The sequence below is a fragment of the Trachypithecus francoisi genome, unplaced genomic scaffold (assembly GCF_009764315.1).
Source record: "Trachypithecus francoisi isolate TF-2019V2 unplaced genomic scaffold, Tfra_2.0 Lachesis_group17, whole genome shotgun sequence".
In the NCBI taxonomy this organism is placed as follows: domain Eukaryota; kingdom Metazoa; phylum Chordata; class Mammalia; order Primates; family Cercopithecidae; genus Trachypithecus; species Trachypithecus francoisi.
Genome location: NW_022681462.1, coordinates 76,929,588 through 77,506,303, shown reverse-complemented (window position 1 = coordinate 77,506,303; position 576,716 = coordinate 76,929,588). Strand labels below are relative to the sequence as shown.

Below are 576,716 nucleotides of genomic sequence, written 5' to 3'. Positions count from 1 at the left end.
CTCAATTTCATGTATTTCTATTTTTTATTTTTATTTTATTTTTTGAGACAGGGTTTTGCTCTTGTTCCCCAGTGTGGAGTGGGGTGGCACAATCTCGTCTCACTGCAACCTCTGCCTCCTGAGTTCAAGTGTTTCTCCTGCCTCAGCCTCCCAAGTAGCTGGGATCACAGGCATGTACCACCATGCCCAGTAATTTTTGTATTTTTGGTAGAGACGGGGTTTCACTATGTTGGTTAGGCTGGTCTCAAACTCCTGACTTCAGGTCATCCTCCAGCCTCGGCCTCCCAAAGTGCTGGGATTACAGGCATGAGCCACCGCGCCTGGCCCAATTTCATTTATTTCTAATCTTTCTTATATTGATATTGTTTTCTTTCTTCTGCCTGACTTGAGTTTAATTTGCTTTTCTATTCTAGCTTTATAAGGTGGAAGACTAGTCATTTATTTTATACCTTTATTCTTTCCTAATGTAAGTATTTAGTGCTATACATTTTCCCTTAAGGTACTGACTGAAACGCATCACACAATGCTTGATTGCTTGATATTTTGTTTATATTTTCATTCAGTTCAAATTATTTTCTAATTTTCTGTTACTTCCTTTTGACTTATAGATTATGTAGAAGGGTGTTTTAAAATTTCCAACTATTTGAGGACTTTCCAGATATCTTCTTGGTTTTGATTTCTAGTTTAATTCTGCTGTGGTCAATTAACTTATTTTCTATTATTTAAATTCCTTTGAATGTGTAACTTTTAAAACTGACCCTGAATATGATCTGTTTTGTGACAATTCCATGTGTTCTTGAATGAGTATTTTGCTCTTGTTGTGTGAGCTATTCTACAAATACCACTCAGATGAAGTTAATTGACAGTACTGTTTGGGACTTCTATATCTTTAGAGATTTTCTGACTACTCCTTTTATTGGTTATTTACAGAGGAGCATTGTCGTTTCCAAGTACAATGTGGATTTGTCTATTTCTCCTTTCAGTTATATCATTTTTTGCTTCATGTATTTTTAAGCTCTTATTTTAGGTGTACACATATTTAGGATTATTATGTCTTTCAGTGGAATTACCCTATAATCATTGTATACTGGCCACCTCTCTGACTAGTAATATTTCTTGTTCTGAAGTCTATTTTGTCTAATATTAATGTGGCCACTCCAGCTTACTTTTAAATAAGGCTTGCATAATATATCTTTCCCCATTATTTTAGTTTTATCCTAACTATATAATAAGAGGCAGAATATAGTTTTGTCTTTAAAAAAACCCAATCTGACAATTGCCCTTTTTAATTTGTGTACACATTAGTCTGCTAGGGCTGCCATAACAAAATATCATGGACTGGGTGGTCTAACCAACAGAAATGTATTTGCTCATGGTTCTAGAGGCTGGGAGTCCAAGATGAAGGTGAGAGTAGGGCTGGGGGTTCAAGATGAAGGCGAGAGTAGGGCTGGGAGTCCAAGATGAAGGTGAGAGTTGGGCTGGGAGTCCATGATGAAGGCGAGAGTAGGGCTGGGAGTCCAAGATGAAGGCGAGAGTAGGGCTGGGAGTCCAAGATGAAGGCGAGAGTAGGGCTGGGAGTCCAAGATGAAGGCGAGAGTAGGGCTGGGAGTCCAAGATGAAGGTGAGAGTAGGGCTGGGGGTTCAAGATGAAGGTGAGAGTAGAGCTGGGAGTCCAAGATGAAGGTGAGAGTAGGGTTGGTTCCTGCTGAAGCCTCTCTTTTTGGCTTGCAGATGGCTGCCTCCTCCCTGTGTCTTCATGTGGTCTTTTCTCTGTGTGTGCATATCTCTGGTATCTCTCTTCTTATAAGAACACTAGTCCTAATGGATTGGGCTCTATTCTTATCATCTCATTCAACTTTAACTACCTCTTTAAAGGTTCTGTCTCCAAATATAGTCACCTTCTAGGATCCTAGTGGTTAGGGCTTCAACGAATAGGTTTTAGGGAGACACAATTAAGTCTATAACAGTATATTTAGGCAATTCACATTGAATATAATTACTGATATGTTTGGATTAAAATCTACAATCTTGCTAGCTTTTTTTCTATTTCATTTTTCCTTATTTTTCTATTTTTTTCAGATTGAATATTACTTACTCCATTTTATATCTATTATTGGGTTATTTTTATTTCATTTTAAATTTATTTTAGTGGTTTCCCTAATACTTATAATATAAATATTCATCACAGTCTAACTTCAAATACTATCATATTGCTTCGTTTGTACAGTAAGGGTCTTACAGCAATATATTCCTGATTTCTCTCTCCCATCCTTTGTGCCAGTGTTGTCTTACATTTTCCTTTTATATGTGCTATAAATACCCATGATATTATAAGCATTTCGCCTCAGGCAGACAATTATCTTGTGGAGCAACTGAAAATTTATTTTCATTTATGCCATTTCCAATGCTTGTTACTTCTTTTTGTAGGTATTGGTTTCTGTTTACTATCATACACTTTCTTCTAAAGAAATTCCTTTGCTATTTCTTGTAGCACTGGCCTGCTGGCAATGGACTTGGTGTTTTTATTTTCCTGAAAATTTTTTATTGCTCCTTTATATTGGAAAGATATCTTCAGTGAGAATAGATTCTGAGTTAAAGTCTTTTTTTCCTTTTTTCCTTTCAGCACTTTAAGACATTGTTCCATTGTCCTCTGGCTTACGTAGTTTCTGAAAAGAAGCCTGCTATACTCTCTCCTTTGTTTCTCTATGTTATGTGTCATACTTCCCTGGGTACCTTCAAAATTTTCTCTTTGTTCTTGGATTTCAGCTGTTTGAATATAACATGTTTAAGCTTACTCCTCTTCTTCCTCCTGCCTCTCTTTCTCTTCCTTCTTTCTCTTATTTTTCTTCTATCCTGTTTGCTGTTCTTAGGTTAAGGAATCTGGTTTGGTGTCTATTCTTATTTTTAAAAACTCTGAGCAACCATTCCTACAAATACTGCTTCTGCCCTGTTCTCTCTCTCTTCACCTTCTGGGATTTCACTTCCATCCATGTTACACTGTTTCATATTGTCCCATAGGTCTTCAATTCTGTTCCATTTTTCACTTGTTTTTCTCTTTGTGTTTCTGTTTGAATAATTTCTATTGACTTGACTTCTAATCCACTGTTTCTTTTCTTAGCTGTGTCAACTCTACGGATGAATCTTTCAATAGCATTCTCCAGCTCATAGTTTTCCAGTTCTAGCATTTCCATTTGTTTTTTATTTCTAGTTTTGCTCTCTTTGCTGGAATTACTGACTTGACTATACATGTTGCCCACCTTTTCACTAAAACTTTTAACATATTAGCTGGAGTGCTTTTATGTTTCTTGTAGGATAATTTCAACATCTTTGGCATGTTTGAGTCTAGTTCTGCTGATTGTCTTATCTCTTTATAGGGTGTTCTTTTTTTCTTGCTTCTTGGCGTTCTTTGTAACTTCTTTGTTGAAAGTCAGACATACTGTGCAGAACAGTACAGACTGAGGTAAATAGTACTTTATGGCTGGAAATGGGCATGCCTTGTCGTTTTCTGGGCCTTTGTTATGGAGGTTTGAGCAAACTAGTCAGGAATTGAGCTGTGTTTGGGTTTTACTGTCACTATGGCTACTGTGAGTGCATTACAGGCTTTAAATTTCTCTTGAAGTGTCTTGTGTTTAGGGTGGTAGCTGGTTTGCCAGAGGGTGTTGCTTAATGTCTGTTTCACCATCAGCTTCAGAACTTCCCTTTGTGGCTACACCTTCAAGAAAATTTCTCCTCATACTCTTGATCCTCCTCCAGCAATAAATTGCTGTCACTTGTTACTTCACCCTTTTAGCCTGAACTTGGAGAACAGGGCATGGTTGAGGGCATTGTCTGCTCTTCTGCTTCAGCTTCAGTCTTAGGCAGAAGCTATGACCCTGTGTCTTGGGGTGGAGATATTTCAGTGATCCTGTCCCTTTCCTCTCTGTAGCAGACTCTACTGGTCTGCTCATATTTTTTCCCCTCACCCAGGGCAGAGGGTTTTTACTCTTCTCTTCTCCCAGCTGTGATAGATTTTCACTTGTTCCCTAAGGACAACAAAGTTTGCTGTCTTTTCTCCAATAGTTTTTTTTTTTTTTTTTTTTCCCATAGGGGATATAGGGAGAAGGGTCTGTGTGGAACTTTGAGCTTCCCTGCAACACTGTTCTCTTGAGCCCAGAGAGAGGTCTGATCATGTCTCTCACCCTCCTCCTTTCTTGTGAGCATCCAGTGTGGTCCATGGAGAAGAGATTGCAATGGAGTGTGGATTCCCCTTATGTCTACAGCTCCCAAGGGGTCTAGACGATTATACAGCCCCCACATATTTGTTAGGAAGTTTGGCTGAATTCTTTCCAATTTGTATGGAGTCCGACATGTAAGCAAGTACCTGTGTTCTGTCTCCCTTTGGAGGTGCCTGTTTTTTCTTACATTCTGGGTTAGTTTGTTACTTGCAATCCCAGTTCTCTGATGAGATCAAGAAAAGTCATTTTGCAGATTGCTCGCCTTTTCTTTTGGTAAAAGGATGAGAGCAATGCCCTTTGCAGCTTTCTACACCCTAAGCAGGAGCCAGAAATCCACAGCTTTGGAGTTTAAGAGTCTTGGGCTTACTTGTTAGGTAATCTTTAAAAATGTTATTTGTATTTTTACTTTTTGGATTGAGAGTACAGATTATTCTATGTATAAAGCGGAAGAATAACGTACACTTTTGTTTTCTCTCATGCAATGATTTTCTTTTTGTTGTCTTAAACATTTTTAAGTTTTGAATAGGAATGCACAATTACATTATTCAAAATTCAAAAGAGCATGCAATAAATGTCTCCATCCCATCCCTATTCTCCGGCTGCCTGGTTCTAGGAAGCCAGCGTTACTTGTTTCTTACTATCCTCTCAGAAATATCTTGCGCAATTACAAGAAAATACCTCCGTATCCTCTCCTCACTTATTTTTACACTAAATGGTAGCATACTTTGCATGCTGTTCTGTTTTCTTGTTTTTTTTTTTTTAAATTGACTTAGCAATATGTTTCGAAGACCTTTCCTGATCAACACAAAGAATTTTCTAATTTTAATGACTGTCATATTCCATGGTATGGGTACATTAGTTTAATCACATACTATTTATTTACCCATGGATGGACATTTAGGTTGTTTACTGCCTTTGACATTGTTAACAAACAGTACTATAAGTTTACTTCCCTTATGTGCAGAGATAATCTGTAGCATAAATTCTTGCTCATGAAATTTCTAGGCCTAAGGGTATGTGCATTTATATTATGTATATTGCCATATTGCCCTTTCCAGGCACTACACTAATTTAGAGTCTCCCCTAAAATGCATAGGAGTGCCTGTTTCCTATACCTTTGCCAAAATAAAGCATTCCCAAACTTTTGGATCTTTGCCAATCTGATAGGGCGAAAATAGTATCTCAGTGCAGTTTTAATTTACATTTATCTTACTAAGAGTTAAGCTGGATGACTTTACATTGGCTAAAGACACAGTTTTTATTTCTCTTTCTGTTCTCCAGAGCCCAGAGTGCCTCAGAGATTCCCTGGGGTTTGGGAGAGACAAGCCCAGGAGCAGGCATTATCATTCCCTCTGCCTCTCCCAGATTCAGCCAAGCAGTTCTGTTTTCACGTTTTAAATATGTATTGGAGTTCCTGCATAAAATTTTATTGTGAGCAAAATGTTTCTGTTATAGTTAAATAGAAAATTATTGATGGAAGGCAATGCATGTTTTAATCACTTTTGATGGCTGATGAGGGAGCAAGACCCCTATTCCTTGCCTCCTTGCATGTCAGTTTCCTTAGGGGAAATCCAGGGAATAGAGTGTGTTGATGATTTCTAGGCTGAGAGAGGAGAAAGATTTCAGTCACGTTCATTATGCCACGTTTCTGAGGAAATTGAAGCCATGGTCTTGTGTATCTGACACACGAGCTGCCAAGACACACGGGCAGAAGAATGTGGAGAAGGATGTGCCTGTGTGTCCCTGGGAGGGGCAGCTCCTCGATGACCGGGATGAGGTCCTAAGCTTTGTTCTAAGCAAGGCATGATCCCAGAAAAGGCCTGGAACCTTCTCTCCTGGAGAGGGTGAGTTTTGTTTTCAGGTTTTCCCAGTGTTGCATGGCCATAAGGAAAGGAAAAAGGATTCCATGATCAGGTCAACACCTAGGAAGAGATAAGAGAGCAGCTGCAGAGTTCAGAGGGGAGGGGGAGAGAGCTCAGGGGCAGGAGGCCAGGGCGCCAGCATAAATCCCTGGGAGGGACCTGAACTTGAACTCTCACAGGGAGCTAGAGCCAATCTTATCTCATTCTTGGGGACAGTGGGAACCCTGCTGATTTCTGGGTCACAAAATATATACTGTAACTGTGCTCAAAGATTAAATAAATTATCCCAGGTCACAGAGTTGCCTTGCCCAGCTCCTCTGCGTCTCCCCTGCCGCCCGCCTGAGCCTGTGGCTTCCCCCACTGCCTGGGCACTGCTGGGACCACCCTCTCTGTTCTGGCTGGGAGGCAGATGCCACCCCTCCCCAGCTCCTCCCTCCCTGGCCCTGTGTAGCCGCATCTCGAATCTCTCCTCTGTTCAGCGCACCTTCTTACAGCTGCAGGTTCTTGGACCCCTTCCCAGCCAGAATTGTTGAGGGACAGGGACTCCCCAGAACCTGCAAAGCCCACAGTGGGCTCAGCTTGCTGAATAACTGCCCCACATCGCATCTCTCAGCCTTCGTGTGCATCTGCGTCCCCCAGGACCCACCCCTTTAGAGGTAGGAGAGATCGGAGTCCTTGAGGCGTGGGGGTGGCAGGCAGATACTCTAGGTAACCATAGCTAACTGATTCTGATTTCTTTAACCTCACTGGATACATTACCTTGGTAACTCCTCATTGCATGCCTTCGAAGTACAACTAATATTATCCCTGTTTAAGAGAGGAGGAAACTGAGGCCCTAACTTCAAACATGAGGATCCCTCTGAGAGTCAATCAGCGTGGAGAGGCCAGGAGACTGGGGCTTCTCAGCTGATGGCCAGCAAGTCCTATCCAGAGACCACTGGGCACAGACCTAAGGCCTCTCCCTGGCCAACTTTAAAGCGAGACCCCTAGGAGGGAGGAACGCAGATCGAAGTTGAGTGGGACAAGCTGGTGGTCACAGACATGCTGCTCTGGCCCAGACCAGCTTAAGAGGCCCCAGCAGGGACACACATCTGTACATGTGCCTCCCCAGGACATTTGGGAATAAGGGGATTAGAGGCCACCAAGCAGCAAATGTGATTGCTAAAGGACTTCGCTGAAAGAAGAGGATTAGCTGGGGATTTGGAGGAAGTTTCCACAAATCACTTTGGCTCCTGGTAGCAAAGATTACTTGGAGATCAGAAGAGGTCCCATTGGGCAAGGCAGAAAGAGAGGAGTCATGGGATGCTTCCCTGAGGTTGCCAAGACCCTCCAGGGAGCCCAGGCAGAGCCTCAAGCCAGGGCTGGGGCGGTGGCTGACGGGCCACTCCCGGAGACTGGGCTCTGTGGGAAGGAGCCCTTCCTAGGGGCCCGATCCTGGGGCTAGTCCCCTCGCTCCTTGGCCTCACTTCACTACCTGCCAGGTGAGATGCTGGAACCCACTCGGAGGCTCCAGCATAGTGGGCAAGTGCCCCAGCCGGCAGGCAGCGGAGACTGGCTTTGATTCCTGGCTCCACGCCCCCTAGTGGCTCCTCCCACCCAAGCCCACCTTTCATCCACATACGATGTGGATAACTACTTCCTGCAGAAGGTCCTAAGGATGAAAATAAGGGGTTTAAGTGCTCCCCACTTGGCTAGCATGGTGACAGCTCAGGTTAGTGTCACCCAAGGAGTGTCACCCAAGGGTCCTGCCCGCTCACAGTTTTGAAGTGACAGCCTGAGGAGGAGCGCTGTGATTCCACGGCCCCATGCTGCCACCTGGAGGTCACAGGGAAGGCAATAAAATGATTGAGATGGTGATGAAAATGAGCAACATGATTGATGATGATAGTAGCCATTAGAGGCGAGTTCTTACCTAGGCACTAACCTAGCACTTTATATGGTTTATCTCATCTAAGGATGAGATTCTTACTATCTCATTAAATAAAGTGATTCAGCTATTTACGTGGCTAGAGACATGACCTGTGTCATTTTATACAAAGACCCTGTCAGGTAGAGATTTACTCTCTCTGCTAAATAGATACAGGACAACAAGGTTCAGAAATGGTAACTTACTTCCAAGGTCACACAGCAAATCACTGGCAGAGCTAAGATTGAAATTATATCTGTTTGAAGCCAAAGCTCATACATGTTCAAAGCTCATACACATCCTGTGCCTCCCCCAGAGATCTGGTTCCTCTACAGGCTCTGGGCCAGAGAACAGGTCTGGCAGTGAGAACAGGTGTGGCTGTGGAGGGAACTTCAAGGGAACTCAAGAGCTGTGGTCCAGGAAGTATCCATGTTTGTTCTGACTTCACATTACCCTCCTTTTGCAAGGAGACAGGCGATTGACCAACACCAGCCAGATCCTGAGGGCAAGATCATAGCCTTGCAGACTTCAAAGCTATCCAGGAACTTTCCAAGCAAGCATTCATGTTCACAAAGTCTACAGAAATGTAGATTCGAATGCAGAACTCAGGAGGAAAAGTGCCATCTCCCGTGATTAAGAAAACATTTCCATTTTTATCTGTATATTTTGTGTCTGCATGTTTTATATTTCTCCAATGCATTTAAAATACATTATTTTAGCCGGGTGCAGTGGCTCATGCCTGTAATCCAGGCACTTTGGGAGGCTGAGGCGGGCGGATCACAAGGTCAGGAGATCGAGACCATCCTGGCTAACACGGTGAAACCCTGTCTCTACTAAAAATACAAAAAATTAGCCGGGTATGGTGGCGGGCACCTATAGTCCCAGCTACTCGGGAGGCTGAGGCAGGAGAATGGCGTGAACCGGGAGGCGGAGCTTGCAGTGAGCTGAGATGGAGACACTGTACTCCAGCCTAGGTGACAGAGCAAGACTACGTCTCAAAAACAAAACAAGACAAAAAACATTATTTTAAAAATCATATCACATTGAAAGAACGCTCAGGGATTATCTGGCTCAAGGATAGCACTCAGCAATGTATTCAGTGAAAGAAGGGAGAAAAACTTGCCTGGGGAAACGGAGGCACAGAGAGGAGAGAGATGTTCTCAAAGTCACACAGCCACAGAATTGGGCCTGAAATGCAGGTCTGCAGACACCAGCCTGTTCTCTTCCTGCTCGGCTGAATGGTACCCATAATGGCTGCAGGGTCCACCCAGTGGGAGGAGAGGCCAGTGTGCCTGGCGAGGTCATTGTGGAGCAAGTGAGGACTTGAGAACCGGGGCGTAGCGCAGCCAGATTTGTGCCCTCTTTTGCCAAATAGCCAAGTCCTCTCCCATTCCTTGTGTTGACTCTGAGGAGATCTGCCTGCTAGAGAGGGAGGGAGGGGCTGATCCTAGGCATGGCCGTGTTATTCTCTCTTGAGTCATCTTTGCTGCCCTATCTCCTGAGTACTAGCAAGATCATCTGGTCCTCAATTCTTTCACCTGTCTCCACCCCGGAGGGCTCCCGGTAGGAGATGAGATGTGCTAGAGGTGAGCATCTGTCACTGTCCTCAGCCTCCTCCTGGGTCTCAGGATGGTAATAGCCCCTCATTCGGCTACCATGGACCCCACCGTGCACCAAACACCGCGCAGGGTGCATCAACAACGTTATCTTATTCAATTCTCACAGCAACCTCAAGAGGCAGTATTCCCAACTCCCTGCCTTTTAAATACACTTGATTTTTTTCAAAGCGGGTTTAGGTTCACAGCAAGGCTGAGCAGAAAGTACAGCGATTTCCTGTAGACTCTCTGCCCCCACATACGCACAGCCTCCCTGCGGTCAGCATCCCACACCAGAGCGGCACGTGTGACACAATCAATGAGTCTCTGCACAGCGTGATCGCTTGCAGCCCGGAGGTTTTCCTTCACTCTTGGTGACGTATATTCTGTGGGTTTGGGCAAGTGGTAGTATTTTTAAATGCCCACTTGACACAGGACAGCAGCTAGGCCCAGAGGTTAGGGCCACGGTTGAACCGCCAGGAGGTAGGTGGCAGCGATGGAGCCTTTGATGCAGGAGGGACTTCATGCTAACAAGCTCTCTTGGCCCCAGCACCCCATGGAGATGTCAACATTGTACCCGGTTTCCCCAATGAAAATGGGTCTGCTTTATGAGTGATGAAGTTGCAATGGCTCCAACAGAGGTAAAATTGATTCATATTTGTCAGGTTGGGAAACAGGAGAACTAGGCTTCAGGACCTCCTGGCCTCTTGCCTGGCCACTCCTTTAGGCATATTTTTGGACAGGCCACACAGCTTCCTATTGAGGGCTCGCCAGGCAACAGGCGCAAGCTGGCCCCTGGAGATCACCCCGGGCAAGGCGGAGCTGCTGCTCTTGAGGTGCTTGTAGCCTCGTAGAGTCACAGACGCATCTGAGCACGTTTTGGCCTGGAGTCAGCTCACGCTCACCGAGTTTTCTGCTTATTGCACTGATGGGGCAGCATGGCATGGAAGAGTTTATAGGACTGAACAGGCTGGCACTTGAGACATTTCTGAATTTTCCCCTTTTCTAGATGTGAGTTTACAGCTGGCCATTCCTACAGTGACTCGTGAAGGCTGATCAGATATTTTAATATTGATGGGGTGATAGTTATTATTGAGATGGATCACTGTACCTTACAAAGGCACCATCCAGGTTTCCTGTCAATCTCTCTCACTTTCATCTCTAGACTTCTAGGCCCTCCTGGCAGGTGGTGCTAAAGTAGCCCTCCCCAGCCCAGGGCAGCAGATTCTTAGCCCCTCTTTTTTTTTTTTTTTTAATTAATTATTAATTAATTAATTATTTATTTTTTATTATACTTTAAGTTCTAGGGTACATGTGCATGACGTTTATATCATGTATAACTCCCCAATGCAATCCCTCCCTCCTCCCCCTCCCCATGATAGGCCCCAGTGTGTGATGTTCCCCTTCCCGAGTCCAAGTGATCTCATTGTTCAGTTCCCACCTATGAGTGAGAACATGCGGTGTTTGGTTTTCTCTTCTTGTGATAGTTTGCTAAGAATGATGGTTTCCAGCTGCATCCATGTCCCTACAAAGGACGCAAACTCATCCTTTTTTATGGCTGCATAGTATTCCATGGTGTATATGTGCCACATTTTCTTAATCCAGTCTGTCACAGATGGACATCTGGGTTGATTCCAAGTCTTTGCTATTGTGAATAGTGCCGCAATAAACATACGTGTGCATGTGTCTTTGTAGTAGAGTAATTTATAATCCTTTGGGTATATACCCAGTAGTGGGATGGCTGGGTCATATGGTACATCTAGTTCTAGATCCTTGAGGAATCGCCATACTGTTTTCCATAATGGTTGAACTAGTTTACAATCCCACCAACAGTGTAAAAGTGTTCCTATTTCTCCACATCCTCTCCAACACCTGTTGTTTCCTGACTTCTTAATGATTGCCATTCTAACTGGTGTGAGATGGTATCTCCTTGTGGTTTTGATTTGCATTTCTCTGATGGCCAGTGATGATGAGCATTTTTTCATGTGTCTGTTGGCGGTATGGATGTCTTCTTTTGAGAAATGTCTGTTCATATCCTTTGCCCACTTTTTGATGGGGTTGTTTTTTTCTTGTATATTTGTTTGAGTTCTTTGTAGATTCTGGATATTAGCCCTTTGTCAGATGAGTAGGTTGCAAAAATTTTCTCCCATTCTGTAGGTTGCCTGTTCACTCTGATGGTAGTTTCTTTAGCTGTGCAAAAGCTCTTTAGTTTAATTAGATCCCATGTGTCAATTTTTGCTTTTGCTGCCGTTGCTTTTGGTGTTTTAGACATGAAGTCCTTGCCCATGCCTATGTCTTGAATGGTACTACCTAGATTTTCTTCTAGGGTTTTTATGGTATTAGGTCTAACATTTAAGTCTCTAATCCATCTTGAATTAATTTTCGCATAAGGGGTAAGGAAAGGATCCAGTTTCAGCTTTCTACTTATGGCTAGCCAATTTTCCCAGCACCATTTATTAAATAGGGAATCCTTTCCCCATTTCTTGTTTCTCTCAGGTTTGTCAAAGATCAGATGGCTGTAGATGTGTGGTATTATTTCTGAGGACTCTGTTCTGTTCCATTGGTCTATATCTCTGTTGTGGTACCAGTACCATGCTGTTTTGGTTACTGTAGCCTTGTAGTATAGTTTGAAGTCAGGTAGCGTGACGCCTCCAGCTTTGTCCTTTTGACTTAGGATTGTCTTGGCAATGCGGGCTCTTTTTTGGTTCCATATGAACTTAAAGCCGTTTTTTCCAATTCTGTGAAGAAAGTCATTGGTAGCTTGATGGGGATGGCATTGAATCTATAAATCACCTTGGGCAGTATGGCCATTTTCACGATATTGATTCTTCCTATCCATGAGCATGGTATGTTCTTCCATTTGTTTGTGTCCTCTTTGATTTCACTGAGCAGTGGTTTGTAGTTCTCCTTGAAGAGGTCCTTTACATCCCTTGTAAGCTGGATTCCTAGGTATTTTATTCTCTTTGAAGCAATTGTGAATGGAAGTTCATTCCTGATTTGGCTCTCTGCTTGTCTGTTACTGGTGTATAAGAATGCTTGTGATTTTTGCACATTAATTTTGTATCCTGAGACTTTGCTGAAGTTGCTTATCAGCTTAAGGAGATTTTGGGCTGAGACAATGGGGTTTTCTAAATATACAATCATGTCATCTGCAAACAGGGACAATTTGACTTCTTCTTTTCCTAACTGGATACCCTTGATTTCTTTCTCTTGCCTGATTGCCCTAGCCAGAACTTCCAACACTATGTTGAATAGGAGTGGTGAGAGAGGGCATCCCTGTCTTGTGCCAGTTTTCAAAGGGAATTTTTCCAGTTTTTGCCCATTCAGTATGATATTAGCTGTGGGTTTGTCATAAATAGCTCTTATTATTTTGAGGTACATTCCATCAATACCGAATATATTGAGCGTTTTTAGCATAAAGGGCTGTTGAATTTTGTCAAAAGCCTTTTCTGCATCTATTGAGATAATCATGTGGTTCTTGTCCTTGGTTCTGTTTATATGCTGGATTACGTTTATTGATTTCCGAATGTTGAACCACCTTGCATCCCAGGGATGAAGCCCACTTGATCATGGTGGATAAGCTTTTTGATGTGCTGCTGAATCCGGTTTGCCAGTATTTTATTGAGGATTTTTGCATCGATGTTCATCAGGGATATTGGTCTAAAATTCTCTTTTTTGTTGTGTCTCTGCCAGGCTTTGGTATCAGGATGATGTTGGCCTCATAAAAAGAGTTAGCGAGGATTCCCTCTTTTTCTATTGATTGAAATAGTTTCAGAAGGAATGGTACCAGCTCCTCCTTGTACCTCTGGTAGAATTCAGCTCTGAATCCATCTGGTCCTGGACTTTTTTGGTGGGTAGGCTATTAATTGTTGCCTCAATTTCAGAGCCTGCTATTGGTCTATTCAGGGATTCAACTTCTTCCTGGTTTAGTCTTGGGAGAGTGTAAGTGTCCAGGAATTATCCATTTCTTCTAGATTTTCTAGTTGATTTGCGTAGAGGCATTTATAGTATTCTCTGATGGTTGTTTGTATTTCTGTGGGGTCGGTGGTGATATCCCCTTTATCATTTTTTATTGCGTCTATTTGATTCCTCTCTCTTTTCTTCTTTATTAGTCTAGCTAGCGGTCTGTCAATTTTGTTGATCTTTTCAAAAAACCAACTCCTGGATTCATTGATTTTTTGGAGGGTTTTTTGTGTCTCTATCTCCTTCAGTTCTGCTCTGATCTTAGTTATTTCTTGCCTTCTGCTAGCTTTTGAATGTGTTTGCTCTTGCCTCTCTAGTTCTTTTAATTGTGATGTTAGAGTGTAAATTTTAGATCTCTCCTGCTTTCTCTTGTGGGCATTTAGTGCTATAAATTTCCCTCTACACACTGCTTTAAATGTGTCCCAGAGATTCTGGTATGTTGTATCTTTGTTCTCATTGGTTTCAAAGAACATCTTTATTTCTGCTTTCATTTCGTTATGTACCCAGTAGTCATTCAGGAGCAGGTTGTTCAGTTTCCATGTAGTTGAGCGGTTTTGATTGAGTTTCTTAGTCTTGAGTTCTAGTTTGATTGCACTGTGGTCTGAGAGACAGTTTGTTATAATTTCTGTTCTTGTACATTTGCTGAGGAGTGCTTTACTTCCAATTATGTGGTCAATTTTGGAATCAGTGCGATGTGGTGCTGAGAAGAATGTATATTCTGTTGATTTGGGGTGGAGAGTTCTATAGATGTCTATTAGGTCCGCTTGGTGCAGAGATGAGTTCAATTCCTGGATATCCTTGTTAACTTTCTGTCTCGTTGATCTGTCTAATGTTGACAGTGGAGTGTTGAAGTCTCCCATTATTATTGTATGGGAGTCTAAGTCTCTTTGTAGGTCTCTAAGGACTTGCTTTATGAATCTGGGTGCTCCTGTATTGGGTGCATAGATATTTAGGAGAGTTAGCTCTTCCTGTTGAATTGATCCCTTTACCATTATGTAATGGCCTTCTTTGTCTCTTTTGATCTTTGATGGTTTAAAGTCTGTTTTATCAGAGACTAGGATTGCAACCCCTGCTTTTTTTTGTTCTCCATTTGCTTGGTAGATCTTCCTCCATCCCTTTATTTTGAGCCTATGTATGTCTCTGCATGTGAGATGGGTCTCCTGAATACAGCAGACTGATGGGTCTTGACTCTTTATCCAGTTTGCCAGTCTGTGTCTTTTAATTGGAGCATTTAGTCCATTTACATTTAAGGTTAATATTGTTATGTGTGAACTTGATCCTGTCATTATGATATTAACTGGTTATTTTGCTCGTTAGTTGATGCAGTTTCTTCCTAGCCTCGATGGTCTTTACATTTTGGCATGTTTTTGCAATGGCTGGTACCGATTGCTCCTTTCCATGTTTAGGGCTTCCTTCAGGTCTCTTGTAAGGCAGGCCTGGTGGTGACAAAATCTCTAAGCATTTGCTTATCTGTAAAGGATTTTATTTCTCCTTCACTGATGAAGCTTAGTTTGGCTGGATATGAAATTCTGGGTTGAAAATTCTTTTCTTTAAGAACGTTGAATATTGGCCCCCACTCTCTTCTGGCTTGTAGAGTTTCTGCCGAGAGATCTGCTGTTATTCTGATGGGCTTCCCTTTGTGGGTAACCCGACCTTTCTCTCTGGCTGCCCTTAAGATTTTTTCCTTCATTTCAACTTTGGTGAATCTGGCAATTATGTGTCTTGGAGTTGCTCTTCTGGAGGAGTATCTTTGTGGCATTCTCTGTATTTCCTGAACTTGAATGTTGGCCTGCCCTACTAGGTTGGGGAAGTTCTCCTGGATGATATCCTGAAGAGTGTTTTCCAACTTGGTTCCATTTTCCCCCTCACTTTCAGGCACCCCAATCAGACGTAGATTTGGTCTTTTTACATAATCCCACACTTCTTGCAGGCTTTGTTCATTTCTTTTTCTTCTTTTTTCTTTTGGTTTTCTCTTCTCGCTTCATTTCATTCATTTGATCCTCAATCGCTGATACTCTTTCTTCCAGTTGATCGAGTCGGTTACTGAAGCTTGTGCATTTGTCACGTATTTCTCGTGTCATGGTTTTCATCTCTGTCATTTCGTTTATGATCTTCTCTGCATTAATTAGTCTAGCTGTCAATTCTTCCACTTTTTTTTCAAGATTTTTAGTTTCTTTGCGCTGGGTACGTAATTCCTCCTTTAGCTCTGAGAGGTTTGATGGACTGAAGCCTTCTTCTCTCATCTCGTCAAAGTCATTCTCTGACCAGCTTTGATCTGTTGCTGGCGATGGGCTGCGCTCCTTTGCAGGGGGAGATGCGCTCTTATTTTTTGAATTTCCAGCTTTTCTGCCCTGCTTCTTCCCCATCTTTGTGGTTTTATCTGTCTCTGGTCTTTGATGATGGTGACGTACTGATGGGGTTTTGGTATAGGTGTCCTTCCTGTTTGATAGTTTTCCGTCTGACAGTCAGAAGGACTGTCTGTTGGTCTGTTGGAGATTGCTTGAGGTCCACTCCAGACCCTGTTTGCCTGGGTATCAGCAGCAGAGGTTGCCGAAGATAGAATATTGCTGAACAGCGAGTGTACCTGTCTGATTCTTTCTTTGGAAGTTTCCTCTCAGGGGTGACTCCACCCTGTGAGGTGTGGGGTGTCAGACTGCCCCTAGTGGGGGATGACTCCCATCTAGGCTACTCAGGGGTCAGGGACCCACCTGAGCAGGCAGTCTGTCCGTTCTCAGATCTCAACCTCCGCGTTAGGAGATCCACGGCTCTCCCCAAAGCTGTCAGACAGAGTCGTTCGCGTCTGCACCGGCCCCCGCTCTTTCCCCTGTTGGACTGCAGCTGTGCGCTGTCCGCAGAGGTAGAGTCTACAGAGACAGGCAGGCTTCCTTGAGCTGCTGTGAGCTCCACCCAGTTCGAGCTTCCCAGCAGCTTTGTTTACCTACTTAAGCCTCAGCAATGGTGGGCGCCCCTCCCCCAGCCTCACTGCTGCCTTGCGGATAGATCGCCGCAGACGGCTGTGTTAGCAGTGAGGGAGGCTCCGTGGGCGTGGGACCCTCCCGGCCAGGTGTGGGATATATTGTCCTGGTGTGCCTGTTTCCTTAAAGCGCAGTATTGGGGTGGGAGTTACCCGATTTTCCAGGTGTTGTGTGTCTCAGTTCCCCTGGCTAGGAAAAGGGATTCCCTTCCCCCTTGCGCTTCCAGGTGAGGCGATGCCTCGCCCTGCTTCAGCTCACGCTGGTCAGGCTGCAGCAGCTGACCAGCACCGATTGTCCGGCACTCCCTAGAGAGATGACCCCAGTACCTCAGTTGAAAACGCAGAAATCACCGGTCTTCTGTGTCGCTCGCGCTGGGAGTTGGAGACTGGAGCTGTTCCTATTCGGCCATCTTGCTCCGCCCTCCACCTCTTAGCCCCTCTTGCGACTGGCTCTCCTTTGAGCAGGCAAGCCTGGGCCAGGAGCTGTCTTCCTCTCCTAGGGCTGTGTGGGCCAATGGAAAGAACATGGCTTTGGAGTACAACTAATCTGCGCTCTGCCCCTTGTGTCTTCATGGCCTGGGGCAAGACCCTCCATTTCCTCATCTGACCATTCTGGTATTAATCCTTGTTAGGGGGTTTAAGGGCTGGAGATAATGGAGTCTAATTCCTGTCACATGACAGGTACTCAAAAGCTGGTGGCTCCCATTCTGAGCTAAGTGAAGTTACCTCTGGCATGCTCTTACTCTGAAATACCTCCTGTCCCAAAATAGGCCTACAGGGGCTGCCAGGCAAGAGGCCAAGGGGTCCTGAAGCCTAGTTCTCCCATTTCCCAGTCTGACAAATATGAATCAGTTTCGCCTCTGTTACAGCCATTGCAACTTATCACCCATAAAGCAGATCCATGTGCTTTATTTGATTTTCATTTGGAAAACCAGGTACAATATTGACCTTCCCATGGGGCACTGGGGCCAAGAGAGCTTGTTAGCATGAAGCCCCTCCTCCACCCATCAAAGGCTCGGCAGCTCCTCACTTTCCACTCCTAGCCCAGTGGAGATTGGTGCTCTTCTCTTGCAGTATACTAGAGTCCTCTTGGGAGTTTATTAAATGCAGAGTCTAAGTCCCCCTAAATCTACTAAATTGGACTCTGCAGAGGTAGGCCCAGGAAAGTATTTTCACCAACTTTCCCAGTGATTTGGCTTGAGAATCATGACCTCAGGACACCTACAGGACATCTGCCTCACTGCCTGTCCAAGGCAGAGTCCAAGAACCAATGCTGGAAAGGCTTATGTGATTTAATAGAGAAGAAGTTGAGAGAGGGAGAACAAAATTTTACTGTCCTTAACCCTTTACAGTGACAGGTACTGCTAGCTTGATGTAGAAACACATACTCTTTACTCTTTTTTTTTTTTTTTGACAGTCTCACTGTATTGCCCAGGCTGGAGTACAGTGGCATGATATCTGCTCACTGCAACCTCCACCTCCTGGATTCAAGTGATTCTCCTGCCTTAGCCTCCCAAGTAGCTGGGATTACAGGTGCCCGCCACCATGCCCAGCTAACTTTTGTATTTTTAGTGGAGATGGGGTTTCATCATGTTGGCCAGGCTGGTCTCGAACTCCTGACCTCAGGTGATCTGCCTGCCTTGGCCTCCCCAAGTGCTGGGATTTCAGGCGTGAGCCACCGGGCCCGGCCAGAAACACATACTCTAGAGTCACACACCCATCAGTGAAACCATCAGCTCAGCCCCATTGCATATTTTAAAGTATACTAGCTGCATATTTTTCTCAGATTACTTCTCCTAGTTTTTAGTGTTTTCTCAACATTAAAATGGGAATCATATTTATTTCAAAGAATTATCAATGGGGATTAAAGGAGATTCGTGCTGGAAATGCATAACATGGGGCTTGGCGCAAAGTAGGTGTGCCTGTTGTCAATTTATTGCCTCTCAACTGCAAATCCACTCCTCTTTGCCCTGCTTTGTAATACTGGAGCTGGACCCTGTTAATATTTCTCTTTCGTCAGCTGTTGCAATGTTACATTGTGTCAGTAGAGGGTGCTAGAGGGAAACTGCAAGGCACAGCAGAGGACCAACTCCTCCTCTTGGCTCTAGCGTGCCTTTTTTCTCCCACAGTGTGATTGTCCCAGCAGGGGGAAATCTAATGGTGCTTTCTCCAGTGATTTTCTCCAGCATCCAGCAGAGGAAGCTCTTGTACTCCAGCTCCAGTTCACTGGCACCCCGGACCTTCTCCACTGCCCAGTGGTCTGCAGCCACACTGTCTCCCTCAAGGTGGGACTCTTATCCACGCTCTCACCTCTTTCTCTGGGTTACCTTCCCAGCCCTAGAGGTAGCCGCTGCTGCCTGCACTTACTATTCCTGTATTCCTTAGAGTCTTCTTTTGCCCCTTTTAGAAGTTAACACCTTTTGCTACTTCATATATATATATATATATATATATATATATTTTTTTTTTGAGTCTTGCTCTGTTGCCCAGGCTGGAGTACAGTGGTGCGATCTTGAAACCTCCTGGTTTCAAGCAATTGTCTTGGCTCAGCTTCCCAAGTAACTGGGATTACAAGCTATGTTACCACACCTAGATAATTTTTGTATTTTAGTAGAGACAGGGTTTCACCATGTTGATCAGGCTGGTCTTAAACTCCTGACCTCAAGTGATCTGCCTGCCTCAGCCTCCCAAAGTGCTGGGATTACAGGTGTGAGCCACTGCGCCTGGCCCAGAAAAGCATTTTTACATGTCATTTAATGACAAGGGAAAATTACCACACACCGCCAGAAACTATGGCAGCTCTGGAGTCTGCAACCCCAACCTGAACAAATCACTTCCTCTTTTGAGGGCTCACAGAGTGTGGCCACTGCATGCTTCCTGGTCATGGTCTGGGGAAAACCATGAGGAATAAGGGTAAGGAAATCAGCACAGCCACACCCAGCATTTTGGTGGTGGGCATATTGGAAGGCACCGAGGTCTTCTGTAGAAGCCATGCAGTACTGACAGATGACATTTGGAGAAAGACTCATAAACACAGATCAAACACTGGTGATAAGAAACAGGATTGAAATGGCAGAAAGCCCAGCTCTTCTAGGTTAAGAATAATATGGAACTCAGGAAAGACCCAACAAGCTTAGCCACTGTGTCCCTAGCTATGCTAAATTATGAGCACTTGTGACCTGTGGGGGAGGTGCTAAAGCCTCAACCCACAGCTCCCCTTTCCACCCTTTGTAGTTTGTGGGGTGTACATATAGGCAGTAAAATGTGCTAAGAAGAACCCATCTGCACTGTTCTTTAGGGATATCTGAACCCTACAGACCCCAGCAACAGGGCAAGATTCTGTTGTACAAAGTGGGCAAAACCAGGTGAACTGTCCCCTGCCACCAACAGAAAGTCAGCTCCCCCAGGCTTCTTTCTGGCTGGTTTTGTTACTTTCTCCTATCTTGGCAGCTGGAACGGAGGCAGTCCTTGGCTGTAACATCCATGGTTGATGGCCTGGCTGTGTGGTCCTGCCTTGCGGCTGCTGGAACTAAATGTGTGGACAGGCACGTGCATGACTGTGTGGGTGGAACCCCAGGGTCCCAGTGCTGAACCCCAGGGTCCCAGAGCTGCTCCTACTTGGTAGGGATATCCTGCTCTCCACGCGGGCCTAGGACTCCCAACTGTTAAGTTATAAGCCATGGCAGGGTCTCAGAGAACAAAGGAATTAGAAGGAAGGACTTTAGGGGTCAGGCCAAACCCACAATTGGAGAAATTGACTAAGGTCAGATAGAGAGGCAGTTGCAAGACTAAGGTTACAACCAAGGCCCTGCCCTACTCACACTATGGGTTAATGTTGCCAATTTAGCCATATGGAGGGCCTGACTTCTGGCAAACTTCTGGCTTGCAGTGCTGAGCGGCAGGCCTGAGCAGTGATTAGTGGAGAAGACCACTAGGTGTCACTGTCTCACCATTATCTGCGACTGCACGGTGGCCTGATTTTTTTTTTTTTTTTTTTTTTTACCTCCCCAAAGCAATGTGAATGCTGGCTTAACAGCCAACCTCAGGTGGGTGAAAAGGTTTTTAATTTTCATTGTCACGAGCATCATAAGAGAAGCAGCAACTCCCAGGCTGAGGAAGGAGAGGACTGTTTTTGACTTACTGCCCTGGAGAGCATGGGTCTCAGCAGAGCTGCTGTTGCTGAATTGGAGGGGCTCTTTTTTTTTTCTGGCTGTTAATTGCTGCCCCTTGCTGATGACTGCGGAGTAGAATCTGTTAGGAGCTGGATCCCCACGTTTGTGACGTGGAAGGAACCTTAGAAATCTGCAAGTCCAGCCCCTTCATTTTTGGAGAAGGAAGCCCAGAAGAGAAGGCCATTTCCCTGGGGCACACAGCTGGATGGAAGCAGAACCGGGACTTGAACCTTAGACTCCAGAGTCCTCACCCAGTGCTCTGTCCACTCCCCGGGGTGCCTATCTTTACACCACATGTGCTCATTCATTCTCTCCCTTAACATCTATTGAGCACTTACTACAGGCTCAATACATGGGTGGTGAAGTTGCAATGGCTCTAACAGAGGCGAAATTGATTTTATGTGTCAGGCTGGGAAATGGGAGAACTGGGCTCTAGGAAAGCCCTTTAGGCATAAACCATGGCAGAGTCTCAGAGAACAAGGGAGTTAGAAGGAAAGAATTTAGGGAACAGGCAAAACCAATTGGAGAATCTGACTAAGGTCAGAGAGGCAGTTGCAAGACTGAGATTATAACCCAGGCCCTGCCCTACTCACACTGTGGGTTAATGTTGCCAACTTAACCATAGGGAGGGCCTGACTTTGTGGTTGAAAGGAATTGGAAACTCTTAAAGAGGCATGACATGGCAGGTCAGTGACCAGAGATCACAGGTGGGGCCAGTTTCCTTCCTTTTGGTCCAGAGTACTTGTCAAGCTCATCCAATCTTTATGCAAACAACAGCAAAAGTGAGAAAAGATTCAGACCAAGATGAAGTCAGGTGAAGATGATGGAGCAATTCCACAGCTGTGGCAGCTTGGATGGTGTGTGCTCCAGCTGGGCTGCCTGGAGGATCCACCTTCTGTGGCCCACACTGGATATTGATTGAATGGGCAGGAATCTTCGGACCATGGAGGATTTGAAGGTGCAACAATTCTGACCATAAGGGGACAGTGTTTTATCACATTCCACTTGGTCAAAGAGCCTATCCTCCAAGGCGGAAGAAAGAAAATGTTTTTTAAGGGAAGAGAGAGGTGTTTAAAATAAGAGTGTTTAAGTGTAGAAAAGAGAAAGATACATTAGCCTGGACTTAACACTGTTCTCTCAAAGGCAGTCATTTTATCGTTTTGCCTGTCTCTTCTATAACTTGAGTAGGTATATCGCTGACACAACTGCAAAATTTTCCGTGTTGGCCTGGCGCAGTGGCTCATGCCTGTAATCCCAGCACTTTGGGAGGCCGAGGCGGGCGGATCACCTGAGGTCGGGAGTTCGAGACTAGCCTGGCCAACATGGTGAAACCCCCGTCTCCACTAAAAATACAAAACTTAGCCGGGCGTGGTGGCAGGCACCTGTAATCCCAGTTACTCGGGAGGCTGAGGCAGGAGAATCACTTGAACCTGGGAGGTGGAGGTTGCAGTGAGCTGAGATCACGCCACTGTACGCCAGCCTGGGCAATGAGAGCAAAACTCGGTCTTGGAAGACAAAAACAAAACAAAAACAAAATTGTCCATGTGTCTAACCACCTTTCACATGACCCTTCTCCTATGATCCAGAGTTTCTCCGAGATTTAGAAGCCCTCTGAGGGCATTTGGTGGCCTCAGAAAGGATAGTCTAGAGTCTGGTTAGAGATGTCCCATCTGTGCAGTCCTGAGCCCGTCCACCCTCCCCTCCTCTGTCCTCCACTAGGCGGCAAGGTCGCACCCATTACCCATTCTGCACCCGTCTTCTCAGATACAGCTATCACCTGCTTTGCCGCAGCCAGGTGCCACTGCTGTACTCATTATTGACCATTCTGCTGAGATATTAAGCACTTTGGCTTGGCTGGGGAATTGTTAATCAACAACCTTGTCAGAGTGATGGATTCTTTTAAGATTATTGCTTAATTAGCTTGTTTAGAGGTAAAAATCAACAAGGACATCAGTTCTCTGGGAACTGGGAGGTAGTAGAAAGGGATCTTGGTGGCATCCCAGGGAGCAGAGTGTGGTTGGGGTGGGACGGGTAAGAAGCCTCTGAACACAGTAGGCCTTAAGCTTGCCTTCATTAGGGATCTCACAGTCACCCTGGTTGCTGCACTCTAGAGAATTGCCACCATTCAGCCAAGTTGCAAAAGCAGTGGTTCCTGAAATGTCACCCAAGGACCATGTGCGTCAGCTGGGGGCTTTAAAAATCACAGATCCCCAGGGCCAGTCCCAGACCTGGATTAGGATCTCAGAAAAAATTGTAAACAAGCTACTCAAGGCGATTCCTACATACATAAATGTTGAAACTCATAGCCCCAGAAGTCTGAGATGAACAGAGTTAAACAACTCTGATGAGCTTTGGGCAACTCAACATTTCCACTGGGAATGGATTTCACGTGGCTGGGCTCTATCTCCAATACTCCCAGCAGCACCTGTGGCCCCAGTCCTCTTCCTTCTGTTTTAATCTTCCTATTTCTGTCAATTCGTCTGTCTCTCCCATCTAAGTTGTCTGTATCGCTCCGGGCCATGCCTCATCTATCTGTTCCTTATCTGTCTAAAGTTTCCTCCCTCCCTCAGGTCCCCATCTCCATCTTTTCATCTTTCTCTCTCTCCTTCCATTTCCCTCTTCTCTCTGTGCTGGCTGTTGTCTCTTGGCACCTGGCAGCTTTTACACCCTTTTCTATATTCTCTCCTATTTGGCAGGGACTGGAAGCCTGAGAAATACCCTTGCCAGGACAGATCCAGGTACATTTTAAGTCCCACCGGCGAGATGCATGTGGGTGACGTTTGGAAGGCAAAAGAGAGGCAGAAGGCATATGATTCTGCCTCCAGCAGGGTGTGCAGTCGGGTGTGTTTCAGCAGATGTGAGGTTTTGTCTTGCAAGTCACTGGCGTTAGGCTGCAGGAGGTCAGGAGCATTACTGGCAGCTCCCTGTAGTGTCTGGCTTGGGTAGCAGTAGCAGCTTCTTGGTTCTCTTAAGGCTAGTGGTGAGCCTGGGAGTTAGCGGTGACCTTCCTGGCCTTTGCTCCTTTATCCAATCCAACAGCTTTGTAAGTGCCTCATTCCTTAGACTAGATCCCTTCCTTCTTGAAATACCTTGAGTGTTTTTTTTTTTTTTCCTGGCTAGACCTGGCTGATACACTCTTTTCCTTCCTCACCATTTAAACTCTTTCTCTAGTCCGTATTCTCTCCCCTTTCTTATTCCCATCCCTTCCTCCTAACTGGTTGTTAAATAGAATTACAAGTTCTAAATGTTGAATTTTAGGTGTTATATTGTCTTAGTTCTTGATTGAAAACATAGGTGAACTGAATGCTTTTTAAAGTTGGAAAATCTCTCCATAAATTTAGTTGCCTATAGTGAGGCCCCTTATGGATTCTATCCTAGGGGGTTGGGAGCAGGGAGAAAGCCCAGGTATGATAAGTCCCCTGTGACTTCCTACTGTAAATCCTGCCTTCATCTTCTTTGGGTCTGGAGATGCTGAGAATCAAGGGGGGGCAAAAGATCCACTTCTGTCCCAGGGAAAAGCCAAGCTAAAGTCACACCTCTGCCCCCTAGCCCCCAAACCGCTGGCTATGCACACGTAGCTGCTGTCTGGAACCCAGCTGCCCTGGAGTGAGCATGTGTGTGCACACGTGCTATCAGATGGCTACCTCACTGGGGTAACTGCTAGCTCCAGGGAAGCCTGCCAGTCCTTTCCTCTGCTCCACTGGGGACCAGCCTAAAGCCTAGTTGCTGCAGAGGCCACAATCACTGAATCAGGGGACTTATGCTTCAATCTTGTATCTGTCACTTTTTTTTTTTTTATACTTTAAGTTCTAGGGTACATGTGCACAATGTGCAGGTTTGTTACATATGTATACATGTGCCATGTTGGTGTGCTGCACCTGTTAACTCGTCATGTACATTAGGTATTTCTCCTAATGCTATTCCTCCCCCCTTCCCCCACCCTACGACAGGCCCCAATGTGTGATGTTCCCCACCCTGTGTCCAAATGTTCTCATTGTTCAGTTCCCACCTATGAGTGAGAACATGTGGTGTTTGGTTTTCTGTCCTTGTGATAGTTTGCTGAGAATGATGGTTTCCAGCTGCATCCATGTCCCTACAAAGGACATGAACTCATCCTTTTCTATGGCTGCATAGTATTCCATGGTGTATATGTGCCACATTTTCTTAATCCAGTCTATCACTGGTGGACATTTGGGTTGGTTCCAAGTCTTTGCTATTGTGAGTAGTGCTGCAATAAACATATGTGTACATGTGTCTTTATAGCAGCATGATTTATAATCCTTTGGGTATATGCCCAGTAATGGGATGGCTGGGTCAAATGGTGTTTCTAGTTCTAGATCCTTGAGGAATTGCCACACTGTCTTCCACAATGGTTGAACTAGTTTACAGTCCCACCAACAGTGCAAAAGTGTTCCTATTTCTCCACATCCTCTCCGGCACCTGTTGTTTCCTGACTTTTTAATGATTGCCATTCTAACTGGTGTGAGATGGTATCTCATTGTGGTTTTGATTCGCATTTCTCTGATGACCAGTGATGACGAGCATTTTTCATGTGTCTGTTGGCTACATAAATGTCTTCTTTTGAGAATTGTCTGTTCATATCCTTTGCCCACTTTTTGATGGGGTTGTCTTTTTCTTATAAATTTGTTTAAGTTCTTTGTAGATTCCGTATATTAGCCCTTTGTCAGATGAGTAGATTGTAAAAATTATCTCCCATTCTGTAGGTTGCCTGTTCACTCTGTGGTAGTTTCTTTTGCTGTGCAGAAGCTCTTTAGTTTAACTAGATCTCATTTGTCGATTTTGGCTTTTGTTGCCATTGTTTTTGGTGTTTTAGTCATGAAGTCCTTGCCCATGCCTATGTCCTGAATGGTATTCCCTAGGTTTTCTTCTAGGGTTTTTATGGTATTAGGTCTAACATTTAAGTCTCTAATCCATCTTGAATTAATTTTTGTATAAGGTGTAAGGAAGGGATCCAGTTTTAGCTTTCTACACATGGCTAGCCAGTTTTCCCAGCACTGTTTATTAAATAGGGAATCCTTTCCCTATTTCTTGTTTTTGTCAGGTTTGTCAAAGATCAGATGGTTGTAGATGTGTGGTATTATTTCTGAGGACTCTGTCCTGTTCCATTGGTCTATATCTCTGTTTTGGTACCAATACTATGCTGTTTTGGTTACTGTAGCCTTGTAGTATAGTTTGAAGTCAGGTACCATGATGCCTCCAGCTTTGTTCTTTTGGCTTAGGATTGTCTTGGCAATGCGGGCTCTTTTCTGGTTCTATATGAACTTTAAGGTAGTTTTTCCTAATTCTGTGAAGAAAGTCATTGGTAGCTTGTTGGAGATGACATTGAATCTATAAATGACCTTGGGCAGTATGGCCATTTTCATGATATTGATTATTCCTGTCCATGAGCATGGAATGTTCTTCCATTTGTTTGTGTCCTCTTTTATTTCACTCAGCAGTGGTTTGTAGTTCTCCTTGAAGAGGTCCTTTACATCCCTTTTAAGTTGGATTCCTAAGCATTTTATTCTCTTTGAAGCAATTGTGAATGGGAGTTCACTCATGATTTGGCTCTCTCTCTGTTATTGGTGTATAAGAATGCTTGTGATTTTTGCATATTGATTTTGTATCCTGAGACATTGCTGAAGTTGCTTATCAGCTTAAGGAGATTTTGGGCTGAGACGATGGGGTTTTCTAAATATACAATCATGTCATCTGCAAACAGGGACAATTTGACTTCCTCTTTTCCTAATTGAATACCTGTTATTTGTTTCTCCTGCCTGATTGCCCTAGCCAGAACTTCCAACACTATGTTGAACAGGAGTGGTGAGAGAGGGCATCCCTGTCTTGTGCCAGTTTTCAAAGGGAATGCTTCCAGTTTTTGCCCATTCAGTATGATACTGGCTGTGGGCTTGTCATAAATAGCTTTTATTATTCTGAGATACATCCCATCAATACCTAGTTTATTGAGAGTTTTTAGCCTGAAGGGCTGCTGAATTTTGTTGAAGGCCTTTTCTGCATCTATTGAGATAATCATGTGGTTTTTGTCTTTGGTTCTGTTTATATGATGGATTACATTTATTGATTTGCGTATGTTGAACCAGGCTTGCATCCCAGGGATGAAGCCAACTTGATTATGGTGGATAAGCTTTTTAATGTGTTGCTGGATTCAGTTTGCCAGTATTTTACTGAGAATTTTTGCGTCGATGTTAATCAGGGATATCTTTTTTTTTTGTTGTGTCTCCGCCAGGCTTTGGTATCAGGATGATGCTGGCCTCATAAAACGAGTTAGGGAGGATTCCCTCTTTTTCTATTGATTAGAATAGTTTCAGAAGGAATGGTACCAGCTCCTTTTTGTACCTCTGGTAGAATTCAACTGTGAATCCATCTGGTCCTGTACCTTTTTTGGTTGGTAGGCTATTAATTGTTGCCTCAATTTCAGAGCCTGTTATTTGTCTATTTAGGGATTCAACTTCTTCCTGGTTTAGTCTTGGGAGGGTGTATGTGTCCAGGAATTTATCAATTTCTTCTAGATTTTCTAGTTTATTTGCATAGAGATGTTTATAGTATTCTTTGATGGTAGTTTGTATTTCTGTGGGGTCGGTGGTGACATCCCCTTTATCATTTTTTATTACGTCTATTTGATTCTTCTCTCTCTTCTTCATTAGTCTTGCTAGCAGTCTATCAGTTTTGTTGATCTTTTCAAAAAACCAGCTCCTGGATTCATGGATTTTTTGAAGGGTTTTTTGTGTCTCTATCTCCTTCAGTTCTGCTCTGATCTTAGTTATGTCTTGCCTTCTGCTACCTTTTGAATGTGTTTGCTCTTGCTTCTCTAGTTCTTTTAATGGTGATGTTAGGGTGTCAATTTTAGATCTTTCCTGCTTTCTCTTGTGGGCATTTAGTGCTATAAATTTCCCTCTATACACTGCTTTAAATGTATCCCAGAGGCACATTGTATCTGCCACTTCTAATGGCATGGCCACCTCTTCTCGAGGCCTCGGGGATCTCATCTGTAAAATGGACAAGAGCCTGGACACCTTGCTTCCATCATAGGGTGGCTGTAGCGGCAGAAGCTCTAGGGAGCCTGGGGGGCAGGTGGGATTTGTGCCTGAGCCTTTGTCATTTGCTCCGTGAGGTATCCCGCCCCTCCATCTGGGCACCAGCCATGGTCCTTGCCCACCTCCTCATCTTGCAGAGACAAAGCAACCCATCCCAGGACCCATGGGTAAGAGGCTGGCAGGGCCAGGGTTTGTCTGAGATCATCAGCCTGTCAAGCCCACCCTGTTCTGGAGTCCTTTCTCAACCCTGGCTGAAGGACATGGGGAGTCCCGAGGAGGTCAGCCTCGGGGTGAACTGGCTGGTCTGCCCTGTGCTGGGGCTAAGGATCAAGGCCCTGCCCTTTCCTGGGGAGACTGGAAGCCAGGGCCCCTCTACCATGGCCACCTGGAGCCTTTCTGAGCCTTCTGGAGCCCCAGCATGACAGGGAGAGTCAGTTTTTCAATAAAGCAATTGAGGACCCTGCCCCTTTAAATTCTGTTAGTTTAAAGAGAAAATTAATGACTGGTCCCTGACCAAAGCCCTATGAGGGAGGAAATTTCCCTGCATCCTGAGGACACCAGTCCAGCCTGTACAGATCCCCGGGGCTGCTCGCCACCGACCCTAGGCCTGCAGAATCGTCCATTTCTGCTTGTCCTTCAGGATGCAAGGAGGCCCAAAAGGAGCTTGGGATGACATGTGGTTGTGGCAACCAACTGTGCAGGTGGGTTAGACTTTCTACCTGGATGCCTGGGTGAAGGTCATCTTTGAATCCTGCAGGAAATGGCTTATTCATTCTTCTGGATTTTCCCACTTATCAGAGTCTCTGTTGACCTGCCAGTCCCAGTTTTTTTGCGTGCAGAAAATCTTATGTAGCACGGCAGTCTGACAGCCCAGGATTCAGGATCTTTAGACATTAGCTTTAACTCCAAAGTCCATGCTCACAACATGGGCATCTATCCTGGCTAACCAAGCAGGGGACTGGGAGGCAAAGTGACCTGTCCCAAACTTTGCTGTGTGTCTGACCCTCTCGCTATTCAAAAGCATTAGCAAGAGGAGCTCAACTCCTTAAGCAGGCAGCCATTCTACTTGAAATGACTGTGAAGGCTTTACAACAGTCCCTGTGGATGAGGTCACTTGGCTGCGTGTTTGGTACTTATATACAGCATGCAATCACTGCCGAGCACTGCCCTTGCTCCTGGCATGGGTTTGTGTGTGATGATGCAGCCCTGCCCACACCATCCTGTCCTCTGACCGTGCCACTCAGAAAGGCACACTCAGCAAGCTTCCCACCTTCCTGTCCTTTTGACACACCCATTTGCAACAATTCCCCTACTGGGTTGATGCATCCAGAAATGAGCTTTCCAACTGCAAATTCTTTCTAGTGGGGTCTGACCCAGTCATGCTGTGGAATACCTTCCATCCTCTGCGGGCCTTGCCTTTTTGAGACACCCGGTGACCACACCATGGATGAGGAGGGAGCGAGGGAAGCATCTGCCTTGCTGGGTACCTTTCCTCTTTTCCAAATGTATTTTTGAGACAGAACTTGAATGAGACCTTTATGGGAAACATGTTTTATTTTTGCCATTTAGCTGTGAAATCATCAGGATTCAGACATAACATAGTGTAATTATTCTGCAAACACCCAGTGGACAGCTCCCGTGTCACCCATAGCACCCGAGGGTGGGCAAACTGGCTCATTTTGGCTCTTCCAAGAAGTGAATCCAACTGGTGACAGGGGACTCAGAGGCAACTTCTCTTCTCCTTTCCCACAGGGAGACATCTCCTGCTTCATTTTCCAGGGCAATGTAGGCTGAGCACATCCCAAAGTGCTCAGATAAGCTGCTCGGTGGCCACAGGCTTACCAGGGCCTGGGCCAGCCAAGGACCGAACCCAGGCTGTTGGAAGACAGCTTGGACTCCATTTCACACAGGGCCAGTTTAGATGTATCACAACCACAGTGGGCAGAACAGCCTCTTAGAATGAGAGATTCGTGAGTGATCACTGGGAGCTTGTCCTAGAGAAAGACATGGGGGCGCAAATGCAGGCCAAGGGTGAGTAAAGAAACTTCTTCCTTTGAGTGACCACAGAAGAGGGGCCCCATTCCAAAGATGCTATTCTGGATCATTCCACAGTAGAGGAAGCACTGGCGCTTCCTGCTGGCAAGGCTGACAGACCCCAACATGCCCATGGCCCCTTAATGGATGTTCCTACTCCATTCTTCAAAATTCCTTAAAGGGCATCCCGGCACCTGTCCTGCCCCAAGCTTGAGTTCATATCATAGCCCATTTTAGCACCTTGAGGGCTGGCGCTGGAGTGGAGGGAAACTTGGGGAAGAGATGTTCCTCCCATCTCCAGGCAGGTTGGAAGGGCTGAGGCCGGGGGCTGCTATGCTGCTATGGTAACAACAGCCCTGAACTCTGTCCCATGCAAGCTCCAGATGGTTGGCTTTGGACTTCTTCAGGAGAGTGGTTTTTCTCAAGTGCAGGGGGTTTGAATTAAAGTGACATTCGTGCATAGACACGTTTTCTACAATGATCAGTCAGCTGCCCTACCCATGGGGTAAAGAGGCCTCAACTCTTCTTCCCTGCCTCCCTCCTTCTCTCTTGTCTCACAGACTACTTGCTAGTTTGCCTATTTTTTTTTCATAAAAATTCAGTCCAAGATACATAATTTAAAAATTCAAAGAGTGCTACAAGGCACGAAGGAAAATAGCAGCTTCTTGTCCCATTTCTATCCAAATTCCCCTCCCTAAACTCTTTCTTCTGATGTTTACCTCCATATTTCTAGGTAATATGCTTATGCAGTTAATTCTTGGTTTGTCCATTTTAAATGCCTATTGACTTCTTATGATGGAAGATGGGGCGAGGTTGCTTCTCGCCCCCTTTCATGTCTACAACTTCCCTCCTTCCATCCTTCTAATATATTTATGTCACATTTTTGTTAAATCAATATTCCATTTTTATTTTATTACAATTATATATGTACTGTTCACTGCTGAATGAAAAAATACTCTAGGATCACATTTTCTTTCTTCTGTAACTCTTTATTCTCCTAGGAGTTAATAACTACCTCACTTTTTTGTCTGCTTAGTTTAAGTTGTTATCCTAATTCTTCCAAAGCTCTCCAGCAGAATTTCAAAATCCCTCTGAACATTATTTTTTCTGTAATTAAGCAATCTGATCAACGATTGCTCCCATTTTCCCCAAAGGCTGCCCTCCAGCTTCCCTTGGGATGGCTCACTCTCTTGTTCTGCTGCGCAGCACTGGTCCTTGGACTTCCCTGCCTCTGTCTAGTGTTGGATCTTCTGTTACCTGGATTCCAACTCTTCCTCCTGCTTGGTTTATTCCCTTGGAGTGTACATGTTGGTTTCCCATTGGATACATTTTTCTTCCAAAGCCAGCTCCAGAAGGCTGGACACCCTGGCATCTCAAGGTGCCTGGTAACCACCACGTGTATGCTTGCCAATGGTGTTGAGCGTTTTCACATCACCAGAGGCACATCCAGACTCACAACTCGCAACTCACAAGTATAGGAGAGTTTAACTTAAACTCAGACAGTTCCATCTGCCCTGGGGTGTCAGTCTTCAACCCAGCATCTAGCCAGATCTCTCAAAAAGAATTTCTTTTGATGAACAGAATGAGATGGGAGAGATGGATTTACTAGGCTAGAAGCAGACTCATCCTGCAGAAAATGGTTGTTGGTCATCAGTAAGACCAGGGCCACTACTGTCATATGTCACCTAAATCCTGCAGACTAGGAGAAGGTGTCCCTTTCCTCAAGACACTGTATTTTTATACAGTGAGAAATTGTTATAAATACCAATTTTGTTAGAATAAGGCATTTTACTGGCATATTGACAGTAGATCAACACGGATGTAGACGACATTAGCTAGACAAACTCTCAGCAGGGTGTGATTTGCTGTGTATTAAACCTCTAGACTGTGAAATCAATTAAAATCAATACAGCCTCAAGTGTCCAAGAAGCACAGAGCAATGAACTAAGTATTAGCATTCTTTCAAGTATGAACTTCATATTTTAACATATTTTAATATAGGTATTGCCTGCAATGTGACAACAAGGCATAAACTTCGTTTAAAAGAAATATTTTTGATGGGAAGAGAGGAGGAGGGGTTCAGCCCAGTTGCATATACCTATAACCCAATCTGCTAGGTCAGAGGAGAGCAGATGGGTTGAAGATGAGAACAGAAATATTCTCACAACGAAAGTATACCTCGACTTGCCCAGTGAGTCCAAGGGCAGATAAAAGACGTCTTGGACATAGTTTGTAGGGAGTGACCTGGAAAAAAAGTAGACTGGTGATGGAGCTCCAAAAACCCTCATCTCTGGGACAAAGCCTTTGCTTGCTCCAGTGACACTTTGTAACAGAGAGGATCAAGTGAGCAAGGAGAGGGACTCTCTGGATTGAATCCTGGCTAACAATAAAAGTCTCTTTGCTGACCTCCGAATGTTGGAACTCCTAGAAGAAAGAAACTTTGTAATAGCAAAATAAGGGAATATTGGATAGAGTTGAAGTGAACAGGACACTTTCAACTTTTTCAAAAAAGTGAGGGAAATTTTCAAATTTTTCAAAAAAGTGAGGGAAAAATAGGCCTTCATAAGATAATATGGGTCAGGATGTGTTAGAGATAATAACAAGATAATATTAACTATCTGCCTCTCAGTACACCAAAGGGGAATAAAATAGACAATAGCTAAAAAAGCAGGAAAACTAGGGTGTAAACTAATAGTAACAAATGTTGGGATGAGAACAAAACAAAGGAAGGTATAAATCTGAAAGAACAATTTCTTTCAGTTATTTGGGAGAAAGTTACCAACCAGTTTCTCTTTGATAGGTGTTTCGCTTTGTGCTAAGGAAATAGCAACAAACAAGACATCCCCAGGCTGATCGTCTAGCAGGGAATACTGACATCAAGCAAGTAATGAAAAATATGTAAACTCAGCTAGCTACCAATAGAAGTGAACTTCCTCAACCTGGCAAATGGTATCTATGAAAAACACACAGTGATCATCATATTTAATAGCAAAGAACTGGGTGTTTTCTCCCAAGATTAGGAACACAAGGTTGTCTGCTTTGTTCACTTCTATTTGGCATTGTATTAGAGGTTCTAGCCAGGACAATTAGGCAAGAAAAAGAAATAAAAAGCTCTATATTGGAGTGGAAAAATAAAACTATCTTTACTTGCAGATTACATGATTTTTGAATATATAAAGTTCTAAGGAAGTTCTTTAAAAATATTGGAACTAATAAACAAGTTTAGCAAGGTTGCAGGATGTAAGATCAATATAAAATCATTTTTATTGCTGTACACTTGCAATGAAAATCTGAAAATAATATTAACAATTTTATTTAAAATTGCATCCCAAACTACAATAGTTAGGAATAAATTTAACAAGGAAAGTGTAAGACTTCTACACTGAAAACTGTAAATCATTGCCCAAAAAAATTAAAGAAGATCTATAAAAATGAAGAGACACATGGAACAAAAGATTTTATATTGTGAAGATGGCAATATTCCCCAGATTGACCTTTAGATTTAGTGTACTCTCTATCAAAATCCCAGAAACTGATACGTTGATTCTAAAATTTATATGTAAATGCAAGGAACCCAGAATAGCCAAAATAGTCTTGAAAAGTAAAATAAAGTTGGAAAACTCACACTTCCTGATTTCAGAACTTACGATAAAATTGTAGCAATCAACACAGTGTGATACTGGCATAAGATACACATATAAATCAATGGAACAGAAAAGAAAGTTCATAAACAAATTCTTATATTCAACTGATTTTTGAAAAGGGTTCCAAGACAAAGAAACAGGAGAATGAATAGTTTTTTTCAGCAACTGGTGCTGGGACAAATGAATGAATGCAAAAGAATGAAATTAGAACCCTATTTCACACCATATAAAAAATGACCTCAAAATGGATTAAAGACCTAAATGTAAGAGCTAAACTATAAAACTTTTTGAAGAAAAACCAGAATAAATAGTTTGACCTTGGGTTGGGCAATGATTTCTCAGCTATATCACCACAAATATGTGACAAAAGAAAACAATAAATTAGACTCCATCAAAATTAAAGACTCATATGCTACAGACGATAGTATCAAAAAACTGCAAAGACAACCTGCAGAAGGGGAGAAAACCTTTGCAAATCACGTATATAAGGAATTCGTGTCTACAATATACAAAGAACATCTACAACTCCTCAGTAGTAAAAATATAAATAACGCAGCTTAAAAATAGACAAAGAACTAAATGAACATTTCTCCAAAGATCTATAAATAATCCATAAGCACTGAAAAGATGCTCAAAATCATTAGTCATCATGAAAATGCAAATCAAAACCACAGTGAGATATCACTTCACACTGTCTAGGATTGCTATAAAAGACAATGACAAGGGTTGCTGAGGATGTGGAGAAACTGGAATTCTCATTTGCAGCTAGATGGTGGGAATGTAAAATGGTGTAGCTGCTTTGGAGAACAGTTTGGTGGTTCCTCAAAAAGTTACAAATAGAATTTCCATATGATCCAGCAGTTCCACTCATAACTATACACCCAATTGAAATAAAAACATATGTCCCCCCAAAAACCTGTGCACAAACATTCGTAGCAGGATTATTAATAATAGGCAAAACTAGAAACAACCCACATGTCTATCAACTGAGGCATAGATGAAAAAATGGGGTATAGCCACAATGAAATATTATTTAGCACTTAAAAGGAATGAAGTACTGATACATGCTACAACATGGATGAATCCTGACAACATTACGCTAAGTGAAAGAAGCCAGTCATAGAGGACCACATGTTGTGTGAATCACTCATATGAAATGTCCAGAAAATAGGTAAACTTACAGATTCAGAAGATAGATCAGTGGTTGCCTCCGGCTAGAGGGTGGGACACAATTGGGAAGCAACTGCTGTGGGCATGCTAGATGGGCATGGGGTTTCTTTTTTGTGGTGATAAAAATGTTCTAACAATCATATTGTGGTGATTGTCGCACAACTCTGACTATGCTAAAAACCATTGAACTCTATACTTTAAATGAGCAAACTGTACAATGTGTGAATTATATCTCAATACATTTCTTTAAAAGAAGGAATGGGCTACAACCAAGTGTGTTGAATGTTATGACTGGGGAGGGGTGATATGTGAGTGAATCATATTGGAACCCATAACATGGGAAACAACTGGGCTAAGGCATAAAGGATCAGGAGTTTGGTGACTGATAGCCAAGACAGAGCAGACAGTAAGGCCAAAGGCCTGAGGCTGGGAAAAGCATGGAAAATAGAAGGAAGTAAAGGTGTGATGGTGTAGTGGGAGTAGAGAGCAGGAAAAAGAGGCATGAGTTGTGGTTAGATGGTGGGCAGGGGCCAGAGGAGGCAGGCTCTTGTGGTCCATGTTAATGGTGGCAGATTTTTCCTTTGAGCAATGGGAAGACATTGAAGGGTTTTTAAGCCTGGAGAATGTAATGATTTGATTTGAATTTTTAAAAGTGTAGTCCGGCTGCAGGAAATTGATTTGAGGGATACGAGTGGATATAGGAAAACCAGATAGGGAGGCCATGCCAAAGTCAGGGAGAAAGATGATGTCTAAGAAATCTCAACTGAAGCAGTTAGCAGGGAGAGTAGGAAGTGAGAATATGTAGACGATGAGCTCTTCTGTGAAATTTGGTTGTAATGAGAGGAAAGAGGTGGAGTTCAGCTGGAAGAGGTAGGAGATAAAGAAATTTAAAAGATACACATTTTTAAATGGGAGTTAAATGACTCCAGAAGATAAAGACAGGTTTAGTATTCAGAAGACAGAAGAGAGAGAGAGAATTCATTCAATCAGGCCCTTGAGAAGGTGAAGGGTAATGAGAAACAGAATGTCCTTAAAGGGATGTGCCCTTTAACTTAACAGGAAGAAGGAGGGAAATAGTTACAGAGGAAGGTGGATTTGTAGATTTGGAGGCAGAACTTCTTCACCCTCCTGCCTCCAATTCTGTAAAGCAAACCACAAGCCAAGAGTGAGGGGATGTGCTTTAATGATGTGATGCCAGAGGGTGGTGATCAATGAGGAAGCTAGGGAAGCACTCCTGGGGGTGATGATAGGCATTAATGAAAGAAACTGAAGTAAACACAACAATGCCTCTAATATTATACTTCCTTCTGACACACTTTTTAAAAATAGGAAGGGTGGAAAGATTAGTTAAGAGAGAATTGGGACCCTGTACAGGAGAAAAGATAATAAGAGAGAATCCAGTTGTTTTGAAAGTTTAAGCCTTTAGGCCCTGTATATCAAATTAGCTTAAATATACAATTGACAAATCATTTTTGATATTAGAAATCATGCAGATTGGAACAGGCACAATAAAACTGAAAATAATCAAATGTTCTGTTTTTAAAAAGGAGTGAAAGGATAACTCAAGGAAATATGGTTGGGTCAAATTAACTATGATCTCTGCAGCATTAATTTGTGACCATTAGAAAGCATCAAATGTTCATCAGGAAATATTTATGCTAAAACATTATTTATGGAGACAGTGTCTGTCTCTTGACTTCAAGGTACATGAATGGGAGATTAAATACTGTTTACAAAAACAATCGAGTTTTAGGTGATATTATCACAGGTCGGCTGCGTGGAGAACTGTATACTTCAAAGGTACATTGGCACATAGAGAATGGTCACCAGGAGGTCTGGATGAAAACCAACAGGAATAATTAAAGAAGATGGGCTTTGGGGCAAAACAGCAAAGGTATCCTCCTTTGTAGGTTGTGCATGTCCAGTATTTTTTTCTACAGTGGTCCAGAGAGTAGAGCCAGCAGCATGAGTAGAAAGTTTCAGGGAAGTAGATGATTGCCTCTAGCTAAGGAATACTTAAAACTTGGAGATGTCCAACAACGGGAATTATAACATCTTGAGCTCCCCAGTCCTAAAGGATTCTAGAGGACTGATGGGGCTTCTGCTACAGCAGGGTTGGGGTGTGGACTATATAACTCTAGGGTCTGTTCCATGAAAAAGAATGTAGAGGAAATGACATGAGTGTTAATTCTTCAGCACACTCATGCTAGAGGGATAAACACTGATGCCTACAGATATTCATCATCTGTCTAAAGCTGCACAGTGAGACAATGGTACAGCTGGGGCTAGAGCCCGCTCTTCTCTCCCCAAGGCCTGACCGTTTCTACCATTTCTGTTACTCTACACCGTTCAATTTCCACCATTTCTCTTGCCTTTCCTGTGATGAGAGATCACTTTTTTCCTTTGGAACTTCAGTAAAGAATTCTAAACCCTCATTCATGCCTTTCAAGCCACGCCTTTCCATAAAGGTCCTTTGGTCTACATTGTCTGCATGAAATCTGCAGCATTGGCCTTGAAACTCAAGGGCCTTGAGCAGCTAAGCCTTGGTTCACTTCGGTAAGGGTCTGTCATCCCTGGGGAGGCTGTCCCAAGGAAAGAGTCTTATATGCAGTTCCTGGAGGAGAAGGGGGACTCATGCTCCCAGGAGGGAAAGACTGCAAAGCTACCATGTCTTACCTGAGCCGTGGGGTCTGCTTTCCTCTTTGCTTCAGTTGTACATGACCAGGTTCATCCACTGAAAAATAAGCATCATCATTACAACAATTCTTTACACTTGTTAGCTTAATACAGACCAGGGCAAATGCCATCCGCCTCCCTTGAAAGACCTCAGTCCAGTCTCATCACCCCTTGCAGCTAATTCCAACCCAAGCTGGGTACAAGGTGGGGTTGTCTCACAGCACATCTTCTGCTACTCCCTGAATAACCAGGCAGTGAGACGTATATCTTAGGTCTACCAGTTGGCTGGTCAGGAGCCTCTAAAACTCAATGGGAGTAAGTTTAATGTACAGTGAGCTCAGCGGGCTGTCCTTCTGTTCCCTCCTGGATTTATGACTCCCACATAATCCTCTGCTTTATTAAGCTATTGGAAAAAAAATAAAATCTGTCTGCCAAGATCCTAAAGCAGCCTGGCGGCCAGCGATATATAAGGCAGTAATTGGAGGTTGAGGGGACAGCTTGGCTGGCCTTTGACAGACCGTTCAATATCCTCAGGGAAAAAAAATGCCCCCTGGAATCAAGTCAGGGGAGGCAGCCTAGGACTGTGCCTGCCCCAGGGAGGGGAAGGTACCTCACCTCCGCTTCTGTCAGGTAGAGTCCTTTTCCATCCTTAGAGAGGTTGCGGAAAGTCTCTAGGAAAAGAAGAGAAGGTTTTGACTGACTGAGGAGGGAGGAATCCAGGCAGTTCAGGGGAGGCAGGCCTGGGCCCATAAGAAGCACAGGAGGTGATTCTGTAAAGCAACCCCTCCTGCTGCATGGGGTGTGCCTGTCACCTGTCCTCTTCTCTGTCCAGCCAAGCTCTGCACAGGGTGAGTGGCTCAGGGCTCGCCACCTCAGAGGGACTCTGTGCCTGCTCTTCCCACTCGCCTCTCCCTCTCCCAGCTTCCTTGCACTCCCTGCCCCTGCATCCATCCACACTAGGCTGTGGGGATGTGAGGGCTTGTTATTCTTTCAGTGATACAATTTGGGGACCTCCCTTGTGCAACCAACTGAGAACTGTGTGTGGGTTGAACCTCGGGCTTCTTTTTTACCCTCGCAGAGCCTTAGTCCCTCAATCTTTTCTGCCCAGCTCACAGCTGCAGGCTTTGTAGCGGTGCCTTACAGCAGGGTGGTGAGAGGATTATGAGTCGGGAGGGGTCTGGCCTCTCTCCCGCAATCACAGCCGCCCCACTCTGGCCCGGGTTTTCACACTAGATTTCATTAAAACGAAAGGGTCACGCTGCTAAAAGGTGTGGAAACTTCGGCCTGCACAGTTGGATTTCTGAAGCCTGGGGAGGGAACCTCCTACACCCACTTATTCACTTGTGTGTGAAATTCCTTCAGCAAGGACCAAAATCCTTCATTACATAACTGAAGAGCAGGTTTCAATGATAAACACAACCTGGAGAGGGGGACAGCATGATTTCAATTAACCTTGTTCCTGAGAGGGGCTGGGCAGGGTGATGAGGAAAAGAGACCCGGGATGGGGAACTACAGGGGAGAGGGGGTGCAGAGGGAGCTGGTCATGCCATCTGCAGCCTTGGTTGGTGCCTCATGCAGGCTGCCAGCCCACCCTGCTGCTGAGGCCTCAGGCAGGCCTGGGGTGGGGTAAGGGGTGGCCAGTCCTCTCCTGTGTTCTCCGGTCACTGCCAAGGTCTCTGGGATGCCCCTCGATGACACTTACTTGCCATGGCTTCAAGCCGCATCAGGAAGCAGACCAGGCTGGGGAAGCTGACCCTGCCGACGCTGTCGCTGTACCTGAGGGTCACCAGATGCAGCAGCTCACGACTGACAAAGATCCCTCTGAGGAAGTCTGGGGCCACAGGTGAGCGAGTGAGTGAGAGGAGGCTAGGGCTGGGGGGTTTCCTCTGCTTCTTAGGGTCTGAGAGACCTGTTCAGAGGTCCCGGCAACCTCCCACCAACTCCTCCTCCCACTCAGCCCCCTCCCTTCAGTGTCTTCTCTTTCTCGTTGGTTATTGGGCCCCAGGAACCTAGTTCTGGAGTCTGGTCAGAGACCAGGTGAAGATACTGAAGACACTGCTCTGGGGACACATCAGTCTTCGCAATCATCTGATCATTCCCACGTAATGGGAGAGCTGCTGGGACACCTGGGGGTTGCTTCTAGCCCTGCCTGTCAAACTTCTCTCTGCTGATGACCTTGACAACCTTCCCCCGACCCATGACTGTAGGTAGGTTGTTTATGGATGCCGCTAGTGTAGGTGGGAGTGGCCCCTGGCATAAGGAGATGCAGTCCTAATTCCATCCAGGGAAAAGACTGACTCTTGGCGGGACAGCAGAACGCAGAAGGTGGCCTCAGGCAGGCAGGAGCTCAGTGCCTTGTCATCCTGTGCTTCTAGTTATAAGCTCCAGGGAGGCACCAACTTCAGAGGGCCAAGTACATACTGGCGCACAGTCAGGCTTTGCAAGATTTAGAGAGCCAGTAGAACCCTGCAAACCAAACCATCCATCATGCGGACAAGCCTGGTGGCCCGTGAGCCTCTGGCAGCCAGAGACACACGTGCTTTCTCTGGCAGAGTTAATAAAACATGAACTTGAATGCCTTTAGATAAGCCAGGTCCTCTCCTGCTTGCCACGTTCTCAGTCACCTGTTTTCTGACTGTGCGCTCCATCGCCCCTTTCACTTACCTGCCTGGCTGCTGAAGGCTTATTGAGTTGAATTCGAACAATTTTCTACTTTTTTCTCTTTTATTATTCTGGAGTCATGAGTGAGGTCTTTTTAAAAGATTTCATCTTTAATGGATTCTTAAAGTGTGGTCCCCAGACCAGGGGCATGAGCATCCCCTGGGAGTTTGTTAGAAATGCAAATTTCTGAGCCCCACCCAGACCTCCTGATCAGAGGTGCAGCAATCTGGGCTTTAACAAGCCCTGAAGGGGATTCAGAGGCAGCTCGGGTTTGAGAGTCCCAGCTCTACGTTATGAAGCATTAAGGGGAGGATCCGGGCTACAGCTGGGGGCAGCAGCCTGATCTTTCTGCCCTGTCTCCAGGCCAGGAGCCATGGGAGGGAGGGAGGATGATGGAGACCCTCCTTCCGGTGTTAACCTGGGAAAATGTGCTTTTACATTTTATTAAAGGAAGGTGACCATTTCCTTGTGCAACTTTTTTTGTAATCCATTTTCCCCATCGGGACAGTGGAGGTAATGATTCCTGCCCTTCCCAGTTCACAGGGTAGTCCAGACAGTCAAATGAGATGACGCTAACAGAAGTGCTTGGTGAACCATGGAGCACTTACGCACCCTAAGGTATTATTATCATTATCCCAGGGCTGAAAGCCTTTGCCTACTTGAAGCAGACAGATGCCATTTGATTTAATTTAGCCCCAAACTCTCTGTGAAGAGAGAGCGTTCATCAGCCAGCCTGTGGGTATTTAACCCTGATGGCCCAGATACTGAGCTGGAAGCGCATCTCTGAGGCGAGCTCGATTCCTGGTAGGGTATCAATCGCGCGGCAGCTATTTTCTCACAATTAGAGCTGTGTGGGGGAGGAAAGGCATCTGGGAAAATGGACTGGCACGTAAGAACTCGGACAGGGGCAACTATGTCTGAGTCTGCAGCCCTGGAGGCCCCCCAGGGTCAGCGTGAACTGGGGAGGACACCAGATCTGCACTGCTCCTCTCTGATTGCCTGGCATTGCTGTGCCAGCTTTGCCACTAGGGGTGTGGGCATCACACCCACCCCCGGACCCCGGACACCACAGCTCCAAAGTCCCCATTGTACCTGTATTCTCTATGGCCTTCCACAAGTCTGAGCTCAGGAGGACTCCAGGGCTTGTCTGAACCTTCTGGAAAACATGCTAATAGGGGAAGAGAAGCAAGAAGTCTGTGAAGATGGGGAAGGTCCTGGATGCTCCTTTTCCGTCCTGGGAAGTTGCTTCCCTAAACCTCCAAGGAAGGCACGGTCACAGCACTGAGGACTGGGAGGACAGAGTGGCCACACCTGGTGAACTGACCATCCTGGCTGCCTGCTGAGGGGCTGTGGCCGCTTCTCCTCACCCATGCTCCTTCCTCTTCTGTGCCTCCAGGCTGAGCCCTGACACATAAGGCAGTTTTCTGCTTTTGAAGGGAACACAGGGCTCTCTAGAGAGTTTGCGTAGGGTGGTGGTTAAGAGGAGCTCAGGCTTTACAACCAAACTGCTAGGGTTTAAATCGTGGATTATTTACCAGCTGTTTTACCTTTAGCCATAACTTAATCTTCCTAGGCCTCCGTTTCCTCATCTGTAGCATAAGGTTAATTACAGTGCCTACCTCATAGGTTCGTGGCAGGGAGTAAATGACTAAATATTTATAAAGTGCTTGGGGGAGTGCTTTGCACATGAGTGAATGCTCTATAGAAAATATTGAAAGCAGGTTGGAATTGCATCCTGGAGCCCAGCATGGGGGCAGAAGGTGGCACCCGGAATATATCACTTTTGTATGAGGCGGCTCTTGCACCTACCCAGGCCTTTTCTACTTCTACTCAATTCTCCCTATAATCCTGGTCAACATCGTACTTCACAGATGAGGACACTGATGCTGAGGCAGGGAACGTTTTGCCTTGGATTAGGTGTGTAAGTGCTGCAGGACTGAACTCAGGACCCTAATTTGGGTCTATGCCTAGCTGTCCCCAGGAGCTACTCCAAAGTACCCACACACAGGCATGTGACTGAGGCAATCGTGGGAGACAACTGCCTTTGCAAAATAGCAGCTGGACAGCTTTTGGGGGGCGTTATTCAGCTTTTGGTGAGCGCAAGGACAGACCTAGAATTATCTCAGGCATTCACTCGTTCATTTGGAATTCCTTCGGTCATTTATTCAGCATTTTGAACCCCTGCTGTGTTTTAGACACTATGGAGGTGCTGGGGAAAGATGGATATGAGGGAACCCTTGCCCTGGGGGACCCAGGGGAGTGCACATGCAGGCCGTCACAGTGCCCTGCAATGAAATGAGAAATCAAGTGGCCCCTAGTTGGGGATCTGGGGATATATAATGAAGTAGCCACACAGGAATGCTTTTTTTCCAGCCTTTAAACATGTTAGGAAAATATTTAGTGACATGGTTAGACATTTGATGTGTTTATTGGCATTTATTAGTTTTTAAAAACAGATTATATTTCTATTTGGCATGTGTGGGTATACATATTACAAAAAAAATTCTGAAGTATGTTCACTAGGTGTTAATAGTTTCCCTTTGGTTGGCAAGATCATGTTTTCTAAGTTTATTTTTGCCCATCTATATTTTCTGTTTTTCTACTCTGATAGGTATTGCTTTCCTAATAAGGAGATGTTATTTGTAAGTACAAGATGATAAGACAACACAGTGTGACTGGCCCTGACAGATGTGGGTTCAAGTGTTAGGGGCCAGAGGGGTCATGGGGGCCAGCAGAGTCCCCAGGGAAGGTTCTGCAGGGAAGGAGTGGTAGAGGTTGGACTCTCAGGGTAGGTGAGCACTGACCAGTCTGAGTGTGCAGGGAGGGGAGAGACGGGAGGGGCAGGGTGAAGGGGCACAGGTGTGACGTTTACAGGAAATAGTGAGTCTCCTTTAGACTTGTATTGGAGTCTAAAGGAGAGAGTGGGATGAGTGGAAAGGGCTTCTCCTGGGCCCCAAATGTGGACCCACTTAGAGGGTCTTGTGTGCTACTCTGAGGGTTTAGACTTTGTCCTGGGAAAAATGGGGAGGCCACATCACTGTTTTCAACAGATCCTCTGGCAGATGGATTGGATGGGGATGAGATAAGCTAGCAGGTGTTGCAGTGGATAGAGGGGCGGGGGTTGGGGGAGATGCTAGCGGGCAGTTTTAGCTTACAGGGACAGCCTTCTCCTCCCACCTCCAACGCATCCCTCATTCCTCCAACGCATCCCTCATTCCGCCACCTAACTGGGCATTGCGTTTGCCTTCTAGAGTTGCACTACATCTCCCCAAACAACATGCGAGCTCTCCTTGAGGGCAGGAGTGAGATTTCCTCCTCTTTCATACCCCTGAACCCTGGTGCAGGGTGAGACACCCAGTAAATCCTTGCTAACTAGATGGAATGAGCGTGCTAGTCACAGAGAATGTGCCCGTACCTGGCAGTGAACAAGGCGCTTCCACAGTCGCGCAAACTCCTCTTGATCTAGCCACCCATCCACTTTTAGCTAGGTACGGAGTTAAGCGTGAACCAGTCAGTGTGCAAGGTGCAGAGGGGCTGCTGTCCTGCCAGTGAAGCCAGAGCAGGTCCATCCATCACTAGCAACACAGTTGGTTCACCGTCACCTAGATGTGGCCTCATGCCAGCTGGTCCATTGTCACCTAGATGTGGCTGCATGCCAGCTGGCTCCTGCTGCGTCTAAAAGGGACCTGGCTTAGATTTGCTTCACAAAGAAAAATGGGCAATTGGAAGAAGGAACCCCTGAGGAGAAGAGGCCAGTATCACTTGCATCTGAGGGAAGAGAGGGGTCTAGAACACAGCCTCCACCAGTTGGAGTGGGCGCTCTGGCTCTGGAAGTTGGGGAGGAGCACGAAGAGGTCATGGCAACCCCAGAAGCAGCAGCCACAGGCAAGCATGTAGAGCCCTGTGCGCATAAGTATAGAGGGAACGCATCCCGTGGGCATGTTAAAGCCAGCCCTGGCCGCGCTGTATGATGGGTTCAGTGATGACTAATGAAGGGAAAAGCATTAACTTCTGAGAACTGGAAGGGGAGCCAGCGAGTGAGTAGGAAGAAGGCTGAAAGAGACCTGTCTGCTTTGCAGGGGTCCAGCAAAGGTGACCTCCCCTAGGGTTACTCACCCTGGGCCGTGGGGCTATGAGGACCATTTGGATTCCTCTGTGGGAGATGGGTAGTGTCTCTGACAGATTCCAAAGTACAGCCAGCAGAGACAGGACCTGATTTATGATTTCATCAAAAAACCCCTCTTGTTTTACAATGGCCGGCTTCACAGTCCCAACTGAGCCTTGTCAATGGTGCGGGAGAGGGACAAAGCATCTCAGGAGACAGCTCACTGCCGAGTGAGGGGCTGGCAGGGCAGCATCTGGGGGTCTACACTCATGGAGTCAGCCTCTCCTGCCTGCCAAATGAGGGGTACACAGGAGAAGATGGCTCACTGGGGAATGGAAATCAGGAGGAAGGGCAGGAACCTGGGGTTCAATTCTTGGTCCTACACTTGTAGCCATGGGCCTGGAGTGAATCCCTGAACTGCATCTGCCCAGCCTCTCCCGCTGCAAATGCAGCATGGTAACAATGCTGGGGTGCAACTACTGTGTAGACCAGGAAGTTTTCCATGTTTTGGTGGTAGTTATCTTGATTGAACTGGGGACTTGTTGAGTAAGAAATTTAAATAATGGAGACTCCTCCAGTGGGAAGGGAACAGGTGAAAGGGAAAATAGTTCCCAACGGTGCTATAAAGGGCAGTTTAGGATAAGGTAAGAGCATAGACTTTGGAGGCTGAAAGCTCCCACTTCAAATGTGGGCACGAGTCCTGACTAGCTGTGTGATCTGGGCAAATTACTTAACCTCTTTGAACTCCTGTTTCTCCCACTGTATGATGAGATGATACGTTTTGTATCAGAGGGGTTGCTTCAAGAATTATAAGGACACACACACACACACACACACCCAGTACACTGATCAGCACATAGTAGGTGCTTAATAGATGGTAACTATTATCATTGTTGCTGTGGCACGTTAGTGAGTTAGTAGAGAATCCCCAGAAACTCAGGGACAGGAAAGAAGAGAAAATACTAAGAGTGAGAAAAGGGTTCCCTACTGTCCTAATTAGGACTCTGGGGAAGCCCACAGAGCAGAGGGGCGCTCAAAGCATGGGAGGGATGACCGCAAAGGATACTTCCATCAGAGCCACCAAGCTGCGGCACTCATCTAAGGAGAACATGTCCCCTGGAGGTCCTGAGGAGAGAAGGACAGGAAGGACTGAAGTGTTGGCAGTGGGGTGTGGGGCAGGGGTTGCCAGCAGGGAGGAGGGTGGGGCCAGCTTGCCCTTGGGCTGCTCCTACCTGTCAGAAGCTCCTGGTTGAGAAGGCTGTGAAGCTGGGTGGCATCAATGTCCAGCCTCTGAACCAAATAAGGAAGAAATGCAGGCATTATATGAGTTCCAGGATCTCAGAGGCACATCTGCCTGCCCTGTAAAAACACTCAGATTTCCAAGCACTCAGTCCCCACAAGGTACCCATCTTGCCCTCGTCATGAAGCCTTACCTGACGGCTCCCAGCCATAGTAGTGACTCCCTCCCCTGCACATCTGTCGTGTTGGTCACTCCTGATGCTTGGCCCCTGGTGTAGGTGACCTTGCATTTCTCTCGTTATCCATTACTGGACTAAAAGCAGTTTAGTCCTTCCCACCATCCCTGGCATTTGGGAACCCCTCAGGGTAAGTATTGTTGAATGAATCAACTCAGACCTTCAGATGTGTTCTCCATCTGCTTCCAGGAAGAGACTTAGGAAAAAATAATGACTACCGTGTACATGTGTGTGTATGCACGTGTGTGATAATAGGAGTTAAAAATACCAGAAATGTGGGCTAAGAGAAACTGCTATCATTGAGCACATTACTTAGCATTAATTTTCCCAGCCACTGAAGCAAAAAGGGAGACATCATGGTTTTCTTTGGATTAAGAGCGGGAAGCAATTGAGGTTGGGGAGGGAGGAATTCTTCCTGGCCTCAACTTCTGGTACAGTTAACTGCATTTGATTTTATACTGGGGGCATCCAGCAGGTTGACAGGCAATGTCTTTGATGACAATTTCACAGAGACATGGAGCTGTTCTGTATGTGGCTGTTCCTCACGTCCAGCCTGGGAAGGGTAGAGGGGATGCTATGCTGGTATTGCCCTGGGAAAGCATTTTCATGGGGAGCTGGTGCTGGAAAGATTTATCAGCAGGTGGCCCTGTGGAGTGGCACTGGTCAGGTAGAAGAGGGTGCCTCCTGGGGGTCTTCTGAGAATCATCACCTTCCATCTCCCAGGATTGGCCTTACCACCTTGAACTGGAAGCACAAACAACCCCAGAGCCCATCCTGACGGGGTCCTCACCCAGAAGGATGACCCCTCAGGATGCTCCAGAGGAAAACATCCTGCCAGTGCCTGAAAATGGTCTTCAGGTAATTTCTCCCACATCTCACTTTGGGTTTTATCAGGAAAGTTGGTGTTGGGTGCCCACTATCAACTAAGTTTCTCTTCCAGAGACTCAGGACACCTCGCTTTGAGCAGCAGTCAGCATGCTAATGAGGAGTTCCGATTTCCATGGAATCATCCACTATAAAGCAGCTTTGGGGCATGGACCATGTCTTTTTCCTCCGTATTCCCACGTGAGGACAGAGCCTACCCCGGGTCCTGCACTCCATAACCAACCAAAAGAGTCTGAGGAGATGAGGGTAGGAATGGAGGTGAGGGATGCTTAAACAATCTCCTAAAAAATTGCATGTTTGCCTCGACCACCACAATGCAAGATGACCAAAAGCTATTCCTTGGGATTCCCAAAGCTTAGTGTGGGACTTGTAATGACTGGGTGCTCAGTAAATGCTGGCTACTTGGTGGATAGACCTAGCTCATCCCAGAGTCTAAGTGGCTCCTTCCTTTCCCACAGGCAGACCCTACTACAGTGAATGAAGAACCAGTGGTAGCATCAAGTCATTGTATTAGTTTTTTTTTTTTGTTTGTTTGTTTGTTTTGAGATGGAGTCTTGCTTTGTCGTCCAGGTTGCAGCACAATGGCACGATCTTGGCTCACTACAACCTCTGCCTCCTGGGTTGAGGCAATTCTCCTGTCTCAGCCTCCCGAGTAGCTGGGACTCCAGGCATGTGCTACCATGCCCAGCTAATGTTTGTGTTTTTAGTAGAGAGTTTCACCATGCTGGCCAGGCTGGTCTCGAATTCCTGACCTCCTGATCTGCCTGCTGTGGCCTCCCAAAGTGCTGGGATTACAGGTATGAGCCACCGCGCCTGACAACCATTGTATTAGTTTAAATCTAGTTAAAGTGATAGAAAAGTGAAAGTGATAGAAAAGGTCAGAAGAGAGGACACAGTGAGTGCATGGAGGAATATTTTGCTTTAAACTTTCTTTGGAGGACACAGACCCTGAGGACAGCTTGCAGGATTACAGAATACTGCCAGGTGGGTCCTGCTCAAGAGTGCCTGGCCGAGAAGTGAAAGGGGGCTCGAATCCAGTCTCTTTTCTACTTCCCAGCCATGTATCTGGCAGAGTGCCACACTGGGGTCTTATTCTAATTCCCACAAAAGCCCCCTATGGGCCACTAATCAGCCTCTATGAGGAGGGATTTGGCTGTTGTTTGGAAAAGTCCTGATTAGAAAATCTGTCCCATCTTCACATATGGCAGACATTTTTACTTTAGAGGTGCAGGTGTATGGGCCATGTATGAGAATTTGCCACCTGCCACTGAAGGAAGCTTGGTCTCAGGCATCCTAATTACGCCTGCTAACCACTTCAGGGGCTAACCTTCACTCAGGCATCTGCTCTGGGGGAGGTGATCTGCCTTCACTCAATAGAAATGATTGAGCACCTCCTTAGCCAAGGACAGTGATCAGTGTTGGGGACAAAGAATGCATATAATATCATCCCTGCCTTTGGGAGCTTGCAGACTGAGGACATCCATCTTGGCCGGCCTTGTCATGCAGTGAGTGAAGTGCCTCCTGAATCAGCCCAGATAGTGGACCTGGATCCTGGGCTGGTACTGACTTCATGGAGGTCCGTGTTCCTGTGTTCAGCTGCTCTTTGCAACACATGCCTCTCATTCCAGCCACATTCTCTTTTTTTCCCTAAGTTTTCCTACTTTGGCCCAGCTGCTTCTGGGTGACCACTGCCCCAGTGACCCTCTGAATGCAGAGGCAGGGCCTGCCCTGCTTCCTGTCCTTGGCCTCTTCCTGGTTCAAGGCGGCAAGGTAGAGACGCACATCGGTATCACTGTCCACTTTCCACACCAACACAATTATTAACGATAAGAGGCCCATTGTGCAGAGCCCCTGGCAGCTATTTTATTCTGACAAGTCAAGGAGTTCTTTATAACAGTTTATTAAGCCATTAAGGAAATCCTGTGTGCACATAGGTGGCTTGGCAGCAAGGATGCTGTATGTGCTTTCTGAAGCTGGCTAGCTCCCGGGAGGAACGATGCCAGGTTGGTGGGAGGTGGCCGAGTAGAAGAAGGAAAGGTTTCAAGGGGTACTGCCAATTGCTTGTTTAAAGATTTAGAAGGCAATACACCTCACAACCCATAATTATCCCCTCCCTTTCTAAGCTCTACATTCCATGTTGATGTCACCCAGATGACACTGGGTGGGGTGCCGTGTCTTTACCGAGCTTGGCAGCCAGAGCAGTTCTGGAGATGATCCAGAAAGAAAGGCAGGTAAAATAATCCATCAAGTCACTTCTCCTGTCTGCATCCCAATAAGGGCCTGTAAGAGCTGTCCCTCCCTCAGGTCCCCTTTCTCTACTCCCACGTAAGGCCCCTGGGGTACCATACCTGTTGAGCATATCTGTTGAAAATGCTTTGTTGGGAGCCATGTTCTGAAGGGCTTCCCTGGATCAAAGGGAAAATAGCCAATGTTAGACTTCTGGGGAAGGAGGCCACACATCTGGTACAGCAAAGGCACAACAACCCCTGCCAAGATCTGAGAAAGAGGCTTTATTGGGCAGTTGGAAAAAGCCTTCTGGGGAATGAGAAAACTGAAGTTTGTGGAAGGAAGAGGACTGCGTGGAGCCTGGCCTTGGATGTCTGGTCTTCTCCCCCTACCCCGCCCGCCCCTTTGAGCCGTCATCAGCCTATCATGGTGTCTCTCTTTTCATTGGTTGGGGGCAGGGGAAGGCACAAAGAAGGAGACAGAAGCTCTTGGGGATGGGATGGGGCCAATGAGGCTTGTCAGGCAAACCTTGCTGCATACCTACCTCTATTCTGAGGTTGAAATGGCGGCTCAGGTGCCTAGAAAATCAGAGGACAGTGTGACAAGGATGACCAGCTCACCACTCAAAGGGGGCCTGCATATACAGGGCACCCAGCTGGCACTGGATATTGATGCCAAGTTCCTGAATAGGGCACCCTCAGCACCGTAGGACATGAAGTGAGCAGCTACAGCACTGTGGCCACAAGCCCAGCATTTTGGCTGGACATGGTCTGGTCTTCAACTGTTTTAGTAAATGGCTCCTTCTACAACCAGATACTTCCAGCAACCCCCATTGTCAGGATGGCAGATAGGCTCTGCCTTAGGTTGCATCTCTGATTGGTGGTGTGATGACGGCCTGCCATGCTGGACTTAGAAGGTCTCACCCACGCTCAGCTGCAAAGACTGCCATAATGATGGCAATGTCTGCCTTGGGCCCAAGAGGAGACAAGGGGCCCAGCGGGGTGAGCACTTGCTGGTCGCAGTCTTGAATGATCAAGTTGGCATGGAAGACCCTCCGTGATGGACTCTTTCTTTCAGGCCCATCTTTCACTGTCTCCTTGCTCTACCCCACATTTCAGGACATGTGACATGCTGGCGATATGCCACCTTCCTGTATAGATGCTGATGCTACTTACTCTCCAAGCAGCCCTGTGCACAGTCACTTCCCTGCCACCATTCATGCTTTTTTCTTCTACCCACCTTCCCATGGCCACCATAGCCTTCCCTTTTAAGCTATTAAATTATGTTTTTCTTCAAAGGCCAGCTCAAGTGCCATTTCTCTCAGTCCCTCTTGCCACTCAGTCCTCCAGTGCCACTTTGCATTTCCATCTGGCAATGGCCCCATCCTGTTTGTGGTCTGGTTCTTGGTTCACCGACTTTCTTGCTTGCCCTTTATGGTGAGCTGCTCTAGAGTGGGGCCAATGGCGTGTCCCCAGTAACATGCTGCACGAATACACAGAGCACAGCCCATAACGACACAATGCGTTTTTATAAAGTTAAATAGAATAAAACATTTAGAATCCCAGAGGGTTCTGTACCTGTCATTGTCTGGCGTTTTCAGGAAGATTCGGAGCAAAAACTCCACTGATTTTCTCTGCGTCTGTGCAACCAAAACATAGTTCCCAGGGCTCAGATGTCTGGTCACAGTGAAGTTGCGTTGGAATTTATTATCTGAGCTTTGGACAACGTTGCCCAGCGAGAAAGAAATCACGGGTGGAAATTTCTCCCGGTATCTCTGGAATTAGAAGAAATACAATTATTGTGAAAAAGCCCCCTCTGTGCATGGACCCCAGGCACCAAGAAAGACCCACCACCTTCTAGACCCTCTCCATTTACCAAGATAACATTACAGGTTCTATAAATGGAGACGGTGCTCAGCTGAACTCTCAAAAAGCAGTAGCATTTAGACTGTCGTTTCATCTAGACCCTGGACACTACAATGGATGCAAAGAAATACTACACACAGTTTTATCTCATTGAGTCTAACGGCATCCTGAGTTTCTGAGTTTTCTCTCCCTGCTTATATAGAAAGAAAACCTCCATGGAAACTAGTGACATCATTTCAACACTGATTTTCTTCCGGGGCCCCTGAAGCCCCTTCTCTCCTGAATGTTTAGCAGAATGCTTTGGACTGCTATACTATTACAGAATTGAATTATTTTCACTTCCTCTGTTTCATCTCTCCAGTGAAGCCCCGAGATTCCTTCTCATTGGAGAATAATGGGCCCTGATCATTTTCCTTTTATTTTAATATTTTCTTAGAGATAAAACAATAAATATAATGCAGTTCCTATTACCAGATGTCACATACATATTATGTAATAAAAACCCCTTGCTAAACAAATTTTCCCCACTACAGTCAAGCACAGGGATTCCATTTCGAATGGTTATGCAGTAGGAAATGATTATTTATGAGCTAAGCCTTGCGGGGAAAACGGGAAAGGGGAAAGTTTCTTTTCAGGAGTAGGGACAGGGTTGGGCTCCAAGGTGAAACAGGAGATAGGCCACTGCCCTAGGGGTACGGCTGGGTGGCATCTCCAATGCAATTCTGCTGACATTAACAATAGCCTCACCAGGTTTGGGAGCCTGACTTGCTTGGGCCCTTATGGCAAAAGCAATGATGGAATCAGTTCTTCTCCAGAGGGTCAGCAGTGTCCCGTGGCTCTGGGTATGGGCGAGGGTGCATGCATGTGTGGGTGCAAGGGGAGGCAGTGGGCATGCAGAGGTGTGTGGGCAGTGTGCCTCCTGCAATTAGAAGGCAAGAGTCTCCCTACTTACCCATTATCTTGTCCTGCTCCCTCTGTTGGCCCCTCATAGCCCTGTCCAAGCTCCTGATCCTTCAGAACAGACTTGCTCAGTGGCAGTGAGAAGTGTGAGTGTGGGGGAACAATGTGGGGGTTCTTGGTCCATTGCTCAGAGTACCCAGCATCAACAAACCACAAACCCAAGACTGGTCATGCACAGACCTGACTCTGAGGTTGTAGGGATGGGTCCTGTGCTTTTTCCTGGATTAAGTGCCACTTTGTTCTCCAGCTCTCGGGCCTGAGATGCTGATGGCTCCTTGCACCTGAGTGCTTCTCTCAATGCCCATCCCAACCCTCCACTTCATAGCTGTGGTGTCAGGGACCAGAGTCAGATCCTGACCCCAGTTCTGTGGCTGGGCCACCACTGTCACAGGCAGGCTCCCCTGGAAGGCCTGGGGGTGCTGTAATCCCTCTTTGTTGTCTGTGGCCACATCCTGCTCCCCCCTTTTCATCTGTGGTCCCCAGGCAGATGCACCTCCCTCTTGGGGGCTCAGAGCTCTCAGCCATGGGCAGAGGGGTGGGTCTGAGTGCCTGTGAGGATAGGTATTCCAAACTCCACCTGTCCTTCTCCATCCTTCCTCATATGGGCAAGTTACCTTTCACCAATCCTGAGCCAGATGATCTGTTTAGGAGGGTGGCAGTTTCTTGCAAGACGGGCTCAAGGATGTACCTTGAAGCCGCATTTGGAGAGCATGCATCCTGCTTATGGAGGATTTGGGGACTGACTACTTTAGGAGGCTGAAGATCTTTTCCAAGGTACCCCTTAGGGCTGCTCTCATCTTAAATAAAAAGGAACCAGCTTCATCAATCTTCTCTAATAGAGGCCATGGTCCTGAGGATGGTTTCACTTGAATGTTAACAAGAGAACAGCTCAAAGGGTCAAAGCTTCAAACCAGGACAGCTAAATATTCTCCTGCTTTGTGAACCTGTTTGGGGATTCTAGGCCTGTGTCTGATGTAAGACTTCGACTGAATTTGCAGCCACGGAACACGTGGAGGCCACGGGCATTGGAAGTGGCCTAACACTTCACTGGTGGACAGCAGCAGAGGCACAGGGCAAGGACGATGCTGAGCCATACCTGTGAGCCAGCCTGTTGGAAACAGGGAGAAAGGCAGATTTAGGAACTCAGACCCAAATAAAAAGGCAAGCAGAACTGAACAGCCTGGCTCATTGGTTTCATCCCTGCATTCCTCCACCTTTTCTTCCTCTCTTTTAAAGAATTTATTTTATACCTATTTTATACCTATTATGCCTGCCGTAAAGCATTTTTTTTTTTTTTTTTTGAGACAGAGTCTTGCTCTGTCACCCAGGCTGGAGTGTAGTGGCTCAATCTCTGCTCACTGCAAGCTCTGCCTCCTGGGTTCAAGCGATTCTCCTGCCTCAGCCTCCTGAGTAGAGGGATTACAGGCACGTGCCACCATGCCTGGCTAATTTTTGTATTTTTAGTAGAGATGAGGTTTCACCATGTTGGCCAGGCTGGTCTCGAACTCCCAACCTTGTGATCCACCTGCCTTGGTCTCCCAAAATGCTGGGATTACAGGCATGAACCACCACGCCCAGCTACCACAAAGCCTGTTTTAAACACTGACATATCGCTTTCTAATAAGATGCAGTAAAGACAAAACATGCACAAAGCCTGTTTTAAACACTGACATATCATTTTCTAATAAGATGAAGTAAAGACAAAAGAAGTTTTTCTTATTAGAAACAAGATACACCATCACTTAGAGTCTTCAAACACTGTTGCACTCTAACTTTCATGATCCGACAAAGCATCCATGGACCAATCTGCAAACTAGTTTTAACAGAAACATAATAGCTGTAAGCAGACATGACTTCCTAAATTTATTAGGTATAAATTTTACAAACGTTACTTATATCTGTGATAACATTGGAGTTGGAGAATATTGCACCTTCTCCAAGTTGCATGGTGAGAACCACCAATAGTGTGGTAGAACTTATGGCCCTTTCCAAGGCCGTGGCTTTTGCAGCCTGAAGATGTCAGCCCACATATCTCCCTGCGCTTGTGGACTGATTTGGTGATCCACTAGGTGTCAAGATTTCCTCTGATAGCTTTATGGAATGGATCAATGGGGATAACCTCAAAAAGTGTATAAGTGGAACATGTTCCTCTTCCTTGTATGGCCTGCCTGTTCCTTGGCACACCTAGAGGTGAACTGGGATGACTGGTTACCCATTCTCTGTATGAGGCTATAAGAAATGAAACCCACTCAGTTGCAGAGACAGCAAGAGGAAGGAAACTGAGGCAGAAAAGGAGGTGTCTGAGAGGAGGAGGTATTCTTTGGTCAGCCCGGCAAGGTGTGGTTACTCTTCACAGCAATGATGATTGCATTGGAAGGAAGGGGGAGAGTTTGACAGGGCCTGCAGATGGCACAGAACCTGGTGCAAATGTAAACTCCCTAACATCGGGAGCTTCCTTGAGAAGTCAGCTTCTTTTAGTCTATCAGACCACTGTAAATAGATAGGAATTTGTTCTTGCACTCCCACCTCCAATGCTTGTAGGAATGTCTGTGTGCCTATGAATGGGGAGATGCCCATGTTCCAGTCTTCATGTAGTAGAAGGAATACCTGAGGATGCAGTTCCATTGTAAGCCTCTCTACAGTTTGCAAAGCACTTGTATGTAATGTGTTGGATACTCACAATAATCCTGCAAGCTGATGCTGGGCTCCCTATTTTATGGGTGTAGAAATTGAGGCTGAGCAGTTTAAGTAGCAGAGTTGGGAACAGGGCAAGCTGTGCTGCTTGCTTTGTAATCAAGCCCTGTCACCACCAGGTGATGTCTTCCTTAGTTGGCTTGATTCTTTTCCACTGTTGACCCTGGGCCCCACCCATGTTTACAGACCTCTCAGTTTTCCCAGGCTGACTTATCTGGAGGCCAAGGGTGAGCTGAGAGGAAGGTGGAAAGTCCAGGCCTTGGGGAGGAACTCTGAGGGAGGTGAGGATGAATTGGCTCATCCACCCTCATCCTTTTCACTGTCCTGTCTTCTCCCTGCCTATTCATACCCCATCAGGGTCTGGTTGTACATAAAGCAGAGCAGGGCTCCCACAGCAACTGGGGAGTCACAGGCCCATGCCAGGGCTAGAGCATCATCATATCAGCAGGGCAGCACTGGAGCCACAGATACCATGTGAGTCCTGGAGCCTTCTGAGAGTCTGGCTGCTAGCAGGTACATTGCTGTTTCTCAGCTGAACTGTGAAAGCAACCCAAGTATCATTTGAGTTGTCCAGGTCTGAACTGTTCTTTGGCATTTGACTCAATCAGAATCTTGCAAGATCTGCTGGGATCTCCAGGAAGCCTGAGGAGCTCTTGGCTCTGAGTGTTCCTTCAGCAAATTGGGGAATGGTGAGAAGTAACACATCTCTGGCAGAAAAGTAGGGAAGTGGGTTTGATATCATTTAAAAAATCGTATGGTTACAGTCTCGGTAGGGTTCCTGAACTGTGAAGACTTTGGGTGAATCAACACAAGGCCCATGGTCACCTGTGTGAACAGAGCCTCGGAAGTTGTGTGTGTGCTGGGACAGCTGTGATCTTTTTCTGGGCTTCTGTCTTGGCTCAGAAGAAGGAAGAGTTGGCTGAGATGTTTCTAGTAGGCCTCTTTGGTGCTTGACCTGGTCAATCCTGGCTGGGCAGACCAGGGGCCTCAGTTCCTTCTCAGCCTTTCCCAAATCTTTCCCTCCGTCTCCAGCCTTTTCTTCCCAGAGGTGAGAGCTGGAGAACCTGAGGATGAGGGTCCTCTTAGAAGGCACCTGAGTCAGCAGGAATTCTTGTCTGAAAGCCCTGGAAACTAACGCAGGCTGGGGTGGGCTGAAAGGTGCTTCTTGGAAGAAAAGCTCACAGAGTCGATGGGATGCTAGAAAATGCAGCCCAGAGGTGGGCAGGGGCCAGACAAGAAGGATACACAGCAAATAATCCTCAGCTGTTCCCACCTGTTTTAGTTATTTCCTCGAGTGCCAAGGCTCTGAGTGACTCTGTGTGTGTGTATGTGTCTGTGTGTGTGTGTATATGAGGGGTGAGGGGGAGATGAAGGGAGCATCTAATTGGGCAAGCCTGGGTCACAAGTCTACAACTTTTGCATCCAAGGGCTTGGTTGAGGGAATATTTGGCCTCTAGCTGCTTGCAGTAGGAGGCTGGGCCCTGCCTCCCACCAGGATTCCCCTAAGGTGGAAAAAGTGTTCAGTACCAGGTGGTGATGAAAATGACAACCATGTACTACTGCATCCTTAAGAGATATTCTTCGATAGCGTCAGAGGGTTTGAGGCACCTCAAAACTACTCTGCTAAACCCCAGCAATCTCTCTCCACCAAATTCCTGAAATTGGGAAATGGAAATATGGTCAAGGAGAGCAGAACACAAAAGCTTTCCTGCTAGAGCCAGAATCTTTGGGGTTTTTGGAGCCATGAGTATCATCAGAAAGGCATGCTCCTAAGCTCTACTGAGAGCCCTGGGCCTGAGACCCTAAGTCCTGGGATCAAATGCCCCTGTCACCTCCAAGGTGCACCTTGGATAGGTCATTCCTCTCTGAGCTTTAGCTTCCACACCTACAAATGTGGGGCTAATTGGGCTTTTGAGACAATGAATGTGAACGTGCTTGTACTTCTGAAGTACAGGTTGAGCATCCTTAATCTGAACATCTGAAATCCAAAATGCTCCAAAATCCAAAACGCTCCAAAATCCAAAACTTTTGAACACCGACATAATACTCAAAGGAAGTGCTCATTGGAGCGTTTTGGATTTTGAGTTTTTGGACTAGAGATGCTGAATCAGTAAGTATATAATGCAAATAATCCAAAATCCTCCAAATCTCAAATGTGAAATACTTCTGGTCCAAAGCATTTCTGATAAGAGAGACACGATCTGTATTCTCTCACCGTGAGGCCCTCTTATTAGTGTGAATCACAGCCAATGCACAGGACTGTTCAGCCATGTCTGGGTACCCAGGAGCCCTGTCTGTCCATAAATGCACTGACACTCAAGGCTGTGAATTTTGCCTTCAGCTCAGTGAACAGAAACTGAAATCATTCCTAGAGACACTGTAATTCAAGCTCCAGCCCAGTCTGTTAAAGGACCTCTGATATCCCTGGTGCTCAGAAAGGTGACTTGTGTGTTTGACTGAAGGCTTAGGGGAAGACTGGAAGCCAGTCTCAGCTCTGCCATTAACTCTGACCATGTCACTTCACCTTTTGGGGCCTCATGTTCTTCAACTCTATTATGAGGAGAGAGGATCCCAGCATGTAATGAGTGCATGATCTTAATTATCCACATTAGTGCAAAGAAGCCGTGGGGTGTATGATTTGAGAACCCTTACTTGACTTGGGGGATGCACCGAATTGTTTGGGGGAATAGCAGGGAGTAGAGATACCAGATGTTCTTTTGTAGCTTTTTTCTTTTAAATGGTATTTTTAAAAAATGAATTCCCCCAGCTATCGCATTACTGAGTATATACCTAGAGGAATATAAAGCATTCTACGATAAAGGCATATGCATGTGAATGTGCACTGCAGCACTATTCACAATAGCAAAGACATGGAATCAACCTAAATACCCATCAGTGACAGATTGGATAAAGAAAATGTGGTACATATACACCATGGAATACTATGCAGCCACAAAAAGAGCGAGATCATGTTTTTTTTCTGGGAAAATGGATGGAGCGGGAAGCTATTATCCTTAGCAAACTAACACAGGAACAGAAAACCAAATACTGCAAGTTCTCATTTATAAGTGGGAGCTACATAATAAGAACTTATGAACACAAAGAAGGACACAACAGACACTGGGATTTACTTGAGAAGGGAGGGTGGGAGGAGGGAGTGGAGCAGAAAAGATGATTACTGGGTACTGAGCTTAATACCTGGGTAATGAAATAATCTATAAAACAAACCCCCATGACACGTGTTTACCTATGTAAGAAACTTTCACATGTACCCCTAAACCTAAAATAAAAGTTTCATAAAACCATGAAAGGAGAGAGAGCCTAGGTGGAGGGGAAACCTGGCCTCAGAATAGCCAAGCAGAAGTTTGCATGCCAACCACCAAACTATGACTCGACTTTGGTCTAAACATAAGAGAAAAACACACCTCTTAGATTTATACTCAGAACAGTTTAGACAGCTTTTTTTCCCCCCGCTAAACAACTCCCAAAGTTTAGCCAATGATTCTCAAACTGCAATATGCATAAGCCTCTGGAGAGCTTATAAAAATGCAGATTTTCAGGCTCTGTCCTTAAACATTCTGATGTAGAAGGTCTGGAATAAGCCCAGAATCTGCTTTGTTAGAACAGCTAGTCTTGGCCCAGACCACTTTTTGAGTAGCAAGCATTAGATTCTACAGTGTCCCAGAAAACGCTGACAAGCGACATGGGCAGGAGGTGAGTCCCACTGTAATTATGGTCAATTGTCATCTCTCTGGCCTCAGATTTCTTGCACATTTAGCCTTGGACTGGATGAATGCTACAGCCTCTTTGGGCTTTGTCTCCAAGGCTGTGGTATAGTCAAATCTCCCAGCCTGGCCAAAGCTGTTCTCCCCAACTCAAGGTTTACACTGAATTTCTAAAAGGGAAAGCCCTGAAGCAGGCTGCCTTACCGGAATCACTTGGAAATTGAGCAGAAGTTTCTCATCTTCTGCCTTCAAATTTGGTGGCGTGACAGCAAATGTGATGCAGATGACAACATTGGTGCCTTCCATTGGCTCTTGCACAGAAAAGTTGAATTGAGCATCATTCCGAGGTCCTCCTGCATCAGACAGAGCTGTTACTAGAGCTCAGCTTCACTACTGGGAATCCCGGGCGGGACCACGTTCAGTGCAGAGAGCTCTGTGGGGTTGTGTTGTGAACTCTGGATTGGAGACCTAAGGCCTGGGTCCTAATCCTCACAGTTACTACTTGAGATCCAAGTTTATTTTCTAAACCTTGGCTTCCTCCTCTTAAACACAGGAAAGGTTGTATAGTCCCTACTATGTGAAAAATGTTTCTTCAACTGTAAAGTCAAAGTCTATTTTATAATGATAAGTGAAATTCTAGAGTTCCCAGCTACAGGTGAGCTAACGCATTAGTGGTAACCATCAGAGCCTTGAAATGGCGTGAACCACCCAAGCACAACTAGAGACAGGAAAATAGGCAGAGAGATGGCAATTGCTGTACTCTTCTAACCAAGCATGCTTATCAAAGCCAGAACAAGAGAGAGCGAGCTAATGTGAAAACCATTAGATTCAAATACATGGAAGAATGAAGATAAGTCAAGATAGAGATGAATTGATACACATCAGAAGATTGGACTGACAATGGGGGAGCTCTGCAAGGGAGTGGGGAGGCGTAGAGGACCATCACAGCATGGACGTGCCGTGAGGACTGGATAAGACGGTGCATTAAAATGCAGGTGCTCGATCACTGGCTCCCTTTTCTTTTTCCATTGTAAGGTATTACTAAAAATGGCCCTGATGTACAGGTTTTGTTAGTTCATTGATAAACACTGTATCCAGGGGAGAGGGCCTTGGCCCTATAATCAGAGAGATATAGCTCAGAAAGAGGAATCAGTAAATTTGCTGCCCAAGAGTGACTCAGCAGCTCTTGAGGTTCTGCCCAAGACCTTCTGGTGACAAGGTTCTCTGAGCAGCAGTTCTGTAGATCACTAGAGCCTGGAGGTCAAAAAGAGGGACACCCTGGGGTATGGGCTCATTCAAACAAACCATCTCGACAGGCAGGTGCCCAGAGGAAGGGATGTATACACATCCCTGGGTGTAAACACACAACAAACACACTCACACACACAAATGCATTGTTTACGCAGCCTCTTTTATCAAGGATGTATAAGCACACTCTGGTTCCTCTTCACAGGGAGCTGTTTCACTCATCAATGCCACAAACAGGGAATGGGAGGTACAGGGAGGGAATGTGACTTTCCCAAGACCATGATCAACAAGATTCATCTCAGGGGAGCTCAAAGATGGGCTCAGAGGCACCTATCTGTGGGACTTCAGCAGGGACACACCTGCCAAGACAGGGCAGGGATAGTCTCTCTTGTGTCTGGGTGGTGCTCTCTAGGCTCAAGGACAGACAGGTATGACTAATTCCACAGCTGAGTGTTGGGGAGGCTGAGGACAGGGTGACCAATTATGTTTCCAACATCACAAGGCCAGTATGTGGCAAAGACAAGGGTCCAACCTAGGCCCCAACTATTTTCCTGTGTTCTTTCTGCAGCCCTCCCCCTTGTCCTGGATGTTTACTGGAGGGTGGTGAGCCTGCTCTCCTCCCAGGAAGCGGGAGGGGGTTAGTGGAAGGATAGTGGCACAGCATGGAGGGCTGTGGGAGAATCACATCAGCGATTCTCCTGCTTGGCCCCTACAAGCAATCATTTTACTTGGAGGAACAGTCACAGTCTCTTCATGCTGATAAAGTCCCCTCCTTTCAGCTTCAGGCTCATGGCCCAGAATCAAGGGCCAGAGAGAGCTGAAGCTATGGAAGGGCTGGGCTGGGGCAGCCAGCTTCCACCTGGGCAGTGTGACCACCTGTGTCATCATTACCTGCAGTGTTTCCTAGAATCACTTGCTTCCTAAACATTATTTGGGACCATCCTTCGTGGAGTGTGTTTCCATGGTCCAGGGTGATTGGAGTTTGGCTACATATAAGCATGGAGACGAATTTCTGTTGGAAATCTTGACATGACATCCTGTTAAAAACAGATATACATCACTCAGTGACTAGTGGTTGTGTCCCCAGGGTGGGGGTTCCTATGACTTTACAGCATAGCCACTGTCCTGCCCAGAGACCAATGTCTGAACCTGGCTCATTCACCATCAAGCACCCTTCTGTGTTTTTAGTCCTTCTGCTCCAGTGGCTGGGAGAGCAAGGACACAGTCAAGTTCTGGGGTCTGCCTGTCACCAGGCAGAAGCTTTATCATTAACTGCCATCTCCTTAACGCATTGATCCAATGGTGAGCCCTTTCGTGGTCAGCGGGATGACTGCCAGTCTCTCTCTGCTCTGGGTTCTCTAAGCTGCTAGGAAAATCGTTTTTACCCTAGGCCGTTTTGCCAAATTTATTGTTGAGGTCTTTATCAGCCTACAGTTGGATTCCACACCTAAAATCCCATCTCCTACTGTGATTAAACCAGAGACACTGGGAAAGATTTCCTTCTAATCTATATTTGTCCCTCTGGTTCTTAATTATTTAGACCCATGCTCCTTTCCACACATGCTAATTTTCATTGAAATACATCACTCAGTAAAACAGACAACCCTCTGAGGAATATATATGTCATGCTCTGAGATGTGAGCATATGGCCAAGAATGTGTTCTCAAAACATCTAGTCCTGCTTGACTTCTGGGTGATGAAGCCAATGTCTCACCCAGAGCTACAGAGTCTGCATCCTGCTGCTGTTTTTGAGGTCACACTAGAGGAAACTGGGGAGCTCGAGGGTCCCAGCAAGATGGTACAGAAGATACGGGCATGACAACCATGCGTCCTAGCTTCCAGGAAATCACAGATTTCAAGCCTTTGGTGCCAATATTCTCTTTTACTATTAAAATGTCCTGGAAAGTTCAGCATTTCATAACTGAAATAACTTTCCCACCAAGAGGGAGCCTACAATAATTTTTCATCCAAAGCTTTTGTGTCTTGGTAGAGAAAATAGGCTCCCTCTAAACAGGTCTCTGCAAAGCTATTTTCCATCTTCATAATGTTTAGGGAAAAGGGTAGGGATTGAAGACTTGGGCAATAGTTAAAGATTTAAAACACCGTTATATAAGAAGGGTAAATACCAAAACTCTCCATCTTCCTGTTTCTTATGTAGCTGGCTTTTCCGTGGGTCACGGGTTTCCTCCCACTCCTGAGACCTGAACATGGACAAACAAACCACAGGGTGAGATTTTCCAGTGCATTTTTTCTCAACCATGTATGGGTCAACAGGGACCCTCTGTACATGCCACCATTAGTTCCTGGGGAGCACATGGCAAGTGTCATTCCACTTAGGACAGGACCTAGTTATTCTCTACCTGTTGATGACTTCCAAACATCTGTCCCCAGCCTGGTCTTCTTTCCTGAGGTCTAGATGGATTTATGTTGCAGTTCACCCCACATCTCCAATAGAGTCCCATAGTGACCTCAAATCAACCTGTCCCTGACCGTACCCATCCTCTGCCACCTCCTATTGCCTGAGTGAGAACATGAGGAGTCCCTCTCTCACACCCACACATCCAAACAATCATCAAATAGCATTCATTAATTGATCCTACCTCTTAAACCCCTCTCACAGCTAGGCACTTATTTCCATCCCTCCTGCTGTTACCCCAGTTCAGGCTCCCTGCCCTTCCCTCTGGATGTCCACCCGGTCTCCCTGAACTCAGTTCTGCCCACTTTCCCATCCGTTCCCCACACTGCCATTGAAATGATCTTTCTAAAATGTAAACTTGATTATATTATTTCCCTGCTTAAAACGTACCAGTGGTTCCATATTATTCTCGAGGTAAAGTTCACACTCCTTAAAGAGAACCTTGGCCTCTGCCACCCTCTCTGATGTTACCAGTTTCTTGCTTCCTCACCTTACCTCCACTATTGAATTCTATTCTCCAGCAATAGTGTCTTCATTTCCTTAAAACACCCCCTGCACCCCCAACTTTCACCCTGATGCTCACTGCCCCTGGCGCCCTCTTCCTCCTCTCAGTTCTGTAACCTGCCCTTACTCATCTTTCCTCTTAAAGGGTATTGCCTCTGGGAAGCCCTGCTTGGCCCCCAACTGCCCTCTGTTCCAGGTCTTTTGAGCTTCCATAGTCCGCTGTGTTACTGTTACTTTGTGTATTGGTTGCTATGTCTCACTAGACTCCCAGAGCCATGAGATTGCTGAGCCTGGCTGGCCATCCTATCATCGCAGGTGTTTCACCCATGCCTTGGCATGTATTAGGTGGGTGCAAAAGTAATTGCATGCCTAATAGCACACAGTGATTTTTTGTTTGTTTAATTAATTAATGCTGCCCACTTCGTTGGAACGATATGTTCCAGAAGCCAGTCCTTGGGTCTCTGGCGAGGAAGAGACCCTCACAAGCAGAAGGCAGCAGCTGCCCCTTCTTCAGCCCACTCCTTAGAGGAGAGGCATGCTTGTAGGCAATGGGTTTCAGGGGCACAAAAGCTCAATGAGACCTTTCTCATGGATGAGGTTGCATGGGGAGCCTGGGTCCCCTCTGTGCTAGGACAGCAAGGCAGGGGCCACCACTCAGGCTTCCGGTTGCAGGCTAAGGCAGTCAGATGTGGTATTGTAAAATGGCAATTTTATAATTAAGCGATAATTACATTTTCTGCAGTGTGTAAGGGAGAATAATTGTAGTGTAAATCAATACGCTATCGATTCACGCAAGTTTGCCTTTAAGTGTGTGCGACTGAAATTTCAATTATGGCTGAGATTAGACCATCTGTTTCTCTCCATCCATCTCCATTCCTAAAAAGTAGGGAAGAAATCAACCACCTGCTTGGAGACAGTGATTATGCAGTCCCCGTCACTTCCTTCCAGCCTGGTTTCTGGTGCAAAGTGGTGACCCTCAGCAGTCAGCTGAGGATACAATATGTGATCCGACAGAGCAGGTGCTGCTAGATCCATCTCCCCCAGTCCCTGCTCTGCACACATCACGGCCATGTTCAAAAGCCTTCATTTATGCCCATGCCTGTAGGGGATAAATCCAGACTTCTGGCATCAGGCTGTCTGGTGTTGGCTCCCAGCACTCTCTCTCTCAGTTTTCTCTGCTTCAGGCCGGTTTGTTGGCCCTGAACAGACTATCGATGTTCCCAGAGGGGTGCCATAGCCTATGCGTCCCCCTCCTATCTAGTGATCTCTTCTGAAGTGAGTCATACTTCCTCCGCCACAAGGCCAACTCAAGTTCGGTCCCATCCATGAAGCTTTCCCTGAACATGCCAGCTCATGGGACGCTGCTCTCCCCCAAACCCTGGTGTCCCCTGTTGCCTTGACTGGTCATTTGATATTTAGCATGGGAAACATGGGCAAAATATCAATTGCAAATATAGTGCCTCTTCTTCTACCCTAGGGAATCTGTCATTGTCATTTGCTTTACTTCTATCCCAACAGGCAGCCTCAAATCAGGGACGCTGGCTGATCCTGTCACACTCTGGGCCATATTTGGCAACTTGGAGTAATGACTGGGAAGGAGAACTGGAAAAGGACAGAGGTTATTAGGATTTATGTTGGAAAGGGCAAAGGATATACCTGGGAAGGAAGAAAGAATAGAGGCGAGAGAGGAGAAACTGGGGGGGTTTGACTGCCCGATTCTCCCAGGGGCGTTTGAGGTCACAGTTAGGTTTATTCTAGGAATTCATTGTGCTGTTTCCTCCCATCTTCCATCTCTGTTTACCTCGCCCTCCATCCCAATCATACTTTCATCCCACACTGGCTGAGTGCCCAAGGGTGCCAAGGTCATGGGAGATTGGAGCGGTCCTGCCACAGCTTAGCCTGGGGCATCAGGTCTAGAACTGGCTGGCTCTGCATTCGCCTCCAGAACGCACCGTCCTCACTGTATTGATTTCACTGTGTGCTGGGCCTGTTCTTGTTTGTCTGAACGGACTGCACTTCCTTTCAGATCAAGTTCCCCACCCCCAGCCCCACTGGTGAGGATGCAGCAGCTGCTGTGTCACCACACTTTTCATGGATGGACATAGACCCCTGGAGGAGTGCGACCGGGCTGAGCCTCGCTGGCTGCCCAGAGGAGCAAGTAACCTGTTACGGCCCCTCTGTCCTCTCAGGACCACTGTCTCCTTCACAGTCAGCAAGGGGCTGAGGGCCTAGGGGTCCACTCCTCTGGCAGCTGGGAAATGCCAGCCCAGTTCCCTGGGGAAAGCACTGACCACACAGCTGGGCCCCCATGGGATGTCTTAGCTCCTGTCCCTCCTGATTTAAGTGTGGAGAGGCGCAGCTTTATCATTTATATCCCAGGCACCGAGTACTCATAGGCATCCGGAGCAGCAGGGCAAGACTGGAGAGCTGAGTAGATTGGACAAAAACATCATCCAGATCTTTGCATCACTTTCCCCAGCTGCCCCCAGTTAGGACGCCTTTTCCACCCTGATGATGTGACATGCTCAGGATCAGAATCCCATGGGTCCCTCCAAGAGAGGCAGTTCCTTCTCTCCATCTCTGTCTTGCCAAGTCGGGGCTTGGCTCCTGCCTGCCCTGCCTCCCGCCTCTTTTATTAATTCTAGGCATGTGCATTCCCTGCTGTGGACTGTAACCTTCTGGAGGGTGGGCACTGGGTCTTGTCATCCATATACACCTCACAGCACCCGCTTAACACAGTGCACTTAGTACAGGGTGTACACAGTAGGCGCCTCATAGTTGCTTGGCAGATGGCATCACAGGAGCGTGCGATGGACCGATAACCACGTGTAGGTGTGAGCTGGACAGGCCTGCAGTGAGATGCACAGTGGCGAGACAACCCCTGCTCTCATGGGCAGGAGGCTCTACCAACACCAAACGCTCTGTGAAGGATAGAGAGAGGTTTCCTGAAGCCATACCCATCACTCCAGCGCCCTCTCCATTCAGTCTTGCCCCAGCCCCAGGGGTTCCACAGGGAGATAATTTCTTCCCAGCCCCTTCTGTATTGAATCTGTAAAGAAAACAGAAAAGGAAACTGTCAGAGCTCTACAGCAAAAGTCAGCAGAAAGGGGGATGAATGCAGCTGCTTTTTACCTCCAAGGACCAATTTAACTTCTGACCTCATTTGGCTGCAACCAGAAAAAATTGAAAGGGGAAAAAAAATCAATATCTCTCTACTGCCTGCACGGCGTTGGAAGGAGATAGACGAGGAAAGGCCCCTCATTCCGCTCAGCCCCTCGCAAGGGCAGATGCAACTTTATCATTCCCTAAGACTGCATCCCAGAACCTGAGTGAGTTGAGATTTAATAGCAGATAAACAGCAGGGGATGTTGCTTTGGGCTGCAGAGGACAACTTTATGGGTCCGCAGCCTCCTCCAAGCCCTGTCATGGATGGCATCTCTGTTCCACAGACACAGCCTCATTCTCTGCCAGCAGCCCAGTGGGAGCTATGGAGCAGTCTCAACAGCACTGTCGTGAGTGAGGAGGGTAGAGGAGGCAGATTTGAGCAAGACTGAGATGGCCTGTGAACCAAGTTAGCCGGGGCTAGCCTTCCTCATCCTCCATCCCGGAGCTGATGAGATACCTCGGTCTGAGAGAAGATGGCCAACAATGGCCTGAACTTTCCCTGCTTCCCTCCCTCCCTTCCTTCCTTCCTTTCTTCCTTCCGTCTTTCCCTGCTTCCTTCCTTCCTCCCTTCCTTCCTCCCTCCCTCCTTTACTCCTTCCCTTTCCTTTCCTCCCTCCCTCCCTTCCTCCCCTTTCCTTCTTCCCTCCCTTCCTTCCTTCTTTCCCTTTCTCCCTCCCTTCTTCCTTCACTTCCTTACTACCCTCCTTCTTTCCCTTACTCCCTCTAGTCTTCCCTTCTTTCTTTCCTTCCTTTCCTCCCTCCCTCCCTTTCTTTCTTCCCTCCTTCTGTTTCTTTCCTTTCTCCCTTCCTTGCTCCTATCCTTTTTCCCTTCCCTGCTCCTATTTTTCCCTCCTTCCCTCCCTCCCTCTCTCCTTCCCTCCCTCCCTCCTTCCCTCCCTCCCTCTCTTCCTCCCTCCTTCCTTCCTTCCTTCCTTCCTCCTTCCTTCCTTCCTTCCTTCCTTCCTTCTCTCCCTCCCTTCTTCTCTTCCTCCATCTGTCTCTTCCTTCCTCTCTCTTCCCCTTCCTTGTTTCCTCCCTCTCTCATTTTTCTCCTCCCTCCATCCCTCCCTTTCTTCTTTACCCTCTGCCTTCCCTCATCTCTCCCTCCCTCCTTTCCTCTTTCCTTTCTTCTCTCCTTGCCCCCTGTCTGGGGTAACTCATCCTCACCACACTTCAGATAAGGAGGTCTACCCCTTTGCTCCCTCACACCACTTAAGCCAGAGGGCAGGACTGTGAGAAAATGACAACAACACAGCAGCCAACCCTTGAACCTGCATCCCCGAGAGCAGGCAGCCGAATTAAAATATGATTGAGCTGTAGCTGTGATAATGATCTGTGCTAATGTTGTCTGAGGAGACAGAGGCCCAGAGGGGTGAGGAAAGGGGTGAACTTGCTCCCTGATTCTTGGTCAGAGAAGAAAGACAACACTCTGAATAGAACAGACTATCGCTGTGTGGAAGAGAAGCTGCAGGTGGAGGCAGGGCTCAGAGCTAGGTGCCGGCTAACGTGCGCTGAGGAAACAGCACCGGAGAAGCTAAGTACCTTTCTCAAGGTCGCTAAGACAGTGGCGGACGCAGAATTCCAATCTAGCCACAGTCAGTTTCCAAAGTCCTAGCTCCTAGTTTTGGAATTGGGCATGAGTAAAGGTCTGTTCTTGGATGTGGCTGTGACCTTGGCCTTGACTGTGACCCTTGAGCCACCTAGTCAATGCCCATGCTCACCAGTGGGGCATTGCTGTGCAGGAGCCGTACAGTCACACACGAGCCCAGGAGCCTGGCTTGGAAAAGGCTGTTTTCTGTTGCTTCCCTTGTCTGCCCCGCTCCCTGGCCAGTACCTCCGCAGAAGGGGCTCTCACTTTCAATGCCTCCAAGAAGCACAAACCCAGCTTTCCTACCCTTGTCTGCCCTACCCTGAGGCACCCCATGCCCTGCACACAGTTTACTGTTAACTGCCAGCACCTGACAGAGCCCATGGAGCAAGGACACAAGAAATGGTCACCTGGTGCCCCAAACAGCTTAATGAGTCATGCCCAATGCCTCACGGATACTCAGGGGCTCCGGTGGGCATGGGGGAGAAAAGCAACCTGCGATGCCAAGGGGCTGGAAGCAGGGCTAAGTGAGGCATGCAGATAAACACGCACCCCTTTGGCCAGGGGAATCCCCGACTGAGCTAGGTGCATCATAAAAAATGCCAATTTCATTTATCTTCCTGTCTGTGTCCTGCCTAGAGGGAGGATGAGCAGATTAAAAAGCATGCCACATTTATGGGCTGCTTTAATCTTAGCGCTTGTGGTTCAGAGTTATAACCTCCTCTCTCTGGAGGAGGAGTCTTTAACTAACTCAAGTGCTTGGTTGTGTCCCTCCTTTATGGCAGTTACCTATTCGTGCTGGCATGGGCCTTGGTCTGGGGGTGCAGGGGTCACACTCGAGGCCAAGGCCATGGCTACACCTAAGAATGGGCCGGCCATGTGCTTCTTCACTCCCTGGCCGCTGACTCTGCCTCTGACCCTGCTCAGCACTCAGGAAAGGTGCTACTGGGCAGGAGGTGACCCAAGTTATCTACTCTGCAGTAGTACTTCCTCAAATGAATTATCCTGAATGCCAGTTCCATTGGCCATTAATAGTTATTCCTAGCAAAAATGGTTTTGTGGCTAATGGTACAATAAAAACCAGCAGGGCTTGCACTGCTCATACAGGCCTCTTGGAGTCTTTAAAATGCAAATGTACACTCTGAATAGCCAAGGAGAGGGGATATAGTGAGTGGCATTTTCCAAATGTATTTGGAAACCCATTTTCACAGAGGCTAGTGCTTCTTAGAACAGGTTCTGCAAAGTGTCAGCAGCATGGAATGGTGGAGCAGGGATGGATTACACAGGACATGCAGTCTTGATCACCTGTCTTCCCAGGGGAGGTGTTCTGTTTAGACCACTCAGTATATTATTAAAACAATTCCAAGTGTACACTATGGGGGCACAAATGTTCGAGCTGTGGGTGTCATGATCAGGAGCCCAAACTGCATCTGAGCCAGCACTTGGACTCCCAAGTTCCCCTCTGTCACCCTAGATGTTCACATAGCTGCTCTGCAACCCAGCAGTCACTGCCATCTCCACAGCCAGCCTCTGCAGGGACTCATGTTCCAAGGTCATCTGGACTTCTGGGTACATGAGTCCCTTCTCCCCTGTGTTCAGAGCAGAAACAAAGGCTATCTCAATGTATAAAAAGGATCTTGTCCAAGAATGGCAAATACATTGCAAAGGTACCTGACTTCCTCATCTCATGCCCCAAATAGATATTACTAATTGATAATAGCTCTCTTTCCATGAATCTGGAAGTGCTGAGGTCAATTTTGGACAATTACCTATTGTACAAAAAGCATTCATTAGAGACAGGAGATATTGTCTTGGTTTTGTGATTGGGACAATGATCAAAATGTGAAACAATGAAACAACTGGCCTCAGGTCCATGGACAAGAGAGACAAGACAGATAGAGAGAGGAAGAACATGTGGGAAAGGAGCAGAGGCCAGGCAAGTATGAGAAAGCCACACATAGAGCCTGATGCTCTGCAGTCCTCAGTCCATAAAGCCCTGAGAGAAATGATGTGCCCTAGAGTTTGGAACTCCGTCTCTTAGGGCTTAGAAGACATTATTAGACCTCAAATGTTGTGAGAAATACAGAGACCGAGGAACACTTGCAGGAAACCATCCCATGGCCAGGAAGTGCTGTCACCGCAAGTGTGGTGACAAGTGTAGACAGACACTAAAGAGACAGTGTCCAGGCCAGCTATCTCCCAGGTGCCATCTGTCTAACCTTGTGAAAGACATCTCTCCTATCAGGCCCCAGCTTCTTCCTTTATGAATGAAGAAGGTTGGACTTCAGTAGTGTTTTCCAGGCCAAATTATACTGCACACAGTGATTACATACATTTTTGTCCAGCCAAAGTCAATTTTTCCATTGAGGAGCACGATTGTCCTCCAGCGCCAACCTCCCCCTCTTCCATGAGAATAAAGTTTTATCTGGGCCTATGGGGCCCAGCTAGACAGTGTATGTCCCAGCCTCCCTTGGCCTTGGTGTGGTCACATAATTAAGCTTAGACTAATGGGATGTGAGAAAAATGATGCATGCCTCTTCCAATTCATGCCTTCTATATGGATATATGAATGTCCCTTGGCCTCTTTCTCTCCTCTGGCTGGGAGATGAGGGATTAGAGCAGCTGTCTTGGGATCATGGGTAGAAGCCCCATGTGGAGGATGCCAGAGCCACCTACTAGTCCTGGCATCACCTGCTTACCTGAGACAGAAATGTACTTTGTCTTAAGACCCTATATTTTGGAGTATCTTTGTTATAGCAATTTAGCTTGCATGTAACAAATAAAACCCCTTTCAGGGCAAAACTTCCCCCCGGAGTCAACTGGGTAGTTCATTCTACCTCCTTTGGGGCTAATCTCCCAGTTTGGATAGACACTCAGAGCTGTCTGAGATCAGCAACAGGACAGCAAGGTCTCTGGTGGATTCCCGGAAAGGAAGACAGTGGGAGTCAGAACTTCTGGATGAACAGAAGGAGCTGAGGCTGTCCATGGTGCATGTCACCATGGGGGCAAGGGTGATAAATCCTCATTTCATCTTTGTTGGCCTTTCATGTGATTCTGGCCCCTATTGAAAGGAACGGGAATGCTGGGGCAGAGGCCAGGGGAGAGCTGGACAGGCCAGCAGCCAGCCTTACCTGCTCGGCCCCAGTCACGGTGTAGGCATGCAGACTCACCAGCCCATTCTCCATCGCCTGTGCTGTATCTGTTGACTTCTAAGCAGAAAAGCAGACCAAGCATTAGACATCTACAGGTTCTTCAAAGAAATAGAAAAACACAGTCCAAACAGCAGCTGAGCCATCTGGGTCCCACTGACTCACTTGGGACTGATAGATGGCCTGGAACTCTTTTCTAGAGTGGCAGAGTTGGAAGGCCATTGGGTATCTGAGGCCCCAGGGATTTCATGCTTCAGGGAACCACCCCCATGAGTGATGGAAGGAACCCCATGGAGTCCTGAGGGCCTGGGTTACTCTCTCCACCAACCACATGTCATCAATGAGACACAGCACAAATATGTCTGCTGGGACATTTGCAGGACGCAGGAATCACTTGACCCCCACATTGGGAGTAACTGGGGTTTAAAGTGCATCTTGGGCTTCTGATGGCATTTTGGATTAGCAATGTGTGACTCAAAGCCCATATGTTTCAAGATGAAGGAAGCATCCCCGCGGATAGAAACCAGATGTCTCAGAACAGACTCAAATAATTTGGAGGGTCACCCAAGCTTTTCAAAATGAGGCATGCTGCCTTTGGGTGCTGCCATTAGAGCCAGTGAGCATCAGAGGGCCCCGGGGGACTCTGCGTAAACTTAAGGCAAAATACAAAGGAGTGGTCCACAGTAGCAGGAGCTGCAGCTGCCTTCTCCAGTGCATGGTAAAACCCACTGGTTGCCTGGGAGCTGTAGCAGTAGGTCTAGGCTCTGGGGCAGTAGCATTGGAAATCTTTTCCAGCCACTTACGAGCTGTGTGATGGTGAGCACCTCTGAGCCTGCCTTCTCTTTTGTGAAGTGAATTCTGCAATTTCTGTCTTAGAGGCAGGCTACCACAGGGTTCAATGAGGTGACCCGGGTAAAGCACACTATCAGTGTTAGTTAATGGTGGCAGCTTGCCATACCCTTCTTAGCTGAATGGGCCCCTGGCTGAGCATTCCTGGCTGAGGAAAGGCTTGAACTGATGCAAAAGGGCTCCCCGTACACTTACTCCACTTGGAGTGGCACAGGTAATCAGGGAGCCTGCCTTGATCGCTGTCTTCACTGCGTTCACCAGGTCCGTAGGGGAGGAGTGCAGATGGATGTTGGTGATCACGCCTCCCGTGAGGTCCACCAGGGCATCTTCGAGGAAGCCATAGTGCAGATTGGAATAGGATCCGAGCAGCCTGGGAGGGGAACGGGGGATGAACCATCGTGGTGCCTTTGGTGAGATGCTCCGGGAGGGAAACTTGTGCACTGACCTTCTGCCTATTTCCCAGGTGAGGGGCTGCCTGGTCCACTCCTGACCATGGCCACCTACCTTCCATTTGCCTGGATGGAGATTCTAGCACTGTCTGCTGCTCCAGGGGCTCCTACCATCCTCTGTACCTTCCTGCCCTGGTCCCCTAGGCCTGCACAGTCCCATAAGTGGCAGCACTGACGACAGGCTGGGTGTGCCTGTGCTAGAGCCACAGGCCAGGGGTTGAACCCTACCTTTGCTACAAATTTGGCTGCTTGACCTTGGGCACATTAAGGAGCCTCATGGGGCTATGTTCCACATAGTGCCTGGCACATGGTCATCCCTTAACGAGTACTGGATATTACTACGTTGAGTATCTCCTGCTTCCCATTCAGTTTAGCAGCAGTGTGAAGTACTGACTGTGGGCCAGGGACTATGAGAGGCATGTGTTTAAAATCCCCGTTCTTGCCCTCTAAGAGCTCACAGCTATACCCTGATGCTGGCAGTGGTCATTGGGAGCCACTGTTCTCACTCTGCAAACCCTGATCCAGAATTCCCATCCCCAGAATTACCCACTCACCCCTAGATTATGAGGGAGATCACTGGCTTAACTAAAGATAACATAGGTAAGGATGAGTCTTATGTAACATACCCCAAAAGTTTAAAACCCTCACCCCCTTCTCCAAAGCATCTCTTCCTGCCACGCCACCTCCACCCCCACCCATGGCGTTTCTGTTTCTGGGAGATGGGCAGAGCCAGACCCAAGAGGCCTAATATTTCCCAGGAGAGAGGGTGGCCTGATCAGTCACAATGGAACCTCTCACGCAGCGGCCGGACAGTCAGATGTGTTTTGAGAACTTCAGCTCCCATCCATGGGGTGAATTGGAAGAGTTCCATGGAATTTTGAAATTTAGGCAGGGCAAGCTCACAAAGGATGTGGAACTGAGGCCAGGTCAGGCAGGAGACCCTGGCATCAAAGACGCCCAGCAGGAGCCACACTCACTGCTGCCTCTGTCACTCTCACAAGGGACCTATGCGTTCCTGTCCCCGGTGGGCAGGCAGAGGCAGAGCCCTTCGCAGGGCGGTAGGCAGTGGAGGAAGTCCTTGCTGCAGCTTTTGTTCTGGTAATGCAAAATCGGACATGGATCAGGGCCTGGGTCCATCCTGCTGCCCCCTCCAATTGGGTCTTCCACCCTGGACAAGACCCTTTCCCTCCCTGTCCTTGGCCTTTCATCTGGAAGCCGCAGGGTGACTGGATCAGCCCTCAACACTCCTTTCTCACTGTTTCCACCTCTGACATTCTCTCCTCCTGGGGATCACACAGAATTCCAGTAGATTCACTTCAGCAAATACATATGTATCAAGTAGTCACTATCAGCAGGACACTGCCCCAGGCACGAATGCTTAGAAGGAATGGCTGAGAAGGCCTTTTATTAAAGAAAGTTGAGGATTCTCAGAATGAAGGGGCGTCTCTACAGGATCCCCCATGTGACAGATTAATCTTGTTTTAAAACTGGTTCTAAACCTTATCCTCCTGCTCTCCCTCTCTCTGACCCAGGGTCTAGCTTCTTCTCTCTGGAGCATTTGCTCAGTCAACTGTAGAGTTTTCTTTGGTGGTGAGCGTGCCTGGTTGGGGCTGAGCTCTGGAATCCCTCGCTGTCCCATCGTGGGCTCTGGCTCCTGTTCCAATGACCAGGGCATGGCTGAGGGTGCTGGAAATTCACAAGGACTGGGGTTTGGGAATCCATTCCCCACCAGTGCGACCTTCTGCTCTTTGCAACAATCCTTTCCTGGTGATATGCTCACGGCACCTTACCTGGCTTCAAACAGGGCTGCGCTAAAGAACAGCACTCCAGAAAAGCCGTAGTGGGGCCTGGCCCCTCCCTCACTTCACTGTCTCACTGCCTCTGGGCCCCATCTGACGTCCTGCACCCACAGCATCCGGCAGTCACCTCGGAGTCACCCAAGACAACCAAAGGCACCCCCTGCCACTCACAGCCAGAGCCCGTGGTGTCTTCTGAAGCTTTCTCTTACTACACATCCACAATGCCCATGAAACCTGTCCCAGCAGCAGCTGGGTGTTTTGACAAGGAACTATCTTTCTGCTTTCTAAACATGAGCTCACGGATCCTGCTGATGTTCAGGAACATGGCAACTATTCTTAGCCCCCTTTGCTGACAGGAAGTAGAAAGGAGAGAGAGAGAACTGTGTTCACCGCAGCTGCCACTATTCCTCATCACCTGAACCAGGAATTCTGAGACAGCCTTGTCCTCATCCCTCTACTTCAGCCTCATTTGGGGGAAATGTCTTTCTGTCCAGCAATCATATGAAAGAGGAAAGAATTCAGACAGAGCCGGAGCAAATGCTGAAATGCTGTAGAGATTCTATAAAGGATGGTAAGTAGCCTACCAGCTCTCGTCCCTCAGTCTCCTCTCTTATTTCACGACCTCTGGGGAAAACAAAATTAGAACTATGGTTTTCATTTGACTTGACCAATTAATTTCCAGACTCCCCAGCTGCAAGGAGAATAGAAAGTTTGGAGTCCATGTGTTCACTGGGCTGTTGCCTGCTCCCTTGGAGGGAAGAGGTCCATCTCCATCTGGACAGATGGGCTCTCTACGTTTGGGCTGTGGTCCTCATGTGCCAGACACTGAGCTCCACAAGCAGCAAAAAGACAAATCATTTTCCTGTAGGACTGACAATGTCAGGGATGGTGGGAAGGCATGGGAAGTAGTGACTAGGGAAAATCGTGCTCACTCCATCCTCATCTGAGTGTGATCTTGGGCCAGTCATTTCACCTCACTGAGCCTGTTTCCTCATCTTTCAAAGAAGGTGGGGTTTGATGCTGACAGACGTCCTTTCTGGCTCTGAAACACTATAAGTCTATGTGATTCACCCCTGCATTTTAGAGCTTCCTTTTTGGATAGTGAGGGGTGGGGGAGATTTTAAACAGCTTTAATAGTCTGAGACATTTTATCCTCGGCTAGATTTCTTTAAGCAGTGGAATGCGGATGCCACGTCCACGTTCCTATTTGTTTTCAAGCTGAATGATTGCTTTAAGTCATCTGTTAACAAAATGGGGTCAAAGTCATCATTTCCTTCTGCAAGCTTTCTAATTCTCACAGGGAACCACTGGTCTCCCTGTTTTTACATAAGGATAAAATGAGGCCCTGAAGAGATGAGGGCTGAATCCGTATTGAAAAGATAATGGCAGTGTTTTCGTAAGTAGCTTAGAAGTGAATTAGCCTCCCAAACATGTGGGTTGGTTCAACAACCTTGGCTATTATCTGGGCTTCATTCTCAAATGCTAATGAGCAGCTCTTTCTGACACTGGAAATGAACAAAAACTATAATTTTTCACAAGTTTGCCTCAAAAAGAAAGAATGAACGAAAAGAGGTCTTGAGGCACCTCGCTGTTTGGACTGTGACTTCCAGAAGAACAGGGACTGGGGTAGACTGTGGTGCTATCACCACCTCTAGGGCCCAGGACTGCACTCAGCAAGGGTGCAGAACGGATGGGGAAGATAATGATGTCCCCTGGCCAGGTGAGTAAAGAACCGGCAGGCCCAGCTTAACTACGTGCACCTGCCATCCCATCACAATTCGGAGACTCAGCTTCTCCATGTGTGGGCCAAGAGGCTGGTTAGGATGATCTCCAGAATTTTCTGGATCTATGATGCTGTCCACTCATTTTCTCCTCAAGGGTGTGGTCCTCTCTACTTTCATCTGCTAGCAGTGATACCCAGCTCTGACACTTCCCTCGCCTCTTCATGGTGCCTGCCTCACACACAGCCTCTTCTGAGGGCAAATGTCCCCTCCCCAGCTCGTGTCCCTTTGTAGCCACTTGACCCAGGTTATGGCCAATTGGACCGATGGGGTCCTGACCCAGGCTTGACCAATAAGACTCCAACTCTCTGGATTGGAATCAGGTACTGGGCGGGGAATCGGGTGGAAAGCGGCAGAAGGTAAAGACAGAGGCACGAGGCTAGGTGGCCTGATAAGGAGTTCAGAGGAAGCTGGGGTCCTCAGAAAGTTGGAGCAAGGAGGCAGCAGAGGAAGATGCACAGCAAAGACAGGCACCTGGGTGGGAGGAGGAGGAGCAGGCCAGCTGCAGAGAGGAGCAGAGCAGAGCAGAAGCCACAGCAGCTGCAGCCAAACCAATGCCAGAGCCTTTCTCCAGCCCCTGGGGACCGGCCCCATGAGAGTTCCGGCCCTTGGGACTCTGCGTACCTTCCTATCCTATTTCCAGGTGTGCCGCCTTCCCCCTTCATAATATCATCACTGCGAGGTCTTGCTCTTTTTTTTTTTTAATTTATTTGTTTCATTTCATTTCATGAATTTTCTCTCTTTTTTCTTTTCTTCCTTCTTCCTTCCTTCTATCCACATTCTTTTCCTCCTCCACCCCAAGACAAGCATTTCAGGATGTGGAATGTGCACCTTTTGTTCGTATGTGTTCTTGTGAAATGAGAATTGCAGGGCACAGAGTTTCCATTTCCATAAATAACAGTGCATAGGATTGCTCAGTGCCTCTTACCTCATTTGCAAAAGCCAGAAAGCTGGAGAGTGCCAAGTGTTTGCAAGGATGTGGGGATCCAGGAACCCCCAAATAGCACAGGAGCGAGTATGCATACAGGCAGCCTCTGAAGGACAACCTGACAATACTTATCTTGGCTCCATGCACGTCTCACACCCACTAAGGACACCTCTAGGGGGCCTCAAGGACCCTGCCTCTAAGAACCGTCCCAGTCACTGTGCACAGATGGGATCTGTGGCTTCTGACTGCTGCATGGCTCTCCATGAAGTGTGTCCACCCATTGTACCCACTGGCCTCAGTGATGGACACTCCATACCACCCTTGTGGCAGTCAAGAACATCCTCAGATGTGTCCCCTTAAGGGCCCCCAGGAGCATTCCTATTGGGTGTGAGAAGTGCGTGTAGAGAAGCGAAGTATTGTCGGGTTGTCCTTCAGAGGCTGCCTGGGTGCACACTCCCTCCCGTGCTGCCGGAGGGTCCTGGATCCCCACATGCTGGCGAGCACTTGGCATTCTCCAGCTGTTGCAGTCTCATAGGAGGAGATGGATGTGTCATTACTCTTCGTGTTTACATTGTGTTGATGACGGAAAGTTTGAGTGTATCTTCATCACCTGTGTGGGTGTTTAGGACAGTGCCCTCTTCCTCACACACACACGTGCACCTCCCCCATCCACAGTCCTGCACACATCCACGTGAGTCAGTCTGAGAGCGTCTGTCCTAGTGCCAAGCACAGTGCCTGGCATATGGTTAAACGTTCAATAAACATCTGTTGAATAAAAGCAACCCAAAGAATCTAAGCACAACATGTGAATTGGGATGTTTATAAGTTCTTAAGCTTGTCAGCACTGAAAGGCAGTCCCTAAGTCATGGTATTTTGACCATATGAGAATGAGCATGTCCTGCCCCACACCCACACATAAATGCCACCTCATAGCAGCCACACCGGGTGCCCAACTGCCTGGACCACCCCGAGGATGCCTTTATTTGAATCACTCCCATTGTTAGAGAAACCTCCTCCCACCTATCCCCTCTCCCCTTGCTGAAATCCTGCCCATCCTTTGAGGTCTCACTCAAATGCCACCACTTCCACACAGCCTCAGCCTGACTTTCTGTGAGTCAGAGAGTAAGAATTGTTTACTCTCTCCTCTGCCCTCTCGTCAGACTTTGACCGTGATATTATTAAATATATTTCTTTGGGCCTTGATATCAGCCTTGCAATAATATCATTGTCAATACATATCTCTGTCCAGCCCCTGCCCTGCCCACTCTTCACTATGTGCCTGTGGGATCCTCCTGATGGCCCCAACACGGACCTTTGCACGTGGTGACTGTTTATGGAGATGCCCAGCCAGGTGGCAAAGGCTGCAATGCTCCAACGGGGACTGTTTGCATTCCAGGTAGGCAGGACCAGCACTGAAACTCTGGGCTGATGGGCGGCGGGGTTGTACTTACTTGGCATAGGCTTTCTCCAGCAGGCAGGGCCAGAACTCTCGGTTTTTGTAGCGAGGATGCACAAAGAGGCACTTATCTCCCTGGACAGGTAGGCGGTCATCAATCACCACTTCCACCCACTGGCCACATTGCCAGAACTGGAAGAGAGCCAAGCATATGCTTTCTGACAGAGTTGAGGCAGGAGGGAGCTCCTGGGTCCCCTAACTTAAGCCAAAAGTTGCAACATGACCTCTACAATGTAATAACGAACTCTATCCAGAACAAAATCCCAGCCCAGGTTGCCGGGCAGGAGACAGGCATGTCTTCTCCACCAGCAGATGGAGAAAATGAGTCACAGACCAACTTAGTCCAGGAAGACATAGGCAGGGAAGAAGCAGACTTGGGTTCTAGCTTCACTTTGCTCCTAAGCGTTGCCTCTCTTTGGCAAGTCCTTTGTAAGCTTTAGTGACACAAATGAGACTCTCCAGGTACTTCTTGTGCACAAAATGCCAATAGGGAAGCAATGCTACCAACAGAGGAGAGTGGTGGGGGCAGGGCTAGCATGACAGAGGTAGAGCCTGCAGGAGCGGAGGGCTTGAAGGAGGAGGCAGGATTTAAGCACGTGGCAGGGATACAGGGAAGGTATCCCAGACAGGAGGCACACTGTGGGCAAAGGCCTGGAGACAGATGACATGGATGGCTCAGGAGGACTGAGCAGTGACAGCCTCCCTCTGGCCCCTCTCTTCTCCTGTCAAGCTGCCCTGCCATTATAGCAGCAGAAAGGATACTGGCTGGTGTTGCTACTGCTAAGAGTGCAAATGAACCAGATGTTCCTCTCCAAAACAGATTGTTTGAATCTTTAGCATTCAACTCTAAATGGTTCACCCGGGGACATGGCCAAATGAGGAAAATTCATAACAAAACCAGCTTTTTGGATTCTCTTTGCTGGCCTCCCCTGTGTAGGAGAAGCAGCAGGGCTTCCGGCTTCAGCCCTGAGTTTTGGCGAAGGCCAATTTCCACTGGGTGGACTCCATGGAAAGCTGGGTGGATGGGATCGCTCATCCACATGGCCTTTTCCACATCTGGATGTCCCAGATGTCAGGCTGTTGCATCCAGCGGCGGATGCAATTTCAGAGCAGAGATAGAGATTGAGACAGATATGTCAGTGGAGACATGTTTTAATAGTTGCTAATGAGCCAGTGCACTGTGGCGGGTTCTGCACAGCTGTGGACTTGCGTTCCTATTGCAGTGAGCAGCAAGATGTGTCAGCAGTGAGGATGAGAGGCAACAGGGATGGTTTTAGGAGGGTGATTACAAAATGCATCCAAAGCACCGAGGGAAGCTAATCCCAGTCCCTAGAAGGGAGTACCAAAAGGACAATCCGGATTTTGTGTTTCATTGGGTGGCAACATATAGTAGATAGCAGTTAATTGGTGGAAATGCACTTGAATGCTGGTCTTGCCTCTTATTACTTTAGCAACAGATGTTGGACAAGATAATTCTCTGGGACTCAGTTTTCTCATCTGTCAAATGGCAGTAAGAGTAAGAACTGCCTCATAGTTTGTGATTAGGATCAGATGAGATCATAAAAGGTGAGATTATGAAAACAAGATTGTAGTTATGAGAGTAGAGACTCCTTTTCAGTGGCCATTTGGTTCAGCACCTAGGACAATGCCTGGCACACAGTAAGACATTAAGAATGAGTAAGTCCTGGCTAAAATGAGCTTCTCTGGTTAGTTCATCTTTTTTTTTTTTTTTTTTTTTTTGAGACAGAGTCTCGCTGTCATCCAGCCTGGAGCTGTGTCATCCAGCTGGCACAATCTCAGCTCACTGCAAACTCCACCTCCCAGGTTCACGCCATTATCCTGCCTCAGCCTCCTGAGTAGCTGGGACTACAGGCACCTGCCACCACGCCCGGCTAAATTTTTGTATTTTTAGTAGAGACAGGATTTCACTGTGTTGGCCGGGATGGTGTCGATCTCCTGACCTTGTGATCTGCCCACCTCGGCCTCCCAAAGTGCTGGGATTACAGGCACTAGTGCCCAGCCTAGTTCATCTTAAAAACAACTATTAGCCCTATCTTCCCACACCAGTAATGCTGCCCAAACTTGCTCTCCCTATACAAAGGGGACATCAGATAAGTTTGCCACTCTCAGAGAGGATGCAAAGGGCCTGACTGGTGGTAAAGAATGAGGCCACCACCTGCATTTCCTGGTTCATGCCTCTGGGTGGGGAGGGCTGGCATTTGGATCATGTCTGTACCTTCCAAGAACCATGCTGGAGGTCATTTTGCCAACACCCAGTGGTCTGACAGGGAAACCAGAGTGTTTTAGGCAAAGCATCTGAGGTGACCTGGGCACTGGATAACTTTTGGAGAGCAGTACCCAAGCTCGCAGCAATGAGAAGAGATCTACAGAGGTCAGGGGACTGCAGCCGCTTCTGGGGAACTGTGTGACTTTCTTCACCACCCAAAAGGGCAGAGTGTGTCTTGGGCCTTGAGTTGTCCTAACCACCTAAGTAGCTCCAGCAATGCTGGCACCTGGGGACAAGTCCAGACACAGCTCAATCCTGGATCCTCTAGCTCACTCACTGGTGTGGTCCTTGGACCAGCAGCACTATCATCACCTGCCTGACAGAAGACCTAATATGCAAATAGCTGAATGTAAGAAGTCAAGAGCAGGATAAAGGAGGGGCCCAGAAATAATAAAGGGAAACTTAGTTGACTGGAAGGATACAGGTCTTCAGATTGAAAAATATCACTGAATTCCCAGACAAGATGAATTTTTAGCAGGTGTATATATAGATATATTCCAGAGAAATTTCTGAACTCCAAGGAGAGAGAGCACTTTTTTTTTTTTTTTTGAGATGGAGTCTTGGTCTGTTGCCAGGCTGGAGTGCATTCGTGCAGTGGCATGATCTCAGCTCACTGCAACCTCTGACTTCCTGGTTCAAGGATTCTCCTGCCTCGGCCTCCCGAGTAGCTGGGATTACAGGCATGTACCACCATGCCCAGTTAATTTTTGTATTTTTAGGAGAGATAGGGTTTCACCATGTTGGCCAGGAATGGCCTCAATCTCCTGACCTCATGATCTACCCACCTCAACCTCCCAAAGTGCTGGGATTACAGGTGTGAGCCACCACGCCTGGTCAGCACTTCTTATAGACTCTCAGTTGGAAAGAACACATTGAATACAAAGTCAAAGTCCAGAGAATAGATTAACATGAGATTTTTCTTCTGCAGCATTGGAAGCTGCAAGACAACGAAACAATGTTTACAGACTTTTCAGGAAAAGAAACGTGAACCAAGAATCATAAACCTAACTGAAATATCATTTTTAAATGAGAGAAAAGGAAAAACTCTCACATATTCTGAGGAAATTATTCAACGAAATTCTATCTAATAAAGGTTTAATTAGAACAAAAATCTTAAGGAGAAATGAAGGGTGGGAGAAACAGTGGCAGGCAATGAGTTTCAAATATGCTTTTTATAAGAAACACACCTATAACCAAGTGAGCATGAAATTAACAATAAAGAGATGAACAAAAATATAACAGGGAAATGTACATAACAGGACGCTAAAGTGGCAACAGGAATATCAGGTAAAGAGGAATCCAAGGCCAGACCATTAAATGCAACAAATACGGATATTGTACAAATTTTGTTGTAAGAAGAAGATAGCAAGGTCATAAACCTTTGGGCACTAAAGAACATAGCAGGAAAAGTGTAAAGCCAGAGCACCTGAAAACATAAGAAGAATTCTCCTAACAATAACTATGGGAGTAACTTCTCCTCTTTGTTATGATCTAACAAATCAAGCAGACAAAAAATAAGTAAAGATAAAAGACATAATGACAGATAACACAATTGGAAATCATAGAGCTTGATTCAGTATGTAAAACTCACAACCATTGGATAATGTAGATTGTTCTTGTGTGTCCATGAGCCATTTATAAAAACTGCTGTGGGTTGGCTAGAAATAAAACTACTTTATTAATCTCCCCAAATGCAGACAGTTACGAATTATATTCTCCAATTATAATAAAACAGAAAGTAACTAAAAGATTACCCCTTGCAAAACTTAATCACTTGAAAATCAAATAAACTTTAAAGAAACAGCCCCTATATGAAACAAGATACAAAAACTAAAATTGTATTATCTTAAAAATTAATAAAAGTAAGACTTTTTATATCAAAACCTATGGATACACATCTCAGAGGAAAGTAAAAAGACTAAGGATATTAAGTGTACAGTTTCAGAAAATCACAAAAAACAATACAATCAGGAGAAGGTATAAAGGAATTAATAAAGATAGGATTGAAATAATTAGTTATATAGAAAACAAAACCTCAAAAGAAAAATAATAGAAAGATTAATTAAAATTAAAAGTTGATTTGTTTAAAAAAAAAAAACCAACACCACCACCCACACAGCAGATTGATTGGATAAACAGAATTAAGAAAAAAAGGAAAAGTAAAAATACAGCACAGATTGAGAAAGTAGATTTAGTCACAGATTGCAAGAGGTTAAATGAATTGTCAGAGATTCATATAAGCAACTCAGTGGTAATATATTTGAAAATACCAAAGAAACAGTTGATTTTTCTGGTCGTGTATAAATTTCAAGAATTACCTTCAGTAGAAATAAGAGACTTGAACAGATCAATAGCTATTGAATACATTGGAAAAATTAAAGAAATCACATTTAAAAGGGAGGCAGGCCCAGGTAATTTCACTATTGTCTATTTTACTTTCAAAGAACAGTTAATCAATGATTAACTTTCATTATTCTGCTTATTTCAAATCAAGGTACGTAAAGCTCAATCAGCTTGTTTTAAAAAGCTAGCAGAACTTAAACATGACAAAAATAACATCAACTACAAACCAATTTTATGCATGATATAGGTACAAAAATTACTATATAATTTTTAGCAACTTGAATGTACTGAAAGAAGAGTGAATCAAGAGAGCACATTACTGAAATCAAGAGAAGGCAGGATTTGGCTCTTGTCACTCATTCAAAAGTGTGAGGTTGAGCTAATGTGATGAGGCAAGAAAGCAAAATAAGTTCTACAAATATTAAAAGGAGAGACAAAATTCTCTATTTGCAGATAATATTATTAGATAACTAAGCCATTCCAGATTCTGTTAAAGAAAGAATTAAGAACTAATAAAAGAATTTGGTAAGGTGGCTAGATGCAGTTTAATATACGATAAGTAGTAGCTTTTCTCTTTTTTTGCAGCACCAAGTTCAAAATGAGGGAAAAAGACCTCAATTACATGAGCCACAAAATTATAAAATGTTTGAGAATGAATTTATCAAGAAAGATACAGCACCAATATAAATATTACACTTTATTGAAGGGCATAAAACTAGTTCTGAATAAATAGAAAGGTATCCCGTGTTTCTGGAAAGGAAAACTTAAAATTAAAAAAATGTAATTTTTCTAAATTAATACATAAATGCTGCAGCATTCTGTATCACAGTGGCTTTAAAAAAATAGACAAAATAATTTTAAAATTCTCATGGAAGAATAAATGTGAAAGAATTACCAAGCTATTTTTGAGAAAATGGTAATGAATAATGAAGGAGAACTTATCCTACCAGATGTTACCACTTCCTATAAAGCTACTGTAATCAAAATAGCACGATATGGCACAGGAATAAACAGAGACAAAAATTCGATGTTAGTTACAGGGTTCTTGATCAGTGGCTCTTTTGCTAATCATTTCTGTCATTTCTTTTTATTTACACAAAAACATTTCAACTCTCATCTTCCCTGTGTGTTGTCAGACTATAAGCTTGAATCCTTTTTTTGGAGATAGGGAGGGTAACTAACACAACTGTCACTTTCATCTCAGGCTTCCAGGCCATGAGAAAACTTAAGACTTTCACCTTCCCTGTACTCACAGAGAACCCCGTAGTATAAATTGCATAGCAAGGGCACACGTACCCGGAAACGGAAAATCCCGGCATACTGCTGTGAAAAGCTTTGGACCATCAGGATCTTCTCCCTGTACTGTGGGTTCTGAGTCAAGGAGCCCAGTGCTGCCAGGAACCAGCAGTCACCTGTGAGGGGAGATAAGCCAGGAAAAACTGACTGGACACACTTGGAAACCCCGTTCCATAATTTAAAAGGTCCTTACCACCAGAGGCCACACACTTCCTTCTAAATGATGCATTTTTTTTTTTTTCCTCTGAGGAGAACCAGGGGAGGGAGTCACAGGGACTGGCTCCAAGCCAGATAAAGAAGGGGCAGTGGTGGTGGTGGTGTTCATGGAGTCTCGCTCTGTTGCCCAGGCTGGAGTGCAGAGGTGTGCTCTCAGCTCACTGCAACCTCCGCCTCCTGGGTTCAAGTGATTCTCCTGCCACAGCCTCCACAACTGGGACTACAGGCATGCACCACCAAGCCTGGCTAATTTTTTGTATTTTTTTTAGTAGAGACAGGGTTTCACCATGTTGGCCAGGCTGGTCTCAAACTCCTGACCTTCAGTGATCCGGCCACCTCAGCCTCTCAAAGTGCAGAGATTACAGGTGTGAGCCAGCACGTTCAGCCTCTGATTCTCTTTTTGCCAGAGGTGCTCAGTTACAGCAAATGTTGGCAACGATGCTCTGTACAATTGAGGAAAACTGATTCATGTTTTTCTTCGCTATTAGGTCAGCCGCTCCCTGTGCAGAAGTAGGGGGGTGTTCTCTCCTTTTCCTCCTTGAGGGATGCATGGCCTTGAGTTTCTCCTTGGATGTCCTTGTAAGCCCTTTTGAGTCCTCTCCTCCCCTCCCTGAGTCCTTTCTCCTTCACCCCTAACATGATCAATTTGTCTTTGAATGCCATTTCATGCCAGGCACTGGGTTCAGTACAGAAGCCACAAAGACGGCCTCAGAGAGGTCCTTTCTCCAGTTAGGTGAAACCCTAATAGGGGAAGCATTGGCTGGTGGCCAGGCAGGTTCTATTGCTGGTCCAAGGCATGGTGATTTCACCAGGCGAAGTTCAATTACAGGACCTATCATCTGCAAGCTGACATTTTGAAAGCTTAGAATGTGTTCTCAGAAAGGTCGTTGTCTTTGCTGTCTCCAACTCCTATCCACTTTCCAGCCAGCTCTGTCCTTTCACTCCAAGGCTTCTCTTTCTGAGGGTTCTCTTGGCCACACCTGTAACAGCCCAGGCACCTCCTCTTAGGCAGCCCCTCCTGTTTGCCTGTCCATGCCCTCCAGCTCTCAGTAGCTCCTTTGCTCTGGGGCTGTCTGGTGGGGTGGGAAGCAGTCAGAGAGTGCTGAATTCTTAACTCTGTTACTAACTGAGTGTGTGACATTAGGCAAATTATTTTACCTCTTGGACTCTCCACTGTCACATATATAAAATGAGGTTGTTGCACACACAAGGTGTCTTGCACGGTCATTGCAGAAACTCAGTGTATGTTTGCTTTCATTTTTCCTGTCTCCTTTTCCCCTGCTCATTGCAGGCTGCAGGACTGGGTGTGAGCAGTTTGTCCACATCTGCACCAAGGGAACTGGCCTTTCTCCCTCAGAAGTGGGGCAGGACTCTGTGGGTAGGCACTACCCTCCACCACTTCCTATCCAAAGCAGGGAGAGAAGATGTTGCCCTCTTACCTGCGCCTCCTTGTTGGATGTCAAATCTGCTTATATCATCCAGGATGAAGTGAGGACGATCCCCTGGTAAATCCTTTAGGAAAGAGGGAGAAAAGCTATGAGCATCATTTATTGCTTGTATCACAAAGTGACATCATTCACTTTGTCTTTCAAGGGTTGAGGTTAATTCTTAAAAAGGTGCTTAAAATCTGAGTTAGGAAAGTTTGCTGGGTTCTTCAGCCTTTATTGCTACCAGGAAGGCAGTAGGTATCATAGGGTGTAAATGTAACTGAAAAGACAGGCCATAAATGCATAAGCATACTACACGAAGAGAGAACATAAATAAGGACTTGGAATCCTTGGATCAAATAGCCATTCCATCTCAACAAGCCAGTGTTTTAATAAGAGGTTGTAAATAAACCATAAAAAATGAATAGAATACATTTATGAGAGGAGACGTTTATAAATGTAATAAAGTACTATAGCTTTCATAATAAAGTTTTTGTTGTGAAATGGTATCTTTCAGAAATGAGCATGGGTATTCTGGACTCCAGGTTGAAGTCTAGCCATGTGCTGTAAGGGATACACGGTGCACACAACTCAGCTCTTTGCCCACTCCCTGGGTAATTCACAGACTGGGTCTGGAAGGCCCCAGTCCCCTCGTGTGAGGAGCTGGTACTCAGTGCCCGGTCCTTCCCTAACTTCTAACACACATAGTGCCTGCCAGCCAAAGAAAGTGGTTACGGATGATTGCCCCAGTGCTACCACATCTGGGAAGAATATGAGGAACTGTCAGCAGGCACCGAAATTGTGAGAGTTCCCAAAGGGGATCCCCAGGCACTTTGGGAGAACACTGGGCCACAGGTCTGGCTCCTGCCCCAGCACCAGCCAGCCCTCTAGACTTGGCCAGGATGACCTCAGCCTCCTCTCTGTGCAGCTCTTTCTGGATTTGCATAATTTAGTAATTGGTCCTTGTATCATTTCTTTTCACATTGACCAATAAGTCTGCAGAGAGCAGGCCTGCAAGCTGGAATTGGATTCATTTGCTCAGTAGACATTCATGTACAGAGTCACATGCCTTGTATAACCTGCCAATTCTTCATAAACTGCCCAGGTTTCTGGAAGAGACGCACACTAAGGGGAAAATGAAGGTGTGCCTGCCTGCAAACACAGGGTCCTGACTGAGGGCATCATTTTACAAAACTCCTCCCGCTGCTTTCTCTACATGTGACTCTGTCACATGCTGGGAGGGGAACTCTCAGGCCCAGGCCCTCCCGGGTGAGGGGTACCCTGGGGTGGCACAAGGTCTGACCCTCTGCCAGAGCCATGGTGGATAGAACTTTGGCATCTCCCTCAACGCAAGAAAGAGGGAAGGACATCCGGAGGGCCTTCAGGTGCATGCAGGGTTCCAAGTGGAGCCAGTTTTAAAATGGTGTAGGGCATTTCAGTAACCTTTACTTGTCTCCTCTCTCTACTGGAAAAGGGGACTTAAGGTCTCAAAGGAGGCCTGCTGTCAAAGATCCTCTACTCATGGGAAGTAAAGAAGGGATGGAGGCTGTGGCATTTTCAGACCCAGAACAAAGATGGCTTTGCTCGATTTTCTTGACTTTGGCCACAGCTCTTTTTCACTGTGGTCCTGCTAGTTCCCCTCCAGGGATCCCTAGAGCAAGGGTAGGGGTGATTGGAGAACCCGTTCAGACAGACCTGGTGTGGAATCCTACTCTAACATTTCTTCCTGGGTGACCTTGAGACCTTGAACAATTCCCTTTACTTTGCTGTGCCTGTTTCCTCATGTATAAAATGGGAACAATAATACAAAATGTAAGGACAGTTGAGAGAATCTAATGACAATGCAATCAAGGCAATGGCTGTCATTTATCAAACCCTTGCTGAGGGAGCGTTGCTCCAGGATTCCCTCTGGTAGGCTCCCAACAGCCTTGCAAAGCTGGACCAGTCCTTACATTTACAAATGAGGAAGGATGTGAAATACTTAGCACAGTGTCTGACATAGTATATGTTATTGATCCCCCTCTTTTGAAATATTTGCAAAATTAAAAAGACTATACTCAGACAAACACATAGCCTCAGATGCATTCATTATTAAACAAGATAGAATAAAAACATGAATTTAGCAGTAGATCTTAGGAAGAGAAAGACAAAAAGAGCCTCACAAAAATAGGAGGAAGAACTGAAAAGAATGATTAGTGAATTATAAACCAGAAAAACAGCAAGATTAATAAATAAATTGTTCTATTATTTGCCATTGAAAGTAATGGCTAATAATGGTTTCTGCCATTACTTTCAATGGCAAAAACCACAATTACTTTTGCACCAACCTAATATCTGAGGGAGGGTTACATAGACTCAACCTTTGGCAAATATGGTAGAGAAACCCATATAAAAGTAGAATTAAAAATTGGGCTTTAGAAATATAAAATAATGATGTAGAATTCTATGCCAATCAATTAAAAAAATCCGATGATTTTCTGACAAAAATTAACTTGGCTAAAATTGACTCATGTTAGTAAACAAGCTGAAAAGACTAACAGCCTTTGGATAGTATTTTAAAGTTACCGAAGAGTATCGCCTGAATGCCCTGTAAAGGCTTACAGGTACATGCAATTTTCCTCTGAGTTCCCTCAAACTTTCAGAGAATAGAAAATTCCAGTGTCATTTACAGTTTCAGTGTAAAAATAAAAACTAAAAAAGAATCCTGCCACCATTTAAGAAGCCAGCATAGCCTTGATGCCCAACCTGAGAGAAAACACACATACATACTAGACTGATTTTGGATAATTTGTTATCATCGTGTAGGATTTGCTGTAGAAATGCAGAATGCAAGGATGGTTTCACATCAGGACATCTACTAATATGAAGTAGCACTTACATGGGCCAAAGGGAGAAAAATTTGTATCCTTTCAATAAATGCTATGAAGGCATTTGATAAACACACAACTTTTTATGATTTACTAGAATAATAAAAGTTAAAAACAAAAAAATTTAGCTAATTAGGAACAAAAAGATATTTTAATGTGTTGAAAATTAAATGGTGATGATTTCAAGCCACGAATCAATAGTCAACTTCAAGTTTATGGGAAAACATACGAATCATTTGCATCAAAGGTGGGCATAAAAGCAGCTTCTCTGTCCCCTGTCCTCTAAGCTGCTTGTTCCTCCTGGACCCTGGACTTTAGAGCTATGACCAATAATCCAAAAAGAGAGACGGTAGGAAGGGATAGAAATGATACCCAGGAGCATTTTAGTCTACCAGGCTGACTTCCTGAGACAAGGCCCATTAAGAAAACAGGTAAAGATGGCTAGGAAACTGGGACTCTGCTGACTCTGGGAAGGCCACCTGTTACCAGATGGGCCAAGCACATCAGGGCAGTGAAGCTAGTGTGATGAGAACCTAGATTAGATTCCCCCTGAACTGGCAGCAATGGGCAGTCTCCAGCCGACTGTGAATCACCTAGCAGCTTCACAGACAGGGAGACTGCTGTGCCCCACCTCCCACTACTGTGATTTCATAGGTCATGCAGAGATAGTGTTCAGGATTTGCATAGCTTCTCAGGGGATTCTGAGACCCAGCCAGGGACAGGGAGCAGGTTCAGAGAAGTTGAGCGATTTGTCCCAGTTCACACAAGAAACAGGCTCTGAATCAGGTGTCTGCCTCCATAGTGTCTTGTTCTTCATTCTGACCACACCAGCAGTCAGCATCTTCTCAACCTTTATGTTTTTGGATCCTGTGAGGTGGACTTGGCCTTGAGGACTCTGAAACATTATTAGTACAGAAAGAAGCTGGGATGGTTAATTTTATATACCATCCTAACTGGATCACAGAGCGCCCAGATACTTGGCTAAACATTACTTCTGGTCATGTCCATGAGGGTGCTTTCACATGACATTAACATTTGAATTGGTGGATTTAGTAAAGCAGATTCCCTTCCTAGGGTGGGTGGGCACCATCCAGTCTATTCAGGGCCTAAATAGAACAAAAGATAAAGAAAGGGACAATTTGCCCTTTCTTTGCCTGACTCCTTGAGCTGAGACATTGGTCTTTTCCTGTCCTTGGACAGGGAATTACATCATCCATTCTCTAGTTCTCTGGCCTCCCACTCAGATTTAACTACATCACTGCTTTTCCTGGGTCTCCAGATTGCAGGTGGCATATCGTGGGACTTCTCAGCCTCTATAAGCATGTGAGCCAATCCCTCCTAGTAAATCTCTCATTATAAATATATTAACAGGATATCTATTAGGATATATGTCAATATGTTAATGGGATATATATATATATAAATATATATTGATATATTTACTAGCAATAAATATGTCAACGGGATATATATTGATTCTTTTTCTCTGGAGACCCCTGAGTAATGCAGAAGCCAGCAGCAATAGTCAAACTAAGTAATCTTAGGAACTTAATTCTGGATTGTGGAGACCTTTCTCCAGGCAATGCTTAGGGGTAATCTCTGTTATATTAGGTATGTCAGAGCTCTTGTAATGCAAAGGCTCCTGGCATCTTAGAAAATACCCTCTCTGATGTGGTCCCAAGCCAGCTGCTCTCGCCTAATCATCTCCAGAGGTAGACGGAGAAATATGCCAAGAAATAATGTGACAGCACCCGGCATATTTCTGCATTCTCTCTAAAGACTTCCACATCCTCACATGGCATGCTGCTCTTGGATAAGAGAGCCCTGTGTTTAGCCTTTTGGTATTTGGCTCTTTCACATGGTGGCCAGAGTTCAGTCTGGGACAAGTGGCAGCGTCACTCCCTTTCCTATTTTTGCTAGAGGACTTTGATTTATTGGCATCCAAGTTCTCTGGCTGAATGACACTTGGCTGTTGGCAGGGTCACTTTCTGCCATTTTTTGTTACCTATTGCCTTATGGAATGTTTTCATAACTTAACTGACACTTACAACTCTGCTTTTTAACCTCTTCCTTTCCTGAAGAACACATTTTGGTCCCAAGGTGAATCGTTTCTAGTGAATGATCCTTTCAGAAACTGCTCTGGCTGCATGGAAGGAGAGGTGTCACCTGGGTAGGCAGTGCCTCACTCTAGGATGACCACAGGCAGGAAGCCACAATGGGGCTGTGCTGAGCTTCGAACACCTGTTAAGCAATGTGCTTGGGGCACATAGCCCATTTTTCAGTTGAGAAGTAAAGTGTGTTTTACTATAAAATGGGTACAAAGATGAAATTTCAGTTTATCTGACAACATTGGTGATTGTTGTGAAGATCTACTGTTTACCATTGTGTACTGTCCAATATGGTAGCCACAAGCCATATGTGGATACTTACGTTTAAATTAATTTAAATTCAATAAAATTTAAACCTTTAATCCCTCAGTTGCATCAGTCACATTTCAAGTGCTCAATAGCCACATGTGGCTAGTGGCTACTGTATTGAACAGTGCAGGAAGAACATTCCCATTATCACAGAATGTTCTATTGGATGGTGCTGATCTATTTTATGAGGATGATAATATTATCTACCTCACAGGACTGTGAGGCCAATTAAATGAAATACTGCATGTAAAGTGCTTAGCATAATACTTTACACATGTACATGCTTGATAAATTATCCATGAAATAAAAATTCTGCTAAAAGGGGTCCACTTTAAGTACCAAATTTAGCTCAGGGAAATATCACATAGATACCTCATGTGTAAGTGTAATTTCTTAGCACTGTCCCTTGCTGAGACTCGGGCTGTAGGAAGCATTGAGACTGATGAGGAGTCGGGTCCTCTCAGTGCCATTTGCACAGGGCACTGTCATGGGCTATTGTGGAGCCTGACTGGGGAATGGGGAGGGTGTGGGAACAGAATGAAGCAGGATGTGAACAGGGCTTCCTTCTACTTCAGAAAAAGTTTCAGCAGCAAAATGGATGAGATTATTGGGTTAATTGTTAGAGGAAGGAAGGACAAGAGCCAGAGGAAGAAAAGGGTAGGTAAGATGGTGGGGAGGAGAGAGAAAGAAAGGTGTATGACACAAAACAACTTTTCTGCACCAGGCATAGAAAGCTATGCCTGGTTCTCATGCCCCTGACTCTTGGGCTAGTGTTGAACCTGCCCAGCTGGGATAAATACTCAAAACAGAAGGATGTCCCTTGTGGTTTACCAGTTGCCTATAGGAGGAGATTTCTCATTGTCTGGAAAAACTTAGAATGTGGAGAGGGCCTAAAATACCTTGGTGCTACCTCAGCCATTATATAGTTGAAGTTTAAGGGCCACTGGTCAGACCTCTGGTCAGGCACTCAGCAAGTTCTATAGCTTGGGAGTCAACCTTCTAAGCACAGTGATAGAAAGCAGAACATGAGGCCGGGTATGTGGCTCATGCCTGTAATCCCAGCACTTTGGGAGGCTGAGGTGGGTGGATCACTTGAGGTCAGGAGTTTGAGACCAACCTGACCAACATGGTGAAACCCCGTCTCTTCTAAAATACAAAAATTAGCCAGGCATGGTGACTCATGCCTGTAATCCTGGCTACTCAGGAGGCTGAGGCAGGAGAATCACTTGAACCCAGGCAGTGGAGGTTGCAGTGAGCCGAGATTGTGCCACTGCACTCTAGCCTGGGCGACAGAATAAGACTCCATCTCAAAGAAAGAAAAAGAAACAAAAAGCAGAACATGAGAAGAAAGGCATTTTCTACACTCCCTGCCAACCTTCCTTCAGCCCCTACATAGTTTCCTCTGACCCACATTTTTCCCTGAAAGAGTTTCTTAAACTGGCCAAGGGCTGAAGCTGAGATGGCTGGACCATGAAAGCCCAAGAATCCCAGGGAATAGGCCCTGAGGCTGCTACCTTATGACATTCTCACAAATTAATCACAGTAACAATAACTAGTGCGTACTTAGTGTTTACACTGTGCTAGACACTGTTCTAAGTATTGTATTCATTTAGTCCTTAAAGTAATCATATGTGGTACAGGCGCCGTTTTTATCCCTAAAAAGGGAAAGAAGGGCAGAACATAGACAGATGAACTTTAGAGAGGGATTGATTTCTGTTTTACTCACATGAGGTAGAAGATTCTACTAGTGCAAAAAACATTACTAGTGACAGGCAGGAACCCAGAACAGGACATGAGCTTATGATGAGGACTTACAGGGGCCATTTAGCATGGTGTTAGAAGCTCAGGTCTTGAAACCAGACTCCTGGGTTCAAATTCCAGCTCTACTATCATCTAATTATATGACTTTGGGCAGAGGTACCCCTACTCTCTGATTCTGCTTCTCCGCTGCAAAATGAGGCTAATAATAGTATCTTATCATAGAGTTACTGTGAGGATTGACAAGTCAAAGCCCCTAAAGCCAGGCCCCATATGGTCAGCATTCTGTGGGTGTGGCCTTTACTATTAGGAATGGGCCAGGCTGGCGTGGCTTCTCTTCCAGTGCTCTCTGCAGTCACAGCTGTCCTTGACTGTGGGTCAAGGACATCACAGTGTCAAAGGGGTGAGTACATTGGCTTATTCCTTTACTGTCCTACCTGGAAAATAGGTCAACTCAAAGTTTCTTTCTTGCACATGTGAACTTGAAACATGCATCAGGCACCTGTAGATAGGGTTCTTCATTCATCCATTCACTCATGTACTTGTTCAACCAAATTCTAACAGAGACCCTATTAGGCACTTAAGTCAGTGGGGGGAAAGTGCAGCAGGTGGAAGGAATCTTCATTTAAATTCTGGATCCTTCCCTCACTAATCATGTCACCTTGGCATGTCACATCACCTGTCTGAATGTCAGTTTTCTGTAAAGTTAGGCGAAAACGAAGAAGATAAAGTATGAGAAGACACATGGAAAGCTCTGGAAAGTACTATACAAAGGTAAGTCTTGCCAACTGTGATAAAAAAGACAAAGAAATATGACATTTAAAAAGAAGTGCCAGAATGAAAAATGCCCCTGCCCCCAATCCCCCCAGTAGAGCTCAGGTAAGCTTTTGGATGAGGAAAGTAGTAATGGGAAAAGCAGATTCGGCCCCTGGCTGCCTCTATTTTGGGTTCCTGGCATTATTCTTTATAAGTGATTTCACTTCCGTTTGCCTCAGTTTCTCCTTGCCCCCAAAAGACATCACAAGTTGAATTGTTGTGAGAATCAGATAATTAGAATCTCTCAGTCCTTTCTAAAGAGAAGTGTTATAAATTCTTCAACACTATAAATATGGTCTCACATCTATTGCTCAGCACCTTGTGAGAAAAAAATCCCATCACTTTCTAAAATAATCTCAGCTTCTGAAAATAGCAAAGGGAAAAAAATGACCTCTTGGAACTTCTTTAAATAGAATTCTCTGCTTCATCTCCCCTTAGGAGGTAAAGACTAGAAGAAGAGAGTCATTGTTGAGGACTTACTGCCAATGGCTGATAAGAGGACCCTAGAACGCTGAAACACCCCACTTTTCTCTAAGCAGCATCGCAAACCCTACCTGATCCCTAACCCTTCCCTTCACCAAAGCCTCAAATCTGTCCCAATGTAGGGTAAGAGGTGTCGCCTCCCAGAGCCTGATGTCTTCAGTTCTCCTTCCCATGTGCAGAACTGAATTAGAGATCCACAGGCCAGACAAATACTTTTGTCTCATAGCCTCATAGCCTCTTAGTAGCCACCATTAGAAAATAACTTTCCTCTGTAACCTACCTTGGCTTTATGGGAAGTGTTTGGACAGTGCTTGGCATTTAATCAGTGCCCAATAATGGTTGCAGATATTATAATGATTAGCTTACTAGACATTATAGTATTTTATCTCATTCTAGGTTATGCTGGCAGCCTACAGAAGCATGAATAGAGGTTTGGGCAGGAGGGTCCTTAGAGTGGTCCTTATCCAGGTGCTTTGCATCAACAGTAGTCCTGATGAGATGATCAGAATATTGAGTCAGCTGAGACATTTTCCGTGGAGGTGTCATGCCGTAAAATTGAGATAGTTCTAGAAAAACCAGGAGGGCGCACCTGGCTGCAAGGTAGAGGTAGTGGCCATCTGCTGGGGTTGTGGAGTCAGGGACATCTGAATGTTGTCCTGCAATATCTCCCTAATTTTAAAGCTGATGTCTAAAATTCTCTTGCAGGTGGTCAAGCCTCTCTAAGGTCGAGAATGTGAATATAAAAGAGAGAGGGGAGGTGATTATTTAAATTCATCCTATAGTATAATTGACTGACCTGATATCTTCCCTTTGAGCAAATTCTAACAGGGAAGGAAAAAAGAATATAAAGATACTGACACCTGAAGAGAAGAAAGGGTGACAGAGTGATAGATGGGGTCAATTATGGGGTGGAGGAGGCTCCAACAACTACAATTTTCATACGCATGGTTTCCCATCTTTAGATGAAAAATGGAGGCATTTTAATTTAGTGATATACTTAGTGTTAGAACTGGGTTAGAACTCAGGAGTCTAGGCTCCTGGTTCCTGCTATAGCATCTTCCCATCCCGCTGAATAGCTACAATACTGGAGCAGAGATACTCAGTGAATTTCATTCTCCTTCCAGTTTGGTTTGGCCCAACCTCCTTTCGGCTGGAGGTGCCATGGCAGGCGACTCCGAGGACCCTGGGGCTGGGTATGCTCCTGTGGGGCTCAACTTACCTGTGGCCGCTTCCACATCACATTGGAGAGGCGATTTTCCTGGAGCAGCTTCTGGCCTATGGAAGAATCTGCTGCAGGGAATGTATCATCCTCAAACATCTGACCGATGCTCAGGCAGTGATCCCGCAAGGTGATAAAGTCCTGGTCTTTGAACTTGATGATGGAGGTCTCCACTGAAGACTCCTGGTTATATGCCATGACTCTCCTTAGAAGGCTTCCGAGGTCCTTTCCTGTTGGTGAGAAAAAGGGATACCTTTGCGGTCAGCTATCATCCTTTGCACCATCAGATGTGAGCCCCAGACGGGCACTCTGATATACCACCCTTTACAGGTAGGGGACTGAGACTAAGTCTTCACTGTCCCTGGTGGCACAGTCAGTGAGACTGAACTAGGATTCAAGCATCCTTACTCCCAGCTAACCTTTCAATCTGCTGTACAAAACAACTTTCCAGTATGCTCTCACGTGCACAAGAGGCTATGGGGTACTAGTACATCTCATGAACATTTATTGAGCACTGCCAGGTGAAAAACTGGTAGATAGGTTTAAAAAAATTGCCCACAGCTTCCCTGAGTAGCAAGTGCACAGAGGCCCACGAGTTGCATTGGAAAGGTCACAGGGTGTTGGAGGATTTGGTGGGGTGGGGGCAGAAGGGGTGGGTAGGAAGTGTTGGAAGAGATTGCCAGAAAGGTAGGGTTGGAAAGCTGGGTGAGGAAATGTTTTATACCCCATAAGCTCTGCAGAGCTGTTGAAGAGGTGGGGCATGATCAGATCTGTTCAAGAATGGGGCTGCTAGGAGCAATCTGGGGACCAGAGAGAGGGTGTGGGCAGGGACTGGATGCAGGAAGGAAGCCAGGAGCTGCTGCACTTGTCCACAGGAGAGATGGTGGTAGAGCATCAGAAGGGAAGATGGTGGAGTGTGGACAGATTTGGTGTAATTTTATAGGTGAAGAATTCAATATGGGGGATAGGGAAGGAAAAAAGAAAACAAAGAAAAGATAGTACAATGAATATCACATGAGTTTTGAAGTTTGCTTTCTGTTTTCATCAGCTCCATACCGCTTCTGCAACTTGGAGTGAATATTCAAGCCTGTGAACCTATTTTTCCACCTGTATGGATTGAAGCTATCAATCTCATAGGCTTTTATGATATTAATTAAGTTTTGACCTAACCAACTGAGCAGAGTGTCAGGCATGCAGTAGTCCCTTAATAAATGTTAGCATCCTAGCTTTCCTCGAGTTGACAAGGAAGGCTGAGGTTTCTTGTTCAGGCAGCCACAGGAATTTAACTGGTGCCATTTACCAAAAATGTACCACACCCTCCATCTGTGAGGCTGGCCTGGATGGGAATCCTGAATCCATACTTCCTAGTTATGGGAACTGAAAAACCTTTCTGGTCCTTAAAGTAGGACTTTTCAAGCTTCTTTGACCAGGGTCAGTGCAGATGGCACAAAAAAATCCCAAGGTCCGTGTGTTCTACTCATTTTCACTTCACAGTGGAAAAGGAAGCAGGTGATAATGAAGGAGCTAGGACTGGAAGGGAATAAATTCTAAGGAAAGAATATGAACTCATAATCAAAATTTTGAATCCTAGAAAAATGTATGTAAACTTAACATAACTTAGCAATTTTCTTACAATTACCTTGTAATACCATGTGGCAAGTTATTTAGATAGCACAAATTCATAGACAGAATATCACCAGTGAAGTGTCATTGTGCAAGCATATTTGAGGAGAATTGTGCATACAACTGTCTCAAAAACAAGATATGAATAATTTACATTTACATTTGAACAATTAGTTTGGACCATACAGAACTGTCATTTTTGTAGGTCAAAAATAGTTGAATATAGTCAGTTTCATAGGGTTTAACCTAGGGTAAGAAATGGTTAAATACAAACAGTTCCGTTTAGTTTAACCTAATACACATGTCCATTTCTTCAATCGAGTTCTCAGAGAATAATGGCACAAAATATTCAGTATGTCTCACCACTCACAATAGGGTTAAAAAGAGGGCCCACAACAAATTAAATAGTGATAAAGCTACAATGTCAAAATATCATTCAGAGTAAGAAAACAGTGATAGAAATCGATTGTCAATTCAAGACAAAAGGCAATGGCACTTGATAATGAAGAGTTGTGAAAATCATGGGTCTACCAGTTCTCTGTGTGTGCTCGGGGACAGTGGAACCAGTATAGCATTGCCAAGCCTCCTACCTCTCAGGAAAATGTTGAACTACAATGTGTGATAAACTCTAGCAATGAGCTATTTTGGTCTATGAAAACCAAATTGTAGTTACCTTTAATAATATAATTATGGGATTGCCTGTAAGTAGCCCTTAATTGCATATAAAATGAAATTCTAAATAATTTTGTTTTATTTCTCCTTTGGAATCATACAAAGGTCTTATATGTGAGGATCGGTTCCTAGTCTACCTGGGGGGCCGCCACTGTCCATTATTGGGTAGGGGACTGGCCACACTTTAGGAATTCACATTCTAAAATTCACTTGCCTCATTTGTGAAATGGAGATGATACTATTACACATGTTACAGGGTTGTTGTGAGACTCAGATGAAACCATGCTTCTAGAACACTCAGCACAGTGACTAGTAAGTAGAAAGCAGCCAATGCATGGTGGTTATTAGGATGATGATCATTGCTATTTTGAGCAGGAAAGGACTGTGCAGAGGCCCAACACTGTCTAAGACGAGGACTTGCTCATACTCAGGACAGGCAAGGCTCAGAGGGGCCTGCAGGGCGAGGGCCAGGATGTGCAGTCAGACCTGGGACCTAGGCTCTGTTACTGCTCTGTATTCACTACATGGGCTGCCCAGGCCTGGGGGAAGGGAAGGCTTGGGGATAGGCAGCAGGCTGGGTGTCTGCTGCTGAGGAGGTGGGCTGCTCTGGGAGGAGACTCTTGATGGGGAAGGGAGAAGCAGGCAGGGGAAGATTGTTCCACCTTCACACACATAGTTTTCTTTCTCTCTGAGTTGCTCATGGCTTCACCAGGAAACAGCCTGTAGGCTCATGTTCTCAGGAAGGGCCCACAGTACCTGACAACATTTCACTTTTGTGCACAGCAGAAGAGGATCACCTGCTTTTCCTGCGGTCACTTTTGGGGAGGGCTTTCTGGTTCTTTCCTCTCTTCTCTACCCTATTTGTCTCACTTTGCAGGGTAGCCAAAGGCAGAAGAAGACTCAGCTTTGTTAATTTCAGGGGGAAAAAAAGATTGCTGAAAGGCCTACATGATGTTCAAGACAAAGTTTATCTTGCTGCTGGGGCAGCTCTTGGGTGTTGCAAGAAAAGTCACACAAGAGGAGCTAGAAACATCACAAAAATAATTGATATAAAGTTCTTCACGTGAGAAGCTTGTGTAAGCTCATGAATCAAGCTTCATGAATCTGAAGCTTGCTTCAGAGAAGCAAGCAGGAGCTGCAGCTGGGAGTTACAAAGCCTCTTTACGTCCCCTTGGTGTCTATGAAAGGAGCTTCCCAGCGTCCTCTGCTGAGTTGGGTGACTTAGTGAGCTCAGGTTGCCGTAGTAAAATACCACTGACTGCGAGGCTTAACCGCATTTATGCCTGAGGTTGCAATTTTTTGAATTTTTGCAATTAGACCTTGGCGATGACCTTGAGCAGTATGATATAAATAACTCCCACATGCTTAGTGTTCCACTAATGGAACACTAGGCATAAATGGGTTAACAACAGGATTTTTTCTCACAGTTATGGAGGCTGGAAGTCAGAGATCAGAGTGCCAGTATGTGGTGGAGGGTGGGGAAGAGATCTTTTCCTCATCCTCTTCTTATAAGATCACAGTTCTATCAGATTAGTCCCCACTCTTAAGATCTCTTTTAGGCCGGGCACAGTGGCTCAAGCCTGTAATCCCAGCACTTTGGGAGGCCGAGACGGGTGGATCACGCGGTCAGGAGTTCGAGACCATCCTGGCTAACACGGTGAAACCCCGTCTCTACTAAAAAAATACAAAAAGCTAGCCGGGCGAGGTGGCTGGCACCTGTAGTCCCAGCTACTCGGGAGGCTGAGGCAGGAGAATGGCGTAAACCCAGGAGGCAGAGCTTGCAGTGAGCTGAGATCTGGCCACTGCACTCCAGCCTGGGCGACAGAGCGAGACTCCGTCTCAAAAAAAAAAAAAAAAGATCTCTTTTAAGCTTAATTGCCTCTTAAAGACCTTATCTCTAGTTACAATCATGTTGGGGGTTAGGGTTTCATATGAATTTGTTGGGGGAGGGGAGCAGTACAATTCAGGCCAAGACGGTGACTAACCCCAGCCTGATCCAACAACTCTCCTATCCCTGGCTGCTTACTTCAGGGAGCGTGCAGATCAAAGGGGAACTGGGTCATGTCGGTAAGGTTCTCAGACAATAGACGGAGGATGCCAGTGGACACAAGAACAAATGACAGAGCAGCAACAGTGATAAGTATGTACACATGATTGAATTAATGGAAACATGATGAGGGATTCTTAATGGGAGATATGTCTTACATACTGCTGAGCCATACAACTGTGTCTTAGCAGTATCTTGATCTGCCAGCATATAGTGCCAGGCCTTGCACATAGTAGGTATTCAAAAAAATCTCCTGAGTGTCAGCAGATTAAATATTACATATCAGCTATTCTTGGATGTGTTCTATGATGCAGTTGCTTCATGAAACCTTCCACAAATAACAAATTATGAGGTGAAATTATTTTGGAAAATATCTGATACTGAACAGTCTTTATAGAAATTCGCAAAAAGCTCCAAGAAGCCCTCTGATAAAGAAACTTAAGTTTGCTCCCAGTGTTCCACACATATAACCAATAAGTCCTTTTATTGGAGAACTTTTATAAATATTTCATGGAAAAGATGCACAAGAATTAAGTGACTTCAGAATATCCTGACTCAAGTCTTCCTTCTACCCTGTACACACTAAGCACCTCAGTTTCTTCATCTGTCAAATGGACACATGATACTTTGTTGAAGAATCAAATAAGAAAATATATGGAAGGAGATTTAAAACATGAAATATTTTATGAAAAGATATTCATTACTATTTATTTATCTGACTAATCTTGTCCTAACCTGCTTGTATTTCTCTCTCTCAGAAATAAATAGTTGTAAAAATACACAGATAAATTACCTAAATTACATCTGCCCAGAAACATGAAAAGGGCATTTATTGTCCCAGTTTCTCTCTTTTCCCTGAACTATGTGTTGTTCTTCTACATGAAAATTCACAGGAGGAATTCAATAACAATAGAATATTTAGGTAAACCTCAAATATCTGGAATTAAACACACTTTTAAATAATTTATGAGTCAAACATAATATCATAAGAGAGTTAGGAAGACCTGACATAAGCAGAAGGACATAAATAAGAAAGACAAGAGCAGAAATTAGTAAAACAGAAGACAGATAAGAGCAGAAATTAATCAAACAGAAGACAGACAACAGATAAAATGAGCAAAGCAAAATTCTGCTTCTTTGAAAAGATCAACAACGTTAATAAACCCCTAGTCAACTTGATCAAGAGTGAAAGAGAGAAAATGTAAATTGCCCATATTATCATATGATAAAGGGGTTATCATCACACGTCCTACAGACATTAAAGGGCTAATAAGAGAATACTACGAACAACCCAGTGCCAACAAATCTGCTAAGTTGCATACAATGGATTAATTTATTGAAAAATACAATTTATCAAAGTTGACACAGAAGAAACAGAAAAATCTGAATAATGCCATATATAGTAAAGAAATTGAATTTACTATCAAAAGCTTTCTCCAGAAGAAGCCCCCAGGCTCAGATAGTTTCACTAATGAATTCTATTACACCTTCAAGGACAGAGTAACACTAATCTTACATGAACTTCCTCAGAAAATAGACAAGAAGGGAAATATGGCTGAACTTATTTTTATCAGCTCAGCAAAATACTAAAAACAAAACCTCATAAAGAAATCTTCTTCCTCAAAAAAATATTACAGACCAATATTCTCATGAATAGAGAAGCAAAGAGCCTTAAAATTTTAGCAAATCAAATCCAATAATGTTAAAAAAAAAAAAAAGAAAATACCACATCATAAGTTGGATTTATTCCAGGAATGTTAGGTTGATTTATATTTTTAAAACTCCACCTGCAATCTACCACAGTAAAATGCTACAAAGACATAATTTATGATAAAAACTCTCAGAAAACTAGAAATAGTAGGTAACATCCTCAGGAGGGTATCTGTGAAAAATTTACAGCTAACATAATATTTAATGATGGAAAATGCATTTTCTTCCCTTTACAATCAGAATCAAGGGAAGAATGCCTACTGTTATAGTTCTATGTACCACTGTTGTGAAGGTCCTAGCCAATGCAACAAGAAAATTAAGGCAAAAAGACCAGAAACAAGAAGAGAACTGGTCCTATTTTGGTGTTTTGATTGTAGGAAATCTACAAAACAACTACTAGAACTAATACTTAAATTTGGTAAGATCACAAGATACAAGGTTAATATTTAAAAATTGTATTATTATATAATAGCAACAAAAAATAGCAGAATAGTAACAACTAAAATACAAAATACTTGGGAAAAAATCTAACATTAAAGATATTAAAGATATCTACAAAAAACTATAAAACATTGTTGAGAAAAATTAAAGAAGAACGAAATAAATGGAGAGATATATCCAGTTCATTTATTGGAAGGCTCAATACTGCCAAGATGGCAGTTTTTTCCATATTTATCTATAGGTTCAACACAATCCCAACCAGAATTCTAGCATGCTTTTTTTTTTTTGTTGGAAATTGATAAGCAGATTCTAAGATTTACATCTAAATGTGAGGAACCTAGAATAACCAAAGCAATTTTTAAGAAGAAGAAAAAACTGAAGGACTTACCCAATCTGACTTCAACACATGTTAAAAAGCTACTGTACTGGCAAAAATATAGACAAATAGATCAATGGAGAAGGGTAGAGGATCTAGAATAAATCAACACATATATATGGCCAATTAATTTGAGAAAGGTTTCAAGGCAATTCAATGGGGGAAAGAAAAGTCTTTCCAAAAAAATGGTGCTGGATCAACAGGATTTCTAAATGGGAAAAGTACAAACAAACATGGATCTTACTTCACCCCATACACAAAAACCAAGTCAAAATGATCATAGACCTAAAGGTAAAACTTAAATTATAATACTTTCAGAAGAAAACATTTGCAAACTTGGGGTAGGTAAATGTGTTTTTGATAGAATACAAAAAAATATGAGCCATACAAGAAAAAAAGTTGATAAATTAGACTTCATTAAAAGTTTAAAAGACACCGTTAAAAAAACACAAATACATATTTCAGACTAGGTGAAAATATTTGCAGTACATATATCAGACAAAGGACTTGAATCCACAACATATAAAGAACTCTTACAAATCAATAATAAGAAAAAAAACCCATTAAAATGGCCAAAAGATTTGAATAGACACATCACCAAATAATATATAAAAACAGGCTATAACCCAACATGAAAAGATGTTCCATGTCATAAGTTATCAGTGAAATGCAGATTCATACCACAGCGAAAGCTCACTATAGACCGTTTTCTAATGGCCTAAAATTTAAAAAGACTGATCACACTGTTTATGAGGAGATGGAAAACTGGAACTTTCATACACTCTCGGTAGATATGTAAACTGGTATGACTACATTAGAAAACAGTGTGGCAGTTTCCTAAAATGTTAAAACATACACCTATAAAATGATTCAGTCATTCCGGTCCTAGGAATTTGCCCAAGAAAAATGAAAGCATATGTTTGTACCAAGGCTTGTGCATAATCAAAACAGACTTATATTTAATAGCCAAAAGTTGGAAACAACCCAATGTCCATCAAAAGTGAATGAATAAATTGTGATGTACCCATAAAATAAGGTACTACTCAGCAATAAAAAGAAATGAATTATTGATACATGCAACAACATGAATAAATCTCTAAAACCACTATGCTATGTGAAAGCCAGTCAAAGTAGAATACATATTATATGACTCCATTTATATAAAATCCTAGAAATGCAAACTAATGTACCGTGACAGAAAGAAGTTCAGTGGTTGCTCAGAAATGCGGGTAGAGGGAGGAATGGGTTATGAGAAAACTTTTGGGGGTGATAGAAATATCTTTTATTTTGAATGTCATGATGATTTCACATGTGTATACACGTGTCAAAACTCATCAAAGTTTACACCTTAAATATATGCAGTTTTTATATATTCTAAGTAGAGTTGTTTCAAAAATTAAATGCTGTATATAGTTTATACAGTCTCCAGTAATTTGCTTCCCCCTGCACCCCATGGTTAAAAAGCAGCAGGATTTCATTTATTTCACTGCTGTATGTTATCCTATGATTTATTTGTACTTCTTCTCTCAATGGATGTTTAATGCTCTTCTCTTTGTTTTAATGAAAAATTATGCTATAAATGTTATTGTACGTATCTCCTGATAAACATGCAAGAGTTTCTCTAGTTTACATTACAAGTAGAACTTTTGGGTTTAGGGGACACACATACTCAACCTCATTAAGTATGCCAAATTATTTTCCAAGGTTGTACCAATTTATAATTTCACCAACAGTGTAAAAGAGTTGCCATTGCTATATATCCTCACTAACTCTTGGTATTGGCAGGCTTTTTATCTGTACCCATCTCGTGGGAGTAAGTGGCAACTCCTATGGTTTTAATTTGTTTCCCTGATTACTGGTAAGATTGAGCATCTCTCACTATGTTTATTCTCCATTCATGTTCCCTCTCTTGAGGAATGAATATTCATATTTTGTGCCCATTTGTCTATTGAGTTGTCTTTTTCTTATTGATTTGTAGGAATTCACTACTCACTCTGCATATTCGTCTTTCGTTGGTCATATGTCTTATGAATATCTTCTCCCAGTTTGTGTCTTATCTTCTTAACTCCTTTACAGTGTCTTTTGATGAACATCAATATTCTTTACACGAATACAAATGTACTACAAATATTTGCTTATAAGTTTAATTTTTATAAATTGAGCCAATATTAATTCTTATGGGAATTTAATATAAGAAACTTTGTAAGAGATTCTCTTTTTAAAATAGAAAATTTGTAATCAACACATTCTTCTGAAACACTGATTTAAAAATTTCTTATAGATCTATAATAATATTTTTAAGAAGTCCAACATATATATCAAAATTCTGAAATAGACTTGCAGAGAAATACTTTGAGTACTTAGAAAATAATGCTGGTATCTGTATTGGCAAATATAGCTTTGCCAAAGCCAATTACTTAATTTTCCCCCCCTTTTCCTTTCTTCCCCAAAATAGAGTCCTTACTTTGAAGGAAGATACATATATAAATATCTTGATTTTTAAAATGTATTTGATAAAATCTCCACCTATTCCCTGTGTGTCGACTAGATTAACATAGTAAAGTAGAATACAGCGTAGTAAATAGAATTCGCAGTTTGACCCAGAGATTATGGATGAATGGTCTGGAATAGCTAAGAATCATTGCATTGTAATAGTCACAGAGTTCTGTCCCGTGTCCTGTCCTATTCTACATTTTTATCTTAGTCCTTAAAGAAGATGTTGAAATAAAAATGAAGATCCTTTTCAACTCTTTCATCATTTTTAATAGTGGAAATCAAGAACAATTAACCAAGCAGATAGCAGAATCAAAATTCTAAATGACTTCAAAACCAAGAAGATGAAATTAACTAAGGAAACTGCAAATCTGTCTTTACGTTTAAAAAGTTAACTATGCAAGTAAATAGTGAGCAGGATCTGTCTTGGGTAAATTTCATTTTGAAAATATTTTGTATGCCTCACTTGACTTCCTATTTAAAATGAGACAAAACTATGAAAGATGTGGTAGGCTCTGACCAGCTTCAACAGCAGTAAGGCACTGCTCTAGACAGGCTAGCCCCAGGACCCCGTACAAAGCCGCTCTTGACCCCACATGGACATCTGTGTTCAGCTCTAGGGGCCACATTCCAAGAGGCTCATCGGCGCTCTCAATGGTATCTGAAAATGAGTGTCTGAGTAACAAAAGGGTGCCTGGCAGGGAGGCAAGCCCATTGCTTGCAAGCATGGGCTCCTGGCATGCAGTTATATCCACCTGAAAGAGGTGGCAAATTTTCATATTGGCAAAAATGTGCTATACCGGCAGGAGGCAGTCCAGCTAAATAGACAGGAAGCCTGGAAATCCCTTCCTGGGAGGAAGAGTTGGAGATCTAGAGAGGTTTACTGGGAAGAAGACCAACTGAGGGGCCTTCAGTGACCCTCGGACTCAGGCCCTGCAGCCCAGGTCCCCCTCCCTCCAGAATAATGCTGCTCTAAGAGAGCAGATATTTAACCACCTCTGTCCCCACAACCGTACTCCCAGCCCCTGAGTTTCCATACCGCCAAGGTTATGCTCCAGTTCAGGAAACTGAACTCTGCCTTGTGTCTTAAGGAAAAAGGAAAAAGAGACAGCAAGGAACGGTGCTCACAGGCACATAGAATCAAGTTGAAACTTGGGTTTGAATCCAGCTGTCACTTACCGACTGAATGATCTTGGCCAATACTCTTAATATCTCTGAGCCTCCTTTCCTTACGTATAAAGTGGACAGGAGGTGGAGGTAATAAAACCAGCCTTGTAGCAGCAGACAGATATTAAATGAGAAGATTCTTGTTAAGGGCTTAGTGTGGCACATAGTAAAAGCTTGTGTCCATTACGCTATCAGAAACTCCTCGAGAGTCCTGCCTGGCCCTGAACTTGAGCCCAGTGACTACAACCCTGTACCAGCTGATGGGCATGCCAGGCACCTGCCAGTCACCTCTGAACTCCCAACCTCAGGCCTCTCCAGGTTCCAGAGTTGTGTTCTTTCCATGTGTTGAGACTCTCACCTCCTCCACCTGCCTGGCAGAAACACTGGGTGCACATTTACCTCTGGCCCTGAGCCATGCTGTAGACCACGCTATCTGTCTACATCTCCAGCTGGGCCAGTGTCCCACAGCCTCTACCCTGTCCCAGGGGGCTTTCTCCTCCTCTGCTTACCCTGTCCTACGTGACAGCCAGGTGTCCCTGGGGCCAAACACATGTCCAGTGGAAAGGATATGAATGCAAAGGAAGAACACGTGATCTGTACAGTTCAGAGGGTGGAAGGAGTCAGAAATTTGGGGAAGTGTGATTTTGATTAGACTTTCTGCAATGATGGAAGTGTTCTATATCTGTGCTGTCTAAGACAGTGGCCACTGGCTATATGTAGCTACTGGGCACTTGAAAGATGGCTAGTGCAATTCAGGGGCTGGATTTTAATTTTTATTCAATTTTAAATCATTTACTTTTAAGTGTAAATATTCGCATGCAGCCTTATTGGATGGTATTGAAGAAGAGAACTGCTAATGACATGAACTACCACAGAACAAGGAAGGCCATGAACACTTTCGGGTGGAAATGGTTGAGCAGAGCCTGGATGACTCTACATGAGGGCCCAGAAGAGCCCTTGGATTGGGCAGATCCCTTCCAACTTCAACCTACTGGGCTCTCTCTTCTTTTCTTCAGCGTCATATTTTGGGCGCTAAACCACTTAGCAACTTTCTGCCAGTGATGGGACCACCTCCCTGCCTCAGTGACAGGTTGCCCTGGTGTCCCTGTCCGCAGGATGCTCCTAGCATATCCCAGCAACAAAGGGTAATTTTGCTTGCATTTTGTTTCCAATTAGCTATGAAACAGGAAGCTGCATTCAATGGTTCCCTGCCCAGGAGTGCTGCATGCGGCCCTCTCCTGGCTGGTGTTTTTCAGAACAATGGAAATAAATCTGATGTAATGTAGCAGAACACGACAGGGGACGGTTTTCCCCTTAACAAATACTCGTTTGAAATGGTGCCCAAACCCTGTACGAGGAGCAATCTATTTCCCACAACAGTGTTCCAGCAAAACCCATTACTAATTCCACAACTCAAATTAAAACTAACAGAGCTTGAAGGCTGGGGCTGACGCTCTCTCTGCTGACAAGGAACAAGGGTGGGGGAAGGGGTCTGCGCACTTGTGTGTGTATGTGTGTGTTTAATTACACTGTTTAACACATCGAGAATAATTTAGCTACCCGAGTGGAGAAAATAGGCACTTAACTGCTCTCTGGTGGGAAAAGGATGTGCAAACCACTTTCAGCTATATACCTTCTTGGCATACCTCAGGGCTTTGAGGAGAGAGAGGGAGGCAGAGAGAGAGAAGAGAGCAAGGGAAGGGGTTAGAAGGAAGGAGGAAGGAAGACAGAGAAGGGGAAAAGGAAGGAGGAAGAAGAGAGAGGGGGTGGGAGAGAGAGGGAAGAAGAGAATTTTGTGTGGATACAAATCTACAGCAAGTTGGGAGAACATGTGACTACTTCTCAGAGAGCTTATATGAGATGGTGTAAGTGTAAAAATGAGCTTAAACATTGGGTTTGAAAATGGAACTTAACCGCCAGACCAGTGCTGTCCTTGAGCCACTCTGTACTTCAGAATCATCTCAGCAAGTTTCCATGCATGTGTGGCCTGAAGACCACAGTGGGATTAGTGGCCCCCAGAAAGGCACACCTCAGAGGAAGACTATGCAGGGCTCACTTTGCAGAAGGGACAAGTGGGGCTCAAGGTGAAACAGGAGAAGTTTGGGCAGCGCTTGGGTTTAACTCCTGTCCCGCCCCCAGCTTCAAAGCTGGGGTGATCTGGCCTGTGAGCAAAGCATACCTCTGTCCCTGCCAAAGACATCCTACTTTGTGCCTACTCAGGGCTGAGAGGGGCACAGGCAAGCTAGTGTTTCTCATCCTCTGAGATAACCTCTAGTCCACCAAGGGCCAGGGAAGAGGCTGTGAAATGAAATGAAAGAAGCCTCTCTCGTGTCTTCAGATGTAGACAGGTACATAGACCTGGAACAGGTGCCAGAAAGTAAGTGCTCAGAATAGACCTCTCTATTGCCTGCCAGTGACTCTGGGTTCAGCACTGGAGCTCACTGCCAAAGAGATCATCAGCTTGGCACAAGAGAGGCAGAAAGCAGAAGCGACTTTCTGAGGTTCCATAGGCAAGGCAACCCCAGCCTCTTCTCTCCCTACTGCCCTTGCTGTGTGGACCCAGCCTCTTCCTGAATCATAGCACAAGGGAGCTTGGAGAGCTCTGCTGATCGGTCCTTCTCAGGAGACCCTGGGGGTAACCAAGAGAAGGTTTGCCTGACAGAAAGGATCTGTGTAGCTCCACTAAACTCTATGGGCCTTGGGCATGTTGCCCCCTCCCCTAGCCTCGGTCTCCCCACTTGGAACACTAAGAAGGTTGGTCCCACTCTTCTAAGTGCTTTTCCGCTATAACATTCTGTATTTCTGGAACTGAGATGACAGGTTTTATGTAGCCTCAATGATATTGTTAGACAATAAAATGGGAACCCACAGAATGTATTATTCCTTTCAATTAAGTTTAGGTTTGTGCCAACACACACAAAAAATAAACTTGTCTTGGCATGGAAATCTCCTCCTTTCCTCTCCCTAGAGGTATTTGATAGGTGTCATTCAATTATGATAGGGTTGAGTAGACTCAACTACATTCTAAGGATGAGGTAGAGCATTCTTTTTTCTGGGAACTAAAACTATATGAACCTCGGAAACACTGTGTAATACTTCATCTGTGCTTAGATTTCTCGGCACGGTTTTTTTCTTTTTTCATCCTTGAAGAAGAGATGCACTTCTCATTTAGCTAATTCAAATTTTTTCTGAAACAAATACAAATTTGGTGGACATAGGAAGTTGGGGCCTGCCATGTACCAAGTTAAAATGCAGGGTCTTGAGAACCACTGTTTCAGACCAGTACTCCCCAGGCAGATCCTTGGCTCCGGCCCTGCTCACTTCCCAAAGGCTTGAACTGCAGAAGGCTAGGTTTGGGGTCTTTTTCCTTCCTTTTTTTTTAAGGTTCTTTAGAAGCTGAGGCCACACTAATATAATCCATTTATTCTTAAAGGATTTCCCTGGGCCTATCTCCTTAGGCTTTTTCATTTAAATGGACAAAAAGAAACAGAAAATGGATGAGTGCCAGGCACAGGGGCTCACGACTGTAATCCCAGCACTTTGGGAGGGTGAGGCAGGTGGATCACGAAGTCAGGAGTTTGAGGCCAACCTGGCCAACATGGTAAAACCCTAAAATACAAAAACTAGCTGGGCATGATGGTGTACACCTGTAATCCCAGCTACTCGGGAGGCTGAGGCTGAAGAATCGCTTGACCCAGGAGGCAGAGGTTGAAGTAAACCAAGATCATGATATTGCACTCCAGCCTGGGTGACAGAGGGAGACTCCATCTCAAAAAATAAATAAATAAATAAAAAATAAAAGAAAAGAAAAAGAAAATGAATGAGGCAGAGGCCAAGACAGAGCAACCACACAAAGAGAAAGCCAAAGACTGGCTGGGCGACAGAAAGGAAGCCAGGGACAGCCAATCAGCAGGCATGGAGACTGAGGAAGAGAGTGGGAGGAATGAGATGACCCAGATGCAGAGAGGACAAAGTCCACCAGGGGAAGGGATTCTCACGCCAGCCCAGCATTGACGGTGCCAGAATTGTGTCCATATATTGCCCTGTTTTCTTATCCCTCAAGATGTGAATTCTCAAGGCATGGCTGGAAAACAAGGAATGCAGATGCTGTGACTCTCGGATGGAGCTTTTTAAAGACCACCGCCCCCCTGCGCTGCCTCTAGCCACAACACAGTGGAGAGAGAAAGGACAGTGGAGCCAGCTGTTGGACCCCTGGCCTGGATACCTAGGCATCCCAGTCTGTGCCTGGTTATTCTGGGTCTCTCAGGCCTGACTTGTGGAGGCTGCAGAGGTGAGTGGGCTGAGCCCTGGACTGGGAGCTCTGGTGGAGGGGTGGCGGGGGGTTGGAGATAGATCCAGTAGTACCAGTGACCAAGCACGTTGGCTAAAGGAGCCATTCCCTTTTCAGACCAGGTGCTCAGAGACACACGATAAAGGTCCCCATGGAGGCCCAGGCCAACCTTCTTGTTCTGGAGCAAGCTTCCATCCAAGCAGGTGGTGTCCCATCTCTGGGGTAAGGGTGTGGACCAGTGGGAGGAGAAATGTTTTTCAAAAATAAGAGCTTTCTATATTAAATATGTTAAAAGGCAACAAGAAAAAGAAGGAGCTTATAATGTGTATGTGCGTGCGTGTGTGTGTGTGTGTGTAAATGCGAATGTAAATGTGTCTAAGTGAGTGAGTGAAGCAGAGAAAGGCAGGCTGGGGAGGGTGGTGGTTAGCCCTCTGAGGTTTCCCTTGCTCCTTCTGTCATTCTTTCCCTCTCCAGCCCTAAGAAATGGGGAGAGCCAGAGCTTCTGAAGGAAAGGGCTGAGGGCAAGAAGGAAAGACAGAGGAAAGAGAGAGGAGCAGAAACGATCTAAAAACCAGCTTGTGCAGGGCCCACTGGGGAGATGGTGGGAAGGACAGGACCTAGGGCAGGGGGTACAGGCCTGGGAGCCTCTGCCTGAGAATAGAGGGACACACAGTCCTGGGAGACCTCCGCCCCTCTTGCTGTCTGGCCTATGTTCCAGAACAGGCAGGGAGCTGTGGGGAATCCTTGTGCCCACCTAGGGAAGATGTCCTGGCTGAGGAAGAAGACAGCTTGAGGACAGGTCTGAGGGGATGGTAGCACTGGCTCAGGACAGCCCCTGGGTTGACGGAACATGCTTGGGGTGGTCTTCTGGCTGGAGTCCCAGGAGCCAGCCCCTGCAGAAAGCCTCTGCCCTCATCTCCCCCCAGGGACATGCCATCTGACAGTATCTTAAGTTCCTGCAAGAAAGCTAGAGCTTTCTGAGATGGGGCTTAATGGTATATGTAGTTCAGCTAGTTGACAGCCACATCTGGTTAAGGATTAGACTGGGGAGAAGAGAGAATGTTTGGCGAGGAGAATGGGGGCAAAGTTTCCTGTCATCTCTCCATCACCTCTCCGGCTTCAGGCCCTTGAGAACCAGTGGTCTCTAGTGGGCCACCGGGTGCATCTCCCAAAGGCAGGTGTGTGGCTCTGATGGAGACAGCGCCCCTCATGTCTCTGGTCTGCAGGCTGGGACGGGGTCTGGCTCAGCTCTCTGAGCTGTGTGGGAGGTGCTGGTCAGACCCTGGTCCACAGGCATGGGAGGTGGACATGGCAGGGCTGTCCAGTGGAGATCAGAGGGCAGAGTGCTGCCTGAGGGACCATTATTTCAGAGGGAAAGGAAATAAATCTCCTGGCTACTCCCAGTTTTAAACGTCCCTCGGGACTTACTTGGCTGAAGTGAGGATATTAACCCCGGAGTCCTGGCTGTCCTCCAGCCCAAGTCCTTAGAGGCAGCTCATCACTCTGGCCACTACTGTGGGACATGGTACACATCCCATCTCATGTTCAACTCACCAGAGAGGGCGGCAGTGGGCAAACCTCCACTTCATACCCCTACAACTTGTCTTAACAATTTGGATCTCTTTATTCGTTAGTTTGTCTTTGAGGCAATGCAAGAGGTAGACGAGGTGACCTTTAGCTGCCTTTCAACATGAGTATCATGGATTACAAGAGGCTGGGAGACCCCTTGCGGATCGCCTGGTTCACCTCTCTTTATTATTGAGACGAGGAAACAAGGCTTGGCTGAGCTTTCCTAGTTGTTTCCTGGGAGAACCAGCTCTGCAAATTGGTAAAAGCTTCTCACGCACCACACAGCCTTCCCTTATACTGCAGAGTGTTTTATTCGACAGGGTTTGTGCAAAGCAAAAAGTAGTGCATAGTGGAGAAGAGTCCCCTGATAATTCAGGAATCAAGACAAAAGAGACTGAGCCCATGAACACATGGTCCAAAGCTGTATTTTCAACTGGAGTTCAGTATGGGAAGCTCTAGTGCACTCAGTTCAACTGGTTCCTTTGTTTTGGCCTTCTCAGAGCCTTTTTCTTTGAGACAGAGTCTCACTCTGTCACCCAGGCTGGAGTGCAGTGGCACAACCTAGGCTCACTGCAACCTCCACCTCCCTGCTTCAAGCAATTCCCGTGCCTCAGCCTCCCACGTAGCTGGGATTACAGGCGCATGCCACCATGCCCGGCTAATTTTTTTGTATTTTTAGTAGAGATGGTGTTTCACCGTGTTGGCCAGACTGGCCTCGAACTCCCGACCTCAGGCAATCTGCCTGCCTCGGCCTCCCATGTCTGGGATTACAGGTGTGAACAGAGCCTTTTTAAGTAAATTGGAATCATAACTCTCTGAGGAGGGAAGAGTAGGAGGCAACATTCCTCCAAATATTTGATCATAAATGCTTTATATCAAGGAGTCCCCAGCAACAGCCCCCAAAATTAGTGTTGTATGTAAACCATGCTTTAGGACACACTTGTCCAAAAGCTAGAGTCCCAAGGGTGGAAATCAACACCTCCTCTTGATTCTACTCTGACGTTTTGCATGGCTGTGGACTTTCTTGCTGTCTATCAGTGGCATGCTACACCATGGACAATTCTGAGAGAGTTAGGATGCCCTCAACCTGACTTCTTCCAAACACTGAGGAGAGATGGAATGGACCAGCCTATCCAAGGTCCCCTTTATGGTTTTTCTCATGGGAGAAAGAGGTGACATCTAGGCAGGAACATTGGTGCCGTACACAGTGCTCGGCAGATATTAATGATAATTCAGTCTTTATTAAACCTTTCTTAGGCACCATCTCAGGTTCTCTTAGCCTCAACCTGTCTCTAGGACTCTTGGTCCCTTTTTTACTCCATCCAAGAAAGTGGCTCTTCTGACCACTTCTGGACTCAGATGAGGTGCCAAGCCTCTAGCAATTAGATCTAGCTTTCCCACTGGCTGCCATGGGGGGTCAGAAGACACAAGCTGGAAGTGCAGGACAGTTAACTCCCCATAGGGCAAGCTTTGAACAATAATAGAAGAGAGAGAGTGAGCCAACAGATAAATGTCCTCTTTACTCTTGCTTGGATGGACTCTTCCAAGGCACAATGCATCTACAGTGCCAGTCCAGAGGGGTCCTGCTTTGGCCAAGTGGCTGGCCATGTCTCTTTGTGAAGAGAGGCCAGGTGGTGGCACATCACCCCTCACTGCTTCCCCTTTTCTCTTCTTATTTCCCACTTCCCTGATTCTCACTCCCATGGTGTCTTACCTTAAGCGCTAAGTAGCACTTAAGCTTTGCCTCAGGCTTTGTTTTATAGAGAGCCCAGGCTAAAATAATGTCAACAATAATGACTAAAATGTCTTCAGCACTTGCCATGTGCTCAAGTACTGCTAAGTGCTTTCCCTATACAATCTCATTTGATCCTTTCACTGATCTTTTGGGGTAGATTACTGTTGCTACCATGTTTTAGCGATGAGGAAACTGAGACCCCCAGGAGGTTAAGGAGCATGCCCCAAATCACACAGCTCACCGTATAGAAGTATCAAGCGCAATGCTTGATACGGAGTGAGCCTCAGGGCCAGCAGGTTAGTGTTTTTTGTTTGTTTGGTTTTTTTTTTTTTTTTTTGAGACAAGGTCTTGCTCTATCACTCAGGCTGGAGTGCAGTGGCATGATCGTAGCTCACTGAAGTCTCAACCTCCTGGGCTCAAGCTATCCTTTCACCTCAACCATGGCACCCCTCCCCCTGCCCCCAGTAGCTGAGACTACAGATGTGCACCACCACATGTAGCTAATATTTTTTCCCAGACCCCCAATTTTTAATTATTTTTGTAGAGACAGGGTTTCACCATGTTGCCCAGGCTGGTCTTGAACTCCTGGGATCAAGCAATCTGTCCCCCTCGGCCTCCCAAAGTGTTGAGATTACAGGTGTGCGCCACAGTGCTTGGCCTTATGTGTGCATTTCTTCATAGCACCTTTTCTTCTAAGGTGTTCTTTCAAGAGGGTAACTAAATACAACCAAATAACTAGGGGACAAGACAGGGTACCTAGCAGGCACAAGAGAACTCCAGCTCTGTCATGTGTGTCTGGAATAAACTTTAGCAGCAAGTCACTCACCAGGTCCCTCACTTTTTCCATCTACAAATTGGGATAATGAACTTATGCTACATAAACCTTTTGCCTATTACACAGTTGGTAGGTTATTACATATCCATCAACCAATCTACTAATAAGTAAGCCTTCCTGCAGCTGTCACTCCTCCAAACTTCAAAACAACAATAACAACAAAAAATCCACAACACTTGTGTCAAGGTGGGTACAAAGGTGAGACAATTCAAGAGGATAATCTGACTGAAAGTCTAGTTAATGCCACTTGGGGGTAAACAAAGTTGTGCTTGTGACCCAGGACAAATGGGACAGTCAGTATAGTTCATGCCCCAACTGTAACTATAGAGGAAAATATCTGCACATATGCTAATCTCATTAACTTGGGTCCAAGCGGAGCAGCTGGAACTGTCTCCCGGAGAACAGCATCACATCTCAAAGATTACACAACTTTAGCAGTTACAGAGACACACATATGTGACCATGACACCACTAGGGGCATATAGGAACCTCCTGAATCTCTGAAGTTGTAATGATCTGTCTTTTGTGATTAACTCAGAGTTGTCAACTTCATTCCTATAACTAATAAACTAAATGATTAGAAAGCAAAGGGCCCAGGTCCCCTTCTTCCCTTTAGCAAATATTTATTAAGTACCTACTATCTATCAGAAACTACACATCAGTGCGCAAAGAAGGCATGATTTCTGCCATCAATGTGTCCTTATGACAAACACAGCCCTCAAGGTCACAACTTAGAATGAGCAGAAATCAAAGGTGACAGAATGATTAAGAAATACTGTCTTTGCATGAACTATGCAAAGTTTGGATTAGCTTCTCTTAGAAATCCCCCTTTGCCCTAGTTTTTCTCAAAGCATATCCTTGGACCACTTGCATCAAAAACACCCAGTTTCCAGAGCTACTGAATGTGTACCTTGGGAGGTGGGAACTCAGAATTGACATCATGAAGCTCTCTAGAAAACTGTACATGCTCACTAATGTTTAGAGGGCTGCATTGGTCCACAGCTCTGGGAGATGACCACTCACGTCTTACCTGTTTCCTAGACAGGAGCGTCTGATGGAGGAGGGGAGACGGGCAGGTTCCACAGGCTCTCGGGATAGAGAGTGGAGGAGGAGACTGGCAGAGGAGAGCAGGGCCGGCCGGCTGTCTTGAAGAAAGAGCAGTGCTGGTGTCTGCTTGCTCCTGCCCTCGGGCTTTTCCTTATATGGGTGTACCAGGTAAAGGCATGCTCCACCTTCGTTAAACAGTGACTTCAGCACTGGGCAGTGGCCTGCCACTTGTTGGAGAGAGAGAAGACATTGGCTGTAAACAGCAGTAGCTTCCAGATCCTCCGCCCCAAGCCTATTTCTGCCTGATCCCACCTCACTTCCTGGGGCCCCTGAGCTGCCCATTTCTTGGCTCTTGTGGTTTTCATTGTTTCCAGATATTTCAGTTTCTTTATCTTTATTCTGCTTCAGGGAATTAGTGTTTTGTTTTGTTTCGTTTTATAAAACACCTCTGCTGAGAAAAGACTGAGGGAAGCAACCTTCCTTCCAGCCTCATTCTCATATAGGGAAGTACAATTGCCATGTCTCCTGTGTCAAGAGTGGCCACTCCATGTCAATCACATCACATCTCTTTCTAATAGACCATCTTCTTTCTACAAATACATCATAGAACACGTTAACTCCTGGGCAGGGCGAGACCCAGGGAAGGTCTCTGCATCATCCCTGCTTACTGGATGGGGCAGAAAGAGATGAGGCATGTAAAGTGCATGTTTCCTGTTCTCAAATCCAAGGGGCTGTTTGCTTTTCTGGCATCTTTAATTCCTTGATGTTCTTCCTCCCCATTCGTAGGTGCTCTTTAGAAGCCAACTCCAGAACCCTGATGGCATAGCATACCTTATGCTATAGGCAATAACGATAAAATAGGTAAAGCAGGGAAACAATGTGGAAATCACCAAAAACTGATATGACTGGTCCATTCCCAAACTCTGATGAGTAGAAAGGGATATTTGGCATGTTGTACCTGAATGAGTTAGAGAAACGCTACACTTTGAGATGAATTTAAGAGTCCTTTATTAGCCGGCGATCGAGAGACGGCTAACACTCAAAATTCTCTCCGCCTGGAGGAAGGGGCTTGATTTTCTTTTATACTTCGGGTTAGGAAGGGGAGGGGAGCTTGGTTGCAACAATTCTACAGAAGTAAAAACATGTAAAAAGTTGAAAAGACAAATGATTACAGAGAGACAATTTCCACGTGCAGGGGCTCTAAATCTTTCATAAGATGTTACCTATGTGGGCTCTGCCGGACACAAACTCAAGGCTTTATGGTGTTATCTCTTGAGCAAAATCTTGGGAACTTTGTACATCGCTTGCTTCAGTATCTTACCAGCTAATTGGACTCTGATATGTTGAGAGTCTGCTTAGACAAGTTAACTCCTTGAGGAAGGGGGCGGGTAAGGAGTCCTTGAAGCCTTGCAAATGATGGAGCTTAATGGAGTTCGTCTGGCTTTCTCAGCTAAGGGAGAGCTTATTCATGTGGAAATAAGGCTAGGTGATTAAGCGAGAAAAGGAGAGTCTAAAAACAAAGTAACAAAAACAAGGGTAGCCGGTCGCGGTGGCTCAAGCTTGTAATCCCAGCACTTTGGGAGGCCGAGACGGGCGGATCACGAGGTCAGGAGATCGAGACCATCCTGGCTAACATGGTGAAACCCCGTCTCTACTAAAAAATACAAAAAAAAAACTAGCGGGCGAGGTGGCGGGCGCCTGTAGTCCCAGCTACTCGGGAGGCTGAGGCAGGAGAATGGCATAAACCCGGGAGGCAGAGCTTGCAGTGAGCTGAGATCCGCCACTGCACTCCAGCCTGGGCGACAGAGCGAGACTCCGTCTCAAAAAAAAAAAAAAAAAAACAAGGGTAGGTATTACAGGCATAAGAATGAAAAATCTGAGAAGCTGGAAAGTACGGAAGTCAGTTTTAACCCCAGTGTTGCAACTTTTGGCTACGTGACCTGGGCGAATCCCTTTCCCTCCAAGGCTTAGTCTAGTAATCCATGAGCTGAGGATTACGATGCTTGCCCTGTCTGCCTTGTGTTTGTTTAGTGGGATGCCTGCACCCCAGCGGACACCTTCTATTAGAACTTTCACTATAAATACAGTAAACAACACACACACACACACACTATTGCATAAATATAATCAGAGAATAAATACGCAGATATTTGTGGTGCATGTTCAAAATGATTTTACTAATAGGGTATGCAATGAAGAATGTTGGAAAGTCATAGTTTCAGAAAAAATGGTGAGAAAATGCTTCAGGAAGCCCTACCCACAAGGATGTAACACAAGACAGTGTCTCAAGAAAAATAATTGGGAGTTTTCTTGCTTATTGATGATGGTTTTGTCATCTCCCATTTCTAAAAAGATATTTTTCCCCCTGAGAGTGGGAGCTGTTATCCCCAGAGCAGTCTTTGGGAGTATTGAGTTAAAAAAGGAAACAGATCCCGATGGAGTGTTCTAGGTGCCAAGAAACAAGCAGCTCTGGGTGATAATTGTGCCGGAAGAATGGCTTAGGTGAGGGACCCTGTCAAGAACACCTGTTCACAAATCCCAGGGGCTGTTTTCTTTTCTGGCATCTTTGATTCTTTGGTGTTCTTCCTCCCATTTATAGGTGCTCTTTAGAAGCCAACTCTCAGTGATTTGTGTTTTCCAGAGAATTACAACCAAGGGCTATAAACTGGGCAACACCTAACAGTAAGTTCTTAGCTGGACTTGCTCCAACTCTGCAGACCATGTGGCATGCCCCTTAAATCCTTCCAATGCCTTTCTGGCATTCCCTACTGAGCACTGCATAGCTGTCCTGAGATGCAGCCCTTTGGGGCATGCATCCTTCACTGTATATGATGGCCTCTGAGTCACGGAGCCCCACTGGGGCCTCCCCTGCCACTACCTGTGTCTACCAAATACACTGATCCTGCTGTGGCTGCCCAAGCCTGGCCTGTGAGGGCTGCTCTTCCAGTGCAACTGTGGGTGTAGCAAATGTGTCATTGCCATCGTGCAGTGGCTATACCTGCACTTCCTCTGCCATGCCACGGCTGCCCCTCATGTGACTGGCCCCCACACTCATGCTGCTGACATTTAGTGTTCAGTGTCCTAACGAAATGCAAAGAAATAGCTCTTTTTTCTGCAATTGCTTTGAGCCAGAAGAGAATTGGAGCCAGACTAGGCTCAGAGTCCCCATCCTCCCTCCTCAAGGACCTAGGCTACAGTGCTTGAACCAGTCGTGCCCACAGGGAGACCACCTCCTCTCAGAGAGACTTTTTCCTCCAGAGACTCCTTACTCGATCATGTCAGCACACTCCTGAGTGCTCCCACTCACCCACCTCTAGCCATGCCTCAGAATACCCAGATCTTGAGAGACATAACTCTTCCTCTCTCCTTCCTTCCCCTTCTCCTTTCTGTCTTCTTCCCCAAACCCCACTGTTCTGTCTCCCTCTTTGCCTCTCCGTCATTCCCTTACAAACCATTTCTCGTGCCATCTTGCCAGGCACTGCACCAGACTCAGGGTCCAGAGCAGCAGGTCCAGGGGACACACAAGCCCAGTGGACTTAGAATCTAGTGAGAGACATACATGCAACCAATAACCACAAAGCAGCCAGATTATTTCTCTTGCAATCAGTGCTGTGAAGGGGATTTGCAGGTTCTAGGAGACCCCCAAACAGGAAAAAGTAGGCAGTGCCTCCACTGAGGAGTCATGAGACACCCTCCTGGGGAGTGAAGGATGTGGGGAGCCAGCCAGGAGGAGAGGGTCGAGGGGGAGGCTGCAGTGAGAGTGCTGAGAATGTGCAAATCCTGTGTACAGCTTGATAAATGTTCACAAAGGGAAACCCAAGTTACCAGCATCCAGATTAAGAAACACCATTACTGGAACTCAGAAGCTCCTTTGCACCCTTTCTCATACTGTCCTTTGGTTTACCCTCAAGGAAAACTGTCCTGAGTCAATTAATTTTGATAAGCCTTATCCTCTTTTCCTTTATAAGAAAACAAACCCTGTGTTGACTTAGGGAATTAAATCAAATGACCCTGTAAAATATGACAAAGGGGACTGTTTTGGCAGGGTAAACAGGTTTACGAGTGTTTACCACATAGTTAAATGGATCATTTAGCAGATTTCATGTATTTCTACATTCCTTTGTGGGTAGAAATAGCAAAGTCAACAAAGTGCGGTGATTTTTATTAATGACAAGAAGTATGAAGTGGCGGTCACCCAGCTCAAGTTTGCTGTGCCATGGCTGCCAGCTAGGCAGATTACGAACTACCAAGTCAAGCCCAGGCCTATTCCACCCCAGTTCCTTCTTGTGCCCTGGGGGACAGAACCCCAACAAAAGCCAGAGTTTCCATTGTTATGCGTAGGTGGGAACAGAGAGTGTGTGTGCGTGCATGGTGGGGCCAGCAGGAGGCATGGAGGCAAGAGGAACATAAGGAAGCCAGAGATGGTTTAAAAATGGGTGATGTTCCTTATTATAAAATACTCATCACAGGCTGGGTGCAGTAGCTCATGCCTGTAATCCCAGCAGTTTGAGAGGCTAAGGCTAGTAGATCACTTGAAGTCAGGTGTTCAAGACCAGCCTGGGCAACATGGTGAAACCCCATCTCTACTAAAATCACAAAAAATTAGCCGGGCGTGGTGGTACACACCTGTAATCCCAGCTACTCAGGAGGCTGAGGCAGGAGAATTGCTTGAATCTGAGAGGCAGAGGTTGCAGTGAGCTAAGATCGCACCACTGTACTCCAGCCTGGGTGACAGATCAAGACTGTCTTAAAAAAAAAATAAAATGAAACAAAACACTCATCACAGAAACATTTGAAAAATTATTTAAAAGTTAAAAAATAACAACCATAATCTTATACCCAGAGATACTGACTATTTTTCTTTTGTCTTCCTTTTTCTAGACATAGCCACACATAATGCAGACATTTCAGTCACTGGTGCCTACAAATGCTTGCGGGAGATGTCAACTCAGTGCTCACATTCTGAATACACTGGCTTGGAGCTTTTTGCCTGCAAATGCAATGTCTACCCCTGGGAATTTCTGGGAAGCCCTGGGAGTGTCTGCTGGTTGTCCACAGAACATCTTCTGCGTTCCATTGGGCATTGTGGTCTCTGGGGGACACTACACCTTCTCTAAGGAAGTTCTGCCCTCCCTAGGGTTATAAACTTTTTTTTTTTTTTTTTGAGGCGGAGTCTCGCTCTGTTGCCCGGGCTTGAGTGCAGTGGCCGGATCTCAGTTCACTGCAAGCTCCGCCTCCCGGGTTTACGCCATTCTCCTGCCTCAGCCTCCCGAGTAGCTGGGACTACAGGCGCCCGCCACCTCGCCCGGCTAGTTTTTGTATTTTTAGTAGAGACGGGGTTTCACCGTGTTAGCCAGGATGGTCTCGATCTCCTGACCTTGTGATCCGCCCGTCTCGGCCTCCCAAAGTGCTGGGATTACAGGCTTGAGCCACCGCGCCCGGCCTAGGGTTATAAACTCTTGATTGACCTGTCTCTATTGTCTCTAGCCCTAGTTCTTCCACCCCCAAATAGCTTCTTAGGGTCCTTCTCCCATGCAAATCACTTGAGCAAGTGTGTGCCCCCAAAGCCAGTGTTTAGAATACCAAGTCTCAGCTGGGAGTGGTGGGAGATGCCTGTTGTCCCAGCTCCTTGGGTGTCTAAGGCAGAAGGATCACTTAAGCCCACAAATTTGAGACCAGCCTGGGCAACATAGCAAGACCTTGTCTCAATAAAAATAAAATTAAAAATTAAAGAAAATAAATAAATTCAACCATAACTTAAAACAAAGAATATCAAGTCCTTAATCTAAACTTATTCTCAATAGGATCACCCTATTTCTCTCTTGTTCTTTCTCTCTCTCCCACATACATCCTTTCCTTTTTTCCCCCACAAGATTGAGGTTAAACTATATACTGTTTTGAAGCCTGCTTTTTTCATTTTAAATTAGATCATGAACATTATGTCATTAAATCCTCTTTAAAACTATGATTCTTAATAACTGTATACTATTCCAATGCTTGAATGTAATATTAACCAATACATAATAGAATAGAATAAATAGAATATTAGCCAATCCTGTGGTTTTGGACATTTAGATTATTTCTCACCTTTGGCCATTACAAATCCTGGCATACAAATTGTTCCAAATGCTTCCAGTGAATTTCTTACGATAAATTCCTAAAAGCGAAATGAAAACGTCAAGAGCTATGAGCACTATAAAGGATTTTGATTCCTATTATTAAACATTCTTCCAAAAGACTGCTTCAGCGTATAGCTGGCCAGCAGCATATGTGACCTTCCCCCCCATCTTTAGAGTATTTTTACGTTATAAAATGGTGTTATTTCCCTAGGGTGGGAAGATGGGGCACTGGTGGATAGAAAATGAACTCCAAACCCTCAGTGAAGGCTATGAGTTCTCATGTCATGTAGCTATCATTTCTCCTTCTCCCCTATGCCATGAGCCCATGCCCCAGCCAGCAGAGTACTTGAAAATCCTGAGACATACTCTACACTTCCATGTTTCTATGACTTCAAATGTGATACTTTTATATCTATAATTTCTTATCATCTCTCCTCTGCCCTATCAAACCCTAACTCATATTTCAAATCCCAGTTCAAATATTATTGCTAATCTTTCTACTTACCAGGAGCAAATATGTTTGGTAAATATTAGCAATTGCCACTATAACTATAGCTTCTTTCTGGAGTACTACTCCTCATAACCCTACAAGAGAGGCATCATTGTTCCCATTTTATACACAAGGACTATGACATTGAAAGGTTAAATAACTTGTCCATAATCACTCAGATTTGAACCCAGTCCAACCTGGCTCCAAAGCTTGGGTTCCTATCCACTACGGAGATTTCCCTAATCTTACAGCTACCCTCACCTCTCCATACTGTACTATGCTATACTATTCTCTCACTTAAACTATGATATACTTGATCATTTCCCAACTGGTTCATGAGCCCCTTACAGGAAATCGATCATGTATCCTTTCTATTTCCAACTCCTATCAGATACGCGGCACATAGTAGGTGCTCAATAAATTTGCGTGGAATTCAGTCAGTTGGTAAACCAAGTGGATTACTCAAGTGTGGAAGCAGGAGACCATTAATTTCTCTTGGGCTATAATAATTATTTTACCTAGATGAATGAACTACAGTTAGAGGGAGTCCTCAGACTAGAATCTGGAACTGGCAGAGAAGGCCCAAAGAGGGAAGCACTGGAGGGAGGGGGCATCAGTCATTTGACCTCTAGAAGGATGATTCTTGTGGACACACAGGGGTTCTGGGAAAGATAGGTCTTGTCATGCTCCTAGATTCAGAGCAATAGGTGATAAATCTAATATTATCTTTAAGAGAAGCATTATAAATACTCAATCTTTCAATACAACTGTTCTGGCCCCACCACTTACTTATTGTGGAATTTTGGACACATTACTTAACTTTAAGCCTATTTCCTCGACCCCCAAAATGTTGATTGTAATAGAATCTAACTCACTGGGCATTGTGAGAATGAAAGAAGCAAAGGCAGATAAAATGTTGAATACTGAGCCTGGTATGTAGTAAGTGTGCAGTAGATGATGGCTATTCTTTAGTAAAATTTGACTGAGTATCTGGCTGGTGGAAGTTTATGAGAACCAGGTTAGGGGAAGGCTGCGACTTCTAAGGTAGAAACCAAGGACATTTCTGGGAAGGATGAAGGAGAGAACTGAGGCCAGGGAGGTAAGAACTGACACTGACCAGGAGAAAATCCAGAATGGGAGAAAGAACTCATTTTTATTTGCTCCTTAAAGGTTCTGTTTCAAAAACAAGTAAGTCTGTATGCTGTAAGCATTGTCTGAAGACACAGAAAGAGGCTGGCAAAATAGGATCATCTCTGGTGTTGCCACAGGTTGTTGCACAGAAGAAATTAGCTCTGCTACTGGTGTGGAAACTTTAGCAATGGGCAGACTGAAAGGAAATGAACCTCTCTTCCTTCCTTCTCATGTGGTGGCCATGGTGGAGGAGGCCTTGAGGAACCCAAGTTCCTGCCCATGCTGGAGAAGCAGGAAGCCTTGCATTGGGCAGGGTGAGCAGGCGCTGGCTCTGCCCCTTTCTGCATCTTGGCACCTCTCAGGGTGAGCTCCTTTGGTGGTCACCAGATCCATGGAAGCACAACCTAAGGGTGGTCACTGTCACTGCAGCCTGAGAAGACTCATGGACCAGAACAAGAACTAGATTCTGTCTTGGGACTAGAAACCCGAAGGTAGGAAGAAAAGGTCAGGATATGAATTGTTCTGGCTACACCCTTCTTTGATTGTATCTCCTGATAAATTCTCAGGAATTTGAGGTAAGAGGGCTTAGGTCAACCAATGCATGTGGGTGGTGTAAGGGAGTTGGAATAAGCTACTGTTATCGTTATCTAGCTAACTCAAGGACCTCATAAAAAACCCTTTCTTCTTCCTAAAAGGAATGGGGTGGCATGGGGACAGGTACAGATCAGAAATGTTCAGAGTTGGTGCAGAACAGCTTGCAGACAGAGGAGGGACGTTTGATAAACAGGTGGGGACACGTTTCATTTACTTAGAAAAGCCAAAGTGCCCTATGTAGGGGTGAGTGGATCTTGGGGAAGAAAAGGCAGGCACAAAGGATTGGTACAAAGGATTAGCAAGCAGGTTCTAGCAGAGGCAGGTGGCTGTGCCAACCCCAATCCATGGGGACTACGGTATGACAGTCTCATTTTGGAGTCAGTCACCTGAAAAAAGGCTTTCCATCCCTATGGGAGAGACCTCCAGGTACCATCTAACAAAATGACCTTGGAGAACCAGCTTGGACAAGTGCAGCTTTTTCTGTGGACTCCTTGGCTCCTCCATCTGTTCCCTATGGTGATGGGCAAGAAAACTAATTTAAAGGATGCCTGTGCTCATATTGGGGGACAGAAAGAAAGAGATGTCCTGAGGAGACTGTCTCCATTGATAGCCAGTTTTGGGAGTGACAAAAGGAACTCTAACAAAGTAGATAGATGAATCCCCTGAAGAAAAGAGGAAGGTAGGTTGGGACTCCAGAGAGGGAAGAAGGAAGAAGCCATGGGTCTGAGCCAGCGAGAAACCACGTGGGGCTCCGTACGGGGTTACTAACTGCCCACTGACACATTATCTATGAAATATAATGAAAATAATTTCATTAACATGGATGCCGGCACCATCACAAAGTAATTAAATGAGGAAGTTAAAACTGCCAAGTACCACTGTGTATGAGAAATATACAGAGATGCCTCGTAAAGATCAGGCTTCAATCAAGCTCAGTTATGATTACAAAGAGCCAAGATGAGTGGTCAAAGAAACATTTGTGCTTCCTCGATAAGACGATGCTACTGCAGAGGTCCGTACAAGTCTATTAATATCAATTTTTATCCTTTTTAGAGTCATACTTACATTTTGAGAGGACGATCATTAGACAATGGGCCACGCATAAGGATAAGGACCGAGGGCTCAGTGCAAGCATTGCCTCTGAACTGAATAATCAAGCTTTATTCATTTCTTGTTTGGCTCATTATGTTAACTTTTTATTATGCAAAACTGTGAATTCAATTGCACAATGAGAAAAAATATGTTTGGAACAATTCACAACCAATGTTTACCATACCTGCTAAAAGGAAAAAACTCACCAGAAAGAATTTACTGAAGAGAATTCTTGTAATCTTCCCAGATCCTCATCAACAGCTGATTTACCCATCCGGGAATTTTCAATGACCTCTACTTGAGTGCCTCGGAAAACGTAGGAGCAGCGAGGGCTCCTTGGCTACATGCGAAGCAAAGTTTTCATATAAGTGACGTGGTGTATCTGAGAAAGGCCCTGGCAGGGAGCACTCAGCGGTTTCAAACTTCCATGCATAAGGTTCACTTGGGGAGTTTGTTAAACAGTGCACATTCCCGGGTCTCTCCCTAGAAATTCTGATTTAGTAAATTGAGGTTGGGCCCAGAGAATCCACAGGTTTAAGCTTCCCAGGGATCCTGTCTTGAGGCTCCACAGGCTTGTCCTGGTTGTGGCTGGCTCACTATTTAGAAAGGGCAACCCTCTCTACATACACTGTCAAGGGGTCATCTGGCTTTCAAACGCTCAGGAGCCAGGCCCCCCCTCTGTGAGCATGGGCTCTGGGGCCCAGGCTGTGGGCCTCAGTGTTAAGTCAGGACCTGAGCACCAGAGGGGATAGATTCTAGGGAGGATATTAGCTTTCTCTGCCTGCCCGTCTCTGTTAGCCACGTGATCCTCAGGCCTGGCTCCATAGTGGAATCACCTGGAAAGAGTTTTTTAAAATGCTTATGCCTGGGACCTACCCCAGATCAGTCAAATCAGAATCTTAGGGGTGAAGCCAGTGTGCTTCTGGCAATATGTTTCAAAGATGCTCAGGTGAATCTAATGTGCAGTCAGGATTGAGAACCCCTGGTTTAGTCTATTTCTTACCTCCTGGGTCCCTTCTTTCCTGTCCCTCTTTGGTGGGAACACCTCCAGGAGCTCCATGCTCACACTGCACCCTCTGGCTGCCTAGAGGCCCCTACTCTGCCACCCCATTGAGGCCTGTTCTGGGAGTGCTCCCTGGTCCCTCCTCTTCTTCAAATACAACCCTCTTCCCTCAGTGCTGTTAGTGTGAGGGGAGTGCACTGATGCGCAGGAGTCTTTGAGGGAAGATGTGAATTGCCATACCCTCCTTTCACCCCATGTAAATGACTAATGGTCTTAAGTCAAGTTCCCTGAGAAACAAACTCTGAGAAGGAGGTTTATGTGCAGCAGGCTTATTGGGGAGTGCCAGTGGGATCAGCATGTAGGAGGGAAGGAAGACAGAAGCGCTGGATAGAGGGAGGAACTGGGTAGACCTTGCAATACAGGCTGTTGCAACAGAGCCCTTGGCTGATCCGATGGTTAGCTCCAGATGACCCCTCAGAATCTCTGTGCTTTCAGGCTAGGGGGCAGGTCATTTATATCCCCAACATGGATGGGTAATTGTATGCCTGCTGCCTCTGGGGAGGAAGCCGACCCTGGACGAGGCAGTTCTTTACAGTACAGGGAAATTAAGGACTACAGTAGGGCAGAGACTCAGCTGAGAGTGTCAGTTGTCAGCATGTGGAACCTGTGGGGCATCAGCTACCTCAGTCCTACATGCAGTTCTTCCTGTCACTCTCCATCACTCCCCATCATCCACACCAGCACACCCTGGTTTCCTTATTTTTTGAGACGAGCTTGCCAAAATGAACAAACATCAACTTAGTTACCTTGAGAAAGGGAGGCTTCTTAGGACCTTGAGAGGCAGCTTGGGTGCGATCTAAAAACTTTTGGGGTTGGATTAGAATCTCACCTTGGCCTTTACTGAAATTATTATCTTAGGCAAGTTGCTAAAATCTTTAAGCCTCAGTTAATTTGTCTTTAAAATGGGACTGATGAATTGGTACATAGCAGAGTTGCTGAGGATTAAATGCAGTAGTGTGGACAGTATCTGAGATATGGGAGTGTGTGTGAATGCAGGCTCCTCCTAGGCTGGGCACTGCCCACCTGGGGTCTGTCCCCATTAGACCCCACAGGACACTCAGGACAAGACTGAGCCACTTCTCTCCAATTCATGCTCCTCTCCTGGTAGCCAAGGTGCTGAGAGAATGCTGGAAATGTCCCTTGGAGGATGTTGGTCCTGGACCGGATTCTCAGATTTCCACTTCTCTCACTGTAGTGCCAAGAAGTGCCTTGGCCAATTTTCCTTTAAGCAGTGGCCAGGCAGGGAGTTTTGCAACTTGAGACAAATGTTGTAAGGGTAAAGAAGACCCCTCTTGGGCCTGAAGAAATTCCAGAGTCAATGTGGAGAACAACCCTGAGTGGGGCTTCTGCATCATCAGTAGTGTTGCCAGTCTCCCAAATAAATTATGTTAGAAGGTTGATTAACAACCAGCCTTGGCAAAATGCTGTGAGAATATCAAATGCAAAAAAAAGAAAAAAAAGTGGGACTCAAAATAATGTATTCAATATGATCTCAGCTGTGTTACACAGTGGTTTAGAAAAATTCTGGAAGCAAAAATGCCAAGATGTCACAATAATTACCTCTGTATAGTAAGAGTGGCTGATTTTTTTTCATGCCTTCTTTACACATTTCTATCGTTTTAAATCTTCCTACAATGAGCAGGAGCTGGGGAAAGAAAAGGAAAAAGAAAATGGAAAATGCACTCCCAGCAGTGGGAGAGGGCATGGCAGTGTTTCCCATTGGTCTCTCGCACAGCAGATGATGCCTGCGGAGGGGCATGAGGCTAGGTGTCCATCTCACTTACCCAGCCTGAAAATGTCTATCTGAAGAAGCGTAAGCAAAACAGACACTTGCGCTAATCGCTATTCAGAGCTTGGCTGCTGAGTGTTTTTTGGGAGCTGCATTGTCAGTTGAGGGTTGCCCGCTGCGTGGGGTGGATTCCCCAGCCCTCACAGGATAATTTTATCATGGAGGACAACATTTGTAGTTCTGCATGAGTGGCTCTCCTGACGAGATAAAGAGGAGACAGTGAGCTGAGGCTGAGGCTGAGAAGGCTGGCATATATGATGTCTTTGGGGATCGGAAGCTGTAAATAGCACAGAGGGACACACAGAGGCCTGTGGTGGTGGAGGAGGGGCTTGACGGGTCCTGGTAAGTCCTGTCTGTCTTCAAAACATACTCCTCCTCTGAGGGCCCCCTGCCCCTTCAGTGCCTATGAGCCTTGCCTTGGGACCTGTAGGGCACATGTCATGCCACTGGTTGCCATGGTTTTCAAACATTTAACCCATTATTGAGAGAATCCTTAGTAGAGAGCTGAGCCTATGGGTAATGGACATCAAATTGATGAGTTTTCATGACAGGGAAAAGAAATGTTAAGACTAGGAGATTTTAGAGCTGGAAGACAGTCTTTTTTTTGGACAGAGTCTCACTCTGTCACCCAGGCTGGAGTGCAGTGGCGTGATCTTGGCTCACTGCAACCTCCACCTCCTGGGTACAAGCAATTCTCCTGCCTCAGCCTCCTGAGTAGCTGTGACTACAGGTGTGTACCACCACGCCTGGCTAATTTTTTGTGTTTTTAGTAGAGATAGGGTTTCACAATGTTGGTCAGGCAGGTGTTGAACTCCTGACTTTGTGATCCACCCACCTCGGCCTCCCAAATAGCTGGGATTACAGGTGTGAGCCACTGCGCCTGGCCTGGAAGACAGTCTTAAGATCACCTTGTCCTAGCCCTTTGTTTTGTAGGGAGGAGTTGAGTTCTAGACAGGTTCATACTAAGCCTTGATTTGACCCCTTTGAGTCCAAACCAAGATTCTGCTTGTTTTATGGGTTGAATTGCATTCCTTCCCCACCCCAAGGATTATGTTGGAGTCCTAACACCCAGTACCTCAGAATGTGACCTAATTTGGAGAGAGGGTCTTTACAGAGGTAATCAAAAATATAAGATGATCCAGATAAGCCCTAAATCAACATGATTGGTGTCTTAGGGGATTTCTAATTTAGACGCAAAGACAGGCATGTACACAGGGAGAATGTCATGTGAAGACTGAAGTTAATGCTTCCAGAGGCCTCCTATTGAATGGAGGAAAGAGGCCTGAAACTGATCCTTCCTTGGCACCTTTGGAGGGAGCATGGCCCTGCCTGGCAACATCTTGATCTCAGACTTTCAGCCTCCAGAATTGACACATGGCACTAAAGCACCTCAGAATAAGCTGAAGGAAGTCAGGCTCTATAGCTTTCAAGCCCCTGGACTCCTGGATCCAGAAGTTAATTCACACTCTGATCTCAGAGAAGTTCAAGACCTTCAGCAGAGATTTTCCCGGCCGGGGCATTTTTGCCCCTGACATATGTCATTAAACACTGTAACTAGGAACTTCTCTTCTTACCCCTGTCCTTCCCTTCACCTCTTATAGTTACTAAATGCAATGTTTTATTTTTCCAAGTACAAAACCATAAAACAATAAAGAAAGAATTATTAAGAAAATCACCATATAAAATGAATTTAAAATTTAAGGTGAGTCTACCATAAGACTCACCTTAGAATGAAAATAGCTTAAATCTTTTCAGTAGGAAAATAGCTTAAATCTTTACACCCTATTCCTGAGAAATACTTATCTGATTAGTAGAGTTACATTTCTTTTGGAGTCTGCTCACCTCATATAGACAAATGCTCCCGTGTCAGATTACCGGGTTAATTGCAGCAGGACCTGCAAATAGTTTAATCTTGACCCTTTTGGGACGGGCATGATTTAAAGCTATGACATTTTCTGGTTGTTCCTGAGATAAAATTGGCTAAGGACTATGGGAAATAGGGGATTTCTCTTGATTTCAAGATTGTATGTGAGAAATAAACCTCTCCAAGTTTTCATATTCTAGATTTTTTTTAAACAAAAGGTGAATCTAAACTTGATAATACAAAGACCTGTGATCTATTCATGTAAATCCTTTGGAGGGGAATTTTTTTTTTATTTTGTCTGAAGAGATTTTGTAAGATTTTTCTAGACTGAATTTGGAAGCAGCTGAGAATCTGGCCCATTATGTTTTGATAGAGATATGATATTCAGATTTCCCAATGGGCAATGTTCCATTTCTGAAACTTCTTTAAAAATATGTTTTTGAATCTAGTTGGGTCTTAGGAAGAATCACATGCAGATAACATGCTACAGCACTTGTTAACATTCGGAGCTGTCCTCTTCTCAATGTTAGATGCTCTTCTTTAGTGATGATGCCAGGTTTTTAGGGAGTTGTCCACATACGTAATTCCTTAAATGGAAATTCTATCAATGATAACTTGTTTTGGAGAACATTAATTTGAAGGGAGCTTGCATTCCAGGGATGCAGACTCAGCACTATTCATGAAATTCTTCCCCAAATTAGTTTCTCTCTGGTTATAATATGTCTTTCTCTGTACATATATTTAAATGCCAACTGGATTGAAGGGTATTTAGGTAAGCGGGGTAAAATGAAATCAAGGAAAGCTTCCAAGAGGAGGGAAGACACATAGGCAGTGGTTTCAGGAGCAGAGAGACACAGCTCAGCAGTGAAGAACCGGGAAGAAAGGGCTTTTTAGAAAGTATGAAGCCTGGCTGAGCGCAGTGGCTCACTCTCGTAATCCCAGCATTTTTGGGAGGTCAAGGTGGGTGGATCACGAGGTCAGGAGTCCAAGACCAGCCTGGCCAAGATGGTGAATTCCCATCTCTACTAAAAATACAAAAAAATTAGCCGGGCATGGTGGCGGGTGCCTATAATCCCAGCTATTTGGGAGACTGAGGCAGGGAATTACTTGAACCCGGGAGGCAGAGGTTGCAGTGAACTGAGATCGCGCCACTGTACTCCAGCCTGAATGACAGAGTGAGAACTCCACCTCAAAAAAAAAAAGAAAAAGAGAATAAAAGAAAGTATGAAGCCCATGGATGCCCTTGCCATCCATACTGCAACAAAACTTCAGAACCTTGAACCTTGGGATCATAATCTCACAACAAAGAAGGGTCCCTCCACATTCTTGGAGCTGTACACCCATTGGAACTCTTAAGGTAAAGCTAACCAGGAAAGTTTCTCCCCAGAAGATGGGATCCTTAATGTGAGCAGCTTTTCCCAATATCACAGATCAAGATTTCTCTACTGTCATGAGACTCTTATCTTTGAATATTTTTCCCTTCCTTATGCCTCTATAAACACTAGGAGTGAAAAGGGTGGTCTGTTGTGTACACTTATGGGGTATACTTTTATTTGTGAAGGATTTTGCAGCCAGCCTTATACATGGATAACTCCACACCTTGATGGATGAAAGATGAGGGAGCAATGTAGGTGATAAACTTTAATGGTACATACGTTGCCTCCTAATCAGTCAGAAATAAAACATTAGTTCACTCCTCTTAATTCACATCATAAGTTAAAGAGAATATTGCCAGGAGGCCTTCATTCTTCTAGAAGGGCATCATTTGTTAGGTCCTTTCTCCATGGTTTGGGGTAAAAGAAGCAATGATTAAAAATGTATCCCTCATGATAAACTGTATAGCAGATTCTACTGTAAAGGCTATGGCTATATAGCAGAATTTAAATTCTCTTGTGAAAGTTATGCTAACTAATCAAATTGCTCTAGATTATTTACTGGCCAAACAGAAGTATGTGTGCAGCTGCTGGCACTTGTGGCCTGTGGAGAAATACATCACATCAGGTATTATAGAGATTCAGTTGTAGCCAAGAGACTGCTTAGTTAAGTAGGTAGACTCTTTATCTAGCTGGGTCTTTGATCTATTTGTTTTTATGTGGTTTGGTTTATGGGGACCCTGGGTAAGTCGAATACTCTAAACTCTTGGTATTATCCTCCCGATAGTCATAATAGTAGTCTCCCTGGTGTGCTGTATTCCCTCAAAGGTTTTAAATGTTTGCGTGCGGCCATCTCTAAAAGGTCAAATGGTCTGTCTTCAACTGGCATGACAAGAGCTGAAAGAAAAGTGTGATCACGAGGACACCATAACCTATGAATGACATGCTGAGACTGGAAACTCAAAATCATGGCAACTGAGAGTGGTGCTAAGGTCCTAAATTGTGGTTACACTCTCACCTAAGAGAACCTGAAAAAAAGGGAATTTTTTTAAACAAAGTTATGAGAGGCCATTGTATTGGACTGAGCCTATGCACTAGGCCCCAACAGACCAAAACAAACCAAAACATAGTCACTTGTGCTAAACGTGACATAATCAAACTAAGACTTTAAGGAAACACATAGGTCCTAGAACAGACCAGGTTTTGTTTTTCTCCTGTAAACAGGATGTTCCCGTATAAGGAGATGCCGTCTCTTCAGCCAGTCCTTGTCCTCGCTTTGCAAAACCCACTGTTCTACTGTTTCCCAATGAGTTTCAAGACCAAAGAAGTATGTTTAAGATGGTGATAGTGACATTAATGACTAAAGTTTAGGCCAATCTCTCAAAATTGAAATGACGATCAAACGAGGGGAATTATTAAATCAAGCTCAGCCTAAAGCTGCCTTCTTACCTATTTTAAGTTTAGCCTAAAGATCTTTCTGTACGTCCTTAATTATAACAAGTGGAGGTATAAACAGACCATCGCTTACACCTCAGCCAATCACTGAGTTTTGACCGATCAAATGTAGCCAACTGTTTGAACCATGTTCAAATAAGGCAAATGCTGAGGTGTCACCAATCTAGCTGTTTTTGTTTTCTATGCCTCACTTCTGTTTTCTGTATGTCACTTTCCTTTGAATCTTCTTCCACCACATGGCTGTGCTGGAGTCTGAGCCTATCCTGGCTCAGAAGGCTGCCTGATTCTCGAATGGTTCATGGCTTAATAAACTCCTTTTAATGTAATTTGGCTGAAGTTTTTCTTTTTATCACTTCATAAGCCACTAGAGAAATGCAAATCAAAACAGCTAGATCCCACTTTACACCCATTAATATGACTATTCCCCAAAACAAAACAAAAATAGAAACAAACAAAACCCAGAAAACCACAACTGTTAGTGAGGATTTGGAGAAATGAAAACATTTGTGTACTGTTGGTGGGCCTATAAGATGGTGAAGACACAGTGGATAGCACTAGGCAGTTCCCCCACCGCAAAATGGAAATATAAATACCATATGATCTAGCAATTTTACTTCTGGGTACACCCAAAAGAATTGAAAGGAAAGACTCAGTCAAATCTTTGTACAACCCATGTTCATAGCAGCATTATTAACCATACCCAAAGGATGAAAGCAACGCTAGTGTCCATGGGTGGGTAAATGGATAAATACAATGAGGCAGACATATACAATGGAATATTCTTCAGCCTTAAAAAGGAAGGAAATTCTGACCTATGCTCCAACATGGATAAACCTTGAAGACACAGTGCTAAATAAAGTCAACCTTTCACAAAACGACAAATACTGTATGATTCCATTTACAGGAGGTACCTAAAGTAGTCAATTTTATGTTACATACATGTTACCACAATTTTTTTAAAAAAGAGCTGTTCTCTTTGAATTTTTAAATCTGTATTTTTATGTATTTGATCTTTTAAATAAGATTTCCCCCCATTGCTCACCTACCCTAGACACATGGCACTAAAGCACCTCAGAATAAGCTGAAGGAAGTTAGGCTCTATAGCTTTCAAGCCCCTGGACTCCTGGGTCCAGAAGTTAATTCACACTCTGATCTCAGAGAAGTTCAAGACCTTCAGCAGAGATTTTCCCGGCCGAGGCATTTTTGCCCCTGACATATGTCATTAAACACTGTAACTAGGAACTTCTCTTCTTACCCCTGTCCTTCCCTTCACCTCTTATAGTTACTAAATGCAATGTTTTATTTTTCCAAGTACAAAACAATAAAACAATAAAACAATAAAGAAAGAATTATTAAGAAAATCACCATATAAAATGAATTTAAAATTTAAGGTGAGTCTACCATAAGACTCACCTTAGAATGAAAATAGCTTAAATCTTTACACCCTATTCCTGAGAAATACTTATCTGATTAGTAGAGTTACATTTCTTTTGGAGTCTGCTCACCTCATATAGACAAATGCTCCCGTGTCAGATTACCGGGTTAATTGCAGCAGGACCTGCAAATAGTTTAATCTTGACCCTTTTGGGACGGGCATGATTTAAAGCTATGACATTTTCTGGTTGTTCCTGAGATAAAATTGGCTAAGGACTATGGGAAATAGGGGATTTCTCTTGATTTCAAGATTGTATGTGAGAAATAAACCTCTCCAAGTTTTCATATTCTAGATTTTTTTTTAACAAAAGGTGTGAATCTAAACTTGATAATACAGAGACCTGTGATCTATTCATGTAAATCCTTTGGAGGGGAATTTTTTTTTTATTTTGTCTGAAGAGATTTTGTAAGATTTTTCTAGACTGAATTTGGAAGCAGCTGAGAATCTGGCCCATTATGTTTTGATAGAGATATGATATTCAGATTTCCCAATGGGCAATGTTCCATTTCTGAAACTTCTTTAAAAATATGTTTTTGAATCTAGTTGGGTCTTAGGAAGAATCACATGCAGATAACATGCTACAGCACTTGTTAACATTTGGGGCTGTCCTCTTCTCAATGTTAGACGCTCTTCTTTAGTGATGATGCCCGGTGTTTAGGGAATTGTCCACATATGTAATTCCTTAAATGGAAATTCTATCAATGATAACTTGTTTTGGAGAACATTAATTTGAAGGGAGCTTGCATTCCAGGGATGCAGACTCAGCACTATTCATAAAATTCTTCCCCAAATTAGTTTCTCTCTGGTTATAATATGTCTTTCTCTGTACATATATTTAAATGCCAACTGGATTGAAGGGTATTTAGGTAAGCGGGGTAAAATGAAATCAAGGAAAGCTTCCAAGAGGAGGGAAGACACATAGGCAGTGGTTTCAGGAGCAGAGAGACACAGCTCAGCAGTGAAGAACCGGGAAGAAAGGGCTTTTTAGAAAGTATGAAGCCTGGCTGAGCGCAGTGGCTCACTCTCGTAATCCCAGCATTTTTGGGAGGTCAAGGTGGGTGGATCACGAGGTCAGGAGTCCAAGACCAGCCTGGCCAAGATGGTGAATTCCCATCTCTACTAAAAATACAAAAAAATTAGCCGGGCATGGTGGCGGGTGCCTATAATCCCAGCTATTTGGGAGACTGAGGCAGGGAATTACTTGAACCCGGGAGGCAGAGGTTGCAGTGAACTGAGATCGCGCCACTGTACTCCAGCCTGAATGACAGAGTGAGTTCCACCTCAAAAAAAAGAAAAAGAAAATAAAAGAAAGTATGAAGCCCATGGATGGTGGGTAGTAAATCCATTCACCTGTGTCAAACAGACCCTGAATCAAACAAGATCTGAAGGTAGGTAAAATATCATACATGACCTTGGGATAATAGTGTGAAGCCATTACAATTAATTTCATTAAGACTGGAGTATAGCAGTTGTTCATGCAGTTTAATAACTAGGCAAATGCAGTTTTATAACAAGTATGCAAAATCAAAAAAGAACCTAGGACTTGCAAAGCAAAACCTATACATTTTTCCTTAATCATAGGATAATAGGTTTTTTAAAAATCCCTATTGCATTTTACATTTTTGTTACCTATTTCTTCAAGACAAAAATAACCATTTTACTTGTTTTTGAATCAAAGAAGTAGGGGATAGAAGTGCAGGGCAGGTGCTTTGATTTTGAGAGAACTCACCGTTTTAAAAAACTAAGATATTTGATTAATTTTCTATTCTTAAAGTTGTCACACAACTTTTATAAAAAGGAAAGATAATTTTGTAGAAGAATAAATTTTAATAAACACTTGCTCTAAATTAGCCATATCCTAAAAATAATAGTAAATGTATATGGGAATACATAGGCAGTACTATTAAATAATTTTTTGAAAAATGAAAATAAATTCAGGTAAATTCATTAATGTAAAGATGTGGAGAAAAAAGATTAGATGGAAATATTTCAAAATTCAGGTTACCTCTGAATGGCAGTGTTATCAGCAACTTATTTTCATCTATGGACATTTCTATATTTTCCAAGTTGTTCATAAAGCATGTATATTACTCTTAAAATTAGTGAAAATACCTTTCAGCAAATTTTTTTGTCACTGTGAAAAGCAGTATATTGATTCCTCAAAAAATTAAATATAGAATTACCATATGACCCAACAATTTCACTTCTGCAGATATAAACCCAAAATATTTAAAAGCAGGGACTCAAAGAAATAGCTGTGCACTCATGTTCATAGCCGCATTGCTCTCAATAGCCAATGGTAAAAGCACACAAGTGTTTGTCTATGAAGGCACAAACAAATGATATGTAGCATGTATACACAGTGGAATATTATTCAGCCCTAAAAAGAAAGGGAAGTCTGACACCTGCTCCAATAGCAATGAACGTTGGAGACATACTGCTAAGTGAAATAAGCCAGTCACAAAAGGCAAATACTCTATGATTTCACTTATATGAGATATTTAGAGTAGCCAAAATCATAGAGACAAAAAGTAGAATGGTAGTTGCCCAGGAGCCAGAGAGGAGATACTGGGGAGTTAACATTTAGTGGGTATAGAGTTTCACTTTTGCAAAATGAAAAGAGCTCTGGAGATGAACAGTGATGCTGGTTGCACAATACTGTGAATGTATTTAATATCACTGAACTGTACACTTAATAACGGTTAACACGGTAAACTTCGTGTTATGTATATCTTACCACAATTAAAATATTTTAATTCAATTTGAATTCAAATTCAGATAACATTACGAACCCAGATAAAATGATAAAGTTGGTGATGAAGTTGGAAAATGGTGTGCCAAATCACGAAGAGCCTTGAGCTCCCAGCTGATTTGTGATGTCAGAGCCGTGGAAGGAGATACAGAGAGGTGGGCTGGGGAGGACCAGTCTGGCCACCATGCTCAGGATGAGTCGGGTAGGATTAGCAGGCGAGAGGGAGGGAGCCAAACGTTATTCCAAGCATTATGTCCTGGATGCTCTGCCTATGTCTCCATGTTTATGAGACACAGACTAAGAGAAGTGGTTTGCCCCATGTCCTAGCACTAGCAGGTGCCAGAGGCCTGTCCTGAGCTCAGATGGATATGACCCCATATTCCTGCTCTTTCCTTCATACTATCCTACCTCGATGTATTATAAAGGAAAACAAAGTAGGGAAAGTGGTGGGAGAGGAGAAGATGATGGAGAGAATGGAAAGAAAGAAAGAAAACAAGAATAAAGAGAGAGAGAGTCAGCAGACAGGATAAGATTCAAAGCTGCAAATAAGAACAAGCTTTTAAATAAGGCCCTAAGTCTGCATTGAACTTTTGACAATTATAGTTTGTCAGCATGGTAACTGATTCATAATTAAGTTATGGGAATTTAGCAACTCTATATGCAACTGGTGCAGAGCAGTTGCAGAGTTGTTAATCCTGAATGTTTATTACCCACCATTTCATAAATAGCTTAATAAATCTAAACAAGTCCAATTTATGGGGATGGTTATGGCATTCTATTCAAATTTCAAGCAATTACAATAAAAACACATCTATTGAGGGAAGAGCAGTTTTGTTATTTTTTAAATTTGATACTGGAGGATGGCTGAGACTTGACATCCCCTTGAGCTGGTCTTTGCTAATTGTCTGGGCCCAGGGGGTAGGGGCAGGACAGCAATCAGAGGCTGTCTTTGAGTTGTTGTCTGCCAAGGAGATGGAGTGAGATACAGGTTAGTGTCCCCTTTCAGTGCTGACATTCTGTGGTTCTGTGATTCAATGAAAGGGAACAGCAGTTGAATTAGAGACAGCCAAAAGCGGTGGTTCGCAGAGGAGGAGCCCTGTCCAAATTGGAGACAAGACTTTACATGACCAAAGATAGAAATCTGACTCTACCTTCTTCCTGCTCAAATGTTGATTGAGAAACAACTTCTCCACTGTGAAGTGCAATGTTTGAAACTGCACATGAGTAAGGCTCATTCTCTCCCTTCCTAAGAGTTTAAATCTAGCAAAGTAGGAGATGCATACACAGGTAATTATAGCACAAGGAGGTAAATGCAAATTGACATTCTGACGGAAATGTTTTAGGTGTACAGAGAAGGAAAGTTACTTGTTTGGATTGGAGAAGGATGTGTTTAGGTCATCCTTCATGGAGAAAAAATATTTAGCCTAGGCCTTCAAGGATAATGAATAGACATCCCCCAACTGAGAAAATAGGAGAAGAGCACCACATGTAAATGGAACAGCAAAGGCAAGGAAGAATGGAAGAACATTTATTTACTTGGTATATGCCAGGTATGTTTGTGATCACTATGGATGCAATAGTAAATAAGACAGTCTCTGATCTCATGGAGTTTACAGTCAAGTGGGTGGCAACAGGTATTAAACAAGTATTCATATACATGAACACAGTGGTCTTAGGAAGTGGACATGTGTGTGTGCCTGAAGTGTAAGGTATGTGGTGGGGAGAAACTGGGCATAAACTTAAAAATATACAAAAGGTTGTGGAGTATCTTGACTGCAGTGTATTTTATCCCTTGGGTAGTAGGGCACTAACAAAGATTTTGTTAGTGGTGAAACATTAGCTGACTTGTGTTTTAGAAATAAAACAAAAACAAAAACTGAGGAAGGAATACATTAGATGGAAAGAGACTAGATGCTGAGAAAGCAATTAGAATGTCACTACTACAGTCGAAGAAAAAGATGATGAGATTGGATATAGGACCCTATCCATGGGAATGAAGACAAAGGAGGGATTTGAAAAGCATTTTCAGAGGCATTAACAAAATTTGATGACATGAGCAGTGAGCAAGAGAGAGGCAAAACGATACCATTTACAGATCAAGTGACTTGGGAAATATTTCCACCATTTCTGAAGATAAGAAATACAAAAGGAAGAGGTGCTTAAAGGAAAAGCATGCAATTGAATTTGAGGAGGTTATGGGACATCAAGTAAGTTGATAAAAACGTTATCTTGGAATTTCAGGCTGGAGTTAGTGATTTATTTGAGAATCTTCAGTTTAGAAGTAGACACAGAAGCCATGGGGATGCATGAGAACACTTAGAGAAAGAATGGAGAAGACGACTATGCCTCCCCAGTGTAAGTCATGCAGAAGAGGATAAGTGAAGAAATTTAGAATGAGTACTCAGGGAGAATGATGTCCTAGAATCAATGAAGGAAGTAAAAAGATAAAGGGGTTTAATATGGGAAATGATACCTGAAGGCCAACTAAAACCAGGGGGAAAACAAAGAACCATTTAATGATTCATCACTCAGAAGGGTGTTAGAGACTTTGGGTCAAGTAATTTTATTGATTTGCTAGGAGCAGAAGGCATTAAATAAAAGGTTATGAGGTGCCAAAAGTCCAGAAAGTAGAGAAAGCAAGCATAGAAAGGACTCCGAGAGAGTATTCCAGCAAAAAAGGTCTAGGGATAATCGAATATTACAGTCATGACATTCATTCACTCGTTGAATAAATATTGCTTTACTAATACATTCTAAACACTGAGCTAGGGGTCATTATAGAGACCAGTAAGGTATAATTCCTGCCTCCAAGGTGCTCAGAGTCTTGTAAGAGAGGCAGATGCAAGCTGCAATGAAAGCAATAGTGAAGATATATAGAGATACAGGTGTATGTAGCTCAGAGAAAGAACAATTTGTTCTATCTGGTGAAGAAGTTGAGAAATTTCTTACATAGGTGCCATAAAGCTGTGTCTTAAAAGATTAAAAAGAGTTTACCAGCTGCAAGAAGATGAAATTTATTCCAAGGAGTGGGAATAGTAGTACATGCAATTAAATGAAGGCAAGAAAAGAAAGTATTTTGGCAACCTCAAACAATGTGGCATTGTTGGGTCATGAAGTGAGATGGGGAGTGTCAACTAATGTAGCTAAAAGGTAGACAGGCACTAGAACATAAATTGCTTCAGGTGCCATGCTTTAGGCTAAGAATTTGGTTTCCACCTTGTAGGTAGAGAAAAAAGGTATAAGCAAGAAAAACTTGGGGTTTTGAAAGAGCTTTGATTTTAGCTTTACTCTTTATTGATTCATTTTTCCTAATTGGTTTATGTCACTGTTATTTTCCTAGTTTAAAATTAGCACTTGGTCCCTTAAATTTTCATTATCTTTCTTTAATAATTAAGTACTGCTTTTATAGTATCTTATATTATTTTTGTATGAAGTGTTATATTTTTCACTGGTATCTAGGTAACAAATAGCTTCTTTTAAAATTTCCTGTTTGAAATCAGTTTTTAAAAAGAAAGCAAAAAATAGAAAGAATAAATAAATAAATAAATTGATTCTTTGAGAAAACCAATAAAACAGACATGCCTCTTACAAGCCTAATTAAGTGGGGAAAAAAGAGCATAAAAGTAGACAAGATTAAAAACAAAAAAGGAGACACAAGTTCCAGAGTTACATGCTTGAATTGTATAGTAACAAAATTTAAAACCTACACAAAATAAACTAATTCCAAATATAACACACTCTACTAAAACTGATTAAGAAGAAATGGAAATCTTGACTCAATCAATTATTAGAGAAGAAATAGAAAAACTGATTAGTGATCTACTGTTGTAAAAGTCACCAGTCCTCAAAGCTGAGCTCTTATATAACTTAAGCACAGGTAATTCCAATGCAATTAAACTATTCCAGATGATATAAAGAAACAAAATCTGCCATATAACTCTAATAACAAAACTTGATATAGACAACAATGAAGGAAAACTATATATTAAGATGACTTATTAGGGGGCCGGGCGCGGTGGCTCAAGCCTGTAATCCCAGCACTTTGGGAGGCCGAGAAGGGTGGATCACGAGATCAGGAGATCGAGAGCATCCTGGCTAACAGGGTGAAACCCCGTCTCTACTAAAAAATGCAAAAAACTAGTTGGGCGAGGTGGCGGGCGCCTGTAGTCCCAGTTACTCGGGAGGCTGAGGCAGGAGAATGGCGTGAACCCGGGAGGCGGAGCTTGCAGTGAGCTGAGATCCGGCCACTGCACTCCAGCCTGGGTGACAGAGCGAGGCTCCGTCTCAAAAAAAAAAAAAAAAAAAAAAAAAAAAAAAAAAAAAAAAAAAAGATGACTTATTAATATAGATGCAAAGTTCTAAATGAAATATTAGCAGATAGAATCTGTCAATGATCTAAATAATAGTACATACTGGCAATGAACAATCTGAAAATGAGACTAAGAAAATAATTACATTTATAATATCAAAGAGAATAAAATACTTATGAATAATTTTAACAAAAGTAGTATAAGACTTGCACCCAAAAAACTACAAAATATCCTTGAAAGAAATTAAAGATCTAAAAAATGAAAACACATCCCATGTTCATGATTGGAAGACTTAATCTTGTTAAGATGGCAATACTACTCAAGTTGATCTACAGGTTAGGTAAGACCTCAGTTGCTCTTTGTGTGCAAATTTATAAGCTTGTACTAAAATTAATATGGAAATGCAAATTACCCAGAATAGCCAAAACAATCTTAAAAAATTGTGATTGGAAGACTTACATTTCACAATTTCAAAGTTAACTACAAAACTATAGTGATCAAGACTCTGTAGTACTAGTATAAGCATAGACATAAAGATCAGATACGTGTTTATCAGAAATAAACACGTATGTTTTTGGTCAATTGATTTTCAACAAGGGTGTCACTACAATAAAGTGTGGAAAGAATAGTCTTTTCAACAAATGATCCTGAGATAGCAAATGATCTTAGCTATCCACATATGAAAGAATTAAGTTGCAACTCCACATAACACTGTTTACATAAAAATTAACTCACAATGGATCAGAGACCTAAAAAGCTAAAACCATGAATGTCTTAGAAAAAAAAATAGGTATAAGTCTTCATAATGCTGGATTTAGCAGTTTTTTTTAGCTATGACCCAAAAATACAATCAATCAAAGAAAAAATAGATACATTAGACTTCATTGAATTATAAACTTTGGTGCTCCAAAGGACACTATCAAGAAAGTGAATAGATAACACACAGAATGAGAGAAAATATTTGCAGTTATATAAATGATGAGTCTGGTGTCCATAATATATAAATAACTATTACAACTCAACAATTAAAAGACAACTCAATTTAAAAATGGGCAAAAGATTTGAACAGACATTTCTTCAAATAAGATATATGAATGGATAATATTATTTCAACATCAGTGTAGGAAAATTAATAGACAAATCAAAATCACAATGAGATACTGCTTCATGCCCACTAATGCAGTTATACTAAAAAAGATAGACAATGACAAGCATGGAAAAATTTGAATCCTCATACACTGCTGATGAAAGTGCAAAATGGTACAACTTTTTTGGAAAACAACTAGTTTGACAGTTTCTCAAAAGTTAAACACTGACTTACTATATGACCTGGTAATTCCAACCCTAGCTGTATACCCAAGAGAATTGAAAACATATGTTTGTACAAAAACTTGTATACAAATGTTTGTAGCAGCACTATTCCTAACAGGCCAAAGATGGAAGCACTTAACTGTCTGTCAATTGATGAATAGATAAACTATGACATAGCCATACAATAGACTATTATTCAGCTATAAATAGGAATAAAGGTTTGATACATGGATGAATCTTGGAAACACTATGATAAGCGAATGAAGGACACACAAAAGGCCACATATTGTAAATGTCAAAAATAGGCAAATCCATACAGGCAGCATATTTGCAGTTGCCAATGGCCGGGGGAACAGGAAAATGGAAGTGACCGCTAATAGGTACAGGGTTCCTTCAGGGTGATGAATATATTCTGGAATCAGATTGTAGTGATGGTTGTACAACTTTGTGAATATACTAAAAACCAATGAATTCGTATACTTAAAAAGGTAAAGTTTACGGTATGTGAATTATGTCTCAATAAAAATTTAGTTTATATATTTTTGCAAAAAGGATATAACAAAGATAATAAACAATAGTTTTATTAAAATGTTTATTCTGATTGTAGCTAAAGAGTTAATTCTTCTACTATGAAAATAAATTATAAATTAACAAAATGACTAAATCACAATACATAGAACAAATTACATCAAAATGCAGTTCATAGAAGGGCATATGCAAATGGCATCAAATATGCTCAACTCACTGACAGTCATATAAATCCAAATTAAAATAACAATGAAACATCTTTATGTACCCACAAGACTGACAAAAATAAAAAACAAACTATCATATCTATTGCTAGCAGGGATGTGGGGGAATAAAGACTACTCTCATACACTGCTGGTTGGAATAGTCATGTACTTAGCTATTTTGAAAGCTAGCCAATGACATCTATTATTAATAATATTCAAAGTATATATCCTTTGATCTAGCAAACTTACTTCTGTGAATTTCTCTTCTATAAATAAAAATAGCAATTTCTAAAGATAGAAATATATATATACACATTTATATATACACACACATATATATATGTGTGTATATATATAGTTGCTGAACTGGTTATTGATGTTTATAGAGGCCCCAAACTGAATACATTGTGGCATATGTACACTGCAGAATATTATGTAACCATTAAAAAGGATAAATTGGAGAATTTCCAGAAGACTTAGAGAGAACTTCATAGATTTTATTGGATGAGAAAAGAGAGATACAGAAAACTATGTATAATCCAATCCCTTTTAAATAAAAGAATTAGGAGCAATATGTATATGTGCATATATATGTATGTGTAAATGTATATATGATTACACTTTTTAATATATCTATAACAACAGAGGGGGAAAAATAACATTGGTGGTAGATGCTTAAGGGAAGCAATAATAGCTAGTACAGAGATCAGTGGTGAGACTCCTGTAGCAGTCCGGGAAAGATACGATGAAGACCTTGGCTAAATCAGTGTGGGAGGCCAGCAGACAGAGCATCTCCTGAAAATCTTACTGGGACCCCTCTCTGGGGCTTTCTTTTGGTTGTCAGAGTACTCATATGCCTGTCCCCCTGCACAGTAGGTGATAGGCCTGCTAGTCTCCTGCTTCACTGTCACCCTCACTTTTCAGTTTTGGATTCTCTTTTTCCCAGGACAGTACAGAATAAAAGCACCTGCACAGCTTCTTCCTACCCCAAACTCTGCCCAAGTTGTCATCTTAGGCATGCTTTCACATTCTTCTGACATTCTCCATGAATTTGGACCATGGAACCCCACAGAAACAGAAAGGATCCATAAAACAACCAAAATGAGATCTTCATGGCTTTTTCCTAGTATTTATCTTTGGTCTTCAGGGACAATAATGAGACCCAGCTGTGACCTTCCTTCACCACTACCCTGTCCTCTCATGTTTTCTTTCTTCATCTGTCTTCTGGGTGTCAACTCCACTACTTACATTCACTGTCTAGAGATTCTGAGTTCTCCCAGAACTTCATATACTCCTCCATTCCAACCCAACTCTCTTTTCTTCAGACCTAGACCAGAGAGTCTCATATAGGGGATGGGTTTGTACCTCAGAATTCTATGGTGAAAGCTTTTCAAATTATGCATGGCTGAACTCTCCTCCATGTGTCACAGATTATGGGAAAAATAAACTCTTTTTTAATTCTAATATTAGGATATTACTATATACTATCTCCATTTTACAGATCAGGAAACTAAGTACCAATGACATTGAATGACATTCCTAGGATCTTCTGACTGCAGAACTTATACTATTTCTACTGCACTCCCAGCTTTTCAGTAGAACTCACCAAAGACTCTGAGGAGGTACCTTCACTTCTCATAGGGACCTCTGGGAGTCTAATGCCCAATAGCTTGTTTTAGTATACCCTTATTCTGCAAGCAATCATTGAGCTTCAAATATGTGCCAGGCTCTGTAGGATGCACTTGGAGTGGGGGATGAGAAGGTTGGTGGCAAGATGTGGAACTACACAGGTAAACAAAACAGGACATTTGCCTTTGATGAGCTCACAGCAAGTGAAGGAGCTAGATCAGTAAAAACAGTCACTTACAATCAAGGTAATGGGTACCTTTAGAGGCTGGAGGAATTTGGATTTTTTTTTTTTTTTTAAACAGGGTCTCACTCTGTCACTCAGGCTGGAATGCAGTGGTACAATCATAGCTCACTGCAGCCTCTAACTCAGGGGCTCAAGCAATCCTCCTACTTCAGCCTTCTGAGTAGTTGGGACTATGGGCATGTGCCGCCATGCCTGGCTAGAATTTGTAATTTATCTTACCTAGGAGTACCTAAGGCTTCCAGAGAGTAGGTATTTAGGACTCATGATATGGTTTGGATCTGTGTTGTCACCCAAAGTTCATGTTCAACTGTAATCCCCAGTGTTGGAGGTGGGGCCAGGTAGGAGGTGATTGGATCATGAGGGTGGTTTCTCATAAATGGCTTAGCATCATCCCCTTGACACTGTCCTCACAATAGCGAATGAGTTCTCATGAGATCTGGTTGTTTAAAAGCATGTAGCACCTCCCCCGCTGACTTCTCTCTTGCTCCTGGATGGCATTTCTGGATTCACCCTGGGCCACAGGGGAGTCTGCTGCCCCCAGGGGAGAGACTCAGGCCTGGTAGCATTTACCACAAGCTGATGGAAGAGCCCTTGAGCCTTGAGTGAACATCAGCAGTAGGCAGGCAGTACTTGCTGCAGGGTTGGGGCAGTGCTGGCCATGGTGAAAAGACTCCTCCGGTTGAGAAAAGAAGAGGAAAGAGTGGGAAGGACTTTGTCTTGCTCTGTGAGTGCCAGGTCAGCTGCAGGGGAATAGAACACCAAGTAGATTCCTAAGGTTCCTGACTCCAGCATTGACTCCCATGTGGCATTTCTGGACTTACCATGGGCCCGGGGGGAGCTGTCACCCTGAAGGAAAGGAAACAAGCCTAGCTGGATTCACCACCTGATAACTGAAGAGGCCTTGGGCCTGACAGTAGCCAGGCATTGGTTACCACAGGCCTTGAGTGACATCCAGCACTGTGCCAGTTTCAGATCTGACTCAGCACAGTCCCAAAGATGGTGGCCAAAGGGTGCTTGTGTCACTCCTCCCCCAGCTCCAGGCAGCTTAGCACAGATAGAGAGAGACTGTGTTTGGGGAAGGTAAGGGAAGAGAACAAGGGTCTCTGCCTGGTAATCCAGAGAATTATCTGAGATCTTACTCAAGACCACTAAGGCTGTGCCTCTATAAGTCTTAAAGAGTCACAGCATTGGTCTTGGAGTGCACCTTAATGCAAATACAGCTACAACGACCAAAGACAACATTCAATTCCCTTTGAATACAAAGGGAATTTGTATTCAAAGCCTTCCCAAGAAGGATGGTCACAAACATACTCAGAGTTCAAAGACTACAATAAATATCTAAGTCTTCAATGCCTAGACATTGATGAACATCCACAAGCATCAAGACCATCCAATAAAATATGACTTCACCAAACAAAATAAATAAGGCACAAGCAACTAATTCTGGAGTGACAGAGATATGTGATCTTTCAGAAAGATAATTTAAAATAGCCATCTGAGAAAACTCAAAGAAATTCAAGACAGCACAAAGAAGGAACTCAGAATCCTAACAGAAAACTTTTAAAAAGAGGTGAGATAGTTTTTATAAAATCAAGCAGAAATTCTGGAGCTGAAAAATCCAATTGAAATACTGAAGAACACTCCAGAGTCTCTCAAAAGCAGAACTGATCAAGCAGAAGAAAGAATTATTGAGCTTCAAGACAGTCTATTTGAAAATACAGTCAAAAGAAACAGAAGGAAAAAGAATAAAAAGAAATAAAGCATGCCCACAAGATCTAGAAAATAAACTTAAAAGAACAATCTAAAAGATATTGAATTTAAAGAGGAATTAGAGAGACTGGGGTAGAAAGTTTATTTAAAGGGTTAGTAACAGAACGTTTCAAACCTTGAGAAAGATATCAATATTCAAGTACAAGAAGGATTTAGAACATCAAGCAGATTTACCCAAATAAGACTGTCTCAAGACATTCAATAATCAAACTCATAGAGGTCAGGGATAAAGAAAAGATCCTAAAAGCAGCAAGAGAAAAGAAAGGAATAACATACAAAGGAGTTCCAATACACCAGACAACAAACTTCTCAGTGGAAACCATACAGTTCAGGAGTAGCATGACATATAGTGCTGAAAAGAAAAACTTTTATCTTAGACTAGTATAGCTTTCAAACACAAAGGAGAAATAGACTTTCTCAGACAAATAGAAGCTGAGAGATTTCATCAATGCCAGACCTATCCTATAAGAAATGCTAAAAGGAGTTCTTCAGTCTGAAAGAAAAGGATGTTCATGAGCCATAAGAAATCATCTGAAGGTACAACACTCACTGGTAATAGTAAGTACACAGACAAACACAGAATATTATTTCACTGTAATTGTGGTGTGTAAACTACTCATATAATAAGTATAAAGACTAAAAGATGAACCTACCAAAAATAACTTTTCAAGACATAGTATAGTAAGACATATATAGGAACAACAAAAAGTTAAAAAGCAGGAAAAAATAAGTATTGAGTTTTTATTAGTTTTGTATTTACTTGTTAGTGTATTTGTTTTTGCAATCAGTGTTATCATCAGTTTAAATTTGTGGGTTATAAGATGTTATTTGCAAGCCTCATGATAACCTCAAATCAAAAAATTTAAAACAGATACACAAAAAATAAAAAGCAAGAAATTAAAACATACCACCAGGGAAATCACATTCATTAAAAGGAAGGAAGTATGGAAGAAGGAAAAGAAGGATAGATAGAAGGAAGGAAGGAGGGAGGCAGGGAGGGAGGAAAGAGGGAGGGGAGGGCAGGGGAGGGGAGGGAGTTAAGGATGGATGGAAAGAGGGAGGAAGGAGAGAGGGAAGAGAAGACCACAAAACAACCAGAAAACAAACAAGAAAATGGCAGTAATAAGTGCTTACTTTCCAATAGCAACATTAAATGTAAATGGACTAAATTCTCCAATCAAGAGACACAGAGTGGCTAAATGAATTTTAAAAAAATTAAAAAGACCCAACAATCTATTGCCTGCAAGAAACACACCTCACCTATGAAGACACACATAGACTGAAAAGAAAGGGATGGAAAAAGATATTCCATGCAAGTGGAAACCGAAAAAGAGCAGGAATAACTATACTTATATCGGACAAAATAGATTTTAAGACAAAAATTAGAAGAAGAGACAGAGAGGGTCATTGTATAATGATAAAGGGATCAATTTAGTAAGAGGATATAGCAATTGTAAGTATCTATGCACTCAACACTGGAGCACTCAGATATATAAGGCAAATATCAGCAGAACTAAAGAGAGAGAAAGACCCCAATATAATAATAGGTGGAGAAGTCAACACTCCACTTTCAGCATTGGACAGATCATCCACAAAGAAAATAAATGAAGAAACATTGGACTTAATCTGCACTACACACAAAATGGACCTAATATATATTTACAGAACAGTTCATTCAATGGCTACAGAATACACATTCTTCTCCTCAGCACATGAATCATTCTCAAGGATAGACCATATGTCAGGTCACAAAACAAGTCTCAAACTATTTTTAAAAATTGAAATCAGATCAAATATCTTATCTGAACATAATAGAATAAAACTAGAAATCAGTAACAAGAGGAACTTTGGAAACTATAAAAACACATGGAAATTAAACAATATGCTTGCTCCTGAATGACCAGTGAGTCAATGAAGAAATTAATAAGGAAATTTAAAAATTTCTTCAAACAAATGAAAATGGAAATACAATATACCAAAACCTATGGGATGCAGCAAAAGCAGTACTAAGTGGAAAGTGTATAGCAATAAGTACCTATATGAGAAGAGTAGAAAAATTTCAAATAAACAACCTAATCGTGCATCTTAAGGAAGTAGAAAAGCAAGAGCAAACCAAACCCAAAATTAGGAGAGGAAATAATAAAGATCAGAGCAGAAATAACTGAAATTGAAATGAAAAGTTCAAAAGATCAAGTAAATGAAAAGTTGATTTTTTTAAAAGATAAAATTGACAAACCGTTAGCCAGGCTGAGAATAAAGAGAGAATACCCAAATAAATAAATTCCAAGATGAAAAAGGAGACAATACAATATTACAACTGATAACACAGAAAATCAAAGGATCATTAGAGACTACTGTGAACAACTATATGCCAATACATCATTAAATCTTGAAGAAATGGATAAATTCCTAAACACATGCAACCTACCAAGATTAAACCATGAAGAAATTCAAAACCTAAATAGCCCAATAACAGGTAATAGATCAAAGCCACAATAAAAAGTCTTCCAGCAAAGAAAAGCCCCAGACTCAATGGCTTCCCTGCTGAATTTTACCAAATACTTAAAGAACTAATACCAATTCTACCCAAATTATTCTGAATAACAGATGGAGAAGGAATGCTTCCAAACTCATTCTATGAGGTATTACCCTGATATTAAAACCAGACAAAGACACATCAAAAAAAGAAAACTACAGACCAATATCCCTGATGAACACTGATGCAAAAATTATCAACAAAATGCTAGCAAACGGAATTCAACAACATATTAAAAAGATCATTTGTCATGATCAAGTGGGATTTATCTCAGAGATGCAAGGATGGCTAAACATATGCAAATCAATTACTGTGATACATTATATCTAAAGAATGAAAAGCAAAAACCATACGACCATTTTAACTGATGCTGAAAGAGCATATAATAAAATTCAACATCCTCTCATTATAAAAATCCTCAAAAAACTGGGTATAGTAGGACTATACCTCAACACAATAAAAGCCATAAAAAATACTCACTTAAAGTGAATGGGTCTGTTCAGACCTACTTGTTTCTAAAAAGAAGACGTGCAGCTAGTATCATACTGAATGAAGAAAAACCTTTCCTCCAATATCTGGAACAAGACAAGGATGCCCATTTACACCACTGTTTATTAAACATAGTGCTGAATGTCCTAATTAGAGCAATCATATAAGAGAAAATAATAAAGAGCATCCAAATTGGAAAGTAAAAAGTCAAATTATTTTTGTTTGCAGATAATATGATCTTATATCTAGAAAAACCTAAAAACTCTACTAAAAATTATTAGAGCTGATAAACAAATTCAGTAACATTACAGAATACAAAATCAACATATTGAAAACCAGCAGCATTTTTACATGCCAACAGTGAAGAATCTGAAAAAGAAATCGAGAAAGTAATCCCATTTACAGTAGCTACAAACAAAATAAAATACCTAGGAATAAACTTAATCAAAGAAGTGAAAGATGTCCACAATAAAAACTATAAAACATTGATGCAAGGAATTGTAGAAGACAGAAAAAAATGAAAAGATATTCTATGTAAATGGATGAGAAGAATTAATATTCTTAAAATGTTCATACTACTCAAAGCAATCTACAGATTCAAAGCAATCCCTATCAAAATACTAATGACATTCTTTACAAAAATAAAAAAAAAATCCTAAAATATATATGGAAGCACAAAAGACCCAGAATTGCCAAAGCCATCCTGAGCAAAAAGAACAAAACTGGAGGAATCACATTACCTGACTTCAAATGATACTACAGAGCCATTGTAACCAAAACCCAGCATGATACTAGCATAAAAACAGACACATAGACCAATAGAACATAACAGAGAACCCAGAAATAAATCCATATATCTACAGTGAATCAATTTTTGACAAACATGGCAAGAATATACACTGGGAAAAGCACAGTCTCATCAGTAAACAATGCCAGGAAAACTGGATATCCATATGCAGAAGAATGAAACTAGACTATCTCTCATCATATACAAAAACCAAATCATAATGGATTAAAGACTTAAACCTGCAATCTCAAACTATAAAATTACCAAAAGAAAACATTGGGGAAACTCTCCAGGACATTGGTCTGGGTAAAGATTTCTTGAGTAACACCCCACAAGCACAGGCAACCAAAGCAAAAATGGACAAACGAGATCACGTTAAATTAAAAAGCTTCCGCACAGCAAAGGAAGAAAACAACAAAATGAAGAGACAACCCACAGAATGGGACAAAATATTTGCAAACTGTCCATCTGACAAAAGATTAATAACCAAAATATATATATTTTGGTTGGAACTCAATTCAACAGGAAAAAAATTTTAATAATCTGATTAAAACATGGGTAAAATATCTGAATAGACATTTCTTTTCTTTTCTTTTTTTTTTTTTGAGACGATGTCTCACTTTGTCACCCAGGCTGGAGTACAGTGATGCAATCTCGGCTCACTGCAGCCTCTGCCTCCTGAGTTCAAGTGATTCTCCTGCCTCAGTCTTCTGAGTAGCTGGGATTACAGGCACCTGCCACCACACTCAGCTAATTTTTGTATTTTTAGTAGAGATGGGGTTACACCATGTTGGCCAGGCTGGTCTTGAACTCCTGACTTCAGGTGATCTACCCACCTCGGCCTCCCAAAGTGCTGGGATTACAGGTGTGAGCCACTGTGCCTGGTGACATTTCTTAAACAAAGACATACAAATGGCAAACAGACCTATGAAAAGGTGCCCAACATCATTGATCATCAGGGAAACGCAGATCAAAACTACAATGAGATATCATCTTACTCCAGTTGAAATGGCTTTCATCCAAAAGGCAGGTAAGAATGAAGCTGGCAAGGATATGCAGAAAAGCAGATCCCCATACACTGTTGGTCAGAATGTAAATTAGTACAGCCACTATGGAGAACAGTATGGAGGTTCCTCAAACACCTAAAAATAGAATTACCATATGATTCTGCAATCCCACTGCTAGGTATATACCCCAAAGAAAGGCAATTAGTATATTGAAGAGATATCTGCACTCCCATATTTATCACAGTGCCAGGATTTGGAAGCAACCTAAGGGTCCATATCAATAGATGAATGGATAAAGAAAATGTGGTACATATGCACAATGGAATACTATTCAGCCATAAAAGAGAATGATATTCTGTCATTTGCAACAATATGGATAGGACTGGAGGACATTATGTTATGTGAAATAAGCCAGATACAGGAAGACGAACTTCACATGTTCTCACTTATTTGTGGGAGCTAAAAATTAAAACAAATGAACTCAAGATAGAGAGAGAGTAGAGTGATGGTTATCAGAGGCTGGGAAGGGTAGTTGGGGGGGAATGGGGTTGGTTAATGGGTACAAAACTATAGTTAGATAGAATGAATAAGATCTAGTATTTGATTGCACAACAAGGTGCTTACAGGCAACACTTTATTGTATCTTCAAAAATAACTAACAGAGTATAATTGAATGTTTATAATGCAAAGACATGATAAATGCTTGAGGTGATGGATACCCCATTTATCCTGATGTGATTCTTACATATTGCATGCCTGTATCAAAATAGCTCTTATACCCCATAGATATATACACCTACTATATACCAATAAAATTGTTTTAGAGAAAAGAAAAACCGACATTGAAAGGAAAAACTCACTTAAAGTGAATGCATCTGTTCAGACCTACCTGTTTCTAAAAGGAAGTGACCCTGTGTCTCCTTCTAAACTTTTTTTTTTTTTGAGACAGTATCTCACTTTGTCACCCAGGCTGGAGTACAGTGGCGCAATCTCAGCTCGCTGCAACCAGCATCTCCTGGGTTCAAGAGATTCTTGTGCCTCAGCCTACAGAGTAGCTGAGATCACACATGCGCATCACCATACCTGACTAATTTTTGTACTTTAGTAGAGACGGGGTTTCACTATGTTGGCCAGACTGGTCTTGAACTCCTGACCTCAAGTGATCTGCCCGCCTCAGCCTCCCAAAGTGCTGGGATTACAGGTGTGAGCCACTGCACCTGGCCTCCCTCTGAACTTCTAAAGCACACTTCTTTGGGACCCACTGTGTTTCACACTTAACTTGGGCACAACCCGAGAGGAGAAAAAAGTCCAATCTTTCCCCACAGATTTCCAAGGGTGCTCATGAACTAGGCTACCCCAGGTCTTGGCAGCCAGGCCAGCCACACGACACTTTCCCCACTCAGACTGACATAACAAATGCATGAACAAACACTCAAAGCAAGTGGCTCTTTAAAGCGTTTTAGAGAAGTGAGTGTAATCATACAGGAAAGAATAGGGGTTCACCAGGTGAGGAAAAGGAAGAGAAGAGAATGCTTAACAGAATAAGGAGTATGAGTAGGAACAAAAATTCAAAATACTCCAGGAAGATAGAAATATTTCTGATTTTGAAACAGAGAACGTTGCAGGGGCAGGTGGCCGTGGTGACACTGAAATGTAGGTCAATCCAGATTGTAAAGGGTCTTATGTGAGTCTGGGCTTCAGTAAAGGAAATTAAAAGGTAAGTGGATTTTTAAGGTGAGTTGTTGCAAGAATAGAAAATTTATTTTTGATCATTCCATCATAATTTCCCCGTGGTTTTCCTACCTAGCAGCATTTGAAGAATGCCTGCGCGTGGAATCAGCCAGAGAGACGGCCAGAGAAACCCATGTCTGACATGGCCTGGATCACCTGTCTCTTCAAAGCAGAGTGGCATCCGCCAGGAGAGAGGTGTCCCAGGGTGAGCGTGCACAGGAGGGAGTCTGCAGAGCCAAATGCTGTGCAGTTCCTGCCTTTTGGGCCCAGAGACTTCTGAGACTTGTGCTCTCCCTCTGTGCTTTCAACTTATAAAACCTGCTGTTTTGCTCTAAAAGAAAAAAAAGAGGATTCAGCTGCTAGGTTGATGTTGTTGGCTAAGTATTTCAGAGACGCTTCATGACTTACACATGAGCAGAGAATGGGCCTGGGAAGCGGCAGCTGTGGGAATCAAGGCTGTCCACTGAACCTGTATGAACCAGTGTTCTCATCTATAAGATGGGAGAAGTAAGCCCTGTCCCACATTCCTTCCCAAGGAGGGGACAAAGGAGACTGTTCAAGGCAAGTCTCTTCACCAGACATCTGTTGTCACATTCATGATGCTGGACAAAACCCTCAAAACCACAGTGACATACAAGAGAACTCACTGAATTCACTCATGAGACTGGGCTTCAGCTGATCTGAGCTTGGCTGCTCCTAACTCTGCTTGCACGGATGATTGTGTTCAGCTGCAGGTCAATGAAATGTGTCTGCTGATATGGGCTGGGCTCGCGTGCATACCTAGAAGTGAGCTACCTATCTATTGCTGACCTAGGATGGCCATTGGCTGGAACAATGGGATGCCTTGGTTCTATTCCATGGGCATATTTTCTAATGGCAAAATATAGGGCAAGGATGAGTGGAAACACAGAAGTGCTTTTTTAGCCTCTGCGATGGCACATCTCCTAACATCCCATTGGCTAAAACAAGTCACATAGTTAAGCCCAGCAATAGAGCGAGATGGTGTGATAAAGTTACAGTGGCATAAGGTGAGGATCAGAGAGTGGTGAAGAATTGGGTCGTTTCCGTCATCTACCACAGCCTCTATAAACTGTAAACTATGCAAATAAATGTGAGGCAATATTACTATCCAAAGGCAATTTAATCAATATATGCTTGTTGAATTGATTTACATGGGCATTGGCCTGTCTCAGACCTGATTACTTTCACAAGTGTTTTCCAATTACCCCATAGTTTTTCATAGCTAGAATAAAACTCCATTTAAAAACTATCTGTAAATTTTTCTTGGACAACTGAGCTCTCTGCTTTCTCTCCGTCTGATATTATAGTGCGGGGGTGGGAAATGGGGGGTATTCATGGTGATTTTCTGTTTCTATTTAGCTTAAGTCATCAGTGATAACTTTAACTTGGCAGTTTCATCAGGGCTCTTTCTAAATGTGCTGACATTTCAATTAAATGTCAGTGGCATCATTCTGTTTACCAGCTGGAAGATTTGTAATGGGGAATATTGGTAGTGCCAGAGACTAGAGATTTCCATTTGGTAAAATGCCAGCCAATGTTTTTTGTCTCTACTACCCCCTGAGGATCCTTTGCATGTGGGTTTTGACAGGCTGATTGGCCCTTCAAGATGCTCCTCATGCTCTAGGTCAGGAATTTTCAAATTGTTCCCTGAAACCCTAATGCGGGTACTTTTGATGTTGTTTTTTTAAATTTATTTTTTTGTTTAGAGCTTGAAATGAAACCTCTTCTGCTTTCCAAGTTTAATTAAAGAATAGTCTGAGCGTGCAAGGCAGGCAATTAAAAAGTTATTAATTACAACTACATATATATAGTAGGCTTTTAATTGAAGCAGCAAAAGAAAATCGTTATTCAGTTTGTAGACGATGGGACTAGGCTCCCTAGGTTTGAAGCCCAGCGCTAGCTTGCTACTTTGGGCCATGTATTTAGCTAGCTATTTGGGCCTCCATTTACTCACTTCAGAGAGTGGTGAAGCTAGGAACTCAAGACCAGATACTATTACGGGGAATAATAGTATCTTAGAGAGTTAAGAGTTAAATGAGTTAACATGTTTAAAGCACTCAGAGCAGTGTTGAGATATGATTGTCCATTATTAATGTAATGCAACCAAAATAAAACACAGATAGAAGTCAGATGCTGAAGTATATGCCAAAAAAAATGCACTGTCATCCATGATCCCTGACTTAATGTTTTCTGTTAAAACAACCTCATTGTCACTGATTGACTCTGTAAAAATTCTATTCATTAGAAATTACTTTTTAAATGCATAAAAAGTAATTACCATTTATCTTTTTGATATGTGTCAATTTCCAGATGAGATTTCATTTGAGAGAAAAACATTCTGCTGCTTAAAAATTTTGAGAGCCACTGTTCTTAGCCATTTTACATGATTCTAAGTGAAGGGCTTAAAAAAATAAACTCAGATACTCAGATACTTACCCATCTTCTATGTGGCCCTGGAGGACAAATTCCCAGGTTGAATGTTTCAACACAGAGCTGAAGTCTTTCCACAGTGGTTTCCACCAGCACGTCCAGTTCAACTAAATCACTGTAAGAGCATTGGGTGGTAGCAATTTCCTGTGGAAATAGTAATTGTCTTGTTCGTTTACCAGAGCCGAAAATGGTCCTTTAAATGGTTGCTAAAGCATGAGAAGCCCCAGAGGTGCATGTGGATGTTACCATCATTGCTATTAGGCCTAATTCTAATATTTTGGTTCAGCAGAAGCCATGAATATGGCAGGACTCCAGGGGGAGCCCATGGTAGTAGGTTTCTGCCTCTTCACTCCTGCCACCGTGTGGACAGATTGCTGCAAATCAATATATAGATACATTTTTAAATTGTATGTATTTATTTATTTTTAGGCAGAGTCTTGTTCTGTTGCCCAGGCTGGAGTGCAGTGGTGCAATCATGATTCACTGCAGCCTCAACCTCCTGAGCCCAAGCAATTCTTCCACCTCAGCCTCCTGAGTAGCTGGGACTGCAGGTGTATGCCACCACACCTGGGTAGTTTTTTTTTTTTTTTTAATTTTTATTTTTGTAGAGACAGGGTTTTGCTATGTTGCCCAGGCTGGTCTTGAGTTCCTAGCCTCACCTGATCCTCATGCCTTGGCCTCCCAACGCGCTGGGCTTACAGGTGTGAGGCACCACATCTGGCCTGCAGATCAGTTTGATTCAAGTTAAGGAAGAAGCTGGTGAGTCTGCAAGCTCAAACATGGTGGTGATTCACCCCCTTTTCTGCCAGGGCATCAGAGTGAAGCTGCCCTCACTCTCTCTATGCTTGCAAAAAAGCCCCTAATGCTGCTGCTCCCTCATCAAAAGATCATCAGGAGAGACTCAGTAGTGGGGATGCTACCAGCTACCAGTTATGCTCAGCCCAGCTCCCTACAGTGACCAGAATCCTCTCCACTTCACAGGTGGGCACAATGAAGTCCCAGTGGCCCAGCTGGGCTTTGAATTAATGGTTTCTGATTCCATGTCCATCACGTTTTTCACTCTGTCAGCTGCTATCAGGGACTGCTTCAAGGAAGAGCTGTCAAGAACTGGAAACTTTATAAATTAATGTGAAGCTTGATTAATCTACATTATTATTATTTTTGCCCAGGGGCTCTTAGGGAAATAGATTCTATTTTCCTTTCGCTATTCCTACTGTAGGGAGTCAAACGTTCCCATGTCATGGGTTCTTACCCCATTTTAGTAGTTTTATATAATACTAACTTAAAGAATAGAATTGCTTTATTCTTAACACTTCCGTCGTGGTTGGCCATATAGCTTGGTTTTACTTTTCACTATAAGGTATGTTGGTGAAATAAACATCTTTGTGTTTAATGCCAAAGCACCTTTGTTGGTATACAGGAATACAGTTTATTTGTATGTATATATTTTTAAATCACAGCCCTCCTAAAAAAGCTAAATTCTAAAAACATAGAATACAAACAAACATTGGACTTGCTGAGAATGCTCCCAAGGGAGGAGGAGTGGTTCAGGGAAGGTCAGTACCAAATCATGCAGGGGCTTGAATGACAAGTGCAGGCTTTTTGTTCGTTTGTTTTCTTAGGGAGTAAGGTGTCGCTAAAGAGAAAAGGAAAGTGATGTATGAGCCAAGTGTGGGACTGTAAATCTGAGGTCGAAAGATAGGATTTAATGGAGCAAAGACCGGGAGCGGTAGCTCACGCCTGTAATCCCAGCACTTCGGGAGGCCGAGGCAGGCGGATCACCTGAGGTCAGGAGTTCGAGACCAGTCTGGCTAACATGGTGAAACCCCATTTCTACTAAAAATACAAATAATTAGCCGGGTGTGGTGGCACGTGCCTGTAATCCCAGCTACTCAGGAGGCTGAGGCAGGAGAATCGCTTGAACCCAGGAGGTGGAGGTTGCAGCAGTGAGCTGAGATTGTGCCATTGCACTCCAGCCTGGGCAAGAAGAGCGAAACTCCATCTCAAAAAAAAAAAAAAAAAAAAAGAAAAGAAAAAAAGAAAAGAAAAGAATTTAATGGAGCAGAAATATGAGGCAGGGACAGAAGTTAAGCCTGGCTGCTGTAGCAATTATAGCTCTGTGGGTCTCTGTTTCCTTGTCTGTGAAATAATTAGTAAGCTTAGAAAACAAAAGGGTCTTCTTAGCTTCACAGCCAGATAGACCTCAGTATAAATTCTAGTTCAGCTACTTTTCCATCTGTATGATGGGGGGAATTTTACCTACTCCGTAGGATCATGGTAATAACTACAATTATGATTATAAAGAACATGCTCCAGTGGTTGGCACGTGTTTAAATAAGCAGTAAGTGTTTCATCCCCATCAGTTTTATGGCCTGGAAATTGCCTAAGCTCTCTTCCAGCTCAGATGTGCCATGGTTCTATTATGTGATGAGAAAACAATTTAGAAGAATGAAGGCCTAAAAATTAAATTACTAGTTAATAGATTAATGATTTAATCTATTTTAAAAAATCATCTTCTGGCAAGAACCCAAAGGAAAATAATAGTTATTAAAGATCCAAACATTTCACTGAGAAAAAATGATGTTGACTAGAGAAGTTTTCTTCAAAATGTGTTTAATTCACAACTAGATGCTATCCAAGCCTCTGGGTCAGTTTCTCCCAGCTCTCAGGAGAGAAATGGAATGACATGAGGAATACACCTTGAAATTCTTGGATGATAAAAAGCGATTAAAAATCAATAGGCTTTCTGCTTCAACTCTTTCAATTTTGTTTTTCTCCCCCTTCTGTAGAACTTCACTGAAGAATAAGTGGTGAGGGGACCTGGTGTGTTTTGCCAAGGGATATAGGAAAGCGTTCTCAGGTGCCATTGCTGACTGCAAACTTCAATGTATCAATGCATGACAGAGGTTGCAGTGCTGAGCCTTGGGAGATGGAAAACGCCAGAGCTGTGCTGTCCAATATGGTGGAAATTAAACTCTTTGATCACACTAGCCATGGGCCAAGTGCTTGTTAGCCACATGTGGCTAGTGACTACTGTACTGGACAGTGCAGGTATGCAACGTTTCCATCATCACAGACAGCTTTGCTGGACAGTGCTGGCCTACAGACTAATTTGCTAATTCAGAATCTGAGTCTCCAAATTTTAGAGAGCACAGAGGGCTCTTTGAGATTGTCTAGTCTTGTCCCCAAACCTGGGATCTGCAGTCTTTCCCTTCTGCACACTGGGATGCAGAAGAACTAAGCTCCGGTCCCACCTCTGCTGTAACTCCTAAATACCTTGGTCTGTCCAGTAAGGATCACAAGCCTTGGTTTACTCAAGTATAAAAATGGGTTCAATCATTCATTTGGTCTGTCTTCTAACTATTTTGTGAATATCTACTAAGTTTAGATTGTGCTGTACATTGTGAACAACAAAAACAGGTTCTGCCAAATTTCTAGCAGCATCCCTCAGAGTTGATAGAAACACACCAATGTGCACAGTGCTGCCAGCAAGAACCACCCAGCTAATGTACATTCAGTGCTTTCCACTGGGCCTGGCAAAGAGAAGGTACTTAATGTGCTAACTGGGCTGTCAGAAGCCACTGGGGATAAAAAGCTCCTTTCAAAGAATTCCTTTCAAATGCTTCCTTCACACTTTGCTGGTCTTTTATACATTTTTACAAGCTGAAAATGGCTTAGAGAATAAACAGAGCGGGGAGATAGAAGCCGTGTGTCCAGGCAATAAGCTGGAAGCACACCCAGTAGATGGGCCCAGGAGATGTGGCTCTAATCCCAGGCCACTCCCTGCTCTCACTCTGGCCCAGCAAGGTTCCTGGCTCCAGGAACCAAAGGAGAGAAGCAGCCACAGAGGTTCCCAGTCTGCTCAGGTGAACCTGGAGTGTCTACTCTGAAGGGAAACGCTGGAGGAACTGCCTCCACATTTTATCTTAGCCCTATAACATCTTAGCCATGCTAGCATCTCATATTTAGACCATGTAGGTGAGGCAGGGGATGGAGCAAGGGAAGTCCAGGAAGGATAGAAAACCTTCCCACAGCCAGAGATCCTGGTGCTCGGGCCTCCTGCAGGAGTCAGCATGGTCCACGGCTTATGAGGACTGTGTTTTGTATGTTGGGGCCTGTTTGGCCCTTCTTGCCCGTATCAGTGCTGGGTGTGTCTCTGTCATGTGCATGCCCAAGGGAGGACACCTCGGTACTGCAGCCCTGTGCTTTCAGAGCAGGGTTCTGGGCTACAGCAGATTAGATCTGAGTTCCTGTGTCAGCCCTGGCATCCACTTAGCTGTGTGATCTTAGGCAAGATAGCCAACTTTTCAGGTTCATGCATCCGTAAAATGACCATGGTCTTTATTTCTTGTGTCTGTGTTTTAATGAGAATCAAATTTTTAAATCTAAAATGAAAGTGTTTGCACAAATGAAAGCCCAGGCAAAAGCATTGATATTTTGAGACTAGAAGAGCTGCAGATAACTGGAAATGCCAAAGGTGTTGTATCCAATGTGAGGAATCCGCGTCTTCAGGACCCTGGAGAAAAAGCAAAGGATTAGGATGGGGCTCTCAAAACTTCCTCTATTGTGAACCTGAAGCTTGCTTTAAGCCTCAGCTTCCTTCCCAAGCCATCTATAACCACAGAATCTCATGGACAGTTAGTTTGGTCCCAACCTTCACCTGCGACCAAATCCCCATGACAGCATCTCTGTGCACAGGTCATGTAGCCTGTGCTTGGACACCACTGGTGACCGAACTCCTACTGCCTTCTAAATCTACCCATTCTATGCTTTGAGCAGTCCTAGCTGTTAGAAAAGCAGGATGAAAGGGGTTCTTTTGAGACCTGTCTCTAATTTATTGTTACTGACTGCCTGGAAGACTAAGGTGGATTCTGAGGCTGCATCCAGGGCCAGTGGTAGAGAGTGATTGATTAATTAGTATGTCTGCCTATTGGATGCCGTTGGTATCCCTATGTCTGCCGTTGGTATCCAAGGGGCCTTCTGTGGAACAGACCCAGCATATCTGCCCTTTAGTTGCTAGAGGCTCCTTTTCCTGTGAGTCAGATCTGCTCCCACTTACTGGTTCTTGTTTTTCCCTATAGTGGCCATTGTTGATGGTCTTGCCAAATATTGTTTCCCTTTTCTTCCTTCCCAGCAGAGCCCAGTATTGCTCAGGTTACCACTGACACTGTTTCCCCATAAGATCTCATCAGAAGCTGACCTGCAGCAACTCCATGTTGGGTCATGATTAGTCTTAATCAACCAGGGTCATCCCATCCTCCTAACCACAATGATTACCTCAGAAACGGGCATGTGACCCAATTCCAGTCAGCCAGATGTGATCAGAGATGTTTGCTGAGAGCTTAAAAGATCTTTCCATGACTTTTGAGAGTCATGGAAAGACAGTTCCTGCTTTCCTACTGGAAGTGAACAAGAAAATGTGTTATCCTTATGGCTGCTGGCAGTCACCATAAGCATTCTAGAGTCACCAATTTAGGAAAAGGCCAGTACTATGCATAGTAGAGTAGAGGAACAAAAAGAACCTGAGACCAAGAGTATATCATTGGGTCCCTGAATCAACCATCTACATCTGGACCTCCAGTTATGCAAATTAGTAAATGTTCTAGTTGTTTAAACCAATTAGAGTGGGGTTTTCTGTTGTCTGCAGTAATTGACTCATTTCCCCTTGGGCCATAACAAGTGTAATTCATCTTGGAGTGTCTATAGATGCCACACTCTACTGCCCTGTCTTATCTTCTCCAGGTTCAACTTCTTTGACTCCTTCAACTATTCCTCATATGAAATGGCTGGGAGTAATTCAGTGTTTTGGAGGCTCTCTTCTGAGTATATGTAAACTTGTTTTAAGTCAGTTTATATAATACCTGATAACAGTTTCTGTTTTTCACATCTAGGCATCTGGCGAGGCCAGTAGGAAAGCAAGCACCACGTGTGTACCCTGCTGTTCTGTGTCCTGACATTGCTGTAGGTACCTGGATGGTCGCATGGGGTTTCTCTTTCTTCAGCTTGGCTGAGGCAGCCTCAGCCTGGCTGCCTCTCTTTCCTGGCTTCTGGGTAAATAACTCATGTTCTCGTCACTGCGCGTCACAGATAGAGAGTTTTCAGTGGGGTTCAATGTAATTGCTATCATCTATCACTTTAATAGCCTAATGAAGGTGAGATGTAATTAGAAAGGGTGTCAGTGGAATATGAAGTTTGTTTTACAATTATCTATACAGCCAGGGGGACCATCAGCCCAGAACATTGCCTTTTAAAAGTCTAAGAAACATGTGGCATAAATGTTCATCATTGAATGACTTAAGGGACCTATGGTCAACTTCTACTGTTTTCTTTTAGCTCCCTTGAATACTGAAGGATTTGTTTGCATCGGGCAATAGGTGGGCTCCAAATAAAGTTGCACGGAAACCAAGTTTTTATATATCAAATCCTCATTTGTTATTGACTTACATTAATATTGGCTGGGAGCGGTGGCTCATGCCTGTAATGCCAGTACTTTGAAAGGCTGAGGCAGGTAGATCACCTGAGGTCAGGAGTTCAAGACCAGCTTGGCCAACATGGCAAAACCCCACCTCTACTAAAAATACAAAAATCAGCCGGGTGTGGTGGTGGGCACCTGTAATCCCAGCTACTTGGGAGGCTGAGGCAGGAGAATTGCTTGAACCTGAGAGGTGGAGGTTGTAGTGAGCCGAGATCATGCCATTGCACTACAGCCTGGACAATAAGAGCAAAGCTCCATCAAGAAAGAAAGAAAGAAAGAAAAAGAAAGAAAGAAAGAAAGAAAGAAAGAAAGAAAGAAAGAAGAAAGAAAGAAGGAAGGAAGGAAGGAAGAAGGAAGGAAGGAAGGAAGGAAGGAAGGAAGGAAGGAAGGAAGGAAGGAAGGAAGGAAAGAAAGAGAGGAAGGGACGGACACTGCCATGCTGTTTCTCTTTGTTTTTCTTTGATGAGCAGTTAATTATTTCTAAACAAACATTATAATTTTCCGGGAGTGACTAGAGAAAGAAACCTTTCTATAGCATACCGTTCCTTTTCTTCAAGTGAAGATTTCTCTGAGATTTTTTGGGGTTTATATTTATTTTTAATTGTAGTAAAACATGCATAATGTAAAATTAACCATTTTGAATGTTCAATTTAATGGCGTGAAGTACACTCACAATGTTCTGCAAAGCTCACCACTATTCATTTCCAGAACTTTTCATCATTCCAAACAGGACTCTGTATTCATTAAACAATAACTCCCATTTTCCCCTTCCTTGATTTCCTAGTAACCTCCATTCTGCTTTCTGTTTCTATGGATATAACTGCTCTAGGTAGTAGTATTCACGTGACTTCACATAAGTGAAATCATGCAATATCTGTTCTTTTGTCTAATTTATTACACTGAGCATAATGTCCTCAAGGTTCATCCATGCTGTGGAATGTGTCAAAATATCCTTCCTTTTCAAGGCTGAATAATATTCCACTGTATATAATACTACATTTTGCTTATTTATTCATCCATCAATAGGCACTTAGATTGTTTTCACTTTTTGGTTATGTTGAATAATGCTGCTCTGAACATGGGTATATAAAAGTCTGTTCAAGTCCCTGCTCTTAATTCTTTTGGGTGTATACCCAGAAGCGAAATTGCTAGATCATATGTTAACTAAGTTTAACTCTGAGGAATCCCAAACTTTTCCGTAGGGGCTGCAACATTTTACATTCCTATCAGCAACGAACCAGGGTTCTAATTTCTCCACATCCCTCACCAACATTTGTTATTTTTTCTTTCTTTTTTATTCAATAGACATCCTGATGACCTTGTGGTTTTGATTTGCATTTTCCCCTGGGTTTTAAATAGCCAAGTCTCTCAAGTGGAGTCTATAGTCCTAATACCCAGTGGTAGCAAGACCTCTAAGGGCAGAGTGAAGTCTAATGATCAGGAACCTCCCAGAGCCTCAGCTGCCTAGGATATGAGCCAGAGATATTCACTTCTTGACAGGTGAAAGCAGCAAGTTATTGTCTAATTGGAATAGGGGAGAGGACCCTGGATTTGGAAATAAACAGATGTGGCCCTCATCACTATCTTGTGATCTTGAGTCAGTCATTCAGCCTCTCCAGATTTTAGTTTTTTCAGCTGCAAAATAGGAGCATGCTCTACTCGGAATTGTTAAATAACATGATGATGTGGAAGCTGCTGGCACAGTTCAGCACATGAGGTCCTCAATAAATATGGTCCAGCTACAGAGTTGCTTGGAATTATCCGTTGACTTTTCTTGGGCTTGATTTTTCTAAGTGTGCACCTTATAAACCCCATGAGGCCACACAGGCAAAATTATATATTCCCCCTTGAGTCCCCAGTAGCCCAGGATAGTCTTGGCCATATAGGACTCTCTATTAATGCATGGACTCCTCACTCAAACTATAGCTTTTAATCTAAGACCAAAAGAGGTAAAGCAACAGAAAGAAGGTCAGACTCTAAGTCAGCAAGACTAGGGGATATAGTACAGAGCAAACGGCCTTAACAACGTCAACAAAATGCCCAAAACTTGAACAAGAACATTAATAACTTACATGTGGAGAGTACCCTATGGTCCAAATAGCATTTTCTTATATATTATTTCCACTCATCCTCAAATAACACTGTGAGAAAGGGATTATTATCATTCTCATTCACAGATGAGCATATCAATGCTCGGGGAAGGTCAGAGACTTGCCTGAGGTCCAGAATCCAGAAAGTGGTGGGGCCTAAACTCACACCTGGGTCTCCTGGTGCCAGGACCTTGGCTACTTTGATGACAGTTCATTTGAGCATCTTAACTTGAACCCATTCCAGATTCTGGTCTAAGGGTAGGAAGACAAGCAACAGAGACCAAGAGACCTAAGAGCCTTTTCTTTTACCTCCAGAATGCTCAAAACTTCACCATCCAGTTAATTTACTGCACGATGTATTATATTAATGTAGGAAGGTTTGCTGAAGTGGAAATGTGGATTCTCCTTGGTATTGCATCTTTCATATACTCTCAAACATTCATTCAACAAATATTTGTCGTAATCAAAGCTCAGGCCAATTCTCTGGCTCAACCGTGGAACAACCACCTTCCCTAACCACTGTCTCTGTCCCCCTGGTGCCCCTCCCCACAGTGCCCCCCCTACACTGCCTCAGTTTAAATGTGGTTTATCCTATAGGAAGAAATCAGCAGCAGACAGACCGCTGGATGGCTGACCCTTATTTAGAAGATACTGTCAGTGGGAAGAACATTGCCACCAGATAATGATCACTTGCTGCTAGATAAATGCCAGGGCTTGTCTCCTGATGGATGTTGTGCAGGAAAATAACAATTACTCAATGTAGCTTTGTTGGATTGCTGCGGCATTCACCCTTCCTAGGGGGCACAGACACCCTTTTGGGAATTGAGCTACTTGGGACTCAGTGCAGCCTTGGTTTAACACCTTGTGCGCAGACCAGGAGGTGGGAGATGCTAAATGGGCCAGGGGAAGGTAAAAAGGAGGAGTCACCTCCAACTTGCATGACTCTGGAGTGACTTCTTGACTTGACAGTGCCTCAGTTTCTCCAGCCTATACTACAATGGTTGTTACAACAACCCCAGGCTTGGAAAATACTTGAAACCAACATTAGGATGTCAAATGGCATTTCTAACACTGGCAAAGTGCCTACCTCAGTTCCGTTTACACAACTGGGCTAACAGTGGGGGCAGGAGGGTTGCAGGGTGCTGTGGTTTGGATACTTGACCCTTCCAACTCTCATGTTGAATTTGGATCCCCAGTTTTGTAGGTGGGACCTAATGGGAGTTGTTTGAGTCACGAGGGTGAATCCCTCATGAATGGCTTTGTGGCGTTTTCCACCACTGGGTTCTCGCTCTTTTAGTTCCTGCCAGAACTGATTGTTAAGAAGAGCCTGGCACCTCCCTCCTGTCTTTCTTGCCTCCTCTCTCACCATGTGATCTGCAAACACTGGTTCTCCTTTGCCTTCCGCTGTGAGTGCAGACAGCCTGAGGCCCTCTCCAGAAGCAAATGTGGGTGCCATGCTTCTCCTACAATCTGCAGACAGAACATGAGCTAAATAAACCTCTTTTCTTTATACATTACCCAGCCTTGGGCATTCCTTTATGGCAACACAAATACACTAAGACAAAAGGAGAGAGCTGACTGGGGCATGACCTGAAGCCAGAGGTGAGGGCTTCCCAGGTGTTAGAACAGCAATGATAAAGTAATCCCCAGCATAACTCTGAGCTCAATTTTCCTTTCTGGGCAAAAGAGTACTGGATTTGGAGTCAGACAGATGTAGATTAAAATCCCACTCAGCTACCTATTAGCTATGTGATTATAATCCAGATAATCCTGTTGAGTTTCAATTTCCTGGTTTTAAAATGTGAATGTGACTCTGTCCATGTGTGAATTATTGCAATATCCTCCTAATTGGCGTCTGCTTTCCCCTTAACCTGTCTTCAGTCAGAGCCGGAGTGAGCCTCCTACAATGCATTTCAGATCATGACACTCCTACACTTCAACCCTCAATTGCTTCCCATTTCATAGAGTAAAAGCCAAAGCTTGCAATGGTTTAAAAGACCTTCCAAGACCCGGTCCCTTGGTCCCTCTCTGACCTCGTCTTCTACTCCGCATATTCTCCTCAGCCTTCTGGCCCTCTCCCTGGAGCTCAGAGTCTTTGCTTGGACTGTTTTTTTCTGCTTAGAACACTCTTTGTCCACATATTTGCATAGCTCACACCCTCATCTCTTTCAAATGTTTGCTCAAATGTCTTCTTCTTAAGAAAGCCTACCCTCACCATCGTTTTGAAAATTGAGGTCAGGCACAGTGGCTCACACCTGTAATCTCAGCACTTTGAGAGGCTGAGGCAGGTGTATTGCTTGAGCCCAGGAGTCGCTACAAAACCCCGTCTCTACAAAAAGTACAAAGAACTAGCCAGGCGTGGTGGTGTGCACCTGTATTCCCAGCTACTAGGGAGGCCAAGGTGGGAGGATTGCCAACCTTCAATAGATAAAATTAAGTTTATCTCCAGTTTTTCGCCATTACAGATAATGCTGCAATGATCATCTTTGTATAAAATATTATTATTTCTGTGGGATACAAACCTAGAAGTGGATGTTCTGGAATAAAAAGCATCCATGTTTTATATTCTGGTTAAGGAATCTCATTGTCTATAGTGGTTCCCAGAAATTAACTGGGTCACTGAATAATGTTTCTCTCCAATAACATCTATGTGGAATTTTTCTGTACCATATTTTTCTTCAGTTTGAGGAGGAGGCAAACATTGTAGCCTGAGAACATAAGTTTAGAACATTTTCCCCATAATCTTAAATAATTAACCTAACAACTGTCCCATGACCCACTGGGATTTTACTGAGAAAGCACCCTTTGTAAGCAACTTGCTTAATAAGCATCCAATGTTCACCATTAAGTACAAGGTGAACCATAAGTTTTTAAACCATGTCTTTTATTCAATTGAGGAAGTTAATCATGGGTGTTTCGTTTTGTCAAATATTTTTTCTGCATCTATCAGAATGATCATATTACTTTTCTTCTTTATTCTGTTAATGTGGTGAATTACATTGATGTTCAAATGTTCAAACAATCTTGAATTCCTGGGATAAACTCTACTTACTCATGATGGCTTATCTTTTTTGCAGGATTTGATTTGCTAATATTTGTTTTTGATTTTTGTATAAGTGTTCACGAGGGATATTGGTTTGTAATTTTATTTTCTTGTCAATCCTTCTGTCAGATTTTTGTATCAGGCTTACGATGATCTCAAAAATTATAGTGGCGCATGTTCCTCCTTCTCTGTGTAAGATTGGCGTTATGTGTGTCTTAATTTTGATAAAATTCAACAGTGAAACCATCTGCATTGAACTTTTTGTGGAAAGGTTTTGGATAAATTCAATTTCTCCAATAGATATAGAACTATTCAGATTTTCTATTTCATTGATGTCAGTTTTGGTAAGTTATATTTTTCAAACAAACTCATCCATTTCATCTAATTTATCAAGTTTGTTGGCATAAATGTGTTTATAATATGTGCTGATTATTTTAATGTCTGTGGCATCTGTAGTAATAATATAGATTATTTGTGTTTTCCTAATATAGTAACTTGTGTTTTCTCTTTATTTTCCTGATCAATTTGCTGGGAGTTCGTTGATTTTATTAATCTTTTCAAAGGACTAAATTTTGGCTTTGTTGGTTGTCTTTGTTTTTTGTTCCATATTTAATTAACTTCTGCCAAATCTTTATGATTTTCTTTATTTTCTATGTCCTTAGGGTTTAATTTGCTCATTTTTCTTGTGGTAAAAACTTAGATCATTAATTTTAAACCTTTATTCTTTTCCAATACAGACATTAGCAATGAATTTTCTTCTAAGTGCTGCTTTAGCTGCATCCCACAATTTTGATATATTGTATTTTTATTAGTTGGTTTAAAAATTTTCTAATTTTCCTTGTGATTTCCTTGATGACTCATGACTTATTTATAAGTGTATTGTTTAATTTTTAACTATTTGAGGCTTTCATATAAATCTTAAACTGGATTTCTAATTTAATTCTGTTGTCATCAGATAACATACTCTAAAAGGGTTTAGTCTTTTGAAATATATTGAGATTTATTTTGTAGTCCAGCATGTTTTATCTTGGTGTCTGTTTCATGTGCACTTGAAAAGAATATATATTTTGTAGTTGTTGAGTATAGTATTCTATAAATTTTAATTAGATCAAAGTAGATGCTAGTGTTGTTTAGATGTGCTATGCCCTTGCTGATTTTTGTCTCAGTATCTACCAATTATCAGGAGAAGTGATACTGAATTTGTCTATTTTCCTTTTAATTTTGATATGTTGGATCTTTGTTTCATATACTTTGAAAGTCTCTAATTAGGTACATACATATTTATGATTGTTATAGCTTCTTGGTGAATCAACCTTTTTATCATTATAAAATGTAGTATTATTTATCTTGAACTCTACTTTGTCTAATATTAATAAAGCCACTCCAGTTTTCTTTGATTAGTGTTTTCATGCTGTATCTTTTTCCAGTGTTTACTTTCAACTTTTCTGTTTCTTCGTATCTAAAATGGGCCTCTTGGTAAACAGCATATAATTGAGTATTGGTTTTTATCCATTTTAATTGAAGAGTTAAATCGTACAACTTTAATATAATTATTAATATTATTGAATGTAGGGTACTATTTTGATATTTACTTTTTGTTGGTCCAATCTGGTTTTTGGTCTTCTTTGGGGTTAGTTTAACATTTCTTACTATTCATTTTAAGTTCTCTACTGAATTTTTAGACATAACTCTTTGCATTCATTAACTTTCTAGGGACTGCAGTATGAATCCTTACCTTGTTACAGAAATTAGAGCAACTGATCTGCCATTTCACATAAAAGGTAAGAACCTTGCAGCAGTAGTTTCATTCAGCACCATTCCCAATCTTTTAGTTGTAATTGTTATACAACATCCTTTGTGCTATTATTGTCATATATTTCACACTTACGTATGTCATAAATCCCTTAGATTATATAATTTTTCTTTAATAATTTTGTCTTTTAAAAACATCATGAAAGGAAAAAAGTCTTTTTTAATTTATTTATTTTTTATTATTTATTATTATTATTTTTGGTTTTGGGGTACACGTGTGGGATGTACAGTTTTGTTACAAAGGTCAACATGTGCCATAGTGGTTTACTGCACTTATCAACCCATTACCTAGGTATTAAGCCCAGCATGCATTAGCCATCCTTTCTAATATTCTCCCTCCCCCAACCCTGCCCCCCGACAGGTCCCAGGGTATGTTGTTCCCCTTCCTGTGTCCATGTGATCCCATCATTCAGCTCCCACTTATAAGTGAAAACATGCGGTGTTTGGTTTTCTGTTTCTGCATTTGTTTGCTGAGGATAATGACTTCCAGCTTCATCCACGTCCCTGCAAAGGACATGATCTCATTTCTTTTTGTGGCTGCATAATATTCCATAGTGTACATGCACCACATTTTCTTTATCCAGTCTATCATTGATGGGCATTTCTATTGATTCCATATCCTTGCTATTGTGAATAGTGCTGCAATGAACATATGTGGGCATGTATCTTTGTAGTAGGATGATTTCTATTCCTTTGGGTATATACCCAGTAATGAGATTGCTGGGTCAAATGGTATTTCTGGTTCTATCTCTTTGAAGAATTGCCACATCCTCTTCCACAATGGTTGAACTAATTTACATTCCCACCACACTGTAAAAGTGTTCCTGTTTCTCTACAGCCTTGCCAGCATCTGTTGTTTCTTGACTTTTTAATAATGGCCATTCTGACTGGGGTGAGATGGTATCTCATTGTGGTTTTGATTTACATTTCTCTAATGATCAGTGATGTTGAACTTTTTTTCCTATGTTTGTTGGCTGCATGAATATTTTCTTTTGAGAAGTGTCTGTTCATGACTTTTGCCCACTTTTTAATGGAGTTTTTTTTTTTTTTTTTTCTGGTAAATTTGTTTGAGTTCCTTGTAGATTCTGGATATTAGACCTTTGTTGGATGGATAGATTGCAAAAATTTTATCCCACTCTGTAGGTTGCCTGTTCACTCTGATGATAGTTTCTTTTGCTATGCAGAAGCTCTTTAGTTTAATTGGATCCTATTTGTCAGTTTTTGCTTCTGTTGCAATTGCTTTTGGCAATTTCATCATGAAATCTTTGCCCATGCCTATGTCCTGAATGGTATTGGCTTACATTGTCCTCTAGGGTTTTTATAGTTTTGAGTTTTACATTTAAGTATTTAATCCATCTTGAGTTAATTTTTGTATAAGGTGGGAGAAAGGCGTCCAGTTTCAATTTTCTGTGAATGGATAGCCAGTTATCCCAGCACCATTTGTTGAATAGGGAATCCTTTCTCCATTGATTGTTTTTGTCAGATTTGTCAAAGATCAGATGGCTGTGGATGTATGATCTTATTTCTGCGTTCTCTATTCTGTTCCATTGGTCTATATGTCTTTTTTTGTATCTCTACCATGCTGTTTTGGTTATAGTAGCCTTATAGTGTAGTTTGAAGTCTGGAAGAGTGTTAACAGGGAAATTTATAGCACTAAATGCCCACATCAAAAAGCTGGAAATATCTCGAATTGACACCCTAGCATCACAAGTAAAAGAACTAGAGAACCAAGAACAAACAAACCCCAAAGCTAGCAGAAGACAAGGAATAACCAAGATCAGAGTGGAACTGAAGGAGATAGAGACACAAATAACCCATCAAAAAATCAATGAATCCAGGAGCTGGTTTTTGAAAAAATTAATAAAATACATAGGCCACTAGCTAGACTAATAAAGAAGAAAAGAGAGAAGAATCAAATAGACACAATAAAAGATGTTAGAGGGTATATCACCACTGACCCCACAGAAGAAAACAACCATCAGAGAACACTTTATACTTTAAACAGCTCTATGCAAATAAATTAGAAAATCTAGAAGAAATGCATAAATTCCTGGACACATACACCCTCCCAAGACTGAACCAGGAAGAGGTTGAATCCCTGAATAGATGAATAACAAGCTCTGAAATTAGGGCAGTAATAAATAGCCTACCAACCAAGAAAAGCCCAGGACCAGATGGATTTACAGCTGATTTCTACCAGAAAAACAGAGAAGAGCTGATATCATTTCTTCCCAAACTGTTCCAAACAATTGAAAAGGAGGGACTCCTCCCTAACTCATTCTATGAGGCCAGCATCATCCTGAAACCAAAACCTGGCAGATACAACAAAAAAAGAAAACTTCAGGCCAATATCTCTGATGAACATTGATGCAAAAATTCTCAATAAAATACTGGCAGACTGAATCCAGTAGCACATCAAAAAGCTTATCTGCCATGTTCAAGATGGCTTCATTCCTGGGATGCAAGGCTGGTTCAACATACTCAAATCAGTAAATGTAATTCATCACATAAACAGATCCAAAGACAAAAACCACATGATTATCTCATTAGACACAGAAAAGGCCTTTGATAAGATTTGACATCCCTTCACCTTAAAAACTCTCAATAAAGTAGGTATTGAAGGAACATACCTCAAAATAAGAAGAGCCATTTATGACAAACCCACAACCAATATCATATTGAATGGGCAAAAGCTGGAAGCATTCCCCTTGAAAACTGGCACAAGACAAGGATGTCCTCTCTCACCACTTTTATTCAACTTAGTATTGGAAACTCTGTCCAGGGCAATCAGGCAAGAGAAAGAAATAAAGGGTATTCAAATAGGAAGGAAGAAAGTCAAAACGTCTTTGTTTGCAGATAACATGATCCTTTATCTGGAAAACCCCATTGTCTCAGCCCAAAAGCTTCTTAAGCTGATTAGCAGCTTCAGCAAAGTATCAGGATACAAAATCAATGTGCAGAAGTCACAAGCATTCCTATACACCAACAACAGGCAAGCAGAGAGCCAAATCATGAATGAATTCCTATTCACAATTGCTACAACGAGAATAAAATACCTAGGAATACAATTAACAATGGAAGTGAAAGACCTGTTCAAGGAGAACTACAAACCTCTGCTCAAAGAAACTAGAGAGGCCACACACAAATGGAAATATATTCCATGCTCATGGATAGGAAGAATCAATATCAGGAAAAAAGTCTTTATCCTCCAATGTACTGTCTCTGGTGCTTTTTATTCCTCTCTAGAGTTAAGTTGCCATCAGGAGTCATTGTCCTTCAGCACTTCCTTTAGCATATTTTGTAGCATGTTTGTTCATGATAAATTCTCTCATTTCCATTAATCCGAAACTATTTTTGCATCTTAATTTTTGAGGGACTATGTTGCTGGTAGAGAATTTTGGTTTGATAATTTTACCTTTCAACACTTTAAAGATGCTGTTTATTTGTCTTCTGGCCTCCATTGTTTCTGCAGAGGAGTCAGCCTTCATTCATAACATTTGTTCCCCCATATGTAATGTTTCACTTTCCTCTGGCTGCTTTCAAAATTTTCTTTTTATCTATGTTTTACCATGATATGACTAGATGTAATTTTTATTTTCCTTTTTATTTAGTCTGCTTGAAATTCACTGAGCTTTGTGGATCTGTAAATTTATGTTTGTATCAAATTTAGAAAACATTCAGCCATTATTTCTTCAAATATTTTTTGTCTCATTCTTTTTCTCCTTTTCTGCATTTCATTTACACATACTGTGTTATGTTGTTTCACTGCTTTATATTATTCTACAGATTTCTGAGGCTCTGTTCTTATTTTTCAATCTTTTTCTCCCTATTCTATAACATGGATTATTTATACTGATCTATCTTCAAATTTACTAACCTTTCTTAATTCATCTACAATATTCTATTAAGTCCAGCCAGTAAGTTTTTCATTTCAGTTATTCTATTTTTATTCTGATATACCATTTGGTTCTTTTTTTTTTTTTTTTAGATAGTCCTCTTATCTCTGCAAGGTTTCATATCTTTTCATTCATTATCTGTATATTTTCTTTTACATTCCTGTACAGATTTACAATAACTATTTTAAGTCATTTTTTTGCTATTCCAACAACTGGAATCAGTTTCCTTTGACTGTTTTATTTTACTTTCTTCTATTGACTATGTTTCCCCATACCTGTTTCTTCATGTCTAATACCTTTTAATTTTACCCCAGATACTGCGGATGGCATGCTGCAGAAACTCTGGTTTATTATCTTGTTCTTTCATGTATTGAATTTTGTTGCAGCAGATAGTTAATATGATTCAACTCAAATTCCAAACTCTCTTTCCTGAAGTGGATATCAACCGGTTTCACTGCTACTTTTTTAAACTTTGCACCTGGGCTGCTTGGAGTCTCCCTCACACATGTACACTCCTTGTCAATTAAGAATTTGGACAGGATTTATAAGAATATTTGGGGTCTCTGCCCTTTTTTGGCTTCCTCTTTTCCAAGATTTACCTCCTCAATTTCCATTTTCTTGGCAGGCCTGAAATCTGTTCTTTAACTCCTCAAGCTTATAAAATTGTGTCTTTCTGGTTGAGTTTTAGCCTCTCTATGTTGTGTATCCTAGACTGGGGATAAAAGACAGGTGCTATTAGGTGAAAAGCTGTATAAATGTGAATCTCACCTGCCCAGCTTCCTTCTCCCAAGGGTTATTTCTTTTCCAGTTTTTGCCTGCTTTTAATCACTTTCCAGTGCCTTCGGTGTTTTGTTTTTTTTTGTCTGCTTGCCCAGAGGTTATAATGCTACCTACAGAATGGTTAGTCTAAAACAAGCTGCCCTACCATGGAAGCAAACACCTTTCAGTAACACCATTAGCATTTTTTCTTCTTTTGTGAATTGCCTGTTTTTTTTTTGTTTTTTGTTTTTTGTTTTTTTTTTTGAGACGGAGTCTCGCTCTGTCGCCCAGGCTGGAGTGCAGTGGCCGGATCTCAGCTCACTGCAAGCTCCGCCTCCCGGGTTTATGCCATTCTCTCGCCTCAGCCTCCGAGTAGCTGGGACTACAGGCGCCCGCCACCTCGCCCGGCTAATTTTTTGTATTTTTTAGTAGAGATGGGGTTTCACCGTGTTAGCCAGGATGGTCTCGATCTCCTGACCTCGTGATCCACCCGTCTCGGCCTCCCAAAGTGCTGGGATTACAGGCTTGAGCCACCGCGCCCGGCCGTGAATTGCCTGTTTTATATCCTCCACCCTTTCTATTCATCTTTTCTATTCATATTTTCTTATCAATCTATAAACTGTAGCTGATGAGCTCATTTCTGCATCTGTTCTGATCACAGCCTATTTAAACTAGCTGGTAAAATAGCTTCTATTTCATGCTTGAAACAGAACATAGAGGATAGCCTAAGAGAACATTTGCAAATAAATCATGAACATAAATATGGAGTTAAAAATCACTTCAAGGTGGTATCTACCTACACACTATTGTGTAAACCTCTGTATTTAGAACTTGTAGTGTCCTTGTGGATGACAGTACATGACACTACCATCCCTGTCTCCAGAGCAGTTTGCTTAGGCTATTTTTCCTACTGCAATGTTGTACCCACTATTTTAGCCCAAACATACTCACCATGGTGTATATAGAACAAGGATCACTGACTACACATTGGGAGGCCTGGATTTTAGTCTAGGCTCTTCCACATCATAGTCAATCTATAGGAATCAGTTTCTCCAGCTTTAAAATAGTCACAATAACAGAGTATTGTTCTGTGGATAGAATGAAGGAAATGAAATGTCTAGCACAATATGTGGCACAGAGGAAGAGCTCAAAAAACGTTGAATCTGAATCCTTTCTCAAGTTCTGACCTATCCAAAAGTGGAGAACAGAGGTGAAGGATTCTTGGCTTTAGGTGCTGCACATTATGCCAGGGGAAGAGATGTGACTATGGGTGGAGGTAGCAGTCCTGCACAGATATATGAGAGAGAAGAGGAAGCAGAGAGCTTGGCGCTGAATTTCTCTAACCACTAGAGTTTGTATTTGCTCTCTGGACCAATAACAAAGTTACTGCTTTAACTAAAATTTACTGCTAAACTTCAGATGGTCTGTCATACAGAAATATTATGGAAGTAGAAAACAAATACAGGTGACTTGCTTAATATAACACAGCTAGAAAGGTGAATGTTGGATTCAATTTCTGGCCTATGTTACCCATGATGCCACACATTTTTACGTACACAAATTTTACGTAACAGAGAACCTGGCTTATAAAAGGAGCTCAATACATCCTAATATCTGAATCTGAATCCAACTTTCTTTACAAGTATCTTCCAATGAGCCACACAGAGTGAGACTGGGGACTCTGGAGGACAATCTAGTCATGAGGCCACCATGTTTCTTTGCACCCAGAGTGGGGCTGGTCCCTGGGGTGCTGGGCAGTAAATCATTAGGGGCTGGAACCCTAGGCACAGATTTTCTTCCCATTTGCCCAGCTGTCTGAACTATAAGGCCCTGGGGAGGCCTGTGTGGGATGAGAAAGTCAGAGCCACAAAATGAGTAGGAGAGGTTCAGAGAGGGCCAACCCACAAAGGAAAGGCTCCTTGAGGAAGAGCACAGTCAACCATGGGTCCTGATAAGTATGGCAGCCTGATGTGTACATAGTTATCCTGGCACTGTGCTCATCAATTCACATCCCATAGGTGTTTGGTTGGTTCCAAGATGCCACCCACCCATTCCTGCTGAGTGGAGTTCAAACAAGACTCCTCTATGGACCAGAGCGCCATAAACATGTGTTTTCTCAGACAAAGGAAAAAAAGAGTGAAAGATCATCTTGAGAGTCTCCAAAAATATAGACCAAGATCTCAGGGTCTAATAAGAACGTTTGTGGACCTGAGGAGATATTACATCTGAAAGCACTAAAGAATGTGCACAGGCTTAGGATGAACATAACCTAGTTTATGTAAGTAGAAAATTAAAAACTAAAGGATGAGGAAGGGGGTAATTCTGTCTATAGTAAGATTCCTCATAGGTTCCTATAAGCACTGAGCTCCCTTGCTGCCATTAAAATATTATTTGATGTGCAAAATTTTAATTAGATCCAACTTTTCCAGAACATACTTAATGTGAATCTAGCTATGCTGGCTTGATGTTAATTTCATTTCCTCACATTTATTTGGGATCTCTTGTTGTCAGGTGCCATTCTGGGTCTTATGCTAGGCACAAGAATATGGAGGTGAGTAATGATCAGGCCCTGAGCTCCCAAGTCCTTAGCCCTCTTCCTTAGGAGGCTGCTCCACAAGAAGGGAGTTGGACACTCCTCAGGTTTATTTTCCTGCTGGGAGTGTTAATATCTCTCCCGCCTCCAAACTTGTCTCTGGTGTGTTATCAGGTGAGCACAGAAACATGACTTTTCTCCACCATCTTCCCCTCTCTCCACCAGGAGAAGCAGGGTAATCACAGTCTTCCCCTGAGACTAGTAACCGGAAGGCTTCAGGGCAGACAGAGCGACAGCCCAGACTCTCAGCCACTTGGAAACAAAGCCGTGCCCTTTGGCTGAAGAGTCACAGCATCTGGCTGAAGTGTCCCTGGTCCCATACAGCCATCTTAAAGCAGACTTTGCTCTGCACCTGAGAGATAAGGGACCCCACAGGGTGTGGAGGAGGACAGAGAACAATGCAAAGTGCTAGTCAAGGGCCTTGGTGGGCTCGAACCCTGATCTCTGACTTTGCTGCCTTTGTCTGGCTTCCTCTGAAGCCCTGGCCCACCTCCTGATGCAAGACCAACCGAGATGCCCATATGTCAATAGGAAGAGGTCTGAGTGACCATGTGAGGCAGTCACGGCTTTGTGGGAGAAGCCCCTAGCTAGGGCATGGGGCTCAGCTCTGTCTGATGGGCATGACCTCAGGCAAACCTCTGTCATAAAATGCCTCTGAGAGCTTGGTAATTCCCCACCTGAACTGACTCTTCAATGGCTGGGATTTGTCTTAATCTCTCTCTCTCTCTCTTTTTAAAATCTCCAGCATGTTGTATGTGCCTGGCACTAGTTCCTTAATAAATTTTGGTTAAATAAAATGTGGGATGAAGGTTAAGATTTTTTAAAATAACAATGGTAAAGTGAAGTCCTACACTAAGGAGGGAGGGGCCGGATATGCCTTTGGGGCCCCTTTAAGTCATCCCTAATGAATCCATTCTTATCTTCCACCCTCTGCCTTTTCAGCTGCATTTGTTCTTACTAATACACTCTTCCTTCCATCAGAGGCTAAATTGGAAAGTTGTTCATTGTTCGTGAACACTTTTGAATAATGTTTCAAGTATATTTAATACACTAGAGGGAAAGGTGTATTTGGAGAAGATGAATTTATGCATAGCAGACCTAGACTTGGAAATTACTTTTATTTTTTTAAATGGTTTCTAAATTATTATATAATTTTTGAGTGCAAAAGATATGTATTTACACACATTCTTTAAGCTTTTGCCATGGTCCATGGTGATGCCTTTGTATGAAATCTTATGCTCTCTTCGCTTTACATTTCTGCAGCGTGTGAGCTCATTAAACACTCTTCCCGGAATTCCCTCCTCTTGTGGCTTCCATGACTGTTTATCTGATTCTACTTCTCCCAATTGAATTGCTTCTTTTATTTTCTATCTCAGTTGCTCTTTGCTGTGTCCATTTCCTCCTCCTGCCCCCTAAATGCTGGGATTCCTTCCTTGGCCCTTTTCTCTCCCAGGATGACCTCACTCCCCTATGCGCTGGTCTGACCTTGACATGCCAGTGACCTCCACATCTTTCTCTCTAGCTCTTACCTCTATCTGCAGGTCCACGTTCAAATTCCTAACCTCCTTGGATAGCTCCAGTTGGATTCCTGTTGTTGCTTGAAATTAAATTTGGACAAGAAAAACCATTTGGTTTTCTTCTCAACCACTCTAACTCCTCCCTGACCTGTGTTTCTTGTCTCAGTGAATGGTTTTGCCACCAACTCAGGCATTCTGGAGCAGTCTCCGAGGCTGCCTGCCCACCCATATCTCATCTCTAGGTAAAGTTAAATCCTACGAATTACACTTGGGGATGTTTCTAATTTGTGCCTTCCTCCCCATATCCATTATCCCAGCCCTAATTCAAACCCTCACTTTTTTTTCTTGCAAGAACATTACGAAAACCCAACTGGGTCTTCCTTCTTCCTCTCCAATCTCTCTGCCATACCATGGTCCATTTCATTATTGTTTTACTGGCTGCACCTGCTTTTAGGATTGTTGTCCTTCCAAATAAGTGGACTCAGAGAGTCACAGGACTGGCGGGTGGCTGGGACACCTCCACCCTTGCCCCTCTGCACCTCAGATGGCACCTCCCTTACCCTGCCTGGGGAGGTGGGATGAGAGTGTGGCCTTTGTTCACACTGACCTAGATATGGCAGAAGGTGACAAGAAAGCCTCCTTTGATTTTTCTCATTCTCTTTGTAGCTCCCATTCAGTTGGAAGTAAGTTCGGTTTTTAGATCCAGCTTCAGAATTAGGACTTTAAAAATCTTTTATTAAGGAAAATTACAAACATATGGAAATAGAAAAGCATAATATGCCCCCAGTGAACCATCACCCAGCTTCAACAATTTTTAACTCATGGCCAATCTTGTTTCTTCTCGGCACCGTGCAATTCCCCTCCCCTACTTTGTGGTATTTGGAAGCAAATACAAAACTAAAACATTGGGTTTTAACTGAGCTGAAAGACCAGGGGCATAAGCCTTTTGTGTGTCACAGCCATGGTGCCCAGTGTCTCTTCTTAGCACCTCCCCATCTGGCAGCTCTTGGGAACAGGGCTGTACGAGGGACCCTTGACTCAGCCTGTGGCTAATAGTGGCTCATGCCATCCATGGATGACACCACACCCCTCTCCCTGGGAGATGAGGGAAGTAGTTGGGGGCTACATGCCTGGTATCCCTGCACTTAGCCAGATTCCTCCACCCAAGGCCTCCAGCTGCCCTCTGCTGGAGGAGCTGGAGCAACCAGTACCACCCACCACCTCTCCAAACCACTAGGGTACTCATCAGACAGGCTTCCCAGCAAATGCTAGGATCCACTCCTGAGCTTAATGAGGGGCCCAGGGAAAAGGATCAGCAGCAGAACAAAGGGGAGGAACCCAGATTCTTGAGAGTTTAAGTAGAAAATACGCTGCCCAGCTACATGGGGACCTGTTGCAGGGACTCAACAGTGCAATTTCGGGGCAGGAACAGGCAACCAAGCCACAGGTGGAATAACAGAGGTATATTGTATCTCGCTGCTGGAAGAGAGGAGTGTCAGGCCAGAAACCGCAGTGCATGTTTCATTTATCTAGGGCCTCCGCGTAGCCTTTTTTGTAATCAAAAGCATTTGCAGGGCTCTGGGCTCAAGATACAAATTTGCATATTGCTTTACATAAGTCAGCATATGGAGTTCACTCACCCCTAACGCCAAGAAAGGGAAATTAAATTCAATTAGATTAATTAGTACAACTGATTGCAAATTGTTTTCAGACCTAATATTAAGGGTACTGCATGCAGGAAATACAAAATAGATTTTTTTAATTGGGAGGAGGGAGGAGAGGGAAGGATGGGAGGGAGCAGCTTGGGCAGCCCAGCCAGGTATGTCACAGAGGAGGCAGGAGGGCAGGTGGGAGGAGGGTGCTCACACACTTCCATGGGATACTTCAGTTTCCCTCCTCCACCCGCCCCCATCCCACCTCTCTTGTATACAAATTATTCCTGGGCAGAGGCTGATTACCTGGAAGGTAATAAAGCTTAGGTTTAGGGCCACTCTCCGGCCTGGATCTCTTCCAAGGCTCAATCAATACTCAGTTTTGCATTTGTAATTTTTAAGTGAGGCCTCATAAGTTATGTTTTCGGTCCCTAAAAGCCTCCGTCATCCCTACTGCTCTCCCTTGGTTTCCTCTCTTCTTTCCTTCCTTTGCTTCGTCCTTTGCTGGCTCACTTCTCCCCTTTCCTGCCTTGTTTCTTGGAATTCAGGGTAGGAGGAAAGGGCTCAAGTGAAGAGAGGTCTTAGGGTGGGTGCCGGGAGTAGTAGCGCCTCCTTTGCCAGCCCTGCGGAGCTGTGGGTCCCGTGGGCACAGGCGTGGCCCTGTCTGGCACCAGCCAGGTCTGACACCCAGCCAGGCACACAGTGGTAGCCTCTAGCTGAGACCCCAGGGTCAGGGGTTAAGTGGTCTACCCTTATCAGGTGTGCCTGCAGCTCATCTGGTAGGTTCTTCCCCTCCCTGGCCTGCTGTGATGATCAGACCATGAGGAAGACAAGTATCTGCCATCTCTCCTGAATGGACTCCCAGGGGCTGTGCTGGGAGAGGACCCCATCGAGAGGTCCAGCTAGCTTGGCTGGGCCTGCCCCTACCCCCAGCCTCCCAGTCCTGCCTGACATGTTTCTGTCACCTGGACAGATAATGGGAATTGGGAAGCTGCTGAGCCCTGAATACGCCTGCTGCCGGTCCTCTCCCACCAGCCCACGTTCTCTGCCCTTCCCCACTAGCTAATGTCCCAGTATGCCTAGGACTGACTCATCTTAGTTTTGATAAAAAGAAATTCATCCACTTCCTTTGTCTTTGCTTTCCGGGTCTGGTCCCTTTTGATGCCATAGGGAGGGCCAGCACATTCCCCAGGGAGGTGGAGGGCCTGGTCTCTGAGCCCCTGCCTTACTTCCTTCTCCCACATTTTCTAAGTGAGACTCCATACATGGGCTTTCTGCAGGCTGAGGCGCAGTTGGTGGAACAGGGATTTTTGTATGGTTCCACAGTGTCCTGGAGACTCTTCCACCTGATGCAGGTTGGGAGAATTTATTCATTCATTTATCTGTCCATCCAACACATACCTATTGTCTCCCCTGTGCTGGTGTGAGATGATCCAGGGGTGAATGCATAAAGTAGGCATATGTCATGGGGGTTAAGAGAGGTCCAGAAATAGCCATAGTATGAAACAGAACAAGATAAGCTTTCAAGAGAGCTTGTTCAGTCATAGGGAGGGCATGTCTGGTTGGGCAACCAAGAAAGACTTCAAAAAGGAGACTATGCAAACTGGCTTTTCAGGTGGGGTAATATGGCGAAAGGTGGGGTGGAGGGGACCATGCAGGACCAGAAGCAGTCACAGGAAGAGGTAGTGAGAACACCCTGGAAACAGCCCAGGTGGCAGGCTATCTCAGAGACCAGCCGCGGTTCTGCTTGGCCATGGCATTAGAATTTGGGTAGGGAAGTCGTTGATGGATTTGGAGAGATTGTGAGCAAAAGGCAGACTGAAGGGAAATGAAAAGGAAGGAATGGCCTCGGGAAGGAGGTAGGGAGAGGGTGGGCACATAGAATGGGGATGTCAAAACCCTCTTGTTCCTTTTCACAATTTCTCCTTTCCTTCTACTCCCAACTGATGGCGAAGTGGGAAGCTGGAAGGCCCTCAACTCTCTGTCGTCAAAGCTTGGCTCTGCTCACTCCAGGCTGAGACCTCCATGCCTGTTTCAGGCTGGACACCCAGTCCTTTCTAGTAGCCAGAGCTTCCCGTTTGAGCCCCAGAATTCCTCTGCTGGGCCTTGGACTTTCTGAACACATTCCCTTGGGCATCCAAGGAGAAGTGGCTCCCCATTCAGGCAGTGGCCTACTCTGCACAATGATAAGCACACTCCTGACACTGCTAAATGGTTGTCTACTTCTAATAAACCCCATGCTGGTGGGTGCAGCATGAGAGGTAATATTCGCTCTTCCTGGCTGCCTCAAACCGTAGTCAGGATTATAAAGACGCATGAATCAGAGATGGCAGCCTGTAACAAAAGCTTTACCTCCAGCTGTTTTGCTCATTTTCTAAACAACAGACCATTCCCTACTTCCCCACCCCCTCTGCTTGTTCCTTTGTGTTTGAGATTCATCATCACCAAATGCTTTGGTCTAAACCCCCAGGCTTATACAACAACTGAGAGACGCCAGAAATGCCTGAATTCCAGGAAGCTGCGCTGTGTCCTGTGGCCACTCATTTTTGCCTCCCCTGGCTGCCCACATGGAACAGCTGCTAGTAACCACCTGAAAAGCGGATCTCAGGTTCCTCTCTGCCTGGCTGGACACAGATCATTTTCCCTGCTGGCTCTGACCCTGTCTCTCTTCCAGGGTTAAACCTGTTCCAGGAGCACTGGCCCTGTAGGGTGAGACTTAGCATGAGGTCCCCCCTTGTACCACGTAACTGGGCTACCACCAGGTACGAAAGATTGGCTTCCCACCTTGCTTATACCTCCATTTAAGTAACAGGGAGCCTGTGTTGGTCCCTGCCTGATGCCATGGATGTTCTAAAGTCCTAAGTTACTCTTTTATTTTTCTTTTTAGAGTGAGGTAGAATCCACAAAACAAAAAAATTAACCTAACCATTTTAAGGTGAGCAATTTAATGGCCTTTAGTACATTCATAATCTTATACAACCACCACCTTGATCTTGTCCCAAAACATTTTCATCACCCCCAAAGAAAACCCCGTAACATTAAGCATTTACTTTCCATTTCCCCAAGCACCTGGCAACCACCTTAGTAAAATGTTTTTGAGGTTCATCCACATTGTAGCATGTATCAGAACTTTACTTCTTTTCATGTCTGAATAATATTTCATTTTATGTATACACCACAATTTGTTTATCCATTCATCCATTGATGGACATTTGAATTGTTTCCACTTTTGGCTACTGTGAATAGTGATTCTGTGAATGTGTGTGTGCATGTATTTAAGTAGCTCTTTTCAGTTTGGGGGGGATATATCTGGGGGTGAAATTCCTAGGTCAAATGGTAACTCTATGTTTAACTTTTTGAGAAACCACCAAACTGTTTTTCACAGCAGCTGACATTTTACACTCCTACCAGCAATGTATAAGGGTTTCAATTTCTTCACATCCTTGCTAATAATGCTTTTCTTTTTTTAAATTAATTTTTCATATGGTAGCCATCCTAGTGCATGGTATCTCATGGTAGTTTGCCTTGCATTTTTCTAGTGATTAATAATGTTGAGTATCTTTCTGTGTGCTTTTTGGCCATTTGTATGTCTTCTTTGGAGAAATGTCTATTTAATTCCAGTTTTATTCCAATTAAGTTGTCTTTTTGTTGTTGAGTTGTAAAAGTTCTTTATATATTCTGGATACTAAATTCTCACCAGATATATGATTTGCAATATCTGTGGATTGTATTTTCACTTGCTTGATAATGCCTTTTGACGCACAAAAGTTTTACATTTGATGAAGTCCAATTTATCTATTTTTTCTCTTGTTGCTCATACTTTTGATGGCATACCTAAGAAAGCACTGCAAAATCTGAGGTTGTGAAGATTTACTCCTGTGTTTTCTTCCAAGGGTTTTTGGTTTTGGCTTTTACACTTAGGCCATTGATACCTTTTGAGCTAATTTGTGTTTATAGTGTGAGGTAGGGTTTCCTTTTTTTTTTTTTTAATTTTTTTATTGAGATAAAAAAAAATTTTATTGAGTCTCGCTCTGTCGCCCAGGCTGGAGTGCAGTGGTGTGATCTCGGCTCACTGCAAGCTCCACCTCCTGGGTTCACACCATTCTCCTGCCTCAGCCTCCTGAGTAGCTGGGACTACAGGTGCCCGCCACCACGCCTGGCTAATTTTTGTATTTTTAGTAGAGGCGAGGTTTCACCGTGTTAGCCATGATGGTCTCCATCTCCTCACCTTGTGATCTGCTCGCCTTGGACTCCCAAAGTGCTGGGATCACAGGTGTGAGCCACTGCACCCAGTCCGAGGTAGGGTTTTCTAACTTACTCATGACTCCTGCTCCCATGCCTACCTCAGCTGGAGGTGCAACCTGGGACCTGTAGTCTGCTGGCACTTGTCCTTGATGCCTGTACTGCTGTTTCTTTCCCTGCATGACCTGTTGGTCTGGGATACCCTTTTGCCCTTTGTCAGCCTCTATGACATGAATTGCTTGCCTGTACTGCTACTTAATTGGATTGGACTCCACTAGATGCGGCTTCCCCTGAGTCAACCTGCTAGGTCTGTTCCTTCCATTCTAGCCCCATTCCTGTCATAGGTCTGAGCCTAGCTCTCTGTCTCCTCTAAGACTCAGCTAGCTTGCTGCTGCACCAGGCCATTCCAGCAGTATCTTGCGACAAAAACAGATTACATCAATAAAGTACAGTGGACTGAGGGCATGGACTCTGCAACTGGGGACCCAATACCAGCTCTGCTGCCTACTACATGGGTGACTACAGAGAATAGTTAATGTTTTGTGTCTCAGTTTCCTCATCTGTAAAGTGGGGATACTGTAATTATTACCCCTACTTCATAGAGCTGATGTGGCAGTGAAGACAGTTAATATCAAAAAAGGGTTAAGAAGAGTGGCCAGCATGTGGCAAATGCTGCGTGAGTGTTAGCTCTTGTTAATCATGTTTACCAATACCACTGGTCGCTGGGAAGGGTATTACAACTGGAACAACAATTTAGCATGGATAAACTAATTGTTTTCCTAGATGTAAGGTTGGGAGGCATGGGATGGGGATGGAAGTTGCCTACCTGAAAGGAGAATAAACCTGCTCCTACCAATGGCCATTGGCAGGTAACTAGGCACAAGGAAAGAAGGAGAAGAGGAGGGAGCAGGGCCCCAAACTAATCTTGCTGGTTGCAAAATTCTGGTGATGTCTCCCAGGTAGCTAAATCTACAGCAAATTCAGTCACATGATACCTGTGATCTAATAAAAGAGGCAGAATGCAGGAGCCTTATTTTGTTCAATTGTCATGAGTTGTATTGTCCCCCCATCACCCCCACCTCCCAATTTGCCTGCTGTTGAGTTCTGGGTGAATCTTGTTATCTACTTACAGAATTGTGTCCTGGGGCCAGAATTCACAAAGATCCCCCAGAGTTGTCTGTAAAGAAGCCTGGGAGTAGGACTCCTCCCTGTCACCACCCCTGCGTCTGTGTCCTTTTCAGAGTTGCAGATGATTCATTCCTGGGAGGGAGGTTAGCCAACCGGATTTATTGTCTGTCTAGATAGGCTCTCTGCAACACGACCAAAATAAAGGGTGAGAAAAATAGAGCTGTCTCAGCAAAATCTGCTGAATCAGAATTAACAAGAAAATCTTGTAACTAATGATCAGAAATTAAAATGTACTCAGGAGCTGCGGTGTTTAACTGAATAGCAGGGCTGCGGGGTATACTGTGCAGGATAATGGAACTTGGAACAGCTCCTCCTCCCATTGCTGTGGGAACCCAGGTTAGAATGTTCACAAGCTTGACTAGATAGGAGGCCAGCCCCCCAACAACCCAAGGGTATCACCCTGGACAGGGACTTCTCCCCTTCCCTAGCCCTCCACTTCTCTCATCAAAGATGCTTTACCTTTGTATAGAACCCCACTGCTTACAATCCATATCTCATTAGATTCTCATTACCACCTTGTGGGAGAGGGGAAGCAGCTTCATCCTACGTCTCTCCATTTTATAGAGGTGTACACTGAGGTGCAGAGAGGTTATGCCAGCCAGTGGCAGACCTGGAACTCAAGTGTTTCAATTTCTGGAATTCCTGTACAAAGGCATCCTGCACAGAACAAATAATCTCCTCTAATTTAGTTTTTCTGTAAACCTAGATTTTCATGTATTATATACTTAAAGGCCTTTGTACTACAGCATGCTGGCAAATACTGGAGTCTGAAGGGCAGGAGTATGGCTGCTTTCTATAATTTCAAATGTTAAAAATGGCTTTCATTAGAACAAAAGTCAAGTATTTTCTTGCTTGCCTAACTCTAAAAGCACTTAACAAGCTTTACAAAATAATTTGGATCTAGGGCTGCATTGAACCATGAGTATTTTTAGTCTTGGAGCAAATGTCTCAGAAAGCTTTGGGGAATGAAAAAGAGTATTGTAGAAGGAAATGAGTCCATGGTCTCCCCATGCCACCCTGCCTTTCAGACAACTCTCTTGGCCATGGAATCCTCAATGTCACAATTTGCCACATTTCACCCACCACGGTAATGGCCACCAGTGAAGGAGGAGCCCGGTGGTCTACATGCTGAGGGCGGGGACTCACAGGATGATTTGATTTGAGTTTTATTTGCAGATTTCTCTCTGGGAAGATAGAGAGGAGACTGTTCCTCCCAGGGGAGAGAGCTGCATTCTTCAATTTTAGGGAAGCAGCGGGACATACTGAGAAATGCAAAGAAATCAGTCAGGAGACTGAGCTGCCAGTCTTCCTTTTAACACTTAGTACTCTTGAGGTCTTGAGAAAACCATTCTTCTCTGTATCTCATTTTCTATATCTCTGAAATGGGGATTATCATGCCTCCCTTGTAGGGTTGTTGAAAAGTCTCAAAATCTGTAAATGAATATATATGCTGTGCTTATCCAATGGTAGAGATTCAATGATGAGATACATGATTATTAGTAGAAATAGTAATAGTAGTACTTGTATTGTAATTGTAGGAGGCATTTATGAAGTATTTCCTAGATTTGACTTCCCCTTCTATGAATATGCAAAAATGCTCTTCCACTAAAACTCTGGCTGAAATCCTATTTCAGTGTGAAACCTCCCTGAGATGCCAGTTTGAAGCCATCACTTCTTCCTCAGTGTTCCTTGTCTGCATCTCTCATTAGAGAAAGCATACCTACCAATAGCATCCTTTCTATTCACTATACCTGGAGGCATCAGGATACACAGAAGGCATCAGTATGGTCCAGGCAGAGTGGGGAGAGGTATCAGGACTTGAGTGTGTGGGTGGTTGGGGGAGTGGTGGGTGAGAGGTCAGGACATGATCCCTGACAAGGGCAGGTAAGTCCATAAAGCCAGCCTGAGACCAGGAGGCCAGTGGGAGGACAGAGAAAAGTCATGCTGGGAGGACCATAGCTGAGGGATCATGCAAAAGTCAAAGCCTGGCATTTAGGCTCTGTCTAGCCAGGGCCGTGGACCAGCCCAGGTTCAAGTGGGCAGGTAGTTGGTACCAGGGACATATGGCCTACAATATTAGAACCCCAAATTCAGGCATGAGACATGGCAGGAAAGGGCACATAGACCCCTGTCAATTAGTAGGTCGCCAGAATCACCTAGAGGATTTTCTCAAAATACAGATTCCCAGGCTCCAGCCACTGAGATTCTGAGATTCAGATGCTCTGTCAGAAGAGATTATGGGCTTTCTTGCTGTGTGAGTGCCTGTGCTTGCCAGGTGATGACTGAAGAAGGCTTCATCATAGCAGGGGCCTTGAAACTTAATTAGAGACTTCATAAAGGTTTACTAACAGGTGGGGGGTCTTCAAGCTCTTCATGAAACAGATGCTCAGAAACTGAATGTGATAAAATGAACACTTGGTGAAGAAAAAAATTAAAAAGCAAAGCAAATGACACCTTGAGGCTCAAGAAACCAAGGTCAGCTTACATAAAAAGAAAAAGGGAAGCAGCATTGTCCAAAGAAAGCTTCATGTGAAAATGCAGTCATGAACCCTAGTTCTCTCTTCAGGCTGTCCTGCATCAGTGTTGCCCCCTCAGACAGACCCTCAAAGAATAGCAGTGTCTGCGTTAGACAGCACAGTCAGTGCGGATGGGTAAGGTTTTGAATGATGCGCCTTGTTGATTCAATCTATTTTTAAGTGATTTCCTCCTGCATTATGAGAGAAGTCTGAGGCTCTCCCCGAGAATGAGGGTAGAGCACAGTGAGGACACCAGTGTAAAGAGGCTTTGGTTTGTCAAAAGCATTTATTTGTTCTCTTCCACAAAAATGTGGTTTCTCCAATGTGGTAACCTCACTCTATTCCTGTGCATTATGTCCAGAAAGTCAAGCCTTGCATAAATCTCCTAGGCAGGAAACCAATGGATTGTTTGCCAGAGAAACTAGAGAAACCAAGAGCAAACATCTATGAATATTGACTATTGCAATTCCACCAATGAAAAGGCCAGATCGCCTTAGCTCACCCTATGGTTCAGCTCACCAGACAGTATGTGCTGCCTAATAAGGACACAGCATTTGCAGCTGTTTTAGTGTCTTGTTCTTAGAAATACTCTTAAAGCCATAGAAGATTAGAAATTTGAGAAAATCTTCCAAGCTGAAAGACAGAGAACAAAGCAAAGAAACAAATCCAAAGAAAATGAGAGAATTCCATAAGGGTGTATGAAGGGAAAGATGCCATCTAACAATCAAAGAAATAGCATAAGAATAAAACTCCAAAAATATGGGATGTAGGGTTTCCAAATTGAAATTTGGAGAGATCAGAAAACCAGGTATAAAAAGATAGTTTAAAAGCTTCCAGGGACGGGGGAGGGGGCGGAACAGTAACAAGCTAAAAATGATTACATTGATATCAGACTGCTTGGGGGCAGTAGTGGAAACCAGAGGACAATGAAACAATTTTAAGCAATTTATTATGTCTTGTTCATTTCTCAATGTCTCAGGAGAGTGGCACTGACTGCCCTTTGTCTGGACTACCTTTTCTAGCATGTTGGTATAATGAACAGCCTTGGAAGGTAGAAACAATATTTCCCTCCAGAGCAAAAGGCAAGCATGCCCATTATAAAGGTTTGGCCTCCCTAAGCTCAGGGTTCCTTTCTTGTAATGCTACCCATTGTGTGTTTATGGCACATTTGGCCCTGGTTAGGGGAATCAGTGCAAACAATGCTGATATCCTGACTTCTCCCACTGCTATGAGTATTAAACTGCCTTTATCTCTGACCCAGGAATCTCGTGTCTTCTATCAGTCTCCATGAAACTGTGGCAGGCTAACTTGTTAGCTTACACATAGGGTGAAATCTCAGGACTCTTCATAGAACTTGACAACAATGCCTTCAGGATTCGGAAGAAAAATGATTTTCATCTTAGAATTTAATATACAATCAAAGTAGAAAACAAATGTGAAGTTGAATAAAGACACTTTTCAAATTCAAATGTAATACCTTTACAAAATCAAATTTAAAAAATGGACCTCTGATGCATCCATTCTTAGAAATGTACATGAGAACGTTTTATAGAAAACAAAAAAAAAAAACAACAAAGAAACGAAAAAGAAGTAAGTTATGAAATAGGAAGCTACATGGTTTTATGATTCAGGAAAGAGGGAAACCAAAATTAGAGAATGGAAAAGAAAATTCCTAGGATGTTTGCTATGCAGCACATGTAGAAAGCAACTAATACTGGAACATTTGATCAGAGAGCCTCCTGTGTGAAGGCTCTTATGGAAAAGAAAAAAAAGGAAATGATGATTTGCTTGAGATTATGGAAAGCGTTATTATGACATGTTGGAAAATTTGGAGAAAAGCATGAAAGATAGAAAACTAGGGAAGCAAAAAAATACTGAGGCCATTATTAATTCCAGGAAAAACAAAAGCTTGTACAAGAAAGGAGGTTTATTGTAATTCACTATTTGGCTTAGCACATAAACGCTGATTATTGATTTTGCCAAAAATTATTTTATAAACATGTCACAAGGATAAAAGGAGAAAAATGTGAGCAGTGGTGTGGAAAAACTAAGTCCTTATCTACCATGGCATGAAGTCAATAGATAATGTCTAAAACTCATGTTTCAAGAAATAGCAGAATAATTTTTAAATTGTCAAGGTAAATGCCAGGGGCAGGACCTAGAAGTGTGAAGGATGGCTGTCTCTGGGGAAAGGGAGTCGTTGTGGAGTAGGGGATTTCTATATGTAAGCATCACTTCAAACAACTATTACCTTGATTAAAAAAAATAGAAACTTGAGCTTTTTAAAGAGACAAAGCTAGCTGGCATGGCCCTTTAGTGGGCTGAATATCTTTTTATTCAATCAAACTGGCCAAGGTATTGTCATCTCATAACCTCGGCTTTTCTTGTCATGATTGGAAAAGACAATTTGAAAAATATGTTACATCTTGAGCTTCTCAGTTACACGATATATAATATTATTCTCAAGGTTTTTTAAATTCGAGTTTTCTAAAAGTGCAACTTTCTAGACGAAAAGGAAAGAGAACAAGGGCCGAAAAGGGAAGAGAACAGGGACCTGGAATCTGTAGCTAAGTGGGTTCCAGCTCTGCCTGCCCTCTTACTTGCTGTATGGCCTTGGATAAGTTATTGCACTTCTCTGAGCACTGTTTCTTGCCCTGTGGATCAGGATAACACCACCTCCCTCTCACAGCAGTTACAGGCAGGGCCTGAGGATCTTAGCTCACTGTAGCCTTAGTAGACCTCATTACTTGCACTTAGTAGGTGTCCACTAATTATTGATTCGATTTGAGTAAATTAAGAATGACTTCTCAAGTTGTTTTAAAAATGGAAGCAAGTAGTTGCTATAGTTTGGGGACAGGGCTGCATGAAGTCGGAATTGGACTAGAGATCCTCTTTTCAAAGTTCTGTTCATGCTCAGTATTCTATACTTTATTTTTTCATTCTGCCATAGAAATACAGAATTCAAGGCAATACCGTTGAGCTGTTGAAGTTAGAAAGACTCAAGAGAGAAGAGGCAGAGATCATCACACTTGTTTTTTTACAGGAATGGCTTGTTTTATAATGGAGAATTCCCAGCAGCTGAAGGGATGAAATTTTCAAGTCATGCTCCTGACATTGTAGCTTCTGGCTCTGAAAGCTGAATTACTTCCCGTGGTTGGAACAGGTCTGCCTATGGCCAGCCGTGGTTGGCTGTTACCCTGAAGCTGCCTCGGTCTGTATGTCTTGAAGCCAGCTGTCACAGGGGAGGGTGGTGAGTGGTCATCCCTCTGGACTCTTAGCCTATGGCCCCTCATTCTTAGATGGCCAGCCCTCTCAGGGATCCCGGGGAACACTGAGGACAGTGAGGGAGTTCTCTCTGACCCCGCTCCCTCCAGGCAGCTTCGGAATGTTCTGAGGTTTCTGTTGGGTTTGTGCTATCAGTTCCCCAGAGCAGCAGCACAGGAGCATCTGATTGTCCATTGGCAAAGGCTGGGTCTGAGAGTTTTTCATCAGCTTCATGACCCCACAGAGAGTTCTTGGTAGTTAGAATGCACTGCAGCCTCTTTGTGCTATCCAAGTTGCAAGACCTATTCTGGACTGAGAAATCATCTTGACCTGTTTGATTAGACATGGAAGCAGACGAAGGAGCAGCTGCATCTGGAAGACCTGGCTGGGTCTATTCAGGTTCAGTTTGACAAGCACCCTTGAGAGCCAGACCCTGCCAGAGGCAGGGTGGGTCCCATTCTCTGAGGAGCTTACACACAGTAGGGGTGGGGGAACCAACACATGGACAGAGGACATGCAGGTAATGGAGTAAATCTTAAGATGGGCTGTGCAGAGAGTCCCCTGGGAACACAGAAGGACATGGAGACACAGTGTTCCACGAGGACACAAGGGTGCTATGGGGACACAAAGGGGATTAATCATGCTACTCAAAGGCAGTGTGGGAAAGCAAATGTGGGCTCGCTCCTGCATCTAGAATTCTGCCCTTTCTTCCTCTTGTCCTGTCAGCCTCACAACTCAGCCCTCCAATTCTCTGCAAAGCTTTTCCTTTCCCTCCTCTGTGCCCCTTGGACTCAAGCAACCTCTGGGATAGCAGTGATCCTACCAAGCACATCCTCCCTCCCACCTTCTCTTTCCCCACTCTCTCTCAAATAAAACCTCCTCTCCCATGTTTGTTGTCCTTGAAGGCAAGGACTGGTGGCCACTTTCTGGCACAGTGCCTGTTATATAGCAGGTATCTGGTAAATATTTATTGCTCGGTGATTTACATATACATTTGGGGGGTGATGCCACGTCAATTGGGAAGATGGCCATTGAGCAGAGGCCCCCGCTCTGCCATATATCACCTGGGCAACCTCGACCAGTTGCTTAACTTCTCTGAGGCTCAAATTCCTCATCTGTAAAGCTGATGATGATATCTATCTGGAATACTGCTTGCAGTAAATAAAAGAGTGAACATAAAACACACAAACATAGCATTGGCACGTAATAACAGCTCACTAAATGCTTCATCCCCTCTCCCTTGCCTACCTAGCAAACAGTCCGTGAGTGAATGACTCTGAGTCAGTGGGGCTAACCAGTTGTGAGCAACGTAGAACTACTCATTTAAAAGTCAGCTCATGAAAGAGTTTTCTACAAGGGACTTCAACTGTATTTGTAGCATTTTCTTTCTGATAAGAAGATGAGTTGTTTGTTATTTTATCTTCAGTGTGAGAGGCAGCAGAGCCTAGAACCAGAATCCAGAACTCAACAGTGGACTTCTTGGACTTGAGTTTCACTTCTACTACAAGTTGTGACTTTGGACAAGTTAGTTAACCTGCTTGGTTCTCAGATTACTCACTTCTAAGATGGAGATAATAAGAGTAGCTATTATTATATAGCTACTATTTTTATGTGCATTAACTAAGGTAAATTCCTTAAAACTCTAAGAACAATGCCGGGCACCAAGCAAGTACTGTATAAGAGGTTGCTATGCTACTAGTATTTCTCTTGTGTGTGTTTTGCAATTAAGAAATTAAGCCTGGTTATTGGATACTCAAATGGATCAATTAAATGTGGCTGCCATGAAGGAATTTACCCAGTAAGCTCAGCAGAATCTACTTGGCATGAAGGCCATTCTCTCACTTTGCTCCACCTTTCCTCCTCCCTCTTCTCTGTCTCCTACATCCACCCCCACAATTGGAAAAATAGACATTGTCTATTTTTTGCTTTGACTGTCAGTAACATAGTTCAGGGCTCACATCTCTGGAGTCTTTAACAGGCCCTGCTTTCACAGAATGTCACCTGTAAAACACTTTCCTCCATGCTACTCAGTCAATCTTCCTCTTCTTACATCCTTCTTACAATGCCACTCCCTTGCTCCAAAACCTTCAGTGGCTCACAGCTACTTTACTCGATTAAGTGCAGAATCCTCTGCCTTGCATTCAAGGTCACCTTCCCAGCCTTACCTGCTCCCCACTTTTTTCCATGTCTCCTTCACCACAGGCTTGTTGGCTTGCCCTCCATTCCCTGAGAAAAGGCCAGCCCTTTCTTGTTTCTGTGCTTGTGTTCCTGTTGTTCTTACCTCCTAGGACACATCTGGACCAGGTGTCCAGAGCAAGGGGACAAAAGCTTCAGTGGGTCTAAGACTCCTGCCCCTAGCTTAGCAAGATGGAGCAGACCCCACACCTAGAACAGATGCCCCCTGGGTAGGCAGTAGAAGCCCAGGCTGGACTCTGGCACATCTTGGGTAGCTCCCAAACTGAAAATCATGCAGGTGCCAGGCTGAAGAGAGGCAGAAGTAAGGCATGAGAGCTGAACTCACGGGTCAGACCAGAAGTTTCTAACTAAGGGTAAGAAGGAGAGCTGGAGCTAGCGATATTCCCTAAATGTTGATTAGGCCTCCCCATGAGGAGAAGGGAGCTTCTGGGGGTGCTGGGCCCCGCCTCCGGGTTATTTTGTGGTGTCTCCCGCCCTTTTCTTTGGCAACACACGGACCCTGCACATGGCGTAGCTTCTCCACAGGGCTCAGCAGAGGACGCAGGGACCCGTTTCCTGTGTAGAGGTGGGAAAGGAACACAGAGCGCTGGGACTGCCTAAGAACTGCATGCAACGACAGGGCACTAACCAGCAGGGGGCACCATTCCCAGAGCTGATCCCCACTGCCCTTTTCTGTTTACTTTCCCTCCTGATCTCATCCCGTTTGGGACCAATGAGTGGTGCTTGCAGGATGTCTGAGTCTTCTCCAGGACTCCATGCCCCAGGCAACTGCACAGGGGAGTCTCAGCCTGGCCTCTAATGGACGTCTGAGGATTGAAGAGTGTGATGAACTGAAGGTTTTTGTCCCCACAAACTCATAGGTTAAAATTCTAACACCCAAGGTGAGGGTGTTAAGGAGTGCAGCCTTAGGGAGATGATTAGGTCACAAGGGTGGAGGCCCTGTGGGTGGGATTAGTGCCCTTATAAAAGGGACCCGCAGAGAATGAGTTCTCTTGTCCTCGTTTTGCCAAGTGAGGACACAGAGAAAGTGGGCCCTCATCAGACACCAATGTGTTAGGACCTTAATCTTGGACTCCCCAGCCTCCAGAACTATCAGAAATAAATGTTTCTTTGTTTAAACCACCCAGGGTGTGACATGTTATAGCAGCTTGCACAGACTCAGACAAGGGGTCATCCCTCAACACTCACAGGCACTGCCCTCCACTCTGGGACCTGATGTTTAATCCTTATGATGAACTACAAGGATGACAAACATTTCTGAGGACATATATATGCACCTGGCTCTGTACTGAGAACCTCCTATGAATCATTTCAATCAATCTCACGGTGAAATTATGAGGCAGGTGTGATTATTAGCTCCTTGACAGAGGAGAAAAATTGAGTTCAGTCAGGTTAAGTAACTTGCTCTTAGTCACACAGCTGAGAACTAGAGGAGCCAGGGTTTGAACCTGTATTATCTAGCACCAGAGCCCATAGGAGTAGCCTTTATGGTTTAGCAGGGCATGTCAATCAAAGTGAAGAGAAGCTAAGGCTCACAGAAAGGCTTTTTGCTTTAAGTCAGGGGAGGAGGGATGTTTCTGCCACTCAGTTGCTGGGGAGGGGTTGGCAGAGGGGGAGGCAGAGTGAGGGATCAAGAAGGGAGGGGGAATCGAGGTGAGAGGCAGCCTTGGAGGAGACTCTGGAGGCAAAGAAGAGGGAGCTCATCCTGGATGTCCTCAAACTCTTCCACTATTGGAGGAGAAAAGCTATTTTCAGTGAAAGGAAAAGAATTTGGGGCCTGGGTGGAACGGAGGGGCACCATCTTCTTGCTGTAGGAACAGGCCTGGGGCATCTCTTGAGCTGAGGTACAGGCTTGCAGAATAAAATAGTAGGCCCAGTCAGGTTCTGTTGCTGCCCTCCATCTGCACACCTCAGTGCTATTAATGAGAACAGCTTTTGGAAAGAGCTTCATCTCTCTGTTGATTCCTATTTAGCCTCTGGCTGTCAGGTCACACACGGTCACACCAAAAGCATCCTGCAGGATGAATGAAGGCGGGAACCCATTTTCCTTTCTTCATCCCAGGAATGGGTGAAGCTCCACTGTTGAAGCTGCTTTGTCTTCCAGAGGGAAGGACCCACCACCCCCTCACCAATGGTAGCCCTTCACCCCAGTACTGTGGCTGGCCCAGGGGAGGCTCCGCTCTTGGAGGCTGGAATTTCTTGGCGGGCCATCCAGCTAGCCATCTCTAGGGGCACTCACCGCTCCTTGCTGCATCTGGACAGTGAGTTATTGCAGCCCATTATCTTCAGTAGCAGGTGCAGGCATTCTGGGATGCTCCTTCCTGCAGAGTGAGGCCAGGTAATATTTACTGGCTCAAATGAATAAGGTAACCAGCCCTGTCACAGCACAGAAGATGCGTCTCTCACCCAAGATTTTTTTTCTCCTTTCTTTCTTCATTATGTTTGTAATTTTGTTTTATTATTTCCCATTGGAAAGCTGTGAAATGAAAATGATGCAATCTACTGCTGTGAAATAATGTCGTGCTCAAGTCCTTTTCCAATAAGCCCTGAGGTTTGCACTGTGACGGCTTCATTAAATTAGTCGGCTCCATGGCAAATGGAAAAGTGCTCAGAGCTTTGGAGTCTGCTAATCCGAGTTGGGCTGCCAGAGTCCACAGACCACGAGGGAGCTTGGGCGGTTAGCTCTGGATGGTGCGGGAGAAGAGGCTTCTATCTGTCGCATGGGGCATCGCAGAGGCCACGTCTGCACAGCTGCTAGACTTTTCATATAACCCACAAACCTTCACCATACCCTTATGTGCCAGATGCTGTCCTGGGTACTAAGAGAATGGATGGGTTAGGGCAGGATGATGGCTCAGCGTGTGGAGTCGGGGAAAGCAGGGTACTTAACTCTACTATGGGTAAACTATGGTGGACTGCAGGTACAAGGTGGACCTCTCTTTGAAGGCCAGCCAGGACTCGGTTGCCAGATGTGAGTGAATCTGCCTGAGATTCATGCAGATGAAATACCGGGCTTCCCCTCAACCCTTCCATCGCCATCCCCCAGAGTTTATAAGAACAAATTCTCTCTTTGGGCTCTACTGAAGTGTTAAAGACTTCTATTAATGATAGTTCTTTCCAGTTAGCATTTTCAGTATTAAACTCTGTCATTATGAAGTAAAATATGCATGATCCCTAAATCTATGTGTATTATAACAAGATTTTTATTGTTATAAATTTGTCTTCTCGGTCCTCTGTTTCTGCTTTTGCTGTCTTTTTAAAACTCTAACGTTTGATAACTGTAGCCAGGAGGTAATTAGAAAGTGGTAATAAAGAATCACAGGCTTATTCTCTCACTCATTCATAGAAATTTATTGAGTGTCTACAATAAGATATGGTCCCACAGTCAGTGGGAAAGACAGTGGTGACAGCTAATTATAGCACTAAGGGACTTTGGTCTGAGCTGGCGCGGGGAGCTCCCTTTCCTCCACATATGTAAATATTGGATAAAACAATTTGAAATCACAGCTGCATTTGAAAGGAAAAAGGGAGAAATTCCAGATTCTAAAAACAAATGGGAATTCAGAGTCGGAGTCATGAATGAGCACTGAAGGGGAATTGAAGCCAGGTGCACATCAACAGGGCTGGGGCTTTAACACCCAGGCAGGGGCAGATGTGAAAACCACAGCCTCTTGGGTGGTAGAGGCCAGAAATGGGGCCCTACTATTGTTGTATGCTTAGAGAGGCTAGACACACCCCACCCACCAGCTGGATGAGTGGTGATGGCATGGAGCAGGACTATGATTTTGGGTAGAAAAATGACAATCTGGGAAAGATCAAAATCCAAGCTTGTGCCAAGTAGTAGAGGTGGGGTCCAAATTCTCATCACTCACAGTGTGGAAACCACCAACAGAGAAATCAATGTACAAGTGCATTTGGAGTCTATGAAACGTGGTAGGACCCCGGCAGAGGCAAAGGCAAACCTTCCCTGAGGCCTCTGCAAGTGGGGCACCTGGGATACCTAGAGACAGAAACTCCTGCTGAAAATGAGCTCACAGGGAGAAATTACAAAGCACAGAAGAAAACTGTGAGTGAGTCTCAGATCACTCAAGAGAGTGAGTCTCAGATGCAATATGGCACCAGGGTCAGCCACCCATACTGAGTGCAGATGGACCTAAAAATTCCCATTTCTCTCCATTCACTCAACACCATCATGACTTCAACTCTAATCCAAATTGTAGAGCATGCCTGCTATGCCCATATGTGTACACACACACACAACATATATATGCCCACATGTGTACACAAACATATATATAATATATATTCATATATATGTATAAAATCCATCCTTTAATATATATAATATATAATATATATTCAAATAATAAATAAATATTATATATATATAAATTCAATTTCCTTTAATACACACATCACACCAATAAAATACTCAGATGTCCATACTGTTTCCACTACCAGATACAACCTTGGGGAAAGGGGCTTCTGCCACACTTGGCCACTTCCTCACCTGGCAGTATGGTGAGACTGTTCTAAGCTGATGACTCTCCAAGCGTGGTTTGAGGCCTAAATCTTGTGAACCCTTAAGATCCTTTGAGTGTCGGCCTTTTTTATTGTCACAGGCTGATATCATTTGACAAACTTTCACCTTCACTCACAGCTACTGGTGACCTACTAAGTGGGCTAGTCCCAGTTACTACATTTTGGCATTCAAACTCAATATTCAGAGTTGACTGAGGGCTCTCATTCAGCATCCACCAAAACACTGGCCAGCCAGGGAAAGCTTGGCCATGCACATTCTCTGCTGCACACTTGCAGGCAAAGGCGTCCCTGGGACTGGAGAATGTTACTATCCCATCCAGTGATTGTCAGCTTTGCCTTGAATTGGTAGAGGTTCAGAATGGCTGCTTTGCTTGCTTTGAAATCCCCAACTCGTCTTGCTTTGGCTGCATCACCTTCAGGTTAGTGGCTAGAGAGCATTTGGATATCTCTGCACAGTTGTAGAGATTCCTATTCGCACCATCAGAATTTTGAACCTCCATTTTCCACTAAGGAGGCTTTTTAAGACGCAGGCGCGGCAGCTCACATGAGAGCCATCCTACCTCCTTTAGCAGATTACCCTCCACATCCTTTAAGGTGACTCTTCATTATCATCCCAAGAGCTTTGGCTATAAGAGGGAGGCCAGGGAGCCAACTGAGCCACATCAAAATAGGCTGAGATAAGGTGCATTTGCCCCTCTGAGGCTGAGGCCTTTATTCCTCTGCCCCCATTCCTTTGGGTGTTTGAGAAACACCCGACACCACCTGCATTCTGTGACTTTATAGGGGTAGTAAAACGTAAATAATATCACTTGTCTCAGACAAGGAATAGTTTTTCGATCATCCATTTAGGAAAACACCCACTGAGAGGTTGAAGTGCCCAGCCCAGCGGTGGGGATAAAGAAGAGGTAACTTTCTTGCCACCAGGGAGCTCAAAGACAGGCACATACACTGAGGGCAACAGAGGACAGATGAGGACAATCCTAGGCTCTCTTATATTTATTCCAGTGCGGTACCTGTTTCACTACATAGGGGAGAGGTTGCTGGTGAATGTGTCTGCTCTCATTCTTCTCTGCAGGCCTGGTTTCAACCGTGTGGACACAGAGCTTAGGAGTCATCAGAATGTCTTCTATAGATGGCTTTATTTACCTATGACCTCCCTTCCTTTTCCCAGTGTGGAGCGAAACTGCTTCAATAAAAGAGCCACATCCTAACTACAGGAGGCCACCAGGGCATTGCAGAAACAAACAGATCCAACACCGAAGGAGCTTCTGGGGCTGCACACACTCGACTCTTAACTTTCCAAGTCTATAGCAGTCTGCGGTAATGGATTTTATAATGATGAGCTTGAACTAATTCCCATCACTGAAGGGCTTTCTGGATGAAGGGGAAACGGATACCTGCTTAGAATATAATAGTTCCTGTGGTTGGCAGATTCTAAAATGGCTCCCAGCAATCACTGCCTCCTGACATTAATTCTTTCTTTTGAGTGCGGGCTACACCTGATACCTTGCTTCTCTAAAATAAAATATGCCAAAAGCGAGGGCAAGTAACTTATAACTGAGATGAGTTTATAAAAGACTATCTTGGTGGCACGCTTGCCATCCTGGCTTGCTTACCTGGGTGAAGCAAGCGGTGATGCTGGAGAGGCCCACATGGCAGAGGACTGAGGGCAGCCTCTGGCCGACAGCCTGTGAGGAACCAAATCCTGCCAACAACTGCTGAGTGAGCTTGGAACAGATCCTGCTCCATCCAGTTGAACCTTGAGATGACTGTGGCCCTGGCCAACACTTTAATGGCAGCCCTGTAAGACACCCTGAAGCAGAGGATCTCACTAAGACATGCCTGTATCCTTGACCCACAAAAGCCATATAAGAATAGATGTGTATTGCTGTAAGCTGCTAAATTTCGGGGTCATTTGTTATGCAGCAGTGAAAAACAAAGTCAGTTACCAAACAGCATGTAGGAAACTCACCTGGGCAGAGAAGGTATGGGCATATTTTGGGAACTTCATATGGATTGGTTCTTCTCTTAAACCCTAGTTAATAATAATGGACAACAACCATAACCCATTCCCAGGGCACACCAGTAAGCTGGGGATTTATTAGAGTAAGAAACGTCTATGCCAAAGGCCATAGGCCATAAAGCCCTAGCAGCCAGAGAGACCATCTAGGTAGGGTAGTGTTTTTAACCAAGGAGCGGTGTCAGAATCAGCTGAGATGTCTGGACCCTACCCCACACCTACTGAACCAGGATCTCCACAGGGGAGCCTAGAGCCTCCAAGTTGGACAATTCCCCAGAATGAGGCAGGTGTGCATCATCAGTAGAAACCCCTGATCTGGTCCCACTCTCCCACTTTGACATAACAGGAAATGGTGGGCCAAAGAAGTCACATGTCATTTTAAGATCCCACAGCTAGTTGGTGGCAGCCCAGGATAAGGGCACAGGTCTCCTGTCTCCCTATCTTTGTCCACTCTGCCACAGTGGCTCCCCACGCCATACCCCTATTCCGTGAAGAGCTCAGCTTAGCCCTGAGCCAACATAAGAAGAAAAGAGCAAGAGATGTCCAGAGACAACTTCTAAGGTTTTCTTTATTTGTTTTGAAAACAACCTCCATTCTTCATCTCTCAATGTAGTCCTGGCCTAGTGACAAAGAAGGCTTTTCTCGGCCGGGCGCGGTGGCTCAAGCCTGTAATCCCAGCACTTTGGGAGGCCGAGACGGGCGGATCACGAGGTCGGGAGATCGAGACCATCCTGGCGAACACGGTGAAACCCCGTCTCTACTAAAAAATACAAAAACTAGCCGGGCGAGGTGGCGGGCGCCTGTAGTCCCAGCTACTCGGGAGGCTGAGGCAGGAGAATGGCGGGAACCCGGGAGGCGGAGCTTGCAGTGAGCTGCGATCCGGCCACTGCACTCCAGCCCGGGCGACAGAGCGAGACTCCGCCTCAAAAAAAAAAAAAAAAAGGCTTTTCTCTCGGGCCTCCAGAGCGCGCTTCCTTTGTAAGAAAAGGAACAACAAACACTTCCCATTAGGTTTCTGTCTCCAGATACCAGTCAGGAAAAGACTGGCCAGGACTGGAACTTAATGGCCTTGAAAACATGTGGGATTTGTCTCTGAGTCCCATTGGCTTGTGATATTTTCCTCTGTCCTCCCTGAGACAGTGACTCCTATCCCGGGGGGGGGCTCTGCCTCCACCTCCCAGTCCAGGATGTCCGAGGTGGTTGCGGGCTGCTTGCTGCCCAGTTTCCAGTCTGTTCTGGTCCAGGGAAGCACCACCCCGTAGCCCTCGCTGCTTCTGGCACGGGTCCTCAAGAGCTCACCATGTCCCAGTGCTGGCTCATGAGTGAAGACTCACATGGGTTGACGACGATTTCCTTGCCGTTCTCGGTGCCATCACCGAACATATCTGTATCGAGGCAGAGGTGGGATGCTATGTGCTCGATGTGGGAACCAGTTCTGGTCCATTGCTGGTAAGACAGACAGGAGAGTGAATGAATGAGTTCTGGCATTGTCAGAAAGGTAGGTGCCTCATGTCTAGGGTCACTCAGAGACTTGATTTCATGGTTTCATAAGCACTAAAACTGTAACTAATTGCTCTGCCAGGTACTATTGTTGGTTTCTTTTTAAAAATTGGATTTAAAAAAGTTAAAAGCAAAATCAATATGTTTACTAGGAAAACTCATTAGGAGGCAGCAACTTTCCAAGCAGTAGCCCAGAAAATGTGAAGTGAGTTAGTCACAGGAGCAACTTAAGAAACGGTCTACATTCAGCATCTGCATGACGGCAGGGAAGTGGGGAAGAGCTGGGGTGGTGGGAGCAGCGAGTGTGATGGCAGGAGGGGCGGGGGCTTCTTCAAAATGTGTCAGCACACGAGGGGCCAGAGCAGAGAGGCGGGTCTCATGCAGCAGGTTCTCACACTTGACCTCGCACGACAAAGGAGGGACTGGACACATCAGGGGAAGCACCCCGGAGCAGGCACTAAGCACATTACTGCCAAGAGACAGTCACAGCTGTCCTGTGTAGTGGACCTCCTCAACCCCATTTCAGAGAGGAGGAATGGACACCCAGAGAGGTCCAGTAACCTGCCATGGGTCACACAGCCAGTAAACCATAAAACAGGCATTTTAATCTCATTCTTTCTAACACCAATACCCAGTTGGCAAGAAACTGAATGGAGACATCACTTCGCTGCTAGAGGAACTGGGCATTTGATGTGCCCAGAATGCTAGGAAGTTTGGGGGACATACTGTTAGAGCCCAGGGCCCTGAAGGCAAGGGTCAAGTCTTGCTCATCCTTGTGACCCTGAGATCCTTGTTTGGGATCCCAGGTGGGGAACAGAGCAATGACAGGAAAGTAGAAGATGAATGGGCATGGTGTGGTCAGTGGAAATCAATAGGCTTTCATGGGGCAGGCTGACCAGTGAGGTGGATGTTGCCATTGCCGCTAGCAACACAGACGGGGTCCCAGGCAGCACTTTCCCTCCCTCTCCTGACCTCTCTTATCAACTCTTCCTCTTCTAACAATTTCTCTCTTTTCTTGCTCATGAGACTAAGCCCTAAACAGGCAGTCACATTACGGAGATGGCCACATCCCAGGGACCTGCTGAGCACTTACCTGTCTGTCATCTCCATTCTTGCAAAGGACAAGAACCACTGGGGCACCAGGGAACAAGGTGATGACTGACAGGCACAGCTCCTCCTGGAGGATCTGCTGGGTGTATGTGAAGGCCCACACCTGGGGAGAAAGAGACCAGGAAGGTTTGTTCAGGATCTAGGAAGCCACCACTCAAGGGATACAACCACACCTATGGGTGTGATTAGCACAGGTTGATAAGAAGCACCAAGGGTCCCAGTAGGCAATGATCACCAAGGTTACGTTGGAAAATGCTACTCAAGTGCCACAGACTCAGAGGTCATATCTCCATGGAAATCTCCATCCCGTACCCCACGAAGGGGCCTGGGCCTGGGCCATTCAGGCTGCCTCTGGGAGTCCTGAACAATTCTGGCCTTTGGGCAGGAGCCTGAACAACAACCCCAGTTGAGCTGTGTGCTCCACAGTTTCTGTCTGGAGAAAACGTCTTGAGGGGGTATGTTCCCAGCACTTGGCATTTCAAGCAGCCACCTAGCAGGTCAACTCCCAACCCCTCCATACCAGATATCTTTAGGCTGTCCCCTGTTCTTTGAAAGGGAGTCTGAGTCAGTGTCTAGAGCACATGAGAGTTACGACAAGAGGCAGATGGAAGGACAAATGGAACAAGTGTTCCAAGGGAATGAATGAAGAAGGGTTGAGGGAATGAAGAATGTTATAAGGATTAAAATTATTTCAGGAGAGTACATGTGCCAGAATAATAGATCTTTTGGACCCTGAGCTCTTGCAGGGAGAAAAACTGAGAAATCGGATGGACAAGCAGAGTTCCGTTGGCATCAGGAAGAAGGGCATGCTGTGTCGTTCATTATAACATTTTTCCTCCACAGTGCCAGAGATCACAGAGTAACTGTGGCTTATGAAGCCACAAGCACTTCCCGGTTCTTAAGTCAGTGGGGCAGAAAGTGCTGGTGGAAGCAGTTTTTTTCCCAGGTTGTAAAATAAGGATAACATTTACCCCTTGCCTCCATCTGGGGGCAAAGATGATGATTCTTGAATTGGGTCCCCTGGGGAAACTGCAGAGGATCCTTTGGGGGCTGTATCTATTTCCACTACGTCCCTGAAACACGTTGACCCTGAACCTCTGGACCAGGTTACTCATTGGCTACTTCCCCTTGGCCCCAGAATGAAAAAAGTCCACTTAGCAGGCCAGCCCCCTACTCTAGGACAAGGTGTCTCCCAGGCAGACATGGTGGTCATCTGCCTTTTGTTCTGTGCCTTCCCTCCTGGTTCCCGGTCCTCTCCTGACCTCCACAGGCTGCTGAAAGACTTTAATTCCTTTCTGGGACCTGGGTGGTTCAGAGGAACCACTCCCATAGGCTCAGGACCTTCTGCTGTCCTGAATACGTCCACCTTGAGTCAACCTGACTTGCTGAACGATGACGCCTGGCTCTCTTGATCTGCGACTCACCAGCCTAGTGGGAGAACGGCTCCTGCGTAAGGATTCTTTTATCTCTTTTCAAACTGCTAGTGTTGGGAGAAGACCTAGATCAGAAAGTACTCGCTGGGGAGGGATGCAAATATAGATGAAACAAGACTGTCCATGAGTCTTGTTCTTACAGCAGGGCAACGGGCGTCCATGTCTAGAAGGTGGGCCCCTAGGTGTTGGCCTAGAATATTCCTTGGCCTGTGGAGAGGAGAGAGAAGGGCGTTCTTTATACTATTCAACTTCTGTATCTATAGATACTTGAAATTTTCTATAATAAAGTCATGAGATACATTCCTTGGGACATATCAAGAAGTTCTTCTCTGGCCTTGTGAACATCACATTCTACACATCCCATTTGCCTTTCTCCAAGATAAGCTGAAAGGGGAAAGAAGTCTGTCCACACAGAGGTGGTGCAATGACCAGGCTGCTGCTGCTGCTGCTAATCAGAGCTGACATTTATTGAGTGCTTGTGATGTGCCCAGTATTATCCCGACAACTTTACACAGATTGATTAATTTTCATAAGAATCCTACTAAGTAGGTATTACTATTATCCTCATTTTATAGATGATGAAACCAAGGTTCGGAGAGGCTATCCAAAGTCATACACCAGCAAGTGGCCCCCACAGCAACTTTCTCCAGCAGCTTTGCTCTTGCTGATGCTGGAGAGTCAGAGCTGGCTCTGAGCTCTTTGAGACAACTTTAACTGGGGAGAAGACACTTGCCCCTGAGATTCTTCTTCCAGGTTGTAAACGTTAAAACCAAAGATCAGCTCCACCTTGACAGGGGAGAGTGGCAAGAGGTTCTTCTTCTTGGCCAGTTTCCAATGACAACCTTTATGAAAAGATGAACGAAGGTTGTACTCCCTTGCCAAGGTCTGGGGTGGGGCAGGCCAGAGAATAGTGCCCTCTCTAATAGAGTAATTGGGCCGTGAGTATGAATGGAAGCCCACACTCCTGATTCTACACCAGACCATAGGATACACACAGTGCTGACTTCTAGCCTGAGTAGCCCCCCTTATCTTCCCGCACCTTGGCTGCATATCCAAGCTGAGTCATTCCCTTCTAAATGGTCTCCCTTGGACCTGGGGATGTGTACTGAGACACAGTCCACCCTCAGAGGACAAACCCAGGGATGAGACCCACGCAGGGCTTTGAATTAGGCTGGGGCCATTTGAGTGGGGGATTCTGAAGTCCTAAACATCCAGAATGTGATCTAGAAGGTGGGCACCTGGGTGTGGGCCTAGAATATTCCTTGGCCTGTGGGGAGGAGAGAGATGGGCCAAAAGGTCAAATGCAACAGCTGGACTACCAGGAAGCCATATGCCCTGAGGTCAGTACAACTGACCTCAGATTTAGACTTCTCACCATTCTCTGAAATGAGGCTAAAGAAACAGTCACTGACAGGGGAAGACAAAATTCATTCCTTCTGACCCATTACCTGACTATAGAGTCTGTAGGGAACCACAGATTAGTATTTCAAAAATAAATCCTGCCATTATCTTACTGTCACCATCATACAATGACATTGTGTTTTTTGTGTTAAAAGGATTAACTGATTAAATATAAAAGCCTCTTGTGAGAGCCCACTTTGCAGTTCTTCTTTTTTAATATCCTAGGGGTCTCAAAACTGGAAGTGCTGGATGGGTGGGTGGGTGGGCCGTTCTTTTGACATCCTCGACCCTTGTTGTCCACAGATGCCTTTCAGGAAGAAATGCATCTCAAAGACGCATCTCAAATGCATCTGATGAAAACATCTCAAAGACCGCCAAGGAGAATGTGTGAACATGCACAGAAAATGAAGCCCTCATGCTAAGTGGACTTTCCATTAGCTGGTATTTCCTGGCATTTCAATAATTTAGCCTCATCATGTCCCAGAGGAAGGCTGATGTCTGGCCACATCTGAAAGAGGAGAGGAGGGAGGAGAAGCAGCAGACAGGAGCATGCAGGCGGGAAGCAAGGAGAGCATTTTCAGATTTCCATTCTGCAGCCTGTCAGACTTCCCAGAAGGGCCGTGATGAATGGGTTTATTAAAAGAATCCTGCAGTCAGAAACAGACTCCAGGAAGGCAGCAGAGGTTGCTCAGCAGGTCTGGCCTGGATCGCTGAGTGCTGGGCCCTCTGCCGTTGGCTTCGTTTGGGGGCCTGGCAAAAGCCTAGCCCATGATGGAGGTTCTGTGGCAGGCCAGGTCTCCCTAACAGCTGAACAGGCAGGCCTCCACGACCACTGTTTCAGCCCTGAGTGGGTAGGTTAAATGTTAAAGGCTGAAAGGGCCAGTGCCCTTACACAGGCTGGAATGTCACAAAAGCCCACCAAGAGTTTGTCAAGGCTTTTCCTGGGCCTTGAAGCATGACAAGATGATGAAGGAATTCTTCACAGGACCCGTTTAGGATTAAACAAATTTTATTGGGGGTCTGAAGAAACTCCCCAGACCTCCACAAACAAGTTTTATTGGGGTCTGAAGGAACTCCCCAAACCTCCATGATTTAGCAGGAGACAAGAGTAATCACCCCTGGCATCTGGACTCATCTAGATTAAGTACATTTACTGAGGCCCCAGGAGAAGGTCTTCAGGACTCAGGCCTTAGTTATAGATTAAAAGAAGTTAATCACTTATGTCTTTAGATGAATGTAAACTCACACTAAGACAAATAGCTTAGAAGATATATAAGCTCTGAAAAACTTTGTAATTTTGAGTTGGTCTGGCGATAATTTCCAGGTCTTCTCTCTGTACCCGGTTACAGAAATAATCTCTCTTCTTTCCCAGTTCATCTGCATCTCATTATTGGGCCATGAGAATAAGCAGCCCAACCCTCGGTTTGGTCCAGAAACTGTCCCTCCTATCCGAAAGCTGTAGCCATAGAAGGGCAACCCAGAGACCGTCCTGGGGGTTGGTGTGGGTAGCCCTGCCCCCTCTACTGGGATAGGCCAGCTGGGGACTGAGGAGGAAGGAGTCACCAGTGAATGAGTAGGGGATCGACTGGGCCAGATTGTCTTAAAACCTGTGCTTGGAGGACATCTCTGGAGACAGCCACTGCTGGTGGGAGCAGGGATGGGACGGGCAGGGGGTCAGAAACCTTCTCTCTCTAGCAGATGCCAGTCTGGCCACAGCTGTGGAAGCTGGGATGTAGAAGGCCACAGCACCCAGCCTGGGGCTTGTGGTCTTGGACTGGATGGCGAAGCAGGGATGAAAGATTGTCTTAAAAGGTAACTAAAAGAGGGCTGGGTGCGGTGGCTCTTGCCTGTAATCCCAGCACTTTGGGAGGCTGAGGTGGGTAGATCACGAGGTCAGGAGTTCGAGACCAGCCTGGCTAACATGGTGAAACCCCATCTCTACTAAAGATACAAAAATTAGCCAGGTGTGGTGGCATGTGCCTGTAATCCCAGCAACTCGGGAGGCTGAAGAAGAATTGCTGGATCCCGGGAGACAGAGGTTGCAGTGAGCTGAGATCATGCCATTGTACTCCAGCGTGGGCGAAAGAGCAAGACTCCTTCTCAAAAAAAAAAAAAAAAAAGCAGGAGTAAGGACGAGGGGCCCCAGCAGAGGAGCTGGTCTTGGAACGGCCCAGGGCCTCCACCTCTGGTAGGCAAGAAGCAATCAGCCTGGAGCAGCAGCTCTCAACTCTCCCCACTCAGTGGACCTCTGGCAGTGTCTGCAGACATTTTCTGGGTCTATGGCTGGGCGAAGGGTTGTTACTAGCTGCCAGCGGGTGGGGTCAGGGATGCTGCTAAACATCCTATGCTGCACAGGACAGCCTCTCAACAAAGAAGGATCTGGCCCTAATACCAGTAGTGCTGAGGGTTAGAAGCCCTGGTGTCACCTTAAGGGCTTGGACTCTGCACGTGGCAGGCCTGTATCTGAACCATGCCCTGGCATTACTCACATACCACCTGGGCAGTCTCTCCAAGCTTCCCTTAGCTCATCTGTCAGTACTCTCTCCAGGAGGGTTGACACCACCAGGCATGGGCAGGGCAGCACTGCTGGTTTTGTTGTAGTTAAGACAGCCAAAGTGATGCCTGCTTGTAAGAGACTCTTTCAAGGGCCAGGCCTGGTGCTAGGTGCTTCACATTCATTGTCTATTTAATGCTCATAATCACAATGGTTCCCATTTTGTAGAAGGGGAGACTGAGGATCAAAGGGGCCAGTGGTTACTCTGGGCAATGCCAGAAGCAGACGCCAGGGTTGATTCTGAACTTGGTCTCTCCTTGGTGAGGTAGGACCTGAGCCACGTATCCAGGGCCTTGAACCTCTTAGTCCATACTGGGTACCTCCACGGTCCCTGAAACATAGCCTCGAAGCTCTCCCTTCAAACAAGGCATCTAGAATGAATGAGCCTGCATTCAAATGAACTGACCTCGTGATGCCTCTGGCTCTCTGAAGCATCAGCCATAGTGACTGTACCAACTGTGACAACAGCACAAGTGTGCCTATGGTCATGCTGGGGTCTGCCTCCGCCCCTCCCTGGTGGAGGCTTTCTCTCCAGAGGCAGCAGGATGACCTGGTGGGGTCCTAGACACACCTCCTTCCATTGGAAACTTTGATGGACCCACTTCTCGGGTCTTTCTTTATTTCCAGCCCATTCTGTCCTTTCCTCCCATGTAGCAAGATTACGCTTATATGTATGGTTAAAGCCCATACTCAGTACATTTTTGTTGGGTCATGTTGTTGGACCCTGGGGTGATACCAGGGCTAGGATCCCCACAGAGCTGCCTCTTACCCTGTGAATTTGAGCGAGTTACTCAACTCTGTACCACAGTTCCCTTGTACGTAAAATGAGGATGACGTCAGTCTCTAAGAGGGTCACTGCAAGAAACAAATGGGTTAATACCTATCCCAGAGTGGTGCTTTCCATTAGCAAATGCTCAATTGCTGTCTGCTGTGTTGACGATGGTGACCCGGGGGAGCCAAGAGGAAGAGAGACGACCTTACAGGCCTTCCTTTGGAATCCTGCCCAGGAGCTACGCTGGAGGCAGGGATGGAGCCATTCCCAAGGCTGTGCTGAGAAAGCACAGGAAGGAAGGGTGGCATTGGGCAGGGAGGGTGGCATCAGGCAGGGGCGGTGGCATCTGGCAGGGAGGGTGGTATGTGGGCAGGGAGGGTGGCACCGGGCAGGGAGGGTGGCATCAGGTAGGGAGAGTGGCAGGGAGGATGGTATCAGGCAGGGAAGGTGGCATCGGGTAGGGAGGGTGGTAATGTGGGCAGGGAGGGTCGCATCGGGCAGGGAGGTGGCATCGGGCAGGGAGGGTGGTGTGTGGGCAGAGAGGGTGGCATCGGGCAGGGAGGATGGCATTGGGCAGGGAGGGTGGCATCGGGCAGGGAGGATGGTATCGGGCGGGGGGGTGGCATTGGGCAGGGAGGGTGGCATCAGGCAGGAAGGGTGGTATGCGGGCAGCCTGTCCCGCCAGCAGACTCAGGCTCACACACCTCGAGGCACCAGTGCCAGTCCAGGTTAGGGGGAGACTTTATCTTCACCTGCTCACCCAGGGTACCCACCTTGCACGCTCCACAACCAGTAGCCCACACACTGGGAGACAGGTAAAATGACAACCTAAAAATATATTTTGTTTTTCCCCTTTTTTTAACTTGGGATGGAAACTAGATTCGTGCACCTATATTCTTTCTACCTTTCACAAATATTTTTCTGGAGTCCAATAAAGTTAAGAGGAAACTTGTTAACCTGGAGACTTCTCGGGCTTCACATGTTTACAAACGGATGATGTATTTCTCTCGCATTTCACCTAAGGTATCAGTTTTCTGACATCTTCAATACACACTCAGATTAAACATTTTGCTCCCAAGGTTGACAAGCCAGCCAAGAGAGGGAGGGAAGGCAGGGTGAGGAATGGATAGGGCTGGGGGTGGAGCAGCATCGGGAGCCAGTGTCAGAACCAGAGGACAAAACAGTCTCCTTTCAACAATAAGGATGCCCCAGAGCCTGGGGCTCACCGGCCTGCAGAGAGTGTGGGCAGCTAAGGCTGAACTCAGCCCTTGGTTCCCATTCTCTGGTGCTTTTATTCCACAATTGAGGACCCTAGAGTCTCCAGGCCAAAACGACCAAGTCTTATTAAAAAACCTATGTAGATTTCATCCCTGGGTTCATACATGGTCCTGCATCCCCAGCCAGTTACTTTACCTGGGACTTCACTTCTTTACCTTTGACCTTGTCCTCTGAGGGTAGACTATATCCCTTGTACACACCCCTAGGCCCCAGGGGGACCATTTAGTGGGGAGTGACCCAGCTTGGATCTGTAGCCAGGGTGTGAAGAAATGGGGGCAGGCAAGACAGGAAGCCAGCACGATGTGTGTCCCACATTCTGGTGTGGAATCAGGAGTAGGAGCCTCCATTCATGCTCTTCCCAGTGCCCACAACATCAGGGAGGGGATTACTCTCTGGCATGGTCCTCCACCCTAGACCCTGACATGGGGGTACAACCTTCGTTCGTCTTTTCATAAAGGTTGTCATTGGAAACTGGCCAAGAAGAAGAATCTCTCGCCACTCTCCCCTGTCAAGGTGGAGCTGATTTATGGTTTTAATGTTTACAACCTGGAAGAAGAATTTCAGGGGCAGGTGTCTTCTGCCCTGATTAAACCTGTCTAAAAGAGCTCAGAGCCAGCCCTGACTCTCCAGCATCAGCAAGAGCAGAGCTATGACATGTGGCCAGATTCTCCAAATTCATCTTCACCCTTATTCGTAGGATATGACTTTGGGCAACCTCTCCAAGCCTTGGTTTTGTCATTTTGACCTCGGCCCCTATCTGTACGATGGGATAATAGCAACATCTACTTAATAGGCTTTTATGTCACTTCCCTGATATGGCCTCTCAGAGACAAAAGAAGTGGGAGCAGAGAAGACTGAACAAATCATGTTTAGGGGTTTGAGGGGAGGATGTGCCTCTGGACAGGCCAGCAGGCAGGACAAGTAGGAGGACAGAGGTGGGAAGAGGTGATGGGGGCAAAGCAGCTGTAAGAGGAGAGAATGCAACAAAGCCCAGTGTTAGCAGAAGGGGTTGGGAAGTGGGAAGACAGGAATAGTAGTTTATATGGGAAGGAGGAGTGGACACTGAAAAGAAGAGAAAGGCCATATAAGTCAGTGTATACTATACACACACACAGGCACACATACTCAGGGAGATTATCTTAGCTGGCCTGGTCATGTGGATTTCTATCAGTCCCATGTGGGTTTAACACCTCCAGATTACTTGGAAATGTATCTGAGTCATGCTGTGAGCCCTGGAGGGCAGGGGCTGTGTCTCACCCAGCATCAGTCCACCTTGCATCTCAGCAGGAGTGGTCCCTGGACCGTAGTACATTCTGTGAAGTGGACTGAACATCGTCCTGTCGTGGAGTATTCCCCTAGCACCCCACATTCACACTGTGGTGACACCAACCCAGTTGATCTCTCCAAGACAGAGAGGAGGGGCAGCTCAATACCATCTTCCAGAGAAGATGCTTTGCTCACCCGTAGGCCATGCCCAGGATGAGTGTGAGTTGCCCGAAGATGACTGTTGTCCCTCCCCTTTTTCACATGACAGGAGGGTCATCTGGGATGGGCACTATTACCATCTGGTCAAATAATGGCCTGACAACTCTCCTTGGGGCCAGGGCATTGCAGGGCCCCTCTCTGAGGCCCATAGAGACCTGGCTCCTCTCCTCCCACTTCCTTATGCAGCCAAAGGTGTCACGTACCAGAAAAGCCCCCTATTCTGCTGGAAACAGACCAAGCACACTCCTGCCCCAGGGAAAGGAGGAAGACAACACTCTGGCTGCTGCCTACCGGCGCTGCCCACACACAGATTCAGAAGAGAGGGATATGTGTCACCTACTCACAACGTTTTGCAAAATGCCACTTGGGCAAATTATGTCACTCTCAGCCAAGCAGTCACGCCTAAAGCAAAATCAACACCTCAGTTTCCTTCCCCTTTTCCTGTCTGACTCAAGCAGCTCCCTCTCCTGCCCTACTGGAGCAGAGATATGGTTCCTGGAAAAGCCACTGCAAGTTGGAGCTGGGTTGAGATGCCTCAAGTACCAAGGCCAAGAGTCTGGCTTTTGTGGCAGACAATAGGAGCCATCGATGTCTGTGCTGAGACTGAAAACAACGGATTAGTGACCACATGCAACGTCAGGGTGGGGGCAGGGCTGCAGCCAGGGCAGCAGAAGCAAGTGGAGGCTGTTGCCATACTCTAACCCAGTGGCTCCCAACTGGGGTGGTTTTTCCCTCAGGGGGCATTGGGTCATGTCTGAGACACTTTTGATGGCCATGACTTGTGTTGACTTGTGTTGGGGGGAGGTGCTGCTGGCAAGAGTGGGCAGAGGCTAGGGATGCTGCTAGACCACCCACAATACACAGGGCAGCCCCTACAACAAAGAAATGTCCAGCTCAAATGTCAAGAGTGCTGAGATTGAGGAATGCTGATCCAGCATAAAGAAGTGAACACGGGATCTAAGAGCAGCCCTTCTGAGAAACGAGACAATGAAGGGTGCAGGAGAAAGAAGAGTTGCAGGAGCTGGACCAGGCTGGAACTGGGGGTCCTGGGAGAAGGGGGTCATGTGGAGAGAGCTAGTGGGACAAAGGAGGCAGCCAGGGTGCCTGACAGGTGCTCATGGCCATCTGTTGACTTGAGTCACAAGTGAGTTCAGTGTGGCCATGGACTCACTCAATCAGCCAGTGTTGAGAGAGATGGGTGATCTATACCTGCAGATCTGCAATTCCCAACCCTCTCCTGAGATCTCATAGCATCCTGTTGCCCAGAACAAAACGTAACCTCTTCAGCATGAGAAGAGAGACCAGGATTTGGCTCCTGCTTCCTCTCCAGCCACACCGTCTGCTGCTCCCTCCCCTCACATCCCACTCTCCAATGCTGCTCTCCCACAGCCCTGCAAAGGCAGCATCCTCACCAGCGTCCTTGCTCAGCTCCAGGTCTTTCCTGGGCCACCCTTTCTTCCCAACCTGGCCTATTTCTACTCATCTCTGAGAATACAACTCATTTCCAAGTCCGGTTGGAAACCTTCACTGAGCCTCACACCTAACTTGGATGCCATCTCTTGCAACTTCTATGGTACCCTGGACAAAACTCCATCCAGGACAGAGATTACATCATAATGGCTACTTTCTAGCTTATTTTTACTTTACGCCCTTTGAGGGCTCCTTCAGGCCTGCAACCTAGTCTTTCATCTCTGCATCTTCATAGTTAACAGGCAAGTATCTGTTGAATAAATAAATGAATTCATGGATAGATAAAGATATGGAATTTGTGAATCAACAAACAGGAAACTGTCAAAGCTGGAAGCATGAAAAAAGTCTCCAAGAAATGGTTTGTAGAGAAAAGAACAGTGAGCTGAGAATCTTGGTGAATACCCGCCAGAAGGGTATGAGAGTGGGGGTGAGGAGTTAGCAAGGAAAACAGATGAAAGGAACAGGTATGTAGGAGAAGGGGGATCGCAGTGAGCCACAGAGCCAGGTGAGAAGTCATAGACAAATGTGTTTTTTTTTTTTTTTTTGAGGAGTTTCACTATTGTTGCCTGGGCTGGAGTGCAATGGTGTGATCTCAGCTCACTGCAACCTCCGCCTCCAGGATTCAAGCAATTCTACTGCCTCAGCCCCCCAAGTAGGTGGGATTACAGGCGCGTGCCACCCTGCCCGGCTAATTTTTTGTATTTTTAGTAGAAACGGGGTTTCCCCATGTTGGCTAGGCTGGTCGTGAACTCCTGACTTTAGGTGATCCACCTGCCTTGACCTCCCAAAGTGCTGGGATTACAGGTGTGCGCCACTGTGCTTTAACGCAGTCCACAGGCCAAGTGCTACAAGACAGGCTGTGAATTTGTCAGTGACCTTCAAAATAACAGTTCTAGCCTCAGATGGGAGAAGACTGTCCGGAAAAACATGGCAGGGAGGGGAAGGCACTCTGTCGATGAATCAAGTAAAGCACAGGAAACCTTTCAGAGAAGGGACCACAAATGGTCCTGCAGACTTAGGGGAGGCAGGAGATGCAGAGGTGAAGCTGGGGATGAAGAAGGATGCTGCCCAGAGACAGGGTGGTGGACAGTGATGGTTTTACGAAATCTGATGTGATTACCTGCCAGTCAGAGCTAAATCAGCTGGGAGACTCACAGAGCAGGCATTCCTTCCTGTCCCAGGAGGCAGTGTCACCCAGCGGCAGCCTTCTCCCCCTTTGCATTTCACATCTGCGAACTAGCTGTGCCATTGGCCTTGCCTGACCCTGCCCACGGTTGCTGCCAGCAGGTAGGACACCAACTACAACAAACTCGTTAAGCTCTTGCTAACTTAATGGGCAATTTCCTGTAGGCAGGATGCTGCCTGTTAAGCTGTCTTTCAGAGGAACTCTATGCACTTGGAAAGCAAGCAGTGTAAGTAGAGTGGCAGAGTAGGGGGATGACACCTCTCATGCTCCACTACTGATCTCTGGGAATAAATAGGCATCTGATGTCATGTAAGAGCAGGTGATAGAGGCAGAGTCATCTGGCCGCCTCCCTCTACTATACAGACGGTCCTGTATGCCCAGCCAGTTACTTTACCTGGGACTTTGCATCTTCACCTTTGACCTTGGCACAGGGGCTCAACTTTAGGTTTGGGGTTTCTTGGTTGTTCTGCCTTTGAGATTCCAGGCACTTCTGTCTCTGTCGGATATTGCCCTTCTGGATGGAGGACTCCTTGGGGATGCTAGAGGAGAGTCACAGGGAGAGAGGAGAGTCCACTGCTCATTGGATTAGCAAGACTACCAGCTGGAGAGGGTGGGCAGTGTTCTGAGAATGGCAGGGCTGGGTTGTTACAAAAGATTTGCACAGCTCGGAGAAAGGCAGGGTGCCACTAAGAATGTGGCGGCAAGGAAAGACCCAGGAGCCACAGACGGGGATGAGTGCCTGCAATGGAGCTCGTGTCAGTGAGTCCATAAGCCAGGGCTCAAACGCAAGCAGAGAAATACAAACGCAAATGAGAAATACTGCTACTGGCTAACCACAATCCCTCATGCTACTGATTCAGTATAAGATCCCTCCTGGTTTTAGGAGTGAAGGGAGCCAACTGGTCTTCTTAGACCTCCAATATACATAAAAGCCCTCATCTAGTTGGTCACTGTCTATCTCTTCTCCAGACCAAGCCAGCTGAGGGCCTCTCCTTTCAGTCAGCCAAAGCTCCAACAGGTAGGACGGATACCTGAGTTCAGGGTAGACATTCTCCAGGTACCACTTGAAGCTCTGGCAGCGCAGATTCTTCCTCAGGTCCAATCTGCTCTCAACACTGGGGGCAACGAGGTTGTGGACACACACAAAGACAAAACACAGCTGTCAGAGGCAGGTGCCAGCAACGCCAGTCCAGACTGAGAGCACAAAGCGCAACTCATAGCCATGCTCTGTGCTCACATCTCTCTGGAGGGTGCTGGGGAAATTAAGCAAGAACAGATTTCTATAACTGCAGACAGAGCTATGGAAACACTTAACAATATCTCACAATGGTGCAGTAATGACAGTGAGGACTGGTGCTTTTACTTGAAGATGGAATTTGGGGGTGTTTTTCCTTGTCATTCGAAACAAAGCTGCAAGAACATTCAGTGTGTTGTCAATAATTCACCGTTGGGGCTCTGGGTCTACTTAGTCACAATTCCTCTTTGGATTCTGCGGCCGAAACACCACTCCCCGCTGCCCCAGCCTCAAAAAACCCTTTTATTTTGCTGTTTCTGGGGCCTGGTCATGTGTTTGTTCATCAGATATTCATCGAGTACCTACTGTGTGTCAGGCATTGTACCCAATGTGGGATACTATGGAAAGTTTTTGAACAATAGGCAAAGATAATGAAATAACCCATCACAGCCCAGGTGACATAGGATGAGCAGGAGGGATCTATGGGAACAACTCAGAGGGGGATCCTTGCTTGTCCGGTCCATGGTGGTCAAGGTAGTAATGGTGATGCTGATATCTGGAAGGAAAAAGGGACATTATCTAGACAAACCAGAGGTAGGGGCCCCTGCTAGAGGCAGTGGGGAGAGCGAGATGAGCACGTGTGAAGACATGAAAGAAGCTCTGCGGGCAGGAAGAGTGCTGCAGGATCTTAAAATAGATGTGTATGTGAATGTAGGGGTGGTGATTTGGAAGAGCAGAAATGGGTGAGTTGAAAGCAAAGACAGACCATAAAGGGTCCTGTGAGACACTGCCAAGGAGTTTGGACTTGTTTAAAGGGCACTGGGACGAAACTGATGGGTTCTAAGCAGGGCAAGAGGTGGTTTGTACTTGGAGAGCATCTCAGTGCTGGTCCACAAATAGGTCTGATGGGCAAAGCTGGGGCCAGGGACGGTAGCGAGGAGGCAGCTGTGGAAACTCAGGTGCTGATCATGCTTTCAAACAGGGAAGTTGGGGGTGGGAATGAAGAACGACAGGCTGAGTGCCTCCACACCTCTCGGCACCCACCTAAGTTGCATCCATGTCTTGTTCTTCCTGAGCAGACACATAGAGCTGGTCTTGCTTCCTGTCCAGCTCACTTCCTTCCACTCCCCACCTCAAGATTGCAGTAGAACTTCTTCTTACAGATCACCAACCACAGCTCATCACCAGACTCTAAGCTCCATCGGGATGGGAAGGATGTCAGGTTTCTAAAATGCTGAATATTGGGTGTTTAGCAAGGGCCTGCGTGCTCACTGTATGATGGTACAGTGTTACCAAGACTTGGTGATCATTTGGATGGGAAAGAGAAGGAGAGCGATTCAGGGTTGACACCTAGATTTCTGACTTGGGCAACAGGTGCAAGGAAAACTCTTCACGGGGATGGGAAATATCGGATGAGGAGTAAGTTTAGGAGCAAATGTCATGAGTTCAGTTTAGGACTTGTTGAGTTGGAGGCGCCAGGGAGACATCCTGGTGAAGGTGTCCAGTTGATAATTGGATAGAAGGGATTGGAGCTCAAAGGCTAGGTTTAGCTAATAAATAGAGATGCAAATATCAGCAGCATAGATATAGTGCTTAATGCCAGGGAGAATATGTAGTCAGAAGAGGCTTTCTAACGGACCTTCCGGCAAGACCACCATACGAGGAGTAGGAAGAGGAAACAGCCTGCAAATGGGACCAAGCAAGCAGTGCCTAGCAGCAGAAGAAACGCCATGCCTGCAGAGTTCTGGAAGCCTAGGGACCGGGGGACAGCAGAGGGGCCGGGGTAGGGAGAAGATTCATGTTGATGGGGCAGTGTAAGAGGACAGTACAGGGTGCAAGGAAGTCACGAGGGAGCCAGGTGGGAGCAGTCTCAGGGCTTGCGGGCCAGGAGCGAGGAGGGGAGTGGAGAGAGGAAAGCAGACCACTGCTTCGCGAAGCTGGGCACTGGAGGAGTGGAAAAGACAGAGCGTGGATGACCAGCAATGTTGGACTGAAGGAGCGTTTTTGTAGTTTGTTTTCTTTCCTTTCCCTCCTATTTTTTTTTAAGATGTAAGACATTTAATAAGTTTAAATGGTGATGGGAATAATACAGCAGAGGAGAGACCAGGGATCAGGGAGAGAGTGGAGGCACCCAGAGGGCAAAGCCCCCTAAGGAGCATGGTTCCCAAACTTGTCCCCATGTTAGAATCACCTGGTGTGGGGTCTTTAGAAAAATTCTACATCCCAGGCCACACCCCACAGCAAGTAAACCAACTCTCTGGAGGAGGGGCACAGACTGCAGTCAGTTTGAAACTCCCCAGGGGACTCCCATATGCAGACTAGTTTGGGAACCTCCTTGGTAGAACCTTGCTTCCCGAATTGTGGCACTCAGGCCGGGAGCATTGCATCACCCGCAGCTTATTAGAAATACAGACCTCCAGAGTCAGAATTTTCATTTTAACAAGATCCCCAGGAAATCTGCTTGCCCATTAATGTTTGAGAGGCCCTGCGCCAGGAGGCAAGAGGAGATGAATCCAGGCAGTGGGAACTCGATAAATGTTGATTTATGAATGAATGCAGCGATGAATGGTGCATCCGGAGTACAGGTGGAGGGATGGAGACCACAGCAGGAAGCACAGCCTGTCCTTTGAGACAAGAGACAGAGAAGGATGCTGCAGATGCAGTGAAGTTAATGGGTTGGTTTGTTTTGGGAAGTTGATGTCATCTATTTCATCTGTAAAACAGAAGGTGTCATCTGCTGCCAGTGAAAGAAGGGGGTGGACTAGGGGCTGGGAAGAGTGGAGATTTAATGAAGATCGAGGGAGAACGCTAGCTAGGAGAGGCAGCAGGGCCAGTGGGCAGACTGCAGGCCTTGCTGAGACTGACGACCATGGTGTATTATTAGTAGCACCAGCTGGCATTCCCAGTTCTGTTCAGCAGCCTGTGTGCACTGGAGGACAGGGTGCAAAGTCAGATTCATCCAAGGTTGAACCTGGAAGAACTGTGGGGATGGTGTTGCTAGATGGACAATAGCACGGAAGGTCTGAGGACAAGACCTTTTAGCTCAGTTTTTAAAAGAGTAGAATCCAAGCTAGAGAGGGAAGGCAGTGAGGGGGATGTGGTTGATATGGCCAACAGATTGGAAGTTCTGATGAGGACTGAAAATGAATGCCTTGGAGGTTTGGAGTGAGAGAACCTGAGGGGCGGCATGGATTTATGGTTTCAGAGGTGCAAACCATTTTGGTGGGTTCTGATTTAATCCTCCCACTCAGTGATGGGTTCAACCTATGAAGTTTAGGCTGCAAAAAAACCCATCTGCTCAACAGCCTTCGTATGATGAGTGGGTGATGTTAGCATGACAAAAAGTCGTTGGTTGCCCCCAAAGAAACATAAATGATAGCATTAGTGAAGGTGCTATTTTTCTCTACTCTAATCAGCCCCGGGCTGGGGAATGTAAGGTCATTCCAAGTTTTGAAATCAGACAGGTGTGGTTTGAGCCACCATCCCCCTCTGTCATGGTGTCATCTAGGGCAAGAAGCTTAACCTGTAGAAGCCTCAGCCTCCTCATCTGTAAACCAGAAGTCATTATGCACATTCCTCAGAGTTGGGAGGATTAATGAGATGCCTTATGTAATGGTATCTAGCTTTTATTTATTTATTTTTAATTAATTAATTAATTTTTTTGAGATGGGGTCTCACTTTGTCGCCCAGGCTAGAGTGCAGTGGCATGATCTCGGCTCACTGCAACCTCCATCTCCCAGGTTCAAGCGATTCTCCTGCCTCAGCCTCCCAAACAGCTGGGACTACAGGTACCCACCACCACGCCTGGCTAATTTTTGTATTTTTAGTAGAGACGGGGTTTCACCATATTGGCCAGGCTCGTCTCCAACTCCTGACCTTGTGATTCACCCACCTCGGCCTCCCAAAGCACTGGGATTACAGGTGTGAGCCATCACGCCCAGGCTGGTATCAAGCTTTTAATAAACATTCCTTTCTCTGTCCTCTCCTCCCATGAAACTTGAGCACTGCTGTAGAGGACATCTGTACACATGCTGTTCCTCCAAGGAAGGAGAGAACTTAGGTTTGGACGACTTAGAACTTGGAGGGAGGAAGTCCCACCTAGAGGGACTAAGGCTGTCTTGTCCTGCCTCCTTCCTCTCTGCAAAAAGCAGGAAATATTGGTCCATTGCACAAGGCACAGCTCAGCTCCCCTAGAGCTGGCAGTCCAGGTTGCCAGGAGTCATTCCATAAGAGCTGCCTAAAGCCCTGCACATCCAGAGCTGGGCAGAAGCTCTGAGGAACAGGAACGAAGCCACAGCCTTGGGCCCTGCGGGAGCACAGGGCAGCTAAACTGACTGGCCTATCAGCACCCATTTACATCGGTCCTATGAGCTGGGCTCTTTTGCACTCTCTGCCCTCCTCAACCTGAAGGAACACTTACTTCCCGAAGGGCCTCTCCAGGGCGAATGGCCGGGCAGCGTAATAGTATTGCTTGTATTCATCCATCCACACTTCAGCTGTCCGCTTGGTGTTCCTGGGAAGACAAGGAGTGACAAGGAGTGTCAGTAAGGGGCTGTCTGAGAGGACCCATGAGTGTCAGTTAAAATACACATGTGTGGGCTGAGGTGGCAGCACCGCCTAGGTTCCACCATGGTCAACCCACTATCATTCCTGTTCCCAGGGCACTGGGCCTAGCCAAGCCCCACCCAATCCCCAAAGGGGTCTTTGCCCCAAGATACAAGATTTTAGTACAGGTTGAGTATCCTTTACAAGAAATGCTTGGAACCAGAAGTGTTTTGGATTCGGGTGTTTTTGTTTTGTTTTGTTTTGCTTTTGGAATATTTGCATACACATAATGAGATATCTTGGGGACGGGATTCACATCTAATCTAAACATGAAATTCATTCATGTTTCACATACACCTTATACACATAGCCTGAAGGTAATTGTATTTTTCCCTTGGGGATGCTGAATAAACTGTGGGTTGTCTGCCTGCATTTTGACTGCCATCCGTCACATGAGGTCAGGTGTGGAATCTTCCACCTGCCGCATCATGTGGGTGCTCAGAAAGTTTCAGATCTTTGGGCATTTTGGATTTTAGATTTTTGGATTAGGGATGCTCACCTCTAATAACAACAAACCTTTTCCCCAAAAGATACAGACCAGGGAAATCATGCCAGAAACTGAACTTTTGTGGCTCTCAAAGAAATAGGGAGAAAAGGCTCAGGAACCCGACACATCCCTTCACTGCCAGTAACCAAGAGTGCAAAGGCAAGGCCTGCACGAGCATCTGGCCTCTGGCTGTTCTCGGGCTCTTGTCCTGGGTTCTGTCCCTTACCATAGTGGAAGTGCTCAGGTCCCAGCTCTCCAAGAGGAAAGTCGGCACACACAGGTCTTCCTGCAGGCCGTGCAGTTAGCCTGCTGCAGGTGTAAAGAACTAAGTAATCAGGCTTCGCTTTCCAGACTTTTTGCTAGCACTCTACTTTTTAAAATCAGGTTATCTGCCCTGACTCTGACCCCACAAATCACAGAAAAGGAGATAGACAGAGAGACACACACTAAGGATGATATCCCTCAGCCATCAGGGGCACTAGAAAGAGCCCCAGAAAAGAGAGAAAAGATGTCAGAAAACAGTTAGGTGGCTGGTGGCCTGGGCAGCAGTGGTATCTGCTGAGGTCAAGTAAGGGAACTTGGGGCCTAACTGAAAAGGGGGTGCTCTTTCAGATGCTAACTCTAGCGCACAAGCATTCAAGAGAAGAGGGTGGCAAGCCCTTCTAAGCTGGGACCTGCAATGACAATTTATGCACACACAGCCTTGTCCATGGGGCACCAGAGGCAGTTAACAGCACCTCCCTGGCCCCTTCCACTGCCGAGCCATCAGCACATTGGAAGCTGCTTTTCAGACATCCGTGCCACAATCCTGTAGAAACTGAATGACCTACCAGTGGCATGCAGGATGTCCACTGGCCAGGACCCAGTCTCAAAGACGATGACTGTCTGGAGCCCCAGGCTCTGCCCCTCATTCCCAGGCCGGCCCCTCTCCAGGCGGCCACATGGCTCCTGCACAGCCACCACCTCCCTGTGCCAGACGTCCCCAGCTCACCTTTACTTTTTAAAACCTGAGAGCTGAGGCAACCCTGCCTTTGCTCCCCACTGCTTCCTGGCCTGCTGATTTTCTCATTGCCCTACCCTTGCCCTTCACGTTTTTGCAAAAGGTGTGGCCAATTTTCCCATTGCTCAAACCCATGTCTCCTCCAGGACAGCTGTGTTGGGGTGGCTGTGTCAGGACGTGATGACACAGCTCCCCCTATCCCAATGGATCAAATGACAGAAAAAAAGGAAGAGGGGACCAAGTGGAGGAGTGAAGCTATCAGATGACAAGAGACAGAGGGTGGGGGAAAGAGAGAGAATCAAGAGGAAAAGAAGCAAAGATGGAACAAATCATTCTGAAAGGAGAAGAGAAAGATCGAAAGAGGAGAAATTGAGGAAAAAAGAGTGGATGAAGGGAGGAAGCAGGGAACAACCAAGTGGGCACCCTTGGGTCTCTGAGTCCTGGTAAGAACCACCCCCCAGACAGGAGAAGAGAGCGCAACAGCAGACAGGAGCCCAGGGTCTCAGGCCCTGCTCCAGCCTGGACCCTTTGACTGTGCTGACCAGGCCCTGGAGCAGGCACCTAAGCTACATCCCTTGGGCCTTCCCATTCCCCTGCATCTGCCCAAAGACCTCTCTCCTAGTGACCCAGCCTGAAGGTGGGGCAGCGGCTCTTCTAGAACTCCAAGGTAAAAAGGGCTGCCTTCTTCCATCCCACAAAACCCCAACTATCTGGAGCCCATGCCCTGTAGGAGGGCACTGATGGGTGACTTGAAGCCCACGAGGCCTCATGTGGGGCCTTCCAAAGCCTCAGAAGTATTAGGGAAGCCTCCGGCCCTAATGCTGGACATGACAGGCCTGCCCTCCCTACCCAAGCAGAGTCTGGGTAGTACAAGGTGCAGCCCCAGCCAGTCCAAATCACACAGGCAGCCTAACAGAGCACCAGGGACGGCTGCAACCCTTACCAGCAGCCGCCCAGCCATGGCTGCCTGTGCTGCTGCCCACCCGCACTGAGCCCCTGGGCACTTACTTTATATACGTGTTGGCATTTCCATCAGGAAAAACGTACGGGTGCTTCTTCCGGAAGACGTGCCCCACTCGGCTGCAGGGGACGATCTCTAGGCTGCCCCCGCACATCCACACTCGGAAGGAGATTTCTGCAAGACAGTCACGCCCCTCCTATGACCTCTTATTACTGCTGCTTTGAAGCCCCAGGTCTAATGAAATGGTGAGGGCCCGGCAGAGGCCAAAGAACAGACTCTGCAGCCAGTCTGTAGGCTCCACTGGCTGAGAGACCTCAGTTTCTCCATCCATAAATGGGAATAGTCCTACCACTTCGGAGGGTGGTATAAGAGAGCAGGGAAACAGTACCAACCAGCATGCTGGCCTCTGGAGCATATTCAGGGGCCAGCATGGCGGGGCAGGGGCTCTGCTGCAATGTCTTAGCCTGGAAAGGAGGAGCCTTGGGGCACCAAGAGAATTGCCTTCTAACTTGCAGAAGAATTCACTGTGGAAGTCTGGTTAGATGCACTCCCTGTGATCCCAGAGGGTTAGAGTCAGGACCAAAGAGAAAGAAATTTCAGTCGAGAATACAGGAGAATTTTCTAACAATCAGGGACCAGGTAACCATTGTGAGAAGACTCGGGACAGGCTAGAAAACCACGGCAAGGATGCAACAGAGGGGACCGAGTCCCCAGAAGGCCTCAGGGCAAGGTGTCCACAAAAGTTCCTTCCACAGTGAATGCAATTCTACCACTGGGGAAGAGCCACCTGAATCATAACCCAGGAGGAGAAAGTCTGTGCAGTTAATTAGAGCTGAAAGCAGCTCTAGAAAATGCTGGAAGCCTCAAAGCTGTTGTTACTGGTGTCCCCTAGGTTTGTACACATACCCGTTTCTTCCTGGTTGGCTGCTGCTATGGGCCCTCAGAGAGGTGGGTGGGATGGAGTTAGCAGAGGCAGTTGTGATGAATGTATTTCTCCCCGGGACTACACCCGAGCTGGCTTGAGGTAGTGCTTCTGCCCTGAGAAGGAAGCGGTGGCATACCAAGGGGGGAGGGAGGGAATTTTATCACTGCCATTGGTTACAATTGCCAGTGCATGGTGACATTCAAAAGCAGAATGACTGTTAGTGTTAATATTGCTCTTAAATTTTCTCCAGATAATGTACCCCCTAACTGACTGCAGCGAGGGCAGGCTGCTTCCTGCATCCCACTGGGCCTGTGGCTGGTAGAAAAGGCAGCTCCTGATCTGTAGGTATTCTGGTCTGGCTAATGCTTCTGAAGTCAAGCCCAGGTGTGTGGCTGCCCAGGTGAGGGGCCATGGGGAAGGAGGCTGGGTGTTTAGGGGCAGGGAACAAGAATGCAGGTGTTCTGGGGCCTTCATATCACATGTGTGTCCTGCACCCTGCTCTCATTCACCTGTCCCCAGCCACTCTTGCCTGTCATCTACCTGTCTCCTCCCACGTTTCCTTGGAAAGGCCCCTGGACTGAGGTAAGACTTCCTTCACTAGCCCTACTCCATCACCTTCTCTGCACCTGCCCCTCTGCCTACTGCTGTTCACTCCTGGGAAGCCTGGATTCCCCTAAGGGTGGGGACCATGTAGACTCAAGGAGGAAGAGAGGACTTCTCATGACTGCTACTGAATCATGGCAATAACATGGGGGAAAGGAACAGGAAGAACTTAGCTCCAGTCAGCAGGCCCAAGTCTGCAGTAACCCGCTAGCTGCAACCTTGGGCAACCTGCTTAAGCTCATGGAGGCCTGATTTACTCTTATGTCAAACAAATGTCATAAAAACACTCCACGGGACTGCCATCAGCATCAAATGAAACAGAATTTTGAGAACAACTGTGTAAACGCTAAGTGTGATTGAAAGATCAGCAGCAGTTATTATGAGACATCCCTCTGAAGCCAATCTCGTTAAAACATGGACATCACCCACCTGTGCCCCCTTTTAATTTGTTAGACGACTTACAGATGCTTCTTCCCATCTTCTGCCACACTGCAGGAGATACCTGAAATGTATGCACTTCACATTTGAGATTTCGACTCTCCATAAAGTCCCATGGTATAGCGGGAGTTGGCATTTGGCTGGGGCACTATTTGAATCGTTTTTCACATGAGTCATTGAGCAAAGAGTGAGCTCAGCCAACTGCCTGGCACCCACATCCCCATCTTGCAGTAGCACATAGAGGAACCTGGAGGTCGGTGCGTGGAGTGGTGTCAGCACGTGTGAATTTCAGTCTCATGTCTGTGCTCCAATCGACTCCTCTCCAGAGACTCAAAACAGGGCCTGCTCCAGTTCCCAAAATGGAAAACCCTCCAGTTCCTCAACACTAGAGATGGAGTCCTTGCTCGCTAGATTTAACTTACACATCTTGTGCCAGCTTTCTTCTAAAGATATGTATGGGTTTCATCTACAGTCTCTTCCTTTCCTTGTATTCAAATGAGACATATGTCCCTTTGCCTTTGCAAAGTGAATCCCTCCAACCTGTGCCTCCACCCCATGCCCCACCCCCATTCTCCACTAGCTGTTTCTTTTCCTATGATCCCTCATCCCAGCTCTTTATTTCTCTCTGAATCTACTGATCCCTCCCTTCTGCCACGGGCATGCACAGGTCCCCAGCTAGGCCAGCACCTGGCCCTGATCCTTCTCTACCTTCCTTCTGGTCTCCCTATGTTCTTCTCTCACATCCCCTCAACGCTCTGCCTCCGAGCATTTTCCTGACACTGCTGTCGCCTCTGCTCCCAGAGTTCACCCTATGCTGAGGACTCACCTTCATCCCCAACTCTGCCCCAGGCTCTGGCACCAACTTCCCAGAGGATTGGCTGAGGTATCTATTGAGGTGCACGGGACATTATCACACCCAAGACATCTCCTATGCCCTCGGCATCTTCCCACAGCCCGCTGCAGCCCTGCCTCCTCTAAACACATTCCTCCTCCTTCTAATTTTCTTATGTCTGTTGCCTTAGTACAAAAGTTGCGTATTGCAATTCTGCAAGCATTAGCCATGGGAGGAAAATGACCCCTTCATTTACTTCTGGGCCAGGCAGGCAGTAGCTGATTAGTCCTAACAACCCTGCTCCATTGTTATTAATGTTCCTATTTTGCGATGCAGAAGCAGCTCTGATAGGACAACTGAGAGCGAGGAGCTGGTGACATTCAAAAGCACGGAAGCACATCTCCCCAACTCCAAAATCCATGCTCTTCCCCCGACACCACCCTGCCTCCAAACTGAACATCTTCCACCAGCCAGTACAGCTGTGGATGCAAAGATACCGACTTCAAGGCACTCACAAATTAACAAGAGTGACAAATATATAGTTAGCTGTCACATGCCTACCCTGTCAACTCACTCATCATGTCCATCTCAGGTCTCCTTCGGGCCAGCTGCTGCCGCCCAGAGGAACCTGCAGCCGAGATGAGTTAAGAGTGTCTCTACTCTGGAGTTCAGATTGTTATGCCTGGAATTATTGGAGGCACGTGTCTTGACATGGATCGCGGTGCTGCTGCCAGAGTCAAGAGGCAGTCTGAGGGATGCGGCTTGGAGTTTTCAGATTAGTGTGATGATTTATAGGGATGACAATGCAGGATATTTAAAACCTAGGCTATACAGGTGCTCTACCCTTATCTACATCACTGACTTCAAGGAAATGATGTGTATCCTCTCAGGACTGCAGGCCAGGCCTGGTGGCTCACAGATATCTGCTGAGACCTTTGGGACAGTCTTCAGTCCTGAGGTCTTGTGAAAGGGCTTGCACAAGTGCTAGCAGAAGTGCTGTAGATTCATGTGTGAGGCGGCGGACCTTCCAGGTACAGCTTAGGGCCTCTGATCTTTGAGGCTGCAGCACCTGCAGAGTCATCATTTCTGAAGTGAGGGAGGAGGGAACAAAAGAAAATTTGTGTAGGGAGTTTGCAGGGGGTTCTTGCCGAGTCAGCGCCCACATAATCTCCCTGGTGATGAATGCTGCCTTACGGAGACCCAAATCCACTTTGAATTCCAGGCATGGAGATGTGTAATTATTCCATCCTCATCTGGGGCACTCTTATAATCTTACTTTCTTTAAGCATCAGGTAAATATTTGAGAGCAAATTGCCCTCCCGCCCTTCATTCCCCCCTCCTTCCTTCTGTCTCTCCATCAGCTGATCAGTAGTTCTTACCACTCCTCCCAGGGTCCTAGCCCTTCACCAGAACCAACTTCTACCTGGCAAGCCCACGAATGGTGGACACGAATTCAGGGGAGAAGGGGCAGCTTTCTCTCCAGGAAGCAAACCACGACTATTCACATGCCACTGCTTGGCCACACTGGTCAAGGTTTTAATTTCGTTTTATAGCCTGGTTTCTAAACAAAGGCAAAGAGAATTATTACACGTGGGTACCACATTTTAAATGGAGCCTCATATAATGTATATGTGTGTGTATTATATATACAATAGTATAGTCCATTCTACTTTTGGCCAAGTTTAAACCTCTATCTGAGAAACAGACACTCACCTGGCCATTGTCATTCATAAGTCCACACATATTTATGTACAATGGGGAACCTTACCTTTCAGTAATTTTTAAGTTCCTAGCATCTGCTGGGCTAGAAAGCAAGCTCTTTTATTACTCTTTAATGAACGAATGGACTTGAGTAGAGATAATCTTATTGGCCCACAAAACATCGCCTTGAATCTTTGAGCAAAACTGCATTTCACCCATGGCTGGGACAATCAAGTCTCCATCCACACCTCTTACTCTAGACACGTATTGACCACAGGCATGCCACAATCTGCAATGGCCATACGATTGCAAATGCCAGGTGACACCTTTATCTTTCCATATTCTCTATTCAAACAGAGCAACCAGTGTCTGATGGGACTCAATTACACTTAGGGAAGTTGAGAAGCAGCAGGAAAGGACAGCTTCAAGGGGTCTCCCTTGGGCATGGGGCTTTAGTCAGTAGCCCAGACAAGGAACAGAGTGCTGGCTACATTAGCTTTACTCTCCATCTGGGGGAAAAGCTGACTTTCTATCACACTTGGGTGCTCTTCTCAAACGAGACCATGCCCCTAATCTTGAGCCACCAATCATGGAAAGGGTGAGGCTGAAAGAGAAAGTCAAGGAATAAACTAATCCAGCAGGTCACACATAATCCTCGCTTAACAAGCCTTGCTCTCTGAAAGAGAAGGCAGCTCACCCTGGTGGAGCACAGGCACTTTCATTAACTAATTAATCTTCGCAACAGCCCTGTGATGTGGGGCCTACTACCATTTTCCATTGCTGCAATAACAAATCCCCACAAACTTAGTGGGTAGGTTTGGCGGAGCCCTCTGCTCAGGGTCTCAGGCTGAAATCAAGATGTCAACAGGATGGCTTCTTTCTGAAGGCTCTGAAGATGAATCCACTTTCAAGCTCATTCAGGTTGTTTGCAGAACTCAGTTTCCTTGGGGTTGCAGGACTGAGGTTCCCTTTTCCACGTGGCTGTCACCCTTGCGGCCTCCCTTGGCTACTTCCATGTTGCCCCCTCCAGCAGCTGTGGTCAGACCCTCTTGGGCATCACATCTCTCTAGTTTCATCTGCTACTTCTCTTCTGCCACCAGCCTGAGAAACTTCTCTGCTTTGAAGGGCTCAAGTGTTTAATTGGGTCCACTCAGAAACGCCAGGGTAATTTCCTACCTTCAGGTCACTGATTAATGACCCCAAACACATCTGGGAAATCCCTTTGCTATATAAGGTAACATCCTGACAGGTTCCAGGGATTAGGGTGTGGATATCTTTGGAGGTGGCTGTTGTCCCCATTACAGTCCCCATTACAATCTCCACTTTAAAGACTTAGAAACAGGCTCAGTGAGGTGACGTAACTTCCCCAAGGATGCCTAGCAATGGTTACAGGATTTAAACTCAGGCCTACGAATGCTTAATGATGTTTATAGGATTTAAACTGAGGCCTACCTGGCTCCACAGCCCACATTCTTCCCAAAACACTCACCCACCCGCCCACCCCCCGCCACACACATACTCACACACTCAGGAGAGCCAAGCATGACATAGCCTGGTGTCCCTGACTACATTCTGGGACAGCAGGTGGTGGTAGTTCCTCTCTGGGCCCCAACTCACCCTCTCTTCTCAGCAGTCTTTTGTGCCTGCTGTGCTTTGGAAATCCCCCATTCTAAATTCAGGAATCCCATATTTGTCCTTCATATATGTGCCAAGGGCTCCTTTTTGGAAATATGTACCACTTACATACCTACACACACACACACACACACACCCCTACACACACACACACACACACAGACTTTACACTAGGGCAACAGATTCCTTTTACACACACACACACACACACACACACACACGCATGTACTCTCTCTCTAACAGATTCCTTTTATCTCTAAAGACCAAAAGCTAAAAGTAGGATGCAGCTCAAAGTAGATACATTACATGTACACTGTGTTATGTAAATTGCAGTTTAAGCATCCAATTTTAATGCAAATCAACTTCTGGAAAAAAAATCTAAAAGCCACATTTCCCTAACATCTGCTCATAGGCTGAAATGCACATGTAATGATCAAAACTATTCAGCTCACCTTAGAAATACTTTGGAAATGGTGGCACTGAGGTCAGGGCATGTGAGTGTGTGAGACACGGCTTTCACATGGCCACCGCAGCCAATCCATCAGTGGCTGCTTCTAACTCATGAAAACCAAGATGGGGTGGGGGGGGGCAACATGCTATTGAGTAGGTCACAGTCACTCTGGCCAGAGCCTGTCCCAATCATCTCATGCATCTTTGTGCTGTGAAATAAAGACCACACGACATACGCAAACATTATCTAGAACACACAGAAATTCTATTACTTAGAAAGGAAAGATGTCTCTACCCGCTGCTATTGTCTTTAAAGGGAATCCTTAAACATGTCTCTGTAGGGCTCCATTTAATCCAGTGAAACTTATTTTAAATGGAGCCTCATACATATTGCCCTTCCCATCTTGAAACCCCTTCCCATTCAGTCTCCGGCTTTTTGAACCCACATTTAGTGAGCAGTTTCTACCATTGCTGGCTCAAGAATGCGAAGTTAGGTGAATGATCTTGCCTGTAAGGAGCCTCAGGTTTGGTAGAAGGCTGGGCGGCAGGCACAGACGAAGAAAGAGACAAGCACATACAAGGGCTCTGTGCAGTGATGGAGAAGAGAACCCGGTGCTGAAGGGTGCACAGTGAGGGAGAGGGTGGGCCAGAGGTAGGGCACGGAAAGCTTCCTGGTTCTAGAGGAGGTGGCCCCAGGGCTGAGTCCTGCAGAAGGTCAGCTTCTGCAGCAGAGTGAGTTCGGTAGAAAAGGGAAGCTAGGTCATAATAGTGGGTTGGGCTCACTCTGGGAAGGGTGGGAAGTTCTGTTGGTACCTCTGGACCTAAGGCTGAGGCAGGAGCAGGCTGATGAGGCTGGAGAGGCAGGCGAGGCCATGGGAGGGAGGGATCCAGCTGAGGAGTGTGGGAGTCCCCTTAGCACAAGAGGGAGCCACTGAGAAGGCCAGGCAGGAAGCGGCGAGGAGGTTTACATTTCAAAACAAGCACTTTGGCAGGGGTGTGAGAGCTCAGATTCCATAGTACAATAGAGATGGAGGACTGCTGGGGAGAGTATTGGGGCAGATGGAGAGAAAGCGATGGATGTGAGTGATGCTGAGGGCAGTTGATCTGCAGGACTTGGTGACTTGGTGGGTAGGAGGCCCCTCCTGCCACACTCTGGAGCTGGGACTCCTTTCTTCACCCCTTAGTGGCATCTCCCCTTCGCAGCTGGAGTATCACTCACACACCCCATCCAAATCCCTGATCTTCACCGAGACCCTCTTTCAAATTCCCCCTTCACGTACTCAGGTGCCTTGTTATCCCCACCTGCAGATGTAACACTGTCCAAGTGATACAGCCACCACTGGAAAAGCACTGCATTTTCTGGCATATAAAATGCCAAAAACAAAATCCAGAAATGGCTTTCAAAGTGCTGTTAGCTGGCTATAACATAATGGAATGTTGGGGCGGGGAAAAACGAAGTGTTTCCTGTGATAGCTGTTGGCAGTGCTTTTTTTGTGGTTTAAAAATTTTGTGATGGATTGTAAATGTCTCTCCCACACCTCCCAGCACCCTTTCCATCTTCTCTATTCCAATCAGCCCTTGTTGATGCCAAAAGAGTCGGAAGCCAGCTAGATGAGATTGCTACTTGATTTGAGCAGATGTGTGTTAACACTGCTATAAGGAAAGGTATTGCTACCGATACCAAAATGGACCAGACTGTGCCATCCTTGAAATTCATGCTGCCTGAATCCAAATAGAATTTCCATGTGGAAGAAGAATCATACTCACTTTGTGCAGTTCAAGAGGGCAGAACAAGCCCCGACAGACAGAAGATGGGGTAGCTGGGCTTTGACTTACAAGAATTCTCTAATAGTTCAACAAAAAATTTATCTACAACAGAATATGCCAAACAGTGAAGTAGTGAATGCATCATTATAAGAAGCATTTCAGCAGAGATTGGATGGCTGCTGTCTATAAGAAATGCTGTAGAGAGGATTCATCTGATGGCTGAGAGAAAGGCTGGAACAAATCACTAACTATAAGAAATACCGAGGTCGTCAAGACATAAAAATGGGCTCCGCCCCATAAGAGAGAAATCCCTGCCCCACTGAGAACACCAAAGGTCCACCTGCTCCAAGTTCTCCTGAGCTGGTGCAGGCAGACCCAGCCTTGAACCCCACACCAACAGCACCCTATCACATTCCAGAAGGCCTTCGTGGGCTGGGTCCCAGGGAAGGGATTCGATTTTGTGCGGGTGTTGGGTATTTTTCTGTTTTGTTTGCTGGGCATCCAGTCTGGACCCTGTATAGCAGGAAACTGACTTTTCTGATGCATTTCACTACACTGCCCAGTTTGGGAGAACAGATGCTGTGGGTCAGGCCAGAAGCCATAAATTTCCAGGAAATAACTCTCAGTGACTGAGGGAGAAAGCCATGAAACACCCTGGAGGCAGAAACAGCAGAAAACAATGGCAGCGGACAATGCATGCATTATTGCTAAATGTTGGGATGTGCCCCATGGATCATTCTCTTGGCCTGCACCCCTGCTCAGAGAGCCCGTGCCAGACATGTGCCACAGTGCCCAGACAGGGGAAGGTCCTGACACTTTGGGATGCTTCCTTTTACTCTACCGTGATGTGTTCATTCAACAAATAGTTACAGAGGGCCTCCTACCCGGCGGCCACTATGCTAAACACTGGAGACAGCCAGGAACAAAATGGACCCCAACCCCTGCCCTCATGCCGCTTCTATCCTAGTGATCTCCTAGGTCTCACCTGCTGGAGGGAACTGACATGTATTATGCCCGCATGGTGTCAAGATTTTACACACTTACTTCAATGGCTTTTAACAACCCCAAGAAGTAGAGGTAGTATCCTGAAGTCACACCTTTAATACCAAGGGAAATGAGGTATTAAGTATCACTAGCTAGATGGAATGGGTCTTTCTGACTGTGCTGTTTCTCCTGTGGCTGCAAGCCTCAGCTCTATACCACCATGACCGGACACAACCATCTGTTTGTACAGTTTTGGGTCCTGTAACCCAGCCCCCTTCCTCACCCCTTCCTCTCCCACTATAAGATAAGGGTGAAATATCCCCAGACCCTCCTCATTATCCAAAACTGAGTGCTGCAATCAGAGAAGCCAACAGACTTTAATGGATGTTAATGGATGTCACTGTTGTTCCTGTTCCTCATTCTTTCTCCTCAAGTTCCTTCCCACTCCGAATTTTCAAGTGTATCACTCCTAGCTCAAGCTGGTACTTGACCCCTCAGACTTGGTGTTCTTCCTTGGTCTTCCTGGCTCTTGCATCTCAGCTTTCCCCTAACAGTCTGTCAGAGCGTGTTTCCCGGTCCTCAACATCCATGTAGCCCCATGGAGAGATTCCCTTGTTATCAACGCCCTCCAACAACTATTCCTTTAGCATCCTACTGGCTTTACCCCAAAAGAGTAACTCACCATCTCCCAGGACCTCATCCCAAGCACGTGTGACTCTCTGACAGCTTGGTGCTGGATCCAGAACCATAGAGGTCCCCGCCCCAGCCCCCAGGGTGTATAGAACAGCATAGGTCAGGATGCAGAGGCAGGGACTCACCAAAGTTCTCCCCACCCCAGATGTCCATGTCCGTATCATATTTCCCCAGGTAATCAAACCAAGCTTTGTCGATCACGAAGAGCCCTCCAGCTATGATAGGAGTCCTGTGCATTTGGGAGAAAAAGAGAGGGGATCAGTTCTAGTGGGGGGATCACTCTCAAACTCTTCAGCCCCTTGAGTCTGAAATACCCATTTCCTATTTGGGGAAAGAAAACCCCACTGGGGGAAGAACACTCTCATTTCCTTCCCATTTCTGTTCCTCTCGAGAAGGGCCAGTACATTTTCCAGTTACCTAAAATGAGAACAAGCTCCAGGGATTTTCCCTGTGATTATAAATCTCCTGACCTTGCAGACAGGCAAATTCACTCATTAGCATACCTCCCATGGGGACACAGGGCTCACTCCGGACCCCAGCTATTCTGATGACCCGGGGAGCTTCCCCCAGCCTCTTCCACAGGATCCGCACAGCAGGGCTCTCTTGGGAGCTCTGTTACTTGGAGAAGGGACAGTGGGTTACCGACCATGCAGAGGAGAAGGGCTGAGGCAGCACTTGGTAGCAGCACATCTGCTTCCTGAAACTGGGCTCTCTCTCCTTTTCTTTCCTCTTTATGCCTCTGTTATGGGTTGAATTCCTTCTTAGAAAGATATGCTGGAGTCCTAACTCCCCAGTATCTTAGAATGTGACTGTAACTGGAGACAAGGTCTTTACAGAGGTAATCAAGTTAAAATGAGGTAATGAGCCCAATATGACTGGTGTCCTTATATAAAGGGGAAATTTGGACTCAGAGACAGACACACAGAAGGAAGAGGATGTGAAGAGATACAGGGAAGGCACGGCCCTCTATTGGCCAAGGAGAGAGGCTTAGAACAGCCCTCAGAAGGAAGCAACCCTGTGGACACCTTGATCTCAGACCTCTCCTCCGGAACTGTGGGATGATACATTTCAGTTGTTTAAGGAGCTCCGTGTGTGGTATGCTGTTACAGCAGCCCTAGCAAACTCACACATCCTCATATTTTTTTTTCCTTTTCTTGGCCCCAGTTCCCAACCTTCCCTGCAGAGATGCCAGAGAAATGCCTGAAAAGGGGCTACCAAGGAAGGCAGGAGGGGAACAGATTCCAAGCTAATAATCAGTGGCTGGGTAGGTGGGCAAACCCTCAAAGACCTGGCCCCCATTCAGCGGATCCAGAGGGTGAAGGGAGTTTTATTCCATATCAAACAAGGAATTGATGGACAGCTGGTCAGAAGCCCAGGTCTCCTGATGCTGCCACATCCTGCTGTTCCCTGAGAACTGGCTTCATCCTGGGAAACAAGTGCCCTCTGATGAGCAGAGCTGTCCCACAAGAAGAGAACTTGTCCTGAGAACGATACCCCTGGGACAGAGGCAGGAAAACCCCATGGGAGTTGCACAGCATCACCTTGACCCTTTGCTCTTCCCACGCCCACACCATGCACTGCCGCTGGTGAGGAGCTGATATGAGCTGTGTGATGCTCAGCATAAGAAGAAGCTCCTCGTCCCTCTCCCTTTACAAATGAAGGACTTTGTCCCAGGTGCCATCTGGCTCCAATCTCCCTCTTGGTATCTGTCCAAATAGAGAAGCCTGGAGGAGCAAGGAGGGGCCGTCAGGTAGATGAGACCAAGGTCCTGCCCCACAGTAGAATTCTCAGAGTCCCCACCCCCATCTGGAAGGTCACCATTCATATTCCCATTTTTGGCTCTTGCTGGTCCCTTTGTCCTCAATTTGACTTAAGCCAATGCACCAAAACTGATTAAATATTTACTATGTGCCAACACCAGAGACACAGTGATGCCTTTGGTTACTCCTGGGCATCCCTAATCTGGACTGAGAAATCCAGTGGCCTCTGTTTCTATCCATGCACTTCTTATTCTCCTGCTGCCCTGCCTGAGGCAGATTTGTTTTAGCTTAAGTATTCCCAAGAGGCCTGGAACGGCCAGGAACGACTTACTGTCCAGTAGGTAGGACACCAAGACTATCACTCTTGATGCTGAGACCACAGGCTCCCCTGTGTGGTGGCCACTTGCTGAGACCACAGGCTCCCCTGTGTGGTAGCCAATTGCTCTATTCTACTTCAAGCCCTCAGCTGGTCCCCAGGCCCCATGCAAAGCCCTAGCCACCATATGCTGTGGGTCACAGTGGGGCCTGGAAAAGAGGATGTGGGTTAGGACAAAGCCATCCACAGCCCGGCAAAGCTTCCAGAGTTCAAGCCACTGTCATGTTCCTGTAGAGAACAGGGCAGCTGTGCTTATGAACACGTCACAGTGGCCTTCATATTGCCCTCCACTTATAGCAGCGGCTGACTCAATTTTCCTGGGCTGAATTCTGACATCCAAGACCCTGGGACTTTGCTCCTGACCCTAAAGGACCATCTTTCCCCTCATTAGAGGCCCAATGGGACCATTCAACCAATGTTGGGCTCCGACATTAGCAGGAGGCACAAGGACATCACGGCATGTGTGAAAGTGGGCAGCACACCTCAGCACCGGCTCTGCCGGCCCCCATCCCCTTAGCGAGAAGTCCCCAAGAGGATAGAAACCTCCTAAAATAAAGGCAAAAGTGGATATGGCCTGGCAAAGGCTCCCTTTGTCTGCTTGATGCTTTGACATCTGATATTGAGCACCTCCCTACACTCGACAGGATTCAGTGGCGATGGTCCACCCACCCCTGCACAGACCCTTCCCACTTACCTGATGGGCTCTGTGGGGTCCAGGCGCCGAGCCTTCTGCTCTGGGGAGAGCTGCTCCCACTGGAAGTGGAGGCTCCAGTCAAACCCTACAACACAGCACCAACCCACTTGTTTTGGTCTCTCAAAAGCACTTGCTCATTCTGCACCTTCTCCAGAAGGTCATGAATGCACCCAGGTCCTGGAGAGGCAGGTCTCAAAGAGGCCGGTGCCTGGATTACAGGTTTCCTTAGGCTGACCAGCAGCATGGCTGTCAAACTCCACTCACAGCTTCCTGCTCTTCCTTTACCCACTACTGCCTCTCTGAGCCTTCTCTGCTGTGTAGGGTTAGAAATAAAGGGCAGGGGATAAAGAGCTAGGGGTAGGGCCTGAGGATGACAGGATGGATAGTCATGGAATGTGGGCTTCGGCACTGAGTCTCAGGAAGGTGTGAGCAGGAGGTTGGTGAGAGGCTCCTAGACTACCTGAGCCACCTAAAAGTCATTCTTGCAGTGGGGGCAACAGTGGGTCCTGTGTGGAGAGCTGGGGTGGGTCTCCCCAAACATGCTCCCCTCCCTAAAGTCCCTACTCCTGTTAACAGAATAATCACATGTCTCTAGGAGAGGGTGGTACTCGCTGCTGGCATCAGAGCAATGCAGGCCGCATGTAGCTGGGAAATCCTTGCTCCCATTACGTTCTTGGGCCCTGAGGTGAGCCCAGTCTTACAGCTGGAGCTCTGGGTGCTGGGAGCATCCTGCCCACTCCCTAGCCCTTCCATCCACAGTCCTGGTGGTAAGGGCCAAGCTAAGGTAATTATAGTGCAGGTTGCACGCTGAGCTTTCTCGACAAGCCACTAAGAGCTTTTCCTTCACTCTCCCCACTTAAAAGCAGTGACTGGGAGGAAAAGAAAATGCTTACTGGGGAGGAGGTGTCAGCCCGACTCACCCCCTCTGAGCTCCGAGGCAGACTCGATGTAGGTGAAGGTGTCCAGGTTAATGATATCGATCACAGGGCACACCACCCGCGTGTAGTCCTGTAAGACAATAGACCCGCACTCAGCTTATGGAGAGGAGCCCAGCTGGGAGTCACGGAGCTTGGGATGGCCTCATGAGGGTAGTGCCAGAGATGAGTTTTGTGGCCTTCACAGAGTCCTTTCGTCTCTGGATCTTAATTTTTCCATCTATAAAAGGGAGTACTGGGCACTGGAACCTCTCCAGTTCTGATGCCTAAAATGCTAAGAGGTTTTCCTTGACTGCTGGGACCTCCCTGCCACAGTGGCCATCTAAGAAAGGTGGACATGATGGAGGCTGGCTGGGGAGTATTGCACACCCAGAAAGTGGAAATCGAGAAGAAGGGGCTCCAGAAGGCCTTCACCATGAATGGGGCTCTAGGAGGCAGAGGACATAGTCAGGTGGTGATACGGTTTGGATCTGCGTCCCCAGTCAAATCTCACGTTAAACTTCAGTCCCCAGTGTTGGACGTGGGGCCTGGTGGGAGGTGACTGGATCATGGGGGTGGATTTCTCATGAACGGTTTAGCACCATCCTCTTGGTGCTGTTCTGGTGATAGACAGTGTGTTCTTCTTGTGAGATCTGGTTGTTTAAAAGTGTGTGGCACCTCCCCACTCATTTGCTCTGTTGCTCCTGCTCTGGCCATGTGACCAGCCTGTTCCCCCTTCACCTTCTGCCATGATTGTACGTTTCCTGAGCTCTCCCCCAAAGCTGAACAGATGCCAGCATCATGCTTCCTGTACAGCTCGTGGAACCATGAGCCAATTAAACCTCATTTCTTTTATAAATTATCCCAGTCTCTGGTATTTCTTTATAGCAATGTGAGAATGGACTAATACAGCTGGGAAGGTGACCCCAAGACTGCAGCCCCAAGAAGCAAAACCGTACACCCATGGTGCTTCATTCTAGGCCTGTGGTTTATGGATAAGCTGATGAATAGCATCTCCCAGAGTCCTAGTTTTAATTGTCCCCTGCAGATTAAGAGGCCCCGACTTTCCTCTTAGCTTCCAGACTCAGACACAATATGCCATTGGCCACCTCCATGTGAATTTCACTCACCCTTCAAAGGTTGGCTTCATTGTCTTCTCCCCAAACATGCTCCCTTCCTTAAGTTCCCCTATTTCTGTTAACAGAGTCATCACCTGTCTCCTCTCCTCGCAGCACTAAATGAAGAAGCTTCACCCAGCCCATCAACCAGACCAAATCCTGCTGGTTCTAACTCCAAAACTGCTCTTTGAGTTCAGTCTGCTTCTCCTCCATCCCCTCAAGCCTGGAGTACTACAGTGGACTCCTAAACCCAACCCCACTCTATCTCCTGCTCTTCCCCTTTTATTCCACATATGGCTGCCAAAGTTGTCTTTCTGATTTGCAAATCTGACTCTGCCACTCAGCTGCTAAAAACTTTAACTGCCTCTAAGATAAGTACAAACTCCTTAGCATAGCATCCCAGACCATCAAGAACAGGCCTGTCTCTAGCTTTCCAGCCTCATTACTTGCTATGTCCCTCAGGCCACCCCATCTATAGCATCAAAATCATATAGCGGGAAACATTTTCAAAATATGCAAGCCTAAGTCACCAGCTTCTTGGAGCCATCAAGCCACTGTATATGTATTTTTCAAAATTCTCATTTCTGGGTGAGTAGCCCTGTACCCGATGTGCCGTGAGGAAAACTCCCCACATTGCTCAGAGAGGTGTCAATGAGCTGTGAATACTGAAAATTTTGGACAGCTAAATGGGAATCAGACAGCCCATCAAAACCAGCAGGTCCCCGGGAACCAGGCAGGACTGCTTTTCCAATCCTCTGTACCAACAACCCTTTGGCCAGCACAGGCAGGAACCTCTGTTTCTCCTTGAAGCCATTTAATTTCCTGGTTCAATCTTTCCCCCAAATGAGGTTGTCTTCTTATTTTAAACTCTAGATTCACTGAGTGCCTGATTTTAAGTTCACAGACTTAATCTGGCCCTCAGCCTCCCACATGTGACTCATTCTGACAGTAACAAGGTGCCTCTGAAAACCAATTGGCCCACATGGAAAGAAATGCTCATTTTCAATGCATGACTTCTACCTCTGGGATGTCACAGATGGTTCATTCACAGTCAGCACTGCACCTGCCCAGCTGCCACAGTTCCTCTGGGGCTCTTGGGCCACTGTCATTGTGTGTCTGTGGATCTGTCCACAGGATCCATATGGCTTCACACTGCAGGCACACACACCACCATCCATACAAATACCTGTACATGCACACACAAATACACACACAATTGTTCCTTAAATTCTGAAATGACCTCAGAAGTTCAGAGATATCTTCTGTATGTCTGACAAAGTCTTGATTTTGCCTTTGCTTTGAGCTTTGGGGCCTCTGCAGCTGTACTAGGGACTTCTGTGACTCTTATGCAATAAAGAATTAACCATGCCCAAAGATACGTTTGGCCCTTGCCCAGCTCCCGGGAGGTAACCTCTAACCCCTTGGAATGTCCTGCCTAGAAGAGTGTCTTTGTTTGCCTGGGGCTGTGGGTTACACCAGATAATCTATGCTAACAATGTGGTTTATAGTGAAGACCTTGGGCCATCTGGTACCAAGTCAACTTGACCTCTGGAAAGGCATGGAGATCATGAGGTAGTCAGCCATGTCTATTTACTGACCCCCAATAAAAACCCTGGATATCGAGGCTTGGGGGAGCTTTCCCCTTTGGCAATACTCTGTGATGTTGCCTCATAACCTTGCTAGGAGAAGTAAGTGGTATCTGTACAACCTACTGGGAAAGGACAACTGGAAGCTTGTGTCTGGACTCTTCCTGTGCACCTTTACCCATTGCTGTTTTAATCTGTATCTTTTCACTGTAGTTAAGCCATAACCATGATTCTAACAGTTTTGCTGAGTCCTCAGTCCTTGTAGCAAATTATTAAACCTGAGGGTAGTCTTGGGCACCCCCAGATTGCAATCCTGTTTTGCTTTGACTTAAAAAAAAAAATCTTTCCCCAGTATTTAAAAACTGCAATAGAAAATAAAATGCTGGTTGCTTACTTTGGTCACAGACTTTCCCAGAAGCCATGCATGGGCTCTGCCTCCAGGGCTGCAACAGGCTCTGGTGCACTCCTCCTATAAGCTCTGAGGGGTTCTGTCCTTCTATTATTCATGTCATAGCTCAATTGTGGCATTTGCTTGGCTGAGAGTCTTGGAGGCCAGATAGGTACTGAGGGATATTTGGGGCTAAGTACACATAAAGCTATGACCTTGAATAGGCCTGCAAGAGGCTTTATAAATGAGTCACCAAAGCCAGGACACGACCTCTCTGAGTGCCCTGGGAGGTCAGTACCTGCTCCGCTTTTGTATCCCTCAGCCCCGGCCCAAAGCCTGGTGGGTAGCAGGTGTTCAATCTGTGCTTGCTAAAAGAGGGCATCTATTAGTTCCCTCTAAGGACACTGTGTCAGTGTTGCCAGCAAGCAGGTGGGTCAATTACAGCTGAACAAGATGGCTTCTCCTCCTGTAGGCTGGGTGATGGAGGGACTCTCAATTAAAGCACCGAGGCACACTGAGCTCTCTGTGTGCATGCCCCAGCAGGATGTATCTTTAAAACAAGGTCCATGCTTAGGCTCAAGCAGGCAGCTGGTGGAACCCTCGCAGATCCTGGACCACACTCCCTCCTCTCCCCTCCTCCAAGCAAATCCAAGCCCCTACTCTCCACTCGACTCCTATCCAACCCTCACCAGGAGCAACTACAAGAGGCTGAATGCATCAGCCCATGGCCATCTATCACTCCTGCCATCAGGCCTCTCATTTCTCCACTGAGTCATGTAATTAAAACCATCTTGTGAATGGGCAATCATAAAGCTCCTAGAAACATCCACTCTTGTTATCAACCAGCACTCCTGAGTACTTACTGCGGTTTAGGAATCGTGGCAGGTGCAAAGATGAGTAAGACCTCACAGTCTAGGGAAGGTGAGGACAGGTGAATAGATGGTTCTGATGTGGGTATAGACACACAGCCTGGGGGCGTCTAAGCTGGCCTGAAGGGAGGGATGGGGAACACAGGGAGGAGTACCCAAGGAGGTGACATTGTGGGGCAAAGACAAGGACACGTGGGTTGACAGGACACCTGGGTTCCAATTCTGATTCTGCCATCTAGAATATGTGTGACCTTAAGTAAATCAGCCAGCTCTGGGGACTCTTTTTCTTCATCTATAAAAGAAAGACAAACTATTATTTGCAAAACTATCCTGCCTCTCTAACTGGGCTTTGTGAGGAAACAAGAGAGAAAGGCATGTGAGAAGGCTTTGAAGAATATGTAAGCTATGATTTATATAAATTTACCAGATGCTTTGCAGAGATTGGAGTTTCTTAAAATCTTTTTTTCCTACTAAAGAACTATGTGGATAAGGAGAGTGAAAAAAAAAATAAGCTTATGTTTAAAAAAAAACCCCAACTTGGTACTTGTTTCAAGTATCATCATGTAATTGAAAGGAAAAGAAGGAAAACTGGGGAGGTTTTCAATGTGGAAAACACCAGCTGAGGACAGCGGATGACAGCTGAAGCCCAGCCTCTTTCTTATCTCTTTCTATTTTTGAAAATCCCAAACTCCAATTACAGCTTAAAATTTCCACTTCCACTCACAGGATCAAATCATGTCCTACTCTGAGACAAGACACATCCAAAGACACCAGGAAACACAGGCTGACGCATGCCCCCACTCCCTGTCCCCAAAGGGCTGGCCCAGAGGAACTGTTCCAGGTCATTAAAAGAGTCAGAGTCACACCAACATGGCACAAGTATACATAGGTAACAAACCTGCACGTTATGCACATGTATCCTAGAACTTAAAGTATAAAAAAAAGAAAAAAAAAAAAAAGAGTCAGAGTCTTAGCAAAAACCTCTGCAGTCCACAAGGCCTCTGCAGACCTGGGAGGGTGAGAGCTGGACCATGGCTCCTGGGTTTGTCTCTTCGCTAATCTCTTTGCTACAAAAGCTTTAGCTCAGATGGGGGTGAGGACCCCAGGAGCTTAGCTTAGGAGGAGAAGGAGCGTTGGCAGCAAGCAGATATTGCTCACATTCGGAAAGGAAGAGATGAAGGCTTTGCCTGACCAGCAGGTAAGGCTGGCCATGGATGTAGAAAGGATAGCACTTTTCAGAGAGGGTTTCTGAGATGAACTTGGGGCCACTGGGACAGAAAGGGCTTCACAGGTTCATTAACTGCCCAAGGAAAGCAAGGCTCCCTTAACACATTCCGCAGGGACAAAATCAGCCTGGGGATCCCTGCAGGTTAAGCATCAAATTACCATATGAGCCAGCAGCAATTCACATATGCACCCCAAATAATTGAAAACAGGAACCCAAATGAAACCTTGTACACAAATATTTATAACAGCGCTATTCACAAAAGTAAAAAGGTGGAAACAACCCAGGTGTTCATCAATGGATGGATGGATAAACAAAATGTGGCATACACAGGCTATGGAATATGATTAGCCATGAAAATGAATGCCAATACATGCATTCATACTTGAAACAGTATGCCAATATCCATACAACACAGATAAAACCCAAAGATACGCTAAGTGAAAGGAACCAGGATCAAAAGGCCACATGTTGTGTGATTCCATTTATATGAAATGGGCCCAACTGGCAAATCCATTGAGACAGAGAACGGATTAGCAGTGACCAGGAGCAGGGTGAAGAGGAGAATGAGGAGTGAGTGATTGCCAATGGGTATGAGGTTTCCTTTTGGAGTAATAAAAACTTTTCCTTTTGGGGTGATGAAAAATTTTTAAATTAAGTAGTGGTGAAGATTACACAACCCTGTGAATATATTAAAATCACTGAATTGCCCACTTTCAAAAGGTTAAAATGGTAAGTTTCATTATATGTATTTTGGCATGGGCACAGCTCTGGGCAGAGAGCTCCTGGGTTCAGGTCTGAGTCTTTACCATGACCTCACCTAGCAGCCCCCAACATCCAAGGAGACCTGGGGTCCCAAGAACTTCAGTTCCAGGGTGCATGGCCAGCAAACTGAGAGGGGAAGGGGTCTGATCAGAGGCAGAGGTCCTGAGGGGCGAACAGCCTGAGGAGAGACAGAAGTGCCAAGTGTGCACTGCACCATGCCCTGGACCTCAGCCCCTCATTTCCTTCTCAGAGATGAACTTCTTGACTGCAAGTGTACAATACAACGCATCTGCCATTCTCTCGGCAAGGAGCAAGCTGCCTTAGAAACGTTGCTCAGAAAATGCTTATGTATAACATTAAGGGAAAAAAGCAGAATACAAAAATCATATAAATACAGTATTATAATAACTATTTAAAAAGACACTTTCTACAAAGGCAAAAAGATCCTGAATGGAAAGAAATGTTAACAGTGGAAGTCTTTGCATGACAGAGTTTTGGTTGATTTGTTTTCATTCTACGATTCCATATTTTCCAAAATGTCTGCAATGACCATGGGTTACTGTTGTAATGGAAAATGAGAGGTCTCAGCCTCCTCCATCCTCTGCCAAGGAGTTTTCCATTATACCACAGTCCCTGAGTTTGAAATCCACTTTAAAAATATGACCTTAGTTTAGGTAAGGAATACCTTGTCTCTTCTGTGTAAAATCCCCTGTAAACAGAGACACTATCTCCAACTCCCACCAGTTTCTTCCCAGCTAAGCACTCCTAGACTTAGTTCTGATTCTGCAACCTTAACCTTTAGTTTTTGTTTACCATATCGCAGTTTCCTTTTAACTCCAGGCATGAAGGGCAGCAGGATGACATAGCTGACCTTAGGGTAGTGTCAACAACTCACAGGCAGAGAGACTTTTTTGGGGAGGTAAAGGTTCCTGCTGGGGAGTAGAGTTCCTCTACTTCCATAAACAGGAGGTGCGCAAATGTTTTCCGCATTTCTTCCTCACAAATGAATTCCTTCCCTTTTTTTTTTTTTTTGAGACGGAGTCTTGCTCTGTCACCCAGGCTGGAGTGAAGTGGCACGATCTCGACTCACTGCAACCTCTGTCCCCCTGGTTCAAGTGATTCTCCTGCCTCAGCCTCCCGAGTAGCTGGGACTATAGGTGCGCACCACCACACCCAGCTAACTTTTTATATTTTCAGTAGAGACGGGGTTTCGCCACGTTGGCCAGGATGGTCTCCATCTCCTGACCTTGTGATCTGCCTGCCTCAGCCTCCCAAAGTGCTGGGATTACAGTCATGAGCCACCGCACTGGCCTAATTTCCTTCTTTCTAGAGTTTTTGTGGTTGCTTCTACTTGCAGTTACTTAAACTGTGCTTCCCTTTACTGGAGGTCATTTGTGAACCAGTGTGGCACCAATGCACAAGGAATCCAGCAGGCCTTACTAAGCAGGGTATGGATTCCTTTACACAGCCCATTCCAACCCTTGGGACTCTGCTCAAAATAGGTGCTCAGGAAATGTCTGTTGATTCATTTATGGGTAGGAAGCAAGCTTGATTTTCTCCTCTTCCAACCATAACAACTCCCCACGGCATCTGGTTTTTTATTATCATTTCCGAACACTGAGCACCTACTCTATGACAGGCAGCGTGGCCACAAGGAGGCATTGGTGCCCGCACTGGATTTGTAAGCTATTAGGGGAGGCAAAGGACTAACCTAGAAGAGGAAATGGTGGGTCAAGGGAGCAATGACTGCCAGGAATGATCCTAGCTGGCCATGAAGTCAGAAAAGACTGCCTAGAGGAAGGGAGCCACGGACAAGGCCCCGCAGAGCAAGGGGGTTTGTGGAGAGGAGGGGAAAGGCATCCAGGAACAGGAAGGGCTTGCACAGAGCTGGAGCAATGGGAATGTCGGGGCATGTCCAGGGACAAGGGGCTGCAGAAGAGAGCACGGAGGGAGGGGTGCATTTGGAAGGGACTTCAGTGCCAGGAGAGGCCCTTCAACAGGTATCTGTTCATGGCAACATTTCCCAATCGAGACCTCTTTGCCTAGGAGATATCAAAAAAGAGTAGGAGAGGAGACTTTTCTTTTTCCTCTTTTTTGTTTTTGAGACCGAGTTTCACTCTTGTCGCCCAGGCTGGAGTGCAATGGTGCAATCTCAGCTCACTGCAACCTCTGCCTCCTGGGTTCAAGTGATTCTGGAGAGGAGATTTTTCTAAACAACACTAAGTGGACGACGAGCCATCCCAATCTCAGACAAAATGGTTACTGATGGGCCTTAACATCTAGGCCCATGTGACAGAACTTTGTAAACCCACTGAGGTTCTCTCTTTGGAATGAACAATGTTGGGAAGGATTTCCTTGTTTTCTTCTGAGCAGACGACATAGCTTATTCTTCAGTCCCCTTAACACTGTCATTATGCAGGTAGGAATTTAGGAGCTACCATGAAGAGTGAGCAGGAAATAACCACAGCACAGGGAAGATGCTGTTGAGGCAATGCCAGGGATCTGGTGCTGGTGGTACCAACCAGAAAACATCGGACCTAGTGACGTATTTGCCCTGTTTCCTCTTCAGTGAAGTGGGTATATTCAAAATACCTGACCTCCTCCTTCACAGAATGGCTATAGGAGTCAATAACTCAGGAAGAGGAACGTACAGTACAAATGCTAGTCATTGAATTGATACTGCCATCTGCAATTGCCACACATTCTGTAGTCAGTAGGGAAGTGGATAGACTTCAGGGAATATAAAATAATAAGAAAAATTAAATTTCCTTTCACTTTTTGGGGAGTAATTGAGACACTGGAGGAATGAAGCATCTAGAATTGTAGAGTAATTTAAGGGCAAACAGGGGCAAGGAATTCAGGTCTCTTAGCATCTAGCCTGCCTGCTTGGTGTAGCCTTTGGGTGAGGGTAGAAGTAAGACAGAGGCCCCAGGAATTAGGGGATGAACCCTGGTTAAGTTTGCTGCCTCCTTTTTATAAAAGACACCCATAAAGGTTCCCATTCTGGAACCTTCTGCTCTCCAGTAGAACCAGTTCTGGGCAGTTCATTCCTACCCAAGAAACTGCATACGTTATGTCCCAGCTGTCCCAAGTGCAAGCCTGCTATGGGTGACAGTCCCAGTCACAACACATCCCGGTCCTTGCTCCACCACTGATGCCTTGTGATCTCACACAGGCTGCTCTACCTTAGTTCCTTCATCCATAAAATCAGGACTGCGATCTGTTCTGCCCACCTCCCAGAAGAACTGGGGATGCATATGTGAAGTAATGAGCTTGAGAGAGAGCCTGGAGAAAGCTGGGGCATGAGGCCTGGCCCTGCTCCTCAGCCTCACTCACCTCTTTGACCCTGTGCAACAGAGGCTGGAGCCAGTCCCTGTTCACCTCACAGTGGCTGTCGAGGAAAGTCAGAGTGGTGCCCTGGGCAATGTCAGCGCCCCGAATCCGGGACCGGACCAGACCTGCAGTCAGGAACAAATGACGAAGTGGGTGCCACTGTCACTCCATTGTCCAGCAAGACTAGGGAGAAGCCACCGAGCATTCCCCACTGACACACCATCACACCTTCGACCCCCGCACACTGACCCTGGAGGCTCCCGCATAGCAGCTCAGACCTACCTTGTCGTTCATTATTGCGCAAGCATTTCACCTTGGGCAACTTGATGAGCTGTTTACAGTCATCAGCTGCAAAGACAAAAGGTTAAGCCAACTGAGCGTCTGGAGATGGACCTACATGTTACAACTGTGTGCATTGCAGGTGAACCTGAAGGGTAGGTGACGCAGCCCTGCCCACTGTCCCCTAACTGCAGAGCGCAGTCCTGACTCCAGGGTGTTTCCAGGCTGTGAGGGGCTGACAAATCACTGCTGTCATACAAGGTGGCCAGCCTAGGGCAAAGAGGCCTCAACTGGGCCACTTTGGAACAGGTCAGTACACAGTGGCACCTGTATACTTGCTTGAAAATGTTCCAGGTGGAAAATCCTGGCCTAGTCACCTGGGGACATTTCTCTTTTCTTTTTAGTTATCTTTCTCTTTAAACAATTTTTAATTTAATTTTTTAATCTTTAATTCTTATGGGCACATGGTACGTATATACATTTATGGGGCACAGGAAATGTTTTGACCCAGGCATGCAATGTGTAATAATCACATCATGGAGAATGGGGTATCCATCCCCTCAAGCATTTATCCTTGTTATTAATACAAACAATCTCATTTCTCTTTTTCTTTTTCAGATGGAGTCTCACTCTGTCACCCAGGTTGGAGTTCAGTGGCACGATCTTGGCTCATGGCAACTTCTACCTCCTGGGTTCAAGCGATTCTCCTGCCTCAGCCTCCCGAGTAGCTGGGACCACAGGCATGCACTGCCACCACGCCTGGCTAATTTATGTATTTTTAGTAAAGACAAGGTTTCACCATGTTAACCAGGTGGGTCCTGAACTCCTGACGTCAGATGATCCTCCCGCCTTGGCCTCCCAAAGTGCTGGAATTACAGGCACAAGACACTGCGCCCGTCCCCATTTTTCTTTTCTTATAGGCCATTCAAAGCAAAAGATTAGAGTCCTGGTCACTTTAGTAGGTCTGGTAAGAACTGCTGGAAGGCCAAGACTAGAGGAGAGTTTAGACTTTCCTTTCAGCTCACAGACCTGCTTTGGGAAGGGTCCCACTCAGCATGCCTCCCATTACACAGAGCTGGTTCACCTCTCCACCATACAGGAAACCCCATCCGAGGCATCTGTCCCTGTCACTCCTTGGCTTGCCTGCTGCTCCTCACTCCTTTGGTTCACCAGCTCCCTGGCTCTGAACCCCATATCTTGGTTTTGCTTTATTAGTTTTTGACTTTGGCCTCCCTGCTTGGCTCTGAACTTTAAAGAAAAGACTTACACAGGCTTCTGGGCTAGGTACTATTCTAAACACTTCAAACGTGTTAACATATTTTTTTTTTCCTTACATAAACCATATATACTATGATTATCTCTGTTTTATAACAAGGAAACTGACGCGCAGGAGGTTGATTATTTGCCTAAGGCACGTAGCTAGTGAGTGATTTACAGGTCTAGGATTTGAACCTAGGCAGTCTGGCTCCAGAGTCCATGCTGTATTCTGCTTGCAAGTGAATCCAGCAGCACTCTCTTCTCTTGCCTTAGTGCCAGGCTACCCCTCGGCAGGGCCAGTGTCTGCCCACCTCCAAGTTCTTCCTCATTAGGGAAGGGAGAGCAGATCCTCAAGTTCCAGAACTCAGAATCTTGATCTCATTGCTCTGGGCCTCATGTACAGCCCGCTTCCGCATCACCTCCAGAGGTTCCGAGGCTGAACCAATGGGTGTGGGTTTCCAGCCTTCATACAGCAGACCCCAGCGTGGGGGTGACTCCCCATGCCCATCTTCCAGCCTCACAGCTGGTGTGGGTGGGCTCCACTCTGCTTGGACTCGGAGCTGTCCACAGTGGTCATTCCGTTTCCCTCAGTTCATCACCAGGAAGAGGGTGTTCTGCTTGGTTATGACTGACTGCACAGAACTGTACCCAGGCTCCTGGGAGGATGGCTTTCATGGGAGGTGTTGGCACTACCAGTACATTAATTCTGACAATGCTTCGACTATTATTGTACCTTTCAAATTCGATGCACAGTGTCTGGAAAGACACCCATGTTTTTCTTGGGGAGAGTGGATTTGCTGTGAATTTGAATGGGACCCAGGTTCTTTGATAGGATAACTGGAGGACACAAGGTAGGCAATGGTGATGAGCAAGTGTGCCAAAAGGTTGGAAGGCAGCCCTCACTGTGTCATGGCCAGGTGACAGGATGTCCCATGGCAGCGGCGGGGGTGGGGGGGCAGTTGCAAAGATAGGGCCCACCCAGACCTCCCAGGGAGTGATAGGAAGAGGGCCTCAGCTCAGACTGCAGATTATTGCAGAGAACCCAAGAAACTGTTTTTTGGATATAAAGCTTCTCTCCTTCTGAGCTTAGCCATGGACACTCAAAGACTTCCATACCTATTACAAACCTGGGCTTTTCTGCATTCCCAGAAAACCAGTGGACTCACCTCTGCCTGTTACAGAGTGGCTGGGAACAGACGTTGGTGTTTAAAGAGCAAGTGAGCGACAAGACTTACGGTCATTGCTGAAGTCATCCACTAATATGATTTCCCGGATCAGATGCATAGGGGTGCGGTTTAATACACTGCAAGATGGAAAGAGAAAAAAATCATTGTGACTTCTAGTGGTAAAATATATGTTATTAATCTGAGTTTTAAATAAACACCATTGCATTTGAGGAATGAAAAATCAGAGCACCAAAGGGCTTGTCCAGTCATATTGCTTATCTGTGAGCCAGCAGGAATGTAATGCTGCCTTCACCATCTTAATGAATACCTCCACCACCCGCAAAGCCACCCAGACAGAAGCCCAGGGTTAACCTCGGCAACCCTCCTACTCCCTGAAACCCCACAGCAAATCAGTAAAGACTGGCCGGTTTGACTGGAAAATGTCACTCAAATCACTTTCACTTCTTATACCTCTACCCTGATTCAACCTATTCTGTCTGGTTTATAGCCTCAACTTGCTCCAGCCTCTCCCAGGCCATCTTGCTCGTGGTCTCCAGAGTGAGCTTTCTGACATGGAGCTTTGATTGTGTGATTCTCCTCGCCAATGCAAAGAAATAAACTGACAACCCCCCAGGTGCTCCTCATGTGGGATGAGGACATCCCAAATCCTCAGCACGTTCCTAAGGCCTTTGCCATCGGAAGCTGGCCCACCTTTTCCCACCTCCCATGCCCAGTGACACTGTCTGAAGCTGTCCTGCTCATTCATAACTGAGAGCCTCTCTCCTGCTGCTGCTGCTGCCGCTGCTTGAAATGCCCCTGTGCTGCCCACAAGGACCAGTTTGAATGTCACTTCCTCCCTAACAGCTTTCCAAGCCACTTAGTGAGAATTAATTGCTTCCTCCTCTGGGATCTCCTAGCAGTTTGTATCTGATCCTATGGCTTTTCTCACTTCCCAGCCCTGAAGTTTGGTTTTGTACCTTGCCTGCCTGTGGTCCCCTCTGGAGGGAAATATCCCAGGGTAAGACCCTTGACCCATTGCTCTCTTTATTGCCAGAGTCCAGCACAGCGCCTTGGTCCATAACTATTCCCTTGAGGGATATTTACTGAACACCTACTATGTGCTTAGCACTGGGCATATGATGATTCTACCCTCCAGAAGCTTGTGGTGAAGCCGCTACTTACTGCAAGCTGTGTAATCTTGGGCAAGTTACTTTACTGCTCTGTGCAGCAAAGGATCCCATCTAGAAAACAGGGATAATAATAGGAGAGTACTTATTTCACAGTGCAGTTGAGCAAATTAAAGGAGAAAGTGTATAAAAAGCATTTAGCATGATATTTGGCACTTAGTGATAACAAATGGTTGCAATTGTTCATTATCACTTAATTTGGTGCATTATTAATGATTTTTGAATCTAACTGACTCACTTACCCCTCCTGTGCTGTGGATCTCTACCCAAGGGCAAGGTTAACTCTGGGTCTTAGGCCTGACTGAGATGACTGGATCCTGTTTCTCCTGAACACCCCAAATCACGTGACTTCTCAGAAACATGCGTGGGCCACACCAGCCACCATGGGATTCCCAGAGCCCCATGTATGTTGGAGAGGGGCTTCAGAATGGATGCAGGTGGAGGCGCTGTGTGCAGCCCTCCTCCCAGGAGGGCCCTTCTGAGCCCTGATTGGAGTGCACCACCCCTTCTATGCAGGATGCAGACTCTTCCGGAAGAGAACTTAGCCTGGAGCTCCCATATTTATGAAGCCTTGGTTCTCACCATGGCAACTAGTATCAGGTGGAGAGAGGAACCCCAACACAAAGTCCTGAGCCCACTGTCTCTGTCTTCGGGAGCTCGGGGTCAGGGAGGGGAAAGAAAGACTGCAGCCTCTACCAGAGGATGATGGAAGGGGACTGTTCACCATGATCGTCCCAAAGAAAACACATACAAACAACAACCAGCCCTCTAATCAGGGAGGGAGGCAGGAGACAGCGGAAAACTTGCTGGAAGAATAACCCCTAATGAGGTTTGATTACGGCTGTAGATTCTGCATTCGATTCTGCTAAATCCCTGCCAGCTCTTTGAAATTCAAGAGTTCTCTTCTGAGAACATCAAAAGGTAAATCGCGTGCGGCTCTGCACTGGTTGAACTGAGAGATGATTAGTGAATAAAAGATGTCCAGGGTTTAAAACAGAAAAGAAAAAAAAAAAAAGAAATAGTCAGCAGCGAGTGCTAATTAGACCATTTCCTGGTAACACCTGGCTTGTTTTTGCTTCTCTAATCAGAACAGTTGGAGCGATGGTGGAGTCCCCTTAAACATGGCCTGCGGCTGGGAGGGCCTGAGGTGGGCATGTGCTCCGGGTGGTCAGAGGAGAAGGTCAAGTCCAGTCCAAGGGATCTGGCCTGGCCTAGGTGGTCCTCCAGGGCCCTCCCTCGTGCACACCCATTCTCATTCCCTCCACCCAGGGAGGGAATTGTTGCTCAGGTCTTCCCCACTTGCTCTCACCACTGCCTCTACAGCAAAGCAAATTCATTCTTTCGCCCAGGCCCAGCACAGGATAGCTCTTCTCAGCCTCACTCCCACTCCAGCTGCCTTCCCCACACCCTTCCTTACTCTGCCTCAGCATGGGAATAAGTGCTCTCCTCACTCTGCCTGGAATTGTTCTAGAACAGTCTTCTACATGCAGCTCATCTCTCTGCCAGAGGGCAGGTACACAGGCGGCTTCTACACCTGCTGCGCCCTAACTATGGGCCTTCAAGGAGCCCCCAGAGGCTGCAGGGCAGCGTGGGCAGTGTGGGCTCAGAGGCCAGGTGGGCTGCACCACCCACTAACTGTGCAATCCTGAACCAGATAGATGCTGGTTCGCTCCCAGCCTTCATTTCCTCCTGTAATTACATTTTCCTTGTAAAAGCAGGCGATATTAATACTTGACCTACTTCACAGGCTTTTGTGCGTGTGAAATGAGGAAATGTATTTGAAATTGCTTTGTGAACTCCACGGTACTCTATGCAGGCAGGTTTTATCAAACGCTCCATAAATACCAGCAGAATGAAGACCCAAGCCCAGCTGACAGTTGAGTTTAGTCATTCTGGAGTGCGACTAACTTGGGTTCAAGTACTGTTTCTTTGTATCCACCATTCACTAGCAGGGAGAGCTTCAGTAAGTACTGAACCTTCAGCACTATAATTTCCTCAGCTGTGTGAAAAGAGCTCACCATGCCTGGCACACAGCAGCTGCTCTCTGAATGGGGGTATTGATATTAATAATATTGAAACTAATAATAGCAATATGCATAACTTTCCCAAGTGGGATCCTGGAGCCAGCAGCATCACCGTCACCTAGATACTTGTTAGAAATGCAAATTCTTGGGCCCCACTCTAGGCTTACTGGGTTAGACTTTTTTGTTTTTTTGAAATGAAGTTTCACTGTTGTTGCCAAGACTGGAGTGCATGGCACAATCTCGGCTCACTGCAATCTCTGCCTCCCAGGTTCAAGTGATTCTCCTGCCTCAGCCTCCTGAGTAGCTTGGATTACAGGCACCTGCCACCACGCCCAGCTAATGTTTTGTTTTTTTTAGTAGAGACGGGGTTTCACCATGTTAGCCAGGCTGGTCTTGACCTCCTGGTGTCAGGTGATCTGCGCGCCTCGGTCTCCCAAAGTGTTGGGATTACAGATGTGAGCCCCCGCGCCCGGCCTGGGTTAGACTTTCTATAGATGGGGCCCAAGAAACTGTGTTTTAATAAGCCCTCCAGGAGCTTCTGATGCCTGCTCAAGTTTGAGAGCCACTGCATTAGAACTTGGCTGTCTGCCAGGGCTGGAGTCTCACAATATACACCTGTTGTCACCGCTCAGGCTCACTATATGCCAGGCACTGCTCCAAGTCCTTTCCCTATCTGAAATTATTTGACCTTCTCCACAATAATGTCAGGTAATTATTAGCAGTCTCTGTTTTGCAGAAAAGGAAACTGAGGCAGAAAGACTAACTTGCTTACTTATGGTCACACAGCTGTTAGGGGCAGAGCCATGAAAATCTGGCCCCAGAGTCCAAATTCTTAAATACCTTAGTCTGAGAAATGGCTCCCCTAGATCCAGGATATTATAAAAAAGCAACAGTGAGAAGATTCAACACATGCCTCGGAGCCCCGATGGGAGGGGTGGCGGTGAAGGATGCCCCAAGAGGAAGGGGACCGCACTGGGTCTCCCATAAACATGAGGACTCACTGCAGCAGGAGTCAACATAAACCACTCTTCAGGGCTTGTTTTCTCTCTAAGTGAGAATGTCCCCTAATGCATCAAGGTCATGCTTCTCTACCCCCACCCCATCATCTGTGTACCCCATTGAGCCTCCACCTGGCTCTGAGTGCCCCACGTGAGCCTATCTAGTCCCCAGCTAACTCAAGAGCTTAGGGGGCCAGAGGGTCCGGGTAGGGGGTTGCAAAGAGCCTGACAACAAAGCCTATCCAGAATTCCAAAAAGTTAACAATGAAAGGTATCTTAGAGAAGATCCCTTTATTGAAGACCTCTGAGACAGGACATGCCCTTCAGTCAGTCCCCTCTCAGTGGCTAGTGATCCATTTGTGCAACAGGATAGGGAGTGAAAGGGAGGTATAGAATCTTAAGGCATGGAAGTTTCTAGAAGTAATCTTTCCTGCCTCCACCCCTAATATTCATTTCTGCCCTGCCTGCTTTTGATATAAGCTCCTGGTTGTCCACACATGGCTCTCAGGTCCCCGTTTTGCTGTCTGCCTGTGTCACACTTGGGTCTGAGCTCGAGGCTGGCTGCCATCTGAAGTTCCTAGGAGGCAGGAAATGGGCTTTCTCAGCTAAGTCATCTGGCATGTCATGGGTGTCTTCTGAAAAGTACGGGGCTGATGGGCCCCGAGCACCCTCCCAGAGTGCAGGGTTCCAGGGCCTCGGCGCATACAGAGGAGCTCCGTCAGGTGGGCATACAGAGGAGCTGGGCTGTACCTCCAGGAAAGCCAGGAAACCTGAGGCCTGATGCCTCTGCTCTTACTACATGCACCACCTGCCCCATAGGCTCAGGATGAGGCTCCAACTGGAGTGAGAGAAGGAAGGTGTTCTGCAGGCCACAAAGCTCAGGATATATTTAACATAGTAATCTTATTATTATTAAGTATCATTAATACCATATAGAGGTGGAGGAGTGGCAGGAAGAGGAGAAACATGTCTTAGAGTCTGAGCACAGCAGCTAATGTACCCTCGAGGACATAAACACTGTTAGGGAGGCCTGGGGGGCCTAGAAGCCCCCATATTACATACACTGTAATGCCCCCAAATGTCTGAGACATTCCCAAGAGGAAAGTTTATTGTGGGAAATGTGATAGAACTAGAAACATGAAAGATATTTTTATCATCATTTTTTGCAGATGTAGTTAATAACATGCCCCAGGGTCACATGGCTAGGCAGTGGTAGGGTTTGGATTTGACTCCAGGTCTTCTGACTCCAAGTGTGGCACCCTTTTAAGTATCCCATAGCCTCTTCTCTTTGATCAAGCACTTACTCCATGCCAGGCACAGTTCTCAGTCCTTTAGCTGAATTAACCCATAGCAACCCTATCAACCCTATGCACTAAGTATGATTAGTATTCTTTTCCTTGGTTAGGAAACTGAGCCACTGGGAGGTTAAGAGATGGATAAGATAAGCCCTTGCCCTAAAGGAGCTCACTGAAGGTTACATGCTGGAAAAATGCAGCAAGTACTGCAGTAGTGATATGCAGAGAAGGGCCCAGAGGAAGCCCCTGATTGGTTGCATGTATGTGACTGTGTCAGGGGATGGAGGCGCCTGGCATCAGAGAGCTTCTTGCAGGATGGGCAGGGAGAGGCCGGCCTGGAAAGCGAGGGGCCTCTCTCAGATGCTAACGCTGTTCTCATGGAAACATCTGGCAGGCATGCCCGGTCATGACCAGTGAAGCAGCCACCATAGCGGTGGGGAAGGCAGAGGTTGCAGTTGGCCTGCTCCATGAACTCGCCCTGGTACCCCAGCAGATCGCAGCGGCGGCGCTGTGGTCTGGCACTTCAGAACCAGCCACCTCCACTTCCCCGTGTGTCCTCTCAGCCTGGATGCCTCAGATGCTCCTCCCCTCACCACAGGAGACCCAGGAGAATTGGGCCTCCTCCATCCCTGTAGTACCCACACTTAACCAGCCAGGCACTTTGTTATTGTTAATCTACCCCGAGACTCCCGGTGACACTTGACAGTGACTTGGCACATTTTCTTGTCAAGAGCTGTTGCCTTGTTGGGAAATCAAGTTTGAATCAGGTGGCTCTTGGGGTGACTGCAGAAGCCAGGATGGGCACGTGGCTGGAGGAAGAAGCCAGCCTGTCATTGCCAGGGATGTCTTAACAGCAGACAGGGCTGTCCCCTTGGATGGGTGGAAGCACTGGGCTAAAAACTGTGTGTGTGGGCAGGTCCCTCCCTATGTCTCTAAGGGATTTGGTGACCGTGTACATGGACATTCATCATTCGTGACAGATGGAGCTGAAGATTCGGTGCCTTCCCTCAGGGTGACCCTACTGCAGGACTTACTTCCCAATCACCTAGAACTTCCCATCGCCCACAGCCATGCAGGGGTGGGAGAGACAGGAAAAGTGTGGCCTGCATGATGGAAACAGTAAGAGATTTTGCTGTTTGGTGTGCTCTCTGACCCATGTTTCATCATATTTCCTTCTTTGTGGCATCGGCACCAGCTGATGTGCTGCTCAGCAGGACAGGAAGGGTCTAATGAGCTGTGTGTCATGGGGACATGGAGGTACCGTGGGTTCTTGTTCAGCTGTGGGACGTGGCTGTGGCAATCCTGGCCCCGAAGGATGCTGAATGCCACCACTGGGACTAGCCTCTCCCTACTCAGGCTGCCAAGAAGGAGGACTCTGAGATCAGAGTGCAAGGCCTGGAATCCTGCCTCACTATCACTGGCTAGGTGACACGGGACCTTGATTTAGTATCTCCAATGTCAGTTTCCTCAGCTGTGAAGTGGGCATGGCAGTGGCCTCCTCACCTCTGCAGCTGAGGTGCACAGAATATGTGTGCACAGGACCTGGAGTGAGGGCGGCTGCTGTCATTGTCATCTGAGAGGTAGATGCTGCTGGTGGCCTGAGGGAGGGAGAGGAGGACAGATGACTTCCGGAGGGGAGGGTGGGCATGGGGGAAGGAGGGTGAAACAGCCAGAGTCTTTGGAGAATCTGGGGGAGGAATTCCTGGGTAAGTCTTCTGGGTGCAGGTCTACGTTCTGAGGGGAGTTCTGCTAGGGCCTGGCACCGGGACTTGGGTACATCAAAAACACACAGGCCAGAGGCCATCTGTAGCAGGATATACCTATTAGAGCAAGAACACGACCCAGAGGATGAGTGGACTGAAGCCCGAGGGTAACAGGGATGGAACTGCAGGTAGATGGTCAGGAAGGCAAGCCTTAGTGATTGCTGCAGGCCGTTCTGATTTGCATGGCCCCTGGCAAGTGTGTGGGAGGGCAGAGAGTCAGGGTGCTGGGTGCTGACCCCAGCCTGATGCTGGGGCTGGGGTGTGCACTCAGCCTCTCGGGGCCTCAGCCAGTTCCTCATTTGTGGAAGTCAGAGCCCATGCTCTAGAGGCAGCCCAGCAGAGTGGGGAGGCCGAGGGCTCTGAGTTGCTTCTTCCACTTACTCTCTTTGACCTTCTGCACGTTACCTGACACCACAGGCCTCTGTCTTTCTATGAAATGACATAATAACCTCCCTTACAGGAATGTGAGGAGTGACTGAGTGGACACATGTGACATATACAATAGTGCCTGGCATGTAGTTAGATGTGTCTGGTGTTCCTAGGACAGGGCCGGGCACCTGGGGAGTAGACACACGGTCACCAGTTGCTGGCCCGGAGCTGGCCAACAGACGAGCAAGGATGCCTCACCTGCGGATGGTCCTGAGCAGCGTGGAGCGGGCCTCATTGTGGAAGGTGATGATGATGCTAGTGGGTGGAAGGTCCGTGCAATACACCAGCAGCGTGCATCTAGGGAAGGAAAGGCACAGGACAAGTGAGACCTTCAGGGACAAAGCATATCTGCAGGGCTAGAACCGAAGGCATCTGGGTGGGCACCCCTATGCCAGATGCTTGATATCTAGAGGGGCTTCCCCAGCTGCAAAGCACTAGGTAAGACCTCATGGCTTCATCGGGCCCTAAGAGGGGCTGGGGAGCTCCAAGAATAACTAAATCTGAATTTTCTTCCACCTTGGGGGAACCTGGGCTTGGAGACAAACTGAGTTGATAATACGGAAAATAAGTGTGGTGTTTCTTGCATGCCTGAGCTAGCGTACAGTGGCTCCTGGTAGCTGCATGAACACAACCCCAAGTCTTGGGTTCTGCTCCCCACTCTGTGCCCTTTCAGCCCATCTGCCCATGCCACTGGCCAGTGGGTAGATTCCAGTCGGCAGATGCTTCACTGTGTTCTGGGTTAACAGCTTCAGGCTACCATGTAGTGCTGATGCCTGGCCCCTGCAACACACACCTAAATCTGGCATGTAAAAGAGGCAGCGCCCCAAACCCTGGTATGAGTGATAAAACCCCATCTTGAAAAGGCATTCACTTCCATGTATCCAGGATTATTTCCTATGACAATTACATCTGGGGTAATTTCAATTTAATACCTCGCTGCAAGTGAAAATTGTAGCCTGCAGCTTGAAAATTACTATAATAATGAAAATAAACCCGCCAAGTGAGGCTGGTGGCACCAGGGGCTATCACTGGGTAAATGCTTCCTCCTGTTTCTTGCTATTTCGGGGGATGTTCCATTATTGCAGGGGGCTGGGGGATATTAAAAGAGGAAGTAAATAACAGACTTGAGGGAGTCAAATATTTGCTTTTTTCATTTTCTATTTTTTTCCTGGACCTGGGGCTTTTAATGTAAGGTTCAGAGACCCAGGGATAGACTTCGAGGGACTGTGAGCCTCTGAAATCGTTTGCAAACTGTGTGTACAAAATGTGCATTTTTTTTTCCTGGAAAGAGAGTTCATAGTTTTCACTAGTCTCAAGAAAGTCTGTGGCCTAAAACATTTAAGATACTTAGTCCTAGGCTAATGGTCCTGATGTCATGTTGGCCTCTCAGATCACTCTGATCAGTGTTTTCTTCAGGGGCATACACTGAAGGCTCATGGTGTTGGTCCAGAGAACTTATTTAGAAAAAGCCAGGTAGCTCTGTTCAGGACTCAAGCATGGGCTGGGTGTGGGTCATCCAGGAGGAGCCAAAAGTTAGGGAAGGAAGCCCCCAGGGGCAGAGATGGTGGAAAAGGTAAGTCTTGTCCTTCAAGCCTGTCCTTTCTGCCAGAGACAATTTCTCACCATGTCCTTTCTGCTCCACCTCCTGAATTCACCCCTCCTCTCATGCCCAGGGTCTCTCAGATAGTCCTTTTTTCTCAGAGGGGCACTGCAGCAGCTTCCTGACCCAACTTTCTGTCTTCAGCCTCTGCCCCTGCCAGTCATGTCCTGTCCACCACATAGCTCTGCCAGAGCTTCCTCTGGTTTGAATCCCTCCAGCAGTTCCTGATGTATGAAGTCCAAACTCCCTATCACAGCCTTCTAGAACCTTCAAAATCACAGTCTTGTATGCTGCCGTGACTCTCTGCCATGGCTCATGCTATTACCTCTGCATGGAGCAATGTCCTTTTTCCTTCCTCTACCTGAGGACTCTTACTCAACCTTCAAGACCCAGAGCAAATGTCCCCTCTGCTGTGAAGGTGTTCCATACTCCCCCAAATAGGTAAGGACCTGTCCTTTGTGTTGCCATCATTCTGTACATAACTCTTTTCTAGCAGTTCTTGTGATGAGACTCTCCTCAATTTGACTGTGAGTTCCTCCAGAGAAGGCCCATGGCCTTGTCCATCTTTACATCACTAGAACAGGATTTAAGTACACCAGCTGTCCATTGAGGGAGAAAGGGAGAAAGTAAGTCAGGAATTGCGTTCCTAGGTCAGCTGAAGACAGCCTTTTCCAGCTTTCTAAGGTGTGACAGCCAGCCCGCTGGATGGCTGCCACTGATCTTCACCAACTTGGTTTTATGTCCTTGTGTAGCCCCTGCCTCACTGAAGCAGGGCAGCTCATATGACCCGTAGAATATGGTAGAAGTGACAGTGTGTGACTCCCAAGGTTAAATCACAAAAACATTGCAGGCTCCGCCTTGGCCACTTGGAGGGAAGCCAGCTGCCATGCTGTGGGGACACTCGAGCGCCCTGTCTATGGAGAGATGTCCAGGTGGAGAGGAACTGTGGCCACCTGCTGAAGGCTGGCACCAACTTGCCAGTCATATGAATGAGCCACCTTGGAAGTGGGTCTGCAGCTCCAATCAAGCCTTCAGATGACAGTGGCTACAGCAGACTTCCAACTGCAGTTCAATGAGACTCCAAGCCAGAACCACCCAGTCAAGATGCTCTGAATTCCTGACCCACAGACTGTGAAGATAATCAATGATTCTTGTTTTACACCACAAAGTTTAATCAGGAGTGATTTGTTGTACATTAGATAACCAGTACAAAAAGGGAAGGAGAATGAAACAGCTCCCAGTGAGAAGAGACCTTGGCCTTGCTTATCTTTGGACACAGACCTGACTCACTTAGGAGCGGAGGAGAAGGAAGGCATTGCTCTTAGGTGGCTGAGGCGGAACCAGGGTTGAGGGAGACCCGGAGGGAGTCTTAGTTGGCAGGTGGCAGGTCTGTGAGAGCATGGAGGGGCTTGGAGAGGCCCAGGCAGAGGGGAGGGAGCCAGCATGGTCAGCCCCCAAGAGGAACAAGGCAGATGTCAGGGAGGGGGTCATGTCTCTCTAACAGAAGACAAGTCACAGAGCTCAGCAGAGCCTCCTGGTCTGCTGACAGCGGAGGAAAAAGAGCCCAAGCAGAGCGACTCAGTAGGCTGCCACCATCAGGACAGGGTGTGTCCAATGGCCAGGCCTGAAGCTGCTCCAGGCTGCTGTGGTCCCTGCCACGGGGGAAGATGCTCTGAAACCCCTCATGGGGTTAGGACGAAGGCACTGCCTTGGGATGCTTCCTCTTCCACTTGCTGGGAGGCAGGGGGACCCCACACCCCAGCTTTTGCGGTGCAAGTTACTCAGGGGCAAGTTGGGAAGGGAGGGTGGTACTGAGAGTTATCTCCTTAGAGAGCTTTTGGGGACAGGGGCCATTTGTCCTGCCTTGGAGGACCGGCTGAGGAGGCAGGTATATTGACCACAGTGACACAGATGCATGCACACACACAGCTATGCAGAGGCATAACTCTGCCTGGGGTGGCAAAGATGGCTTCATGGAGGAGGAGGTGCTGGATCTCATGGGGGTGAAGTAGGGAGGGACAGACAGAAATGGGGCACAGAATCCCAGTTATGGGCACAGATCTAGACCTGCAGACCATGTGAGGCAGTTCCCAGAATCCTGGGTTGGGGGATCAGGATACCACTGGCCAGCTGTGGGACCGTGAGCCAATCACCCACCTCTCCAGCTTTCCATCTGCTCCTCTGTAACACGGAATGGGCCCAAGGCTCTCCTGCTAAACGCTCTCACAGCATCAGCTGTCAGAAGCTCTGATCAGCTTCTGACATTCAATGTACATGGTTAATTTGAATGGAATGTCACAAATGCCATTTTGTAACTGAGGCTCAATTGTCAATGGGCGTTCGATGTTACTTTCCCAAGCCTCAATTTCTGCATCTGGAAAATGGAGATAACAATTCTGGAAGATTTTTTCTCTTAGACTATTACTATGTTAGGTGATTACAGATGCTTGACAAATAGTAACTATTATTATTTTTAGCATCAGCCCAAATCTGCAGACGGCTCTGCCTGCTGGGTGGAGCCAGATCTCACAGGGGCTGGAAAGGCATCTTTGGTGAGGGGTTCCGTCATGTCCCTCAAGCAGGTAAGGGGCACTAAGAGGCAAGAGGAGGAGGAGAGATCAAAGAATGCAGTGTCAACGTGAGTGAAAAGAACCTGGGCTCTGATGCCTGGATTTGCGTCTGGACATGTCGAGAACTGGCTGTGTGCCCTTGGACACGTCATTTACCCTCTCTGAGCTTCAAGATTGTTCCCTGTAAAATGAGGATAAGTACACATTTTTGTTGTGAAGACTGCAAATGATGCATGTGAGCACCTGGTGTTTAAAGGGTGCTGAGGAAATGGTAGCTAGAATTGCTATCATCACACCCAGAGAGTGGCTGAGCCGGCCTGCATGCCAGGTTCAGTTCATTGACTAGAATCACAAGCTCATGGTTTAGAAAAGGAAAGGACCATGGAGATGACACAGCTTAACCTCCTAAACTGGGTTCACCTTACTGACACAGCAGGCGTGGGTTGGAGCCTGAGCCATTGTCCTCCTGGCCTCTGAGACCCCGAGCCTCTGTCCCTGCAGAGTAAAGAACAGAGCTATACCCTACGAGCTCCTCCAGCACGCACAAGCCCAGGGGGAGCAGGTAGTGCGGTGCCATCCCATACCTCACAGGCTCGAAAAGCTTCACAGGACCCCCCTCCTGCCCCTGCTCACAGCCCAGGAGCCTGGACTCCCCTTGCCTCAGGTGACCCTCACAACCGCGCCCACTCCACAGATGAGGATAAGGCTCAGAATCTCGCTCAAGGTGGCACACCTGATGAGTAACTGGGGTGAGGAAATCCACGTCTTATGACTCCTAATCTGGTGCTCATCCCTACAGTCTCCCTGTGAACTCGCCGGGGCTAAAGGCATCTGCCTTGGAGCCCTACACATGAGTCATCTGTGGTCCAAGGACCAAGGGATGAGCATGGGGATGGGCAGCAACAAGGTTGAGGGTCCGAGAAAAAAATCCGGAAAGCCGGACATGGTGAGGAGAGTTGGCCCAGAGAACAGGGTTTCTGTGGGAGAGATCTAAAAGATTAATCAAACAGTGAGATCTATTAGGGGCATGAGGGAATGGAAAACCCTGCCAACACCAAGCTCTGGCGCCGGCAGACAGACGAGAAAGTATGTTGATAATTTATTAAAGACGCGGTGTTTTACTGGAAGAAGAGCCAGTGAGCAGGAAAGATTGGGGGTGGGGTGGGGGACACAGTAGCGTCTCCATGAGCCAGGAGGAGACTCTGGTCTCAGCTTCACCTCCTGGGGAAACAGACTCCCAGGGTCTCCAGACCTGATGGCCACAGCAGCACATGATGAAGGCATGCTTCTCTGAGCTGATCGCTGACATGCCGTTTCTTTCTCTTCTATTTTTAATGAATGACTCAGCGAAGACACTCTATTTCCCCCAACTTAAACTGGGGCTCCAAGGGCTTCCTGGACTGCCAACCTCTGGAGCATTCAGTGCCACTTACTGTCCGAAAATGCTTCCAGGGAGGTGCTCTGAGATGTTAATCCCAGGGTCTAGGGAAGAGTGGCCCCTCTTGCCTCTGCACAGTCACTGCCTCCTGTTCACCCCACAACACCCTCCACCCTGCACCTGAATATGTGACAAGTTGGCATGTCAGAAACATGCTCAGTGATGGTCGCTGTCAGTCATCACACTCATGTCATGATGCGTGCGATGCCTTTTATTTTATCCCACAAGCTCGTCACATCCTGGCAGCAGCCTATAACGGAGAGCATGACGATGATCATCATCATGCCCGCTTCATCAATGAACAGTCAGGGCTCCCAGTGCTTCCGTGGCTTGCCTGCCGGGGCCAGGACCCAGGCCCTGGGACACCCAGACACATGATCTTCCTCCTGTGGCATGCTGCCTTGATGGGAGAAAAGACTTGGTCATAAATTAGAAACATTCAGGATTTTATTCTCCAGCATGAAACCAGGAGGGAGTGATGGAGAGGCAGATCCACTAACTCTGAAGCAGAGTGGAGAGCATAATTATTATTACTGAAATGTCGGTGCCAAAGAGAAGCTGCTCTGGCTTCTCTGGAATTGACAACAGCTCTGAATCTTAAAGGTGGGCTCTGGCATCCCAGATGGGAGTCTGAAGACAGCTAGCGAATGGGAAAAGGTCAGGCAACTACACAGCACAATGAAACAGAAATCAAACAGGCCTGGCGTGAGACACACTGGGACTGAACCTTCGCTGCTTGGAGTTCCCAGTTTACAGTGATGACAGTATCCACCTCCTGGAAAGCTGTTAAACTACTGCTCATTGAACCCTTCCCAACAGGCACCATACAGAGCACCTCACATATTTACTGCTCACAGTAATTCTATGAAGCTGCTACTGGTTTACAGATTCACTAATGAGGAAACTGAGGCACAGAAAGGCTAAGGAACTCACTCCGACTAGTGAAGGGAATTTGAACTAGGCCTGCTGGACTCCAGTGTCCTTGTCACATGTTGTAATACCTCTGTACCAGGACTGTTCCAGCTGTGACCCAGGTCTATTCTGTGGCCTTGTACACTGTGTATACTCACATGCCCACTCTTGAATGACCACCTGAAGAGGCAGTTTCTACTGAGCTCTGGAAACCAGCAGGTGCAGCGACCTGTCCAGGAGGGAGGGACTGGCTGCTGCTCCTCAGTAACAGGAAGATGGGAAACTGCTGGCTGGGCTGCCACAGGCACATCCTAGACAGGGGCTTCCACTGCAGTCTGACCAGGTGGGTGAAGATGTGACCTCAGCAAGGCCCTGGGTGAGGTGGTTCATCCACATCTATTACTAAACAAAAAGCTATGTTAATCTAACTAGAAATGAGGATTTCCTCCCAAGTCCTGCACTTCAGCACACATTGCAGAGGTCAGACCCAGACAGAGAAAATGAATGGGTCGTTTTCATCATGTTCCATTTCCCTAATTTCCAGGGCCAGAAAGGCGAAGAGAGACACAAGCATAAGACATAAAGTGGGAATGGGACCAACTTCTTGGGAGAGAGCTCTCTGTCCCCAGGGAGGTGACAATCTATGGATCCCAGTTGCAGGTGGCGTGGGCACATCTTTCCCTCCCCCACATCTCTCTGTCATTCCATTACCAGTGCTAGCACAGATGGCTTCATAGACAATGGTTCATCCCTTCCTTTCCTCACCACCAGCCCCAACGCAGAGCCAATGTGTGTGAGGAAGAAAGAATGACAGGAGAAAAGCTCTTGGCCAATGACCTTTCCAGAATGTCAGTTCTCTCAGGACTCAGGGCAGTGATCTTGCTACTGGCTTTTAGAATCACAGATTTCATTTTTAGATCTGAGAACATCTAACACCTCCCCAGCTCAGATCTATGTAAGGAAGCCTGCTCTCAGCTATGAGGAAAAATATAAAATGCCGAATCTGTGGCTGGCCCCTTGGTTCAAACTGAACTCTTTAGAAGAGAAAAATGCAAGCAGTATAAAAAGTATGACAACTGTAAAATCAAAAATTCCTTTTAATCACATTTCGTGGGCAACACTGACACACTGTAAGGCATGAAATTTTTATTTCATGTCAATTTTGCCAGGATTTCACATGCAGATTAATTTGTTCATTCACATGAACATATACTGCTCTTACTTCTTGCCTCAATAGCCACCCTCACTTTAGTTACAGAAATCCTGTGTTTCAGAAAAGACACTTAACATAACAGTGAGATTTGCTATTCCATTATATCGCCACCTTTGAATTGCTGAACGTGTTATTAATTCCAGTGGTCTAGGAAGGGAATAAGTGGGTCAGAACAGAGAAGTGAACTGCTTAGGAACTTGGTTGGGTGCTCTGGTGGGCAGCTTTCAAAGAGTTCCCAGTGTCTACCTCCTTTAACCTCTAACCCTAACCCTGATGAGCATCTTCTCTTGACCCCATGAGATGACCTTGTCATCCCTCTGCTTCCCACACCTCAGCCAAGCCTGCTGACCCTCCTGAGTTCCACAGCTCACTATGCACTATGTGCCAAAACCAAGAGATATTCTCTAATCCTGCCTCTTTCTGCCCTAGACCCAATGTAATCAAATGTAGTCTTGGGCATTTGTCTTATTTATCTCTCCATCTGGCTGTTTCTCTCCATTTCCATTCTGTCTTTTCTAGATTACTGCAGCAACTTCCTCTCTGGCTGTATCCCTTTTCAATCTACCCTGCATGCTGCAGCTAGAATGATCTTTCCAGAACTGCGTCTTTAACATCTTTCAATGCTGCCCAACTGCTCACAAAATCAAATTGAGACTCTTAATCGTGGCTCACCATCCTTAGTGGCCTGGCACCACTTCTGATTCCTGCCCTCTGCACTCCCAAAGCTCTAGCCGCATTCCACTTCACTTGCTCTTTGTCACCTCTGGAACTTTGCAGGTGCTGTCTCTCTCCCATATATCTGAAATGCACTCTCCTCGCTTCCAAGGCCTGGCTATTTTTTCCTCTTCTAATATTGGCTTGGAAGTTACTTCCCCTGGGAAGCATTTCAGTCTCCCAAGACTTTTCCAACGTGCCTCTCTAGGACCCTGTGTTCACCCCATTGCTGTAATTTATTACCAAGCACTGTGAAATTACTTTTCTGTCTCCTCTACTGACTGTTGCTACAGTGAAGGCAAGGACTTATTTGTAGTTGTAACCTCAATACCCAGGATGGTGACTAAACATACTAGACATACGATAAATGTCTGAAGAATGAATGGAGGGATAAGTGAAGGTGGGAGGTAGGTTAGGCTTACATGGGGTCAAAGCCGGAGAGGAAAATGTCCTTTGCCAAGCTACGGGTGACACCCTCACAGGGAGCTCCAGAGCAGTAAAAGCTAAGCAAAGGCCAAGGTCAGTGATACAGCAAAGAGAGACCAAAGAAGTTGCCCAAACTGAAGAAGAGTCTGGAAGCTGAAGTATGGAGCCATGAGTCGGGGAGGGGGCTGGCGATAAGAAGCCTTGGGCTAAGGGTGTCCTGGGGAATATCAGGTGGCATCTGGTGTCTGTGGAGAGGTCTTAAGTTTTGTCTGTCATGCTGGAAATACTCAACTGTGTTTAAAAGGCTGGGATGTCCTTGTTTACCAAAGTTTCAAGAATGATGAACAATGCCAATGATGAAGAAAGAGGGGAAAGACTGTAAGCCTTCAACAGAATGGCCCAGACACCCTCTTCTCCTAGACATGCATTATCCAGTAGGGCAGCCACGAGCCACACGCAGTTACTGAACACTGGAAATGTGTCTGGTCTGAATGGAGATATACTGTAAATGTAAAATATGCCCAAGATTTCAAGCACTTAGTATGAAAAAAAGTGAAATATTTTACTTATATTTTTTACATTGGTCACATGTCAAAATGTTAGTATCTAGATACATTGGAATAAATCAAATATATTACTAAAATTAATTTCACTTCTTTTACCTTTTTAAATGTGACTACTATAAAATTTTAAATAATATATGGCTCACATCTATTTCTATTGGACATCATTGTCCTAAGTTGTCCCTGAACTTTAATTGGTATATAATACAAATTAAAATTTCAATGTTAGTGGCAGATAATTGTTTCTAGGTCTTGGTTTTCTGGTATGAGTAAAGTAAAATAAAAACATTATAGAGACAATAATTAGGTTCATGACATTTTACTTTGTGGGAAAGTATATATTTTTAAAATCCCATCATTTACCATCACCATCATTTCAAAAAGAAACAGTCCTTAAACCCCAGAAAAGGCCACAATCTCAAAATAATTAATAGCTCTTTCAATTGTAAATGTAGCTTTAAGAAAATCTCTCTCCTGTCTCCTCTCTTCCCCAATTCCATAGATCACACCTGCATTCATTTACCAACTGGCATCTGAAAGAACTATTTAAGGGTCTGTTCCACTGAATTATGACAAGCCTTTGACCACCCTCAGCAAAAAACATAATTACTGAACACAGAAGGCTGGACATCTCCCACTCTTTGTTCTGGAACCAGCAGATCCATCTCAGTTCTCAGTGCTGCTCAGGATAGCAAGCTGACAGCGTTTTTCAATCTCTGGCCCCAGTCTACCTCATCAAGCAGTTCAGCTGCCTGTGCTGACTCATGCAATCCGGGCTCAGAAGGACCACCTGACTTAAAGAATGTAGACTCCTCTGGCTGCATTTAGAGACCTCCTAGAAATGACGATTACCCCAATGCACCAGGATCCTTCTGTTTTTCCAAACAACTAATCTTGATCTTTTACATTGCCTAGCCCCTTCCAAGTGAGTGGAACCCTGAGGTTTGGTGGAAACCCTGAGGCAAGCGGCAGCTTCTGCTCTCCAGGAAGATCAGCAGATCTATGGAGGCTGCAAAGAGGTTTCTCTTGGAACACTGCCAGGACCTGTGTTAGCCGGTACCAAGTACCACCCAGATAGCAGCTGTGTGTATGTGCATGTCTGTGTGTGTGTGTGTGTGTGTGTGTGCAAAAAAGAATCTTCTCAAAAGGCAAATGCAGAGCCTAGCTGGGACAGAAAGTGCAGAGTTGGGCCAAGACTTATTTTTGAAACGTTTCCTAAAAAAGATACCTTGGTGTCTGGGACCAGAGCTCCTTCATGTCTTATTTTAGCCCTGCTCAAATCAAATCATACAACAGTAATAATAGATGACACAATTGAATCCTCACTCTGTCTCAGGTATTCTTTCCAGAGTTTTCAGCCTGCACAGTAACTCCCCAAGGTGGGTGCCACAATTCTTCCTCTCATGGTGGTGGAGAGGGCAAGTCACAGTCAGTGAGTGGTGGGGCCTCAACATAAACCCAGATAGTCTGGCTCCCCAGTCGATGCCCTCACGAGCTCTACGAGAATGCCCTTTGAAGATTATCCAGACTCACTGCCTCTGAAACCTTTATTCCATATTGGCTTTTCTTTTTTTTTTTTTCTTTTTTTTTGAGACAGGGTCTCACTCTGTTGCCCAGGCTGGAGTGCAGTGGCACCATCTCGGCTCACTGCAACCCCCGTCTCCCGCGTTCAAGTGATTCTCATGCCTCAGCCTCCAGAGTAGTTGGGACTACAGGCATGTGCCACTATGCCCAGCTAAGTTTTTTGTATTTTTAGTAGAGACAGCGTTTCACCATGTTGGCCAGGCTGGTCTCAAACTCCTGACCTCAGGTGATCCGCCCACCTCGGCCTCCCAGAACGCTGGAGTTACAGGTGTGAGCCACCATACCCAGCCCTTCTGTCTTTTATCTTGAATGCTGCATGCTGGAAGATTCTGGAAAGATGGAAAATCATGGGTCTGGGTCATTCCTCACTTGCTAAAGCATAGTATCTCCCCTTGATATTCCTAGAGCTATTTCTTGATATTTTTCAGACTTTCCACCTAAAGGATCAGAGACGCATCATTCCCTCCTTTCACCTGAAAGGGGAACGTTCCTCCAATTGCAACAGCTATAAAGAGCAAAGGTAAGTCCCGCAGCCAAGGAACTCCAGGAATATGCCAGACTCAGCACCCTGAGCTCAGGAATGGTCTGTTTGAGGGCCAACGGTCCTATGCCTCTTCCCCAGGGGACTCCCATCCGTGTGCCATTCTGGTCTGAAGCAGGGAGGGAAAAAAAAGCAAAGGGTTCCCATTCCTTCCTGCACCTTCCTACAGTCAATCCACCCCTGAGCCAATCCTGCAGTCAAATCTGCCTCTTTTTTATATCCCCAAGCCTGATCTACACCCCTCGTTTGTCCTCCTGCAACAGCTGCCTGACTATTCTTCCCACCTGTGGAATAATCACTTCCAACCACTCCTACCACCCTCTCCACAGCCCTTCTCTCTTCCATCTTCCTAACACACTGCTCTCCCTGTAGGAGCCTCCCCCAACCTTCAGAGCCACCTGGAGTTAAACTTCACCAGCATCCCAAGGCCTCCACCCTCGTGTTAGCTCTTCAGCACCCTGTCCCCATGTTCCCTTGCAGGAGCCTCCTGGCCCTGCTAAACCAGCCCAGTCACTGCCCTTGACTGTACCTGAGTCACAACCTCCACAAACCTCCCTAGATTCTGTTACCTTCCTTCCTCCAGCTGCCCAAACTGTCACTGTTCTGCAGTTTCACTGAAATCACTTCCTCCACCACACTCCACGTGGCCTCCTGGTATGGCTGTTCCCCTTTCTAAATCTCTGTACCATCTTCCTAGGTAACTGCTGCCTTCTTGCAGGCAGGGGCCACTTTTCCACTTCTTTAAATTCCTATGGACAAGTTATTCAAGCTACTGGAGTCAATTTCTTCATCTCTAATACCACGGTCATAGCAAAGTTGTGAGGCTGAACCGAGAGAACATATATATGGTGCCTCCCACACATTAGGGGAATGGTATCATCAATACGTGTTTGCCAATTGTAGCACTGGATTTATGTGTGAACATGGAGAATTCTTTGTTGAGCGAGGATGGTTTTAAATTTCCTGTGGTTTGATTTTCTCCTTCTGTTCTGAGGATTCACTCGCTTACCTGCACCTGCACTCCCAATCCCTGATATTCTCAGTAGCTTGAGAAGGAATCACGAGGTGCTCTTTGGGCCCCTATTCACTCAGCTGATACTGATGGACAGTGTGTGTGCCAGGCACCATGCTAGGCTCGGGAGATGCAAAGATAAGTCAACATCCCTGCCCTAGTTGCTCAGGGGCTTGGAAGGGAGATAGGCAGTAAGCTGATGTCTGCAACGCACAGCAGTGGGTGCTGCTCAGGGTGAGCACGGAGGACAGAGGGGCTGCCAAACTCAGTCCGAGGGGCAAGCGGTCTTCCCGAAGAGGAGACCCTCCACACAGACTCCCAAAACACAAAAGGGCATCCTGAACAGAGAAAGCAGCAATGATGAGGAGGCCTGAATCCTCACAGCACAGTAGGCACAGGCCATGGCCTGATGGGGGTGGCCTTGACTTCAGGGTGGGGGTGGAGACAGGCGCTGTGTGCCCACAGCATGTGAAGAGTTTCAGTGAGGAGTGATCCTTCTGCATTTAGAAAGCCAGAGCCAGTGAGGAGGGCAGCTGGGGCCTATCACAGTTACCCAGGTGAGAGGGGGCAGTGGCTGAGTTTGGCAGCAAGATATCTTAGGGAGCAAGAGATATATCAGAGGAGACCACAAAATGGGGGTGGGGGGAAAGCAGGATGATGCCACAGATCAGGGCTTGGGTGAAAGTCTGAAGGGTGGTGGCACCCGGCCTGAGATGAAGCAGACGGGAGCAAAGAGGGTGCTTGCTATCTTGAGAGGCAGGGCAGGCCGGTGTGGGACAAGGAGTACATGATGCGACCTTATGAGGAATCGAGGAGGAGAGATAGGGAGGGGCAGGGAGGCAGAAGAGACTCAACCACCAGGCCTGCTCTGGCCAGCCCACAGTTATCATGAGGGTCAGACAGGTCAGGAGGGGACAGCAGTTTGGATAATACAATAAAGTTTCCATGGAGATCAGGGGTTCCTCTTGTTGCCTCAGGGACAGCAAGGATAAGCTCAAGGACATTTACTGATCTTGCCCCTTGCTAGCCCAGTGGGACCCTCACTGCTCTGTGATCCACAGGGTCCCCAGCTGAGTCCTACTTCCATCACATCCTACGGTCTCCGCTTACTTTGCCAGCTGCCTAGGGCCTCATGTGGCCCTCAGCGCTCCATCCCACGTCTACCACCCTCGGCTCAGAGGTCTCCCTTCTACAGCAGCCCCCACCCAGCTGTCATCTCTCCTGCTCTTTTCAACTCTTGTCAAACACATTTTGCAGTTGCTGACCCCTGGCTCTAAATCACTCCCTCTGGTGGCTTCCATCCCCAGTATCTTGCAAGCACAAATTTTACCAGATGTGGCATTGCAGTCGCCTCCTTGCTCATTTTGCTTTCCAGTTTTTAAAGTAAGTCTGACATTCAGGCAAGTGGGACGTTCAGCACCAGGAGCCAAGGCTGAGGCCCAGAGCTCTCCAAGGACTTCCCTGCCTACATGCCCTGCACACAGCCCACCTTGTTCTCAGCTCCACTGTGATTCACGTGAGCCGCAGCACCCCGACTTAGAGCTGGGGAGCAGGGTGCAGAGCCAGGACCTCTCCACATTCATCCACATCTCCCATTTCTCCACCCCTGGACCTGTTACCTGTCTGCCCTGCCTCCCAGACCTGCTTTGGCTTACAGCTGCAGAGCAGCGGGAAAGATGATAAAGCCAGAACTATGGCTGGTCCTGATGCCCCCTCTTGCCTGGGTGACTGCGGCAGGCCCCAGCTGCCCTCCTGATGCCAGTACTAACTTGACTACTCAGGGCCACAGCTAGTAAACAGCCACCAAGTGCTTACTAGAGGTTAAAGATGAGGCTCGGCATTTGACATCAATCATTTTACCTCACCCTGAGGACCACTATTATTCCCATTTTACAGATGAAGAAATGGAGTTTCTAGGAGTTTGAGTAACTCACCCATGGTCCAGCTAGTAAATGACAGAGATGTTGTATGTCAAAGCTCACAGCGCTAGGAGACCTAGCCCAGGAACTTAGTCAACCAGTTATGTTGCCTGGGTCTCAGCTTCCTTCTCTGTGAAATGGCAATGACCTCTTCACCCAAAGGGCTACTGAGGACAAGAGAAAGAGATGAGAAAGTACTTCGTGAAGTCCTATAGAAATACAAGGCATGGGCCGGGCACGGTGGCTCAAGCCTGTATTTCCAGCACTTTGGGAGGCCGAGGCGGGCGGATCACCTGAGGTCAGGAGTTCGAGACCAGCCTGGCCAACATGGTGACACCCCATCTCTACTAAAAATACAAAAATTAGCTGGGCTTGGTGACAGGTGTCTAAAATCCCAGCTACTCAGGAGGCTGAGGCAGGAAAACTGCTTGAACCTGGCGGGGAGGAGGTTGCAGTGAGCTAAGATCAGGCCACTTCACTCCAGGCTGGGAGAAAGAAAGATAGGGCATGAAGAGTCTTACTCTAAGGGCTTACTGCATGGTTCTTCCTCTCCTGTAGGAATTGCCCTAGGACCTTGGGCCCAGCACAGAGCCTCCTTGAAATTTCCTCAAGCCAATCCTACCAGCCCTGTTTCTTCCTGGCAGTAGAGGCACCTGTGTTATATCATAAGAGCCAGTGGTTCTTTGAAGCACTTGGGGGCAAATGGTAATGGAACTTGACAGTGATCCAGGTTTTAAAGAGAAGACATCTCTGTGTTCCAGCTCCTTATTCTAGACTGAAAATGTGGGCAGGTCACCAATGTTTGCAGTCAAGCTGCCTTCTACATGATGTGCCAACTCCAGGAGCAAGCAGCTCTGCTATTGCTGTGTTTAACAGGTCTGGGGCTTTCAGATAAGTGAGAAGACATGTCAAACCAGCCTACATGTGCACCTCAAGCTGGGAGAGGTCTGGTGACCTGCACTGCGTGGAAGGCATGAGAGGGTGGAGAAGGCCCGCATGAAGAAATGGACAAGGTGGCAATAAAAAGGGCTCTGATGCTCTGTGGGGCCCTGGAGTCCTGCTAGGAAGGGAAGTATGCAAGGGGAAAGAGTGATCCAGGGCAGGGGGAGGGGTGGCACTGCCGAGCAGGAGGGCTTCATGTTTCTGGAAATAGCGTCCAACTTACTTAGATCCTAAGCCAGTTCCTGCATGCTCTTACTGGCAGAAGTCTTTTCAAACCAGCAGACAGAGCTGGAAATGACCTTAATAAGCATCTCTGGCTTATTTCTCCCATCTTACATGGGAGGAAACAGACACTCAGGGAGCTGAAGGCATTGTTGGGCAGTATCTTAGAAAGGGTATGCATCCTCTCAGGCTCAGGACAGTTATTTTTTCCCCTTACTTTATCACGCTGTCTCAAAATACTGGACAAAATGGCAAAAAATAACCAGAAGAAAGGCAGGTTACTGAGCGGGGGACTGAGAACCAGGCCCTCTGTGCCTGGTTCTTGAGCAAAAGGCATAGACAGATGCAGAGAGAAGGGGCACAATGCTTGCTCAGGCATGCAAATGGTTCAGAAACTTAGGAAAATGTGTGCCACTTCATTGATCAGCAGGGAGAGGCAAATTTAAACCACAATAAGACACCACTACTCAGCCTCCCGGCAGGCAAAAATGAAAGAGACAGACGATAGCAAGTGATTGATAATGAGGACTTGGAGTAACAGGGACTCTGCTATAAGCACTTCATTAAATATTTAATGATATCTACAAAAGCTTCTAGGGGTACAGCCTACAGAAACACATATGCCCGTTCACCAAAAGACAAGTAGAAGCTTAATCATAGGAGCTCTAGCCATAAAAGCCAAGCTAGAAAAACCCCAAACGAGCATTGATAGTTGAGTAGATATAGAAATTGTAATACGTTCATATAAAGGAATACTACACAGCAATGAGAATGAACAAACTGTGTCTTGCAAAATGTGGCTGAGTTTCATGCACGGAACTTTGAGGGAAGCCAGATACACAAGAGTACATACTGTGTAATCCCATTTACATAAAGTTCAAAACCAAGCATTAATCTTGTAGATTAATTAATCATTAATCTACAGCTTTTGAAGACAAGGTAGCCATGAAGGATTCTGATGGGGCACGGGCAAAAGAGTGGCTCCTGGCAAACTGAGAATATTCTTTAACCTGATGTAGACACTTGATGCAGGAAATAGGTGTGTTCTCTTTGGAAAAATTCTTCAAGATGTGCCTGCAGGAGGTATGTACTTTTCCCTATGTATGTTATATTTCAATAAAAGATTTCCTTGAGAAAAGATGAAGAGAGTTTCTGGTGTTGGGGCAGATTTTGCTTGTGCTGGAAGATTTCAAAAGCCACTGAACTGGAACATGGAAAGCTCATGAAATAGACAAAAGCTGCAGCCGAACTCAACAGCATTGTCTTTTCCACTCCTCCTGTGTTCCCCATAACACGGAGGAGAGCACCCCCGGAATGCAGAATGCAAATCCAGGGAATCTTCTTCGCCCCTCTTCCTCTGTACTTTAAAGACAGATAATTCAGAGGAGAGAGAACTGATACTACATTGCCCTTGGTGTTACTGAAACCCTGAGTTCATGGGCCAGGGCTTATTTTCAAGGCTAACTTAAGGGGTCATGCCTCCTGTGGAAAGTGATCTGTAAGGTGGGGAGGTACTAGTGGCCTGGGGAGGGGAGTAAGGTAGTTCCCACTTGTCCACCTGGGGGATTTATTCACTGGGGGCATTCAAGTTCCATGAGGGCAAACTTTCAGTCTGGCTTTTTGTTGTTGTTGTTGTTGTTTTGTTGTTGTTGTTTTTAACTGATCTATACCTAATAGTCTTAGACTCAGTAACTTGTAGAATGAATTATTCCTCGTAAATATTTAATCCAAATCAGTTTTCCATCCTGGGCATTGAAAATATCTCTACATCTCTTTCCACATCTCTTTTCCCTGCCTCGTTCCCCAGGTAATGTGAAATGTAGGAGGCAAACTTAGGGAGGGAGAAGGGAAATCTGTCTCCAGAACAAAGACCACTTGGTACCTTTCAAAGCCACACAAGGTTCTTCTTGGGTTACCTGCCCACAGGCATTTGGCCCAAATAGCAGAACACCAGATGACACTATTTCTTGAATTAGATGGCTGAAATGTATTATTTTAGTACCTCCGGGCAAAGCTAAAATATAATAATCAAACTATCTTAATTAGGAAACCCAGAATCCTCATCTATCACCTCTTCTCTTTGCCCTAAATCACAAGTCAAACACACACACACACACACACACACACACACTTTCTCTCTCTCTCAGTGAACTTTAGACATAATAAGTTCTATGTTTGTGACAAAATAAAATAAAATATATGGACCCACAATCTGAAAAATTGATTTTGCACTTCAGCCAAGCACGGACTAGCTGTGTGACCCTGGACAAGCCCCCTAACCTCTCTGAGCCCGGATCCCCTGACCTAGGTGTGCGGTTAATCCGCTAGTCTTGCTGTTCTGCTCAAGTTTGTGCAGCCCACACTGGTGCTCAGTCTGGAAACCCAGCAGTGAGTCTGGGGATGAAGGACAGACTCCTTTTCCAGGCCCTACCAGCTCCTTCTCCCCTAAGACTAGCTCCTGCTTCTCACTGTTCCTGCCTTGCTTCAGAACGAACTCCCCAGTGGAAGATCCAATGCCCCCACCCTGAGGATGAAAATGCTTTCAGGCCAAGTTCCCATATCAGGCTCTAGCCTCCCAGGCCAGACGCCTGTTCAGCCTGCACTTTGTTTGGGACAGTTGTCCAGCCTTGGGGCGGGGGCACCACTCCTGCCTGGTACTGCTTTGCTCCTTCACACTTTGGCTTCCTCCTGGCTGTGGTGCTAGCCAGGAATGTGTTACTTAGGGCATCTCCCAGGGTTGCTGTGACAATGAGGCAGTGACAGCGTGAACATGGAAGCATTCCAGGGTTTACTGAATAAACTCTAATCTCCTTATCCTGAATTCAAGACTTTGCCACATGTCCCCAGGTTATCTTCCAGAATATTCTCCCCCATTCCTCCCGTCCATCATTCCACACCCTAAGTAACTGGGCTTACTCCTATAAAACACTGGCTCTTCTTTTTTTTTTTTTTTTGAGACGGAGTCTCGCTCTGTCGCCCGGACTGGAGTGCAGTGGCCAGATCTCAGCTCACTGCAAGCTCTGCCTCCTGGGTTTACGCCATTCTCCTGCCTCAGCCTCCCGAGTAGCTGGGACTACAGGCGCCAGCCACCTCGCCCGGCTAGTTTTTTTTTGTATTTTTAGTAGAGACGGGGTTTCAGCGTATTAGCCAGGATGGTCTCGATCTCCTGACCTCGTGATCCGCCCGTCTCGGCCTCCCAAAGTGCTGGGATTACAGGCTTGAGCCACCGCGCCCGGCCAACACTGGCTCTTCTATCTCCTTACATTTCCTTATGCTTTTCCCTCAATTTGAAATGCCTACTACCTGGTAAAAGCCTACATGCCCCACTCACCAGCACACTAACTGCAGCCCACGCCATCTCCTTCCAAAAGCCTCTGCCTCCCAGCCACGTGTAAATTCCTTCTCCTTCACAGGCCAGCCTAATGCTATTTTGTCTTTTTCACAGGACAGTTCCTAACTCCTGTGCTGTGCTACATGGCCAAGATGGAAATAACTACACCCAAACCAGGGACAGGGCAGGAGCTGGGTGCTTGAACACTGAGGGCAGGAAATTCGTGTATTAATTCCAACAGCAAGGGTATGGCCTTAACATAATCCACATTTGAACATCAGGAATTGGTCCCATGTCCATTTCTCCCACTAGGCCATGAGTCCCTGGGGAGTGCACACTAGTTCCTAACACAGGACTTGGCGCATGGCCATTGCTCAATAAATGTGTAGAGTAAAGGCATGAGCAAATGAGTGAGTGAATGAATGAATGAATGAATGAAATGTACAATGCAAGGTCAGCGTTAGCAGGAATTCACTAAGAAACAAGGTGCAAGAAAATAAATTAAGCTAAGGCAGTTTAGATGAATTCTCATCCGTGTTGTTGACTGGTCCCCTTTGAAGTCTGAGGAGTTACCCCTTTGGGAAATCTCCCAGAAACTCAAAAACACAGGCACTCAAAGAACAGCAGGAGGGGCCTGCAGATCAGGATTCAAGGAAATCAGGCGACCAAGACTGGGGAGGAATCCTGACCCAGAGGCTAACTCCGGTGCTTTGCTATGTGGCCAAGACAAAACTAACTACACAGAAAACAGACATGGCAGGAGCCCCTGTGGTCGCTCCTCTCCTCTTACCCTGGCAAGATGGTACTGCAAACTGCCCCAGGCTGTGGACACAGTTCTGCTGCAGAGCCACTTCCAGGATGTCCTGCAACTCTTCCTGCTGTTCCCTTCCTCCCCTAGAGGAGGAGATGCTCTGGAGTGACTCAGAGATCAAACTCAGAGATGCTCTGGAGTGAAGGCACTTAGGCCCACCATCAACAGGCTCACATCCTGTATTGAAAAGTGGCGCATGGGGGGACCAGAATGTCACAGAGGGGACTAGCTTGTTTGCAAAAGCTAAGTATCTGTGATGGGCTCTCCCTCCCCTCCCCATGGCTGCATGGTGTGGAATCACTAACGCTGTGCTGAGCTAGTGGAATAGCCTTGACTCTGAGGTAATATGAACATTTTTTATGCTTTGCCATTCCAGCTGTAAAGATTTTTATCCTATTACTGCTAAGTGACGAGTACAAGGAGAGAAATGATGATCTTTGGCAGCCATTCCAACTGAGTAAATAGAAGGAGGGAGAATTGCTACGAGAGGCTGGGCCACTGCCCCCTCATTTCCCAGGAGGAAAAGGAGCCAAAGAAAAATGTCTTCCTGGTGGGATGTATCAAAGTGTGGAATTTTCCCTCCAGGCAAGTGATGGGCGCCCCACTGTCTGAGCCATTTAGCACCGCACTGGACAAAGGCTGGGAGAATATGCGGAAGAAAACACAAAGACCAAGCCAAGCCAGGCAGAGGTGACCCAATGAGGCTTCCCCAGGTAGAGCTTTCAGCCCATAGCTCACGAGCTCAGTCCACCCTGACCCCTGCTCTCTGCAAGCAAAGCAACCCCATAATAGGCACTGCTAGTAAGCACACACATATGCTTTATCAAAATATTCCCTCCCTCCTGGAGGGGTGTGTCTCTATTTGTGGCTACTTGTCTGCCAGATGTTTCATGTAGCACTTGGATAATGGCAAATCCAGCTATTGTCACCAGAATGGGTGATGGGATGGAAGTGGGACAACTGAAAATGAGGACTACTTGTTGGACCAGTCAATGCTTTATGTATTGAAATGTAATTGTGGCTAATAGTTCTCTATCGTATTAAAAGGCAATTGCGGTTTTTGCCACTAAAGGTAATGGCAAAAAACGCAATTACTTTTGCACCAACCTAATATATAAATAGCAGAACTCCTCTGGACAATCATCTCAGACTCACTTCAGCCAGAAGTTGTCTGTTCCTTACAGTGAATTCGATAGTTAAAGCACATCACCTACCTCTCACCCCCAGTACATGTAGCCCCATTTTATTCATCTTCATGATCTCACAGGACTTAAGCAGTGACCTGGAAAAGAAGGCTCTCCTCTGTGTTAACACAATTGTCGACCTCATGAGGGCAAGTTGGAGCTAGGATGTCCCCAGGCAAGCTCCATGTTTTGTTCAACTGAGGTGAGTGGGGGCCAGCGTATGTGTATATATCTGGAATGAAGAGACTATAAATGGAAGAAAGGATTCATCTATAATTGTGTGGAGACTTGAGGAATGATGAAGCTTCGAGGTTAGTCAGTCCAACACCTTTATTTCGCAACTGAGAAATGAGGCTGAGAGGAGCAGGGATATGCTGAAAGCCACTGAGGGGTACCTTGTTCTTGCCTTGTCACCTAGCCTGAGACTAGGGATGAGAGAACCAGGCTGCAGCAGAGACATGCATGTCTACAGGCTGATGACAGAGGTTTCCATCTCAGCAGTGAAGATCACATCAAACACTTGTAAGGGGTGTGGTGGGCACGGGAAGGCCGTTAACCCCAAGCACGAATGAGCAGGGCATGTCTGCGAAGCTGTAGAACTTACCTTTTGAACCATACTGGATGTAGCGTCACTCAGTGCCCACCGCCAAGGACCCTGGAAATCCTGGGAAAGGCTAAAAGCCTGTCCCTGTCTTAGCTCCTTCTACTCCTGCTCTCTGCTATCTCACATTCCACATAGACTGGACTGGATCTTATAAAATATCATGGACTTCATGGGCGAAGAACTAAAAGAAAAATGGCTACTAGCTTCCATTCCAGATATAGGGAAATTAAGCCCCCAGGCCTCTCTAGGCTTTTTAAAATCACATGGTGCCCTGCATGGCTTGCTTATAAGGGGTCCACACCGCCGGTGCACCTGGGGATTCAATCAGCACAGCTGCCTGCTGGGCAAAACTTCTACAGCCTTCCTCCTTTCTTCCCCTCCTCACCCACCTGCTGCCTCCTCCGTCATGCAGCATCTTCAGATTTCTGAGCTGCTCACCCCAACACCCGCCCTCCTGGCAGCACTTGCTCTAATGCTCAGCTAATAGTTCTCTGTTTCAGGCGCTGTCCAAACGCATCCTATAAATCAGAATCCAATTACTGTGGTAAGAAAATTGGAAGCAAATTTAATAAGCTCAGACCCCTCCCACATGCGGTTTCTTCACCCTTCTTTTTTCAGTAATGAGAACTCTTTAAGGGAAAAGCATTTTTCCTTTAACTCAGAGTCTATTCTGATTCCTTCTACAAGGCCCCTGAGGATTGAAGGGTGATGAGAAGGGGCTTCCTTTAGCTCCTCTTTTCCTCGCTACACATACAGCAGGTGGGAGAGGGTGGTCAATTGCCTTTCCAGTCTTATCCTCCCTTTCATTTGTTCAACATTTATTGAATTCCTATCACACACAAGGAAAGCACTGTGGGAGATGCTCAGCGTGTTACCCCAGAGGGCAACTGATATCAGTAGGACCTTAGCTGCAAGTCATGATGGGAACACAAAGGAGGCCCAGCAGGGGCAAAGACTGTATCAATGTGATCGGGTATCCTCAAGGAACCAGAAGTCCAGAGTGGGCCAATGGCAATGGGGCCAGGAGTGACCCCACTATAGGAGCTTCTCAGTAGAGGTGACACCAATTGCTAGGAGGATGGCAGGGCATGGAGCCTGTGAATGAAGGAACTGGGAAAGGAGGGAGGGGCAAGAAGGAACCAGAGAGGCCAAAGCCTTGCAGGGCCAGAAACAGAAGTCATGTCAGTGGAGAAATGGAGAGGGCTGTAGTGTGTGGGGAGGTGGTGGCCTTATTCCAGGGCCTCTACTCTCTACTCAGACCCTCAGCCTTTTGGCCACACCAATCCCACCTATGAACTTCACCTGGGTTACAAAAATAAGCCACAGGTACAAGCTGGTGTTCTGTGGTTTCTAAACTCGAGCTGGCATTAGAATCACCTGTAGCTCTTGCCCAGACGCAATCAGTTCAGATCGCTGCACTCCACCCCCAGAGTTTCTGACCCCGTAGCTCTGGGTGAAACCTAAGAGTTTGTGTTTCTAACAAGTTCCCAAGTGATGCTGATGTCGGTGGCCTGCTGGTTTGGGGAACCAGAATTTGAGAATGGTTGTTGTAAGTCCCTGCTATTCAAAGTGTGATTCATGGACCAGCAGCGTTGGTACGACCTGGGAGCTTGTTAGAAATGCAGACACTCGGGCCCCATCTCAGATGTACTAAATCAGATTTTAACAAGATCCTCAGAGGGGTTCTTTGTTTGCCTATTTAAGTTTAAGAAGCACTTACCTAGAGTAGTAGTTCTTAACCCTGGCTGGGGAGCTTAGAAAAGAGGTACTTCAGCTCGTTGGAATCTGGGAAAGCACCCCAGGTAATTCTTGTAAGAAGCCTGGATTGCGAAACGCTATGACAGATGCTAAGGACCAGCACCCCACACTCATAGGGATTTGACACCACTCACTCCCATTTCTCTGGAATTGAACCTGACCTTGAAACCCACCTCTGTTCTCCTCTGCCCCCCTCACCATCCCTGACAACTTAGTGATCTTAATGCTCTTTCCTGGTACTTGGGGTATAGATGTGTGCTCACTTTGGGGGTTAGTTGTGTCTCTTGCCTGATCATCTTGAGTTTTCTGGCAGAGACCTCTCCTTCCATTCCTGGCCCTTCAGTATCAGCCTGCCCACATACCCTGTAATAATAGCAACAACTAGAATTTGAAAAATATTTTCTATTAGGTAGGTAAATACTTTATATATGTTTTATTTGCTTTTTATAAAAACTGAATTAGGTAGGATCATTATTGTGATTTTTACCCCTATTTTCCAAAAGAGGAAACTGAGGTACAGAGAAGCTAGGCAACTTTAAGTTTACTCCTAGTCAGCAGCACAACCAGGACTGTAAACAGGGCAATCTGATCCCAGGATCAGTATTGCAATCTGATCCCAGTAACAGCCCCTGGGCTGTTACTGCCTTCCATTCAACTCTGCTTTTACAAAGAAGGCTTGGCCTTGTCCTGTTGCTGGTGATGGGGTTGATAATGCATGTTTACATTTCATTTTTGAGAACTTAGGTAAAAAGCAGGGCTGGATTTACAGCAGAGATCTTCATTGCAATTTCGTCCCCAAGGGGATGTCTATGGTAACATCTGGAGACATAGTTAGTTGTCACAACTTGGGGAGTGTGCTACTGGCATCTGGTAGGTAGAAGCCAGGGATGCTGCTAAACAGCCTACAATGCACAGGACACCCTGCGACAAAGTATGATCTACCTCCAAATGTCAGTAGTGCTGCAGAGAATCCCTGGTCCCCAGAATACAGGTCACCAGCAGCATCAGCTGGTCAGATCTGAGGCAGACAGGGCCCAAAAGGCCAGGCAAACTCCAGGAATTGCATCAGAATGAAGCTGGGACACAACGGGGAGACTGGAGTCACAGAAGGATTAAGAGACATAGCTGATGACTCCAACCTACAGTCAAGGTTTCCCTGAGAACCAAGAGCTGGAAGTGGGAGATCCCGTAGACAGAAGGGCCCAGTTGAAAGAAGAAAACAGGGCTTTGCTGGCAGTCTTTGGAGCTCTCATCACCACAAGGGTGACACCAGTATGGTGACTAAACTTGGCTTGGAGATGGCTGATCCAATTGGTGGCCCCTCACAGTGCTGGCCTGGGGATTTGCACATAGTAGGTGATCTATACCCCTAGATGGCTGCTGGTCCCATGTGCTTGCCCTCATTCTCAATTGCCTGACCTTTCCTTTTCATGCACATTCAGAGTAAGTTCTTTAAGTCTGAAATTCTCTGAGTTACACAATCCCAGCTCCCACAGGGCAAGGCTGGTGCCCTGAGGCAGATATATGGCTGATACACTTTCCCTTTTTGTCTTCCCAAAGGGAGTCTAAATTCTGTCTAAATCCTCTCTTCCCTTCTTGCTGTAATCCCAGCAGATCACACTTTCTTAACAGATGGAACACATTGGGCTAGGTGCAAAGCCTGGAACTGGACATTGTGAGCTGGGCTCCTTGGAAACAGGCTCAGTTCTTCATCACCTACCACCACATATGCCCAGCCCTTGCAAAATGTTAGTTTCTGCCTCTAAATGGTAGAAGAAGGAAAGTGCAGAAACTAGTCCTGCTCGGAGTACCCCCACGTACCTGCCTACTCAGTGAATTACTTGTTGCCTTCTTTCTGCAGGTGGGAGCAGTCACAGGTGTCTCTCAGGGGGCTGTCATCCAGATGCGCCAGCAACTTTCCTGGCTAGGAGACCTCCCTTTGCCCCTCAAGAAAGCCCTGGCCTCTGGACTCAGGACAAGGGTCCACCTGCCTAAGACCCAGTGGAGCTTCTCAGGCTCCTGTCTCCTGTCTGCTCCCTCTTCCCATCTCTCCTACACGCAGTTTCTGCTCGGGGAAATACAATAGCCTAACATTTAAATAAAATTCTCTCAGATGCCAAGGAGTAGGACAAGTGCCCAGGAATTTAAACAGGAATAATACAAGACTCTGACTTTCAGACGCTTTCATGCCAGCAGAAGGGAGTAAGCAGGGTCTCTGGTCTCTGGCAGTAGGGGACTGCCAGGAACTGCTGCTAAGGCAGAGTCTCATGGGTCCCTCGAGGGGAGAGTTAAATTCACAGAAAGTCAGAGTTAGAAGAAGCTGTAATATCATCTAGTTCACCCCCCTTGCTATATTCATAGGGAAACCAAGACTTCAGCTGCTTTTGGCAATGATAGTGATTAATAAGGACTGGCTGAGTCATTCCAAAGCATACATGCTGTAGAAGGCAAGGTTTCTGAGTAGTGCAACCTAGTTGGGGACATGGAGTCCACCAGCCTTCACAGGGTACCAACTTAAGAACTGCCAGAGGAATCAGCCTCGTAAGTCATGAAAATTCTTGCTCTTCTGCTCATAAACCCCTGTTTCCACAATGTGAGTACCCATGGACCCAGACAAATATAAGAGGCTAAGAAGCTAACACCAGTACCACAGCCTCTCAGCATGCCAGTCTGATATTTAAGGCTGATGCAAAGTCAAGTTCCTGCAGCAGACAAGAAAGGCCAACACAGGTCTTTGGCATTTCTAGGCCCCCAGTTTGGAGGCCAGGAGCCCGTGAGCGGAGGAGCTGGGACTGAGATTGAACCTGATTACCAGATCTCACCAGGGTGCATAAGGGCTGCTATGACTCTAAAAAGGGTTGGTTGTGAGGCAGAAAGTCTTCACAAAGCCTCTTCTTGCTGGGAAACAAAGCTTTCTACGTAGCTCCAGGCCTGATCTCTGCAACCTACTGAAGGCATGGCGTGACTAAAGGCTGGCAGGATGGAGCTGTGTGAACGAGCCCCTCCACAGGCAGACAGAAGAACCAATGGCAAGCTGGCTCCTCTTCTCACATGGCAAAATGTCTAAGGGCTGGCACAGGAAGGCTCTCTCCCAGTCACAGAAGACATCGTCCACCTACCTGCCCCAGGGTCTGATCATCCTGTCTTCCCCTACTTTGGAACCCAGGCCTGGGTGTGGGAATCTGCCAGGGAAAAACAGGCCTTGGCTGTAGTGTTTTTGGTGCTCTACGGGTTCGTGTCAAATGATCCCTAGGGTGAGGAGCAGGTTAAAGTGAAAGAGGCCACCCCTGCCCCCAACCTCCTGGTGGGAATTGGAGGGTTTGGGATGGCTCTCAGCAGTAAGCAGTAGGCAACAAAGACAGGGTCAATCACCAAATCCAAATCCCTTTAGTGTCCAACCAGCCGCAGATGGTCCAACCCAGTTCTTAGCACTGGGCGCTGCACACAGTAGGCCCCAAATCAAGCCTGCTGTTGATCTCTTTTGACTGCGGGGGTAACAGAGTAGGAGGAGGAGGAGGTACCTCAGATGGCGAGTGTCCGGGATGGCCCGATTGCTGGAGATCCGCTCACTCTCCCGCTGGTTGAAAGCATACAGCTTATAGGGGTCGTCACCAACGCGCCACTTTTTGGCATTCAGATACCGCCGCTCATCAAACTGGTCCCACACGTCGTCCCAGTCAGCGTCCGAAGGCTGTGCAACACGAATGGGAAGTCTGTGAGAACAGCTCCCTGTCCTCCACTAGCCCCAGTCTGCTTATCAGTACCCGACCCCAGAGACCAGGCTTATAGTGGCAAGGTCTGGCTCAAAGATGGGGTCAGAGGCAGAACAGCAACAAACCATCAGCAACAATAAAAACATAACGATGACAACAATGGCTGCCACCATTTTCTGAGCACTTCTATATACTGGGTGCTGTTCTAGGATCTTGACTCACATTACTTCATGTAGTTCTCAGAGCAATTCTATGAGAGGGATACCGTGCATCCCCTTATTATACAGATGAGATAATACCTGGAGAGGTAAGGACCTTGCCCAAGATCCCACAGTTAGGAAACGGCAGAACTGGAACTTGAATTCTAGTATCCCAGCCCCAGAGGACATCTCTCCAGGGCAATTTGAGAATACCTGGTGTGAAAGTGCTGGCCCCACGGCTGGCACAGAGTTTCATGAATGACTGTCATTCCTCCTCGGCTGTAGAAGACGCAGTGATGGGAAGGAAGGAGGAGTTCCATCTACAGTGGTGTGCTACTCACCACCACCCTATCTGTTCCTTTCTTCCTCCTACCCAGGAATCTGGTATTTTTAAGAAGCATCAATGGGGTAGTGAGTAATAACCCTCACTGTATGTGGAGAGCACCTTAGAATGTGTAAGGTGGCTTCTGTATTCATGATCTCGTTTCATCTTCACCAAAACCCTCTGAACTGAGTAGGGAAGATGAAGTTCCAAAAGGTTTACTGGCTTGTCTGAGGTCACACAGGTGGAAAGTGGCAGAGCTCAAAGCAGAGCTCAGTCTCTTGGGTTCCCCCAGCAGAGGAGGCAAGGGAATGCCTCTTAGCCACAGCCCAGGCTGCCTAGTGTGGGTCTGCCCTGCCCACACCAGCTCCACAGCCAACAGACTGTCCACATAGTCAGCAGGAGGTGTGGACTTCAAGGCCTTGAGAAGCTGGACACCTAAATTTGGTGGTCACTTCCCAATGCATGTTAGCACTCTCAGCCCTGGGGAGGAGCTGGTTTGTATCTAAAACAGCTCAGACCTTTCAAGTTCATAAAACATAAGACTCTGTGTTTCCAGGAAGAATGTACTGATCAGGTTCTGATCTGGAACATGAGGGTTGGTGTCCTGGGGCTGACACTGTCCCCGAGGGTGGGGTGCTTATTCATGTGTTACTGACCCCAGTGGCCGTTCAAGTGTCTCAAGCTGCCTGGGTACTAAGGGCACTGAGCTGAGAGCTGCCCATCCCATTACAGAGTAGAACGCACCTCCTGCATTTGGGAAACCTGAACAGGGTGGCCCAGGGTAGGATCCACAGACAGCAGTGCAGGGGCTTGGCCCATGTGGCAGGTAAGAGGAGTTGCTGGCCAGTGTCCATGTTCATCTGGGGCACCATGGTGAGCTTATCCAGTAATTGATCTCTCTCTCTCTCTGTTATCTCCTTTTAAAACAGCATTCTCCTGCTAATAGCATAAAATGAAGCTTTGGAGACCAGAGATTTTTATCCAATAATTGATTTTATTAATGTCCTGTGATACTGTGGCTACAGAACATTCCAGAGGAAATCGGTGGGGGTGTGAAACCCCCAGCCTGTGCTTTGCAATGTCACAGCCTGATAGCTGTCATCTCTGCTTGGAACATCACCCCACGGTGACCTTGAAATCCCATCCTCATGGGAAGGGCCATAGAACTGTCTCCCACTGGCTCGCTTCCAATTTAATTTATCGCAATTTTCTAAATAAGATGTGAGCCCTGACAGTGCTCCGAGCTAGGGAGGAGCGATGTGGAGCTGGAAGGCCTCTACTCTCGAGGGGATTGCAACATTGCAGAGAGACACACATGGAGATGCCTGCAACACACCGCAAAGTGAGTTCAATTACATGAGTGCGATGACAGGGCTGTGAGAGCAGAGGAGTGAGGGGAACTGGGGACAGCTTCTTGAGTCAGGTGTCAAATGAGTTAGATCTTGAAGGATGAGTAGGGATCTTACTTTGCTTAAGGGAGGATAGAGAGGGGAAATAAGTATATAGCAAAAAGCCAGATAAAAGGCAGTATATTAGTCAGGGTCCTCTAGACAAGCAGAACCAATGGTGTGTGTGTGTGTGGTGTGTGTGTGTGTGTGTGTGTGTGTGCGCGTGTGCATATGTATATAGCCACATACGCATAAAACATTTCAGTCAATGACAGACAGCATATATGACAGTGGTCCCATACGATTATAATACTGTATGTTCGCTATAAATTTTCTGTTTTGATATGTTTAGATACACACATACTTACCATTGTGTTACAAATGTCTGCAGTATTCAGTATAGGAACAGCTGTACAAATTTGTATGATAGCCTAGGAACAACAGGCTATACTTTACAGCCTAGGTGTGTGGTAGGCTCTACCATCTAGGTTTGTGTCAGTACATCCTATGACATTCACACACAAGGATGAAATTGCCTAATGTTTCTTTTTTTAGAGATGGGGTCTCACTCTATCCCCCAGGCTGGAGTACAGTGGCTCAACCATAGCTTACTGCAGCCTCAAACACCTGGGCTCCAGAGATCCTCCTACCTCAGCTCCCAAGTAGCTGGGACCACAAGTGTGCACCACCATACCCAGCTCATTTTTTTTACGTTTTATTTTTTGTGGAGACGGGGTCTCACTATGTTGCCCTGGCCGGTCTCATGCTCCTAACTTCAAGCAAGCCTTCCACCTTGGCCTCCCAAAGTGTTGGGATTACAGGGACTGCCATACCTGGCCACTGCACCTTTCTCTATGATGTTATATATATATCATTTAAGTTGACACAGAAAAAATTTTATTATAAATAGGAATTGGCTTATGTGATTATGGAGGCTGATAAGTCCCAGGATCTGTGGTGCTCATACTGGAGATCCAGAAAGCGCTGATGTTTCCAGTGGGGTCTGAACGCAGGAAAAGCCATGTTGCAGCTCAAAGACATCGGCAGGAGGAATTCCCTCTTAGCCTTTTGTTCTATTCAGGCCTTCAATGAATTGGACAGGGCCACCAACACTGGGCAGGGCAATCTGCTTTCTTCAGTCTACTGATTCAAACGTTAATCTCATCCAGGAGCACCCTCACAGACACACCCATAATAACGTTTGACCAAATGCCTGGGCACCCTGTGGCCTAGCCAAATTGACAAATAAAATGAACCATCACAGGCAGGAAGGCCCAGAGAAAAAAAAATCTGTTCAGGGAATGGCTAGCTCAGGAATGGCGAGGCCAGAATGTGGAGGACATGAGTGCAAAGAAAACTCCTGAATGCAAAGAAGACACGAGTGAAAGAAAACTCCAGAATGTAGCTGAGTCTGCCTGAAGCAGGTCATGGAGAAAACGTCTCTGGCCACATGTGAAGGACAAGGAGACCAGCTGGGAAGTGGCCTCAGCCGTGTAGCCAGGTGGGAAGGGACACTGGAACTGGGGCCTTGCTGGGTGCCTAGTGGGTCATTGCCTCCTTGTGCTGGAGAGGCAGGTGGAGGGGCAGGCACGCATGACAACACCAGGAAGGGTGGGTGCAACTGACCTCTTGGCCTCACCCCACCTCTACTCTCTATTCATACCAGATAGAGGCATGGGCCCAAGAGGGCCTGAGGCTGCTGGTTTCCCTACAGGGCAGTTGAACATCCCAGCATCCCTGGCTACAGTGCCTTCTGAGAGCACCATGTGCTGTGAGCTCTCCAGAATTTTGGAACTCTGGAATTCTGGCCCCTAGCAAGCCAGAGCGGCAGCCAGGCTGGCATGAGAAATTGAAAGAAGTCACGGAAGGTGTCCTTGGAGGGGCCTATTCCCCTCAGATTGTCACGTGCACAAAGCGCAGTCATAGTTTGCTGCACTGAGACCCCCTAAGGGAGAACCGCCCATACTGGGAGCTGGGCTTTTCTACAACAATATCTGAATATATTAAATAATGGTGAAGGTGTGTTTAAAATAATACCACTACATAAAGAATAAATAAAATAAAATATCACTATTTCAATAGCACTTTATATTTTATAAAGCAGCTTGCACGTATGTCATCACAGAATCCTCACCCAATCCCTATTTGTGCAGAGCGGGATCAGTTTAGAGAGGTTAGGTGGCTGATCCAAGGTCACCAGCTGTTAAGTGATGGAACCATTGATTTAAACCTCCCAACACCAAAGACAGAAACAAGAAGCAGCAGCATCTCCTCTGCTAAGGGTCCGTAGGCAGAGAAAGACCCTGAGAGTTGGCTTCCAAGCTCTTCCATTCATGAGTCCCCACATCCAGCTTCCAAAGTGCCACAGGAGGGCACAGTGTGGGGTGTTCTGGCCGCACCGTCCCAGGACACCAGCTTCCTCCCTGACTCTGCATGGGGCCTTTGCAGTACATTGTATCTATACTGTGAATTCCATTTCCTGGCTCATACAAATATCCGTGAAAGCTTCTGAACACACATGTTCACCTTCCCACACTTCCCTGGTGCAGGAAGTGATACGTCCCTGGAAAACAAGAACAAACACCCAGGAGCTCCCAGAGGGCTCCACTCAGAACTGGGTCCACTCCTGCGGGGCCCTCAACGGCATCCATGGCCCCCAAGCAAGCCCCTGCTTCACTTTCTGACCTGAATGTATTCAATCTAGAGGGAATGTGTTTCAAAAGTATGATGCCACAAACAGAAAACACAAACATTATCTTGTTTAAAGTTTTATTTTTAATTAACAAATAATACCTGTACATATTTATAGGGTCCAATGTGATATTTTGTTACATGTAGACATTGTAGAATGATCGAATCAGGCTAACTGACATTTTTATTTCCTTAAATATTTATTTATGGTGAGAACACTTAAAAGTCTCTATTCTGGCTATTTTGAAATATGCAATATACTATTATTACTAACTATAGTTATTCCTCCTGTCTAACTGACTTTGTACTCTTTGACCAACATCTCCCCCAGCCTCTGGTAACCACCATTCTACTCTCTACTTCTCTGAGTTCAACTTTTTTTAGGCTTCACATATAAGCGAGATCATTATTCAGCCTTAAAGGAGCAGGAAATTCTGTGATTTGTGACAACATGGATGTATATTATGCTAAGTGAAATAAACCAGGCACAGAAAGACTAAGACATAATCTTTTCAATAGAAACTGTCTCATTAAGTCTGCCAAACCCCTGGCCAAGACCATTGCTTAAATAATCTGGCATCAAAAACTAAAGCTTGATGGCACATCTGTTAAGTTGCTTAATTTCTCTCCTCCCACCATGCTTCAAGGAGAAATCTTGAATTTCTTTTTCTCCTTCCTTCCCTGGGACTGTTTTTCTTCCTCTCACTTCAAGCAGATTATCTGGCTCTGAAATCCTGGTATCCCTCCCTTCTGTTTGGATTTAAAACTGTTCTACATTCCCACTCATGCTTTTGTCTCTCTCCCTTCTTTCCTGAGCTTGGTACTGCTAGTTCTCTCTTACTGTCCCAATTGTCTTCTTTTTCACCTTGAAAATGAGAAACTCTTTATCCCTTTGATACAGCTTCTATCCTACCGTGAACTGTGTCTGATCCTGAAGAGAACGTCTCAAATTTACCCTGTAATAAATCAGCTAACACCCAGGAAGAGTACTTACTATGTGTCATAACTATTTACATTTAATATTCACAATAATAGGTACCAACGTTACCTTTCCGTAATTAGGGGTATGTAGGCACAGAAATAACAGGTCCCAAATCCTGTGCCCGATATCACACAGCTTGTCAGTGTTGGAGCTGGGATTAGAACCCCGGCAGCCGGCTCCAGCCTGCATGCTCTTTGCCATTAGGCAGCACAGCCTTATCACAGCCTCACTGCCATTTTCTTGGACCATCTTCAAAGACTCACTATCTGTGCATTTCCTGTCATTTTCCTCAGCCAACTTCTTTCTTTGCTTCAGGCTATTCCTCCTTCAAAGGATGTCTGCACACCCTTCACCATCAGCCCCTCTACTCTTCACTCTCCTTGCTGAGAAACCCTCCTCCTCCCAGCAGTGAGCTTATTACTAACAGCCAGGGCCAAAAAAGGAGGTATTCTGCAGCTGGATTCCTGCAGGAAGGTGGGGATGTGCTGTCCGGTAAACGTAGAAGAAGGTCTGAGTAGAAAACAGTGATGTAACTTCTTATTTAAAGATGATATCATGCATCTATCCATCCAATGTTGGAAGCTTCAGCATAACATGCCACGGCCCCATGGACATCCCTCCTGGGTCCAGCCAGTGACACAGAGGTACCAAATAGCCTACTCCAACCTTAAAGAACTGTAACTTCTAGATATGTCCTTCTTATATTGATCAAGAATCTGTCTCCTGGTAATATCTCTCTTTTGGATCTGGTTATGCCCCCATGGCCATTTGGTACTAGTCTTATCTTTGTCTTTCATAGTCTTCAAATATTTAGTGGCAGCTATTATATTTCCCAGATCTTCCAACCTGTGGTACCATCATTGAGACTTGCACCTCAGAAAAATTAACACAGAGGAGTGTGAAACAGGTAACAAAGGGTCCTAGACCAACTGAAGTCAGATGGGTTCATCAAGGAATTCAAACACGGTGGAGACCCTCCCATATGTGTGCTACGAAAAGGGAGATATTGCCCAGCATAGAGGCTGCCTTTTATATCAATGTTTCATGGAGAGATGTTGTTCTGTGAAAATGCTCTGCCTATGGTAATGCCTGCCATTCAATGGGCACTTATTATGCACCAGGCTCTATACCATATTTTATCAGGAGGAGAACGCTTTTCTCCTCACCCACTCAATCATATTTCCGTGGAAGAGTTATCTCCTAAGAAAATAAAATATGGTGTGGAGCCTGGCACAGTCAGTGCAGGAGAACATGTAAAACCCTATCTAGGGCATTGCTGTGAGTATTGTAAACACTTCCAGTGTTTCTTTCCATCCTTTCGTGCTCCTCTCCAAGGCAGACAAAACTAATCTCACCGGTTGGAGCCACACATGTTTTGCTGGTGGGCAGGACTCCTGTGTGGTACAGCCATGGCCTAGCCCTCTAGCATGCACTTCCACTGTCCAGGTAGAACAGGTTGTCCTGTTCTATTTGTCCCTAGCTAGTAAGCACACACTAGGCTTGCCTTCTAGAAGCAAGCCTTCTATCTCACCCAAGTGGTTGTTTGAATACGTAGATTTGGGGTCTGTGCCACCATCTCTCCTTAAACCCTGAGTGTTCTGGTCCCTCGGTTTAGAGTCAAAGTGGGGATACAGAAAGCTCCACTTCATCCTCAGGCAATTCCACATTGTCCATCTCAGCTTTTACCCAAAGCCTTTCCTTAGGGTTAGAGGAGCTTGCTTGTCTCAGGTCATGAAATTAATAAAATTATTATTTGTTTCCCATTTGTTTGCCGATTCTTGTATGTGCCTCTGTATTGGTCAGGGTTCTACAGAAATTATCACCAATAGTGTGTGTGTGTGTGTGTGTGTGTGTGTGTGTGTGTGTGTTTACATGTAAATTGAGAGGACAGATTGATTGATTGGCTGATTGATTTCTAGGAAATTGGCTCATGTGATTATGGAGGTACAAATCCAAAATCCTCAAAGTAGCCTGGAGACCCAGGGAACAGCTGCAGTCGAAGTCCTAAGGTGGTCTGCTGGCAGAATTCCTTCTTGCTTGGGGAGGTCAGTTTTGTTCTTTTAAGACCTTCAACTGATTGGATGAGGCCTACCCACATTATGGAGGGTAGCCTGCTGTATGCAAAGTCTGCCAATGTAAATGTTAATCTCATCCAAAAGACACCTTCACAGAAACAGCCAGAATAGTATTTGACCAGATACCTGGACATTGTAGTTTGGCCAAGTTGACATATAAAATTAACCATCACATATCCCCTTATGAGAACCTCAGAGGGAAGTAGTGAGGGGTACCTCAAATGAATTCTAGCCCCCACAAACTTAATACATAGTAAGAAACTATATCCCCAATTTTAAAATGAGGAAACTGAGGCACAGGGAGGATAAATGATTTGCCCAAGTTCACACAACTGATGTCTGTCTCAAAGTCTGTACTGTCTTCCCTCTTTTCAACAGACCCAGTTTTAAGCAGCTGTGGGGCCCTGGAGTTCTCATCTCCATGTAGCCAGTCTTCTTCCAGGACCACAGCCTCTGGCTACCTGATACCCCTCAGAATGCCCTTGCCTTCCACTAGCTGGAAGCTTCTGTTATCTAGCACCACGGCAAACCAGATACTCCCAGGGGACTCTTCATGCTAAACCATAACTAGATTCTACAAGGGTTCTGATGCACTTATGGTCTTTCTAGAATGAAAATCTTCAACATGAAAGGAGTAGTAAAGCCAGGAAAAAAATACAGGATGCTGAAACTAGAGGTAGGGTAGTTGAATGATAAGCAGAGGTAAGATGTGAGGCTGCCCTCAGGGTAAAAGTCACTGAGAAAATAAACCTTGGCTTCCAAAAGGTAGAAAAGCTGAAACTGAGTCTTCTGTAACTAAGCCCAAGAAGGGGACAAAGTGGTCCAGATCAGGTGTACTCTGGCTCCCAGAAGAAGCAAATGTAAGTCCTATGTGGAGGAAAACATCTCCAATTTAGGACCCCAGAATTCCCACAAAGCTCATCAAAAGATGAAATCACCATACAATAATAATAATACAATAATACAATAATAAATTACCAGACACACAAGGAAACAAGTCACTATAAGACAAGACAAGGCAAGTCTACTACATAAGAATCAGTAGAAACTATAAACAGATTTAGATACTCCAAGGACTTTGGATACAGGAATACTAGATACAGAATAAGACATAATTGTAGATAAAATGTTCAAAATATGGTATAATGTAACAAAACCATACTTGTACTCCCCAAATTTATACAAATAAAAATAAGTAAAATAAAATATGGAATAAAAATTAGTAAAGAACAAAAGACAAAAAACGGCTCGGTAGATTTGAAAAAGAACCAAACCAAACTTTCAAAAATAAAAGAATAATGATGGAAAGTCAATACCAAACAGGCCCAAGAAAATTATTAATAATCTGCAAAGCATTTTCACTTGAATATCTCGTTTTTAGTACCCCTAGGAAGTAGCCAGCCTGGTTATACTGTTACCATTTCACAGATGAAGAAACTGAGGCTCAAAGAAGCAAAGGGGCTTCTTCAAATCATACAAACATTGAATTCAGGCCAGGCGCGGTGGCTCACGCCTGTAATCCCAGCACTTTGGGAGGCTGAGGTTGGCAGATCACTTGAGGCCAGGAATTTCAGACCAGCCTGGCCAACACAGTAAAACTCCATCTCTACTAAAAATACAAAAATTACCCAGGCGTGGTGGCATGTGCCTGTGGTCCCAGCTACTTGGGAGGCTGAGGCACAAGAATTGCTTGAAGTGGGGAGACGGAGGCTGAAGTGAACCGAGGTCATGCCACTGCACTCCAACCTGTTTGACAGAATGAGACTCCATTTAAAAAAAAAAAAAAAAAAAGAGGTGAATTCACTACTGAGACTCTAATCCAAGACTTTTCATTTCAAAACTGTGTTCCTTCCATATCACCATATGTTCCAGTTATCCACAAGACCCACTGTCAGCTAGCCATAAAATACAAAAGTATCTGCTTACCCCTATGCCTTTCTGTGGTCCAGCCAGTTAGGGAGTGACTTTATTTTTCCAAGGGCCAGCCAAGAGAGGGAGACGGTGCAACATAATCCCCAGTGAAATGCTAACATATCACCATATGCTCCCATCTCATACTGCTAATATAACTCCTACCTGCAGAGAATGGATGGTCTGGGAAGAGGATGACTGTCAGTGGCAGACATTCCCCACAGCGTATAGAACAAGTTCCAGTGAGGAAGGAGGGGCACCCAGTCCTTCGCTTGCCTGGGCTCATGCAAAGGAAAGAGCTGGAAAATCCTTTTCCCTCACCGAGGGACTGCACATCAATTATGGATTATTAGATAAGATCTTCATTTTAATATTTCCTCCATGTATTATCACCTCTTCCTCTCACTGGAATTCTGTCTTGGGAGTTATTTAACTGATGTGCAGAAATCTAAATTTAATTTATTATGATCTAACTCACTTTAGAAGCCAAATTACCCTGCACTGGAGAAGGATCAAGTCAATATCCCACTTGGCTTTCTATTTATCTTCTGTGGGGGTTTCTCTCCTTCTCTTTAGTATTCATTTTTATCTCAGGTGCTGGTAATAAATTTAAATTTTCCTCAGAATTAAGCAATTGCTCCTTCAATGTTGTAGTTTAATGGTTAGTATTAATTATATGAAAGGCACTCCTTAAATAGTTTGATAGATAGAATGGACATATAATAGAGGAAGAAAGGGCTATTTCTCACACCAAATGAGGTAGCACATAATTCAGCAGGGATGAGTTTACTTTTCTGTTCTACCTCCTCCTGTCCCTTTTCCCCACTTTCCTCCTCACCCTCCTCCCTCAACAGCCAGGTGCCTAGAAAATATGTCTGCTAAGAGTTGCTCTGCTGTGGCATCTCTGAGCCCCCGGAGGGTCTGCCAGCCAGGACACCAAGCCTGGATCCCTCTTTAGTGTGGGAGTCTTTCTCCATTTGATTTGTCTCATTTAGTCTCTGACAACAAAAGCAACCACTGCCCAGCTCTCTCCTCCCCACCACTTCGCCCATAAACACTCTCACCACCCACATCTCAATTGCACTCCACATGCATTACAACTTTGGGGGAAGCTTCCAGCTTTCTGGAAGACGAAAAGTTCCAATAATTATTATAATTGCCTAAAAATTCCAACAGTGAAACATAATATAATTAACTGAATGGACAGAAGCCCGGTTTTTGTTTCTGGAATAGAAAAAAAAAAACAAAACAAACCTCACACATTTGGACCTTCTATGGAGATTAATTTACTTACAAATTAGCACGAGAAGGAGGTGCCAGGAAAGTCTAAGTCAGCATGACTAGGGAAGCGGGCCTGGCTCCCGGGCATGTGCCAGGAAGTGTGAGCTCTAATGCTGATGTATCTGCTTCCTTCCCATCAACACCCTGTAAATTCCACCACCAAAGACTTAACCCAAAACTCCCTTACGTCGACGGGCATCCTGGATTGCTAGTCACTTGTCTGAAGAACACATCTCAATTGCTGGGGGACATGAGGACTGAGAGAGCTGGTCCTACCCACACCCTTTATTTATTTTTTATTTTTTTATTTTTATTTTTTCTTTGAGATAGAGTCTTGCTCTGTTGCAGAGGCTGGAGTGCAGTGGTGCGATCTCGGCTCACTGCAAGCTCTGCCTCCCAGGTTCACGTCATTCTCCTGCCTCAGCCTCCCGAGTAGCTGGGTCTGCAGGTGCCTACCACCATGCCTGTATTTTTTCAGTACAGATGGGGTTTCACCGTGTTAGCCAGGATGGTCTCGATCTCCTGACCTCGTGATCCGCCCACCTTGGCCTCCCAAAGTGCTGGGATTACAGGCGTAAGCCACTGTGCCCAGTCCCGCCACACCCTTTATTTCTGCATCTCCTTCTGTTTGTATTCAGAGACCAGAGTGGCAAGCTGGTCACTGGGGAGAAGACTCCGTATCCTCTAGCTCTGGTACCCAGGGAGCATGAGATCAAGGCATGAGAGAGCCAGGTATTCACAGGGGACTCAGGAAAAAAGGATTTGGTGGACTGGGTGGAAGCACAGGAGGGTGAATTTGCCTATAACCAGAAGGCCAACATTAGAAGAGAACAGGCACTGAGAACAGGAACCAGTACCCAGGAGAGTCCAAGAGGAGGGACTGGATATAGGTAGAGCAAAGCTGGAAGTGATTCAGAGAGGGTGGCTTCTGCTGGATGGAGCTGGATGGAGCTGGATGGAGCTGGATGGAGCTGGATGGAGCTGGATGGAGCTGGATGCTGAAGCACGCTGTCTCTGGTGTGCACAGTTGAGCCATCTTGGATGCAGGGTCACCTCATCAGATAGAGGGCAGGTCTGCAAGGGTGAGGCTGCAGCCATCTCAGAGACAGCAATAGGAGAGAAAGGAGGCCAAATCCTCCCAGGGTGGCCCCACAATGTGGCCAGAACAGCCTCCGACAGGACAGAGACAGGCCGAGTCAGATGCCCACCCCACTGAAAACCACTCAGAGGAAAATAACCCTAAAAATAAGTTTTGGATTTCTCAGGGGCAGAGCAGTTCTCCCTCCAAAGGTCAGGCTTCTCTCCCCTCCTTAGCTCACTGTAAAGGACTAGAAAATATCGTAAAGCACCATCAGAAAGCTCTCTAGCCATAAGAAATAGCTACGGGGCCACGCAATTTTCAAGAGGTCCTCTGAACCAAGGTATCTAGCAGGGGTCACGAATGAGCAGACTTGGAGTCACTGAGAACTGTGAACGAGAGTGGATGGCTTGTAGGTACCACACAATACCTGCCTGGTTACACTGCTTTAAACCTGCTCTTGGGCAAAACAAAACATGCCCATGGGCTGACTTTGGCCTGCCAGTCACCAAATTGTAACCCCTGGGACAGTAAGGGAATACAAGGAAAAGGGTAAAGAGAGCAAAAGGAGGGAAGAATCAAACAATGGAAAAGTGATCATAGTAAACATTATGCATTTGTGATTTTTCTCCTTCAAGGGATCCTTTTTTGTTTTCAATCCAATTTTACCTGGACAGAAAGGCAGCCCCAAGAGTGTCTGTGTGTGGAGGTGGGGAGTGGAGATGGGCTAAAAAGGGAAGCACAGCCCCAGGGATGACCTCTCTAATTCCAGAAAGCTGGGTCCTGAGCTTGGCTCAGCTAAACATTTCCTTTCTAGTCAGTTTCAGAACCTCATGGTCAGTTTCCTCCTCCCGGCAAGGACAATACTAATCTTCACCCTCACCCAGCTTCATAGCCCAAATTAGGCTTCAGAAATGAGATGAGACATGAAAAATTGCTTGGTAAAACATAACGCATACATAACAGATTATTATTACAACATAGCTGTGGTTACTATTATTTCTTTTGGTGACTGAACGCTAATGGAGGGAAAATGCAATTTACAGTCAGCCAATTTAAGTTGAGCTGCTTCTCCCTTCCCTGTGGCAGAAATGGGGTCTCTGACAGCATTCACAGATGACCAGGTGCCCCACCTCACTGTCCGTCTGTGAGAATTGGTCATTATCAATGCAAAAGCTTCCTGGGACTCAATATGTGTTTTCTATCCAAAGCTCCATCTCACACGAGTTTGAGCACAGTGCCATGCAAATGATAAGACAAGAAAACTATTTTAAGAAGCGTAATACATAAGGTTATTATCAGCTTAGAAGGCTAGAAATTGAGCTTTGTGCTAACTTGCTTTTTACGCACGTGGAGAGTGGGGGCTGGAGCCAGCACAGAAGCTGTGCAGGGTGATTCTGGAGAGCGACTCGGGTGAGATTAGAAGCCTGGACCTGCCTGAGACCCCATACCCCGAGGAACCTGGACTTCAGAGCTTCCTGCTTGACTTCTGGTCCCTTCTCCTTCTCTGAACTTAGCCCCGAAGGGACTTCTCCATGCCTCCCAGGACTTTGGCTCCGTGGGCTGGAATGGCCAGTCCAACAGCCACACTAATGAGTAATATGTTGAGCATGGCTGGCAGCTTCCTCAAATCTCCCTCTAGGTTCTTGCCAGGCAAAGATAACCTTGAGAGAAATCAAGATGGGAAGCTGTGGGAAGCCAGGCAAAAGAACTGACTTTAAAAAGTGACTACCTCTCACACTGGACACAATCACCCAGAATAATGACAACAACTACTGCAACTAATAGTGGTGTAGTGTTTACTACATACCAGGCTTTATCCTAAAAATGTCCCTCGTTCTATACTCAGAACAAACCCAAGGCAGGTGCTCCTATTAATCCCATTTTACTGAAGAGGAAACTGAGTTTCATGGTGCTAACAGGACTTGGCCAAGGTCACACAGCAAGTCAGTGGAGGTGCGGGGATGAAACCCAGGCAGGCAGACTCCGTGCACACCCTTGCAAAGTCCCTGCCATGACAGAGGACATTCATAGAGTGAGGCTTCCAAAACTAGCACCTGCCTGGAGACAGACCCAGGAAGGATGAAGGAGGAGGCATGGCAGGAAGCACAGTTGTACATTTTCTGTCAAGGTCATTCTAGAAACCCCTTCCCTAATCCACATGCCCAAAGATGTTAAACTGGAATATTGCTAGGAAGACAGTTTCAGAGTCAAGTGCCCCTAAGCCCTGCCACTCAATCCCCAAAGGTGACATTAGCAAGAAGCTTCCAGCTTTCAGTTGAGCAGAATTTGTTCCCTGCTCTTCTACGCCTGCTAGGGGGAGGATAGATCTCCCCAGATAGTGTGTGCAGCAAGGGCCCAGAGCTTAGCGCATTTTCTGTCTTCTCTGTAAATAAGGTGACATCCAGATACCCTCTAGCTCTCTCAAAACTAGGTCAGCTGCTGAATATGTAGGTGTGGGATGGGAGCGAATGACTTTGAAACGACTTTATCTCGTGGGACTCTATGGAGGCTGCTGGCTGGCTTTTAATAGAATGGGCTCTTTTTATGTCAAAAGCAGACCCCAAGTACCCAGATGCTGTGCCTGCTGAATATGGATAAGGCAGGATACCTGCCTCAACCAAGGGTGATTTTAGTGCCACAGGAGACGTGGCAAGTGATCACGGCAGTGGGCTGAGAAGCTGGGAGAAATCCTACGTACCTGAACTCAACACTAGCCATCTCCAAAACGCAGCAGGAACTTTGCCCAGGGAATCTTAGATGAACTATCAGAATGGGATTTATGATGCACTTGCTTATGTAAACAAGACCTACAAGGACATTTCCCTGACCTCGGGAAGCATAAGTAATTGCTCCCCAAGTGACATGTGTGTCACCAATCATTCTTGTCCATTCATCAAAGCACTGGTGGCACGATCCTTTCTGCAGGTGCATCCTGAACTGTTGGAAGGATGTAAGGTGTTAGAGTGACATTTCGAATGTCTCCCACACGAATTCAACTTCTTTACATCCACAGTGGCCTTCTTTTCGCTTTTTCAGAATTAGGTGTGCTCTTTAATCAAATCTGGTTACTGGATGGGAATCCAGATTTGCAATTCAGATGCATTGGGAACAGATTAATCACTTCACCAGAGCTGCTTTGGTTTACGTTTTACTTCATAAAAGTACTCACTGCAAGATTCCCTTAAGTTATCCGTTTCCTTAGTGCATTAAGATCAGATTTTGGAGACAAAGAACACTTAGTATCCAAATAACTTTTCCAGAGCCATATTCTGGAAATGAGATTAAAATTGTCAAAACCCCTGTCACCCCCTTGCCTCTGCCTTCCTATGCCCTTGCCCTCAACTCGCAGTGGCAGGGATCCAAAGTTCTCTGGTCCACAACCTCTGAGCAGGACATTTCCCTCCTGCAATTTTGTTATGCTGTGAGAGTGGCCAAGGTCTCAAAATAAATCTCTTCTTCCCAAGAAGAGGAAGTCAAAACCAATGGGATGAACCCAATCCTCAGATCTACTTATTTATTTATTTTTTCGGAGACAGGGTCTTGCTTTGTCACTCAGCTGGACTTCACTAGTGCAATGATTGCTCGCTGCAGCCACAAACTCCTGGGCTCAAACAATCCTCCCGACTCAGCCTCCTGAGTAGGCTGGCTGGGACTACAGGCACACGACACCATGCCTGGCTAATTTCTTTATTTTTTATGTTTTTGTAGAGATGAGGTCTCACTATGCTACCCAAGTTGGTCTCAAATCCCTGGCCTCAAGCAATCCTCCCATCTTAGCCTCCCAAAGTGCTGGGAATACAGGCATGAACGACTGCACCCTGCCAACCCTCAGATTTTTCAACACCATCAGCTCTCTTCAGTTTCCAAGGATCAGATTCTCTCTAAGGCCCCTTCCTTCAGAACCTTAGATCTGCATGGGTGTGACATCCTCGTCTCACTCACTAAATGGCTCCCCCCGGCCTTGCTGTCTCCAGCCCTGTCAAAGAGTCACTCTCAGCACATTAAACATTAAGGCTTTCCAGGCAGAAAATATGACTGTACCTTCTTGCCTGCCTCCAAAATCAAGGCTGGAAGAGAGGCAGCCGGCATGGGTGGTGGGAGGGCGTGGTGCATAGAGAAAGTAGGTCATTAGTGGAAAAGACTACAATTTTCAAGCGGTTGTTAATGCTCTGTTTATATGGATTTCTTCAAATGTGACATTTTAATGGCATCATAATTGTGTGATTACAGTGCAGTCGACACCTCTCCGGGAGGAAAGGCGACAGGGACTCTAGCTTCCTGCTGGGGGAGGCGGCTCCCTGCACGGGTGGCCGGGGACCATGTGGCACTGCTCAGGCCAGGATGCCAGAAAAGCATGAGAAATGGCTCCCTGGAGGGCCCTCTGCTAGACAAGGGCCATAGGTTCCCAGGAAACTTGCATCTGGCTTAGCCCTTGAACAAAATCAATGCCCCGGGCTACAAGAGGGGAGATAATGACAGAACTCGCAATTCACGTCATTCATTCACTTCATGCATTCATTTATTTATTCATTATTTCTTGAGTTCTTACTGTAAGCTGAGGGAAAAGGCCAACAGACATGCAAAAAGAATGAATGAAGAACAAATGAAGAAGGAGGCGGAGGGCAAGGAAGAGGATCTCACATTTACTGGGCACCTACTGGATGCTCAGCAGTGAGCCACAATTTGGCATATTCATCTTCCTTGGTCCCTCAGCAACATCCTACCCCCTGGAAAAGCCCCCCTTTGAGTGTCCTTGTCTGTTTCAGAATCCTTTCTCCTGGCTTCGCAGACTTTGGTGTCTTCTTCGTCTCCTTCTCTGGCTCCTCTCTTTCCCTGGTTTCTCAATGTTGGAAGTGTGCATGGATTTAGCCCTGGTCCCTCCTCTCCGCTCATTACACTCTCCCCGCAGGTGACTTCCTCCATTCCTGTGCCTTGACAACCTTCTATAGGTGGAGGATACCAATATACTTTTCCAGCCCAGATCTCTTTTCTGAGCTCCAGAACAATATCAAACAAATGCCTACTGGACATGCCCACTTAAGGTCTCACAAGCATCTCACCTTGCATGGATTTCAAATGGAACTCTTGATTTGCCCATCGGAACTGGTGCCTCTTCCAGGCTTTCCCAAGTAAAGAAATGGCACCACCAGCCACATAGCTGCACAAGTCAGGAATCTGAGAGTCACCTTGACAATTCCTTCTTCCTCATTCTAAATCTCACTCGAATCGCTTGAACTCACACATACCTAACCCATCCCCACGTCCTGTTGGTTCTATCTACAAAGCATGCCTCCATCCATCCACCCTCCTTTTCCCATCTCCACAACCATACCCAACCACCACCAACTGCATTCTGGAATACTGCATTTGGCCCCTCCAATTCATTTTCCAAAGTCACCTTGTTTTGTTTTGTTTCGTTTTTAGACAGAGTCCTGCTGTGTCACCCAGGCTGCAGTGCAATGGCACAATCTCGGCTCATTGCAACCTCCGCCTCCTGAATTCAAGTGGTTCTCATGCCTCAGCCTCCTGAGTAGCTGGGATTACAGGCGTCCACCACCATGCCCGCCTAATTTTTGTATTTTTTTAGTAGAGATGGGATTTCACCATGTTGGTCAGCCTGGTCTCAAACTCCTGACCTCAGGTGACCCACCTGCTTTGGCCTCCCAAAGTGCTGGGATTACAGGTATGAACCACTGCACCTGGCCCAAAGTCACCTTCTTAAAAATGACACCTGTGGCTAGGCACAGTGGCTCATGCCTGTAATACCAACACTTTGGGAGGCCGAGATGGGCAGATCACGACGTCAGGAGATCAAGACCATCCTGGCTAACACGATGAAACCCCGTCTCTACTAAAAATACAAAAAACAAACAAACAAACAAACAAACAAAAAGCAATTAGCCGGGCGTGGTGGCGGGCGCCTGTACTACCAGCTACTTGTGCGGCTGAGGCAGGAGAATGGTGATAACCCAGGAGGCGGAGCTTGCAGTGAGTTGAGACTGTGCCACTGCAGCCCAGCCTGGGTGACAGAGTGAGACTCCATCTCAAAATGACATTTGTTCCCATCTCTCCCATTCTGGCTCAGAAGCCCTCCAGTGGCTCCCACTGCACTCAGAATGCTGTCCTCACTTCCTCCTGCAGCCCCCAAGGGCCTGCCTGATCAGAACCTGCAAACTGCACACTCAGTACCCCCCATCCCTCTTAGCTCATTATGTTCCAGCCACACTGGCCTTTCTTCCCTTGACCATCCATCTCATCTCATCTCACAGGGCTTTCTGCCTGAAATACTCTTCATCTGATCAACGGTGGGCAGCAAGGAAGTGGCAAGATGGGAAACCAGAACCATTTGCCTACAAAAAACTTTCAATGGCCCTGGCTTTTCAGAAAAGAGAAGACCAGCAAGGGCTGGGGCCATCAAGGAGAGGTTGGGGGGGAGGCAAGCCTTGGCCTAGGCCTACAGGAATGAACCAGACTGAGACAGAAGCACAGGAAGGAGGGAGGGAAGGAACAGGGAGGGTGGACACCCACGAGAGCTGGGTCTGCAATCTCTCCTCCGGTTACTGTCTCTGTGACTTTGGGAAGTGACTTAACCTCTCTCCCTCAACTGAGAGTTGGCTGTCTGGCTGTCTATTCTGCAAAACTGTGATGCCATTTTATGGATCTAATGGACTAAACTAAGTAAAGCACTAAGCTCTGTGCCAGGCATACTTTTAGCACTCAAAAAAAGAATAGCTACCACTTTGGTAGCAAAGCGAAGACAATGTTGTATGTCCATGGGGCAGTAAGAGGTGACTTTTAGATCTGGCCTCCACGACCTTGAATCCTTGGGTAAACCATTTCTGCTCACTGGGTCTCTGGTTACTTTCGCCACCTATAAAATATAGGGGTTAGATAGAACAGGCATTCTTAACTATTTGAGGAGACAGGGCCCTATTTTCAGGGTGATAGAAGCCATGGTCTCTTCTTCCCCAGAAATAGATGCAAAATTCTGCTCACAGGATCTAGGATCCAGTGCCACCCTGGGGCCACAGGAGGCACCTGGCTGTTAAGAGGAGAAGACACCTCTCTGAAAAGATGAGCTCACACCGGCAGACCTGTCCAGCAGCAAAGAAATCTATGATCCTCTCCCTTCTCCCTCCCAGCTACCCCTCAGGGGGCCAAAGTTGGTTCTTCAGCTCTGCCAACCTCTGCCCACCCCATGCCGAGCACAGTCAGGAGCATGCTGTGCAGAGGGACTCCATAATTGGTCCCTGCTCTGTTTGTGCTTCAAACAACAACCTTGAGATGTGTTCTCTGGACGTGCCGCCTGGCCCTGGCTTCCACAATGCTCAGCCGGGAAACACATCTCCAGAGATCCGCAGCACTGGGGAAAACTGGGCATTCTTCAGCTGATGCCCAGGAGCTGAAGGTGTGTGAAACAGGCAGGGGCAAAGAAGGGTGGGGAATGCCAGTCTGCTCAGGAAATTCTCTACTCCTTGGTGACAGTTTCCAGTAAAGAAGGTATTTCCTCATCCTATTTGCAGAGCTGACCAACAGATAAGCGCTGGGGATTTAGGTCTTAAAACCTGTATTTAATTTTTCACACTGCTGCTGGAATGGCTCTTCTGAGACACAGCTGGAGCCCACTCACAGAATAAAGGCCAAGTTCTTTGCCGTGGCCTGCAAGTGCTGCCCTCGAGTTTCGGTCTGGCTTAACCCTGGTTCCCACACACTGGTATCCTTCCATTAAACTGCCACCATGATGACTTGAAGGAAGTCAAGCAAATCTGGTCCCTGCAACCTAACAGTGTCCCCTCTTCTTATGGCAGGACCTATAGTTACCTGTTTATTGGGTCCCTTCCCCAAAACAGCACGTGTCCTGGAGGCAGGAGTGTGGCTTTTCTCTCTGAGAGGTTAGTAATAAAGACTGCTCACAGCCTCAGGGCAGCTCTCCCTCCCCATCTCACTCCGCCAAGGCCCTCAGGCTACAGACAAGGGAACAGACACAGAACTCACAGCCCTCAAACTATGCCTTGTGGAGGAAATGAACAGGCTCAGACACGGTGAGAAAAGTGTTAAGCATGAACTCGCCCTGAATCAAGGTACATAGGTGAGGCAAGATGAAAAGGAACTGCATAGCAATGAGGCAAACATGCCCCTGTGGGGGTGGGGCCCAAACCCAAACCAAACAAACCAACAAAATGGAACACAGCATGAAAAAGTCCAAAAACACCACCACCCCCACACACAAAACAAAAACCCCAGTCTAAATAAAAACAACTAAAAGAACGGGAGGAAATTACCCAAACGTGCTTCATGCTATGGAATAGCTTAAGAGCATGAATTGAATAAAATAAGAGCTAAAGGATTAGATGATTAAATAAAGCAATGGAAGAAAGAATGATAACACTGAGAACCACAAAACACTTTTGCAGAACCAGTAAATACATATCGAAGCTCCAAGAAGCAGTACAGGCACAGCAGGAAATCTAATTACTGAGACCAACTAAAGGGTTCCAGTCCTGGCTCTGCCACCCATGAGCAAAGGGACCTTGGGCAAGCCACTGGGACTCAGAGGAGAAAGATTTAAATTATTAAAGCAACTAGAGGAGAGAATAAAATGTATAGAAAGAGCAAAGGTGATCCAACATCAGAAAACTGATGAACCTGAAGCAGAGAAACAGATGGAACACACAAAACGGTCTTCATCTTTTAAAATAAAAAGCTTCTGAGATGAATAAAGAACTGAGTCTGCACATCAAAATTGCGCACCACATTCCATAAAAAATTGATACAAAGTGATTGACATGAAGACGTTTCCTGGTTTAGGTATTGAACTACGAAATGCAAGAAAGAGATTATCAAGCACCCAGGCAGAACCAACAAGTTACCTACAGAAGGGGAAATGTTCAGCTGACCTCAAACTTCCCCACGGCAGCTTTCCATGTCAGCGGATAATGAAGCAGCACCCACGGGGCTGAGTCCAAGTGCGACCAGGAGCATTTTAACCTGCTGGGGTGCTGTTCAAGTACGGACGGCAGGAGTGTGACGTTCCCACATCCCGGCTCAGAGATGACAGCAACTATGAGCCCATTTTGAAGAATCCACTAGAATCCACTATGGCAGACTTCTAATTTGAACCCCAGTCTGTCTGGCCCATGCTCTTTCTATTAATGCCATTTCTGCTTTACATATGAATTTTGTTCCCACACGCAGTCAATGAAGAGGTGATTCAAAATAAAAAACTCAGGAAAGGAGCAGAAGAACCAGTAGAGCACTGTATCTATGTAATTACAAAATTAAAAGTAAACAGCTATGGGACTGGTTGTGAAACACTACAAAAATGTTGTAGACTCTAACAATCAAAAAATAATGATTGTGCAGACAATGGCTTTAAGTTTCTATCCCTGTAAGATTTCATGAAAGCTGCACTTACGAAATGAAAACAGATGAACCTAAATGTTCTCAAGACCTATGCTCTGACACTGGCTCTACTACTTACTATTTACGTGATTTGGAGGAAGCTACTTAACCTGTTTTAACCTCAGTTCCGTCACCTATAAAACGGGGAGAATAATGCCTACTTCACAGGGTTTTAAGAATTAAATGAAAATACTGTATGTAAAAAGCAGTGGCTTGCACATAGTAAATGTCCACTAAGAGTTGAAGCTGACCAAAGATGACAATAAAAGTGAACATCTCCCTTTCCCTTTCCTCCCCAAAAAAGGCAAGGGGGACCCATCAGCTCTGGATCTGGATAGCTAGTGAGACTCTGGGCTCTCCAGGAGATTCCTATATCAATTCCCAATGTTCCAACTCATTGCAGGGAGAAGCCCCTCCCACAGAGAGGCATTGGGCCCCCAGTTTCCAACCACACAGAGGGCAAACTCCTTTCCACAGGACTGAGACAGAGAAACCAAAGACTGAAGGAAAAGCAAGACTTTGCCTCCTGGCAGGGGCATGGTGAGAAGCAGTGTGGATCCAGCTGCTTGCCAGTGGATGCCCCCTTCTGAAGCCTGGACGGGTCTCCATATGACCAGCCCTGAGGAATGCAGCATGCTGGGACACACGGCACACATAGGTCAGCAAGCCAGATTCTAGACCCAATCTATCTGCCACCCACTAGCAGTGTGACCTTGAGCAAACCACCTGAACTCTCCCTATTTCCTCATTGTAGAATAAGAGGGTTGGAGTCAGTGATCCCTAAAGCACCCCTGGATTTACCATGTCTATAGAGTGCAAAGTTCTGTGTGAGTTGTACCCTCACACCAGTCTTTCCTGCCAAAATTAATTCAACAAGCACCCCAGAGAAAGGAAGAGGAAGGAGAAGGAAACATGAGACAGAAGTGTAAATTAGCAGGTGAGGGGATGCAAAAAGGAGGCAGGGAAGGGTTAAAGCTCTGTGGCCTCTGAAGAATCAACCACTGGCTAGCTTTAAAGAGGCAGAAGCTTGGCCAGGCACGGTGGCTCATGCCTTTAATCCCAGCACTTTGGGAGGCCGAGGTGGGTGGATCACCTGAGGTCAGGAGTTCGAGACCAGCCTGACCAACTCGGCGAAACCTCATCTCTACTAAAAATACAAACAAATTAGCTGGGCATAGTGACGCACGCCTATAATCCCAGCTACTTGGGAGGCTGAGGCAGGAGAATCACTTGAACCTGGGAGGCAGAGATTGCAGTGAGCCGACAGTCCGCCATTGCACTCCAGCCTGGGTGACAAGAGCTAACATCCATCTTAAAGAAAAAAAAAAAAGGAGGTGGGAACTGGCCCCCCGCCAGTTAGAGTTGAGAGTTAGTGCCTGCAGCCTCTGCAGGGCACCCCAAATCTACTCCTGACAGGAGAATTGCAGAAAGAAGGCAACTCCACCTTATAAAAAGGGTCCAGGAAAATCTGCCTCCATCTATCCTAAAATCGATGGGCTAACACTTGAGATGAATCAGAATGTCTGCAAAGTCTCAAAGTACATCCTCCAATGTACTAATGGCAAAAGGGAAAAAAGTGATTTTATGATGGAGACAGCTGGCCAGTACCACCTTAGCCAAGCAATCAAGGTTAGCATCACCAGTAATAAGACATATCAATATCTTGTATCCTCTGTAAGGATGTATTGACAGGGGCTCAACACCACGTCTGTAGTATTTTTGCCAAAAACATGTACTTTAATCTAATCTGGAGAAAACATCAGACAAACCCAATGGAGAGACATTCTACAAAATAACTGACTAGAACTCTTCAGAGTGTCAAGGTCCTGCAAGACAAGGAAAGACAGTCACAGATTGGAAAAGACTAGTACAATTAAATGCAAGGTGGATCCTGGCTTGGTAACCAGAGCTGCTGGGATCATCCCACCAGATAAGCTGCCTAGACTAGACCTTGAAGCAGGCTGAGGGGGCAGGAAATCTAGAATGGGTAGAGGAGGAGGGAGATGGTGAGAGTCATAAATAAGGGCAGCAACAGGCCTAGAGTTTGCTCTGCTAGTCCTTCTGCATGGGTCTGCTTGGGCTGCCATCACAAAATACCATAGACCACGGGGCTTAAACAACAGAAACTTATTTTCTCACAGCTCTGGAGGCTGGCAGTCCAAGATCAATGCGTGAGCAGGGTTGTTTCTCCTGAGGCCTCTCCCCTTGGCCCACAGATGGCCGTCTTCTGGCTGAGTCCTCACGTGGTTTTTTTCTGTGTGTGCACATCCCCAATGTGTCTTTCTGGATTTCTAATCTTCCCTTCTTGTAAGGACACCAATCAGATTGTATTATGCCAAACTTGCTTACCTCCTTATAGGCCATCTCTCCAAATACAGTCACATGGGGGTTACAGCTCCAACATATGAATGGTGGGGGATAGAGAAGGGACGCAATTCAGGCGATCACACCTTGCCTTACAGGACTTCCTAGAAATTGGGACTAACCAGAATCCCAGAGAAGCTGTACTAGGATAGAGGGCTGAACCACAGTGGGTGGCACTGTGACCCACATGAACTCCTTCCACCGGGCCTGCACACCCATCCCGCAGCTACTAGGAGTGCTGGCTGCAAACTTCTACAGAGACCTGCCCCCCTGAACAAGACCTGCCTCTCCTGGGAGGTTATATCCCCAACCCCAGGGAGCAACTGGTACCAGTGGCTAAGCAATCTCTTCTCCAAGCCTCCCCTTGGAACCAGGCTGAAGCTAATCTCCTACTATGAGATACATCCTTGCGGAGCATCTTCCCCCGCCTGCCCTGTCTTGCTTCCCTCACTCCCCTCCCCCTGGGAGTGCTCTCATTAAATGTACAAGGCTCTGCTTCTGTGGAATCTGACTCAAGACACAAAGCACTACCCACAAAGCTTAGGATAGTGCCTGGCACACAAAAGGGATCATGAGGTGTTAGCTATCATCCTTACAACATGCCAGGCTCTGTGCTGGGCGCACCGTTCACATTATTCACTGAATCCTCAAAAACCCTGCAAGGCCAATAATGTGATGATCATTTCATGATTGAGCAAGGGTCCTAAAGCTAGTTATGGCAGACTTCTAATTTGGACCCCAGTCTGTCTGGCCCATGCTCTTTCTATTAATGCCATTTCTGCTTCATATATAAATTTTGTTCCCGCATTTTCAGAAAGGTTCCTAAGACTCTAATCTTCCTCCATGTCCATGGCCTTCAACAGATATGACTTGGCCCCTGGCCCTTTCAAGCCAGGATATCCCTCCTGTAAGCCATCAGGCCTGCTAGTAGTGACTGTGGCCACCCAGCCTATGCCTGCCATCTCCTCTTCCCTTGCCCATAGTAGGCATTGCTGATGGGCTCTTGCAATATGAATTCATCTACTATGATCTTAATGACAGCTAAATTTACTGTAAATAATACATATAATAGAGTATCCATTTTTGTAAATATTTAAGTTTCCTACTGAGAAAACACAAGATTTTTATCTTTACCCACAGGGGATCCAGGTTCTTGGATAGATTGGTGAAGCAAAGGGTTTGAAGACTGGGACCCTCTGCTCCAAGTACTGAGTCAGGGGAGAGTTAGATGGGAGCAAAGTCTGTCACCCCTTCACTATTCCCTGGGGGCCCACTTTGCAAGGAAATCCTCTTTAGCCCCTGCCCAAATCTTGCAGTCCACAGAGACCACCTGAGAAGGCCTAGAAAGCCCAGCATCTCTCACTTGGAGAGATGCCAGCACCGCTGCACGGGGCACAATGGAATGGCTGAGAAAGAGGGCGCTCGATGAAATTAAAAGGCAACCAATTTAAAAGAGATTAAGCAGGGAAAAGGGGATTTAATGATCAGCTTTTGCCACTGTGAACTAACTGAACCCACTGGCATGGAGACTAATACTTTAATATGTTGTTCAACAAGGGTGAAATGTCTGTGTGAGTAATAAGGGCACCTGTAGTTATGGTGACAAGGGTAAAATTACCCTTGCCACAGGGCCTCGGCCTTGGGGGCCGTACTCCACTCATTTCCCAAGTACGGTCAGGGCCAGCCACTCCGCATTTCCCGGCCTCAGGAGAAACAATTTTCATGACAAGAAAGGGGCCTGGAGATGTGTAAGCAGAAGAAATCCTTGGAGAGCAAGCGGCAGGAAGGGTGCGAAAGAGGCTCACAGATTTAACACAAACAGGGCAGCAGGGCCTTCCAGGTACCCCCAGCCCAGGCCAAGAAAGAGCCAGCCCTGAAAGGACTTGAGAGGAATGACTACCATGTATTATTCACTCTTGCTAAAGAGTTGTATTAGTTTGTTTTCACACTGCTATAAAGACATACCTGAGACTGGGTAATTTATAAAGAAAAAAGGTTTAATTGACTCACAGTTCTGCAGGGCTAGGGAGGCCTCAGGAAACTTACAATCATAGCGGAAGGGGAAGAGGCATGTCTTACATGGCAGCAGGTGAGAGAGAGTGGTGGGCAAATGAGGAAAAGCCCCTTATAAAACCACCAGATGTCATAAGAACTCACCATCACATGAACACTGCCCCCATGATCCAGTCACCTCCCATCAGGTCTCTCCCTTAACACGTGGGGATTAAAACTAGAGATGAGATTTGGGTGGAGACACAAAGCCAAACCATGTCAAGAGTCCAGAAGGGGTGGGGGCTACTTTTTTTATTTTATTATTTTTATGGTAATTGGCAAATGACATCTGGAACAGTGAGGGATTCTGGGGATGGAAGGATGGAAATGAGTTGGTGAGGAAATTTGTGCAGGTTCTTTGGGATGACAACAACCAAAAAGCACAACTAATTTTACCCAGCACACAGCCCTCAAGACCTTTCATTGTGGCCTGCAGCCTCAGCAGCTGTGTGGTGGGGCCTGTGACCTCTAGCTAGCTCAGGCCCTGCGGGACACAGACAGTTTCTCAGTGAGTGGTCATTAGACAAAAGAATGAATGAGTGACCCCAGGCTCCTTCACAAATGACAGCATGAAGGGGTTGGTGATGGGGACTCAGTTGTCTCCAGGTACTATACTCAGTGCTTTATTGGGCATCATCTCACATCATCCTGAGAACAACTCCATGAGGCAGGAGAGATTAAGTATGTCCCCAGGGCCACAACCTAGTATAAGGCAGCCAGACTTCAACTCAGGGCTCCTAAACCACCACTCCACATGCCTCACTGTCTCGAGGGTGGGGACAGAAGCCCCAGAGTAGGCACCTTTCAGAGAGGACACAGCTGTGATGCCTCCACTCAGCCCTTCTGCTAAAAGTCTATTTCAACTTGAAATATGTCGTCTTAATTTCAATTCTAACTTGGGTTGAGAATTTGTTGGTATCAGAGTTTATTTCGAGTGGGTTTTGCTTTAATTTTCATTTGAAAGGAAGCCTTCCTTCCAGAACTGCAAAGCCTAGTGCCTGGCACCTAACTCACCTGCCCCAGCCATGCTGTCATTTTGAGGGGACTTGGGCTCATTCATTCTCTTGTCTAATGACCACTCTCTGAGAAGCTAATTGTGCTCTGCGGGGCCTGGGCTAAGCAGAAGAACACGGGTCCACCACACAGCCCCACAACACAGTCCTGCACTCAGGGAGCCTACAGTCATGAGGATCATGACGGGATAGTCCCAGGGGAAACCAGGGTTTCTCATAGAGGTTAAGTGGATATCGCTGTCTTTCCAGAGGCGGGCACTCGGGGTTCAGCCTGGAGACTGGACCTTCCCAGGAGTGGCAGCTTGAGGCAGAGGAAAGAATGAATACTGGATTCTAGTCCCAGCGCTGCACTCACTCGCTGTGTGACCCCAGAAGACCTACTTGGAGCCTCAGACTGTCTTTCTGTAAAATGGGCATCATGAATCCTGGCCTGCCTAGGTCACAGGGTCATTGCGGGAATTAAGTGAAAGGATACCTGTGAAAGTGCCTTAACAACCTAAGAGCTTTCTACAATAGAAAGGTTTACTCTTGGGTCAGAATTTAAGTATGAAATTGCACTAGAGTAAGGGGTGAGCGGTGGCTCAGTCTACTCTATGAATATATCTCTGTGAAAGCCGATTACATGCTTATTACTCCTTTCCAGGAATAAAACCCACTTTCCACATGGCCAGCCCCTTCCCCAGCACACCCTGGCTTATCTCAGCCATGCGGCCCCTTCTGCCAGCCACTGCTGTCAGAAATGAGCGAGTCAGTCAGGGACTTGGGAACACGCATGTTAGAGAAGTGTGCTTCGCAGCTATCACACAGGAAAAGTGTTGGATGATTATCCAGGATATGAAAACACACTCAATCCACAGAACTGTATTTTTTAACAGTGTTCATTAAAAGGGGATGAACCAAAAATGAAGCTAAATGGAAAGCTGATTTTGCTAGAACTTTTCATGCAAACAGCTATAGTTTATATAAGCTATAGTTTTTATAAGCCATAATATTTTTATAAGCTATATTTTATAGCATTTTCATGTGGGTAAATGACACCCCAGGGAACAAATAGGTTTAGAAAGAAGCAAAATACCTCGAGCAGTCCCTGGTCCCTCTCAGAAAAGTCAGAGTGCCCTCTCTGGGTAGCACAAAGCCTGGCGGGGGGGCCCACCTATGCCTGAAATTCAAGATGGCCTCCAAGATCACATAAGGATGGGATTATCTATACACCCAACACCTGCCACCCCAGGGAAGCTATTTTTAATCTTCTACTCCTCAACTTTCACGCCCAGCCTGGGAATGGCCTCCCCAGGCGCAGTCTCCCTTTCCCCTCTGGGAGGGAAAGTGTGTTGCTGGTAGGATCAACCCACCTTCTGTCTTGCCCTAATCAGCCTCTTGGCTCCCACACATCATACGGCTTATGATCATTTAGGACAAGTGCGTTTCCACCTGCTCATGAAGGATCCGTCTAGCTGATCCTCTCTCTTGGTGAGCAAGCTTTAGCTGCTCTGAAGGGAGTATGGTGTGCGAGAGAAATAGGCTTTTCAGCAGCAGGCACATTTCTATAATGCCAATTACATGCTTATTACGCCTCTCCAGGAATGAAACCCACGTCCCACCTGGCCAGCCCCTTCTCCAGCACACCCTGGCTTATCTCAGCCATGTAGCCCCTTCTGCCAGTCACTGCTGTCAGAAAAGTATAGGTGGGATCTTAATTACTTGCCAATGGGACTGGAGGGAAGGCGGGAGCACAAATGCCCATCTTGGAGCCAAGAGTGACTCACACAAGAGCTTGAACAGCCAGCAGGTGCTGCATAGATGGGCCATTTTAGAGAGATGTGGAAGGGATATTCCCAAGGGCCATGTGGAGCTATGGTCACCAAAGGGGAGCAAGGTAGAAGGCAACTTTGGAGGCAATCTAGAGTCTTCTCCCTCAGACCTGTAGGTTAAGTCTGGCCTGCCAGCTGCTTTTTTATTTTTATTTATTCTTTTGAGACGGAGTTTTGCTCTTTTTGCCCAGGCTGGAGTGCAGTGGTGTGATCTCGGCTCACTGCAACCTCCGCCTCCAGGGTTCAAGTGATTCTCCTGCCTCAGCCTCCCCAGTAGCTGGGATTACAGGTGCCCACCACCACACTCGGCTAATTTTTTGTATGTTTAGTAGAGACAGGGTTTCGCCATGTTGGTCAGGCTGGTCTTGAACTCCTGACCCCAGGTGATCCACACGCCTCGGCCTCCCAAAGTACTGGGGGATTACAGGAGTGACCCACCGTGGCCGGCCAACTGCTTTTATAAACAGAGGTTTTATGAAAACATAGCCACGCCCATTTGCTTGCATACTCTCTAGGACCGCTTTCTCACTACAACAGCAGAGCTGAGTAGTTGCAATCACTCTGCAGACCATCTGGTCCACAAAGACCACAGTATTTACTATCCGGCCCTTTATGGAAAAAGTTTGTTGAGTCCTAGTGTAGCAGAAAGAGCACTGGCATGGGAGGCCAGAAGTCAGAGGACTTGAAGTTAAACATGCATTCTGTCCCATCCTGGCCATGTGACGTGGATAGGTCCTTTCACTTCTCTAGAAATTAGTTATTCTCATCTATAAAGTGAGGATGTAATAACTACCCTATAGGGATGTTGTCATAATCAATAAAAAGGTGGTAAGTTTTGTATGGAGTGACGGCCTTAAAGACAGACACACCAATACATAATTAGATAGACAGAAGAAAGATTCTGTCTTCCCTGTGGTTCTGAAATACCGCCTCCTGGTCTTCTATTCTTTGTAGGCTAGAATAGTGTCAGAAACCCTGCATGTGTTTTGCAAAGGTGTGTATGGATGGGAAGTGGGTGTCAGAAAGGGGAGGAAGGGAGGGGAGAAGGAAGAGTTGGCACAGACTTGATTTTCTCAGAAGAAATAATGACAGGCAGATCAAAGTCTGCCTCCTTTTAAAACATAGACACTGTCATACCCCAAATATGGCTGTGTACCCCTCAGGGGGGTCCCCCTCAGTAGGGGATGGTGGGATGCTGGGCCCTATCTTAATAACTGGCTTGGGAGTCAGCCTTCCCTTGGGCTGAGTATTATGGACTTTGACCCATTATGCAGGCTTACATTGTCCTTCTCCTCCCAGTTCTGGAATAAGGCCTTTTTTCCCCCCAACACTCTACCTTTCCCCAAGTCAGAATCCCATCCCACAAATGGCCTCCAGTTGCCATGTAACACTGTCACGAAACAAAGTCTTCCCACTTAGCACATGTATATTTGGAGCTAAGGGGGTGCTTCAGGGGGCCTAAGACTGGTGGGATGAAATTCCTGCTCAAGAAGCATAGAGCTTCCTAGGGAACTGGGGAGGGCAAACAAGGCCAGGTAAGGCTCATTGGGGGCCTTAAGCACAAAAGAAATTATGGTGCTCCCTAATATGTAATTCTAAATAAAAACAATAGGCAACATTAAACACGACTTATGAGTATGCTGAAACGGACAGAGGTTCTCTGTAGATTTTCTAATGCCAAAATTCTGGGTAAGTTCACGGGAGCTTAATTCATTTACTCCCCACCTATGGGGACCCTGCCAGGCTACTGCTATCAGCATGAGCTCTGTCTGCTTATCCAGGAACTCAGCACTGACAGTCTGGAGACCCCAAGCAAAGGGCCCAGCAGCTCAGGAGGCACTGCTTCCAGCAGGGCTATTGTGGGAATTCAGCATGGGGTGAGTAAGGGTGCATTTGAGAGAGGCCTTGAAGAAGGGGTAACATTTTGACAGACTGAGACACGGGAGAGTTTTCTAAGATAGCTAATGGACTGGTCCAATAAAGCTATAGTGGGGGAAAAACAAAACAACAACAACAACAAAAGGTATATTTGAAGGTTCAAACCAAAACTGAGAATGGTGAATATCTCAATTTTCTCTGGAGTAAAGTTTCCAGTGGATGAAAAATAATCCTAGTAAGTTAGGTTAAGACCACATCATGGATGGCCTTCATCACCCATTGTGTGATTTAGGTCTCACCTCCTTTCACCTCTTCAAGGAACTATTTCCTGTAACTGTGCCTCCTTCCTTACATCGTCAAAGCTCCCCTCTCTGCTGGACCACTCCCATTAGCATGCACGAATTTCCCACCTTTAAAATACCCTCCCTCCCCTCAGCCCCAGAACCATTTCCAGCAGTCATCTCCTTTCTCAGTTTCCCTTACAGAAAGGGAATCCTGTTTGTACTTTCTCCCCTTCCTTTCTTGAGCCCCAATCCCATTAGGCTTTTATCCCAGTTGAAATTGCCTTCCTGAGAATCATCATGACTTGCACCCTGGTTAAATGGTTAAATCCAATCGGCATTCCTGACTCTCATCCTGCTTGATCTAGCAGCATCCATGGTTGGCACAGTAGCCCCATCCCTCCCCTGGGACACTTCCCTCCTCTGCCTCCAGATGCCACTCACTCCTGCTTTCCCTCCCACCTCTCTGGCAGCCCCTCCTCACTCTCCTCCTCCAGCTAAACACTGAAGCATTCCAGTTCTGCACCCAGCACCCCACCTGACCTCATTTAGTCCCAAGGATTTAGACTCCGAGGTAACTCCCCAATTTATATCTTTGCCTCCAACCCACTCATATCCAACAACTTGCCCCCCACCTCCACTTTAAGGTCTAAAATATATCCTAAGTGTGTGGCCCCAACCCAGTCTTGGTTTCCCTCTGGACCTGCTCCTACTGAGCTTCCCCATCTTAGTAGAGGCAAATCCATGCTTCCCATTTCCCCAGCCTTGAACAAAGGCATCACCCTTGACTCCTCTATCTCAATCCCTACTGTCAGCAAACCCTGTGGACTTCTTGAAATATACCCCATGCCATCTCCCAGCACCTGCACCACTGCCATCTGAGTCCATTGCTTACCTGAACTCTGATCTCCCTGGTTTCTCCCCTTTCCCCTTAGAGATTATTCCCCACACAGCAGCCAAGAAGAGTACAAGTCAGATCACATCACATCTTGGATCAAAACCTTCTCCTGGCTGCACAACTCACTCACGGACAAGTCTTCACGGTGGCCCAAAGGCCCCACATGCTTTGCCTCCTACTGCTTTCCCTTCACTCACTCTACTGCAGCCACACCAGGCTCCTCCTCAGGCCAGTCGAGCTGCCACCTCAGGGCCTTTGCACCTGCTGCTCCTTCTACCTGGAATGCATTAGATTCTGCATGGCTGACTCCCTCCTCAACCTCACCTCTTTCGAGACTTGTCTGGACCACCTTCCCCTTATTCGCCTGTTTTTCTTCATAGCATTTGTCACCACCGTAGAGGTTATATATATCTCTTTGCTTTCTGTCCCCTCTAGCTAGAACGTTGGCCTCATGAGGACAGGAAATTCCACTGGGTATCCCTAACACCCAGTCCAGACCCTGGCATATGGTTCTACTCCATAAATATTTGCTGAACAAATACCAGGCCCAAAGTATAATTTTATTAGAGAAGTAATGGGGAACCACTGAAGAATTCTAAGTGTGACCCCACACAGCAGGGCTCTGGAACCATAAGCTGGCAGGGATGGTAGGCTAGTGGGATGGCATAGAGGGAGGCCCAGACCAAAAGTCGAAATACCTGATATGTGACTCCACTCTACCATGGACTGCTGTGTGCAGCAGCACAGTCACTTCATCTCTTTGGGCCAACTTCCTAAATATTCTGTGACAGTAGTTATTAAGACAGTTAAGACTGATTTGAGTACTTGTATTGGGTTAAGTACTTCACGTAGATCATCTCATTTCACCCTTGCCATAACTCTAATATGTAGTTATCATTATTATTCCTATCTCAGAGGTGGGAAAACCGAGGCACAAAGGTTTATAATAACGCTAGGAAATTGATAGGCCTCGATCCCATTGCAGAAGACCTGACCCCAGAGCCAGTGTCCCTCCCACCTTTTTGATCCAGACCCATAAGCAGGGTCTGGATCTCACGACCTGCAAGGCACCCACCCATCACCAACACTCTATATTATGGAGAGAGAGATGGGTAGAGGCAGGCATAGGGAGATGGATGGGGAGACAGCACAAGAGTGACAAGCTAAGGAGGCCATTGGAATTGTCTAGATGTGGGTTAAAAGAAACTGACTGGAGAATGACAAGACAGGGCTGGATGCGAGACAGGGAGCAGAGAAAACACTGGCAGGCTTGTCAGCCAACCAGATATAGGTGGAAGGAGGTGGAAAAGACCAGAGTCCAAGAGTTCCAAGCTGGGTAAGGACAAGGTTGAAGGCATCTGTAACATGAAAGAAAGCTGGCAATGAGAGGGCGAGTGCATTTGAGTTCTCCGGAGAAACAGAACCAACAGGGTATGTGTGTATAGGTACAACAGAGAGATTTAAACAAAGTGGCTCATGCTATTGTGGGGTCTGACAAGTCCAAAATCTGCAGGTTAGGCCAACTCCAACCAGAGTTGAGTGCAAAGGCTCGTAACTCAGGCAGGTTTTCTATGTTACAGTCTTGAGAACTGCAATTTCTTTCTTCTTCAGGAAAGCTCAGTCTTTGTTCTTAAGATCTTTGGTGGATTGGATGAGGCCCATCTACATTATGAAGAGCAATCTGCTTGACGCATGTCTACTAATTTAAATGTTAAACACATCTTAAAAAATATCTTCATAGCACACTGGTGTTTGACCAGACCACAGCCTAACTGAGCTGCCACATAACATTGACCATCACAGAGAGCTCGTCCTCAGACATGCCAAGTCCACCAGAGATGCCTGTTGAATATTGGGTACTTTCAGAAGGATATTTCTTCCAGTAAGGGGTGGGACCACTGGCTTTTTTTTAACAGGAGATCTGCAAAGATCAGAGTGTCCATGTTAATTTCCTTTTTCTTTTATTACTTTGTCAAGTCTCTGAGGTCTTGTAGAAGCCTTTACTCTTCCCATGATTATGGCTGTTGTTATTATCCTTCTTAATCTTAGCACGAGGATGCTCTGGCTGGATTCCAAGAAGGAGAATTACTTTCTGTCTCCCTTACACCCTCCTGTTGCTTTTAATTGGATGCAGAGTGCCTTGTTTTCTCTCCCCAGATAGACAAGGAGCGTGGCCTGTGATAGTTTAAGTGGCTGCCCTGCCCTGGCTCAGAGATGAGTTAGCCCTCAGTCGGGGTGATGCCAAGTCATTCTGGCAGCCACATGAAGATGTTTGCTTCTAAAGAGATTCCTGAGGCTCTTGTGCTTATCACTTATAGGGAGGAGGTGCTGAACCAAGAATCACAATAGGGTCTAGTCCTGCCTCTGCCACCAATGTGCTGGGAGACTGTGGACCAGTCTTTTCCAATCTCTGGCCTTTAGTTTCCCCACTGACCTGGGTAATCTCCAAGGTTTCTTCCAGTCTGATATTCTCCCATGCCATTACGGCAAGTCATTGATGTCCTGCTCATATACAAAGCAAAGGGACTCTGCTCCAAGTCCACAGTCCTTTCTTCCTCAGTCTTCCCAGGGCTGCCCACTTTTCTGAGTGCAACCCAAGGTAAGAAATACATTTCACACTGCATCTAGTACACTACACAGCATGCATACCCTACAAGTGCAATGGAGACCAACATTTTATGAATGAAACTCCTTTTTCACTTGTAATGCTTTCCCCTTCTGTCTCATGCCTTTAAAAGGTATAATTCACTGATGCATCATAATCTATATTAAAACAAACAAATGCTGGTGCATCTGGCACTATATCCAGGTATGGTGTGAAACCAGGAAACACAGGCCCTTGCATGAGCATTAAAAACAGGCCCTGGCCAGGTGCGGTGGCTCACGCCTGTAACCCCAACACTTTGGGAGGCCGAGGCCGGTGGATCACCTGATGTCAGGAGTTTGCAACCAGCCTGACTAACATGGTGAAACCCCATATCTATTAAATACCAAAAAAATTAGCCAGGAATGGTGGTGCATCCCTGTAATCCAAGCTACTTGGGAAGCTGAGACAGGAGAATCGCTTGTACCTGGGAGGCGGAGGTTGCAGTGAGCCGAGATCGCGCCATTGCACTCCAGCCTGGACAACAAGAGTGAAACTCCATCTCAAAACAAAACAAAACAAAACAAAGCAGAAACAAAAACAAAAACAAAACAAAACAAAAAAAACAGTCCCCATGCTCAGCATTTTCTTAATCTGAGAAGCCAAGGCGCCTCTTCAGAGACCATACACCTTCAACCTCAAGGGTCTTAGCATAGTGCAAAAGATCCTGGACAAAAGGGGTCATGTCTGAGATCAGCCAACCTTGGCAACTTTAGGAAGAAATCTGGTACGTGGAGTCCAGTGGAGTGATATTAGCATGTTCCAAGAATTCCTTTCAGGATTAGTATATAGTAATAGTTGCTTGTTATTTGCATTTATGTTTATCATCACAATTTATGTCCCCACCCTATATGGTGAAATGGGAATGTAAATTAAATTCACACCCACTACAGTGTACTCATGTAGACTGTGCAACTCTATAAACAATAGTTTTTGCCTCTGGAAAGCTTTAAGCAACAATTACTGCCTGGGGGATATGATACTCTAAGAGGGCCAAGGTGTGTTCTGTGTGTGTGTGTGTGTGTGTGTGTGTGTGTGTGTGCGCACACATGCATGTGCACGTGCTTGGGGTAGGGGAGCCTTCATCAGTGGCATCTTCATCAGGTAAGAGGCTGACTTAGTCCATAGCTAATGAGCATATGTAGTGAGGTGTATAATGCAGGTAAGTGTGCTTGTAAAGCTTAACCCCATCTTTAATGCTAAATATCCCTGTTAATAATTCCCATTGTTCTCATTGCTACAGACATACACTTTTTCTCCTCTTCTGCCTGCTCCTCAGTGCAGGAAGTCGAGCTCCTCATCCGTGTGGTTGCTCAGGTGAGGTTGCTCAGCTGTTGTCCAGGTGTGAGAATGCCTGCCCTCTCTGAGGGACTCCACAAGTTTCCCAGCCATTTCCTTCCTCTGAGATCATGACGAGCCTCTCTCCCAGGACACGACAGGCAGGAGCTGCTACTCACCCCAGATCTCCCTCCTCCCATCATGGCGGAAAGCCAGATCAAAACTCTCAGTCCATCCAGGGTCAGCTCTGTGCTGAACTAGAAAGAGACCCTAATTCAGCCTTGCTGGGATGAGGGCATCAAGATTCAGGGTTTCAGGGCAACTGCCATCCACCAGGTCCAGTTAGTGGGGCCCCCACCATCTCAGCTAGAGCCACCGCCTGCCCTTCCCCACGGGGTGCTCCCACACATAACGGTGTGTCAGAAACACTGCTGCTTTATTATCAATATGCAAAGCCTTCGAGGCAGCAGGAGGCGCGGGGTGGTGAAACACCAGGGGTTATTTATGAGCCTCCGACTCCCATGCTGAGCTTTATTTGCTTAATGAATGGCCGGGGCCAGCCATCAGCCCAGGGATTTATTTGTCACTGGGAGCAGAAGACACTAGGATGTGGAGATGTAAAAATGACAAATTCTCCAACTCAGCCAAGGTGGTATTTCATTGGCATGATATCTAGTGGGTAAGCAAAGGTGAGGAGAAGGGAAGGACGGCTCCCATGCTAAGCAGCAATGGCTGAGAGTAGCTTAAAGTTGAGGGATTGGCCATGTTCAAAAACCAAAAAAGCTGCTTTCTAGAATGAAGAATGCGGGCTAGGTTATTAGCAGTTCTCAGGTGTTCTTCCCTACCCTCAGTTCTCTGGGGGTTGCTCCCTGAGCCCCCATTTCTCAAACTGCCCCACCCAACAAGAACTCTAATGTGTGCAGAGGGAAGAGGACTGGCCCAGAAGACAAGAGGCTTGAGTTTGAGTTTCTGTTCTACAACTCATTAGTGGGGTGACCATGAGCAAGTCACTCACGGGATCTATTTTGTCATTTGTAAAAGGAAGGGATGGACAAGCTCTATGACTCCTATTTAAAGTGGAGGAATATAAGGAACTAAAGTCAGGAATAGTCAGAGAGACTATTAAACAGACCCTGCCACCTCTACATTTCCTGTCACAGAGGCCATGTCATCACGTCTGCAACCAACATCGTCTCACTGCCTCCACCACCATCATCTTCACACACCTCATCATCTCCACCAGCATCCGACCATCTGGTCCTCTACAGAGCCAATCTCACATGAAGACTTACTTATTTTATTTGTAATACAATATAACATAGTTGTATTTCTCAGCCTGCCTTGCAACCAGATTGAACCACATAACTAATGGAAGGTTAGTGGAAGTTACATGTACAGCACACCGGTCACAACCTTTAAAATGAAAATGAGCTGTCCTCCACCCCTCTCTTTCCCCTTCCCCTGGTCTAGGACACGGATGTGATGCTGATGGCCAGTCTCAATCATGTGGACAAGAACAACACTCTACATCCCGGAGCAGCAGCAATCCCGAGTTTTCCACATGACCTCCTGTTGCAGAATGCTACTCACCCTGCACCACCTTCAAACTGTTTAGAGACAAAAGCAACAGCTTCTATCTTGGTCGACTACTATAATTCTCTTGTATATTTGTTACAACAGATTAACCCATATCCCTACTAGCTATCATGCCAATGAAATACTACCTTGGCTGAGTTGGAGAATTTGAGTTGGAGAATAAGTTTTCCATTGTCCTTGGAAATGAGTGAGTCCTTCTCTGGTCTGCGCAGGCACAAAACATCATTTCTATGACAGCATTGTGCACATCATACAGAATTATTTGGTTATTATTCTTGTGTCTTGTAGACTGTGAGCAGCTGGAGAACAGAACTTGTGCCTTCTTTATTTGGATAAAGCTCCAGTAGCCTGACCATTTTGAGTTTTCAGAAAAGCACAAGAGGAAAACAGTGGGGCCTCCCTAAACTGACAGGTTAGGGATGAAGCCCAACAAGATCTGTGGGACTGGTGCCATTCTTAATTGCCAGTGTAAGAAATGTCAGCAGTATCTGTCCACTCCTCTCGTGGAAATCACACAAGTCCAGGGCTGGACAGAAAAGAAAAATCAAGGCATTTGATTTTGCTAAACACACCACTCTAGGTATGTTTGCTAAACACACCACTCTAGGTATGTTTGCTAAACACACCACTCTAGGTATGTTTGCTAAACACACCACTCTAGGTATGTTTGCTAAACACACCACTCTAGGTATGTTTGCTAAACACACCACTCTAGGTATGTTTGCTAAACACACCACTCTTGGTATGTTTGCTAAACACACCACTCTTGGTATGCTTAGCAAAAGGGACTTAATAGAGGCATTTAGAGGCTTATAAAATTGTTGAAAAAACTAAGGAAGCAAAAGTCAAGAAAGTTCACTGCTAGTGTTTAAGAAAAATACAGGAATTGCTGGAGACTGTCACAAATGGTCTCAGCTACATACAGCAAAGAAGTGGGTGGCACTTCTATCACTATTCACAGGAGGATACCCAGAAGCACTGGCAAAACCTCAAACCCTCATGTCTGCCATCTGCTGAAGCCTGTGAGCCTTCCCACTGACCTGCTGGAGCAACAATGACTTCTGCTTCTCTCCTACCTTCCAAATCTCAGGCACAGGCTTCTCCCTGGTGGATTCTTTATAGTGAAGAAGTCTGAGAAATGTTTGTAGGCTTCCAGCCCCTGGAATATAAGAGACAGCCAAGAAGGACAGAGACGGTACTGATCACCAACTGTCAGCATCTCTCACAGTCTAGATTTAGACACGGTTTAAGGCTCAGATCCATCAGCAACTCTTTTTCCTGGGATGCCTATTTATCTGTGTATTTTGCATTCACTGGGGGCTGAAGGATTTTGATAGCCCCAGTTGAAGGCCAGAAAGCCACTAATATTCAAGCATCATGAGAAAGTACATGTGTGTACTCACACACCCTCCTCAAACCAACAAGCTCCAATTGTACGATTCTAATATGAGAATGGGGTTTTCTGTAATGGCGATCGCTCTGTGCTCAGGTAATTTAGTGTCATAACCTTTAAAAGGCCACAAGTTCTTTCTCAAAATGGCAGACATATCAAGTCCTATTTGGATGCCATGTGATCACTTAAGGGGCGAACCTCTGAATTATCTTAGGAGTCCTGTCAGGTCACCCCAGAGAACAGGTAGCCCCAGAGGTTGGGGAGAAAGTCCCATAACTCTCTGTCCTAACAAACCTTCAAGCAGGTGGCAGGGGAACTTTACAAAAGAAAGCACATGACTTGGTCACATTTCAACTCTGAGGTTACTGGACCATCATTTCCAAACAATTACTATTAGATATGATTCTAACCTCACAGGTTATTGTCATTAGTCATGAGGAAATGATATCTAGGCTCACTAAGATGACTAAAATCTTACTTTTGGTCCAGTCTATCTTTGCATAGCCCTGCAAATCCTTTGACAAGACTCCCTCTCACGCACCAATGCCACTGGTACCTCTGCTTACTTTGCTCACCACTTTCTCCCACCCCCAACTCACCAAGTTCAAGAAACCTAGTCCCCAAACTGTTATAGTTTATTGACACATTCACAACACTGATCCATCTAAACAAGATCAATATGGAGAAAAAAATAAGAGCCTTCAAGTGCTCTGCTTAAGTCTTGAAAATAGCTACCATCCTTGGGATCCTAGAAGGAAATGTGACTTTGAGTGTAGGATCTTGGCTATACATTCCAACTTCCATGGAGGGGCAGAGGCTCCCACTTCCCCTCCACCCTCTAAAGAGGGGCAAGAGCATGGACGGACGCAAAATGCTGGGGTACAGTATTCTCTCTCTAGCAAGAGTCTTCCTGTTTTGAAGAGCTCTGTCTCTGGAATTACCGAGCTGTGCCTGCTCCCTCTCCTCTGGGAACTTCCCATGGCTGCCACATTCAGCTGCAGAGGACCTGCCCCCACTTGGAAGGAGGCATATTTGTCCCTATGGAAGGCCATATGAACATGGTGGGGTTTTGAGAGGAATACCCAGGCAGCAGACTTTCATGGGTACAAAATGGGTCCTTGAGGCCTATGGTAATGAGACCAGTTCCCTGATGTAGGGGACCAGCCAGGGGCCGAGGGCAAAGACCTAACCTACAAAACAGTGATTTTTCTCTGGTGGTCCTCTGTGCCCATGATCCCTGGGGAACTGGTGAGGGTGGCTGGTTGAGGATCCACTCACTCAAGATACTGCCCAGCCACTGACATCCCAGCACTTTCAACTCCACCTAAGCCCAAGGTTGGGAATGAGAAAGATGGGAGAGTTGTCGGGAGGGAGAACAAGAGTGGCCACAAGGGCTGCAGCACAGAGCTCCTGAATGTCACTGAACTACAATGAAAGGCAGGGTATTTTTCGTTTCCAGGCTGCAAGAAACAGATGAAGTAGGCAGAGTAGCTGGGCTCAATTGTTGCTGTTTTACTTTACTGGTGTTTTCTGAGGTCAATCATGTTAAGAAGCATCCTGAGGCTGCGAAATGACTGAGCAGCACAGAGGTCCATGTAAGCAAGTGCACAACCTCGATTCCGCAGTCTTCCTTCCAGGGAAGCTGCTGAGATTGTTTCCCAACCCCCACACACTCCCTCTTTCCCAGCACAGGAAGTCCCTCCTCAACACAACTCCACAGCATTGCTGAACGATCAAGGTCAACCGTACAGTACTGCTGAGTGATCACGGGTCTGCTGTGAAGAGCAGAAGGTATGATGTGCACACAGATGCCAGGAAGCTCTTGCTCTGCCTCAGGCTATACTTCGCTCAATGCTGGAGAAACAGCTGGACTCTGTAGAAGAAGGAGCTGGGAAGGTTGCATGCCATGCCCTAAGGGGGCCCACTGGAACAGTCAGCTCCCAGAGCAGCCCTGAGCGGGAATCACACCCCAACCAAGTTTAGCATCATACTGTCATCAGTGAATATCCTAAGGTCCTGAAACTGACTGGGCACACACACTCTGGCTGGCACCACAGGGGAGAGGGCAGATGCTGGAGAAGAATCAAGCCTCCAAAATGAGCTCTGTTGGCTTGAGTGGGCTGCTTCTCCCAATACTCAGGCTCAAGTCATTGAAAAATGACTGACAGACACCCCAGGTTTTCTCTGATTTGCTGGGCATCTCTCTCCTGCTTCCATGGACAAGGGCTCCCACCTATCTATCACACGTGGTATAAGCTCCCTGTTTGTAAAACTTAGAGCACCAGAGGCAGGCATAAGATGAGGTCCTTGTCTTCCTAGTGACCTCCCTCATCGCCCTGGCACTTCTACTAACAGCAGAACCACACAAATAAAGAACTTTGAAATCTCAACACAAGACTCTGAAGTTGTCCCAGTTCTCTCTTCTTCAAAGCCAATTGTTTAACTTGTGGAGTCTACCCTGTTGGCTACCTTTCCTTCCTCGTGATCCTCCAGCTAAATTCTGATAGTGCTATTTTCGCTTCCTTCATTTCCTAAGGAAACTCCTGTGTGTAGCTGACATATACCTCTTCATACCGAGACCAGCTGTCTTCTCTCTTTCATGTCTCAGGTACTGGCGACCTGCGACACTGTGAAGCCTGTCCTGAGCCTTTGGCTCCTTCCCACCCTGGCCTGCCTGCATCCCTAACCATTTTGATTTCTCTAGTGAGTGAGTCTTTGTCCATCCTATCCCCAGGCCACTCCAGCCTCCTCTCCTTTCCCTGAGATAGGCAGGTGATGCCCACACGTTAGTTCTGGCACTAATTTCTCTCCAGAACGCCCTCCCATGTTTTCAGCTGCCCATTCAAAATTTCCACTTCAATGTTCTCACTATTGAAAAAGCATGTCAAAAACTGAACTCATGATGACAACAGCAAACAAACCCTCACATTTATCAAGCATCTGAGAGTTCATAACTGGCCATTATGCCTAGTTTATACACAATATTTCATTTAAACCATACAAAATCCTGTGCTGTAGACCAGGCAAGCATTGCTATTCTCATTTCATAGTTGAGGGGACACAAGGCTCAGAGAAATTGCCTAAGATCAAATGGCAGAAAATTATGGAGCCAGGACTTAACTCAGTTGCTTTCCTTTCTGACTTCTCAGACCAAAGGTCCAAATAGCCATCAAATCCTGTGACATCGCTCTTCCTTCTTAATCTCCCTTGCACCGACTCTGACCCTCTATGCCACTATTCCACTCTAGGCTTCTGTCTCTAACTGCCTAGATTATTACATGGCCTCTTGCCTCACCTTACTAATTTTATTCTTTAGCTACTTATAGTGCGTCTGGAACACTGCCACCAAAATAATCCTTTATAATACCTATTTTATTTTATTTCTCTTTCAGGAGAAAGTTTCAATGTCTCCTTCCAGCTCACCCTTCAAAACAGAATGCAGCCTAGCACCAGAGCCCTTCACAAACAGCCTCACTCACTGCTCTTTGCAGCTTTACTTGACTAGACCCTCTGGCTCCTAGTGGCTATTCCAGTCACTGACTTTTGATCTTTTTCTAGTTGCTTGTTTTTTTGATTCTCTGTTTGATTTATGTCTACTCTAATCTTCACTAATTTTCTCCTTCTGTTGTTTTAGGTTTAGTTTGCTCTTCTTTTTCTAATTTCTTAAGGTAGAAATTTAGGTTATTGATTTCAGATCTTTCTTCTTTCTAAAGCAAGGCATGTATAAGCTTACATTTCCCTTTAAGCAGTGCTTTACTTTAGCTGCATCTCATAAATTTGTATATGTTGTGTTTTTGTTTTTATCTGTCTCAGACTGTTTTCTAATTTCCCTTGTGATTTATTCTTTAACCTGTTAGTTATTTAGGAGTGTGTCACTTAATTTCCATATATTTGTGATTTTCCCAAATATCCTTTTGTCATTGATTTCCAAGTTCACTCCATTGTGGTTGGAAAATGTACTTTGTATGATTTCAATACTGTTAACCGTATTCAGGTTGTGTTATGGTCTAACATATGGCCTATCCTAGGGAATGTTCCATGTACACTTTAGAAGATACAGTTTGCTCTTACTGTGTGGACTGTTCTATGGGTATCTATTAGGCCGAGTTAGTTTACGGTGTTGTTCAAGTAGTTTGTAGTATTACTATTTCCTTGTTCTTCTGTCTAGCCATTCTATCTATTATCAAAAGTGAGGTATTGAAGTTTCTACCTATAATTATTGAATGGTATATTTTTTTCCTTAAATTCAGTCAATTTTTGCTTTAGCATTTTGGGGCTCTGCCATTAGATGCATATATGTTCACATTTGTTACGTCTTCTTGATAGATTGACCCTTAATTATAAAGTGTTCTTGTTTCTAGTAAAAATTTTGTTTTAAAGTCTTTTCTGTTCAATATTCATATGGTTCTCTTTTGTTTACTGTGTGGATGTTATATCTTCAATATTTATCCATTTATCCCAAGCTATTTGTGTTTTTGAATCTCAAGCGTATCTCCCAATAGCAAAGACATGGAATCAATCAATTCCCATCAATGGTAGACTGGATAAAGAAAATGTGTGTGTGTGTATGTGTGTGTGTGTGTGTGTGTATACATATATACACACACACACATACACACACATATTATATATACACATACACACTATGGAATACTATGCAACCATAAAAATAATAAGATCATGTCCTTTGCAGGAACATGGGTGGAGCCAGAGGCCGTTATCCTTAGCAAACTAACACATGAACAGAAAACCAAATACTTGACGTTCTCACTTACAAGCGGGAGCTAAATCATGAGAACACATGGACATGTAGAGGGTAACAACAGACACTGGGGACTACTATAGGGTAGATAGTGGAAGAGGGGACAGGATCAAGAAAAATAACTAATGGGTACTAGGCTTAATACCGGAGTGACGAAATAATCTGTTCAACAAACTCCTATGACATAACTTTACCTACATAATGAATCTGCACATGTAACCCTGAACTTACAAGTTAAATTAAAAAACATAATAAAGTGTGTCTCTTACAGACAGCAAATAGTTAGATCTTATTTTTCAATCCATTTGGCCATGCTATGTTTTTTGATTGAAGTGTTTATTCCATTTATATTCAATGTAATTAGTAAAAGGTAGGATTTATCTCTGCCATTTTGCTTTTGGTTTCTGTATGCCTTATGTCTTTGTTCCTCTATTTCTCCATTACTGCCTTATCTTATATTAAGTGGATATCTTCTAGCATACCGTTTTTGTTCCCTCGTTGCTATTTTTTTACTTATTTTCTTAGTAGTTCCCTGGAGATTACAATTAACACCTTAATTTAAAACAGTATAGTTTGAATTAATGTCAACTTAATGTCAACAGTATACAAAAACTTTCCTCATACCTCTGTTCCCTTCTCCCCACTTTGTGTAGAGAACTGTCATACAAATTACATCTTCATGCATTATAAGCCTATCAACACAGTTTTATAATTATTGCTTTATGTGGCTGTCTTTTAAGTTAGATAGGAAAAGCGTTACAGACAAAAATACATTTATATTACCTTTTTTGTTTACTTCTGTAGTTACCTTTACTACTCTTCTTATTTCTTCATGTGAATTTGAGTTACTGCCTACTGTTCTTTCACTGCAACCCGAAAATCTCTCTTCAGTAGTTCTTGTGGGGCAGTTCTAAAACAATTTCTCTCAATTTTTGTTTATTTAAGAATGTTTTAATTTCTCCTTCACTTCCGAGAAATAGTCTTTACTGAATATGAAATTCTTAGTTGACAGTCTTTTTCTTTCAGCATTTTGAAAATGTAAATAACACTGCTTTCTGGCCTCCAAGGTTTCCAATGAGAAGACAGCTGTTAATCTTATTGAGAATCACTCACAAATCTCTTTCTCTTCCTGCTTTCAAGATTCTGTCTTTATCTTTGACTTTAGACATTTTTACTACGATGTGTCTAGATGAAAATTTCTCTGAATTTATCCTGTCTGGAGTCTGCTGAACTTCTTCTATATGTAGATTAATGTTTTTCATAAATTTGAGGAGTATTTGGATATTATTTCTTCAAGCATGCTCTCTCTCCCCTTTCCTTCTGGTATGCCCATTATGCATATATTGTCATGCTTTATGGTGTTCCTTAGATCTCTGATGTTCTGTCCATTTACATTCATTCTTTTTTCATCCTGTTCCTCAGACTGGATAATCTCAGTTAACCTATTTGCAAGTTTATTGACTCCTTCTTCTGTCAATTTAAATCTGCTGTCAAGTCACTCTAGTGAACTTTTCATTTCAGTTATTGTACTTTTCAACTCCAGAATGTCTATTTAGTTCTTTTAAAACAATAATTTTACCTATTTATTGGTATTCTTTAATTAATGAGACAATGTTCTCATACTCACTTTTGGTTTTCTACACATGACTTCCTTTAGTTATTTGAACATATGTTAAGTAGCAGATTTTAAAGTCTGTGTTTAGTAAATCGAAAGTGTAAGCTTTCACATGGACAGTTTCTATTGACTGCATTGTTCCCCTCTTTGTAGGAGTCATGCTTTCCCATACTTTTGCATAGCTCTTAATTCCATTTGTTGTTTAAAATTAAACATTTCAATGGATATAATGTGGAAACTATGGAAGTCTTTCCCCAGGGTGTGTTTTTGCTACTATTTGTGGTTGCTGCTGCTGTTACTGCTGCTTGTGGTTTAGTGACTCTCCTGAACTAATTATATAAAGTCTATATTCTTCATCAGTGCGGTCACTGAAGCCTTGATTGAACAGGGATTTCCATAAATGTTTTGAATCAATATGTCTCCCAGACTTCGCTGAGAGGCTCTGTATGTGTGTTGGAGCACACCTTCAACACTAGCTGTTTACAACTCTGCCTCATTATTCACTTCCTGTTTTCGTAGCCTCAAAATCAGCCAAAGGTTAAATATTAGATCCTTTCTAGGGCTTTCCTGGGTATGTGCACAGTCCTACTTGTGTGCATGGCATTCTAGATGCTTAGAAATTTTTCAAAGCTTTTAAAAGCCCTTGTGGCGTCTCATGGTCCAGATTTTTCTTTTAATTGTTTTGGTCAGTCCCTTATTTGCCATATATATATATATATATATATTTTGAGATGGAGTGTCACTCTGTGTTACCCAGGCTGAAGGGCAGTGGGTCAATCTCAGCTTCCTGCAACCCCTGCCTCCCAGGTTCAAGCAATTCTCCTGCCTCAGCTTCCCAAGGAGCTGAGATTACAGGCACATGCACCACGCCCAGCTAATTTTTGTATTTTTAGTAGAAACAGGGTTTCGTGATGTTGGCCAGGCTGGTCTCAAATGCCTGACCTCCAGGAATCCACCTGCCTCAGCCTCTCAAAGTGCTGGGCTTACAGGTGTGAGCCACTGCATCCAGTATTACCATTGATATTTTTGACAAATGCCATAGTGGTAGGGCTGTATGAACTCAGTAAGCCTTGAGCCTGGTAAAATAAAGAGAAGCCCTAAGAATGGGGCATCTCCAGGGAGTTACCAGACAGGCCATATAGTGATAACTCTCTGGAGATGGAGTTTGGGGTTGGTGTGGGGGGAGGGGGAGGGTGGGTGTTCCAACTCCATTCTGCCCCCTCTAGTGGCTGCTAGCCTGCTGATTTTCACAGCTATTGTGGTTGTGAGGCTGTTGGTTTTTAAGACTACTGCAGAGCTGAGCAGAGGTGAATGGGAGTAGGGCAAGTTAAAAATCCCATGAAGCTCTTTATTCTTAGTGAGATTCAGCATTTTTTTTTTTTTTTGAGACAGAGTCTTGCTGCGTTGCCCAGGCTGGAGTGCAGTGGGGCAATCTCGGCTCACTGCAACCTCTGCCTACTGGGCTCAAGAGATTCTCATGCCTCGGTCTCCCAAGTGGCTGGGACTACAGATGCGTGCCACTATGCCCCGCTAATTTTTTGTATTTTTTTGTAGAGATGGGGTTTTGCCATGTTGGCCAGGCTAGTCTCGAACTCCTGGCCTCAGGCAATCCACCCGCCTCAGCCTTTGAGTGCTGGGACTACAGGCGTGAGCCACCATGCCCCGCCGATTCAGCCATCTTTCTTAAACAAATGCTCCCTGGATTGTTTCAAGTCTTTGGTTAATTTCTAAAAAAAAAAAAAAAAATTGATTTTGACAATTTTTGCCAGTGTTCTCGTTGCTTTTATGGAGACATGGTTTTTTTGGAGGTACCTACTCTGTCATTCTGGAAGTGTTTCAATCACTGACTTTTGAATATGGTTTGTTCATTCTTTGCCAAGATTCCTTTCATGCTGTTTTCCTGCCTGGAATGCTTAATTTTTACAACTATAACTGGTAACAACAATGATAACGAGCAGCATTTCCTTAGCAATTCTCAGTTTGCAGAGAACCTTTTTAGTGCACAAAAAAACCATTGAGGTAGATAATACTGTCCTAATTTTACAGATGAGGAAACTAAATGACTTGTCCAAGTTCTCACAGTCTGTAAAGACTCACTCTAAGACTTGAATCGGGCCTGCTTACCAATCTCACACATATTCCTCTATTTCCCACAATCTCATATTTTCCATCCAGTGGCCAATCAGTTCTCACTGTCCTCACTGAGGGTCCAATACGCTCTTCCTCATATGTTCCCTCAACCACTGATAGAACCTCAGGCCTATTTTCCCAGTCCTGTCATCTATGAAGGGAGAAGAGTCCATATTAGAAGATCTCTTCTTTTTTTCTTTAGTTCTACATTATTCATGAAACATAGGAGGGTAACTTAAAAGAATGTGCGGGCCCACAGGCACACTTACCCTCCTAAGGTGTTATTAGGAGGCACAAGCCGTAAGAAGCAGAGATCTTCATGCAATAGTCTAAGTATTTTGCAGAAGACTTTATGCTCCTAATCTACTTTATAAACGTCACATGAGAAATGTATTTAGAACCAAGTAATAAGAAAACTGTGCTTATTTTGAGAAATGGATTGTTTCTCCCTTTCTAATAAGAGAGTCATGAAACCACATCTCCCTTTTCACTTTGGCTACCAGGAAGCTTAGAGACAAATATAAAGCTTAACTACAACAAGTATAGTTAATGGAATTTTGGGTTCTTTTCCAAACCCAAAACTATCCATACTTTTTCTTGGAACAAACTGTTTATTTCTATTGCTATACTGTCATAAATTTATGACAAATGTACTCACTATAAATCACTTTATTGAGATATATGACAGAAAAACAATTCAGATAGTAAGAGTAATGTTTTGGGGTTTTTTTGTTCTTGGGTTTTGTTTTTGTTTTACATTGCTGAAAGAGGCTAAAAGGAACAAGAGGTATTTTCCTTCCCTCGTCTAGAGAGCTGTATATCTTTTAGCCTCAGAGGTTATTATCAGTTTGTCTGGCTAAAGGCAGAAGCTGCTGGATGCTAAAAGACAGCCTCATCCAGCCTCGAAGTGGGACAAAACCAACTCAAGGAGGGAGTAGGTCTTGAGAAGAATTCCTGAGACTGAGAAGGGGTAGGTACCGTGAGTGGTGGAGGCTGGGGCTCTTCTCACAGGGCTCTGGAACTCTGAGGGATCTCAGAAAGGACTAGATGCTCCCAGCCTGAGCTCTCAAGCTCTCTTAACATGGAAACAGAGGAAACCACTGGCTTGCAGACCACATGGGCTAGGAGATGACCAGTGTGATCCTCAACCCAAAGAGCTCTTCCTCAACTCTTCAGAACTGATAAGAATCCCTGAGGCTTTTGTAAAATCCTAGGTGAATGGGAATACAGGCTCTCAAAATACAGGCTGAATTTCCTGCTAGCCCTGCGGGTGGAAGCTTAGCACCGATTAATTTGATTTAGAGAAATAAAGAAATGTGACATTTCTTGCTCCCTACTGTTGTGGCCTGAAATTCATGCCCACCACATGGGCTATAAATAAATGAATGAAACAATAAACAAACCCGAAGCCAGAGTGCCTGGGATGAATTCCCAATTTGCTGTGCATCCAACATCAGGGTCCTGTAACCTTGAACACACAAGGGCTACTGGAGAATTCAGCATTAGCACAATAGACACCATCTGTGGGGACTGTATGGGAAGGGATGGAGGTAAGAAAGCCAAAGAGACAGCTCCAGACCTCACAAAGCTTACAATTCAGCGTAGCATGTGTCAATAATAAAACATCAATAAGAACAGGGACATTCATACAGCCATTGGCACATTTTTATTAAGTACTCACTGCAGATGCTAGAAGGCAAAAAGATAAAGGAGAGGATTAAGATAGCACCCAGGGGCAAGAAGAGTACAGATTGGTGAGGGAGATATGAGAAGGGGAATAATAATATGCCAGAAAAGGGATATGTGTTATAAAAATGATTTGCCTAAAGTACTATAGAAGGAGAGTTTATTTCTGCCTGAAGAAAGAGAAGGCTCCAAAGAAGATGAGATGCTTGGGTTGGTCTTGGAAAGATGGACAGAATTTGAGCAGAATGAGGTGGTCTGAAGGGCACTGCAGGCCAGGAGAGATGAAGATACGGGGCCCTATCTGTCACACTCAGGGCTGCAGGGGTAGAGTAAAAGTTTCATCATGGCTGTCCCTCATGGTGCATGAGGATGTATGAATCCTCCTAGTGATGATGACGTCAGAGAGGTGCATGCATTGGTCGCAGGCACGGCTTGAGATCCCATGCTACGGCATTCAGATTGTGAACTACAGGCAAGATGATGGGAAGGTGAGCAGGGAGGGGAATGATAAGAACCATGCTCTTGGGGGTTTCCTTGAATTGCTGAATGTGGGAATATGAATTTGAAAAGATGGAAAAATAGTCATGGGAGAAAATTTAAGAAGCCCATTGCAATGTCCTGGGCACCTGAACAATAATAGAGGCAGAGGGTCTCAGAGCGAATACTGGAGATGTGAGAACATTCACAGATGTGAAGCAGAGCCAAGTTGAGGGGACAATGAAGAGGGCAAATATCAAGACAGAAACCTGACGTTTCAGGCCTGGGTAAAACAGAGAGTACAGGAAGAAGAGGATTTAGGGAAAAAATGATGAGCTCAGGATAAAATGTCCTGAACCTAATGTCCTGAACTCTGATGAGATGCTTAGCAGATATCACATACAGAGAGACATGTTATATAAGTGTGCACTCAGTTTTATATATTCTAACCTGGTCTTTCAAAACTGATAAATTAGTGGAGATCCATAGTCACCCAGCAAAAGGATTCTTCACCTGAAAAAAGCATTAATAATAGGGTACTTTAAATAGTTAGCTCCCCTGGTGAATATAAAATGGGCTTTACATTTTTTTTAAGGTGACTTACACCTCTCTTTTCAAAAACTCATCTATTGTGTTAAGTAAAGCATATCTATGTATGAATATGGAATGAACTGGGAGACCTGAGCCAGGTAAAGTTAATCGAGGTGGGTGCCATGAAGGAAGTGATGAATCATAAAGGGAATACTGATGGGATGATACCTGAATTGGTGAAGAAAAAAGGAGGCTCAGACTTAGTGTGGGGGCTGCAGTCTCCCTGGAATGGGAAGCCTCCCATAGACTCTCTGCTCCTCTTTCATTCCTGGGATGAAACTACACCTGGATGGGAGGTGGGGAATCCAGCTCCACCCACAGCCTGGTCCATCTCCATTGATGGCAACTCCATCCATCCATCTGTTGGGATGAAAACCTTGGGGTAGTCTTCACTCCCTTCCTCCTCCTTACTCTCCGTATCCAATCCATCAGGAAATCGCACTGGTTCTTGTTTCAAAGCATATCTCCAGTATCTGACTCTTCTCGCCACCTCCACTGCTGCTACCACCTTGGTTCCAGCCTCCATCATCTCAGGACTGGATTATTTAATAGCTTACTAATAGGTATCCCTCCTTCCTCCTGTGCTCTCCCAAAGTCTATTTGCAATACAACAGTTAGAATGGTCCTTTCTAAAACAACTCAGACCATGTCATTCCTTTCCTCAAAACCCTTGAATGGCTCCCCATTTCCTTCTGAACCTAAGCCAAAGTCCCTTTTACAGCTTACAAAGCCATGCTGGATATGGCCACGGTCACCTGTCTCACCTCACCTCCGACTTCTCCCCTTTCTCCTAATCCCAGCACACTCCACTCTGGCTATACCTGACCCTTGCTGTTCATCAGATGCTCCAAACACTCTTACCTTGGAGCCTCTGCTTTAGTTTTCTCTGCCTGGAGCATATATCTCCCAGATACCTGCAAGACTAAGTCCCTCACCTCCTTAAGTAAGTGCTCAAATCTCACTTTCTCACTCACCCTCTGTAATGCTGCAGCCTGCTCCTGCCTCAATATTCCCCCAGTCCATGCTCTTTTTCTTTCTTACTTTTTTACATTTACCTTTTCTGACTTACCTTATTAACTATGCTTATTTATTGGCTATCCTCCCTTGCTAAAATAAAAATGAGTAGGGTTTTAAAATTTGTTTTACTTTGTATTGTCCATAGTAGTTCCTCAATAAATAAGGTAGGAATGAATTAATGAATGAGTGAAGAAGAAACAGTGTAGACAAACAAGAAGGGAAAATCCACAGCTCAAGGACTTCAGCCAAAAACAATGTGCTTGAACATGGGAGGCAATGGATCTGGTCCCTGCAGGGGCCACGGTCTGGCTCTGGGGCTCCAGACAAGATATTAAGACTCTCTAGGATCCTCCACATTACAAGGAAGGGATGGATCAGGTGATTTTTTTTAGTGCTTTTCCATAGATTATTTAATTCATTCAACAAGTATATATTGAGGGCCTGTTACCTACTAGGTCCTGTGCATATAAAGATGATTAAGATAGCACACCATACTGGTCCTTCCCACAGTCCAGACAGAATGATCTGTAAATAATGAAAATACAATATGACAGCAGATATCCATACAAGGTACAGTGGAATCATAGCTACAACAGTGATGGAATCAGTGGTGGGGTGGGCAAGAATAAAGGATGACCAGGCAATGGCTGTGCAGTTACAGAGTGCTCCCAGAAACCAGCACTGGAAGGCCCCACCCTCTGTGCTGTTGTCAAATTTGCAGACTGCCAACTTCATGGACTGTACTCTGTCAAGGCACAGTGAAGGACTAGCAACATATTTTATTAGAAGACCCTTTAATCATCCAAAGATCAACTTTTTCATGTAATTGTTTCTTCATGTTCCCATTAATAAGCCTTTTAAAGCCACAGGTTGTTATAGAAAGACAGGCCTTTTGTCCTGACACATCAGAGTTCCCAGAAATATTTGGAAGGACACAGCAGTAAAATAATACACCACTCATCTCACCCGGGCAGTCTCATTGTGTTTGCAAACTCAACACACTGCCCTCTTAAAATAAACACATAGGATAGAGCTTTCTTTCCCTGAAAACCAAGGTTCGCATTCAAAGCAAGTAATGTTTTCCTCTTGGACTCTTGATTATTATCATTTACTGACACCACCAGCATCTTCACGGGGACATTGATTTATTAAGTATCCTCTGTGCCTAGGATGTAATTCAGAGCAAGATAAACAGATGTGAAGTCTCTCCACTCTAGGAACTTGTACTTCAATACCCCCTATTAACAGAGCACAAACTAGAAAAGATTCTTCTAGAAATTACATACTGGCTACACTTGATTCCAAGTGCTTTTGGATAGACAGAAGTATAGGGTAGCAGCTATACTACAGGTGCGGTGACTCATGCCTATAACCCCAGCACGTTGGGAGGCCGAAGTGCGTGGATTACTTGAGTCCAGGAGTTCAGAACTAGCCTGGGCAACATGGCGAAATTCCATCTCTACAAAAATACAAACATTAGTGGTGCACACCTGTAGTCCCAGCTACTCAGGAGGCTGAGGTGGGAGGATCGCTTGGGCATGGGAGGTGGAGGTTGCAGCAAGCCAAGATTGCACCACTGCACTCCAGCCTGGGCAACAGAGTGAGACTCCATCTCAAACAAAAAAATAACATATATATTATATATATATATAGGGTAGCAGATCCATCAGGTATTGGGAATTCAAACCAGCTATGTTCACAGGAAAGCACTGTCTGGGAACCCTTCAGAAAAGACTTCAAGAGGGGAGGTGGAGGCAGAGGTCAGATGTCAGGAGACACGTGCATGAGGGGTAGAGAAGAATGACCAGGCTGCTCAGGGAGGGGGTTAGGTATAAGGTGCAGGCAGGGATGAGACTACTGAAAGATGTGAGCAGCATCCATGATCGGGGGTGTTCAGGAAGATGAGAAAACTGGCCCAAACCTTGAACTTCAGAGGCCTAGCAATTTCTACATGTGCCAGAATCAAGAGACCAGCTGAGGTTTAACAATTATGGTGCCAAGCTGAGCTCAGACATGCCAAAAGAGGAAACACTGGTCTCTAACATCCACACACTGAGGTATCCAGGTACACTCACAGCCCATTAATCAAGGATCAAAGTCTTTTTGACTTCTTTTCTTGGACAAAAGATAAGGATGGACCCAGGAGGAACTTCCATGACCCCTCCCCCATTTTCATATGTTGATTTTATTTTACTTTTATGTATTTATTTATTTGAGAGAGAGTCTCACTCTGTCGCCCACGCTGGAGTTCAGTGGCTCAACCTTGGCTCACTGCAACCTCCACCTCCTGGGTTCAAGCAATTCTCCTGCTTCAGCCTCCCAAATAGCTGGAATTATAGGCATCTGCCACCAGACCTGGCTAATTTTTGTATTTTTTTGTAGAGACAGAGTTTTGCCATGTTGGCCAGGCTGGTCTCGAACTCCTGACCTTAAGTGATCTGCCCGCCTCAGCCTCCCAAAGTGCTGCGATTATAGGCGTGAGCCACCATGCCTGGCCTTGATAAGCCGATTTTAACTGGCCATTTCTTCCTGTCTCCTGAGGTTATCAGGAAGCTTAAAGTAAAATGTAAAATTTTACAACAGGAACCACATGAAACCTCTGTGGTCATCTCCATCTGCTCTTAAGTTCCTACTCTTTTTTACCTGTATCTCTTATTCTATACTATCATCCTGTTTCCACTGCTGCATAGGCCACTCCAATCCTTTGTGGAATAAAGTAGAGAAGAGTAACAACAAAAATAATAATATTAAACTTTCATTGAACAAATTAAGTTATAAGTAGCCACTGTGCTAATCACTTTTCTTGGATTATCTCATTCAGTCCTCACAGGATTCCAATGAGGTAGGTGCTGTTACCATACATATTTTACACATAAGAAAGAAAAAAAAGAGAATAGAAGTTTAAATGTGCCCAAGTATCAGAGATGGGGTTAGAACCTAAGTAGGCTGACTCTGGAACCCATATTCTTTTTTTTTTTTTTTTTTTGAGACAGAGTCTCACTGTCACCCAGGCTGGAGTGCAGTGGCGCAATCTCGGCTCATTGCAACCTCCACCTCCTGGGTTCAAGCAATTATCCTGCCTCAGCCTCCCGAGTAGCTGGGACTACAGGTGCATGCCACCATGCCTAGCTAATTTTTTTGTATTTTTAGTAGCGATGGGGTTTCACTGTGTTAGCCAGAATGGTCTCAATCTCCTGACCTCATGATCCACCTGCCTCAGCCTCCCAAAGTGCTGGGATTACAGGCGTAAGCCACCGCACCTGGCCTGGAACCCATATTCTTAAAGTACTACACACACACATATATATATATATATCCAGGCACAAAATACTATAACACATTGCTATATTATAGTTGATGAACGTAGTATGGAAACTTATGATAACTACCTGGCTTTTGAACAATAGTTTGCAGTAGAGGTTAATGATCTACTGGCCAAATTTGGCCCATAGGTGTGAACTATTAGGAACCTGTAGTATTTTTTTAAATCAAATCTAATTTTGTTTTCCAGGTCTCCCCAGTGCCCACCATTCTTCACTGCCTGGCTCACTCATTTGTATCACTCATTTCAAGTTCACAGACCTTGCTTTAGAATTTGCAAGATATTCTCGCATCTATCAGCTCATTCAGTCTTTGAAACGTTCCTACAACCGAGGCAACACAGAAATCAAAATCTCCTTTTACAGGTGAAGAAACTAAGGTTCCAGGCAGTTGAACTCCTCACGTGGGTTCAAATGCCAAGAAGTGACTTGGTTGGAAGTAGAACCTTCTTTGTGTAGGGTGCAATCTCACAGCATAGATCACCTTCCCCACAGAACCCTGAAGAACACAGGTTGCTTAACAGCAGTGATTAGTAGGGGAACGCATGCTCCTCTAGGAGAACACAGAGCAGGGCTTGACAGCAGGTGGTTGAGAACAGGGGGCCCAGGAAGCCTCACCTGTAGCCCTGCCCCCACTCCCAATCAGACCCAGCAAGGTATGGTAGGAAGGGAAGTAGGAAACCCCTGACATGATCTCTGCGAGTGGCCTGTGTGCCAGGCTTTTCTGTGGTGTGGCATCATTCCCCGAGGAAGTGGGTTATCCTGCTGGGAGAATCCTAATTCATCCCAAGCCCCAGATGCTCTCATCATCCTCACGTGGCTGCCTACCTTACAACTTTACCGAAAGACAGGGCATCCCAGGGCCACAGATTCCCATTTGGAGCTACTCTCTGGGCCCTGAACAGCTTCAGAATTGGTTCTTTCTGAGGACCCTGTACTCTGAGAGATGATGGACACTACAAGCAACATTTCTTAGGCCCCAAGGCATTTCCTAGTCTCCGTTTCAGACCCAAAGTCATGAGACCCTGAGCTAGTGAGCTTGAGGGGTTCCTTTCTAGAAAAGGAGGTATATTGGGGCAAGGTTTCTCAAATGTAGTTGCACATCGGGATGGACCAGGAGAGTATTTTCAAGACGCAGATTCCTGAGCCATACCCAGGATGTACTGAATCATAAACTCTGCAAGCAGGTCCTGGAATCTGCATTTTCACCAGCTCTGCAAATGAGTCCTGTGCTTAAAGGGACAGGTTGTGATGGAGTCTTCTTCCCAGCCACAACCACAAAGGGAATGGCACACACCAGGAGCTATGGGGTGGGCACCGAAGCTGGCCCACCTTCCTTCGACTCCAGCTCATTTCAATGCTGGTACCCAGCCTGTCCTGAACAGCATTGGCTTGCAGCCAAGCACCAACCCCCTGGGGCTCCAGCTTAGGGTCCATAAGATTTAGAACATTTTAATCCAAAGCTGCTGAGCATGTGAGATGCTTCCAAATGCCCAAGAACCAGCTCCCACCACTCTGGGTGAAAAGGGCCAGACCCGAGGGCCATGAAACCATTTGCCCTGAGGCCAGAGGGGGACGTGCAGAATCAGGGATAACCTCATCACCTGCAAGGACCGCCAGGTATATGTTTTGCCTATACCAGGATTGGGGGTATGGGGACAGGAAGCCCATATTGATCTTTTTGCTGACTTTCTGTTAGGAACTGAAGACTTGGGGCCCTGCTGGCTCTATGACTTTTCAATAGGGGACACAGAAATGCCTAAATGTGCACCAGCCACTTCTCCCCATGAGGAGCCTGATCAGGGAGTTCAGCAAAAGGAAGGCAGGGATCTACTTCTTTATTAGCAGAGAGCCCCAGCGGGGTTGCAAGACCCAGCCTAGAAGCCTAAGGCTGGGAAAGACCTTTCTCTGGAAGTTAAAGCACTGAATGGATAGATTCTTAAGAGCAAAAATAAGAGAGTGCTGAAGATAACTAGGCCCTGAGACTGCCTCCCTACCCCTACTCCTGCCTCCCCTGCTTCCCTGCAGCAGCAATGTCAGCATCCTTCTGTGGAGTTCTGCCATCACCCGTCTGGGCTGAGCTGCCCATCAGAACCACGTCTCACCTCTCTCCCCTGCCCACATGATGTGCCAGGAGCTCTATGTGACCCCCCTAGATCTCTGTTGCTGACATTGCTCTCTTCATTGTAGGCCAGGTCAACTCCCTATCCCAAATCCCAGAGAAGTACCCCACATCCTTGAGATCAGGGACTGAACTTGACTTCCCTACCACTCACCAGGATTCAAACCAGTGCCCTGTACCTGATCTGCTCATTCCCACAGGGGCCCGTCACTGGCCAAATGTCCCCTCCAACCTTCGGTTCCACCTCTGTTCCTCCCCCCTTGCCCTGTCCAGCCAGCTTTCCCTCGAAGGAGAGAGCACGTTGAGAAGGAGAGAGCACGTTGCCTTCAGAAACCTCCCTTTCTTGCCTTGCAAGTCTCTCAAGTTCCCATAACGTATATATTATCTAGCGATTCTCTACAGCCTAACACCTTGACCCACTTGCATGCTTTCTTTGCAGTCCTCATCTGCCCTACTACAGATGTGGCTGTCTGTCTGTCTTTGGTGTCATCTGTCTTGGACTCCCCTTCTCAGAGAGGGGGGCTCTACGTCTTCAGCTCATTCTATGCTATCCCACGCAAGCTCACACTTACTAAATGCCCAAAACAGGAATGATTTCTGCTCAAGACTACCCAGAAAGATGACCCGAGGCTCCTCAGCCATCTCCAAAGTCCAGTCCGTGTTCAGGGCTCCTGAACGCTCCCAGCCAAAGCTGAGCTGGTTCAGCTACTTAGTACCCTGGTCACCAGGGGACACTAGCAGTCTCAGAGAAGGAGCAAGTGGCCAGTGTGCCTGCTGAGCCAGGGCACGGAACCATCCTGGAAGCCCACTTTCTGGTCCTCAGGTCATGGAGAATCCCGAGACTCATGATGTGTGTGGCAGGGGGTGAGAATGGAGGTCAGAGGTTGGAGGAGATGTCAGGCTGGGAGGTAGGAGAAGCAGCCACAGGGAAAAGTAGGAAGCACCAAGGCAGGCAGCTCCTCTCAGAGCAGCAGACAAGCAGCCCGGCTGGAAGGAGGGGACCCGACCACAAACTTGTGGTCTATAAAATCCATCTCCCTTTCATTGGGGATTCTGCTCAGCCTTCCCTCACTGATTCCCTTCTGACTTCACATTAAACTTTACTACAATGCACAGCTTGTAAATGGCATCAGAACAATTTACGGCAGCCTTTATGTGCCTTAGTTTAAATAATAAACATTTTTATTTCACTCTCCTGTGAAATGAAATTCTTGGGGGGCAAAGTATGGAAAAGTATGGGACCAGGCGGTAGGGGTGGGAGGGCCAAACGAACAGAAAATAAATACAATGGGCAGCGAGGGGGACACATTGGTTCCCAGACTCTCTTACCACGAAGAGCTTGGCTCCCATGTCCTGGCCTCTCAGGGCTTTGGTGGCCAGAGTCCTGCCCCAAGAAAAAGCAGAAGTGAACCACTTCTGGGACATTCTAGCTGTGGGCCAGCATGACTACTCCTTACGCAGAAATCATTCAAGCTCCCAGGCCTCTCCATAAACCTGAAGCATCAGCAACAGCCAGCTTGTTACTTTCTTAACTAATGTCTTTCTGTTTCCTGCAGAGCAAACAACTTGATTCCATTAGGTGTTGTAAAATATTTACCAAGCGGCAGAGACGGCTCCCTTCTTCCCAGCATGTAAGAAGGAAGAGGGCCTTGTGTTAGGCCTCTGAACACAGATGGACAGGCATGACCAGGAACTTCCGGTCAGTATCACATAGACGGGGGAGGACTGGAAAGGGGCAGAGTGAGAAGGAGCAAGTGGCAGGCAGACTAAGCCTGCCTCGAAAGGGAAGGAGCACTAAATGCAACATGGGGACCTGGATCAGCCTCTGGGACAGAAAGGGGCATCGGGAGGAAAACTAGTAAAATCTGAATAAAGTCTGGAGTTCAGTTAACAGTGAGGCACCTGTGCTGGTGTTTTACCTGTGACCATGTGCTGCAGTAACGTAAGATGACAACTTCAGGGGCAACTGGGTGAGGGGTATGTGGAAACTCCCCAGTCTCTTTATAACGTTTCTGTAACTCTAAAATTATTATAAAGTAAAAAGTTTATTTTTTTCAAATAGCGAATGTGCAGCCTTCTTGGAGGTGAGGGATTCTCCATGACAGCTGTTGGCATTTGGGGATAGCCCAACACCCCACAGGGAACTTCCCTGTGTGGGACCTCACTGGAGAGACAGCCTGCGAGTCACGACCAAATTATAATTAAAGAGGAAAGGGGCAGGAGACAGAGAGGGGTGCTCTTCCCACAGAGACGAAGTCAAGGAATCAGGCCAGGAGACGCTGCACCACCTCAGAGAAACTACCTTCGGGGCAAGAAAGTCTGCTGGATGGAGACAATGAAATGAACAGGGTGGAAAACCTTCTGGCCAGCTGCAACACCCCCAGATTTCTGTCTCTGGGCACATGTGATTACACCCTTCCTTGGCCCTCTCCTCACTTAAGGAAATAGTCAGGGAGTAACGGATCCAGTGGATCAAGATGGTGCAGAGGGAAGAGGGAAAGCATGATGGTGAATGTTATGCATCCACCGGGTTAGGCTGCAGTGCCCAGTTGCTTGGTGAAGCACCAGTCTAGATGTTGCTGTGAAGACATTCTTAGTTGTGATTAACATTCGTAATTAGCAGACTTTGAGTCAAGCAGATTACCCTCCATAATATGGGTGGGCCTCACCCAATCAGTTAAAGACTTAAGAGCAAAGTCAGGTTTCCCAAAGAAGGAATTTTGCCTCAAGTCTGTAACACAGAACCCCTGTCTGAGCTTCCAGCTTGCCGGACCTGCCCTACAGATCTCAAGCTCAAGACAGCACCAACTCTCACCTGCCCTTCCAGCCCGCTGGCCCGACCTCTGGATTTCAGAGTTGCCAGTCCCCACAATTGCATGAGCTAATGCCTTAAAATCAGTCCAGCTCTCTCTCATACTGGCTCTGTTTCTTGGAAGAACCCTGACTAATACCACGGAAGCAGAGGGCCCGGTGATCATGGGCAGGCGTCAGAGGCCCCTTCTCTGCTGCCCTGCTGCGACTGCCTCTGTGGGTTCAGGGACTGGGACACCCTTTACTGGGACTTCCACTGCTTCCTCTCTCAATCACTGAAATGAAGACTTCACATTGACTGTCTTAGAGTGTACTCAAAAGTGACAGCAAATGACAAAGATTTCGGAAATAGCTTGGTGGATATTCCCCCTCCCCTCCGCCCACCCAACACTCATTTTTAACTTAAAAACAACATGTTGCTCAACTTCCTGCCCCAGTTGTGTGACCCCTGGGCTGACAGCATTTCCTCCGTGGTGACCCAAATGTTCCACCTGCCAAGGAAATACCCCACTGAGCACTGAGCTACCCGACGGCGCTCCACGGGACCATCCCGCAGGAATAGGCTGATAATCCTGAGGCATCCCTTCACTTGTCTGTCCTTGGCAGCAAAGTCAGAAGTAGTACCCAGGACACTGCCCCGCCCTGTGGACTCTAAGCCGACCTAGGGGTCCAGAGATCTGAGCTGCAGCCTCAGCGCTCCACATGGCACCAAGTCCTTGTCTCCCTATACTTCTGTGAGCCTCAGCGTTCCCGCTCTGCAAAGCACAGAACCTTTACCTGGCAGAAACATGTATGACTCTTACAACTGGGTGGATGATAGCTGAGATGTCACACCCTAGGGGTCACTAGAACATACCCCAGAGGTCAAAAAACAGAGTGGGAGGCTAGGTATTGTCCAGGGCTGATACCACCCACACTCGGGACACTTTTTCAAAAAGCAGCGGCCTGCTGTCCATGGAAGCCTGGCCTCCTGCAGGATACCAGGGCATCCTTCCTCTGCTCGGCCAAGAGACCCCTTCCCACTGCAGCAGCCCAGCACTCCAGCCCCTGCCCTCAGCTCACCACTGACCCAGGAGGGACATATCCTCAGGGAGGTGGGAGAGCAACTCCAGCTTCAATCCGCCTCCACTGCACAAGACGGCACTGGCGGCAGGCGCTTTAGAAATCCAGGGCCTCTTTGGGAGCTTCTTTTGCCTTCAAGTGAGGACTGCCAGATTTAGCAAATAAAAATAAGGATGCCCAATTAATTTGAATTTCAGATCAACCACAAAACATCTCATGCAATATTTGAGATATGTAATAAAAATTATTTGTTTCTCTGAAACCGAAACAGAACTGGGTGTCCAATATATCATCTGGCGTCCCTCCTCCTTCAAAAGGAGGACAGCGGTAAGGGCTACAGCATCAGTCCTTGCTTGTCACCAGCCTCTAGGTACCTAGTCTCAGTTCCTCACAGCTGGAGCCACTCACTCAGCCCAGCCTAACCCTAAGCTGAGGCAGAAAGGGTTTAACCAGCTCTGGCCCCACACGAAAGCAGAGCCCCAGGCTCCCAAAGAGCTCACTTGCCCCCAAGCCCTAGTCTTGGGTGGCATTTTTTGGACCTATATGCCTGTGCTGGTGTTCCACTGGGCACTTCTTCAAGGCCCGGGACCTGCCTGATAATACTAGGTTCTTTGCCTGTCCTCACATCCACTGTCTGTACCCCAACATAATAGGTAGAGAACCCTGACTCCAGGGGGTAGTCAGTCACTTCATCTGGTAGATCCGAGACTAAAGACAATTATAATGCCTGAACTTATAGATGCCAACTCACCCACTAGCACCTGCAGCTGGGTGAACTCCCCACCCAAGTAAGTGGGATTCTTCTCAAATCCCAGTCTTTCCCCACCTGCCCTGTCATGCCCTCCTGTCCTGCCCAGCTCCAACCCTGATAGCCGTGGTTCAGATCTTAGCTAAGTCTGGTTTTTGATCAAAACCACTCTTCAAAATAAGGCCAAGAAAAATGCAACCAGGGACCATGCCACACCAGAAATCCCAGCACTTCCCCTGAGAGCAGATTCCCCTGAGGCATCTGCTCCATTTTTTAGCCTGAATCCCAGGACAGTCCCGCCACCACTAAAAAGCAAGTTTCCCGCTTCCATTACTAGATTCTCCTATTGCTGCTTCCCAGGAGCTCAAAGCCCACAAATACTTAGCTTTTGATTACATGGGCTTCTTCACTACCTCGGCATCCATGCTTTCTAACCAGAGACATAGCAGGACATTCATATTTTACTGAGGACTAAAGGTTTTCTTCTCATGCTAGTCTTTAGATCATAGCATTTAGGTCTGATCAAGGCTGGTAAGACCCTTCTGGGCTTCTCTTACCAGATCGTACACACCCTTGAGCCCCTGCCATTGTTTGGTAAGAACCCCACTATAGTGTAGTTATGCAAAACCCAAGGGAAGTGAAAATCCCTACAGTTCATTGATTCATTCACTCAGGCATGCCTCCTCTGTGCCAGGCACTGCATTATGCTCTGTGGCTATCAGGGAGAGCAAGTCAGCATCCCTGCCTGCAAGGAGATCACACGTTACTTACGGAGACAGTAAAAGTAAACAGGCCACTTCGAGGAAGTCCAGCGCATGCTTTGATCCCCTGGGGTGAGCTGTCTGCTTAATGGCCGTACTGATTTTTTTCCAAAGTGGTTTGCGATAAGACTGAAATCACATTTACATATGTGTGAGCTTACTCTGGCCATTCTGTCAATGCCATCAAGGATGACCTTAGCGTGGCTGACTGCTACCTGTCATTCCAGTCTCATCATAAATGTCCCTTCCTCTGAGACTCTTTCCCCAACTGCCTGATCTAAAGTGGCCTGTCCCTCCGTCCTCACATCCTGTTTTACTGTTACTATGGCATTTGTCCATGCCTGGTCTTTTCTTGCTTATTCATCTGTCCTCCACTGACAGCAGATTCTTGTCCATCCCATTCAACTCCAGCACCCAGCACAGCGTCTACCCCATTCAAGTTTGCTGCACAAATGAATAAACAAGTGAATGAACAGAAAAAACACTAACCCTGTAGTTCCCAACTTCTAGGGGCCCTTGAATGTCATAACAGGTCAGTGCAAGCTATTTTCCATTGATTCCAAAGCCTAACAGGCTTCATTTGTTTGCTTATCCTTGATAAAGTCCCACAGGAGAAACAAAATGTCACATTTCTTTGCCTTTGACTGGAATGACATCAACTCAGCATTACCGGTCCCCATGCTAATCAGAAACTCTAATTAGAAAATATATTTTGATTATTAAAAGTGGAAAAACAAAAGCATCGTAACATCAGAGCCATTTATTTAGTGGGTAACATCTTTCAACACAGGAGACCATGCAGCAAAATATATAAAGAACTAAAGAGTTCTCATGGGAGAGAAGAGACTGGGAATAGCCTCCTATTTTCTGGGTGGCTAGGCTGAGTCTTGAAGTCATACAGAAGAAACCCGGGCCAGAGTTCAGCCCACTAAACCATCTGAGCAAAGGAGAATGAGACTAGGCCATAAAAATATTGCTCATAAAAGAAATCATGCTCTAGAGAAGGAGCAATTTAAACGAAAGCTGGAATTATTATTCGCAGCACAGATACTGTGTATCTGCAGGCTCGCTGCTCTCAAATGGATCATCCATATAATGCTGGCAATCTTCAGAAGCACTAATGAAGATCTGGAAAGCGTAAACCCATCAGTGGGGTGCCAGTATACTGCTTTTTCATTTATCCTAATATTTTAAAGAACATAAATGGCATGGGCACTTATCCCTTTGGAAGTTCTGACCTTTGAATGGCACTTTAAACGCTTGAATTAAAGGCGCTATATAAAACCACAGCCTCGTCATTTCACTTGATCAAATGACTGGCCTTGGAATGCAAAACTTCAGGGGAAAAATAGAACAGTTCAGGTCAACTGAGACTCCAGTCACCAGAGGCCAAAGGGGCTGTTATGCTATTATCTAATTTCTGAGCTCTGGTGTGCCCCTGCTACCGAGTGTCTGTGCCACTGATCCAGCTAGGGTACTGGGTCCTGGCAGGAGCCCCCTGTTATAAGGAGAGGGCTTTGAGCAGGCTCACTGAAAGGAGAGAGGATCCCCACTGGCCAGTCCTTGGCAACGGATCCCTAGGGTAACCACTTGAAAAGGACTGAACAGTGGAAACGTTACTTCTCCTGCCTTCCAGGGCAGTGGGAGAAAGACCCTGCTAGTATGGTGACTGGCTGTTTTATTTCTCTTATGAAAAGAAGCCCAGCCAGAGAGGATAGCAGCCACAGCTCAGCCTGACAGTAGGACCTCTAGTTATGTTGGACAGGCGCAAGAAGAGACCTAGACAGTGCTCAAAGCAACGATTCTCCACACTTGCATTCTTTCAATCCAACCAGTGTGCAACTTGGTTTAGAAAGTTAGGTATGTTGCTTAAAATTCAATTAAAACTTTGGACTTTGGGTCAAATTAAAAGTCCCAGGGGCACAGGGAATCTACAGCAGTGGTTCTGGTTCTCAAACATCAGTGTGCCCCAAATCACCCAAGAGGCTCATGAAACGCAGATCCCCAGGCCCTGTTCCCAAAGTGCTGACTCAGCAGGACGGAGGGTGACACTGTGGGAGCCTACATTCTAAGAAGCTTCCCAAGTGATAACGAAGTAGGCAGGTGATGAGTGGATCCCACTTTGAGAAAATGCCAAGTTGAAGGTGATCATCTTCTGGTTTACCATAGTCCGTTTGGTAGGTTCAGGCTCATCTGTCCCCACTCTCCTTTCTCAGGACACTTGCCTCAGAAGTGTGGTCATGAGAAAGGATCAGTGTTTAGATCAGTGAATCCAGATGCAGAAAGAGCCAAAAACCATTGCAGGTATACTCCTGAAGGTTGGTCCAAGACCCTTGGCCTCCAGGCATGGGGAGCCCCTGGCCAGACATTCTGACCCAGATCACTGAGCCATCACTCACCACAATCTAGTACCTATGATTCAGATCAATGTACCAGGGTCTAAAAATCAACCAGCCCAGGGGTTCTGAGTCCTGTGTGTGCCTGCCATGGGGAGGCCTATGCATCCCTTCTCAGAATAGCACTTATAAATGCAAAAAATAAAATGCATAGTGTTACAAAGGAAACAAATCATATTGAAATCGGATATTTCAACATATTTTTTAAACTTGTGATATAGTAATACAAGTGTTTCTTCACTGATGCATTAAACAAGATGGTCCAATAACTGCTGCAGGTTCAACGTAGTGACGATAAAAACGACATTTCAAAATACTTGCAACACTACAGGTTCAACGTAGTGACGATAAAAACGACATTTCAAAATACTTGCAACACTACACACAATAGCAAACACATGGAATCAACTTAGGTGCCCATCAACAGTGGATTGGATAAGGAAAATGTGGTACACATATACTATGGAATACTACGCAGCCATAAAAAAGAATGAAATCATGTCCTTTGCAGCCACATGGATGCAGCTGGAGGCCATTAACCTCAGTGAATTAACACAGGAACAGAAAACCAAATCTGCATGTTCTCACTTATAAGTGAGAGCTAAACATTGGGTACTCATGGATATAAAGATGGCAACAATAGACACTGGGGACTACTAGACAGAAGAGGGAGGGAGAGGGAGAAGGGTTGAAAAACTAACTATTCGGTACTATGCTCACTACCTGGGTGATGGGATCATTTGTATCCCACACCTCACTATCACACAATATACTCCATGCAGCAAACCTGCACATGTGCCCCATGAATCTAAAAAGTTGAAATTATATATATATACTTGCAACAGCCACATTGTGTAAATGTAAAGCTAGGCCAAGTCTGGGAGACCCAGCTTAGCAGCTGAGGCACCAGGCCTAGCTCCAGGACCACATAAGAGGCAATGGCCCTTCTCACAGTCACCAGGGGGAACAATTATCGGGTGCTTTTCTGTTTTTATTCATCCAGCCTGAAATCACTACGTGGTAACCACCCTCTCTCTGAAAGTGGATAATGCTAACTCAGCTTAGTGAGATGGCAATGGGCCCGATGTTGTCTACTGTCAGGCTTAGGTCTGCATGATGGCTATGCTCCCTTGGCCCCTTCCCCCATAGGTTGTCTCTGACCTTTTCCACCCCTCCCTGAGCCTGGGAAGCTGAGCACTATTAACCCATCCCCTGGGCTCTCAGTCCTCTCTCTGGCTTAGGGTTGGGTTGAGCCTCAGCTGGTTGGAGGCACCTGCAGGAGACCTTCAGAAGGGAGGAAAGAAAGACTAGGCATTTACTCCTCACCTCCTTCTTCTCAGCACCACACCCCAGTAGTTACAGCTCCTGTCGGGGCCCTCTGCCAGGGCTCCAGGATGACTCCCTTCACCAGTAACACCATTCCCTGCTCTGCTCCCCAGCCCTAGGTGGTAACTGCTTCCTGCTGGTGTTAGTACCTGAGCATATTCCCTTATCTCCGTCACAGAGCTTTTCAAAGTCCCTTCCATGGACTTTCACACCTACTGCCTGCACCAGCTTTTTCCTGCCAGGGCTCCCACTGGCACAACCCTTCACTAGCTATATGACATTGAGCAAGTCATTTCACCTCTCTGAGCCTTAGCTCCTGACCCATGGAAAGCGAGCCATGGCACCCACCTCCCAGCAGGCTGGGCTGGGAGGATTACCTGGGACAGTGTGTGTCAAGCGGGCAGCAGGGTGCCTGCCGAGGGCGTTCTTGGTGAGTCTGCTTTCATTGCAGGCTGGTACTGGGCTCTGAGGACAGGCTGCTCTGCAGTTTATTCTTAGTAAACACATCTAAGGGCATTCTTTGACCAGCAGGGTCAGAATCATCTAGGGAAGGCCTTTGGGTGGACTAAGGGCTCCAAGACCTCTGCCCACAGAAGCACTCAGCAGTCAGTGGGCCACTCCCCAGAAGGAGAAAGGAAGACATCAGGTTGGCCTTGGGAGAGAGAGACAAGCCATGTGGGCTCAGGGCACTAGATAGTACTGCTAGATTTCCTCCTCCTTTACCTTCTTTTCCACTCTGGCCAAGAATCTCCACATCTGGCACATGCACAGAGCTTTCATATACAATGTCCCATGAGATCTCTACAACATTATAATGTGGGCCTTATTACACTACTTATTTTTTTTTTGGATGAGACAAAATTCAGAGATATTACAAGATTTGTTCAAAGTCAATTATCTGCCAAATGCCAGAACCAGGCTGAGTTCTCAAGTTTTCTAAGCAATATCTCAAATTCTTTTTCAATAGAAGATGTAAGATAGCAGATACAAATGGCTCAACCAAAACCCTGCCCTTCAGTAGTTTTGGGCTAGAGAGACCCTTTCACTGAGAAACAGAAAAGTAACTGAAGAGATACAGTCATCTGCCTACCAGCCATTGAGTGTGGTCTTAATGTGTAATTTAGTGAAAATAATTTCAGTAAAAAGCACACAAATAAAAGAAACATCTGTTTAAGTACAAGTTGGAGGATTGAAAATCTGAACCTCCTGATTTCCCCAGGGACAATATTTCTTAAGCCTTGGTTTTATAGGGGAAAGTAAGCCAGCCTTGTGGCTCCACCCTCCTTGCCCATTTGTCATTAGTGAAAAAACAGTATTAGTTCTCCTTGAATTAAAAACAGAAATCACAGCCCATTTCTATTTTGAATAGAAACAGTCTAATGCTTTATGTATCCATCCTAAACTGTTACTTATCTGGAATAAATACTCTCAGGAATTCAATTTGATATCAAATTTATGAATAATGGACACTATGATCTGAACATCTGTGTCCCCCTAAAATTCATATATAGAAATCCTAACCCCCAAAGTGATGGTATGAGGAGGTGGGGCCTTAGGTCATGGGGGAGGAACATTATGAATAAGATTAGTGCCCGTATAAGAGAGGCCCAAGAGAGCTGAGCATGGTGGCACATGCCTTGAGTCCAGCTACTTGAGAGGCTGAGCAGGAGGATTGCTTGAGCCCAGGAGTTTGAGGCTACAGTGAGCCATGATTGTGCCACTGCACTCCAGCTAGGCAACACAGCAAGACACTGTATTTAAAAAAGTAAAAAATAAAAATGATAAAGAGACCCAAGAGAGGTCCCTCACCCCTTCTGCCATGTGAAGACCCAGCAAGAAGGCTCTGTGTACGAGCCAGAAAGCAGGTCCTCACCAGACACTGACTGCTTGATCTTGGACTTTCCAGCCTTCATAACTGTGAGCAATACTTCTGCTGCTTAGAACCCACCTAGTGTATACTTTTGTTATAGCAGCCCAAGCAGACTAAAACAATGCCAAATTATATTTCCCCTACTCTTTCAATGGGAATTCCCAACTCTCCTTGAAAGTTTAGTATTTAACCATCCCAATTCCTTTCCGCTCCCTGCACTAGATATGTTTCACAGTCATTAATTCCTACAATCAGTGAAAGGAAGAAATATGTTATTAGCTGTACTTGACAGGTAACGAGACCAAAGGTAGGAAGGTTACATGGCCTGCCCAGGGTGAAGAGGAAACCAGTACCCCAGCTAGGATCAGAACCAAGGAGGTCCCAGGTCAGGGTTCTCTCTGCCAGGCTGAGCAGAATTTATTGTAACCATTCAGCTTTTCCAGACTGTCTATCTGCACCCAAAAGAAACAAGTCACTCTGGTCTCCACTTTGCCAAAAATCCACACAAGATCCCTGGACACACACGAGCCCACCACCAAGGACTTTTCTTCAGAACAAGCCCTATTTATCTTAAACAGGGCCAATGTCCCACTCTGCCACAGGGAAAATCCTTCAGCGGAGGGAAAGAATTGATTATACACTCCTAAGCTTAATAGGGGAAGGCAATTCCATTCTGAATAGACTGAATCAGCCTTCACAGAGCATGGGGAACCTGTTCATAAAACATTTGCTAACCATTAACTACAGTCCTGCTATTAAATGCTGTAATAGCAGCTCCTCAGAACGGTGCCTCGCCAGTCTAGCTGCACCTTTAATTGGCTAGCGGCTGTCAACATGACACCAGGGGCCCAGCCACAGTGCAGCTGGGGCGATGTGTTTAAGTTAAATAGCTCTCTTAATTAGTTTCGGTGCTTGGGGCCCAGCAGGTCACCTCTCGCCAAGGGAAGCCAGTGAGGGGCCCGAAGACAACCAATTCTGCAGAACCACCTGGCTCTCTTTTGCATTGTCCTTCATCTTGCCAGTGCTCCACCCAACCAGGACTTTTCTAGGGAAGCCCCAGGACACAGCAGTGTGATGGGCTTCTATGGCCACAGGACTGACAGAGGCTGCTTTCTGATTGGCAGACTTTCTTCCTAGGAGGCTTTGAAGAGAAGGCAGGACTTCCTCCAGTTCTTCCTTCTGCATTCCTGATCTTCCCTTCTCTTTCCTTTTTAATTGTTGGTGTTTCTCTTCTGCCATTCAAGTGATCCCTGGATTGTCCAGCCACAGCCAGGCAGTCAGTTACCACCCATGAACCTGGCCTTCTTCCTGAGCTCAACTCCTTATCAGACATCCCATTTGGATGACCTACAAATGCCTCAAACACAACTCATCTACAGCCTCATCTCCACCTCCCATAACCAAGATGTTCATTCTCCACCCAACTCCAATTTCAATAGCAAGTTCCTGTCTCCATTCAGTTTCTCAAACCAGAAATGTGGCCTCTTCCTTAATTTCTCTTTCACAACCATCAAATCCATTATAGGTTTATTAATTTTACTTCCAAAACCTCTGGCATCCACCCTCTTCCTCTCTCTCATTTAAAATAAAATCATGCCACCTCAGTCTGGCTTCCCATGATCACTCCCAAAGGCACCTGAGCCCCCTTTTTCCTCACTCTAACATGCACTCTCTAAAATATCATCAGAGTGATCTTCCTAAAACTGAACAATGACAATAAATTTCATGGAAACAAACTCATCATCCTGTAGCTCATATGGCCTTTCCCACTTGGTTTCCAAACTCTGTGGCCACTATCAACTCCACGTACTTTCCCTAAGAAACCTGATACTCCAAGTACCCCAGACCACTGTGCAACCTCAAGAAAAAAGGCAGGCACAGCAATGCTTGCAAGTGTTGGCTCATGCTATTTTCCCTGCTTAGTATGTTCTTTCCTTTATTCCTTATCTTTTAAACTTAGTTCCTTGTCCTTTTCAGAATAAAGTCCTCGAAGCCTATTCTCCACCTGCTGAGAGCGTATTAGCACATCTTCTAACCCTCTCATCCTCCCCCAGGTGCCTACTGCTACTATGAGCACTGAACAAACCCCTGAAGACAGGATCACACTTTACATGTATTCATACCCCGGCCAATATATTAAAATATAGTGCCACTATATTAAAATATAGTACCTAAAACAGAGAGTTTCAACAAATTCTTGTTGTTGTTGTTGTTGTTGTGGTTATCAAATCATACTAATTTTTTTTTAAATTTTACTTTCAGTTCTGGGATACATGTGCAGAGCATGCAGGTTTGTTACATAGGTATACATGTGCCATGGTGGTTTGCTGCACCTATCAACCCATCATGTAGGTTTTAAGCGCTGCATACATTAGGTATTTGTCCTAATGCTCTCCCTCTCTTTGCCCCACGCCTCCCAACAGGCCCCAATGTGTGAGGTTCCCCTCCCTGTGTCCATGTGTTCTCATTGTTCAGCTCCCACTTATGACTCAGAACATGTGGTGTTTGGTTTTCCGTTCCTGTGTTAGTTTGCTGAGAATTATGGTTTCCAGCTTCATCAATGTTCTTGCAAAGGACATGAACTGATTCATTTTATGGCTTAATAGTATTCTGTGGTATATATGTGCCACATTTTCTTTATTCAATCTATCATTGATGGGCATTTGGGTTGGTTCCAAGTCTTTGCTATTGTAAATAGTGCTGCAATAAACATACATGTGCATGTGTTTTTATAGTAGAATGATTTATAATCCTTTGGTTATATACCCAGTAATGGGATTGCTGGGTCAAATGGTATTTCTAGTTCTAGATCCTTGAGGAATCGTCACACTGTCTTCCACACTGGTTGAACTAATTTACACTCCCACCAACAGTGTAAAGTGTTCCTATTTCTCCACATCCTCTCCAGCATCTGTTGTTTCATGACTTAATGATTACCCTTCTAACTGGAATGAGATGGTATCTCATGGTGGTTTTGATTTGCATTTCTCTAATGACCAGTGATGATGAGCTTTTTTTCATGTGTCTGTTGGCCACATAAATGTCTTCTTTTGAGAAGTGTCTGTTCATGTCCTTCACCCACTTTTTGATGGGGTTGTTTGGTTTCACTCTTGTAAATTTGCTTACGTTCCTTGTAGATTCTCGATATTAGACCTTTGTCAGATGGATAGATTGAAAATATTTTCTCCCATTCTGTAGGATGCTTGTTCACTCTGATGATAGTTTCTTTTGCTGTGCAGAAGCTCTTTAGTTCGATTAGATCCCATTTGTTAATTTTGGCTTTTGTTGCAATTGCTTTTGGTGTTTTAGTCATGAAGTCTTTGCCCATGCCTATGTCCTGAATGGTATTGCCTAGATTTTCTTCTAGGGTTTTTATGGTTTTGGGTTTTATGTTTAAGTCTTTAATCCATCTTGAGTTAATTTTTGTATAAGGTGTAAGGAAAGGGTCCAGTTTCTGTTTTCTGTATATGGCTAGCCAGTTTTCCCAGCACCATTTATCAAATAGGGAATCCTTTCCCCATTGCTTGTTTTTGTCAGGTTTGTCAAAGATCAGATGGTTGTGGATGTCTGGTGTTATTTATGTGGCCTCTATTCTGTTCCATTGGTCTATATATTTGTTTTGGTACCAGTACCATGCTGTTTTGGTTACTGTAACCTTGTAGTATAGTTTGAAGTCAGGTAGTGTGATGCCTCCAGCTTTGTTCTTTTTGCTTAGGATTGATTTGGCTATATGGGCTCTTTTTTGGTTCCGTATGAAATTTAAAGTAGTTTTTTCTAATTCTGTGAAGAAAATCAATAGTAGCTTCATGGGAATTGCATTGAATCTATAAATTACTTTGGGCAGTATCGCCATTTTCACAATATTGATTCTTCCTATCTATGAGCATGGAATATTTTTCCATTTGTTTGTGTCCTCTTATTTCCTTGAGCAGTGGTTTGTAGTTCTCCTAGAAGAGGTCCTTAATGTCCCTTGTAAGTTGTATTCTGAGGTATTTTATTCTCTTTGTAACAATTCTGAATGGGAGTTCACTCACGATTTGGCTCTCTGCTTGTCTATTATTCGTGTAAGTTTCAATAAATTCTTGAAAATTAATTGCATTTCTTCCTGGTAGTACAGAGGTATAATTTTGCCTGGATGGAAAAGATTTGAGAAGACAGCCCTACAGAGGGGACTTCCAATTGAGGATTTCATTTTGATTTCATTCTGTTGGGCAAAGAGTTTGCTTTTACAGATGGCAAAGAAGGAGAGACAGCAAGGCTCATGGCCGGCTCCATGAGCATGCAGAGTAGACATCACATCTAGACTGGTGGCTATTGGCTCTCTCTACCAGACAAACTGCTGCAAACGCTTGATTTGAGTAGGGATAGAGACTGAAATTCAACTGGGTATAAATCTGCTGTTGTGCTCCTCCTGTGTGCAGGGACACAACTTAAATGTAAAAGAATGTCTCTGACCACACAGCTGTCACTGGCTCCCAGGAAAGTCCAGTCACAGGCACAAAACAGAGGAGAATAATATAAGACGGTAAATTTTTAAAATATTAGATCTAGAAACTGACTTCCAGTCAACTACCCCAGTGCTTTCCAGACCTCCCTCAGAGGCCTGGAGTCTATGGTTGTGTTGTCCCAAACCCTGTCCCCAAAAACCAAAGGAACTCCACTTTTACCCAGTTCATATCTGGGGACTAAATTTAACTCAAGGGATTCCACTGGAGGAAATATTTGAAAATGAACATCTATTGTAATTCTCTTAGATTATTCAATTTATGGAATACCCAAGACTGGATGTTCACAGGCCAAAATATATGACACAATTATATCGCTGATTTTCGGCTGGGCTGGCAGAAGTGAGATCATCTTATTGGATCTCACCAGACACAAGTGCACCTGGAGATAGACACCAGCAGTCAGAGCTCACCATCCCAACACCACTACGTGATGCCGCTTCTCAGAAACGGCTCTGCTCTCTATCAGTGCAATAGGGGATGGTGAGGGAGACTGGGGAAGAAGAAGGAAGTATGTTTTAAAACTACATAGCCAGGTCTTCTCCTGGGAATAACTTTCCCGTCGTCTGTGTTGATCTCCAGAATAAACAAAGATAAGAAGGGAAAGAGTGGTAAAAAAAAACTCTTCGCACGTTTAAAGTGATTTGTCTCCTCCCTCCTTGCCGGCAGATGAAGCACTCACACTTTCAGGCTGGCTGAGCTTCTCCTCGGGTGATGAAAAGTGGGGGAGATGGAGGAGTGGCTGGAAGCAGGCCCGAAACTGGTCTCTCCTCTCCAGATCAGCCCAGAAGACCTCCCAGCTCTGTTCACCCACAGAATATACAGCCCAGATGTCCATCTTGGTCCTGTATTATCTACTCTTTGGTTTTATTACTTTAAACATTATGTGGATGCTTAAGGTCTCCAGAGCCCTGAGGGCAGAGGTGATGTCTGATGTTTCATACTCTTGCTTCAAGCCTCCTGCTTCCTCGCTCCTGCTCTACTGAGGGCTGAGATGCCAGTGAGAAAAGCACTCCTGTGGGTCTGTCCCAGTCACTCCACTGATGGAACAGCGATGTGAACTTGAACAAGTCAGTAGCGCTCTCAGAGATCCATTTTCTGCATCTCTGAAAATGAGGAGAATATTTTTCAGGAAAGTGGTAAGAAGTAAAGCAAATTAAATGCTACAGGTACAGCGTGCAGCTTAGTGCCTGGCAAAGATGAGCAGAAAAGATGATGAGCAGATGGCATCGTGCTGAGGAAGGGAGTCAGGACCAGCAAGAGGCCAAGAGGAGGGCCTTGGAATGGGCGGATGCTGCTGCACACCTTCCTGCCCGGTCAACTTGATGGCGGTACGGCAGGGCCTCAGATTTGCAAAGTGTACTGAAAAAGTTCTGTGTGGCTTGAAGCACTATGGAAAGCATCACATCAAATCATGCTGGGGGGCCTCTGACCTTGAGACAGACCATAGCTAACCCTCCTACAAATCCCTCCTGCTGGGTGTTTGAGGAGAATGAAGAGCCCGGCAGAAGTCAAGAGGCACACCTGGGTTGGAGTTCCAGCTCGGAATATATTCATGCCTTGTGACTTACCTAAGCATCCCCCATGGACCATCCAAAAACTTAACCCATGGGAGGACAGTAGGGCACGGTAACAAGAGTACAGGTCTTCAAGTCAGGATTCCAGTCCCTGCCCCACCCTCTTCCTAGCTGTATGACTTAGAGCAAGTGACTCAACTTCTCTGATTCTTACTTGATTCTTACCTTACCTTGCCTGCAGGGTTGATATGTGGGAGAGATGAGATCATAGCTGTAGGTGCCTAGAGGAGGAGGCACACATGGCAGGGCCCTTTTTCATGGCTCTGTTGCCCCTTTCCATCCCATGGAGGTTCCATTCTGCATGTGCCTGCTGTTCTATGCTTTGCATTGGCTCCTCAGCTGAGCTGGTTTTAGGTGCCCCCAGGGGCCAGGGCATTACCCTTAAGGGAGACCGTTGAAGCATTCCTAGCAGCCTCCCAGTTGTAGAGCACCCAGGTGCCTGTCAGAAGCCAGAGGAGCGAGGCTGGACCTCGACAGGGCCGTTACTCATCGGCTCCGCTGGAGACTCCAGCAGCTGTGAAAGGGCGTGGGGGGGCGGTGGTGTCCAGCTATCTCTAAGGGTCTGGGTTTGCTCGTGAAAAAGAAGCAAGGGGCTTATTTGTGTCACTCAGGCCAAGCGAGCAGGGAGGGGCTGTGCAGGGAAGACTTTAATGAGCACTCTTCCCTCAGAAATGCTGACAGGAGTTGGACATGAAGTACATCTCGGCCAAAACATCATCATCCCCGGGATCCCAGTGGAAAGATAAACCCAGCTGCAAATATTGGTTTCTGTGAAGAGCTGGAGCACAGAGCAGGCAGCCCCCAGGGCTCAGCTGCAAGTGCACAGAGATGCCTGCCCAGGCCGCCACCACTGGGAGCCCCCCACCCCCAACCAAGGCCAGCCTGCCCCCACAGTGCCACACAATGCCAGCCTCCTGAGCTGGGCTGCCCTCCAGAAATAGAAAGGAGAAATCTAGTCACATGGAAAGCTGCCCAGGCTGTGGAAAATGCAATTTCCAGACCCAGCCAAGCTGGGACAGGGGCAGGCTGCTGCACACCCACCTACCTCACCCCGACATTGCCCAGGGGCCTGGACATCAGCCTTTCCCTACCCTCTGTAACACCAGTGACACAGTGGGACCAGGACAGCCTTCCTCAGCCAAAAGTCTCCTTTTCCTTCCCCCAGCAGTCTTGGCACCATCATCCCTCGGGGACTATCGTATCTGCCCTGCCATTACCTTCCACCAGCCCCGGGCCCTCTCACCCCATCACCCAGCCTCCCTGGCCTTAGTCCCCTTATTTGTCATAGGCAAGGGCAGGGGGCCTAACGGGAGATTCCCACAGTCAATCTCAGTGCTCCATGCTCCAGGAACGGCAGTAGGAACCTCTGAACTTTCAGCCATGCAGTGAGCCCAGGAGCAAGGGATCCATGTCCTCACAGGGGCCAAAGAGAAGATGAGAGCCTCGAGAGAAGCCCTGAGAGTGTGGGAATGCCGTGCTGAGTGCAGAGGCACAGGGGTCACCGAGAGACTCAGGCTGTCTTCACGACATCCCCAGACTTTGCAGACTTTGAGCATCCTCTTCTGAGCCGGTTTTGTGCGGGCAGAGGTGCACTCGCTCAGAAAAGCAGGGTCTGCTCAGGGCATCGGGTCTGCTGTAAAACAGGGTCCCTGGCTCTGCCCATGGTGGCTCTGTGACTGAGGTGGCGTTCCATGCCTCAGTTTACCCAGTTTCAAAGACAGGAGCGCCTACCCCTCTAGCAGAGGGAGGACTTAAGAGTTGGAGCCAACTTGCACAGCAAAAAATAAACCTTTGTTGCTTCCACACAGTGCTCTGTTTTTACCACTACCAGCTCACTTAATTTTCATTAAAATGTTATAAAATGGGCATGTCTCACCCCATTTTCCAGACAAGGATTAAGGCTCAGAAGCACTCAGGGACTTATGTCACTCAGTGGCGAAGGTGAGTCAGGTAGTCTGAGCATGCACACTGTTACTCTTCCTGTGACCTACAATCTCGGGGAGGAGCAGGCAGGAAGACTGCGGACACAGGCCTCTGATTCTGGAACCTGCTTTTCCTTCCTGTGGGCCTTGACTCTCCTTCTCTATACCTGAAACAAAGTTCAGGAGCCTCCCCTTCCTCCTGCCTCAAGACTGATTCTTTTCCTTTCCCCAAGCTCTGCCCAGAAAGGGATTCCAAGTTCACTCCCCAAACTGGAAACTGGTTAGAACCCTGGAGCCCAGACCAGCAGGCCCCCATTTTCCAGTTGCTTCTGAGAGAAGGCAAAGGCTGTACGCTAAAAAAAGGCCATAATTGGCCGGGCATGATGGCTCACGCCTGTAATCCCAGTACTTTGGGAGGCCAAGGCAGATGGATCACTTGGGGCCAAGAGTTTGAGACCAGCCTGGCCAACATGGTGGAATCCCATCTCTACTAAAAATACAAAAATTAGCCATGTGGGGTGGTACATGCCTGTAATGCCAGCTACTCGGGAGGCTGAGGCACCAGAATAGCTTGAACCCAGCAGGCGAAGGTTGCAGTGAGCCCAGATTACACCACTGCACTCCAGAGATCACGCCACTCTACTGTAGCCTGGGTAACAAAGCAAGACTCTGTCTCAAAAAAAAAAAAAAAAGAAAGGTCCATAACTAATAGCAAATGCACTTTGAATAGTGCAGAGCTACTCCTGTTCTACCTCCCCCTGCAAAGAAGCCACACTAGAGACAGTTTTGGGACAACGTTTCTGAACTCAGCAGCTTACCACTGGCCCCAGCAGACAGGGCAACAATGGGGCCCCTAGGTTAAGGTGAGGCTGGAGGACGAATAATAAAGCAGAAACATAACAAACATCCTTCAGCTGATGCATGGGTAAACAAAGGCAGCATATCCATACAATGGAATAATTGTTTGCTAATAAAAAGGAACAAAGTACTGGCACATGCTACGGCATAGACCAACCTTGAGAACATCATGGTAAATGAAAGAGGCCAGCCGCAAGAGGCCACGTATTGTATGATTCTATTTATATGAAATGTCCAGAATAGGCAACTGTGTGGAGACAGAAAGCAGATTAGTGGTCACCTGGAGCTGAGGGGGGCATGGGAATTGAATGCTAATGGTATAGGGTTTCTTTTGGAGGTCAAAGATGTTCTAAAATTAGATTATGGTGCTGGTTGTATAACCCTGAGAATACACTAAAACCATTGATCTTTACTTGTCATATGGGTAGATGGTATGGTATGTAGATTATATCTCAAAAAAGCTGTTCTAAAAAATAAAAAGATGGGATTGCCACCTTTATCTTCCTTCTAAAGAGAGGGACAGGGAGGAGGCCAAGATCTCAGAAACAGCATTAAACATTCTTGTTATTTACCACAAGGCCACTTAAGGAAGGTGACATTCTGTGTTTGTGAGAGTGTACTTGTCTACACACAGGTTAGACAGTCTGAATCTGCCCTCTAATCACCATATTTATCATTTATTGCATGCCTGTTATGTAGTAAGCACTTTGCTTGTATTCTCTCAGTTCTTCACAATAGCCCTATGAAGGAAACACTGTTATAATTCCCATTTTACAAATGAAGAAATGGAGTCTCTGAGAGGTTGAATGTGATACCTTACCCCGGGATGGGCAGACCCTGAGTGCCGGCGCTGGGATTTAAGCACACGCAGTGTGCTTTAAATGAAGGCCCCAGGAGCCTTCATTTATGGCAACCCAGGATCACAACCTCCCTGGAGCAGCAGGGCCTGAGCTTCCTGGAGGCTTGACACCCAAAAGTAAAAGCTGAACTCTCAACAGGAAGATGTCTTTTTCTTCCCGAGAGGCCTTGGGCAACAATGAGATGGATTTCCTTTTAAACGACTGTCCACTGTTGTGTGTGATAGCTCTTTGGTTTTATCTAATCCTGCTCAGTTCACGTTACTGCTGTCATTTGTCTCCTCCATCCCGATGCGGTGATGAACTGTCAGCCTCAGTGAGAAGCAGGCACTGAGACAGGAAGGAAAGAAATGCATCAAAGCTGGCCTGGACCAAGAGAAGAGGAGGAGGATGGCTTAATCAACCGGGGGCAAAGTTGCAATCCTTCCTGCGTCCGCTTACCCCCACCCTCTGAGTCCCACAAAGCATCTTCCAAGTACCTCTGGGAGAAAAGAGAAGAGGCCAAAAGCCACCACTGGAGTGATGTCCCAGGAAGCTCACTACCCCATGGCAGGGCACACAGTAGGATCCCTCAACCAAGGACTTCTTCCCAGGTTGACCACGGGCTATTCCGCCATCCACTCGTTCACAAAGTGCCTTCCTAAATTCAGTCAGGACCTGGCACTCACCCAGCTTCCCAAAAGGAGCCCATAAACATAAGGGATCAGTTTTGGTGTTAGAAAGAGGACCACTTAGGTCCCATTGTTCCTCTGAAAGAAACCTAGATATTGCCACACCATCTGGGTCTTGCTCAGGCTGTCCTGCCCTCAGGAACAGAGATGCTGAGAGACCACTGGGTGCGCCCCTCACCTGAACGCCACCTCCTTCTGAAACCTGCCCATTTTACAAGCTTGCAGTTAGGCTCCCCAAACCCTGTGACTCATCCATTTTCTACCAGCCTGAAAAATGCTCAGCAGCAATTTATCAGCATGCCCAAGGGGAGGCAGCTGACAGCCAGGAGCCAGCGCAGCCGAAACAAACAAGGGCAATGCTGTGAACCGCACTTCCAATTTTAATGCAAAATCTTGCCTCCTGAAGTCTGAATTTTTTTTCAGGTTCATCCAAATTCCAGCGTGTAGTCACATGCCCAAATCATTGCATTGGTGGGATGATCCAAAATCCTTTGTCCAATTGCAAAATGGAAAATTTGGAAGTTTGAGTAATTTGGTGTTTAAAGGATGCAGAGAGACCGGCCCTACCCACGGACAAGCACTGTGCTTGCAGGAGCAGTGTAAGTGCTGTCTGGTCTCTATTAGCAAACAGGGACCAGGGCCTCCTCAGGTTGGAGAAAATGAAAGTAGAACCAGGGTCGTGCGATTGTAGATTACATGGGATCATTCTAAGTGAAGTAATTCAGGAATGGAAAACAAATATCGTATGTTCTCACTCATAAATGGGAGCTAAGCTACAAGGATGCAAAGGCAGAAGAATGACACAATGGACTTTGGGGACTGGGTAAAGACTGGGAAGAGGGGAAGGGATAAAAGACTACAAATTGGGTTCAGTGTATACTGCTTGGGTGATGGGTGCACCAACAACTCACAAATCACCACTAAAGAACTTATTCATGTAACCAGATACCACCAGTTCCCCCAAAACTTATGGAAATTAAAAAAATTTTTTTTAAAGAAAGTAGAACCAGGGTCAACCAATAATGTGCCCAGTATGAGTCTCAGTTCCTCCTGGACTTGACCTTTTCCAGCTCTTTTTTGAACAAAGTCCAGAGGACATCAGAGCATCCAGAGGATAATGGAGAGCCAGTGACTTTGAGGAGAGCAATTAGGAGCTGAAATCAATGGTGGACGAAAAGCTTCATTCAGAAACTGGTGTCAAGTAACATCAGCTCCAACTGTCCCAGCCCCTTTCGCTGCCCACCTAGACAGAGAGGGCTCCACACAGCCAGACCCAAAGTGGTGGAGGCACTGTGAGTTCTGTCACTGCGTGTCCTGGGCCTACCTCTCCTGCCTTGCCTGATGACCTGGCTCACCTGGTCCCAGGAATCTGCTCCCCTGTCTCTAAGTTGCTCTGTGGCTCCTCCTTCTCGTCTGAGCCTCCCTTCCTCTGACCACCCCCTGCCTTTGGATTCTGACAGCTCTCTGTTACTTCAGACCCAACATTGGGTTTCTGGGCTCGGGGCGGGATGGACTGTAGAGTTTATAAGGCTGAGTGCAAAATGAAAATGCAGGCTTCTTGCTCAAAAGTCATTAAGAATTTCAAGACAGCAACAACAGAGCATGAAACCAAGAGCAGGCCCCTGTGCAAATGAGCAGACACACACCCAGAAAGCAGCCTGGAGATGCTGACTTAGCAACCACCAGTGGAGATCGTGTCCAGGAGACAGTGAGGCTGCAGGGTGGGGGCCGCTCACATGTGGGAGAAAGGAGAAGAGGGGATGGGGAGGAGTCAGAAAGGGAGATGTGCTAGAGACACGTGGAAGAACATGGAGAACCCAGAGCAAAAAGGAGCATTTCAAGATAGAAGAGCTGGAGGCATGATCTTCCCTCTGCTGTGGGGTACAGAAGTAGGGGGCAAGGGCAGAAGGAGCTTGGTTGTCTTCCTGGCATCCAGTCAACTATGTGTATGTCTCCTCTCTCTTTCTCTCTCTCTCTCTCTCTCTCTCTCTCTCTCTCTCTCTCACACACACACACACACACACACATGCAGAGATACACAGGTCAAAATTTTTCTCCCTCTTGCTCTCTTTTTTTGCTTTTGTTCCCTCATTGCTTTCTTCCTCTCTTTCATTCTCACCTTCGCCTGACCTCTCCTCTCTTTCATCCTCTTTCTGCCCTATGTCTTTCCTTCTCTCATTTCCTTTCCGTTTCACAGCCCCTTACTGTGGTTTGCTTGGAAAATTCTGCCTTCCTTTGCCTTTCTCTTACTGGACTTACTGCCTTACAATCTGGAACTCCTGGAGCTGAAGGAGCCCTAGAGGATAACTAAGTCCAATTCCAAATGTGACATAGGCATCTCTCCTACAGGATCCCTCATTTCAGAGGACAGGGACAAAGTGACTTCCCTCAAAGCCTTCTAGACAGGAGGTAAGAGACGAGAGCTGTGCAGACTAGGCCACCAAGCAGAGATGTGCCAGACAGGGTGGCTCAGTCCAAAAGGACTCCTACCCCAGTGCTCCTTGTGACATGTGACGTCTCTGCCTTGCTCTGGGCTTGCTGATTGTCTACTTGTGCCTTCTTTGAGCCCTATATTTTTTACACATAATAATAAATTGGTTTTTGCTCTTAAACAGTTGAGTGTTAGATGCACGGAAGATGTCAACAGGCAAAGAACCAAAGTTCAGGGGAAATACTAGGAGCTTCAGGGCACAGGCAATCTTTACAGGGAGAATTCCTCCCCAGACTGCTTGAGTGATGGCAGCAATTGGTCACCTGGGATAGTATGTAAGGGCTTCCAATCTGGAATCAAACCACCCCCAGCTCCAACACTAATCAGCTGCATGATCTTGAGCAAGATATGCAGGGTCAGTGCTCCAGGGTCCTCGTCTACAAAATGGGAATATGATGAATAGGGACTCACTCTATGGGATTTTTGTGAGGTTTAGATAATAGAAATAACTTTGCCCTATGCCTGGCATATGATATGCACTCAAAGCATGTTACTTATAAACATGGGACTTAAATATAAATATTTGTTGTATGTTGACTGTATGCAGATATTGTTCTAGACATGGGAAATAGTCAAAAAAACAAAGATTTTGCCCTTGTGGAGCTTGCATTCTAGTGGAAGAGAAGGACATATCAGTCGATAAATTATCTCTACTATGATGAAAAATAAATTTGGGGAATAAAGAGGGAGGGGGAGCAGCATTTGGGGAAGGATGCAAGGGAGGGCTCCTCTAAATAGGGTAATCATGCAGCTTCCCGGAGGGAAAACAACTGCAAAGGCCCGAGACATGCTGCGTAAAGTTTAAGGACCAGCTAGGGGCCGGTGGGACTGGGGCAGGAAAGTGAGAGAGAGAAGAAAAGAGATGAGGTCAGGGTGGCAGGGAAGAAGGTGCCAGCTCATATGTGGCTTTGGAGTCCTTGATGAGGACTGTGCATTTTATTCTAAGTGTGGCAAACAGCCACTAGAGGGTTGTGACTTGGGGTTTGACTTGGATCCACATTTTAAAATACCGTTAGCCTGTGTGGGCAAAAGACTAAAAGGACACCATTACAGACTGCTGGATGGTCCAGGTGAGAGAAGATGGTGGCAGCTGTGCTAAGGGGAGGAGCAGAAGCCTCTCCTTCCATTACCACACAGGGCCTCTGCCTTAGACCATGCCGGCTACTTGTCTACCTGCATATTTATTTGGGCCCTGAGTTCTCTGTGCATAGTAATAATTAAATGGGGTTTTACAACAGCTGCCTGTGAGTTGAGGACCTAGAAGAGGTAAATGTGGATGAGAAATGGCCCCATGGTGCAGAGGAAGTAGGAAATAGAGGACTACAGCTCACTGCCCAGGAGAGGACAAAGAGTGACAGGAGACGGCGCCAAGCAGACAGTGCCAAGCAAAGCACACAGCCTACAGATCCAGCCCTGATGGGTCCGACTCTGAGCTACCTGACCTTGGAGAAGTCACTTGACATCCCAAGCTTTGGCTTCATCATCTGTGAAATGGAGCTAACAAGGGGCAGCTGCTGTGAGTGCCCGTGACAGTCCATATGCAGAGCTGGGCACACAACAGGGGTTCAACAGCCCCGTGCATCTTTGGGGTTTTTTTTTTTTTTTTTTTTTTTTTTTTAAACCACCACTGTTTTTTATTTCTCACATCTCTGGGTAAGCTTGGGATCCTGCTGACCTGGGCTGGGCGGGTTGATCCAGGCTGGGCTCACTCATGCTGTCTATGGGCAGCTTACAGGTCTGCCTGGGGCTAACTGGTTCAGGATGGTCTCAGCTGGGAAGTCTAGGCCCTGCTACACATGATCCTTCATCCTGCAGTAGTGGCTACTATACTTGTTCTTAGGCAGTGGTAGAGGTCTAAGAGGGAGACAGAGAGAAAAAAGAGAGAAGGAGGGGGAGAGAGAACACTCATGCAAGCCCTCTTGGAACCCAGACTCAGAATTTTCTTATTATCACTTCTATAATATTCTATTGGCCAAAGTAAATCACTCAAGACTCAAGAGGTAGAGACACTGACTCTCTTGACTCAAACTGTAAAGGCTGTGGATACTGAGAAGAATAAGAAAACTGGGGCCATGCTGTCCTCAACCTATGGCAACAGGATCTAGGATGTAACTGTGGTTTTGCCCATGTATCTTAATATGGTTGGGATATTTGTCCCCTCCAAATCTCATGTTGAAATGTAATCCCCAGGGTTGGAGGTGGGGCCTGGTGGGAGGTGTTTAGGTCGTGGGAGTGGATCCCTCACAAATGGCTTGGTGCTGTCCCTGTGATAATGAGAGTGAGTTCTCGCTCTGAGTTCACACAAGATCTGGTTGTTTAAAAGCGTGTGGCACACCCTTCCTTCTCTTGCTCCTGCTCTGGCCATGTGAGATGCCTGCTTCCCCTTTGCCTTCTGCCATGATTGGAAGTTTCCTGAGGTCCTTGCCTAAAGTAGATGCCAGCACCACACTTCCTGTACAGCCTGCAGAACCTTGAGCAATTAAACTTCTTTCCTTTATAAAGTGCCCAGTCTCAGGTATTCCTTGAGAGCAAAGCAAAAGCAAACTAGCACACATCTTTTATATGCAAATGTGTCTCGTGCATCTTTGAGCCTCCACCCACCTAGAAGCTGCTCCTAAAAGGTTTGTTGATTGATCTGGAAGCAATCAGAAACAATCTCTGTGTCCTGGAGATCGGCTTGAAAAGTGTTTCTTGAATGATGCAGAATGTGTGTCACAGCTGGATATGGCAGCATTTCCGAGAAATAGAGAGGCACGGCAGGGAGAGGCTCAGCTGGCCTGCGCCCAGCCCTGAGAGTGACAGCGTGTTTACAAGAGCTATTAGGGGCTGCTGCTCCTCTGTGCTCACAGGATGATTTACTCCACCAGGACTGCCGGGCTGCTGCTTTTCCTTTCACTGCTGAATTGATGACTGAATCACACATATTCAATTTCAATAACATGATTTCACTTCGAGGCAGGCAGGAAGTTCAAAGCCCACTGTCAGAAGACCCTTCCCCCATGCTGGGTTCTGCAACTCTGGCAAGTTCTACAGATACATTTGTGAGTGAGGGAAAGAAATCTCTCTAAAGCACCCTACAAACAACTCTGACAGCCCCAAGTCCCATAAGAGCAGGAGCTGCATCTGGTTGTTTGGCAGAGAATTCCCTGAGCACAGTGCCTGACACCTACTTTAATGAATACTTCTAGACTGAATGATTCGACCTATCCATCTACCTGGTCAGAAGCTGTCTTAACTCGAGCAGACACAGATCACCAGCAGACTTGGAAACCACTGTGTATAGATAACAGCTGGAAGAACTGGAGAAAAGAGTTGAGTAGGAAGGAGGGCAGGACATGATGCTGCCCACAAATATTCAGTGAGTAGTCCTACTCAAGTCTCCTCCCATTTATTGAGTACCCACCATGTGCCACACAATACAATCCTTCTAACAAGTCTTCAGGGTCTATTCTATGACTCATTCTCTGCATGAATAAACTAAGGCTCTGAGAAGTTCAGTGACTGGCCCAAGAGGACATAGCCCTAAGTGCCAGGCAAGGATGCCACCCAATATCTCATCCACAGCGCCACACTTCAGAACCCACTCTGCTCCTGTCTCCACTCCCCCTCTGAGACCACCATCCTCTGGAGATCCCTTTTCTGTGAAAAGCCTATATCAATCAGCATACAGTGGCAAGGCACAGATCCTACGGAAATGGCCACTGGAGGATGAGGTCACCAACATTTCCATGGGGTAAGTCCCGTTTAATCCCTGTTGCAAATGCAAAAGGAGCACTAGATAGGGGTGTGTATACATACATATATTTTTTACATGTACATATACATTTAGTGGCCTCAAGAAACTCAATCCATTTGAAAAAATTGGAAACTATGAATAATGCAATAATACTGTCTTATTGATTTAGACAGTAAATATCAAAGGTAGGAAATGATAATGATTTGTCACCCAAACTGGAACACTTTTAAGAATAAAGAAAGGCACTGTTCTTGGACAACAGGCGTAAATTCATACTAGCCAAGATGAACCAGGACTTAAGATCACCATAGCTAGATGATCATAAGCCCCAAAGTTAGGGATGCTCAGCTTTCCAGTGCCTTATACAAGTGCTGAATTTTGCACAATGCCACTCCATCCCTCATGACAACAGCTCTGACTGTAGATGTTGTGGAGAAAGAGTAATGATTATTGTTGCTATTTATATTAGTATAGTAACAATCCTTGTAATAATTGCAGCTTCTGTTTATTACATTCTGCAGAAAATGTGCCATGCTATTACAAACATCACCTCATTTGTTTCTCACGGTGACAAGCAGTGGGCATTTTTAGACTCACTTTACAGACAAGTAAAACAGGTACAAAGAGGTTAGGATAAATGCCAAGCCCAAGGTCACAAAAGTGAGTATTCCAATGCAGTACAGTCTGATTTTAAAGGATCTCATCTTAATTACAAGCTACAGGTCTTCCCATTATTTCTTTTTACCTACATTCCTCAAGGAACTTATGAAATCTAATATACACACCCATCTTTTACCATTCACAACTCAACTTCTATCATCTCCAGCAGTTCCTTCTCTCCATTTCAACATCTGTCTCCCTCTTTAACTTCTGTCCTTTTCCCTTCAATTACCTCAGGAAATATTTTATCCTCTCTCTAAATATTTCTTTCCCCATCTTCATTGCTGCTGCAAACCTCCAAAGATATTAGTCTTGTCTGATAAATCCATGAGTCTCTTTATCAGGGCAAATGAAAGCTTAGGTTGCAAAATGAAATTTTAAATGATAAACAGCTTTATCATTCAATAACGACATTGAAAAGTACCCAGAAGTCCCCTTTCAGAATCCCCAGAAATCTTCATTTACCTCCTTATCTTTCTTTAATTAAACCAACTTTTCCCTGATGACCAGGAAAATACACACACTTCTCACTCAATTCTATCACCTTTGGGTGTCATTCCTTAATTAGCAAGATAGCCACATCACTTCCCAGTTTCCATTGCATGTGCATAGCTTTTCAGTTACAGTCTAGGTTAAAAGGCTATTCTGGGTTGGCTGAGGCACCTGATCAAGATTTATCATGTTGTGTCCACAGAGGAATGTATAGTAGGTTACAAAATGGAGTTGTGGAGCCTAGCTTAATGAAAGAGTGAGACCAGGCCAGGCCAAGAAGCTGGAGCAAGTTGGAAGAAAACAGCTCAAGTCAGAAGTTGAGGACATTGCTATGTACCAGAGGTGAAAATGCAGGACAAAATAGAAAGAGGCAAAGGTGAACTTGAGAAGAGACTGGCTCCAGTGGAGACAGTGCTGGTTCTAAAAGGAGCAGGCTGGAAAATAGCCCAGGACCGATTATGTTCATTAGTCAATACGGACAACAGCTGAAAAGTATCAGGCGTAAGCTACGGCAGGGAAAGTTCAGGCTCATTAGGAGGAGAAAACTTGAATGGTAATGATCCTCCTGGCCAACTTTCAAGTTTTAGCAAGGCTGTGAAAATGTTAATGAGGTTGGATAACATTAGACGATCATAAGTTCACCTGGTCAGGCCCCCGACCCCATCTTAATGGGCCTTCCCCTTATTAAAGGAACACAGATTGATAAGAAAACCCTATTATTGTTTTAAAGGCTACCAGAAAATTTTCCGCAGAGTTAAAGCCAACTAAGTGGCTTATAGAATAAAGGATCTAAGCCTGAATTTTTCATCAAAGCAATCCTAGGTTGATTTGGCCTTCTAAAGGTTTCTCTTCCCACTCACTGGAGCCAGATCAGATCAATCCCATTCACCCTGCACTATGCCTGGCTGATGTGAGCTGTCTTGAGGCTAGCCCTACAAAAGTACCAGAACCAAGGGGCTCTCAGGCCCTGGGGCCACACCGCATGCTCAGGACAGGGCAAGGCAAACATTCAGAAGCTGGATTGCATGGTGAGACTACAGGCTGAAAAGCAGGCAAGCAGGCAGCATCCGAGAACAGCACAGGCACACAAGATGAAGGCAAGGGGCGAGATACAGGCCTGGGAGAACCCAGGCACAGGAGAGCAGGGGAAAGCAGGGCAAACTAAGGTTTGGGGACCAGGAGAGCAAAGGACTACAAATTCAGTTCTGACTCACTGGACATGCCTCATCTTGGGCCATGGCTGTTCCATGCCTGGAGGGAGAGCAGGGGAGCTACACTGGGGTGCTGAAATTGCATTCAGAATGAAATGGGTAGGCTCAGGGGTCAGCTGCAAAGTATTTTCAATTCTAGAAAACATAAATACATGAAAACGCATATTACAATATTTGGCACAGGTGACCACACCTTTGGGCCACCAGCTTGTTTGAACACAGTGCCATTGCCCAGGCTCCACATCAGTGTGGAAGTTGGATGGACAGGAAGGATTCTCCTCCAATTAGGAAGCCACACTTCTAGGGATGATGGCTTCTGGGTGAGGCTTCCATTCAGTGGTTATATGGCAGATGCACCTGACAGCATCAGGACATACCCTGAGAATGACCTTGTTTGGAAGATGCACCTGAATGTGTGTTGAGTTCTGAGCTAAGAAATCTGGGGGTGACCAACCCAGAGAGTCATTCCTTACCTAAGAGGAAGAGCTGAGCCCTCGGACTGTCCTGAGGAACTCAGGCTGTACAGGTGATCAAGGCCCTGTGTTTGGGGTTAAATGAAGGCTGCCAGGTGGAGGTTGTTAAGGGAAGGGTGCTAAGTCAAAACAGTAGATGAACAGCACGCTTTTTGTAAGTGGTTGTGATTCTCCTGCCCAGCCTGCTGCCACCAGACCTCCCAGTAAGTTACCCTCCTGTTAATAAAACCCTATGTATCTTATGTGTTGGCTCTGGGTCTCTTCTTCAGCCTCTTGGACATGGTGTCACCCCTGTTGAGGTTAAAAGGGGTCTGGCACAACACTAACAAAGTGGCGGTATCAGATAAGAGCACCCCACGGGCTTCCTTAGTGAGGTACAGTCCTGCAACACAACACTGGTCCCCCATTCTGGGCAGAGAGAAGGCTCATGTAGCTCAGCCCCTACTGCAGCTACTCCCTCTGGTGGTCACTTCCCAGGCAGTGGGCCCTCCTGCTGCTCCCAGGGAAGGCAAGAGCTGGACATTCGACGAACTGCTCTGGCTTCCAGCAGTCCTGCATTTGGTCAGTTCCCTGCAACCTGGTGCCCAAATAGGTTGGTTTAGGCAGGCAAGAGCCCCGCAGGCATCAGGATGCCCACTCAAAGGGATGCAGTGAAACACATCAATGAAAACAGTGCGTGGGGCAAAATCAGAGCTGACCAAAAAGAGTTTAAATGAAACAGGTCAAAGAAAAGCAGAATATGCAGTGAAAACATTAACTCAAGTGGGTGTGGCCACCTGAAAATTGGACTATGATACTCAGCACCTTAGGTAAGGATGAAAAACCAAACCAAACACATTACGCTGAATAATGGGGAGAATAAGGTTATCAGATAAAATACAGGACACTGGTTAAGTTTCCATTTTAGATATGTGATGAATAACTTTTTAGTGTGTCCCAAATATCACAAGTCATACTAAACTTATTTGTTGTTTGGTTGAAATTTCAATTCAACTGAGTGTACTCTATTTTTATTTGCCAAATCTAACATCCCTGCTAGAACTAAGTGGTGTCCATTCCATTCTCAGACTCTTATGTGCAGCCCTGTACAAGTCCAGCAAAGGTCAGCTGTAAATGAGTAATAGTTACATGTTTGTATATGGAGAACAGTTTTCTTTAAAAACAAATCACTACTTTGCAGAGAGGAAGATGAAGAGAAGAAATTGTCTAAATTCAGGAATGACTTATTAAAGAAAACTCCCTGTCCTGGGAGTCTCAGATGACATGGTTTCTCATCCCAGGCTTTGTGACCTGTGCAAGTCACTTCATTTTTACATGAAAGAGTTAGTTTAAGGATGGAACTAGGAAATCACTGGGTTCTATTAAACCCTAATGTTATGATTCTATCCAATTAGAACTATGTGAATGGGGGAAATGCATTTGTGTTCTAGATCCTAGGAAAACAAAACTGGAAGACACCTGTTTCAACTTGAAAGCTGCAGATACTTAATTTTCTGGCAGATACAGAATATATGTGGCCACGTTCTAAGAAATGATATCATGGGGCTGAGCCAGAAACATGCTCAGAAAGGATGGAGATAAAACCATAAACTCAAGATTGTTATTTGGCCTCAAGATGTAAGGGGTTCCTCCCAAATATTCTGAAGCTAATATGATGGAAGAGAAGCATGCCCCTCCCTAACACAGCCCTATCTAAGACGATATCTCATTCCAAATGCGTTGTTGCTGTGAGAATACTTTCCGAAAATAAAACCAGTGGATCCTAGTGAAGAGAATCTTTTCAGATATGGTAAAGCTCAGTTAATCATGAATGATACGGATAAGGCCTCGTGAAGGTCACTCCAATAGCCGACAGAAGTCAAGTATATGGATTCGTGGCAATAATGAAGACAAATATCAAGTTTGTCATTACAGCTATTTCTTCTCTACACATAACAAGAATGTTTTCCAAAGGAGACTGATTCAGTCTAAACTTGAAAATCATTTGGGAACTACAAAAGTTGAAAAGCTTACCTTTCTTTTCTAACATAAAAATAAGCAGGAAGGAAAGGGTAAAGACTGAGTTAACTCCAAAATATAATATTAGAAGTGTTTTGGGTTGGACCTGCCTCAAACAGTCCAATTTATCTCAGCAAAAAAACACATTTTTACACTTATAGCAAAAAATAAACATTCCAAAGTGCACATGCTTATTTTGTTGGGAAAATTATACACATTTGTTTGATTAGCTTTGGTAAATAAAATAACCAAGTCATCACTCAAGACTCAGACGTGGCTGCAAAATTGATTCAATGAAATGTCAAAATAAATCATAGCTTAAAAATGCATGGTATGTAACTTCTAAAAATGAAAACCACATCTATCTCTGTCAGAGTTGTGAAGACTGTGCCTTAAAATTGTATCAAAAATGAATGCAGTTTTGAAGGAAAAATATTGATTTAATCGACTCTTCCTGACTAGTGATTCAAATCATGATTTGAATCAATTTGATTTTAATCGAGCCCACCCTATCCAAAAGTCATTTATACGTGCCTTTGGAGTGCAAGATGTTATTTTCAGCAGCCTATTTATCTTCCTAGTTATAGGATACTCAGACTGATATAAAAAGAGTGGTGCTGTCTATGTCACATCAACAGGGCAGGGAGCAGAGGCTCCTACAAACTTACCTAGCTGCAAATAATCCCAGTAAGGTCAACCACGCACCAACTACACATAATAAGGGACTGACCAACAGTCTCAAGGATGCCAGGACCTGAAATCAGGCAGAGTCCTGGAACAGTCAGTGGACTGCAGACAGTCCCAGCAACAGGGAAGAGGAATGCTTCCTGACCTAGAGATAACACACAACAAGCAGGGCACTTGGCCTCAGGCAGGAGCCAAGGCAGCCTCAGGATCCAGAAATCAGATAGAAAGGCCAAGTCTCCACAAACAGTTCAAGGGCAACTCTTGTCTCTTGCAGAACTCTGAGATGCAGGAGGTGAGGAACAAGGCTGGCCTCAATCACCAAGGCTATAATAGTCAGCAGGTCTTAGTCACAGATGGAGCTGAAAGCCAGAGATCAGGACAAGGCAGATGCTTGGAGAAAGCCAGCTTCTAGAACCAAAGGACTAGGAGGCTGACCCGAAGCTGAAAACATGAATTAGGTATTCAGGGCAATCATGCAAGGGTTGATCGGGTGAACTAACTGTAACCTCTGCCTCTGCTGCCTGAAGGGTATTATCGACCTCATAAAAAATTGTAAGTGTGTGGCATAAGTCTTGGCATATGGAAAGTGTTCAATGTTAGTTACTGATGATAATGATGATGATAAAAAGGAAGAAATAATAATAAAAAAGCAATCGGCTGGGCACGGTGGCTCACGCCTATAATCCCAGCACCTTGGGAGGCCAAGGTGGGTGGATCATGAGGTCAAGAGACTGAGACCATCCTGGCCAACACGGTGAAACCCTGTCTCTACTAAAAAGACAAAAATTAGCTGGGCATGGTGGCACATGCCTGTAGTTCCAGCTACTCGGGAGGCTGAGGCAGGAGAATCACTTGAACCTGGGAGGCGGAGGTTGCAGTGAGCCGAGATCACGCCACTGCACTCCAGCCTGGTGACAGAGCATGACTCCGTCTCAAAAAAAAGAAAAGAAAAAGAAAAAAAAAAGAAATCTACTACTACTACTAATAATAATAATAATGTAGCCTGCTAGGGTATCCAGTGGTCCAGTTTGCCCAGGATTGGAGGGCTTCCCAGGATATGGGGCATCCAGTGCTATCACTAGAAAGAGCCAGGCAAACTGGAATGGTCGACAATTCTGTCCCTGCCATGCACCCAGCCTGATCGACAGGGCATGGGTTGGGTCAGAACCTGTAGATGGCCTTAAGTGCCTTTAGCTGTGGGGATCAGAGAAGGGTGGAAGCAGGGAGCCAAGCACCACACCTTCTTTGAGGTATAACTGAGTTTGTTGTATGAGGATCATGGTCTGGCTTTTCCCTTCAAGGCACCTGGTGAAAGGAATGCAGTGAATCGATAATCATTAACGAGCTGTCTGGTCTAATCATTTTCTCCCATTAGTTCCAGTTAATAAGAAAACAGAACAAGGAGGGAGGAGGAGGAGGAGGGTGAGGAAGCAGGATCTGGCCATGTCTGGGTTTACTGAGTTTCAGCTGATCTCAAAGGTCCCATCCTTCACCCAGTTTTAACCTCCACCCTATGCCCCACTGCATGAGTCTGGCACAAGGCAAGCACTCAATCTATATGCACAGTATCCGAGAAAGCTGAGCGGTGGGGTTGGGATCAGATCTGCTGCCTCCTTGGACATGTCTTTGTGGAAAGGTGTAGGTGCCTCGCTAGGAATTACTCTGATGAAGCCATGGTTCAGTGGACAGGCACTGCTGCCCTGTGCTAGGCAGCCCAAGGTCCAAGTCCTTCCCTATGTGTGATCTGAGGACAGGGCAGTTACACAACCTTGCACCTGCTCCCGCTCATGCTGCTGCTGCTGAGTCTTAAAACAGCAAAAGCAAGGAGAAGCCGGAGAAGTCCTGGTGAAAGGCTGGGTGGTTGGTGAACTGCCAGGGATCCCACAGTTTCCTCAGGGATTTGGGGGTGGATTTAGGAACATGATATCTAGAGGTTGCTTGTATATAGCCCCCAGCAGGGGAGAAAGAGCACTGGATTCAAAGTCAGAACCTGGATGTTTATCTCAGCTCAGCCACTCCACAAATGCAGCTCAGCTAACACATACTGAACAAGCATCAGGACTGGCCACTATGTGGGATACTTCCTTCAATTTTATCCTTTTACCTTCAACACAATGCATTATTATCCCCCATCTTATTGATAAGGAAATGGTCTCAAAGAGGTGGAAACTGAGGCTAAGAGAGGTAAGCTGGTCAAGACAACACACTACATACATGGTTCAGTGTGTTGGCTGAAGCTCGAAGAAGTAATGCCGGAATCTTGAAGATGTGGGGCAGGACAGGGACTGGGAACATGTACTGAAGTGATAATGGCTGATTCAGGAAACAAAGGATCTGAAGGCCAGAGGAAAGCCTTTTTTGGATCAGGCAGCCAGCATGGCATGTAAAGCACTGCAGTTCATGTGTCTAGTTCCAGATGTTTATAAAGCACTTCAGTGCCCTGAGCTGATGCTCAGCTTGCCTGGGCCATGGAGTGGGGCTATATTTTTGGAAACACTGCTAATGGGAAGCATGGGTGCAAACATCTCAAACAAGACGAATAATGGGTTTCTCTACTCCTTGGTAGCTGAGCAGCCTAATGCAAGTCATTTAACCTCCCTGAACCTCAGTCTCTTCATCTAACCTGGCTCACCCATAGCTGGTGTGAGAATTAAAGGTAATGTGTGTGGCCGAGTGCAGTTGCTTCATGCCTGTAATCCCAGCACTTTGGGAGGCTGAGGTAGGTGAATTGCCTGAGGTCAGGAGTTCAAGACCAGACTGGCCAACATGGTGAAACCCCATCTCTACTAAAAATACAAAAATTAACCAGGCATGGTGGCATGCACCTGTAATCCCAGCTACTCAGGAGGCTAAGGCAGGAGAATTACTTGAACCTGGGAGGCAGAGGCTGCAGTGAGTGCCGAGATTGCACCATTGTACTCCAGCCAGGGTGACAGAGTGAGACTCCATCTTAAAAAAAAAAAAAAAAAAAAAAGTAACGGGTGTGGCATGCTTTGTACTGCATGGGATACAGTGTAGTACTCCATTCAGGGGAACATCATTCAAGCACATTTGCTAAGCTGCCAGGGAAAGCCAAATGAAAGCTATCTGACTCTCCCATTAGTGGCATTTCACCATGCCAGACTAATTTGTCTAACTAGAAATTTGACCCGAAATCTCCATGCCCCACTCCCTCATCTTCCAGGCATTCAGAAAGGCAGGCTTGGATCTCCTTGGCACATTTACTACCAGGGACATCAGGGCACCCAGAGCTATCAGGATAATGAGAAGGGCCTCCAGAGAGAGGGAGGAGCTGGTACTAAAGCATGACATTTAGGGCCTCAAAAAGATGCACCCAAGAATGGCCGCAGAAGAGTTCAACTCCAAGTCAATGACAACAAGGGAAGGTTAATCACAGGAAGGCACAGGGCCACAGGGCAGGAGGCACATGGGATAGGCAGGGAAGTCAGCTTCTGCTGCACCCTGGCCTGGGCACTGATGTTTTCCATGCCACAGCACCAGGGAAAACTCAGTCCCCTGACTTCTACCACCTGTATCACCCGGTCCCCTCTATCATCCCTGACTTCCACCACCTCTATGTCCTCCGGTATCACCCTCCACCCTCGCGGGCTCATGAGAAGTCTCTTCATTTCCTTTTGGTGCCCTGCAGGGACCCCTCAGCTCCTCTGTGCTTTCTTGAACTGATGCCCAGTTATTTTCCACATGTGACACGTGCTCTGCCACCATCACCTCCTGTATTAGTCCATTTTCATACTGCTATGAAGAAATACCAGACACTGGGTAATTTATAAAGAAAAAGGTTTGCTGGACTCACAGTTCCACATGGCTGGGGAGGCCTCACAATCATGGCAGAAGGCAAGGAGGAGCAAGGACAGGACTTACATGGTGGCAGGCAAGAGAGTGTATGCAGGGGAACTGCCCCTTATCATACCATCAGATCTCATGAGACATATTCACTATCACAAGAACAGCACCAGAAAACCCGACCCCATGATTCAATCACCTCCCACCAGGTCCTTCCTATGACATGTGGAGATTATGGGAGCTACAATTCAAGATGAGATTTGGGTGGGGACAAAGTCAAGCCATATCATTTCCCCACCCCGGCCATTAGGTCTTCACTACCTCCTAGGATCTCTGGACTTGGGCCACACACTACTCTGGACTAAACCTTGGTTTTCAGGCACATAGAATTGCTAGCACTCAACTCGCGGCTACCCTCTAAGAAGTCACTACCTTTAATTACACAAGTCAGCACAGGCACCCAGCCTTGGGACCGCCCTGCTGAGCAGGTCCCTGCAGTGCCTGGTCTCAGCCATGCTCCTCATCACCAGCCTTTATAGCTTATAGCTCCCTGGGCCCCTGACCTTTTCCTTTCCCTCCCGCTCCAGGCATTTCTACTGCAGAAGAATGTGACCTTGAGCAAGTAACTTCATCCCTGGATCTCGGTTTTCACAACCGTAAAGATAGAAGTCATATGAATGATGTTAGCAGTTTTTCAACCTTTCAGTGTGAAAAAAACCCATAAAAGGGTATACTTTTACATACATTAACTAAGAAAATGAATGAAGATAAAGAGGACCTGTGAACTTAGTAATATCTTCAAATAAATCTATATTTTATTTATTACAACCCCATCATTTGAAAAGTGGTACACATACGAGTGAGATTTATTATTTAGTCCTCCTGTACCTAAGGAATGATTGGTGTACTATGGACTCTTGGACCCAGGGTAATAATTCCACGACTCCCCCATGGGTTCATAGCCTGCAGATTGGCGAACAGCAGACTAGACAACCTCCAAGGGGTCATAAATTCAACAAAGACTTTCAAGGTCATAAATTCAACAAAGACTTACCAAGCACCTGCTAGAATGGATACATTCTAATTAGGGAGACAGATAAAATCCAAGAGAACAAATTTTAAAGTAACCACTTAATTGTGGTAACTGGTAAAAACCCAAGACCAACCTAAAAAACGAGGCACCATCGGGGAATGTGGCCTTTTAGACAGAATGGTAGAAGGCTTCTCTGGTTAGTAACGTTTGACCATATGACCCAGAAGATGAAAAGGCATCAGCCATAAGAAACGGATGAGTGGGGAGAAGAAGGCAAAAAGCATTCCAGGCAGAAGACACAACTTCACAAAGGCTCTGAGAAGGATGCCAATGTGGGTTGTTGAAGGACATTTATGGGTGAGGATGAAGACATAGGAGGCAAATTATAGAAGGAAAAATAGCAATTCTGTCTGGAAGTATTAAGTTTAGGAGTGTGCATGACATCCAAGTGGGAATGTTGACACAGCTGAATATAAGAGGAGGCTAAAATTCAGAGATAACTGTGCTAGAAATACACATTTAGGAGTCAACAGAGAGAAGATATTCCAAATTCTGAAAAGTAAGGGGATCTACTGAGGGGAGGCCAGGGGACAGGAGGAGACAAAAGAGGAGAGGGGAAGGGAGGGGAGGAAAGGGGAGAGGACAGGAGAGGAGAGGGGAGGGGAGGGGAAGGAAGGGGAGGCGAGAGGAGAGGAGAGGAAGACTTCTAGACCAAGTCCTTAGAAACACCACCACTGAGCTGGGGAGAGAAGGAAAGAGACTGGGAGAAGCCAGAGAAGAAAGAGGAAAACCAGGACCTGGTGAAGTAATAAAATCCAAGAGAAAATAATTCAAGAAGGAGGGAGCAGCCAACTGTGTGGAATGCTATTGAGAGACGGAGAAGGTAAGATTCAGATGAAAACACATCCATTGGATTTGGCAATACAGATGATGCTATAGACTGAATGTTTGTGTCCCCTCCAAATCTGTATTTTAAAACCTAAACCCCAATGTGACGGCATTTGAAGACACAGTTCTGGGAGCGGATAAGGTCATGATGGTGGACCCCTTATGGATTGATTAGTGCCTGTATAAAAGAGACTCCAGAGAGCACCCTCGCCCCTTTTCTGTAATGTGAGGACATAGCACAATGATAGCGGTCTATGAACCAGAGAGTGGACCTTTGACCAGATACAGAATCCACTGGCGCTTTGACCTAGGACTTCCCAGCCTCTAGAACTGTGAGAAATACATTTCTGTTGTTGATAATCCACTCACTCTATGGTATTCTGTTAGAGCAGCCCAAACAAACTCAGGGAAAAAAGAGGGGCACGGGTGTAGCGATTGCGGCAGAGGCCACTGAAGTGGGATGAAGAGAGATTGAAGGGTAAGGAACATGATGGGGACATGATGTGCTGGCAACCGCTTCTAGAAGTCTGGCTATCAAGAGAAACAGAAAAAAAGGGACACAAGGTGGAAGAACAGGTTAGATTATTATTCAGCAAGTACTCCGTCTCCCTCAATCTCCATGGGAGGAATCTATGTCTCCTCTCACTGATGTTAAGCTTAGCCAATGTGATATGCAGCTATGTCCTGAGCAGGACTTTGAAGTGTGCTTGCCTGATTGGGCTTGGCGTCTTGTGGTCCTTCCTTTCTTTGTGAGAACATGTCTTGGGTAGCCTCTGGATGAAGGAGAAGGAGTGATGTGTGGCACAGGCTTGGGACACAACCCACAACTTGCAGCCCAGCTTAGATCTGTGGAACTCTAGCCAACCCACAAACCTGTAAGCAAAAACATATGCTAGTTGTATGTCACTAAGATGCTGTGGTTATTGATTGTGTAGCATTATTGTGGATAAAGCTGACTAATACAAGGGAAAATATGCAGTCAGGTGAAGTTACGTTTAGGATGGGTGATGCTAGAGTATGTGTGTATATTAATGGGAATGATGTACTGAGATGAAAGAGGATTTTGCTGCCTGAAAGGGATGAGATAGCTTTGGCAGGGCAATGCCCATGAGAAGAACAAGAGGGGATAAGATCCTGAGGATGAGGGGAGGGGATGCCTTTAGATAAGAGGAGGGCTGCATCCTCCATTGTAACAAAAGGGGAAACAGCAGATGCAGATACAAGAAGGTTTAAAGATTTGGTAAGGAAAGATGAGCAGCTTAGATTGGATGACTAATTTCTCAGTGAATGATGAAGCATGACCATCAATGGAGAATGTCTTTAGCCTGGGGAGGAGGTGTCTTGTTGTCTGCTGTTTGCCTTTCCTTAAATGCCTTTCTAAATTTCTCTGCAGATCTAAACAGTAAACCCCCCTTCTCCTTCAGATCCTAGCCTACCATGACCCTTCTTCTTCCTATAGCATTTGCAGTCTCAACTTGAGTGGGACATCTGATTAGCTCGTCTCACTGTTTGAAGCAGGACTTAGGCATCCTTTCTCTTCTTCTGAACTTGAGCTCGATGAAATGTTTGGATCATGTTGTTTGCTTCTTTTGAGCCCCCCACAATACCAATAACATAGTGATGATCATGCTGAGGAGGCTTAATAATTACTTGTTAACTGGCTCAAGAAGAAAAAGTATGTGATTGTCACTGTTTCCTCTTATAGACTAGCTGACTTGGGCCAAAGAAAATCAGGCAAGACCAGCTGTTAAGGGGTTAGCCAGCAGAACTATTGTTTCTGGAGACAGACACGTTTTCTGGTTTGGATTTATTTTTTTCTTACTTCTTATGCCAACTCCCTTAAGCTTGGCCCGCTTTCTTCACTGCTTCAAGAATTCTTTCATCAATCCTGCCATGGACATACTGACGTCTTTCCTGAGAAAGCAGAGGGTTATTTTCTAGAGGTTCTTTAATGCCATTGGTTAGAGGGTTTTCTGTTTTATTTTTAATGAAACAAAAAGCACCAGATCTGACAGGTGATGCTAGGGAGCCCGCATTTCATGCAAGGGATCCCAGAAATACCAAGCGGCTGGTGTGCTCACTCCAAAGTTACCATGCAGACTTTGTTTATACCTGAAAGATAGCAGAGGGAGCTTGTTCTCAAAGGCCTCCCCAGCCTCAGTCAAACTGGCTGAATGGACCTTAAAGTCTCAGTCTGACAGTTTCACAAGGTTCTGTGTGCCACCTTCAACACTCATCCAAGTTACACGCAGAGGAAACAGAGTTGATTCAGAGAACTCTGTTGCCTGGCAACTGGGCCACCATGGACTAACTTGTAAGGCATCCCCTCAAGGGCTCCGATCCACCCTTCCAAGTTCCCATCATTTCCAGACACCAAAAGTATCAGGCCAACCCACCCCTCCTCCACTGATGGAGCAGAGTGTCCCTGAAGAAGGCCCCCAGTTCACAGCCTGGTTGGGTGAGTGCCCCCTCTTCTGAGATCCCCAGACCACCCTACTCTCACCTAGCCAAGCTCTGACGATAACACTAGGTACTTCCCCCACTGCCCTCAGAGCTCCCTGGGATTGAAGCTGTATCTGATTCACCTGTATTTTTCTTCTCTAGCCAGGCACACGTGGATGGGCAATGAATGGCTTGTTAGATTCTAAAAGCATAGGTAGGCAGCTCATCTGACCCACCTGGAGAAACTTCCAGCTCTGCTTGCACTGCCTAAGGCAGTCCCTTCATCTTTTTTTTATTTTTTGGCCAGTGTCACTCTTGTTGCCCAGGCTGGAGTGTAATGGCGTGGTCTCAGCTCACTGCAGCCTCTGCCTCCTGGGTTCAAGTCATTCTCCTGCCTCAGCCTCCTGAGTAGCTGGGATTACAGGCACACACCCAGCTAATTTTTGTATTTTTAGTAGAGACAGGATTTCGCCATGTTGGCCAGGCTGGTCTCGAACTGCTGACCTCAGGTGATCTGCCCACCTTGGCTTCCCAAAACAGGCATGAGCCACCACATCCCTAAAGATGAAGGGAAGGCAGTCCCTTCATCTTTAAGGGACTTTTTCCTCATCTGTGAAGTAAGGAATGCACATTTTACAAACTGGCAAGTGTTTTACAAAGTGAGTACTAATTCACACTTAAGTTTTAGAGGCTGTATTATCTCCCTCAAAAATATTTTCACTTTTAAATAGACCCTCTGATGTGTCTTATTCCTCTTTTATGAAGGACAATGCCTTCCTCCTTCAGCAGTGAAGGTATTTCAGGTATGAGTGAAAGAAACTGGGTTTGCTTTGACTGGGGGAGGTAATCAGGACCTTAACGACAGCATGTGGACCAGAAATCAGCAAACTATGGCCTGAGGCCCAAATCTCACCCACCCTCCATTTCTGCAGGACAGGTGAGTTAGAAGCGCTTTTGCATTTTTTTTTTTTTTTTTTTTTTTGAGATGGAGTCTCGCTCTGTCGCCCGGGCTGGAGTGCAGTGGCCGGATCTCAGCTCACTGCAAGCTCTGCCTCCCGGGTTTACGCCATTCTCCTGCCTCAGCCTCCGCAGTAGCTGGGACTACAGGCGCCCGCCACCTCGCCCGGCTAGATTTTTGTATTTTTTTTAGTAGAGACGGGGTTTCACCGTGTTAGCCAGGATGGTCTCGATCTCCTGACCTCGTGATCTGCCCGTCTCGGCCTCCCAAAGTGCTGGGATTACAGGCTTGAGCCACCGCGCCCGGCCACTTTTGCTTTTTTAAATGGTTGAAAAAAAAAAGTCAAAAGGATAATATTTTGTGATACATAAAAATTATATGAAATTCAATTTACAGTATATATAAATAAGGTTTTATTGGAACACAGCCATCCTCATTCGTTTACATATCGTCTGTGGATACTTTTGTGCCATACCAGGAGAGCTGAGTAGTTGTGACAGAGACCATATGGCCTGTAAAGCTACAAATATTTACTAATTAGTTTTTTAACAGAATAGTTTGCCAACTCCTGACAGAGATCATCTCTGTACTTGCCCCAAGACCACTCCTGCCAAAGGATCTAGAATGAGTCAAGATATTATTCTGGGAATTCCACTTTAGTCCATCCAGGCTGCTATAATAAAATACTATAAACTAGGTGCCTACAAATAACAAATTTATTCTCACAGTTCTGGAACCTCAAAAGTCCTAGATCAAAGCACCAGCAGATTCAGTGTGTGGTGAGGGTCTGCTCTCTCTGGTTCATAGACAGCCATCTTCTCGCTGTTGCCTAATGGGGTGGAAGGGATAAGAGAGCCCTCTGGGGTCTTGTGATGGTTAATACTTAGTGTCAGTCAACTTCATTGGATTGAAGGATCCAAAGTATTGTTCCTGGGTGTGTCTGTGAGGGTGTTGCCAATGATACTAACATTTGAGTCAATGCACTGGGTGAGGCAGACCCACCCTCAAGGTGGGTGGGCACCATCCAATCAGCTGCCAGTGTGGCTAGAATAAACCAGGCAGAAGAAGGTGGAAGGAGCTGACTTCCTGAGTCTTCCACCCTTCGTCTTTCTGCCGTGCTGGATGCCTCCTGCCCTCAAACATCAGACTCTAAGTTCTTTAGCTTTTGGACTCTTGGACTTACACCAGTGGTTTGCCTGGAGCTCTCAGGCCTTTGGCCACAGAACTGAAGGCTGCACCGTTGGCTTCCCTACTTTTGAGGTTTTGAGACTTGGATTGGCTTCCTTGCTCCTCAGCTTGCAGACAGCCTATTGTGGGACCTCACCTAGTGATCATGTGAGCCAATTTTCCTTAATAAACTTTCCTTCATATATACATATATCCTATTAGTTCTGTCCCTTTAGAGAACCCTGACTAATACCTTTTATATCTTGTATAAAAGCACTGATCTATTCATGAGGGTTCCACCCTCACGACTCATCACCTACCAGAGGCCCTACCTCCTAAATCATCACAGTTGGGGTTAGCTTCAGTATAACAATTTTGTGGAGATACAAACATTCAATCTACAGCAGAAGGATATAGACAAAACAGATCATCTTCTGAAGAACAACCAGGAACATGCTGGGACTCAGACATGTGTCACGGGAAGAATGGGTCAATAATTCCAGGGCGCCTTCAATTATCCAAAGATCTGTCATGATGAAAGGAGATAAGGCTCCTTCTCTATGGCTTTGAAAAGTTGACCTGGGACGGGAGACCCATTTCAGTCAATATAAAGAAGCATCCTCAGCTGTCTGAGCTGTTTCAGGGGATGAGTTCCTGGTCATTACATGTAGCCACAAAAATACAAATGTACAGTGTAGTGAATATACAATGTAGTGATCAATGACAAGATGACCATTGGGTCAGTGACATGAGTACCTTTTATTAGGTCAGTGTAAAAGTAATTGTGGTTTGGGCCATTACTTTTAATGCCAAAAATTGCAATTACTTTTGCACCAACCTAATAGATTGCTCATTTTGCAAAGATCTCCTTAACTACACCATGAAAATCCACAAGGGTAGGCTCCTGGATGCTATGTTTGTACAATATGATTCTAACACAGTTTACTGAACCAGAAGTGGCTCCTGTCTGAGGTTGGTCCCATCAGGGTCTTTTACCTAAGAACTTGAGAGCAGGTCAGGGTGCTCTGCGTATGCCTGAAAGTGTAATATCTCTGCCCACCATGTAGGCTCAGGAGCAGGGAAAGCTGGCTTGCTAGGAAAGAAGCATGAAGCAGATTTATGGATAGAAGGAGAGAGATGGGATGGAGAAATAGTTAGGTCCTGGGCTCCCAACAGCCTTGTATTCCCTGGCTCCAAACTCTTCATGAGGTCTCGTTTCCATGATCACACTTCTGGGTTACTACAGATTAGTCTCATTTTGCAGAAGCTAGCTTGAGATGTATTCTCTTACAGCTCAAAGAACTTGAAGTAATGTCATTATGGAGGAACAAGACTCAAATCTTGACAACCTTGTCGGTGTCCTCAGTCTCTTCCAGCCTTGGGAATCTAAGGTTCTATTAGCCATCTAGAGGAGAGGCCATGCCCCCTTGAGAAGCAGGGTCTGAGCAGCCTGGGACTGCACATCCACAGCACAGACCACAGGCATGGCATGTCAACTTGCACACATCGCACTTGCTTCTCTCCTCTTTAGGAAGATAACGTGAATCTATCATGCCACTCTGTTGTGAAGACTAATGAATAGCACCGTTAACAAATGACAAGTGCTACATTTCTTCTTATTATCTATCATGTATACATCACTTTATTTCTGTAGCATCCAGCAGGTGTTGAATGCAAATGGACTGAAAGCACTTTTGCAGACTTGCAGTCTCCCATTAAGAAAAACATTTGTGAGCATGGAACAGTAGAGCTGCCATACTCTTCCAAGTCCTGCACTGAAGTACCCCAAGCAGGACCCGAGAGGCCCTTCTCAATCATGCTGATTCACTGGAAAGCCATTATATCCAGGTGATTCATATTCACTTTAGTGCAATAAGATCTACCCTAGCTCCAAGCTTTGACCGTGTCAGGCCTCTGAGCCCAAGCTAAGCCATCATATCCCCTGTGACCTGCACGTGTACATCCAGATGGCCTGAAGCAACTGAAGATCCACAAAAGAAGTGAAAATAGCCTTAACTGATGATATTCCACCATTGTGATTTGTTTCTGCCCCACCCTAACTGATCAATGTACTTTGGAATCTCCCCCACCCTTAAGAAAGTTCTTTGTAATTCTCCCCATCCTTCAGAATGTACTTTGTGAGATCCACCCCCAGCCCGAAAAACATTGCTCCTAACTCCACCGTCTATCCCAAACCTATAAGAACTAATGATAATCCCACCACCCTTTGCTGACTCTCTTTTCGGACTCAGCCCGCCTGCACCCAGGTGATTAAACAGCTTTACTGCTCACACAAAGCCTGTTTGGTGATCTCTTCACATGGACACGCATGACAGACCCAGCCCCATCTGGAGGCCATAACTGTTTGTGTGATCAGAGAACCACAGGAAACAGACATGGGCAATATGTGGCCAGAGGCTCTTGATCACTCTTTTTGCTTCAGCAATAGGATAGCCTTGGGCCTCCTTTGATCCAGTTTATTCCACATGCCAGACTTCACCACTCGCCAAGTGTTGCTCAGCTTCTTCTCTACTCTCCCCATTTTGCACATGGAGAATGGAAATACACTATTAAGTAATTTCCACAAAGAACATGAGGCTGGTCTCAAGATTGGAAGGTATAGGCTGTTTCTGGCCCATACAGACACTCACTGTAAGGGAAATGCCAGATGAGGGGCAGGGAATAGAGTAGGAGAAACTGAGCTCTTGGACCCATTGCTGCCCCAGTGATACTGGCATCTAGGCAAGTCATCCCCTTCCCTGGCCACAGTAACTCCTCTATCCAATGAACAGATTGGACCAGGAGCCAGGTCACAGCCACAAGACAGAAATATCAAGATCAAAATCAGGAAGAGGCTAGGAGTTGACACCCAAGAATAACCACAAAAATGTCAAGTCTGGAGTGGAGTCAATGAACATATTCTAGCAGAGTGCTAAGAGTACCAGTGATGAGCTGAGTTAAAGAGGTACCAAAAGCGGAGTCAAGTCATGGAAACAACAATGGGAGTGGAAAAAGTAAACCAGGTGACAACAATCCAGAGAAGACAACACAGAGGTGAATTAGTCTTGATAGAGATTTGTTGTTGGATATCTTAATGTCACTAACACAAAGACAACATGGGGTGACCAGCAGGATCTCACCCAGCTCTCACAGTCTACAAACTTCAACCTTGCTCCAGTTGTGCTACCAAATGTGCATCAGCCCTGACAAAGGAGCAACTGCAAGCTAAGTATCTGACATAGCGTGAGTTCTGTATCAAGCCACTTTTTTCCCACTCAGTAATAATTGGACATGGAAGAAATCATCCCCCAAAGGGGCATATGCTAGTCTCCATCTCCACTTAATAAAAGCGATCCCTGTCTTGACTTTCTACTTTTTACTTGCCCCTAAGATGTTCTTGGGTCCTAAAAAAAGTCACTGCTTACTCATCAGGACACTAGATCACTGAAAAAGAAATTTTGAAGCTTTTGACCCTCCATGAGGGTAGTACAGGCTGGCTACAGAGAGAGGAAATTTTATTTCCAAGGCCAGCTATTTGATGTCGTAATCTTTCCCAGGCTATTCCCACAGAATGGTTATTGAATATACTATATTCAACAAATCAATTACTTTCCCTAGAAAAAGTTCTCAAAGTAGCTATGACATATGACAAGAAAAGTCTTTCTACCTTTTTGTGCCTAGTTTTCTCATTTGTAAAATCTGAGAAATGGTACCTGTATTAGTTTTCCATCACTGCTATAGCAAATCACCTCAAACTTGGTAGCTTAAAGCGAGACAAATTTATTATCCTGCCTAGATTAGAAGTCCAACATGGGCCTCCCCGAGCTAAAATCCAGGTGTCAGCAAGGATGCATTCCTTCTAGAGGCTCTTAGGAGAGATTCTGTTTCCTTCTCTTTTCCAGCTTCTAGGTCACCCACATTCCTTGACTCATGGCCTCTTTCCTTCATCTCCATCTTCAAAGCCAGCAACAATGGGTCGAGTCATTCTAGCATGGAATCACTGACTTCCTCTTCTGCCGCCTTCTTCCACTTTTAAGGACGCTTGTGATTACATGAGACTCACCTGGGTAGTCCAGGATACTCTCATTTTAAGGTCAGCTAACTAGCAACTTAATTCCACCTGCAACCTTAGCTTCCTCTTGTCATGTAACCTAACATTCACTTTCTGGGAATTAGGATGTGCACAACTTTGGGGGCATATTATTCTGCCTATTACAGTATATGTCTTCTCACAGTGGCTAGGAAAAGTCTTCACCTACTAGCTAAGTATATGACCCTGGCTAAGTCTCTTGTCACTCCAGTTTCCTCCTATGAAGTTGAGGGCTTTAATCTAAGACAGTCTTTAAGATGTATACGTTTATGAGGATAAAACAGAGTCATTAAAAGATTAGCCTCTGTCTTGTGCATTACCATCTTCAAAGCACTTGTCCATGCCTTGTCTCATTTGATCCCTGCACCAATCCTGAGAAATATGTAGGGAAGATGCTGCCATTATCTTCTAATGTTGATATACATTATCAAATGATATGTATTTGATATACATTGTTATACATACATTTAGATGTAAGCAGAAATGCGGTTGACCCTTGAGCAGTGTGGGGGTTAAGGGCACCAATCCCCTGCCCAGTTGAAAATCTGCACATAACTTTTGATTTCCCCAAAACTTAACTACCGACAGCCTATTGTTCACCAGAAGCCTTACCAATAACCAATAACCAAACATGACAGTCCTGGTTTAATATTGGAGTCTTCTGATAATACATACCCTACATGAAAACCTTTTCTGAATACCTTGGAAATGTACACATGAGGAAGATGGTAACCACCAACACACTACCACCAGCACCACCACCACCATCCAGCCATATCACAACTCATCTAAATGAAGAGGCACAGCAATGGCAGATGCTGATCTCTGAAGATAACTCAGGAATCTAGGTCCCCACTTTCTTTGGATTCCCATCCTCTAATTGTGTCCCATTAAAAGTGCCTTCCTACAACCATATTCCTCTTTCCTTGCTTTGAGACCACACATGATCAGCATAGTCCTGGTTCTAAATCAAGGAAAAACAGTCATGAACCTCTAGCTGTGGAAGAGGGAGAAGGTCTCTGTACAGTGGCAGGTGGTCCCAAGGTGCTCCTGCTTGTGTGAGATAGGATAACTAGATACAGTGATGGAAGATTCTTCCCATCCTCCTGAGTTAAGTTCAGTATAAAGGAAAATACAAAAACAGTGAAGACATTTTCTAGGAAACAGGAAGGAGAAAAGAGCTAAAGGAGATTACCTGAAAGTCTTTGAGGTGCAGTGGACATTTGTTATCTTTTGGTTCCTAGTATCCACTGCTACATCTCAATGCCTTTTGGGAAACAATACCTCTCCCCACTCTCAGACCATGTGCTTGCTCCTTCCTCCACTCTCCACTCCAAGGGCAGAGAATTAACTCTTTCCACAAGTATTTATTGAGCACCTAAGATGTGCTCTAGGCAAGGGAGATATGAAGGCAAGACAGACAAGTCCCCTGCAGTCATGGAGCTGCCAAATAAACAAGCAAAAAAAAAAAAAAAAAAAAAATGAATGAAATACTTTTGAGAGTGCTATGGCCTATAAGAAAATAAAATAGGGTTTTTGTTACAGAGAAGGACCAGGAGTATTATTATCTGGACTTTTCAGTTATGTTCACTAATACTTATTTTGTTTAAGCCTATTTGGGTCACACTTCCTGTTGTTCACACCCAACAGACTTCCTAATACAGGTGGCCTTTGCTCTGCTGATGCTGAAGCTCCCTGTCCTGTCTGTAGAGCAAGACTGTACTGACTGGCCAAGACCTTTGTGTCATGGGAAATGGACAGATGGGAAAGAGCCCAGAACTGGCACTGAGAACCTCAACTTCTAGTTCAAGCTCAGCACTAACTAGCTGAGTACCTTCTACCCAGGCTGGAGTATTTACTAACTGTTGAAATGCGGATATTTGCCTAGTTAATCTCCATGATCTGTTCCACCGCCACCATTTTGTGCCCTATGCTCTACGTGATCAGAGCTTCTCAAACTTACATTATAATTGGGAACTGAGTAATCTCAAGCTGGCCTCAATCACATTCTACGTCTCTATTAAAAAACTGCAGAACAAGCATTTAACACTTGATCCAGATCCATACATATTATCAGGGGAGATCCAAACTGCATGTTCAGCAAACGCACTACATTCCGCAAACAAACACTCCAGTGCCTAATAAAGGTTAGTGATTCAAGATAATGCTGATTTTACCTGCCAAACTCACTATGGGCTCTAAGGAGTTCTGCCTCTATCCTTCATGGCTTATTACAAGGGGAAGACCTTTGGGCAATTTCACTGGGTAGAAATAGAAGCATTTACATACTTTTCTGTATGTGGAGGACAAGGGGATGTGCATTGTTTTCTGACATGAATACCTCAGTGACTATGTCAGAATCCTATTAATATAACAATCCCTTTAAAGAATACATTCATGTGGTTCAAAATTAAAAAGGCATACAATGAAACGTTTCCCTTCTACCCTTGCCCATCCCCAGTTCATGCCACAACCCTTAAGGGAAACCATTGTTAGTTTGTTTTATTATCTTTCCAGAATTTCTGATACATATAGATGTAAGTATAAATGTGGTTGACCCTTGGGCAATGTGGGGGTTAGGGGCATCAATCCCCTGCCCACTTGAAAATCTGCACATAACTTTTGATTTCCCCAAAACTTCACTACTGATAGCCTATTGTTTACCAGAAGCATTACCAATAACATAAACAGCTGATTAACAATTATTTTGTAAGGGGTGGAGCAAGATGGCCGAATAGGAACAGCTCCAGTCTCCAACTCCCAGCGCGAGCGACACAGAAGACCGGTGATTTCTGCATTTTCAACTGAGGTACTGGGGTCATCTCTCTAGGGAGTGCCAGACAATCGGTGCTGGTCAGCTGCTGCAGCCTGACCAGCGAGAGCTGAAGCAGGGCGAGGCATCGCCTCACCTGGAAGCGCAAGGGGGAAGGAAATCCGTTTTCCTAGCCAGGGGAACTGAGACACACAACACCTGGAAAATCGGGTAACTCCCACCCCAATACTGCGCTTTAAGGAAACAGGCACACCAGGACAATATATCCCACACCTGGCCGGGAGGGTCCCACGCCCACGGAGCCTCCCTCACTGCTAACACAGCAGTCTGCGGCGATTGATCTGCAAGGCAGCAGCGAGGCTGGGGGAGGGGCGCCCGCCATTGCTGAGGCTTAAGTAGGTAAACAAAGCCACTGGGAAGCTCGAACTGGGTGGAGCTCACAGCAGCTCAAGGAAGCCTGCCTGTCTCTGTAGACTCTACCTCTGCGGACAGCGCACAGCTGCAGTCCAACAGGGGAAAGAGCGGGGGCCGGTGCAGACGCGAACGACTCTGTCTGACAGCTTTGGGGAGAGCCGTGGATCTCCTAACGCGGAGGTTGAGATCTGAGAACGGACAGACTGCCTGCTCAGGTGGGTCCCTGACCCCTGAGTAGCCTAGCTGGGAGACATCCCCCACTAGGGGCAGTCTGACACCCCACACCTCACAGGGTGGAGTCACCCCTGAGAGGAAACTTCCAAAGAAAGAATCAGACAGGTACACTCGCTGTTCAGCAATATTCTATCTTCGGCAACCTCTGCTGCTGATACCCAGGCAAACAGGGTCTGGAGTGGACCCCAAGCAATCTCCAACAGACCAACAGACAGTCCTTCTGACTGTCAGACGGAAAACTATCAAACAGGAAGGACACCTATACCAAAACCCCATCAGTACGTCACCATCATCAAAGACCAGAGACAGATAAAACCACAAAGATGGGGAAGAAGCAGGGCAGAAAAGCTGGCAATTCAAAAAATAAGAGCACATCTCCTCCTGCAAAGGAGCGCAGCCCATCGCCAGCAACGGATCAAAGCTGGTCAGAGAATTACTTTGACGAGATGAGAGAAGAAGGCTTCAGTCCATCAAACCTCTCAGAGCTAAAGGAGGAATTACGTACCCAGCGCAAAGAAACTAAAAATCTTGAAAAAAAAGTGGAAGAATTGACAGCTAGACTAATTAATGCAGAGAAGATCATAAACGAAATGACAGAGATGAAAACCATGACACGAGAAATACGTGACAAATGCACAAGCTTCAGTAACCGACTCGATCAACTGGAAGAAAGAGTATCAGCGATTGAGGATCAAATGAATGAAATGAAGCGAGAAGAGAAACCAAAAGAAAAAAGAAGAAAAAGAAATGAACAAAGCCTGCAAGAAGTATGGGATTATGTAAAAAGACCAAATCTACGTCTGATTGGGGTGCCTGAGAGTGAGGGGGAAAATGGAACCAAGTTGGAAAACACTCTTCAGGATATCATCCAGGAGAACTTCCCCAACCTAGTAGGGCAGGCCAACATTCAAATTCAGGAAATACAGAGAACGCCACAAAGATACTCCTCCAGAAGAGCAACTCCAAGATACATAATTGCCAGATTCACCAAAGTTGAAATGAAGGAAAAAATCTTAAGGGCAGCCAGAGAGAAAGGTCGGGTTACCCACAAAGGGAAGCCCATCAGAATAACAGCAGACCTCTCGGCAGAAACTCTACAAGCCAGAAGAGAGTGGGGGCCAATATTCAACGTTCTTAAAGAAAGGAATTTTCAACCCAGAATTTCATATCCAGCCAAACTAAGCTTCATCAGTGAAGGAGAAATAAAATCCTTTACAGATAAGCAAATGCTTAGAGATTTTGTCACCACCAGGCCTGCCTTACAAGAGACCCTGAAGGAAGCCAAGCCCTAAACATGGAAAGGAACAACCGGTACCAGCCATTGCAAAAACATGCCAAAATGTAAAGACCATCGAGGCTAGGAAGAAACTGCATCAACTAACGAGCAAAATAACCAGTTAATATCATAATGACAGGATCAGTTCACACATAACAATATTAACCTTAAATGCAAATGGACTAAATGCTCCAATTAAAAGACACAGACTGGCAAACTGGATAAAGAGTCAAGACCCATCAGTCTGCTGTATTCAGGAGACCCATCTCACATGCAGAGACATACATAGGCTCAAAATAAAGGGATGGAGGAAGATCTACCAAGCAAATGGAGAACAAAAAAAAGCAGGGGTTGCAATCCTAGTCTCTGATAAAACAGACTTTAAACCATCAAAGATCAAAAGAGACAAAGAAGGCCATTACATAATGGTAAAGGGATCAATTCAACAGGAAGAGCTAACTCTCCTAAATATCTATGCACCCAATACAGGAGCACCCAGATTCATAAAGCAAGTCCTTAGAGACCTACAAAGAGACTTAGACTCCCATACAATAATAATGGGAGACTTCAACACTCCACTGTCAACATTAGACAGATCAACGAGACAGAAAGTTAACAAGGATATCCAGGAATTGAACTCATCTCTGCACCAAGCGGACCTAATAGACATCTATAGAACTCTCCACCCCAAATCAACAGAATATACATTCTTCTCAGCACCACATCGCACTTATTCCAAAATTGACCACATAATTGGAAGTAAAGCACTCCTCAGCAAATGTACAAAAATAGAAATTATAACAAACTGTCTCTCAGACCACAGTGCAATCAAACTAGAACTCAGGACTAAGAAACTCAATCAAAACGCTCAACTACATGGAAACTGAACAACCTGCTCCTGAATGACTACTGGGTACATAACGAAATGAAAGCAGAAATAAAGATGTTCTTTGAAACCAATGAGAACAAAGATACAACATACCAGAATCTCTGGGACACATTTAAAGCAGTGTGTAGAGGGAAATTTATAGCACTAAATGCCCACAAGAGAAAGCAGGAAAGATCTAAAATTGACACTCTAACATCACAATTAAAAGAACTAGAGAGGCAAGAGCAAACACATTCAAAAGCTAGCAGAAGGCAAGAAATAACTAAGATCAGAGCAGAACTGAAGGAGATAGAGACACAAAAAACCCTCCAAAAAATCAGTGAATCCAGGAGTTGGTTTTTTGAAAAGATCAACAAAATTGACAGACCGCTAGCTAGACTAATAAAGAAGAAAAGAGAGAGGAATCAAATAGACGCAATAAAAAATGATAAAGGGGATATCACCACCGACCCCACAGAAATACAAACAACCATCAGAGAATACTATAAATGCCTCTACGCAAATCAACTAGAAAATCTAGAAGAAATGGATAATTTCCTGGACACTTACATTCTCCCAAGACTAAACCAGGAAGAAGTTGAATCCCTGAATAGACCAATAGCAGGCTCTGAAATTGAGGCAACAATTAATAGCCTACCACCAAAAAAAGTCCAGGACCAGATGGATTCACAGCTGAATTCTACCAGAGGTACAAGGAGGAGCTGGTACCATTCCTTCTGAAACGATTCCAATCAATAGAAAAAGAGGGAATCCTCCCTAACTCTTTTTATGAGGCCAACATCATCCTGATACCAAAGCCTGGCAGAGACACAACAAAAAAAGAGAATTTTAGACCAATATCCCTGATGAACATCGATGCAAAAATCCTCAATAAAATACTGGCAAACTGGATTCAGCAGCACATCAAAAAGCTTATCCACCATGATCAAGTGGGCTTCATCCCTGGGATGCAAGGCTGGTTCAACATTCGCAAATCAATAAACGTAATCCAGCATATAAACAGAACCAAAGACAAGAACCACATGATTATCTCAATAGATGCAGAAAAGGCTTTTGACAAAATTCAACAGCCCTTTATGCTAAAAACGCTCAATAAATTCGGTATTGATGGAACGTACCTCAAAATAATAAGAGCTATTTATGACAAACCCACAGCTAATATCATACTGAATGGGCAAAAACTGGAAAAATTCCCTTTGAAAACTGGCACAAGACAGGGATGCCCTCTCTCACCACTCCTATTCAACATAGTGTTGGAAGTTCTGGCTAGGGCAATCAGGCAAGAGAAAGAAATCAAGGGTATCCAGTTAGGAAAAGAAGAAGTCAAATTGTCCCTGTTTGCAGATGACATGATTGTATATTTAGAAAACCCCATTGTCTCAGCCCAAAATCTCCTTAAGCTGATAAGCAACTTCAGCAAAGTCTCAGGATACAAATCACAGGCATTCTTATACACCAGTAACAGACAAGCAGAGAGCCAAATCAGGAATGAACTTCCATTCACAATTGCTTCAAAGAGAATAAAATACCTAGGAATCCAGCTTACAAGGGATGTAAAGGACCTCTTCAAGGAGAACTACAAACCACTGCTCAGTGAAATCAAAGAGGACACAAACAAATGGAAGAACATACCATGCTCATGGATAGGAAGAATCAATATCGTGAAAATGGCCATACTGCCCAAGGTGATTTATAGATTCAATGCCATCCCCATCAAGCTACCAATGACTTTCTTCACAGAATTGGAAAAAACGGCTTTAAACTTCATATGGAACCAAAAAAGAGCCCGCATTGCCAAGACAATCCTAAGTCAAAAGGACAAAGCTGGAGGTGTCACGCTACCTGACTTCAAACTATACTACAAGGCTACAGTAACCAAAACAGCATGGTACTGGTACCACAACAGAGATATAGACCAATGGAACAGAACAGAGTCCTCAGAAATAATACCACACATCTACAGCCATCTGATCTTTGACAAACCTGAGAGAAACAAGAAATGGGGAAAGGATTCCCTATTTCATAAATGGTGCTGGGAAAATTGGCTAGCCATAAGTAGAAAGCTGAAACTGGATCCTTTCCTTACCCCTTATACGAAAATTAATTCAAGATGGATTAGAGACTTAAATGTTAGACCTAATACCATAAAAACCCTAGAAGAAAATCTAGGTAGTACCATTCAGGACATAGGCATGGGCAAGGACTTCATGTCTAAAACACAAAAAGCAACGGCAGCAAAAGCAAAAATTGACACATGGGATCTAATTAAACTAAAGAGCTTTTGCACAGCTAAAGAAACTACCATCAGAGTGAACAGACAACCTACAGAATGGGAGAAAATTTTTGCAACCTACTCATCTGACAAAGGGCTAATATCCAGAATCTACAAAGAACTCAAACAAATATACAAGAAAAAAACAAACAACCCCATCAAAAAGTGGGGAAAGGATATGAACAGACATTTCTCAAAGGAAGACATCCATACAGCCAACAGACACATGAAAAAATGCTCATCATCACTCGCCATCAGAGAAATGCAAATCAAAACCACAATGAGATACCATCTCACACCAGTTAGAATGGCAATCATTAAGAAGTCAGGAAACAACAGGTGTTGGAGAGGATGTGGAGAAATAGGAACACTTTTACACTGTTGGTGGGATTGTAAACTAGTTCAACCATTATGGAAAACAGTATGGCGATTCCTCAAGGATCTAGAACTAGATGTACCATATGACCCAGCCATCCCACTACTGGGTATATACCCAAAGGATTATAAATTACTCTACTACAAAGACACGTGCACACGTATGTTTATTGCGGCACTATTCACAATAGCAAAGACTTGGAATCAACCCAAATGTCCATCTGTGACAGACTGGATTAAGAAAATGTGGCACATATACACCATGGAATACTATGCAGCCATCAAAAAGGATGAGTTTGCGTCCTTTGTAGGGACATGGATGCAGCTGGAAACCATCATTCTTAGCAAACTATCACAAGAAGAGAAACCAAACACCGCATGTTCTCACTCATAGGTGGGAACTGAACAATGAGATCACTTGGACTCGGGAAGGGGAACATCACACACTGGGGCCTATCATGGGGAGGGGGGAGGAGGGAGGGATTGCTTTGGGGAGTTATACATGATATAAACGTCATGCACATGTACCCTAGAACTTAAAGTATAATTTAAAAATAAAAATAAATAAATAAAAATAAAAATAAATAAATAAATAAATAAATAAATAAAATAAAATAAAAACAATTATTTTGTAATCATATGTTTTGTATGTTATATGTATTATATACTGTATTCTTATAATTAGTAAGCTAGAGAAGAGAAAATGCTACTAAGAAAATCATAAGGAAGATAAAATGCATTTACTATTTAGTAAGTGGAACAGGATCATCATCAAGGTCTTCATCCTCATCATCACATAGAGTAGGCTGAGGTGGAGGAGGAAGAGGAGGGGTTGGTCTCACTGTCTCAGGGGTGGCAGACGCAGAAGAAAATCTGTACATAAGTGAATCTGCATAGTTCAAACCCATGTTTTTCTGAATTTATTCTAATTCTACAATGGCTCCACTTTTCATATAGAAGTTAGTATAGAATACACACTGTTGTGCAGCTTGTCCTTTTTTCTTCATTTTGCAATCCAATAGATAAAATATGCTATTCCTATATAACTGAGTTTTGATGAAGTAAGGTTAAGTACACCTTTTAACAAATTTACAGCTATTCATATTTCTTTTTCTGTGCATTGCCTGTTTATATCCTTTGCCTATTATTTTCTATTGGATTGGAATTCATTTTTATTGACCCTTTGGAACTCTTTATTTAAGTTGATTAGGCCTTTGTCATGTGTCTTTTCAGTTTACTTATGCAGATTCTTTTTGCTACTTAGAAGATGTTTTCCTCCAATTTTTATTTAGTCGGATATATCAGATTTTTATTTTATGGTTTCAAGATTTAAGTCTTCATTAGAAAGGCACCTTGTGTGTTTTCTTCTGGTACTTTTATACTTGCTTTTACCTTTACATTTCATTTTCATTTTGAATCTTATCTTGGTGTATACATGGTGTGAGGTATAGATGCAATTTTATTTTCCCCCACAGGGCTACCAGATATCCCAGTGGAACATATTTAATCTTTTCCTCCAATGATTTAAGATGCTACCTTTATCAAATACTAAATGATCATATGCATTTGGGTCTATTTCTGGACTAACCACTTGGTTCCTTTTAACTATATGTGCATGTCTCTGTAGCACCCAGTTTCAATAAATGACACACTATAATAAATTTAATATCTAGTAAGACCAGTCCCCCCATATGGTTTTCTTCAGAATTTTTCTCACTATTTTTATTTACCTTTTTATTTGAATTTTAAAACAAACTTAACTAGTTTAAAAAAAATGATCTATTGGTACTTTTATTTAGATTGTGTTTGATTTATAAATTAACTTAAACAGAATGATGTCTATTGTTTTTCCATCCAAGAGCAATCTTTCCATTTGCTTCAGGATCCTTTTATATCCTTCAGTAGGGTTTTTAAATCTTCATGTAGATCCTGAATATTTTTTGTTTAAATTTATTATTAGCTCTTTTACATTTCTTGTTATTGTAAGTGGTAGCTCTTCCTCTGACAATATACGGTAAGTCCTTACTTAACATCATTGACAGATTCTTGGAAACTGTGACTTTAAGCAAAATGATGTAAAATAGGTCCTTGAATAACATTTCCTTCAACATCTTTTTGTTATAACTTTGATGAGAAAAAAACTGGTTTCATTACACGTCATTTTGCTTAAAGTTGCAGTTTCCAAGAACCTATCCTCAATGTTGAGGACTTACTGTATTCTGTTTGGTGTCTGTATATATGAAAAGTATTAATTTATGTTTACTAATTATTGCACATTGTTAGTTTATGGAATTCTTTTATTGTTTGAAACAGTTTTTCCGTGAATAATCTTTTGTTTTCCAGCCATGCGACCATAGCGTCTACATATAGCAACCACTGCCTCCTCCCTATCTCTCTTTTTTATTGTTTTTGCTTGTCTAATTGCATTGGTAAGTATCACCAGTGCAATGATGAGTAACAGTACTAATGGCATAAATCCTTTGTTCTTTAGTGAGAATTCTGTTAGTGTTTCCTCAATAAGCATAATGCTGGCTTATAGCCTGAGATTAATGTGTTTTAGCATGTTTACAAAAAGTACCTTAACTATACAGATGGTCCTAGACTTATGGTAGAGTTATGTCCTGATAAACCCATCATAAGTTGAAAATATCATAAGCCAAAAATGCATTTAATACACCTAACCTACTGAATATCATAACTTAGCCAAGCCTACCTTAAGTGAGCTGAGTACACTTACATTAGCCTATGATTAGGCAAAATCACCTAACACAAAACCTATTTTATAATGGAGTGTTAAATATCGCCGATAATTTATTAACCACTGTACTGAAAGTGAAAAACAGAGTGGTTGCATGGGTACTCAAAGTATGGTTTCTATAGAATGTATATTATTTGTTTCACCATAATAAGTCAAAAGATTGTATCAAAGCATCATGAGTCAGAGATCACCAGTATAACCTTAGCCAGTCAAGCTTTCTTGGGTGTATTTTTTAATTTAAAAATGACCACTGACGTTTCTCAAAGGCCTTTTCAGCATCTATGAAGATAATATATTTTTTCTCCTAATGTTCACTGATATAAAACCATATAAGCATTCCAAGAATAAAACCCTCTTGATTATGATGGATTAGTCTTCAAACATACTGCTGAAATTATTTTGCTACTTTTTAAATGATCTTTGAATTGATATTCTTAAGTGGGGTTAGTCTTTGGATTTCTATGTGTGCCTACTTTGTCAGGTTTTGGTAAAAGTTATGCTTGTTTCTCTTCTTTTTCTATGCTCTAGAATATCCTGGAATGTTTGTTCCTTGGAAGTTTGGTAGAATTTCCTCTGTAAAACCATCTGGACTAGTGCATTTTTCTTTGAAGAGTGTATACCTGTTTAAATTTTTAAAAAAATTTCTGCCTTAGAAATTTTGGATTCCTTTCTGGGCCCATTTGAGTAATTTTTGTTTTCTTGAAAAAAATCCACTTTTCGAATCTATTTGCATAGAGCTGAACAAAGTAGTCGCCTGATTCCTTTAGTTTCCTGTTTATGTCACTGTTCTCCACATATCATTCCTTGTTTTATGCATCTGCACTTACTCCCACATTTTCTTGATTGGATTAACTACTAGTTTATTTTATTGTTGTTTTTTTCCCCCATGATATGGTTTGGCTGTGTTCCTACCCAAATTTCATCTTGAATTATAGTTCCCATAATCCCCACACGTTGTGGGAGGGACCAGGTGGAGATAATTGAGTCATGGGGGTGGTTTCCCCCAGGCTGCTGTTCTTGTGGCAGTGAGTTAGTTCTCATGAGATCTGATGGTTTTATAAGGGGCTTCCCCTTTCGCTGGGCACCCGTACTTCTCCGTGCTGCTGTCATATGAAGAAGGACATGTTTGCTTCCCCTTCCCCCAAGATTGTAAGTTTCCTAAGGCCTCCCCAGCCATGCTGAACTGTGAGTAATTAAACCTCTTTCCTTTATAAATTAGTCTCGAGTATGTCTTTATTAGCAGCATGAAAATGGACGAATACACCCCCAAACCAGCTTTGAAATTTATTTTAACTGCTTTGTTTTCTAACTCATTATTCTCTACTTTTATTTATTTCTTCCTTCTGCTTTCCTTCTGCAATATTTCATTTTATTCTGATAGAGCTTCTTGACTTAGATGATTAATTCATGTTTGATCATTCTTTTGTGTAAATATTTAAGGCCATCAGTTTTCCTCTGAGTACTGCTTTAGCTATATAACCTTTGTTCTGTTATTTAGTGATTTCATTAATTGTTTTTTTCCAGAAAACCTGCAATTTCAGTTTTTCTTTTCCTCTTTCAGCCATGCATTGAGTGTTTTTTGTTTTGTCTGGATTTTACTTTCAGTTAAATGGTCTTTTGCTTTTCTGATTTAGTATTAATTTCTAGTTTAACTGCATTGTAATCAGAGAATATTGTCTGTATTTTTTCTACCTTTTGGGATTTATTGAGGTTATCTATGTTCCCTAATAGATGGTCAATATTTGTGAATGTTTCATAGACCCTTGAAAGATATATTCTCTTCATTTACTCTACAGGGTTTGCTATTTCTCAACCAGATCTACTTTATTACTTATTTAATTAGAGCTTCCATATTGATTTTTAATCTTTGTCCAGGTATCTGGAAACTGAGACATGTAAATTAAAGTGATCTGTTACTAGCATGTTTTTGTCTATTTCTCCTTGTATCTCCTAAAATTTCTGTGTTTTCAATACTGCTGTTAAGTTTTTTTCATTGTGAGATGTAACTTTTATCATTACATTGTTCCTTTCTTTATCTTATTTAATGCATTTTAATCTGAATTCCACTTTGTCTAATGCAAGTTCTAACTACTACTTTTTATATCTCTATTTTAAATTAACATTTTAAAGCATTTGCCTGGTATTCCTTTACTCATCCTTTTATTTTCAACTTTCCTGTATCACTTTCCTTTAGGGGCATCTCTATAAACAACTTAGAATTGGGTTATGGTTTGTGATCCTTTCTGAAACTCTTCTTAAAAGGTAAGTTAAATTCATTTATATTTAGTGATATGAAAAATAGGCTTATTCCTAGATCTCGTTTTATATTATGTCTTCTGGTTTTCTTGGCATTATTTTTCATCTTTCTGTGATTGTTCTTCTGGTGTGATTCTTCTGGGAAGGTTTGTGTTTCTATTCTAGTGGTGACATTCATAACTACAACATTAACCTATGTCTTTAGATAAGACTTATTAACTCTACATTACAAGCAGAGATAAAGTTGGTATATTCCCTTTCACTGTTCTTCCCACAGAAGCATAGCAAAGGCATGATTGGGGTGGAGAGAGAAAGAGACATACATCCTGACAGCCAGTTGTGAAAGTGCACAGAGATGTTAATGCAATGGCAGCTGTATATAGAGAAGAACACACACACACACACACACACACACACACACACACACATTACATAGCCCCTAGGCACAATTTACTCTGGCAATGCTGTTGTCTCAGTCCCACCACCTGATTTTAGTCAATAATATCCTCTTTCTAAGTGTCTACCATTTATTAAGTATAATTATGCTTATATTACTTCATTTGTCAGTTCTCAATTATATCTTTTGACTCCCTGCTATTATAGAATGAGGCATTCAGAGAATTTCCTTTTTCCCCCTTTGCCTTTCAGTATTTGTTGGTTGTGTCACTTCTACATCACCAGGGTACAGAACATTTATATTCTCCTCTGTTCTCCTAATCCTCATATTTGTCTTACTCAGTTTTAGTTTAGTTTTACCGCTAAAAATATTCAGTGCTCACCCTCCATCTTCACTTTGTTGGCTGAAGTTCACCCTCTACTAGTTTGTTCAGGAAGGGTTCATGGGAACAATATTCCCAGAGTTATTGCATGTCCAAAATTGTCTTTATACTTAAAAGATGGCTAGAATGGATATAAATCATTGTCTCACACTTTCTGTCTTTGCTTATCTTGTAGCTGTTGTTTCGCTGTCTTCTGGGCATTTGGAAGTTGCTGCAGAAAAAACTGGGGCCAACCTGATATTTTTCTCCTCATAAGTGACTTGATCTCTTTGCCTGGATTCCCAATGGAGTCTTTCTTTCTGTCTTTCTTTTTATTTATTGTTTACTTCACCATTCTTTATTAATTTTGAAGTCATTTCAAACCTAAAGAAAAGTTGCAAGAACAGTACAAATTCTTACACCTCCTCCACACAAATCCTCTAGATGGTGACATTTTATATTTTGCTATATTTTCCCCATTTTTGCAGAGACAGAAGATAGAAACAGATATAGATTTTTTTTTCACATGTTCCCATCATCTCTAAATACTCCAGTGCATGCCTCCCAAAGACTAGGACCCTTCTCCTATATAATCACCATATAGCACTCCTTGTCAAAAACTCAACAATGATATAGCACAGACCCAGTCCACAGATCCTATGCGAACTTCCCAAATATCCCAACAATGTCTCTTTTTCACTTCCAGGTCCAGGATCCTATCTACCAACACATGTTGCATTTAGTTGTCATGTCTCATCAGTCTCATCCGGTCTGTAGGAATTCCTCAGTCTTTCTCTGTTTCTCAAATCTTTGAAAGTCTGAAACAGCATAGGCCTTTCCTTCTGTAGAGGCTATGTCCATCTGATGTTTCCTTGCAACCAAATACAAGCTATGCATTCTTGGCACAGTGGAAATGACGGTGTGTTCTTCTCAGCCCATCACACCCAGGAGCACACTAGCTCAACCTGTCCCACCACTAGTGATGTTAACCGTCATCATCTGGCCAAGTTGGTGTCTGCCAAATTTTGCCACTGAAATTTCACCATGTTTCCATGTTATTTGATTACACTTTTGTGGGAAGCTTTACTAATATTGTGCCAATATGCTATTTCTTATGAAACCTCCACCCACAAGACAGCATCCATCAGCAACTACCAATCTCTGCCAATTACCACAGTTATGGTGACCAAGTGGTGAATATGTACCTCTATCATTCTCTCTACATTTTTCAGTTGTCATCCTTTTGTAAGGAAGAGTCTCTTCTCCTGCACTTATTTACTGTCTATGTATCTATTCATTCACTTATTTTTAACAGTATGGATTTACAGATTCCTATTTTATTCAATAGGTTGTAATCTAATACTCTGATTATTTGATATTTACTTTGATGCTTATATTGTTGTCAATTGGTCAGTGGAAAGTCCTTGAAGCCGGCTTCTGTGTCCTTTTGACACATCTCCATCTTTTCTTGAGCATTTCCTGACTTTCTGGAAAGACAAGGTCTTTCAGGTTCATTTTATACTTTTTCTGCCCTATCCCTTAAGTTGACCACTTCTCTGAGGCACCCTGGTAACTTGCAGTGTGGGGCACTATTTAGAAACCAAGATCTCTGTAATTCCAGCACTTTGGGAGGCCAAGGCAGGCAGATCACTTGAGGTCAGGAGTTCGAGACTAGCCTGGCCAACATGGCAAAACCCCACCTCTACTAAAAACACAAAAATTGGCCAGGTATGGTGGCCCATGCCTGTAATCCCACCTACTCAGGAGGCTGAGGCAAAAGAATTACTTGAACCCAGAGTCAGAGGTTACAGTGAGCCAAGATCATACCACTGCACTCTAATCAGAGTGACAGAGCAAGACCCTGTCTCAAAAAAGAAAAAAAGAAACCAAGATCTGAGTACTCAGCATGCACTCATTGCTACTGGAGTTCCATTGCTTTCAGATGAAGGAGCTAAGAAAAATATGTATGTATATATGTACATACTGACACTTCTAATTCCAATCCAGCATGCTAGGTTTTTTCTAGGTTTCCTTCTTTCCATGTTTAGAAATCCCCTTTCAAACAGTAAAAAAACACGGTTCCTATTATCCTCTTTATATTTATTTACTTGCTCAATAAATTATTCTTTCTCTTAACCAATCGTCCAACCATTCTAGCCATGTCCCCTGCCCACCACCTCCACACCCACTTTCCTATCTTGCTTTCACAGAAGGAAAGGGAGGCAAGGGGAGGGGAGGGGTTATTCCCTATCTGTCTTGTCTAAAACTTCCCAAGGCTATAATCTTGGTGTGAACTGTTCTGGGTAATTTTGCGCAACACCCAAATTTGTGCTCTTTCGACATTTAGATTTAAGTCTTCTTTTATATCATGAAAGCCACCCTAATATTTTAAATATTTGTTCTATTGTTTGTGTTTTCTGTGTGTCTATTTTTTAATCTGTTATTCTTTTGTTTTCTTTCAAGAACTAAAATTATGCTTATGTTGGCTCTCAACTGCCTGTCTTCTATGTCAATCATTTTCTCTCTAATCTTTATTAATGCTTCCCTGATTTAGGTTTCATTTATTCACCTTTCATCTATGTTCCACACTGCATTTTCCACAGTGTCTATTTTCCCTTGAGATTCTTCCAACTTCATCTTCATTTCTGAGACAAATTTGCCTTTTTTCTTTTATTTCCTCCTTGAGTTCTGCCAGCTCACATTTCACCACCTCTTGCCATTTTGTCATCCTTTCCTGAACATTTATCTCTGCTTGGTGGGTCTTTCTTCATAGAAATGATTACTTTGTTGAGTTATTTAAATTCACTGTGAAATACGTGATTAGAATTTTCATTTGCTCCTAAAATTATTTTTCTGGGAATGTTCCTTATTTGGAGGTAATTTTCATGGCTCTTGCTGACATTCTTCCCTCTAATAACATTGCTTCTAATCTACTAATGACCCTAATTACTTTTTTATTACTTATTGTTGCATGAGATAGGCTTTCTCGGACCATTTCTTTGCAGGAAGTTCTGAGGATGGAAGGAGGGCCCAGAGTAGACTTTCATTACTAAAGTAAGCTTTCTTTGTGGGGTAGGGCTAATGACTAGAAAGAGGTATATGGAGATTTCTGGGCTGCTGAAAAGATTCTGTACCTTGATCTAAATGGTGGTTACACAAAAGTTTATCAAACTGAAAAATATTTGTGTACTTTCCTGTATGTATGTTGTATCTCAAACATGTTAAGGAAGGAAAGAAGGAAGGCTCTTTTATTTGCTGCCAGAAACATTGTTTCTTGCAGATAGGTGTCTTCTGGATGGTCCTTTGTATAAATGCACCTCCTCTGCTTCTCCGAATCAAAGCAGGCCCAGGAGGTACGTTTCTTCAGTTCTGCTCACCCTAGTCCTTACTTGCATTGATTACAAATAAGAGATGTTGCTGTGGCTCTTCAGGATGCCCCTCATATCCAGGATGTGTATTTTTCTGGCACTCTTTGCCACCTGCTATTCCTGAGCCCACCAGCTACTCTCCTAAACCTCTACTTCCCCCTCATGGCCTCTCCCAAACCCTCCTGCTCAGGACAGCCCTTGCACACATTGCACATTCCACAGATGTTATCTATCCTCTAATTCCACTGAAAATAGCATTTTGGAGTTTTCTATTGTTCTCTTTGCTGTTGTGTCCAGCAACCAGGAGACTGTAATGGTATCCAGGAGGAAGAGCCAGAAGAGGTTGTCTGGTGCAGCTGCCACATTATACAGGAAGTCCTATTTGCCTATTCCACTGACTCACCACTACATCTCAAACGAGTCACCTCTTGAGACTCAGTCTATTAGCAGAACGGGAACAAAAAAAAAAAACTCTGTCCTTCTCATTAGCTCCTGTTATCAAAGAATAGTAGGGAAGGCACAGACATGAGGCCAAGTCTCTGCCATTAGGAACAGTTTCCTAAACTTCAAGCAACAGGGTGCTTTCCATGGTGCTGATCATTTCACCTCAGTCCTGTTTCTCCTTTAACTTTCCTCTAAAGCTTGAGGCCTGCTCTCCCATAGACCATTAGCCAAAAAACAGCTGATTCTTTAGGACTAGGGTCTTACCCCACACCTCAGACTCTCACCACCTCCCCAGCAACCCACACACTCACGCTGAAACACAAAGCAGATTCTTCAAAATACCAATTAGCTAGCTGTCCTGTCTCATATCTCTGGCTGGCTGCAAAAGTAGCAGTAGGAACACGCCACTACTTGGCACCATCTGCCTGGCTGTGAGCAAACATAGGCTCCCCAGTCAGGCAGTGTGATTCAGGAAATACCAAGGCCAGACTCCTGCCTCTGACCCCACATGAACCCTGATGTTTCAGGCTACAGATGGACAACATCAAATCACCAGGGCCCCAGGACTCCATCATCACTACATCAGTCACAAATACTGCCCTTACTAATAGAAGTGGCAGATGGGGACATAAATTCTTCAAAAGCAATTTGCTTGCCAAGGACTAAGGAACGTATGAATGAAGTGTGAACAGTAAGTTTTTTCCAAGTTAGGGAGGCTGGACACGTCACCCACTCAACTACACAGGCAGGCTCTAGAAGACCTAACCCAGTTTAGTTTTCCATCAGGCTGCAAACATCTCTAGCTGACGTAAAGGCAAACACAGGGTTTGTTCTCTCTTCCCTATGCTACTCCTTCAAGGAAGGCCCAGATTTCCAAGAGCAAAACGCAAGAAAGGCAACACTGGTTGGAGAATTGGGCATTCGGTTTTTCCAAAAGAATGAGGATAAAAACAATCCTTTGATAAAATAATCCTTTGAAATCATATGTCCTTTTTTCAGAAGCCTCTGCAGCACACAAACAGTGTCCTTGGGGAATGAGGACTATATAAGCATTAATCATATGCATGCTCTGTGATAGTTGTCATGGCTGGAGGGTCTAGCAGGTACCCAACATTCCTGTCGGCAGCTCCCTGCTCCCTACTGAGCTTTGGATTTTACAGAGGCAAGCACAGCACAGCTTGGAACAGGCAGACTGAAAAGAGCTTGGACTAGGGGCACAAAGGCCAGGTTCTAGGTAAGTTCTGCCATTAACCAGCTGATACTCTTGAGAAAGTAACTTCCTCTCCCTAGTCTCAACATCAACTACGGAGAGGGCAAGTAGACCTGATCACCTCAAAGGCTTCTAACCTCAACATGTGAGGATTCTGGTTAAACCCCCCGCTCAGCCCAGCTGTTATCTCATTCCCAGATTCCAACCCCTAACACCATAAAGGGAGGCCTTGTGCTTGGTGAATCAGCTGCCACTTCACACAGGCCTGGAATGCAGCTGTTAGTTACTGTGGCCAAATGCAGCCATTACTTCAAAACCAACAGCAATGGCAAATGGCAGAGAAAATAAAATTCAGCAAACTCTCACTGCAAAACCAAGCCAGCAGATGAAAGAGTGGAGGAAGTGACTGCCTATGTAACATTTCTCTGACTTGCCCACCTTTTACTTCTCCACGAGAAACAGATAACAGAAAGAAGCCACCCATTGAGTCGGAAAATGCATCATCGCTTGTTCTCAGATGAATTCAGGCTGCTAATAGCACTGATACTTTCAGAAAACTAAAGACAAGGAGTGTCTGGCTTAAAAGGAGCCTGTCAGAATGTGAAATGATTCTCCCTTTCCTTCCTTGAGAGTATAAACTGGCTTGGCTCGAGTTATATCTAATTAGGATGCAGTGGAAATGAAATACATATAAACACACAGACACAGAGACACTCACACAGGAACTGGCCCCTCCGTCCTGCGGCAGTGCGGACAGATTGTAATGGACGCAATGTGGTACAATCATTAAACATCTCTCCAGCTTATTTGCGTGCAGTGTGTCTCAATAATGTGTTATGAGGTGTGTTTGTAATTGGCTACTGCTGATAGTGGTCCTTGAAAGGGAAATGGAGTGTGTCTAAATGCAGACAAAGCTACTTAGCGCGCCAGGACAAGATGAGATGCTCCTCACAAGGTCCAAATGGGAAACTCAGAGCTTCTTCCACCCATAGCTTGGGAGAGAGAAAAAGGAATAATCTGTCTCAATTTTCTCAGCTCCAGAAACAATATTTATAAAATAGAAGGTGATTTCAGAGCTCATTTATTTTCCTGGTTCACAGTCTCCACTCTCTGCTGACATCATTTTCTAACCGATTTTATTTCCAACAATCGCAGGAACAGCCTCAATTCTACTTGAAATCGTTAAAAACAAATCCATTCTTTCCTTGTCTTTGAGCCTCATCTTTCAAAAACTTGTTTAATTTCTGTACTGCCTTTCTTTGAAAAAATATTCCAGGCCTCCGAATAGCCACAGCAGATCCTTCCTTCTCCCTTTCTTACCTCCTAAATCCCTAAATGCAGAGAGCACACAGCTTCCTCCTGACCCTTGTTTCTAGGCATTCTGTTCACTGTTCTCTGGCTAAGCATATCAATGATTGTCCCACCTGTAGACAGTGAGTGATTCCAAAGGCCATGCCTTCTGAACACTAGGCAACTTAGAAACTGAATATGCCAAAGATTTTAAAAAGTCACAGAAAGAAAAGAACCACCTTTTTACCCAGAAGGCAACCTCCAGTGAGAAAAATCAGAGCCTAACAAGAAATACCAAGCATGATGCTGGCTTGCAATGAAGACTGTGGCCATATCCTGGCACAGCAGCCACTTAGATCACTAGGGAAGAGAATGGCAGCATATGGGCAAGATGTCAGCCTTCCTATATCCTTTCCTGACCTCGGAGGGAAACAACCACAGGAAAGAAGAACCAAGGTTCACACGACATGCTTGGTTCTTGGGCAAGCCATGCTTGTCCTGTAGCAATCACCATATTTTTTTCCTAAGTGCTCAGAAAACCATCTGTTCTAAAATTGGGGGGAATGAATGTAAAGCTGATTGGTCTTTTTCTCTGAGTGGGAGAAACTGACCCTGTGACACATATTATCAACTCTCACATAGGCACTAGATTCATGCAAAACCATTCTTAAAAGTCAGATTTTTTTTTAAAGATATGACTCATCCTGACTCAGATGGGCTGAGAAAAACGGTGGGAACTTGAACTCTAACTCCAAATCCCTGAATGACTTGGGAGTCAAGTACTTTGGTCTTCCCTCACTCAGGAACCCCATTTGTAAGACAGAGTTAGACACACTGTCTCCTACCCCTATGGTTGTTCAGCAGAGCTAGAGGATTTAAAACAACAGGCACTCTGGCCTCTCAAAGACAGCAGCTGGATTGAGGCAGAGAACACAATTCTCCTCCCCGCTGCAGCTGTGAAGCTCCAGCGGACTACCTGGGATGCAGATGGGGACTGCCACCTTGTTGAGCTGCCCAGCCTGCAGGGCACAAGCCTGCAGGGATCAAGGACAAAGACCCAGGGATTCTTCATCAGCAGGTTCCAAGGACACCAGTACAGGGACCTTCCAGGGTGGCTAGCCTGCAGGACTTCACAAGTCTCCAGGGAAAAGGGCCAGGGCTTAGGCTTCGATGTCATAATGCTGAGCACAGCACTGGACACACAGTAGATGTTTGCTAAACATTTGTGAAATTTAATTTGTTCACTGAATCAACAACAGGAAAGCCAAAAGGCAGAGGCTGGGAGGACTAACTGCTTATTTACCAGGCTGGTTTGACTAGGGATACTTTCCTATAAGCCCTCTGTGTGTCATTTACCCATTGCTTTAAACTACAACCCATTAAGCAGAAAATAAACTATAACAAACCACCACAAATTGCAAAAAAAGCTCAGCCCTGAACCCACCCCTATAGGGAGTCCTGGCTTCATTGCTGTGACAGTCTGACATGCATCATCCCTTTTCAGCCTTTTAAAGCTTTTTACCTTTTAAAATAAAGTGAGATGCTGCAGGTAAACAGACATTTGCTTAAAACATTTTTTTTTTTCAGACAAAGGTCCTTATCTGGCATTAGTCATATTTTTCTATGCAAGATGAATTTCAATTTGATACTTTCCTCCTTTTACTACATCTTGTTTTCTTCTTTTTCATGTTATTTATTTTTTGATGTCTTAAATAGGCCATCAGAAGCATGGTCACCAACAGGACAGTCCTACAGACAGCTGTTGCCTCTAGGGATGGGGCTGGATGCCTTCTCCCACTAAAACTGTGTATTTGCTTTTTTTTTTTCTTTGTATCCCTCCTTATTCCATTGAGGACCCTCCAAAGTCTGGGAACTGAGATCCCATTTCAATTGCCAATGCCATAGAAAACTGTCCTCTGGGAAAGGCTGGTGGTCACACCTGTCTTCCTGCTACTGCCCGTGCAGCAGAAGTGTCTTCCAAAATGCCCCTCCCAAACAGCAATGAGCCCAGCTCCAGGCACAGGAGAGCAAACAGCCAGTGGCTGCTTTCTCAGCCTAAGCACTGTGTGAACCAGTGCTGGACAAAAACCTGTGCTTTCCAACAACACTGGCACATCGGAGCCAACCTCCTGATCAGCTTGTGGGATGTCCCATAGCATTTACTGCCCTGTGACCTCGTATTCACAGATCCTTAGCTTCTCAGAGTCTCGTTCCTCATGATAAACTGTGAAAATGCTACCTAACAAAGAGTCTTGGCTAAGATTACAGGAGATGTATGGGACAGCACCAGGCACATTGTTTGGTATGAAACACATGCTAAAAAAATGAGGATCTCTTGAATCCCTCTTCATGACCCAATTATTGTTAGATGTCACGATCGTCAAAGAAAAAGACCAACATCCATGACCTAGGTCACATGCCAGTTCTTCTCATTGGAAAGGATATTTGATGATAATATATTGGCCAACTGATTTCCCAGTGAATGAGGATCCACTTTGTCCCCTATCCCCTGAATGACAAAGATCCACTATCACTGTCGTGGGCCCACAGTCCCCTGCAGCCTGCCCTGACGCCACTTCAAACCTCCTTGCCATCTCCAGATTCTCACTTTGATCCTCATGCTTCACCAAGTCCTCCATTCTCTGGTTATGGAATCTCATCCCCATGTGATTCTGGAACTCTTACTTTGTGATGGATTAAACCTAGAAGTCCCCAAGTGATCCTAGTAAGGAAGTAATTCCAGTCTAGATGAATTAGGCCTCTGCAGCAGTGGTGTATGTATGTATGCAGCTACTATTGTATGCAGCTACTAATAAAATTCTAGGAACACTTCCCAATGAATAAAAATCCTTTCAAACGAACACTGAAACCCCTCTCTTAGACTGTGGCAGGATAGAGAAGTAAATGCAAGGTAGAAACCTTCTCATTTTCCTTAGATTTCAAAGAAATCTAAATTGTAAAAGAATATTTGCTTGGAAGTTTCTATCATTTGCTGTTGAAATTTCAGAAATCGATGAAGCAATTCTGGATAATGGTGGCTTGAATGTGCCCCTGCTGATAGATAGTAGTGTCTCTCTCAGCACCAATTCAACTGCAGGGAGCCACTGAGGGCAGCCCACAGGTGTGGAGTCTAAGTGAGACCTCAGGATCTGCAGGGCTGGGTGGAAAAGGTCATTGCAGGGTTGAGAGAGAGCCTGGAGAACAACATCTAAGAACAGACATAGGAGCAAGATCAGACGTCCCTGAATCCTGGGGAAAGCTTGGCCCAGAGTGGGAGAGGCCCCTGGGAGGAAGGCAACTCCAGCTGTCAAGAATGTTCTGAGAGGACCTCCTGTCTCTGTGGCCCAGAGGAGGGGATGGGAAGCTGAATAGGCCTACTGAGTCCTCTGTAGCCTGGAGCTAGGGTAGCTCAGGGGATTCCTTTTGGTGCTGCAAGGAACTGACAGCCTGCCTGGTGGTACGGCTCCTACAAGGTAATAGGAGCTGAGACTGCAACACACTGACAGAGCAGGAGCATCATCATCTTGGACAAACACCACCACTTTCAGTTCCAGCTCCTTTTCTAGCCTCATGCATTTCAAGGAAATCACTTCTCTTCTAACTACAAGCAGCCGAAAAGAGCAGACAGTAAAACACAAGTAAGACAGTTCGGGCACAGAGGGAGGTCGGGGGAAAGTATCTTGGGTAACTGCCAAACTTCACCCTCATACAATGGGTCCCAGTACAACAGTGGGCCTTAATAATCACATTCCTTTCCCTTCAGGTGCACTAAGATAGGGAAGCTAAAAGCAGCGGGGGTATGCCTGCAGCTGCAGAACAATGTATGGGAACAGACACACAACTCTCCCTCTCAGATAAGCACAGCAAAGAGACACAGAAGCAGTCCAAGCCTCTAATAAACTCCCCCACCCTGAATCCTTAAAAACTCTTAGTCTGTAAAAGAGTGTACCTCTGACCTAACTGGGCCAGAAGCTCTTCTCAGGTTTGTTTTCTCTAAAACAAACCTGTCTGGACTGGTGAGCCACCTTTCGCGTTTCTTTCCTCTTTCTTTAATTCTTTCACACACCACCATTATCTGTGGACTTTGCCTGAAGGCAGCTGGTCCTAAGCTGAAAAAAGTGGACCAAAAAAAAAAAGTCACCCACAAAGAGGACCAGAAGCTGGAGACATGAGCAAACAAAACACTTAGAAGGGGAAGCTGTTGATGAAACAGAGCTGCTAAAGGAGACAAAGGGCAACTCAAACAAAAAATAATAATCGCACTTAACGGTATTCAATTAAGCACATGAACAAGAAAGACTTTCTGGGAATAAAAATCATGATTTTTCAAACTAAAAAGCTCAGCAGAGTAGTTGATGAAAAGGATAGTTGCTGTAGAGACCTAAATTAGCGGCTTAGAAGATAAGTAGAAACACACACACACACACAAGAGCAAAACTACAAAGAAATAAAAATCACGGGCAAAAAGATATTTGGAGAACAGACTCTAAAAACCCAGCTTGTGAATAACAACAATCCCAGAAGGGGAAAAAGGAACAAATACAGAAGAGACAAGAATTAAACAAATGGAAGTAAGGAATTTACCTGACTTGAAGAAAGACCTGAGTCTGCAAAGGGAACTGAGCTTCTTGCAAGAGACATGGGAAAGGACATACACCAAGGTGTCCTCCTAAGTCCCAAAGATAAGGAGAAAATGTCTCAAGCTCCAAACAGAGAGAACAGGTAACTAACAAGGAAAAAATAATGTGACTTCAATTATATGCCATCTGCAAAACTGGAATCCAGAAGACAATGGAAAACCATCCAGGCCAGGTATGCTGGCTGATGCCTGTAATCCCAATACTTTAGGAGGCCGAGGGAGGAGGATCACTTGAGCCCAGGAGTTCAAGACCAGCCTAGGCAACCTAGCAAGACCCCATCTCTACTAAATAATAAAATAATAATAAAATTAGCCAGGTGCAGTGCCACATGCCTGTAGTCCTAACTACTTGGGAGGCTGAGGCAGGAAAGATCACTTGAGCCCAGGAGGTTGAGGTTGCAACAAGCTGTCAGAACGCCATTACACTCCAGAATGGGCGACAGAGCAAGACCCTGTTTCAAAAAAATTACAAAAAAAAAAAAAAAAAAAAAAACCCAAACAAACCACAAAACCATCCATACATTGCCAAGTGTCCAATGCAGATGTTATCCACCTATCTAATTTGTAGAATATTTGCGGATGCAAGAGTTCAAGGAAACATAACCCACATACCTTATCTCAAGAAGATATTCTGATCAAAAAATAAATGAACTCAAACAGAAATCTCAAGATGGGTGAGATGAAAAGAAGAGAAAACAATGGTGTGATGAACCTTGCAATTTGTACAGTTAAATCTAATTAGGTAGTATTAAAGTGACTAGAAACAGGTAATGGAAGTGACAAATAAGAATACTTGAAAAAGAGGAGGGATTCTGCAAAGAAAAATTTAACATTTAGTTTTAGAAGTGTTTAATTATCTCAGCAAAGCCCAACAATTAGGGGTAGTGGAAGGCAGGGTGAATAAAAGTCTTCTAAAAGCCTATCTGCCTACAGTGTATGCAAGTGTAAGGAAGTAAAAGTACTCATAAAAGGCTCAATTTACTAGGCTGCTGCCAGGCACAGTGGCTCATGCCTGTAATGCCAGCCACTCAGGAGGCTGAGGCAGGAGGATCACTCTAGGTGAGCCTGGGCAACATAGCAAGACCCTATTTCTAAAATAAAAAATAATAATAATTAGCTGAGCATGATGGTGCACAGCTTAGTCCTAGGTACTTGAGAAACTGAAGCGAGAGGATCTTTTGAACCCAGGAGTTTGAAGCTGCAGTGAGCTATGACTGCACCACTGCACTCTAACCTGGGTGACAGAGAGAGAGACCCTGTCTCCAGAATATATTTATTAGGATGATAATGAATGGGTGAGTAAAACATCCTGGCAGAAGGAGGGGGGTGTAAAATCATCATTGATATATTGATTGCATAGAAATATGCCTTTGAATGTCCTGGAAATAAAGATAACAGTCAGCATAGATGGTATATAGTAAGATGTCCAAATTAAAAAGGGAAAGAGAAATTGAAGTAGTAATTGGCCAAACCAGCAAAAGTAATCAAATTGAGAAAGATAAAAATAAAATAAATAGTATATACTTAATCATATCTATTGTTTCACTAATTTTTATAAGCTGAACATTCTTATTAAAATACAAATATCATCAGATTGGACTGAAAATTAAAAATATGTATTCAGGTCAACGGAGAGCTATACGTAATTTGTAAGAAACATTTTATGCCGTAAAGAAAGATTAAAAATAGATGGTCAAATGCAAATGAAAACAAACCAGAACAGACGACATTAACATCAGATAAGGTGAATGTTAAGGCACAATTTATTAAAATACAAATCACTAAGAACAAAACAAAATAGCACTAAAATATCATAAAGCCAAAACTCTTGATAGGAGATTTTGATAAAAATAAAATTATAATGTATGATTTCAGAATTGAACAGAAACAGCAGACCAAAAAATGATATAAACCAAGTAAGAATGATAAGTTGTATTAAGAATATTTATCTAAGGCTGGGCGCGGTGGCTCAAGCCTGTAATCCCAGCACTTTGGGAGGCCGAGACGGGCGGATCACGAGGTCAGGAGATCGAGACCATCCTGGCTAACAAGGTGAAACACCGTCTCTACTAAAAACTACAAAAAAACTAGCCGGGCGAGGTGGCGGGCGTCTGTAGTCCCAGCTACTCGGGAGGCTGAGGCAGGAGAAGGGCCTAAACCCGGGAGGTGGAGCTTGCAGTGAGCCGAGATCCAGCCACTGCGCTCCAGCCTGGGCGACAGAGCGAGACTCCGTCTCAAAAAAAAAAACAAAACAACAACAAAAAAACAAACAAACAAACAAACAAAAAGAATATTTATCTAATACATATGTAGAGAGAGAACTATACAACCATCAAATAACGAATATTTGGCCAGGCGCGATAGCTCACGCCTTTAATTCCAGCACTTTGGGAAGTTGAGGTTGGCAGATCACCTGAGCTCAGGAGTTTGAGACCAGCCTCACCAACATGGAGAAACCTTATCTCTACTAAAAATACAAAATTAGCCAGGTGTGGGGCACATGCCTGTAATCCCAGCTACTTGGGAGGCTGAGGCAGAAGAATCACTTGAACCCAGGAGGCGGAGGTTACAGTGAGCCGAGATCACGCCATTGCACTCCAGCCTGGGCAACAAGAGCGAAACTCCATCTCAGGAAAAGAAAAAAAAAGAATATTCAGGGGCTTTCTTTCATATGTCCAAAAGACACTTTAAATATTGATTATGTAATTGGTCATTAATAAAAACTTGAAAATTTTGAAAAGTAAAGATTTGATAGGCCACATTCTCATCTCATAATTCGATACAATCCAAAATTAAAAGTATCAAAAATCCCAAGGATTTTGAAATTGAGAAACATGCTCCTAGCTGAGTAGTTCTTCAGACAAATAGAAAATCAAAATTAAAAATATAAATCATCTAGTAAGAACTGAAGAGGAAGACAGTCAAAATGTATGGGACACAGCAAAGGCTGCATGCAAAAGAAATGTACAACTTTACATGCTCTAATTATTTCTAAAACAGGAATATTCAAAAATAGAGAAAACTACTAGCAAGAAAAGTTAAAATTAATGAATAAAAATGAAATTAATAGGAAGGTACATAAATGCAAAAACTGGCTCTTTGAAAACATCTTATAAGACGGAGTAGGTTTAAGAAAGGATAAAATACATATGATTGGAAACGTGAAGGGAGATTTGACCATAGGTGTAGAACAGAGAATTAGAAGAGAATACTATGTGCAACTCTGGTAAAATTTGAAAACCTAAAAGACATGGGTGAATTTACTAACAAAATGGATACTACCCAAACTGACCAAAGAAGAAGTAGAAAACGTGAAAAGACCAGCTACCATATGCAATAGTGGAAGATAGGCTATGCTAACAAGTAGAAGTTCTTGCTTACATAGTAGTCTTGGGTAGGTGTTCTGGACAATAGGGGAGCTTTCTCCCATTCAGTTATTTGGATACCAAAGCATCTTACATCATGTGGCCCTACATTATCTGGCAGAAGGAGAAGAATATGGTAGAGTGTGCATGGGAGGTTTTATAGTGTGGCCTATAAATAGAACCCATCATTTCTACTCCATTTTATTGGACCCAAGTTAGTTACATGCTAGTTAAAGCAAGGGAGAATGTGAAATGCAATCTTGCTGTGTGCCCAAACAACGAGACACCAGAATTTGGTGAGCAATTAGAGGTATCACGGCAGAGACAAAGAAGGTGACTAAAGGGTTACCATTGAAGAAGTCAATAGAACTAGATAATTTCACAGCTGAGTTCTATATGATCATCAAAGAATAAATCAGTGAAAGTTATTTAAACTATTCTCATCTGCTAAAAAATTTCCCTAATTCATTTTATCAAAGCAATATACACTTAAATCTAAAACCAAAGTACCAAAAAAAACTATAAACAAATCCAACTCATGAAAATAGATGTTAAAATTCCAAATGAATGTCAACAAATACAACCCAGTAGTATAAATAAAAATAAACTATAACTAAATATGGTTTATTCCAGGAATTCAAGGATGATTCAAAACAAGAAAATCAAAATAAATCACTGCATCAATAAAAGAGAAATATGATTCAATCAAAAGATAAAAATCCAAAAAAACTAATAAAAACTCAAAGTAAATCAAAAGGCAAGTTAAAATGTGATACAGAATATCTAATAAAGGTGAGCAGTAAATAATGAACACTAAAGCCATTTGCATCAAAATCAAGAGAGTCCTATAGTGCCATGACATTTAATTTTGAAAGTTCTCATGAATACAACAAAATAAGACAATAAAATAGTCAAGATAATCTCAAAAAGGAGAGACAAATTTTACTTATTTTGATAATGATGTGATTTTTATACTTAGGAAATTCAATAGACTGAGAAGTAACTACTGGATTTAATAAGAAAATTCTGGTAAAAAAGTATGATATTGCCATAGTAAAAGACAAATAGGTCCGTAGAAAAGAATGGAGTTCCCAGAACTAGAACCCAATGTTTATGGGAAATTATATGACAAAATGGTCTTTTAGTTAGTGGGGGAAGTGATGGCTTATTTAATTAATGATGTTGACACAAATGACTATTCATTTTGGAAGAAAAAGAGTTGAATCCCTACCTCAAACCTGACATAAAAATAAATCCCAGATGGACCTAAGATTTAAAAGTTTTTTGTTTTTTTAATCATATAAAAGAAGAAATTTGGGATATTCTATGTACAATCTAGGACTTAGGATAATCTTTTCAATCAAGACAGGGCATTCATGAGCTATTTTTTTAAAAGACATAGTTGATTATATTTTTCAAAGCCAAAAAGTTATATGGCAATATATAGCATTAAGTCAATGGTATTAACAAATTAATCAGAAAAAAAAATCTGCAACATATATGACCAATAAAGAGCTATCAATAACAGGCAAAGAGCTCTTTTAATTGGCAACAAAAAGATAAACAGTACAGTAGAAAAATAGGGAGAGGATATGAATAGACCCTTCATAGAAGGGCAGATCCTTACCTGCAATAAACATATAGAACATACTCAACCTCTCTGGTAATCAGAGGAATATCAAATTATAATTGGATCCCATTTCATACTCTTTAGGTTGGCAAAATGAAAATGACAACATTTATACCAAAGAGGATGCTAGGGAAAGAGTACTCTCATACTTTGCTGATGGAAATGTAGATTGTTTTACAAAGCAATCTTAAAATATACATAATATACAAGCCTGTAATCCCAGCACTTTGGGAGGCCGAGACGGGCGGATCATGAGGTCAGGAGATCGAGACCATCCTGACTAACACGGTGAAACCCCGTCTCTACTAAAAAAATACAAAAAACTAGCCGGGCGAGGTGGCGGGCGCCTGTAGTCCCAGCTACTCGGGAGGCTGAGGCAGGAGAATGGCGTAAACCCGGGAGGCGGAGCTTGCAGTGAGCTGAGATCCGGCCACTGCACTCCAGCCTGGGCGACAGAGCGAGACTCCGTCTCAAAAAAAAAAAAAAATATATATATATATATACATAATATAAAAACTACAGACCGCTTTTGATTCAGAATTCCCACTTCTCAAAAGGTATACTTTAGAAGCAAAAGCTCTAACATGTAAGAATATGTGTACATAGAGTATTTCAGCTCTGTCTATAGCAACAAGAGACGAGAGATAAGGTGTATACTCATCAAATGGAAATAAGTTATATCCACACTGCAGAATATTATGCAGTCATTACAAATAATGAGCTAGCTGACCAGTAGGATTTCTAGAACATACACTTAAGTGGAGAAGATGCAATGTATATATAATGTGATCAATCTCTCACTCTCCTTTTTAATAACAACCAAAACAGATCTGTAAATGTTTATACATGTTTACAAACTGGTTACACAATGCAGAGAGAAAGCTATTGAAGTTCACATATCCAGATTCTTATGTTGCTTATCTCAAAGGGGTGAAGGAGAGGGTGGTGAGTAAAAGGAGAAGATAGATAAATAAGTTGCAGTGAGAAATATCACATAGACAATAGCCTATTTATGTAAATCATCCATTTTGATTTTCTCTCTACATCTTTTTTCAATGTATATATCTTGTTTTAAACAAATTAGTATCCTACCATGAAGGTAAATTTTTTTTTTTTTTTAGACAGAGTCTCACTCTGTTGCCCAGGCTGGAGTGCAGTGCCACGATCTTGGCTCACTGCAACCTCTACCTCCTGGGTTCAAGTGATTCTCCTGCCTCAGCCTCCCAAGTAGCTGGGACCACAGGTGTGTGCCACCATGCCTGGCTAATTTTCGTGTTTTTAGTAGAGACAGGGTTTTACTCCTGACCTCAGGTGATCCACCTGCCTCAGCTCCCAAAGTGTTGGGATTACAGGCATGAGCCACCACGCCCGGCCATGGACACAATTTTGAATCCTCTTTTTTTTATACTTGGTATATGATGAGTATATTTCTATGTTCACTGTGTTAGGACCCTTCCTGCTTCAGCTTCCTAAGAGAGCAATTTGGAAAGAGGTGCAGTGGATCAGTACACATCTCAAATAACATCTGCAGATCTGCCAGCCTCTGTGTTTGGTATACACAAGAAACAATCCTTCCAGGACCTGGTCACACCAGCAGGGATGTCTTCACGGTTTGCTTTCTCCAACCAATGTGCATGGACTCAGATCTTCTGAACTCGGGATGCCCAGCATGCCTGTCCAAGGGCATTCTAAGTGACTTTGGCCATGGCCCTGCCAAGGCTTCATCTGTAAGGAATCTAGACAGGCAAGATGACTTCCCCACAGGTAATTTCTCTAAGAGCAGCTACACAAATTAAAATTGAAAACAGGTGGTCAAGAAAAGCCAGAATCAAGCCTGGTGAGAAATACAGAACATACACAGCTACTCTCATTTAGGCCAGAAGGGTAAGAGAAAGGGAATGCCAAGTTCAAATTTCACTGAATTGCCTCTTTAAGAGCAATGAACATACTATAGACAATTAAAATCCTTAAACCCAAAACATTTACTGAAAAAGTCCCCAGTGAGTGGAGTATAATATTCCCAACTGGGGAAATCCGACATCCTCTGGTCTTAGAACAAAAATAAGCAAATGGCTTTACTTTCGAACTTTTCCTCAATCTGGCCCACTCCTGGTTTCCATTCATCTCTAGTCACTCATGCTGAGTCCTGCCACCTTAGGAAGACACCTCCCTGTCCACTGCCGCCCAATAATCTCTCTTTCTCTAAGCTCCCACAGAACCTGTCTCCTGTTCTACAGGAAGATATCCCAGATTCAGTACTGTCCTAGATGGTGTTAGTTGTGTCCCCTCAACTGCATCATAACATGGTGTAGAGGTGCTAGGATAATAGGATATTTGTTTGCACTTGTTCTCACTTCCATCTACCTCCCACTCCCGCCTCGGCCCTGCCCCAACCCCTGACCTCAGCAGTTAACCAAGATCCAAATGCTCCCTAGCTTCCAGGAAGATCGTATTCCTAAACCTAAAGCAGAGATACCAGGAAATAGGCCATCTTCTATCATTTACAAAAGCCAGTGTTATTTGAAAGAATGAATAGCCCAGGGGGTGAAAAAAAAAAAAAGGCAATGCCTTTGAGGACTAGAGAGAGGGAATTCCTCCAGCTTGGAAGGAGAATGGAACATAGCCAGTCCTGAGAGTGGTGGGTGTCCCAGAAGGTAGCAGAACCCAATTAAAATGGCTGTGTGATGCTCCTAGGAAGGCCAGCTGCTGGACACAGGGGGCTCTGGGTACCACAGGGAAGCCACTAGCCCGGGATCAGCAGAACGTGAAGGGCACAGTCAATGACGAAACAGTCATGATGGTGATAGCTGGAAGACTACAAGCTCTTCCCACATTACCTGGCATGGAGGAAGCTTCCGGAATCTCTGTGAAGCCGTGAGTAGAAGAGGAATCCCCATCCCCACATGGGGGAATGGGAGCTTGGAATCACATGTAACTCCAAGAAAATAAGGACAAGTGGCACCAAATGTAGAGCTGGTCCTGTGGAGTACGATTCACACAGGCTTTTCACGAGCAAGCACATCATCTAATGCAGGCTTCTCAAACTTTAATTGCACATACATCACCTGGGGATCTTACTAAATGCAGACTTTGAATCAGTAGGTCTGAAATGGAGTGAGATTCTGCATTTCTAATGAATTATAAGAGACACTAACCCTTCTGGCCCATGAGCCACACTGAGAAACAAAAGGTCAGGGGTGTGCAAACATTTTCTATAAATGTTTGTTTTCTATAAAAAATACACAAAATATTTTCTATTTCCATTGTAAAGATCTAAGTTTTGTGGGCCACACAGTCTCCATCACAACTATTCAACTTGGCCATTGTGGCATAAAAGCAACCATAGACAATTCGTGAAGGAATGAGTGTTACTGTGCTCCAATAAAACTTTATTGATGAGCCATGGAGTCTGAATTTCACGTATTAATAATTTTCATGTGTCATGAAATATTATTTCTCTTTGGAGTTTTTCTCTGACCATTTAAAAATATAAAAACCATTCTTAGCTCAGAGGCCATACAAAAACAGTGGAGAAAGTGGGGGTTGCATTTGACCCATGGGCTACCTGGTCTATGGTGCCCAAAACAGCATAGAACCCACGACAGGCATCCTATACTGACTAAATAAAAGTGGGTTGCTCAGTTAGCCTATCTCCTATCCTGATGCTGGCTTTCCCTTCCTGTTATGTTTCCACTGGTGTTATGCTCCTAAAACAGTAGATGCTTTGGGGACAAGTGGATTCCGGCAAATGCTTCTTTCAAAAAAATCACTAAAATGACTTTAAAAGACCTCCCTAAATCCTTCTTCTTCTAATAAGCAGCCCTGTGGAATAACAGGTTCCTATTTTAGTGAAACAGCTTTAAGGATGAGATTAAACTGTGGTTGAACACAGTTTTCTGAGCTAACGCAATTGTCTCAAACTTTTATCCCCATGTACCCCGGTAAAGATTCTCTTCTTCCCTTGACCTCACATTCCACTTTGACTCAAAAGAGAGAAAAGACAGCTATCCATCTTGCAGTTCCTTCCATTAAACAGCCTCCCCAGAGACACAGTTGTATCTTTCTGGTAATACAGCCATACATCTAAGAGGAACACAGTGTTCGGGAATCAGAAGTGGTGAGGGAGGGGCCAGCAGAGAGCCGCTGCTACACACTCCACACTCCCTCAGGATTCACCCCTGCTTCCTACACAGGGCTTCCCACACAGCAACGCCCTATATGGGTTTGCAGGATGTTCAGATGAACTTGATCCAGTGGCCTAGGACAGGTGATTTTGCCCACTCTGTCTCCCCACGCCTGATAGGCACTCAAAGGAGGAAACCTTTAAGGAGTTCACCCATCTTTCTCGCTTGCCAACTGCCCCAGTGGTACTCCCGCCAGGGCTCTAGCATCCTATGTCCTGTCTTAGTTCCACCACTTATTCATGGTGGGAGGAACTGCAAAATGGATAGCTGTGTTTTCTCTTTTGAGTCAAAGTGGAAAGCGAGGCTGAGGGGAAGAAGAGAATCTTTGCGGGGATACATGGGGATAAATGTTTGACAATTGCATTTACATTTACCAGGCGTTATTCTGTAAGGTTGGATTTCCTCCCCCAATCATGTCACCCTTGTTGTGTTGGGCAATATATTGGACCTTTAGGACCTCAGGTCCCTCACTGGTAAAAATAAAGGTAATCGATACACCATCCAGAGATAATATTGAAAAGAGAAAATGTTAACAACTCGCGTGGTTCAGGCACTGTTTTTTTGTTTTTGTTTGTTTGTTTGTTTTTGAGACAGAGTCTCCCTCTATTGCCCAGGATGGAGTGCAGTGGCACAATCTCGGCTCACTGCAACCTCCCAGGCACTGTTTAAAGAGAAAGGCACTGGCCTTAAATAACCAGTATGACTGTACTGGTAGCAGTAGCTGAATCTTAGCCTGCCCACCTTGTGGGGTGGTTGTGAAGAATGAATAACTGACACAGATAAAGCCCCCAGCATTTCTCCTAAAAGGCACTCACACTCACCTCTCCCCTGGAAGTCTCTTCTTCCTACATGGACTCCTGGCGAATAATGGAGGCCACAAACCAGGTCTTCTGCTAGCACTGAATGCAGGACGCTTGACCGTCAGTTGCGCCACTTATTGAGAGCACAGCCAGAGCCTCCTGCTGGATGCAACTTCTCTCTCCAGACATCTTGTTGTGCGCCCAGGAGCTCTGGCAGATCATCCTACCCACAGAACCCAGGCCCTGCTTGGGCAGAAAAGCAGTTGGCACCTCACACTGCTGGGGACACACAGTCAACCTACTTATAGGAAGAGGCCCTCTTTGGTAGTGAGGAGTGGGGGATACAGGCACCTGAGGCTCCCAAGGACTCATCTCAGCCACCTTGAAAAACAAGGACCAAACCTCAAAGTGCCACAAGAAGGAAGAACAACATGGTCATTTCTTTGGCAATTAACTGCAGCATTGATTTCACAGAGATCTTACCCTTCACAAAGACTCTGTGCCCGTAGGAAAGACCTGGATCCAGCCTTGAAAGAGCCCTTATTTCTTCCCTGAGAAAACAGACTACACTTCACCAAGGACCTTACACGTGACGCTCGATGCATGTCAGCTTTCTCCACCCCATTCTCCAGGAGAATGGAAGGAAAAAAGAACATTTTAATTGTGGCTCAATGTTTATTGACCCACAAATACGCTCAGTATGACTGGGGAAAATGGGAAGCCTTGGCACAGAAAGAAAAGAAATGCACATTATAAAAAGGAGTAAGTATAAAACGTAGAAAATATCATAAGTGCAGCTTATTTATGGTTAATAGCAGGTATTTGTTTTTGCAGCTAATAATCTAATTAGCAGTCAATCCAATAAATCCTTTATTATCAGCTGATCCATAATTACTGCTCCATGCTGAGTATTTTCCCGGCACATGATAGCTTTCAACTCCTCAGCACAAACAACCAAATAATTGGTGTTGTTATGCTAAACACAGGACAAGTCCTCTCTGAGGGGTGATGCTGCAGTTTTTAGCCATCCACAATGGCCTTTGTCTTTTCAGCATGTGTTGGTTAATTCCTCACTGTCCTCTCCTTAATCCATCTTGAGGTATTTCTAAAGCACCTTCACACTCTCAAAAATGTGATACTTTGGAGACTTCCTTTTTTAAAGTTGAACCCTAGGACCAGACACATTCCCAGTCATCTGTGGCAGGACAGCATTCATAAGAGGATGTCAGATAGCAGTGAAAGCACAACATATTTCTCTGAAAATACTGTAAAGTTTTCTCTTTAAATATTGTTTTAAAATGACTCATCCTGAAAGAGATAGCTTCTGATGTAAGACTATTTCATTCAACCATTTCTGATCTAAACTGTTCACTCTGGCAAGCACAGTGAACCCAGCTCTAAAGGCAAGTTGCAAAGGGAAAAATGTCCTGCCTTTTACAGACTCAGTGTGGCTGTGAGGGGAGGGAAGGAAGCTTGGGGTGAGCATATAGAAGTGGAAAGAGGTTGGGTGCTCTGGAGGCAGACAGACCTGGTATGGAATCTAGATCCCTGGCTTGCTTATAAACAGCATGATCTTGGATATGTCACAAAACTCCCCTAAGCCTTGGTGTTCGTCACATGACAAACCAAGCTAAGAATGCCGGCCATGCAGGGTTGTTAAAAAGAATAGATGACTAACTCAGAAAGCACCCAACACTTACTACAGGCTCAGTTTGTTAGTTCTCTGCCTGTTCTTCTGGATGCAGAAACAAGAACCTAGTTTTCTACAAGCCAGTAGCTCACATCACATAATTCTATTCTCTGCAATCACACCTTCACCTCTCACCTATAACTCTAGGTAGATTTCATCCCAGATGTACCATGGGGCTACTATACCAGCCAAAGTCCTACTCACAGTTCCCATTGTCCTGAATGCCTCTCCACTCTAGGACCCGTCATCTTCCTATGATCCAGCACATACTTTGGTTAGCTAGTGCCTGCGCCATAGCAGTTGCTAAATGTCTCTCTGTCTATAAAAGGGAATAAGACTTGGGTAACTTTCAGACCAAGACCTTTTCCAAAGACTTATTTGGGAAACAGAAGCCAATGGCTATAGAAAGAATGGAAACTGCTAGGCTCCGACCCTAAATGAGGTGATAAAACATGGAGTCAGGAGCCACACACTCAGTTCAGATCTTTCTTTTTAAACTTTTTACTGAAGTAGAATGCACAAAGAGAAAATAACATGTACTCAAGGAATTTCACAAGGTGAATGTACCTGTGTAAACAGCCCCGCAATCAAGAAACTGAACAGTGCCAGTGCCCCAAAACGTCCTGTCCCCATCCGGTCAGTAACCCCAACCAAGGTAACCATGAACTGACTTACAATGCCAGAGATGAGTTTCGCCCGTTCTTGTACTTTATATAAATGGAATCACACAGCCTGTGGGTCAAATCTGGCCTGCCACCTGTCCTAGTACATCCTACAAACTAAGAATGGATTTTATATTTATAAATCTTTCAAAATAATACCAAAAGAAGAATACTTCATGAGATGTGAAAAATATATGAAATTCAAATATCTGCTTCCATAAATAAAGTTTTATTGGAACACAGTGACACTAATTCATTTACATATTGTATTTCAAACTACAACTGCAGAGTTGAATAGTCACATCAGAGACCATACAACCTAAAAAACAAAACAAAACAAAAATACTTACTGGCCCTTGACAGAAAAACTTTGCCTACTCTAATTCAAGTGCATGACATTCCCTAAAATACACAGCATTTCTGTTGGGTTTATATGTAGGAGTTGAATTGCAGGGTCATAGATGTACACATATGTTTAGCTTTAGTAGACACTGCCAAGAAGTTTACCAAAATATACACTCAATTTTAGGAGAAAAGCTAAAATCTGGAGCAGAAATCATAATTTCAGTTTTAAGACAGGCAGGGAGAATTATAGAGAGTTGATCTGAGCAAATGATTAGAAAACCATCAGGGCTTCCAAGTGGAGAGGGAAAATATCAGGGTCATCTAGGTTTACATTTCTTTTCATTCTTATTCCACACATAGTTTTTAAAAATGCAGTGTCCTTTAACGTTGCGAGGCTTGGGGAAAAAGGACAAGAGTAAAAAAGTCATGTTTCTGCTTGGGATCTTAGAGCAGAGCACCAACTTTATAGTTTAGGCCATGCACAAAAACACCACCACGGGCCCAGGAGCTTACTGGAACAGCAGGCAAAATATCCAGGAAGACATTAGCAACCTCCTGATCTTACACTTTCCTAAGTGTAAACATATACGTGGGCAGCAACTACATAACTCAAACCCAACCTCCAAATCCTCCACAAAGAGTCTGGTCCCTGTACTGGGTAGAACCAGCAGGCCACCAACCAGACAGAACTGCGGGGTCGTCCATCAATTTTCAAGGCTAACCAGCAAGACATGGCAGGATGGCCCCCACATTAGAGGCGTGGGCAGGACACTCCGGCATTAGAGATGCAGGCAGGACACCCTACATTAAGATGACCTTGGGTATCTTCTAAAGTCACTTCCTGGAGTCATTTCCCCAGGCACTTGTCTTACATTTCAAATAGGATGTGTTAGGTTCTTTCAAATTACATTCTTCCTTTTAGAAGGGAATTGCTTCCGATGGTTTAAGGACCACATTCATTAAGAAAGGGACTCAAACAGTTTGTGTCTTAACTCCACAACCCTGCTGATTTCTAACTTGGAGCAGCCTAGGAATGAACAGCACAGCCTCCTGTCCTGCCAGCAAATCCTGCGGGCCCAGGAGGGAGGTGGTAGCAGGGCAGCGTGGGCTCTTGGGTAAGGCCAGAGTCAGTACCTGATAGTGGGACTTGTGGGGAGGGGGAAGGGTGGAGAGCCTCTCTCCACTTCTCGTACCACCGAGTCTGCTGTTACAGTCCCAGCTCTTCCCACTCCAGAAAGCAGTGATCCTGTGGACTGGCCCTGACTGGCCCAAGCATGGGTTAAACTTGGTCTTTCCTAGAAGAAAACCCAAAGTCCTCCAGACCCTCTGTTGGCCTTCCAGAGACAAGCTCTGATTTCCCTTAATCCCTTTTCCAGTTCCCTTCTGTAAGTTAAAAAATAAAACTGAAAAAACAGAAAAAAAAAAAAAAAAAAAAAGCAATGCTGGTATTTTCACAGAGGGAGGGCATCTTTTCTCAGCAACTAGTCTTTTGTCCATATGAAAACAAACATATAACATACATGTATATATTTCATTTTCCCTGGCAAAGGAATCTCACCTGAAGTTGAGCATGGCTCTAACAGAAATAGCATATGCAGGGCAGTCAAAAGAGCAAGTTCAAGCCCACTTCCTGGCTAGGCTAGCTTGCCCAAGTCCCCACCCTGCTATAACCTCAGATTCATCACACTTCAGAAAACGAGAATAATAATAACACTCACCCCATAAGGTCACAGTAAGGATCAAATGAGGCATTTGTGAATATAAACGCTTTGTAAGCTGTAAAACATCACACCAAATGGTGGGGAAAGAACCTACCTCTTATCTTCTTTTCCTGATTCACCCTTTAATTAGTCGAGTCTTTCAGCTAGTTCCCCTTCTGATAAAGACCACCTGCCCACCATGAGGACATTAGTCAATTCAGCACCCAGCTGGCAGCCATCAATTGGCCATCTATTAATAGCCAATTATCTGGGTGCCTTAATTAATCCACAGACCACATGGCCTGATCTCCCTGAGATCCTGGGAAACAATGAGCCTGAAATACAGGCACCAGTTAATTTTTCAATGGCCATCAAGGAATCTGGCATCTATTATGCCTGCATGTTGCAGCTGCGAGAGATGGGCACATAAATATTGATTGGACCAGTCTCTATGGCTGGGAGGTGGGGGGTGGGAGGGACATGAATGATTACTGTTCTCTGAGGAATAAGAGAAGCTACATAAATCTTCAGCCCAGACAACTAAGGAAGAAAATCCTTATTTCCAAACCATAGTGCAAACAGAGAAAAGAGACAGCTAACCTCTTTGGAGAGAGCTTGTCAAGAGAGTGGTCCTACTAGTTCTATAGATGTTTCAGGCTCTCTCCTGGCCTAGCATGCATGCAGATGGGGTTGCAATTGCAGGATCATTAGGAAGAAGGCAGCCAGCGTGGTTGTTCCCTTCATCTTGGCATTCAAATCCCAGGGCAGGGACATGGTGAGTGTGCCCTGCTCTCCTGCATTTCCTTGAAAGATCTCTGTAGTGCTTACAGTTAAGAAGACAAGTGACATGAGGCGAATTTAATTATTTTTTAAGAGCCTCATCTTGTCTCCAGGAAATGGTATGCAGAAGAGGCTCTGTACTTGAAACCAGCATTGTCCGGGATGCAGGGGATCACATGACTCTGTATTCCCAGCGATAAGGGCTCCTGCTGATAGAAGGGCCAGAGTGGCAACCTCCTTCCTTCAGGAAAGAACTAGCTTTGTGCCCAGAGCAGTGCTCTCAGAGGAGGCTGCTCCTGACCTTGGGGCCTGCAGGGAAGTGTTGGGCTCCTACAGAACAGAGGGCAAAGGGCAGAGGGCCAGCCACTACTGGAGCCCCTGTCCCAGGACCCTGGGGCTGTATAGCCAGGCTGGCTTTTCAGGGGACAGAGGAAGAATGTGAAGGGGAGGATGTAGCATGGACAGAACAGCAGGAGGAAAGAGGATGCGCTGGGTGGCACACACTTCCCACACCACAGAGATGTCCCCTTCTCTGTCCCTCTGTCAGCCTCTAGCGCTCATTAGGCCCTGGGATGACAGCAGCCACTGCCAAATGCAAAGACTGTCACCCCAGAAGGTCACATCAGGCCATTTATTCTGAAATACCAAAATACCAGAGCCAGCACATTGCAGGAGCTGCTGCAGAATTCCCCAGGGTGCCTCTGTGTGTGTGCCTGTGGGTGTACATGTGTGTGTTCATGTTCTTCAGTATCCCAAAGGGGTTCTTTCTTAATCAGCTCAACATCTGAGGACTGAGACTGATTTATTTTTTGGTTAATCTAGCATTTCTGGTAAAATAATTAAAAAATAAGTAATAGGCACAGAGTATCCACGGTATAATTATTTATAGCCGTAAGATCTCACTTCAGAGTTATTCACAACTAACCTGAAAAGACTCAGACTGCCGGCAAGGAAGTGGGGGTCAGACAGTTCTAGAGTGGGCTGCTCCCATTTCACAGTCAAGGAGACTGAGCCAGGAAGAGAGGAATCTCAGTCATCCCTGGCGCTGCCACTGGCCGCACCAGCTGCCATGTCTATCAGGAAACTCAGAGAGTAAAACATACTTGATCTTGACATCATGGGAGCTACGAAGAGAAGGTGGGACTCTCTCTATCTCCTGCCGCTTGCATGCAGCATGAGTCTCTGAGGACCCTGCCAGGAAAAAAGCTCACACCTAACCCAGGATAAATGCAGGCAAGTGGCAGGGGTCTGTAGCCAGTGGTAGAGGGCACGGGCACGTCCAGACTCATTTCCCCAAACAGATGGCGAGTCTACGTTTCTGGGTCTCTGGGGTAGAATGTTCAAAAGCCATGGCAGGGTTCACAGACTCCCCCAGGAGAGGAGCTGGGGATCTGGCCCTGCTTTCCAATTCAGATTATTTTCCAAAAAATGCACTGGGGACTTTGGGATGCTATAGAAGATGACAATACCGCAAACATTAAAAATGAAACAAGGGCTCAAGCAATGAAGGTCTTCAAAAATTGGTTCCTGGGTCTCAAGACCACTTTAGAAAGTTGGGATGGGGAGGCATGGTGAAGGATGTAGGCGCAGGAGGCAAAATCAGAGGGCATGAAAACCAGGCTGTGCAGGAATACTGGGCTTCAGGCATCAGCCCACGGCAGCCTTATTCTGTCCCTGTTTAGTTTATAAATGATCTCTGATGAGTGGAAATTAGCACTTTTAAATGATACAACCAGATGGGCAGCCCTGAAAAAGGTTAGTCTCTGGACAGATTGGGGAGGCTTGGGACAGGGCCATTAATGGATCTTCCCTTCCTGCTTCGCCCCTCTGTCTTCTCTGATTTGAGTAGATATCATTCTGTGCCCCGGGAAGTTTGAGACAGGAATTCCTGGTATTTCTTTCCAAAACCATCAGGTCACTTTGGGAAACAAAGGTGAGGGAGACATAGAGCTCCCCAGTCTGACTAAAAGAGATTACCCTAGAACAGACATCTGTGGGTCCCTGGGATAGGGCCTCCTGCAGGGACCTGGGGGAGAGAGTAGGCTAGGAGAGTGAAAGGGAGCTGGGACATGGCACAGTCACCACTGACTCAGCGCTGACAACCGGAGGCCTGGACTCTGCACAAGCCCCTGGGCCTTGGGACAACCCAGAATAAGGCCAAAAATGACCCAGGGTGAATTTCTCACCAGACCCATGGGATAGAGGCTCAGTGTTTTTGTTTTTGTTTTAGAAAAAGCTTCTTGACATCTAGAAAGTGACCACATACAATTTCTTGACTACCTGGGATTCCAACCTGCTATCTCCATGTTTCTCAGTCACTCACAAGAGCCTCTGCAGGAGCCAGCTGTGTAACACCACCCAGACGCCTGCTCCAGGGAACTGTCTTAGAATGGAAAAAAAGCACAGCACCTTGTACAGGCAGCCGCACATCAACTGAAAGGATGAGCATGCATCTAATCACGGGCTACTTCTGGTCATGCCAGAGTCACACTGAAACTGCCTTTGCCAAAATTATAACAATGAGAAAATTAGGACAGCAAAAGAGAGCTGACCTAACTGACTCCATCTTGCTTCTAACTTCCAAGCTGTCTTTGTTCAATCCTGGGTGTAGGCTGCACTAACTTTGGGAAGAACACTGAAACAAAAATGAAAACAGCCCTTTGCCAAAATAAACCCCCACCTTGCCTGGGGGCCAGACTGCCTTTGCAGGACTAACAAATTAGCCACAAGATTAGAAATGATGGTTTAGGAGTCATGCAGCTGGAGGCCACAAAATTCTAAACCTCCTCAGTTGCTCCTAGGGATAACATCACTATTGTGAAACCCAAGATTGGTGCATGAGATATTTTTCAGATCCTACACTGGGTGGATCAAGCTAGTGCCACCCTGGCCCATCTGGTCTTGTGGCCCCCACTCAGGAACTGACTCAGAAGAGGACGGCTTCGACTCCCTATGATTTCCTCTCCAACCCTACCAATCAATACTTCCCACTCCCTGGCCCCAAATTATCCTTAAAAAAAAAAAAAAAAAAACAGTCTCTCAATTTTCGGGGAGACTGATTTGAGTAATAATAAAACTCCAATCTTCCACTCAGCCGCTCTGCGTGAATTAAACTCTTTACTGCAATTCCCCTGCCTTGATACATCGGCTCTGTCTGGGCAACAAGAACCCGCTGGAAGGTTACAAAATTCCCTGGACAGAGTCCAATATGCACATACCGAGCATCAGTAGATTAATAAGGTCTCTCTCTAAAATTCATGACTTTTTTTAATGGGAGAAATTATCTACTAAATGAGGAATAAAATAACAGTGTCATACATTTAAGGCATTGGTGGGATGCAAATGTTACAGAAAGACAAGCTATTTTTTAATGGTGTTTGTTATATTTCTAGTACAGCACCAATACACTTACATGGGCCAGAGGCATTTTATTCAAAGCCTTTACATTTCCAATACCTTCCTCGAAAATTACCCTCAGGCCTACAGTTCTTTTGCTTTTACTAAGCCCTAAGCACCCGGACTATATTTAGTTTCTTGGAAATAAGAGACAAATTTGCTGATATTTTTTAAATTTTAGTCAGTTATTGTATGATTCTCCAAATGGCAAACGAATAATAGGGGGAGAAGAAATTAAAACATTTTTCAGCTACTTTTAAGTGGCATAGTATTTACCATTCAAATACAGTCTGAATTAAAACACTGAATTTGTTACATGATTTTTCAGTTACAAATTAGAGCTTTGCTGGATAATTGGGGGGGAGGCAGTAAAAGAATGAAATTAACATTAAAAAGTCCAATTTAAAGAACTCTTTACTTGGGCTATTAATAGAAAGAACGAGCCCTTCTTGAAACTAAGAAAAAAATCTAATAAATTTCCTTAAACCAGGAGTGTAGCAAGCCTTCTTCTCTTCATCTGCACTGGGGCCCAGCAACCAGAGATTTCATTTCATCCTGCCCACTTTGGAGATCCTGTCATTAGGTGAATGAAGATATTTCCTAAGACCATGAGGAAAAGAGAACAACGGCCTGATGACCCAGAACCAGAACCTGCCTCTCTGAAGGCAATCTGCTCCACAGAATCTAAGGGTCGGGTGGTCCCCAGGCCAGGAGCCCTTAATACAGCTCTTTCCCATCTCTACACCTTTCCAGACTTCTCTGAGTATATTCAAGGGAAGGGAGCCCACTCCCCTTGCTTTGGAAGAAAAGCTGACTCCCTCACCCACGCTGGGAAGATGCCTAGAGGCCTGAGCAGGAAGAAAACCTCTCCAAGGCTTCGGCATGTCCAAGGCAAAGACCTGTCCCCATGATTACATGCTAGGAAAACCTAGAGCACGGAACTTACTCAAAAACCATTTTTTCCCTATGATGGATAGAAGTCCCATCCGAATTCCTGCTGTTGAAGAAACAGTCTCTGCACTGGCAAATGCCTCCTAAACCTACGCCTCTGCAACCCCCCATCACAGGGACTCTCCTCATCAGGGTGTGCTCCCTCCAGTGAGGGGAGCTTCCTGTGCCCCACATGGTGCCTTCCAAGGGCAGGGGTGATGTCCCTCTGCAGTAACTCCTGCCTTAGAACCTCCCTTACACAAACCCCCTTGGAGCTCTCTAAGGGTGAGGATGTGGGGATGAGCCATGGGAGCTCTGGGAAGTGGGTGGGGGAATTCCTGCTGTCAATTCAGGCAGTCTCTGGGTTTAACGGCATGGAAAAAGCAAGCAGTGGGCAGTTTCAGGAGGGATCCCATTCCATTCTTGTCCTGATGCTGCCACTTGGACAGCCTGGTTAGCTTGGGCCAAATTTTTCACCTCCTTAATGTCATCTGCATAAAAGTACTCTCTTGTCTCCCTTGTGTAGTTGTTGTATTAAATGAATTAATATATGTAAATGGAGTCTGTGACTTTGTAAAGAGAAATGCTCAGGGCTGTTATTTAATATGCACACATAGGCTCACATGGGTTAGGTCCATGGGCACACTCAAGAAGAAAATCATTTGACCATATTTACATGGAGTCAACCAACCATAGTCAACAGACTTGGTATTCTACATCTAGCTTCCAAATGCCAACCATGAATAGGCTGCTTCAGAATCACATGCAGCCCTGGTAAAAAGAGTAATTCTAGAACCTTCTCCCAAACTCACAGAGTCATAATCTCTGTAGTAAGCCCAAAAATATGCATGTTAATGGAGCTCTCCAGGTGATTCTGACATGCAGTCGGGTTTTGGTACCACTGTGCTCCTTTGGACATGTCATACACATTTCCTGTCTACATCAGTCACAGGAAATAAAACTGTTCTGGCGTTACCTAAGGAGTCTCTGTCTTTCTTCCTGTCTTCTCAGGTACATACACACTATAAGATACAGAGTGACGTTCATCCACCAGACACAAAATACATCCACAAATACGCACAATACATATATGTAGACACACAAAGCCACACATACAGGGGGAAAACAGGAAGGAGAAAAACACTAACAACAACCAAAAAAAGAAGACACCTGATAGTAAAAGGCGTCAAGATTTTCTAAGTCTATAAAAATTCATGGTTATAGAAGGATACAGAAAATGAGGAAAAGAAGGAAGAAGATGTTAAGAAAAAGGGCAACTGGTTCAAAACTAGAAAACCTCCTCTTTTGTGACTGCACAGTACAATGTCCTGAATCCTGCTACTAAACCACTCTCCACCTCAAAGTACCACTCATGTGTTTGTAATTCTGCCTTGTCCAGGAACTTCAGTGGCCCCCTACCTCCAGGCCAAAGGACAGGGACACAGCGTGCTCAGCATAGCAGCCCCCAAACCCAGCACAGAGCCTGGCATACAGCTGCCTGTGATAAATGTGTGCTGAGCACACGCCAGGATAAGAAGAGGCAGGAGAGGAGGAGGGACAAAGAGTGCACAAAGAAGGAAACAGATCTCTCATCCCAGATCCCTGGTGTAAACTAAGAATAAGCAAGCTTAAGGTAATGAGGGTCGAAGCAAAACAGAGAAAGTTCATGTCTCTGTAGGCATCATTAACTACCTCACAGGAAGCAGAACCACCCAGGGAGAAAGAAGAAAAGCTGTCCAGATCTATGGTCAGGGGCTGAGTGAGAAAAGTGATCTGGTGCTATAAAGGCAGTTTGAAGTCATCGATCTGGCCTCACCACCTCACTGCCTGACCCTCTCCAGGGGTCCTCACACCCACAAGATCCTACCCCGCCCAGCCCCTACACACCTCTCTAGACTTTATCCCTCCAACCTCCACACACTTGGTGCTCAAATTATGCCACACTCATACAACGTGCTGTGTCATTCCTCTGAGCCTGTTTCGTGCAGTTAACCTCTACCTGGAATGCCCTTTCTATCTATTGACAAACCTGTTTATCCTTCTCAACTCAGCTCTGTTATGTCCTCCTCCTCTAGGGAGCCCTCAGGCTCCCATGACACCCAGTGCACTGAACCATCTTAGCCCTGTGCACACCTCACATCCTGGTGCAATGAACTCCTCTCCCCCTGGAGAATAAATTCTATCTCTCTCTACTCATAGCACCTAACACACTGCCTGAGCACACAATAGGTGCTACATAAATGCTTGTTGAAATCGACTGAGCACTGGCAAGATTCCGGAACATAAGTGCTAAAAGACTTTGTTAAAAAGGGGAAACCGAGAGGCAACTTGATATACTGGAAACCCTGTGTGTGGAGGTTAGCGTTCAAACCAGTAGAACGACTTAAGGTAAGTGACTTAAAGACCCTGAACCTGTTTTCTTGATCTATGAAACAAGCATATTACCACCCAACTCCTACAACTACTTATGAGGAAGGCACCTACTATGCACCGGGCACACAGTAGGCGCTCTGTACTGTACTTAACTAGTGAGACTCCACCTCCCGCCCACATCTTCCTGTTTTTCAGTCTCCCATTTCCGACCGTAAGCTCCTCCAAGGCTTTTTTGCCCAGACCCCTAGACGACTGTACTGGACCCAGTTTATAAAGATTGCCTGGCTGGCCAGGAAATCCCCCTTCAGTGTCCCCGGGCCAAATCTGTGAAGAGAAAACTGAAGGCTCCCATGTCACGAAAAACTATGATCAAATAAATTACTATGCCTTTCCTCCTATTGATCTGCCTGTTGTCAACTGATTTCCAGTGAACCTTCAGAGAGCCATTGGGAAGTTTTCCCTTTGCCCCTACAGGGCTCTGAATCCGAAGGTAAGAGTGAACCTATAGGGGGAACCTTCTGGCTCCCTCACAGGAACTGACTGGGCAGGAGTTGGAAAAGCCACTTGGATTGCCATTTCCTCAACTCCCCGCCAATACCAAGGCGTCTGTTTTTACAGGCTCTTTAGTGGTGTTCTGGGCACATTCAACTTCCACTGCCGCTGAGATGGTCGAAACAGTTAGAGAACAGGGGTGGCAGCCGCCCGGTAGGCTGCAAGGCGCTCACCCGCAACGCACAGGCGCGGGCGGCGCACCCGGCCTCCGGCCTCCGGCCTCCCTAGGTCGGGCCTGGCAGCTGCGGGAAGGAGGTCAGCGTAGCCGCCACACTTCGCCCGGGCGCTGGCACCGGACGGCCGTGCCGCCCGACCCAACCGCCGGCGACTCTCTGGCAGCGCCCGGAGACCGCCAGCCCCTGGGCCGCCAGTCCGCAGCGCCCTCTCCGCCTCGGGACCCTCGCGCGCAGCTCAAGTTGGGAGCTCCGCTCCGCAGGCGAGCGCGCGACCACCCTCCACACCCCACTGCCACTTACGCACCCCGCGGGTCCGGAGATGCCCCCGAGCGTTTTAAAATCCAGAGACATCACATGGTAGCCACATCAGGCGGCTGTTACCTGCTCTCAGCACCCAGACCCTCGCCCTGGTTTCCCCGGAGCCCGGAAACCCTGCACGCGGGCTCCGCGCCAGAGAGCCGCCAAGCCGCCTACCTTGGGGGTCTGCACTTCAGGTCCCGTCGGCACCTCCAACTTCCTCTTGGTTACCCAGAAGAACAGCAGCACCGTGATCCAGAGCACCCCGAAGACTGGCAGAACCAGGCGACGAGTCAGGCGCCGCATGGTCCCCTTTGCCTCTTCCTCTCCGCGGCGCTACGTCCCTGGGGCACCCCCCGGCGGTCAGGGTTGGCGGGGCAGGAGTCCTGGCAAGCGCCTCTCTCTGGGGAGCGCCAGACCTAGGATCCGGGTGGAGGGGCGGCGGGATCCTGCAAGGCACCCTTCCCGCTTTGAAGAGAAGCTAGCCTGGGTGGGGGGCGCGGGGCGACCCGAAACGTGACAGGCAAGGACCGAGGGCAGCCAAGCTGGACGCCCGCTCCAGCGCGAGAAGCGCAGTGGCTGCCTAGATGTTCCCCACGCCGCCACCGCGGCTGCTGCCGCCGCTGCCGATAGGGAAACTGACTCGAGCAGCGAGAGGGAGGAATCCGAGGCTGTGCCAAGCACCCCGGGAGGAGCACGAGGGCGGAGGGAGTGAGCCGGGAGGGCGGGCCCGACAGACAGGCCGACTCCGAGCGAGCCCAGGTGGGAGTGAGCGGGGCTCTGAGAGGGGGCGCTACTGCCGCCCGGCGACTGAAGCGCTCGGTGCTATTGCCGGACCGCCAGCGCCGAGCCCTGGGTGCAGCTCCCAGACCATCGTGGGTTGGGGCAAGGCGGGGCGGGAGCGGTGCACTTGGGATGCCCGCCACCCCCAGCTGCCAGCTGGGACCCAAAGGCCGGCTCGCGCCAGGCGGCGCTGTGCCTGGGAGGACTTTCCCGCTCATCGCGGGGGCTGCACGTGGCGCTCAAGCCGAGGTCCCACCCTCAAGGTACTTGTCCTACCACAGCCAGCGCTGGGATCCCAGGGTGCCGTCAGTGCTGCTGCCCCAACCCCGCGATTTATCTGCCTGGCCACTGAGGGCCAAGGCCGCGTTCAGCCAACCCTGCAGGGTGTTTCTATGCCTGCCTGCAGCTGCCTGGTAACTTTTACTGCTTAATGGAAGGAAAGCTGAGCTGGTCTAAATTTAACTTTAAAGATATCCTTTAAAAAATTAAGGCGCAATTATCTCCCATGAAGGTTTTCTCTCCCTGTAAGCATCAGGGCTTTGTGCTTTCAAAAAAAGAGGTCCAAAGTTGGAGCAACCACTTGGGATTCTTGGAAAGTGACCCTGGGCAGGGGGATACTGGGTGCAGAGGGTGATCTTTCAAAAGCCCCTTTTCCCAAGGTCCTTTGGGAAGTGCATCCCCCTCCCACTTGCAGATTAAAACCGCTTGGATCTAGAAGCAAAGCAAATTCTGACTCCAATTCCCATGTAGGCTCAAGTAGGCTGGAATCATGGCCAGATCATTGACCAGAGAGTACTGACCTAGCTGTCACACTCACTGTGTGAGTCTTGGGTGAGTCATTTACCTTCCCCCAGCCTTCGATTCCTCATCTGTAAAATGGAGAGAAAATACCTCCTCTGACAAGCAAATGAGTAGTGGTAAAAGCTGAATGCAAGGTGCTGGTGTTATCTGAGCACTCAAAGGGGAGAAAACCTTGCTCTGTCTAGGGAGCAGAGGCAGCAGGAACCATGCCATTTTTGTTGGTGGGTTGCTTGCTTCATCCAGTTTCTTGGAGAGGTGAAAATGATACACCCACTGTGGCAGCCACCATCCTCCCTGCCCCTCTCTCCCCACAGAGCTCAGTGTAGGGGAAGCTCCCATACCTCTGTGCAGGTGAGACAGCTGTAAATCAGGGCTCCAGAATTCCTTCTCCAATAAGATGTCTCCCCAAAGACATGTACTGAGAAATGGAGGCATCTACTCAAAGCCTCCTGTTTTGGGTACCTTATCTTTCAGCCATAGGGAAGTCCTGCCTCACAACCCCAGAGAGTTCTTGACTGAGCTGTAGATAAGAAGTTTGGGGTTGAGAACCGCAGTTGAAATTAAACAGCCCAGAAAAGGTGAGCACTGTTGCCAGCCCTTTCAAGATTTACCTGCGCTCTAAGACCATCACACAGAACCCCAGGGTTGATCTAGCATTTGCCTTTATCAGAACTCTGCACACTGAAAGTTGGGAGCAGGCTCCCCAGCCAATGCTTTGGCCCAGTAAAGGGCCCAAGTAAATGACCATCATGGGAGGAGTAGGGGGAGCAACAAGAGAACTCACCTCTGCAGCATCCCAAGCACCTTGGACCTCTTTCAGGAGCCTCACCCTGGACCTGCAGGTTCGGGCCTACAAAGCGTTCTGCTGCAGGCTCTGCAGGGGACCCCCCAGGCAAGCTGCTGAGCTGCTGTTGGCTCCAGGCAGAAGCTGCAGCACAGGAGGCCATTGCTCAGTGCTTTGTAATACCGCTTCTGAGTAACAGATGGCAGACAGTTACACAAGAACACCGCCAAGCTTTTGAGATGGTGCAGCACCACCACACTGCTGAGATGCTGAGGTGCCTCATTCTGACTGTTTGGCATATGGGGAAACTGAGGCCCTGGGGTGAAGGCAGCTCCATGCAGGGCCTGCAATGTCTCAGAGAGTGGGAATTTCCTTCCAGGAATGATTTTCTTCTCAAATCGTTATTTTGTCCTCTACTCAAGTGAGGAAGACTTCCTGGGCCTATGGAAGCTGTCAAGGGAATCCAGTTTTGCTAGGTGTCATTAGCTGATCCAGCTACAGATCGTATCAGTTTAGGTTGTCAAACCAGTAAATGTTGTTAGGACTGAAGTAGATTTCAAGTGGGACTTCAAACATCTGGAAGTGAAGTGAGTGTCCATGTGCGGGGCCCAGTTCTGTAGGTCTCTCCAGGCACCCAGTCTATCCAGGGGTCCCCCAGGCTCAGGAATAGATTTGAAACTCTTTAATAACCAGCTTTAAGCCTAGGCAACATAGCGAGAACTTGCCTCTAAAAACAACAACAAATAGCCAGGCAAAGTGGCATGTGTCTGTAGTCCCAGCCACTTGGGAGGCTAAGACAGGAGGATTACTTGAGCCCAGGATTTTGAGGCTGCGGTGAGCTATGATCTCACCACTGCACTCCAGCCTGGGTGATGGAGCGAGACCCTGTCTCAAAAAATAAATAAATAAAATAACAAGCTTAAGTAATGCAGAGTATGGCTGATCCCAGCGGGGGATTAGCTATCATTGGCGATTAATCCAAGTTACTTTTTTCTTATCACAGCCAATATGGGGAAGAAAAGCTCCTAGCAAAAGATTTAACATGGCAGGAAATGAAAAAAATAAATACACTCTGAACTAGTACTCTCCTGGTGCCCTAAAACAGATCTACCTCCTCAGTCTTGATAATGTGGAGCCAAGCTCCACATTTCTCTGGGTCTGTGGTTTCCCATCTGCAATGTCATGTTCTCTCAAAGACCCTCCCAGCTGACGCATTTAGGATTCTGACCTTTCTTGTCTTGGATCAGGACCTTCTTTATCACTCCTGTTGTTGGCGAGTTCTGTGTAAGCTGTTCTCTCCTCACAGCCGAAGACATTAGAGAGCAAATTGGGTGCTGGAGCAGATGTGAGTCATTCATATTAGTATAAAAACTATGGAATGAAACCCATTACGGCCCGGAAAGCAGTGTAAAGCAGCATATGGAGCAAATGCAAGCTGGAAGCAGGAGGAAGCTGTGAAGTCCGATGCATATGCTCTGCGGCGGCTTTTGCTGTGGATTCTCACACTTCGCTTCTCATTTCCTGTAGCCGTCTCCCCGTCATTCTCGCTCAGCCCACTGCAGAGGTTGCAGCCTTTGTTCCTTTTGCATCAGATTCTCCAAGTCCCTCCTCTCTGCCCACTGAGTGACTTCAGGGAGGCTGTGTGTGTGCTAGTGACTGTGTGTTTGCATCTTGCCATCTGCACACTTATTAGACCTGTCACAACCAGCGAGACACCCTCTGTGCCAACCTAATGAAATTTCGCCCACAGAGGCCCAGACAGTTTTCTGTTGAGGTCTTTACCTCTTCTGGGCCATAGGGAAAGGTAAGCGGTAGCAGGGCAGATTGCAGCACAGTGAGAAGATGAGCCGCACACATGCTGGCCCAGCCCTGGCAGGGTTCCCCAGCAGCAAAAAGAGCAGCAGTGAAAATTCAAAGATCTGTCTGTCTTTATTCCACAGTTATACAGATACAGGTCTTTGGGCTGACTCCTGCAGTTGACTCTGTTCAAGTTCTCCACTGTAAATAATACATCAGCCCCCCTTTCCTCTGTGTTCCTCTCCATTTTCCTTGCCACTGTAGATCCTGTCAAAACCGCATGTCCCGGGTCTCCTGCAAGGCTTTCTTATAGAGTGAGTGATGGAATAGTTCAAACCACGTGGTGAATGAGGATGAGCTATTACCAACCCCTTACCTCATCTTTCTGCCACGTCGGTGCACCTTTGTCAAAAAAATAAAGCCAGCTGGATTTTCCTCTCATCTTTGACGGGTAGATGGGTGGCTTTATCTAAGGGATCTGACAGTCACCTTTCTGGATCTTTCTCTTTCCGTTGAACAACTCCTTTCACCAGCCCACTACCCTCAACTCCTCTCCCTCCTTTTATTCTTATATTCGATTCCTTGAAAGGGATCTATATCTTTGCATTTCAAAAGCCTGCTTCTTTTACTGTTTGAAATGCCCCAAACTTTCTTTGTTCCTCACCCAAATGCCAACCGTAAAACTTAATACTGCTACAATGATATGTCTTTGCTGGTTGTGTAAAGTGGTTTGATCTTCAGTGATGGTGCCCTGTGGTGATCTGAGAAATTTCCCCCACCTCGCCCCACCCCCATAGAATATGCAAAGTTCTAGCATGAAGGTATGACCCAGTTTGCCTAAAGAAAATAAAAGAAACCTGCGCAGTGGCTCACACCTGTAATCCCAGCACTTTGGGAGGCCGAGGCAGGCAAATCACCTGAGGTCAGGAGTTTGAGACCAGCCTGGCCAACATGGCGAAACTCTGTCTCTTCTAAAAAATACAAAAATTAGCTGGGCATGGTGTCAGGCACCTGTAATCCCAGCTACTAGCTACTCGGGAGGCTGTGGCAGGAGGATGGATTGAATCTGGGAGGCGGAGGTTGCATTGAGCTGAAATCGCGCCATTGCACTCCAGCCTGGGCAACAAGAGTGAAGCTCCATCTCAAAAAAGAAAAGAAAAGAAGAAAAAGAAAGAAAAGAAAAGAAAAAGAAAATTATTTCCCTTGAATTATCTAGAGGAGACTCTGAAAGAGGGCAGCACAGGCGAAGAAATAGATCTAAGGACAGATGTCACTCCCCAGGTCCCCAATTTCAGACAGCCAAATCTGAGAGCCACCTGCATTATCTCTGACAAAGACAGTGTTTCCTGTTAAGCTTAAGCTGAGAGGCATGAGTGAAAGGTAGAAGTGGGCAGGAGAGCTCAGATCCAAGAAGGAATAGAGAACTGTGATGGGGCCTCTCCGGTCTGGATAGGACTTCAACAGCAAGAGGAGCCAAGCATACCCCAGGAGTGGACGTGGGACAATCCAGTATAACCTCTAGTGGCCGATGGCAGATTTTGTCGTCAAGTCACTACTAGATGTTGCACATTGAGCAGGGTGGCTTTATGCCCCAGTTTGCTTGGGAAAATCCTGGTTTATTCTGATTTTTCTGGCATAATTATTAATACTGCATCATTTTACTTTCAATAAATTTCTATTTTAGACAATAAATTAGAGGCCACTGTAATGAACAGAAGGACTTCTGGTGATGGTTCTAGAAGGAAACTTGATTTTCTTAGAGGAGTAAAAATGTAGGTTTGCTATTTAAGTTCTTTTGTGTGTGTGCTGAACTTGGGATACTCTAAATGTTCATGTGGGGCATTATTCTAAATAAACAATAGGCAAGATGATTATCCAAAGAACAGACAATTTGGACAAATGAAGCCAGCTTTAAGTAACTAAGGAAGTCATTAGGTTGCGCATATCAGTCAATGACAGTCTTATCCTATCCACCCAGCTGAAGATGTTTTACCCATGTTGCAGCTCATGGAAGCAGCCAGGTAGAAGCACACTGTCTCTTTGAAGGGCAAGGGATTCCTGACACCAGACACCAATCATTCTTCCAACAACCTCTTCCTCTCACTCACATACCTACATGCGCCATGAAAGTAACATGAATGAGTGAAATGGGATAGGGTCAGGGGAAAAACAGCATAAACACAATGACAACAACTGCTATTGTTGAAACCACTATTCAACCTTCATGTTGAGGACACAGTAGGGAGTAGTGGGGTCCACACTGGACTAGCAAGGAATCAGCTCCAACTCATCATTGCCAGTGCAAATAAAGTGTTGCCAGAGTTTTCCAACCTCTCAGCAAAAGCCTAAGTCCAGATAATGATGTGAAACCTTCTGGATTTTAACTGTTATCAGCGAATTCAATCACCCCCACCACCAGCCCACCAAAACATTGGATGGGCTAAATAAACAGGTCTGCAGTCTGAATCCAGCCTGCTGCTTGCCAGTTTGCAACCTCTACTCCAACCACTAGTGTTTCCATAAGCACTGAAGTTTTCCTGGTTTCCGTTTTCTAATGTGGGAACAGATCTACCCAGCCAGGATGAAGGGGAAAGAATGCACCAGATTAAATTAGGAGGGGCCTTGGACTCTAATGCAATTCAATCCTCCTCATTTTGTTAATGAGAAAAGTGGAGCCCAGAGAAATTGCACGAACTGCCAACAGCAGGATGAGTTCATTGGTAAGCTGTGGGCTACAACATATCAGCATTACCCAACATTGCTCCCAAGTGACATCCCTCACTAAGTTTCACAGAACAAGTGAATCAGGGAGCTGAGGCATTTCTATGGTGGGGTGGGGAGGCTGCTAAGCCCAGAAGTTTCTAGGTAATGAGCAAAACAATGAACAAAGACACTGTGACCAAGACTCTGGGCAATTTGCTGTGAGGAATACAAATAAATAAGGCCTATTCCAGCTCTTCTAGAAAATGTAAGCTGGTGATTTGAACAAAGGCTTGAGTGTTAAAAGATCTGGTCCTTCCTCTTGAGTTTCTGTTGAGTAATGTTGAGCCTTAGATAGAGGCGCTTCAGTCCACCTGAGAAATAGATACATTGCAACAGTAAAGTCACTTTTGCAGCTATGCACTGCACCTGTCTTCAGTTTCCCTCTCTAAGTGCTGTGCAAATGTTAATTAAACATAGATTATTTGAGAAGTGCTTTCAGCATTTGAACTCAACTGGGCTGTATCAGATGATGATATTAGTATCATTCCCCTGTTGGCAGAATGCTGTTTTTTAAAATAAAAACTCTTTTCTTTTTACAGTTTTTGCCATATAGACAATTTATTTTGCCCATCCTCTGGCTATTTCACCTTTTGTGTCATCATTTTCATGAGACAAGTGAAAATAATATTTCTCTTATGCTCCAAAGAGCCAAATCCCTTTTTCTAGCTTGATCCGAAGAAGGCCAGTTGGAGCAGTAATGGGAAAACGCCTGATGTACAGTTCAAGTGCAAATCCTCAGGGAGAAATAATGCATCTCTTTGGGGAAAAAAATAGCTTATACTTATGAGGTAGGAGATTTTCAATTTATAAAGGTTTCCTATTTCTTTCAATTGCCAGGATAACTGCATTCCAAAAAGGTTGGGCTTCTCCCGTATAAGACAGAACTGCTCTCTTAGATCTGGGATGTAGATTTAAAAATGATGAGTGATAAGCATCCTTCTCCATGCCCTGGACCACTCCCCTGGGGGTTTTAAAGCAGTGCAGATCGTAGGGTTAAAATCCATTACCCAGAGAGATGGAAAAGTTCCTCTCAGTGATTTCTTCCCCCATCACTGCTCTCAGGCCTGATTCCAAATTGATTTCCTTAATAACTATTAAAAATCTTTTTAATTAAACCAGGCATCCTCTTCCTTGGCAAACTTTTCTTGATGACATCTCTGGTTAATTAAAGGTTTAAGCTGCAAAGACGTATTACATAAGAACAAGGGAAGCTGCTTTATGGTGTGCTGGTGAAGGATCCTGCTGATTCCTACTGCAGAAAAGAAGGCTATGCCAGAGAGCTGCTCTTGTTTTCCTTTACAGCATTTCCTTTCTTTTAGAGGCCCCAGAAAGTGTTAATTCATAATAATAAAAATGGTTTGGTGAGTGGGGGTTAATTTTTCTGTTTCCTGAGGTTCAGTTTCTCCTTTCATGCTTGCCTGGTAAGTGTTCATCGAGTGTTCTTCATTAAAAAACATCACTCATTTTTATCACGGTTCACTGATGCTGACAAAACATTTTTACCTTTTCATCCAAAATTCCTGAGGTAGTTGATACATTTGGTAATCAAAGAACAATGAATAAAAACCTCTTTTCACCCATCAATAACATGCAGCCACCTCTATAACAGAATGTACCAGGTTCTAAGAAGAAGGAAAAATCATATTATATATATAGATATCTACATATAATATGATTTTGCACATATATATATATATATATATATATATATATTTGTTGTTGTCACTGTTGTAAATTGCCCTAATTCATTACCTTTTTCTTTTTCCTGGTTCATTTTTTTCTACCAGGACCCCTATTTTAAAATGATAGAACAGAGTATGGTGTATAGAATGTAACTATGGAATAGAACTTTTCCTCATGAAAAGCTAAATATCTCTTAAATTGGGAACCAAATCCATGACCTTGATTTTGTTGTCATCATAGTTTAAAACACTGGGTCTCAAACCTAGATATACATTAGAATTATCTCTTGTTATTGCTAAGAGTCACATGCCACTGCCTCACCCTAAGCCTGCTGAAATTTTATGGATGATGTCTCTAGGCACCCAAGTTTGGGAACCACTGATCTAATCAATACCTTCAAGTCCAATCAGTTCCACCTGTAGGCCTCCCTGGACATGGGAAAGATGGCGTACTGTTTCAATATTTCAGACTAACCGACAAATCAGACTGTCAAAACAAAGCAAGGGAAAATAGAACCTCACCACTATTTCAGAGGAAAAGTGGTTCCAATTCTGATGGGACACCAAGGAGGAAATCTAAAAGATTTTCTTTTATTTTCTTCTTAATCTGGAACCAGGAGCATAGACAATCCCATGTCATAATCAGTCACATGGAGAGACCACTCACAGACTGTCATTGGTCACATGTTCTACAGCTCTACATTAGTGGTTCTCAAAACATTAGAGAGAATCAGAGTCATTGGAAGAATTTATTTTATAGGCTACTTTATTATAAAAATTTTCAAATATATAGAAAAATAGAACAATAGTATATTCAACACCCACACATGTAATATACCTAGATTCAAAAAATGTTAATGTTTTGCCATATATGTATGTGCCCACATATGCATGGGTTTATAATTGCTGAACCATTAAAAGGTAAATTACAGATGTCATAATATATAACACTTAAATAATACCCTAAACAACCCAGAAGTACTTCAGCATGCATTCCCCAAATTAATAACATCTGCCAACATAATCACAGCACCATTATCACACCTAAATGAATTTAAAATAATGTCCTATGATCATATAACACCAATTTTTAAGAAACTTAAAAAGGCAAAACAAAATAAAACAGCAAAGCTTCCAGAGTCAGATTCCTAAAATCTTTGATCCAGTTAGGTGATGCTTCGCGAAACGCTACTGTACATGACTAACTAATGAAGAATGTGTCTTTCCAGTAACTGAAAAGAAGTTCATTTTTTGTGTGTGCTTGAAAATTGCTTGGCTATTTGCATGGTACTTAACAGTCACAATTTTATTAGATGCTCTTAGCGATGCTACCCTAAGGGAGATAGAGTGATGATAAAACTGGGGCCCAGGGTTATTGAGACCAGCCCAGGTTTTCTAGGTAGCTAGCAGTGGTGGGGGGATTCCAACGTTGGCGTAATGGAAGGAACACCAGGCTGGGAATCTGAAACCGGAATTCTGGTTTTCTCTGTGCTCCCAACTCTGCCTATGTAACTTGGGGCATTGGACCAAACCTCTCTGGACTTTCATGTCTTCTTCTAAAAAGTGAAGAACTAAATCAGTGGTCTCCAAGAGACTTTCTATCTGGATCTTTCTTTCATTCAATACATTTCTGACTTCTTTACTAAAACTCTTCATTCATCTCCATTTGGCCCCATGGCAAATTTGTACAGGGGCTTATCAAGTCATAAAGGAAATACCCAATATTAGAATATTGGTGAGAAACACATGAATTTGACAAAAATCTTACCACTTGCTATGGGCAAGTACAGCAGAATGCTGAGCGTCTGCCTGTGATGCTTGCTGTCTTCAGGCAGCCCATTAGAGAAAAGAGTGAGTCCCTACAGAGATACAGGAGCCCAGGCCTCCTCTTCCTCACTCCCTTAAAAGAAAACTGCAAAAATTGAAGAGCACATCCCTGGCAAAGTCAACAACTCCTAAACGTAAAGGATAAGTTCCATTAACTACGCCCATTTCATTTCACAGGTGATCCCTGCTTCCCTAGCCTTCCCTGTATTACAAGAGCTCAGTGTTTCCCTAAACCTTTACCAGGTCCACTGACATCTCCCAGCACTGGTCCACCACAGACTGGGGGGCTGGTGGGTGAGGACCAGAGCTGTTTAAAATTATTCCCTTGGGGAGACTTTCATTTCAGATGTATTGTGTGAATTTTTTACAACCAGAACATAGTCATGCATTCCTTGTGTGATTAAAAATAAATAATTAAAACCCTTGATGGCTGATGGGTTTTTCTTGGGACTCTCAAACACAAAGTAATCTCCAGGGTGCAGCAAATGACCCTGCAGTTTTCACTAGTGTGTGGGATGTGTGTGTGACAGAGAGAGAGACAGACACACACACACACACACACACACACACAGAGAGGGGAGGGGGGAATTCGGGGCAGAGAGGTGGTATGAGATCCCATTTATAGAAACTGAATGGAAATGGCCCATTGATGCTAATACAGCAACAATAATAATGTGTAAGCCTTAGATATAGATCATGTTTACATTAAGAAGCAATATGAAAACTAAGGTTAGAAAATCATGGTAGAAACTGGGCCAGTAGTTCAAGGTGTGAAAGAAAGATGTGGAGTAAAGAACCAACTGTCCTACTTCATATTATCTCTCTCTCTCCTTTCTCTATGTATCTCTCCTTTCTCCTGGCCTCTCATGACCTCTTTTATATCGTCTCTCCCTACCAGACATGGAACCCCCTCATAACTTCACTCATGACACGCCCCTGCCACAGGTTCTCTGAGACAATAACGGTGCTCATTGAACAGGTTCCTTTTTCAAAAGTCCTCTTTTCTCACTAGGAAGTTCACCATTACCAGCTGACTGTCTTTGTCCTTTAGGGACAGAACTTGCCAGCAGTCAAGGTGATCACCTGAGACAAAGCCCAGCAGTCTCGCAGAGGGGAGTTAAGATCCAGAACTTTCTCTCCACGAACGAGTCACACTCCCTAGGGAGGAACCCTCATCATGGAGAGCAGATCAGGCTGTGACCTTACAGATCACCTGGCTGATGCCCTGATTCTCCAGCCTGCCCTCAGGAGGTCTCTGGGTGGTCTGGCTTCAGTAACATCTCCCCACTCCTGGGCAGGATCAGCTGAGATGGTCACTGTCCCTCAAAACAATGGATCTGGAAAGGACATGTTTGAAAACCTCAGGACTGAATAAAAGGCATTCAGAACAATGAAGGTAAAGAGGGGCCAGGCAATGCCAGACAAGGCAGTGCTGAACACAGTGTGGAGTCAGCTCAGCTCATAAGGACTAGAGTCAGAGGCTAGTGTTCTGATCCCAACTCTGCTATCAACTGACACCAGACTTTTGCCAAACGACTGAATCTTTCTGGCCCCAGTTTCCCCAGTTTGGAGTTGGCCAGAGAGACCTCATTTTCTTTCTTTTTTTTTTTTTTTTGAGACGGAATCTCACTGTCGCCCAGGCTGGAGTGCAGTGGCCGGATCCCAGCTCACTGCAACCTCCACCTCCTGGGTTTACACCATTCTCCTGCCTCAGCCTCCCCAGTAGCTGGGACTACAGGCGCCCGCCACCTCGCCCGGCTAGTTTTTGGTTTTTTTTTTTTTTTAGTAGAGACGGGGTTTCACTGTGTTAGCCAGGATGGTCTTGATCTCCTGACCTCGTGATCCACCTGTCTCGGCCTCCCAAAGTGCTGGGATTACAGGCTTGAGCCACCGCGCCCAGCCGAGACCTCATTTTCTACCCTGGGATTTGCTACTCATTAATTGTGTGACTTGAACATATTATGTAACCTTTCTAGTCTCAGTTTCATCATCTGGCATTAAGAGTACCTTTTTGCAGGGTTGTTGTCAGGCTTTAGAGATAATGTATACAAAGCACCTGGTACCGAAGGTAATCAATAAACTAGTCATCCATTACTGTTGCTCAGGACTATGTGATGAAGGTGACGCTATCACTTGCAGGGCAACCATCACATCACGTCTTTTGCACCTTTATACCCTCACATCTTAGTTACAATGTTGGGCATATTGAAAATGCTCAACACTATGGTTTTTCAACAACATCTTAAAAAGTGAGCATTGTCTTCCACTTTGGGACCCCTGCAAGAGGAAATATGAAGTGGGCTCTGGAAATAGAGCACCAAACCCACCCCTCACTGACTATGTCACTGCTGCAGCTCCGGTGGGCATGTGACTTTTGTTTGGCTGCCTCCATCTGAGCTACTTTCTATCTTGGGGGAATTTCCCCACTTTGATGAGAGACTGAAACAGCCTTTGCCAACAGAGTTGAAAAATACCAGCTACTTCCTTTCCTAGCCTTCCTTGCAGCTAAAGCCCAGATTTACACTCTGCCAATCAAGCCTTGGCACCAAACTTTTTACCTTAGAGCTGGTGAGACAAAAGAGAAGTGGGACTGGTGACAGAGTAAAGGTCTAATTCCTGGTGCAAAAGAAGCACAGTGTCGGCAGCAAGAGCAGAAGCAGTCCAGCGGAGTTCCGGAATAGAAGTGGCAGTGCTGCAGATACTGGCATGCAGTTCTCTATGAGAGTAGCCGTGGTTCCCTCATCACACCAGTTCAGCTGTCTAGTGTTAGGATCCCCTCTGGAAGCTTAGCCCTGGTTCTCTGTGAGCACCTCAAAATCTTTTTAATATTCTGTTCCTGCTTTACCAGCCAGACGCATCTTCAATTGTTTGCAAATCAACATTTTTTTTTCAAGACAGAGTCTCGCGCTGTCACCCAGACTGGGGTGCAGTGGGGTGATCTCGGCTCATTGCAACCTCCGCCTCCCAGGTTCAAGCAATTCTCCTGCCTCAGCCTTCTGAGTGTTTGGATGAACAGAGGCAAGATGGCGCAGTTCCAGGTTCTTCACCGTCAGCTTTTCCGCACCCGGGAAAGACACAGGTGGACTGCCCAGGCGCAACCCGACCTCCGACGGAGAAAAATCGGAACCCACCTAGCCACGCCCACTGCCTGGCCTCCGACCCGCCTATGTCCCTCCCACTGCCCGCCCACTCCTAGGCCCAGGACATAAAAGCCGCTCCCAGCCCCTGCGCTGGGCGCACTTCCTCAGCCCTCACTCCTGTCTGGACTGTAGGAACTCGGTGGGGGTGACTCCCCTGGCCTCCCCTAGAGACCTACGACCTCACCCCTCCCCCACACCTTCTTTCCTGAAGCTGGGGGACCAAAAATAAATGTGCAGTTTTGCTCCTAGCCTTGCCTACTTGCTGATCATTTAATACTCACCCTGCTTTCCTAGAAAGCAAATCAGCTTCCTGGAAAGCAAATCAGCTTCCTAGAAAGCAAATCAGTTTCCTGGAAAGCAAATCAGCTGGTGTCGAAACCCGGGAGGAGACCCCTCCTCTCCTCAGGCCTCTGAGGATTGAGGAACCTCCTCCTGCTTCCACGCCCCGGGCGGACCAGGACCTGAGACCCGCTTCCCTCACTCTCACGGCCTCTCTGGGGTAAGTGCCCTTGTCTCCTCTTTACCTCCCTTGGCCAAAAATCCTGCGCAGGTCCGAGGCCCACTTTTGAGCCACCAAGTGGCTCGGGAGACCCGTTCAGGACGGAGACGTCTGCCTGAAGGTAATCTCCACCTTGGCTCCAAGAGCCTCCAGTCTGTCTCTGCTGGTTCCAAAGGACGCTTTGAAGCCAGGCAGAGATCCACTTCCACTTCCATTGTGTCCATTGTGCAAGTAAAGAGGAAACAAATGGGAAACCCCCAGTCCAAATTTCCAAAGAGCACCCCTTTAGGGTGCCTCCTAGCCAATCTAAAAACTCTATAACTCGAACAAGACCTCAAAAGAAAGCGGTTAATTTTCCTCTCCACTGTGGCGTGGCCCCAATACAAACTAGACAATCAGTCTCAGTGGCGACCAGAGGGCACCCTAGACCACAATGTCTTAACCGACCTCAGCAATTTCTGCCAGCGACTAGGCAAGTGGTCTGAAATTAATTACATATAAGGCTTTTGGGCCTTACGCTCTCGTCCCGACCTGCCCTATACTCCTCCTTCTCTCCCCTCTCTCTCCACCCCCTCCCTTCCTTCCCAGACTCCTCCTCCTCCCCCCGTCCAGACTCCTCCTTCCTCCTCCTTATCTACTAGTAATCCACTCGGTCCCGTGCCTCCTTCGGGGCCCCCAACTGGCTGCCTTGGGTCCCCTATCTCTGCACACACCCGCTCTAAGTGCCCTGCTGACACCCCCACTCCTGCCCCACACCCTCCTACAGTGTTAGCGCCTTTGTGAGAGGTAGCTGGGGCGGAGGGGGTAGTCAGAGTACATGTCCCTTTTTCACTGGCTGACCTTTCCAACATTGAGAAGCGTTTAGGGGATTTCTCAGCTAATCCCACTGTATACATAAAGGAATTTAGATACCTTTTTCAGGCCTATGACTTAACTTGGCATGACCTCCAGGTTATCCTAACCTCTACCCTAAACCCTGAGGAGCAAGAGCGCATCCTAGCAGCCGCCAGGCAGCACGCCAACCAACAACATTTAACTGACCCCACCATTCCACTAGGGGAGCAAGCAGTCCCTTCGGCAGACCCAGACTGGGACTACCAGGTAGGCCAGCCTGGGTACCGTAGGAGAGACATCATGGTCCAGTGCCTGTTGGCTGGTATGCAAATGGCTTCAAACAAGGCCGTAAATTTTAACAAATTAAAAGAAATTTCTCAAAATCCGGAAGAATAAATCCAGCCGCATTCCTAAATAGGCTAACTGAGACTCTAACCCAATATACCCGGCTAGATCCGGCCTCCCCCACAGGGGCCACCATTTTGGCATCTCATTTCATTTCCAAATCAGCTCCTGACATTTGCAAAAAACTCCAAAAGGTGGAAAATGGCCCCGAGACACCAATACAAGACCTAGTTAAACTAGCCTTTAAGGTCTATAATGCCAGAGAGGAACCAGCTGAGGCACAGCGGCAGGCTCGCCTCAAACAGAAAGTACAGCTCCTAGCGGTGGCTTTACAGCCCAGTTATAACCCCAAACCAGAGAGCACACACCCCGCAAACTCCAAGGCTAAAAAAGGAGCCTGCTATAAATGCGGCGAGGCAGGACACTATGCCAACAGGTGTCCACAAGGCCCCCGAGCCCCAAAACAGCCTTGCTATAAGTGCAAGGCATCAGGACATTGGGCCAGCGAATGTCCTAACCCTCGTCCACCAGCAACCCCCTGCCCTGCTTGCCAACAGGAAGGACACTGGAAGTCTGATTGCCCCACCCTGAGAACAGGTGCCACGTCTCAACGTGACCCCCTTTCCCAGGATCCTGGGAGCTCCTGCCAGCTCCTACATCTGGACAATGACAACTGAAGGTGCCGAGACTCGGGGACCCCCATCACCCTCGCCGAGCCGTAGGTAACTCTCCTGGTAGTGGGTAAGACAATTAATTTTTTGATCGACAGCGGGGCTACCTATTCTGTTTTGCCATCCTTCTCTGGACCTAGCCTTCCATCCAATATCTCTGTAGTAGGAGTAAACGGAAAGCCATCCACTCCGCAAAAAACTCCTCTCCTTAATTGCTGCCTGGCCGACAACTGCTTTGCGCACTCGTTCCTCATTATACTCTCATGCCCTACCCCTTATTAGGCCGAGACATCTTGAGCACCTTAAAGGCCTCCATATCCATTCCCACCACCTTATCTACTCCCCTTCAATCCCCTCATGACCTGTTGTTCATGCTTTGTGCATGCGCTCACGTTCCTCCTATGCCACTCCCACCCCCCATCTTCCCAATTTTTGTACACCCTCAAGTGTGGGACACTTCCATCCCGGTCATAGCGGCCCACCACCCACCAGTTCTTGTCAAGCTCAAAGACCCCACTCATTTCCCAAACCGCCCCCAATTCTCTCTCTCTCTGACACATCTACAAGGTTTAAAGCCAATTATCACGCGGCTACTTAGTCAACATATTCTTGTCCGCACCCATTTCCCCTGTAATACTCCAATACTTCCAGTCAAAAAGGCGGACGGAACGTGTAGGTTAGTACAAGATCTTCGGCTAGTCAATGAGGCTATCCGTCCAACGCACCCTGTAGTTCCCAACCCTTACACCCTTCTGTCCCATATCCCCACCAATTCTACTTATTTTACTATGCTAGACCTTAAGGATGCTTTCTTTACCATACCCCTACACACAGACTGCCAGTTCCTTTTTGCTTTCACATGGGAAGACCCAGACACACACACCTCCACTCAACTGATGTGGACAGTCCTCCCACAAGGGTTCCGGGACAGCCCCCACTTCTTCGGTCAGGCCTTAGCAAAAGACCTGGCCTCCTGCCCCCTCACTAATAGCAAAGTTCTGCAGTATGTAGATGATCTCCTAATCTGTAACCCTACCAAACAAGACTCTCTTCTAGACACTGCAACTCTCCTCAACCATTTAGGCTCACTAGGTTATAGAGTATCTAAACACAAGGTCCAAATTTCTCGCCAAACCGTCACATACTTGGGAATTGAAATCATCCCAACAACCCGGTCACTAACGACCGACCGTGTGGCCCTAATTCGAAACCTTTTCCCCCTCAAGATGCAAAAGAAGTTCAATCCTTCCTAGGTCTAACAGGCTTCTTCAGACATTGGATCCCCAATTTTGGAATCTTAGCCAAACCTTTATACGCCACCATTAAAGAAACCCCACAGGGGCCTTTGTCCAACCCCAAGTTAATCTCGACTCATTTCACCCACTTAAAAGCTTGCCTTCTCTCACAACCCACTCTCTCACTGCCTGATTTCCAGCGTCCCTTCCAACTCTTTACAGATGAAAGGCAGAAAGTGGCAGTTGGTCTCTTAGCCCAGTCTGTCGGCAGCACCCACCGCACTGTGGCCTATCTATCCAAACAACTAGACCCAACTGTACAAGGCTGGCAACCCTGTCTGCGTGTGTTGGCAGCGGCAGCCTGCCTGACCCAGGAAGTGAAAAAGCTCATTAGAGGCAGTAATCTAACAGTCCTCTCCACACACCATCTTCAGGATCTCATCTCTCATAAAAGTATTAGCCACTTAGCTCCATCCCAGCTCCAACTTTTCCATCTCTTATTCATAGAAGACCCCACTGTTACTTTAGAAGTTTGCTCCGCTCTAAATCCAGCCACTTTACTGCCAGACTCTCTCAAACCACCTCATACTAAACATTCTTGTCCTGAAGTCCTGGAGGCTCAACCCCCCAGCCACCTACACTTGCATGACCAGCCCCTTCAGAATGCACAACTAACTCTATTTGTGGATGGCAGCTCCTTTATCAACCCTCAAGGAAACAGACAGGCAGGATATGCAGTAGTTACCTCCTCCACAGTTTTAGAGGCAAAACCCCTACCACAAGGGACCACATCACAGCAGGCAGAACTCACTGCACTAACCAAGGTACTCCTCCTATCAAAAGGAAAAACAGTAAACATATACACAGGTTCTAAATATGCTTTCCTAATTGCACACACCCATTCAGTCATCTGGAAAGAGAGAGGGTTTTTAACCACCTGCGGTACCCCTATTATCAACAAAAAACAAATACTCAAACTACTAGATGCACTGTCGGCACCTTCCAAGGTAGCCATTATACATTGTAAAGGCCACCAAACTCCATCTAACCCGGTAGCAGCTGGCAATAGTTTTGCTGACACCACTGCCAAATCGGCGGCCGGATTCTCCACCCCCACGCTTCCTTCTATTTGTTTTCTCTCTCCTCAATATACCCCTATTTATACCCAAGAGGAAAAGGCCAAACTATTACAAAATCCAACAGCCAAACTAACTACAGACGACTGGATATATATTGATAACAAATTAGTTATTCCTGAAAGACAACTCCGTACCATTCTAACAGACATACATAATTCTTTACACATAGGACCCAAAGCCTTATACAATTTTCTAAATCCCCTCTTCCACTGTCCAACACTACAAAAACACTTACTTACAATCAACCAGCAGTGCCCTATCTGCCTAAAGACAAATCCTCAAGGTGCATTGCGTAATCCCCATCCCAGCCACCAACTCAGAGGACACCAACCAGGCGAAGACTGGCAAATTGATTTCACACATATGCCAAAACATAAAAAATTCAAATATCTCTTAACCCTCGTTGATACTTTTTCAGGATGGATAGAAGCCTATCCTACTACAGGAGAAACCGCCAATATAGTTGCCTCCATACTCACTGAACACATTATTCCTAGGTTTGGCCTCCCGCTCACTCTTCAGTCTGACAACAGCCCAGCATTCATCTCCAAGGTAGTCCAACAGGTGGCAGCCCTCCTACACATGACCTGGAAACTCCACATTCCTTACAGACCTCAGTCTTCTGGTAAGGTAGAAAAGGCTAACGGACTCATCAAACAACAGCTCACCAAACTCTCCCTCGAGACTCGACAATCGTGGGTAAATCTCCTCCCTTTAGCCCTAACCCGGCTGCAAGCAGCCCCACGGAGTCCGACAGGCCTCAGTCCGTTTGAATTAGTTTACGGCCGGCCCCTCACCCTCCAGCAGTTACCCACCCTTTCTTCCCCGCTGGCAACTTATCTCCCATACCTCACCCTCTTGAGACAACTCCTGATACAACATGCAGAACTAGCACACCCCCCTCCAACAGACACCTATAGCCCACATCTCTCTCTCAGCCCAGGAGACCAAGTATACTTAAAAGATATCCAAGCCAAAGATCTTCAACCCAGGTGGAAAGGTCCCTACACTGTCCTCCTATCCACATACACAGCAGCCAAACTTCTAGGACACATGCACTGAGTCCATATATCACAATTAAAAAAGGCCCCCACAGAACAATCAGTGGACATCTACTAGACTTACCCCTACGCGTCTCAAATTCACCAAATTCTCCCAACCACCACATGTTCCTTGATCTCTTACGCTTATCCCGATTTCTCACCATACTCTGTATAAACATAACAGAATTCCAATATCTTACCCCAGATCCCTACTTGCCTCCAGATAATAGCCCATCACAGTGGTTCTCCCGCTTACCTTTATAGAACATCTTCAGTGACAAGGTGTACCCTGTGATTACACTGAAGATGAAGTACTATTTCATACTTATATTACTATCTTTTTTTTGCATTTCAATCTCTATTACTAACCCAACTTTCATATGGAGATTCTCTATAGTTGAAACCTGGTCATGCAAAAATAAACAGCACTCACAGCTACAAGGCACTGCTGACTGCCCCCCTTCAGGCTGCCAACCCCAACTTACTATAAATTTCACCCTATCATGTTGCAGTGCAGCCAGAGCTAAGGCTCTCTGCTTCCTGCACGACCAGACATATTACAATTGTAAGACGTACTGGAAACAAAAGAACCTAGGGTGTCCTTATATTTATTGTAACATCCATTATGCAACCTTGAGACAGGAGAAACCCACTGCTCTCTTCACCGTTGCGAATCCACGAACCCCCCTTCAATACCAATTAAATATCAAAGACCCATGGGACCCCCCGATGGGCAGACGGAGTCAAAGGTGGACTCTACACAGGCTACACAATTCTTAGTTCATTTCCCATGGCTACTCTCCTGATAAAAAGAACACTTGTCCAGCAAAAATCCCTTCCTCAAAACATACAAGCCCTACAGAATTTAACCTTAGCCATACAATCACAAGAACAGGCCTTACAAGATCAATTACACTCCTCCAATAAGGACCCCTTCTCATGGTTAAAACTAGTCCATCAAGGGTTAAACCTAACACGGGCAGCCAACCTAACAAATCTCTCCCACTGTTTCCTCTGTGCGGCCCTTGAAAGAGCCCCCTTAGTGGCAGTCCCCTTACCTACTGCTTTTGAGGTTACAACTAACTCCACAGGCACCTCCCAAAAACCGTTCTTACTCCAAGTCCCACTATACCAAAACCCAGAAAGTCCAATCCTTCCTTTCTGCTACTCTACCCCAAACACCTCCTGGTGTAATTATACCCAGCCACCTGCTAAGACCCAGACGGCTCCCATCGGAGGTTATTTCTGGTGCAACAAAACCCTCTTCAAGGTCCTTAATCACACATCCATCGGTCAATCCCTCTGTGTCCCAGTGTCCCTAGTACCTAGTTTAACCTTATATAGCAAAGCAGAAATAGCTGAACCTGTCATACAATTTCACCCTCCTCCTAATGACCTCCAAAAACGGGCTGTCTTCCTTCCCCTAGTCATCGGAGTCTCCCTGGCCTCCTCCCTAGTGGCGTCCGGGCTTGGAACTGGGGCACTTGCCTACTCAGTACAGTCTACCCGATCTCTAGCAGCTCAAATCTGAGAGGCCATAGAGGCTTCAGCTGAAAGCCTGGCCTCTCTGTAGCGTCAAATTACCTCGGTGGCCCAGGTAGCAGCACAAAATAGGCGAGCATTAGATTTACTTACTGCCGAAAAAGGAGGAACATGTCTCTTCTTAGGAGAAGAATGCTGCTATTACGTAAACGAGTCAGGCCTAGTAGACACTAACATCCAAACCCTAAACAGGATTAAAGCAGAATTAAAAACCTACAATACCCCCTTCACCCCCAGACCACCGATATGGCTGCTGCCCGTAATACAGCAGATGCTCCCATTCCTAATTCCCATACTAATCCTCTGTTTTGTCTTATGTCTCATGCCTGTTTTAATCAAATTTCTCCGAGCCAAAGTTCAAGAGATCACGCGCGTCACCTTCAACCAGATGCTTCTTCATCCATACGTCCAAATACCAACCATAGACCCCAACCTTAACGACGTCCTTTAACAGCAGGAAGTAGCCAGACAGACCACGGCACCCCTTATCACTATTATCAATAAAAGTTTGGACTGTTTGGACGAACGGAGACAAGATGGCGCAGTTCTGGGTTCTTCACCGTCAGCTTTCCCGCGCCCGGGAAAGACACAGGTGGACTGTGCAGGCGCAACCCGACCTCCGAAGGAGAAAAACCGGAACCCACCTAGCCACACCCACTGCCCGGCCCCTGACCCGCCTACGTCCCGCCCACTGCCCTCCCACTCCCAGGCCCAGGACATAAAAGCCGCTCCCAGCCCGCGCGCTGGGCGCACTTCCTCAGCCCTCTCTCCTGTCGGGACTGTAGGAACTCTGCCCAAGAGCTCCACCGGGTGACTCCCCCGGCCTCCCCTGCCGGAGACCGATGGACCTCACCCCTCCCCCACACCTTCTTTCCTGAAGCTGGGGGACCAAAAATAAATGTGCACTTTTGCTCCTAGCCTTGCCTACTCGCTGGTCATTTAATACTCGCCCTGGTTTCCTAGAAAGCAAATCAGCTTCCTGGAAAGCAAATCAGCTTCCTAGAAAGCAAATCAGCTTCCTAGAAAGCAAATCAGTTTCCTGGAAAGCAAATCACTGAGTAGTTGGGATTACAGGCACCAGCCACCACGTCTGGCTAATTTTTGTATTTTTAGTAGAGACAAGGTTTCACCATGTTGACCAGGCTGGTCTCAAACTCCTGACCTCATGATCTGCCCGCCTCAGCCTCCCAAAGTGCTGAGATTACAGGCGTGAGCCACTGTGCCCAGCTGCAAATCAGCCTTTTTTTTTTTTTTTAATTCATCAAGGTACTGAATCTCTCTGAAGCTCAGTTTTCTTATCTTTAGAAAGGGGTAAATTCTTTGGGCATAGGAGATAACGTATGTCAAGTGTCTGGCACCAGGTTACTCAATACATATTATTTCCCTTGAACACAAGCGCAGCAGCAGTCGTAACCCCCAACTACACTGCTGCATATATTCCTTGCTGACATTTGAGTACATGTGTGCCTCAAGGATCCATGTAATTCTAGAGAGTTCCCATTTTATTGGTTGGTTTTTTAGTTATAGTGAGATCAGAAGGCCAGAAATAGATCAGACCCCAGGTTTACATGTAGAATCGTTCAGAAACATCAATGAGTAATCTGCATAAACTGAATCCAAGAGGGGGACCAGCTCTGGCCCTCAATTCAAAAAATCACAGCTCACCTCTCCACATTTCCCTGAACCCTCCAGCCAAAACAGAATGACCCTGGCACAAATAAATGCTCTTTTAATGCTTTCAAGAATATAATTCTTCTCAGTTTCGAGATTTGCTAACACTGGAATAAGAAACAGCTGCAGAGTTATTATCTCTTGGCATCTCTTTGGCTCCCAAACTGGGTTTTGCCCTTGTGAAGGCCCCTGTGCTGCAAGGATATTGCCATCGGGTGGTGGTGAAGAGTCACACTCTCTGACTAGGGAGCCTGGGCCGGAATTCTAGGTAGCTCATAGCTAACTGCTGTAGACTCACCTTCTGGATTTAGAAATGGAATCTGTTAGCTGCAAAAAAAGGAAAAACCCTCAAACTGGCTTATGCTAAAAGGGACAATTCATTAGATGCATGACAGAGTATCTTACAGTACCCAAGGGCAATAGGATGGCCAGATCTTGAGATTTCCTGTCTCCATTTCTCTAGGACTACGTGAAGCTTGTCCCTAATCTTCTCAGCTACCCACTTCACTCTTTCCCCTGGATGTCCACATGGATTACTCTCCTCTTTCACCTTCCTGCCCTCTTTATCTGAAATAGCAGCCTCTCAATCCCATCAATCTCTATTGCCTTAGCAGCTTTATTTTCCTTCGTAGCACTTATTATTGCCTGAGCATATAATATGTTTATTTATTTCTTGTCTCTCCTTTGCCTCACTAGCATGTAAATTCCATGAGGAAAGGAACTTTGTTCTATTCACTATTGTATCATCTGTGCCCAGAAGAGGGTATGGCTTATAGAAGGGATTCAGTAAAACTTTTGAATAAGGAATTAATTAATTAATTAATTAATTCTCCTTATTTCTAGTCTTGTTCTCTGTTTCTGGGTTTTCATGGAAAAAAAAAATGGCTGCCTAATACCAAGTCTCTGTGACTTCCTTTCTCACCTTATCCAAGGTTTCAATAGTAACTAATTTACTTTTTTAGTGTACAGTCTTGAAGACAGAAAGTATCTGATTGGCTTAGTGCAGCCTACAAAAGAGTTCCTTTGGAGTCCACCAGAAAACTTATGGTTCAAGAACAAGGCTCAAAGCACTTTTTGTGCTTTGACAGCCAGGACTATGGGAAAAATAATTTGCCTCCTTAAGTAAAAAAAACCATTATGTAGTTTATTTTTTGTATAAAATAAACTTAATAAACCATCAATAATCTTCGAAAAACCTGGACAATCACAAATTATTTTTGTTATAACACACATATACACACAATTAAACAAAAAAAAAATTACACAAAACATACATGTCTGTGTCTTTCTTCCTGAATTCCCAACTGTTTCCATCAAAGCCCTTCTAAGTGGATCTTTTCAGGATCCCTGATTAGAAGGCTAGCCTCTACAAGGGGTCTGAATCCTAACTCTGCACTTGAGCCTTACCTGTGATTGACTCTTGATGCTGTGATTTCCTTTCTTCCGAAGCCAGCATTCCAGTATTTAGCTGCTGGTCTTCTGGTTGATTATAACATGAACTATTTTCATCCATCACTGCCTCCACACCCATTATCTGTGTTTTTTTCCAGTCAGCTTTAAAATGGGACAAAGAGTTTTCTGTAAAACTCTGCGTTTCTCTTTGACCCATTCCTCACCAAGAAGCAAATTATTCTAATCAGTTTTCTCTTCTGTTAAGCTAAGGTTGGGTGCAATCACTGTTGCATTAATTAATTAACAGACTATTGGTCTGGTTTCCCTGGCAATGCCCACCAAAGCAGCAGAACCTTTCCAACAGGAGAGCACATCAAGCAGTCAATTAACTGTTTTCTTCACATGTAGAAGTCAAGTGCACAGAGCACCTGCTACAGAAATGGGCTCCCAGGGGATGCTTAGGAAACACTTGCTGACTGGCTGACAACATGTAGGCCGACAAAGTGGGTGCTGAGTCTGCAGCCTTGAACATCTGAAGGCGTTTAGAGCTGGTGACTGAGACACTGTCCAAGGGGAATAGCAGCCAGTGTGATTTTACAAGAGCCTCAGTGTGGTACCAATCCCTTACAAATAATCTAGAAAAGCATGGAAAGGGGGCCTACAAACCCTTAGGTAAGGCCAGGCTGCCATGGGGAGGAAAACCAAATGAATTCATTTCCTGGTCATTTCCACTACCACCTCCCAAGGCCACAAAGAAGAGTCTCCACTTGGGACCTTGGTGTTGGGGGCTCCACCATAGCATTGTTCCTCCATTGCAGGGCATTAGCCTGACTCACACTAGGTCAGATGTCCAATCAGGAGAATCTCCCCAAGTCAAGTATGAGTAATAGGGAATGCCACTGTATACATACACACAAGAACTAGCTTTCAGCTTACTTACAGATGAGCATGATATTTCCAGTTCATTTCTTCCAAGGCTGTGTTCTTGGTTCCTTTGGGAAAGTTGGGTCTTCTCAGGCACATCCCCAGTTCAGGATGAAATGGTTTGCCCCATTGCATGTTCAATCACCAACTGCTTCTCAAATTTCTTTTGAATATAGAGAACAGAGAGAGAGATACACTTAAGCTAAGCTAGCCCACTTAAACAAGAGTTTATTGAACAGATACAGAACTCACAGTGATTTGACCCAGTCAGGCAGGCCTCTTGGAAACAGAATCCAAGAAATTGACAGGTACAGGGCCCAAGTCGCTGTTATCCCTGATGCAAACAGTCCTGCATTTCTGCCTCTCTCTGTCCCAGGCTATCTTCTCTCTGTAGATCTGTTTCCTCACCCCTCATTTCTGCTCCCATAACTTCAGCTTGGGCTTGCCTTAAAGCCAATTCTGGCCCCATTTCTATATATGCCTTAGGCTCAGATTCTGATAAATAATTCTCCTAATCCCTCACTATTCCAATTTCAGATTTTAAGAGAAGAATCTGGATGGCTTACTTCTGCTCAGGAAACTGCTCTAGACTAGGCAGTCATATGAGAAATAAGGGACAAGAGCACATTGCAGTTATGACTGCCTTGGACAATCTCCTTAATTGGGGCTGCTGGCTATTACCTGGGAAGGAAGCTTGGTTGCGGGTTCAGGAAACCCTGCCTATGCCAATGGCAGCTTCTGGGATTAGAATCTCTTGCCTCTTTCTTTCTTTCTTTCTCTCTCTCTCTCTCTCTCTCTCTTTCCTTTCCTTTCCTTTCCTTCTTTCCTTCTTTCTTCTTTCTTTCTTTCTTTCTTTCTTTCTTTCTTTCTTTCTCTCTCTCTCTCTCTTTCTTTCCTTCCTGTTTTTTTTTTTTGAGATGGAGTTTCACTCTTGCCCAGGCTAGAGTGCAATGGTGCAATGTCAGCTCACTGCAACCTCCGCCTCCCAGGTTCAAGCGAATCTCATGCCTCAGCCTCCCGAGTAGCTGGGATTACAGGCATGCACCACCGCGCCTGGCTAATTTTTGTATTATTAGTAAAGACAGTGTTTCTCCATGTTGGTCAGGCTGGTCTCGAACTCCTGACCTCTGGTGATCCGCCTACCTCGGCCTCCCAAAGTGCTAGCATTACAGGTATGAACCACAGTGCCCAGTCATTCTCTTGACCCTTTTTATTTCCTGTAGGCTCTGGGTACTGCTGCCGTTCATTCAATCCTTCTTTTTCCGTGTTTTTTTCACCTTTTGAACATCCTTTTCCAGAATGTGTTCTTTATTTTCCCATCACCTCCCCACTCCAAGCCAGATCTACTCTTACATTCTACTGTTAGGTTTCAGTGTTGGATGGAGGGTATGTGATCTCAATCGAGAAACTCCACATCTCTCACCCCATCCGTTCCTCCACATTCCATTTACCTAATCATAGCAGTCACCGTCTCGCTCTCTGAAACACTGTGTCTTCAAAATTCTCGTCGACATAGTACTCTAGAGCCATCTGTCTCCTGAAGTCTGTTCCAGACTTTACAAAATTTACTTTCTTAGAATATTTTGAGGACCTAAATTTACTGAAGATAGTCATATTGCAACTAATCAGTATAGTTTGAGTCCAAGTTAAGCCATGAATTAGTGTTCCCAAAATTTTCAATTCTGACTTATTAACTAGAGACCAGTTGCCTAATTCTGATTCCCAGGATGTAATGAAACCAGATGCTTTCTCAGTGGGTCCAAAATGAGAGCCCCGACTCAAAGTAAAAACTGCACATTCTTTATCCATCATTACTCCTTTATTCATTCACCAAATGTATACTGAGCACCTGGTATGTGTTAAGTCTTACCAGCTAAGGTGAAGAAGACAGAGTGAACAAAACAGACAAAGGCTTGTTCTTGTGGAGATAAACATTAATGAAATATCTGTATTACTGATCTCAATCCAGAGACCCTATACCTCTCACCCCACCCATCCCTTCACACTCCACTTACCTAGTCACAGCACTCACCTTCTTGCTCACTAGAAAATATTTGTCTCCAAACCTCACAGTGACATAGTACTTTACACCATCTCTCTACTGAGCTCAAGAGGAGACTTTCCTGAGCAAGTGTACTCAGTGCTGAAAACAAAGTTAGCTAGCCTAGCAGCTGGGATGGGAAGAGAATTCTAGGCATATGCAAAGGCCCAGTGGCCAGAGGAGGCATGTTGCATTCAAGAAATTGCAAAGAGACCTGAGTGAGATCCCATAACGCAAGATGAGACTGGAGAAGGAGGGGAGGCAGCTAGACCCAACACAGCTCTGAAGGTCATGTTAGGAGCTCTAGGCTTTACCTTAATAGCACAGAGAGGCAGTGCCATTGAAGGGTTTTAAGTGGGAGTGCAGGCGAGTAAGGAGGCATGATGTTACCACACTCCTGTGTTCAAAAGCCCCCTTTGGCTACAAAAAAGAGCAATTTTCTAGAAAGGGCTAGAATGGTGTAGACAGGTCAAGAAGAGACTAGCTTTTTGGTTAATAAAAGCAAAATAATGGAGCCGGGCCTGGAACATTTGTGGCCAAGATGGGAGAAGGGAATGGATTTGTGAGATATTACAGGTAAAACCATCAAAACTTCTAAGCTGCTGAGAGAGCAAAGGCAAATAGAAAAGAAATAATAGAATTAATCCACTTTAAATGACATAGAGAAACTGGTTGGAGCAGAGGGCACTGTTAGCTTCAACTGGGGAAGGCTTCATAGAGAACATGGCATTCGAACTGAGACTTATTGAAAGACAGTTAGATTTGGACATGCTGGAATGCGGGGAGAGAATGGGAGTTTCGAACTTCCCTTAGGAATATGTTTGAAGGCTCAGATGATAGACTGTTGCAGTAGTGTACTTTATACACAGCCCTCTAATTGCCATGAGCGGTAAAACTTGAAAAAAATAAATCAGGTAATACTGAAAGAGTACAGAGGTACTCATTTGATATCAATGTGTGTTGGTTACCTCTTGCCACAGGCATTGTGAGTAAACACAAGTTGACACCACAGAGGCCATGCCCTAAAAATGTTTATGGTCCAAGCTTATTGCTTTTGCAGCCCGTGAAACAGTCTCTAAAAGCAGAATTTGAAAACCACCAGCATCAATGACACCTAGGAAACTTGCTCAAAGTACAGATTCCCCAACTTCTCCCAAGACCAACTGAACCTGGCTCTGTAGACCAAAAGCCCAGAGTCTTCCTTTAAAGAAGACTCATAGTCTTCTTAGCACCCTCATAGATGGTGCACATGCTTCCTCAAGCTTGAAAACGAGAGTGAGAGACAGGGAAAGAAACCAGTATTCTAAGAACAACCATGTTTAATATGTACATTTACATATTATTTTAATTCTCCCAATGACATACCATGTTTGTAATATTATTATTATTATTATTATTATTATTTTGAGACAGGGTCTCAATCTGTTGCCCAGGCTGAAGCTCAATAATACAATCATGGGTCACTGCAGTCTCCATCTTCTGGGCTTGAGCCATCCTACTGCTTCAGTCACTCAAGTAGCTGAGACTACAGCCACATGCCACCATGCCTGGCTAAGTTTTTTTATTTTTAGTAGAGACAGGGTCTTGCTATGTTGCCCAGGATGGTCTCAAACTGCTGAACTCAAATGATTCTCCCGCTTGGGCCTCCCAAAGTGCTAGGATTACAGGTGTGAGGCACCATGCCCTGCCTACTGATTATATTATTATTTTTATCTGACAGAAAAGGAAACCTTGATACAGAGAAGTTAAGGGGTTTACCTAATGATATAGCTCAAATATTATAAAGTAGAGACTTTGAAGGTGAGATCTCCTCTCTCACAAAAGAAATTTTTTAAAAAGTATATGCTCTAGCACTCAAAAACTGAGAGCAGACCACTATCCTTTAGTTCACCAAGAGAAAAACATTGGTCCACGTGATGAAAATGTCTCCAGGGAGATCTATTTGGATTTCCCCAACACAAATAATTAGGTATAGTTTCTATGATTGTCTCTAGAACAAGGGCAAAGGAAAGGAGAGATGGAGCAGAAAGAAGAGGAGGACCTGATTTCCAAATTGGGCAACTGAGCCAGGTGGAACTGAACGTCACCAGAAGAGTCACACAGGAAATTTACATGGGCTCACGTGGCAAAGTCATTGATCTGCATGGGGAACCACCCCTCTATCACAGAGACTCAGCTGGCGTTCAGTGGGCTTGAATCACAAACCCAACAAAGCCACTTGTAACAGGGAGACACAGCAAGCAAAAACATCAACACCCTTTCTTCCTCCTCCACTGCCATTTAAATATAAACTTCTAGGTCAGGCGCTCCCTGGTTTTTCCTGGATTGCAGACCATACCCAGCAAAGCAGACACAAACCCAGAGAACCAAATCTGCAATTAAGCCATTGGGAGTTTTGTGGAGAGGATTGCCAGGTAGAATAAACAGGCCCCAGGACTGGAACAGAAGAGAGCGGAGGTTTAATTCCGTTGTGCTGGGGAAGATTGGCAAGCAAGTCCCAGCTGAAGCAGATCATTGCAGTGGAGATAAAATATTTCATAGGATATTTTCAGAGGGAAATGCATGCAGAGGAAACCATTCCAAATTTTTTTTAAACAATCTTTGCATTAACAAACTAAGTAGGAGCATGTGGGTAATTGATGCATATGCATGAGAGCATAATTAAGAACTATAAGACCTGGAAGATTTTCAAGCTCTATGGCAATTATAAACCATGAAAAAATATCCTTCCTTGGGGTTTAGGGCTATTATTCAAGCATCTCCTCTCATTATGGTAGCTGGAACTTACATAGTACTGTGCAGAAATGGAATAAACAAAAGGGGAGCTGTCATAAACTAATAATGATTCCTGGCTTTGTGCTTTTCTAAGAGTCTTCTCACACGTTATCTTATTTGATCTCTGTATGTATCAGTTTCCTTTTGCTGCTACAACAAATTCCTACATAGTTAGAGGCTTAAAATAATATAATATTTTTCTCTTATAGTTCTAGAGGTCAGAAGTCCCAAATGAGTCTTACAGGCCAAAATCAAAATGTCAGCAAGAGTGGTTCCTTGTGAAGGCTCCAAGGAAGAACCTATTTTTTGCCTCATCCAACTTGCAGTCCTTTACTTTTGGCCTCTTCCTCCATCTTCAAGGCCAATAATATAATATCTTCAAGTCTCTCTGTTTCTGTTATCACCTCACCTTCTGCCCCTCTAATCTGCCTCCCTCTTATAAGGACTCCTGTGATGACACCAGACCCACCTGAGTCATCCAGGAGAATCTTCCCATCTCAACATCCTTACCTTAATCACACCTGCGAAGACACAGCCACAAGTTCCAGGGATTAGAACATAATCGTCACTGGGGGCCATTGTTCAGCCTACAACACTACAGAAATCCTATGAAGTAGATGCATTTTTTCAGATGAAGAAACTGAGATTCAGAAGGCTTCTTAACTTGTCTCAAGAACCCTTGTGGCCTGCATTGGGGTAATTTTACGCGTGTGCCCCTTTAATATTTACTGAGCACTCTCTCTGTGGCAGACACTGCACTACACAGAGTAAAGTCTACCTTGAGGAGCTTCTATACTAGTGAAAAATGTAAACAGTTATTTAAAAATTCACTTAGATATACACATACTTGTGTTGTCATGGAAAGGAATGGGGTATGAGGAAAAAAAAATAAAAGAGCAGTCTTTGTGTAAATTTAAGGGTAGGGAGGTCAGGGAAAGCCTCCTTGAAAAAGTGGTGTTTATGCCAAGACCTGGAGAAGCGTAGGAGTGGACTGTCAAAAGGAGATGGAACAGCATTTGATTCTGAGGGAACAGTAAGGGCAGATACCCTTGAGTGGGGAGGAATGTGCAGCTTCAAGAAGAGCAGCATGGCTGGAGTATGGTGAGTAAATGTCATCTCCTCCTGGAAGCCTTCCTGGCCCGGGGTTGTGAGCTTTCCTTGGGTTTGCATGACCCCTGACACTCACCGCTTATCAGATCACAGCATTAATTCTAACTCCCTGGATATTTGGGGCTCCTTGAGGCTCCCTGACTAGACTGTGAACCACAGAGAGCCAGGACGGGGTCTATTCATCCCTGAATGCCAGTCTTGCACAGTTCCTGGCATAGAGTAGGTGCTCAATAAATACTCATTGACTAAATGTGTGAATGAACAATATGCAGATCCCTCCTTCCATAAAATTCCCTGTGCTCAAGTGCAATCAGGCCACAAAGTGACTGACACTTACAATTCTGCTGCACAGAAAAAGCATTACTCCTTATTTTTCTCAACAACTGATCTGGTCTCCCTCCAAGCCTCCCCTCCTCTTCTCAGTCCTGCCCTCCATCTGTTAGATAGTGTGGGGGAAAAGACAATATTTAGTGAATCCAATTCAAATTTTAGTTTATCTATTAGCAGCCTCTTTACATAACCTCACACTCTTTCAGTGTGAAGTTTACTCAGTCTTTCAGATTTCTGACCCTTTCTCACCCAGGTGGAAGCCAGGAAAACGAAGAGGGCTCTTCAGCTCGTGCTGCAGCATCCCCCAAAGCCCCTGCCCAATACAAACTTTGAATTCTTCCATCTTTGAATGAAAGCTGTTTGGAGATAAGAACTGTGTCCTATCAGGTACTATGGATAGTAAAGAAAGTATGGAATGAATCTCCCTTGTTTATTTCCTATGTTATCAATATTATTGTTAATTATGAGTAACAGAACACATCCCAAGAAAGTCAGCACCCTGGGACTAACTAGTAAAAAAGATAAAAAATGGCTGGCAAAACAATTTTTCTTAATCTCGTTCCCCTTACCTGTAAAACAGGAGAGTAAATACTGTCCTGTCCTACTGTGGAATATTCTTACTGGGTTCAGTTTACAAAATCATTGTGAAAAAAACATGTTGAGGAGGGAAGATTTAAAAATACAGAAAAGTGGCCGGGCGCGGTGGCTCAAGCCTGTAATCCCAGCACTTTGGGAGGCCGAGACGGGCGGATCACGAGGTCAGGAGATCGAGACCATCCTGGCTAACATGGTGAAACCCCGTCTCTACTAAAAAATACAAAAAACTAGCCGGGCGACATGGCGGGCGCCTGTAGTCCCAGCTGCTTGGGAGGCTGAGTCAGGAGAATGGCGTAAACCCAGGAGGCGGAGCTTGCAGTGAGCTGAGACCCGGCCACTGCACTCCAGCCTGGGTGGCAGAGCCAGACTCCGTCTCAAAAAAAATAAAAATAAAAAAATAAAAATAAAAATACAGAAAAGTAAGCATGACCACCCAGCCCCCTACCCCACTGCACCCCAATATGATTTATGCTCCCAACATTGTAATTTTGCTATAGATCAAGATCCATCAGAGTCATATCCCAGTGATTCCCCCCAGATTTGTAGAACTTTCATGTCTTCTGATTATGCCTCCATCTCCAACATTGACTCTCTATCTTCCTGGTTTTGTTACCTTAAGCAATATACTTTAATTTTCCCTGCCTCAGCTTCCCTACCTATGTCACTATTGTTAGCAGATAACTAAGTGAACCTGCCATAACACAGGTCAGAGGGTAGTTATTCAATGCACGTCAGTTGTTTCCAGTTTGGGAAACCTACCTCCTCTGCACTCAGGCCATGTTCCGTGAATTCCTTCCTCCAGCCTCTGCTCTGGGCCTGGAAGGCCTTGCCATCTGAGACTTCTCCAGGAATCCTTCCCCTCTTCATAAGCCCAGAGCAAGTTTCTCTCCAGAAGCCGTGTCAGTATTAATTCTTCAGCCCACACTAATATCTTCCTTGCTAAATGCTCACTGCATCCATTCTAAGCAGAACCACACGTTTCAGGGCTTAATTCTCTTCCATTAGTTCCACATGCCTTGTTTCCTCAACTCGCTATAAAACTCGTGAGGCCTATGTCCTGGGCATCTTATTGCAGAGAAGCCTGGGGGAGCCTAATCCCCACTCGTTGACTGGCAGTATTGAGGATCCTTCTGTCCTGAGACCCACAAACTCAAACAACAGGCTCACAACATCAGAGTCCATCAGCCTTCAATCACATGGGCTCCAAAAGCAGTTGGAGGCCTCTCTCTAATGGAGAAGGTGGTGAGAAAGCTGATTTGCCCGTTAAGTAAATAGCTGTTGTAATTATGGAAGATTATTCTCAACAGACCAGCAGACGGAAACCAATTTGCATAACAGACGCGGTTATTCATGGAAATGTTTGTGATTTGTCTACCAAAGCAGATGAAGACCCTAAATTAATGTGTGTATGCCAACGCCAGTAAACCAAACACTCACTTCTTTATCCTCTTCTCTACAACATACATACATTGCCCTTAGGTTGAATTCAGCATCTTCAGATCCACTTTCAGGATTGGGGGAACCCCTGAAGAAAGCCCAGGTTCCAAGGAGTAGGGCGGGAGGAAGCACGCAGACTCATATAAACTAGTTGGCATTTTCCATTGTGCTGGAAGCTCAAGGTTGCCATTGCCTTTCTGATGGAAATCTTGTAAGAGTCTAGCGTGTCCTGGAAACCTAAGACACATCTTAGAGCAGGATGGAACAAACCAGAACTGACAGAATTTGTCTGGTAAATTCTGAAACACTAGTTTTCACATACTTCAGAATCACTGAAAGAGCTTTTTGTGAAAATATGGATTTTCGTATCTTGGCCGCAGAATTTCAGATTTAGTGCTGAATTAAGGTGCTTCCCTGCATGCCCAGGGGACAAGCTGTTCTAAAATGCAACCAACACAAAGTTATCTGTAAACCTGAGAAATATGACATGACACGAAAGTGCAACGTGTTCAAATGAAGCCAGGGATCTATGGATCCTGGAAGCTGATTGGGCACAAAAAGCTGTCCAGGCATCTTACAACATGTAAATTTACCCAAAGGCATTGAGTCAACTCTTTTAAACCAAGTACTCAATTAAGTTAAGAGCCTGGTTTTTAAGTAAACTGGCTCCTTCCTAGACCACTTTCCTTAGGAATGGGCTTTAGTAGTGAGAGCTCTTATAAACAATTAAGAGACCAAGCTACAGTGAACAAATAGATAATCTCCAAATGAAACTTCTTAAATACAAGGTTTTAAGGGGGAATTCACACTTGAACAGAAAGACCTAGGGTTATCTTTAAGGCTTTGTTTCTTCTAAAGATTAGCTCTTAAATGCCTATTAACAACATTTAATTGTTTGCTTACTTTAAAAAAAAAAAAAAAAACAGTCTTTCTAAGGAGATGGGGGAAAGGTTTCAGTTTCAAAATCCCAAACTCTTAAACTCAAAGGATGGCTCTGCTTAAGCCCCATACATACACTCTGTTGTTTCTGGCTTAAAGTATATTTACATAAGCCCCCATGGGCTCCTGGCAACATTAAAGGCAGCAGCTATTAGTTAAATAAACCAATACATGTGGTGCTTTAAGGGCAGGGCAGTCTTCTGGAAGCACTTAGATCAGGCCTAATGGGAATCCACACTCCTGATAGGGATTAACTGTCTAAAAGGAAATCTTCCCAGGAGTAAATTCTGCTGTGGGAGTGACTGGGAGTGAGCCACTCGGAAGCAACCATTGGAGAAATGCAATCAACATAAAATGATATTTAAACCCGGACAGCATGGACTGCCATGAAAGGGAGATGTGTTGAAATGAAGAAGGTGATGTCATGACAAGCACAAGCAGATGGATGAAAGGAGCTGACAGCTGGTCACTATGGAGTCTTCGAAAGCAGAGCCCATTGAGCTTGTGGAGGGCTGGCCAGGGGAGGAAGGCTGTGCACATCTGGCAGCACAGATATTTCATCACTGTTCTGCAGGGGATCAGGCTTGTCTCACTCCTGGGTCCTTAACACTGTTTAGCCATCTAACAATGTGATTGCTTTTCCAGGTACCCAGGAATGGCCCTTCTCGGAGGGCAGACATAAACATCTGGTCATTTTAAAGGGGCATCCTTCATTGAGGATTGATTGATATATTTCAAGGACATGAACAGGACCAGGGGGGACCTAGTTTTCCAGAGGCTGGTCACTTCTGGGTGCCCTGATCTGGACATTTGTGAGCACCTGCGCCTTGAGCTCTGAAGTCCCCATCACAATATGGCCTCTCAGAGGCTCAGTGGGATACTAGACTGCTTCTCTTCCCCACCTCCCCACTGTCTCTTAATAAGGGTGGGGTTATTTCTATACTCCCAATATGCTTTGTCTAAAAAAGCATTTGAGTGCATTTAACCTATTTTGTAGAAAGTTGCAAAGGCAAAAGAAGAAATGCTGAGCACATCCAAGAAATGACCGGAAATTGGCTACTGAGACCATTTGGCTGGGCAGGATGAGGATACAAACATGAGATGAAGGGAAAACATTTCAAATATGAAACGTGAGTGCAGTAAGCATCTGAGAATCCTATTCTATGGCTGAGTTTTCTCCCCTATATTATGAAGGTGGAGAGACTTAACTGATTTAGGAATAACTGGCCATGATTAGTTCTGCCTTCCTATCTCCCAGGAGCGAGCAACCACAGAGAGCGCTTTCTGCTCTGCCTCTCTGGAGAAATGCTCCTCCCACTGTCCCAGGGCCTCTTTCCAGGCTGGGCTGCATGGCTGACGGGGTTTGGAATTATCAAGCTCACATGCCCGCTTGGTTAACAGACCTAATGCAATATCACTAACTTGGTTCTATCAATAATAAAAACAGTATTTGGACTTTAGTTTCATTTCTCAACTTATTACGTGTTCTTTACTACCACACACTCTCAGGAAGAGATATGTGATTTCTTGAGGAGCCCAACAGGTTTTGTGGAAAGAGCTCAGGGTTTGAAGCTAGGAGTCCCATGTTTGAATTCTGACTCCATCACTTCCTAGTCTAGGAGCTTGGGCAAGTCATTTAGCTCAGCAGTTCTCCACGGGTGGTTTTTGGACCTGGTATTCCAGGATCCTTTTGGGGGCCTGTGAGATCAAAACCGTTTTAGTAATAGTACTAAGCTGTTATTTTCCTTTCTTGTTTGTTGGCATTTATGCTGATGGTGTGCAAATCGAGGCAGTGGAACCACACCATACTAGTCATTGTGTTCTCTACCACTACTCACTTGCAGGAGAAAAAAAAAGCCAATTTCATTTCAGAATGTCTTCAATGATGCAGTAAAAATGATTAATTTTATTAAATCTCAACCCCTGAATACACGTCTTTTCAATATTTTGTGTGAGGAAATTACACATAAAGTGAGCAATTTTGTATCAGAGTGCCTCTGTTGAGAGCCCTCCCAGGAACAGCTATCCTCAGCACCTAGGGAACAGATTTCCAGCAAGTTATGCAGCATGGCACCAGAGTGGCTTCCCTGCCATTCCATGAGCCACACCTCTGCCATCTGCAGTCAAGTCTGGATCAGCTCCAAGTAAAGGGCAGGGACCTCTTTCCTTGTCACTCCATCTCAGCTGTAGGGTAGTGGATGCCCCTATATCTGCTATTATATTGTTTAGTATCCCCCTTACATTTTATTACCTGATCCCTCATTACTCCAATGCTCTGTGTAACTTTAAAGTCTTTATATTAAACTTCTTTGTTCAACTTCCTGTGTGGTTTCTCTCTCTTGATTGGACTAGGTTGATAAAATGGTTTCCTCTACAAGGAGATCTACCATCTACCAATAAGGTGGTTTCCTCTACAAGGAGCCTCCAGGCCGTCCCTGTCCTGTGTCCAGCAGTGCCCTGAATGTTCATTAAGATTCTGTGGTAGCATAAAAGGGATTTTTAAAGCCCCTGCCCAAAGGCCTGGTCTTGCATATTGTGAACCTGGGTGGAGAACACCTTTTCTCATTCACCAAAGGCCCCATTTTCTTCTTGGGCCGTATCTCTTGTGCCTATTTCTTCTCACAAGATTGATAGAACAAAAATGCCTTCCCAGCTGCGTGGGAAAAAACCAAACCTGAATAGTAGCTCTGAAATTGGCTAAGCTTCTTCTTTCTTCCCCTATTTCCCTCAGGTTCTTCCTAATGATGAATAGCTGGAGTGGGATAGCTTGGCTGACTTCGACACTACAAGCTGCCCCTCTTTCCTTCACATTCTCTACCTGGGCTTCATCTGGGTCTCTGACGGCATGAGGTGTTGCAGCCATGAGGATGGGTATTGATGGCAGACTTGATTGGAAAGACACCTCCCAGGGCCTTCTGGGGTTCTGAGAAACCAGAGAAAGCCCAGGAAGAGTAGGTCATGAGGGCCTGTCACTGCACCTAGAGTAGGTCACTTGTTAATACATTCTCTGAACTTCTTCCTATTTCTACTTGTGCCAACATTTCTTCTGCTAAACTACCAGCTCGATTTCTCCAAAATGCCCTATGTCCTATTACAACCACTTGTCTTACAACCACCTATCACTCTCCTGATGAGTTCCGGTGTAATGCTCTGTCCCTTTCCCACGCTGCTCCTCCTCCCTAGAGCATCCTCCTTTCCCTGGATACGGCTAAGCCTTCAGGTCCAGCACCACATCCTCTGGGAACTCTTCCAGGACTCTGAGGTTGATCTGAGCACCCCAGGTGTATTCCTCACACCATGAACTGGGCACCCAGACTGCCATCTCCTTAAAGACAGGAAATGAACTTTCATCTCTATGCTAGGATCTAGCTCAGTGCCTCTGTGACTATATTTTTTAAAGAAAAAAGGACATAAATAAAAATAAAATAAAATAAAGGACTACTTGTCTTATCTGTGTTTGAAGTTGTTCAATGCATGGCTGCTGTTAATGGAGGCTGGTTAAATGTCATTAATACTAACGAAGAAACCAAGGCACAAAATGTTTAGGTGACCTGCTTAAGTCACACAGCCAATAAGTGATTGAGGCTAGACTCTAACAGGTGGTTTCTCGTGTATGACATTTGGAGGAGCTACAGGAGGGTGATGTTCTTGGAATATAGATCAGGCTGGCCAGGAGGGCATGAGAGTCTGTCAGGTGGTTGCTAAAATTACTTCACTGTCTCTCCTTTTAGGACTAGGGAGGGAAAGCCAGGGTCACTGGGAAACTGTCCTTGGCATGTGGTCGTAGGCATTGCTCAGTGTTCTCTTTGGAGGGTGGTCCACTGTGATGAGGGCGGGTGGGAAGGGGGATTAATGGACCTTATCAGAGGAACCAGCAGGGACCCCCTCCCCCTGCACCCTCACACACCTGTAGACACAACACTCACATCTCAGAAGCCAAGGCAGACTATTGGAAGCAAACAGCTCTACTGCCCTGAGCTCCAGCTCCCAGGTTCTGGCCCCAAGTGTCATGGGGGGAAATGACCTTGCTGTAATGGTATCCTCCAAATCTACTACCAATGAGCTGTTCTGGTCATCAAACAGATGGGCTCAGAGACCAAAGGAGCTGAGATCACCTGGGTGATAGGTCAATTTAAAACCATAGCAAGAAGCAAGGGGAGAGGGTCAGGGTAAGACAACACACTTAGAAGGACAGAAGGAAAACATATGTCACCTGAGTCATGCCATGCTCACATGTCCTGAACTCCACCAGCACTTTCTGCTCATGGTGAAATTACAGGAACCAGAGCTGAAGTCTGAGCAAGGGGCCCAAAAGACGGACAGTGCCTGGGGCCCAATCCCATCAGAGAGACATGGGACAAGTATGACTGGCCGCAGATGTAACTTATCAATTCATCTGCTGAAAGCCATGGGTGTTTATCTGTATTTCTAGGGGTTCATGGCATTGCCAATGGGTGGCTCACTGAATACTGAGTGCCTCATGGGTCTCGCATGTGGTTGATGTATCCTGAACACTTGGTGCTTCGTGTGCCTCATGTATATTTAGTGTGTGTCATGAATATTCAGTGCCCACTCAGCTCCTTCATCTCTTCCTATCTGTGCATACACACACACGCGTCACATCCTTTATCTATGCCTAACATGGCTCACAAGCCATTTGCTTCTACTCTTAGTTTCAACTATCCTCTTGATTTTCTTTTTATTTACCAAAGCAGAATCCAACATTCTAAGCCCAGCCAATGCACATTACACCAGGTCTGTCTACTAGAATAATAACCCCCAATTCTGAACTCCACATTGCAATCTGCAAAGGTCTTTCACACTCACAGTCTGATTTCGTCTTTGCCACCGTCCCATGAGGTAGGAGTTAACATCCTAATTCAGAAGATGAGCACACTAAAACCCAGAGGTTAAATAACTTTCCTCAGGCCACAAGCACACATCCATTTGGTGGCAGAGAGGACATGAGCCCCAGTCCTCTGGCCCCTGGTCGAGCATGTTTCCAGTTTTACCAGCCCACCCCTGGGTCATTTTCACTCCCTTAAGGACCCCCAACTCTTGTAGCAGAACTTGCAGAATTCTTTTGCTTCTGGCTCCTGAGCCTAGTAGAGTCTGATCTGAAGAAGCTTCACTTCTGGTATCCTGGGTATCAGACACACACACACATACACACACACACACACGCACACACACACACATATCACAGATAAAGGAGCTAGAGCAATGAGCAGGCCTGAGCAGCAATCTCACAGGGCCTATTCCAGTCAATGCCTGCAGACCTCACTGCATAGTCATTATTCCACAAAGGGAGTCCCCAGGAGGCTTCCCTGCAGCCCAGTCCCTCCGGAAGCTTATCTGCTTAGGCAGAAGGGCAGCAGTTTGAGCAGAAGAGCATCTGCACCCTGAGAACACCATAGTCCTCTCAGCATTAAACCCCAGGCCAAGGGCGCTCTAATAATCTCTGAGTCTTCCCTTGTCAAGGAAGCCAAGGACCAGAGAAAGAATGTTCTGTATGAGTCAACCAGCAAAGCTGCACCCAGGGAACCCAAAGCCACTTGAAATATGAGTCAAAGCCACTTGAAACAGCAGTAAGTGTTTGTGCATGAGGCAGCCTTCTGCAGGGCCTGACACAGGCTCACTTCTCAAAGGGTGTGCAATACTAAGGGTGAAGGAGTGTAGGGGACTGACCTGGGTTCCTGCAGCCTGGGTCACCAGGGCTGCTTGTGCGTGTGCTGCTGCAGCTGGGTGCACAGCCTCTGCAGAGCTGCCTCTTGCTGTTGCCGCCGATGACCCAAGGGGTGTCGATAGCTGAATGAGAGGAATATCACACTTGGTGAGGCTCCTCCTCAGGTGAGACTTGATGTGAGGCTAGCGGAAGTCAAACTAAAAACAAGGATCACTTTAATTATTTCATTTGGCCAAAAGATCCCTTCTGGGAAATGATTCCTTTGTGCAAAAGGCCTCAAATAGATGTTTCCAAGCAGAACTGAAGCTTGGATTTCAGGCACCAGAGGATGGTAGCCTCCGGTTTTCTCTGGTTCAGAAACCACTTGGCTTCTCCCCTATTGAAGAAAGGTCCTCCCAGACCATTGCAGAGTGGAGGTGGGACTCCCCTGGGGAGTTCACATGGCTGTGAAGGGTAACAGTGAACCACACATTGAGGCCTGGCATGATGCCAATCAGCTTATGTGTGTGATGGCACGAGATCCTCACAGGGGTCTCTGGATCATAGAATCAAACACTGGTGACTCACCAAAGGTAATTGACACAGCTGGACTTAAGTGGGCACCTTTGTAAAGGCCAGCCTGTGCTCTTGGCAAATTTGCTATCTCTGGCCAGATGCAGATTTAGAAGCTATACAGTCCAACCCCCTCTAATACCACACATTGATTTTTAAAATAGATGAATTCAGAAGTTAGGGAACTTGTTGAAGCCTCCATGGACAGCTTTTAAGAACCACAAATACCCAGACCCCTCGTCAAGGTGAGGCCTGCCCTTTCCATCACCCCACCCTACCTGTCTTGAGCTACGCAGTTTCTGGAATAATTTTCTTCTGCAAGCAGGAGAAACTATGCAAGCCCAGGCTTAAGATGAAGACGAAGACAGGAGTCAGCATGGGGCTTAATAACCAGGGGCCTGAGTCTGGCCCAGGACCACCCACCTCCCACCACTCACTCTGTGTTTTGCAACCTGAAAGCAAAAGGTTCAGGAACTTGAGCCAGTGGTTGATCTTCCCAGGAGAAGGAATTCTGAATGGGTAAGAGAAAGTGATGCCCTAGTATTTTGAATTTCAGGATATGAAGAACATGTTCAGACAGCATCTGTGATGGTTTGAACTACCATTTGGCATCAGAATGACTCTAAACTTCAGGCTACCAGAGACGGACCCTTTAGTAAGAAGTCACATGTCTCTTTAGGCAAACCTTATATATTGATATTTTCAGTTAGCAATTTGAGTAAAGACTGACTTTTTAAATGACAGGATTCACCTGAATTAAAGTCATTCATTCATTAAATTGGTAAATATTAAACATGAGTTATGTACTAAACCAGGTGCTGTGATACCAGGATGTATGGGCTGGGTGCCGCTATATCCCTCAAGGAGATGCACTTAAGCTGAGTGCTTACATAAATGAAATAAATTTCAGAAACAAATGCAATGTATAAAATAGAGTATGGTACATACATTAAACACTGGTCAGAAAAAAGAGACAAGGAGAGACAAGTGAATCCATGTGAGGCTGAAGCTGGCCTTTTGGGCTGAGTCAGGCTGGCAAGGTACTCCATTAGCCAGGGTTTCCCAGACTAGCTTGTGCTGAAACTCATCTGTGGTACTGCGGCTGGAAGATGCCCTGGTGTGGGGATCGTGCACCACCTAGCGTTGGCATAAGCCACTGCACAAACCACAAAAGTGGGAAAGAAGGTGCCCTCCCCACAAAGAAATGTGTGGAGCTCACCGTTTTTAAGTGCACTGCCAAATGCCATAAATGCTCACATATGTTATCTCATCTAGCCTGCATTACAGCCTTATGAGGTCGATATTGTCATCACCATGTGACTGATGAAGCTGCAGAGATTCAAAAAGCTTTAGCTATTTGATCAAGGTCCCCCGAACTAAGGGCCAATACAGGGAATTGAACCTCCCTCCCCCTGTACTCTGTTAACCTCCTAGCCTTTCTGGTGTAGAGGAAAGGATTGGACATCTCATGACCAGGCTTAGAATTCTTGGATGATGGTTCAGCTTCTCAAGATGGGACCCAGACACCATGGCAGATCCTGCAGGGACCAGCCCTTACCTGCCCGAGCGGCCTTGGTTCTCTTACAACAGATAAGTTCCAGCTTCTCTGAACCTCTTGCTGTGTTCCGAGCACTCCATTTCATCCCGTGCTTTAGTGTCTTTTTTTTTTTTTTTTCCATGTGGAGCGCCCTCCGTCTGGAACATCACTGTCCCTTTATTTTCCTATCTAGTGCCTCTTTCCCTTAAGATGGTTAAAGGGAAACCTGCCAGGAAGCCTCCCCTGGCCCTCTCAGGTTGTGCTAGATGCCTCTCCTCTGTGTTTCCACAGCACTATGTGCATTCACAGGTCACACTGCACCACAGACCACGCGTCAGTCATCTCCCACCCCCCAGGAGACTGTGAGCTCTGTTTCCCCAGCACCTAGCAGATGCCTGACCCATTGCAGGAACTTGATAAATGTCTTCAGGCAAATGAATGTTTGAATGGCTGGATGGATGGGCAGAAGGATGAGATGAAAGCTTGCTGCCCAACTGGCCTCAGCATTCCAGGGTCTCATCAAGTGCCACGTGCTGGCCGGCCAAGTTCATCAGCAGAGCCAATCAGGATAGAACCCCAGCGGGACAGGATTCACCTAAATTACTTACAATCTAGTGGAGCAAGGTTGCGTTCTAGACTGCATTCTTATCCTGCTTTCTCACTGTTAGTGTCAGTTCACTTCTAGATCACAACCTAATTCCCAGCAGTTTCTGGAACAACTGCTGGTCAGTACTCAGTCTCTCAGGGTTGCTTGGTCAATGGTTCTGAAAACCCCTAGCTGGCAACCTGGAGCTCTGTTGAATAAATGGGCTGCTTCTGAGGTGAAAGGGAAGCAGAGGACAGAGCTTTAATAATGAGATGACCACTTTCTCAGAGGTCCCTGCCTCTGAGTCCCTGCATTGGAGACTGGAGTGGCCCTCCTGGTGCCCCACTTCAAGGAAGTGGTTTGATACATTCAGAAAGAGGATGTGGAGGAAGAAGAGGAAAAGAGAAAGAGAGTATAAAACCGTGGGTGTTTCACTATGTCCTCTAAAAACCAAAATAAAAATAAGTAATAGTAGCTGTAGAAATTACTCGTTCTACCTAAGGGGAAAAATTGGAGCTTCATTCATTGGGTGCCTACAACCTGCTGGCATTATCTAATCTTCACAGTGACCCAGGGATGAAGGCATTTGGGGCTCTATTTTACAAATGGATAAACTGAGGTCCAATGTCACACAGCTAGAATGTGTCTTCCCACCTCTCCTCTCTTTCATTTCTGTTGGATTTTGCAGACTCTCTGTCCTCAGGACACTGGAGAAAAGATGGTAACCCAGGACCTGAGACCAGTAACCCCAAAGGGCCATCTTTGCAGAGATCCCGAGAGCTCGACACACAGCCTGCTCCTCCATGATGCCCACTTTTACCTACTTATCACCCACAACACTCATTTCCTCCTTTCCTTCATTATAAATCTGAATACGTATACTTCACTGGGGAAACGTCAGGTTGAAAATCCTGGAAGCCAAAATCATTTCTCTAACTCAATACAGCAGCGGCAGGAAAGCAGTGCTATTTACAGTCAGCCATGGACTGCCTTGCTCCAGGCCCCATCTGCAATCTAGAAGGTTCTCTTTGGATAACTGAAGTTTTATACAAAACATGAAAGAAGAAACAAAACCAGGGATAAATAAATGGTAGTTATTTTCATCCCCTCTTGTCCAGGTAGAGTCCTGTTTTCCTGAGATTTTGACAGCCTGGAACAGGCCTCACTTTGATATGCCCTCCCTGCGTGGGCTGGACTTGATAACCCAACCTCTGGATTCCTTGACCTCACTCTTCTTGGCACTGGCAGGTGATTCCTCGCTCCTCCCTGGTTGTACTTTCCACTTGTTCTTGTTCATGGCAGACTTTCTGCTTTCGATATTCCAGAACTGCTGATGCTCACCTCCCAGCCCTTCAGCTGACTTCACCCTGGTACTTGCCCAGTTTCTCCTGCCCCAGATCTCTATTTCCTCCCCCTTCCCCTGGAGTGACAGAAGATGGGGAAGTGTGGTGGGAGTCGGGAGGTGGCTCTGCCCCGTGGTCTTCAGTACTCAGTACTCAACTTTGGGGGTATAGGAGAGAATCTGCAGGAAGGGGGTCAGCAAAGACAGGTTATCTTTGAGTTGCCACAGTGCAGATACTGGACTCAGGAGAGTGAGGCTAACACCTGAGTGATGTAGGACCATTCAAACGACCCACTGAGAAGCCAGCAGAGAGGCTCTCAGGCTTAATCAATGTGGCAATAGATCTATCTGCACCAACACAAGCAGCACACTATAGTCTAAATGTCGTGAACAAGTTCACGGTGTCACCCTCCCATCACCCAAAAATATCTCCAAAACTGTCTTCATGGGCCAAGGCAAAATTGTTTTATTAAAACAGCTATTTACAATGGCAGATTTTAAAGACAAAGATACAAATAAGTAGATGGATATAAAAATCTGTAAAAGGTTACAAATACATGATCATCTTTTATAAAATCAACAATATCTCATGTATCTAGCACTTTATGGAAACCCATTTTACCTTTTATCATTTGGAATAAATGAAGGGTTTCTTCCCTAAATAAAATACTTTCCTACCTCTTAAACTGTGCTTTCAAAGTGTTCCTTTCTTCCGGTACAGTACCCATGTACTCAGAAATTTTAGATTTTGGAGTATTTCAGATTTGGGGTTTTCAGATCTGGGATGCTCAACCTGTAGTAATAAATGGCTCTGAGGTGCTAACTTATGAATAAATTGCATTGACTTTGGAAAAAGACCATTGTTCTGGTTTTGCACCTGTATTCTGGGTTCCGAGGGATAAAACAAACAAAGTGTATCGTGGTAGTTCAAAAAATCAGATATACCAACCACCCGCTGATTGACTCTATAATTTAGCATGGATTTGTTTTTGTTCTTTGAAGTAGATAGAGAATTTCTGGACAGATTTGAAATGGATCTGATAGTCTATAGGTCAAGTGAACAGACAGACACCTGTCACAAGCAGGAAGCCCTTTGAGAACTCAGGTGTGCTAAACCTACTGGGTTCCCCCAAATCCAATCATATGGAAGTATTGTCATCAGAAGACTACCCCATGATCTCAGATGCCACAGCCAGCCCACCCCACCTGGACTCTGGCAAGTCTCTTATTGTCTGTGTTTCTGAAAACCCACTATATCCCTGACTCCATCCCCAAACAGCTGAAACTTAACCTATGTCTCTACTAATTTGCAAATGCTGGGACTAAATGTCTAAGGATATATCATTCCCTCTCCAGACCTTAAAATCTAGATGATTACCCCACATGTGAGAACATGTGGCATGTCTAAAGTAATTTTAGTTTGCAGCCACAGAGGCAGTGTTGTATAGAAGCTAAGCACACCAGCTCTGGAGTCAGAATGCTTAGGCCATGTCAGATAATATCTCTGCTTGTGACAAGGTTGTGGCCTCAGGGAAGGATGGCTGGCTTTGACAAATCTGATGCAATCTTTACTTCCTCCCTTCCCTTTCTGCATGCTGGCCATGCAGGGGGAGGGCTGCAGAGGAGAAATATTCCCAGCTAAGAAGGTGACGACTGGTGAGGCAGTTCTGAAGATCAGTAAGTAGGGTGGGCATGGGTTGGTCTCAGCCAAAGGCTGCTCTTGGGCCACAAGCAGAGTCTTCAGTGAGGGCAGGTGAGACTCGACCTTCTTAGGAGTACAGTGCCATCATCATCCACTGGACATGTTGGGAAAGAAAATGATGGTCAGTTCAGACCCATGTCTCATCTGGGCCTCCCCACCCCACACTCCTGGGGAGCCGTGGAGACAGAACATTAATGGATGGTTTAGCTAGAGGGACCATACCATCCATTAGGAAGTACAAATCAACCTGAAATATAATCAACCTTGACTTCTCACGATGCCTATGAATGATGACAGCCAAATACAGGCTGATTCTGTATTCAATTCTCAATGAATTTTTTTCCCATGAATTCAATTTGGCAAGCTCGTGCCAGCTCTGTGCAGGTGTGCAAACTGGCAGGGTAGCAGAAATCCATTAAAGCATATTCTACATGTTTACATTTATGGGCCCCTTGGTCTGACAGCTTTATGTGGGTGTGATGAACAACCCCTCTAACTCATATAGAGGGGATCTCTGGGGAAACCACTCCCCAGGCCAATCCCTCAGAATGATAAAGCTGAGAATAGTGAAGTTACCAATGGTGTCAGAGAAAGCCTCAGCGTGATATCCAACAAGGTGGCTGCCATTCCCTACAGACCTTGGGTGGTCCTGATCCTCACTGAGCCAAAGATAGTCAGAGCTGGAGGCAATCTCAGAGCCCACCTAGTTCCACTCATTTCACCTGTGGGCAGCTGAGGCCCAGAGATTTAATGTGATTTGCCTAAGGTCCCGCAGCTAGTTACAAGAAGTGTTGTGGCTTCAACCCATTCTCAGACCCCAGTGCAGTTCTCTTCCTGTGATAGCTCTTTGCCCACTGGACCCTGCTCAGTTTTGGACTGTCCTATTTCGGGTGCCACACTTGTGTTGTCCTATTCTCCCAGACCGGAGCCTGCCACTATGGAAGGATTGCCTGGGATCAGGGGTGATGCCCCAGCACTCAAGTGTGGGGCTAAGCAGTTCGGGGATAGGCTCTGAAAATTCTGGCCATTGGCCCTCCAGTAGAATCCCACTTCACACCGAATCTTGGAGGGATTGAGGGGTGACACAGGCTGCAGGTCCCTACAGCTTGGAGAGCAATTCCATAAAATGGACATTTGAGATCAAGAAAGACATTCCAGCTTTGACTGAATCGTTTCTAAGCGGCCATATCAGAGGAAGGGTTGCAGAATAAAAGAGCAGAGGATTGAACTCCAGACTCCAATGTCCTTACAATGAACATTACCTAGCGCTACACCTGGCACCTAGCAGCTGCTCAATAAATCAGTGCATTTTGAATGATCAGGGAAGATAATCAGTTTCATACATGAATTTGTCTTCTCCTAGGCATATCACCTCATTCATTCAACACACCCTGCTGTGTCTGCAAAGTGATATGAAAGAGGAGGAAATGGGCTTGGCCATGTGACTTGCTTTGGACAATAGAATGACTTGCAGGTATGCCAGCTTGGAGCCTTGGTTTCAGAGACCTAGTGTGTTTAAGCTCGCTTTCTTGTGTTTCTCCCATTTCCCCGGGAAGAACAAACCTAGGCAGAGTTTCCTCAATTCAGGTACCCAGCAAAACCCTCAGCTAACCCATAGATACATGAGCAAGCCAGCTGAGATCCACTGACTCCCAGCCATGTGTCTCAGAAGCTAAATAAGTGCTTGTCATATATATGCTGCTGACGTTTTGTAAATTTGTCACATGGCATTATTGCAATCAGAGTTATTGGATACACCTTTCATATGTGCCTGGCACAAAGTGGGTGCTCAGAAAATATTTGATGGATGAATGAATGAATGAATGAGTGCAATGAATGTAGTGCTCAATTTCAAATTCAGCAGAATAAAGGTCCCCAGAGCCCTTCTCCTTCACAAGAGCATGGTCCTGCAAGGGCCACCTCTACCTAAGATGACATGAGCCACCTCCTTGGGGCAAGTCTTACCTCTGGCTTCTGGAGGTATATCCCTTTGCCATCTTGGGTTAAGTTTTGGAAGACATCTGTGAAAATGCAGCAGAAAGGAACACAGCTAATGTGTGTATTGGAAACATTATGAACTAGTTCCTCCCATATATCTCACCTTAACCATATCCATTCTGAAAACATGAGGGAACCCAATGTCAGCCTACATGTGACCACACGCAGCCACACCTATGATAAGTGAGCCACTTCAAGCCTATGTCTCTGGAGCAAGGCAGGGAACGAATGAGTTTGGGTATCTGCAGCCAGGGATCACAGGCACTTGGCTGGAGGTCCCCATAGCTTCCCTCGTCTGCCGTTTCTGGGATGGCAGCTGTCCTCCCTTGTGCTTAAACTAGGGACAGGTGGGAAGTCATGGGGCAGCAGAGGAAGACCTGGCCCTCCTCAACTTCCTGTTCCCTCCATGGGAGGAACATCTCACCCTCCATGTTCTCTACACGCAGCATCAAGTGGACGAAGCTGACAAAGCCCATCTGGAGGCGGGGGCAGCCATAGCGGATGAGCATCAGCTGACAGACGTCATCACTGAGCATGGTTCCTGCATTAAGCACAAGGTCCTGCTGTGGGTGCTGGGGGCTTGCACCCAGCTCCCCTCCTGCCCAAGGCCCCTTCAATTGTCCCTCCAGTTTAGGGACCTGAATCCAGATAGCATGGAAATCTTTTATAGGGTTCATTTTGAATTGTTTAATTGTTTAACCAATTTATTTTATTTAATCCCTACTCCTCACCCCTGCCTGTTAAGGCAATCAGCATGAGGCTCTTTTCATCAAGTACGTTACTGGCCTTCAGGGAAGGAGGCAGTCTGCTAAGTGCTCAAAAGTACCTGCTTTGGGGCCCGGTAGTCCTGGATTTAAACCCCAGGCAACAACTTCAATTTCCTCCTCTGTGAAGTGAGGATTATAACAAGGTGGTGTTGAAGATTAAATGAGAAGTTGAATGTGCCAACCCTCCATCAATGTTGGCTAGGATCACAGTGACAATCATAAAAAATGTTGGTGTTGATTCCAGATCTACATCTTTGAGAGTCACACTGCGTATCAGAGTTACTTCAGCATGCCACGCATCTCCTCTCCTCTGCCTGGTGAGTGTGCACCCTGCCTGTGTGTGTCCACAGCTCCAGCTCTTCCTGTGCCTACCTGCCTCCCTCATGGCAGCACGCAGCTGTTCCCAGTTCAGGTATCCTGACCCATTGTCTTGCTTGTGGAAAACCTTCTGCAAAGAACCAAATAAGAGGTTCAGGAAGCCAGGCATTTCCAAGCACCATCTGAGAGCCCCTGTGTGTCCCCTGTCAGCACTGCAGAGGGGCTGTTGAAGATATCTGAGGCTCCATATGCAGGGCCTGCTGCCAGGGTAAGAATATGGCAGAGTCCATGCTGGGATCCTACCACCTTATGTTTCCTACAGAGCAAAGGTTCTGAAAAACAGAAAAGTCTTTTTCTCATGGGGTATAGACAGTCTTGGTGTCGGTAAATGTGCTTAATGTAAGCACATTATCCACACTTTAAAGTGATTCCAGCTTTCCGACTTAGGAGACAAGTGGGAGAGTTGTGAGCAATGATTAGAAGAGCAAGAAGGAGCAAATTTATGAAAGACTTTAAATTCCAAGTGTGCCAAGGAGTTTAGACTTTCTCTGAAGTCCATGGGGAGTCTTAAAAAGCTTCTTGTAAGGAAGCAGCATGATTAGATATGTGTTTTGAAACTTCAAGAGACTACTGCAACTGGCTTTCTGAGCTTGGAAGAGAACGATGGAGGAAATGCTCACTGAAGGGAGAATAGAGGTTTGGTGAGTTGGATATAAAGGGCTGCAGGGGAGAGAAGTATCTTCTACAGCTTTGCAGAACTGCCATTCCTACACCATCTTCCAAAGAGGTGTGGTTAAGACTTGTTCTTACCTGATAGAGCTTCAGCTGCTTCCACAGATCCCTGAATTCCTGGATGCTCATAGTACCCGATGCATTAAACTGATTAATAGGTTAAGGTAAAAGCTGCCAGGGCGAGTTCCATCCATGCTTTGGAGGCAGTGATCAGCCCTCCACCAAGTGATGTGCAATTTGTGGATAGCCTCATTCAATGTCTGATCGTGTCTGATTTCGCTAGTTGGCCTCACCTCGCTGGCCAGTCCAGCCCAGGGCTCCCTCACTCTTGCTAGGAAAAGACAGAATAAGCCCAGAGCACAGCAGCACTGGGAGAAGTGATGATGATGGAGGTGATGATGGTGATGACCACAGCTAGCATTAAGTGAAGCAGAATTTTTTTTAATGCTACGAAATGTTGTATTTTATTATTGTTAGTAGATCACCAGTAGTATTAATAGATAGTGATATAATTTTAATACACACGAAGTCTTTTATACCTAAACATAAACAAATTAAATATGACATATCCCACTGCCTCTTCCTTTCACTCCTACCTTTTTCTTCTTAGCATCCTTTATATATATATATACTTTAAGTTCTAGGGTACATGTGCACAACGTGCAGGTTTGTTACCTAGGTATACATGTGCCATGTTGGTTTGCTGCACCCATTAACTCGTTATTTACATTAAGTATTTCTCCTGTCGCTATCCCTCCCCCTGCCTCCCACCCCCCCAACAGGCCCCAGGGTGTGATGTTCCCCGCCCTGTGTCCAAGTATTCTTATTGTTCATTTCCCACCTATGAGTGAGAACATGTGGTGTTTGGTTTTCTGTCCTTGCGATAGTTTGCTCAGAATGATGGTTTCCAGCTGCATCCATGTCCCTACAAAGGACATGAACTCATCCTTTTTTATCGCTGCATAGTATTCCATGGTGTATATATGTTACATTTTCTTAATCCAGTCTATCATTGATGGACATTCGGGTTGGTTCCAAGTCTTTGCTATTGTGACTAGTGCCGCAATAAACATACATGTGCATGTGTCTTTATAGCAGTATGATTTATAACCCTTTCGGTATATCCCCAGTAATGGGATGGCTGGGCCAAATGGTATTTCTAGTTCTAGATCCTTGAGGAATCGCCACACTGTCTTCCACAATGGTTGAACTAGTTTATACTCCCACCAACAGTGTAAAGCATTCCTATTTATCCATATCCTCTCCAGCATCTGTTGTTTCCTGATTTTTCAGTGATTGCCATTCTAACTGGTGTGAGATGGTATCTCACTGTGGTTTTGATTAGCATTTCTCTGATGACCAGTGATGACGAGCATTTTTTCACGTGTCTGTTGGCTGCATAAATGTCTTCTTTTGAGAAGTGTCTGTTCATATTGAGGCAGGATATTTTGACATGGCCAATTTTATGTGATTTAAATTTAAAAAATAGTAACCTTTTTTCATTATTGTTTTAAAAACCCGCTATGGAAGGAGTCAGGCACAGGGTGGCTAAGGATGCCTTTTACATTTTTTTAAGTTTAATGGCTGGCTTTGTAGACCATGCCCAGATACCCCTAGCATCAGAGACATTGGGTCAAAGTACCACCACACCCCATCTCTGTTTGAGCCCTCACCATGAATCCATCACTGAGTTACACACTTCACCTGTAGCAGGTGAGGTTGGCATTAACTCCCCCATGTTCTAGTTGATGAAATGAGCACTTGGAGAGGGCCTGATCTTGTTCAAGTTCATACAGCTGGTGACAGAGCTGGGACCTGCCCCATGCCTGTACACCTAATCCTGCACTGTCTCGGTTTCTGCAGACTGTTTTTGTTTTTATAATCCCCCTTAGGCTATCTATTCAATATGCCTCTCCATAGTATGGATGATCAAACATTGATTACAATTGTCCACTTAGAAAGGGAGTGCGTTTGCTAGAAAAATTGCAGGGCTGAGAAACAGGACAGCTGAGTTTGTGGCATGTTGTTTAACTTCCCTTAGTGCTGGTTTCCTGATCTGTGCATGGGGGCAGCCACCACCTAGTTATTAAATGGAAAACATAGGGTCCCAGGGCTTTTGCAAAGGCTCTTGTAAACCTGGAGAGCTGTTACTAACCACCACCTTCTAGCTGCCTCATCCTCATTCTCAGGAAATGACATTATTGTGATGGATGGCTAATATTGGTCACGTATTAGATGATAGCTCTGACCCCAGCATTTTACCTGTATTATCTCATTTGCATTCCCACATTAATCCTACCAAGTAAATTTCAACACTCTCTCCACACTTCAGATGAGCATCTGGATGCATAATGAAGTTCAGTGACTTGTCCAGTATCCCACAATGAGCAAGGGTTGGGGTTGGGATTCAAATCCACTCTGTCTAGCTCCAGAGTGAAGCTCTCAACCGACAGCAAGCATCCACCCACAAACTTGAAAGGATACGTCCAATAAGGCCAGGATACCCTGGCAGGCTTCCAGGCTGAAGAAGGGCTGTCTGCTCCCCAGACCTGTGAAGGAGCAGAAAGAGTTCACATGGGGACTGGCCCCAGGTCTGCACACCCCTTTTCTGAGCAGGAGGAGGCAGTGCTGCGTGGCCAGCTGTAGGGTCTGATGACCACAATGTACGTGGGCTGGGAAGAGTGAGAACGGAAGGCAGTAGAGAGACGGGGGCTGATGGTCATTCCTACACCCATGGAGAAAGTCAAATGCTGTAGGGGACGCCTGGTATGGCTTGGGTTTGCTTACACAGAGGGCCAAATGAACACGCCCTTTGTACCTAGGGAGGGCCAGGATCACAGAGTCAAACTCCCAAATCTCAAAGAGATCCAAGAGGTCAACTTGTTCAAGCTCCCACCCGAATTGGGGGATTCTTTCCTCAGGTTTCCTTCTTTCCTTCTTTCCTTCCTTCCTTCCTTCCTTCCTTCCTTCCTTCCTTCCTTCCTTCCTTCTTTCCTTCCTTCCTTCCTTCTTCTTCCTTCCTTCCTTCTTTCGAGAGGGTCTGATCTTATTCAAGTTCATACAGCTGGTGACAGAGCTGGGACCTGCCCCATGCCTGTACACCTAATCCTGCACTGTCTCGGTTTCTGCAGACTGTTTTTGTTTTTACAACCCCCCTTAGGCTATCTATTCAATATGCCTCTCCATAGTATGGATGATCAAACATTGATTACAATTATCCACTTAGAAAGGGAGTGCGTTTGCTAGAAAAATTGCAGGGCTGAGAAACAGGACAGCTGAGTTTGTGGCATGTTGTTTAACTTCCCTTAGCCCTGGTTTCCTGATCTGTGCATGGGGGCAGCCACCACCTAGTTATTAAATGGAAAACATAGGGTCCCAAGGCTTTTGCAAAGGCTCTTGTAAACCTTTCTTTTCTTTTCCTTTCTTCTTTCTCGCCTTCCTTCCTTCCTTCCTCCTTCCTTCCTTCCTTCCTTCCTTCCTTCCTTCCCTTCCCTTCCCTCCCTCCCTCCCTCTTTCTTTCTCTCTTTCTTTTTCTTTCTCTCTCTCTCTTTCTTTCGTTCTCTCTCCTTCTCCTTCTCCTTCTTCTTCTTCTTTCCTTCTCTCTCTCTGTCTCCTTCTTTCTTTTTTTTTTTTTTGGAGCCTCATTCTGTCACCCAGGTTGGAGTGGCACAATCTTGGCTCACTGCAACCTCTGCCTCCCGGGTTCAAGCAATTCTCCTGCCTCAGCCTCCTGAGTAGCTGGGATTACAGGAGTGCGTCACCATATTTGGCTAATTTTTTATATTTTTGGTAGAGACAGGGTTTCACCATGTTGGCCAGGCTGGTCTCAAACTCCTGACCTCAAGTAATCCGCCCATCTCAGCCTCCCAAAGTGCTGGGATAACAGGAGTGAGCCACAGCGCCCAGCTCTCCCCAGGTTTCTTGATGGATGGTCTGTCAGTTACAGGTGCTCACTTTTTCACATGGGTGCAGAGCTTCAGTCAGGAGAAACTTCTTTCATTAAGTCCAAAGGAACCTCCTGTAATAGTGGCTCACTGGTCCTAGTTTCACCTCCAGAAAAGCATAAAAGGTATTTGTCTCTTCTTTGACTTCTGCTTTTGCTTGTAAACATCTGAATATTTCCCAAACTACTCCTCAGATGCAATGGTTTCTAAACCCTCGATACCCTTTTCTGAGCCCTAGATTTTGCCAGTATCTCTTTGAAATATGGTATCAAGATTTGAACACAGTCTTCCAGATGCAATTTGATTGAACAGAATACAGTACACCTATCACTTTCAGTTTTCAGTCAGCATTTCCCAAATTATGTTTCAAAGGAGATTTTCTGCAGAGAAAGAGTTTTGTGGTCAAAGAAATGTAGGATACTTTGCATCTATTGATGCTTTTCTTCATTCGCCATGCACTTTACTGTATGTGAGGTACTGAAGACCTAAGTACAATTGACCACAGAAGCTAACCTCTTTTATTTCATGGAACACTTACTAAACCTCTTGGTTTCTAACGTTTCCAGGAACACAATTTTAAAAACACTCATCTAAATGCTCCCATTAAATGCAGGCTGAATTTGTATGAGCTTATTTAGCAGCAACTTGAAACAATTAGTTCATGTTAGCTAGAGGTCAACTAAATTAACCAAATATCTTTCACATAAACTGCCACAAAAATGAGGCCTCTTCTGTTAAGAACTTGCGCTACCATTTTAAAATGGTCTACATCAAAATGGCAGTGGTTTATTATCTTCCTGACTACATTTCATCTTTTTGGTTTGGGCACAGCTTGTTGAAAACATTCTGAATTTCAATTCTGCTATCTATTATATTAATGATTTCTCCCAGCTTTGTGCCATCTGCAGCTCCAATAAGCCTATATTCCATGTCTTCTTCCAAGACATTAATAAAAATTGGGGAAATAAACAGGACCAAGGGCAGATGGAATTTAAGAACTCTCATCTAAACATCTAAGCATATAGACTCTTGCCTGTAACTGGATAGAATTATCCCTCTAGTTTTATATTTGTATAACTCTTGAGACTGGTGATAAGATTTGTTGTAAATACATCTGCTATTATTGTTTTCCAATTCACGTTTTATCATTTATCATGGGAGACTCACCAAATATCTTGCCAAAATCTACAGTATTTCTCTGATCTATCCATCTAGAACCCTCTCATATGACTAAATGAAAGCAATTTGTTCATAAATGCTTTGGAAAACCATTTTGTATATATGCAATCAAGGCCTTTAAAAACTTTTAAATGTGCACAAGCCATTTCTTCTAGGTAATTTCCCTAGAATGAACGTAGAATTTATTTTCAGCCGGGAGGGGGAGTCTTCTGTTCTACAATTCCTAGAGTCTTCCCTCTGCCTGTTTTACTGATAACTGAATTTGGCTTTGAGAAGCCTTCTGCAAATCCTTTCAAACCCTGAATCACACAATAGCCAGGACTGTAATTTGTCTGGATTTGAAATCTTGGCTTCATAGAAAGAAGAAGCAATCATCGAACTTTGGTAGCAAATACTCTGGTTGTTTTACTTTTTTTACTTTGAAGTTCATTCGTCTCCCTTGAGAAATCAGCCTATTTCTTCTGTGTTCTTTTCACTCCAAATATATGTATAAAATATTTTATATGGACTTTAAGCGTTTCTAATAATTTATCCCAGGCTTCATATGAAAGCCTCCGCGCTACCCATTTGCAGTTCTTCTAGGTGGTGTGTGCTCTCCTTCCAGAGTTTTATAGCTTGATCAATTTAACATGAGTTCATCGGACAGTTCCCTGGGTAGGCTAGTTAATACTTAATATTTATATCCCAGGTTGAGGAAATGGGTGCAGTTCTTCCACATGGAACTGATATGCCAAGAAGGAGGTACTCAGTTATTCCTTTCTGACTAGCAAAATGGCAGGAATCTTCATTTTCACTGCCATATATCTCTATACCCAAAGTAAGCAAAATAATAATTATTTTCAAAGCTGCATAAATTTCCTTACTGCTTTTTCAGATCACATAATCCATCCTTGTGTAAAATATAGCCACAGTTAAGACCAGTGCTCAGTAATTCATACATCCCACCAAGGGAAAGAGAAACAAAGCCAGAGTTTAGAAAAGTTGCATCCCCTCTGAGTCCTACAGAATGGCTCTAAAACACTTACGTGACCAGGTCATCTGGTTCAGGATGTTCTGCAATTGAACTGCATTAATTTCTGGATGCTGAATAGAAAGCAGATGGGCAAGAAAAAATAACTGTTACTGAAGGCTCATTAGATGGCAGAAGGGTCACATGACTGGCCATGAAAGTAAACTGGGATTTCCTAAGAACTTCACAATGCTTTTTAACTGGGTGCCAACCCCAGAGAACCCTGGCAGAGCATGACTTTTCAGTAGGTTTATAGAGAACAGTGGTTCTCAAAGGTGCTATCCAGGTGCTTCTGAAGTTTAGTCAACAATTTGGTTTGAATTTCATTCTCAATAAAACGTCATCAGTCAAAACTCCAGATTTTAACCTTAGAGTTTATTAAAAGAAACTCTTTATATGAACATTTGATTTTAAAATATATCAATGAAATATAAGTATCAAACATCTGAATTTTAAAAACTGAGGCATATTCATAATATGCAATTTTTAGTTGTTTTATATATATTGGGATTCTCTATGTGACTTCGTTTGATAAAAGGATTGCAGCATCAAATGTTTGGAAACCACTGGTATGGAGGAAAACTTTAATAAACAATACATATAAGATTCTGATTTATCCTCTCCAGCTACATTAAACAAAATTCCAGATGGGCAAGGCAGGTAAATTGTGACTTTAAATCAGGAATATCACTAACATAAGGGGCTCATGTTCTCTGTTTTGGTGACATTACTCAAATATCAGACGATTTCCAGTATGTTTCTCACCCTATTCCTAAGTGTCTTGCAGGTTAGAACAGCGTGGCCTCCAGAGCCCTGCACTCATACTATCAGCCCTTGCTAGACTCACATCTGGGTCAGTCCAAGGGAAGAAGCCGCAGAGACCAAGTGTGTGTCCCAGGCCCTCCCCCTTCTTATCAGTCCCACCTCCTCTCCTGGTGACCACTCAAGGGCCCCTTCTCCATGGGCTCCCCTCCAATAGCCCTCCCCAAGGCCCCCAGGGCTTGTCATTGTCATGCTTTGCACCCCCCTCCCCCATCCTACTCCCAACTCTGACACTCTACTCTGCTATATCCCATGTTCTCAGGGATGAAAGATTACAGTTGCTTTCCCCACAACTAATCAATGCAGCTTCCAAGAACAGAGAATCATTTTACAGGAGACTTCTAGACAATGGCTCTACTCATTTGTCTAAAAACTTGAGGACTTTAATAGAAAGTGGCAGTTTGGGGAATAGGTAGCCTTAAATCACAGTTTCTATGCAGCCTTAAGCAGATGCAAACCTATACTTTATAAAATTATATGCTCCACTTTGTCCCCTGCTCTTCCCAACCCCCTGCCCCCACCATACCTATTCAACTAACCTTTTCAAAGAATTTGGTGAAGAATTCATTCTGCCCTTCATTTTGGTCTTCTATCTCCTATAGGAAGAGACACATAGAAAGACACAATTATTCACCTGTATAAATGGACTTTTGTGCACACCCTAATGTCTCATGGCTTCTAGGCTTCTGAAAACCATGAGCTTGACTTTGCATTGTCTTTAATTTTACACCGTAGCATTTACAAACAGCTCTTGCTTCTCCAATTTTCCCTGACTTTGGGGAAATCACAAACAGTGAAATGGACAAAAGAAATACCAGATAAAGAGAAGCAGAAGAAAGTAGACATGTAACTCATACAGCCAGGGCTCTGGACCCTCAGTGACAAGGACCTGATCAGAAGGGTAGTTCTCTACTCTTTGTTGGTGCAAAAACAGCAAAGCCCGGGTACTGTTAGGATACAATGGGTAATGTTTGCCATAGAACAGGGTCTGTAAGGATCTGCATATCTCCTCCCCTGACTCCTTAACTTGAAGGGAGAAACCCAACATCTTGTCTTGGAAAGCAGTTCCAGCCACATGGAATTCCACCAGACTACTCACCTTCGAGAAGATGACACCAGAATTGCTGCCAATTTCACTGAGAACAAGCAAACAAACAACCCAGAGTTTCCTCTTGGGAATTTCTTGGCCAATCTTTCCCCTCTCCTGGGAGCTTGTCTTCCATGTTCCTTCACTGAGGCACCACAAGGGCCCACCTAGCTCTCACACCTCACCTCCTGCTTCCCCTTGAAGTGTACATTCCAGCCATGTGCACAGCACACTGCTTGTAATTCCCTGCACCCTCATCTAACTAGTCTTAAAAGACGAGCATGAGACTTAGTGGTCTGACATGGCATTGGGGCCTGCCTGAGATCAAGTCAAACTACCTGCAGCCGAAACATAAAAAACAAACAAACAAACAAAACAAAAAAACCCACAAAACCTGGCAGGTAAAACAATTGTAGGCAAAATAATATGTTTGGTTGGCACATTAATTCAACTGGATACAGTAGCTGAATGGAAGCCTGCTAGTTCATGACAGCCTCCCCTCATTTGAGCAACCCCTTATGCATCTTTTAATAGTCACCCCCTCGCTGAAGCCACTCCTGCTTCCCCCAGGACCATGGGAGTTGGTTCAAATTCTCCTCCTTGAGGATCTTGTAACAATAACACCCTGTGCATACAAAATGCTTACACTGGGTGCACTGGAAGATCAATAACTGCTCATATATCTGTGTTCTTTCCAGACCTTGAACTTCAGTGGGGCAGGAGCCATGTGTGTTTTATCTTTTTCTCTCTAACGTCTAGCATGGCGTTAGTTTGTGAGTGGAAAGAGGGTGGGAAGGAATGGGAGGGATGTTCTCCATGCAGAAAGTCACCTGGTCTCCTGCTCTCCCCATCTCTCTTCTGTCTCAGCAGCAGAGACCCTGGTCTCTGCCATTTCCAACCTTGCCCTCCTTGCCTGTTCTCATCCAAGTGGTCCCCACCCTCTAGGAGAGACCTTGTGTCCTTACTAAAAGATGTGCTTCCTGGAGAAGACCCTGAGGATGAACTCTGACTTTTGGTTGGCCTCTGATGCGCAGGGCACGATGAGGTACGTCCCTGGTTCCAGACACAGCTCCTGACTCACTTCTTTCTCCTTGAGAAACCTATCAGGCTGGCTCAGAGGAGTGTTTCTCTGGAAGAACTCGGGGGGCAGTTTCCTCTGGTCGTCATGGTACTGTGGGTAAAGGATAGAAGAATAGCAGGGGAGGTGATGACCCAGGGCTGTGGCCAGGCCTGAGGCCCTCAAAGCTCTAAGCCAGGACTAAGGTGGCACCTGCTCTGCCAAATCCAATGTGCCCCAGTGGAGTCTGAAACAAGTGGAGAGGGAAGGAAAAACCAGAATATGTGTGTGGAGTGCTGCACCTCTGTTGGGACCTATCAGGGGTTACATAAACACATGTCATTTGATTTGACTTACCTTAAAAACAACACCAGCACTAAATGATGTGAGGAACGTCCCTGTGCCTGCCATTTCCATTTTATAGTTGAGGGCTCTGAGGCTTAGACAGGTGAGATTATCTGCCCAGCGTCACCAGCTGGTTACAGTCCCAGCCTCATGGGAATTCAGGACAGCTGAGTTCCAATGCTCCTGTTCTTTACCCTTCCTGATGCTGCCTCCATGTATGTGATGTAGCATGACTTATGGTCAGATACAGATGGAACATCACCACCTCCCCACTTATAGCACACAGCTACACATAGATAAGCTGGCATTCCGTGTCATCTCAGGGAAAACACCCTTGTAAAGGACAAAGAGAACTGGGCAAGAGCTTGGAAGACCTGAATCAGGGCTCTTGTTCCGACATTTCTTGGGTATCTGCTTTGTTTTATCTGATTCATATTCTCTCTCTCTCTCTCTCTCTCTCTCTCTCTCTCTCTCTGCCTCATTTGTTTCTCCATCTCTCCCTATTTTTCTCTCGTGCTTCCTCTCCCCTTTGTTCTCACTCAGGGCTACAGAGGGAGAGGAGACCCACACCAGGATCCTCTCTCCAGTTTATACACAACTGCAAACAAAGACATCACCTACCCACATAAACAGATATATAGCAAATTCCTCAATGTTTGGGAAATAAAATACATATCCTGATGATGTAGGCATTCTTTTATGAGACAAGAGAACTAGGGAATCATCCAACTGCCCTCTTTGCCGTGGGCTACTAGGAATCTCAGAGCTAAATTGTATAATGATCCATAGTAGCTCTCCTGGGTTTAGTTTTCCTGGTAGAAGCAACTGCCTACCTAATTCTCAGCCGTTTGTTATTTTTTAATGGCTTTTAAATTTTGTAACTGATTTGCAGGTTTCCTCTGTTCACACCTTTTTATTGTAGGTTGACCCAAATTCTATTTAGAAGTAGGCACGGCATAAATAACTTTGTCTTTTGAAATTAATAGGCAAATTTAAGAGTGCTCAGTGTTCCTGCGAGAAAAACAACAAAAAAAGACCTGGTGTAAAACGGTTTCTCTACAATAATCCTTTTACTCGATTCAATCCAACCTGAGAAAATTAAGCATTTTACTCCTGTTTTCTCTGGGAAATAAAATAATAGCTGCCTCCCTCAGAAGCTGGGATCCCTTTGGCCTTCCTACCTGACCCCTCCTGGCTGCCACAGCCGCTGAAGCACGGAGGTGTTCTTGTCCTTCTACTCATGCTGCTGCCACACGTCCCCAAGCCTTTGTCCCTGCTCTCTAGGGAGGTGGGCTGCATGGTCTTTGATGTCCTGTATGTTTCAAATCCGTTTTATTTTGGGTTTCATAACCCAGTCAAGATTGTAATTTATCATCTTTCCTATGCCGTGATGTCCTTCAATATTAGCCCTAGGTATTTGTGTAGGAATTCAATACATTCTAAAGTTCATTGGTTCTATGCTAGGCTCTGAGATTTTCCATAGATGCATGAGGATCTCTTGGGGGTGTTTGGATAAAAAAGATTAACAGATACACTTTACTTTCATATACGCACAGGCTGTGGGCAGACATTCTCATCATCAGGCATTATCATAGCTTCTTACACAGTATAAGCCTGCTCCAGTCTAACTAAATCCCATGGAGGCTTGGCCACATGTGATATCACCCCAAACTAGGGCCACCCGGTCAAGTGCAGAACTCACCTTGTTCACCTAAAAAACAAAAACAAAAACAAAAATAAAAAGAGAGAGATCTCATTAGGCAGGGAATCTGGCTCTTTCATAAGCCAAAACCCGAATAGCAGCTGACATACAAGGCTCTACCCAGAAGCCCTGTCCCCTCCCACAAGACCTGCTGTTCTATCAGTGACATTTTAATCCATCATTGGAATTTCTGGAAAAGAGGGAGGGAAAGAATGCTTGGCTTTTGGGGAGAGGAAAAGGAAGCCAATATTGATTATACTATGTGCCAGGCACAATAGCAAGCACTACCACATAATCCTCTTTTATTCTCCCCTTTGCCTAAATGCCACTGTAGAAACTGATGGCCTAGTGCAAGAAGGTGACTTGTTCTAAATCACATGTTCCTAAAGGACAGAGCCTGGATTTGAAAACCCAGGTCTGTGAACAGAGACATATGGTGAAGAAGACAAGAAACAGGAAGACATGGTAACTGTTGGTGACCCCCATGCTTGGTCCCATGCTCCTGTAGTTCAGAGGTCCACCTACCCTATAAAGGTAGAAGCCAATGGCGAGGTGAGGCTTCCGCTTGCGGCACCTGTGCCTGGGCTTCTGGAGCAGGGACACCAGTACGCTGCAGGGTCTTAGGGATCTCCTGCCCTCCTCGGGCCTCCAAACAGACAGCAGGAACTGCGGGTTCTTCCAAAATGTGCCTGGGGCAGAACACAGCAAGGTGAGAATGGGCCCCGGATCCCCAAGCATCCTGCTCACCGAACCACTAAGAGGTGAACAGTCCGAGGGTGCCTCTGCCAGGATTGACACCCTGAGATCCACTGGGACAGAGTCAGGGTCCCCTCAACCTTGACTCTATGTCCTCCCACCTTGCTCTTCTACCTGGAGGCCTTTTCCACCCTAAGGCCCATCGGGACAGGGTCGGGGTCCCTTCAGCCTTGGCTCTATGCCCTCCCACCTTGCTCTTCCATCTGGAGGTCTTCTCCAGATACACTGACTGGAGGTGTTCCCACCACTGTAGCCTCTTTGTCTTGCTCAGTGCCTGGCCCAGGTGTTATACCCCACAAGCATGTGCTACCTGAGTAAGCAATCGTATTCACTCCCTGGGGAGGTGACCATGATCCTAGGGGCTTTTGCATTTTAATCGAGGCAAAACCTTAGCTTAAGGTCAGCTTCAGATTTCAGGGGAAATACTGTGTCAAAAGGGGGACTCCAGAGCTAAGGCCACCCTGGCCTACTGAGGTCACACCCCACAGGACTTGCCTTCAAAAGGGATGGCTCACTATTTCCAAAGTGGAGGAAGGGACAGGATCACCAAACCTGCCCCGTCTTGTGAGTCCACACAGGTTTGTCTCCCATATCTAGGGAGCCTGGGAAGACCTGGGTTTCTGTTTCTCCCAGGCTCCAAAAGGACCTGATACAATTTCTATTTCAATTCTGCCTAGCTAGGGGGTGGTTACTTCAGTGTTTTCAGTGGCCTTGTCCAAAACTAAAGAAAGATTCTCCCCTGCCCCTGCTTTTACCATGCCTGTGTGCCTGTGATCCCTGGTGCTGAGGGACAGGGCAACCCTTCAGGAAGATGCAGCCCCACAGGCTGGCAGCTTGACTGAGAGGACTCTGCCTTGGTGCACATTGCGACCAAAGGTGCCCTGTCTTCCCTGTGGTCATAGCCCAGCGCCCCAGCACACACTGAGGCAAATAAAGCCTCCTCCCCACTCAGCCAGTGCAGAATCCGCGCTGCACCCACCTATGCAGTCACCCTCACACCCCCGCCCACAACCTCACTCTGAGAGCCCTGCTCCTATGCGCATGCTCACCCTGCAGCAATTGTCTCTGGCCACCAGCTGTGCTCCCCTTCTCCCATCTCCCCTCCCACATGGTGTACATCCACTTCTGGGCCGCCTCCTGGCTCAATAGGCCTGGGGTCAGTTTACAGATAACCAGGAGCACGAAATGTGTTTTAAAGTCCTGCAGTGTCATCCTGTGGAGAGGAAGAAGGAAAAGCACAAAGGATGGACCAGATAACGCCTAGTCATCAGGACCCATGGGGAGGGTGAGACGAAGCAGTGGGCATCCCAGCCATCTCATGGACAAAGACACCAGCTCTTGTGCAGAGCTGAGTCGGCCATGGGCACATAAGCAGGGGCTGGCTGGATCCCTGTGAGGGTCCATCGTGGGGAGTTGGAGCTACTGAGAAGCCCCACCCTCTGGCTGGAAGGAGCTGGCCACATGGCTGACTGGGGGAGATGTTCCTGTTTCTGGAATCATGGTGATAGCAGCTGAATTAAGGCAAAGCTAACTAGTCATTTGTTTTATCTATAAATGTTCAGTAAGAATTACGTATCAGTTCTTAATCATTAATTAATGAAGATCTTTGCCCCTACTTGCTAACTTGTGGCCTGCAACACTCTATTTAAGCTATCTGCTGCTCAGTTTACTTAAGCATAAAGTGGAAAAAACAGGAATTTGCAGGGCTTGAGTTCAGTGAAAGACCTTCCAAAGGGAGAGGGCTGCGGCAGGCTGTACTGGATGGTTAATGGGGAGAGTCCTTGGAACGAGGGTTGACATTCATAGTAACAGTGGTGAGCAAAAGCAAAGGAGAACTGATGGGGCCCGTTTCAGACACCTAGAAGCAGCATCAGCTCAGGATGTCTTGGTGGCCTTTCAAAAAATGAGATGAGCAGCTCCAGAGTGGATGGCAGTGTTCCTCTGCTCCGGAGGGCCCTGGTCGGGGGCCTATCCTATGGCAAGACTTTGCAGTCTCTTCCTACCTCATGGCCTTTTCAGGACAAAAAGGCAAAACCTCTTTTGAATATATTGAGCAAGAGAGCAGAGAGGAAGCCAGAGAGGAGGAAACAGGCTGGCTGAGCCCTCGCTGAGCTCCACCCCAATGGCCTCTACTCTCATCACAGAGACAGTGACCATTTATTTATAGTCGCTGTTTGTCCTGCTAGACCGTGAGCTCCTAAAGGGATGGTGCCTTATTGATCTCTGTACATGAGGTTCCTGACACCCATGAGGCATCCAGTAAATGTCTGCTGGATGGGTTTTCAAATGTAGGCCAGGACATTTGTCCAAGTCCCCAAGTCCAATACCAGAATTCTCCATCATTGTCTTTCCTCAGAAGCAGAATCTTTTCCTTGGGGCTCAGCAGCTCCCATTTACTTGAACTGAAAATAGAAAAGGGAATGAAAAGCTTGTGGGGGGCATGCTAGAAATTCTTTAGTAAAAGCTCTATAGTATCATTATTTATTATTATTTTCCTACTACTTCAGACAACTAAATTTCCCATTCCATATCATACAGTAGCATGAGCATTAATTGATAGCTTGCTATGAGCCAAGCTCAGGGCTAGGTTATTGACATACATTATTTCATTCAAGGCTAACAACAACTTTGTTGTTATCATTTTAGAGATTAGGAAATTGAAGTTAAGAGAGATTAGGTCATTTGCTTGAAGTCATAAATCTATTAAATGTCAGAGGTAACATTTGAAACTGTTTTCAGATACTGGACAGCAGGCAACAGGGGTCCATGATCCTGGGAGGCTGGAAACAAATGAGGCGAGCCCTAACATCACCTAGGCTTTCTTCCTGAAGGTAATTTCCTGGCCAGTGTTACAGGGAGAGGGACTCAAAAAAGAACATATCGGTGGGGCTGAGTGGAGGAGACAGAATCTGGAGTTCAGGGAGATCAAGATAGCCAGAATTTGCTGGACAAAGTATCTGAAAGGAGGGGGCTACACGAAAAAAGGAGTTTTAGGAAACTTCATAGGGGTTCCCTTGCGTCTTTGGCTGAGCTTTAATCTGTGCTTTCTTAAAGTGCAACTCCCGAAGACTGGACCATAAGCAGGACACAGTGCTGGGAATCTCAGGCATTCCCACCAGACAGAATTAAAAGACTTTATTTATTTATTTACTTATTTTTGAGACAGACTCTCACTCTGCCACGTAGGCTGGAGTGCAGTGGTGTGATCTCAGCTCACTGCAACCTCCACCTCCCAGGTTCAAGCAATTCTCCTGCCTCAGCCTCCCAAACAGCTGGGATTATAGGCACATGCCACCACATCTGGCTAATTTTTGTATTATTAGTAGAGATGTGGTTTCACCATGTCGGCCAGGCTGGTCTTGAACTCCTAACCTCAAATGATCTGCCTTCCTTGGCCTCCCAAAGTGCTGGGATTACAGGCGTGAGCCACCGTGTCCAGCCAAAAGACTTCATTGAATACATGGAATCTTTACTAGAGATCCCAGAGGGTCTACAATTTAGTAGTGGAATCAAATTATCCCTAACACAAAGGTTTGTCTTGACCTTCCCTAAAAGTGCTTAAAAACTTCAAAGTATCAAAACAATCCCTAAGCAATGTAACTACCTACTTTAAAAAGAAAAGTCCAATACTCTTTAAAGAAATACGATAAAATTCAGTACTCTGAAACTAAAATTTACAATGTCCAGGATGCAATAAAAAGTTATTAGCCTATGAAGAAGCAGGAAATATGATCCGTGACCATGAATAAAAAAATAGTCCATAGAAACCGCCATAGAAATGAGAGAGATGATGGAATTAGCAGACAAGGACATTAAAACAGCTATTATAAAAGTGCCCCATATTCTCAAGGATGTCAAGAGAAACACACACATAAAAAGGGGAGAAATGGAAGATAATCTCAAGTGGAATTTCTAGAATTGAAAATATAATATTTAAAATGAAAAATATACTGGATGGGATTAACAGCAGATTAAACACTACAAAATAAAAGCTCATCATTTTGATATTCACTATACCTCTAGATCCAAGAAATTAAGAAGCTTGCCTGAACTAAGATCACATAGCTAGGCAGTAACAACACTGTAATTTTACCCATCATCTATCTGTAATTTCAGTGCTTGTTCCTCTGTGAAAGAAACCGCCACCAGCAACAATATGATGCTAGATTTCTGTAACACTTTAAAATTTATGTATTTCTTAGATGACATTTTCCCACATAGATCCAGTTCCTCTAATAACTCTGTTTACTAATGCGTAACAAATAAAATGCAGCATATTTTATCAAAAGGAATATTCGACTTATGTTTCTATGCCTTCATTTTTTCAATGTAAAAACGATTAAGTGATAATGTGTATATGGACATGTTTGTAGACTCTAAAGACCTGTAAAGGATTAAGTATTATAAATCTTCATAATGACAGAACAAAGGACTTTAGGACTTGACCTCCCTTTCTGCCTGTGCCCTACAGCCAGTGTCTAGCCTGCAAAACCCACATTTCTTTAGGGCTGCCATTAGGCAGAAACAGCCTAAATGTACGTATCTAATCAGAATGCCCAGAGGCTATTATATGTAATCAGAGTGTAGAGTCCAATCCAAATCTGTCTACCTTTAACTCAGCAAACCCAGGAGTGTACTGAACCATGCCAGGGAAAGACACTGAACCCAGGCACCAAAGACCTTGATTGAGTCATGCTGTATGACCTTAGGCAATTCAATTAATCCAAGTTTCTCTATTAGTAAAATGGGGATCAAACTATCTACTTTGTAATAGCGTTGTTTGGGGGATTAAATGAGATAATAAAAATTCAAAGGTTAGCACAGTGCCGGCAAGCCCTCAAATAAACATTAGCTTTAATTGTTATAATGAAAGAGAAAGCAGTCTATATACCATAAAGCATCTTATAAATGTGAGGGATTGAGCCTCCCAGTCTGAAGGCTTCCTGATCCTGCCTAAGACCAAAGGAAGCACACATTTGAATCTGCGTGCGAATGGCAGCCTCCTTTGCCTACATCTACCCGTTCTCACCCCTCCAAGATGTCCCCAAAGTTCACCTGTCACTCCAGTCTCCTTTCCATTCCACCTGTCCCCACGGGTTCCGTAGCTTGACGAGATATTCAGGTCTATGTTTGCAGGTCACCTGCATAAAACAAGAGGCAGTTTAGGTGGCCGGGCTGAGTGCAAGCATTTCAGAGAGCTGAGTGAGACTCGGGCCTGGAGCTGAGCACTTGCAGTGGAAAATCACAGGCCCAGAGAGAGCTGGTAGAGGAGAAAGTGGCTCTGCTTCTTGTACTTACAAGCTGTGAGACCTAGGGCAAGTCACCTAACCTCTCTGTGTCTCTGTTTCCCGATCTGTGAAATAAGGTCAATAGTCATACCTACGATAGTGGGTTGAATGGTGATCTTCCCTCCCTAAAGAGGATACGTACACTCAGAACCTGTGAACGTGATCCTATTTGGAAAAAGGATCTTTGCAAATGTAATTAAATTAAGGACCTGGAGATGAGATAATTATGGATTAGGGTGGGTCCTAAATCCAAAGACAAGTGTCAGAAGAGAAGGGGAGAGGACACAGAGAAGGCCACATGAAGATGGAGGCAGAGACTGGAGTTATGTAGACCAAGTCAAGGAACACCTGGAGCCACTGGAAGGTGGAGGAGGCAAGAAGGGATTTGACTCTTCCCCAGAGCCTTCAGAGGGAGCATGCCCCTGCTCACACCTTGACTTCAGACTTCAGGTCTTTGGAACTGAGAAAATTCATTTCTGTTGTTTTCAAGTTCCCCTCCGCCAACAATTTACGGTAATTTGTTGTGGCAACCTTAGGAAACCAGTAGATCTTGTGAAAGGAAAATAAATCTTGGGACCCCAAAATCACTAATCTAAAGGGAAAAGTCAAGTTGGGAACTGCTTAGGGCAAACCTGCCTCTCATTCTACTCAAAGCCACCCCTCTGCTCACTGAGATAAATGCATATCTGGTTGCCTCCTTTGGAAAGACTAACAGAAACTTGAAAGAATGCAACCATTTGTCTCTTATCTACCTATGACCTGGAAGCCCCCTCCCTGCTTCGAGTTGTCCCACCTTTCCAGATGGAACCAATGTTCATCTCACATATGTTGATTGATGTCTCATGTTATAAAACCAAGCTGTTCTCTGACCACCTTGGGCACATGTCGTCAGGACCTCCTGAGGCTGTGTTAAAGGCGTGCATCCTCAACCTTGGCACAATAAACTTTCTAAATTAACCAAGACCTGTCTCAGATACTTGGGGTTCACAACCTACTCAGAGTATTGCTGTGAGGGTGAAATGAGTCCACATTTGTAAGGCAGTTAAACAGCATTTAGCACACAGTAAGTGTTGTATAAATTTTGTTAATAAATGTGGAAATAAATTAAAGGTCTGAGCACACAGACCAACATAGTTGTTTGAGATCTAGAAGGAAGAATTTAAGTGTGAATTGAGTCCAAGAAATTTGAAACAGAGTTAAAGGAAATTGGAGGACTTGGGAGGAGTCAGGCCCTCTAGAGAATATCAGAGGTTCTTTAACTTAAACCTGCTGACTTCTTATCTCCATGCTTTGCTTATACTGCTCCCTCCACCAGAATGCCCTTCTTGCCCCATACAAATCTACCTATTTCAAGGACCAACTCAACGTCACCTCCCCTGTAAGAGACTCTTCTGACTTCTCCCCAACCAAACTCAATGGAGGTCTTTTCTCTTATCCATGAATTCCTAAAGTCTTTCATCTACACTTTCTTCTCTCAGTTTCAACTTTGCTTCCTCCTCATTTTCAGATATGGTTTGTGACCATACCTGGCTGTAAGCCCTTTGTAGGCAGGTTCTGCCTGTTGCATCTTCCTCTCAATGCCTAGTAAAGCTCAAAAGATGGATAGCAGCAGAGACGGTCATAAAGAAGCATGTGAGAGAGGAGTAGAAATTTGGGAGGGAAGAACCAGATGAAATGGTTGTTCTTGGCATCCCAGAGTGAAGCAAAGTTCAAGGAAGGGTTGTGAGGTACAGCAGGGTGAGAGGATGGTTGGCTGAGGGCTGCCCCAGGGGATGAGATTGGGATGATGCACTGGTGTTGGCAAAGGCTGGACCCACCACTTCACCCCAGGAAATAGGTGCAGAGGCACAGGGACCCACCAAAGACTTTACTCACTCTCCAGATGGCGCAGAAACTAAATCCACCAAGATTAGCTAGGGCCCAGAGAGGGAAGGGCAAGGCTGAGAAGGAAACCAAGCGGCCGACCTCAACCCACCTTCCTGATTCCTGTGACAGTATAGGCATGGCCTTCCACCAGCCCATTTTCCAGAATCTTCTCCTTCTGCAGAGACAAGAGAGGTTCTGATCAGTCTTCTGTTATGTACAGCTTATTATTTGAGTAATGTATGAAAAACTCTTTGTTTGGCTGGAGCAGGGGTTTATGGAGAGAAGTGTGGGAGATAATCATGGTATGGTACATTGCAGTTTTCAAAGCTCTTTGGTATCCATAGTCTCATTCTACCCTCTCAATAAGTGAGCCATTCTGCAGTGATCACGTCATACCCTCCATTTTACAGAGGACAAACTCTATTTAGAGTTGCTGAGTAAATGTGTGAGGTGACACATCTGGCCATTAGTGAAGGCAGGGCTGAACTGAGGGCTTCCTACTCCTGTTCCATGGTTTCGGTTGTTATCAAATAGGATGTGGAAAGTGCCTTGCATGAAGCTGGCACTTAATAATTGTTAGCTTCCTTCTCTGCACATCATCTTCTTTTTCCTAGTGTCTTGCCTGTCCTGAGGCCCCAACACTGCTGCTCTGGTTTTTTTGTTTTTGTTTTTTAAAACAGAATCTCTCTCTTGTTGCCCAGGCTGGAGTGCAAGGGTATGATCTTGGCTTATTGCAACCTCCGCCTCCCGGGTTTTAGTGATTCTCCTGCCTCAGTCTCCCAAATAGCTGGGATTACAGGTGATCACCACCATGCCCGGCTAATTTTTGTATTTTCAGTAGAGATGGGGTTTCACCATACTGGCCAGGCTGATCTCGAACTCCTGACCCCAGGTGATCTGCCCGCCTCAGCCTCCCAGAGTGCTGGGATTACAGGCGTGAGCCACTGCACCTGGCCTTGCTGCTCTGGCTTGAACACCAGGACCTCAGCAGCAGGAGCTGGGTGGAGGTCCTGAGCCCACACCCAGGTGAGGGCAGTGGTGGTTGATGGAAGGCAGGGGTGCAGGAGAAGAGGACATTCTGCCAGTGGCAGCCCAGTCTCACCCCTGAGTGGGTCTGGCAGCCAATGAGGGTTCTGTTGTAGGTGGCTTTGGTGAGGATGTCCCAGAGGTCGCCATGGGCTGCTGCCAGGTTGATGGTCATTGTCACCCCTCCAGTGAAGTCTACAAGGGCTTCAGACACCTGTCCTGATTGCAAGTCTTCATAGGAACCAGAAAGCCTAGCCAGGGAAGAAATAAACATGAAAGGAAAAAGTATCATGAGTATTTATCATTTTATATGGCCTCAGCATCCACTTTTAAATAGGAGTTTAGTTTTCTCATACCAAAAGCAGAGCTCAGGCAACCCTGACATAGTTTCCAATACTATACCTATCCTGAGTGGCTTCAGCTGATGGTCATAGATAAAACTTAGAGGCATCTCTCCTGCCTAGAAGACTGGGAACCCCTCTTTCCCACCACTTCCTTTAAATGGACCACTCAGATGTTTGCCTGAGAACTTAGTGACCACCTGTCAATCACAGTGAGATCTCCTGGAACTAGTGCCTGCTTGCTTTGAACCTATCAATTAAAGCTGCTCATGGGAAACCTGTTTGGACAACACCCCGGACTCAAGAAAAGGCATGGGTCCACCACAGGTCCATTTTCTCTTTCTGCCTGGGCTCCCTGACTTCCACGTGCATGTGTGCATATACGTGTGTGTGCATGTGTTTGTGTGTGTGCGTGTGTGTGCATGTGTGTGTGTTTGTATGTGTGTGCACATGTGTACATGCGTGTCTGTGTTTGTGTGTGTGCATTTGTGTGTGTGTGTGCATGAGTGTGTATGTGCCCTCCATGCATGCCAAGTACCCTCTAGGGTCTGTAGGTATGAAAAACTCTTAAACTTTCATGTTGCGGTTGTGTGGTTGAAGCTGTGCCCACAATCCGACCGCTGATGATCAGGCTGCCCCACAGGGACCCAAGCAGGTGGATCCCCTGCTGCTGCTCCTTCATTCAGGCCTCTTAGCTGCTGGGGACAGCAGTGATCTCTAGGTTGAGAGAGTTTCATTCAAAACAAAAGGAAGGGGCATTTAAACTGTAGATGAGATGGTCCGAATGAGAAGTGAAACCTTTGCTTAGGTATTCTTTGGGTGTATCTTGCTACTCCTACCTTCCATCCCAGGAGCAAAGGAGAGAGTAGACACTCAGAGCTCCTATCCCCCTTAATTCCATCCATTAGGGAAAGGCAAAACTCTTGAATGCAGGTTTAGAAGAGGTGACCCCTACCTAAAAGACTCTGAATACGTTGTCACTTCTATGTCAACTGAGACATGCCTCAGGATCTCATTTCATAAACTTTACCTGACTCCACTCCCGTCCTTCAACATTGAGAGAGAGAAAAAGAAGCGATAGGAAGGGGGATATTTCTGCTGGTTTCTTACTTGGCATAGGCCTTTTCCAGAAGTGCTCCCCAGAACAAGTTTTTGTAGGTGGAGGAGACAAAGAGCAGCTGGCCAGATTCATTTACAGGCAGGCGGTCATCAATCACCACAGGAACCCAGTTCCCGTAGTGCCAGAACTGGAGGGAGAGAGTGGCCCTGGGTGAATGAGGACTGCTGCAGGTGGTGATCAGCCCAGAAGGTGAAGACATGGTCCTCCAGGAACCCTCTTTCCTATAGCTCCCTCCAGGCCGAGGGCCCGCGAAGACACTCACCCAGAACCGGAAGATGCCAGCATACTTCTCAGTGAAACTCTGATTCAGGGGAACAACTCTGCTCAGGATGTCCTGGTGCAAGGTCAGAGCTTGCAAAGCAGCCAAGAACCAGCAGTCTCCTAAGTCAGACAGCACACAGCATCTGCATGAATCTACTGGGGACTTCATGCCTGCAGGAAATGCCCGGTCCCTATGGCTACCCTCTCTGGGCTTGTAGCCTGGTTTCAGAGAAGGGAATTATATACTGGGAAAGCAGATGATGAGTGAGCAGAGCGGGAGGCTGGGAGCACTGGCTGAAATCCAACTTGACACCAAAACCAGAGCCATGTTCCTGGACCAGCTTTTAGATTCCTGAATGCCCTATCCTCAGGAATTTGGACCTGAACTCCATCTACTTTTTCCAAATCTTGCCTCTGAAACTGATTTATGTTCTTCTGGGAAAGCCTCAACCCTTCAGGACCCTATTTCCCTGTCTGTGAAATGGACATCGCTGGACTTGGTTGGGCCCTCCCTGATGACCAATTTACTATTTTAAAAAGGTAGAGTTGGCCGGGCGCGGTGGCTCAAGCCTATAATCCCAGCACTTTGGGAGGCCGAGACGGGCGGATCATGAGGTCAGGAGATCGAGACCATCCTGGCGAACACAGTGAAACCCCGTCTCTACTAAAAATACAAAAAACTAGCCGGGCGAGGTGGCGGGCGCCTGTAGTCCCAGCTACTCGGGAGGCTGAGGCAGGAGAATGGCATAAACCCGGGAGGCGGAGCTTGCAGTGAGCTGAGATCAGGCCACTGCACTCCAGCCTGGGCGACAGAGCAAGACTCCGTCTCAACAAAAAAAAAAAAAAAAAAAAAAAAAAAAAAAAAGTAGAGTTGAGGATAGATCTGCTTTGATCCTATTCTGGGGAGGCTAATGACTGCTGTCTTAAGAAGGTCCCACTGTGGGAGCTAAAATAGAGTGAGCACATTTTCCAAACTTAAAATTTAGACCTGTAAACTGGTAATGAGGATTATGTGAGGACTTAGGCAGGGTATGCATTCCCACGCATCCTCAGAGGACCAGTTTTTATAAACTTCACAGCAAAGAACAGAGCACGTCCAGGTAGCCTTCAGGGTTTGCCAGTGAATAGCCATTTTGGGCCTCTCTCCAGTGGGGATCTCTGGATTCTCTTCTTCATCATCCACTCTGTCTTGGCGAGGCCTGGCCAGCAGGCAGCCTAGTGTCTGTCTCCCAGGGCTGTGCAAACTTACCTACCATGCCCTGGCAGAGATCCAGCCTTTTGGTCTTGGCAGAATAAAACTGGGGATTGCTGTGCAGCTCCTGGGGGAGACAAACAGAATTGTCATTCTGACCTAGAACAAAAAAGCTCCTGGAGCTACAGTGACCATGTTTTCCCATACCCCCAAACTGGACTTATGGGGACAAAGATACAGAATATATGTGTAATCAGTGCTGTCCCAGAAGATCTGGGATACAGAATTCTGTCCTTTTTATTTCTCATTCCTTCTTACAGCTTGTGTAAGTCAGAGCCCTGGACTCTGTAGATATTGAGAAATAGCACTTACACCAAAAATGCCTTTTCTTAGAGTTTCTATTAAAAATGGAAACACTTTTATAGGAGGCATTTTCGGTTTTCCTAGAGATCTTCTCTTTCTCTTTACTCTCCCCTACTCCTCCTTCCTATTCCTGACCCCTAATAAGATGGTCCTTTGGCTTTTCCTGCTGAGATGCAGGCTGGGGTGGGGTGGTAAGGGGGTGGTCTCTGCTCCGTGGCAAGATTTATATCCTTCAGTCTTTGCATGGACACAGTTTCCCCAAGAGTCAGTTGTAGAACAGAGTCTCTATGTCAGCAGTTCCCAGGATTTTCTGAGAGAAGTGGGATCTTGGCTGCCATGTAGTTTAGGAGGCTCACTGCAGATTGTACACACAGTAGGGACTACGTAAGTCTGGGGCTGCAGGTATCGATGGTGATGGGTGAGTAGGGAAGAGAAAAGGAAAGTCTGCGGCACAGGCTTAACTTTACCCTATTCGCTAGCCATGTTCCTGAAATCTTGTATGTAAATGAAGTTTCAGGGAGATGGATTACATTTGAACACATTAAGAAGTTGCTTTTTAAAGGAATTGATGCATTTTATAGAGTGAAGAATATTTTTCTAAAGTGATTAATAGCTTCTTAATTTACATGTTTCACGAGCCTGTTTTGGGGGGAGGAGATTGGAGAGATGTTAAAATTTATCTCTCTGGCAGATGGTATTGGCTGTGACTCAGGAAGCCTTGCCATCTCAGATGAAGCTAAACAATACCTTGATATATTTCTGGCTATAGCTATTCTGCATATTTCTGGGCAGGACTGAGGGAGGGCTACATCTTAGACTACTCTCAAAATCACCCCTGGTTTTCTCCGTCTGGAAAGTGAGAATGTGGGAATGTACCCAGTTCCCTTCTCATGGAGATCAATGACAGTAAGACCTGGTGTGATATTGTGAAATATATATTTGGTCTTCATTTGCTCAGTTTTCTGACATTCAGCTCCTAAAACCTTGGGAACCTCTAGAGTGAAAAGAGTGTCCTTTGTATGCTAATGATTGACTGGTGACTGGTGGTCCCTAGGTAGCTTCAGGATAGGGTCTGGTCATTGGAAAGATCAAGGCAGGTTTAGAAGGTTGGGACTTTCAGCCCCACCCCCTGACCTCTGGGGAGGGGAGGGAAACTGAAGGTTAAGTTGATCACCAAAGGCCAATGATGTAATCCATCATGCCTAGGTAATAAAGCCTCCATAAAAACCCAGAAGGACAGGGTGTAGGGGGCTCTGGATATCTGAACACATGGAGGTCCCTGGAGGGTGGCACACCCAGGGAGGGCATGAGAGCTCCACACCCCTTCCCCATGCCTTGCCCTATGCATCTCTTCCACCTGGCTATCATCTGCATCCTTGTAATACCCTTTATAATAAATCACTAAATGTAAGCGAAGCATTTCTCTGAGTCCTGTGACCCTCTCTAGCAAATTAATCAAACCCAAGGAAGGGATCATGGGAACCACAGTCCTGATTTATGGCCGGTCATGAGAAGTACAGGTCACAACCTGGGACTTATGATTGGCATCTGAAGTGGGGACAGTCTTGTGGGATGAACACTCAACCTGTGAGATCTGACTCCGTCTCTAGGTAGACAGCGTCGGAATTAAATTTCATTACAGAATACCCAGATGGTGGCCACCAGAGAATTGCTTGGCATGTGGGGAAAACCTCCCACACATCTGGTGTTAGAAGAGTGTGTTGTGTTGAGTGGAGAGGAGAGAGCAGGAAAAAGCCTGTTTTTTTTCTCCCATATAACTTAGGTGTAGTATCTGAAAGCCTAAACCCTGGGGCAGGAGGGTCTGGGCTGACACATTTTGCCTCACCGGGGGCCTCTTCCACTGCAGGCGGGGTGGCAGCTTCTGCAGCAGAGAGCCACTGCCGATGGACCTCAGGGTGGCCGGGAAGCTGGTGTCTTCAAAGAGGCAGCCATTCCTCAGGCACTCTGCCAGCAGGGCCTCGAAGTCTTGTTGGGGGAGCTGTGGAGAGGCCCTCCTAGAGTACCTTGGCCCCAGCTTCCATCTGCATGGGAAAGGTGGCCACAGAGACATGGCAGGCAGTGGGTACAGTCCTGTGAGTCTTCCTGAGGAGTCTCTGCTGCTCCTGAAATGGACAGAGGACGGTCAGTTTCCTCACTTCCTGCTTGTGCTTTGCCATTGCCACAGAGAGGAAGGGAAGGATGGAGAGAATGGGAGCGGAGAAGTCAGCTGGTGAGAAAGAGACAGAAGCCGGTGGTTCGATTTTGTCCCAGACAGTGGGGGTCTTTGAGCACTCGCTCAAGCGCTTGAGGACCTGGTGGGGGATCAGGGATCTTGTGGCAAAAGCCTACAGAAGGGAAAGGTCTCTCAAGCCTCAGGGCTGAGTCCTGGGCCCCTGACTGCACCAATGTCACAGGGGTCCCTTCTGCTTAGTGGGGAGGCAGGAGAAGAGAAGCAGAAAGCTGGAGCTCAGTCCCCTGGGCTAGAGGGTCCTGTGCCTGCCAAGGTAGTGGGGAGTAGTGGCTGTCTGCTGAGGGCCTCCACCAGGCCTGCCAACTCCTGCCTCCCAGCTACAGACACACAGCCTTCCTCCTGCTTCAATGTCCTCCTTATTCTTCCCTGCAAAACCTCCTCCTACATTATCTTTTTTTTTCTTTTTTTTTTCTTTTTTTTAGTTTTTTGAGACAGAGTCTCATTCTGTTGCCCAGGCTAGAGTGCAGTGGCGCGATCTCAGCTCAATGCACCCTCCGTCTCCCAGGTTCAAGCGATTCTCCTGCCTCAGCCTCCCGGGTAGCCGGGATTAGCAAGGCCACAGGAGATGCTGGGGGCCAGCAGCCTCCGTGCGGGGGCCTCCCAAGGACGTCTCTCCCATCCCAGGAGCCCCTGGGTGCGCTCCGGGTCAGGGTTAAAGCCCCAGGCTCCAGCACGGGGTGCGCTGGTCTCTCGTGGAAGGCCCCCATGGGCAGTTGCAGGCCCTGGGAGGGCTGCAGGTTGGCATGGGCAGGCCGGCAGAGCATCAGATACAGATGCCCGCCACCACACCCAGCTAATTTTTGTATTTTTAGTAGAAATGGGGTTTCGCCATGTTGGCCAGGCTCGTCTTGAACTCCTGACCTCAAGTGATCGGCCCGCCTTGGCCTCCAAAACTGTTGGGATTACAGGCATGAGCCACTATGCCCAGCCTACATTCTCTTTAAAAAGAAATCCTTCCTTGAAGACTTTCTTGCTAATGTAAAAGGGGGAAAGAAATCACACACACATATTGTGGCAAATACCAACAACTGCTGGTACATGCCCATTCTCCCCTTTTCCTTGTTAACAGAATTCCTGTTTTGATAACCCGGCTACAAAACTTGATTTCCTGGAGCTTCTTGCAGGACAGGTTGGCTACACAATATAGTTTTTCATTTTACAGTTGCAAAACCATGAATCTTCTCCAGCCCCACCCCCCCACACCCCCATTTTTCAGGTGTTACAACTGAAACCTGTCCATTCATTCATCAAAAATTTTACTGGGAACTTACCATTTGTCAGGCTTGAGCTAGGCACTGCTCACCAAAGACAGTCCCTGCCCTCATGGCTCTTACAGATTAGAGGCTGGGAGAGCGGGAAGGGTGAAATGATCTTTCTGGTGCTATACAAGGAGATTTTATAAGGGCTGTATCCAGAACCCAGAGCCCTGACTCCCATAACAATATTCAGCTCTCAGTGCTACAAACTGCCTATTACACCCAGCACAGTGTTTGGGACAGAATGTACACGCACTAAAAGTAACTCGCAAACATGCTTATACTGAGTGTGAGTACTCCCTCATGGCTATAGGAGTGACCTGGGGTCCTCTCCATTTGTCAAGGTCCTGCCCATCCCCCAAAGTCTAACTTGAGTCCTTTCCCCAGGAAGCTCTCCTTGAGTGCCTGGCATTCGCTGAGACCCCCTCTGTCTACTGACCCACTGTCTACCCATTGGGCACCCTACTGTCTTGGTGCTTCTCAAATTATCACTAGTGAAGGGCCTATGTTCTTTTATTTCCAATTTGTCATAGAAATTTAATGAAAATGAATAAACAGAAACGCACAATTTCAAAAGATGTATAAAATCAAGCCCACCTTTAAAATTTTTTCAGGTCAGGTGCAAGGGCTCATATCTATAATCCCAGCACTTTGGGAAGCCAAGGTGGGCAAATCACTTGAGCCCAGAAGTTCGATACCAGCTGGGGCAACATGGCAAAGCTTCGTCCACGTAAAAATACAAAAATTAGCTGGGCATGGTGGTGCATGACTGTGGTCCTAGCTACTTGGGAGGCTGAGACAGGAGGATCACTTGAGCCAGGAGGTAGAGGTTGCAGTGAACAGAGATGGCGGCACTGCACTCCAGCCTGGGCAACAGAGCAAGACTCTGTTTCAAAAAAAAGAAAAAATTAGAGCCAACAAAAATTAAATTAAATTTAAATTATTGGATCAATTGCTATAAAAGTTTCTAAACACTTGCTCTCAGTTTTATAGGTGGCTCACCAAGCACTGCTGGTGACCAGTTGGTGGAGTGGCCCCACTGTGGTTCTGCTCTGAGTGATGCATGCGTAGAAGCCTCTTCTGCCTAATACTGGCTTTTGAATCCCCTGCAGGATTAGCACTGCTGGAATGTTGTTTGCCTCACACCCTTACCTCTGAGACCTGAGGGCAGTCCATTCCTGGCTATTCTTATTTGTCAGGGGTGCCTGTGTACTTCCTGGGGGAAGACCCAGCCCCCTTCTAACCCAGGTCACAGAGACTCAAAAGCTGTTACTCAGGTCTTGTGTTTTTCCCTGAAGTTTTTTTCTTTTTTCCTAATGTGGATGAGTAGGCAAAGCTTCCCCCAGGCTTACCCCATTTTCTTCCCAAAAAGTTTCTTCTACCACATTTATAAACAAACTTGAGGCCTCACAAAGGCAAGGTCTCCCTTTTTACCCCTTCAAGCCTTTACAACAATCCTTTACTGCTTGTCCTGTGAAAAATGATAGAGGGTCCCCTGGCTTCAGAACCTCACTCAGGCTCATGCCCTCCTTACCCAGTGCTGGGTCATATTTGGATTCCTCTTCAAGCCTGCAAATACTACATTTCGTGACAAGCACAGTACATCATGGGCTCAGGAGACAAAGGTTCCTCTCACCCTCCAAAGTTTAGAAAGAGGCCACATGTGTGCACGCACACACATACACACACATCTTATTTTTAAATAAATATTTCTAAGTCACCTTAGGGAGAATATAGGCCCAGATGAAACCAGTTGGCAGTTCTTGCATGTTTCCTATATATTACAAACCATGAATGAAATGGGCTCATTTTCAGATTGGCACAGCTCTCTGCAAAGGGCCAGATGGGTCTAGGTCACATTTGGAAATTCATTTTGACTACTGTAAGTGAGCAGCGTTGGAGCAGGTCCACCAAATAAGACTATGCAAATAGATAGGTGAAGGCCAATGGGGCTCAAGCTATCTAAGAATGTGCAGCCTAAAAGCATCCTCCTTGGGCCTCAGAGTTCTTTCCTTGGCTCTCCATAAGCTGCTAGGCTGTTCTGCAGTGTTTTGCATGTCAGGATTATTATTTTTTTTTAAATTAGAGACAGGGTCTCACTCTGTCACCCAAACTGGAGTGCAAGGACATGATCATAGCTTACTACAGCCTTGAACTCCTGGGCTTAAAGGATCCTCCTGCCTCAGCCTCTTATGTAGTTAGGACTACAGGTTCAGGTTCATGCCACCATGCCCAGCTAACCTTTTTTTTTTTTTTTTTTTTTGTAGAGATGAGGTCTTGTTATGTTGCCCAGGCTAGTCTCTAACTCCTGGCCTCAAATGATCCTTCCACTTCAGCCTCCCAAAGTGCTGCCATTACAGGCATGAGCCACCGTGCCTGTCCAAAATTTATTTATACTCAGGAAGTAAATAGAGAGTCAGGCTTCGATCTTCACTTCTTCCATGCTGGCTATTCTCCCCTTATCTATAGATGCTGGGGGCTAGGGAGGGCGTTATGATGGTGAGAGGTATTAAATAACCTGGTGCTCAGATCACCTAAGTGTCTTGATCCAGAGGAGGAGGCCTTTGAACGCTAACTGGCTCATGAACATTAGGAGCATCACCAGACAAGACACCTGTGGATACACCAGCCAGCAGTGCAAACTCCAAACCCCAATCCCTGTATGCAGGCAGGGTTTCCTCATCTCTCCTGATAACCCTCTGCCTATTTAACATGTTAGTGTTTATTAAAAGGTACATGGGAATATTTTAAATGTGGGAGAAGGAACAGACTCTAGATACACCTTGTGTCAAAATTTACTCCTTCAGGTGGGTCTCAGTGGTATTTCAGTAGCCAGTGTGAGTAAGATGACAGAAGCCAGCTGTGCACATCTCTTCCCAAGTCTGTATTCCATCATGCCATGTTAGTACCTTGTAATTGGCCATCATGGGAGTGTCCATACCATGGAACTGGTAAATGCTACAAATAAGAGCTCCTTGGCCTTTAAAAAAAAAATTGAGAGCTAGTTGTTGAATATTACCAGCACAGGACTGGTCAATCTTAAGACAGCAGATTGCCTGGTCCTATGGGATTGTCCACTTGGAAGTTTCCCTGTTGTCCAGGAATAGAGAGAGTCCATAGCCACAGGTGAGAATCTGTGAAGGCTTTACAAAGGGTGGTGTTACAACTCATTTACTGATTGATATCAGTAAAAACATTGACTCTGACAAACTGGAGAGAAATTAATACTATATCCCTGCTATTAAAAGTTCAGTCAGACTGCAGGTTTTTATATATTTGTTCTAATCACTTTAAAGTCAGAAGAATTAGTTTCCACTTAGCTATGAGTTGACTTATTTTCATTTTAAAATCCAAATAACATATTGATTGTGGAAAAATCAAGGGAAAGAAAGGAAATATAAATTACCCATATTCCCACTACTCAACGATAGCCATAGTTAAAATTTTAATGTATACTTTTAGAGAAAATGTTCTATGCTTAATTATTTTTCTAATGAAAGTGAATATAATATTATACATTGTGTTTTACACTTTTACTTGACAATATCTAATGAACACCTGTCTTTGCCAATAAGTTGAATATACAAGAACACATTTAATTATTGCAAAGTATGCCAAATCATAGGTCAACCAAAATTTATTTTTAAAATCTACTGTTTCTGGAATTTCATGTTATTTCTTCTTTTTACTAAACAGTGATGGTATTACTAGAGTGTATGTCTTTGAGCACATCCTAATTATTTTCCTAGGATAAATTAGGGCTAGAATGAAATTTATTTAACCTAAGAAAAGATATTTACTAAAAAAATCTAGAGGAACACCATACTTTCTGAGGAAAGATAAAATATATTTCCTTAAAATAAACAGAAGATAAGAATGCTGATTACTACCATTCTTAATCACTTTTAATTGTAATTCCTAGTTAAGCCAATAAAACAGAAAGAAAGAAAGAAAGAAAGAAAGAAAGAAAGAAGAAGAAAGAAAGGAAAAGAAAAGAAAGAAGAAAGAAGAAAGAAAGAAAGAAAGAAAGAAAGAAAGAAAGAAGAAAGAAAGAAAGAAGAAAGAAAGAAAGAGAAAGAGGGGGGGTGGAGAGAGGGAGGGATGGAGGAAGGAAGGAAGGAGCACAAAAATCAGAAAGCAAAAAAAAATGACTATTATTCACAGAAGAGATTATTTTATGTGTAGAATATCTAAAAGATTTTTTTTTAACTATAGGAAATAAAAGAATTCAAGAAGGTCAATGAATAAAAGTTAAATACACTATACAGAAACTCAGTGGTGTTCTTTTTATAACAGCAACAACTAACTAGAAAATGTATTAGGAAACCAAGATCTATTCTTCATAGCAACTCAGGTTACCAGTATGAGTAACCTGGTGCCATTAATCAAACACAGAAGTCAATTAGAGGTTCTGTGAGCAAAATGATTTTAGATACAATCATCATAGACACATATGCAATCACCAATGAAATTGTGTATAGATCATGGCCCTAGTATTATTAAACGCATACACACACGCGCACACACACACACACACACACGATGGGAAGAAAATATGTATAAATAAGAATATGAACTATCTCTGGATAATGTGACTAAGACTTTTATTTTACTTTGTTAAACTTTTCTATATTTTCTGGACTCCTCTATTAGTATATATTACTTTTATCATGGAAAAAAATGTGTTTAATAGAAATACAACATAAAAAAAAGCAAGTCAGTGGTTACCTGGGACTGGGAGAGGGAATTGCCTGGGAAGGAGTGCAAAATAACTTTTGGGGTAATGGAAATGTTCTATATTGACTGTGGTGGTTGCATCTGTATATTTTTTTCATCAAAACTCAATGAACGATGCACAACACACTTAAAAACATGTCCAGACACAGTGGCTCACGTCTGTAATCCCAGCACCTTGGAAGGCCAAGGTGGGCAGATCACTTGAGGTCAAGAGTTCAAGACCAGCTTGGCCAACATGGCAAAACCCCATCTCCACTAAAAAGACAAGAATTAGCTGGGCGCTGTGGCAGGCGCCTGTAGTCCCAGCTACTCAGGAGGCTGAAGCAGGAGAATTGCTTGAACCCAGAAGGCGGAGGTTGCAGTGAGCTGAGATCCCACCACTGCACTCCAGCCTGGGTGACAGAGTAAGACTCTGTCTCCAAAAAAAAAAAAAAAAAAAGGTACATGTTTATTATACATAGTTGTCTCAAATTAAAATTTTAAGTTTATATAGAAAAACCAGGGGATCAGCCTGACTCCTGTCCCACTGGCATCATCATGCTGAACTACTGCCTTGATTTGGAATAATAATATCTGCCCAAATCCTGGCTTTCCTTGGTGGTGGCTACTTTTTCAACCACCTCTGAAGCAGTTGAGGACTGTGGGCTCCATTTTAAAGTGGGAAAAACTGAGACTCTAAGACATAGAAAGGAGCTTCCCAGTAATTTCACCAGAGTACAAAAATAGGAACTAATTCCCAGGGGTCCATACAGTGTCTTGAGTCCTTGCCCTGATGTTCAGTTCATTCACATGTTTACTGAACACCTACTATGTGCTAGACAGTATGTCTCGGGCTGGGAACATAACACCTGGCCTTTGATCAACCTATAGGGGTAGAGTCAGGTCTCTGGAAAGGAAGCTAAAGAAATAAGTACCATGCACTCACTCACATGAACCTGTAGAATCCTCCTGGGGGATGATGGATTTCCAGAGAACTCTGGCATCTTGCCACAACCCACTAAGTTGTCTCAGGCAAAATTGGAGTCAAAACCTAGGCTCTTTGTACAAGACTCTGTCTACATGATAAAAAGCACCAGATTGAAAAACAATCAATTCCTTGTTCTCGACAGTCGCAACAAAAGAACAAGACTAACTATAGGCTTTGCTTGATTTATCGTGAGCAGGGATTGTACTTCTTTTTTGTAATAGGCGGTGTGCAGTGGCCATGGAGTGCTAGGTTTGGAATTAGAAAACCCAGAAGGCAAGTGGGTTTGCTGCCTCTTCCCATATGCCCGTGTGCTGACTCCTTTACCCTCTCTGAGCTGGCTTCCTCACCCTCAATACGGAATGACGTATACTGTGCCTATTCTCAGAACTCAAAAGACATAACCGTGTCAAAAGACTTGACGAAAGTCTAAAGTAGGATTTGGCAAACTACAGCCTGGATAAATACAGTTTTACTGAAACTACAGCCATGCTTATCTGTCTGGTATTGTCTGTGGCTGCTTTTGCATTACAACAGCGGAGTGGAGTCACTGCCACAGAGTTCTTAGGGGCCACAAGCCTAAAATATTTACTATGCCATCCTTTACAGGCAAAGTTTGCTGAGCACTGCTCTAAAGCACTATTTAACCAGGTAGATTGCTGTTGCAGGGCTAATCTAAGCACAGGGGTAAGCTCCAAGTAGGAACTCACAGATTAAAATGTGGTTAGTTGAATCCATCATTAAGAATTTATCTTAATGTAACAGTTTTATCTCTAATTGATTCGTCGACTTTTTAATAGACTCTTAACATTTACAGTTGCATTCATGTCTCAAAACACTTGCAAATATGGCCTGCAGTTTCTCTCTGCTAAAGTTTCGCATCTAATCCCGTATTTAGATGTGATAACATCAGGCATTCCTGGGTAGTTTTCAGGTGGTTCTGAAATGAACAGGATTATGAACAGGAAAACCAGCATCTCTACGTATACATCATGACCTGTTCATAAAAGATGAAATGATTTTGTAACATTAATGGTTTGAAAGACTTTAATTTTTTTTTTTTTTTTTTTTTTTTTTTTTTTTTTTTTTTTACTGTTTAGACATCTGTCTGCATTTAGATCAAGTTTCTAACAGAAAACATCAAGCATGATTCTTCGTTTATTAGAGCAGACATTTGCCTTTCAGGAAACAATGACAAACGTGGCCCAACTGTGAGTTCTTGAGGGCAAGAATGGTATAGGCTTTTTTTTTTAATCTCTAGTCACACAATACCATGAATAAACAGATGCTTGATAAATGCTGGCCAATTGACTCACTGATGGAAGGGATGGATGTTTCTTCACTTGGAAAATGTAAGGAACAATAAAGCATGCCCTCCCTCCCCTCTTATGAAGCTGAACTGAGATCAAGGAAGTTAAAGACTTCCTGTGAACTGTCAATCACTTGGCTGCTCTTCTGGAGTCTGATCACATTGCTGGGGCCTGATTTAGGTTGAGGGAGCCTCTTGAACATCCTTCCCCTCCGAAATGCTCATCCAGGCTTGCCTGAGGGCTCCTTTCCTGGGTGGTATGTGGGATCCACGTCAAAGCAACCCGGGGAAGTAAAACCAAGGTCAGACCTAAAAGAAAAAGGAGTCTCCAAAGGGAACATACGCCTTGGGAGAAGGTGGGGGAGAAGAGGCAGGAAGTCCCTTAACTGGCAATCCCAGGGTGGGCATCCCCTGGGCTGACTGCATGCCTCTAGGGAGGTCTAAGAACTCGACTGGTGGAGCTCCCTACTCACCCACAGCCACCCCACTTCCATTTGACTTTATGAGACACTGCATAGCTACAAATCTTTGCAGAGAAGAAGACTCCCTGGAGCACGAGTTGTCATGACCTGGACACAGCTTTCCCTGAGCACAGGAACAACCACTCGGCCTGTGTGGAAGTTGCACCCTGGCGTTGCTCACTGCAGCTGAATCAAATATGAGGCTAGAAGGAACTTAGTGGTCATCCCATTCAGTGCCCCCATATACAGACAGGACCTCGGAGCAGTTCCAGGGAGGCATGGCCTGCTCAGCCTGACTGTTAGGGGAGCCCTGGGGCATCTCTTCTCTCCAGCACAGGCACATTCTCTTTGTACAGCCTCCTCCTAAACTATGACTTCGGTGGGGTCACTCTGTTCCCCTCGAGCTGCCCTGCTCTGACACTTCCCACCCCAAGAGGGAGTGGGACCCTAGTCTGAGAGTCATCCCCTACTCTTTTTCTATCCATTCCCACGGTTTCAAAGAGCCAACCCTTCCGATTTTCAAAACAAAATATCAAATGATTCTGAACATTTGACAACACATTTGGACAGGAAAGAGTTTTAAAGCAGATATAAATTCATTCCTTTTATTTTTTTGCAGGGGCATTTGCATCTTCAGAGAGTCATGGAATTTGAGCTAGATGAGCGATCAGACTGAGGTAGCTCTTCTCCTCCTCTGATCCTGCATTTGCCATACGACTGGCCATTTCACATCATACCCTCAAAACCACACAGCTCATGGCGTCAAGTCCAAATGGCCAGGCTCTTGGTGTGTTAGTTCCTTTCTGTGTACACAAACCCCCACCACAAACCCTCTGCTCCGTCCAAACTTACAAAGGAAATGTCGCTTCCTCCTGACGTCTTCTGCCTCAAATCTCCCTCATCCTTCAAAGCTCAGGGCAAATGTCCCCTCCTCTCCAGAGCCTTCTCTGGAAACCTCTTGTCTTCTTCTTATGGGGCTTTCCTGCCCTTCGCTCACACTCATGAACTGGGGAGAGGATGCTGGTTAACAGCCCCCTCTTCTACCAAGCCCATTCCCCGGCTGGAAGACTTGGCCAGTCATTTTAGGCTCTGGTTAACGCTACTCCAGAAAATCAAGGTATGCAGTTAAAAACCCAGGAAAACTTTTGGAAAAAGTAAGCCAATTAGAAACATCTCAAAAAACACAAAAAGAAAAGAAACTATTTGACAGTAAATACTAGAGCTAAACACCTACAAACTATCTGATACAATTCCATTCCTGGTTATTATCCAACAGAAATGCTTAAATTTATGCACCAAAAGACATGTACATCAATACTCACAACAGAAATATGAAAAATAGGCCAGGCGCGGTGGCTCACACCTGTAATCCCAGCACTTTGGGAGGCAGAGACGGGCGGATCACGAGGTTAGGAGATCGAGACCATCCTGGCTAACCCGGTGAAACCCCATCTCTACTAAAAAAGTACAAAAAACTAGTCAGGCGAGGTGGCGGGCGCCTGTAGTCCCAGCTACTCGGGAGGCTGAGGCAGGAGAATGGCGTAAACCCGGGAAGCGGAGCTTGCAGTGAGCTGAGATCCGGCCACTGCACTCCAGCCTGGGCGACAGAGCGAGACTCTGTCTCAAAAAAAAAAAAGAAAAAAAGAAATACGAAAAATATCCCCAAATGAAAACTACCCAAATGTCCATGAACAGGGATATTAATAATATCCATATAAATGGATATCACATCCATTTATACAATGAAATACTTCACAGCTCTGAACAAACAAGACTTACATGCTGCAATATGAATGAGATTCACAAACAATACTGAGTAGAAAAAATTCAGACACAAAAACTCTTTGATTCCATTTACATAACTTTCTTTTTTTTTTTTTTTTTTTTTTAGACAGAGTCTCACTCTGTCGCCCGGGCTGGAGTGCAGCGGCCGGATCTCAGCTCACTGCAAGCTCCACCTCCCGGGTTTTCAGCCTCCCGAGTAGCTGGGACTACAGGCGCCCGCCACCTCGCCCAGCTAGTTTTTTTGTATTTTTTAGTAGAGACGGGGGTTTCACCGTGTTAGCCAGGATGGTCTCGATCTCCTGACCTCATGATCCGCCCGTCTCGGCCTCCCAAAGTGCTGGGATTACAGGCTTGAGCCACCGCGCCCGGCCTCCATTTACATAACTTTCTAAAGTGAGAAAACCAATCTATATGTTATAAATTAGCTTAGTGGCTACCTTGAGGTCGAGCAATCTATCACCAAACCAATTATACCACTGATAGTTACATCAATTCCATTCCTTTTCTACTGCTTGTTTTGATAGTCAGGAGAGAGATTTACAAGGGAGTTTGAAAAGTGGGAGAATCAATTCATTTCAACAAGGCTGTATTGCATTGCATGCTTCCCCATGGGCCAGGCATTGCCCTAGATGGTAGGGGTACAGGATGAATTAGACAGAATTTCTGCCCCCGAGGAAGTCACAGTCCAACAACCAGGCTCACACTCTAGAAAGGGCCCTCACTCTTCAGGATGAGGCACCCACTCTGTGAAATGGCCAGTACCTAACTCATCCAAGAATTCTCCCCCTAGAAAATCAAAGGTACCCCTCACCCTATCAGGCCTGAAGTACCCAGGCTGAAAAACCTAGGTACCACCCACCAAAACATTATCATCCTGTGCCTCCATAGAAGAGGGTTATAAGTGGAACTGAGAGCCGACTGCCTCCCTCTGGAGTCCTCCAGAGCCTTGATGAGTGATTTCCAGTGCCCATAGGCCAGCAGACCACCCAGACAAGGGCAATTTTGAGATTTCTAGTCTAGGCAAGGGCCGTGCCAAGCACCACACTGACAGCTATCATTTGAGGCACAATTTCACTTTTACAGTGTGGTCACTGTCCCAGTGTGTTCTTCACATCTAATTTCTTTTTTTTTTTTTTTTTTTTTTTGAGACGGAGTCTTGCTCTGCCACCCAGGCTGGAGTGCAGTGGCCGGCTCTCAGCTCACTGCAAGCTCCGCCTCCCGGGTTCACGCCATTCTCCTGTCTCAGCCTCCCGAGTAGCTGGGACTACAGGCGCCCGCCTCGTCGCCCGGCTAGTTTTTTGTATTTTTTAGTAGAGACGGGGTTTCACCGTATTAGCCAGGATGGTCTCGATCTCCTGACCTCGTGATCCGCCCGTCTCGGCCTCCCAAAGTGCTGGGATTACAGGCTTGAGCCACCGCGCCCGGCCCACATCTAATTTCATAGAGGAAGTCAGCCCAGCCCCACTGCTTATTAGAACCAGAGAGCAGTCGGCCTCCTTAACTCTGAGGATCCCATAAGGCCTCAGTGAGGAACCGGCTGCCTCCAGATTCCCTCTTACCAGGAGCCTCAGGAGACCACTGGGATGGCCTGTGTTCTGGGAAATGACAGCACCTAGCAGCATCAATAACTCCACTAAACGACTTCGAGAGAAACCAGAACTGGAGGGACCTCAGAAATTACCCAGGCCCAAACATACTCTCATCTTTTTTTTTTTTTTTTTTTTTTTAATGAGGAGATTGGGGCGAAAGTCTATTCCTGAAGTCTATTCCTCAAGGTCACACTAATAAGTGATGGCAAAACTGAGGACAAAATTGAAATCTCCAGACTCCAGGGCTTTTTCTGTATATACTCACCTACAAAGCTCAAACCAGGAGAAGCAAATACCTTCCTCTCACCTTCTAAACCCAGACCCTGTAGAGTCTCACAGGGCCTCTGGGCTAACTTGGACCCACGCTTGGAACTAAAGAAACTTACCTGCGCAGGAGATTTTGCTTCTTTAAGCACCTGGGTAGGCTCTAATCCTGGTGCAGTCAGAAGCCTATAGCCTGAGACCACCTCTTATATATGGGTCCTTTCTACACATGGTGTTTGGCCAAGAATTTGCAACCCCACCTCCCAGGACCTTGGCTCCTCCCCATGGTGTGTTCTCTGGAAGGGAGTGGAGTACCCAGGGCTTTGTGACTGGATTACACAAATCCAGTTATTTCTTTAGAACACCATACAGAGAGAACCTGTTCCAGTAATGCCTTAATGAGAGAGTTAGTCATCTTCTCACTTTCAACCCTGGGGAGGGTATTTTCAGGTGAGACCTAGAAAAGCATCTCACTTGCAGGAGCACATGACCCCACTTGCTCACCTCCCCACCACTCCCAGGACACCAAAGAACCAAGACAGAGATTCCTGTACATCCCTATGTTTAAACTAACATTGACAGAAGCCTAGAGAGTATTTTTAAGAGGTGGCTGGGTTTTCTTTTACGATTGTCAGAGTCTGATGCAGCACTCAGGGATGTCTCCTGCTAAGGAGGAAATCTGTGATTCATTTGTGCTATTGAGATAGCTCCCTCTTCCTTCCCAACCTACTTTCCACATCCCCCATTTTGGCCATCTGGGACTCAGAACATTGGCCTCCCATTGGTTATCTCCTCACAGTTCACCCTGGGTCCCATTGCTCCAAATCTTGTTGTTCTTCCCTTAAAGTTTTTCCTGGCCCTCCTGTGGTTGCTCTAGACTTCTTCACTCCCCGCCCCCACCACCCCCAAATCCTTCTCCTAGGCTTCTGCCACCATTTGCACAGATTTTCATCATAGCAGCTTAGTCGGTTCCAGCTTGCCAGCCTCCACGCTTGCACACCTAGGATCCCCATACCTACTACCCAGGAGGTGCTCAATATGTGTCAGTGAAATCAGAGTCCCTTCCCTGTGGAAATCCTCTGTCCTCTTCCTCCCCGCCTGCTTCGTGGCGTTTGCCTTGACTCTAATCTCTGCAACTCAATCATTTTGTGTGATTATCACTCCACTCATTTTATTAGTACTGATAAATTAACTAATATTGAGAATAATAGCCAACATGTTTTGAGCACTTATGACATGCCAAGCACAATGCTAAGCACATTGCATGCAGAATCTCATGGAATCTTCACAATTTTATGAGGCTATTATTATCCACATTCTACAAAAAGAAGACGGAGGCACAGCATGGCAACTCGCCCAAGATAACCACAGCCGGTAAACAGCAGAGATGGGGCTAAAGTCCCAGGGAGTCAGGTTGCACTAACTTTTTCTCATCTTTGTCAAGGAATTGTCTCCCTGCCACTGTCAAATCAAATCCAAAGCTTTCTTCCTGAGCGCAACACTTTCTGGAGCCTTCCCCCTGCCTCATGCACGAAATAGCCACCCTTCCTCGCACAGGTCTGAAGGTGTTACGGGGATAGTAGAAGCAGTGGATTTAGGAAGACCACTATTATTATTGATCTGTCTCCCAGATATAACCTTTTCATTTTCATCTCCTCATCCTGGCCCTTAGTTATCTTCCCCCTTCTATTCATCATCTTTTCAGGGACTCCAGGTGAGGGGCTTCCATTCATCCCTTGGGGCAGTACCCTACACCTGGCACAGGGCTAGGCTCACTCTATGTCTGAGTTGTTGCTATGGTCATCACTGGGCTTATTATAAATTGTACTGCGGATTCACAGAGCCATCCAGGCGCAGAGGGTAAGGACCAAGGGCCATTTCCTCCCGTGACAACTCTTGAAAGTTATTGTCCTGGGTGATAGGAAACAGATGGCCAGGGAGGCTCACCAGCCTTGCACAGCAGCACTGTGGCCTTTTGACATGTCAGAGGTCATACATCCCTTCCCCAGGCTTCCGATTGTCACCCAGGACAGACTAGTATGCCTGAGAAAAAGGCAGTGAACTCAAGTGCATCTGGTGATGAGCCTTCTGTCTCTGCAAGGCACAGGCAGTCCTGACCCACAGTGGGCTGTGGACCAGAAGTGGGTTGGCAAGTTTGTGATTTATGACTAGAAATTTACTTTCCTGTCGAAACAAGATTTTAGGAGTCATGAATTTCCCAGAAAGGCTTTGGTGGTCTTCACAGGCTCAGGAGCAGTAGAACCGGAGCACTTGCTGGAGTTCTAAGTCCTGGAGGCAAAGCAGAGGGAAACGTGTTCCTTGGCTGGTATTGCAGTGGAGTACTGGAAAACAAGGGTTAGCTCGAGAGTCAGAAACACAGATGTAGGTTCACTAACTTTGTGAAGCTAGGCAAGCCATTTCCTCTTTCTGGGACTCAATCACATGAAACACAATTGTGTTCGTCCTCTCTCTACTTTCTGTTACAATATATATGATTCTGTTTGGGACCAGCCTTGAGCAAACATTCAAAGGAGGTCAAATGCGTCTGTGGCACCTTCTAATGTCCTACTTTCCATTTCTTCTGGAACAGTCCAAGTGCCCTAAATAATCTGCCTCTCCCACAAACCGAATTGCTCTCTAAAGTTTCTCCTTCCTTTCCATCTAATCAAAATTCTCATTCCTTCAGGGCATGGGAAAGCAATTGAATTGAATTCCTGATGTCTCACTACTGTGACCTCACCATAATATTTGCATTTTTTAAAATAGAAAACTCCTTTTCCAAATGAATCCCTGATTGTTGGAATTTGGGGCACTGAAATAAGAAGTAAAAAAATCCAGTTGAGGAATAAAATAGAGTACCTGAGATAGTAAATAGTGACTGCTCCAAGGTGACCTTTCATGGGCACGCAGGTTATTTATGGGGTTTCACTAGACTCACATTAAGGAACAAGCAAAACTGTTTTGTATCCAACACAACTGTAAATAAGAAAAACTACTGAAACGCCTATGGCTAAGCTCTAACCATTGATTCTCTGTTTTGCCAACATAAGAATAAAGCGAGAAAGTCATGGGGTATCATTACCCTGGCCAGGGTTACTTCTGGCAGCCCCACAGACAAGGGCTGTCAGGCTGTGGTGGCTGTAGCAGCAGCAGCACCAAAGCTTCATAAAACTAACTGATGGCCAGGCGCGGCGGCTCACGCCTGTAATCCCAACACTTTGGGAGGCCGAGGCAGGTGGATCACAAGGTCAGGAGTTCGAGACCAGGCTGACCAACATGGTAAAACCTCACTTCTACTAAAACTACAAAAATTAGCTAGGCATGGTGGCACACATCTGTTATCCCAGCTACTCAGGACGCTGAGGCAGGAGAATCGCTTGAACCAGGGAGGCAGAGGTTGCAGTGAGCCGAGATCACGCCACTAACCGACAAGTCATGCTATTCCTTGATGTTTTTTTCCACCTGATTTTTGTTCATTTGGTTATACATTTTCAAAACCAGGATCCAACTAGGAAAAGAGAAGGGCTTTGATTTGTGAGTGGGAGAAAGGGCAATAACAAGTTCAGAAGAATGAAAGGAAAAATTGATGATTCCATATATAACTTTCAAGCATTAGAAATCTATCCAAGAACCAAGATAATAAAAAGAGGCTTTGTGGCGTAGCTCATAAATGAAAAGTCATGCCCAGGGTTTCAAAGTAAATTCCAAGACCTAAGTTATTAAATCCTTCACATTCACAATCTTTTTAGAATGTCATAGAAGATATTCTTTAAGAAATACATTGTGAAGTTTGAAAATAAACACAGACAAGCTATTTTCTCAACAGAAGGGTATTTTCCTAAGTTCTCAGAGAGCTAATTAAAATTTCAATAACATTTATTCATAACAAATAATTTGAGTGAACTCTGATTGACAAGGACTGCTCTGTCTGGGGAGGGCTTGGGGACAGCACCATGAGTCATGCCCATCAGGGAGGCAAGGCAGGTACAGTGCACGTTTTTTATTTTCTGCCTCTATTTTAATTGTGTAGTTGGCATTGTTTAATGGGTCCAAATCAATACACTACTAAGGAACATATTTCTAGCCATTCTCTTCCTGACCCTTTCTTTGTTCCTGATATCATTTTCTCCAAGTGTCTCACAGTTTTACCTTTGTTTATCTGCCTTTTGGGGGTTTGGTTTTTTCGGTTTATTTTTGGCTTTGTTTTCCTTTTGATCTGTAAACTACCTATCTTTCTTGGCAGAAAAGTATTTGTATTTGCCATTATGATGCTCATGACAGGGAAATCTGATTGCCAGGGAGAACAGTGTGGTTTCTGCATTTCCTCCCAAGAGATGGTTGCGAGGTTTCTGTTTCATGTCATTGGGGTATAGTTGGAAAGAAGCCCTGATGGTAAATAAACCATGACTAATTTCAAGGATACAAAAGTGAATAAGACATTGCAACTGATGCCCAGAAGATGCAAGAAAAGAGGTACGAAGGCCCTTGAAGTCAGCAGCACCCCAGCCAGAGTGAGGACTCTAGCACAGTTGCCAAGGTGGCAGCCCCAGTTCCTAGGAGTTTTTCACACATAACCCTCTGAAGCAATGTATCTAGCATGGAGGCATCAGGTCTATCAGTCAAAGGAATTCCTTACCTTAACAACTATGTCAAATAGCCATCCTAAGGTTTGCATTATCTTAAAATAGAGGGATTCTCTATATACAGAAAATAACACACTTTTATGGAGTTGAGTGGGCAAAACTTTTCAATAGAACATGGAAGAGACTTATGTTGAAATGCATTTTCCTCCTACGGTTCCATGGAAAGGTTTATCTCTGCCTTTCAAAGCATAAAAGACCAAACTTCCCCTCAACTGAAAAGCATATCTGGTAAGTCTTTGAGTCTGGGCTTTATTGAAAGAGGAAGCAGCTCTGAAAACACTAGTCGCCTAGGTGGCCTTCATACCTGCGCCTTCCGAACACATAGCACCCTCCACTTCGACTTGCCCTCTCTGGAATTATGTGGAGTTCGCATCCTAGAAAGACCTTATGTTTGGAGCCAGATCAACCTGCGGTTTGACCCCGACGCTACTCCTTACTAGTCGGATAGCCTCAAGATAGCAACTAACCTCTAAGAGCCTCAGTGTTATCATCCACAAAATGGGAATGATAGATACTTTACATGATTAGTGGAAAAATTCAATTGTTTGTATTGTAATGAATATAAAACATTTAATCCAGGGGCTGGACTAAATGGGTACTTAATATGCATTCAATACATTTTTTGAAAATCATAATTGTGATTATTCACTAATGATTGGATTTGGTGCTTACTGAGAGGTTTTTGAGAACCTTTTAACCCCTTGGACTAAGTGTGATTGGTCTATAAGATATCCAGGTGAAAGTGTCAGAAATAGATCTGGAGTTCAAAGTGTTATGGAGTGAATATTTGCATCCTCCCAAAATTCATAGGTGGAAATCCTAACCCCCAATGTGATCATATTAGTAGGTGGAGGCTTGTGGAGGTACTTAGGTCACGAAGGTGGAGCAATGAATGGGAGTTATGAATGGGATTAGGGCTCTTATAAAAGGGACCCCAGAGAGCTCTCCTGCCAACTTTCCACCATGTGAGGATACAACAAGAAGTTGACAACATGCAACCTGGAAGAACCTGGTTCACCAGAACCCAGCTATGCTGGTGCCCTGATCTCGGGCTTCCAACCTCCAGAGCAGTGAGAAATAAATGCCTATTGTTTATAAGCCACCCAATCTACAGCATTTTGTTATAGCAGCCTAAACTGACTAAGACAACAGGAGAAGTGTAAACGGGAGACAGGAATGTTTAAGGTTATCAGCATGCAGATGCAGAGAGAAGCGGAAATCTTGCAAGTGGGTGATATTACGGTAGTAAATTGATTACCTTTGGCTCACCCTCTATCCAGAGTTTTCACCAGCCCATGTGACCGCCCTTCAAATATAACTTTAAAATTTTTAGCTCCTTAAATTATTCACACAACACAGTTTAGTGTGACCAGTTCCCTCACTGTTAAATATGTCCCATCAGACCACATCTGGAGCACGTAAGTCAGTTCAACATCCAAGCCTTCAGAAAGACAATGACACCTCCTCTACTCTGCCTCATTCCAAGTACTAAGCTTCTGTTTCTTTTACTTTCTTTCTTTCTTTTTTTGATGGAGTCTTGCTCTTTTGCCCAGGCTGGAGTGCAAAGGGGCAGTCTCGGCTAACTGCAACCTCTGCCTCCCGGGTTCAAGTGATTCTCCTGCTTCAGCCTCCCAAGTAGCTGGGACTACAGGCACCCACCACCACACGTAGCTGATTTTTTGTATTTTTAGTAGAGATGAGGTTTCACTATGTTGGCCAGGCTGGTCTCAAACTCCTGATCTCGTGATCCACCTGCCTTGGCCACCCAAAGTACTGAGATTACAGGCATGAGCCACCATGCCCAGCCGCTTCTGTTTCTTTATCTGGGAGAATAATGACATTTTGAGCTGTCATTGTGCAAATGAAACGAAGTCATCTATTTAAGAACACTGAGCGTAACACCTGACATGTAACAGGCTCTCCATCAATGTTGATAGTCATTTTTTCCTATGTTTGTTTTCATACAGCCTGAATCTCATCATCATTTTTCACAACTACATCTCAGTAATGATCCACATTGAGTGTGTCATCAGTTAAATATCTTGTCTCTTTAACATGTGAATTTTGTCCCATCCTGTAAAGGAAAAGCCTTTTGAGAAGAGCCTGGGGCAGTGCTGTAGTATCCTTGTGGCTATCAGTGGAGAACTCCTCAAACTGACTGCTTGCTCCTGAGACTCTTCTACGGTCTCAGCTTCCACTGATGGCACCACCATCTACCCAGGCTCCCAGGAAAGAACACTCAGTACACAACACACATACACATTTACGTATGAAGGCTTCCATATACACACAAATATATATGCCTGTTAAAGCTGAGAAGATACTACATACCAGATGCTTTGCTTTAGTAGAATATTTTTTATCCAGCCAAAAGGAAAAAATAAATGTTGAAAGAGATCATCATGCCCAAGCCAAGGGGTGGGGAAGTTGAGGTGAGGAGAGAAAAAAGAATCCAGACAGGTACCAGGATGGCATTGAAATCATGAACAAAACAAGAAAGCTGACATCTTTGTTATTTTCAACATTGTTCTGAAAATTCTAGCCAAAATACAAAATATACATTATAAACCAACATAGTATTATAAAAAAGAAAAGCACTAGTTGATAATCTTTATATAAGTTGAAAAACAAAGAATAAACTAAAATCAAATTAATAAGTAGTAAATAAAATAATTATATATATTGTTTAAATTAATGGGATTCCTATATATAACAATAAGCCGTTAGAAGTTACCATAATAGAAATATCTCATTTGCAATAATAATAAACTACAAAATATCTGAGAATAATCAAGGAAGGTTTTTGGCTATTTGAGGAGAACTATAAAAAGTTTATAGAGATATAAAAGATTTGTGAATAAATAGACAGTCATGTCATATTCCTGGAGGGAAAGATTAAGTATTAAAAGGATGTCATTCCTAAAATTAATTCACAGTTTTAATGAGATTCTGATTAAGAGGTCCCAATGATTCTGTTTTGTAAGACAGAGAAGAGACAAGGACAAGGTAATTGGCAAAATATTAAAATTAACTTGGATTAGACACAGACAAAAGATTAATCATGTCCTTACTGTAAAACTTAAAAACTCTTTCAAAACAATAAGAAAAACACTAAATGCTTTTAGAAAAATGAGGGAAAAAATAGACAATCAGAAAAATACAAATGGTTAATAAACAATTTCAAAAGTTTTTCATAGTAAAATATATACTGATTTTTAAAAGTCTATCATTTCTCATTTCCCAAATTGATGGATATTTTAAAATAATAAGGTTTAGATTATTAAATGAGAGATAACTACATTTTAATAAAATGAAAATATTTTAAAATAGTAACATACAGGGCTGGAGGGAGAGAAAAAATGTAGGAACTCTGACATCATTGTGGTAAGTGTATAAATTGATGTGCCTCTTTTGGAAAGCAATTTGGTGATAAGTATCAAAAGCATTAGTAATATTCCCAGTAGTTTCATTTATTAAATATGTACAAAGAAAATAAAACCATGGATGAATATTTACATACAAAAATGTTCATCTTTCAATGATGATCACAGAAACAGGATAGATAACTCTGAAATAGAGTTTTTATTATCGTTGACAATAATTTTGCAAATGACTTATCTGTCCATCATTGAATATAGTTCATTAGATTATAGAATTTCCATATAGCTGAATATTAGCATTCATTTCAATTTAATTATTGGAATATTTTTCAGGATATGTAAAATTACTGGCGGTATGGTGTTGACTGGGGGAAAATATCACATGGCAAGTTAAATATATGTGCACAAAAGAAAAGACTGAAGTAAAATTACCCCCAAATTTTCATAATTACTTTTCAATTTCAATTGGAAAAAATAAAAGACAGAAAGAGGGAGAGGAGGAGGAAGACAATGACGAAAACAAGAAAGTGAGAATATCTAAGAAATTTTAAAAACATACTAGTAAGGGAGGGTGACTATTCATACCAGATATTAAAATTTAACAAAAGTTGCTGTAATTTAAATGACATAATTCTAATTTAGGCAAATAACTCATGGAAACAAAATAGATAACTCTGAAATAAGGATTATGTTACCCAATAATTTATAATAATTTATCTTTAAGAAGACATGACAAATCAAAAGAGAACAGAAGATCATTGAACCAAAAGAACTAGTAAAGAATGCGGAAATAATTCCTGATGGATTATCACCCCAAACTTTAATACCCCACTTTGTCTGCCTGTGTATTTTTTTTTTTTTTTTTTTTTTTTTGAGACGGAGTCTTGCTCTGTCACCCAGGCTGGAGTGCCGTGGCCGGATCTCAGCTCACTGCAAGCTCCGCCTCCCGGGTTCACGCCACTCTCCTGCCTCAGCCTCCCGAATAGTTGGGACTACAGGCGCCCGCCACCTTGCCTGGCTAGTTTTTTGTATTTTTAGTAGAGACGGGGTTTCACTGTGTTAGCCAGGATGGTCTCGATCTCCTGACCTCGTGATCCGCCCGTCTCGGCCTCCCAAAGTGCTGGGATTACAGGCTTGAGCCACCGCGCCTGGCCGCCTGTGTATTTTTAAATAACCCACACTCATAGCTTCTGCCTTTATCAGGTTCTCTGTGCTCACAGACATTTTTGTAGTCATAGACTTATCTGTTATAACATATAAGGTTATAATAATTGGCCAACTACAGAGAATTCACATTTCTAATCTTTCTGTTTGCTTGTCAAAAGCCACATCAAGAATGAGTCAACGTCAGTGCCTGCACCAGCCCTGTGCAGGGTTAAAAAAGAGCTTTTCTGCTCAAGGCACTTCCTCTATCTCCCCTGGCAAAGAGACAGACACATAAACAACACTTACAGCCCAGGAAAGATGCTCAGGAACTGGTGTTGGTCCTGGAGTCCTTCAGCACTGGATTTTCCTGCTTTGGGTGTTTCTCTTACTCAAGCAAGGCTGTTGTGTGGGATGGTGCAATCAAGATCCTGCTGGCAGGAACAGACTGATATATTTGGGTTTGGAACTAATAACTTGTTTCTGTTTTTGCTTTGATCAAGCAGCTCAGAGCCCAGTGTGATGGCTGCTCACCTCTGGGGGCCTCTTGCTCACCTCTCTCTAATATTTCTGTACCACCCACCTGCCCATTCCCCTCATATCAGCTGCCTCAAGGGTTCATTTATTTTTTAGAATTCAAGAGATTTCGGTAAGCTGCCTCCCACTTTTTGTGGACTGAGGGGAAAGTGAGTAGGATGATCGATAGCTCAATCAAGGATGCCTGTGTGGGCAGTTTCCTCCCTCTCTGCACCTGAGTTTCCCTCTGGGAAATATCCCTATCCACCTCTTCAGGATTGCCGTGAGGACCAGATGCCCACGCTCTGGAAACACATGTGCTACAAAAGCAGACACTGACCATAATTGGGAGATTTTCTAATTATAGCTCACATCTTGCAGGTAGCAAATGTCTTGTCTTTGGAAGTTGAGGTTCTTAGAAACTGAGCTGTGGAGGTTCATCAAGCAGGCAGCTTATTAAAACCAGACACACACCACTGCCTCTCATGGTGTGGGCTTTCCTCTGTGAAATGGATTTCTCAGGTTAGCTCTGTTCCTGCTGCACCTAGGGATGAAACTGACTTTCTGCCGAGGAGAGCTGCTATGTATGAGAGAGCCGCATCCCAGCAATTGGTACCGATGGTATGAAGGGGGAGTGTTATTCCTGAACAAACCATTAACTAGACTCAGCCAGACCCTCTTTCTTCACCTCTTTTTTGGCTTATAAACTTCCTGAGCACAGTTCCCTCACCTGTGTATTTTTATTCCAGACTTCCCTTTCCTTGTGCACGTTCAGTACTCATTCATCCAAAGGGAAAGGGAACTATTTATTGAGCGCTTACTATAGACTTATAAAAAACGTATCAAGTCCTTGACCTACATTGTTTCATCTTATCCCCACAACAACATTGTGAAGTGTCACTGACACTTTTCTGCCTTTGGTGTTTCTCTTACCCTGGTTTCACTAATGAGGACCTTATCCTAAACAGAGGTTTTCACTCGGCCTGATCTCATCAGTAGGAATTGGCTGAGCTGATGCACTTTCACCTCCAACTGAAGTAAACAGAACGAGTACAACACAGCGCCAGGCTGAAGACGTGCCCTGTCTAGTTGAGAGGCAAACAATTTAAACACGTAATTACAGTAAAATATGATGAATGCAGTAACAGAGGTTTACGTGGGGTAGCTTGGAAGTGGAGAGAGGGGCGCAGCCTTCTTATGGGAAAGTTGCTGACTCAGCTCTTCAGAGGGCGGACCACCGCACTGAGCCCTAAGGGATGAGTGCGTGCCTACCAGGCAGAGGGTGGGGAAGGGAAGACTGAGGCTGAGGACAGGGTGTGTAAAGGAGCCCATGTGATGAGGAGTGGGAAGCACCTGTGAAGGCATGGATGCCTGCGTGGTTGCAGGCAGGTCACTCAGATGCAATCGAATTTGGGCCAGGTTGAAAGAGGCCATAGATTCCTAGGATTGTGGACACTTGGCCCCACTTCCTGATTTTTCTAACTCCCCTAGCCAGAGCTCAAACTTGTATTCCAGGTTGCTGCTACAGTTTCCATCTTCTCTCTTTACTTCTGGCCAAACTCTGGGGTTGTGGATGAGAAAGGAAAGTGGCTGTATCCATACCACCCTGAATGCACCCGATCTCATCTAATCTTGGAAGCTAAGGAGGGTTTGGGCTGGGTTAGTATCTGAGTGGGAGAAATGGAAGAGATGGAAAAGTCCTCTGTTTCATAGTGTCATCCCCAAGAACCCATAGCGAACGCCACAGACTTCACTAGTAACAATTATATTCCTTTGAGTTAATGAGCCATCCTCAGTTAAGACACAAATGAACTGAAAGAAGTTGCTCACTAACTTATTAGGTGCTAGCTTATTAAATATTACAGCTGTGAATATTTGGATTAAATACTAAGCTTATTCAATAGTTTATTCAACAGCTTGTTAAATAGGATATAAGGCAGTGCCACGTAGTAGATACAAGTAATAATGATTATAATATTAAGAGCTAATATATACTGAACACACTCAATGGACCAGGCCCTGCGCTAAGCACTTTACATGCATTGTACCTTTAATCCTGAAAAAAAACATTATTGCCATCTTTATTTCAGAGACCAGGGTGCTGAGGCTTGAGAGTGAAGCCACTTTCCCCAAGCTCACACAGCAAAGACATGGGGACACCGGGACTCCATCCACTGCAGGTTGTCTGACTGGGAACCCCCATGCACCTGGCAGGTGACAGAAATAGGAGTCATGTGCTGGGTTTGGAAGAGACACCTGGTGGGAGAGAGCCCTGTGGAGCCAGATGGGGCTGAAAACAAATGTTGAATGGGAGAAAAGTCGAGTTCCAGGGACACTACATGTAGCAGGATATGCTTTTTATAAAAAGTCCAAAAACACTAAACCTCAACAATGTGTTCTTTCAGTTTGCATTTGTGTGCAACAGTAATTAAGAATCAAGGGAACAATACACAAGGGAACAGTAGATTCAGGATAGCAGTCTCCTCTAGAAAGAAGGAGAAGGGGCAGGAGACAGGATGGGGAGGAGCACATAAGTAGATGTAAATTACTGCTAATTTTTCTAGTCCTCGGTTTGAATGACGGGTTCATCAAGGGTCCATTACATAAATATGTGTTAAGTTTTAAAAAAATATAATAAAAGAGCCAGGTATAGTTTGTCTTGAACCACAATTATGAAAAAAATTCCAACTTTGTGCATCCAAGGATCAGATTTTTTAAAAATAAAGGATAAAAGGAGTAAGAAATGAATAGCCAAGTACTCACTATCAAATTTGAGAGATAATCTCCTGGCCAACATGGTGAAACCCCATCTCTACTAAAAATACAAAAATTAGCCAGGCATGTTGGCTCATGCCTGTAGTCCCAGCTACTTGGGAGGCTGAGGCAGGCGGAGAAACTCTTGAATCCAGGAGGTAGAGGTTGCAGTAGGCCGAGATGGCACCACTGCACTCCAGCCTGGGCAACAGAGGAAAACCCTGCCTCAAAAAAAAAGAAAAAAGAAAGAAAAAGAAAAGAAAAAGAAAGAAAACAGTGTACATATAGTTGAAGCTCCTTGTGTTTTGTGTACCCATCCCCAATGCCATTTCCCTTTTTAGTCCCCAGAGAACACCCCATTCCTTTGCTTCTCTTTTAAAAAATTTCAATGCACACATATGCATCCATGAACAACAGATAGTGGTTTTTGCATGACCGAAAACATTAATGAAATTGTATGATTCTATGCATAATAGCCTACTTCTGGCTTTATTCACTCAACACTGTATTTTGGCATCAGTAGCACCACTTTCCTCATTTTTCTCATCTGTAGAGTATGCATTTTTTGTAACTTTTGTTTCAGGTTCAGGGGTACATGTGAAGGTTTGTTACATAGGTAAACTTGTGTCATGGCGGTCTGTTGTACAGATTATTTCATCACCCAGGTGTTAAGTCTAGTACCCAATAGCTCTTGCTTTTTGTTCCTCTCCCTCCTCCCATCCTCCACCCTCAACTAGACCCCAGTGTGCTACATATTTTATATGAATGTGGCACAATTCATCCATTTACTCGGTGAAGGACATTTAGTTGTTTATACATTTTTGCTGCTACAAATAATGCTACCATCAACATTCTTAGACTTATCTCCCTATGCACATGTGCAGGAGTTTCTCTAGATCATGCCTTGAAATAGAATGGCAGGTCATGCACATCTTCAGCTTCACGAAGCAATGCCACTTAGTTTCCCAAAGTGTTTGTGCCAGCCTGCACACCCACCAGCATTTTATGAGAGCTCCCATGGCTCTACATCCTCACCAACCTTGGTATCATCCAACTTTTTTATTCTTGCCATTTTGGTGGGTATGAAGTGTTAGTGTGGTTTGGCATTTCTCTAATTACTAACAAGATGCAACATCTTTTCTTGTGTTTATAGGACATTCATGTAGCCTCTTGTAAAAGACATTTTTGTGGCTCTTGCCAAGTTTTTGTCTATTGGAATGTTTGTCTTTTTTATCAATGTACAGGCATTAATTCTATATTCTGGATATGCTTTTGTGGGTTTTTGTGTATGGGAAATATCTTTTCACTCACTTTTTTATTTTTAGTTGAACGATAGTTTTAAATTTTGCTAGTGCTAAACTTAGTTTTTTCATTTTCAGTTTGTACTTCTGATGTCTCGTTTAAAGAATTCTTCCTGACTTTGTGGTGATATATATGCAATCTCTAAAGCAACTTCTGTATATATCAGGTTTCCAAATTTCCTGGCTATTTACTGTGTCGTTATTCTATTGGTCTCTGTGCCAAAACCATCTTAACCACTGCACCTTTATAATAATGTCCACTAGGGCAAGTTCTCTTCACTTAGTTGTTGCCATTGCTGTGTTACTGTTGTCTTCTTCTCTTCTCTGTTCTCCTTTTTCTTCCCTCCTTCCCCTTCCACCTCTCCCTCTCCTCCTCCTCCTCCTTATTCCTCTTATCTTCTTTCTTCTCCTGGAATATCTAAGCTATTTTTTACTATTGCTCTATATGTTATACATTTTAGAATCACCTTGTCAATTTCCATGGAAAACCTTATTTAGATTTTGATTTCAATCATATCTCTCAACTATTGAATTTATCAATTATGTTGTAAAGAATTCACATGTTTGTGACACGGAATCTTTCCATGATGGAACATGACACGTCTCTCCCATTTATTTAGAACTTCTTTAATCTCTTTCTATAAAGTTTTGTCATTTTTCACATAAAGATCTTGCACATCCTTTGTTAGATTTATCCCTGGGTTTTTGTTCTTTTGAAAATGGTATCTTTTTTGAATATTATCTTTTATGACTTTTTATTGCTAGTCTACAGAAATGCTCCATTAGTTCCTTTTTTAAACAGATAGATTTCAACTGCTCAAGACTGAGACAGGAGTACATGTGTCAACAGGCACTCGGCAAGTTAGATATTCAGAACAGACATTCAGCAAACAATGGCATGGTTGTACTGATTACAAAATTCTTGAAATATTTTCATAATGGGGCCCCTTGATTCCTTTCCTGTCACACTGGCCATCCTGACCTCTCCCCAGGGATAGGCCCAGACCTCTCCAAGGTCCAGACACCACTGTATTAACACCAGATATGGCACAGGGCTCAAGTCTTGCTCCACTGGGAAGGCCAGTATCTGTTCTGGGTGTTTGATTCTCATGCCTTGTGAGTTGTTAAATATCTTTAATATTACTCCGTAGGTTTGTATGCTGGTAGTAACTAAACACCAAGGGTGAAATATTAATCTGAGTGATTTCTCAACAAGAGGTGTCAGTTTTGGGTTTCAAGGAGAGAGTCGGGAGATCTGAGATGTAACTAAGGAGATTCTATTCAGCACTGGCCTCTGATCAATCCCCCCTCCTCTGAAATCCCTGCAGCTTCACCATACTCTTCTTGAAGCTCCTGCAGGCACTTCAAATGCAACATGTTTTAGATTAAATACATTATCTCTGTCTGCTAAATCAGCTCTCTCTGTGCCTCCCCTAATTATTGGAAGAGCTTCTCCGACGATCTTATCCCCTATGGTAGAAAATTCAAAATCATCCTAGACTGTGCCTCACCCTTATGTCCTCTTTTTTATCATGTACCAAGATCTGACAATTCTATTCCATGAAAAAATATTTTGAGTCTGACCTCTTCTCCAATCCCATTGCTGCTGTCAAGTTTTGGAATAGTTTCCTAAATGGTCTCTTGGCCTCTGTATTAGTCTGTTTTCGCACAGCTATGAAGAAATACCCAAGACTGGGTAATTTATAAAGGAAAAAGGTTTAATTAACTCACAGCTCTGCATGGCTAGGGGGCCTCATGAAACTTACAATCACAGTGAAAGGGGAAGCAAACACGTCCTTCACAAAGTGGCAGGAGAAAGAAGTGTGAGGAGCGAAGCGGGAAGAGCCCCTTATAAAACCATCAGCTCTCACGAGAACTCACTATCATGAGAACAGCATGAAGGAAACTGTTCCCATGATCCAATCTCCTCCCACCAGCTCTGTCCCTAGACACGTGGGGATTACGGGGATTACAATTAGAGATGAGATTTATGTGGGGACATAGAGCAAAACCATATCAATCTCCAACCTCTTGCTCCTCCAGTCCCTGCCCTTGACACTGCTCTTGGCATTCCAGTCCCTGCCTGGTCCATAGCCTACTCCTTCTTCATCTGTGGAAGGGAGGGTAGTGGGAGCCATCAGCCTGGGCAGGAAAGAGTGTTTTCTCACTATACTGTTTAGAATGGTGCCAATACAAAGCATGTCAACTTTCAGCCAGTTTATTATTGGGTTTAAATTCTCTACACACAATGCACTGCTTTTGCCTACACCTGAACAGTGTTCCCACTCACTCTCCTTGGTATGATGCTGGAGATAATATGATCTGCCATGAAGGTTAAATAAAGCAATGTTCACTGAGAACTCAGCCCAGGCCCCTGCACATGCTGAGCATTTTGTTAATGCAACAATGATTAGTAATAGCATTGTTATTGGTTCCCCATCTCTGGCAAAGCCTTCCATGCTTGGTCTCCCTCACTCTCTTCCACCTTCCTAAACCCTACACTCCAGCTATGCCAAACAGTTTACTCTGCCTTAGACACACCAAGTTCTCCCATGTTCCTCAAGCCTTTGCAAATGCTCCTTATGCTGCTAGAATAATGAATGTCAATTCATCATTTAGGATCCAGCTTACAGTCCTGCTTTCCGTGAAGCCTTCGTCAAATTAGCCACACAAAAGGAGTGAATCCTCCCTGTATTCCCATGGCCCTCTGCTCATGCCTCCTCTTTAAATCCTGCCTTCACTGGAGTTCCTGGAAGGAAGAGTCTGTTCAGCACTCATCTCTGTATCCACAGTCACCAAAATTGCATCTGCCCCATAGTACATGCCCAATACTTGCAGGGATTTTGCTTGTTGGCTTGTTTTGTTTTGCTGGAATGAATGAATAAATAAAAGGGAACGATTATGACTTCACCCTAAGCCTAGCTAAAAGTTTGAGTAGTGACAGTTTTGGTTATTTTGTGGAACCTGATAGTGGGTCCTTCTTTCTATGCCAAAAAAAAAAAAAAAAAAAAAAAATCCCCAAATCCCAGTAGAGTACCTGTTTTCCTAGGGAATTGACCTCAGCAACCGGAGAGGCGATTCAATGTAGGGAGGGTGATGAACAGGTCAACTCTGTCCTCGCAGCCGTCCCTGAGAGGGCGCTGTTCCAAAAACGAAGCCCCAGAGGCGGGGACTGAGACACCGGCGCTCTCCCCCGGGACTGGGTCGGCATCCCTCTCCCCGCGCGGCCGCAGGTCTGGAGCTGAGCGCCTGCCCACAAACATGGCGGCGCCCTGCGCGGCTTCCTGTCGCCCGGACCGTGGGGCCGGCCCTGCCTTGCCAGTACTCGGGGACTTCCTCTGCGCGCCGGCTTCCTGCCCAGCTGGCATTTAAACCAGCGCCTGGGGCTGCAGGATGCTGCTGCGGATGCGGAGCTGTCCGCGGGCTGGGCAGCGTCGCCGCCTCCCCTGAGCCGCCTCGGTCCGGCAGGAGCGGAGCCGAAGCATCCCTTGCTGCACGCAGAGCAGAGCAGGCGAGGGCTGGGGGCCGATCGGGGACCCCGGTATCTGGCAGTTTCCTCGCAGGTTCGACTTTAATTTCCAAGATTGCACCCCTCCTCCTCTAGCCCAGATCATTTATCCTCCCTCCGGCCTGGGCTGCTGGATGCAGCAGCGGCTGGACTTGGTCCCAGGAGCAGGAGAGTGCGCTCCCGGCCCTCCTAGCCGCGTGCCCGGGCCATGGTGCGGCTGAGCTCCGCGCTTGGGTGAGGCGGCGGCGCGGCTCTGAGCCCGGCGGACCGGTCCTACGGGACATCTTTCCCTGAGGAGGAGTCTTCCCCTGGGGCTGCGTGCCGGGGGCGAGCGGCGGCTGCGATGTTCAGCTGGCTGGGTACGGACGACCGCCGGAGGAAGGACCCCGAGGTTTTCCAGACGGTGAGTGAGGGGCTCAAGAAACTCTACAAGAGCAAGCTGCTGCCCTTGGAAGAGCATTACCGCTTCCACGAGTTCCACTCGCCCGCCCTGGAGGATGCCGACTTCGACAACAAGCCCATGGTTCTGCTGGTGGGCCAGTACTCCACTGGGAAGACCACCTTCATCAGGTGAGCCGGCCCAGGGTCCCGGCAGCCCACCCCGGAGCCCAGCGCCTAGTCCCTCCGGTCACTCCTGGTGCTCCACTCCTGACAGGGGACCAATGGGAAGCCTTCAGTGGAGGGCTCTGAAGATATCTGTGTTTGTGCAGGCGTCAAAATCTTACCCCATAATTTTTGCTGGTCCCCCTTCCCATCCTACCCAATACCTGTACACTCTACTTGGCCCTTGGCTCTAGTGGTCAACCTGAAGTATTCAAGTGTAAAGCCATTCCTGGTCTCCCCATCTTATGGATGATGAAATCAGCCCCAGGAGGCACAATGGAAGAGCTCCTGGTCTCTGGAGCACCTTATGCTGGTGGGGATGTCCTGCATCTTCACTTTTTAAAAACACATAAACCTCTTCCCTTGCTTTTCAAGGGGCTTGGCACTCATGTGGGGGCCTCACAGTTGCAGCTGAGTTCTGATGGGTGCAGGCCTGGGGACGGAGGTGGCCTGGGGATGCTACTTGCCCTCCTTTTATCATTTCCTTCTCTAAAGCAGAGCTCCTGTGTGTGTATATATGTATCTTGGAGACTCGACAGAGTCCACAAGCAGAATGCTTTTTTTTCCCTTTCTCTTATTTGATCTTAATGGCTCAATAATAATATTAAAGACTCTTAGAGGTGGAAGGGATATTGGCATTGTCTCATCCAGTTCCTGACTTTGCAGGTGAAATAACTGAGGCGCAGAGAAGTTAAATGAATTGTGCAGAGCCATCTAAAGAGTGGGCAGCAGACCTGGGATCTAAGTCCTAGATGCATGTGAGGAGATGGTTGGCTAAACGCCTGTAACTCTGAGAGTGAGTCATCCATTCCCTTCAATTACAGAATCCTTGGGCTGGAGGAAGCTCAAGAAGTCAATTTGTTCACCCTGCATTCAGAGAAGACCACCAGAGGCCTTTCCTATCTTTAGATAACAGGCTTCTCTCCAGTTGTTAATCCTCCCAACTTCAAGGCCGGCCATTTTTCTTGGCCTCTTTTACAGCCATTCCAAACTGTTGAGAATGCTGTGGCCCTCTGTCTTAAGAGTCAGGCTCCCACAGACTGAGAATGGAGTTTGGTGGCCCCCCAAAGTCAAGCATGCTCATCTCCTGCGGAGGGTTTGGAAGGCAGGGGTACCCGTGTTGCTATTCCTTGGCTGTCTGAGCATCCACAGCATGCGAAATGCTGTGCTTTGTTTGGTGAGGAGAGCAGAAAAGTTAACAGTCTAGTTACTAATTTTCTAGGTACTAATTTTCTCTAACATCGACCTTGTAATGCAAGCCTTCTGGAAGTAGCACCATGCTAATAGGTCATGTCTAAACACAACACCACATTGAGTTTGTCCTTGTGGAGTGCACAGCCTAGGGCTCAGCAGCTTTGAGAGGCCAAGTGATTTCTGAAGGAGTTTGGGAGGTGATGGGCCTGTTGGCTCTTGTATGTTTTGTATTGATAGAACTGCAAGAGGACTTTGAGATTAATCTAATCCATTGCTTCTTAACTTTCTATCTTTAGAAAAATGTACATGCATCCCAAATTTGCATATAATGTTGGGGGTGCAAGGGCCATCTTTGGACTTTAGGGTGGGAACCCCTGATCTAAGCCATGCCCCTTGTTTTATTAAGCACCCATTGCTGCCAAAGGCACTTCAGAGCTGCTTGAGTTGTGTGCAGGATTTCCTTTGTGAGTCCTGGCCTCCACTTGGCCCATTTGTGCCTCAAGGGAAATGCAGGCCATTTGCAGATGGCCCTTGCCCTCTCACAGCTTTCCCTGGCTCTCTGCACATATGGTATTTATAACTTTTCCTACATTATTTGTAGCTTCTCCTTCCTGGAGTATGATCACTGACAAGACAACATCCATGCCTTAGCATCTCCGGGGTCTCAGCTATAGGAGGTTCCCAGCAGACATTTTGCAGAATGGGAGGGAAGATGGGGAGAGGTGAGGATCCCCAAGCAGCAGACAGGTTTAACTGCCTTTTGTCTGAGACACTCTCCCAGCTTTGCCTGAGTCATCACTGGCTGTGTACTGGGTCTAAGAAAGTGGCAGAGTCAAATTGCCACAGATGATTCCTTATCTGAGGGAGACAGCAAGACCGGGAGAGACAGATCTCTCTTCTTTCTTATCCTCCATGTGCAATAGTTCCCTCTCCCCACTCATGTCAGCAACTGAATTTAGCTCATGTGTCAAAAGCTGTCTCCCCTTGGGGGAGTGTCAGCCAGCACTGTAGGAGGGGTCGTACCACAGGGAACCCTCCAGAACCAAATCGTGTACTTTTCTTCTTTCTCATAAAATCCAATAAACCGTTGTTTTTAATTGGAAAATATAGAAAAGAATAAAGAAGAAAGAAAGTCACCCACAATCCCATGACTTAGGAGAAGCTACTTTAATTTAGATATAAAACATTTATATATAAAGCATATAATTTATATATAAAATATATTTCCAGTATTTGTAGCTATTTTATAGCACAGTTGAGATCATGCTGTACATATAATTTTGTGTGCTGGGTTGTTTGTTTTTGTTTTTGTTTTTGAGATGAGTCTCACTGTGTCACACAGGCTGGGGTACAATGGCACAATCTCGGCTCACTGCAACCTCCGCCTCCTGTGTTCAAGCGACTCTCCTGCCTCAGCCTCCCAAGTAGCTGGGGTTACAGGCGCCCACCACCACACCTGGCTAATTTTGGTATTTTAAGTAGAGATGGGGTTTCGCCGTGTTAGGCAGACTAGTCTCGAACTCCTGACCTCAGGGTATCCACCCACCTCAGCCTCCCAAAGTGCTGGGGATTACAGACGTGAGCTACTGCGTCTGGCCAGTTTTTCTTACTTATAGCATGAACATTTCCCATATTATAAGCATGATTTGTAAGCATTATTTTTAACAACTGCATACTATTTCACTGTTTGTATATACAATTATTCATTTAACTAATGAGTAATAACTAATGAATAGCATTGTTTTCAACAGCTGCATACTATTTCATTGTGTGTATATATGAGTCTTCATTTACTTAATCTACTTCTCTTGGATATTTTAGGCTATTTCTAATTTTTTGTTATTGTAGAATAATTCTGAATATCTCTGTATATAATATTTTTTCCTATATTGTGTGTGTGGTTTTTTTGTTGTTGTTTTTTTGTTTTTTTGTTTTTTTGAGATTCCCAGAAGTGGAATTGCTAGGCCAAAGGTTGGGCAGAGTTTTGTTTAAATTATTTTTTAACTTTAAAATTTTTGTATTAAGAGTCATATTTTGCAGTTGTTTTCCAAGAGGGTGAGTTGACAGTGCATCCCTTCCCCAGAGCGAGTGAGGCTGCTCTGGGGTGGATAAGTGCGTCCATGCCTAGGTCTCAGAAGGCCTCCTCCCCTCCCTTCTCCCATCCCTGCTTCTTGCCTTGATTCTTGTCTCCATCCCAGGCCTGAACCTGTGAGGGGCCTTTTCCTCAGAAACAAAGACTTGCCTCTTCATTCCCCCAGTTCTTGGCATTTTGCCCCTGAGGGTCCATCTACTTTCTGTTATATGTGCTTGCCACGGGGTCTATTTCTTGTCTCAGGAAGAACACACAGAAAAGGACATTCTTCTAATAACTAACTAATGTGCTGTGATCTTTGCCTGAAATAACTTCCCTGGCCTAAGGCCCGGCAACACAGAGTAATAAAATAAACAGTAAATTGGCTTGGCGGCTGCCCTCTCCAACACAGGCTGCCTCTTTGGAGTACAGTAGCTCTGTGTCCCTCGGACCCTGGCAGCCTTTCCTCCTGCCTCCGCTATTCTTCTCCCTTTGCTATTTCTCTGCCTGGCATGCAGCCTCGAATCCCTCCTTCCTTAGAGCCTCTGGCCCCTGGTCACTCCTTCCCGCTGCCTACTTCTGTGGCCCCTTATTCTGCAGGTAGTGGAGGTGAGTAGCTGGCTGCCCCAGGGGCTGAGAAAGGCCTGAGTACTTCCATGGGCCATGAGGGAGGCTTCCCGGGACCTTGGCAGAGCTGAGACAGAAGCTCTAGCGGGTTGGCTGTGGTTCCTGGGGCCGCTGAGCTAAGCTGCCCTGGGCTCCACAGGAAGGCTGGGCTGGTCTCGAGGGTTGCACGGACCTTCTGTCATGTGACTTGGACTCTGAGGCATGAGCACACGGTGGGGCTGCTGGGAGTCCACCCTGAGGGCTACTGAGCTGACCCTTTCAGCTTCTCCCACTTCAGGAGACTGCGACCTCCCACCCCAAAGGCGACCTGTCATTTGCTGTGGCTACACCAGCTCTCATCACCACCCTGACATCCCCACACCAGACATTACAGCGCCACCGCGCCAGGAAAGATGGTTCTCCAGAAAGCTAAGGGGATAAAGTAAGAGGACCACCCCCCCAGTAGACCCACTCACTGCAAAGTCCATCCTGCCGGGCACAGCCCCTGCATCGCCTTCAGCCCTGTCTACCCACCGAGGCCAGGGGATGTCCTTAGTCTGTCAGGGTTCTGATCTGCTGGCTCTCTAAAGGGGCCTGGGTGAAAATCCACCTGCTTCTTACAAGGCCTAAGTGTTACACAAGGGAGCAGGAGGCCTTAAGCCAGAGGAACTGTGTCTACGTGCCTCAGCCTGGCTTAGGGGCTGCCTTGTAAGTCAGGTGCCTGGAAGTCATCAGGAAAAACATTTACTGGGAGGAGAAAGACCTTTGGGGAAAGGTCTCCCTCCCACTCCCATTGACAGTGGGACGAAGGCCATGGAACACAGTCCAAGTCAGCAGAATCCAGCTCCACCACTTCCTGCCCAGAGACCTGGTTAGGAAGGTCTGACAGAGGTCAGGCCACCTCCCCTTTCTGACCTGCAGTTTCCTTATCCATAAGATGTGAATAGTAATAACTGCCTCACAGCATTACTGACCGGATTCAGGGGGAGGCAGAACCAGTTTAGCACCAGCTGTGCTCCAGGCCCCGCGCATGGGGCTTTATCATTTCCTCTCCTCTCTCGAGCTGACTCTGATACGAGCTTAGAGGCAGGCTCTCAGGAAGGTGCGGGAAGGCCCTTCTCCAGCACGAAGGGGAGGGCTGGAGAAGAGGCACGTCGCTGAGCTCTGGGGATGGTGCCGAGTAGTGCCCTGGGCGGGCCGGCCTGTCGCAAGGAGACTGGACTCTTTGGCCATCAGATTCTCCTTCGTGCTGGAATCCCTTGGCCATCAGATTCTCCTTCGTGCTGGAATCCCTTTATCACATGGCTGAGGGTGCTTTCGACAGGGCCAGTTATAGCTGCTCCAGGGAACACAGAGCTGACTCATGCGTTAACTTGGCTGTGGAGTCTCCCATCCACTTCCTCGCTTGTCTATGGGGTGCGTTACAGTCTCCCTCAAACCCACGAGGCCGACAGGGCGAGTATTATCATCCTGGACTCAATCTGTCCTGTCTCCCCTCATTCTTGTGTGTCCCTGTCTCTGCTGTTCCCACCCTGGCCTGAATTAACTTTTCTTTTTTTACACTGCTGTGGGAATGTTTTCTCCTGGCAACAGAGGCAATCTGTATCGCTCCCCATAAAGAATCAGTGCATGAGATTCCTCAATAGACTTTTCCTTTCTGGACACAGTGGTGGCTTTGTTACAGGGGCACCCGCTGCTGTAAGCCATACCCATATGTCCCTGAGAATTTACCCCACCCGACTGTGCTGCCTGGACTTGCTGGTGGCCTCATTAGACTCAGTGTTTCCCCAGACCCATGTGTGGCCAGCAAGTTTTGGGTCATGTGGGTTTAGCAGGACAAACCCCAGGCCCTTCCCTGACCACCTGAGGCTGCGGTCCTGTAACTTCTCCGGAAGCCACCCTGCTAGGCTGGGAAGCCTTCGCTCGTCTGCTGAGAACACCACGTCCCTCTCAGGGGTGGAATTTGAGATGCCTGTGTGAGGATGATCCTTCATCACTGCTGTTTGGCCCTGTTCATTCTGGGCATTTTTGAGGCTGCCTCAGAATGGTTCTTTTCAGCCCTCTCTATTTCAGCTGTCCCTGGAGCCTTTGTTGATCCCTACTTCCCGCAATCTACTGTTGCTGCTCCCTTGCAGAGCCCTGCTTAGGGCTTCTCATCCACACACTCACTAGATCAGCTGCCTGGGCAAGCAAAGATAAATGGGGTTTCCCAATCAGGGTGGAATCTTTCTCATGAAGGGTAATCTTGCCCGACTGTTTGTAAGTCCAAAAGTGTCCTTTTAGAGCCCTTGGGGCCAGGGACCTGCTCTGATCACATGATAGCAGTAGCTTTGGGATGCCACACCCCAGTCACTGAGGCCAAGCAGGGAACCCCACGGCTGATATTTATGGAGATGAGTACACTCCTGCGTTTGTGGGCCTCAAAGCCTCACCTCCCCTCCAAGGCCTGGCCCTGCCTGCCTCCTGCCAAACCATATTTCTTTGTGGCCTTCTTGTCCCATTCATTGTTCTAAAAGGGAGCTCAACCCTTTTGGCCTGTCCCTAAAGATGGCTGCATTTCCTGGTCAAGGCAGGAAAGGAGAGTGAGTGTAGTGGTTAGGAGCATGAACTCAAATCCAAGTGCCAGGTTCAAATCCTAGCCCTGTTACTATTTACTGAGTGCATCACCTGGGGCACATCGTTTAACCTTTATCTTCTCCTTCTTCAAATGGAATGATAATCTAGGTAATTTAAGGTACTGGTTAAATGGTTAACTTCTACAATGAATTTAATCGTCAGAACACCCTGTGAGATAGGTTTTCTTATTAGGTCCGTTTGATGAGGAAGAGCATAGTGCTGACATCATAGTATATGGGAAGGTGAAATGAGATAATCCATGGAAAATTTAGAATAACATCCAGCACATCGCAGGTACTCAGTCAGTTTGAATGATTACCCACCATGTTATGGAGGGAGGTACTGAGGTTCCCTGAGTTAAGTACCCCCTGAAGAGCATAGCCCTCAAGGTTAGAGGAAGCAAGTTGACTGGCCCCAGGCCATGAGATTCCCAGCTTCTCCCAGGAGGCCCTGAAGGAGAAGGTATTCTGAGAATGCAGGAAGTGCTAGCCAAGGGTACAGCTGTTAGGATTCACTCTCATCACAACCTCGGTGCCAGCTTTCAGAGGGATCCTCTGACCAGGGGAAATCCTGCCCTCACACTCCGATCATTGAGCTGGGATCTGGAGGGATGAGGGGCTTCCCAAGACAACCTGAAAGCCATCTGTGCCCTGTGTGGCGGGTGGCCTTTGGACAGGAGGGCTCCAACTCTCAGCGGATCAGCAGCTTCCTCCAGGGCTGGCTGCCGAGGCTCCCCCTTGGGGACGGAGCCCATAGCAACCTGACTTTAACTACCATGGAACCGCAGAGTAAATTCACAGCTCAGAACGCTGCTCAAAGGCACAAATGGGATGTTGATGTGTGGGAGGAAGCCCTAGCGAGCCTCCCTGGCCACCACCCCTCTGTGCAGACCAGGCCTGCTGCTGCAGTCCACCTGCGCTGGCCCACCTTAGGGAGTCGCAGGATGGGCAGAGAGCGAGGGCACGGGCCCTGGAGATGTGGCCTCTGGTACTAGCTCTGCCCTGTCAGCCTGTGGGGCCTTATCAGCTCGCTGGGCAGTGGTTTCCTCAGGGTAGAAGACAGTTGAAGAATGAAGGATTTGGTCAGACTGATGTGCGTGTGGATTCCAGCTCTGTTACTAGCTGTTTAACTTTGAGAAGCCATGTAACCCTTCTAATCCTCAGTTTCCTCAGTGCCTGCCTATCTATAGGGCTCCTGTGAGAACCAAAGGAGATGCTGTTGTCAAAACATTTAGCATAATGTGTGACATGTGGAAAGGCTATGGAATGTCAGCAGTTATTTCAGTCAAATGAAAAGCTGGGTCCAGAGCAGGTTACCAACACTGGCTGGACCTAGAATCAGCTGGGTAACTTGGAGAAGAAGCAGTGTCCAGGGCTCTACTCCTGATAGAGCAGTGAGGACCTCTGGGAGTGGGGCCCAGACACCAAGAGCTAAAGCCCCACAGGGGGCTGGGATGTGCAGCAGGCTGAGGACCACCCACTAGGAGATCTCCAAGTTTCCCAACTTAACAGTCTCTGTTTTAACATCTCTGTTCCTGAGGGCCTCCTGGCTCTTCCCTCTGTGCATAACTACAGGCCCCCAAGGTTTAAAGCAGGAGGGGGATTCTCAGCGCTTGGGGAGAGCCCACCCCAAGGGCCTGTATTTGTTGGGCAACATCTCTTAGCTCCTGTCCATCAAGGTCTTGGAGGACACCCCAGGGCCCTCCTCTGGCCGGTCCCAACCCAAGGTAGTTCTGAGCTCCTTTCTTCAGCCTGGTCTCATGATGCTTGGCTCAAAGCTGTTCTGAGCTCCTGGAGGGCTGGCTGGTTCTTAGACGTTCCGTGTGCCTCTGCTCTTGGCTTCTAAAGAGGACCATGGAGAGGGGGAGGGGACTTTGGGCTCTCACCGCGCAGACCTGGAGAAGAGCAGAGAGTCACCTACCTTCCCGGGCCACAGCCAGAAGGTCAGAGGAATAGTCCGCTCACCATCCCCCTGTCCTTTCAGGAGTGGCCACCAATGAGGGACAGAGCTGTGTGGGTGTGAGTGACACAGATGGGCACCACCCAGAAGTGCATCCTTCAGGCAGCAGATCAGGGAACAGACTTTTAGAACAGGAGGCACCTGTTCTATCACATTGTCTAGCCTCTTAAAGGGAACGGAGGATGGGGCCCAGAGAGGGGAGAGGACCTGCCTGAGGCTGCACAGTGAGTGAACAGGACCAGATCTTGGACCTCTGGCCCCCTCCTGGCCCACACTAAAGGACAGAAAGAGAATATGTTAAAAACCATTCCATAAAAATAAACAAACCCCCTTCCTCTTCTTCGCCTGTCTGGTTGGGATAATGTGTAAACTCTCCTACTGCCATTTGTCTTCCATCTAGGAAGAATTGAAATAGTTGAAAGTTATTTGTAAAATTGTAAATGGTCAGCAATGTGGCCGTTAAATTAGCCAGTAATAACCCATATAATGGAATTCTACATTGTCATTAGGAGGAATAGAATAGATCTGTCCTGCTCTGTCCTAAACATATTAAGCATAAAAAGAAACACGTGCATTGATAATATCCATGTAATCATCACAGGATCTGTACATTCCTGCTTGTGCACATTACAACATCCTTCATGGTTACAAAGCATGCACGCATTGTGGGGACGGGTGTGTGTGTGTGGGTGTTGGGTGCGGAAGGAAGGTATTGACACATAAAAGGTAACTTTTTGACACCTATTTAGGTAGTACAGGTAAAAAACCAAACACATATTTAAAAACATAGCACAATTATAATCTCTATCTGGGAATCCCACCATATACTATTACATTTGTAATGAAATTGCCTAATACCCAAGGGCACAAGGGAGGACTCGTTTGTTGAACATATCTGTTTTTGCCAGGTGCTATACGAGGCATTTTGAATGTAGTCTCTTCTTTGATAGTTGGAATTAAATGGATAATGACAAGAAAGCTAGAATGAAAGGTGTGCAGGTTGCTTCTATGCTAAAAAATAAGATCAGGTGGCTGGGCGCAGTGGCTCATGCCTGTAATCCCAGTACTTTGGGATAGGCCAAAGCAGGTGGATCACCTGAGGTCAGAAGTTCAGGACCAGCCTGGCCAACATGGGGAAACCCCATCTCTACTAAAAATACAAAAAAATTAGCCAAGCATGGTGGCAGGCACCTGTAATTCTAGCTACTCCGGAGGCTGAGGCAGGTGACTCATTTGAACCTGGGAGGTGTAGGTTGTAGTGAGCTGAGAACACACCACTGCACTCCAGCCTGGGCAACAGAGTGACACTCCATCTCAACAAAATAAATAAATAAGATCATAAATGTGTAGATCTGTGTGAACACTTAATAACATAGTACTTGTGTGCATGGGACATTTCTGGAAGGATACAGGATACAAAATACAGATACTAGAGGTGTAGGATAGGATGGAGATTCATTATTCTTTCTTTTCCTTCCTTCCTTCCTTCCTTCCTTCCTTTCTTTCTTTCTTTCCCTTCCTTCCTTCCTTCCTTCCTTCCTTTCTTTTTTTGAGATAGAGTTTCGCTCTTGTTGCCCAGGCTGTAGTGCAATAGCATGATCTTGGCTCACTGCGACCTCTGCCTCCTGGGTTCAAATGATTCTCCTGCCTCTGCTTCCCTAGTAGCTGGGATTACAAGCTTCTGCCACCACGCCCAACTAATTTTTGTATTTTTAGTAGAGACGGGGTTTCACCATGTTGGCCAGGCTGGTCTTGAACTCCTGACCTTATGATCCGCCTGCCTCGGCCTCCCAAAGTGCTGAGATTACAGGCGTGGGCCACCATGCCCGGCCAGAGATTCATTTTTCATAGTGGACCTTTTATATTGTTTGTATTTTGTATCACATATGAGCTATTTTTATATTAAAGAACCAGTGAAATAAAGACCTATGAAAAGCCAGCAGAGTCAATGGAAAGTTTAGTTCTAACCATGCCTTTGTGTGGGTGCTTCAGCAGATTACCTTCAGTTATGGAGTCTGTAATACTCTGTGTAAGAATCATTTCAATCCATGCTTTGTTTCTGAGCCTAAACCTTGCTCCTTCCACCCCCGCCCACCAGCCCCCAACTGATTGAGAAAGGGAAAAAGATAAGGACCAGAAAACAGAATATTTTAAGTTCAGCTGAAATTTCACCTGCTCTGCAAAGTTCTTTGGACTCATTATCTAACAGGCATTTCTCCCGGCCATGAGATCCTGCTGCTGTGGCTCTGCCCTCCCCTGTGACTCGCATGTTGTCTGCCTTATAGTAGACATGCTGTGTTGGTCTTTGAGCAAAATGCCTGCATTAGGACTGTGCTCCTTCTTGCTAGGTACCTGCTGGAACAGGACTTCCCAGGCATGAGGATTGGGCCCGAGCCCACCACAGACTCCTTCATTGCGGTGATGCAGGGAGACATGGAGGGGATCATCCCTGGGAACGCCCTGGTGGTGGATCCCAAGAAACCCTTCAGGAAACTCAACGCCTTTGGCAATGCCTTCTTGAACAGGTGAGCATGGAGTGGAACACAACACTTTCGGGTGCTCTCTTTTCTTATTCTTGGAGTATGGGGGGTGAAAGAACAATAGGCAGGGTCTTGGGAGGCTTGGTGCCTAGAGTCTCCTGTCAATCTTTCCTTACCTAGATTGTCCCTTGCTTGCTGAGAGTGTAACTGAGTCAGTTGTGAGATGCAGCAGCTGCAAATGCTGGGCTGATTCCTCCTTATCAGGGAGCAAGGAAGGATACAGCATTGACTTAGGTCACACTCCCCTACCCTGCACCTACCCCTAGTAAAAGTGGAGGAGGATGCTCCATATAGTTCCCAGCATTTGCCTAAACGTGCAGTGGCTGGGATTTGCATCCAATTGGAAGGAGGCAGACGAAGGTTCTTTTCTGTTCACGGATATTGTTTCTACCTGGTGGGAAGAACCCGGACTTCAGAGGAAAGCCTTGGGTTTGAGCACTGACTCTTCTACTAAATTAAATGAGCTTGCACAGGTCACCTCTCTTCCCCCAGAACAAGTTCAGCCTTGCAGATACCAAGATCATCATGATGATTTGAATGGAGAAAGCTCCAGGAATGCTTGGCAAACTAATCTGGGCCTTCGCATTAATTATTCTGTTTAACCAGAATGCAGGCTGATCCCCTGCTCACACTTATTACACTTATAAATCCAGTTTCATATGTGCGTGGTAAATACTTTGAAAATAATTTTAAAACTACTTTTTCTACTTGGAGGTGTTTAGAGTAGAGGTAATGAATACGGGCTTTGCCTTCAGATAGACCTGGGTTCAAATCCTGCCTAATACTGTGGCTCTTGAACAAGTTACAAAACTTCTTTGTTTCTTATTTTTCCCATCTGTAAAATAGGATAGTAGGAGTTAAAGGAGAAATAAGTGGGACAGTGAACAGAAAACACTTCGTGCCTGGCACATAGTAACCAACAGGTTAGTTAGTGATAGTGATATGTCTTGTTTCATTTGATTCCTGAATTGTTTAGTGAATGGAATAGGCATCTGCTGTGGCCATTTTTCAGTTGTGGAAGGTGAGGCTCATTGCCCAAAGGATTCTTGATGTCTCCTATTCCAAATATATATATATATATATATATTTTTTTTTTTGGTGAGACGGAGTTTCACTCTTGTTGCCCAAGCTGGAGTGCAATGGCGTGATCTCGGCTCATTGCAACCTCTGCCTCCCAGATTCAAGCAATTCTCCCGCCTCAGCCTCCCGAGTAGCTGGGATTACAGGCATGTGCCACCATGCCTGACTAATTTTGTTTTTTTTTTTTTTTTTTTAATAGAGACAGGGTTTCTCCATATTGGTCAGGCTGGTCTCAAACTCCCAACCTCAGGTGATCCACCTGCCTTGGCCTCCCAAAGTGCTGGGATTACAGGTGTGAGCCACCGTGCCCAGCCCCAAATAATATTTTTTATAAACCTATGAACTTGTTTCTGACCTTTCTTACAGTGGCATGGAGTCAATAACAGTCTGAGACAGGGACAGGGAAACAACCACATGAATGAAATGTGGAATTGTGAGTGGCCAAGGTGTGCACCCAGAGTAGGGAGCAAAGGAAGGGCCATGCTGAGAAATCTCAGGAACTTGGCCTGGCAGAGAGGCCCAGGCATGGGGTTTGGTTTATGTCGGGAATGAAGCTAAGGTCCGTTTAGGAAGAATGAGGAGGTCGTGGTGGTAAGGTGCAGTGGGGCAGGCGTCCTGGAGTCCAGGGGTGTCTCTCATACCTGGAACTGAGTAAAGAGGTCCTGGATGCCCAAAATGCTAAAATGCAGAAATGGAGGGGGTGGGATGAGCATGATTTAGGAGAATGAATCGCCAGAGCTGAAGAGAAGCAGGGATATCTGAGCAAGGGGGTAGGCAATGAATTTGATTTTGGACAGGTTGAGTTTGCAATGCTGGTGAGTCAGCTGAGGAGCATTGTCCTATCTGAAGGCAGAGAGGAGGAGCTAGACCCCAGGGGAGAGGAGGGAAAAGCCAGGGAGAAACAAGAGGAAACTGGGCTCATCACAAAAGAGGAGTACAGGTTTAGTGAATAATGCCGTTTTGGGATAATTGTGCTTATAATGATATCGTGTATTGTATTATATGTAATAGCGTATAGCCTATTATGATAACAGAATTTAAGAGATTGCCATCAGATGCTGGGTGTATTCCTGAAAGCTGAGCACCCTTATGTCATTAATCAAACCCAGCAAGTCTCATTAACTCCATTGTTAAATTTATTGAAACCAGGAGGTGTGGGTGAGGTCGGGTGGGGGTGGTTTACTTTAAGTAAAGACACCTCTTTGAATATTATTATCTTCATCTAGAAAGTCATAAAATGTAAATTGCCATAATCTAATCCTGCAAATGTTGTGTGAAGAAAATTTGAGAGAGAAAGGAAAAAATATAATTCTTTAGAGTGGTTACTTTTTTTTTTTTTTTGAGATGAGGTCTTGCTCTGTTGCCCAGGCTGAAGTGCAGTGGCGTGATCTCAGCTCACTGTAGCCTCCGCCTCCTGGGTTCAAGCAATTTGCCCACCTCAGCCTCCTGAATAGCTGGGGTTACAGGCATGTGCCACCACGCCCGGCTAATTTTTGTACTTTTAATAGAGACAGGGTTTCACCATGTTGGCCAGGCTGGTCACGAACTCCAGGCCTCAAGTGATCCACCCACCTTGGCCTCCCAAAGTGCTGGGTTTACAGGTGTGAGCCTGTAACCGGCTTACAGTGGTTCCATTTAGGAAGTGGAATTGAGCAGGGCAGAAAGATGGAGAAGAAGAACACCGTCCTATTTCATTTTATGCCTTGCTGGACCATATTTTGGTTGTTTTTTGTTTGTTTGTTTGTTTGTTTGTTACCATGTGCATGTATTTTACAAAAAAAAAAGTATAAAGAAAATATGTAGGAAGGTGTTGTGAAACAAGTAACATGCACATAAAAGGTGATACTATTAAGGGGTCAGGAATCTCTCTCTATAATTGTGATTTCAATGAATAAAATGAAGGTGACCCAGGCAAGATCCTGCATTTCCAGAGTGACCTCGTGTCTGGCCTGGAGAGCAGACATTGACAAGGAAAGAAATGTGGCCACAGGAGGGCCTGTGTCTCCTGCCTCCCTCCCAGGTGCCTTGCTAAGGGATAGAATTCATGTTTTATTTCAACAGACACCAGGCCCCTAGCGGCCTTGGGGTCTGTTTTGTGGGGGAGTATAAGGCTGATCCAGTCCAGTGGACACAGGCTTGGAGAGAGCCAGTGAAAACCCAGGCAAGAGGAAGAGCAGGGCTGACGAGGCCTTTGTGGGAAAGTTGCCATTGGACCCTGACGTTAATGAGTGAAGTGACACCAAAAATGTAAAAAAAAGAGGACATTCCCAGCAGAAAATACTGAAGAGAGAAAGAGAGAGAAAATACGCATCGCCACAGAAGAATGATGAAAGAATGTGGCTCACTGCAGGCACCTATGAAATCATGAGGTTCTGAGATTTTCTCCAGGAGCACGCAGCAGCTAAAGTGGTGGATGTTTAGGTTGGCTGGGGGTCTGCCAGCCATGCCCATTGAAACGACAGCAGGGATGATGGGAGCCCTCTTGCATGTGCCACCGGCTTCACTGCAGTCCGCACAAGGTGCTGCACCTTTTAGATTTCCAGGTTCTTGTCTCTGCGCTGCTGACTGGTCTTATTTCACACCCCTTGTTTGCTCCCCTTCCCTCGTTTCTCTTGAATAACACCTGACTGCTATCCTAATAGAGATGTTTGGCCTTTAGATGTCCAGATAAATGTTCCTGGGTGGCTCCCATTCTTCAAGGCCAGCTCCAGTGCCTACTCCTCCAGGAAGCCCTCCCTGGAAGCCATTTCTTCTGCCTTGAATTTTCCAAACACTTCATCTGACTTCTCTCAGGGTGCTGGTCCCATTGCACTGTGTATTCTGGTTGTCCATGTGTAGGCCTCCTGTCCTGCACCAGGCTGTGCTCCTTGGAGACAGGGATCGAGGTCTGGACATCTTAGTGTCCCCCACAGCAGGATTGGCAAGCATGAACCATGGCTGCCTCACAATCATCCAGGGAGCTTCCTCAAAGCATAGATCCTGAGTGAGATCTACTTTTGGGGCTGGGATTCTGGCCTGCCTCCTGGGAGTCTGCATTTTAAGCCAGCCAGGCTTGTAATCCTCTGGCCATGGCACCCAGCCTGCTATCTTGCACAGAGTAGGGCTTCAGTTACTGTTGAATGATACTCTATGTACAAATGAGGACATCTACAGGGAAGCACAGCCACTTTGCCCACGAGGATCAAATCAGAAGGAGGATCCTCAGACCCTGACTCTGTTCAGGGATGGCTTGGGACAGATCCTTGAAGTCCCTCCTGCCCTGCTAATCCCTAGGGGCTCATATGAAGACCAGGCAGGGTGTCTTCTCATTTACTATCTAAAAATGCTGAGGTTCCTAGAAAGGGCCAAGCTAAGTGGAGTTACTCAAGGAAGAGAGATAGCTGACCAAGGACAAACTAAGGACTTGGGGCCATAAGAATTAGACCCAGGCTTTGATCACACATGAAGATGGGATGTTGCTATGGAATAGCCCTGCTGGTCACAAAGCATTTTACCAAACACACCCGGGTGCAGGGCACTCTAACACTGGATGTGGGGAGAGGCAGGAGAACTGGGGTTCAGCCCTGGGTCAGCTGTCAGCCACGCCCTGAACTGGGCAAGCCCATGGTGAACTGAACGTTTCAGGATGCACCTGCAGCTCACCTGAGAGAGACAAGACAGGTAGTTGGAGTCATGGGGCTGGGTCACAAAAGGCGGGCAAGTACTCACCCAGGTTTCCTCTGCCCATGCAGGTTCGTGTGTGCCCAGCTACCCAACCCTGTGCTGGAGAGCATCAGCGTCATCGACACACCAGGGATCCTCTCCGGGGAGAAGCAGAGGATCAGCCGGGGTAAGCAGCCTGCCTGAGGGGTGTTGGCTATGGGCGCCATGGTTCTGGCATGTTCACTCTCTTACATACCAGAAGAGAAGCACCCAGGGCTATGCTGTACCTTGGCGAACCAGCACTTCTCCTGTGCTGTATGGGATCGTTTTACCTGGGGCAGTCCTAGGCAAGGGTCAGGAGAGGAATTCAGGTCCGCTGTAGCTCAGGAGACAGCTGGCCTCAGTCTTCTCATCTGTAAAATGAAGACATCAATATCAGCCTCACCTCATTGGGTTTATTCATGCTACAAGAGGCACCTTCTATGGCCCTGACCCTGGCTTGCTTCTTAAGTTCCTGGGGAGCTTGCAGCTCTGCAGGGCAGTCAAAGGCATACAGAGAAATTCAGCTCAATGGTGTCAGTGATCTGGGTCATAAGAGGAGGGAATCAGGTAGTGAAAGCACTTCAAAAACTGTTCACTCCAGAAAAACATGGGGTAATTGCTCATTAAAGGAGGTCGCCTGGTGTGGTGGTTAGAAGACAGAACTCTGGAGTCAGGCTGGCAGGGTTCTAAGCCTGCCTCTGCCACTTCCAGCACAGTGATCTTCAGCAGGTTTCTTTATTTCAGTTACTTTATCAGAAAAATGGTGTGGGGTGGCGGGTGCAGGTGGGGTGGGAATAGTACTATCCATCTTGTAGAATTGTTTGAAGATTAAAAGAAATGCTTTAGATGAAAAGCCTCTTCTGGCTGGCACATAGCAAGCACCTAGTAACCATGAGGTATTATAGATCATCATCATCATCATCGTTGTTTTCTTTTTTTTTTTTTTTGAAACAGAGTCTCACTCTGTTGTCAGGCTGGAGTGCAGTGGTGCAATCTCGGCTCACCATAACCTCTGCCTCCTGGGTTCAAGCGATTCTCCTGTCTCAGCCTCCCGAGTAGCTGGGATTACAGGCATGCACCACCACACACCAGCTAATTTTTTGTATTTTTAGTAGAGATGGAATTTTACCATGTTGGCCAGAATGGTCTCAATCTGACCTTGCGATCCGCCCACCTTGGCCTCCCAAAGTGCTGGGATTACAGTCGGGAACCACCGCACCCGGCCTGTTTTCTTTTTTCTAACTCTGAAATGCTAGGCAGATGCTGTCAAAAGCTAAAAACAACTGCTCTGGGCCCCCACCCCCAGCCTGTCCTGCCACAGTTTGCTGAGTGTCCTGCATAGCCCCCTACCCTTTCTGTGCCATGTGTTGTATCTCCGACAAGAAAATCAGATGATGCCACATCCACCCCAATATTGGAGCTAGTTGCCAGGGCTGGAGCCACATCAGCACTCGGAAGTCAGACTCTGGGTAAGGGAGGATTTTGAACCGCTGGGGATCTCTGGGAAGCAGCTAGAACTCTTGCCTGAATGGACCTAGGTAGGTGACTGTCTGCATGTGCCTTTACCCTCTGTGCTCTGTGGCTCCGGCTGGGACACAGATCCACCCTGCCATGTCTGTGCCACCATAGTGGGTCCCAGAATCCTTTGCTCTTTCTGCAAGAGCATGGCCTGCCCAGGCCAGCACTGTTCACCTCAGACCCCTCAGAGGAGAGGTCACAGCCTCATGGTGTGACAGGCCAGTGCTCCTGCAGCTGTGTATTGACGAGGCCCAAGTGGTGCAGGCCCTTGGCCCAGGTGCAGGCCACTAGTGCCAGACCTGGGCTTCTGTCCAGTGCCCTTGTGAGCTGCCTTGGTGTCCTCTCTGCAGAGAGCAGCTCTTTTCTGATGAGGGCAGGCATGTGATGCAGGGCCAGGCTCAGCTCTTTGGGGCTACACTATGGCTGTGTGTGAGCTACCAAGCCTGCCCTGGCTGGGAGTGCAGAGGGAAGACAGTGAGAGAAGCTGTCCAGGTCAGCAGTCTGCTCAAGGGCCAGGTTAACCCCAGTCAGCCCTCCAGGGAAGACACAGCCTGGAGTCCTCATCCTGTCGCAGGTGGGAGGGAGAGGGGAGGCTGAACATCCTGAGCAGGAAAGCCCTGCCCTCCCTCCTCACCACCTCTTGCTTTGCTTAGGAGGTGAGACCTAGGAAGAAGAGGGGAAATGAAGCAGCTGAGTCAGGAGGTACTTGGGAAACTGTATTAGCAGTTCCTGTAATTAGTGGCCTGTGAATTCTGGGATATCACAGTGTACCCTGGGAAGGGGGTCTTAGAAGACTTGATCCCCTGGCTCCCTATCTTTGGGCTGTATGGGAGAGGTGATAGGGAGCTGGAACCCCTGGCCTGGGAAAATAGGGATGTCTGAGCCTCCCTCCTTCCAGCCCGCACGCACACTGTAAGCACCTGGCTCCCTGTTCAGGGCCCTGTGGAGGGACAGCACGGGTGGTTTCTCTGTCTTGCTTTGGTTTGTTTCCCTGAGCACCCCCCTGCTCCTAACCCACCTATTCCCATCTCCAAGTGGTTCATCTGGGGTTCACCCGCGTTTAGGACTGAAAGGGATTTGCTGTTTCACTCAGGCAGCTCAGGACTCCTCCAGGAAGGCTGAGGAAAGCCATCCCTTCCCAGGGTGAACTCCCTGGGGGATGTGCACATGTATACCTGCAAGGTCGGTGCAGCCTGACCAGCAGGTCCAGAGAGGACTCCAGCCTCTGCGGTTTCCAAGGACACTGTACTAGGAGTTCAGAGTTCTGGGCTTTAGAACCTCTGTGTGTCTCAACAGGTCACATTTTCAGTGTCCCCATGTGTAACAAGGGGTAATGATATGCATCCCACAGCCTTCTTGTGAGGTCCATAGACCGTATGAAAACACGGGCCATAGCCCTGGGTCTGGATCACCATGAGCTACCTTCCTCCCTCCCTCCTTGTCAGTTGGCCCTACCTATCATACAATCCCAGAGTAATCTGTGTGAATAGTTTCCCTTGTAGTTGTGCAGTGCACAGCCTGTGCACTTGTTTGTGGAAGGCTGGTTCCCAGGGACTCCTGCCTTCCTCAGTTCCTATCCTATTCCCTTCTTTTCCTATTTCTGTTTTTTGTTTGTTTGTTTGTTTGTTTGTTTGTTTTGACTGTCTCCAGGCTGGAGTGCAGTGTAGCAATCTCAGCTCACCGTAACATCCACCTCCCAAGTTCAAGCGATTCTCCTGCCTCAGCCTCCCGAGTAGCTGGGACTACAGGTGTGTGCCACCACACCCAGCTAATTTTTGTATTTTTAGTAGAGACGGGGTTTCACTACCTCTCTCCTGCCTTTGTCTTTGGACCTCAGTGACTGCCTTAAGCAAATCAGGTCCTTGGTGTTCTTGCCTACACTTTCTAATGCCTCCCACCCCACATTGACTAAGCACCAGGTCCCCCTACCTCTGGGAGAAGTGATGGGCTCAGGAGTGGCTTTGCAGGCCAGTCTGTTTTCTGCTTTCCTGAGTCCAGACTGTCAATGCAGCTGTTGGCAAAAGCAGCCTGTGTTAAAAACAAGAACTAGGAACTGGGCTGCTGGTGCCTAGGGCCGTGCTGACCTCAGCACCCTGAGGAGACCAGGACAGTTGGGGGAAGGGCGTCAGACACCCTCAGTTATCTGTGGTACCCCAAACGAGGAAAGTTTCCAGGGTGCAGAGTCCCACCCCTTTCTTTCTCACAACTGGCCTTAGAACACATGGTTCCAGTTTAAACTGACACACATAGACCCTCCCCTACCCATACCTCCATTTACACACACACCCACACTTACACATGCACACACACTCATCACACATATCCCGCACATATACACAACTCCCGTCTTCCCAACAGCACCCCTCCAACACACACACACACACACACACACACACACAAATGTGTGCATAGAACCAAAGTTGCTTTCTCATGGCTTCTTGCCTGGGGCTCCAAGAGCTCTGGGTTTGGCCACAGAGCAAACTGGGTGCTTCCCGTCTTACTCCAGCCAGCCCAGGCCAGGACCAGACACCGTTGCTCCCTGGGATAGTCCTGCCAACTATGTCCTGCACGAGGGTGTCTAGAGCCTGAAATTCAGCCCACCTTCTGCTCACTGAGCCTCATACCTGGCGCAGGGCTGTGTCTCAGCAGATAAAAAGGGGCATGGTTATCAAGTCAGCACAAAGACCCCGACTGGCCACATTAGACTGCCTGTTCTGCAAAGTGAGCTGCTTCTAAGGGCTCCAAGACCTCAGGCTTCACAGGAAGGAGCATTCGGGCCCCAGGCTGGACTAGGGTGGCAAAGGGTCATCCTTGCTGAGGGTGTGGACCCTCTACTGGGCCTGGGGCGCGGTGTGTCTTGTAGGAAGAAGGGTGGGGTGCCCGGGAAGCTGATTCTAGGAGGTCCTGGGCCAGCACTTGTCTCTGGATGCAGATGCGTTGGGGTGGGCAGGGGAGGCAGGCAGGGAGGTGGTTCCTGGAAGTGGCAGGATGTGCCCCGGCCCTGGCTCATTACTGGGAAGAAGTGAGGATGCAGGAGGAGTGGGAGGGCTCCAGAAGGCTGAGTGTCTTCAGCTTAGGAACCACATTTCCTGGCTGCTTCCCAGCTAGAAATCCCCACAGGCACCGCCTTAGGAAAGCAGGGCAGGGCTTTGTGCTCACATCACAGACTGCACAGCTTGAACCTCCTCCCCACAGGCCCCTTCCCGCACAGGTGAGCTCAGTAGGGCCAGAGCAGCTTGAAAATTTGCCCAGATCACACACCTAGATTGGGAACTCTGGTCTCCCTATTCCTGGTCCAGTGGCTTCTCAGCACATTATCATCACCTGCCTGGGAAGAGCGCAGCAGGTAGGAATGAGGGCAAACCTCTCATCTCCAAGTTTCCTCTAGGGGTCTTTAGGGCTCAGACCTTGGCAGATCTGGGCTTATCCTTGCAGCCTCACATTCCTAGCCCATCCAGGGCACCCTCATTGGAGCAGAGCGTGCTCTTAAAGGCCTCCGGGTCTTCCCAGACTACGTGCTGGTGCAGGCACACCTGTGTGGGCACTCCCGTGCCTGGGCAGAGCAGCCTGACGCCCTTCAAACGGCCTTGCCGACCATCTGCTCGGGCCGCTCTTTGCTGTTACTTCTGGGAAACATCTAATGTGGCATTTCTTCCCCATTGTCAGCCAAACTCTTCCCATATTTTGGAAATTGATGCCTTGTTATTCCTCTTTTGCTCAAATGTCTTTAAATCTTGACAGAGATTTTTGGGGGGAAGGATGGGGTTTTTGTATGTACCCACCACAAGTACGTGCCTGGTTTGAGGGCCCGGCCTCTGAGCTTCAGGCTCACATGGCTGTGAGCTATTATAGAAAGAGAACGTGGGCTGCAAGTCAAGGAGCTGGGTTCCAGACCTGAGTTTGCCACCACCTGGCTATGTGAGCTTGGGCAAGCCCCTTAATCTCTTTGTGTCCAGATTCCCTGTCCGTCCTGTAAGATGTGTATGCCCTACTTACCTCCTGGAATACAGAGAATTACGAAGAGCAAATGAGGTCATTTGGCTGGAAACCCAAAGAAGTGTGCTGCCCTGTGAGGGCCCCAGCACTGCATGTCAGACCACGAAGGAAGCCAGCGGGTGATGAAGGGGTGGCTTTCTTTACTGCATTTGTCTGATCGATTTCCTCCTGCCTGGCATTACTTCAAAGTGCTTTCTTTCCAGTCCTCTGGAGCCTCGGGTTGGAGGAGACCACAGATCCCTGCAGGCTGCCCAGTCTCCAGCCCCAGAGCTGGCTGACTAGACCTCTTAGAGCCAGCAGACTTGTGCTATGAAGTCCAGGAAGGGCAGCTTCTCTGCTCTGTCTCTCAGCGCTTGAATCTCCCCCGACTCACTAATCCATATTTCATGAACCCTTGGGCTGCCGCAGGTGCTCAAGAGCTACTGTTGTGGGGCTCAGAGCCATTGCTGGGATCAGAGAGGGGAAGGGGGCCTGTCACGGGCCATGGCGCTCACCACAGCTGCTGAGGCAGAGTCTCTGCTGTCAGATCATGTCACCACGGCTCTACCACAGAGCCCTGATTCAGCTCTACCACAGACCCCTCATTCAGTCATTTGTTATCCCCATTTTGCAGCTGAGAAAACTGAGGTTCAGATTTGCCAAATAAATGAGAAAGCTAATCCTCCACAGTACTCTTTTTCTTACTGGGTCCAGTCCATACCTTTGAGATACCACCATTCCTAGATCTTCTCCTAAGTCCAGGCCAAGTGAACAACTAAATATCCACCCTACAGGTGACACAGTCTCAGGGTTAGCCAGGAGCAGGGAGGTTGAGCTTCAGAGGAACCCATGGAGTCATTCATTGCTTGATGGTCATGGTCTTCACCGCCGCACCTGGCTGGAAGCTTCTGGCATTACTGAGTCTGTAATTGGATAGCAGCTTGCCAGAGCAAGTAGGAGGCCTCTGCTTATAAAAATCATAGAAAGAGTTCCCAGAAGCCCTTGGCCTGTCCTCAGGCAGAGGCAGACTTCACACAGGCATGCCCGAGGACTATAAGACAGCAGTCTGCAGCTTCTTTCTCTTGCTGTGCCTGCAAAGGGTTCCTTGTATCTAATCTCCATCCTTCCTACTGTACTCCCCACCCTCACACCTCTGGTCTCAGATGCAGAGAATTGGAGACCGAGAAAGGAAGCTCAGAGGTTGTCCAGCTCAATCCCCTGATTTGACAGGCAAAGAGACAGAGGGCTAGAGAGGGGAGACTGCTTACGCAAGGACACACAGTAAGTTAGTGGCTAAGCAGAAACGAGAGGTGGGCTCACCCAGGCCAGTGCTCCTCTGGTGTCCCCTGCAGAGCACATCCCATCTCATAGAAACTAGGGCTTAGAAGGAGTGCTTTATAAAAAACAGCAGGGCAGTAAGAACAGCCAAGGTCACAGCTCGGCAGTTTCACCTGCATCCTCTGATTTGTTTAGATCCTCACAATAACCCTACGACTGAGTCACTGATTCCTCGAGCATAAAACTGAGGCCCAGAGATTACTCATTTACTGTCTCCCAGATGCAAAACGTGGAACAGGGCTCCCATTTCAGTTCCGTTCAGCAGATACTGATAGTGCACCTGCTGTGTGCCACACACCATGCTGGGTGCAGGGGAAGCCCAGAAGGGTGAGGTGCTGCCCTTGCCCTGCCCAGCTCCCGGTGCAGTGAGGATGATTTCAGTGAGCTGAAGAGCAGAACAGGAGCATGCATGATGCTACAAGACCACCAAGGGCAGGGACAGGGGTGAGCAGGGGTCTGTCCTGTTCTGGCAGCATGGACATGTTGCTGCCCCTCAACCTTTGCAGACACAGCCTTCTCTTACATCGCTGGTGTCACCAGGGATTGCAGCAAAGTTGCAGGGACAGAGCCTCTTCTCTTCTCTGCAGCTTCTCTGGTGCCTTTGTTTACCCCAGCCTAGTGCAGGCATGACTACAGTGCAAGAGTTGAATTTGGAGTTCAGGTCTTGGCTCTGACCCCCAGCATTGCATGGCCTTGGGCCTGTCTCTCACCCTCTATAAACCTCCATTACCTTGTCAGCATAGGACTCAACACTGGCTGCCCTGGCTGCCTTAGCCTTTTCTGAGCCATTGAGCCAATGTGTTGGGGCTGAGATTTGCTGGACAGGTGAGATGGAGCTGCAGCTCGGTCTTAGCCCTCCCAGCAGCCCCTCCTTCGGCCTGCACTGCCACAGCTGGAATCCAGATTGGGGAATAAGGAGCAGCAGAAGGCCAGAGGCCTGGCAGGGAGTTGTGGAGGGGCCCTGCTGCCCTCCTGCTGTGAGCTGTTTGCAGAGGTGGGGGTTGGGGCAGGGGGCTCAGGCTGCCCTGATTTTCTTAGCCCTCTTGCCCCTCCCCACCCACAGCTCTGAGGGACTGCCTTTGGGAGGTGACAGTAGCCTTGCCATGGGCTGTGCTGAAGGGAAGATAAAAATAGCCTGGAGCCATCCCTGGGGAGGGGAGGAGGGACAGAGGAATGTAGGAAAGAGGGGAATAGTGCAGTGCAGGCTGCAGGCTTCACCTGGAGTGGGGATGCTAAGGGCTCCCAGGCTCCAGTGAGGAGCTGGCTGGGCCCTCGTGCCAGGGAGGGAAGGAGAGAGGGAGGCAGGGAGCGACCAGGTGCGGAATGGCAGGATGGCTGACAGCAGGGTCATCTGGCCTCACCACTCGCCAGCTGTTTGACTCTCTCCTCTCTGAACATCAGTTTCCTCCCCTGGAAGTGAGAACGATACTCCTTGCGCTGCCTGCCTCAGAGCGTGTCATGAGGGTGAAATGAGATAATGACATGAACATCTTGCTGTCCGCAGCAAGCACTGAACTTGGAGTTCGAGAGCTAGGGGTCGTGTCTCACGGGTGGTATTGGCTGAGTCACTTAACCTCAGAGAGTTTGTGTGAACATCTCCCAGGGAGGGTTGATGGTGCCCCTGCCTACTGGGCAGAGCAGCCTCTGAAGCAGTTTCCTGGGCCTTGTCTCTGAGCCGAGACAGGGCACCTGTCTTCGAAAGAGAAGGCAAAATCTAGTTCACACCAAGCCCTCAATGATGCACCAAGCAGGGACTGTCCTCGGGGTGGTCCCTGGAGATACTGGGCCAGCTCTGCCCCTTCCTGAGCCTCAGTTTCCCTATCTGTAAATCAGGGAGTTGGACCATTGATTGCTAAGCTCCTCGTAGCCTCGTCTACCCCCACAGGAGCAGGGGAAGAAGACTTGTGTGTTAGTTGAGATGTATATTAATTGAGCAGCTGACAGATCTTGGAGAAAATCACATGGGAACAGGAATGCTTAGAAGCACTTCATTTACCAAAGACAGAGGAGTTGAACATGGAGTAGTGCCGGCATCCGGGTAACCAAAGGAGGGTTTGACCTTCCTTTGTTGGAATTCTCTTACAGACCCCAGAAAAACATGACAGGGGTCCTCCAGGAAGCTTTAGGGCAGCAAGTTTTCCCCATCATGTTGATCCCATCCCCCTACCCCCTGTGGCAGTGCCTCCACATGTCCTAAATATGTACCCCACTGGGGTGTTCACTAGATGACACAGGGTGGGGGAAAGACTTTTTAAACCTAGCTCTGTTGGCTCCATTCATTCTCATCCCCCACCCCATAGAAGCCTGCTACTTAGTCTGAAATGATAGCCTTTGAAAACCAACTCAGTGCAGTGGTTCATAGCACTGACTCCAGGGCCGCCTTCCTGGACTTGAGTCCCCAGCCCATTGCTTACCAGCTGGGTGACCTTAGACAAGTTCCTTTATCCGTTTGTATCTCTGGTTACTCCTCAGAGAAGTGGGGCTGATATCAGCATCTAATGACCCTGTATAGAGTCGTCCTGAGGATTAAAGGAATTAATGATTATAAAGTACTTAGGTCAGTGCTGAACACCTTTTGAATGCTATTGTTATTTTTATGGACCAGTGGTATTCAAAGCGTGGCCCTTGGACCAACAGCATCAGAATCTCCTGGGGGCTTGTTAGAAATGCTCTGCGCCAGACCTACTGAATCAGAAACTTTGGGGATGGGGTCCAACCATCTGGGTTTTAAGAAGCCCTATGGGGGATTCTGATGCAGGCTGAGTTAGGACCCCTGTTACAGACAGTCAGAGCTTCTTAAGTCTGACTCACTCACAAGGCAGTTGCCTGATGGTCTTGCCTGGTCTCTAGCCTCCCTCTGTAAGGCAGGACAGGCTTTGTCCTAATGATTTGGTTTCTCATTGGATGGTGACAATGAGCTTTGGGTCCCCAGTGTGTGTCGCCTTGGAACCCTTGTGCTGTGGGGAGCCAAGGTGGTTGATCACTTTAGTGCCCAAGAAAGGGCTCCTACCTCGGTGCCAGAGGTATGCCATGGGGGAGTAGCAGGAGGAGAGGCTGAGAACCCTGCTCAGACTCAGAATGGGAAAGCCTGACACCTCCATCCTCAGGCCACTGCTGCTGCTCATGGGCTGTGTGCCCTTGGACAAATCACCTGACTTCTCTGAGCCCACTTCCTTATCTCTTTTCTTCCTATTTTATGTGAGAGGAGCCTGAGACACAGAGGTAAGACCTACTGGGGCTCTGGGTGTCAGGGAATGGACAGACTGTTGGTCCACCCTCCTGCTTCAGCTGCTACTGAATCCACAGCTACTGCGGATTGAGCAGAACAACTTCTTTGGGGCTCCTGGAACCAGTCTGACCTCAAGCAGCTTAGTGCTAGATAACCAAGGTGCAGGTGGCCAGAGTTCCAGTCACATCCTAAGGAAGAAACCCCTTGTGGTTTCAAGAGTTGGGAATTTTGTGCTGCAGCTGATTACAAAGGACAGAGCCTGAGTGAGAAAAAGATATTTTTATGACAGAATTGCAGATTTCTTCCAGACCAGTGATTGGCATGGTCTGAACCATCATCAATATCTACTTTTTACTGTTTCATTGTTTCCAGACCTTAGAAAGAATTTCTGAGTCTCTGTGTCCAGACTTTCTTTTCCAGCAGGCTGCTAAATACAGCAAGCATGGATAAGGGAGCTGGATAGTGGCTGTGTCTTATGGAAATAATGAGGTTAATAAGAGTTACTAGGCCAGGCACAGTAGCTGGCTGGGAGCGGCGGCTCACACCTGTAATCCCAGCACTTTGGGAGGCCAAGACAGGTGGGAATTCAAGACTCAGCCTGGCTAACATGATTAAACCCATCTCTACTAAAAATATAAACATTAGATGGGCATGGTGGCGCATTCCTGTAATCCCAGCTACTCAGGAGGCTGAGGCAGAAAAACAGCTTGAACCCGCGAGGCAGAGGTTGCAGTGAGCAGAGACGGTGCCACTGCACTCCAGCCTGGGTGACAGAGTGAGACTCCGTCTCAAAAAAAAAAAAGTGACTAGCATTTACTGAGCACCTACTAAGTGCTGGATTCTAAGAGTATTTAACCTTTATAGTTCTATTAATTAGGTATTTATATTATTTTAGGATTTAATAGTATTTTTAGATGAAGAAATTCTATGAGACATTGGGTAATTTGCTGGAGTCCAAACAGTTAAAATGTGGAGGGGCCAGGATTTAAACTTAGATCTGACTCCCAAGACTGTGTTATTTCTACCACACCCGACTGCTTCTCCAAACCCCTACCCTATACCCCAAAGTCCCCAGCCCCTGATTGTCCCTCTGCCGGCAGGGTATGACTTTGCAGCTGTCCTTGAGTGGTTTGCCGAGCGGGTTGACCGCATCATTCTGCTCTTCGATGCCCACAAACTGGACATCTCTGATGAGTTCTCAGAAGTCATCAAAGCCCTCAAGAACCATGAGGACAAGATGCGGGTGGTGCTGAACAAAGCTGACCAGATCGAGACGCAGCAGCTGATGCGGGTGTACGGGGCTCTCATGTGGTCCTTGGGGAAGATCGTGAACACCCCAGAGGTGATCCGGGTCTACATCGGCTCCTTCTGGTCCCACCCCCTCCTCATCCCTGACAACCGGAAGCTCTTTGAGGCTGAGGAACAGGACCTATTCAGGGACATCCAGAGTCTGCCCCGAAATGCTGCCCTGCGCAAGCTCAATGACCTCATCAAAAGGGCCAGGCTGGCCAAGGTGAGGCAGCCCCCTGGGCGGTGGTCAACTTGGGCAGGGGCCGAGCGTTCAGGGTCAGCTGCAGGAGTTGAGGGTTGCTGCCTTCAGCAGCTGGGCTGGAGAGTGTCCTGCAGCCACTGCATCATATGTGTGACACCAAGGGGCAGGACAGTGCGGGAGCCATGGTTACAAGCTGTGAGGTCAGATGGCCAGATTGGAACTGACTCCATTGTTTACTGTCTGTGGGATTCCCAGACTTGGCAAGGCCTTTAGTCTCTCTGTGCCTCTGTCTGCATCTGTAAAATGAAGGGGTTGTTGGAGGATAAAGTGAAATAAAGAGTCTCAAAGCCCTCATCATAATGTCTGGCACCTTCAAAGAGGCTCAGCAAATGTCAGCTCTTGGTATTGTCTTTGGCAGCAGCAACATGACCACCTCACCCTGCCTTGACTGTAGCTCCCCACAGCCTCACCTTGCCCGAGTAACATGGAAAAACAGCCCAGCCCTGCAAGCAACGTGGAGGCATGAGGGTAGAGGTAGAAAGTATTTCAGAAGTAAGAGCAGGAGGAGGCAGGAGGGATGCAGGGGAAGAAATGGTGTGAGAGCCATCCTAGAAGGAAGGGACCATCCAGGGTCTTGACGTGAAAGCTTCTCTCTGGTCCTGTTTGTCAGGTCCACGCCTACATCATCAGCTCTCTGAAGAAGGAGATGCCCTCAGTGTTCGGGAAGGACAACAAGAAGAAGGAGCTGGTGAACAACCTGGCCGAAATCTATGGCCGGATCGAGCGGGAGCACCAGATCTCACCTGGGGACTTCCCCAACCTGAAGAGGATGCAGGTAGCGAGGGTCGGGGGCTCTAAGACAAGGGACAGTGTCCTGAGAGCTGGCTGAGCAGTCTGAGTATGGAGGAGGCCACTCTTGGAGCCCCCCAAGGAGAACCCAGCCCAGAATCTGTAGGCAAGGTGGTGGCCCTGGATCTTCTCTCCCTGCTGGACTGTCACTGGCCCAACAGGGGCCATGTCTGGGCCTGGGGAGAAACACAGAGCCCACTGCCCCAGTGATGCAGGTGTGTTACGTGATGTTGGGGGGCTGACACCTCCAATTAATGACCTTCTCTAGTCACGGCCACCACAGGCTTGACATCCCCACCATCTGTGGTGCAGGGGGATGGGTCACCTGACCAAGGTTCTCCAGGCTCTTAAAGTGCTTGAGTTTACATTCGAGGTCCCCCTTATGAGCAACTTGGGACACAAGCTTCAGGGAGGCAGAAGTGCACACGGGAGCTCGTCATCTTTGGGTCACATTGCAGGTGCCTGTCTTGGGCCAGTGGCCATCACACGTGGTTTCTTACGGTTTTCCCCAAAGCACTCCTCAGAGGGAGGCATTTTGCATCTACCTTTTTACAGAAGAAACTGAGGTCTCAGCATTTTCTGAGTGTAGCATTCACATCGGCCACAAGAAGAAAAGCTGGGAGCTGTGTCCAAAGGTCCAAGCAGGAAACCACACCACCACATTGACTGGATCCTCTGTGAGCCTCCATCTCCTCATCTGTAAACTGAAGCTACAAAATCATACCTTATACAGGTGTTGTGAGCATCAGTGAGATAATATTTGCAAAGCCCTTAGCACAAAGCCAGACAGACTATATGCCCTTAATACACAGTAGCAATCATTAGGTGGGCAGAGGGAGGTGGGTGCTGAGCACAAAGCACTTACCCTCTGTACAATGTTTGCAACTTCTGGGAAGTTTGTACAATGTTTGCAAAGTGCTGGGATTACAGGCATGAGCCACCGTGCCCGGCCTACAAACTTTTTGACTTTTGTAGTAACAATTAGCTTGAAACATACGTTACATACACAAATATTTTCTTTATATCCTTCTTCTATAAGTTTTTTCTATTTAAAAAAAATTTTTTTTACTTTTTTATTTTTGCGTATGCTAAAGACTAAGACAAACACCCACGCTAGCCTAGGCCTACACAGGGTCAACATCATCAGTTTCGCTGTGTTGGCCTCCACATCTTGTCCCACTGGAAGGTCTTCAGAGACAGTAACACACATGGAGCTGTCATCTCTATAATAACAATACCTTCTTCTGGAATTCTTCCTGAAGGGCCTGCCTGGGGTTGTTTTACTGTTACCATTTTTTTAAATAAGTAGAAAGAATACACTCTAAAATAACAGTACAAAGTACAGTATAGTAAATATTTACATAAATTGGTAACATAGTCGTTATCATTATCCGGTATTATGTACTCTATGTAAATGTGTGTGCTAGATTTTTATACCACTGGCAGCGTGGTGGGTTTGTTTACACCAGCATCACCACAAACACATAATGTGTTGTGTTATGTCCAGTGGCTACAATGTCACTAGGCAACAGGAATTTCCCAGCTCCCTTATTATCTTCTGGGACCCTCGTCGTATCTGTGGTCCTTCATGGGCTGAAACATCGTAATGCAGCGCGTGACTGTATTTTGAAAACTATCTTCAGGTGACTCCGATGAGCATCCTGATTAAGCACCATAATTTGGGGATGACCTTTGGCTTCTGTTATGATTTGGTTTTAGTAGCCTGTGTCCTGTTTTGTTTTTGTTTTTGTTTTCACTAAGTGGGGATAGAATGTGATTTTCCTACCTCAGAAGGGCGCTGGGGGAGTGACCAAGGTAATATAGTGCAGGCGTTTGCAGTGATTTTCAAGTACAGTGTAACCCTTATTAAAGTAGAGGCCCACATGACCCAGTCTCAGAGGTACAGCATTCAAGAGACAGATTCAATAGCCAAAACTGACTTAAAGAGAAATATAATGATTTCCTCTCTGGAATGACATTAAAGGGGATTGAAATAAATAGATCATGCCAATACTTGTTAAATTTCCCTTTCTTCCCCAGACCCTACAACTCTTCTGCTCCCTCCTGAAAAATCCCATCATCAGCCCAGTGGGCCTTTATTCCCCTCCTCTCTCATACCTTCAATTACCATGTGATGTCCAGCAGCTGAGCCTCTAGGTTACACGTCTTTCATTGTAGAAAGGGATCGGCTGTGAACATTCTGGTGTTCATAGGAGGCACGTGACAAGTAGAGGGCTCTCCTTTCATTGTATCCTATCTTCATCTTCTCTCCTTCTCTTTCCAGGACCAGCTGCAGGCCCAGGACTTTAGCAAGTTCCAGCCGCTGAAGACCAAGCTGCTGGAGGTAGTGGATGACATGCTGGCCCACGACATTGCCCAGCTCATGGTGCTAGTGCGACAGGAGGAGTCACAGCGGCCCATCCAGATGGTGAAGGGTGGAGCGTTCGAGGGCACCCTGCATGGCCCCTTTGGGCATGGCTATGGGGAGGGGGCTGGAGAAGGTATCGATGATGCTGAGTGGGTGGTGGCCAGGGACAAGCCCATGTACGACGAGATATTCTACACCCTGTCGCCGGTGGATGGCAAGATCACAGGCGCTAATGCCAAGAAGGAGATGGTGCGCTCCAAGCTGCCCAACAGTGTGCTGGGAAAGATCTGGAAGCTGGCCGACATTGACAAGGATGGCATGCTGGATGATGAGGAGTTTGCACTGGCCAACCACCTCATCAAAGTCAAGCTGGAGGGGCACGAGCTGCCCAACGAGCTGCCTGCCCACCTCCTGCCCCCATCCAAGAGGAAAGTTGCCGAGTGATGGGGGTGGGGGGACATTCAGATGGGCAGGTGTTAGAGGAGGAGATGGGAGCAGTGACTACACACACACACACACACACACACACATACACACACACGAACACATATGCACACACACATGCGCAGATCTTGAGATAGATCTGTAGGTGAGAGAGATCAGATGCCCACGTTTGCAGCTGATACTTGTTTGGGCACACCTCCAAGTTCTCAAGATTAGTAGAAGGACAAGAGCACTCCCAGGACCCAGAGTCTAAGCCTGAGTCTTCATCCCTCTTCCCCCCTCATTGGCCACTCCCCAGGGATGAGACCTGAGGCAATTCACTTGCCCGCACAGATGGCCCACCCACCTCCAGATTCCCCAGTGCCTCCACATGTGGGCTCTGAGCAGATGGAAAAGACTTTTCCTTTAGTAGACAATTCACATCTTTTTCTGTGCTTCCCATACCTGCTTTGGCTTCCTAATAAGAAATCCATTCAGGAGCTAGGAGATCTGAGGGCATGGGGGCAGCTGCAGGGAGGAGAGGTGAAAGAGGAAGCGTCTTCTAGAGACATTGGCCCAGGAGCTCTGTTCTTTCCTAATCTAAGCCTCTGTCTTCTTTGGCAAACCTTGCTTTGAACTCTGCCAGTATTTCATTTTAAAGAATCCCAGAGTGGGAGAGAAAAGAGAAAAAAATTGATAGAAAGAGTGAGGAAACTGTCCTGTAGTCTCCTGGAAACCAGTCAAGGTGGTTTTAGTCCATAGATTTTGTTAGATTTTCTTTCCACCTGGCCTGTGATGTTTAGATGTTCATACTTGACTCACATTTACCCAGCCCCTCCTGCGTGCCAGGAGCTATGTTAGGCACTTTATGTACATTATTCTATGTGGCCCTCACTGATGTCCCAGGTAAGTATGCATTAGCCTTCCCATTTTGCAGATGAAGAGGCTGAGTAGCCTCAGAAGGGTTTAGGCGACCTTCTGAAACTTACAGAAGTCACATGTGATGGAGAGAGGATTTAAAGCCAGGGCCTCAGACCCTCACACGCTTCTCTGTGCTATGATGTGTGCAGGATCCCAGCATTGATACCCAGTAACAAACTATGGAGAACAACAAAGCATGCAGGGCCCCGGCGGCCTCCCAGGACAGACTGGCAAGGGAGGAGGGCTGGCCAGCACTTGGTGGGCTATCAGTCTGGCCATCTGTCGTGTCACAGAAGCAAACCGTGCCTTCTGGCTCTGCGCCCCATATTCCCAGCATCACAGACATCCAACAGCACCAGCAGGAGAGTGGGCTGGCCTGCTGGATGCTGTTTGTGCCTGTCCCTGCTCTGCCTCCCACCCAGTTGCCTGAATCATCCCAGCTCAGATGCAGCCACTGTCTCTTGTCAAGTGGGACCTCATGCTCATTCTCAAAAGGCTAACTTGAGAGGTCTGGGGCCTTGTTCCCTAGAGGGTGGCCAGGGACTCTGCGGTGTCCTTGGCAAATCCCCACTGTACTCAATGCCCTACATCCTCCTCTAGGGTCTCTCCCCTGGCTTGCTTCATGGCCACTGAACCAGTCGCTTTGTATGCTATGTTCCTACTGTGATGGAAAACTAAATGAGTATAACTTATTTTATATCCATATTCAGATTATATAGAGAATATTCTATGTATCTATGATGTGCTTACTACTGCAGTGCATTTGTCATTAGTCTTCATGTTAATACAGTACATTTATTCTTTGGTACCTGCCTGGCCACAGAGCATCATTCAGTGGAGGCTGAGGGAGAGGGACTGGGTTCTTACTTGGGGTTCCTGGTGGAATCTTGGGCTGGAAAGGGCTCACTGGTGCCACCCAATGGCCAGCATCTACAACCAGCTTCCCAGTGGGCTGGAGTTTCTCTAGGCCCAGTGACCAACCCAGGCGAAGCTGGTGGAGCCACAGCTCCCTGACCCTCTGGAGTGAAGATGTTCCCCTAGCCCCTGGGCTTCCTTCTGCAAGCACACATTTCTCTTTCACATGAAATGAAGGACAGACAAAGGCCAAGCCAAAGAGGTCTCTCCTGCTCTGGAGAAAACCCTTGAGTGCCAAGTGCAGGTTAGGGACCATTTCTCAGCTCCACACCTTTCTTTGAGCTGAAGGAGAAATGGGAAGGAAATAGCAGAGGTAGGTGAAGTTTCCATCTTTTTATTTTATAGGAAAGGGAGATGTCTGTTATCCCCTTTCTTCACCGCCACTTGGACACACGTGTCATTTTCCTGCCCTTCTCCATACACTGCCTCTCTTCCCTCTCTTCTTGAAGTCTCCACCCAGGAGAGATCTGCAAGGTGTGGGAATTCCATGTTTGCACAACTCCCATCTCCCTGGAAAGAGGAACTGATGTTTCAGGGGACAGATGTGGGTCACTTTCCCGGGCAGTGCCCTCTGGCCTTGCTGCCTTGGCTTCCGGACCCCTTTCAGGTTTCAGGGGCCTGGGAGATCTCATGCCTCAGCCCAGGAAACATTTAATAGGAAAGCAGAGACATGCCATGTCAGCCCCGCAGACAGGAATTTCTAGAGCACTTGTGCTGTTGTTCCTCGCCCCCACCTTACTCAGTCTGGGCCATGGAATCCATCCAATAAACACAGCAACACCCTATGCTACTGACCAAGCAAAGCCTGCCCCTGGTACCAGAGAGCTAAATCATGACCGAAGTGTGACACGAATGTAACCAAAACGTGGGTTAGTTGCTGAATGTACGCAAAGTTCCATGGACAAGAGTGAGGTCTGATACCAATAAAGTGAATGTATTCTGAAGCTAGCTTGGAGGAGGGGCACACAACGTCCTGCCTTTCAATGTGCGGCTTCCCCTTTGGGGCAGAAAGCAGACACTTTTATAAGGTAAGGGAGCAAGTGAGCAAGGGTCTGCCTGATAGCATGGTGCCTTATCAACTGGACAGCTGAGTCGGGCCTTCCTGGGCAAAAATAAATTGTAAAAGTGGCCAAGTAGACATACTTTAGACATACCCTCCTGGCGAATGAAAGTCCTGAGGTAGCCCCTGGAGGGCGGGAATTCCAAGGTAACCCCTGGAGGTGAAAGCTCGAGGAGGGCACGCTTTCGTCTACAAATTGGCAGTCAATTCTGGAGGACTATTTTGGAGCAGAGAGATGAACTTGCCCTGTAGGGAATATCTAATGAAGGGGAGATGAAAGGTTATATTTGCATTTCCCTTTTTTTCAGACAGAGTCTCACTCTGTCGCACAGGCTGGAGTGCAGTGGTACGATCTCGGCTCACTGCCACCTCTACCCCCCAGGTTCACACCATTCTGCCTCACCCTCTCAAGTAGCTGGGACTACGGGTACCCACCACCATGCCTGGCTAATTTTTTTGTTTGTTTGTTTGTTTACTTTTAGTAAAAACAGGGTTTCACCATGTTGGCCAGGCTGGTCTTGAACTCCTGACCTCAAGTAATCTGCTCACCTCAGGCTCCCAAAGCGCTTGGATTACAGGAATAGGCGAGAACCACTGCGCCAGACCTATATTTGCATTTCTAAAGGGCTACGTAGGAAGTTGGGAATCCAGGAAATGAAGAAAAGAAGAGAGGGGGAAAAAGAAAACACCTCTTAGAAAAATGGGGTGCTCATTTACATGAATATTTCCAGATGACACCACTGAACCATAGCAGGGCATGGGCCTTAGTTTGCAGAGTCATGAGAGGCTGCCCTGAGTCATCCCCACTTCCATTTGGTTCTAAAACCTATATTTATGAGTTAACTCATCAGAATCTGCTGAATGACTTGAAGAGAATAGGCTTGTTTATTCTCCCTATGCGATGCTGACTGGAGTCTGTACAGCCTCAATCCTTTATTTAATTTGTCCATCCATTCATCCGTCCATCTTTCTTTCACTCAAAAGATGCTGAGCACCTCTTAACAGAAAACATCCTGAGGGAGAATATAGAGATTCATTGCTTGAGTCATTCAAAAACACTCAATCAATTCCACCTGAGAGTAGAGACTATTCTATATGGATCAAAGAGCTCAGAGCCTAGTAGGGGGAAAGAGGGATTTACGCCAACATTGATAATACGGTGAGGGAACATGAAAGGGGGTGCTCAAAAAAGTCAAAAATGGCTTCAAACTGGGGAGAAGGTGGTCAGAGAAAGCCTGTGGCAGGGTGGGCACTGGAACTGAGAAACCATCTGGGGCCAACCTCTTGGGCCTGTTTTCTTCCTTCCTAATCTAAGGAAGACAGGCAGAATTTTTACATAAAACACAACACAGAGCATTCTCAGCCCACTAAATCAAGACAGACTGAGAACCACTGAAGTATTTGTGGAAAAGCACGATTAGAATTTTGCCTCTGGGGACTATGCTGTTTTTTCATAAGCCATTTTCAAGTGAAAATTGTATCAGTATCTTTAAAGTTGAAATGTTAAGTTCCTGGAGGGAAAGAAAAATGGTGATGGAAGAACGTCAGTTATCCCAGCCGAGTGATGAGGACATTGGGGGCACGTCACAGGCACAGACTCCTAATTAGTGCTGTCTACCACAGGTCGGTTCTCCTGTCCTCTGGCTCATGGGAGGACTGTGCTTTCCTCCCTTTGAAGTAAGCAAGCTGTGTGACTTGCTTTAGCTCATGAAGTAGGTGTGTGAGCAACATGTCTCTTCCTTGCAGAGACAAATGTGCAATTTGCCACGTTCTACTTTTCCTGCCTCTCCAGGAATGTGTGTGGGAGTGAGTGTGAAAATGGAGCCTAAGTCCTGGGTCATGCTAAAACCCCTTCCCAACCTACACTGGACAGATGCCTTGAATAAGACATAAACTCCATCATTTCACTGCTAAACCATTGATAGTCACAGAGCTGTTACCTGACATAGCCTATATGAGCAGACCTGGTAAGTCTTTAAATAGTTTAGCCCATGGAGCAAGTGAAAAGGAAAGAAAGTTCTTTGGAAATCAAGTTCCTGCCTTCTTAAGAACCAAGGTTGGCCAGGTGTGGTGGCTCACTCCTGTAATCCCAGCACTTTCAGAGGCCGAGGTGGGCGAACCATGAGTCAGGAACTCAAGACCAGTCTGGCCAATATGGTGAAACCCCATCTTTACTAAAAATACAAAAATTAGCCAGGCATGGTGGTGCATGCCTGTAGTCCCAGCTCCTCGGGAGGCTGAGGCAGAAGAATCGCTTGAACCTGAGAGGCGGAGGTTGCAGTGAGCCAAGATTGCACCACTGCACTCCAGCCCAGGTGACAGAGCGAAACTCAGTCTCAAAAAAAAAAAAAAACTGAGGTCACTGGAAGCTGAAGGGGTGGGTGATTCACATAAACCCCTTCAGTATCTGAGTTTTATTCTGCCATATCCTAGCCCCACTCTTCAATGTGACGTTTTACGTTGGAGAACTTTCCACTTATACTGTCAAATGCTAATAGGACTTGCCTTCTCTCTGCAGAAATGCAGGTACTGGGGATTGACTGGGTATTTGTCTGCCTAGGGTTACACAGGGAGATATCCAGGTTGGAAAGAGGAAAACTACAATTCCCAGACTCCCTTGCAGCCAGGTTCAAGATGTGATTTTAGGTACTGTCAACCAGATATACTTGTGGGAGAATGTGCTGTAGCAGATCATGCCAGAGGTGGACCCAGCAGCGATACAGCTGTAACAGCAGCTCCCTGGCTTCACAGCTTCTTATACTTGCTCAATAAACTGGAAGTTTTTTTGTTTTTTTTTTTTTTTGAGACGGAGTCTCGCTCTGTGTCCCAGGCTGGAGTGCAGTGGCCAGATCTCAGCTCACTGCAAGCTCCGCCTCCCGGGTTTACGCCATTCTCCTGCCTCAGCCTCCCGAATAGTTGGGACTACAGGCGCCCGCCACCTCGCCCAGCTAGTTTTTTGTATTTTTTAGTAGAGACGGGGTTTCACCATGTTAGCCAGGATGGTCTCGATCTCCTGACCTCGTGATCCGCCCGTCTCGGCCTCCCAAAGTGCTGGGATTACAGGCTTGAGCCACCGCGCCCGGCCGAAACTGGAAGTCTTGTGAGGTCGGAGAAACAATGGCAACACTGGTAGACAGCACCGTAAGCAACCATCTACCACTTTGTGTTTGCTCACCTACGTATGGTGCCTGAGCACTGCTGCTATGTACAGATTGCACAGAGGGGACCTGGGCTGCAGCAGGAGAGGCTTCATGGAGGGTGGGGTGTGTGTGTGTGTGTGTGTGCATCTCTATGTGTGTTTGGTCAGGTTGGGATGCTACACAGAGGTGATTTTTGCAAGATAATTGAAGATAGGAGAGGACGTGGCAAGGTTTCAGAAAGAATGCAGCGGGGGAATTTTCAAAGCAAGAATCCCTTCCTAAGAATTAATTGGGATGAATATGTGCAAGTAAGATAGTTGAGGCTATAAAATAAGGACATGTCAGAAGCAGCAGTTCTATGTCCTTCCCTTAGAATTTCATGAAGTGTAGGGTACCCTTCCCCACCCCAGGGCGCATCACTGAAATGTAGTGGTGGCAGCCATGACCTGAGGGCAGGTCAGCACAGAAAAACTCCACACAGAGAGACCGGTGCAGCAGGGGCACAGGCATCTGGTGACTGAGTTCCTCCATCAGAACAAGCCATGGGGCCTCTCTGTGCCTCTGTTTATTCTCTCCCCAAGTGGGGTCACTTCAGACATTTGGAGATATGAGGCAAATAGGAGATGGGAAAGTTCACCAACAATGTAAACATTGTACATGAGACAGTTTTGTTGCCATGTGCTAGAAGAGGCATGCTTCAGGGAAGAGGTGAGAATCCTATACATGGGAAGGAAGGAAAGAAGCCCTGTAAAAGCACAAAGGAAAAAGAGACTAGAAGAGATGTGGAGTTGGGGGATCCTGCCAAGGATCTGGGTGCAGCAGTGCTTACAGTGTTGAATATCTGAAAGGTGCCCAGGGACCTGGAGATGACCTGTGGGGAACCTGCAGCCCTAGCCTACTGTGGCCACTGCCACCTAGGTAAATGCATATCCCAAAGTCCCTGCCTGGCTTCCCAGCCATCATGATCTGGTGCTGACAGGGGCCATGGACACTCAAGGGGCACTCACTGGGGTGGGTTTAGGTATAACATGGCATGACAGTCTAGTTACAATGCAGACCACCTGAGAACTCCAAGGCTGATAGCAGATCCTCCAGTGTGTTGAACGCATGACTCTAAATGCAAATGTTTCTCTTCATTTGCAAAGTGTCAGGATCGCACTAAGTTGTGAAGTTCCTTTTCTGACAGCCAGTGGTTTTTTATAGCATTTCTTAAACCTCCTTGAAGACAAGGAGCTAAGGCAGTGGCAAATGCAAGATCCTTATGGAAAGGAGGGGACCCATCACTGCATCTCAGTCCCATCACAGGCCAGAACTAGGATTTGGTTCACCTTTGAAAGAATCTCAAGCTTAGTGGCATCATGATAACATGGGTGAAATCTGACTTCAGTCCGGGTTTCCTTTCTCACAGGCCACCCCCTCCTGTTCTCCTGCCCATCCAGGCCCAGCTCAGGATGCCAGAGGATCACCCCTCCCCCTGACTGGCCAATTCTGTCCTCTCCAGGCCACTAATGCATGCATACGTGCACGTGTGCGCGTGTGCGCAGGCGCACACACACACACACACAGTCTCTCTCTCTTTCTCTCTCTTTCTGTCTCTGTCTCTGTCTCTCCCTCTCTCACACACACTCTCTCCATTCCCATCACCCATGTCTGCTCCATCCTACAGGGCTGAGTTTTGCTATGGAACAGCTGGCTGATCTGAGGAATCAAGAGGCTGTATGTGTA

General features: G+C 45.4%; 4 protein-coding genes and 1 long non-coding RNA gene across 11 annotated transcripts; 1 reads left to right on the top strand and 4 right to left on the bottom strand.

Moving 5' to 3' along the window:
* Positions 1 to 29,276: 29,276 nt before the first annotated feature.
* Positions 29,277 to 114,549, bottom strand: CAPN13 (calpain 13). 2 transcript variants are annotated; one of them, XM_033176136.1, is made up of 24 exons: positions 114,312 to 114,549; positions 94,323 to 94,552; positions 84,775 to 84,847; positions 83,120 to 83,235; positions 77,189 to 77,325; positions 70,976 to 71,150; positions 69,914 to 69,991; positions 64,987 to 65,078; positions 61,236 to 61,310; positions 60,001 to 60,146; positions 58,066 to 58,214; positions 52,539 to 52,550; positions 50,348 to 50,391; positions 50,195 to 50,317; positions 49,162 to 49,195; positions 48,740 to 48,796; positions 45,264 to 45,321; positions 45,098 to 45,156; positions 43,342 to 43,410; positions 41,019 to 41,094; positions 38,968 to 39,096; positions 37,881 to 37,936; positions 37,266 to 37,323; positions 29,277 to 29,735 (listed from the first exon to the last, which is right to left on the bottom strand). In XM_033176136.1, the coding sequence occupies exons 2-23, from the start codon at positions 94,518 to 94,520 to the stop codon at positions 37,297 to 37,299; spliced, it is 1,983 nt and encodes a 660-aa protein (XP_033032027.1). In that variant the 5' UTR covers positions 94,521 to 94,552; positions 114,312 to 114,549; the 3' UTR covers positions 29,277 to 29,735; positions 37,266 to 37,296. The 2 variants fall into 2 exon arrangements, with proteins under 2 accessions (XP_033032027.1, XP_033032026.1); XM_033176135.1 differs by having other exon boundaries at positions 50,195 to 50,391.
* An 84,838-nt stretch (positions 114,550 to 199,387) lies between these two features.
* On the bottom strand, positions 199,388 to 434,303 carry GALNT14 (polypeptide N-acetylgalactosaminyltransferase 14). 4 transcript variants are annotated; one of them, XM_033176132.1, is made up of 15 exons: positions 433,048 to 433,859; positions 281,085 to 281,254; positions 254,418 to 254,516; positions 246,593 to 246,660; positions 244,104 to 244,169; positions 243,825 to 243,946; positions 234,544 to 234,631; positions 233,624 to 233,708; positions 230,919 to 231,022; positions 220,813 to 220,939; positions 218,133 to 218,225; positions 213,510 to 213,593; positions 212,873 to 213,017; positions 200,883 to 201,002; positions 199,388 to 199,735 (listed from the first exon to the last, which is right to left on the bottom strand). In XM_033176132.1, exons 1-15 carry the CDS (start codon positions 433,174 to 433,176, stop codon positions 199,577 to 199,579), a joined length of 1,659 nt encoding a protein of 552 aa, XP_033032023.1. In that variant the 5' UTR covers positions 433,177 to 433,859; the 3' UTR covers positions 199,388 to 199,576. The 4 variants fall into 4 exon arrangements, 3 of the variants coding, with proteins under 3 accessions (XP_033032023.1, XP_033032024.1, XP_033032025.1); XM_033176133.1 differs by lacking the exon at positions 213,510 to 213,593 and having other exon boundaries at positions 433,048 to 434,274; XR_004428407.1 differs by lacking the exons at positions 199,388 to 199,735; positions 200,883 to 201,002 and adding an exon at positions 214,757 to 216,336 and having other exon boundaries at positions 212,971 to 213,017; positions 433,048 to 434,303.
* Positions 434,304 to 438,929: 4,626 nt separating this feature from the next.
* LOC117062509 lies at positions 438,930 to 444,048 on the bottom strand. The gene is made up of 2 exons (XR_004428409.1): positions 442,003 to 444,048; positions 438,930 to 439,147 (listed from the first exon to the last, which is right to left on the bottom strand). It is a non-coding gene; the product is annotated as an uncharacterized LOC117062509 (long non-coding RNA).
* Positions 444,049 to 477,411: 33,363 nt separating this feature from the next.
* CAPN14 (calpain 14) lies at positions 477,412 to 537,090 on the bottom strand. 3 transcript variants are annotated; one of them, XM_033176129.1, is made up of 23 exons: positions 536,940 to 537,090; positions 529,641 to 529,762; positions 507,396 to 507,672; positions 505,244 to 505,313; positions 503,996 to 504,114; positions 503,724 to 503,860; positions 502,349 to 502,523; positions 501,356 to 501,421; positions 499,148 to 499,233; positions 496,420 to 496,494; positions 495,142 to 495,305; positions 493,862 to 494,025; positions 493,337 to 493,345; positions 491,198 to 491,403; positions 490,245 to 490,281; positions 489,685 to 489,741; positions 488,340 to 488,397; positions 484,676 to 484,740; positions 482,270 to 482,338; positions 481,514 to 481,589; positions 480,799 to 480,915; positions 480,342 to 480,397; positions 477,412 to 478,470 (listed from the first exon to the last, which is right to left on the bottom strand). In XM_033176129.1, the coding sequence occupies exons 3-23, from the start codon at positions 507,618 to 507,620 to the stop codon at positions 478,444 to 478,446; spliced, it is 2,058 nt and encodes a 685-aa protein (XP_033032020.1). In that variant the 5' UTR covers positions 507,621 to 507,672; positions 529,641 to 529,762; positions 536,940 to 537,090; the 3' UTR covers positions 477,412 to 478,443. The 3 variants fall into 3 exon arrangements, 2 of the variants coding, with proteins under 2 accessions (XP_033032020.1, XP_033032021.1); XM_033176130.1 differs by lacking the exon at positions 529,641 to 529,762; XR_004428406.1 differs by lacking the exons at positions 477,412 to 478,470; positions 480,342 to 480,397; positions 488,340 to 488,397 and having other exon boundaries at positions 480,859 to 480,915.
* Positions 537,091 to 537,297: 207 nt separating this feature from the next.
* EHD3 (EH domain containing 3) lies at positions 537,298 to 571,731 on the top strand. The gene is made up of 6 exons (XM_033176131.1): positions 537,298 to 537,980; positions 548,808 to 548,984; positions 553,811 to 553,908; positions 564,924 to 565,336; positions 565,986 to 566,150; positions 568,449 to 571,731. Exons 1-6 carry the CDS (start codon positions 537,754 to 537,756, stop codon positions 568,974 to 568,976), a joined length of 1,608 nt encoding a protein of 535 aa, XP_033032022.1. The 5' UTR covers positions 537,298 to 537,753; the 3' UTR covers positions 568,977 to 571,731.
* The last annotated feature ends 4,985 nt before the right edge of the window (positions 571,732 to 576,716 follow it).

Bases quoted from the DNA above. Each gene is read 5' to 3' on its own strand.
- CAPN13 (XM_033176135.1), bottom strand. From the start codon at position 94,520: ATGGCATATAACCAGGAGTCTTCAGTGGAGACCTCCATCATCAAGTTC. The intron at 58,215-60,000 runs GTAATGATGACA...TGTCTGATGCAG, and splicing joins GATTCTAGGAAACACTGCAG to GAGGACCTCGGAATGATGCT. The intron at 37,937-38,967 runs GTAAGTGTCATC...TTCTTTTCCTAG, and splicing joins GCGGCTTGAAGCCATGGCAA to AGACTTTCCGCAACCTCTCT.
- CAPN14 (XM_033176129.1), bottom strand. From the start codon at position 507,620: ATGTCTCTGTGGCCACCTTTCCCATGCAGATGGAAGCTGGGGCCAAGG. The intron at 504,115-505,243 runs GTAAGTTTGCAC...TGTCTGACTTAG, and splicing joins TCTCTGCCAGGGCATGGTAG to GAGACTGCTGGTTCTTGGCT. The intron at 490,282-491,197 runs GTAAGGACACAA...GCTTGTTCTCAG, and splicing joins TCCAGGAAGCACATCTTTTA to TGAAATTGGCAGCAATTCTG.
- GALNT14 (XM_033176132.1), bottom strand. From the start codon at position 433,176: ATGCGGCGCCTGACTCGTCGCCTGGTTCTGCCAGTCTTCGGGGTGCTC. The intron at 234,632-243,824 runs GTGAGTGAGGCT...ATTGTCTTACAG, and splicing joins TGTTGCACAGGGTCAAAGAG to GACTACACGCGGGTGGTGTG. The intron at 201,003-212,872 runs GTAAAGTAACTG...CTTTCTCCCCAG, and splicing joins GTGAAGATGCAAAGTCCCAG to GTGTGGGCCTTCACATACAC.
- EHD3 (XM_033176131.1), top strand. From the start codon at position 537,754: ATGTTCAGCTGGCTGGGTACGGACGACCGCCGGAGGAAGGACCCCGAG. The intron at 537,981-548,807 runs GTGAGCCGGCCC...CCTTCTTGCTAG, and splicing joins GGGAAGACCACCTTCATCAG to GTACCTGCTGGAACAGGACT. The intron at 565,337-565,985 runs GTGAGGCAGCCC...CCTGTTTGTCAG, and splicing joins AAAGGGCCAGGCTGGCCAAG to GTCCACGCCTACATCATCAG.